The sequence below is a fragment of the Pseudophryne corroboree genome, chromosome 3, assembly GCF_028390025.1.
Source record: "Pseudophryne corroboree isolate aPseCor3 chromosome 3, aPseCor3.hap2, whole genome shotgun sequence".
Lineage (NCBI taxonomy): Eukaryota > Metazoa > Chordata > Amphibia > Anura > Myobatrachidae > Pseudophryne > Pseudophryne corroboree.
In genome coordinates, this window is record NC_086446.1 from 254577773 (window position 1) to 255154488 (window position 576716).

The following is a 576716-nucleotide window of genomic DNA, read 5'->3' on the forward strand; positions in this document are numbered from 1 at the left end:
TTGTGTCGGCCACTAGGGTCGCTAATCTTACTCACACAGTCAGCTACCTCATTGCGCCTCTTTTTTTCTTTGCGTCATGTGCTGTTTGGGGAGGGTTTTTTGGAAGGGCCATCCTGCGTGACACTGCAGTGCCACTCCTAGATGGGCCCGGTGTTTGTGTCGGCCACTAGGGTCGCTAATCTTACTCACACAGCTACCTCATTGCGCCTCTTTTTTTCTTTGCGTCATGTGCTGTTTGGGGAGGGTTTTTTGGAAGGGACATCCTGCGTGACACTGCAGTGCCACTCCTAGATGGGCCCGGTGTTTGTGTCGGCCACTAGGGTCGCTTATCTTACTCACACAGCGACCTCGGTGCAAATTTTAGGACTAAAAATAATATTGTGAGGTGTGAGGTATTCAGAATAGACTGAAAATGAGTGTAAATTATGGTTTTTGAGGTTAATAATACTTTGGGATCAAAATGACCCCCAAATTCTATGATTTAAGCTGTTTTTTAGTGTTTTTTGAAAAAAACACCCGAATCCAAAACACACCCGAATCCGACAAAAAAAATTCGGTGAGGTTTTGCCAAAACGCGTTCGAACCCAAAACACGGCCGCGGAACCGAACCCAAAACCAAAACACAAAACCCGAAAAATTTCAGGCGCTCATCTCTATTTTGAATTGGATGGGGAGACATTCTGAAAAAGGGGGTTGTCCTAAAAATATTTAGAATCATTGTTCGTAGCAAAAGCAACACAGTAAAGATGCTAATTCCATGTATTATTGTAAGTTGTTGAAAGAAATTGGATATATTTAGTACAGTAGATGTGCACAGACCCTCGTGTTTTGGGTTTGGTTTTGCAAAAACCACCCTCTATGTTTTGTTTTTGTTTTTACCAAAACCACCCTAAAGTGTTTTGGTTCGGATTCTGATTTGGCTGTGGATTTTTTTAAGTTTTGAAAAATGCTAAAATCATGTAAATTGGACCTGTATTTGTTCAAACAATATTATTAACATCCATCACATTAATTTCCACTAATTTATAGCCATTTTTGCTCACATCACAGCTCACAATATTGTTCACCAAAATTGGCCAAAAGCTGCAGTGATCTAGCTGGCTAAACTAAGCGGCAGAACAGCGGCAAAAACACATGGTAGTTACTTTAAAAGAATATAGCACATCTACTGTATGTAACATTGCGGCACAGGAGTGGCAGATGGGATGGCAGCTTAATAAATAATACGACCCCATATAATTTTTTTAATTAATAAAGAAGAGGCCCCAGGGCAGTACAGGGAAGTGGAAGTGGAGTATGTGGTGGCAGGCAGGTAAACCATTGATTGATAATTAATTGATTGAATTTGAATAATTCATACATTTTGAAAATGTAAAATAAAGAGTACAATGTTGATAGGCAAGGATTCCCAGCAACAAGAGTTCTAAGGGAAGTCAAGAAAATTAATAGTAGTACTGCAGAGTTGCAAACTCCAAATCAGCCTATCTTACAGTACACTAAGAAATATTAGGAGGCTAACCTGCTGGCCATACAACTCCCAAACTCCTTCCTAGTAACACACCCTTGTACCAGAGTGTTTCAGTATGAGGGATAATAACATGTTTTTCTCCTAGATCTAGGAGGTCATTCTGACTTGATCGCATGCTGCCGTTCATTGCAGCATTCAAGGCAGAAGTGCGCATGCGCTTACGTCACAGTGCACCGGCGCATGGCTGACAGCTGAAGGCTGTCATCGCCTAGTGATCGCTTCTGCCTGATTTACAGGTAGGGGCGGTTGCTGGGTGGGTGGGGGTGGCACAGCTGCATTTGGCCGCCGTTTTGTGGACGCGATCCGGCTAATGCAGGCATGGATGGACCGTGAGGGGGGCGGACCACAGCAGCTCCGTGACGCCACACGCAGCTGCTGCGACCTGGGCAGCGACAAGTAGCAGTGATGCTTACACACACAATGACCCCTGTACCAGTGACGCTTACACACGCAACACCCCCTTAACCAGTGACGTTTACACATGCAACACCCCTTGTACCAGTGACGCTTACACACGCGACGCACCCTGTAATAGTGATGCTTGCACATGTAATGCCCCCTATAGGAGTGACACTTAAACACATTATGCTGCACAGTCACACATTCACATACACACACATACAGTACAATCACACATACACAGCAGCGGCGGAACTTGCACTAGGGCAGCCAGTGCAATGAACAGAGGCCTAGCGCTATGAAGGGGCCCACAGCCGGCAGCAGTGTAATGAGACAGCCTGACTCATTACACGCTGCCTGCCGCTGTGCCGTGGGCCCTGACAAAGAAGGTAGTCTGCACACGGGACACGGCGCCAGTGAGTGAGAAGGGTGATCTCATCACCCTTCAACTCTGCACCGCGCTGCAGCAGCTATCAGTGTCCTGCTGGCTCTGTGACTGTGTGTTGTCCACTGCATGCTGGGAGAAGGGAGAGGGAGGAGGGAGAGTCACTGACACGGCAGCAGTGTGTGCACTGGAGATGTCCGCAATCAGCCCCTGCAGTGAAGAGCCTTGCCGGAGCCAGGGAGCCAGAGCCAGGAGGTGCTGCAAAGTAAGTTGTGGATAAAGATAACACATGTACTGTAAATACAAGGGTATGTGTGTCTTGTTGGCTGTGTGTGTGTATGTTTAGCTGTGTGTGCATGTTTAGCTCTGTGTGTGTGTGTGTGTGTGTGTGTGTTCCGCCATGGGTGGGTGTGTGTGTGTGTGTGTGTGTGTGTGTGTGTATGTGTTTTGCTATTGGTGTGTGTTTGTGTTTTCATATGGTTGTGTGTGTGTGTGTGTGTGTGTGTGTGTGTGTGTGTGTTTTGCTTTGTTTGTTTAGCTGTGGATGTGGGTGTTTTTTTTTCTATGGGTGTGTGTATATATGTATTTTAATGTGTGTGTTTTACTATGTGTGTGTATACAGTATATATCAATATCTACAGATATAGCCATGCTCACGACTAGTGTGCCCATGTATGAGTCATAGACTTCTATGGAGCAAACGTTGGGTGCAACTAGCTGCAGCACTGCGCTCACTGCAGCTTGCTGCGACGCGTTCGCCCATGCCTTACACATCGCAGCAAAGATGAGGCTGGCTACATCAATATCCATCTATCTATCTAACATTCCTGGTAGTAAATGTTGGCATGCACATAAGGTAGACACCAGCATACCATGTATAAGGGTCTCTACTGTTTGACGTAACGTGTATATGGCTCTCTGCTGTGTGGTGTAACGTTATAATGGTCTTTGCTGTGTGAAATAATTTGTATATGGCTCTCTGCTGTGTGGCGAAACGTGTATACAGCCCTGTACTGTGTGGAGTAACATGTACACGGCATTATGTTGCCTTTCAGAATCCCAAAAGGCGACATAATGCCGGCAACAAAATACTGACAGAGCTCAGGATTCCAGCGTCAAAATACCAACGCCTGGAATCTTGAATGTTCTTCTACAGGGACCCGCTCGCCTCCTGCCGCGGTGGGCGGGAGATTCATTTTAGGCATTACAAGAGGGTTTAGGGTGCAGGACAGCAAGGGGATGGTTAGGTACCGGGAAGGGAGGGTTAGGGTTAGGCACTTACAGTGGGAGGTTAGGGTTAGGCACCAAGCAGGAAGGGTTAGGCACCAAGCGAGGAGGGTTAGGGTTAGGCACCAAGCGGGGAGGGTGAGGGTTAGGCACCACCGGGGAGGGTTAGGGTAGGGGACAGGGGAGGGTTAGAGTACTTTCTGGGGGGCTGTCGGTATTCTGATGGCTGGGATGCCGCTGTCTGTATTATGACCGACGGCATCCCGTCCATTGGTATATCATACCAAATCCTAGTGTAAGGTGTATAACGCTCTATTCTGTTTGACGTACCATGTAGAAGGCTCTCTACTGTGTGGTTTAATGTGTATAAAGCTCTCTACTGTGTGGTGTAACGTGAATTGGGAGAACTATTGTGCGGCGATACCCCTTTTCAGTGAGATAAAACACAATTTTTTGGGTGACGCGCTTTCTCTTTTTTAATATGGGAGGGGGGCCCAATGCGTATTGTTGCACCTGGGCCCACCATTTTCAAGTTCCGCCACTGATACACAGGTACTGTATACATGCACACACACACACTTTCACTCACTCTTTCCAGCAACTTACATAAAGAAGTCTGGCAACTCATCCTTCTGTGTTGCAGGCAGCAGCCTGGCCCTGTGTAACCACGCCCCTTATTCCTGTGTAGCCCCACCCCCTTTTAGATCCACCCAGCACACTGCACAGTGAGCCTGAGGTGAGTCTGTGACAGGGGAGGGGGAGAGGAGGCTTCATGATGCCAGTTCCACTGTCTGTCATAGAGTGTGACAGGCACAGCAGCCGCCATCAGCAGAGGGAACTCAGCAGCGGGGATGCAGAGCAGGCAGAGCTCCTCTCCTTCCTGGTACCTACCTGCTTTGCATCCCTTTGTTGAGCGGTAAGCGCCAGGCCTGGATCCAGCTCTAGACCCATCCCATACCCTCTACCACTGCAATCCATTTGAAATATCACCCACGATCACTTGACTCCAAGACACACAAGATCCAACTCTGGAAAAATCCAAAATACGCATAATCGGACACTGGAAACTTGATGTTTTGCCTCACTCCGAAAGTGGTGGGAATACCCGAACTGGGACTCGGCAACTTGGATCCCCTAAATTTGGGGTGTCTGGATTTTGCAAAATTCAAACTGCACATCTCAAGCATTATTTGTTTAAACAAATAATATAACAATGGAAAGTATAACACCATTTATGTGTTGTCAGTTCTTAAAAGTAACCAACCCTCCTTCTTCCCTGAACTAAGCTTTTCCTACATTGGGACCCCACCCTCTTGTCTTTACAGACCAGCAATCTCAACTCCCAGTGTTATGTGTGCAGCAGCTGCAAATCTGTCAGTTCTGTTTTCAGCATTGATTAGCACCTAGATCCGGCTGTTCCCTTCTGTTGTTCTCGTTTCCTAGCAACTGATCACCTGGACCTTATTACCTGCAACTCCAGCCTGACTCTCATGTAATTGGTCTGTCTCCCTTTAACTAGGGCAGGCATTCCCAACCTTGGTCCTCAAGGCACACTAACAGTCCAGGTTTTAGTGATCTCCAGGCTTGAGCACAGGTGACTTAATTAGTACCTCAGTTATTTTGATTTAACCATCTGTGCTGAAGCCTGGATATCACTAAAACTTGCACTATTGGTGTGCCTTGAGGACCAAGGTTGGGAATGCCTGAACTAGGGAGTATCCACATACTACTATGCCAGTGATAGACTTTCAGTTTCAGAGAGTCAGTATGTAGTCTGGACTCCTTAGAGCCTGTTCCTGTGTGCTCAGCACATGGCCATTGCACGCTGTGCAAGTTCCCAGTCTCCTGTGTCCTGGTAAACTGGTCCCAGTATTCCTGCCAGTCCTGCAACCAGTTCATCTTGGACCTGTATCTGCATTTCTATATCCAGTGTGTCCTTCTGCTTTGGAATCCCTGCTTCAAGTTATCAGTGCACCATTCCAGCCAGTCTTGCACCTTGCCTCATTAATCCTGCACCTGTCCAGTTTTGCAAATAGCAGTCTAATCACACAGACCTTTCTGCAAGTTCATCTTCATTCAGTACCTGCAATTCTGTATCCAGACTCCAAACAAACTCCTGTGAATCCTGCCAAATTCCAGCTCTGATATCCAGAACTTTCAGCCTGCAAGTTTAAGTTTCCCTCTGTATTCCAGCGCAGCTCTCATCAAACCTGCCTGCCATTAGCCTACTGCTGTGTCAGTCACTCTGCAATTAACCCCTGCCTTTCTAGCTGCATTTCTCATGGTCAATTTTTTGTCAATACCTTGTAGACTCCTGTCCTGACACCAGCATACCTCCCAACATGATCCTCTCCAGGAGGGTCAGAACACTCTGCTTCTGGACTTTTCTCTTAATTTATTATTGCCAGCACCTGTGTTGAATAGGATCATGGATAAGAAAGTTGTTTCAGCACCGGTGATGGCAATCATACATTAAGAGGGAAGTCCAGGAGCAGAGCATTGTGTCCCTCCTGGAAAGGGTCGTGTTGGGAGGTATGCACCAGGTGACCCAGACAGGTGGCCACAATCTGCACATTGGGGGCAGCAAAGCCCAAATTCCCTTGCGGGGTTCCATGGTGAACACCCCCCGGAGTGTTTGATTCTGTGCCCCTGTTCTGGGTCATGCCAACCACCTGGTGTCTGCTTCTAGTATACAGGTGTTTCCTAACACCCAGTACTAATGGTGTAATGTTAGCATTGCTGCATCACACCACTGAGGTCATGGGCTCAATTCCCATCATGGTCCTGTGTGGAGTTTTTATATTCTCCCTATGCTTGTGTGGGTTTCCTCCGGGTACTCCGGTTTCTTCCCACAATCCGGAAAAAAAACTGGTAGATAGATTGTAAGCTCCACTGGGGCATGAATGGACTGATATGAATGGCCAAATATTCTCTGTAAAGTGCTGTGGAATATATAGGTAACTGATAATAATAATAATGATAATAACTCCCAGCCACAAATGAAGAGGTGTGTTCTATTTGTGGCTGTGTATAATGATTTGTTTGTATAAACTGGACTGCTGTGTATTAATGCTATACGTGTCCACAGTTCGTTTGAAATAATCAGGTGCATTTTTCCAACAGTTTTACTTTTTTATCTATAGTCATGTGTAAATATAAATGTGTGTATAATTATAGTGTTCAAATGTGCGGAAGTATGCTTAGAACTTGCCAACATTAAATTTGATAAATCAGTATATTTAGATTGCCTAAATGTTTTCTCATATATCACTATTAAGTAGAATAACATCCCTGACATGACGTGGAACAGTAATACCAGGAGATCTGTCACCTCCTTATCCATCTTCCTGATGTTGTACTTGAAAGGAACATGATCTGGGGGAAAAGGACAGATGTTCTCTTGTTAATCGTGACAAGTTCCCCATCTGTTACCGGCAATTTATGTTCTAGCTGATATGAGCCCTGACCCACATTCCTAAGCACCTGACAGATGGTGGGCATCAAAGGGGCCTGGAATACACATATAGGCATGTAAATATGATTTCCACATAATTCTTTTCCAGCATATGGCTGCTGCCTAAATTAGCCTTTATTTAATATGTTCCTTTTTACTTATTTCCTTTTCCTTATATATAGAATTTTTTACTCCTGTTGCAAAAAAAATTAATGCAGCAGGTAAATATTATGAATCTAAATACCAAAGAGAGATCAGAATGAACAGGTAACCAAATAATCATGTGTTAACAAAATGCAATGCATAAATATTTGAATATGTTGTGACGTGTCAGAATTTATTTGAAATACATAAATTAAAACTTGAGTAAAACAAAAGAATGATAGGTGATTGAGTTTAGCATACTACAGTTAATTTACTAATACTTAATGTATTATCATGAAATACAACAAATATTCCAAATTGAGAAGCTACAGGACAGAAGTTCTTAACCCCAGTTCTGCAGTTGAGGGTTGAGGTGGAAAACCACCGTTATGTAAACCTAACTAAAAGTCAAGAATCTAGTTGCAGGACGTTCCACTAGGAACCCTTCTACCAGAATTATCTGTTGCTTGAAAACAGTTTGGCTGAATCCAGTCCTGTAACAGGGCAGCAATGAGCATTGAGCTGTTGCACACCCCAGTGCATTACCGTCAAAAGCAAGCATACCAGATGGTGGGTGGGCTGGGACACCCGATTCTCTGATTTCTTTGCAGACAGACTCGATGACGTTGAGAACAGGGCTCCGTGGGGACCATATCATCACTTCTAGGACTCCTTTTTCTTCTTTACGCTATAGATATTTCTTAATGAAATTGGCTGTATGTTTGGGCTTGTTCTCCTGCTGCAGAATACATTTGGAGCCAATCAGATGCCTTCCTGATGTTATTGCATGATTGATAAGTATGCCTGCCTGTATTTCTCAGCATTTAGGACACCATTAATCCTAACTAGTGATGAGCGGGTTCGGTTTCCGAGAAACCGAACCCACCCGAGCTTTACCTTTTTTACACGTGTCCGAGCAGACTCGGATCCTCCCGCCTTGCTCGGCTAACCCGAGCGCCCCCGAACGTCATCATCCCGCTGTCGGATTCTCGCGAGATTCGGATTCTATATAAGCAGCTGCGCGTCGCCGCCATTTTCACACGTGCATTGAGATTGATAGGGAGAGGACGTGGCTGGCGTCCTCTCCGTGTATATACGAGACAGTTGATCTGATTGCTTGCTTTGCTTGTTTATTTTACTATTGTGGGGAGGATTGGGGAGCAGCTGTTAGGAGGAGTACAGTGCAGAGTTTTGCTGATAGTGACCACCAGTTTTTTATCCGTTCTCTTCTCTGCCTGAAAAAAACGCTCCATACCATATATGTGCTCAGTGTGCTGCATGATATATATGTGCTGAGTGCTCACACTGCTTAATTGTGGGGACTGGGGAGCTGCTATAGCAGGAGTACAGTGCAGAGTTTTGCTGACAGTGACCAACAGTATACGTTTGTCTGCCTGAAAAACACTCCTGTGGCTTTTTTTTTATACTAGTAGTTTAGCAGTCTGCTGACAGTGTCCACCAGGTCCATTATACTGTATATAGCAGTACGGTAGGCCATTGCTGTACCTACCTCTGTGTCGTCACTCGTCATCCATTAAGTATACTATCCATCCATCTACATTGTATACCTGTGGTGGCTTTTTTTTTTTATACTAGCAGTTTAGCAGTCTGCTGACAGTGTCCACCAGGTCCATTATACTGTATATAGCAGTACGGTAGGCCACTGCTGTACCTACCTCTGTGTCGTCACTCGTCATCCATTAAGTATACTATCCATCCATCTACATTGTATACCTGTGGTGGCTTTTTTTTATACTACTAGTTTTGCAGTCTGCTGACAGTGTCCACCAGGTCCATTATACTGTATATAGCAGTACGGTAGGCCACTGCTGTACCTACCTCTGTGTCATCACTCGACATCCATTAAGTATACTATCCATCCATCTACATTGTATACCTGTGGTGGCTTTTTTTTTATACTAGTAGTTTAGCAGTCTGCTGACAGTGTCCACCAGGTCCATTATACTGTATATAGCAGTACGGTAGGCCACTGCTGTACCTACCTCTGTGTCGTCACTCGTCATCCATTAAGTATACTATCCATCCATCTACATTGTATACCTGTGGTGGCTTTTTTTTTATACTAGTAGTTTAGCAGTCTGCTGACATTGTCCACCACGTCCATTATACTGTATATAGCAGTACGGTAGGCCACTGCTGTACCTACCTCTGTGTCGTCACTCGTCATCCATTAAGTATACTATCCATCCATCTACATTGTACACCTGTGGTGGCTTTTTTTTTTTAACCAGTAGTTTAGCAGTCTGCTGACAGTGTCCACCAGGTCCATTATACTGTATATAGCAGTACGGTAGGCCACTGCTGTACCTACCTCTGTGTCATCACTCGTCGTCCATAAAGTATACTTTCCATCCATCTACATTGTATACCTGTGGTGGCTTTTTTTTTTATACTAGTATTTTAGCAGTCTGCTGACAATGTCCACCAGGTCCATTATACTGTATATAGCAGTACGGTAGGCCACTGCTGTACCTACCTCTGTGTCGTCACTCGTCATCCATAAAGTATACTATCCATCCATCTACATTGTATACCTGTGGTGGCTTTTTTTTATACTAGTAGTTTAACAGTCTGCTGACAGTGTCCACCAGGTCCATTATACTGTATATAGCAGTACGGTAGGCCACTGCTGTACCTACCTCTGTGTCGTCACTCGTCATCCATAAAGTATACTATCCATCCATCTACATTGTATACCTGTGGTGGCTTTTTTATTTTTATACTAGTAGTTTAGCAGTCTGCTGACAGTGTCCACCAGGTCCATTATACTGTATATAACAGTACGGTAGGCCACTGCAGTACCTACCTCTGTGTCGTCACTCGTCATCCATAAAGTATACTATCCATCCATCTACATTGTATACCTGTGGTGGCTTTTTTTTTTATACTAGTAGTTTAGCAGTCTGCTGACAGTGTCCACCAGGTCCATTATACTGTATATAGCAGTACGGTAGGCCACTGCTGTACCTACCTCTGTGTCGTCACTCGTCATCCATTAAGTATACTATCCATCCATCTACATTGTATACCTGTGGTGGCTTTTTTTATACTAGTAGTTTAGCAGTCTGCTGACAGTGTCCACCAGGTCCATTATACTGTATATAGCAGTACGGTAGGCCACTGCTGTACCTACCTCTGTGTCGTCACTCGTCATCCATAAAGTATACTATCCATCCATCTACATTGTATACCTGTGGTGGCTTTTTTTTATACTAGTAGTTTAGCAGTCTGCTGACAGTGTCCACCAGGTCCATTATACTGTATATAGCAGTACGGTAGGCCACTGCTGTACCTACCTCTGTGTCGTCACTTGTCATCCATTAAGTATACTATCCATCCATCTACATTGTATACCTGTGGTGGCTTTTTTTTTTATACTAGTAGTTTAGCAGTCTGCTGACAGTGTCCACCAGGTCCATTATACTGTATATAGCAGTACGGTAGGCCACTGCTGTACCTACCTCTGTGTCGTCACTCGTCATACATTAAGTATACTATCCATCCATCTACATTGTATACCTGTGGTGGCTTTTTTTTATACTAGTAGTTTAGCAGTCTGCTGACAGTGTCCACCAGGTCCATTATACTGTATATAGCAGTACGGTAGGCCACTGCTGTACCTACCTCTGTGTCGTCATTCGTCATCCATTAAGTATACTATCCATCCATCTACATTGTATACCTGTGGTGGCTTTTTTTATACTAGTAGTTTAGCAGTCTGCTGACAGTGTCCACCAGGTCCATTATACTGTATATAGCAGTACAGTAGACCACTGCTGTACCTACCTCAGTGTCGTCACTCGTCATCCATTAAGTATACTATCCATCCATCTACATTGTATACCTGTGGTGGCTTTTTTTTATATTAGTAGTTTAGCAGTCTGCTGACAGTGTCCACCAGGTCCATTATACTGTATATAGCAGTACGGTAGGCCACTGCTGTACCTACCTCTGTGTCGTCACTCGTCATCCATTAAGTATACTATCCATCTATCTACATTGCATACCTGTGGTGCCTTTTAGTTGTGCGCAGTAAATATAGTAGTAGGCCATTGCTATTGATACTGGCATATAATTCCACACATTAAAAAATGGAGAACAAAAATGTGGAGGTTAAAGGGAAAGATCAAGATCCTCTTCCACCTCGTGCTGAAGCTGCTGCCACTAGTCATGGCCGAGATGATGAAATGCCATCAACGTCGTCTGCCAAGGCCGATGCCCAATGTCATAGTAGATAGCATGTAAAATCCAAAACACAAAAGTTCAGTTTAATGACCCAAAAATCAAAATTAAAAGTGTCTGAGGAGTAGCGTAAACTTGCCAATATGCCATTTACGACACGGAGTGGCAAGGAACGGCTGAGGCCCTGGCCTATGTTCATGGCTAGTGGTTCAGCATCAAATGAGGATGGAAGCACTCATCCTCTCGCTAGAAAAAAGAAAAGACTTAAGCTGGCAAAAGCACAGCAAAGAACTGTGCGTTCTTCAAAATCACAAATCCCCAAGGAGAGTCCAATTGTGTCGGTTGCGATGCCTGATCTTCCCGACACTGGACGGGAAGAGCTTGCGACTTCCACCATTTGCACGCCCCCTGCAAGTGCTGGAAGGAGCACCCGCAGTCCAGTTCCTGATAGTCAAATTGAAGATGTCACTGTTGAAGTACACCAGGATTAGGATATGGGTGTTGCTGGCGCTGGGGAGGAAATTGACAAGGAGGATTCTGATGGTGAGGTGGTTTGTTTAAGTCAGGCACCCGGGGAGACACCTGTTGTCCATGGGAGGAATATGGCCCTTGACATGCCTGGTCAAAATACAAAAAAAAATCACCTCTTCGGTGTGGAATTATTTCAACACAAATCCGGACAACAGGTGTCAAGCCGTGTGTTGCCTTTGTCAAGCTGTAATAAGTAGGGGTAAGGACGTTAACCACCTCAGAACATCCTCCCTTATACGTCACCTGCAGCGCATTCATCATAAGTCAGTGACAAGTTCAAAAACTTTGGGTGACAGCGGAAGCAGTCCACTGTCCACTAAATCACTTCCTCTTGTAACCAAGCTCCTGCAAACCACACCACCAACTCCCTCAGTGTCAATTTCCTCCTTACCCAGGAAAGCCAATAGTCCTGCAGGCCATGTCACTGGCAAGTCTGACGAGTCCTCTCCTGCCTGGGATTCCTCCAATGCATCCTTGAGTGTAACGCCTACTGCTACTGGCGCTGCTGTTGTTGCTGCTGGGAGTCGATCGTCATCCCAGAGGGGAAGTCGGAAGATCACTTGTACTACTTCCAGTAAGCAATTGACTGTCCAACAGTCCTTTGCGAGGAAGATGAAATATCACAGCAGTCATCCTGCTGCAAAGTGGATAACTGAGGCCTTGGCAGCCTGGGCGTTGAGAAACGTGGTTCCGGTATCCATCGTTAATTCAGAGCCAACTAGAGACTTGATTGAGGTACTGTGTCCCCGGTACCAAATACCATCTAGGTTCCATTTCTCTAGGCAGGCGATACCGAAAATGTACACAGACCTCAGAAAAAGACTCACCAGTGTCCTAAAAAATGCAGTTGTACCCAATGTTCACTTAACCACGGACATGTGGACAAGTGGAGCAGGGCAGACTCAGGACTATATGACTGTAACAGCCCACTGGGTAGATGTATTGCCTCCCGCAGCAAGAACAGCAGCGGCGGCACCAGTAGCAGCATCTCGCAAACGCCAACTTGTTCCTAGGCAGGCTACGCTTTGTATCACCGCTTTCCAGAATACGCACACAGCTGAAAACCTCTTACGCAACTGAGGAAGATCATCGCAGAATGGCTTACCCCAATTGGACTCTCCTGGGGATTTGTGACATCAGACAACGCCAGCAATATTGTGCGTGCATTACATCTGGGCAAATTCCAGCACGTCCCATGTTTTGCACATACCTTGAATTTGGTGGTGCAGAATTATTTAAAAAACGACAGGGGCGTGCAAGATGCTGTCGGTGGCCCGAAAAATTGCGGGCCACTTTCGGCGTTCAGGCACCGCGTACAGAAGACTGGAGCACCACCAAAAATACCTGAACCTGCCCTGCCATCATCTGAAGCAAGAGGTGGTAACGAGGTGGAATTCAACCCTCTATATGCTTCAGAGGATGGAGGAGCAGCAAAAGGCCATTCAAGCCTATACATCTGGCCACGATATAGGCAAAGGAGGTGGAATGCACCTGTCTCAAGCGCAGTGGAGAATGATTTCAACGTTCTGCAACCCTTTGAACTTGCCACACGTGAAGTCAGTTCAGACACTGCGAGCCTGAGTCAGGTCATTCCCCTCATCAGGCTTTTGCAGAAGAAGCTGGAGACATTGAAGGAGGAGCTAAAACAGAGCGATTCCGCTAGGCATGTGGGACTTGTGGATGGAGCCCTTCATTCGCTTAACTAAGATTCACGGGTTGTCAATCTGTTGAAATCAGAGCACTACATTTTGGCCACCGTGCTCGATCCTAGATTTAAAACCTACGTTGTATCTCTCTTTCCGGCAGACACAAGTCTGCAGGGGTTCAAAGACCTGCTGGTGAGAAAATTGTCAAGTCAAGCGGAACGTGACCCGTCAACAGCTCCTCCTTCACATTCTCCCGCAACTGGGGGTGCGAGGAAAAGGCTAAGAATTCCGAGCCCACCCGCTGGCGGTGATGCAGGGCAGTCTGGTGCGAGGGCTGACATCTGGTCCGGACTGAAGGACCTGCCAACGATTACTGACATGTCGTCTACTGTCACTGCATATGATTCTCTCACCATTGAAAGAATGGTGGAGGATTATATGAGTGACCGCATCCAAGTAGGCACGTCAGACAGTCCGTACGTATACTGGCAGGAAAAAGAGGCAATTTGGAGGCCCTTGCAGAAACTGGCTTTATTCTACCTAAGTTGCCCTCCCTCCAGTGTGTACTCCGAAAGAGTGTTTAGTGCAGCCGCTCACCTTGTCAGCAATCGGCGTACGAGGTTACTTCCAGAAAATGTGGAGAAGATGATGTTCATCAAAATGAATTATAATCAATTAATCCGTGGAGACATTCACCAGCAACAATTGCCTCCAGAAAGTACACGGGGACCTGAGATGGTGGATTCCAGAGGGGACAAATTAATAATCTATGAGGAGGGGGATGTACACAGTGAAAGGGGTGATGAATTGGACGATGATGATGAGGTGGACATCTTGCCTCTGTAGAGCCAGTTTGTGCAAGGAGAGATTGATTGCTTCTTTTTTGGTGGGGGCCCAAACCAACCAGTCATTTCAGTCACAGTCGTGTGGCAGACCCTGTCGCTGAAATGATGGGTTCGTTAAAGTGTGCATGTCCTGTTTATACAACATAAGGGTGGGTGGGAGGGCCCAAGGACAATTCCATCTTGCACCTCTTTTTTTCTTTCATTTTTCTTTGCATCATGTGCTGTTTGGGGAGTATTTTTTTGAAGGGCCATCCTGCCTGACACTGCAGTGTCACTCCTAGATGGGCCAGGTGTTTGTGTCGGCCACTAGGGTCGCTTAGCTTAGTCACACAGCTACCTCATTGCGCCTCTTTTTTTCTTTGCATCATGTGTTGTTTGGGGACTATTTTTTTCACGTGCCATCCTGTCTGACACTGCAGTGCCACTCCTAGATGGGCCAGGTGTTTGTGTCGGCCACTTGGGTCGCTGAGCTTAGTCACACAGCTACCTCATTGCGCCTCTTTTTTTTCTTTGCATCATGTGCTGTTTGGGGACTATTTTTTTCAAGTGCCATCCTGTCTGACACTGCAGTGCCACTCCTAGATGGGCCAGGTGTTTGAGTCGGCCACTAGGGTCGCTTAGCTTAGTCACACAGCTTCCTCATTGCGCCTCTTATTTTCTTTGCATCATGTGCTGTTTGGGGACTATTTTTTTCAAGTGCCATCCTGTTGTTATGATTCCAGCACTCTGGTCTGAGGAGTTCTTATTGCGAGGATCGTAGCACTGGAACGTAATGCTGGGGAAGGGAGCGGGAATGGAAAATAGCCCCTTGCGCCCTAACTCCGTTGTCTCGCCCGTGCTGTCAGAAATCCCCTGCGAGACTATGGTTGCTTGAGCCCATGGCAGCCGCGTTTGAAGGGCGGATTACGTCTGCCCAACTCCGATGCCCCCCCAGGTCTTAATGAGAGACAAAGGGAAATCCGAGACAGGGTGATAACAAGGGGCCCTCTGACTAAACAACCAGGCCAGGGGCTACAAGCTAATAAAAACTAGAATATGTGCGGAAAAACCGCCAGGGAAAAGGACAACCAAAATATCCACTTGTCCACTTCTCCTACCCGGCACCGCCGAGTTCCAGAGAGGACTTGTGGAAGCGGAACCCTCCGCAAATGCTCCAAAGACAAAATATGTAAAGACAAAGCGGCTGAGCCGCAACACACGGCAGAGCCGCAACTCACAAAACACCACTCGATATTCAAAGGTGATCAGTCAGGACTACTGGGGACCCAACAACTTCCTGGGATGAGATGACAACTCCCGGATACAGGACTTCTGAGGACAGGAATGACCGGATACAGCAGGACTGGAACAGACTCTCAGCAAACCAAAGCAGCATGCAGGAAGCTATTACCGGCGTCTGTGAGAAGCACTGAGAAGGTATTTAGCAGGGAGTCCTCCAATCAGCTGTTCAGAGCCTGATTGGTATTAATGCCGTGCAGCTGCCTTGCTGCACGGCCAGAAGACAAGTGTGTGTGCGTGTGTAACTAGACCCTGCAACGGGGAACGCGGTCCACCCGTGGCGTCCCCATTGCTAGGGTCCGTGCGGCTCAGCGCGCCCAGCGTCTAGCGTTGCTAGGAAGCCGGCGGCTGAACGTGCACGGCGTACATAGTTGCTAGGCGCCGGGCCGCGTGGACATTGCGGACCCCGGCGCCTAACAGTACCCCCCCCTTGAGGAGGGGTCTAGGAACCCCTAAAGCCAGGTTTCTGAGGAAATTCCCGAAAAAATGCCCTCTTGAGCCTAGGGGCATGAAGATCCTTATCTAGGACCCAAGACCTTTCCTCCGGACCATAGCCTTTCCAGTGAACTAAAAAATAAAGCCGACCCCGGGACAATTTGGAATCAAGAACTTTCTCTACCAAGAACTCCTGTTGTCCCTCTACATCCACTGGAGATCTACCCTGAGAGATCCTCCGAGGAAATCTACTGGAAGAAACGTATTGTTTCAACAGGGAACAGTGAAACGTATTTCCAATCTTGAGAGATCTTGGTAAACGTAGCCGAAAGGCAACTGGGTTGACTCTTTTAATAATAAGAAATGGTCCAATAAATTTGGGTTCCAGTCTAGCCGAGGATTGTCGAAGCCTGATGTTGCGAGTTGACAACCACACCTTATCTCCCACCTTAAAAGTGCAAGGACGTCGGAGCCTGTCAGAAAATTTCTTCTCTCGAAAGGCCGCTTTTCTGAGAGCAAGGTGCACTTTTTTCCAAATTGCTCTGAGATGGGAGGTCAATGCCAGCGAGGAGACTGGAGAATGATGAAAAAAAGAATTAGCTCTGGGGTGAAAACCAAAAACTGAAAAGAATGGAGACTCTTTAGTGGAGGAATGTCAAGAATTATTGTAAGCAAATTCAGCCAAAGGAAGAAACTCGGACCAATCATTCTGGAGTTTGGCTGAATACAAGCGCAGATATTGTTTCAATGACTGGTTAACTCGTTCGGTTTGCCCGTTGGATTGTGGGTGGTAACCGGATGTTAACGACAGTTTCATCTTTAATGAAGCACAAAAACATTTCCAGAATTGTGCGACGAATTGTGGACTCCGATCAGAAACAATATCAGTGGGCAACCCATGAAGCCTGAACACATGGCGGAGGAACAAAACTGCCAACCCTTGAGCAGAAGGCAATCGGGGAAGAGCAATAAAATGAGCCATTTTACTAAAACGGTCCACTACCACCCATATGACTCGGAATCCGGCTGAAAGGGGAAGGTCAACCACAAAATCCATGGAAATATGAGACCATGGCCTGAGAGGGACACTTAAGGGCATAAGTTGCCCTATAGGCAAGGAACGGGGAACCTTATGCTGTGCACAAACCTGACATGAATAAACAAATTCCCTAACGTCTTTAGAAATACTAGGCCACCATACTGAGCGAGAGACTAACTCCAATGTTTTAGTGATTCCCGGATGCCCTGAAACTTTGTTGTCATGGAATTCAGTTAAAACAGTAGCTCTCAAAAATTCAGGAACGTAAAGACGACCAGCAGGAGTAAATCTAGGAGCTTGATGTTGAAGCTGGTTTAACTGGGTAAATAAATCCTGTGTGAGGCCTGCCCGGATGACCGAAGATGGAAGTATTGGGGTAACAACAGGATTGTTATTGTGAACCGGAAGAAAGCTACGTGACAGGGCATCAGCTTTAGTATTCTTGGAACCAGGCCTGAAAGTGATTATAAATTTGAAACGAGTAAAAAATAATGCCCAACGTGCCTGCCGGGCATTAAGCCGTTTAGCTGATTCAATGAATTGCAGGTTCTTATGGTCAGTCAATACCGAAATAGTATGCTTTGCTCCTTCCAGCCAATGCCTCCACTCCTCAAAAGCCCACTTTACCGCCAGTAACTCCCGATTACCAACGTCATAATTGGATTCAGCGGAGGAGAATTTCCTGGACATAAAGGCACAAGGATGTAACTCCAGAGACTCCGGATCCTTTTGAGAAAGGACGGCCCCCACTCCAACTTCTGAGGCATCAACCTCCACAACAAAGGGCAATTCCGGATTAGGATGTCTTAGGACTGGAGCTGAGACAAAGGCTTGTTTCAGGGCCCGGAAGGATAACTCAGCTTCATGCGACCAGTTGGTAGGATCCGCTCCTTTCTTTGTCAGAGCTACAATGGGAGCAACCAGGTCAGAAAAAGAATGAATGAACCTCCTATAATAATTCGCAAACCCTAAAAAGCGCTGAATTGCTTTTAAATTGGTGGGTTGCGCCCAATTAAGGATGGCCTGGAGCTTCTTAGGTTCCATCAAAAATCCCTGAGGGGAAATTATGTACCCTAAAAAAGATACTTCCGTGATGTGAAATTCACACTTCTCCAGCTTGGCATATAAATGATTCTCACGTAACTTTTGAAGAACCAGACGCACCTGGGTGATATGTTGTTCCATCGATTCAGAATAAATCAAGATGTCGTCTAAATAAACGACCACGAATTTCCCTAGGAAGTCACGGAGCACATCATTTATGTGGTCTTGAAAAACTTCTGGAGCATTAGACAGGCCGAACGGCATCACCAGGTATTCGTAGTGACCCGACTGAGTACTGAAAGCCGTCTTCCACTCATCTCCAGATTTAATTCGAATGAGGTTGTAAGCTCCTCTCAGGTCAATTTTAGAAAAAAATCACAGCAGAACGTAACTGATCAAAGAGTACAGAAATCAACGGCAAAGGATAGGTGTTTTTAACTGAGATCTTATTCAGGGCTCTAAAATCTATGCATGGTCTAAGCGAGCCATCCTTCTTCTCCACAAAGAAAAAACCAGCACTTAAAGGGGATTTTGATGGTCTAATAAATCCTTTCTGTAAGCTCTCCTGAACATAGTCATTCATAGCCAAAGTTTCTGGCCCAGACAATGCATATAATCTCCCCTTTGGCAATGCGGCACCAGGAACTAGCTCAATAGCACAATCATAAGGCCGATGGGGAGGCAGAATGTCCGCATTGCCTTTGGAGAATACATCGGCAAACTCCTGGTATTCCCCTGGAATGAGTTCTGAAATGATAGCTGCGACTCTGACTGGAAACGAAATACACTCCTTAGCACAAAATGTACCCCATTGGGAAATCTCCCCGGACCGCCAATCAATGGTGGGATTATGAAAGGCCAGCCAAGGGTGACCCAGAACAACTGGAACTACTGGGCAATGTGTTAGATAGATTTCGATATTTTCGGAATGTAAGGCTCCTACTGTAAGTACTACGGGAGGTGTACGGTGGGTAATAACCCCATTGGAAAGCGGACTCCCATCTAAGCCATGCATGGTGACACACCTATCCAATGGTAACTGTGGAATGCCTAAGGCCTAATCCCAAGTTAAATCCATAAAGTTTCCTGCAACTCCACTGTCAACAAAAGCAGACACCAAAGAACTGAGGCTGTCAAAGGAAACCTTAACTGGGACTAAAAGAGAGTTATTCGAGGAGATAAGCTGCAGACCTACAGTAGGTGAACCCCCTCACAATTCACCTGGTCAAAGCGTTTCCCGACTTGTTCGGACAGTTACGAGCAAAATGTTCCTTACCACCACAGTACAAACAAAGACCGGAATTTTGCCTTCTGGTCCTTTCCTCAGGAGACAGCCGGGAGAGACCCATCTGCATGGGCTCCTCGACGTCTTCTGGAATGGAATAAACACAAGGACTTGACCTTACAGATGTTCCTCTTTCAGCTCTCCGCTCTCTGAGACGATGATCAATCTTAATAGAAAGCTCCATGAGTTTATCGAGAGTCTCAGGAGCGGGGTACTGGAGGAGACTGTCTTTAATAGACTCTGATAAGCCGAGGCGAAACTGACTGCGCAGGGCTGGGTCATTCCAGCCACAGTCGTTCGACCAACGGCGAAACTCAGTACAATAAACCTCTGCAGGATTTTTACCTTGTTTGAGAGCGTGCAGCTGACTTTCAGCGGACGCCTCTCTATCTGGGTCATCAAACAAAAGCCCTAAAGATTTAAAGAAAGCGTCTACTGACAACAACGCAGGATCCTCTACTCTTAAACCGAATGCCCAGGTCTGAGGATCCCCCTGGAGTAAAGAAATAATAATCCCAACCCGCTGAGATTCAGTACCAGAGGAAGTAGGTCTTAAACGAAAATAAAGTTTACAGGATTCTTTAAAATTAAAAAATTATTTTCTATCACCAGAAAAACGTTCAGGCAAATGCATCTTTGGTTCAGGGACTCCCTTTGGGGAGGCTCGCAAAAGATCTTCCTGCGACCTCACCCGAAGAGAAAGATCCTGAACCATCTGAGTAAGTTCTTGAATCTGATTGACTAAGAGCTGGCCAGGGTTTGGCCCTAAACCTGTCGGATTCATGAGGCCAAAAATGTTAACAAAAAACTGAATGAGAGGAAAAAATTAAAGCCCTGTTTAATTTTAATTTTTGGTATGGCCGGTAATAATGTTATGATTCCAGCACTCTGGTCTGAGGAGATCTTATTGCGAGGACCGTAGCACTGGAACGTAATGCTGGGGAAGGGAGCGGGAATGGAAAACAGCCCCTTGCGCCCTAACTCCGTTGTCTCGCCCGTGCTGTCAGAAATCCCCTGCGAGACTATGGTTGCTTGAGCCCATGGCAGCCGCGTTTGAAGGGCGGATTACGTCTGCCCAACTCCGATGCCCCCCCAGGTCTTAATGAGAGACAAAGGGAAATCCGAGACAGGGTGATAACAAGGGGCCCTCTGACTAAACAACCAGGCCAGGGGCTACAAGCTAATAAAAACTAGAATATGTGCGGAAAAACCGCCAGGGAAAAGGACAACCAAAATATCCACTTTTCCACTTCTCCTACCCGGCACCGCCGAGTTCCAGAGAGGACTTGTGGAAGCAGAACCCTCCGCAAATGCTCCAAAGACAAAATATGTAAAGACAAAGCGGCTGAGCCGCAACACACGGCAGAGCCGCAACTCACAAAACACCACTCGATATTCAAAGGTGATCAGTCAGGACTACTGGGGACCCATCGACTTCCTGGGATGAGATGACAACTCCCGGATACAGGACTTCTGAGGACAGGAATGACCGGATACAGCAGGACTGGAACAGACTCTCAGCAAACCAAAGCAGCATGCAGGAAGCTATTACCGGCGTCTGTGAGAAGCACTGAGAAGGTATTTAGCAGGGAGTCCTCCAATCAGCTGTTCAGAGCCTGATTGGTATTAATGCCGTGCAGCTGCCTTGCTGCACGGCCAGAAGACAAGTGTGTGTGCGTGTGTAACTAGACCCTGCAACGGGGAACGCGGTCCGCCCGTGGCGTCCCCGTTGCTAGGGTCCGTGCGGCTCAGCACGCCCGGCGTCTAGCGTTGCTAGGAAGCCGGCGGCTGAACGCGCACGGCGTACCTAGTTGCTAGGCGCCGGGCCGCGCGGACATTGCGGACCCCGGCGCCTAACACCTGTCTGACACTGCAGTTCCACTCCTAGATGGGCCAGGTGTTTGTGTCGACCACTTGGATCGCTGAGCAAAGTCACACAGCTACCTCATTGCACCTCTTTTTTTCTTTGCATCATGTGCAGTTTGGGGACTATTTTTTTCAAGTGCCATCCTGTCTGACACTGCAGTGCCACTCCTAGATGGGCCAGGTGTTTGTGTCGGACACTAGGGTCGCTTAGCTTAGTCACACAGCTACCTCATTGTGCTTCTTTTTTTCTTTGCATCATGTGCTGTTTGGGGACAATTTTTTTCAAGTGCCATCCTGTCTGACACTGCAGTGCCACTCCTAGATGGGCCAGGTGTTTGTGTCGGCCACTAGGGTCGCTTAGCTTAGTCACACAGCTACCTCATTGCGCCTCTTTTTTTCTTTGCATCATGTGCTGTTTGGGGACTATTTTTTTCAAGTGCCATCCTGTCTGACACTGCAGTGCCACTCCTAGATGGGCCAGGTGTTTGTGTCGGCCACTTGGGTTGCTGAGCTTAGTCACACAGCTACCTCATTGCGCCTCTTTTTTTCTTTGCATTATGTGCTGTTTGGGGACTATTTTTTTCAAGTGCCATCCTGTCTGACACTGCAGTGCCACTCCTAGATGGGCCAGGTGTTTGTGTCGGCCACTAGGGTCGCTTAGCTTAGTCACACAGCTACCTCATTGCGCCCTTTTTTTCTTTGCATCATGTGCTGTTTGGGGACTATTTTTTTCAAGTGCCATCCTGTCTGACACTGCAGTGCCACTACTAGATGGGCCAGGTGTTTGTGTCGGCCTCTAGGGTCGCTTAGCTTAGTCACACAGCTACCTCATTGCGCCTCTTTTTTTCTTTGCATCATGTGCTGTTTGGGGACAATTTTTTTGAAGTGCCATCCTGCCTGACACTGCAGTGCCACTCCTAGATGGGCCAGGTGTTTGTGTCGGCCACTTGTGTCGCTTAGCTTAGCCATCCAGCGACCTCGGTGCAAATTTTAGGACTAAAAATAATATTGTGAGGTGTTCAGAATAGACTGAAAATGAGTGGAAATTATGGTTATTGAGGTTAATACTATGGGATCAAAATGACCCCCAAATTCTATGATTTAAGCTGTTTTTTAGTGTTTTTTGAAAAAAACACCCGAATACGACAAAAAATTTCCGGTGAGGTTTTGTCAAAACGCGTCCGAACCCAAAACACGGCCGCGGAACCGAACCCAAAACCTAAACACAAAACCCGAAAAATTTCCGGTGCACATCACTAATCCTAACCAAATCCTTTGCTGAAATGCAGCAAGTCTGTCTGGGATTACACGAAGACACAGGAGGATTTGAGCAAACTAACATCCACAGAAGATCTGTGGTTCGTTATCCAAGATGTTTAGAACAACCTCCCTGCCAAGTACCTTCAAAAACTACATGCAAGTGTACCTAGAAAAATTGATGCTGTTTTGAAGGGTGGTCACACCAAATATTTTTTTAAGTAGATTTTTTTCTTGTGTTCAGTCACTTTGCATTATGTTAAATTATAAAAATAATGATACTATAGTATACTGTTAAGATAGATAGATAGATGAGAAAAGAAGTGTCCTTATCCTGTGCTATATCACTTATTTGCAGCACCTTAAGATTTACCCCATGTTAGTGGGGATACAGAAAAATAGAACAAATACAATGGGATATCTGCGGGTGCTTTAGTACATGTAACCCATAAAAATAGTTTTTACCACCTCAAATAATTTTTTTGCCTTTTATTGGGCTAGCCAAATAACTCCTTTTTGGAGATCTAACCTATATTTATTCCCAAATAAACCAAAGTATTCATAAAAGTGAATCCATATACAAATATACAGACATTGATTTAAAAGTAATAAAAAAGGTGTTGTCTAACCTGTGTTGTTGTTTTTTTCCCACTGAAAGGGTGTGGACGCTGATTGGCAACCATACGCGTTTCATCCAAAGTACTTCATCAGGGGTCTAATCAATATAGTAGTGGACATTCATACTAACACAAGGATTGAGTTTTACAGGTGTTATTTAACACGGCGATGGATGTCCAAGATGTGACAAAATCAATTGTGAATCGAATTCACATCACAGATGGCACAAATATTGAGCACGGAAGATTGTAATCCCCAATAAAAGTTAAAGCATATTGTCTGTCTTAATGTATGTACTTCCTCCAGAAAAAACTCCTGGTGAAGTCATGAGGAGTAACCTACTGATCTGGACAAAATAATATCATCCACCATCAGACTCCACCAATCTTGGCAGTACAATGTGGTTAGCTGCAATTCAGCCCAAATACTGAGTGAGAGGCTATAGGTATAAGAATATATATTACATGTACTCATGTCACCTGTATAACAAGAACAATTGGATATATGATCAATCTGGGGTCTGTTTAGTAAATAAAAAAAGCTTTTCTCCAGCAATTTAGCTAGAGAAAGCCTAAAATTTTGCATGTCCATATTTAGTATACTTAATAATATGGAAATCAGTGATTTATTCCACTGGTGCGATTGCAGGTACAAATAGTCACAACCTGTGGCACCTGCGATGAGTACGCCTGTGTTACTGCATCATAGGCAGAATGAACACGGCTATATCTGTATGTTTTATTGAAAATAACAGGATACAAAATATAGATGATAAACAGCAGTTAATATGTTAAGATATCAATTTCTCCTGAGCTAAGTGCAGTACAGCTATACAGTACTACAATGCTCTAATAACACAGTGATGGCTTGGGCAAGTGCAGACATTTTATAGAGCCAAGTAAACAACATGCACCTACTTTCTAATCAGCCTTACCGTTAAGTCTTGTGACTCAGCCATGTGATGTTATTGTAGCTGATGAGTCATGCACAAAATACTCAGTTAAGAAATAGATTGTAGTGTTTAACCATTTAGCTACATGTCAATAACCATATGCACTTTGGGCAGTCGTGACCTCCATTTCCTCCCTGGTGCAGATCTCTTAGCCATGTGTATTATGGGGGAGGGGATGATTGCGCAGATCATCCCTGAATGGATCTGCCACAGGTTTCTGCTTGTGAGTCAGTGGCTCCCTTCCATATCCTCCTGTCCTGAGTTGTGAGTTAATTGCTGGGCAGCTGGAGAAGGAGACAGAAGCACAGACATCACTGGCCCTGACATTTGTAAAAGATGGTAAGCACAAGCACATTTCATTTATCTATTGGCCAGGACAGGTTATCTTCACATGGTCAGTCCCAGCAGGCCTTTTTTATATAAATATGTAGATATAGATATGCAATGTACTGTATGGTGATACATATCCACCAATGATCACATTATTTACTAAACAGACTCAAGTATGAATATAGGATGATTAGTTTTTATTCAGTTTTAGGTCTGCTAAAATGAACTATTTTTACTAGAGCTGAGCGGGTTCAGAGAACCGAACCCCCCCCGAACTTTGCGATCCGAGCCAGGATCCAAGCATGGCTCCGGTTTTCCCACCCGCCTCGACTATGTCATCAAGGCAAAACTTCATCAAACTGCTTAAAAAGAAAATGGTATAAATAACTCTGTGCGCAATGATACTGCTGCTAGCTCAACAAATGCTCGTACGAGGTTCCCTTAACCCCTCACCACAGTGATACAATAAAAATTTTTTTTGAGCAAATGACTTAGCTGCGCTGTGAGAATGTGGTCCTTATTTACTCTCCTTACACCTTCATCTCCATAACACTCAGTTTCACCATAGGGAAAATGAAACAAAGGTAATGATAGTGAAGTTTGTTTTAATACAGTGTGAGAGAATAAACAAATGTTAAAAATATTCACAATGACAGTCAATTAAAAACACCAATCCACTCCTGATGATAAGTGAGTGCAGAGAAATTACCGGAATTGAATGGAATTGTGGCCAAACAATTCCAAACAGTGCATGGATAATATGATAGAAACTGACATCAGTCCAATCAGAACACCATCCTGGTTACCGGCTTCAGACTCAGCATTCCTTGTACACCTGGAGGCTCCCGACGCGTTTCCACCCCTGTCTGGGGTCTTTTTCAAGGTATCCTGGTGAGTAACTGACTTCCAAACATGCATGTGTATTTATATGTCCTCTAACCAATCACAAGCCAAGAAGCACAGGTGGACCCTATACATAAATCTCCTAATAGTCTTTTGGTCCCCTGCTGTGCTTCTCCCTATTGGCTGTGTCCATATAAACGTTCTTGTTACTATGGTAACCTGGTCCGGGCTTCACTTGTGTCGCGTCACTTCCGGTGACGTATGTCCTATTCGTCATAAGGTACCTGGTCCTCCCAGCGTGTATTTTATACATTCATCCCCTTCTCCTTGCGTCTGTTTCACTTCCGGGTATCCTAGGCAACTGGGTACACTTCCCTGATTGTCCGTCGCGTCACTTCCTGTGACGCGTACCCCTCGGTTGCTACGGTAACCCGGCGTGTTAGCGGTGTCATATCTTTTTAAACCGATGGGCACAATCCAGGTTGTTTAACCATATCTGTCTTTTTTAATCTTAAAAGTGGGTGGTGCATCATTTACAGGCTTTGTCCATAACCCTGTTTTTGCTCACTAAATATAAATAAAGAAATCACAGAGCTTAATAGTTTGTTCATAAAATACATATTCAATAAAATCCATAAATATAAATCCTAAGCCATATTAAATCCCATAATATTGGCAAAGAAGAGTAAAGTGCATATGTTCTTAAAGGAATAAAATTATCTGTTTTAAAATGAATCATAAAAACCACTTGATTTCAAAATCCATGTTTAAACCTCCTGGTACTAATGTACCCAGTTCAAAGATCATTTTCATCTCTGCTTGGGCCAATTGTTTGGAGAGATCCTTTCTTCTCCAATGGCCTTTAATATGTTTCAAGCCACAAAACTGCTTTATAGCTGCAGAATTGCAGCCATGGTGAGATTTAAAGTGCTCTGATAGTGCATGGGTAGTGAGACCTTTTTTTTATATTCCTAAGGTGCTCACTAATCCGCACTTTCAAGGGTCTAGAGGTCCTGCCTATGTACCACAGACCGCATACGCACTCTATACCGTAGATTACATTGGAGCTGTTGCAGGTGATAAAATCTCTAATATTAACAGTGTGATCTTTGACTTCTACACTGGTAATTTTGCTCTTCTCTGATGATATCCCCCTGCAGCCCCAACAAAGGCCGCACCTAAAAAACCCTTTCAATTTAATAGTCCCCATGGCCTTTTTTGGTGGTAACGCACTTTTCACTAAGTTTGATCTTAAATTAGGTGCTCGCCTAAAAATACATTTTGGTTTATCCGGTAAAATGTTCCCTATCACTGGGTCCTTTTTGAGGATCCCCCAGTGTCTTCTTATTGATTTTTCTATGGTCCTGTATTGAGAACTGAACGAAGTCACAAAAGCCCACTCTAAATGTTCTCCCTTTTTCTTGACTATCGGGTTAAATAGTTGCTCCCTATCAACTGAGGCCACCTTATCTCTTACGATGCTTATTTTTCCTGGATTGTAACCTGAGTCTACAAATTTATCCCTCATTTCTTCGGCTTGTGTGGTAAATGTGTCGACACTGGTACAGTTCCGTTTCAGGCGTTTAAATTGGCCCTCTGGTATTGAGCTTAACCAATCAGGATGATGGCAACTGGTGGTACCAATGTATGTACCAGAGTCTGTCGGTTTAATAAAATTCTTCGTTTCAATGCATTCATTCTTGATGAAAACTGTAATATCTAAAAAATTTATTGTCGTGGCACTATATTCAAAAGAAAATTGTATATTTAAAATATTGTTGTTCAAAAATGTGAAGAAATTCTTAAGAAGATCCTCTCCACCTGTCCATATAAAAAATGCATCATCTATAAATCTTTTCCTGGACACCAGGTTCGCTCCAAAGGGGCAATTATTCCAAATGCAGTTTTCTTCCCATCGCCCCATGAAAATGTTAGTGTAACTTGGAGCGAACCTGGTGCCCATGGCTGTGCCGACGTTCTGTTTATAAAAATTTCCATTAAAAGCAAAATAATTGTTCCCTAAAATAAACTGTACACCTTTCAATAAAAATTCTTGTAACTCTTTTTCTAAAATGCTCTTCTCTAATGTGACAGACAAGGCTTCTACACCATCCTGATGTCTAATGATGGTGTAGAGTGACTTCACATCTGCTGTCACCAAAATAAAGTCTTCCTGCCATTCTATATTTTTAATAGTTTCCAGAATGTCTTTGGTGTCCTTTAGATGAGATTTATTTTCTAATACAAGAGGCTGTAAATGAAAATCAATGAATTCTGAGAGATTTGATGTAATGGAACCAACTCCAGAAACTATAAGGCGCCCTGGGGGGTTAACCGGGTCCTTATGAACTTTCGGTAAAATATACAAGACCGGAATGGTAGGTTCGTCTATTAAGATGAACTTCTTTTTTCTTTCTTCCAGAATTCCCTTTGTCCAGTATTCTTCAACCAATTTGGTCAATTCTTCTTGTAACCGGTTGGTGGGGTCCAGTCTCAACTTACTATATGTTGATCCATCCTCTAATTGTGACATGACCTCTTTCTCATAATTTTCCCTGGTCATTATCACGACCCTCCCCCCTTATCGGCTGGTTTGATAACCAACTCCTCATTTGCTTTCAAATTCTTTAAAGCTTGACGTTCCTTGGCCGTTAGATTGGATCTGATTTTTTTCATATCTACCTCCTGAATCTCATCTAAAACAATTTTTAAAAAGGTTTCTAAAAAATTGCCACGTGCAAAAGTGGGATTAAAAACTGACTTTGGTTTGAATGGAGTATTTTCAAAAGTTGGTGCTGGTGTGATGGACTCTCCTTTCTTGGTTAAAAAAAACTTCCTTAAGCTGAGTTTCCTCACGAATTTATGTAAATCAACAAATGTATTAAATTTGTTGAGTGGAAGTGAGGGGGCATATTTCAACCCTTTCTCCAAGAGGGAGATCTCTTTTGCCAATACATGTTGGCTGAAATTAAAAATTTTCACTCGTCCTCCTGATCCTATTTTTTTGGGGGGTAAATCCCCTTCACTTCTTATCTTTTTTTGTCTCTTTTTCTTTTTCTTTCTTTTTCTCCTCTTTTTTATTCTTCCCCCCTTTTTCCTCTGAATTTTACCTTCTGTCCTTGTACAAAAAAGGAGACCTCGTTTGCATTTCAAGTGATCTGAACCTGTTGTGTGTTTCTATCGGTTCAACGATGGGACGTATCATCTCTCCTTGGAGTACCGGTTCCCTTCTTCTTTGCCATCTGGGTCCCTGTGGTGTATTTCTCCTTGTATCCCTCGTGTAATAATTCCTTCTAAAGTTATCTTGTCTCCTGTTATCCCATTGGTCCCTTTGATTTTCGTACCTACTAGGAGATGGTCTTGGTCTAGGGCTATAGGCCCTATTACTCTTTTGGGGATGTGCAGATGTTAAAAATATTCACAATGACAGTCAATTAAAAACACCAATCCACTCCTGATGATAAGTGAGTGCAGAGAAATTATCGGAAATGAATGGAATTGTGGCCAAACAATTCCAAACAGTGCATGGATAATATGATAGAAACTGACATCAGTCCAATCAGAACACCATCCTGGTTACCGGCTTCAGACTCAGCATTCCTTGTACACCTGGAGGCTCCCGACGCGTTTCCACCCCTGTCTGGAATAAAAGAGATAATTTTATTCCTTTAAGAACATATGCACTTTACTCTTCTTTGCCAATATTAGGGGATTTAATATGACTTAGGATTTATATTTATGGATTTTATTGAATATGTATTTTATGAACAAACTATTAAGCTCTGTGATTTCTTTATTTATATTTAGTGAGCAAAAACAGGGTTATGGACAAAGCCTGTAAATGATGCACCACCCACTTTTAAGATTAAAAAGGACAGATATGGTTAAACAACCCGGATTGTGCCCATCGGTTTAAAAAGATATGACACCGCTAACACGCCGGGTTACCGTAGCAACCGAGGGGTACGCGTCACAGGAAGTGATGCGACGGACAATCAGGGAAGTGTACCCAGTTGCCTAGGATACCCGGAAGTGAAACAGACGCAAGGAGATGGGGATGAATGTATAAAATACCCGCTGGGAAAACCAGGTACCTTATGACGAATAGGACATACGTCACCGGAAGTGACGCGACGCAAGTGAAGCCCGGACCAGGTTACCATAGTAATAAGAACGTTTATATGGACACAGCCAATAGGGAGAAGCACAGCAGGGGACCAAAAGACTATTAGGAGATTTATGTATAGGGTCCACCTGTGCTTCTTGGCTTGTGATTGGTTAGAGGACATTTAAATACACATGCATGTTTGGAAGTCAGTTACTCACCAGGATACCTTGAAAAAGACCCCAGACAGGGGTGGAAACGCGTCGGGAGCCTCCAGGTGTACAAGGAATGCTGAGTCTGAAGCCGGTAACCAGGATGGTGTTCTGATTGGACTGATGTCAGTTTCTGTCATATTATCCATGCACTGTTTGGAATTGTTTGGCCACAATTCCATTCATTTCCGGTAATTTCTCTGCACTCACTTATCATCAGGAGTGGATTGGTGTTTTTAATTGACTGTCATTGTGAATATTTTTAACATTTGTTTATTCTCTCACACTGTATTAAAACAAACTTCACTATCATTACCTTTGTTTCATTTTCCCTATGGTGAAACGGAGTGTTATGGAGATGAAGGTGTAAGGAGAGTAAATAAGGACCACATTCTCACAGCGCAGCTAAGTCATTTGCTCAAGAATTTTTTTTATTGTATCATCAAACTGCTGTCGGATTCTTACAGGATTTGGATTCTATGTAAGTCCCCGTGCATCGACCCAATCTTCACTCCGGCATTGGAGAGTATACTGGATGGATGTTTCCGTCTCAGTATTGGGTAGCGTAGCGTGGTGTGCGGCGGGTGGGGGTGTCCTGTGTGCTGTATCTGAAAAACGGGTGCTCTCTGGCTGCTGTATCTGAAAAAGGAGTGCTCTCTGTCTGTTGTATCTGAAAACATGGGTGCTCTCTCTGTCTGCTGTATCTGAAAAAAGGGTGCTCTCTCTGTCTGCTGTATCTAAAAAAGGGTGCTCTCTCTGTCTGCTGTATCTAAAAAAGGGGTGCTCTCTTTGTCTGCTGTATCTAAAAAAAGGGGTGCTCTCTGTCTGCTGTATCTAAAAAAAAGGGTGCTCTCTGTCTGCTGTATCTAAAAAAAGGGTGCTCTCTCTGTCTGCTGTATCTAAAAAAAGGGTGCTCTCTCTGTCTGCTGTATCTAAAAAAGAGTGCTCTCTCTGTCTGCTGTATCTAAAAAAGGGGTGCTCTCTGTCTGCTGTATCTAAAAAAAGGGTGCTCTCTCTGTCTGCTGTATCTAAAAAAGGGTGCTCTCTCTGTCTGCTGTATCTAAAAAAGGGGTGCTCTCTGTCTGCTGTATCTGAAAAAAGGGTGCTCTCTCTGTCTGCTGTATCTAAAAAAGGGTGCTCTCTCTGTCTGCTGTATCTAAAAAAGGGGTGCTCTCTTTGTCTGCTGTATCTAAAAAAAAGGGGTGCTCTCTGTCTGCTGTATCTAAAAAAAAGGGTGCTCTCTCTGTCTGCTGTATCTGAAAAAGGGGTGCTCTCTGTCTGCTGTATCTGAAAAAAGGGTGCTCTCTCTGTCTGCTGTATCTAAAAAAGGGGTGCTCTCTTTGTCTGCTGTATCTAAAAAAAGGGGTGCTCTCTGTCTGCTGTATCTAAAAAAAAGGGTGCTCTCTCTGTCTGCTGTATCTAAAAAAAGGGTGCTCTCTCTGTCTGCTGTATCTAAAAAAAGGGTGCTCTCTCTGTCTGCTGTATCTAAAAAAGGGTGCTCTCTCTGTCTGCTGTATCTAAAAAAGGGGTGCTCTCTGTCTGCTGTATCTAAAAAAAGGGTGCTCTCTCTGTCTGCTGTATCTAAAAAAGGGTGCTCTCTCTGTCTGCTCTATCTAAAAAAGGGGTGCTCTCTGTCTGCTGTATCTGAAAAAAGGGTGCTCTCTCTGTCTGCTGTATCTAAAAAAAAGGGTGCTCTCTCTGTCTGCTGTATCTAAAAAAGGGTGCCCTCTCTGTCTGCTGTATCTAAAAAAGGGGTGCTCTCTGTCTGCTGTATCTGAAAAAAGGGTGCTCTCTCTGTCTGCTGTATCTAAAAAAAGGGTGCTCTCTCTGTCTGCTGTATCTAAAAAAGGGTGCTCTCTCTGTCTGCTGTATCTAAAAAAGGGGTGCTCTCTGTCTGTTGTATCTAAACAAAGGGTGCTCTCTCTGTCTGCTGTATCTAAAAATAGGGTGCTCTCTGTTTGCTGTATCTGAAAAAAGGGTGCTCTCTCTGTCTGCTGTATCTAAAAAAAGGGTGCTCTCTCTGTCTGCTGTATGTAAAAAAGGGTGCTCTCTCTGTCTGCTGTATCTAAAAAAGGGGTGCTCTCTGTCTGCTGTATCTAAAAAAATGGTGCTCTCTCTGTCTGCTGTATCTAAAAAAAAGGGTGCTCTCTCTGTCTGCTGTATCTAAAAAAGGAGGGCTCTCTGCTGTATCTGAAAAACAGGTGCTCTCTCTGTCTGCTGTATCGGCGAGTTGCCACCCACAAATGGTCTCTTCCTGTCAATCTTCTTGCAAACGCTCGTGCTAGGCACTGATGCTGTTGTGTGACGCGCCGGTGCATTGCAGCTAACACGCATGCGCAGTTCAGATCTGATCGCATGCTGTGCGAAAACGCACAGCAGTGATCAGATCTGAATTAGGCCCAGTATTGTGAGGTGTGAGGAGTACAAAATAGACTGGAAATGAGTGGAAATGAATGATATTGAGGTTAATAATACTGTAGGAACAAAAACACACCCCAAATTCTGTGATTTTAGCTGTTTTTATGATTTAAAAAAAAAATATTAGAACCAAAACTAAAACACACAAAGGCGGTTTTGGCAAAACCAATCCAAAACCAAAATACGGAAAAAAAAACAACCTGAAAAATGGCCAGGCACACATCTCTAATTTTTATGTGTATGACAGAGTCTTTGTAGATCTTCCATTTATACTCTGTATGTGACTGATCATTCTGCTTCACAGTTTTACAGCATCTACTGGAAAGTAGTCTCTTTAGTTATTCTGCATTGTGTCACCTGAGGATATTTGAAACAGGCACAAATGGGATTTATAGAGGAAAATCACTTGGTGTTTAATTTCATGTCTCACTGCTCACTTGTGGAACATTGTTACTCTATTAAAACATGTGCCCTCATGTGTCTTATTGATTTAAAAAGTACTTCTGGAAGTTTGGCCTTCCAACAAAACTATGCAATTAATAAGAGAAACCATGTTTATCTTAGAGACTAGAATACAGGGAAGAGCTGCTCGACCAAAAGGTGAACAATTATACTACAGGTCATTTTACAGATGAGGTCATGCTGCTGCTCCTGTGAGAGACAATCAAATGCCAAATTCCACTTGCAAAATGTGCAAAAATTTCTGGGTCAAACATTGATCAAGAAGAATATCTCAAGTTTAAAAACATTCGCTCTTCTTTCCATTTCTTATTTTGTTATTATGAAAAAACAGTCTTTATATACAGTAGTGCACACAGATTACCAACATTTTACAGAGTATATTTAATCATTCACATCAGTCCCTGCCCCATGCTCCCTACCACATGGATATATAGTATACACACTAGCGTTACTTTTTTGCCAGAACCCAATTAACTTACCAGCACAGTATGTCTTTTTATTTTAATTGTGGGAGGAAAGCAGATCATCTGGAGGAAACACACGCAGTACGGGAGGTAACATACAAACTATAAGCACTGTAGATAAGGTTCTGGTAGGAATTGAAACCATGACTTCATAGCTGTTAGACAGCAATGTTAATCATTGTGTCACTGTGCTGCCTAACTGGTCTTTCCTAACTGCCACCAGGCAGAGCACAATGATTGTATAGCAGTGACGTGCGGTGGGGTATGGCAGAGCCTTTCCTGTCATACTAACGTCTGCGCCAGAGATTTGACTGAATAAAGTATATAAAAAATACAAAGAATATGTTAGAAATATCTTCTTTGTATTATTCTAATAATTTTTATAGTCAAAACTCTGAAGTAAAAAGTCTATGGCAGGTGAGGCAGTACTCACCCTCCTTATCTTTTCTGTACTTCTCTAACTCACCACATTTCCAGGAGTTTATACCTCTGCACCTCTGCATAATGCCCATATGAACTCTTCGGCTCATATTTTGGGGTCTATTCATAAAGCAGTGAAAAGCTTGGAGAAGTGTGCCTGTGGAGAAGTTGCCCATGGCAACCAATCAGCTGCTCCATACAATTGTATAGTATGCAAATTATAAATGTTACTTCAATGATGGTTGGGTGCCATGGGCAACTTCTCCACTGGCTTACTTCTCCACACTTTTCACTACTTCATGAATAGACCCCTTTGTGTGTAACTCTGTCTCTGGTACTAGCCAGTGCCTCTTCAGCCATTTACCTCACTGCACGTCCCTGTTTTATAGTGCCCTAATAACAGGGATTAGAGTGGTCCCAATTGCATCCTAGAACTAGATGAACATGATGCCAATGTGTCACCGTCTGATAGCATGTTACATTGGACGTATAGTAGCAGGCATATTTACCAAAATGACCTCTGCTTTCACTCACTACACTGCCAGCCTCATCTTCCTTACTTTAAACACTTTCAGGTACAGTAGATGAATGGAGAAAAGAAGAAAGACTTGGTAAAAGATCAGCCATGGATCTCTGTGTAATGTAGCCTCCAGTACCTTATATATATTATAGCCTCAGCTTTGGGGAGCAGCAGCTTTTAAAACCCCTGATTTGTGCATGTGATAGTATATCTCTTTTACTGGTTGGTACCAAAGTTGCTAAGCAGATTTTCCCATAAAGCATCTAGCCATGATATTGAATGGTACATATTAAGATTTATATACAGTATCTGCCATAATTAGTGTTTCTACCTTTCATTAGAGATGTACGCAGACTCAATGTTATCATTTTGGTTCTAATTCATCATTGTATTTTGGTTTTGGCAAAACCACCCTCAAACATACTTATCTACATTTCATTTCTCCTTTTCGGGAGAAGCCCGGAGAGGACACGCTTCAGGGAAATACAGAGGGCTCTGACTTCAAGCCCTGCCCCCACATCAGAAAACGCAATGATTTGTGGGTCTGATGGAAGGGGTTGAGGCTAAAATGATGCAATTCACCTTATTTTAGCTTGCTTACTCAGCAATGATTACTGAGGTTGGCAATTACATGATTTCTGTAATCAGAGCACATCCCATTGCAACTTTCTAGAAAATTACCATAAATCAATGATTGTTGAATACGTGTGTACTCTTTGGCAATGGTAATAAGCAGAGTAATACTATACACCAGTTGATCTAGCAAAGTAGTCAAATATCCCAGGACTTAACCAATTGTATAGTCTATTGAGCAGTGTGTTTGTACAGTTGTACTCCCAGTTACATATACTCAGTATTTGGATGGAGGTGCTATAACACAGTGACAAGATGGTGTATGCACAGAAGACCAAATAGTGGCCATCTTGGTCAAAGACTGATGTCTTCATAAAGAAGCACCATGAAGACTGTGCAGTGGCGCACTCCATATGTCAACACTGATGAGTATTTGGGTCTGGGATAAAAGTTGCCTGTTTTCCTACTGCTATTATAAATGTATTATAAGAAACAAAGTGTTAGTGGCACAAGAACAAGGGAGTCCCAGCAATGGAGGTACCCTATAAGATCCAAATATTCTCTGGAAGAAAACAACCAAAATATATTTGTGTACTGTAAAGTGAAGTAAATTAAAATCGTTTTGGAAATAATGCAAAATGAGTAGAGTTGCATAAATCTACCACATTATATTGAAACTAATGTATAAGTATTCCTCCAGTTCAGAAGTAGTGCAGCATTGTCCTACAGTACGTTTGCCATTTCTAGTTGCAGGAAATTCTCCAATGGAAGAAATAGCCTTTATTGGCTATCTCACAGATTTAACATGCAGTCTTTGTGACTAATGTACTAAGGTCTTTCCAAGCATGCCTGATAAACAGACATAAGTAGCTTGCAAACACATTTAACTGAGATATATTGATATAGCCAATGGCAGACATCACAAGAATTCCATTTTCCTTATCCTATTAAACAAAGTTAATTGTGTTTGACTTACTTTGAATAATTTGTTTTTGAATCTTTCATTATTTTAATGAATTCAAAACACTTACAATAGTACTCATTGGCCAATATTTACTGAAAAATCGAGTTTGTCCGATTTGTGTTTTTTTTCCTTAGTCCCAACACGGGAATTCACACAGCACCAATCTCAGCAGTGTTTGGACTATTCGTAATGGTTTGATTTTCAAAGTTCAGAAATACGAATGAATAGACCATCGGTCAAACGCGGCTGTTATTTCATACAACACGGGTATTCACTATTCATTCGTATTTGGGTGTTAGTCTCTGAGTGCTCAATTGCGGTCGTATTTTTTTGCGATTCATTAAAAAAAGCGGCCAAAAAATAGACCTGCTTTTTTCAGCCGTGCTTACAAGTGTTGCAACTCAAAAATCAATCACACCTGAATACGGATGCCTATAAAAGGATGTTAGGCCCAATTCAATCCACCTCCACTCAGAAATGGCATCAGGACTGTGGGCCAGTGATCTTTTGTGTGCTGTGGGATTCCTCAGACTCAGACATCAGCCTGTAAGTAACCAGGGCCAACAAACTGAACATGTTCGGCAGGTTGTACAGGTTCAGAGGAGGCTGCGCAGGCCTCGTTTTTTTAGGGGGCGTTTAAACTTGAACGCATTGTCCGATGATTCGGTCATACAGATGTTCCGTCTAAATCGTAATAACATTTTATGTCTGTATGACCTTGTCAAACTGGGCCTAGACCCTGAAACAGCACGCTCTCGCTCTGTCTCAGGCTTGCACAAACTCCTGGCTGTGTTGCACTTTATGGCTACTGGCAGCTTTCAGGCTGTGTCTGGGGATGTCATAGGCATCTCACAGCCCTCATTTTCGAGAATATTAACACAGGTGATGTATACCTAACTACCTCTTTTTTTTTTTTTCTCGGTGGCCAGATCTGTCCTAAAATCTCATGTTTTTGTTCTTTAAAATATACACACAGGTGTTGGCTGTTTTGCAGCCCCACATCGATGCCTCAATCTGCTTCCCTACCCAGGAGTCTCAGTGGCATGTCGTCAGGGTAGATTTCTATGAGCTGGTTGGCATGCACAATGTGCTTGGAGCCATAGATTGCACACACATTCAGCTGAGACCACCTAGGGGCAGGCAGTACATCTATACTAATCGACATCTAGAGCAATCCACAAATGTGCAGGTGGTTTGTGATGCAAATCTCAAAATAATGAGTGTTGTTGCTGGTTACCCTGGGGGCTGCCATGACTCCTTTATCCTTAGTCAGTCATCCCTCTTTGATAAGTTTGAGGACGGACAAATGCCAGATGGATGGCTGCTGGGTATGTAATTTGATATGTGTAGGGCTGCGTATACTTTGTCCAAATACAGGGGCATATGTATTAACCTGTAGAAGGCATAAGGAAGTGTGAAACCAGTGATATGTGCAAGGTGATAAAGGCACCAGCCAATCAGCTCCTATATGTAAATGAAATTTAGGATCAGATTGTCCGCTGCCTTTATTACCTTGCACATATCACTGGTTTAACACTTCCTTATGCCTTCTACAGGTTAATACATCTGCCCCACAGTGTGTTACTTATGTGTTGCTGTATCTTAACATGAATCACATTACTATATCTGTATTTTAGGTGATGGAGGATATGGCTATTTCTCTTGGCTTCTAACTCCATTGTCCCGACCTGATACCCCTGCTGAACACAATTACAATCATGCACATAAGTCCATGCGGAATGTGATAGAAAGATGTTTTGGTGTGCTGAAATCTAAGTTTCGGTGTCTGGATAAGTCTGGTGGCCTTTTGTTGTATAGTCCCTCCAAGGTGACTCAAATTGTGTTCTGCTGCTGCTTTCTTCATAACATGTGTTTGCAACAACATCTGCTACATGTTGAGGAGGAGGATGAAGAAAGCAGCCAGCAAGCAGAGGAATTAGAGACATCTGGTGATACTTGGAGTCAGTGGCGTCACAAGGCGGGTGCGGGGGGTGCGGCCCGCACCCGGGTGTGATGCCTGGAGGAGGGTGACACCAAATGTCAGCTCCTCCGCACTGACAGGAACCAGGTGCTGCAGTGAGAAAGTCTCCTACAGCACCCGGCTCCTGTCACAGAAGAGGAGCTGACAGTGGACGGAGACTGGCTCTGGGGGAAGCCCAGAATCTCCGGAGATGCTGGGCATGCCCCCAGAGTGACGATTCCGGGATCCTGCAAAGCCACGCCCCCTTTTTGCAGCGATCGCGGCAGGAGATCAGGGGCGCGCACCGGGTGTCACCATACCCGGTGACGCCTCTGCTTGGAGTACAGATGTAGGGAGGCAGGTTAGGCAACAGCTCATCACTCGCTATTTCTAAGGTAAGTTTGGTTTGCTTATTTCATTTGTTGTGTAATCATAAATAGATGTTGGCCTATTTTTAATTTAAAAACACCATTACTCAGAATGTGTCTGTCTCCTTGAGACATACAAACATACCCTCGCTTTATGCAAAACAAATGTCGCATGTGTATTGTGTTTATTTTCAAACTCAAAACAACAGATTATGAGTGGCATGCATTAAGTCTGGATAAGTGTTCGTAAACATGCACTGCTAATTTATTACAAGCACACATAATCCATTTAGTCTTTTACTTTATGATTGTGTGTTACGTCCTAATGCACAGGTTTTCAAACTCGGCCCTCAGGACCCCACACAGTGCATGTTTTGCACGTAACCCAGTAGAAGCACAGGTGTATGAATTACTCACAGACACTTTTTAAAAGGTTCACAGGTGGAGCTTATTATGTCACTTGTGAATCTGTGATTAGACCTGCAAAACATGCACTATGTGGGTTCCTGAGGGCCGAGTTTGAGAACCTGTCTTCTAACTAAACACTCCTCAACATATAATATGTTAGCCTTGAGGAATACATGTGTCCCTATGTGTGATGCTCCATCGTATTTAAGGGCAACAAACTTACTATCTTAAAAAATGATTTATTTCATAATGTTTGCTGCAGTAAACTTGCTGATTTGTCAGTAAATACATAGTTTGCCACATATATACATTATTATACACATTATTAGTTTTTTGGTTAAAATTACATATATTTTTTTTTGCATCATGTGTAAAAACATTATTACTCATTTTTAACACACACAAACATGGCCCAACAATAATGACATTCAATTTGGCACTGAAATATCTGAATTCATTGACAACATATTAAAAGCTTTTTAGGCAACTAAATTGTGTTAATCTTGTAATGTTGTAAAGAGAAGAAATGTAAGGAGTTAACAATCACATTGTAATTTGTTTTGGCTGCAGGATAGGAGAATGATTGGAATCTAGAAAGAGTAATGATTAGAAAAAAATCAAGTGGTCTGGTTACTTCCTGCTAAACATATGGTGGCTGCCTGGCAATGATTGTGTGTGCAGGATAGTAGAATGACTGGAATCTAGAAAGAGTAATGATTAGAAAAAAATCAAGTGGTCTGGTTACTTCCTGCTAACATGTATGTGCAGCTCTAACAACATTACCCTCCTCCAAAAAAAATCAAAGATGTTAAAGAATGAATTTGCGTACACATTTCATGTTGTTGTTTGTACCACTTATAATTAATGATGTTGTATAAATTGTCAGATAGCTAAGTGTTATATATATTTTGGCAAACATACAATTACTAACTATTTTGATTAACTTATCAGAAATGTATAAATTAATTTTTGGTTGTTATTATTTTTGGGTGCCTGCTTGTCCTGCCCTTTGCCTTTAGCAATGTCATGTTGTCGTGCTCTGGTGGAGCGTCTTGTTGGTGATGAGACTGGCGTGATATTTGGAGTAGTCGTACCAGAACTGCTGCTTATTTGCTGTTGGTGCATGGATCTGAGTGTTTCATTCAGGTTAGTGAGGGTGGCATTGAGTTCACGTGTAGCAGCATTTTGATTGTCTACAATTCGGAATGAACTTTCATTTATCTTTTGATTGTTTTGAAAAATGTTCATATAACTTTGCTGTTGTCTATGCTGTTCTTCCATTAGTCTGTGCTGTTCTTCCATTATGCGCTGTAAGTTGGCCATGACCTGTGTAATGTCTGTACGCATCAGTTCCATGGTATTGCCAATTCTCAAGGTTTGTTCATTTTGTCTACTCATATTTCTGGTTATTCTTCTGAGGTGACATGGTAGGCTTGCAAACATTTGTGTCTGCCTACGCAGGCAATCTTCATCAGTGGCCTGCTGTCTAGCCCAAATGGTCCAAAATACCTGATCAGGGCCTTGTGTTACTGGTGTTGTTGGGCTGTGTTGTGGTGTTGTTGGGCTGTGTTGTGGTGGTGTACTCACAGGTGCTGAGGGGCTGATTCCTTGGATTAATGGCTGCATTTCTAAGATTATTGTCTCATCCATGTCACTGTGTTGCTGTTGTTGCGGAGGGATGCTTTTTCCAGGACTAGAAGCTGAAATGTTGTAAAAATATCCGTTAGCTATCCATATGTTTGATAAATGAAAACAAATCACTACACATGGAACACATGTCATTCACTGTTGCTTTCAGATATTCTGCCTAGCAACATCATCACTGTGAACTGAAATACATACATATGCCTGTTTGTGGCAAATGTGTCTGGATACTTCATTGTGAAAGCAAACACTTTAGTTTTATTGTAGATCAGATATACTCCACCATAAAAACACATTGTAATCCATAATGTGTTACCTTATAGATTTTCTAAAACAAACATAGTAATGTTTTTTATATGTATTTGGCAATGTGAGATCAAACACACATGCGCACATTTGTTAAACCACCAAACTATTCTAAAAAAAAAAAACATGAGTTTCTGTTGCAGCTTCTTACACACAATGTGCTACTGTATGGCTCAAGTGGACATACATATCTTTACTGGATGTGGACAAGGTCATTTTGCTTGGATACCATTTCATGTTTTACTTACTTTGGTTAGTATATAAGATTTTGATGTGCTTTGACTTAATGCGGTTAAGAAAAAGTTTGATTACGGTCTGAAATAGTTTACATTTATTTCAGTTTGATACTCACAATCAAGATGAGGGGAGTGTGGTTGACGTCTTGGAGGTGTGTCCAAAATTTGGAGTGGGGGGACCGAACATACTGTGGATATTCTTCGTGGCGGGGTAGCCTGCTGTGGTTGGCCCTGGACATCAGACCTTGCTTTCTTTGCTGCCACAGGTTTTTTGTGGTGGCGTCTTACAGAAGTCCCACTTCTGCTGCTCCAGACTTCTTTTGATGGGCCTATTATTGAAAGTGAAATTTTGTTATGACCATTCCTTTACAAACATACCCTATACTACAATGGACACTTTACCTGCTTCCGCAGCGTCATCATCATCAGATGTGATGGGAGTTACTGTAGGACGAGTAGTACAGCTTTTTTCTAACACTGTAAAAATATAATAAAAAAACATGGATTCATGCTATTGTTGATACATCCACCCATTATGTTTATAAACATTTATTCTTAAATAAATGCTTGCTTTATTTTTAACAAAAACATAAGGACCGGAAACCAAAAAACAACTACATAAAACAAGAAACATTGTCCAATAGCCATATGCACTATGGAAAGTGCAACACAGGAAAACATGTACAGGACACTGACATAGGACACAAGTAAAAATACATACATTAACAACCAAAAACACACACATCTACATTTTGTAATGAAAGAAAAAATATTACAGATGCAATATATAAATTGCTCTGTGATGTGGCACTCCAAACACACATTACCACTATATGAGCCAAACAAAAACAAAACACAAATTAAAAAATTACACTGCAGTGTTGTGTCAGGGTACAAATACAATCTCAAAATGAACAAACAAATAGTGGATTTATCAAACAATATATTACATTCAGTAATAATGACATTACACATGTAAGTGGTTCCCAAACCACTTTCCACTACTCCAGCCTCTAACATGACAACCACTGTTTTGGAAACATTGCACATGGATAAACTAAATATAAAACATAGTCCAAATTCAATAATGAAAAAAGTCCAAAAGGATAACATTATTGCTGGACAATTCAATGACACACCAAGTCCAAACTACACATGGAAAATATACTGGGGGAAAAAACATGACATACAATAAAGTAAGATGTTACATTGGCTTTTGTATAAAACATTACCAAAAACAAGGTATTTGCTGACACACACTTGAAGATGGGAGTAATATGCAACGTCACATGACACACATTTGAACAAAAAAAAAAAAATGTCACAGAATGTTAATGCAAATACACATGCTCACCATTCTTCCTGGGCCTATCTGAATCCCGGACATGGGTTGCAGAGACTACTTCAGGAGGTATTACACTCCGCATGGGCTCCTCATACTCCAGATATATTGCAATATAGGGCTGGCCACCACCGGTTTTTCGAGCCGACTTCGCCTCCTTGGCCATTTTGGACTTGACACGTCGCTTTATGTCATAGTACCATTTGCGGCACGTGTCCTCCGTCCACTTGACCACCCCCTCACTATTGACAGCAGCAACAACTTTCACCCACAACACCGTCTTCTTCCGTGTTGGCACCTTGGCGGACTCAGGCCCTAATAGCTGCCGCTGATACTTCATCAGCTCCCGCACCAATGCCACATTTTCAGCATAACTAAACTTGACATTCCGCCCAGTTTTAGTAGTGGTGCGTGGCTGCGGAGCACTCTGACTGTCACTATCACTGTCAGTTGAGGCTGCTGCAGCAACCTCACCCACCTCCTCCACCTCACTAAACCTCACTCACACTCACCTCCTCCACCTGACCGACCTCCTCCCCCTCACTCACACCCTCCACCTCACCCACCTGTGAGTCACACATAATTGTGTGTCTAAACACTTAACACTGAAAAATCAAAAGACAAACAACACACTCCTCCACTACCACTGCACAAATCACACACACAAACACACACACACACACACACACACACACACACACAAACAGTGACAAGGGACTATAAATAAAAAAAACTTGGACCAAAAATGAGACAAAACCACAAAAAACAAGACTACAAGAATGACAAGACTACTTTCAAACACAATACTACACTCAGAAATTGCCCACAAAACTCCTCACCAAACCAACTACTCACCAACCTCCACAGCACAACCTCCCTCCTCACCACTAACTAAACCCACTAGGTGCAGACGGTTTGGGGCGTATTTATATGGTTGCGCACAGACACTCCTACCATCTGAAACACAACCAATCATGAACGGGGATCAATAACGAAACTAAAAGTGAAAATGCGGCCGCTGGAAAAAAAAAACCCTGCCGCGTTTAACTTAGAAAAAAAAACAGCAAAAAAAAAAAAAAAACACGTACGCAAACGACAATGACGGCCGTAAATGTGCCAAAAAAACCCGACTGGCATCGACATCGGAAAACCATAAAGTCGACTGCTTCGTAACTTGGCGTATATAGTTTCAAAAAGTTGCATGAAAATGCACCCGATGCAAGACGAGTTAAAACACTACACAAACCGACACAAACACGAATATTAGTAAATATTGCCCCTTATGTATAAACAAATTATTTGCCATATACAGGAAGATGATGAAGATTTAGAGTTGCACACATGTTTACTGCATCAGAGGCATTACAAGGGAGGAGCTGACCTACCTGGGTGTCACCATTTGCATTCAGCATCTGCTTCCTATCACTGAGAAGCTGACAGAGCAGCACTGCAGGCAGAGTCTCCAGAGACAGCCCTCACTCAACCTAGCCTGTATGGGAATTGTCCATTACAACTCTGTTATACCCTATCAGCCCAAGTGGAAATGTGACTGAGGTGCTTGCAACTCACAATTGCCTGTAGCTGCGTACACTCTGCTATGGAGAACTGCAAAAGGGCAAATTAACTGTGAGATCTGCTGCAAAACTTGTGTTCAACACTGCATTAGACACAGCAGCGGATCTTGCCACGGGCAAGCAGGACATTTGCCCGGGGCGCCGCCTTCCGAAGGGCGCCGCACCATGGCAAGATCCACTACTCTGTGCCCCCTGCTGGCCGCTGTGTCCCCCGCTGGTCCCGCTGTCCCCCGCTGTGAAGGGAAACTAGACGCTACGCGTCTAGTTTCCCTTCGTGTAGAGGACTTTTGCTGTGCGGTGCGCGATGACGTCATCGCGCACCGCACAGCATTGTGGGACTGACAGACGCTAGGGGTCATAATTGACCTCTAGTGTATGTCATCCGAGGAAAGGAGCGGCGCCAGCGGAGATCTGCAGCGGTCGGGAGCGGGGATAGTAAGTATTTTTTTTTCTTTCAGCGGCGTTATTCCACTGTACAGGGGGCGAAACTGACCACGCCCCCTGTATGAAGCCACGCCCCCATTTTCCGCCCGGGGCGCCAAAGGTTCTAGAACCGGCCCTGATTAGACACAGGATGCTATTTAGCAACATGTAATAATGGATTTGCACAGTGCATATGCTGCGAAGTCTGGGATCTGTTTTGTGCAAATGCGCCCATTTAGAACAAAATGTCATAGATCCATGCACCTGGATTGCAGCAGTTGCACGGGAGATTTCATCATTTGATAGGAGGAGCTACTCAAATACAAGGTAAATACAGACTACGCACACTCATGTTGTACCAAAATGCATAAACAAGGTTTGTATTGTGGGATCCAAAGGTCACATCCTTTGTAGACTTTCTCTCGAGTCTCTTGTCCCAAGCTTAAGGTCAGATATTTTACAAGGGCTCAGGAGGTACAAGTTACTAAAAAAAAAGTCTCTACTTTTTTTTGCAAACAAATAATTTATTCAGATGGTACATAAAAAGGGTAGGATGGAAAGGCAAGGTAAGGGTAGGGATAGGTATATCTTACTATTTAAGGAAGGAGAGATAAGGCATTATTGAAAGAAAATTATTGACACTAGGAAACAGAAGTCCATCTTCTTAGGGTAAGTGAAACCGTAAGTGGTTTATTAAAATAGTTTACACATCGAAGCAAAGCTGTATCATCCGTTAGGTAACATAGGGGGTAATTCCAAGTTGATCCCAGCAGGAAATTTTTTAGCAGTTGGGCAAAACCATGTGCACTGCAGGGGAGGCAGATATAACATGTGCAGAGAGAGTTAGATTTTGGTGGGTTATTTTGTTTCTGTGCAGGGTAAATACTGGCTGCTTTATTTTTACACTGCAATTTAGATTGCAGATTGAACACAGCACACCCAAATCTAACTCTCTCTGCACATGTTATATCTGCCTCCCCTGCAGTGCACATGGTTTTGCCCAACTGCTAACCAAATTGCTGCTGCGATCAACTTAGAATTACCCCCATAGGTTCATATTATGATTAACCATTGGTTCTCAGCCACAACCCTAAAGTATTCCAAATAGCTTATGTTTTAAGGACTGTGGAAGCAAGGGAGATAATTACTGACCCAGCCAGAGGCGGAACTACCGCCAGTGCAACCAGTGCGTTGCACTGGGGCCCGCCTCTGTCCAGGGGCCCAAAGCATGTAACGAGTCAAACTGACTCATTACATGCCGCTGTGCGCTGCGGGCAACCGCTGCCCGCAGCGCACAGCCGCCCGGAGAGGAGAGGATCAGCGGTACAGGGGGGGGGGGGGGGGAGGAGGAGGGAGGTGGAGGAGGGAGCCTCAGCAGCACTTTGTTACTGGTGGAGGCGCTGCTGCTGCTGCCCCTCTGCTTCACTATAGGCTGTCTTCCGAGAACAGCCTATAGTGAAGCAGAGGGGCAGCAGCAGTAGCGCCTCCACCAATAACACAGCGCTGCTGCGGCTCCCTCCTCCACCTCCCTCCTCCTCCTTCTCTCCTGCCCAGGAATCATCAAGCTGCACCGAGGAGCCTGAGCCAGCGGAGAGGGTAAGTATAATTCTTCTTTCTTTCTGTCTCTTTCTTTCTTTCTTTCTTTCTTTCTTTCTTTCTTTCTTTCTTTCTTTCTTTCTTTCTTTCTTTCTTTCTTTCTTTCTTTCTTTCTTTCTTTCTTGGGACTGCCTGCCGCAATGTGTAAAAATGGGGGACTGCCTGCCGCAATGTGTAAAAAGGGGGAATCTGCTTGCCTCTATGTGTAAAAATGGGGGACTGCCTGCCGCTATGTGTAAAAATGGGGAATCTGCCTGCCGCAATGTGTAAAAAGGGGGAATCTACATGCCGCAATGTGTAAAAATGGGGGACTGCCTGCCGCTATGTGTAAAAATGGGGAATCCTCCTGCCGCAATGTGTAAAAATGGGGAATCTGCCTGCCGCTATGTGTAAAAATGGGGGACTGCCTGCCGCTATGTGTAAAAAGGGGGAATCTGCCTGCCGCAATATGTAAAAATGGGGGACTGCCTGCCGCTATGTGTAAAAAGGAGAATCTGCCTGCCGCAATGTGTAAAAATGGGGAATCTGCCTGCCGCAATGTGTAAAAAGGGGGAATCTGCCTGCCGTAATGTGTAAAAAGGGGCACGCTGTCTGCCGTAATGTGTAAAAAGGGGACGCTGTCTGCCGTAATGTGTAAAAAGTGTACGATGTCTGCCGTAATGTGTAAAAAGGGGGACGCTGTCTGCCGTAATGTGTAAAAAGGGGCACGCTGTCTGCCGTAATGTGTAAAAAGGGGACGCTGTCTGCCGTAATGTGTAAAAAGTGTACGATGTCTGCCGTAATGTGTAAAAAGGGGGACGCTGTCTGCCGTTATGTGTAAAAAGTGTACGATGTCTGCCGTAATGTGTAAAAAGGGGACGCTGTCTGCCGTAATGTGTAAAAAGTGTACGCTGTCTGCCGCTATGTGTAACAAGGGCACGCTGTCTGCCGTTATGTGTAAAAAGGGGACGCTGTCTGCCGTTATGTGTAAAAAGTGCACGCTGTCTGCCGTAATGTGTAAAAAGGGGGACGCTGTCTGCCGTAATGTGTAAAAAGGGGGACGCTGTCTGCCGTAATGTGTAAAAAGGGGACGCTGTCTGCCGTAATGTGTAAAAAGGGGACGCTGTCTGCCATAATGTGTAAAAAGGGGACGCTGTCTGCCGTAATGTGTAAAAAGGGGACGCTGTCTGCCAAAATGTGTAAAAAGGGGGACGCTGTCTACCGTAATGTGTAAAAAGGGGACGCTGTCTGCCGTAATGTGTAAAAAGAGGAATCTGTCCGCCGTGTAAAAGGGTCTCTACCTGGTGTAGTGGTGCTACTGTGCGGTGTAATTTAAATAATGGAGACTACTGTGCACCATTTTATGAATTGGTATTATGTTGTGGCCACACCCCTTCCCCATGAAGCCACGCCACTATGTATTTTTGCGCGCACCTACGGCGCGCACTGCCCCTGTTTTGCATGCAGGGGTGGGGCTCCGATGCCGTTTCTTGCACACAGTGCTAAAATGTCTAGTTGCGGCACTGTTGCTAGGTATCCATTTCTCTGGCCCTGAGCAGGTCCCCCTCACCAGATCCTCTCCGGGGGTGAGGGGGTGGACTTGGATAGGATGGGGGGGGGGGCAAAGCATTTTGTCGCACCTGGGCCCACCGCTCGCTAGTTCCGCCACTGGTCCCAGCAATGTACATGAACTCACCTGTGCATAATTCTAAAAGTCCACAAACCATGGGGCAGATGTATTAACCTGGAGAAGGCATAAGGAAGTGATAAACCAGTGATATGTGCAAGGTGATAAAGGCACCAGCCAATCAGATCCTAACTGTTAATTTACATCATGGAGCTGATTGACTGGTGCCTTTATCACCTTGCACATATCACTGGTTTATCATTTCCTTATGCCCTCTCCAGGTAAATACATCTTCCCCCATGTCCCATGGTGGTGGTACTTGAAGACTGGAGTCTGGCATTCAGAACCTTTGCCCTGAACTACAGTAGTTCTTTTTTTTTTTTTTTACTGAGATATACAAAAAAACTGTTTTATCTGTTTTTGTTTGGAAAAAACCTAAGTTAGGCCAACCCAGTATCTTGAGCAAGGCCAACATGAAGAGAAGAAGTAATCCTGGAGGGGACTATGGGGGATATTTAATCAGCAGCTGCAATTTTTTAGGTGTGAAAAATAGGAGGTTTTCACAATTTTTTGGTTTTTCAATTATTATTTTTTATATAGAATTCAATTATTCACCACTTTTTGTGCCTGAAAAATTACCCGTTTTTGGTTACCAGACCTATGTGTTTTCATGGGCGTGATTGCAAAAATGGGGCGTTTTATAGGTGATTTTTTTTCCTACCTGCCTCCCCAATGAGTGCTGCCATCAGGACCAATAGGATAGCCTGGCAGGTTAATTAGCAGTGGTAGATTACCTCAGCTAATTGGATATTCATTGGTGACAGTGGGAACAGAAGCTACAGTGCTGGCATGTGGTGACAGGAAGCTCTCACCTATGTACCAGCTACTGATAGTTACAAATGGCTCTGGCAGGGAACAGAGAGCTAGTGCTGCAAGAGACTGTTAGGGGAGGTTGGCAGTCGGAGCGGCTATCTGAGGTGAGAGGATGAAGAGGGGAGTGGTGATGCAGCTCTACCCCTGGAGATGAGCAGTGAGCAGCCCGCTGAGAAGCGGAATCTTCCATCAACAATTAAAAGGGATGCTGCAGCCTCCCCAGGGAATAGTGAGGCAGTGGTGCTTCCAGAAACAACTCTCCCAACAGAACAGCTAAGTAAATAACAGCATTAATTAACCCCTCACTCTTAAAGTAGAACAGGTAATAGAGTCAATTAATTAAGAGACTTTAGCATGTACAGGGCAAGCAATTGGATGCTCCGGACAAGAGCAACCTAACACTGTGATCTGCTTCAGTACTAAATGACTTCAGTGTGAATTAGCAGCCTTTGACCTGAGATAGACAGTTTGTTCAGGGAAATCCAGCTTAGTCCCTGTAACTGACAGCTGCAGCTCAAATAATAGTAATAAAAGTAGTAAAATAGTAATTATTAAAGGGCGTAGCCGGATCAAGTGGATCAATTTACTAGAAAAGTGACACGGTTACACATACAGTATGTGGTAGATAGCTTATATGAGAGATATGTGGTAGATAGCTTATAGATCACTTGGAAAGTGATAAAATCAAGAGTGAAAAAGTACCAGCCAATCAGGTCCTAACTGCCATGTTACAGGCTGTGGCCCTCATTCCGAGTTGTTCGCTCTGTATTTTTCATCGCATCGCAGTGAAAATCCGCTTAGTACGCATGCGCAATGTTCGCACTGCGACTGCGCCAAGTAACTTTACTATGAAGAAAGTATTTTTACTCACGGCTTTTTCTTCGCTCCGGCGATCGTAATGTGATTGACAGGAAATGGGTGTTACTGGGCGGAAACACGGCGTTTCAGGGGCGTGTGGCTGAAAACGCTACCGTTTCCGGAAAAAACGCAGGAGTGGCCGGAGAAACGGTGGGAGTGCCTGGGCGAACGCTGGGTGTGTTTGTGACGTCAACCAGGAACGACAAGCACTGAAATGATCGCACAGGCAGAGTAAGTCTGGAGCTACTCTGAAACTGCTAAGTAGTTAGTAATCGCATTATTGCGAATACATCGGTCGCAATTTTAAGAAGCTAAGATTCACTCCCAGTAGGCGGCGGCTTAGCGTGTGTAACTCTGCTAAATTCGCCTTGCGACCGATCAACTCGGAATGAGGGCCCGTGTTTCAAAAATGGCAGTTAGGAGCTGATTGGCTGGTACTTTTTCACCCTCCATATTATCACTTTCCAAGCGATGATGCATCTAGCCCTGAGACTTAAAGCCAATGGTATAATTCTCTACTAGCAGACAACCTAATCTCTTAAAAAAGACAGGGCTTTGTTGGAAAGATACAAAGACACCAATAGTATAGTTGTTATTGAGACAAGGAAAGATTGCTAAGCTGAGCAGTTTATTGCTCACAGAGGAAAAATATTGCAACAATCCAAACAGGATCAGAGGTACTCCATATTATAAACTTTCACTTGTTACAGACCCTGCAGACTTCATAACTGTTCTCAAGTCTTAAACTTATAGGTAGTGCACTCAAGATTTCACATAAATTTATTTTATATATATATATATTAGAGATGAGCGGGTTCGGTTCCTCGGAATCCGAACCCGCCCGAACTTCAGCTTTTTTTACACGGATCCGAGCGACTCGGATCTTCCCGCCTTGCTCGGTTAACCCGAGCGCGCCCGAACGTCATCATGACGCTGTCGGATTCTCGCGAGGCTCGGATTCTATCGCGAGACTCGGATTCTATATAAGGAGCCGCGCGTCGCCGCCATTTTACACGTGCATTGAGATTGATAGTGAGAGGACGTGGCTGGCGTCCTCTCCGTTTAGAGAAGAAATAGATAGGAGAGTGAGAGTGAGACAGTGACACTTCATTTACTGGAGCTTAGGAGGAGTACTCAGACAGAGAGTGCAGAATTTTGCTGATAGTATTAGTTAGTTATACTCAGGGCCGGCGCCACCATTAGGCAGCTTTAGGCAGCTGCCTATGGGCGGCAACACTTCAGGGGCGGCTCTGAGTGCAGCAAAGAAAAAAAAAAAAAAAAAGAAGTGACCGCTCTGTGCTCGCCACCGCTCTAGAGCTGTTCCCATCTGCCCCTCTTGTGTCGCTCACTGCCCCCCCACCCTCCCGACCTGATGAGTATGTAGCAGATGATCTGACTGCTCCCTCCGCCGGCGCTGGGTCCACAAACCAGGTTAGGAGGCAACAAAGCTGCCGGAGCCTGTGGAGGAGGCGGGGGGCGGGACCTTAACCCGATGCGAAGAGGGCTTCCCCAACCACTGGTGGATCCCCTTGCTCTTTATGATACCTTTCTTTAACTGGCAGCACGGGTAAAGTGACTCTCGTGGTTGTTTCACCGGGAGCTCGGGCTGTGTGTCTCTCACTCCCCCCCCCCCCTCCTGCCTGTCCCCACCTCGCAACTCATCCTGCCGAGTGGTGAGTAGCAGCGAAGGTACGTGCAGGCGCTGCACCATACATTGCTCCCTGTCAGCGTCCGGCATCTGCTCTCCCTGGCCTGCATCTGTTTGCTCCGTGCAGACGGGGTTGAGCCACCTCCTCCTACACCGTGACTGCCGTGTGGACGCTATCCCGACATGTTGCCCCCCCCCCCCACCCCCACCGGTGCTGTGGACACGCAGGGGGACTTCTATGTGGTTGGGGAGTGAGGTTGGGTTCTGTGCAACATTACAGAAGTGTGAGTTACAGCCCCAGTGTCACACAGCATCACACTACCCTGTGTTTATATATATATATATATATATATATATATATATATATATATATATATATAGTTAGGATGGGTCTAAGTTGCTAATGCATAAAATCTATATGGAATGCAGTCAGGATCTCTGTGTTCAGAATCCGGCCACTTCTCGGAATACCTACGCCGGAGTCCCAACTTGAATCTAAATGTCGGAGCCGCTATTCCGAATGCTGGGATCCTGAACTGCCACGACCCTAGAGAAGTAAGCCGTGGGGGGTGGGTGGGACTGGGGAGGGAGGGGAGAGGTTAGGTGTAGGCTTGGGGGGGGAGGATTAGGGTTAAACTGCGGGTAGGGGGAGGGTCAGGGTTAGGCACACCTGGGGAGGGTTAGGCTGGGGGAGAAGGAGGGATAGGTTTAGGCTGCAGGAAGGGGGTGGTTAGGTACCAACGGGGAGGGTTAGGATTAAGCTGGGGGGCAATTAGGGTCAGGCTGCGCGAAAGGTGTGTTAGGGTTTGGGGGAGGGGGGGTTAGGGGTCAGGGTGAGCTTACTTAATTAGAAAGTGTTGGGATTTTAATCTCTGGGATACCGCTGTCAGTATTTTGGCATCCTAAGCGCCAAGATGTATATATGTATTCCATATATATTTTTTATATATATTACCATCAGCCCGGCACTCCGTTTAGGATGTTGATTGGCCCGGTGCTCTCAGTGCGGAGGATAGTATATAGAATTGATACTGCGGCACTCGGAGTCATTTAAAAAGAGCAAAGTGTAGTCCAAAAGATTTACATCACACAATTCAAAGTTTCGGGGTGCCTAACCCCTTTGTCAAGGTGTGACAATGGGGTTAGGCACCCCGAAATGTTGGACTATGTGATGTAAATTTTTTTGACTACACTTTGCACTTTTTGTACGACTCTGAGTGCCGCAGTATCAATTTTATATATATATATATATATATATATATATATATATATCCGTGCCTGAAGTGAGCTGGTGTACAACGGTATGCTATACCGACACTTCTTCAAGTACTGTCCCCCGCCGGTCCGCCGCCACATCAAGCTGACCGCGGCGCTACTATTTCAAATCTGCTGCGGCTCCTGCATGCGGCATGATTATGCCAAGGCTCCGGCTCCCGCCCCCCTGACAGCTCGGCTGCCCAGCTCCGGCTTTCTCCTGATGACAACTTGGGTGGCCAGCTCCCACTCCACAGCATAGCTGCCCAGCTCCGGCTCCCGTATGCTGATACCCCCGGCTACCTGGCAACTGGTGAGCAGAGGGGAACTGGTGGAGGAGAGTGTCAGGGTGGGGACAGTGTGTGTGTGTAAATGTGGTTGTGTGTGTGTATATATATGTATGTGGCTGTGTGTTTATATGTATATATGTGTGTGTGTGTGTGTGTGTGTATACTGTATGTGGCTGTGAGTATGTAGATATGTGGCTTTGTGTGTGGCATAATGTGAATTTCAGCTCATTCCACATGGCATAATGTGAATTTCGGCTCATTCCATGTGCTCTAATGTGAATTTCGGGTCATACCGTGTGCTCTAATGTGAATTTCTGCTCATACCGTGTGCTACAATGTGTATTTCGGCTCATACCGTGTGCTATAATGTGAATTTTGGCTCATACAGTGTGCTCTAATGTGAATTTCGGCTCATACCGTGTGCTGTAATGTGAATTTCGGATCATACCGTGTGCTATAATGTGATTTTCGGCTCATACCGTGTGCTATAATGTGATTTTCGGCTCATACTGTGTGCAATAATGTGATTTTTGACTCATAGAGTGTGCTATAATGTGATTTTCAGCTCATACTGTGTGGTATAATGTGAAAGGGGCACCAGTACTAGAAAATATAAGGGGTCCTACTATTGTGGTGCAAAATGTGTATAAGGGGTGGTAAACTACACTGAAGGGCACGCCCCCTTTTAAGTGGCCACGCACCCTTTTTTCGGAGTAGCGTGCGCATAATTACAACCTTCACTTTTCCATACCCCCACTTCAAAATTTCCACTTCAACCACTGTGTGTGTGTGTGTGTGTGTCTATGTGTGTCTATGTGTGTGTGTATATATATATATATATATATATATATATATAAAGTGATGAGCGGATTCGGTTTTACTCGGTTCTCAAAACGGCATCTTCTTGGCTATCCAAAACACATGACATCCGTGAGCCAATAAGATGCAGTTTTGAGAACCTAGTAAAACCGAATCCGCTCATCACTAATATATATATACACACACACACACACACACACACACACACACACACACACACACACACACACACACACCTCCCTAATAATAGCCCCTAATCTGGACACCTAAACCCAAACTGCTAAAACAGTCCTAATATCTTATCCCTAAATTTTACCTGAGGGCTCGGTATTTTGGCAGGGGCGGCCGCTGACTATTTGCCTAGGGTGCTGAGAAACCTTGCACCGGCCCTGGTTATACTAGTGACAGAGTGAGACAGTGACACTTCATTTACTGGAGCTTAGGAGGAGTACTCAGACAGAGAGTGCAGAATTTTGCTGATAGTATTAGTTAGTTATACTAGTGACTGACCAGTGACCACCAGTGCAGTTTTATATTATTTAATATAATCCGTTCTCTGCCTGAAAAAACGATACACAGTGACTCAGTCACATACCATATCTGTGCTCAGCCCAGTGTGCTGCTGCATCATCTATGTATAATATCTGACTGTGCTCACACAGCTTAATTGTGGGGGAGACTGGGGAGCAGTTAGGTTATAGCAGGAGCCAGGAGTACATATTAAAATTAAACAGTGCACACTTTTTTTCTGCAGGAGTGCCACTGCCAGTGTGACTGACCAGTGACCTGACCACCAGTATATAGTATACTATATTGTATTGTGAATGTCTGCCTGTAAAAGTTAAACACACGTCGTGTGACTTGTGTGGTGTTTTTTTATTCTATAAAATAAAAAACTCATTCTGCTGACAGACAGTGTCCAGCAGGTCCGTCATTATATAATATATACCTGTCCGGCTGCAGTAGTGATATATATATATATTTTTTATATCATTATTTATCATCCAGTCGCAGCAGACACAGTACGGTAGTTCACGGCTGTAGCTACCTCTGTGTCGGCACTCGGCAGTCCATCCATAATTGTATACCACCTACCAGTGGGTTTTTTTTTCTTTCTTCTTTATACATACTACATCTCATTATCATCCAGTCTATGGCCCTCATTCCGAGTTGATCGGTCGCAAGGCGATTTTAGCAGAGTTACACACGCTAAGCCGCCGCCTACTGGGAGTGAATCTTAGCTTCTTAAAATTGCGACCGATGTATTCGCAATATTGCGATTACTAACTACTTAGCAGTTTCAGAGTAGCTCCAGACTTACTCTGCCTGTGCGATCAGTTCAGTGCTTGTCGTTCCTGGTTGACGTCACAAACACACCCAGCGTTCGCCCAGGCACTCCCACCGTTTCCCCGGCCACTCCTGCGTTTTTTCCGGAAACGGTAGCGTTTTCAGCCACACGCCCCTGAAACGCCGTGTTTCCGCCCAGTAACACCCATTTCCTGTCAATCACATTACGATCGCCGGAGCGAAGAAAAAGCCGTGAGTAAAAATACTATCTTCATAGTAAAGTTACTTGGCGCAGTCGCAGTGCGAACATTGCGCATGCGTACTAAGCGGATTTTCACTGCGATGCGATGAAAAATACCGAGCGAACAACTCGGAATGAGGGCCTATATTAGCAGCAGACACAGTACAGTACGGTAGTCCACGGCTGTAGCTACCTCTGTGTCGGCACTCGGCAGTCCGTCCATAATTGTATACCACCTACCCGTGTTTTTTTTTTCTTTCTTCTTTATACATACTACATCTCATTATCAACCAGTCTATATTAGCAGCAGACACAGTACGGTAGTCCACGGCTGTAGCTACCTCTGTGTCGGCACTCGGCAGTCCATCCATAATTGTATACCACCTACCCGTGGTTTTTTTTTTCTTTCTTCTTTATACATACTACATCTCATTATCATCCAGTCTATATTAGCAGCAGACACAGTACAGTACGGTAGTCCACGGCTGTAGCTACCTCTGTGTCGGCACTCGGCAGTCCATCCATAATTGTATACCACCTACCCGTGGTTTTTTTTTCTTTCTTCTTTATACATACATACTACATCTCTTTATCAACCAGTCTATATTAGCAGCAGACACAGTACGGTAGTCCACGGCTGTAGCTACCTCTGTGTCGGCACTCGGCAGTCCATCCATAATTGTATACCACCTACCCGTGGTTTTTTTTTCTTTCTTCTTTATACATACTACATCTCATTATCATCCAGTCTATATTAGCAGCAGACACAGTACAGTACGGTAGTCCACGGCTGTAGCTACCTCTGTGTCGGCACTCGGCAGTCCATCCATAATTGTATACCACCTACCCGTGGTTTTTTTTTCTTTCTTCTTTATACATACATACTACATCTCTTTATCAACCAGTCTATATTAGCAGCAGACACAGTACGGTAGTCCACGGCTGTAGCTACCTCTGTGTCGGCACTCGGCAGTCCGTCCATAATTGTATACCACCTACCCGTGGTTTTCTTTTCTTTCTTCTTTATACATACATACTACATCTCTTTATCAACCAGTCTATATTAGCAGCAGACACAGTACGGTAGTCCACGGCTGTAGCTACCTCTGTGTCGGCACTCGGCAGTCCATCCATAATTGTATACCACCTACCCGTGGTTTTTTTTTCTTTCTTCTTTATACATACTACATCTCATTATCATCCAGTCTATATTAGCAGCAGACACAGTACAGTACGGTAGTCCACGGCTGTAGCTACCTCTGTGTCGGCACTCGGCAGTCCGTCCATAATTGTATACCACCTACCCGTGGTTTTCTTTTCTTTCTTCTTTATACATACATACTACATCTCTTTATCAACCAGTCTATATTAGCAGCAGACACAGGCCCTCATTCCGAGTTGTTCGCTCGTTCTTTTTCATCGCATCGCAGTGAAAATCCGCTTAGTACGCATGCGCAAAGTTCGCACTGCGACTGCGCCAAGTAACTTTACTATGAAGAAAGTATTTTTACTCACGGCTTTTTCTTCGCTCCGGCGATCGTAATGTGATTGACAGGAAATGGGTGTTACTGGGCGGAAACACGGCGTTTCAGGGGCGTGTGGCTGAAAACGCTACCGTTTCCGGAAAAAAACGCAGGAGTGGCCGGGGAAACGGTGGGAGTGCCTGGGCGAACGCTGGGTGTGTTTGTGACGTCAACCAGGAACGACAAGCACTGAAATGATCGCACAGGCAGAGTAAGTCTGGAGCTACTCTGAAACTGCTAAGTAGTTAGTAATCGCAATATTGCGAATACATCGGTCGCAATTTTAAGAAGCTAAGATTCACTCCCAGTAGGCGGCGGCTTAGCGTGTGTAACTCTGCTAAATTCGCCTTGCGACCGATCAACTCGGAATGAGGGCCACAGTACGGTAGTCCACGGCTGTAGCTACCTCTGTGTCGGCACTCGGCAGTCCATCCATAATTGTATACCACCTACCCGTGGTTTTTTTTTTCTTTCTTCTTTATACATACTACATCTCATTATCATCCAGTCTATATTAGCAGCAGACACAGTACAGTACGGTAGTCCACGGCTGTAGCTACCTCTGTGTCGGCACTCGGCAGTCCATCCATAATTGTATACCACCTACCCGTGGTTTTTTTTTCTTTCTTCTTTATACATACATACTACATCTCTTTATCAACCAGTCTATATTAGCAGCAGACACAGTACGGTAGTCCACGGCTGTAGCTACCTCTGTGTCGGCACTCGGCAGTCCGTCCATAATTGTATACCACCTACCCGTGGTTTTTTTTTCTTTCTTCTTTATACATACATACTACATCTCTTTATCAACCAGTCTATATTAGCAGCAGACACAGTACGGTAGTCCACGGCTGTAGCTACCTCTGTGTCGGCACTCGGCAGTCCATCCATAATTGTATACCACCTACCCGTGTTTTTTTTTTTCTTTCTTCTTTATACATACTACATCTCATTATCATCCAGTCTATATTAGCAGCAGACACAGTACAGTACGGTAGTCCACGGCTGTAGCTACCTCTGTGTCGGCATTCGGCAGTCCATCCATAATTGTATACTAGTATCCATCCATCTCCATTGTTTACCTGAGGTGCCTTTTAGTTGTGCCTATTAAAATATGGAGAACAAAAATGTTGAGGTTCCAAAATTAGGGAAAGATCAAGATCCACTTCCACCTCGTGCTGAAGCTGCTGCCACTAGTCATGGCCAAGACGATGAAATGCCAGCAACGTTGTCTGCCAAGGCCGATGCCCAATGGCATAGTACAGAGCATGTCAAATCCAAAACACCAAATATCAGTAAAAAAAGGACTCCAAAACCTAAAATAAAATTGTCGGAGGAGAAGCGTAAACTTGCCAATATGCCATTTACCACACGGAGTGGCAAGGAACGGCTGAGGCCCTGGCCTATGTTCATGGCTAGTGGTTCAGCTTCACATGAGGATGGAGGCACTCAGCCTCTCGCTAGAAAAATGAAAAGACTCAAGCTGGCAAAAGCAGTAGCACCGCAAAGAACTGTGCGTTCTTCGAAATCCCAAATCCACAAGGAGAGTACAATTGTGTCGGTTGCGATGCCTGACCTTCCCAACACTGGACGTGAAGAGCATGCGCCTTCCACCATTTGCACGCCCCCTGCAAGTGCTGGAAGGAGCACCCGCAGTCCAGTTCCTGATAGTCAGATTGAAGATGTCAGTGTTGAAGTACACCAGGATGAGGAGGATATGGGTGTTGCTGGCGCTGGGGAGGAAATTGACCAGGAGGATTCTGATGGTGAGGTGGTTTGTTTAAGTCAGGCACCCGGGGAGACACCTGTTGTCCGTGGGAGGAATATAGCCGTTGATATGCCTGGTGAAAATACCAAAAAAATCAGCTCTTCGGTGTGGAAGTATTTCACCAGAAATGCGGACAACATTTGTCAAGCCGTGTGTTCCCTTTGTCAAGCTGTAATAAGTAGGGGTAAGGACGTTAACCACCTCGGAACATCCTCCCTTATACGTCACCTGCAGCGCATTCATAATAAGTCAGTGACAAGTTCAAAAACTTTGGCCGACAGCGGAAGCAGTCCACTGACCAGTAAATCCCTTCCTCTTGTAACCAAGCTCACGCAAACCACCCCACCAACTCCCTCAGTGTCAATTTCCTCCTTCCCCAGGAATGCCAATAGTCCTGCAGGCCATGTCACTGGCAATTCTGACGAGTCCTCTCCTGCCTGGGATTCCTCCGATGCATCCTTGCGTGTAACGCCTACTGCTGCTGGCGCTGCTGTTGTTGCTGCTGGGAGTCGATGGTCATCCCAGAGGGGAAGTCGTAAGCCCACTTGTACTACTTCCAGTAAGCAATTGACTGTCCAACAGTCCTTTGCGAGGAAGATGAAATATCACAGCAGTCATCCTGCTGCAAAGCGGATAACTGAGGCCTTGACAACTATGTTGGTGTTAGACGTGCGTCCGGTATCCGCCGTTAGTTCACAGGGAACTAGACAATTTATTGAGGCAGTGTGCCCCCGTTACCAAATACCATCTAGGTTCCACTTCTCTAGGCAGGCGATACCGAGAATGTACACGGACGTCAGAAAAAGACTCACCAGTGTCCTAAAAAATGCAGTTGTACCCAATGTCCACTTAACCACGGACATGTGGACAAGTGGAGCAGGGCAGGGTCAGGACTATATGACTGTGACAGCCCACTGGGTAGATGTATGGACTCCCGCCGCAAGAACAGCAGCGGCGGCACCAGTAGCAGCATCTCGCAAACGCCAACTCTTTCCTAGGCAGGCTACGCTTTGTATCACCGCTTTCCAGAATACGCACACAGCTGAAAACCTCTTACGGCAACTGAGGAAGATCATCGCGGAATGGCTTACCCCAATTGGACTCTCCTGTGGATTTGTGGCATCGGACAACGCCAGCAATATTGTGTGTGCATTAAATATGGGCAAATTCCAGCACGTCCCATGTTTTGCACATACCTTGAATTTGGTGGTGCAGAATTTTTAAAAAAACGACAGGGGCGTGCAAGAGATGCTGTCGGTGGCCAGAAGAATTGCGGGACACTTTCGGCGTACAGGCACCACGTACAGAAGACTGGAGCACCACCAAAAACTACTGAACCTGCCCTGCCATCATCTGAAGCAAGAAGTGGTAACGAGGTGGAATTCAACCCTCTATATGCTTCAGAGGTTGGAGGAGCAGCAAAAGGCCATTCAAGCCTATACAATTGAGCACGATATAGGAGGTGGAATGCACCTGTCTCAAGTGCAGTGGAGAATGATTTCAACGTTGTGCAAGGTTTTGATGCCCTTTGAACTTGCCACACGTGAAGTCAGTTCAGACACTGCCAGCCTGAGTCAGGTCATTCCCCTCATCAGGCTTTTGCAGAAGAAGCTAGAGACATTGAAGGAGGAGCTAACACGGAGTGATTCCGCTAGGCATGTGGGACTTGTGGATGGAGCCCTTAATTCGCTTAACAAGGATTCACGGGTGGTCAATCTGTTGAAATCAGAGCACTACATTTTGGCCACCGTGCTCGATCCTAGATTTAAAACCTACCTTGGATCTCTCTTTCCGGCAGACACAAGTCTGCTGGGGTTGAAAGACCTGCTGGTGAGAAAATTGTCAAGTCAAGCGGAACGCGACCTGTCAACATCTCCTCCTTCACATTCTCCCGCAACTGGGGGTGCGAGGAAAAGGCTCAGAATTCCGAGCCCACCCGCTGGCGGTGATGCAGGGCAGTCTGGAGCGACTGCTGATGCTGACATCTGGTCCGGACTGAAGGACCTGACAACGATTACGGACATGTCGTCTACTTTCACTGCATATGATTCTCTCAACATTGAAAGAATGGTGGAGGATTATATGAGTGACCGCATCCAAGTAGGCACGTCACACAGTCCGTACTTATACTGGCAGGAAAAAGAGGCAATTTGGAGGCCCTTGCACAAACTGGCTTTATTCTACCTAAGTTGCCCTCCCACAAGTGTGTACTCCGAAAAAGTGTTTAGTGCCGCCGCTCACCTTGTCAGCAATCGGCGTACGAGGTTACATCCAGAAAATGTGGAGAAGATGATGTTCATTAAAATGAATTATAATCAATTCCTCCGCGGAGACATTGACCAGCAGCAATTGCCTCCACAAAGTACACAGGGAGCTGAGATGGTGGATTCCAGTGGGGACGAATTGATAATCTGTAAGGAGGGGGATGTACACGGTGATATATCGGAGGATGATGATGAGGTGGACATCTTGCCTCTGTAGAGCCAGTTTGTGCAAGGAGAGATTAATTGCTTCTTTTTTGGGGGGGGTCCAAACCAACCCGTCATATCAGTCACAGTCGTGTGGCAGACCCTGTCACTGAAATGATGGGTTGGTTAAAGTGTGCATGTCCTGTTTATACAACATAAGGGTGGGTGGGAGGGCCCAAGGACAATTCCATCTTGCACCTCTTTTTTCTTTTATTTTTCTTTGCGTCATGTGCTGTTTGGGGAGGGTTTTTTGGAAGGGCCATCCTGCGTGACACTGCAGTGCCACTCCTAGATGGGCCCGGTGTTTGTGTCGGCCACTAGGGTCGCTTATCTTACTCACACAGTCAGCTACCTCATTGCGCCTCTTTTTTTCTTTGCGTCATGTGCTGTTTGGGGAGGGTTTTTTGGAAGGGACATCCTGCGTGACACTGCAGTGCCACTCCTAGATGGGCCCAGTGTTTGTGTCGGCCACTAGGGTCGCTTATCTTACTCACACAGTCAGCTACCTCATTGCGCCTCTTTTTTTCTTTGCGTCATGTGCTATTTGGGGAGGGTTTTTTGGAAGGGACATCCTGCGTGACACTGCAGTGACACTCCTAGATGGGCCCGGTGTTTGTGTCGGCCACTAGGGTCGCTTATCTTACTCACACAGTCAGCTACCTCATTGCGCCTCTTTTTTTCTTTGCGTCATGTGCTGTTTGGGGAGGGTTTTTTGGAAGGGACATCCTGCGTGACACTGCAGTGCCACTCCTAGATGGGCCCGGTGTTTGTGTCGGCCACTAGGGTCGCTTATCTTACTCACACAGTCAGCTACCTCATTGCGCCTCTTTTTTTCTTTGCGTCATGTGCTGTTTGGGGAGGGTTTTTTGGAAGGGACATCCTGCGTGACACTGCAGTGCCACTCCTAGATGAGCCCGGTGTTTGTGTCGGCCACTAGGGTCGCTTATCTTACTCACACAGTCAGCTACCTCATTGCGCCTCTTTTTTTCTTTGCGTCATGTGCTGTTTGGGGAGGGTTTTTTGGAAGGGCCATCCTGCGTGACACTGCAGTGCCACTCCTAGATGGGCCCGGTGTTTGTGTCGGCCACTAGGGTCGCTTATCTTACTCACACAGTCAGCTACCTCATTGCGCTTCTTTTTTTCTTTGCGTCATGTGCTGTTTGGGGAGGGTTTTTTGGAAGGGACATCCTGCGTGATACTGCAGTGCCACTCCTAGATGGGCCCGGTGTTTGTGTCGGCCACTAGGGTCGCTTATCTTACTCACACAGCGACCTCGGTGCAAATTTTAGGACTAAAAATAATATTGTGAGGTGTGAGGTATTCAGAATAGACTGAAAATGAGTGTAAATTATGGTTTTTGAGGTTAATAATACTTTGGGATCAAAATGACCCCCAAATTCTATGATTTAAGCTGTTTTTTAGGGTTTTTTGAAAAAAACACCCGAATCCAAAACACACCCGAATCCGACAAAAAAAATTCGGTGAGGTTTTGCCAAAACGCGGTCGAACCCAAAACACGGCCGCGGAACCGAACCCAAAACCAAAACACAAAACCGAAAAATTTCCGGCGCTCATCTCTAATATATATATATATATATATATATATATATATATATATATATATATATATTTATTAGTGATGTGCACCGGACATTTTTTGGGTTTTGTGTTTTGGTTTTGGATTCGGTTCCGCGGCCGTGTTTTGGATTCGGACGCGTTTTGGCAAAACCTCCCTGAAAATTTTTTGTCGGATTCGGGTGTGTTTTGGATTCGGGTGGTTTTTTTTACAAAAAAACCTCAAAAACAGCTTAAATCATAGAATTTGGGGGTCATTTTGATCCCATAGTATTATTAACCTCAATAACCATAATTTCCACTCATTTTCAGTCTATTCTGGACACCTCACACCTCACAATATTATTTTTAGTCCTAAAATTTGCACCGAGGTCGCTGGATGACTAAGCTAAGCGACCCAAGTGGCCGACACAAACACCTGGCCCATCCAGGAGTGGTGGGGGAAGAGAGATGCAGATGCACACTCTTAGCACTAAGAACACTGATAATAAAAATAATTTAAATAAACCCTCACAATTAACATGGAGTATAATTGAAGGTCTTAGCACACATTTGCGCAAATATGCGGGCCCATGTACCGCGGCCAGGTGACTTCATCACATGGGTCCCTAACATCCCTAATACTATCACATTCTATAAATTTATACAGGACTTACCTCTAAATAGGGCCTTATCAATGTGTGATCTGAAATGCAGGAACCCAGCTAATTAAAACACCTGAGGGTGAATGGGAGGAGTGCCAATACCAGAGGAAGGAAGCCTTGCCTTCCAGTGTACAATATATACACAAATATAGTGGAAAAAGGGGGGAACCTGGATTGCACATCCTATTACTAAAGATATCAAGAGGTGCTATCATGCTGAGGCTTCTAATACTATGCTGGGGGAAGAGAGATGCAGATGCACACTCTAAGCACTAAGAACACTGATAATAAAAATAATTTAAATAAACCCTCACAATTAACATGGAGTATAATTGAAGTTCTTAGCACACATTTGCGCAAATATGCGGGCCCATGTACCGCGGCCAGGTGACTTCATCACATGGGTCCGTAACATCCCTAATACTATCACATTCTATAAATTTATTTATACATGACTTACCTCTAAATAGGGCCTTATCAATGTGTGATCTGAAATGCAGGAACCCAGCTAATTAAAACACCTGAGGGTGAATGGGAGCAGTGCCACTCCAGAGGAAGGAAGCCTTGCCTTCCAGTGTACAATATATACACAAATATAGTGGAAAAAGGGGGGAACCTGGATTGCACATCCTATTACTAAAGATATCAAGAGGTGCTATCATGCTGAGGCTTCTAATACTATGCTGGGGGAAGATAGATGCAGATGCACACTCTAAGCACTAAGAACACTGATAATAAAAATAATTTAAATAAACCCTCACAATTAACATGGAGTATCATTGAAGTTCTTAGTAGAGATGAGCGCCGGAAATTTTTCGGGTTTTGTGTTTTGGTTTTGGGTTCGGTTCCGCGGCCGTGTTTTGGGTTCGACCGCGTTTTGGCAAAACCTCACCGAATTTTTTTTGTCGGATTCGGGTGTGTTTTGGATTCGGGTGTTTTTTTAAAAAAACCCTAAAAAACAGCTTAAATCATAGAATTTGGGGGTAATTTTGATCCCAAAGTATTATTAACCTCAAAAAACATAATTTACACTCATTTTCAGCCTATTCTGAACACATCACACCTCACAATATTATTTTTAGTCCTAAAATTTGCACCGAGGTCGCTGTGTGAGTAAGATAAGCGACCCTAGTGGCCGACACAAACACCGGGCCCATCTAGGAGTGGCACTGCAGTGTCACGCAGGATGGCCCTTCCAAAAAACCCTCCCCAAACAGCACATGACGCAAAGAAAAAAAGAGGCGCAATGAGGTAGCTGACTGTGTGAGTAAGATTAGCGACCCTAGTGGCCGACACAAACACCGGGCACATCTAGGAGTGGCACTGCAGTGTCACGCAGGATGTCCCTTCCAAAAAACCCTCCCCAAACAGCACATGACGCAAAGAAAAAAAGAGGCGCAATGAGGTAGCTGTGTGAGTAAGATTAGCGACCCTAGTGGCCGACACAAACACCGGGCCCATCTAGGAGTGGCACTGCAGTGTCACGCAGGATGTCCCTTCCAAAAAACCCTCCCCAATCAGCACATGATGCAAAGAAAAAGAAAAGAAAAAAGAGGTGCAAGATGGAATTATCCTTGGGCCCTCCCACCCACCCTTATGTTGTATAAACAAAACAGGACATGCACACTTTAACCAACCCATCATTTCAGTGACAGGGTCTGCCACACGACTGTGACTGATATGACGGGTTGGTTTGGACCCCCCCCCAAAAAAGAAGCAATTAATCTCTCCTTGCACAAACTGGCTCTACAGAGGCAAGATGTCCACCTCATCTTCACCCTCCGATATATCACCGTGTACATCCCCCTCCTCACAGATTATCAATTCGTCCCCACTGGAATCCACCATCTCAGCTCCCTGTGTACTTTGTGGAGGCAATTGCTGCTGGTCAATGTCTCCGCGGAGGAATTGATTATAATTCATTTTAATGAACATCATCTTCTCCACATTTTCTGGATGTAACCTCGTACGCCGATTGCTGACAAGGTGAGCGGCGGCACTAAACACTCTTTCGGAGTACACACTTGTGGGAGGGCAACTTAGGTAGAATAAAGCCAGTTTGTGCAAGGGCCTCCAAATTGCCTCTTTTTCCTGCCAGTATAAGTACGGACTGTGTGACGTGCCTACTTGGATGCGGTCACTCATATAATCCTCCACCATTCTATCAATGTTGAGAGAATCATATGCAGTGACAGTAGACGACATGTCCGTAATCGTTGTCAGGTCCTTCAGTCCGGACCAGATGTCAGCATCAGCAGTCGCTCCAGACTGCCCTGCATCACCGCCAGCGGGTGGGCTCGGAATTCTGAGCCTTTTCCTCGCACCCCCAGTTGCGGGAGAATGTGAAGGAGGAGATGTTGACAGGTCGCGTTCCGCTTGACTTGACAATTTTGTCACCAGCAGGTCTTTCAACCCCAGCAGACCTGTGTCTGCCGGAAAGAGAGATCCAAGGTAGGCTTTAAATCTAGGATCGAGCACGGTGGCCAAAATGTAGTGCTCTGATTTCAACAGATTGACCACCCGTGAATCCTTGTTAAGCGAATTAAGGGCTGCATCCACAAGTCCCACATGCCTAGCGGAATCGCTCCGTGTTAGCTCCTTCTTCAATGCCTCCAGCTTCTTCTGCAAAAGCCTGATGAGGGGAATGACCTGACTCAGGCTGGCAGTGTCTGAACTGACTTCACGTGTGGCAAGTTCAAAGGGCATCAGAACCTTGCACAACGTTGAAATCATTCTCCACTGCACTTGAGACAGGTGCATTCCATCTCCTATATCGTGCTCAATTGTATAGGCTTGAATGGCCTTTTGCTGCTCCTCCAACCTCTGAAGCATATAGAGGGTTGAATTCCACCTCGTTACCACTTCTTGCTTCAGATGATGGCAGGGCAGGTTCAGTAGTTTTTGGTGGTGCTCCAGTCTTCTGTACGTGGTGCCTGTACGCCGAAAGTGTCCCGCAATTTTTCTGGCCACCGACAGCATCTCTTGCACGCCCCTGTCGTTTTTTAAAAAATTCTGCACCACCAAATTCAAGGTATGTGCAAAACATGGGACGTGCTGGAATTTGCCCATATTTAATGCACACACAATATTGCTGGCGTTGTCCGATGCCACAAATCCACAGGAGAGTCCAATTGGGGTAAGCCATTCCGCGATGATCTTCCTCAGTTGCCGTAAGAGGTTTTCAGCTGTGTGCGTATTCTGGAAAGCGGTGATACAAAGCGTAGCCTGCCTAGGAAAGAGTTGGCGTTTGCGAGATGCTGCTACTGGTGCCGCCGCTGCTGTTCTTGCGGCGGGAGTCCATACATCTACCCAGTGGGCTGTCACAGTCATATAGTCCTGACCCTGCCCTGCTCCACTTGTCCACATGTCCGTGGTTAAGTGGACATTGGGTACAACTGCATTTTTTAGGAGACTGGTGAGTCTTTTTCTGACGTCCGTGTACATTCTCGGTATCGCCTGCCTAGAGAAGTGGAACCTAGATGGTATTTGGTAACGGGGGCACACTGCCTCAATAAATTGTCTAGTTCCCTGTGAACTAACGGCGGATACCGGACGCACGTCTAACACCAACATAGTTGTCAAGGACTCAGTTATCCGCTTTGCAGTAGGATGACTGCTGTGATATTTCATCTTCCTCGCAAAGGACTGTTGAACAGTCAATTGCTTACTGGAAGTAGTACAAGTGGGCTTACGACTTCCCCTCTGGGATGACCATCGACTCCCAGCGGCAACAACAGCAGCGCCAGCAGCAGTAGGCGTTACACGCAAGGATGCATCGGAGGAATCCCAGGCAGGAGAGGACTCGTCAGACTTGCCAGTGACATGGCCTGCAGGACTATTGGCATTCCTGGGGAAGGAGGAAATTGACACTGAGGGAGTTGGTGGGGTGGTTTGCGTGAGCTTGGTTACAAGAGGAAGGGATTTACTGGTCAGTGGACTGCTTCCGCTGTCACCCAAAGTTTTTGAACTTGTCACTGACTTATTATGAATGCGCTGCAGGTGACGTATAAGGGAGGATGTTCCGAGGTGGTTAACGTCCTTACCCCTACTTATTACAGCTTGACAAAGGGAACACACGGCTTGACACCTGTTGTCCGCATTTCTGGTGAAATACCTCCACACCGAAGAGCTGATTTTTTTGGTATTTTCACCTGGCATGTCAACGGCCATATTCCTCCCACGGACAACAGGTGTCTCCCCGGGTGCCTGACTTAAACAAACCACCTCACCATCAGAATCCTCCTGGTCAATTTCCTCCCCAGCGCCAGCAACACCCATATCCTCCTCATCCTGGTGTACTTCAACACTGACATCTTCAATCTGACTATCAGGAACTGGACTGCGGGTGCTCCTTCCAGCACTTGCAGGGGGCATGCAAATAGTGGAAGGCGCATGCTCTTCACGTCCAGTGTTGGGAAGGTCAGGCATCGCAAACGACACAATTGGACTCTCCTTGTGGATTTGGGATTTCAAAGAACGCACAGTTCTTTGTGGTGCTTTTGCCAGCTTGAGTCTTTTCAGTTTTCTAGCGAGAGGCTGAGTGCTTCCATCCTCATGTGAAGCTGAACCACTAGCCATGAACATAGGCCAGGGCCTCAGCCGTTCCTTGCCACTCCGTGTGGTAAATGGCATATTGGCAAGTTTACGCTTCTCCTCCGACAATTTTATTTTAGGTTTTGGAGTCCTTTTTTTTCTGATATTTGGTGTTTTGGATTTGACATGCTCTGTACTATGACATTGGGCATCGGCCTTGGCAGACGACGTTGCTGGCATTTCATCGTCTCGGCCATGACTAGTGGCAGCAGCTTCAGCACGAGGTGGAAGTGGATCTTGATCTTTCCCTAATTTTGGAACCTCAACTTTTTTGTTCTCCATATTTTATAGGCAGAACTAAAAGGCACCTCAGGTAAACAATGGAGATGGATGGATTGGATACTAGTATACAATTATGGACGGACTGCCACGGTTAGGTGGTATAAAAAAACCACGGTTAGGTGGTATATATTATAATAATAATACAATTATGGATGGACGGACTGCCTGCCGACTGCCGACACAGAGGTAGCCACAGCCGTGAACTACCGCACTGTACACTGGTTGATAAAGAGATAGTAGTATACTCGTAACAACTAGTATGACACTATGACGACGGTATAAAGAATGAAAAAAAAACCACGGTTAGGTGGTATATATTATAATAATAATACAATTATGGATGGACGGACTGCCTGCCGACTGCCGACACAGAGGTAGCCACAGCCGTGAACTACCGCACTGTACACTGGTTGATAAAGAGATAGTAGTATACTCGTAACAACTAGTATGACACTATGACGACGGTATAAAGAATGAAAAAAAAACCACGGTTAGGTGGTATATATTATAATAATAATACAATTATGGATGGACGGACTGCCTGCCGACTGCCGACACAGAGGTAGCCACAGCCGTGAACTACCGCACTGTACACTGGTTGATAAAGAGATAGTAGTATACTCGTAACAACTAGTATGACACTATGACGACGGTATAAAGAATGCAAAAAAAACCACAGTTAGGTGGTATATATTATAATAATAATACAATTATGGATGGACGGACTGCCTGCCGACTGCCGACACAGAGGTAGCCACAGCCGTGAACTACCGCACTGTACACTGGTTGATAAAGAGATAGTAGTATACTCGTAACAACTAGTATGACACTATGACGGTATAAAGAATGAAAAAAAAACCACGGTTAGGTGGTATATATTATAATAATAATACAATTATGGATGGACGGACTGCCTGCCGACTGCCGACACAGAGGTAGCCACAGCCGTGAACTACCGCACTGTACACTGGTTGATAAAGAGATAGTAGTATACTCGTAACAATTAGGATGACACTATGACGGTATAAAGAATGAAAAAAAAACCACGGTTAGGTGGTAGGTATATAATAATAAATAATACAATTCTGGTCGGACGGACTGCCTGCCGTGTGCCGACACAGAGGTAGCCACAGCCGTGAACTACCGCACTGTACACTGGTTGATAAAGAGATAGTAGTATACTCGTAACAATTAGGATGACACTATGACGGTATAAAGAATGAAAAAAAAACCACGGTTAGGTGGTAGGTATATAATAATAAATAATACAATTCTGGTCGGACGGACTGCCTGCCGTGTGCCGACACAGAGGTAGCCACAGCCGTGAACTACCGCACTGTACACTGGTTGATAAAGAGATAGTAGTATACTCGTAACAATTAGGATGACACTATGACGGTATAAAGAATGAAAAAAAAACCACGGTTAGGTGGTAGGTATATAATAATAAATAATACAATTCTGGTCGGACGGACTGCCTGCCGTGTGCCGACACAGAGGTAGCCACAGCCGTGAACTACCGCACTGTACACTGGTTGATAAAGAGATAGTAGTATACTCGTAACAATTAGGATGACACTATGACGGTATAAAGAATGAAAAAAAAACCACGGTTAGGTGGTAGGTATATAATAATAAATAATACAATTCTGGTCGGACGGACTGCCTGCCGTGTGCCGACACAGAGGTAGCCACAGCCGTGAACTACCGCACTGTACACTGGTTGATAAAGAGATAGTAGTATACTCGTAACAATTAGGATGACACTATGACGGTATAAAGAATGAAAAAAAAACCACGGTTAGGTGGTAGGTATATAATAATAAATAATACAATTCTGGTCGGACGGACTGCCTGCCGTGTGCCGACACAGAGGTAGCCACAGCCGTGAACTACCGCACTGTACACTGGTTGATAAAGAGATAGTAGTATACTCGTAACAATTAGGATGACACTATGACGGTATAAAGAATGAAAAAAAAACCACGGTTAGGTGGTAGGTATATAATAATAAATAATACAATTCTGGTCGGACGGACTGCCTGCCGTGTGCCGACACAGAGGTAGCCACAGCCGTGAACTACCGCACTGTACACTGGTTGATAAAGAGATAGTAGTATACTCGTAACAATTAGGATGACACTATGACGGTATAAAGAATGAAAAAAAAACCACGGTTAGGTGGTAGGTATATAATAATAAATAATACAATTCTGGTCGGACGGACTGCCTGCCGTGTGCCGACACAGAGGTAGCCACAGCCGTGAACTACCGCACTGTACACTGGTTGATAAAGAGATAGTAGTATACTCGTAACAATTAGGATGACACTATGACGGTATAAAGAATGAAAAAAAAACCACGGTTAGGTGCTAGGTATATAATAATAAATAATACAATTCTGGTCGGACGGACTGCCTGCCGTGTGCCGACACAGAGGTAGCCACAGCCGTGAACTACCGCACTGTACACTGGTTGATAAAGAGATAGTAGTATACTCGTAACAATTAGGATGACACTATGACGGTATAAAGAATGAAAAAAAAACCACGGTTAGGTGGTAGGTATATAATAATAAATAATACAATTCTGGTCGGACGGACTGCCTGCCGTGTGCCGACACAGAGGTAGCCACAGCCGTGAACTACCGCACTGTACACTGGTTGATAAAGAGATAGTAGTATACTCGTAACAATTAGGATGACACTATGACGGTATAAAGAATGAAAAAAAAACCACGGTTAGGTGGTAGGTATATAATAATAAATAATACAATTCTGGTCGGACGGACTGCCTGCCGTGTGCCGACACAGAGGTAGCCACAGCCGTGAACTACCGCACTGTACTGTGTCTGCTGCTAATATAGACTGGTTGATATTTAAAGAGATATTAGTAGTATACAACAATACTATACTGGTGGTCAGGCACTGGTCACCACTCCTGCAGCAAAAGTGTGCACTGTTAATTAATATAATTGTACTCCTGGCTCCTGCTAACAACCTGCAGTGCTCCCCAGTCTCCCCCACAATTAATTATAAGCTTTTAATTTATACATTGATGACTGTGCAGCACACTGGGCTGAGCTGAGTGCACACAGACTGAGTCACACTGTGTGACTGACTGTGCTGTGTATCGTTTTTTTTTTCAGGCAGAGAACGGATATAGCAGAGAGAAGTGAACGGATATATTATATTAAATAAAAGTTAACTAGCAACTGCACTGGTCACTGACTGTGGTAAACTAACTCTGTCTGCGACTCTGCACAATCTCTCTCTATCTAATCTATCTATCTCTATTCTAATGGAGAGGACGCCAGACACGTCCTCTCCCTATCAATCTCAATGCACGAGTGAAAATGGCGGCGACGCGCGGCTCCTTATATAGAATCCGAGTCTCGCGATAGAATCCGAGCCTCGCGAGAATCCGACAGCGTCATGATGACGTTCGGGCGCGCTCGGGTTAACCGAGCAAGGCGGGAAGATCCGAGTCGCTCGGACCCGTGGAAAAAAAAGTGAAGTTCGTGCGGGTTCGGATTCAAAGAAACCGAACCCGCTCATCTCTAGTTCTTAGCACACATTTGCGCAAATATGCGGGCCCATGTACCGCGGCCAGGTGACTTCATCACATGGGTCCCTAACATCCCTAATACTATCACATTCTATTTTCCATCCAGGAGTGGCACTGCAGTGTCAGACAGTATGGCACTTCAAAAAAATAGTCCCCAAACAGCACACGATGCAAAGAAAAAAGAGGTGCACCAAGGTCGCTGGATGGCTAAGCTAAGCGACACAAGTGGCCAACACAAACACCTGGCCCATCTAGGAGTGGCACTGCAGTGTCAGGCAGGATGGCACTTCAAAAAAATTATCCCCAAACAGCACATGATGCAAAGAAAAATGAAAGAAAAAAGAGGTGCAAGATGAAATTGTCCTTGGGCCCTCCCACCCACCCTTATGTTGTATAAACAGGACATGCACACTTTAACAAACCCATCATTTCACCGACAGGGTCTGCCACACAACTGTGACTGAAATGACTGGTTGGTTTGTGCCCCCACCAAAAAAGAAGCAATCAATCTCTCCTTGCACAAACTGGCTCTACAGAGGCAAGATCTCCACCTCCACCTCATCGTCCGATTCCTCACCCCTTTCACTGTGTACATCCCCCTCCTCACAGATTATTAATTCGTCCCCACTGGAATCCACCATCTCAGGTCCCTGTGTACTTTCTGGAGGCAATTGCTGGTGAATGTCTCCACGGAGGAATTGATTATAATTCATTTTGATGAACATCATCTTCTCCACATTTTCTGGAAGTAACCTCATACGCCAATTGCTGACAAGGTGACCGGCTGCACTAAACACTCTTTCGGAGTACACACTGGAGGGTGGGCAATTTAGGTAAAATAAAGCCAGTTTCTGCAAGGGCCTCCAAATTGCCTCTTTTTCCTGCCAGTATACGTGCGGACTGTCTGACGTGCCTACTTGGATGCGGTCACTCATATAATCCTCCACCATTCTTTCAATGGTGAGAGAATCATATGCAGTGACAGTAGATGACATGTCAGTAATCGTTGGCAGGTCCTTCAGTCCGGACCAGATGTCAGCACTCGCTACAGACTGCCCTGCATCACTGCCAGCGGGTGGGCTCGGAATTCTTAGCCTTTTCCTCGCACCCCCAGTTGCGGGAGAATGTGAAGGAGGAGCTGTTGACGGGTCACGTTCCGCTTGACTTGACAATTTTCTCACCAGCAGGTCTTTGAACCTCTGCAGACTTGTGTCTGCCGGAAAGAGAGATCCAACGTAGGTTTTAAATCTAGGATCGAGCACGGTGGCCAAAATGTAGTGCTCTGAATTCAACAGATTGACCACCCGTGAATCCTGGTTAAGCGAATTAAGGGCTCCATCCACAAGTCCCACATGCCTAGCGGAATCACTCTGTTTTAGCTCCTCCTTCAATGTCTCCAGCTTCTTCTGCAAAAGCCTGATGAGGGGAATGACCTGACTCAGGCTGGCAGTGTCTGAACTGACTTCACGTGTGGCAAGTTCAAAGGGTTGCAGAACCTTGCACAACGTTGAAATCATTCTCCACTGCGCTCTAGTCAGGTGCATTCCCCCTCCTTTGCCTATATCGTAGGCAGATGTATAGGCTTGAATGGCCTTTTGCTGCTCCTCCATCCTCTGAAGCATATAGAGGGTTGACTTCCACTTCGTTGCCACCTCTTGCTTCAGATGATGGCAGGGCAGGTTCAGGACTGTTTGCTGGTGCTCCAGTCTTCGGCATGCGGTGGCTGAATGCCGAAAGTGGCCCGCAATTCTTCGGGCCACCGACAGCATCTCTTGCACGCCCCTGTCGTTTTTTAAATAATTCTGCACCACCAAATTCAATGTATGTGCAAAACATGGGACGTGCTGGAATTTTCCCAGATGTAATGCACGCACAATATTGCTGGCGTTGTCCGATGTCACAAATCCCCAGGAGAGTCCATTTAGGGTAAGCCATTCTGCGATGATGTTCCTCAATTTCCATAAGAGGTTGTCAGCTGTGTGCCTCTTCTGGAAAGCGGTGATACAAAGCGTAGCTTGCCTAGGAACGAGTTGGCGTTTGCGAGATGCTGCTACTGGTGCCACCGCTGCTGTTCTTGCTGCGGGAGGCAATACATCTACCCAGTGGGCTGTCACAGTCATATAGTCCTGAGTCTGCCCTGCTCCACTTGTCCACATGTCCGTGGTTAAGTGGACATTGGGTACAACTGCATTTTTTAGGACACTGGTGACTCTTTTTCTGAGGTCTGTGTACATTTTCGGTATCGCCTGCCTAGAGAAATGGAACCTAGATGGTATTTGGTACCGGGGACACAGTACCTCAATCAAGTCTGTAGTTGCCTGTGAATTAATGGTGGATAACGGAAACACGTTTCTCACCGCCCAGGCTGCCAAGGCCTGAGTTATCCGCTTTGCAGCAGGATGACTGCTGTGATATTTCATCTTCCTCGCAAAGGACTGTTGGACAGTCAATTGCTTACTGGAAGTAGTACAAGTGGTCTTCCGACTTCTCCTCTGGGATGACGATCGACTCGCAGCAGCAACAACAGCAGCGCCAGCAGTAGTAGGCTGTCACGATCCGGGTATCTGGACGCCATTTCTTACCCATCAGATGCCTCCTAAGGCTGGCTCAGCGCTCCAGGACCGGATCCCATCTGTTATCCTGATGTGTACATTCCTGTATCCTCTCCTGTCACTCTGGGACGCTGTCACAGTAAACGCCATATTACACCTGGCATGGCGTCTCCCGCGGCCTCCGCCGCCGTCCCTGAACTTCTGCATGCAGAGTGTCTGAGTGGCGATTACGTCAGCCGCGGCCTCCGCTGTGTCCGCGTGGTTGGATGTGCATCTGTCAGCCTGGCGCCTCCTGTCTCCGGTGGCCGGCGCCGCCATTACTGTTTTCATTACCACATGGATTACAAACCAAACTTCCCTCCAAGTGTCTGCATGGGCGCAGCCATCTTGGATTCTGTCAGCTGATCATTTCCACCAATCTGTTCTCAGTATTGATAATCTGCATAATTGCCTAGCCAATCCCTTCCTTGCTGCAGGTATAAATACACTGTGCCTGAGCAAGGAAGGCGTCAGTGCTTTGGTTGTCAAACCTAGTTCCTGTTTGTCTCTCTCCTGTGATTGTCTTCCAGGTTCCAGCTCCTGTCTCAAGACTTCCACCATAGAGACCCGCACCAGCATTCCACCTGCGGTGTAGCCTGACTCTCCAATCCATTGTGGATTCATCTGTTTCCAGCTACAACATTACCTGCTTCCAGCTCAGCTTCCAGCAGAGTACAGCTTCCCTTAAAGGGCCGGTGTCCTTTCTACACTTTACCACTCTCCACCGGTATTTTTATTTCTCCGCTCTCAAGTTCTACATTTCAGTTCATATTTCATCGCTCCCAAGTTCATTTATTATTTAACTGGTTCCAGCCAGTATCCACTCCGTGCTAACAACAGTCTGGTTCCAGCCAGTATCCACAGCAGCTGTTTTATCTTCAGCAACCCAGCTTTTCCTGGAACACCAGCTGGCACAATCCTGGGTTATCTCCATTGCTACAGTCGGGCCTGGTAAGGACTTTCCATCTAGAAGATCATAAGAACTATCTCACACTACCAGTGCCCTGTGGCTCCTGCCATCCTGTAGTACCCAGGAACTGTATTTATTCTTTGCTGACTTTTACGTTTTCTTTTACTGCTGCTGTGTTTCGGAGTTGTCATAATAAACATCATTGACTTTTATCCAAGTTGTCGTGGTCACGCCTTCGGGCAGTTATTATTCATGTTACTTACATGTCCAGGGGTCTGATACAACCTCCCAGGTTCCGGTACATCTCAGCCCCTACAACTGAGGCTGCCTCCCGTCAGCTCAGGCCCTCAGTTGTGACAGTAAGCACTGACCTAATGAATCCAGCCGGAGACCAGGATCAAGCGGCCAGGCCGATGCAAGAACTGGCAGCCCGACTAGAACATCAGGAGGCTGCACAGGGCCACATCATCCGCTGTCTCCAGGATCTCTCTACTCGGCTGGATGGGATTCAGACAACTCTCCGTGGATCAGGCGCGTCTGGTGCGTCAACCACAGTGACTCCAGCTATAACCCCACCCACCTTACCCATTTCTGCTCCACGTCTTCATCTTCCAACGCCAGCAAAATTTGACGGATCTCCAAGATTCTGCAGGGGATTTCTCAACCAGTGTGAGATTCAGTTTGAGCTACAACCTGGCAATTTTCCCAGTGACCGTACAAAAATTGCCTACATTATTTCTCTTCTCAGTTTCTCAGCCCTTGATTGGGCATCACCGTTATGGGAGAGGTCCGACACCCTGCTATCTTCCTACACTGCCTTTGTGTAAACATTCAGGCGCATCTTCGACGAGCCAGGCCGGGTAACCTCAGCTTCATCCGAGATTCTCCGTTTACGCCAGGGGTCACGTACTGTAGGACAATATCTGATACAGTTCCAGATCCTGGCATCCGAACTGGCATGGAACGACGAGGCCCTGTATGCTGCATTCTGGCATGGCTTATCTGAGCGTATTAAAGATGAGTTAGCTACCAGAGACGTACCTTCTAAGTTAGATGAGCTAATCTCACTCTGCACGAAAGTTGATTTACGTTTCAGAGAGAGAGCAACTGAGCGTGGAAGATCATCTGCTCCAAAATCTTCTGCTCCTCCTCCTCGTCAGCTGTCACCATCTAAAGATGAGCCCATGCAACTTGGCCGTTCCCGTTTAACTCCTGCTGAGCGCCGAAGACGTCTCTCCGAGTTTCTCTGTCTCTATTGTGCAGCTCCGTCTCACACCATTAATGCCTGTCCCAAACGTCCGGGAAACTCCAAATCCTAGCTCGCCAAGGAGAGGGCCGGCTAGGAGTAATGATCTCCTCTCCATCTCCTCAAGATTGTAATCTCCCAGTCTCGCTTCAAGTTGCTCAACGTTATCGGAACGTCATTGCCCTCCTTGATTCCGGAGCAGCTGGGAACTTTATTACCGAAGCCTATGTTAAACGGTGGTCCCTACCCACCGAGAGACTTCCTTCGTCCATTTCTTTAACTGCCGTGGATGGCAGCAAAATTTTTGATGCAGTTATTTCTTTAAGGACTCTACCAGTTCGTCTGAGAGTGGGAGTTCTTCATTCCGAACTTATTTCTTTTTTAGTGATTCCAAGAGCCACACATCCTGTGGTCCTGGGCCTTCCATGGCTCCGTCTTCACAATCCTACAATTGATTGGAGGACTACGCAAATCCTGGCATGGGGTTCCTCCTGTGCTGAGACATGTTTGTTTAAAGTATTGCCTGTCTGTTCTTCCTCCCCCAGGTCGTCTGATGTTCCACCTCCTCCATATCAAGATTTCACGGATGTGTTCAGTAAAGCTTCTGCTGATATCCTTCCTCCTCATAGAGAATGGGACTGTCCGATTGATCTCGTTCCAGGGAAGGTTCCACCTCGAGGCCGAACTTATCCGTTGTCTCTGCCTGAGACGCATTCTATGGAGGAATATATTAAAGAGAACCTAGCAAAGGGGTTCATTCGACCTTCTTCTTCTCCAGTCGGCGCAGGCTTCTTTTTTGTAAAAAAGAAAGATGGTGGTCTGCGGCCGTGCATCGACTACAGAGGTTTGAACGACATTACCATCAAGAACCGTTATCCTTTACCCCTGATTACTGAGCTCTTTGACAGAGTTAGCGGAGCTACCATCTTTTCAAAGCTGGCCTTGCGAGGTGCATACAATCTCATCCGGATCCGTGAGGGTGACGAGTGGAAGACCGCCTTTAACACCCGTGACGGACATTATGAGTACCTCGTCATGCCCTTCGGATTGAGCAATGCTCCAGCTGTCTTCCAGCATTTTGTCAATGAGATCTTCAGAGACATTCTATACCGTCATGTCGTGGTCTATCTAGACGATATCCTCATTTTTGCCAACGATTTAGAGGAACATCGTTTTTGGGTTAAAGAGGTTCTGTCCCGTCTCCGTGTCAATCATCTCTATTGCAAATTAGAAAAATGTGTCTTTGAAGTCAAGTCCATTCCGTTTCTAGGGTACATTGTGTCCGGTTCCGGACTAGAGATGGATCCTGAGAAACTACAAGCAATCCAAAATTGGCCGGTACCCTTAACCCTCAAAGGGGTCCAGAGGTTCTTAGGGTTCGCCAACTATTACCGAAAGTTTATACGAGACTTTTCCACCATTGTGGCGCCTATTACTGCTTTCACTAAGAAGGGTGCTAACCCGTCCAAGTGGTCTGAAGAAGCCATGCAAGCATTTCATCTTTTAAAACAAAGGTTCATCTCTGCGCCTGTTCTGAAACAGCCTGACATCGACTCTCCTTTCATCTTAGAGGTGGATGCCTCCTCCGTTGGAGTAGGAGCGGTGTTATCTCAGAGGGCTAAAGATGGCCATTTACACCCTTGCAGTTTCTTCTCCCGGAAGTTCTCCCCAGCTGAGCGCAACTATGCCATTGGCGACCAGGAGTTGCTAGCCATCAAGCTCGCTCTAGAAGAGTGGAGGTATCTGTTGGAGGGAGCTTCTCATTCAATCACCATACTTACAGACCACAAGAACCTTTTATACCTGAAGGGCGCACAATGTCTCAACCCTCGTCAGGCCAGATGGGCACTTTTCTTTTCCAGGTTCGACTTTAAACTCCAGTTCTGTCCGGGCTCTCAGAATCGCAAGGCCGATGCCCTTTCCCGCTCATGGGAGCAAGAAAATGAGTCAGAGTCTTCAGACAAGCATCCTATTATCAATCCGTTGGCATTCTCCACGGTAGGGATGGACTCTACGCCCCCATCAGGGAAAAGTTTTGTGAAGCCGATGCTAAGGAAGAAGCTCATGCATTGGGCCCATGCTTCCCGTTTTGCCGGACATACAGGTATCCAAAAAACCCTGGAGTTTATCTCTAGGTCCTATTGGTGGCCAACTCTGAAAAAGGACGTCTTGGAGTTTATTGCATCTTGCCCAAAGTGTGCCCAACATAAAGTATCCCGCCAGTCGCCTGCGGGGCAACTGGTTCCACTATCCGTTCCCCGTCGACCATGGACCCACTTGTCGATGGATTTCATTACAGACTTACCCATGTGCAACAAGTTCAATACCATCTGGGTGGTAGTTGACCGGTTCACCAAGATGGCACACTTCATTCCTCTCACCGGTCTTCCGTCAGCTTCCAAGTTGGCTCAAGTATTCATACAAGAGATCTTCCGACTCCACGGTCTTCCTGAAGAAATTATCTCAGATCGAGGAGTTCAATTCACAGCCAAATTCTGGCGAAGTTTATGTCAAGTCCTCCAAGTCAAGCTAAAGTTTTCCACGGCTTACCATCCTCAGACCAATGGTCAAACCGAGAGGGTGAATCAGGACTTGGAGGCCTTCCTCCGCATCTATGTGTCCTCCTCTCAAGATGACTGGGTTCAATTACTTCCCTGGGCCGAGTTCTGTCATAACAACCAGTATCATTCTTCATCTGCTTCAACACCATTCTTCACTAACTTTGGATTCCACCCTAAAGTCCCTGAGTTCCAACCGCTTCCAGCAACTTCTGTTCCCGCAGTGGATATCACCTTGCATCAGTTTGCCAATATCTGGAAGAGCATACGATCAGCTCTGCTCAAGGCATCGTTCAGGTACAAGAAGTTTGCGGATAAGAAGCGTCGAGCAGTTCCTGCTCTCAAGGTGGGTGATCGGGTATGGTTATCCACGAAGAATTTGAGGTTAAGAGTTCCCAGTATGAAGTTTGCACCTCGCTATATCGGTCCTTTCAAGATTGAACAAGTCATCAATCCTGTTGCTTACAGACTCCAGTTGCCTCCCTTCTTAAAAATACCCAGGACATTCCATGTTTCCCTGTTGAAACCGCTGATCTTGAATCGGTTTCATTCCTCACTTCCTCCAACTCCGAAAGTCCAAACTCAACGAGGCGTTGAGTATGAAGTGGCCAAGATCCTGGACTCACGTCACCGTTACGGTCAACTACAATATCTTATTGACTGGAAGGGTTATGGTCCTGAGGAACGTTCATGGACCAATGCTTCTGATGTCCATGCTCCTGCCTTGGTTCGGAGATTCCATTCCAAGTTTCCTCAAAAACCAAAGAAGTGTCCTGGGGCCACTCCTAAAGGGGGGGTGCTGTCACGATCCGGGTATCTGGACGCCATTTCTTACCCATCAGATGCCTCCTAAGGCTGGCTCAGTGCTCCAGGACCGGATCCCATCTGTTATCCTGATGTGTACATTCCTGTATCCTCTCCTGTCACTCTGGGACGCTGTCACAGTAAACGCCATATTACACCTGGCATGGCGTCTCCCGCGGCCTCCGCCGCCGTCCCTGAACTTCTGCATGCAGAGTGTCTGAGTGGCGATTACGTCAGCCGCGGCCTCCGCTGTGTCCGCGTGGTTGGATGTGCATCTGTCAGCCTGGCGCCTCCTGTCTCCGGTGGCCGGCGCCGCCATTACTGTTTTCATTACCACATGGATTACAAACCAAACTTCCCTCCAAGTGTCTGCATGGGCGCAGCCATCTTGGATTCTGTCAGCTGATCATTTCCACCAATCTGTTCTCAGTATTGATAATCTGCATAATTGCCTAGCCAATCCCTTCCTTGCTGCAGGTATAAATACACTGTGCCTGAGCAAGGAAGGCGTCAGTGCTTTGGTTGTCAAACCTAGTTCCTGTTTGTCTCTCTCCTGTGATTGTCTTCCAGGTTCCAGCTCCTGTCTCAAGACTTCCACCATAGAGACCCGCACCAGCATTCCACCTGCGGTGTAGCCTGACTCTCCAATCCATTGTGGATTCATCTGTTTCCAGCTACAACATTACCTGCTTCCAGCTCAGCTTCCAGCAGAGTACAGCTTCCCTTAAAGGGCCGGTGTCCTTTCTACACTTTACCACTCTCCACCGGTATTATTATTTCTCCGCTCTCAAGTTCTACATTTCAGTTCATATTTCATCGCTCCCAAGTTCATTTATTATTTAACTGGTTCCAGCCAGTATCCACTCCGTGCTAACAACAGTCTGGTTCCAGCCAGTATCCACAGCAGCTGTTTTATCTTCAGCAACCCAGCTTTTCCTGGAACACCAGCTGGCACAATCCTGGGTTATCTCCATTGCTACAGTCGGGCCTGGTAAGGACTTTCCATCTAGAAGATCATAAGAACTATCTCACACTACCAGTGCCCTGTGGCTCCTGCCATCCTGTAGTACCCAGGAACTGTATTTATTCTTTGCTGACTTTTACGTTTTCTTTTACTGCTGCTGTGTTTCGGAGTTGTCATAATAAACATCATTGACTTTTATCCAAGTTGTCGTGGTCACGCCTTCGGGCAGTTATTATTCATGTTACTTACATGTCCAGGGGTCTGATACAACCTCCCAGGTTCCGGTACATCTCAGCCCCTACAACTGAGGCTGCCTCCCATCAGCTCAGGCCCTCAGTTGTGACATAGGCGTTACACTCATGGATGCATTGGAGGAATCCCAGGCAGGAGAGGACTCGTCAGACTTGACAGTGACATGGCCTGCAGGACTATTGGCTTTCCTGTGTAAGGAGGAAATTGACACTGAGGGAGTTGGTGGTGTGGTTTGCAGGAGCTTGGTTACAAGAGGAAGGGATTTAGTGGTCAGTGGACTGCTTCCGCTGTCATCCAAAGTTTTTGAACTTGTCACTGACTTATAATGAATGCGCTGCAGGTGACGTATAAGGGAGGATGTTCCGAGGTGGTTAATGTCCTTACCCCTACTTATTACAGCTTGACAAAGGCAACACACGGCTTGACACCTGTTGTCCGCATAATTCCACACCGAATAGGTGATTTTTTTTGTAATTAGACCAGGCATGTCAATGGCCATATTCGTCCCACAGACAACAGGTGTCTCCCCGGGTGCCTGACTTAAACAAACCACTCACCATCAGAATCCTCCTTGTCAATTTCCTCCTCAGCGCCAGCAACACCCATATCCTCATCCTGGTGTACTTCAACAGTGACATCTTCAATTTGACTATCAGGAACTGGACTGCGGGTGCTCCTTCCAGCACTTGCAGGGGGCGTGCAAATGGTGGAAGGCGCCACCTCTTCCCGTCCAGTGTTGGGAAGGTCAGGCATCGCAGCCGACACAATTGGACTCTCCTTGGGGATTTGTGATTTAGAAGAACGCACAGTTCTTTGCTGTGCTTTTGCCAGCTTAAGTCTTTTCATTTTTCTAGCGAGAGGATGAGTGCATCCATCCTCATGTGAAGCTGAACCACTAGCCATGAACAAAGGCCAGGGCCTCAGCCGTTCCTTGCCACTCCGTGTCGTAAATGGCATATTGGCAAATTTACGCTTCTCCTCAGACGCTTTTAATTTAGATTTTTCGGTCATTTAACTGAACTTTTGTGTTTTGGATTTTACATGCTCTCTACTATGACATTGGGCATCGGCCTTGGCAGACGACGTTGATGGCATTTCATCGTCTCGGCCATGACTAGTGGCAGCAGCTTCAGCACGAGGTGGAAGTGGATCTTGATCTTTCCCTATTTTACCCTCCACATTTTTGTTCTCCATTTTTTAATGTGTGAAATTATATGCCAGTATCAATAGCAATGGCCTACTACTATATATACTGTGCACAACTGAAATGCACCACAGGTATGGATGGATAGTATACTTGACAACACAGAGGTAGGTAGAGCAGTGGCCTACTGTACCATACTGCTATATATTATATACTGGTGCAAAACTGAAATGCACTGTCCTCCTACTATATATATTGCGCACAACTAAAATGCAGCACAGGTATCAATGGATAGTATACTTGACGACACAGAGGTAGGTAGAGCAGTGGACTACTGTACCGTACTGCTATATATATACTGGTGGTCACCAAAATTCTGCACTGTCCTCCTACTATATATACTGTGCACAACTAAAATGCAGCACAGGTATGGATGGATAGTATACTTGATGACACAGAGGTAGGTAGAGCAGTGGCCTACTGTACCGTACTGGTATATATTATATACTGGTGGTCAGCAAACTGTGCAAAACTTAAATGCACCACAGGTATGGATGGATAGTATACTTGACGACACAGAGGTAGGTAGAGCAGTGGCCTTCTGTACCGTACTGCTATATATTATATACTGGTGGTCAGCAAAATTATGCACTATACTCCTACTATATACTACAATGCAGCACAGATATGGAGCATTTTTCAGGCAGAGAACGTATAGTACTGGTGGTCACTGGTCAGCAAAACTCTGCACTGTACGCCTCCTATATAATACTGCTGGTCCCCAGTCCTCACAATAAAGCAGTGTGAGCACAGATATATGCAGCACACTGAGCACAGATATGGAGCGTTTTTAAGGCAGAGAACGTATAATACTGGTGGTCACTGGTCAGCAAAACTCTGCACTGTACTCCTCCTATATAATACTGCTGGTCCCCAGTCCCCACAATAAAGCAGTGTGAGCACAGATATATGCAGCACACTGAGCACAGATATGGAGCGTTTTTAAGGCAGAGAACGTATAATACTGGTGGTCACTGGTTAGCAAAACTCTGCACTGTACTCCTCCTATATAATACTGCTGGTCCCCAGTCCCCACAATAAAGCAGTGTGAGCACAGATATATGCAGCACACTGAGCACAGATATGGAGCGTTTTTCAGGCAGAGAACATATAATTCTGGTGGTCACTGGTCAGCAAAACTCTGCACTGTACTCCTCCTATATAATACTGCTGGTCCCCAGTCCCCACAATAAAGCAGTGTGAGCACAGATATATGCAGCACACTGAGCACAGATATGGAGCGTTTTTCAGGCAGAGAACGTATAATTCTGGTGGTCACTGGTCAGCAAAACTCTGCACTGTACTCCTCCTATAATACTGCTGGTCCCCAGAATAAAGATATTTGCAGCCCCCTGAAAGTTCTGAAACAAAGTGAGAGGACGCCAGCCACGTCCTCTCACTATCATTTCCAATGCACGAGTGAAAAATGGCGGCGACACGCAGCTCCTTATATGGAATCCGAATCTCGCGAGAATCCGACAGCGGGATGATGACGTTCGGGCGCGCTCGGGTTAACCGAGCAATACTGGAGTATCCAAATATACCTCGGACCCGTGTAAAATGGGTGAAGTTCGGGGGGGTTCGGATTCCGAGGAACCGAACCCGCTCAACACTAATATATATACTCATAAAACATAGCAAAATGACAGCACTCAGTTAAAATCAAATTAAACTGACATGGTGGCGAAGGGTCCTGGAAATTGATACAGACACTCACTTTTGCAAAAGAAAAGAAAAAAAGACCAGCACTCACGTTTTGATGATGAACAGAAAAAAGGGGTTTATTCCTTACAGAAGAAACATCTGGACAACAGCCCGATGGCCGTTTCCACTCTCCGTAGTTTTCGTCAGGGGCCCCTGATGAAAACTACGGAGAGTTGAAACGGCCGTCGGGCTGTAGTACTAGGATCATGTCCAGATGTTTCTTCTGTAAGGAATAAACCCTTTTTTCTGTTCATCATCAAAACGTGAGTGCTGGTCTTTTTTTCCTTTCTTTTGCAAAAGTGAGTGTCTGTATATATATATATATATATATATATATGTATATATCTATATATATATCTATATATATATATATATATATATATATATATTTATATATATATGTATATATAGCTAGCCAGGGGTGGATTGAGATAGAGACCAGCCCGGGAAATTTATAAAAGCAGCCCTAATGGGGTATGTGGTCTTATCAGGGGGTGAGGTCTGTTAAGGGGGGTGGAATCCCTCCTCATAGAGCCTGGTGTCTTTTGCTGCAGTTGTGTCTGAGACCAGGGACAGATTGGGAGCTAAAAGTGGCCCTGTAAAATTTTGTAGAAGTGGCCCGACTGGAGGGCAGAGTTGCTGTATTGCAAAGATGGAATAACAGACTGAATGGGGACAATGCAGTGTACCGAGTGCTGTGGGCTGCCCATCATGTAGAGGGTGGGGACATTTGGCAACACATAAAACAGGCCCTACAGACACGTCAGCCTACCAGGAATCTTCCTGGTGAGCCCTATGGCCCTGGTACTGTTTAGATGCCTGCAACTGAATGCATTGTGGTGTCACAGTGGTACTGTCTAGCTGCCAAAAGGTATTGCTGAATGCATTATGATGTCACAGATGTATTGTCTGTCTGCAGCTGAATGTATTGTGATGTCACAGTGGTACTGCCTACAGTGCATGCAGCTGAATGCATTGTGATGTCACAAAGGTACTGCCTGTCTGCAGCTGAATGCATTGTGATGTCACAGAGGTACTGTCTAGTTGCCTGCAGCTAAATACTTTGTGATTTCACAAAGGTACTGCCTGTCTGTAGCTGAATGCAAAGTGATGTCACAGAGGTACTGGTTAGCTGCCTGCAGCTGAATGTATTGTAATGTCACAGAGGTACTGTTTGCTGCCTGCAGCTAAATGCATTGTGATGTCACAGAGGTACATTCAGTTGCAGGCAGCTAGACAGTACCTCTGTCACATCACAATACATTCAGCTGCAGGCAGCTAGACAGTATTGTGATGTCACGGAGGTACTGCCTAGCTGCCTGCAGCTGAATGCATTGTGATGTCACAGGGGCACTGTATAGCTGCATGCAGCTGAATGCATTGTGATGTCATGGAGGTACTTGTTAGCTGCATGCAGCTGAATGAATTGTGATGTCACAGATGTACTGTCTAGCTGCCTACAGCTGAATGCATTGTGATGTTATAAAGCTACTGGTTAGCTGCCTGCAGCTGCATGCATTGTGATGTCACAGAGGTACTGTCTAGCTGCCTACAGCTGAATGCATTGTGATGTCGCAGAGGTACTGCTTAACTGCCTGCAGCTGAATGCATTGTGATCAGGGCCGGTGCTAGAGTGTTTGCCGCCCCCCTACAAATAATACATTTTCTCCCTCCCAGCCATAAAAAAGGGATAGCGAGCACTGCAAAAAGGGGTGTCGTCACACAAGGAAGGGGCATGACCACAATGGTACCCACAATTCAAATTATGCCACACAGTGTTACAATTTTATGCACCCAAACGTAGTGCCCCTCATTCATATTATACCACATAATAGTGGCCCTTATTCACATTTAAAATCGATGACAGGGCCAGTTCTTGAAGAGCTCAGGGCAAGTTTCCATTGGCCATGCTTAGAACAGGGACAGTGCATGGCGAAGGCGCGTGCCAAAAATACAGAGCCGCAGAATAGTACCAGTTCACATTACCCCGCATAGCAGTGTCCAGTAGTCACATTACACCACACTGCAGTGTCCGTTAGTCACATTACACCACAAAGCAGTGTCCGTTAGTCAAGTTACACTGCACAGCAGTATCTGTTACTCACATTACACCACACAGCAGTGTCTGTTAGTCACATTACACCGCACAATAGTACCCTACGCCATACAGGAGAGCCGCTTATATACGTTACGCCAGAGTAAAGCCCATTATACACATTATGCCAGGTAAAGCCCATTATACACATTATGAAGGTCATTGAGACCCCGCCGCAATAGCGGCCCTCAGCGCAGTTTGCCAGTGGCAGCAAACTGTGCATGCGCAGTGGGCGTGAGGCCAGAAACATTGTGGTCGCTTCCCCGATGGATGCGACCACAATGTGATTGACAGGCGACAGTGTAGTGGAGTTAAGGTGCTGCGGGGGGTGGTGTCAGAAATACGGGGGTGGGCCGGGATGTCACACACAGCCGCTCCAAAAAAAGAATGGCTGTTGACCAGGCTGCGCTGCCAGGGGTCAACATTAGATCAGATGTGTCCTCAATCAAATTGCGGATGCATCGGGAGGCGGCGCCACACATGCTGGGCGGCCTTGCTTTGTGCTGGGCGGCCCTCACCATGTGCAGAGATGAATGCAGATCTGTCTGCATATGAAGCCATCTGTGTTCATCTTTGAATAATCCCCTATGCCAGATACAGCCCTCATTCCCTCCACAGTGCGGCCCCAGTACCTGCAGGAGGTCCCGGCTCAGGCGCTGCTCCTCCTCTCCCTTCTCCACCTCCAGTTTCTTGCAGGCTCCATTACTCCAGCAGCAGTGGCTATAGGATGTCGGCAGTGATGCCGAGAGGGGGGGAGGGAGCAGGTACTAATTACCCGGGCCTGGGACTTATGGAGTGGCCCAGCAGGGACCCTGGTCTGCAGTGCTCCCACCACCATGCCTCTTTACTGTGCAGCAGCATAAGCTATCATCCTGGGAGCACAGCACATGCTGTAGTTAGGCAGAGAGGCTGCTGCTAATGCTCAGCCTCTGCCTGCTCCTGTACAGATGAGGAGGGAAGGGGGTGATCACACTGATCATGCTCACTCACCAAATTGACCCTGAAAAGGGATGGGGGCTCAGGGATCAGGCACTACAAAGATTTTTTTTTAAACCTTTTTCCCATAAGGGGGCATGGTCACACCTCCCACAATTAGACCACACCCCCAAAACAAATCGGAGCACGGGATGTCGGCGGCGGCAGCGGAGCTGTGTGTGGGCAGACTCTGCACACTGCCTGCAGTCTCTCTGGGGAGGAGGAGGGGGAGGGAGCCATGCTACCCACTGCGAGCGCTGCTACCTTTCATCCAGTCTGACAGGCGCAGCAGCAGGGTAGCAGAGCAGGGAGAGCGCCTCTTCAGCTTAGCGCCTCTTTGCGTTGTATACCCTTACTGAGCAGGTAGCGCCGGCTCTGATTGTGATGGTACCTTCTAGCTGCCTGCAGCTGAATGCTTTGTGATGTCACAGAGGTACTGTTTAGCTCCCTGCAGCTGAATGCATTGTGATGTCACAGTGGTACTGTTTAGCTCCCTGCAGTTGAATGCATTGTGATGTCACAGTGGTACTGCCTAGCTGCCTGCAGCTGAATGCATTGTGATGTCCCAGAGGTACTGTTTAGCTCCCTGCAGCTGAATGCATTGTGATGTCACAGTGGTACTGCCTAGCTGCCTGCAGCTGAATGCATTGTGATTTCACAGTAGTACTATGTAACTGCCTGCAGCTGAATGCATTGTGATGTCACAGAGGTACAGTCTAGATTTCTGCAGCTGAATGCATTATTAAGTTAGAGAGCTACTCAGAGGCGGCTTGAGATAGAAAACCAGTGAGGAAATATATGGAAGCAGCCCTAATGAGATGGAATCCCTCCTCATAGGGTCTGATTGTACACAAATGGGCCTTCCGTGCATCTTTTGCTGCAGTTGTGTCTGAGACCAGATGCACATTGGGAACTAAGAGTTGCCCTGTACAATTTTGTAGAAGTGGCACGACATGGGCAGCACAAGAGGTATAACATACTGCGTAGCCATGGCAGCATCACTGGATGACAGAGTTGCTGTTCTGCACAGATGGATTAATAGAATGAATAGGGACAATGCAGCATACTGAGTGCGGTGGGCTGCCGGTCATGTGGGGGGTGGGGCAACATGACAACACACAAAACAGGCCCACAGACACGTCAGCCTACCAGGAAACTTCCTGGTGAGCCCTATGGCCAATTTAGCTATGTTGCTAGCTATATAACTCCCAGTGGTTATACAAGGCCCCAATTGTAAATATTCTAAATATGATTGTTTCTGTACCTTGTAATTTTAATATGATAAGATTGTTCAGACCACATACATCTTCTTGTACTGAATTATTCTGGAATGCTAATTTAAGTTGTTTTTGAATGTGATAATCATTTAAAGTTATTTGCAGCAGAGGAAGTTTCACTAAAGTGTTCAGGTGAAATAAAACAAATCCTTCGCAGAAAGTCATATCTTTAATGTTTATATGTACTACAGTATAACCAAATTTGCATTGTTTCATATGCTACAGTTGAGACTTGGCTTTATAGAATTATGTGATACTTACCCCAGTATCACACATACATATGGAAGACTATTCCAAATTCTGCCTAATAGAATATAGCATCCAAGTTCTCTAAGTCTAGAGACACTTTTTCTTCTGTTCCTTTTAAGTAAACTGAATTTTCTGGTGGGATTTATATTATTAAACAAAGTAGCAATCAATTCATTGGGGTAAAATATACAAAGGGTTGTGCAAGCATTTACAGATCGAAGGACATCTAGACAAGTAAATTGATGTATTTGAAATAAAATAAAATTAAATATAATTCATAAAAATCACAAAGATCCCCACGAGTAGTAAGGTAGTTTAAGTATCTGAAATTTAATGAATCAACTGCACAATAGAATCTGGTGTCAAAGAGTGGGCTGACTGAACCAATAGTGGGCAGACAAAGGTGTTTCCTAGTGGTCAAGTCCACTGCATAGCACAAAAAAGTAGGTTCAATATGATTTGTCAACATTTATAATGTTGACAGTCCTAATTTAAACTACAGCATGTCTGCAGTTACTCTCTGTCAACAGAGTACATGCCATTTTGTTCATTATGTTGACTTGAAACATGTTGACACTGACAGAAAGTTTACAGTTGAAATGTCGACCCCTAACACTAACATTAGTGCTACTCCTAACCCATTTCGTATTGTCAAAATTACAACTATGTAGACAATCATGTCATATATAGCCAATTTAAGTTTGTTGACATGGTGCACGTGTCAACACAAAATGTCAGCATTTTAACATGGTAATCTTCAACATTCTGGTGTTTGTTATTATGACTTTATATATAGATATATTCGACTGCATACCCAAAAAAGCAATTGCTGAAACTGAAAATAAGGCTTTAATAGAGTTTATCTGATTTAGCTACTAATCAGGACACAACAAGCAATTTCATGTGCATCAACTACCTTCGGCAAGAGAAGGTGCATTTTATGTTAAGGGTTTACTACTAAAATATGTAATACTTGCACCTACCTCTTCCCTAGGTGGAGTTTATAGCTTTCTGTTAGTAAAGATCCTTAGTTAACAGAAAAAGCAACTTCACTTTACCCATTACTGCTACATAAATAAAATAATGCAGTGATAGTTTTGGATACTTAACTCTTGATTTCAGTAAACACATGCATTCAGAATATGAAAAAAATCTAGAATTCAATAGTTTTAAAAAGTTAATTACTATACAATAAAATATTCAAAACAATAACAATTCCTGTAGCTGCATAATGGCTGACACAGCGTGCTGTTGAATTAATTTAAAATCTGCTTGCAAGGTACAGATAGCCATAGTGTATACAGAATTGATCAATGTTCCCAGAGCCCAGATTTAGGGCCAGTCATAAACTAGAAGTGCCCAATTTATAATTCCAAGTGCTGTAGCTAGATTTGGCAGCATGCTCGGCAAGCTGTAAATTAACAAGTGATAGGTGTTCGACAAGTAGCTTTGCATCGATGTTGGAAGATTAAATAAAGACATTGTTTGAAGCTTCTAGCATCAAGACTGTAAAAACAGGAGATTCGTTTGAGAACAACAGATTGTAATGTGACCAGGATGCAGGGGAGATATAGTATTTTACATTGTTCTCTAGGTCATTGTAATTCCTTTTACTTAAAGAAAAATATACTGTACAGTATTAATAGGCAAACATTATTTCCCAAGTAGTTTTCAAAGCATATGCATATAAGCTATTGTGTGACTGCTTAACATTCATAGAGACTTACGTGACCAAGAGAAAACATGTAAAAATCAAATTATTTAGTGGGAAGAATATTGATGTTCACCATTCCTAAATAAACATTCTTTACCACTGTATGGAATCTATTCATAATTCTTAAGGGCTCCTTACACATTATTATTATTATTATTATTATTATTAATACATCTGCAGACACTAGATATGTGTGGTGACCCCCGTGTTTTGGATCTGTATTAATATCTTGTATTGTTTTTATCAAAACCCCACTTGTGCTTTAGTTTTGGTTTTGGATCTGTTTTCCCACCAAAAAAATTAATAAAGACTACTAAAATCACATAATTGGAGCATTTTTTTGGTCCTACAGTATTATTAACCTCATTTCCGGTCAATATCAGTCAATTTTGACCACCTCACAGCTCACAATATTGTTTTCATCCAGTTTAGGCCAAAGTCTACAGTGAGCTTGTTGGTTACTAAGCCACAGAGCAGCAGCACAAACACAAGGCAGTTTACAGCACATCTAAGAAACATTGCCGCACAACAGTGGCAGAAAAGAAAAATGGTGCAAGATGGAATTGTCCTTGGGGCCTCCAACTAACCCTTATGTTGGATTTTAAAAAGGACATGCACAGTTTTACAAACCAATCACTTGTGGCTGAAGTGCTTGGTTTGTTTGTGCCCCCACAAAACACGCTACCAATGGGCATAAGGCAGCTAACCTGACAGTGCTGTGAATGATTATCCATGCTGGATCCACCATTACAGAAGTCTCTGTACTTTGTTATAATAATTGCTGGTAAAGGTCTTCCTCGTGCAATTTGTAGTTCATTTTGATAAACATCATCTTTTCCACATGTTGAGAAAGTAGCCTACTATGCCTATTGCTGACAAGGTTCCTGGCTGTGCTAAAAACTCTCTCTGAGTATACACTGGAGAGTGGGCAGCTTAGGTAATGAAAATCGAGTTTGTACAATGGCCTCCAAATTTTTTTTTCCTTCCAATAGTCAAAGGTGCTCTTTGACATGTTTATTTGTACACTGTCATTAAAATAATCCTCCACCATTCTTTGGATGTTAACCATATCAGATGTTAAAATGTTGTGTTGACTCATCTGCATCACCACTAGTTTTCTTTGGAAAGCTCAGATTTTTCCTGGCAGCAGCAATTGCTCGTGAAACTTAAGGAGGAGATGTCATTGTGTCATGCACGATTGAGCTGACAATTAGCTTACCAGGAGCTCTTTGCATCTGCTATGATATGGGTGAGTAGGAAAGAAAGAAACAACATGTGACTTAAACCCAGGAGCAAGCACGGTTGCCGAAATGTAGTGAGCCAATTTCAATATGTTGACAACCTTTGGATCCTGGCAAAGCAAATAAAGAACTGACTCAAGCTAGCAGTGTCTGAACTCCCTTCACAGGTGATTACTTCAAATGGTTTCAGCACCTTGCAGAACACAGAAGGTATTCTTCACTGCACTGAACTAAGACAGTCCCCCTCTTTTCCCAAAGTCATGGTATGTTTTTAGGCCACAGACAGTATTTCCTGCATGCCCCTGTCATTTCGTTAAAAAAACCCTCTATACCACCAAGTTGATTGTACGAGCAATGCATGACATGTGTTGGAATTCTCCCAGCTGTAATGCTTTCACAATATTTGTGATGTTATCAGAAATCACAAATCCTGCCAAGAGTCCAAGTGAGGTACAGCCATTTTGCTATGACATCCCTTAGTTGTTCTGAGAGGTTGTCAGTGGTATGCACCTTAGAGAAGTCAGTGATACAGAGAATAGCCTGTCTCTGAATGATGGCAATGTTTGCTAGATGCTGCTGATTCAGGGGATTCACCCACCCAGTGGGCTGTCACAGTCATGCAATCTTTATTTGCCCAGTTTGCTTGTCCACATATCTGTGGTTAAGTGTGAAGTGGGTACAATGGCATTTTGTAGGTCAATAGTTTTATTTAACATCCTGGTACAGATGAAGAATTGCTTTTCTAGTAAAATGGACCCCACTGCATTAGTGGCAGATATTAGACATAGATCTAATACTAGCATAGCCGTCATGGGGCAATATTTAGTAATATTCATGTTTGAGTCGGTTTGTGTAGTGTTTAAACTCGTTTTGTATCGGGTGCATTTTCGTGCAACTTTTTGAATCCATATAAGCAAAGTTACGAAGCAGTCGACTTTATGGTTGTCGTGTTTTCCGATGTCGATGGCAGTCGTTTTTTTTGGCACATTTACGGCTGTCATTGTCGTTTACGTACGTGTTTTTGTTGTATTTGCTGGTTTTTTCCTAAGTTAAACGCGGCAGGGTTTTTTTTTCCCAGCGGCAGCATTTTCACTTTTAGTTTCGATTTTCATCCCCATTCGTGATTGGTTGTGTTTCAGATGGTAGGAGTGTCTGTGCGCAACCATATAAATATGCCCCAAACCGTCCGCACCTCGTGGGTTTAGTTAGTGGTGAGGAGGAGGGAGGTTGTGCTGTGGAGGTAGGTGAATTTGTGGTTTGGTGAGGAGTGTTGGTAGCGATTTGTCATTCTTGTTGTCTTGTATTTTGTGGTTTTGTCTCCATTTTTGTCCAAGTTATTTTTCTTTATAGTCCCTTGTCAGTGTTTGTGTGTGTGTGTGTGTGTGTGTGTGTGTGTGTGTGTGTGTGTGTGTGGGTGTGAGTTGTGTAGTGGTAGTGGAGGAGTGTGTTGTTTGTCTTTTTTTTCTGTGTTAACTATTTAGACACACAATTATGTGTGACTCAGAGGTGGGTGAGGTGGAGGGTGTGAGTGAGGGGGAGGAGGTCGGTCAGGTGGAGGAGGTAAGTGTTAGTGAGGTGGAGGAGGTGGGTGAGGTTGCTGCAGCAGCCTCAAGTGACAGTGACAGTCAGAGTGCTCCGCAGCCACGCACCACTACTAAGACTGGGCGGAATGTAAAGTTTAGTTTTGCTGAAAATTAGGTATTGGTGCGTGAGCTGATGAAGTTTCAGAGGCAGCTATTTGGCCCTGAGTCCGCCAAGGTGCCAACACGGAGGAAGATGGTGTTGTGGGCGAAAGAAGTTGCTGCTGTCAATAGTGAGGGGGTGGTCAAGCGGACGGAGGACACGTGCCACAAACGGTACTATGACATAAAGCGACGTGTCAAGTCCAAAATGGCCAAGGAGGCCAAGTCGGCTCGGAAAACCGGTGGTGGCCAGCCCTATATTGCAAGATTTCTGGAGTATGAGGAGCCCATGCGGAGTGTAATACCTCCTGAAGTTGTCTCTGCAACCCATGTCCGGGATTCAGATAGGCCCAGGAAGAATGGTGAGCATGTGTATTTGCATTTACATTCTATGTTGTTGTTTTTTTAAATGTGTGTTATGTGACGTTGCATATTACTCCCATCTTCAAGTGTGTGTCAGCAAATACATTGTTTTGGTTAATGTTTTATACAAAAGCCAATGTAACATCTTACTTTATTGTATGTCATATGTTTTTCTGACAGATAATTTGCCTGTGTAGTTTGGATTTGGTGTGTCTCTGAATTGTCCTGCAATAATGATTTCCTTTTGGGCGTTTTTTTTTTTTAAATTGTGACTATGTTTTATATTTAAGTGATCCATGTGCAATGTTTAAAAAACAGTGGTTGTCATGTTAGAGGCTGGAGTAGTGAAAAGTGGTTTGGAAACCACTTAAATGTGTAATGTCATTATTAGATAATGTTAATTATGTAATTAAAATAACACTATTTCGTGTCACCACACTGCAGTGTATTTTTTTAAAAATTGCTACATTTTGTTTTGGCTCATATAGTGGTAATGTGTCTTTGGAGTGCCACATCACAGAGCAATTTATATATTGTATCTGTAATATTTATCCTTTCAATACAAAATGAAGATGTGTGTTTTTGTTTTTTTTTTTTTTTTTATTTAACTTGTGGCCTATGTCAGTGTGCTGTACATGTTTTCCTGTGTTGATGTTGCCATAGTGCATATGTGTGCACAAACACAGCAGGCTACCCCGCCACGAAGATTATCGTCCGTATGTTCTGTCCCCCCACTCCAAATTTTGGAAACACCTCCAAGACGTCATCCACACTCCCCTCATCTTTATTGTGAGTATAAAACTGAAATAAATGAGTACAATTTTAGAACGTAATCAAAATATTTCATAACCGCATTAAGTCAAAACACATCAAAAACTAAAATACTTACCGCAGTAAGTAAAAGCTGAAATGGAATCCAAGCTAAATGGCCTTGTCCACATCCAGTAAAGATATGTATGTCCACTTGAGCCATACAGTATGACATTGTGTGTAAGATGCTGCAACAAAAAAGCATGTGGTTTTTTGTGTGCAAAAAGTAAGGTTGTTTTTCCAAATTTCACATGTGTGTTTGAGGTAACATTGCAAAATACATATAAAAACATTACTATGTTTGTTTTAACAAAGCTATAAGGTAACACATTATGTATTCCAATGTGTTTTTATGGTGGAGTATGTGTGAGCTACAATAAAACTAAAGTGTTTGCTTTCACAATTAAGTAACCAGACACATTTGCCACAAACAGGCATATGTATGTATTTAAGCTATGAGTGATGATATTGCTAGGCAGAATAGTTGAAAGCAACAGTGAATGACATGTGTTCCATGTGTAGTTATTTGTTTACATTTCTCAAACTCATGGATAGCTAACGGAGATTTGTTTAACATTTCAGCTTCTAGTCCTGGGAACAGCATCCCTCCGCAACAACAGCAACACAGTGACATGAAGGAGACAAACATCTTAGAAATGCAGCCATTAAGGCAAGGAATGAGCCCCCCAGCACCTGTGAGTACACCACCACAGCAAAGCACACCACCACCACAACACAGCCCAACAACACCAGGAACACAAGGCCCTGATCAGGTGTTTTGGTCCATTTGGGCTAGACAGCAGGCCACTAATGAAGATTGCCTGCGTAAGCAGACACAAATGTTTGCAAGCCTACCATCTCACCTCAGAAGAATATCAAGAAATCTGAGTAGACAAAATGAACAAACAACCAGAATAGGCAATACCATGGAACTCATGCGTACAAACATTACACAGGTCATGGGCAACTTACAGCGCATAATGGAAGAATAGCACAGACTAATGGAAGAACAGCACACACTAATGGAAGAATAGCACAGACAACAGCAAAGTTATGAACATTTTTCAAAACAATCAAAAGATTAATAAAAGTTTATTCCGAATAGTAGACAATCAAAATGCTGCTACACGTGAACTCAATGCCACCCTCACTAACCTGAATGAAACACTCAGATGCATGCACCTACAGCAAACAAGCAGCAGTTCTGGTATGACTACTCCAAATATCATGCCAGTCTCATCACCACCAAGACGCTCCACCAGAGTACGACAACATGACAGTGCTAAAGGCAAAGGGCAGGACAAGCAGCCACCAAAAAAGACGTAAAAAACAAAACAAGTTAGACATTTGTAATAAGTAACTCAAAATAGTTAGTAAGTTTTTTTTTTTTTCAAAAAACATATATAACACTTAGCTCCTTGACAATTTTTACAACATCATTAATTATAAGTGGTACAAACAACAACATAAAATTTGTACGCACATTTATTCTTTACCATTTTTTGGGGGGTACTGGAGAAGGGAAATGTTGATGGAGCCACACATACATGTTAGCAGGAAGTAAACTGACCACTTGATTTTTTTCAAAGCATTACTCTTTCTAGATTCCAATCATTCTCTTTTCCTGCAGACACAATAATTGCCAGCCAGGCAGAATGTCTTTAGCAGGAAGTAAACTGACCACTTGATTTTTTTTCTAATCATTACTCTTTCTAGATTCCAATCATTCTCTTTTCCTGCAGACACAATAATTGCCAGCCAGCCAGAATGTCTTTAGCAGGAAGTAAACTGACCACTTGATTTTTTTCTAATCATTACTCTTTCTAGATTCCAATCATTCTCTTTTCCTGCAGACAATACAAACTACAATGTTATTGATACATATTTTAGCTTTCTTCTCTATACAACATTACAAGAAGAACACAATTGAGTTGCGTAAAAAGCTTTTAATATGTTGGCTTTGTTTTGTTTAAAAAACATTGACAAAATGAATGTCAGTATTGTTGGGACATGTTTGTGTGTGTTAAAAATTAGTAAGAATGTTTTTACACATGATGCTGAAACAAACAAATATGTACTTTTACAACAAAAATCTAAGAATGTGTATAATAATGTATATATGTGGCAAACTGTGTATTTCCTTACACATCATCAAGTTTACAGCATCAAACATTAGGAAATAAATTATTCCTGATTAAAGTAAGTTTGTGTGTCTTAAATATGATGGGGCATCACACATAGGGACACATGTATTCCTCAAGGCTAACATATTATATGTTGAGGAGTGTTTTTTGGGAACACAGGTTCTCAAACTCGGCCCTCAGGAACCCACACAGTGCATGTTTTGCAGGTCTCCTCACAGAATCACAAGTGACATAATTAGCTCCACCTGTGAACCTTTTAACATATGTCTGTGAGTAATTCATACACCTGTGCTTCTACTGGGTTACGTGAAAAACATGCACTGTGTGTGGTCCTGAGGGCCGAGTATGTGAACCTGTGCATTAGGACGTTACACACAATGATAAAGTGAAATACTAAATGGATTATGTGGGCTTGTAAGAAATTAGCACTGCAAGTTTACGATCACTTATCCAGACTTAATGCATGCCACTCATAATCTGTTGTTTTGAGTATAAAAATACACACAATACACATGCGACATTTGTTTTTCATAAAGCGAGGGTATGTTTGTATGTGTCAAGGAGACAGACACATTCTGAGTAATGGTTGTGTGAAAAAAAGGCAAAACATCTATTTATGATTACACAACAAATGAAATAAGCAAACCAAACTTACCTTAGAAATAGCGATTGATGATCTCTTGCCTAACCTGCCTCCCTACATCTGTACTCCAAGTATCACCAGATGTCTCTAATTCCTCTGCTTGCTGGCTGCTTTCTTCCTCCTCCTCCTCCTCCTCCTCAACATGTGGCAGATGTTGTTGCAAACACATGTTATGAAGAAAGCAGCAGCAGAACACAATTTGAGTCACCTTGGAGGGACTATACAACAAAAGGCCACCAGACTTATCCAGACACCGAAACCTAGATTTCAGCACACCAAAACATCTTTCTATCACATTCCTTGTGGACTTATGTGCATGATTGTAATTGTGTTCAGCAGGGGTTTCAGGTCGGGACAATGGAGTTAGAAGCCAAGAGAAACAGCCATATCCTCCATCACCTAAAAGACAGATATAGTAACTTGATTCATGTTAAGATACAGCAACACATAAGTAACACACTGTGGGGCAGATGTATTAACCTGTAGAAGGCATAAGGAAGTGAAAAACCAGTGATATGTGCAAGGTAATAAAGGCAGCAGACAATCTGTTCCTAAATGTTCATTTACATATTGGAGCTGATTGGCTGATGCCTTTATCTCCTTGCACAGATCACTGGTTTCTCACTTCCTTATGCCTTCTACAGGTTAATACATCTGCACCTGTATTTGGACAAAGTATACGCAGGCATACACATATCAAATTACATACCCAGCAGCCATCCATCTGGCATTTGTCCGTCCTCAAACTTATCAAAGAGGGATGACTGACTGAGGATGAAGGAGTCATGGCAGCCCCCAGGGTAACCAGCAACAACACTCATTATTTTGAGATTTGCATCACAAACCACCTGCACATTTGTGGAGTGTTCGAAATGGCGATTTGTATATATATGTGCTGCCTGCCCCTAGGTGGTCTAAGCTGAATGTGTGTGCAATCTATGGCTCCAAGCACATTGGGCATACCAGCCAGCTCATAGAAATCTACCCTGTTGGCATGCCACTGAGACTCCTGGGTAGGGAAGCAGATTGAGGCATCGATGTGGGGCTGCAAAACAGCCAACCCCTGTGTGTATATTTTAAAGCACAATAAACATGAGATTTTAGGACAGAACTGGCCACCGAGAAGTTAAAACAAACACAAAACAGAAGAGGTCGTTAGGTATACATCACCTGTGTTAAGATTCTGGAAAATGAGGGCTGTGAGATTCCTATGACATCCCCAGACACAGCCTGAAAGCTGCCAGCAGCCATAAAGTGCAACACAGCCAGGAGTTTGTGCAGGCCTGAGACAGGGCGAGAGCGTGCTGTCTCAGGGTCTAGGCCCAGTTTGACAAGGTCATACAAACGGAAAATGTTGGTACGATTTAGACGGAACATCTGTATGACCTTATCATCGAACAATGCGTTCAAGTTTAAACGCCCCCTTTAAAACCGAGGCCTGCGCAGCCTCTGCGGAACCTGTACAACCTGCTGACCATGTTCAGTTTCTTGGCCCTGGGTACTTACAGGCTGATGTCTGAGTCTGAGGAATCCCACAGCACACACAATCTCACTGGCCCACAGTCCTGCTGCCATTTCTGAGTGTAGGTGTATTGAAATGGGCCTAACATCCTTTTATAGGCATCCTAATTCAGGTGTGAGTGATTTTTTATTTGCAACACATGTAAACACGACTGAAAAAAGCAGGTCTATTTTTTTGCCGCTTTTTTTAACGAATCGCAAAAAAATATGACCGCAATTGAGCACTCAGAGACTAACACCCAAATACGAATGAATAGTGAATTCCCGTATTCTATGTAATAACAGCCGCGTTTGACCGATGGTCTAGTCATTCGTATTTGTGAACGTTGTCATTCAAACCATTACGAATAGTCCAAACACTGCCGAGATTTGTGCTTAGTGAATTCCAGGATTGGGACTTAGAAAAAAAAACACAAATCGGACAAACTCGGATTCTTAGTAAATACTGGCCATGGTGTCAGTGGTCCACTATACGACTGGGTGTAAGCTTACATACTTGCTTCCTTCTTGCAAATTGATTGTTTAACAGTCAAATGTTGTTTAAAACTACTAGTAGTCTTCTTGGTCCTCTTCTGGGATGAAGAGCCACCCCCAGCAGTAGCAGCAGTAAACCTTGTGCTCAAGGATTCTTTTTAGGAATCCTGGAGAAAGAGTCACCTAGTCTTATCAAATTGGATGCAAGACCACCACCTATCATTTGTGAGGATATTGAAGATGAAGGTGTTGGTGGTGGAGATTGAAAGTGCCGGGCTCTAGCTGAGAGAATGGAGGTAGCTGATGCTGGACTGCTTGTTATTATTTTTAGCATAAGTTTCTGAATGTCCCTAAAATTTCCATGAATCCAATGCAAACAACATAACACTAAGGAGGTAACTAAATGGTCAATGATCCTTCCCTACTTACTGTGGCTTTACAAATGCTACAGATGGCTAATCAATTGTTTTCAGGATTTGGGTAGAAAAAATTCCACACATTCAAATGTAGCAACACTCATTGTTGTTGTTGCTGCTGCTGCTGCTGCTGTGCTGCACATACAGGTGTCCTAGTCGCTCTATGCAAATAGCGCAGGTTGGTGAAGAAAGGCGTGATAAGATGCTAGAGGATCTACAGCATGCAATACACAGCTTCACTACTGGATGGTGGTTGCTCCACTTATGAAAACTACAGTAGAGTGCTGAATTTCAGCGGATGGATATGGAACTATAGAATACTGTACAATGTAGCAAGCCCTGACAAGCAGGCCAGTGCACAGTAAATACAGTAGTACTTTTTTTTAATACAGTAATACCGCAGGTCAGACTACAAAATCACCGAAACAGCAGGCACCAAGTGACAACATGCCTTACAACTGAAAGCTCCCATGGTGCGCTGTATAAAATGATCCCTACATTAAGTAGAAATGTGAGCACAGAAAAATATTTGCTCAGCATCGAGTCCCGGCCGTGGCGACTTATATAGAATCCAAGTCCAGCGAGAATCCGACACCACATAGATGACGTTCGACCTCGATGTGGGATCTGAGTTTGGTGTAAACACCGGAGCTGCGGCCCGGATGGACTCAGATCCCCAATGTTCGAAGCGATCCAGATCCCAAGGTATCCGGATCGCTCATCTTTAAAAACTACTGCATCAAAGGTGGGTAACCCTGAGATTATTACAGCCAAGGTACATGAGATAATGTATTCCCCTACCGCCAGGAACTATATAGTCTTTGAGTGGCAGTATAGGGCAGATAGTGCTCTCCCATCATTTTCAGGCCTTTGAAAATGTCTACAGTGTCTGGAAAAGGCAGGGCTTAATTATATCCCCTGGCACAATGGTGTTATCAATCTCCACCCCCCTACTCCAAACTGTAACTATTTAGAGGCTCCTTCTAGGTAAGTCCCCACTCCCATTTGATCCCTCAGAGTGCATAGTACAAGTGGACAAGTCCCACTTATCCTTAGCAGAGAGTGAGTTAAATAAAATCACACTACTAAAAAAATCTTGTTGATGCATGTTTGTGTATTTTTGTGACTAGTCTGCACTCAGCATTAAGTACTGTATTTTAGAACCATCCAGCTCTCACCATTTGCTCCTTTAGTCAGTAAAGCAGACCATGTCCACCAACCCACTATAGCTCACAAATCCAAATGAGCACATTTTCATTAAAATAGATATGCAATATCCCAAACCTCATTTGCACTTCACTCTCATACATGAGCATTTACAGACATTTAATAGAACAGTTTCTTTCCTGTCCAACACACCATGAAACAATTGGTAAAGTGCTTGAATCAAGCAGCTCATATGGACAGAAATTATCGTAGTCTTTGTGATTCCTGAGTGAAATAGAAAAAGGCCATATTATTGCAGTGCATTTACACTGTAAAATATAAAACATTAATACTGCTTTTTTACACTTCTGACATCTGAAAAGGGTTGACTATAGCTATTGTTGATAACCAGTGTAAAGTACAATTAAGTACATAAGGGAATATATGTCCCCAAATATTGTAGCAATGATTCCTTATCATTGCATATTGCAGCAATAAGAATTTTTTTTGGGGAGGAATGTATGAAGTTACAGTCACTAAGACACCGGCTCAGATAACAGTCAGCCCCAGTGATCATTAAGAAGTAAAGTGATCATTTATGCAATCACGTTTATTTCCAGGTTTTAGATCAGGCTGCGCCAATGCACAATCATGGCATGGTGAAAAGCAGGAGCCCACCGGAAAAGAATTATAGAGTTCCTCCATGGGAGAACTGCTTCAGGCTAACACTATTTGAGGATTGCTTTAGCTGATGCAAGCAAGTGCTACAAAACTAAGCTATTCCCAACTTGTTACTCCGTGACCATAGAGAACTACAGTGGCTCCTGTGAGGGCTGGCATCCAGAAACCAGGAGAAAGCAGGAGAAATCTCCAATATCTTTTTACATTGTAGTCAGATGTGTGCATGTACCCGGAACTCCGCCTGGCAGACACAAGGATATGCACTGTGTTACTAGGCCCTGCCCTTCCCAGCAAATGCTGCAATTCTCAGGTCAATGGGGAGGGGGTGTAGCCAATATGAATAATTCCATTAAGATTGTGTCATTTTGGCCCTGTCCCCTCCCGATTGATACGCAAATTGTGTAATTTTGTCACTAGGGGGAGGGGCCTATTGAAATGATGACTGGTCTCGTCCCTTTATACAACCTGCAGCTGCAAGGTAAGATAAACTGTTTGCATGTGTGATGTATGTATGTTCTTGTGTGTGTAATGTATGTCTGACATATACAGTACAAAGGTGTGTAACTGTGTACATATGTACGTGTGTGTGACTGTGTATATATATATATATATATATATATATATATATATATGTGTATAGTATGTATGTGTGCGTGTGCATATATATATAGAGAGAGAGAGAGAGAGAGAGAGAGAAATCCTCTTCTTGTAGTTGTACTTAATTCTGGACTTAAACAGCTATGTTAACTTGAAAAAATATGCCCATAATCTGATAACAAATATACCATGCTTTAACAATTAGGCCGTGTGTGCAGTGCGAATCGGACACATGTACAGTACTTAATACATGAGCCAATTATACTTATATCAGCATAGCGTGCAACTCTGAATTTGGCCCTAGATATGCCTCCTGTCTTTGCTTTTGATCCTTGAAACTAAATACAGTCATATGCATGCCTTTAACATACACACTTGTCCAGCACTGTAACACTTTTGTAAGCTAATGCTGTAAACTCTATGGTGTATTATAATGACTCACCCATGTCATTTATGCAACCTTCACCAAATAATGATTTGGACTAATAGATTTTTAAGAGATGTGGTCATCATATGGAGTTAATTTAGCGAAAACAAAAGTCCTTCTTAACTTGAATTGTTGGTTAGATAGACTCTCTAGCAAAATAATTGGGGCAGATGTATTACGCCTGGAAAAGGGATAAAGAAGTGAAAAAGCAGTGACAAGTGGAAAATGATAACGCACCAGCCAATCATTATGGATTTAAAAAAAAAAGACAGTTATGAGCTGATTGGCTGGTGCATTATCACCTTGCACTTATCACCGCTTTATCACTTCTTGATCCCTTCTCCAGGCTTGATACATCTGCCTCATGTACAGTACCTAACAGTGCCTGAAAAGTCTCTCTAGGGGGTTAACTTACTCAGAACTTCTGCACACAAGCCACATCACCTCTTCCAATTCCCAATGTGAAAGCTTCTGTTACGTTCTTGGTGCTCAGAACGTTCTGTTACGTTCTTGAAGCTCCAGGACTCTGGGCATCGGTTACCGCTCCAGGACTCTGGGCATCGGGTACCGCTCCAGGACTTTGGGATTCCACTTCCGAGGTTTGCAACTCTGATTCAACAGGAAAGTCATGAGAGGAGAGAAACAGTCTCCTTTGGTTCCTGAATCTATAATGGGGCTCCCTAGCCCAAGGACCCCAATTATAGGACAGAGTGCTTTTTAGTGTGGGTTTTGTGACAAGTACCTCTGCCACAGTGGAGACAGGAGTAGGTATTAAACCCTGACTCAACTTGGCCAGAGGGTAGGACTTGTCGCCACACTTTGGCTTGCGCAACTCACAGGTCTGCAGATAGTGGCCTAAACCCCCACAATATAGGCATAAATTTAAGCTTCTGCGATGCAGACGCTCCTCTTCTGAGAGCCTGGGCCGCAGAAAACTTTTAAACCTTTTCTCTCCAACCGAACCTGAGGATTCTCTTGTCACCATATTGTGAGCAAGAGTCTCTTTAGAGATAGATGTACTCTCAACAACTTCTGGCAAGATAAGCAAAATTTTGGTCAGAAGGTTTTGCAGTTGCTTTAAGGATTGCTGCAAAACTTCCAGCCGCTCAGGTTTCAAAGCACTGAAAGCAGAGTTCAGGGCTGGGAGAGATGTCTGCAGGGCTTGCATAGTTGACATGGGAGGATTTCAAACTAGACAAGACAAGACTAATCCGGATTTTTTAAACTAGACAAGACTGGACTGGACTAGATTTTTAACACTGGACTGGGTTCTGCACACTGGACTGGGTTCTGCACACTGGATTCTAGACAGGACTGGATTCTAGACAGGACAGAACTGGGCCAAAAAATAAAAAACTACTATTTTGCTTTGTTTCTTTTTTGTTGTATGGCCGGTGATAATGTTACGTTCTTGGTGCTCAGAACGAAAGAGGTGTTACGTACTGATTTCAAAGCACCAGAACATGACGCTGAAATAAAGGCAAGGTGTAGTAATAGCCCCTAGCAGCCTACCTCCGTTGTTTTACCCGTGTGGTCAGTTTACGCCTGAGAGACTGTGGTTTCTTGGGCCTACGGCAGCCGCATTTGAAGGGCGGATTAGGTATGCCCAACTCCGATGCCCCCAGGTCTTAATGTGAGACAAAGCGTAAACCGAGACGGGATGATAACAAGGGGACCTCTAACTAAACCAAACTGAGAGCTAGGGGCTACAAAGAGACCTAAAACTAAAGTATATGCGGCACAGCCGCCAGGATAAACAACAACAAAGGAAATGCTGTCCACACGCCAACACAATACTGTTGTGTACCGGTGGTGACAGCATATGCAGAACCCTCTGCAAAACACCAGTAACTAGTATAATTAAAGAATACAGCGGCCTTGGCCGACAGACGCGGCAAAGCCGCTACTCACGAAACCGGTACAAATACTGGCAAACGGACAAGAACCCTCAATGTAGCTGACACAGGCTCTCAGGACCGGAGGACAGGCAGAGTTCCAACGACTGAGCTGTGGACCCAAATGAACAGGATACGGGATCAGGAACAGACAAAGCCACTGGACTTCAGGACAGGAACACTTCAAGACACTGGATCAGACACTGGATCAGACACTGGATCAAGGCTGGAAGCAGCTAGACAGAAACTATCACCGGCGTCTGTAATGCACTGAGACAGAATATAACAAGGATTTCTTCCAATCACAGCAGGGACCCTGATTAATTATGTTGTGCAGCTGCCCTGTTGCACAACTCCAAACTGACAAGTGCAATTAACAGACAGGTGAGGCTAAACACATGGAAACAGGCTGCAATTACACAAACTCACCACCGGAGGCCAACAAGAGTCTTTCTAAACCAGAGCAAAGGAAATCCTGGCCTGCAAGAGAACTATAACATAAAATACATGAACAGGAATGAACCACTGCTTGTGGTTCATAACAGCTTCTCACATCCATGAAATTTCAGAGGATATGAAACATCAGAGATGTAGGGCGATATGTAATAGCCCGTGAGATGCAGGTTGTTTGGGAATATCTGAGACTGTGCCCGTATTTTTAAAGTGGCAATCAGGTCAGTTTTGCCTTGCATATTGCCCGTAGTGTTTGGCTCAGACATATACAGTACCTAGGTGAGCCAGATTCTACCAAACTGTGAAAATAATGTGGTATTATTGTGTCTCATGGTTCTATTACTAGCAGAAAAAAATGAACTTAGTTATATTTAAATACATGACAGTTACATATTGTATGGCATTTGTGACATATTGACCACCTCAATTTTGAACATTACTTTCTATTTTTTATTTATGATCACACTATTATTGACAAAATACTAAAGGTAAGGGAACAGTACTAAAGTTGTTTTCCACTGACAAGCACAAAAGGATAGATTGACTGATAACGAAGCAAGGGATTAAAGAGGTCTAGTTAGAAAAGCTTCAAGCTTTTGCATGACAGAAAATCTTTCAAGTGCAGGTAAGTGCAGTGTGACAAATGAAAGTGACAAGAAGATTATCCCAAAAATCTTGAGGCTACCTAAAAGAAAAATATTAAAAAATCCACAGAGAGGGGAGATAAAAAATAAATAAATATATAATTATAGATGTGTTTTTTCTTTATTGTAGTTTTATTCATTTTTATGATCTTAACACCCCAATCTATGGTTGTCTACCTGATGATTTGCAGAGGGTGTTAAGGGTTGTCCCCTTCTTTTACAGACTCAAATAAATGACATCCTTTAAGATGTATTTAATAGTAATTGACCTGCAAACAAATAGTTATGGAACTGTTCATGTAAATATTCGGATAACATTGCTAATTGTAATCTTTTCAAGAAGAATCCAGTGTCACTGCCAAATAGCACTGGGAAACTGCAATCATTGCATAAGAATTACAATAGTGGATCTTACAGTTGCAATATGGAGCCAATTTGCAATATAATATACTGTATTTAAAATGTTTCTAACATGTAAGAACAGCTACTGTAATTGTGCCTAATAAATGCCTAGTAAATGTTCAGTACCTAATAAATACTGTACCATCAAGCCTCCTGCTATTGGCTTCTTCAGAGAATATGTAAAAATAATTTTGTGTCTAAAATTTCTGGTGATTTGAAATGAAACTATACTCTAGGTGGAACTAAATTCTAAAAATAAAACTTGTATTAATAATGTTGAATGCAAAAGTTTTTTAAACAGTAGTTTAAGATCCTTGTGTTTTCATAATATGACCAATTTTGTATGAGTTAGGAGTCTATTATTAATATGCAATACAAACATTTATCATCCAGTACTTATAAACCTCAGCCAGTTTATATAAGAGGTACACAGACTTTACATACTAATATAATTTATATACACCATTAAAAGGGCACTGCTGACAATAGCTTACAATTACAGGATTAACTATATTACACAATATACCGTATTTTTCGGACCATAAAAAGCACCTGACCATAAGACGCACCTAGTTTTTAGAGGAGGAAAACAGGAAAAAAAATATTCTGAACCAAATAGTGTAATATAAGATTTTTCTGGGACAGTGTGTGACAGAGGCAGCCACACAAGGGGATCGGTATGAAATACCTCCAATCAAAATCCCGACGTTCAAAATCCCAACACCAATTGACCGATGGTCAAAATCCCGACAAGGTCAAAATCCCGACATGGACAAAATACCGACATTTAAAATACCGACAAGGTCAAAATACCGACATGTAAAATGCCGACAGGTCAAAATACCGACATGCAGTTTTTGTTGGTTTTTTTGTCCGTATGTCGACATAAATCAACATGGACACCATATGAAGTGTACCGCGTCCCCTCGCATGGCTCGCTGCGCTCGCCATGCTTCGGGCACGGTGCCTCGCTGTGCTCGGCACACTATTATATCCCCCCTCCAGGTCCACTGGGATGGTAAAGTATGAACAAGTCGGTTTCAATGAAAAAAATCATGAAAAAATCATGTCGGTATTTTGACCTGTCGGCATTTTACATGTCGGTATTTTGACCTTGTTGGTATTTTAAATGTCGGTATTTTGTCCATGTCGGAATTTTGACCTTGTCGGGATTTTGACCATCGGTCAATTGGTGTCGGGATTTTGAACGTCGGGATTTTGATTGGAGGTAAACTGACTGCATCCCTTCACAAGCACAGCCATTGTCACTGTACAGAGCAGCTTTTTAAGGCAGATGAGAACCTTTTTACCTCACAACATACAGTATAAGGAAAAATCCCCATTCATTATAAATTGAAGCAGCAGAAATATTGCTCATCATGGCTCTTCACTTACTACCACTAATATACCAGTACTGTATGGTAGTATATGGGTACCTTATTACGGCAAATATTACGCTGTCCAAAGCACTCTGAGGAAGAAGGAGGTGAGGCGGGGGGAGTCACTTTATTGTGGCAAATATTATACATGTACTGTGTATACAAGGTTCCCCGCATCCAGCCTGTCAGTTTACGCTGCCCGAGGACTCGGAGGAGGTGAGGGGAGGGAGCGGGGGAGTCACGTGATGCCGGCGCTCTGCTGCCGCGCTCTCAGATGCCGGGCTCTGAGATGACGGCAAAGCAGCAGCAGCAGGACTCGGAGGAGGTGAGGGGAGGGAGCGGGGGAGTCACATGATGCCGGCGCTCTGCTGCCGTGCTCTCAGATGACGGCAAAGCAGCAGCAGCAGACAGGACCCGCCGCTACCCGCACTCGATAACTGCTGCCTCTCCCACCCAGTGCGCTCCCACCCAGCGCATTGAGAGCGCTCCATAAGGTTTTTATTGCTCTGCATATGTATTATTCGGACCATAAGACGCATGTACTTTTCCCCCCACATTTTTGGGGAGAAAAAGTGCGTCTTATGGTCCGAAAAATACGGTACTTGTATTACTCATTTTACACTATTCGTTGGTCTTATTGGGATATTTTTTTTTCTTTTCAATCTTATTTTTTCAACATCAGAATAAAGGAGCTTGCACTTTTATCCTAATATTTTATTACAATATTTTATCTTTATATTTGTAAAGAGCTTTTAAAGGCTGTTTTATGCTTTGGGTAGAATCTTAAATCTTAAGTGGAAAATATTACTTACAGTACCTGTGTTCCGTCTTTTTGCACTCCATCACCTGCTGCAGTCAGGGAAGATTGTCCTTGCTCCTTCTGATGGTGAGATTGCCCATGTCATTAGTCCATGGTGGGAACCCTAATCTTTAAAATATTTCTTGAAATGCTCTGTATGTAACCCCTCCCCCCTTCTAACATGGCATACAGTAACAGACTGAATGTTTATGTACCTAGGTCAGTAATAGGCTTTGTGTGTGGCTTTCTGACCATCAGAAATCCAGTGAGGTTTGGTGAGGTCAATGACTGGGGTGGCAAAAGCTAGTATCAACATGGATGGCAACAGAAACCTTGGGACCCAGTACACTGATATCTCTGGGGGGCCCCCTCAACCACCCTTAATCCTCCCTCCATGAAACAAATGCTTAGACAAGTATGTGGAACAATAATCTTTACTGTATGTACATAAGTACGAGTGGAATAAATATGCAGTGAGCGGTCTTGTTACCTTATTTATTGTACAATCCTCATACATACAGTATTTATAAACATACCATACAAAAGACAATTACACACTTCTCCTGTTCAATCTGATCCATATAGGGCAGAAGTTTATAAATAAGTATTGTTATTAAAGGCACTCCAATTTTTATCCAATAATAATCAATTTATTAAATATTCAACATCCTCATGTCAGGCAATAAAAAGTCAAAAAGTCTGACTGATACTCAGTATCCTCTATCCAAAGACAGAAAAAGTCTCCACTAAAACACGTTAAGTGCCTAAGTCTACATATCCTGGTCTGTCAACCTCGGTCCTTGCTGAACCCTTTAAAGACCCATACATCTAGTCATTCCGCCAGCCTCGACAGACCAGGATATGGAGACTTAAGTATACCGTCATTTATTTTATATAATGTTGGTGCACAAAGGCACCAAATGTGTTTTAGTAAGGGCCTGATTCAGAGATTTTTATGTAGAAACTGTGCGAAAATATGCTAATGTCACTATCGCCGGCAGTTGTACAAAGACACAACCATCAGACGTTCATCAGGTAACTTCGCCCCTCTCAATAACCTTATGCTTGCGAAGCGTCCCTCTGGAAATCAAACGCCTTAGCCATTGGAAATGCATACTGGATTGCAGTCTAAAACTGTGTCATGTACAGTTTATATATTACATTACACATATATCACATACCAGAAATGAGGACAGATGCTGTTTTTTTAAATATTTTCTTGTTTTTATTTGCATACTATGTGTTGCTAAATACAGGCTCAATCTAGAGATGTGAACCGGAAATTTTTCGGGTTTTGTGTTTTGGTTTTGGATTCGGTTTCGCGGCTGTGTTTTGGATTCGGACGCGTTTTGCAAAACCTCCCTGAAAATTTTTTGTCGGATTCGGGTGTGTTTTGGATTTGGGTGTTTTTTTTCAAAAACCCCTCAAAAACAGCTTAAATCATAGAATTTGGGGGTAATTTTGATACCATAGTATTATTAACCTCAATAACCATAATTTCCACTCATTTCCAGTCTATTCTGAACACCTCACACCTCACAATATTATTTGTAGTCCTAAAATTTGCACCGAGGTCGCTGGATGACTAAGCTAAGCGACCCAAGTGGCCGGCACAAACACCTGGCCCATCTAGGAGTGGCACTGCAGTGTCATACAGGATGGCACTTAAAAAAATTGGCCACAAACATCACATGATGCAAAGATAAATTAAAGAAAAAAGAGGTGCAAGATGGAATTGTCCTTGGGCCCTCCCACCCACCCTTATGTTGTATAAACAGGACATGCACACTTTAACAAACCCATCATTTCAGCCACAGGGTCTGCCACACGACTGTGGCTGAAATGACTGGTTGGTTTGGGCCCCCAACAAAAAAGAAGCAATCAATCTCTCCTTGCACAAACTGGCTCTACAGAGGCAAGATGTCCACCTCCTCCTCATCGTCCAATTCCTCACCCCTTTCACTGTGTACATCCCACTGTACATTTCACTGTGTACATGCCACCAATATCCCCAATATTGGTGGCATTGTCCGATGTCACAAATCCCCTGGAGAGTCCAATTGGGGTAAGCCATTCTGAGATGATGTTCCTCAGTTTCCGTAAGAGGTTGTCAGCTGTGTGCCTCTTATGGAAAGCGGTGATACAAAGCGTAGCCAGCCTAGGAACGAGTTGGCGTTTGCGAGATGCTGCTACTGGTGCCGCTGCTTCTGTTCTTGCTGCGGGAGGCAATACATCTACCCAGTGGGCTGTCACAGTCATATAGTCCTGAGTCTGCCCTGCTCCACTTGTCCACATGTCCGTGGTTAAGTGGACATTGGGTACAACTGCATTTTTTAGGACACTGGTGACTCTTTTTATGAGGTCTGTGTACATTCTCGGTATCGCCTGCCTAGAGAAGTGGAACCTAGATGGAATTTGGTACCGGGGACACACTAACTCAATAAATTGTCTAATTCCCTGTGAATTAACGGTGGATATCGGACACACGTTTAACACCACCACAGCTGCCATGGCCTGAGTTATCCGCTTTGCAGTAGGATGACTGCAGTGATATTTCATCTTCCTCTCAAAGGACTGTTGGACAGTCAATTGCTTACTGGAAGCAGTACAAGTGGTCTTCCGACTTCCCCTCTGGGATGACGATCGACTCCCAGCAGCAACAACAGCAGCGCCAGCAGCAGTAGGCGTTACACTCAAGGATGCATCGGAGGAATCCCAGGCAGGAGAGGACTCATCAGATTTGCCAGTGACATGGCCGGCAGGACTATTGGCTTTCCTGTCTAAGGAGGAAATTGACACTGAGGGAGTTGGTGGTGTGGTTTGCAGGAGCTTGGTTACAAGAGGAAGGGATTTAGTTGTCAGTGGACTGCTTCCGCTGTCAACCAAAGTTTTTTAACTTGTCAATGACTTCTGATGAATGCGCTCCAGGTGACGTATAAGGGAGGATGTTCCTAGGTGGTTAACGTCCTTACCCCTACTTATTACAGCTTGACAAAGGCAACACACGGCTTGACACCTGTTGTCCGCATTTCTGTTAAAATAATTCCACACTGAAGAGGTGATTTTTTTTTTGTAATTTGACCAGGCATGTCAATGGCCATATTCATCCCATGGACAACAGGTGTCTCCCCGGGTGCCTGACTTAAACAAACCACCTTACCATCAGAATCCTCCTTGTCAATTTCCTCCTCAGCACCAGCAACACCCATATCCTCATCCTGGTGTACTTCAACAGTGACATCTTCAATTTGACTATCAGGAACTGGACTGCGGGTGCTCCTTCCAGCACTTGCAGGGGGCGTGCAAACGGTGGAAGGCGCCACCTCTTCCCGTCCAGTGTTGGGAAGGTCAGGCATCGCAACCGACACAATTGGACTCTTCTTGGGGATTTGTGATTTAGAAGAACGCACAGTTCTTTGCTGTGCTTTTGCCAGCTTAAGTCTTTTCATTTTTCTAGCGAGAGGATGAGTGCTTCCATCCTCATGTGAATCTGAACCACTAGCCATGAACATATATCAATAGAAATGGCCTACTGTACCGTACTGCTATATATATATATATATATATATATATATATATATACTGGTGGTCAGCAAAATTCTGCACTATCCTCCTACTATATACTGCGCACAACTACAATGCAGCACAGGTATGGATTGTATACTAGACAACACAGAGGTAGAGCAATGGACTACTGTACCGTACTGCTATATATATATACTGGTGGTCAACAAAATTATGCACTGTCATCCTACTATATACTGCGCACAACTACAATGCAGCACAGATAAGGATAGTACACTTGACGACACAGAGGTACAGCAATGGACTACTGTACCGTACTGCTATATATATATATATATATATATACTGGTGGTCAGCAAAATTCTGCACTGTCCTCCTACTATATACTGCGCACAAATACAATGCAGCACAGATATGGATAGTATACTTGATGACACAGAGGTAGATCAATGGACTACTGTACCGTACTGCTATATATATATATACTGGTGGTCAGCAAAATTCTGCACTGTCCTCCTACTGTATACTGCACACTACTACAATGCAGCACAGGTATTTATAGTATACTTGACGACACAGATGTAGAGCAATGGACTACTGTACCGTACTGCTATATATATATATATATATATACTAGTGGTCAGCAAAATTCTGCACTGTCCTCCTACTATATACTGCACACAACTACAATGCAGCACAGATATGGATAGTATACTTGATGACACAGAGGTAGAGCAATGGACTACTGTACCGTACTGCTATATATATATATATACTGGTGGTCAGCAAAATTCTGCACTGTCCTCCTACTATATACTGCGCACAACTACAATGCAGCATAGATATGGATAGTATACTTGATGACACAGAGGTAGAGCAATGGACTACTGTACCGTACTGCTATATATATATATATACTGGTGGTCAGCAAAATTCTGCACTGGCCTCCTACTATATATTGCGCACAACTACAATGCAGCACAGATATGGATAGCATACTTGATGACACAGAGGTAGAGCGATGGACTACTGTACCCTACTGCTATATATATATATATATATATATACTGGTGGTCAGCAAAATTCTGCACTGTCCTCCTACTATATATTGCGCACAACTACAATGCAGCACAGATATGGATAGTATACTTGATGACACAGAGGTAGAGCAATGGACTACTGTACCGTACTGCTATATATATACTGGTGGTCAGCAACATTCTGCACTGTCCTCCTACTATATACTGCGCACAACTACAATGCAGCACAGATATGGATAGTATACTTGACGACATAGAGGTAGAGCAATGGCCTACTGTACCGTACTGCTATATATATATACTGGTGGTCAGCAAAATTCTGCACTGTCCTCCTACAATGCAGCCCAGATATGGAGCATTTTCAGGCAGAGAACGTAGATATTTGCAGCACACTGAGCACAGATATTTGCAGCACACTGAACAGTGAACACAGAAACTGAGAGAACGCAGCCACGTCCTCTCGCTATCATCTCCAAAGCACAAGTGAAAATGTTGGCAACGCACGGCTCCTTATATAGAATACGAATCTTGCGAGAATACGATAGCGGGATGATGACGTTCGGGCGCACTCGGGTTAACCGAGCAAGGCGGGAAGATCCGTGGATGCCTCGGAACATTGTAAAATAGGTGAAGTTCGGGGGGGTTCGGATCTTGAGGAACCGAACCGGCTCATCTCTAGCTCAATCTAAAATGTATGAGTCTAACCATTTTGCTGCCTCCAAAACTAAATGACTCATTTCCCCTAGATTAATAATCCAGTACATAGATCTTTTACCATTTGACCCGATGTTAATCACAAACATGAAACTAAAAAATAGTAGCCTACAATTTTTTATGCCTGTGCATGCATAATATTTGGTTTTATAATTAGCATCACTAAAATCAATGTAACTATTTACCACAATTGTTTCAGATACACATCAAAAGAATCAGGAAATGAAAGATTTCCATGTAAGATTTAGTTCTTTCTGGTAGGTTGCTCTCAGGTAATCGTCCATATGCAGAACCATGGGGGTCATTCCGAGTCCGACCTGATCGTAGCTGTGCTAAATTTAGCACAGCTATGATCATCTTCCCTGACTTGCGGGGAGACGCCCAGCACAGGGCTAGTCCGCCCGCATGTCAGGCCGCCCCCCCTTCCCCTCACAAGTACAAAAGCATAGCAAAGCGGCTATGCTTTTGTACTTGTAGAGTAACTCCCAGCCAGCGCAGCTCCTGCGTCTGGCTGGGAGCTACTCATTGCTGCCTGGCTCGCAGCGGCTGTGTGTGACGTCACGCAGCCGCTGCGGCCCGCCCCCCGCACGGTCCGGCCATGCCTGCGCTGGCCGGATCGCACCCACAAAACGGCAGCTAAACGCTGCCATGCCGCCCCCTCTTGCCCAGCGACCACCTCTGCCTGTCAGTCAGGCAGAGGCGATCGCTAGGCAATGACAGCCGTTGGCTGTCAGCCATGTGCCGGCACCATGTGCTGGCGCACTGCAGCACCGGCGCACGTGCAGTTCTGACCTGAATGCCAGGTCTTAACCCCAATTTAAGACCCTTCAATATTATATTTGCTCATATTCTATTTATCTACTGAGTGTGCATCTAAGTCGCTAAAAGGTTGACCAGCACATGCATCATAGATGCAGCTGTGTTTGAGATGCTCGGTCTCAGAGATGTAATGGAAATGTATTGGATATTGATTAGCTGGTGATTAGGAGGTTGCTATTCAGATGCATGAGACTGGCGTTCCGTCTTGTAGGCGTGTTAAGGGAGAGTGACAAGTGCATCGCTGAAGTAGTTGCAACTTAATCGCCCACATTAGAAGCCATATTATGCAGCTAGCACAAGCCAGATGCAAAGTTTGATGCTGCATTGGATGATACCATCTAATCATGAATAATGTGGGCATCTCAGTCCTTACATATTCGGACACATGCTTGAACAACAGGGGAAGGGCTGATACCAGCATTAGCAAAAGTCACACACATGACTATGGAAAAAGACGTTACAGCAGATGCACTGCAGTAGAGTGTGACTCTGAATCAGCCCCTAAACTGTGTGCTAATCTTCGTTGTCTTTTCATCAGAGACAGGCTGGGTCTAACAGGAAAAGAGGCTGTGGCCATGCATCAGAGGGTGAGCTGTAAGTCACAGGGCATAGTCTCATGTTATATCCCATATAAGCATGCCAGCTGAGCAGAGCACTAGAAGGTGGCACTGCTCAACTAGGCCTCCAGACAGTTGAACTGACCTATCAGGTCATTGGCTCTTTAGACATTTGCCAGAATTGTCAGATGATCAGTCCGTCTTTGCTATAGATGAATGCACCAGAATATGTGCAGAGTGAAAAAAAAACAGCATAACCTCTGCAAATGGACATGCATTGCACTCTGACCAAAATATATTATAGAGCAAAACCTAGTGTAGGTTGTTTTTAAGAAAAATAGTAATAATTGCCTGATAAATTTTATTAATATAATGCTGATATAGCTGATATTTTATTTAACCCTGTCATTGATAAATAAAATATCATGTAAAGCAATAGGATGGTTCCAACTAATAAAGAAAAATCCAAGACTTCCATGCATCAGCAAAATATTACTCTTACATACTGTTCTTATATACATTTTTTTTAATTAAGTAAAAAAATAGTTAACATTGGAAATGCAGGAGCTCAATCATTCATAGGTGATTATGTGAAAAGTCAAACGGTTTTCAAATTTGTTGAAATTTGTTTTTAGAAATGTTGTACAAAATTATACAGGGTGATTCAAAAGTCGCAGTAAACCCTTTTGTTTCAAAAACTGTGCAGGAAATGGGAAAACTGAATACTCCAGTAAGGTATGGGTGAGGTGGGATTTCTTTTAGGGTATGTACCGAACATGGGTGCCATCTTGAAATCGGCCATCTTGAATCTAAGTCAGTTCTTTTCAAATGGAAAGGGGGTTGTGTAACATGTCAAACAACATCAGAATTTGCTGAAAAGTTTATTGCTGCAAACAGATTTGAAATAGCATTTATAGTTCCAAAGTTACAACACTTTATGAGATGAACCAGGTGGGGTAGCTTGTGGTGTATCCAGTTAGGGGCATCCACTTGCGCCGTTTGCTGCTGTAGGCTGTAGGTGAGTGTTCGTCTAGGGGATGGGTTGCTTGTTGAATCGGTTGCTGCTTCACCTACCCCCTTTACAGAGACTCACCTGGATCCTCTCTGCCTCCGTCCACAGTCCTCCTCCGCCGATGGTCTCTGTACACGATCTCTGGTGCTTGCAGGTCCTTCCAGTCACGTGACTGAGATGCAGCTTTTTTGTATGTCAGTGCCGGGGTCCTGGTGCTTACTGAGGAGGTGCAATGACTAATGGGTGTTACTAAAATATTTGCAGATTTGCCAGAAATAAAGGGCCTGATTCAGAGGTGGACACAGAGATGCACAGTTGTGATTACTCCCAGATTCTCAAGTGAGACAATGCAAATGCCAGTTTAGGCATTCCCCTTGTTTTCTTCCAAGCAACAGGCTGAGCTTACCATGCAGCACCCAATTGCTCAAGTCTGCTGGTAGATCTAATCTGTTCATCATTGTTGCAAAGTTGATTATAACATCAACTCCTCTAGCTGTCTATACATGATGCAGAGCTTCCATTGGAACTTTCTTAAGAAATGGCAAAAGAGATTGCCGCCACATGCTGATACACACCCATGACCAGCCCATGACCATCCCATAACACTCCCATGACACCTCCTCTTTTTGTGATAACTTTAGGTCACCTCCCAGTCTCACCATGAACTGCCCATGGATGCAGAAGCCATCTCAAGTAATAGTTATGTCATATGCAAATGCTTTCACCATTTCATACATTGGTTCATGTGTGCACAGCATGGATTTCCAGAACTTCTCTCAATGGCCGTAGAATATAACAGCTGAACTGCACAAACATCAGCACTGCCTGCACTTCTGATCACATCAGCACTGCCTGCACTTCTGATCCAGGCCCAAAGTGTAAATCTGGCCAAAGGGCCTAATTCAGGTTGGATCGCAATACACGATCCAACCGCAAAAATTTACTAAGAGGACATGGGCGCATGCGCAGGACCTGTCCATTTCCAAGGCAGAGACAGTGGCAAATGCAGGATTTGCATAGGGGGTTTCCAGAACTGGGTGGAGCCAATCACGGGGGTGGGGACTGAGGTGACCCAGTATATGCTTGGTCCATAAAACTAGTGTGTCTGTATATATATATATATATACATACATACATATCTACACATATATATAACATATATACACCTATATATATATATATATATATACATACATATACTAGAGATGAGCGGGTTCGGTTCCTCGAGATCCAAACCCCCCCGAACTTCACCTATTTTACACGGTTCTGAGGCAGCCTCGGATCTTCCCGCCTTGCTCAGTTAACCCGAACGCGCCCGAACGTCATCATCCCGCTGTCGGATTCTCGCGAGATTTGTACTCTATATAAAGAGCCGCGCATCGCTGCCATTTTTACTCGTGCATTGGAGATTGAATGGAGAGGACGTGGCTGCGTTCTCTCCCTGAAAAGCTCCGTAATCTGTGAGCAGTATATATAGTATTACTGTGCAGCATTTTGGTGACCAACAGCATACAGTTGTACAGTAGGCCATTGCTGTATCTTGCAGCTCTGTGTCACTGCAAGTATCCATTCCATATCTGTGCTGCATTTTTGTGAGCAGTATATATAGTATTACAGTGCAGCATTTTGGTGACCAACAGTATATAGTTGTACAGTAGGCCATTGCTGTATCTTGCAGCTCTGTGTCACTGCAAGTATCCATTCCATATCTGTGCTGCATTATTGTGAGCAGTATATATAGTATTACAGTGCAGCATTTTGGTGACCAACAGTATATAGTTGTACAGTAGGCCATTGCTGTATCTTGCAGCTCTGTGTCACTGCAAGTATCCATTCCATATCTGTGCTGCATTATTGTGAGCAGTATATATAGTATTACAGTGCAGCATTTTGGTGACCAACAGTATATATTTGTACAGTAGGCCATTGCTGTATCTTGCAGCTCTGTGTCACTGCAAGTATCCATTCCATATCTGTGCTGCATTATTGTGAGCAGTATATATAGTATTACAGTGCAGCATTTTGGTGACCAACAGTATATAGTTGTACAGTAGGCCATTGCTGTATCTTGCAGCTCTGTGTCACTGCAAGTATCCATTCCATATCTGTGCTGCATTATTGTGAGCAGTATATATAGTATTACAGTACAGCATTTTGGTGACCAACAGTATATAGTTGTACAGTAGGCCATTGCTGTATCTTGCAGCTCTGTGTCACTGCAAGTATCCATTCCATATCTGTGCTGCATTTTTGTGAGCAGTATATATAGTATTACAGTGCAGCATTTTGGTGACCAACAGTATATAGTTGTACAGTAGGCCATTGCTGTATCTTGCAGCTCTGTGTCACTGCAAGTATCCATTCCATATCTGTGCTGCATTATTGTGAGCAGTATATATAGTATTACAGTGCAGCATTTTGGTGACCAACAGTATATAGTTGTACAATAGGCCATTGCTGTATCTTGCAGCTCTGTGTCACTGCAAGTATCCATTCCATATCTGTGCTGCATTATTGTGAGCAGTATATATAGTATTACAGTGCAGCATTTTGGTGACCAACAGTATATATTTGTACAGTAGGCCATTGCTGTATCTTGCAGCTCTGTGTCACTGCAAGTATCCATTCCATATCTGTGCTGCATTATTGTGAGCAGTATATATAGTATTACAGTGCAGCATTTTGGTGACCAACAGTATATAGTTGTACAGTAGGCCATTGCTGTATCTTGCAGCTCTGTGTCACTGCAAGTATCCATTCCATATCTGTGCTGCATTATTGTGAGCAGTATATATAGTATTACAGTGCAGCATTTTGGTGACCAACAGTATATAGTTGTACAATAGGCCATTGCTGTATCTTGCAGCTCTGTGTCACTGCAAGTATCCATTCCATATCTGTGCTGCATTATTGTGAGCAGTATATATAGTATTACAGTGCAGCATTTTGGTGACCAACAGTATATATTTGTACAGTAGGCCATTGCTGTATCTTGCAGCTCTGTGTCACTGCAAGTATCCATTCCATATCTGTGCTGCATTATTGTGAGCAGTATATAAAGTATTACAGTACAGCATTTTGGTGACCAACAGTATATAGTTGTACAGTAGGCCATTGCTGTATCTTGCAGCTCTGTGTCACTGCAAGTATCCATTCCATATCTGTGCTGCATTATTGTGAGCAGTATATATAGTATTAAGGTGCAGCATTTTGGTGACTAACAGTATATAGTTGTACAGTAGGCCATTGCTGTATCTTGCAGCTCTGTGTCACTGCAATTATCCATTCCATATCTGTGCTGCATTTTTGTGAGCAGTATATATAGTATTACAGTGCAGCATTTTGGTGACCAACAGTATATAGTTGTACAGTACAGTAGGCCATTGCTGTATCTTGCAGCTCTGTGTCACTGCAAGTATCCATTCCATATCTGTGCTGCATTTTTGTGAGCAGTATATATAGTATTACAGTGCAGCATTTTGGTGACCAACAGTACACATATATAGTACAGTACAGTAGGCCATTGCTATTGATATATTACTGGCATCTAATTCCACACATTAAAAAATGGAGAACAAAAATGTTGAGGGTAAAATAGGGAGAGATCCAGATCCACTTCCACCTCATGCTGAAGCTGCTGCCACTAGTCATGGCAAAGACAATGAAATGCCATCAACGTCGTCTGCCAAGGCCGATGCCCAATGTCATAGTAGAGAGCATGTAAAAAACAAAAAACAAAAGTTCAGTAAAATGACCCAAAAATCTAAATTAAAAGCGTCTGAGGAGAAGCGTAAACTTGCCAATATGCCATTTACGACACGGAGTGGCAAGGAACGGCTGATGCCTTGGCCTATGTTCATGGCTAGTGGTTCAGCTTCACATGAGGATGGAAGCACTCATCCTCCCGCTAGAAAACTGAAAAGAGTTAAGATGGCAAAAGCACAGCAAAGAACTGTGCGTTCTTCTAAATCACAAATCCCCAAGAAGAGTCCAATTATGTCGGTTGCGATGCCTGACCTTCCCAACACTGGTCGGGAAGAGGTGGCGCCTTCCACCATTTGCACGCCCCCTGCAAGTGCTGGAAGGAGCACCCACAGTCCAGTTCCTGATAGTCAAATTGAAGATGTCACTGTTGAAGTACACCAGGATGAGGATATGGGTGTTGCTGGCGCTGAGGAGGAAATTGACAAGGAGGATTCTGATGGTGAGGTGGTTTGTTTAAGTCAGGCACCCGGGGAGAGACCTATTGTCCGTGGGATGAATATGGCTATTGACATGCCTGGTCAAATTACAAAAAAAAATCACCTCTTCAGTGTGGAATTAGTTTAACAGAAATGCGGACAACAGGTGTAAAGACATGTGTTGCCTTTGTCAAGCTGTAATAAGTAGGGGTAAGGACGTTAACCACCTAGGAATATCCTCCATTCTACATCACCTGGAGTGCATTCATCAGAAGTCATTGACAAGTTCAAAAACTTTGGGTGGCAGCGGAAGCAGTCCACTGACAACTAAATCCCTTCCTCTTGTACCCAAGCTCCTGCAAACCACACCACCAACTCCCTCAGTGTCAATTTCCTCCTTAGACAGGAACGCCAATAGTCCTGCAGGCCATGTCACTGGCAAGTCTGATGAGTCCTCCCGTAACTGGGATTCCTCCGATGGATCCTTGAGTATAACGCCTACTGCTGCTGGCGCTGCTGTTGTTGCTGCTGGGAGTCGATCGTCATCCCAGAGGGGAAGTCGGAAGACCACTTGTACTACTTCCAGTAAGCAATTGACTGTCCAACAGTCCTTTGTGAGGAAGATGAAATATCACAGTAGTCATCCTGCTGCAAAGCGGATAACTCAGGCCTTGGCAGCTGTGGGGGTGTTAAACGTGTGTCCGGTATCCACCGTTAAATTCACAGGGAATTAGACAATTTATTGAGTTAGTGTGTCCCCGGTACCAAATACCATCTAGGTTCCACTTCTCTAGGCAGGCGATACAGAGAATGTACACAGACTTCAGAAAAAGAGTTATTAGTGTCCAAAAAAATGCAGTTGTACCCAATGTCCACTTAACCACGGACATGTGGACAAGTGGAGCAGGGCAGACTCAGGACTATATGACTGTGACAGCCCACTGGGTAGATGTATTGCCTCCCGCAGCAAGAACAACAGCGGCGGCACCAGTAGCAGCATCTCGCAAATGATATAGGCAAAGGAGGGGGAATGCACATGACTCAAGCGCAGTGGAGAATGATTTCAACGTTGTGCAAGGTTCTGCAACCCTTTGAACTTGCCACACGTGAAGTCAGTTCAGACACTGCCAGCCTGAGTCAGGTCATTCCCCTCATCAGGCTTTTGCAAAAGAAGCTTGAGAGATTGAAGGAGGAGCTAAAATGCAGCGATTCCGCTATGCATGTGGGACTTGTGGATGGAGCCCTTAATTTGCTTAACCAGGATTCACGGGTGGTCAATCTGTTGAAATCAGAACACTACATTTTGGCCACCGTGCTCGATCCTAGGTTTAAAGCCTACGTTGTATCTCTCTTTCCGGCAGACACAAGTGTGCAGAGGTGCAAAGACCTGCTGGTGAGACACTTGTCAAGTCAAGCGGAACGTGACCCGTCAACAGCTCCTCCTTCACATTCTCCCGCAACTGGGGCTGTGAAGAAAAGGCTAAGAATTCTGAGCCCACCCGCTGGCGGTGATGCAGGGCAGTCTGGAGCGAGTGCTGACATCTGGTCTGGACTGAAGGACCTGCCAACGATTACTGACATGTCGTCTACTGTCACTGCATATGATTCTGTCACCATTGAAATAATGGTGGAGGATTATATGAGTGACAGCATCCAAGTAGGCACGTCAGACAGCCCGTACGTATACGGGCAGGAAAAGGAGGCAATTTGGAGGCCCTTGCACAAACTGGCTTTATTTTACCTAAGTTGCCCCCCCTCCAGTGTGGACTCCGAAAGAGTGTTTAGTGCAGCCGGTCACCTTGTCAGCAATTGGCGTACGAGGTTACTTCCAGAAAATATGGAGAAGATGATGTTCATCAAAATGAATTATAATCAATTCCTCCGTGGAGACATTCACCAGCAATTACCTCTAGAAAGTACACAGGGACCTGATATGGTGGATTCCAGTGGGGACGAATTAATAATCTGTGAGGGGGATGTACACAGTGAAAGGGGTGAGGAATCAGACGATGAGGAGGAGATGGACATTTTACCTCTGTAGAGCCAGTTTGTGCAAGGAGAGATTGATTGCTTCTTTTTTGGTGGGGGCCCAAACCAACCAGTCATTTCAGCCACAGTCGTGTGGCAGACCCTGTGGCTGAAATGATGGGTTTGTTAAAGTGTGCATGTCCTGTTTATACAACATAAGGGTGGGTGGGAGGGCCCAAGGACAATTCCATCTTGCACCTCTTTTTTCTTTCATTTATCTTTGCATCATGTGATGTTTGGGGCCAATTTTTTGAAGTGCCATCCTGTCTGACACTGCAGTGCCACTCCTAGATGGGCCAGCTGTTTGTGCCGGCCACTTGGGTCACTTAGCTTAGTCATCCAGTGACCTCGGTGTAAATTTTAGGACTAAAAATTATATTGTGAGGTGTGAGGTGTTCAGAATAGACTGGAAATGTGTGGACATTATGGTTGTTGAGGTTAATAATACTATGGTATCAAAATGACCCCCAAATTCTATGATTTTAGCTGTTTTTGAGGGGTTTTTGAAAAAAAACACCCGAATTCAAAACACACCCGAATCCAACAAAAAATTTTCAGGGGGATTTTGCCAAAACGCATCCAAATCCAAAACACGGCCGCGGAACCGAATCCAAAACCAAAACACAAAACCCGAAAATTTTCCGGTGCACATCTCTAACATATACACATATACATAGAATATTAAACATGCATACATACATACATACATATATATATATATATATATATATATACATACAGTACACGTATATATATACACATGTATATATATATATCATGTGTGTGTGCGTGTGTGTGTGTGTGTGTGTGTGTGTGTGTGTGTGTGTGTGTTTATTAGTGATGTGCACCGGAAATTTTTCGGGTTTTGTGTTTTGGTTTTGGGTTCGGTTCCACGGCCGTGTTTTGGGTTCGAACGTGTTTTGGCAAAACCTCACCGAATTTTTTTTGTCGGATTCGGGTGTGTTTTGGATTCGGGTGTTTTTTTCAAAAAACCCTAAAAAACAGCTTAAATCATAGAATTTGGGGGTCATTTAGATCCCATAGTATTATTAACCTCAATAACCATAATTTCCACTCATTTCCAGTCTATTCTGAACACCTCACACCTCACAATATTATTTTTAGTCCTAAAATTTGCACCGAGGTCGCTGGATGGCTAAGCTAAGCGACACAAGTGGCCGACACAAACACCTGGCCCATCTAGGAGTGGCACTGCAGTGTCACGCAGGATGGCCCTTCAAAAAAAATACTCCCCAAACAGCACATGACGCAAAGAAAAAAGAGGCGCAATGAGGTAGCTGTGTGACTAAGCTAAGCGACCCTAGTGGCCGACACAAACACCTGGCCCATCTAGGAGTGGCACTGCAGTGTCACGCAGGATGGCCCTTCAAAAAAATACTCCCCAAACAGCACATGACGCAAAGAAAAAAAGAGTCGCAATGAGGTAGCTGTGTGACTAAGCTAAGCGACCCTAGTGGCCGACACAAACACCTGGCCCATCTAGGAGTGGCACTGCAGTGTCACGCAGGATGGCCCTTCAAAAAAATACTCCCCAAACAGCACATGACGCAAAGAAAAAAAGAGGCGCAATGAGGTAGCTGTGTGACTAAGCTAAGCGACCCTAGTGGCCGACACAAACACCTGGCCCATCTAGGAGTGGCACTGCAGTGTCACGCAGGATGGCCCTTCAAAAAAATACTCCCCAAACAGCACATGACGCAAAGAAAAAAAGAGGCGCAATGAGGTAGCTGTGTGACTAAGCTAAGCGACCCTAGTGGCCGACACAAACACCTGGCCCATCTAGGAGTGGCACTGCAGTGTCACGCAGGATGGCCCTTCAAAAAAATACCCCCCAAACAGCACATGACGCAAAGAAAAAAAGAGTCGCAATGAGGTAGCTGTGTGACTAAGCTAAGTGACCCTAGTGGCCGACACAAACACCTGGCCCATCTAGGAGTGGCACTGCAGTGTCACGCAGGATGGCCCTTCAAAAAAATACTCCCCAAACAGCACATGACGCAAAGAAAAAAAGAGGCGCAATGAGGTAGCTGTGTGACTAAGCTAAGTGACCCTAGTGGCCGACACAAACACCTGGCCCATCTAGGAGTGGCACTGCAGTGTCACGCAGGTTGGCCCTTCAAAAAAATACTCCCCAAACAGCACATGACGCAAAGAATCTTGATCTTTCCCTATTTTTTTAACCTCCACATTTTTGTTCTCCATATTTTAATGCGCACAACTAAAAGCCACCACAGGTATACAATGTAGATGGATGGATAGTATAGTATTATATTACTTATGGAGGACGAGTGACGACACAGAGGTAGGTACAGCCGTGGCCTACCGTACTGCTTATATATATAATATACTGTATAATAATAATAACGGACCTGGTGGACACTGTCAGCAGACTGCTAAACTAGTATGAAGAAAAAAAAATAGCCACCACAGGTATACAATGTAGATGGATGGATACTATAGTATAGTATTATATTACTTATGGACGACGAGTGCACTGACGACACAGAGGTAGGTACAGCCGTGGCCTACCGTACTGCTTATATATATAATATATTGTATAATAATAATAACGGACCTGGTGGACACTGTCAGCAGACTGCTAAACTAGAATGAAGAAAAAAAAAACCACCACAGGTATACAATGTAGATGGATGGATAGTATAGTATTATATTACTTATGGACGACGAGTGCACTGACAACACAGAGGTAGGTACAGCCGTGGCCTACCGTACTGCTATATATATATATATATATATAATATACTGTATAATAATAATAACGGACCTAGTGGACACTGTCAGCAGACTGCTAAACTAGTATGAAGAAAAAAAAAACCACCACAGGTATACAATGTAGATGGATGGATAGTATAGTATTATATTACTTATGGACGACGAGTGCACTGACGACACAGAGGTAGGTACAGCCGTGGCCTACCGTACTGCTATATATATATACATATATAATATACTGTATAATAATAATAACGGACCTGGTGGACACTGTCAGCAGACTGCTAAACTAGTATGAAGAAAAAAAAAACCACCACAGGTATACAATGTAGATGGATGGATAGTATAGTATTATATTACTTATGGACGACGAGTGCACTGACGACACAGAGGTAGGTACAGCCGTGGCCTACCGTACTGCTATATATATATATATATATATATATATATAATATACTGTATAATAATAATAACGGACCTGGTGGACACTGTCAGCAGACTGCTAAACTAGTATGAAGAAAAAAAAAACCACCACAGGTATACAATGTAGATGGATGGATAGTATAGTATTATATTACTTATGGACGACGAGTGCACTGACGACACAGAGGTAGGTACAGCCGTGGCCTACCGTACTGCTATATATATATATATATATATATATATATATATATATAATATACTGTATAATAATAACGGACCTGGTGGACACTGTCAGCAGACTGCTAAACTAGTATGAAGAAAAAAAAAGCCACCACAGGAGTGTTTTTCAGGCAGACAAACGTATACTGGACTGGTGGTCACTGTCAGCAAAACTGTGCACTGTACTCCTGCTATAACTGCTCCCCAGTCCCCACAATTAGGCAGTGTGAGCAGTGCACTCAGCACAGATATATGCAGCAGTGCAGCACACTGAGTGAGCACAGATATGGTGGAGCGTTTTTTTTCAGGCAGAGAAACAACGGATTAAACTCACTGGTGGTATAATCAAAACCCTGCACTGTACTCCCTAACAGCTGCTCCCCGTCCCCAATCCTCCCCACAATTATAACTAAGTCACTCAGTCTTTTCTACTATAACGGAGAGGACGCCAGCCACGTCCTCTCCCTATCAATCTCAATGCACGTGTGAAAATGGCGGCGACGCGCGGCTCCTTATATAGAATCCGAATCTCGCGAGAATCCGACAGCGGGATGATGACGTTCGGGCGCGCTCGGGTTAACCGAGCAAGGCGGGAGGATCCGAGTCGCTCGGACCCGTGAAAAAAAAGGTGAAGTTCGGGCGGGTTCGGATCCCGAGGATCCGAACCCGCTCATCACTAGTGTTTATATGTATGTATATACATGGGTATATATGTATGCACATGGATATATATGTACTATAATTAAAATAAAGTAAACTTTTATTAAGCACTTACAAGTGCCACCAGGAAGACAGCAGGCTGCAGAGGACGCTAGACAGCCATTAATAATACTCATGCAGCAAAAGAAAAGAAAAAAAATATATATATTTTTTGGGTGGAGGGGGGGTTTCTGGGTGCTCGGAACCCCCCCCCCCCCCTGCGTGCACCACTGAGAGATGCAGCGTTGCGGGGACGGTGACAGAGAAATGGTGGGCATGACAGGGGTGTGATTGGGGCAGCTGTGTGACATTACACGCAGCCACTGCGATCACTAACATGGCGGCGGGCCTCCTGCAGGAGGCTACCCCATTTTTATCTATCAATCTGAAATTGCAGTGTGACTGCAACTTCAGCGTGGTTGGGGGGGAGCTGTTAGCACGCTGGGCGGCCTTGCCCTGCAATGACCGGCCCCCAGCATGCAATCCAAAAGGATTGCAAATTCTGCTACTTTGCTACTTACTGAATCAGGTCCAAAGTACTAATCATAATTAACTTCTGAGCATAATACTATAAACCAAAATCTTGAAAAAAAACTATTTTTAATACTGTATGATAATTACTTGTACTGTTTAGCAAGATATACAGAAAACGCAGTTTACTTTGTTGTTCAACTTCACAGTTCTTTATATAAAATCAACGCTACATTTAATTGCAAAATATCCACTGGCATTTTTTAATGAATTACTTAATAAACAATTAGATGCATTGTTCCACCACAACAAAAAAATTGAAAGGATTCAGTACCTTTTGATCCTTAAACTTCCATGAAGGACAATGCTGATAGCTTTGCAAATTAGTCAGGCATCTAGCAGATGTAACAGTAGGTATATGAAACAATTGGATAGCAATTTGAAAAGCACAAAATGTACTTCAATTTACTTTGCCCCATGTGTAGTTAAGAGTTTAAATATGTGTCTTGTGGCAAAATGCTGTAAGCCATTAAAGCAGGTGGTAAGCACACTGAAAGAATAAAACCTCAAATTAAAGTACAATTTACTAAATAAAAGAAGAGAAATCTGTTGCCTCAAAGCTTTATACAAAAACATCTCAGCCATGCCCAATCTGAAAAATTAAAATCAACGCTAAATTGAATGAAATATGGGTTGCCGCAGTAGTACAGGTGTATGGGAGATTTAATGTACTTTCAAAGTATCCAAAAAGCTAAATCCTGCTGTTTCAGGTGTCTGTTTGTGTGGATAAAATTGTTTACATTTGTTACAAGACATTTAGTAAATTGTTTTGTTTTTCCATTTTTAAAGGTGGGCAAGTTGCTTTTCCATTGCTGACTGGGACACACAAATTTCTTTGATTGTGAAATAAAGCAGTTAAAAGTTACTTGCTGAAAACGTGTGATAAATTACTTTATGGACATGACTGGAATGTATGATTTCACTAGCTGGAGGTTTATTTCAGGGATGGCCAAGTAAACTCAGATAAGAATAAAATTCAATGAATATGGTAAACTGATTTTTTTTTTAATCTCCAAATGTAAACAAATGAATGTAAAATGTGAAATGGTAATAAGCCACTCAAATGGGAAAAGGCTGTGGATTATAGCATTATCAACATTTTATGTTTTGTGCTTTAATATATGCTTTGCAGTTGAATACAAATGTTATCAAACAAAAAAACAATCAACAATGGCAGTTTGAAACAAAGAATCACTGCGCAATTCAGGAATCCACAAACTTTGTGGCATCATTACTATTTTCCATATAGCAGGACCAGTTGAAATAAAAACAAAGCTTCAATTTAAAGTGACCACTTCAAATCATTGGCAGAGCTATATAAGATATAATAAGCAGATTGCAGGGTATCTGGAGGGGTCATTAAGACCTGTTTGCTCACTAACTGTTTTTTGCAGTCCTGCATTTGCATAGACGCCGCCCACGAGGAGTGTATTTTAGCTGTGCAAGTGTGCGATCGCATGTGCAGCCGAGCAGTACAAAAAAACTTTGTGCAGTTTCTGAGTTGCCCAGGACTTACTCAGCTACTGCGATCACTTCAGCCTGTCCGGGGCCGGAATTGACGTCAGACACCTGCCCTGCAAACGCTTAGGAATGCCTGCATTTTTCCAACCACTCCCTCAAAACAGTCAGTTGACACCCACAAACGCCTTCTTTCTGTCACTCTCCTTGCGATCGGCTGTGCGAATGGATTTTTCTTAAAACCCATCGCACAGCAACGATCCGCTTTGTACCCGTGCAACGCGCCCGTGCATTGCAGTGCATAAGCATGCGCAGTACTGACCTGATTGCAGCGCTGCAAAAAATGCTAGCGAGCGATCAGGTCTGAATTACCCCCCTGGTTGCTAACAGTTTGCACCTCATAGAGAGACTGGTATCTAAAGATGACTCAAACAGAATACTGCAGACCAACTGGCCACTGTGAGTTCTGATGTCATAAATGTTGAAAGAGAAAAGGAAGACTCTTTTGGCTGGGGCTGTCTTCTTCAAATAATTAATAAAATGTAACTTTTATTTATAAGCATTAAGAATGTCATCTAATTCCATTTACCAGTAGAAAGTAATACTGATCAGTGACAAAATAACACAAGAATAACCCTTATGATAAAAATGTATAAAGTGTTTATCAGCCAATAAATTAAGGAACTATCCTGTCAATAACTATATTTCATGACTGCATTATTGAACACATATACATAGATTAGACTTGGGTCATAACAGGGTTAATACATTCTGCTTTGTGGTGTTATAGACTGGTGGTTAGAAATGACTCAAACAGAATACTGCAGATTAATTGGCCGCTGTGAGGTCTGAAATCATTGCAATACAATGTTATTTTTCAGTTCCATGGACTGGCTATTGTGCACAGCATTTGCAAATAGTACGTTAGACCTGGGCTAGACCATTCTGCTATGCGTTGTGATTGAAATTACAGACAGAAGAAAAATGAGGGTATTTCACTTCACTCCAAATGAAACATGAGGTAACTATTTACAGAACAGAAATTTTGATAACTTTTGCTGACACATTATAATCAATGCTATTCAATATTGGTTAATGTATGGAGTGTGTTTTCATCAGTTCATTGTAGGAATAATACACTTTTGTATGTTTTATGGGTCATATTCTTTCCTTATTGTAGTAACAGCTTTTACATTTTTATGTTTTGTTGTTTAATTTTTTTTTTATTTTATTATTGCTATTCTTTCGAGAAAAGAGACATTAGAAAACAAGCTAAAAATACAAAGAATAAACACAAAAAGAAACTCATTGAATTAGAAAATAATTGTTACATGGCATGTTGGTGAACTTTTATTCAGGGCCCTCATTCCGAGTTGATCGGTCGCAAGGCGAATTTAGCAGAGTTACACACGCTAAGCCGCCGCCTACTGGGAGTGAATCTTAGCTTCTTAAAATTGCGACCGATGTATTCGCAATATTGCGATTACTAACTACTTAGCAGTTTCAGAGTAGCTCCAGACTTACTCTGCCTGTGCGATCAGTTCAGTGCTTGTCGTTCCTGGTTGACGTCACAAACACACCCAGCGTTCGCCCAGGCACTCCCACCGTTTCTCCGGCCACTCCTGCGTTTTTTCCGGAAACGGTAGCGTTTTCAGCCACACGCCCCTGAAACGCCGTGTTTCCGCCCAGTAACACCCATTTCCTGTCAATCACATTACGATCGCCGGAGCGAAGAAAAAGCCGTGAGTAAAAATACTTTCTTCATAGTAAAGTTACTTGGCGCAGTCGCAGTGCGAACATTGCGCATGCGTACTAAGCGGATTTTCACTGCGATGCGATGAAAAATACTGAGCGAACAACTCGGAATGAGGGCCCATGTGTTAGATGTTCAAAAATTGACCTTTTCAGTATTGTACATATTAGAGACTTGAAATTCACTTTTTTAGACAGTTTATTTATTCAGAAGTTACCTTTTCCTGTAGTGCTCCATCATTTGGAAACATAGCATTTGATGGCAGATAAGAACCACTTGGCCCATCTAGTATTTTTTAACCATATTTTTACCTTATGCTCTATTTGAGCATTATTTCTTTTTAAGGATATCCTCATGTCTGTCCCATGAATTTAAATTGCTCTACTGTCTTAGCCTCTACCACCTCTGTTGGGAGGCTATTTCACTTGCCAACTACCCTTTCTGTGAAGTATTTTTTCTTCAAATTCCCCCTGAACCTCCCCCCCCCCCCTGCAGTTTCAGAGCATGTCCTCATGTTCTATTACTGCTCTTCCTTTGAAAAATGTCTCCTTCCTGTACCTTGTTTATACCCTTGATATATTTAAAAGTTTCTGTTATGTCCCCCCTTTCCCTTTTCTTCTCCAAACTATACATATGGTCAGGAAGGCTGGCCATATGTAATTTGTCATCTTTATATATCTAGACCTTGCTGGCATTTCACAATCCACATAGATTTTATGTGAGTAGCATGAAAAGCTTTTCAAATTACTCAGTTTAAGCCCATTAACATTAAAAAGATGATGCTGTGATAGGATCTGAGTATACATAACCGACTCAGTCATGTAGTTCTCATCATCTAATAAACTCTCAGCAACTACCACCACAAAGTCTTGCTATCATGGGCAACAAGTTCCTTAGTTCTGTACCTAGCAGTGAGCATGATGGCACAAAAACTACCTTGCACACAATTACCCCAAGCTGGTGAATGTTTACAATATTGCAGAAGAAGTAATAGCCTTCCCTTCACATAGAAGAAGACAGAAGTTCAGTTAATATAAACAACTAGGTGGTTCATCACGCCCTACGGGCGCTCTTCACACCGTCGCAATGGGCTACACCCCCTTAAGCCTTGCACGGCCTATGGGCATGCAATATGTTGATTATATGGAGTATTACCTCCACACATAATTGTGTGATTGGTTAAATAGTGCGCAAACAAAGGGCGTGTGATGGTTAAGGGGCCATAGCTCCTTGCGACTGTGTGAACAGCGCACGCAGGGCATGATGAATCACCTAGAAGCTGCTGTGGTTGGGGGTGTGGAGGGTGCAGGGGAGACACTGATGGTAGAGGGGGACTGGGGGTGTCGCGTGTGGGGGAGGGGTGGTTGCGGAAGTGCTTAGGGTGGTGGAGGGGCGGATGAGGGAGGACTGCGGATGGAGGAGGGTGAATGGGAGAGGAGACCAGAGGTGCTGTGGATGGGGGAGTGTCAGGTGCGGGATAGACGCGGATGGGGGAGGGTGTCCAGGGGTGCGGCGAGTGGGGGAGAATCCTGAGCCACCGTGGTGGGGGGTAGCGGGGGTGCTGCAGGCGGGGTGGTTGAGGGGGTGCAGTGGGTGGGGGTGGGGCAGGTGCGGGGGTTGCGTGGTTGGGGAAGGGCGGATGCAGGGGTGCCGTGGTGGGGGAGGTGGTCCAGAGCCACCATGGGTGGGGAAGGGTGTAGTGGTGCTGCGGTTGGGAGTGGTGCGGGATTGCATGAGGTGCATCCAGGTGGTGCACCGCAGAGGTGACAGTATAGGGAACACAGGCACAGCATAGGTGACATATGGCGCTGCAAGGTCATGACCGGAAGAGCCGGGACACAGCAGCAGAGCTCTCCCGGATACAGGCAGCGCAGAGCCGGGCCATGTGTTGTGCACGGCAGGAAAGGGAAGAGCAGCACACACTGCTGGCCTCCTGCAGCCCTCCGATGATGTATCCGCGCTACTTACTGAAATCCAGCCGGTAGTCTCCTGTGTTGACACGCCCCCTCTCCATGGAGCTGTAGTGCAGCATGCAGCTGAGACAGCCGCGGTGACATGCTACGGTGCTCCCTCCATGGCACGGCTTCCGGGAAGCGGCAGCAGCTCGGCAGAGGCAAAACGGCAGTCCAGAGCGCCACAGCACGTGCAAGTTGCTCTGGCGGCGGAGGCGCAGGCCCTACACACATCCGCAGCAGCGCTATCCGACACTGCCGCTAATACCAAGTTGGTGAAGTGACCTCTGATGTCACCAGGGGGAGGATGTACTCTGGTGCTAACCCAATGAGAGCTCCTAGCCACGCCCAGCGTTAGCCACACAGTCACTCTGGGCTATTTTGCAGGAGATGGAGTATTACCTGCATTCCTAGTTATGTTACTGGTTAAATATTGCACGACAAAGGGGCGTCCGATGGTGAAGGGGGCGTAACCCCTTTGCGATGGGGAGGGGGTGCTGTAGATGGTGGAGGGGGTCTGGAGGCGCTGCGGTTGAAGGAGGGGCGGGTTTGGGGGAGCTGCAGGTGGGTTAGGGGGTCCGGAGGTGGGGCGGGTGGGGGAAGGGTTGGTGCGGGGGTGCCGTGGATGGGTGAGGAGGTATGGAGATGCTGCGGTTGGTGGAGGGGCAGGTGCGGGGGTGCCACGGGTGGTGTAGGAGGATCCGGAGGTGGGGCGGGTGGGGGAGGGACGTGGGTGCGGCGAATGGGGGAAGAGGTCTGTAGATGCTGCAGTTGGTGGAGGGGTGGGTGTGGGGGTGCCGCGGGTGGGGTAGGGGGTCCGGAGGTGGTTCGGGTGGGGTAAAGGTGGGCGCGGGGGTGCTGCGGATAGAGAAATTCTACATTATACCAGAGACTACTGCCCCACATACACACACATGTAGCTGCAAACTAATGTACACGGGCATGTATGACCCCACATGTCACAATGTCCCCCTAGCTGCAGGATATAAGTAATGGCCATCCTCATCTAGTGGCAGGGCCCCCTGATCAGCCATTATGTCAGCAGCAGGGACATTGCATGTGACTGGGTGGCAGCAGCAGTGACCCTGGTGCAGCTGGATGGGACACTTCCCCGGCGCTGACACCAGGCAGAGAATGATGGGGGCAGCTCATTGTGCGGGGCCGAGGCCGGACCCGTGCGCTCCCCTCGCGCAGCTGCAGGGCCGGCTGCTCCAGCCCGGGAGGTGGGGGCAGGGATGGTGATTGGCCGCAAGCATCGGGTGGGGGTTGCCTGCTCTCGCTGGGCGCTGTGCTCTTCTGAGTGGTGGCTGCCGCTTCCTGCTGCACAGCGCCCAGTGTACACACAGCAGCCAAGCCAGGGGAGGAGAGGAGGAAGGCGGCGTGCGGCTCTTACTGGCTCCCGGCACTACTCGCCACTGATCACCCGCGTGAGTCACACGGGTGAGGAGGCCAGGGTGGTGCAGGGGGGTCGGTGCTCCCGGCTCCACGCGCCACTGATCACCCGTGTGAGTCGCACGGGTGAGGAGGATGGGGCTGTGCAGGGGGGGCGGTGCTCCCGGCTCCACACGCCGCTGATCACCTGCATGAGTTGAACGGGTGAGGAGGACGGGGCGGTGCAGGGGGGTCGGTCTCCTTGGTCGGGCAGTGGGTAGACAGTAATTGGAGGCGGGGTGATGGGGGTTTGTGTGGTGCCTGTAACTGTCTGTAACCTATTAGGCCAGGTCTGTGACTCCACCCAGCATTAGCAAATGAGTCACAAAGTCACAGATCTGGGCTAATATATAGGAGATGAAGGATAACTCAGGTTACCAGCAGCTGATAGCCTTTACATTTCTGCAATGACAAGTTCTTATGACATGTCTGCTCCTTCCACTATCTCTCCTCATTCCACCTAACCACACCACCTCTAGCTGAATTGATATGCCAATTGTCAATGGCACCATTGGATGTTTATAATATTTAAGCCTTACAGTAGCCATACTCACTTTCCCACTACCAACCACTATCATTAATTTACTACCTTACCTATATATATTTTCTCCACAACTCTTAGATTATAATCTAATTTCAATAGGGCCATTTTGACCTTCTCTTCATATCAATTTATGCTATTTATTTGTATCCTGAGTTCTACAGAATGCCTATCATTATCCTATATACAGAGAATGAGAGAGAATGAGAAACAGAGAGAGATACAGGCATAGTTGAGAGAAATATAATAAGATCTCTCGTGTACTAACTGTGCACCTATGAAAATATAGAAATGATGTACAGTATGTCAGTTCATCCAAGGTGCCAACGTAACAGCAGGGAGGTGGCAGTGTATTTATTGTGTTCTATAAGAAGGAGAATAACTAAAATTGCACTGTTTTAAGACAGTTGGGAAACTGTAACATCCTTCATCTTCTCCCAAAATAATTTTTTCTCCAAGGAATCTGTTGACTCAGCCATAAAGGAAATAACATGTTTTGGATACAAAATACCATTTCTGATGTAGCTACAAATCTCTAAAATTATAGCAATATGTAACTAGTTTATGTGCAAAACTGATGTAAATTAGGGTGCCATATGACTGTAGGGAATACAGGAATTGTGTTTTTAGGTGCTTTACCCCTATCTATAGAGTAATGTTTATTATCATTGTAGAGATAAATTTATGAGAAATACAATGAGCATATATTTTTGCAGACGCAAATCAGTGTACAAAGAAAGTATACTATTTTATGGGATTAACATAGCAACCAGCTGGGCCATCCTAGTCATCATACAAAAGGGTCAGTTGAGTGGGAGATACTGCCTAGATTTTGTGGCTATTCCCCCAGCAATCAGAAGATATACTGTAATACAACCTAAGTCAGGGCCGTAACTAGGTGTGTGCGAGAGGGGCCTCGCACACAGCGCAAAGCCCTGGGGAGCGCAGTCACGGCCCTGTATTAACACTGTACGGAGCATCAGAGCTCCGTACAGCTCTATTGGCGAGCCTCAGCTCCACTGTACAGAGCATCGGAGCGGGGAGGCAGCTGTGTAACAGGAAGAGGCCAGGTCTGCTGCTGCTGCTGAAGGGGACATTAATCCCCCTTTGCAGCGATGCTGAAGCTACGGCGTGCGGGCGGCGCAGCATGACAGGTCATATGCGCACCACTTCCTGGTTCATGAGTGCCGCGGCCGCAACCACGCCAGGCAGGATGCTCCCAGGACGCAGGAAGAGGAGCACTACGGGGCACGGGCAGCGGTGGAGTGATCTGGCGACATGCTGGACCTGACTTGCGGATCTCCATCTCTCCCCCTGGCTAAAGCTGCAGACCGGGAGGAGGACCAGAGGAGCTACAGCACTCCGCAGCAGAGGACGAGGAGCCAGAAAAGTTTGGCAGCAATAGCATGTGCATCGCGCCATTAACCCCCCATGCGCCCAACGCACCTGTCACCCCCAACGTGTCCGAGGAAAAGCCCCACAAGTAGCAGCACAGTCCTCCTGCTCTGTGGTAAGTGGGGGTCCGGGGCAGCGCCACTTGCGAAATTCACCTCATTGTGCCCTCATGTGTGTGTGGATTTATTGTAGCTGAGTGCCAGACGTTTTTCTCTGTGTGTGTCTGTATATGTATATATGTATGTATGTATATATATATATATATATATATATATATATATATATATATAAAATCCGTAACGTGTAAAAAGGGGACTCTGTCTGCCGTAATGTGTAAAAAGGGGGACGCAGTCTGCCGTAATGTGTAAAAAGGAGTCCTGGCTGCCGCAATGTGGAAAAAGGGGTCCTGGCTGCCGCAATGTGTAAAAAGGGGTCCTGGCTGCCGCAATGTGTAAAGAGGGGGCCTGGATGCCGCAATGTGTAAAAAGGGGGACTGGCTGCCGCAATGTGTAAAAAGGGGGCCTGGCTGCAGCAATGTGTAAAAAGGGGGACTGGCTGCCGCAATGTGTAAAAAGGGGGACTGTCTGCTGTAATGTGTAAAAAGGGGGACACTGTCTGCTGTTATGTATAAAAGGGGCTCTACCTGGTGTAGTGGCGCTACTGTGCAGCGTAATTTGAATAATGTAGACTACTATGCACCGTAGTATGAATTGCTATTATTTTGTGGCCACGCCCCTTCCCCGTGAAGCCACGCCCCTATAATTTTTTTGCGCGCATACGGCGCGCACTGCCCCTATCTTACATGGGGGGGCGCCACTGTCGTTTCTTGCACACAGCGCTAAAATGCCTAGTTACGGCACTGACCTAAGTGTTCTATTTAATGCATATTTTCCATTTTATTTTGATTCTCTATACATGTATTGTCTATTTGTATTTAAATGCATTTATTATTATAGCCAAGCATTGTACTATTTGACTGATACAATGTTTATTAGTCTGTTCATATACTGTATACTCTGGAAAACGTAGTCTTTGAAGTAAACTGATGACCAACTATAGTACTATACCTTAAAATTGTAGCGTTATGGTAAGACTTATTAACTGAATGATAGTTGGCATCATAGAGGATGTTCAGTTGTAAATAAAGTGATTTGGGGACCTGTGGACCTGATTCATAGGTTTTGGCAGACTACTAGTTAATGTAGAGGTGAACCATTCAAGCACTGGGATTATTGAATATTATTTGCAATGATAATATCAAGCTATGACTCTTACGTCAGCTATTAGCATATATATATATATATATATATATATATATATATGTTTATATATACCGTATATATACACATACTGTATATCAATTAGCTAATGGAGCTGCAGCTCCAGGCCCACATTCAAAAATAGCCCCACAGCATCTGCAGGTCTCTGTGCTGCCGTAGATAAGAAAACAAAAATTCCTTCTGCTACAGTGTCCTGCCCACCCTCTCCGGCATCAACATCCTCCCCAGGGGTGACACAGGTGGAACAAATGCCACCACCAGCATAGATGTTTAGCCTATGATGGTGAGGCAGTGGAAGGCTTTCCCAGCTCTCCCTGCACTGCATAATAAACTGGGACTCTGCACCTCCTCCTCATGACATCACGATGTGCAACTTCACAAAGGTGCCGCCTCTGCGCCCAGACTCCACAACACAACCCAGGGCACTGGGCAGTCAAAGCAGCAGCTCTGAGAAGGAGGCCCGGCAGGAGTAGGCTGTCCAAAGGTCCTGACTGAGGTGAATAATATTGTAATGGCATGGGTACCTGTGTATGTATTTATAGAGTTATACTATATTTGTGCCATTTTTTTCCTTATTACGAACCCCCATGTAGAACAACCTACCCTTCTATCTCAGCAACAGCCACAAATGTAGAAGCTTTCAGTTAGCAAGGAAGAATGAATGGGCCTACTGAGTGATTAGACAGTTTAAGAAGTTCAGATGTTATACTATTTCTTTTGATGTTTTACTGTTTTGTCAAAATTTGGAAAGGATATTTGTTATGTGGCCATGACATGATGTGAGTGAAGGGTATTTGTGTGGCTGTTATGTGGTTAGGATGTTGTGGGCATCCCAACAGACGCTATCCAGATGGTCTGAAGACCAGCGCTGGAATCCCAACACCTGTCAGAATGCCGATCCTGAATGTAAGTATGCCAAGGAGGGTTAGGCTGCAAGAGGGAGGGTTAGTGTTAGGCTGCGGAGGGGGTGGAGGGGGGGGGTTATAGTTAGGGGAAGGGTTAGGGTTAGTTTAGTTGAGCAAACCTGTCGGGATTTGAGGCCATCAGGATACAGGTATCGGTATTCTGACCGCGGCATCCTCACTGCTGGTAGGCCGTACCCTACCCGTGGTCAAGGCATGATGTGAGTGAGGGGTATTTTCATGTCTGTTATTTGGTCAGGGCACGATGAGAGGTATTATTTTAATTCTTCAGTTACATTGTCAAAGAGTGGTGGTAAGAGGAATCACAGATGGTAAAATATGGGGTTAGCAGTGGCGAACTAGCGGAGGTGCAGCCACAGTGAAGGAGCCCTCAGCCTCCGGCATTAAAATGAGTCATACTGACTCAATATATGCGGCTGCCCAAAAACTGCTGCACAGTACACCAGTAACATACAGTGAACAGCAGCGATCACCCTCTCCTGGTCACCCACTGTACTGCCTCTCTTCATCACCCTATCCCTGTCATCACCCACAGCCTCTCTTTGTCAGCCTCTTCCGGTCACCCACTGTAATGTTCTCCCTGTCTCCATCACCCTCTCCCTGTCACCAACTGCCTCTTCCTGTCACCCTTTGCCTGTCACTCTCTCCCTGGTAGCCCCACTGCCTTTCAAGATCACCCTCTCCCTGGTATCACCAACTGCCTCTCCCTGGTGTCACCCATTGCCTTCCCTTGTCACCCTTTCCCTGGCATCTTCCACTGCCTCTCCCTCTTATTTTCACCACATCACACACTGTCTCAAACTGTTACCCTCTCCTTGTCATCCACTGCCTCTCCCTGTCATGCACTACCTCTCACTGTCACCTTCTGAGTGAAGTTACAGGAGAGCTATAGAAAAGGGCAACCAAAGCTCTGAAATCCACACCAAAACCACGTGGAGGTGGAGACAGGACCTCATGCAAGTAAGGCCAGGAGACTATGCTTTTGAGCATCCAGGCTGAGAAACATTGTTGACTGCGATGAAGGGGGTGCTATAGAAAATGCCGTTACAGCTGCAATAGTGGATACCTTTCACAGAGTGGCACCCACTAATGAAACCAAGCTCATGCACAGTCAAAAGTGAAGACAAAATACTGTGCAAACGAGTTGCCATAATCTTTGTCAATATTTTAAAATCCATATTGAGAACAGTAATTGGATGATAGCAACAAAGGATCTTTCCCCAGTTTTGGAATTAAAGTGGTATAGACCGCATTAAATGATGGATACATGGGACATTGCCTATGAAGTGAGTGATAAAGTTCGAGAAGAGTTGGTGCCATCTCAGCCTGGAGCTTCTTATAATATTCTATGGATAGGCCATCAGAGTCCAGAGATTTATGCAGAGGCATTTTCTAAATGGCTCAAAAAATCTCCTTGTCCATAATATCAGCCTCCAATAGTTCGCACTGAGGTAAGGAAAGCTTTGGAAGTGTCCTTCCTCGTAGAGTAGGGCAGAAAGCAAACCAAGGTCACAAGGCTGATCTTATAGATATCGAGTAAATATAAATGAAACCTATATAAAATATCTGAGTAGTTGGTTATGGGAGAAGCAGGGCTGTTACCTCTCAGAGCAATAATGTGATTTTTACATCTCATTGGCTGTGACATCTTTGCCAAAAGGGAGCCTGTATGATTTCCCCATGTAAAAAATGTGTTCTTATTAAAATCAATATTTAATTTGGCCTGTGACGATAGGTAACATTCTAACAATTCATGGGCTTGTTAATATTTTTTGAGTAAAACAGCACAGGGATGAGCCTCATATGCCAGGTAACTAGAAGAAACAGTCCCTCTAAGGGAGTCATACTTCTTACAGCACAATTTACATTGTCTGGCCACATAAGCTATAATATCGGCTCGCAGTACTGCTTTAGAGGTTTCACAAAACAGCACAGGATTATCCCAATGCTCGATTATTTTTTAACTGAATCAACCTTCCCTATCTGAGGTTCACCTGACCCTGTCTAGCTACATTACCCAAATACATAGCTTCTCTTAGGGCCACTGCAAATTTCTCTGGGTTAGCTGTGAAACCTACAGATCTCAGATCCTACACTACCGCTTCAACCTTAGGGAAATGTGATTCTTAGTCTTGTGAGCGTATACTCTAACTATGTCATCTAGATAGGCTGCCGCATAGGGAGTATTTAGTTTCAATACCCTGTTCTTCACACTTTGGAAAATGACCACCATGCCATGCAACCAAAGGGTAGGATCTTCAGGGGTACAAAAAGCTGTCTTTTCCTTGGCTGTAGTCATAAGAGGAATTTGCCAGTAGTTCTTTGTGAAATCAAAGGTGGTCAAATATTTGCTGCCAGACAAACATTTCACCAGTTTGTTAACCAGTAGCATCAGATATGCATGAAACGGGGACAGGGTTCAGCTTTCTTAGCTGACATTGGGTTTTGCAACCAGCACAATTGGGCTATACACTTTACTCACTGGTAGACTCCTCAATTACCCCCAGTTGGACCATGCTCTCCACCTCCTTCCTAAATGCACTCTGCCTAGCCTCAGGGATTCAGTAGGACTTTTGTTTTACTACTACGCTAAGAGGGGTGACAATATCATGTTCAATCAAAGCTATACACCAAGCTCTGTGGAAAAGGTACATTCTATGGTAATTAAGGACTTTTCCACTTCCGTACTCAACAAGCCTGGCACTGAATCCTCATCTTGCCATGCTCTTCCTTCATCTTCCTGGACTGCCAGACTTTATAGTTCTCAGGATCAACTGACTCTACTACCTCATGGGGTCCCTGCCAGTGAGTGAAGAACTAGCTATCTTGGGACACTACTAGAACCAAAACTTTATCCCTGGGAAAGAAGGTCCAGATTACCACAGTAGTATCATAATTATTCTTCTGTCGACCTTGCGCTTTTTCTACTTGTTGGTGTACCAAAGGGCTTATCATCCCCATCTTCTCCTACATTTGAGAAACAAATTGTACTACATTTGGCTCTCTAGACCCCTGTTGTGTCCAAACCTCCTTTAGTATATCCAAAATGCCCTGGAGCTGCATCCCATACAGTAGTTCAAAAGGCCTAAACCCCATTGAGGCTTTGGGTACCTCTCTGACAACAAACAACAGCTACTGTAAGAAAGAAAGAAAGGTGTCCCAATCCTTCTTTTCCTGCACCACTGCCTTCTTTGATGATATTCTTCAGGGTCCAATAAACCTCTCCACTAGTCCATCCATTTGTGGATTGTAAAAAGTGCGGAGTGTTTCACCTTGAGCAGTTGACTCATATCCCTCAGTATCCTGTACATGAATGGTCTACTCTGATCAGTTATAATTTCCTTTGGTATGCCCAATCAGGTATACAAGTGAACCAGCTCCCAAACTATCATGCTAGACTTTATATTTCATAAGGGTATTGCCTCCAGATAGCTTGTTGTATAGTCTATCACAACAAAAATATACTGGTGGACTCAAGCTGACTTCTCTAGTTGCCCAACCAAATCTATGCCGATTAATTCAAAGGACACCTGTATCAATGGTAGTGGAACAAGAGACGCCCGGTATGAAGGTTTAGGGAATCTTGTCTGGCATATACAGAAAGCCTGGCAATACTTTTTCACAGCCACATGTACCCCTGGCCAATGAAACATAAGCAGTACTCTATCCCGGGTTTTGATCTCACCCAGGTGTTCTGCTCAAACATAGGTATGTGCTGCTTCTTAGTACCAGTGGGACATGTACTTGCTGTTCTGCAACACTCTCCTGTTGTACAGTGCTTACTTTATACAGGCAATCATTTCTAATTAAAAGTAGGGCCCTCACCTTGATGGCGGGACTACTCGGGGCACCCAATTTACCTCCATCACTGCCTTATAGGCTTCTTCCAGGGAAGCCTCATTAATTTGGTTCCAGGAAAAAGTCCTGTAATGGATACAGTTTTGGAACCAGTGACCAATCTATCAATACATGTCTTCAGTGGGTCTCCGGAGCGGGTTTATCTGCAGTTTCCTCCAGGAGGCCACTAACAGTCAGCCCATGTCTTTTAACTGGGGTGATTTCCTTGTCACCTTGCTTTTGGTGGCTGTAGCAGCTTCCTTCAATAGCAATTCTGTTGTCCTGAGATATAGTTCTTGTTCTCCCTTGGGTAAATCTTTTAAGACCGAAGACCCTGTTGGTGGATTAGTTGTCAGTATGTCCGGTTGAACTTTGGTCCATGTGGTCTGGCACTAAGGGTGATTTGAAAGGAGGATCCTCTCAGTTTCCTCAGATGTTCCATGAATACACAGGACCTTCACTCTTGGCAAATGAGGTGCTGATTCTGCCTGGTTCAGTGAACCCGAAACTGGGGTAATTTCACTACCAGTGTCCACCAAGACCAGGACCATGTTCTGATTAATGAGGACTGTTACCTGAAGCAACCCATTGCCCTTTTGGAATATACTCATGGTACCAACTTGGCTAGATTGACCCCACCTCCTGGGCTAGGGAGCGGTCCACAGATTCCTGCAATGTCAGGCACTCCATCTGGATGAGTACAGGTTCCCCACACTCAATGCATGTTATCTAAGCCAGCCTCAGGTTCACTTCTTTATCCACTGGATTTTTTGCCATCGGCCCTGGGCGGTTCCTGGATAACCACGGTTTTTGAAATGGCATTTTATCACAAAGTTAAGAGACTTGACCATTTGCTGCAGTGCCCCAAATCTCTTCACTAGTATGCTGCTTTCCACTGGGGTTGGGGGGGATCTGCCTGTATCACCCACTTCTGCTTACCTCAGAGCAAAGTTTGGACGCAGAGGTCAATTGCCAGCAGCTCCACCATGAAATGGGACAAGATTTCCTCTTGTTTTAATCACTTCTTCAGTATTTTGATCAAGGCAGATAAACACCACTGATGGAAGCTCTGACCTTGGCCTGGCTCAGTAACACAGACACGACTCAGTATCTCGGTCTTTAAGGTTGTGTATACCAGTATACCTCTGCTCGAGGTCCATATAAACCCTAATGGGCCTCATCGGACAATTATGGCACCAGCTTCTCCTCCCAGACTTCTCGTGGCCATTTCGCCCTATTTACCATTCTCTCTAAGGTGGTGAGGTAGGCTTCTATATCATCATTAGCTGAATTTTTCTGAAGCTTGGGCTCCTCCTTCGAATACGGCTGTTGCTGCGAGCATTTTTGCAACAAACATTTTTTTCTGCAATTCTTGCTGCTGTTGCATCTGTATCAGTTGCAGGTGAAATTGCTGCTGCTGACCACTGAGAAGCATTTTCAGTATTTCCTCCATTTTGGCTTCTTTGTCAGTTGGGAAGCAGAAACTAGCTTCCCTAAGCATCCCATACACTGACAACACTTGTAATAAAGAAGCTTTGTACTGGAAGCAAACACTGACTCAAGACTTGTTCACTATGGTTTATTCACCCGGGTGACTTCAGTAACCATCACACAGCAAATGTTAACAACCTTATCACTATCTAACAGAGATCTACTCCCTAGTCACCAGGCAGCTTTACTGGGGTTGGTCATACAGATAAATGGCCCAGACAGCTAATTATACCTTGAGCTAGGAACACACTATACAATTATCTGGTAGATTACCTGCCAGATCTAGCTGGTTGGAATGAAAATCTGGTAATGGATGAGAGCAAATGACAATCAACCATTTGCTCCCAAACACTGGACAAAAACAGTTGTTCATACAAGTTGGTTAAATTTGCGTTCAACCAATTTGTCTGAACGACAGGTTTTGTTTTCCAGTGTTTGGGAGCAAATGGTCGATTGTCATTGTCATCCATTACCAGATTTTCATTACAACCAGCCAGATCTGGCAGATTATCTGCCAGATAATTGTATAGTGTGTACCTAGCTTTAAGGTGTGTACACTTGGTGAGATTCGGGCTAACCCAGATTCTCACTATGCGATAGGGGCTAGGTCGGTATCACAAGCACATAATGACTGTGCTTGTGATACTGACTATGTGCGATTTTGGCTGTGTCAATTTTGACTATCTTTTCTACGAGATAATCAAAATTGACTTGCCTGCACAGCCTATCTAGGCTTGTGATGCCGACCGCGCATCGGCATCGCATCGGGATCGCAAGGTGACTTTCACCTTGCGATCTGACCTAACTTGTCTTACGATTTTGACTATATAGTCAAAATTCTAAGAAAATATCTCACGTGTGTACACACCATTAGAATCCTCCACCTTCCAGACTGACTGGCAAGGGACACACCCACCTTGCCTTTATAAGGGAGATCTTCACAGGTGCACTGCAGGTAAGACACACATTTTCTATTCTCCAAATACATGACTCCAATACATACTTGCCTACCTGACCCTCTCCATGAGGGAGAAAATGGTCTGTTCCTGGACTTTCCTGGTAATGTATGATTGTCATCACCTGTGATGAGCTAGTTCAGCGGTGGCCAACCTGTGGCTCTTGAGCCGCATGAGGCTCTTTCTTTATTCAAATGTGGCTCCCGACACTCTACATCATGTGACCACAACAGATACAGAAACGCTGCACTCCAGCCAGACACGCAGCAGCACTACAGGGACTGAAAACTGAAGGAGCCAGATACTAGAGGCGAGACACCCACCAGCAAACAGAGGTCACATTAGGGACTGCTGCAATGGCATGAGTTGATGGGGGGGGGGGCTGTAGTGATACATGAGGGTGGGCTAGAGTGACACATGGCAGTGCTGGCTGGAGAGACACAGGAGGGTCCCAGCAAGAGTGACGTGGAAGGGTGCTGGAAGTAGTGACACATGGGGGAGCTGGCTGGAGTGACATAGGAGGGTGGTAGCAGGAGTGACACATGGAAGAGCTGGCTGGAGTGACAGAGGAGGGAGCTGGCTAGAGTGACACATGGGGGAGCTGGCTGGAGTGACACATGCAGGAGCTGACTGGAGTGACACATGGGAGAGCTGGCTGGAGTGACATAGGAGGGTGCTGGCTGGAGTGACACATGGGGGAGCTGGCTGGAGTGACACATGGGAGAGCTGGCTGGAGTGACATAGGAGGGTGCTGGCTGGAGTGACATAGGAGGGTGCTGGCTGGAGTGACACATGGGGGAGCTGGCTGGAGTGACACATGGGAGAGCTGGCTGGAGTGACACATGGGGGAGCTGGCTGGAGTGACACATGGGAGAGCTGGCTGGAGTGACATAGGAGGGTGCTGGCTGGAGTGACACATGGGGGAGCTGGCTGGAGTGACACATGGGGGAGTTGGCTGGAGTGACACATGGGGGAGCTGACTGGAGTGACATAGGAGGGTGGTATTAGGAGTGATACATGGGGGAGCTGACTGGAGTGACACATGGGGGAGCTGGCTGGAGTGACACATGGGGGAGCTGGCTGGAGTGACACATGGGGGAGATGGCTGGAGTGACACAAGGGGGAGCTGGCTGGAGTGACACATGGGAGAGCTGGCTGGAGTGACACATGGGGGAGCTGGCTGGAGTGACACATGGGGGAGCTGGCTGGAGTGACACATGGGGGAGCTGGCTGGAGTGACACATGGGAGAGCTGGCAGGAGTGACACATGGGGGAGCTGGCTGGAGTGACACATGGGGGAGCTGACTGGAGTGACATGGGAGGGTGGTATTAGGAGTGACACATGGGAGAGCTGACTGGAGTGACACATGGGGGAGCTGACTGGAGTGACACATGGGGGAGCTGACTGGAGTAACATAGGAGGGTGGTATTAGGAGTGACACATGGGAGAGCTGGCTGGAGTGACACATGGGGGAGCTGGCTGGAGTGACACATGGGAGAGCTGACTGGAGTGACAGAGGAGGGTGCTAGCTGGAGTGACACATGGGAGAGCTGACTGGAGTGACACATGGGGGAGCTGGCTGGAGTGACACATGGGAGAGCTGACTGGAGTGACACATGGGGGAGCTTGCTGGAGTGACACATGGGGGAGCTTGCTGGAGTGACACATGGGAGAGCTGACTGGAGTGACACATGGGAGAGCTGACTGGAGTGACACATGGGAGAGCTGGCTGGAGTGACACATGGGGGAGCTGACTGGAGTGACACATGGGAGAGCTGGCTGGAGTGACACATGGGAGAGCTGACTGGAGTGACACAGGAGGGAGCTGGCTGGAGTGACACATGAGGGAGCTGGCTGGAGTGACACATGGGAGAGCTGACTGGAGTGACACATGGGAGAGCTGGCTGGAGTGACATAGGAGGGTGCTGGCTGGAGTGACACATGGGGGAGCTGGCTGGAGTGACACATGGGAGAGCTGGCTGGAGTGACATAGGAGGGTGCTGGCTGGAGTGACATAGGAGGGTGCTGGCTGGAGTGACACATGGGGGAGCTGGCTGGAGTGACACATGGGAGAGCTGGCTGGAGTGACACATGGGGGAGCTGGCTGGAGTGACACATGGGAGAGCTGGCTGGAGTGACATAGGAGGGTGCTGGCTGGAGTGACACATGGGGGAGCTGGCTGGAGTGACACATGGGGGAGTTGGCTGGAGTGACACATGGGGGAGCTGACTGGAGTGACATAGGAGGGTGGTATTAGGAGTGATACATGGGGGAGCTGACTGGAGTGACACATGGGGGAGCTGGCTGGAGTGACACATGGGGGAGCTGGCTGGAGTGACACATGGGGGAGCTGGCTGGAGTGACACATGGGGGAGCTGGCTGGAGTGACACATGGGAGAGCTGGCTGGAGTGACACATGGGGGAGCTGGCTGGAGTGACACATGGGGGAGCTTGCTGGAGTGACACATGGGGGAGCTGGCTGGAGTGACACATGGGAGAGCTGACTGGAGTGACAGAGGAGGGTGCTAGCTGGAGTGACACATGGGAGAGCTGACTGGAGTGACACATGGGGGAGCTGGCTGGAGTGACACATGGGAGAGCTGACTGGAGTGACACATGGGGGAGCTTGCTGGAGTGACACATGGGGGAGCTGGCTGGAGTGACACATGGGGGAGCTGGCTGGAGTGACACATGGGGGAGCTGGCTGGAGTGACACATGGGGGAGCTGGCTGGAGTGACACATGGGAGAGCTGACTGGAGTGACAGAGGAGGGTGCTAGCTGGAGTGACACATGGGAGAGCTGACTGGAGTGACACATGGGGGAGCTGGCTGGAGTGACACATGGGAGAGCTGACTGGAGTGACACATGGGGGAGCTTGCTGGAGTGACACATGGGGGAGCTTGCTGGAGTGACACATGGGAGAGCTGACTGGAGTGACACATGGGAGAGCTGACTGGAGTGACACATGGGAGAGCTGGCTGGAGTGACACATGGGGGAGCTGACTGGAGTGACACATGGGAGAGCTGGCTGGAGTGACACATGGGAGAGCTGACTGGAGTGACAGAGGAGGGAGCTGGCTGAAGTGACACATGAGGGAGCTGGCTGGAGTGACACATGGGAGAGCTGACTGGAGTGACACATGGGGGAGCTGGCAGGAGTGACGCATGGGAGAGCTGGCTGGAGTGACAGAGGAGGGTGCTAGCAGGAGTGACACATGGGGGAGCTGGCTGGAGTGACACATGGGGGAGCTGGCTGGAGTGACACATGGGAGAGCTGAAGTTTATTATGTGAAAGTGGCTTTTTCAATGGATTTGGCTTAAAAAATTTTATTTTATGTCCTTCTGGCTTTTTCAATGGATTTTATACCAGGGGTGTGGTCTAGCAGGCACAAGGCCACATTCCATTTTTGCATGCGCGCCATCGGCTCAATGTCGGCTCTTTGACGTACCCAAAAGGTTTTTTGGCTCTTTGTCACTGACTGGTTGGCCACCCCTGAGCTAGTTAATTGATAAGAAAGGTGTTTCACCACAGGTGATGGCAATCATACAATACCAGGAAAGACCAGGGACAGAGCATTTTCTCCCTCATGGAGAGGGTCAGGTAGGCAAGTATGCTCCAATGGGTTTAGCAGCTAAATATCCCTGGTTCTTCTGTAGCACACTGGCCCTTTTTAGATACGAGTAAACTAACTACTTTTTTTCTAGTCACATCAACACATAAACCATACCTCCCAACATGACCCTCTCCAGGAGGGCCAGAATGCTCTGTTTCTGGACTTCTCTCTTAATTTATGATTGCCGGCACCCGTGTTGAACAGGTTAATGGATAAGAAAGGTGTTTTGGCACAGGTGAGGGCAATCATAAATTAAGCGGGAAGTCCAGGTGCAGAGCATTCTGTCCATCCTGGAAAGGGTCATGTTGGGAGGTATGCATAAACACTATGGGGTTCATTGTTCATGTAGAGACAAATGCAATTTGTGCCGATATGTAGGTTTAAATAGCATCTATTAAAAATGTGCAATTTGCATACTATGAAAAACCACAGGAAAATGTATATTTTTGAGAATTTACACAACAACGTAAGACACATAATTAGTGAAAATACCACAGTTTGCAGTTGAAAGTGTAATTTCTGAAACATAATATCAATGGAAAATGTAGCAACTAATGTCACACATTTAAAAAATAATAATCTTTTCCCCCCTCAAAACATTTATTCGCATCCAGAATCAAAGCTTTGCAGGAAGTAGACAATTGCTGCAATAACTCTGTCAGCCAACGTCTATGGATGACATTGGCATTAACCCTGGATGAACAAGCAGTTTACCAGCTTCATGTTAGGTAAATTCTAGGGAATAGATGAGGAGAATACTGACTTCTCTGTTCTGAATAAAGACTGAATGGCTTTTACTGACTGAGTATAGAAATAAGTAACAAGAAAGAAATAAACACTTCTATTTTATTTAGATTTACTGTCTGATGGAAACCCTGCATACAAATGAATTAGCTGCTAAAGGCATAAGGAATGAAATGTTTCGGAGTGCAAAATAAGCAACAACTGTGTTTTGAGCTAATGCAACATAATACTGATTATCAGGGCTAGGGAATAGAAAGCACCCTAATTAAATGGTTATTAAATTATCAAAATCTCATGGGAACATCAGTCTTTGCATCTGTAAAATAAGAAAAAAAGAAAAAAAAAACATTGTCAAAGAAAATGTTTAAAATTCAATAAACCTCAGAGTAAAGACATTTTTACCTATCACTGTCTGTGACATTACTACTGACCTTTACCTTACTGGATATGATATTAGCACAATGCCTCATACTTCAGCAGTGTCACTGACCCCAATGAAGCTTATCATATAAAAATAAAACTATTACATGACAATGACAGATAGCAAGGGGTCGCTCTCTTGTGAGTAGGTCCTCGGTAAGCGTCTGTGCAGCTTCTGTGAATCACACATGCCCTGCATAGCATCATGTACAAACGTATCTATCCGACATAGATCTTTGCTCTGACATTCATACTGACATTTAAACCTAGTGGCATTTAAAAGGAAAATGATTATGAAAAGTTACAGGATCTTTAATTTGCTGTGGAAAAATGAAATGATCAGATGCTGCAATGTACAATTGTCAGTGCATGTTTTCTTCTTTCCCTTCCCGATTAACTAAATGATATGATTTTTTTTTTTTTTTTTTTAGCTTTAAACATCAAAATTAAAGCTAAGATAACCGTTAATCTATTGCAGGATGGAAGCAGGGGTTACGTACTTTCATCTACATGCTTAGCACATGTAGCATAATGTAGTAATACACACTGCAGGGGAGTCAGTTTGCAGGAACGCGGCAGAAGGGTCCAGATCGGCACTTTAATCATATGACGCTGCACCTCCTAATCATTGATATGCTGGAATTGTAATACTGCAGTGTGATTATCCTACAGTAGCACGAATTCAAATACGTAATTCAGTGAAGTAGCTGGATGAAGAAGGGAGAAGATAATGAGGGGTAGGTGGTGGGCCTTCGGCTATGTACACATCAGCGCAATGTCTGCACGATGCAACATCATCAGGGCCCAGACATTGGCCCTCATTCCGAGTTGTTTGCAGCGGATCATCGCAAACGGCAGGAAATCCACAAACTGCGCATGCGCAAAAGCGGAAATACGCATGCGCAAGTTTAGAGATACGACACTTGTGCAGAATTACTACAAAGAAAACTGCTCGGAATACACAAACGAAAATGGGGAGTGACGGAGGCGTGGCAGAGGCACGGCTTCGCAGTCCTACGACATGGGCGTGAAAGTGGGCGGCTAGTGTGGGAGTATGCATCCAGCAGTAGGCGTGTTTTTGTCAAAAATGCGTATCCTATGTTAAAAGTACTTGACAAATTTTTGCAATCTACACGCAGCAGAAGAGTGAGTCTGCAGCTACTCAGCACTTGCGAAGTACTGTTACAAGCGTGTGTCTGCTCTAATTAGCAATTAATTAGCAACTGAATTCACCTGTTGAGCATTTACTTGCAAAACACTGCTCTTACAAAATAATACAAGCACCAATTATATGACCACTTCATATTTGTTTTTTTAGGCCAAACAAATCTGACACACTCACAAATAATGCACTGTATTTTTTGAACCAATAAAAATGAACTGATGTTAAATGCATGTTTAAATTATTTGTTTTTTTGTATATGTTAATTTAATTGTTGTGCAAGGCATACAGATTTAAAATTACACTATGCAATGTTTGTCTTAATATTCTGATTGTTCCCTTGTTCCACAAATGTCAATATGCCATGTTCAAGTTTACAGGGCACAGTTTTCATGAGTGCATAACTCAACTTTAATAAAACACACAAACAATTGTAAAGTATTTTTTTTTTACTTCAAATAAAGGACAAATTCAACACAACATGGCTACAAATGAGCATCACATACAGAGATGGACATAGCAGCAAGCAGATGGCATTGGGCAAATGCACAGAGCAGAACCCAGTACTATGGTAACCCCTTATTCTGCCAGAATTTGTTTTTATCAATTAAGTAAGTGAACCCCCAGCCAGACTAAACTTTTAGGGGAACTGAGGTAGATTCCGGAACAAACACACAAACACAAACATACACAGCACGCTAGGAAGAGGAAGATGGCTCAGGTGTAGGCACAAATAACTCACAGGCTACAATTATAACAAAACATTTCACTTTGAGGGAGTTCTACATTCTGGCCACACAAGCCAAAATAAAAAAAACATTGAGGCAACATGTAAAACATGGGTGCTGCCCATCTGGAGAGACATCACTTTCTCTTTTTTTTCCCCGCATGATGATGTTCTTCTTGGCTTGGTCTGCGGAGCGACCTTCGAGGGCCCTGTCCAGTGGGATGTTCTTCCTGGGCAGGGGGAGGGGAGGGAGCTGATGTGGCTGGCTCTCTGCCACTGTGGGCTAGGGAGACAGCGATGTCCTGGAGCCCTTGACGAATGAAATTGGCAAGTTCATGGAAGGAGGAGGCGAGTTGATCTTGTCCCTGCCTGATCTCTGCCAGACCTTGGCAGATTTGAGCTACACCTTGCTCCACACTGGTTCTGTGCTCAGTGAGCCGGACAGGTATCTGGCTTACCTCCCGGAGCATCCTGTCCTGAAAAGCATTCAGGCTCTCACCGTACCTGGCTATTTCAGTCAGGATTTCCGGGATAGCAGAGGGTTGGGTGAGGGGGCCAGTTGGAATCTGGATGGGTGGGATTTGTGGTCCCACACTGCCAGACACACTAGGTCCCTCCACCTCAGCCTCAGCCACATAACCCTCCTGTGACTCTACCTGCTCACCCCCCTGTGCTGTGTTATGTGCAAAGCAAATAGAAGAATGAGTGGAAAAAGAGTAGATAAAAACAATATGAGACTTTTGTTTACATTTAAAAAAAAAAAGTGTGTAAACTTACCTGGCAAGTCATGTGCATGGAGTATTTCAGGCAGGTTCGTGTCCATATAAGACACCCCAACTCCCTCCTCGTAGCTCACACAGTCCATCGCTATCTCCTCCAGATCTGTACATTCCACAGTGGCAGCTGGTCCTCCCCCTGTTGCCCTCGAGGCATTCCACTCCGCAGACCTCTTGCCCTTCAGGCGGGATTTGAAGTCGGCCCAACTACATATGTGGTGAAAAACAGGGGCAAGGTAGTGTTAAATTTTGGAAACCTGCTTTAATATATAGTACACATGCTATGCATTTGGTTGCTATAGGCAACATCACATCTAAGTTACTTTTTAATAATACTTGGCACAGAAAATGGACTGGCAATATACACTTACCGTCTTCGAACTTCCTGCGAGGTGCGGACTATTGAGCCGACTTCATTAATAGAATTAGTGATGTCCCTCCAAATTCTGTCTTTGGTTGCAGCACCAATGTTTTTGGGTCCTCGATGTATTTTTTGCATGGCCTGTGTGACCAAAATCCGTAACTCCCTCTTAGTGAATGCGGGCTGTTTTTTTTTCTTCCTGGAAGTGGCCTGTGAGCTATCATCCTGACCTTCATCACCATCTTCCTCTTCACTAGCTGCTTGTGTAGTTTGTGTTTGAGCTGCTAGTCCAGAATCACCCTCAGTTTCCCCACTAGCTATGTCTGGCAGGGGATTCACTCCTAACTCCTGGGTAGCAGAAGGAGTTTGTGTAGTACTGGGTCCTGGAATTTCTAAGTCTGCATTTGCAAAATCAAGCATCTGCCTCCGCAGTGCTAATCTTCTCTGTGTTAGTGCTGCCATCTGCTTCTGCACCTCGTCCATCTCTGCTGCCGTCTGCTCACGAGTAGCCATGTTGCTGGTAGCATGTGTGTATGCACGAGTGTTCGAGTATTTATAGCTGCTTGCGTTTTCCGGTGCAGAATTCCGCGCAGGTGTATATTTTGCTAATTGGTCCAGTAATTGCTGCACTGGCTATGTGAACGCCCTGCATGCACCTGTGTGGGTGTATGTGTAAAATTAATGAAGCACGGTGGACATTTCTGAGCACATTTCTGAGTGATTTTAGAGAATATTTTATATTGTTTCAGTAGTTTTATTTATATAATATTCTCCTTTCCATATATGTTGTGGAAGATTGTTGTATCCAATGGTTTTTTGTAAAAACAAAATGTTATTTTTTAAGATATATGTGAAGACTAACCTGTTTTTGATGAGAATCCATATCTGAGTGTGTGTGTGTGTGTGTGTGTGTGTGTGTGTGTGTGTCCGCGGGTGCGAATCTCCGCCCATGAGAACTGTACAAACTGTCCTGCACATCAATGTACACATATCAACAAAGTTGATTACAGATGACACCATACATTTCCAACCAATCACATGCAACCAAAAACTATAACTATAAGCCCATATATGGAAAACGCCATTGCCATGATGCGCGCAGCAGCATTCACGCGCCGCGAGCTGCGCGTCCTAGTGGCAGTGATGGACCGCCGTGTAGGCCGCGCAGGGCCCTTTGTCCCAAATAGGGTGAAGTGCGAGGCCTACGCGGAGGTCCACCGCTTATTGCGGACCCGCGTCCGCAGCTGGAGGTCCGTGATACAGCTCGAGAGGCGCTGGAGCGATCTCCGCAGGCGTACGCCGGACCTGTTGGCGGAGCTGAGACAACAAATCCGGACCCTACGTGGGCCCAGTAAATAACATTTCAGTACTTGACAGATTTTACGCATAACCTTTGCATACTTTCACTAAGTGAGAGTGTGAAAATTAGCACACTTACAATAAACTTGTAGAATAAACATGAGTGTGTGTGAGTAGGGCAAGCAGTACTGACTGTGTAGCAAGGTGCTTCTGAAAAAGTGCATGTTGTTGTACAGAGTTGCTACACAGGCTGTCAACTGAACCCACTAACTTGCTCAGTGTGGTAATTTTAATAAGGTGTGTTTTTTTTAGAACTGGAGATGTTGCCTATAGCAACCAATCAGATTCAATCTATTATATTCTAGAAGCAGCTTAATAAATGTTACATATAATCTGTTTGGTTGCTATGGGCAACCTCACCAGTTTCAAAATTAGGAAAACCTATTAATGTTACCCCTGTGTCTTTAACATGGGACAGAACAGAGTAATAGAAAAATGCTGTTGTTATAAATTTTTATGCTACAAACAAAATATTACATATGTCATTCTAGGCCGAGCACAACGGCAAGCTGCTGCTGCTGGGAGCCCCGACCAGTCCCCTTCTGAGCCCCCCTCCCCTTCTCACACCCATTCCCCCTCTCCTTCCCAGTCCCCTTCTCAGCCCCCCTCCCCTTCTCACACCCAATCCACCTCTCCTTCCCAGTCCCCTTCTCAGCCCCCCTCCCCTTCTCACACCCAATCCACCTCTCCTTCCCAGTCCCCTTCTCAGCCCCCCTCCCCTTCTCACACCCAATCCACCTCTCCTTCCCAGTCCCTTTCTCAGCCCCCCTCCCCTTCTCACACCCAATCCCCCTCTCCTTCCCAGTCCCCTTCTCAGCCCCCCTCCCCTTCTCACACCCAATCCCCCTCTCCTTCCAAGTCCCCTTCTCAGCCCCCCTCCCCTTCTCACACCCAATCCCCCTCTCCTTCCCAGTCCCCTTCTCAGCCCCCCTCCCCTTCTGTCACCCAATCCCCCTCTCCTTCCCAGTCCCCTTCTCAGCCCCCCTCCCCCTCTCTTTCCCATTCCCCCTATCTGTCCCCCTCCACCTCTGTAGGACAAAGCACCACTCCGCCCACCTCACCCTCTCTTTCCCATTCCCCCTCTCTTGCCCCCTCCCCCTCTGTGACCCAACCCACCTCTCCACCACCCTCCCCCTCTCAATCTGACCCACCCTCTGTACCAAGCTCCCCCTTCCAGCCTCCTTCCACCATCCAGCCTCCTACCCCCATCCAGCCTCCTTCCCCCATCCAGCCTCCTACCCCCATCCAGCCTCCTTCCCCCATCCAGCCGCCATCCCCCATCCAGCCGCCATCCCCACCTTCGGAATGGGTAGCAGAGGCCCCGGAGGCACTTATGGGAGGTGAACAAGTGGCACAGGACAGTAAGTTAACACTCATTGACATTTTTATTTTAACCGAATTTAACTACACATTCTAATAAATGCAGTGTTGTACTGGGTAAAATCTTTTGCCAAGGTAAAATGTTTGTCTTCTTCATCATGGTATGGATGTTGCTTTTATATTTGTGTGAGGAACATTAGATGTACAGTGTCTACGTCTGCAATGTTGAGGATGCCCACTCTAGGTCGACACTCATTATGTCGACAGGGTTGCCCAGGACAACAGGGTTTGTATGTGCAACATTATCTGCTAAACAGTTAGACGTGAGTGGAGTGTAGTATGTTGTTGGACTTTTACACTTGTGGTTGGGTATTCCAATATTTGCACATTGAATTCGCATGCTTCACTTTGTTAGGCTGGCTAAGGACACAGTGATTTTTGTTGTGAAATTTACACTAAAAAATAAATAACATTTAATTTAAAAACATGTTGGACCTTATGTAGTAAGTAAGGCAGGCTTTCAGGGAGTGTGGGTATGCTACAATATGTCCTTCTGAAGATGTTGATATGCAGTGTGATGATGCAGGGCCAATCCCCAAAAAGATAAGTCGGCTTCACTCCAGATGTGAATGAATGCCAACATGGTGTTACATTTACTAAGATGGTAGTTCTCTTTAAGATGGGATGTTGCCCATAGCAAACAATAAGATTATACTTGTAAGTTTTGTGGCCCCTTCTACAAAATAATATGTTGAATTTGATTGGTTGCTATGGTCAACGTCCCATCTTAAATAGAACTCCATATTAGTAAATTTTACCCATGGTGTGGTACACTTTATTAAAAAATAATAGTTAAAAACAAACATTGCTGAGCAGGCTTCTGTGTTGTTCTGCTACTGATTTATCCTTAAAACAGACATGATGTAGTCACTTAGGCATTAATGCAGGCCTGTCCAAACTGCGGCCCTCCAGCTGCTGAGAAACTACACATCCCAGCATGCCCTGACACAGTTTTGCATTCTCTGACCCCAAACTGTGTCTTGACATGCTGGTATATGTAGTTTCACAACAGCTGGAGGGCCTCAGTTTGGACATGCCTGCATTAAAGTGTGCTTTGTGCCTTGCTTGTAAAATAAGTAATGTGAGTAAGTTAGTAATGTTTATGTTGCCTCTTAATTTCAGATGTTGCAGTTGGAGATCCCACAACTTTTGCGGGCATTCTGGCCACCATGCGGCAAAATCTTGAAGCCTTGCTGGCAAATGTGGACCAGCTGCAAAAATTTGCTTAATTTAAAAAAAATGTTTTTTAATATTTTCAGTTTTAAAATAAAAAAAAATAAAAAAAACAAAATAAAAACTATATATTTCAAGATAAGCGGGTGTTGTGTTTATTAATGCAATAAAGGAACAGCAGATTGCCAAGCAGAAATTTATTACCTTAAACATTTCACACATCTAACGTAAGATTTATTTAAAAAGCAAAAATACAGTTAGGAGGTTATTGTCTAAATAAACATGTAAACACGTTCATTCACAAACTAAACCTCGACACAAAAAAAAAAAAAAAAGAGCAGGCACATTTAAAACATCTATATTTATAATTTAAACATTTAAATGTTGATGGCCAATTATGCCTACAAAGTGTTCTTCAGGTATTTTTTGAACACTTAATTGGTCATGAACATTATCATTCATTACACTAATTTAATTCGTAATTGAGGAGGGCTTGTGGACTTTAAACTGAAAGGTGTAATTTCACTTAATAGAAAAAAAACCCCATTGTTGTGCGTTTTTCCGCAAAAGTGTGCACTTTTAAGAAGAATGTGTAAATCTACTAAAACTTCGTATTTTTACATTGACATTTGTGTTAATGCGATGCCTTCGCATTGCTGCGATGTCATTTGGCGTTACTCCCACATTGTGTAATATTGCGGACGAATTGGCAAAAATACGTTGGGGGCGGATATTCTCAATTTTGCAACATGTTCGCAATGTTGCTCATACCTTGTGCGAACGAAAAAAATAGCGAACAACTCGGAATGACCACCATTGGCAAGTGCATACACACTTGTCGGTGTTGCCTGCGACGAGCGGCATCTGGGAAAGGAGTGAGGCCATGCTACATTCAACAGCATAGTCGTTGTAAGCAACATTGCACATTGAACCTGCATACTGGTCCAATGTGCGATGCAGCATACAATCCACGGGACTGTATTGTACCCTATAGCAAGCGTACACACTATACAATATCTTTAGGAACCGGCCGATATCAGCCGGATCGTATGCAAAATTGCATAGTGTGTACGCAGCATTAGAGGGATGATGAAGGGATATGATTAAGAAGGCTGATGAATAGCAGAGAAAAATAAAAAAAGAAGGATGTGGGGGTATCTTAAATTAGAAGGTAGGAGTAATTTTGGCTATTTGTTTTCAAAGGTAATTATTTAAGATATTTTTATGTATTTACTGTATTTCTATGAGGCTGTGCTAGTTATGTACTGCATATGTAGTATACTGTAGTGCTGATGCAGAGCTGATAGCATGGGTGTGGATCATCAAATCGACAGTGTCTAGGTCGACAATGTTTACGTCAACCACTATAGGTCGACAGTCACTAGGTCGACAGGGTTGGAAGGTCGACATGTGCTAGGTCGACAGGTCAAAAGGTCGACATGAGTTGTTGTTGTTTTTTTCTTCTGCGTACAGTGACCGGGAAGCCGAATTAGTGCACCGTGTCCCCTCGCATGGCTTGCTTCGCTCGCCATGCTTCGGGCAAGGTGCCTCGCTTCGCTCGGCACAGATTGCCGTTCCAATCGTAGTCCACATGGATCGTTAAGTATGAAAAAGTTCAAACAAAGAAAAACAGTTGAAAAACTCATGTTGACCTTTTGACCTGTCGACCTAGCACATGTCGACCTTCCAACCTTGTCGACCTTTCAACCCTGTTGATCTAGTGACTGTCAACCTACAGTGGTTGACCTAAACATTGTCGATCTAGACAGTGTCGATTTTCAGACCGGATCCCGATAGCATGCCTTGAGTGAATTTGCATGGCACATGCTTAGAAAGTGAGCACATGGAAATCTGAGAATGTAGTGTCAAACATATTCTGAACATATCTTATACTGTATATAAAACTAGCTGAAGTACCCAGTGTTGCCTGGGTTTACATTTTACAGTTATTAACCACTTACCTGGCATAGTCAGATCACCTGCCACCACGCCGCCCCACTGTGTTCTCCATTTTTTGACGAGGAGACCCATTCTGCCGATCTGTATAATATAATATTTAAATATTTGAAAAAATACTTTTTAATCTATATTCAATAAAAAAGAACTGTGACCGTTTTCTGTTTTTTTAAGGGAAAAATCATCAGTTAAGTGGTTGGATGTAACTGTCAACATATTAAAAATAATTAGTAGGCTTAGCAGCTCTTCTGACACCCATGAGGTGGCTGCCGAGTGTCGTGTTTATTTTTGGGGTGTCATCAGTAGCAATGATTCACAGCTTTTCTATTTGTTCTGTTTTATACTTCACAAAGTGGTGATATTGGATCTCTGAAGACAAATCATGGGAGTTGGATTCCTGATTGGACCTCCTGTCAGTGTTCACAAGGCAGAACTTTGACCCGGTGAGCCTGTGGTAGGCCTTCCACTGGATGGATTTGGATGAAAACTTTACAAAGTGACAACATTGGATCCAAGAAGACATACTAAAGGGTCGATTTGGATTAAAACTTAAATGAACTGTAATAACTGACCGAAGTAACCATAAATCAATGAACTAAAGTAACTGACAGATATGGAGATGGGAAGACAAAATATATTGTGTACCCAAAAACCTTGGAATAGCAACATTGATTACAGAAGGAAAACTTTAAACCCATGTTGCAATGTAAATGTGATTATAAACTGAGCAGAAAGGAATGTCGAGGATTAGGTCTACTGGCAACACCCCCCCCCCCCCCCCCCAAAAAAAAAAAAAGTTATCAGTCACATCCAAATTTTGATAACCTAATAGCTTGAAGATTTAAACCTGGGTAACACCAGGTACTTCAGCTAGTTTACTATAATCAGAGGTGGAGCTGGGTGTGTGAGTGGTTCATTTAAACATAGGCAGAGTTTAATAAGGGTTTATGTAGATGTATGCTGTATGTGAATGCTGCATTATTGCCATCCACATATTACACAGAAAGTGTTTGTTATACAGGAAGTGCCTGTGCAGCCATTGTTCAACTTGACTGCAGCTAGTAAAGACACACTTCTGCAGCTCTCCAGATTCTTGTGGTGATTTGCATTAAGACCACTACAGTGTAAGCAAATATACATCTGTTAGAAGGTGTAGCGTTTGACCTAATATACGGCAGGTACAATTATACACTGATGATGACTTGTAGTAAGCATGTGCATAAGCTTCCCATTCAGAGATGCATATATATCTGCATTAGTAAAATAAAAATAAAAAAATGCAATTATTTATGTGCACGACGCTTGTGAATAATATACTCTACACTGGTCCTAAATGTGCAGTGCCGCTCCAAAAATGCTCATATATAATATAGTGTATGTAATTGAGGGAGTCCCCCATTTTACAACATGCACATTTTATCACACAATGTAAGAAACTATATTTTTCTTTAAGCATGACATCTTTTACAAGCTAAAGAACAGCAGGAAATCAAACAATTCTGAATAAAAGTTTACACTCTCCGAAAAATATATTATATAGATTTAGGGGCTCATGTAGAGCTTGTTAGTGGAGAGTGAGACAGCATGTGCAATATGTGGGGGGAACTCCTAGAGCTTACCACATAAAGAAAAATATGTCAGATATAATGTAGTTTTAGGAATTTATTTCAAATTTTCATGTATAAAAAAATAGTGTAAATATTTGTCCCCTTTGCTATAGTTATAGGATGCTATCAACTGTAGCTATTTCTTCCTACTACCAGCATAAAAAACATTGAAAAAAAAATACACAAAACATATAACCCAGTCCAAAGTAAAGGGAGGAGTTCTCAGTATAGCCATACTATTTTTCCCTTTGTGATTTGTATAGTTTCTGTCTCTCCCAATGGCAGTAGGCAGGGGCAGATTAGGGTGGAAAACCAGCCCGGAAAATTTATGGAAGCAGCCCCAATGGGGGTATGGTCTGATGAGGGGGTGGGGTCTGTTGATGGGGCGGGATCCCTGATTGAACACAATTGCGGCCTTCCTTGCATCTCTTGCTGCAGTTGTGTGTGAGACCAGGGGCGGATTGCGAACTAAAAGTGGCCCTGAAAATTTTTGTAGCAGTGGCCTGACATGAGCAGCACAAGAGGTATAACATATTGTGTAGCCATGACAGCATCACTGGATGGCAGAGTTGCTGTACTGCAGAGATGGAATAACAGAATGAATGGGAGTGTACTGAGTGCAGTGGGCTGCCTGTTATGTGGTAGGTGGGAACACATGACAACACACAAAACAGGCCCCACAGACATGACGGCCGACCAGGAATCTTCCTGGTGAGCCCTATGGCCAATCCGCCCCTGGCAGTAGGGTTCTCCCAATAGCAGTAGATGTCAGAACCTAATGGATAGTGCAATAGTTGATTCATTACTCACTGTCACTTTATACACCCAGTCTTCCATGTTCTAATTGTGAAAACATTTCTGCCCTTAATACATCTACAATCAGAATGTATTGTTTCACAGATCTTAAGATTTTTTTCCGGGATTTATTGTTTTTACAATCCATCTGACTTTGCCCATACATTACAGATATTTTTCACTGATTTGCAGAGCATTTTCAGTTAAGTAGATCTGCCAATCTTGAAAGACTCGTCAGTTTACTAGAAAGGGTCTGCAGATCTGCAGATTGTTGCCCATACACTAGCAATCTACAGCCCCAATTTATCTGTGAATATTAAACATGTTGAAAAACCTGATTTAACAACCCCAGTCGATTTGCAATCTGTAAACCCCATACATTGCAGGTTTATTGACACAATCATCTGCAAATTGGCAAACTGCCCCAATCGATTGCTGATGTATGGCGCCCTGTACTTATTTGTGACCAGACATTTATTTATTTATTTAATTAGTGGCTATGTGCAGCCAAGTGTATAGCATGATGCGTACAGTTGGGATGCGGATATGTGACCGGTGGTCAGGAGACCACCGGCCACAATACGGATGCAGGGATCCGAAGCCTGAATATCCCACCAGTCGGCATCCCAACCAACAGAGACTATTCCCACTCGTGGGTGTCTACGACACCCATAGTAATAAAACCTGTGGCGAGCGCAAGGGGCTTTGTTGCGCTCGCGCACTCGCCGGCCATCTAACAGCTGGGATCCCAGTGTCGGTATTGTGACCGGCAGTCTCCTGACCGCCGGTCACATATACCCAACCCGTACAGCTCCATACCGTATACCAGCACATGCACTAAGTTTATGTCAATAGTTTTAAGTAAAGGTATGGATCTTTTTCGACAAACTAGCGGAAGTTTGGATTTTTCTCTTAATGGCTATCCAAATCATATAGCCAATGAGATGCCGTTTTTGAGTTCCAAACATAACTGAGCAAATCTTATCTATACATCTCTAGTTATACTGTAAGTGTGCTCACTTATGCATCATGATAACAGGGAAAGTATAGAAAAAGTTTAGAACTGTGGCTTGACAGTTTTAAAAATACACGCTGCATTACCCTACCTTAGTGATGTGCACCGGAAATTTTTCGGGTTTTGTGTTTTGGTTTTGGATTCGGTTCCGTGGCCGTGTTTTGGATTCGGACGTGTTTTGGCAAAACCTCCCTGAAAATTTTTTGTCGGATTCGGGTGTTTTTTTTTACAAAAAACCCTCAAAAACAGCTTAAATCATAGAATTTGGGGGTCATTTTCATCCCATAGTATTATTAACCTCAATAACCATAATTTCCACTCATTTCCAGTCTATTCTGAACACCTCACAATATTATTTTTATTCCTAAAATTTGCACCGAGGTCGCTGGATGACTAAGCTAAGCGACCCAAGTGGCCGACACAAACACCTGGCCCATCTAGGAGTGGCACTGCAGTGTCAGACAGGATGGCCGATTTAAAAAATAGTCCCCAAACAGCACATGATGCAAAGAAAAAAAGAGGTGCACCAAGGTCGCTGGATGGCTAAGCTAAGCGACCCAAGTGGCCGACATAAACACCTGGCTCATCTAGGAGTGGCACTGCAGTGTCAGACAGGATGGCCGATTTAAAAAATAGTCCCCAAACAGCACATGATGCAAAGAAAAAAAGAGGTGCACCAAGGTCGCTGGATGGCTAAGCTAAGCGACCCAATTGGCCGACACAAACACCTGGCCCATCTAGGAGTGGCACTGCAGTGTCAGACAGGATGGCACTTTAAAAATTGTCCCCAAACAACACATGATGCAAAGATAAATGAAAGAAAAAAGAGGTGCAAGATGGAATTGTCCTTGGGCCCTCCCACCCACCCTTGTATAAACAGGACATGCACACTTTAACAAACCCATCATTTCAGCGACAGGGTCTGCCCCACGACTGTGACTGAAATGACTGGTTGGTTTGGGCCCCCACCAAAAATTAAGCAATCAATCTCTCCTTGCACAAACTGGCTCTACAGAGGCAAGATGTCCACCTCCTCCTCATCCTCCGGTTCCTCACCCCTTTCACTGTGTACATCCCCCTCTTCACAGATTATTAATTCGTCCCTACTGGAATCCACCATCTCAGGTCCCTGTGTACATTCTGGAGGCAATTGCTGGTGAATGTCTCGACGGATGAATTGATTATAATTAATTTTGATGAACATCATCTTCTACACATTTTCTGGAAGTAACCTCGAACGCCGATTGCTGACAAGGTGAGTGGCTGCACTAAACACTCTTTCGGAGTACACACTGGAGGGGGGGCAACTTAGGTAAAATAAAGCCAGTTTGTGCAAGGGTCTCCAAATTGCCTCTTTTTCCTGCCAGTATACGTACGGACTGTCTGACGTGCCTACTTGGATGCGGTCACTCATATAATCCTCCACCATTCTTTCAATGGTGACAGTATCATATGCAGTGACATTAGACGACATGTCAGTAATCGTTGGCAGGTCACTCAGTCCGGACCAGTTGTCAGCACTCGCTCCAGACTGCCCTGCATCACCGCCAGCGGGTGGGCTTGGAATTCTTAGCCTTTTCCTCGCAGCCCCAGTTGCGGGAGAATGTGAAGGAGGAGCTGTTGACGGCTCACGTTCTGCTTGACTTGACAAGTCTCTCACCAGCAGGTCTTTGCACCTCTGCAGATTTGTGTCTGCCGGAAAGAGAGATACAACGTAGGCTTTAAACCTAGGATCGAGCACGGTGGCCAAAATGTAGTGCTCTGATTTCAACAGATTGACCACCCGTGAATCCTGGTTAAGCAAATTAAGGGCTCCATCCACAAGTCCCACATGCCTAGCGGAATCGCTCTGTTTTAGCTCCTCCTTCAATCTCTCCAGCTTCTTCTGCAAAATCCAGATGAGGGGAATGACCTGACTCGGGCTGGCAGTGTCTGAACTTACTTCACGTGTGGCAAGTTCAAAGGGTTGCAGAACCTTGCACAACATTGAAATCATTCTCCACTGCGCTTGAGTCAGGTGCATTCCCCCTCCTTTGCTTATATCGTAGGTAGCTGTATAGGCTTGAATGGCCTTTTGCTGGTCCTCCATCCTCTGAAGCATATAGAGGGTTGAATTCCACCTCGTTACCACCTCTTGCTTCAGATGATGGTGGGGCAGGTTCAGGACTGTTTGCTGGTGCTCCAGTCTTCGACACGCAGTGGCTGAATGCCGAAAGTGGCCCGCAATTCTTCGGGCCACCAACAGCATCTCTTGCACGCCCCTGTTGTTTTTTAAATAATTCTGCACCACCAAATTCAATGTATGTGCAAAACATGGGACGTGCTGGAATTTGCCCAGATGTAATGCACGCACAATATTGGTGGCGTTGTCCGATGTCACAAATCCCCAGGAGAGTCCAATTGGGGTAAGCCATTATGCGATGATGTTCCTAAGTTTCCGTAAGAGTTTGTCAGCTGTGTGCCTCTTATGGAAAGCGGTGATACAAAGCATAGCCTGCCTAGGAACGAGTTGGCATTTGTGAGATGCTGTTACTGGTGCTGCCGCTGCTGTTCTTGCTGCGGGAGGCAATACATCTACCCAGTGTGCTGTCACAGTCATATAGTCCTGAGTCTGCCCTGCTCCACTTGTCCACATGTCCGTGGTTAAGTGGACATTGGGTACAACTGCATTTTTTAGGACACTGGTGACTCTTTTTCTGAGGTCTGTGTACATTCTCGGTATCGCCTACCTAGAGAAGTGGAACCTAGGTGGTATTTGGTACCGGGGACACACTAACTTAATGAATTCTCTAATTCCCTGTGAATTAACGGTGGATACCGGACACACGTTTAACACCACCCAGGCTGCCAAGGCCTGAGTTATCCGCTTTGCAGCAGGATGACTGCTGTGATATTTCATCTTCCTCGCAAAGGACTGTTGGACAGTCAATTGTTTACTGGAAGTAGTACAAGTGGTCTTCCGACTTCCCCTCTGGGATGACGATCGACTCCCAGCTGCAACAACAGCAGCGCCAGCAGCAGTAGTAGGCGTTACACTCAAGGATGCATCAGAGGAATTCCAGGCAGGAGAGGACTTGTCAGACTTGACAGTGACATGGCCTGCAGGACTATTGGCTTTCCTGTCTAAGGAGGAAATTGACACTGAGGGAGTTGGTGGTGTGGTTTGCAGGAGCTTGGTTACAAGAGAAAGGGATTTAGTTGTCAGTGGACTGCTTACGCTGTCACCCAAAGTTTTTGAACTTGTCAATGACTTCTGTTGAATGCGCTCCAGGTGACGTATAAGGGAGGATGTTCCTAGGTGGTTAACGTCCTTACCCCTACTTATTACAGCTTGACAAAGGCAACACACGGCTTGACAAATGTTGTCCGCATTTCTGTTAAAATAATTTCACACCGACGAGGTGATTTTTTTTGTAATTTGACCAGGCATGTCAATAGCCATATTCGTCCCACGGACAACAGGTGTCTCCCCGGGTGCCTGACTTAAACAAACCACCTCACCATCAGAATCCTCCTTGTCAATTTCCTCCTCAGCGCTAGCAACACCCATATCCTCATCTTGGTGTACTGTAACAGTGACATCTTCAATTTGACTATCAGGAACTGGACTGCGGGTGCTCCTTTCAGCACTTGCAGGGGGCGTGCAAATGGTGGAAGGCGCCACCTCTTCCCGTCCAGTGTTGGGAAGATCATGCATCGCAACTGACACAATTGGACTCTCCTTGGGGACTTGTGATTTAGAAGAACGCACAGTTCATTGCTGTGCTTTTGCCAGCTTAAGTCTTTTCATTTTTCTAGCGAGAGGATGAGTGCTTCCATCCTCATGTGAATCTGAACCACTAGCCATGAACATAGGCCAGGGCCTCAGCCGTTCCTTGCCACTCCGTGTCGTAAATGGTATATTGGCAAGTTTACGCTTCTCATCAGACGCTTTTAATTTTGAGTTTTGGGTCATTTTACTGAACTTTTGTTTTTTTTATTTTATATGCTCTGTACTATGACATTGAGCATCAGCCTTGGCAGAGGACGTTGATGGCATTTCATCGTCTCGGCCATGACTAGTGGCAGCAGCTTCAGCACGAGGTGGAAGTGGATCTTTATCTTTCCCTATTTTACCCTCCACATTTTTGTTCTCCATTTTTTAATGTGTGGAATTATATGCCAGTAATATATCAATAGCAATGGCCGACTGTACCATACTAATATACATATACTGGTGGTCAGCAAAATTCTGCACTGTCCTCCTACTATATATACTGCGCACAACTAAAATGCTGCACAGGTGTGGATGGATAGTATACCTGACGACACAGAGGTAGGTAGAGCAGTGGACTACTGTACCGTACTGCTATATATATATACTGGTGGTCAGCAAAATTCTGCACTGTCCTCCTACTATATATACTGTGCACAACTAAAATGCTGCACAGGTATGGATGGATAGTATACTTGACGACACATAGGTAGGTAGAGCAGTGGACTACTGTACCGTACTGCTATATATATACTGGTAGTCAGCAAAATTCTGCACTGCATTCCAACTATATATACTGCACACAACTAAAATGCAGCACAGGTGTGGATGGATAGTATACTTGATGACACAGAGGTAGGTAGAGCAGTGGACTACTGTACCGTACTGCTATATATATATACTGGTGGTGAGCAAAATTCTGCACTGTCCTCCTACTATATATACTGTGCACAACTAAAATGCTGCACAGGTATGGATGGATAGTATACTTGATGACACAGTGGTAGATAGAGCAGTGGACTACTGTACCGTACTGCTATATATATACTGGTGGTCATCAAAATTCTGCACTGTCTTCCTACTATATATGCTGCACACAAGTAAAATGCAGCTCAGGTATGGATGGATAGTATATTTGATGACACAGAGGTAGGTAGAGCAGTGGACTACTGTACCGTACTGCTATATATATACTGGTGGTCATTAAAATTCTGCACTGTCCTACTATATATACTGCGCACAACTAAAATGCAGCACAGGTATGGATGGATAGTATACTTGATGACACAGAGGTAGGTAGAGCAGTGGACTACTGTACCGTACTGCTATATATATATATACTGGTGGTCAGCTAAATTCTGCACTGTTCTCCTACTATATATACTGTGCACAACTAAAATGCTGCACAGGTATGGATGGATAGTATACTTGACAACACAGAGGTAGGTAGAGCAGTGGACTACTGTACCGTACTGCTATATATATACTGTTAGTCAGCAAAATTCTGCACTGTCCTCCTACTATATATACTGCGCACAACTAAAATGCAGCACAGGTATGGATGGATAGTATACTTGACGACACAGAGGTAGGTAGATCAGTGGACCACTGTACCGTACTGCTATATATATACTGGTGGTCATCAAAATTCTGCACTGTCCTCCTACTATATATACTGCGCACAACTAAAATGCAGCACAGGTATGGATGGATAGTATACTTGACGACACAAAGGTAGGTAGATCAGTGGACTACTGTACCGTACTGCTATATATATACTGGTGGTCATCAAAATTCTGCACTGTCCTCCTACTATATATACTGCGCACAACTAAAATGCAGCACAGGTATGGATGGATAGTATATTTGACGACACAGAGGTAGGTAGAGCAGTGGACTACTGTACCGTACTGCTATATATATAATGGTGGTTAGCAAAATTCTGCACTGTCCTACTATATATACTGCGCACAACTAAAATGCAGCACATGTATGGATGGATAGTATAGTTGACGACACAGAGGTAGGTAGAGCAGTGGACTACTGTACCGTACTGCTTTATATATACTGGTGGTCAGCAAAATTCTGCACTGTCCTCCTACTATATATACAGATGTGTCCACTATTACCTTTCTGAAAAAAGTGTCATGGCCTGCCGTTCATGGCACGAGATAAGCTTTCCTCTTAAGATATACACGGCAAGCCATGTGTATCTCCTCTGAAATATAGTGCAGTACCACTTTTCAGACAGCAGGTGGCATTTTCAGAAACTGAGCAAGCAGAAAGTCTGATAAAGAGATTCTAGAGGGAGTAGTTCAGACCTGATTCTAGCAGCATTTTATTTGCAAATGGGCAAAACCATGGGGGTCATTCCGAAATGATCGCACGCTAGGTTGTTTTGCAGCATTGCGATCAGGTCGAAACTGCACATGCGTATGCACCTCAATGCGCATGTGCGTCGTACGGGTACAAAGCGGATCATTGCTGAGCAATGGATTTAACGAAGAATCGATTCGCACAGCAGATCGCAAGGAGATTGACAGGAAGAAGGCATTTGTGGGTGGCAACTGAACGCTTTCTGGGAGTGTTTGGAAAAACGCCGGCGTGTCCAAGCGTTTGCAGGGCAGGTGTCTGACGTCAATTCCGGACACGAACAGGCTAAAGTGTTTGCCCCGAATTTACATCAGACACCCACCCTGCAAACGCATAGACACACCTGCGTTTTTCCAAACACTCCCAGAAAACGGTCAGTTGACATCCACAAATGTTTTCTTCCAGTCAATCTCCTTGCGATTGTCTGTGCGAATGGATTCTTCATTAAATCCATTGCTCAGCAACGATCCACTTTGTACCTGTGCGACGCGCCCGCGTATTGCGGGGCACACACATGCGCAGTTATGTCCTGATCGCAGCTCAGCAAAACAACCTAGCGTGCAATCAGGCCTGCATGACCCCCATGGTTTTGCCCATTTTACTCGGTTTTACTCGGTTTTACTCGGTTCTCAAAACGGCATCTTATTGGCTATCCAAAACACGTGACATCCGTGAGCCAATAAGATGCTGTTTTGAGAACCGAGTAAAACCGAGTAAAACCGAATCCGCTCATCACTAGAAAAAATGTAGTAATGCCGTGAGTAAAATACCAAACTTCTTAGCAAATTTACTTGGCGCAGTCGCAGTGCGAACATTGCGCATGCGCAAATAGCGGAAAATCGCTGCAATGCGAAGAAAATTACCGAGCGAACAACTCGGAATGAGGGCCATGGATGGATAGTATACTTGACGACACAAAGGTAGGTAGATCAGTGGACTACTGTACCGTACTGCTATATATATACTGGTGGTCATCAAAATTCTGCACTGTCTTCCTACTATATATGCTGCGCACAAGTAAAATGCAGCTCAGGTATGGATGGATAGTATATTTGATGACACAGAGGTAGGTAGAGCAGTGGACTACTGTACCGTACTGCTATATATATACTGGTGGTCATTAGAATTCTGCACTGTCATACTATATATACTGCGCACAACTAAAATGCAGCACAGGTATGGATGGATAGTATACTTGATGACACAGAGGTAGGTAGAGCAGTGGACTACTGTACCGTACTGCTATATATACTGGTGGTCAGCTAAATTCTGCACTGTTCTCCTACTATATATACTGTGCACAACTAAAATGCTGCACAGGTATGGATGGATAGTATACTTGACAACACAGAGGTAGGTAGAGCAGTGGACTACTGTACCGTACTGCTATATATATACTGTTAGTCAGCAAAATTCTGCACTGTCCTCCTACTATATATACTGCGCACAACTAAAATGCAGCACAGGTATGGATGGATAGTATACTTGACGACACAGAGGTAGGTAGATCAGTGGACCACTGTACCGTACTGCTATATATATACTGGTGGTCATCAAAATTCTGCACTGTCCTCCTACTATATATACTGCGCACAACTAAAATGCAGCACAGGTATGGATGGATAGTATACTTGACGACACAAAGGTAGGTAGATCAGTGGACTACTGTACCGTACTGCTATATATATACTGGTGGTCATCAAAATTCTGCACTGTGCTCCTACTATATATACTGCGCACAACTAAAATGCAGCACAGGTATGGATGGATAGTATATTTGACGACACAGAGGTAGGTAGAGCAGTGGACTACTGTACCGTACTGCTATATATATAATGGTGGTTAGCAAAATTCTGCACTGTCCTACTATATATACTGCGCACAACTAAAATGCAGCACATGTATGGATGGATAGTATAGTTGACGACACAGAGGTAGGTAGAGCAGTGGACTACTGTACCGTACTGCTTTATATATACTGGTGGTCAGCAAAATTCTGCACTGTCCTCCTACTATATATACTGCGCACAACTAAAATGCAGCACAGGTATGGATGGAGAGTTTATGTGACGACACAAAGGCAGGTAGAGCAGTGGACTACTGTATTGTACTGCTATATATATACTGGTGGTCAGCAAAATTCTGCACTGTCCTCCTACTATATATACAGTGCACAACTAAAATGCAGCACAGGTATGGATGGATGGTATAGATGACGACACAGAGGTAGGCAGAGCAGTGGACTACTGTATCGTACTGCTATATATATACTGGTGGTCAGCAAAATTCTGCACTGTCCTCCTACTATATATACTGCGCACAACTAAAATGCAGCACAGGTATGGATGGAGAGTTTATGTGACGACACAAAGGTAGGTAGAGCAGTGGACTACTGTATTGTACTGCTATATATATACTGGTGGTCAGCAAAATTCTGCACTGTCCTCCTACTATATATACTGTGCACAACTAAAATGCAGCACAGGTATGGATGGATAGTATACTTGATGACACAGAGGTAGGCAGAGCAGTGGACTACTGTATCGTACTGCTATATATATACTGGTGGTCATCAAAATTCTGCACTGTCCTCCTACTATATATACTGCGCACAACTAAAATGCAGCACAGGTATGGATGGATAGTATATTTGACGACACATAGGTAGGTAGAGCAGTGGACTACTGTACCGTACTGCTATATATATATACTGGTGGTCCTCAAAATTCTGCACTGTCATCCTACTATATATACTGTGCACAACTAAAATGCAGCACAGGTATGGGCCCTCATTCCGAGTTGTTCGCTCGCAAGCTGCTTTTAGCAGCATTGCACACGCTAAGCCGCCGCCTACTGGGAGTGAATCTTAGCTTAGCAAAATTGCGAACGAAAGATTCTCTAAATTGCGAATAGAAATTTCTAAGCAGTTTCTGAGTAGCTCGATACTTACTCTGCCACTGCGATCAGTTCAGTGCTTGTCGTTTCTGGTTTGACGTCACAAACACACCCAGCGTTCGCCCAGACACTCCCCCGTTTCTTCAGCCACTCCCGCGTTTTTCCTAGAAACTGCAGCGTTTTTTCACACACACCCATAAAACGGCCAGTTTCCGCCCAGAAACACCCACTTCCTGTCAATCACACTACGATCACCAGAACGAAGAAAAAATTAGTGATGAGCGAGGTTCGGTTTTACTCGGTTTTACTCGGTTCTCAAAACGGCATCTTATTGGCTATCCAAAACACGTGACATCCGTGAGCCAATAAGATGCTGTTTTGAGAACCGAGTAAAACCGAGTAAAACCGAGTAAAACCGAATCCGCTCATCACTAGAAAAAATGTAGTAATGCCGTGAGTAAAATACCAAACTTCTTAGCAAATTTACTTGGCGCAGTCGCAGTGCGAACATTGCGCATGCGCAATTAGCGGAAAATCGCTGCGATGCGAAGAAAATTACAGAGCGAACAACTCGGAATGAGGGCCATGGATGGATAGTATACTTGACGACACAAAGGTAGGTAGATCAGTGGACTACTGTACCGTACTGCTATATATATACTGGTGGTCATCAAAATTCTGCACTGTCCTCCTACTATATATACTGCGCACAACTAAAATGCAGCACAGGTATGGATGGATAGTATATTTGACGACACAGAGGTAGGTAGAGCAGTGGACTACTGTACCGTACTGCTATATATATACTGGTGGTTAGCAAAATTCTGCACTGTCCTACTATATATACTGCGCACAACTAAAATGCAGCACATGTATGGATGGATAGTATAGTTGACGACACAGAGGTAGGTAGAGCAGTGGACTACTGTACCGTACTGCTTTATATATACTGGTGGTCAGCAAAATTCTGCACTGTCCTCCTACTATATATACAGATGTGTCCACTATTACCTTTCTGAAAAAAGTGTCATGGCCTGCCGTTCATGGCACGAGATAAGCTTTCCTCTTAAGATATACACGGCAAGCCATGTGTATCTCCTCTGAAATATAGTGCAGTACCACTTTTCAGACAGCAGGTGGCATTTTCAGAAACTGAGCAAGCAGAAAGTCTGATAAAGAGATTCTAGAGGGAGTAGTTCAGACCTGATTCTAGCAGCATTTTATTTGCAAATGGGCAAAACCATGGGGGTCATTCCGAAATGATCGCACGCTAGGTTGTTTTGCAGCATTGCGATCAGGTCGAAACTGCACATGCGTATGCACCTCAATGCGCATGTGCGTCGTACGGGTACAAAGCGGATCATTGCTGAGCAATGGATTTAACGAAGAATCGATTCGCACAGCAGATCGCAAGGAGATTGACAGGAAGAAGGCATTTGTGGGTGGCAACTGAACGCTTTCTGGGAGTGTTTGGAAAAACGCCGGCGTGTCCAAGCGTTTGCAGGGCAGGTGTCTGACGTCAATTCCGGACACGAACAGGCTAAAGTGTTTGCCCCGAATTTACATCAGACACCAACCCTGCAAACGCATAGACACACCTGCGTTTTTCCAAACACTCCCAGAAAACGGTCAGTTGACATCCACAAATGTTTTCTTCCAGTCAATCTCCTTGCGATTGTCTGTGCGAATGGATTCTTCATTAAATCCATTGCTCAGCAACGATCCACTTTGTACCTGTGCGACGCGCCCGCGTATTGCGGGGCACACACATGCGCAGTTATGTCCTGATCGCAGCTCAGCAAAACAACCTAGCGTGCAATCAGGCCTGCATGACCCCCATGGTTTTGCCCATCTGCTAACAAAATTGCAGCTATGGGGGGGTCATTCCGAGTTGATCGTAGCCCTGCAAAATTTTGCAGGGCTACGATCAGGAACAGAGACATGCGGGGGATGCCCAGCACAGGGTCAGTCCGCCCCGCAGGTCAGTTACGCCCCCCCCCCCCCTGCAGAAGTGCAAAAGTATTGCACAGCGGCGATGCTTTTGTACTTCAGGAGTAGCTCCCGGCCAGCGCAGCTTTAGCGTGCTGGCCGGGAGCTACTCATTACTACACGGCCCGCAGCGGCTGGTCAGCAGCAGCGATCGGGTCAGAATGACCCCCATGAGCCGTATGTGCAGGGCAATTTATCCATCATGCACACGGGAATATCAGCTGCAGCAGCTAATTGTGAAGTATTAATATTTTTCCAATACATCTCTCATACTAACTTCCAACATGTACCTGGCTCAATGTTGCCTATATGTTTAAAAAAATCTTTTTCCTTGTGATTGATAATGTGCTGATGAAGAGTTCATACAAACTCCACACAGAGATTCAATATAGAAATTATGATACTAACTAAAAGGCACTATTGATACTTGTCATTTTTTGCAATTGTTTGGTGGTTAAGGTGCGAATAGAGAGAATTTTTGGTATTTCAATACCATATATATTTCACTGGGATCCGGTCTGAAGATCGACAGTGTCTGCCATACAATTGGGTGCTGCGTCTGTCTGCCACAAATCGGTCCAGCGCTGAGGCTGTGTTGCCGTAATAAGTCACTGGGTGCTCTGTCTGCCATACAAGTGGGTGCTGTGCCTGTCTGCCACAAATCAGTCCTGTGCTTGGGCTGTGCTCCATAAGTCAGTGGGTGCTCTGCCTGCCAAACAAGTGGGTGAAGAAACATGAAACCCAGGGCCTGATCAGCCATAAGGCTGCAGCCTGGATAGCTGAGTCCTGGGGGGGGCGCAGCACCGGCACAATAGATGCTTAGGCTCTACCTGCTACTGGAAGCTGCAGATTCCATGCAGACAGCATCGAAGACGGCCCTTATAGGAGACAGATGCCAGGGGTATTACTAGACCATTACCCAGCGCTACCCAGAATGAGCATGTAACCCCCTAGCTCTAAGCATATAACCCCTATGGCAAAAAGCATATGTAACCCCTGGCAACGAGCATGTAACCCCTGGCAACGAGCATGTGACCGGGTCAGACTTCCGGTCAGCAGAATCAAGGATGCTGGTGGCTTCTCCTCCCACCTCTAGCCACCAACAGCACCGTGGGCAGCAACATGGACATCCATATGTGCAGGGCAATTTATCCATCAGGCACACGGGAATATCAGCAGCGGCAGCTAATTGTGAAGTATTAATATATCTCCAATACATGTGGCAGTGCCAGTAGTGTCCTCGGTGCAGAGGTGTAGGTGGTGTAATCAGTGCAGGAGGGCTGGCAGTATCCCCAGTGCAGGAGTGTCAGTAGTGCGGGAGATGTCCTCCTTGCACTTGGTTGATGGTACCGTGGACACTTCTGGCACTCCCGCACTGCCAGCACCCCATAACTACTGCAAGGAGGACACCTCCCACACTGCCGACAATGCCGACACCCGTGAACTCCTTCACCGAGGACACTTCTGGCACTCCCACACTGCCGACACTCCTGAACTCCTGCACTAAGGACACCTCCAGTACTCCCGAACTGCCCACACTGCCAGCACCCCTGCACTGAGGACACTGCCTGCACTGCCGGCGCCCCTAAACTCCTGCACTGAGGACACCTCCCACACTGCCAACACTGCTGGCATCCCTGCACCGAGGACACGTCTGGCACTCCAACACTGCTGACACCTCTGAACTCCTGCACTAAGGACACCTCCAGTACTCCCGCACTGCCGACACTGCCAGCACCCCTGAACTTCTGCAAGGAGGACACCTCCTGCACTGCTGACACTGCCGGCACCCCTGAACTTCTGCAAGGAGGACACCTGCTGCACTCCCACACAGCCGACACCTCTGAACTCCTGCACTAATGCTAGCCATACATCAGACCAACTTTTCTCCAACACTCCAAACTTCCAACCATCCAACTTGTCTGTTCAACTAAAACAGTGCCCCACACATCTCACCAACTTTTTACCAGTGCTCCACACATCTAACCAACTTTTCATCAGACCAACCAACCTTCCAACTTCTGTCCAACTTGTGATGTCACCGAAGTAGGCGGACAGTGCCTGCCTACAGTTCTTCAGTTTTGTTTTGTTTTTTAAATTTCAAAACATGCAGAAGTGTCTTTTTTTCAGTGAAACTGGGCTTTTCTTTCACCACCATACATTTATTAGATTTACTTATTTTTATACTGAACTATGGATACCAGCATGGTTGGGCTGCCAAGGCAAATATATATATATATATATATATAATATATATGATGTAGATATTCGGCACTCCCAATGTAGTAAAATGTACAGCTTGCCTGGTGCCCTCTTTTTTGGAGGCACAAGTATTATTTATATATTTTTAAAAAGATTATATATATATATATATATATATATATATATATTTTTTTTTTTAATGGAATGGGAAACCCCCCCCAAAAAATTGCGTGGGGTCCCCCCTCCAAAGCATAACCAGCCTCGGGCTCTTCGAGCCGGTCCTGGTTCTAAAAATCCGGGGGGAAAACGGACAGGGGATCCCCCGTATTTTTAAAACCAGCACCGGGCTCTGCGCCTGGTGCTGGTGCAAAAAATATGGGGGACAAAAAGAGTAGGGGTCCCCCGTATTTTTTACACCAGCATCGGGCTCCACTAGCTGAACAGATAATGCCACAGCCGGGGGTCACTTTTATACAGTGCCCTGCGGCCGTGGCATTAAATATCCAACTAGTCACCCCTGGCCGGGGTACCCTGGGGGAGTGGGGACCCCTTCAATCAAGGGGTCCACCCCCCAGCCACCCAAGGGCCAGGGGTGAAGCCCGAGGCTGTCCCCCCCATCCAAAGGCTGCGGATGGGGGGCTGATAGCCTTGAGAAAATTGAAAGAATATTGTTTTTTCCAGTAGTACTACAAGTCCCAGCAAGCCTTCCCGCAAGCTGGTACTTGGAGAACCACAAGTACCAGCATGCGGGAGAAAAACGTGCCCGCTGGTACCTGTAGTTCTAATGGAAAAAAAATACCCAAATAAAAACAGGAGACACACACCGTGACAGTAAAACTTTATTTCACACATGTCGACACACACATACTTACCTATGTTGACTGTTTTCTGCCCAGCGATATCGGTGATCACACGGGCTCAGCAAGATCACTCAGCACACAGAGCTGCACCAGTGATGTGTGCTGAGCGATCTGTCACTGCCCGTGTTTGCAATAGAGAAAACATGGGTGATGACTAGATCTTTCAAGCATGCAGGGACGCACATCCCTATCGCTATAGTCCATACACACATAGCGATTTGTGCTGTATTTCTAAGTGACTCAGCAAATCAATTAGAAAAGCAGCCCAAATCGCTATGTGTGTGTGATCGTATTCAGGTCATTCTGATGTACAGTATTGCCAGCTTTAGAGTCCAGTTCTTAATTGTGTAGGTGTGAAAATCTCAGTGTGAGAGGCCTTTGAAGTAGATTCCTTGGGGAATAGAGATACAGCACAGTAACATGTATTCTGGGTGGGGAAGGGCTGCTGTCCTGGAATTTGAAATAAACAGTGCACTTTTAGCAATTCAGAGCCTCAGTTTATTAATGCAAAAATTGGAGTTATTTGTTACTCAGAGCACAGAGGTGAATGAAGTCTAAAGTGACATTAAAGAATAAGTTAATTAAAACCTAATAGTGCTACAAGGTAACGGAACATATTATAAGACTTTGCAATGATAAAATAATTCCAACTAAATAGTATAAATATACTGTAAGTTAGACAAAACTGAATGCAATCACTTGGATGCTTTGTACAATCCATACACAATTACAGTATACAGTGTTGCAGAGGTGACTACTTTTTTTTTTTTAAACAATTTTCAAGATTGCATAACAAATGTAATACTAGGGTGAAGTACATGTTACAGATAAAATATAACAAATTAATTAATTTAAGCAGGTAGTCTAATTTTGATATTTCAAGCATTTGCAGAAAGGATGAGTACGATAGGTAAAGGGCCCTTTATGCAAATTCTATGCATTATTCGTTTGCGTACTGTCTTTTTTGATGTGTCGACATATGCCCTGTCGACCAATATTGGTCGACCTAATGACTGTTGACCTTCTTTTTGTCGACAATATGATCCATTCCAATTACATGCAGCTGGCTTGTCCATTTCTTTCTATAATCACTGGCAGCACAGAAAATAAATGGTCTACATAATTATTACAGGTCTCCAATGTAAGTACGTTTTTCCAAAATGTATTGATGCCATCAATCAGTTGCTCTTTTGTCCTTGGCTTACATTGAGAACGAATATACTGTAACTTTTCATTTGAGACCACACTAGCTCGATAGGATTCATGTCCGGTGATCTGTGAAAAGTCAATAAAGGGAGAGAATTTAAAAATGGAATATTTGGCATTTCATGCTTTACAGGAAGCATCAGTCTACAGGGCAAAACTGTACTTACTCTGGTGGTGTGCGTTGCCAAATGATGCCTTTTTCCTCTATGAATTTGGCCGAAGCACTATGTTTTGGATCATTGTCCTGGAACATTCGATGTCCAGATGACCAATACTTTCTTACATACGGCACTAAAGTATCATTAATGATCATGGACTGGAAGAATGTTTTATCCATGATACCTGACGTAGAACAATAAAAAAAACAGGATTTTATAAGTGTCCTCGGTGCAGGGGTCCCATCAGTGTCGGCAGTACGGGAGATGTCCTCAGTCCATGAGAGCTAACAATAGGTGTGCCGGCAGGGTAGCGGTGTCGGCAGTGTGGGAGGTGTCCTCAGTGTAGGAGTGCTGGCAATAGGTGTGCCGGCAGAACGGGGGTGTCGGCAGTGTCAACAGTGCGGGAGGTGTCCTCATTGCAGGAGTTCAGGGGTGCCGGCAGTGTGGGGTTGCCGGAAGTGTCCTCGGTGTAGAAGTGCCAGCAGTGCGGGAGGTGTCCTCAGTCCATGAGTGCTAGCAATAGGTGTGCCGGCAGGGCAGGGGTGTCGGCAGTGCAAAAGGTGTCCTCATTGCAGGAGTGCCGGCAGTGAGGGCGGTGTCCTTATTGCAGGAGTTCAGGGGTGCCGGCAGTGTGGGAGTGCCGGAAGTGTCCTCAGTGCAGGGGTGCCGGCAGTGTCGGCAGTGCAGGAGGTGTCCTTAGTGCAGGAATTCTGGCAGTATCCCCAGTGCAGGAGTGTCAGCAGTGCAGGCAGTGCCGGTGGTGTCCTCAGTGCAGGGGTGTCGGCAGTGTCAGCAGTGTGGGAGTACTGGAGGTGTCCTTAGTGCAGGAGTTCAGGGGTGTCGGCAGTTTGGGAGTGCCAGAAGTGTCATTGGTGCAGGGGTTCCAGCAGTGTTGGCAGTGTGGGAGGTGTCCTCAGTGCAAGAGTTCAAGGGTGCTGGCAGTGTCGGCAGTGTGGGAGTGTCTGAAGTGTCCTCGGTGCAGAGGTGCCAGCAGTGCGGGAGGTGTCCTCAGTCTAGGAGTGCTGGCAGTATCCCCAGTGCAGGTGTGCCGGCAGTGTCGACAGTGCGGGAGGTGTCCTTAGTGCTGAAATTCTGACAGTATCCCCAGTGCAGGAGTGTCAGCAGTGCAGGCAGTGCCGATGGTGTCCTCAGTGCAGGGGTGTCGGCAGTGTCGGCAGTGCGGGAGTACTGGAGGTGTCCTTAGTGCAAGAGTTAAGGGGTGTCGGCAGTTTGGGAGTGCCAGAAGTGTCCTCTGTGCAGGGGTTCCAGCAGTGTTGGCAGTGTGGGAGGTGTCCCCAGTGCTGAAGTTCAGGGGTGCTGGCAGTGTCGGCAGTGTGGGAGTGTCGGAAGTGTCCTCGGTGCAGGGGTGCCAGCAGTGCGGGAGGTGTCCTCAGTCTAGGAGTGCTGTCAGTATCCCCAGTGCAGGTGTGCCGGCAGTGTCGACAGTGCGGGAGGTGTCCTCATTGCAGGAATTCAGGGGTGCCGGCAGTGTGGGGTTGCCGGAAGTGTCCTCGGTGTAGAAGTGCCGGCAGTGCGGGAGGTGTCCTCAGTCCATGAGTGCTAGCAATAGGTGTGCCGGCAGGGCAGGGGTGTCGGCAGTGCAAAAGGTGTCCTCATTGCAGGAGTGCTGGCAGTGAGGGCGGTGTCCTCATTGCAGGAGTTCAGGGGTGCCAGCAGTGTGGGAGTGCCGGAAGTGTCCTCTGTGCAGGGGTGCCGGCAGTGTCGGCAGTGCAGGAGGTGTCCTCAGTGCAGGAATGCTGGCAGTATACCCAGTGCAGGAGTGTCGGCAGTGCGGGAAGTGCCGGCGGTGTCCTCAGTGCAGGGGTACCGGCAGTGTCGGCAGTGCGGGAGTACTGGAGGTGTCCTTAGTGCAGGAGTTCAAGGGTGTCGGCAGTGTGGGAGTGCCAGAAGTGTCCTTGGTGCGAGAGGTGTCTTCAGTGCAGGAGTGCTGGCAGTATCCCCAGCGCAGGGGTGCCAGAAGTGTCAGCAGTCAGGGGTGCAGGCAGTGTGGGAGTGCCGGAAGTGTCCTCGGTGCAAAAGTGCCGGCAGTGTCGGCAGTGCAGGAGGTGTCCTCAGCGCAGGAGTGCTGGCAGCATCCCCAGTGCAGGGGTGCCGGCAGTGTGGGCAGTGCCGGCGGTGTCCTTAGTGCAGGGGTGCCGGTGACTTACTTACCTGCTGCAACGTTTTCAGCCTGTTCGGTCCTGGCTCTGACGTCAAACACCCGTCCTGGACACGCCTGCGTTTCTCTCACTACACCCGCGTTTTCTTACCCCCCCCCCCCCCCCCCCCCCGAAAACGGCTGCAAACGGTGAGTTGATGCCCAGGTACCCCCTCCGCCTGTCAATCTTCGTGCGATCATTGCAGCGATCGCTTTTTTCGGTTCCAGCGTCGTTTCCCGTCGATGGCCGTGCGTGCGCATAGCGGCCATCGCACATGTGCAGTAGGGACCCGATTGCAGCTGTGCGAACGACAACACGCTGCGATTGGGTCATAATGACCCCCTAAGTCCAGAACTACTTAGAAACTGCACAACATTTTTTACCGTAACAGGCCTGCACAAGTGATCAAAGCCTTGGTATGGGAAAAAAAACAACCCCCATAGGCGGAGGTTAGTTTGTCGCACGGGCTGAAAAAAGCATCTTCGTCTGATCAACTCGTAATGAGGCCCTTTATTTGGAAATATTTTATCATTGCAAAATCTTATAATATGTTCTTTTACTCTATAGCACTAAGGTTTTTATTAACTTATTATTTAATTTCACTTCAGATTTCATTCACCTCTGTGCTTTGAGCAACATACTGTATAGTAAGCAGGGACGTGCCCACCGCACGTCACTGATAGTAACATCCCCCAGCCAGGATAAAATCTGTAACCCCCAAGGAGTCTACTTCAAAGGCCTCTCACACTGAGATTTTCACACCTACACAATTAGCAATTAGACTTTAAAGCTGGCCATACTGATTGCAGTGTCTATTTAACAGCAATGTTAGTGCACAGCTATGTTACGTGATGCACTGGCCACCCAGTGGTGAAACTATCAATTGTCACGAATTGTCACGGCACAATATGACGGCACAAAAGCACAAGGAATATATGTCATGCCAAATTTACTACCATAGCTCTGTTTTCAGAAAGGTAATAGTGGACACATCTGTACTGCGCACAACTAAAATGCAGCTCAGGTATGGATGGAGAGTTTATGTGACGACACAAAGGTAGGTAGAGCAGTGGACTACTGTATTGTACTGCTATATATATACTGGTGGTCAGCAAAATTCTGCACTGTCCTCCTACTATATATACTGTGCACAAGTAAAATGCAGCACAGGTATGGATGGATGGTATAGATGACGACACAGAGGTAGGCAGAGCGGTGACTACTGTATCGTACTGCTATATATATACTGGTGGTCAGCAAAATTCTGCACTGTCCTCCTACTATATATACTGCGCACAACTAAAATGCAGCACAGGTATGGATGGAGAGTTTATGTGACGACACAAAGGTAGGTAGAGCAGTGGACTACTGTATTGTACTGCTATATATATACTGGTGGTCAGCAAAATTCTGCACTGTCCTCCTACTATATATACTGTGCACAACTAAAATGCAGCACAGGTATGGATGGATAGTATACTTGACGACACAGAGGTAGGTAGAGCAGTAGACTACTGTACCGTACTGCTATATATATATATATATATATATATATATACGGTATATACTGGTGGTCAGCAAAATTCTGCACTGTCCTCCTACTATATATATTGTGCACAACTAAAATGCAGCACAGGTATGTATGGATAGTATACTTGACGACACAGAGGTAGGCAGAGCAGTGGACTACTGTATCGTACTGCTATATATATACTGGTGGTCATCAAAATTCTGCACTGTCCTCCTACTATATATACTGCGCACAACTAAAATGCAGCACAGGTATGGATGGATAGTATATTTGACGACACATAGGTAGGTAGAGCAGTGGACTACTGTACCGTACTGCTATATATATATACTGGTGGTCAGCAAAATTCTGCACTGTCATGCTACTATATATACTGTGCACAACTAAAATGCAGCACAGGTATGGGCCCTCATTCCGAGTTGTTCGCTCGCAAGCTGCTTTTAGCAGCATTGCACACGCTAAGCCGCCGCCTACTGGGAGTGAATCTTAGCTTAGCAAAATTGCGAACGAAAGATTCTCTAAATTGCGAATAGAAATTTCTAAGCAGTTTCTGAGTAGCTCGATACTTACTCTGCCACTGCGATCAGTTCAGTGCTTGTCGTTTCTGGTTTGACATCACAAACACACCCAGCGTTCGCCCAGACACTCCCCCGTTTCTTCAGCCACTCCCGCGTTTTTCCTAGAAACGGCAGCGTTTTTTCACACACACCCATAAAACGGCCAGTTTCCGCCCAGAAACACCCAATTCCTGTCAATCACACTACGATCACCAGAACGAAGAAAAAAATGTAGTAATGCCGTGAGTAAAATACCAAACTTCTTAGCAAATTTACTTGGCGCAGTCGCAGTGCGAACATTGCGCATGCGCAATTAGCGGAAAATCGCTGTGATGCGAAGAACATTATCGAGCGAACAACTCGGAATGAGGGCCATGAATGGATAGTATACTTGACAACACAGAGGTAGGTAGAGTAGTGGACTACTGTACCGTACTGCTATATATATACTTGTGGTCATCAAAATTCTGCACTGTCCTCCTACTATATATACTGTGCACAACTAAAATGCAGCACAGGTATGGATGGATAGTATATTTGACGACACAGAGGTGGGTTGAGCAGTGGACTACTGTATCGTACTGCTATATATATACTGGTGGTCATCAAAATTCTGCACTGTCCTCCTACTATTTATACTGTGCACAACTAAAATACAGCACAGGTATGGATGGATAGTATACTTGACGACACAGAGGTAGGTAGAGCAGTGGACCACTGTACCGTACTGCTATATATATACTGGTGGTCAGCAAAATTCTGCACTGTCCTCCTACTATATATACTGCGCACAACTAAAATGCAGCACAGGTATGGATGGATAGTATATTTGACGACACAGAGATAGGTAGAGCAGTGGACTACTGTACCGTACTCCTATATATATACTGGTAGTCTGCAAAATTCTGCACTGTCCTACTATATATACTGCGCACAACTAAAATTCAGCACAGGTATGGATGGATAGTGTACTTGACGACACAGAGGTAGGTAGAGCAGTGGACCACTGTACCGTACTGCTATATATATACTGGTGGTCAGCAAAATTCTGCACTGTCCTCCTACTATATATACTGCGCACAACTAAAATGCAGCACAGGTATGGATGGATAGTATACTTGACTACACAGAGGTAGGTAGAGCAGTGGACTACTGTACCGTACTGCTATATATCTATACTGGTGGTCAACAAAATTCTGCACTGTCCTCCTACTATATATGCTGTGCACAACTAAAATGCTGCACATGTATGGATGGATAGTATACTTGATGACACAGAGGTAGGTAGAGCAGTGGACTACTGTACCGTACTGCTATATATATACTGGTAGTCAGCAAAATTCTGCACTGTCCTCCTACTATATATACTGCGCACAACTAAAATGCAGCAAAGGTATGGATGGATAGTATACTTGACGACACAGAGGTAGGTAGAGCAGTGGACCACTGTACCATACTGCTAAATATATACTGGTGGTCAGCAAAATTCTGCACTGTCCTACTATATATACTTCGAACAACTAAAATGCAGCACAGGTATGGATGGATAGTATACTTGATGACACAAAGGTAGGTAGAGCAGTGGACTACTGTTCCGTACTGCTATATATATACTGGTGGTCAGCAAAATTCTGCACTGTCCTCCTACTATATATACTGCGCACAACTAAAATGCAGCACAGGTATGGATGGATAGTATATTTGACGACACAGAGGTAGGTAGAGCAGTGGACTACTGTACCGTACTGCTATAAATATATTTGTGGTCAGCAAAATTCTGCACTGTCCTACTATATACTGCGCACAACTAAAATGCACCACAGGTATGGATGGATAGTATATTTGACGACACATAGGTAGGTAGAGCAGTGGACTACTGTACCGTACTGCTATATATATACTGGTGGTCAGCAAAATTCTGCACTGTCCTCCTACTATATATACTGCGCACAACTAAAAGGCAGCACAGGTATGGATGGATAGTATACTTGACGACACAAAGGTAGGTACAGCAGTGGACTACTGTACTGTACTGCTATATATCTATACTGGTGGTCAGCAAAATTCTGCACTGTCCTCCTACTATATATGCTGTGCACAACTAAAGTGCTGCACATGTATGGATGGATAGTATACTTGATGACACAGAGGTAGGTAGAGCAGTGAACTACTGTACCGTACTGCTATATATATACTGGTAGTCAGCAAAATTCTGCACTTTCCTCCTACTATATATACTGCGCACAACTAAAATGCAGCACAGGTATGGATGGATAGTATATTTGACGACACAGAGGTAGGTAGAGCAGTGGACTACTGTACCGTACTGCTATAAATATACTTGTGGTCAGCAAAATTCTGCACTGTTCTACTATATATACTGCGCACAACTAAAATGCACCACAGGTATGGATGGATAGTATAGTTGATGACACAGAGGTAGGTAGAGCAGTGGACTACTGTACCGTACTGCTATATATATACTGGTGGTCCTCAAAATTCTGCACTGTACTACTATATATACTGCGCACAACTAAAATGCAGCACAGGTATGGATGGATAGTATACTTGACGACACAGAGGTAGGTAGAGCAGTGGACTACTGTACCGTACTACTATATATATACTGGTGGTCATTAAAATTCTGCACTGTCCTCCTACTATATATACTGCGCACAACTAAAATGCAGCACAGGTGTCGATGGATAGTATACTTGACGACTCAGAGGTAGGTAGAGCAGTGGACTACTGTACCGTACTGCTATATATATACTGGTGGTCAGCAAAATTCTGCACTGTCCTCCTACTATATATACTTTGCACAACTAAAATGCAGCACAGGTATGGATGGATAGTATACTTGACGACACAGAGGTAGGTAGAGCAGTGGACTACTGTACCGTACTGCTATATATATACTGGTAGTCGGCAAAATTCTGCACTGTCCTACTATATGTACTGCGCACAACTAAAATGCAGCATAGGTATGGATGGATAGTATATTTGACGACACAGAGGTAGGTAGAGCAGTGGACCACTGTACCGTACTGCTATATATATACTGGTGGTAAGCAAAATTCTGCACTGTCCTCCTACTATAGATACTGAGCACAACTAAAATGCAGCACAGGTATGGATGGATAGTATATTTGACGACACAGAGGTAGGTAGAGCAGTGGACTACTGTACTGTACTGCTTTATATATACTGGTGGTCATCAAAATTCTGCACTGTCCTACTATATATACTGTGCACAACTAAAATGCAGCACAGGTATGGATGAATAGTATATTTGACGACACAGAGGTAGGTAGAGCAGTGGACTACTGTACCATACTGCTATATATATATATATACTGGTGGTCAGCAAAATTCTGCACTGTCCTCCTACTATATATACTGTGCACAACTAAAATGCTGCACAGGTATGGATGGATAGTATACTTGACGACACAGAGGTAGGTAGAGCAGTGGACTACTGTACCGTACTGCTATATATATACTGGTGGTCATCAAAATTCTGCACTGTCCTCCTACTATATATACTGCACACAACTAAAATGCAGCACAGGTATGGATGGATAGTATACTCGACGACACAGAGGTAGGTAGAGCAGTGGACTACTGTACCGTACTGCTATATATCTATACTGGTGGTCAGCAAAATTCTGCACTGTCCTCCTACTATATATACTGTGCACAACTAAAATGCTGCACAGGTATGGATGGATAGTATACTTGACGACACAGAGGTAGGTACAGCAGTGGACTATTGTACTGTACTGCTATATATATACTGGTGGTCAGCAAAATTCTGCACTGTCCTCCTACTATATATACTGTGCGCAACTAAAATGCAGCACAGGTATGGATGGATAGTATACTCGACGACACAGAGGTAGGTAGAGCAGTGGACTACTGTACCGTACTGCTATATATATACTGGTGGTCATCAAAATTCTGCACTGTCCTCCTACTATATATACTGTGCACAACTAAAATGCAGCACAGGTATGGATGGATAGTATACTTGACGACACAGAGGTAGGTAGAGCAGTGGACTACTGTACCGTACTGCTATATATCTATACTGGTGGTCAGCAAAATTTTGCACTGTCCTCCTACTATATATGCTGTGCACAACTAAAGTGCTGCACATGTATGGATGGATAGTATACTTGATGACACAGAGGTAGGTAGAGCAGTGAACTACTGTACCGTACTGCTATATATATACTGGTGGTCATCAAAATTCTGCACTGTCCTCCTACTATATATACTGCACACAACTAAAATGCAGCACAGGTATGGATGGATAGTATACTCGACGACACAGAGGTAGGTAGAGCAGTGGACTACTGTACCGTACTGCTATATATCTATACTGGTGGTCATTAAAATTCTGCACTGTCCTCCTACTATATATGCTGTGCACAACTAAAATGCTGCACATGTATGGATGGATAGTATACTTGATGACACAGAGGTAGGTAGAGCAGTGGACTACTGTACCGTACTGCTATATATATACTGGTAGTCAGCAAAATTCTGCACTGTCCTCCTACTATATATACTGCACACAACTAAAATGCAGCACAGGTATGGATGGATAGTATACTCGACGACACAGAGGTAGGTAGAGCAGTGGACTACTGTACCGTACTGCTAAATATATACTGGTGGTCAGCAAAATTCTGCACTGTCCTACTATATATACTTCGAACAACTAAAATGCAGCACAGGTATGGATGGATAGTATACTTGATGACACAAAGGTAGGTAGAGCAGTGGACTACTGTTCCGTACTGCTATATATATACTGGTGGTCAGCAAAATTCTGCACTGTCCTCCTACTATATATACTGCGCACAACTAAAATGCAGCACAGGTATGGATGGATAGTATATTTGACGACACAGAGGTAGGTAGAGCAGTGGACTACTGTACCGTACTGCTATAAATATATTTGTGGTCAGCAAAATTCTGCACTGTCCTACTATATACTGCGCACAACTAAAATGCACCACAGGTATGGATGGATAGTATATTTGACGACACATAGGTAGGTAGAGCAGTGGACTACTGTACCGTACTGCTATATATAAACTGGTGGTCAGCAAAACTCTGCACTGTCCTCCTACTATATATACTGCGCACAACTAAAAGGCAGCACAGGTATGGATGGATAGTATACTTGACGACACAAAGGTAGGTACAGCAGTGGACTACTGTACTGTACTGCTATATATCTATACTGGTGGTCAGCAAAATTCTGCACTGTCCTCCTACTATATATGCTGTGCACAACTAAAGTGCTGCACATGTATGGATGGATAGTATACTTGATGACACAGAGGTAGGTAGAGCAGTGAACTACTGTACCGTACTGCTATATATATACTGGTAGTCAGCAAAATTCTGCACTTTCCTCCTACTATATATACTGCGCACAACTAAAATGCAGCACAGGTATGGATGGATAGTATATTTGACGACACAGAGGTAGGTAGAGCAGTGGACTACTGTACCGTACTGCTATAAAAATACTGGTGGTCAGCAAAATTCTGCACTGTTCTACTATATATACTGCGCACAACTAAAATGCACCACAGGTATGGATGGATAGTATAGTTGATGACACAGAGGTAGGTAGAGCAGTGGACTACTGTACCGTACTGCTATATATATACTGGTGGTCATCAAAATTCTGCACTGTACTACTATATATACTGCGCACAACTAAAATGCAGCACAGGTATGGATGGATAGTATACTTGACGACACAGAGGTAGGTAGAGCAGTGGACTACTGTACCGTACTACTATATATATACTGGTGGTCATTAAAATTCTGCACTGTCCTCCTACTATATATACTTTGCACAACTAAAATGCAGCACAGGTATGGATGGATAGTATACTTGACGACACAGAGGTAGGTAGAGCAGTGGACTACTGTACCGTACTGCTATATATATACTGGTAGTCGGCAAAATTCTGCACTGTCCTACTATATGTACTGCGCACAACTAAAATGCAGCATAGGTATGGATGGATAGTATACTTGACGACACAGAGGTAGGTAGAGCAGTGGACCACTGTACCGTACTGCTATATATATACTGGTGGTAAGCAAAATTCTGCACTGTCCTCCTACTATAGATACTGAGCACAACTAAAATGCAGCACAGGTATGGATGGATAGTATATTTGACGACACAGAGGTAGGTAGAGCAGTGGACTACTGTACTGTACTGCTTTATATATACTGGTGGTCATCAAAATTCTGCACTGTCCTACTATATATACTGTGCACAACTAAAATGCAGCACAGGTATGGATGAATAGTATATTTGACGACACAGAGGTAGGTAGAGCAGTGGACTACTGTACCATACTGCTATATATATATACTGGTGGTCAGCAAAATTCTGCACTGTCCTCCTACTATATATACTGTGCACAACTAAAATGCTGCACAGGTATGGATGGATAGTATACTTGACGACACAGAGGTAAGTAGAGCAGTGGACTACTGTACCGTACTGCTATATATATACTGGTAGTCAGCAAAATTCTGCACTGTCCTCCTACTATATATACTGCGCACAACTAAAATGAAGCACAGGTATGGATGGATAGTATACTTGACGACACAGAGGTAGGTAGAGCAGTGGACCACTGTACTATACTGCTAAATATATACAGGTGGTCAGCAAAATTCTGCACTGTCCTACTATATATACTGCGCACAACTAAAATGCAGCACAGGTATGGATGGATAGTATACTTGATGACACAAAGGTAGGTAGAGCAGTGTACTACTGTACTGTACTGCTATATATATACTGGTGGTCAGCAAAATTCTGCACTGTCCTCCTACTATATATACTGCGCACAACTAAAATGCAGCACAGGTATGGATGGATAGTATATTTGATGACACAGAGGTAGGTAGAGCAGTGGACTACTGTACCATACTGCTATATATATATATATATATATATATATACTGGTGGTCAGCAAAATTCTGCACTGTCCTCCTACTATATATACTGTGCGCAACTAAAATGCAGCACAGGTATGGATGGATAGTATACTCGACGACACAGAGGTAGGTAGAGCAGTGGACTACTGTACCGTACTGCTATATATATATACTGGTGGTCATCAAAATTCTGCACTGTCCTCCTACTATATATACTGCGCACAACTAAAATGCAGCACAGGTATGGATGGATAGTATACTTGACGACACAGAGGTAGGTAGAGCAGTGGACTACTGTACCGTACTGCTATATATCTATACTGGTGGTCAGCAAAATTCTGCACTGTTCTCCTACTATATATGCTGTGCACAACTAAAATGCTGCACATGTAAGGATGGATAGTATACTTGATGACACAGAGGTAGGTAGAGCAGTGGACTACTGTACCGTACTGCTATATATATACTGGTAGTCAGCAAAATTCTGCACTGTCCTCCTACTATATATACTGCGCACAACTAAAATGCAGCACAGGTATGGATGGATAGTATACTTGACGACACAGAGGTAGGTAGAGCAGTGGACCACTGTACCATACTGCTAAATATATACTGGTGGTCAGCAAAATTCTGCACTGTCCTACTATATATACTGCGAACAACTAAAATGCAGCACAGCTATGGATGGATAGTATACTTGACGACACAGAGGTAGGTAGAGCAGTGGACCACTGTACCATACTGCTAAATATATACTGGTGGTCAGCAAAATTCTGCACTGTCGTACTGTATATACTGCGAACAACTAAAATGCTGCACATGTAAGGATGGATAGTATACTTGATGACACAAAGGTAGGTAGAGCAGTGGACTACTGTACCGTACTGCTATATATATACTGGTGGTCAGCAAAATTCTGCACTGTCCTCCTACTATATATACTGCGCACAACTAAAATGCTGCACAGGTGTGGATGGATAGTATACTTGACGACACAGAGGTAGGTAGAGCAGTGGACTACTGTACCGTACTGCTATATATATATACTGGTGGTCAGCAAAATTCTGCACTGTCCTACTAATATACTGCGCACAACTAAAATGCACCACAGGTATGGATGGATAGTATATTTGACGACACAGAGGTAGGTAGAGCAGTGGACTACTGTACCGTACTGCTATATATATACTGGTGGTCAGCAAAACTCTGCACTGTCCTCCTACTATATATACTGCGCACAACTAAAAGGCAGCACAGGTATGGATGGATAGTATACTTGACGACACAAAGGTAGGTACAGCAGTGGACTACTGTTCTGTACTGCTATATATATACTGGTGGTCTGCAAAATTCTGCACAGTCCTCCTACTATATACACTGTGCGCAACTAAAATGCAGCACAGGTATGGATGGATAGTATACTCGACGACACAGAGGCAGGTAGAGCAGTGGACTACTGTACCGTACTGCTATATATATACTGGTGGTCATCAAAATGCTGCACTGTCCTCCTACTATATATACTGCGCACAACTAAAATGCAGCACAGGTATGGATGGATAGTATACTTGACGACACAGAGGTAGGTAGAGCAGTGGACTACTGTACCGTACTGCTATATATCTATACTGGTGGTCAGCAAAATTCTTCACTGTCCTCCTACTATATATGCTGTGCACAACTAAAATGCTGCACATGTAAGGATGGATAGTATACTTGATGACACAGAGGTAGGTAGAGCAGTGGACTACTGTACCGTACTGCTATATATATACTGGTAGTCAGCAAAATTCTGCACTGTCCTCCTACTATATATACTGCGCACAACTAAAATGCAGCACAGGTATGGATGGATAGTATACTTGATGACACAGAGGTAGGTAGAGCAGTGGACCACTGTACCATACTGCTAAATATATACTGGTGGTCAGCAAAATTCTGCACTGTCCTACTATATATACTGCGAACAACTAAAATGCAGCACAGGTATGGATGGATAGTATACTTGACGACACAGAGGTAGGTAGAGCAGTGGACCACTGTACCATACTGCTAAATATATACTGGGGGTCAGCAAAATTCTGCACTGTCCTACTATATATACTGCGAACAACTAAAATGCTGCACATGTAAGGATGGATAGTATACTTGATGACACAAAGGTAGGTAGAGCAGTGGACTACTGTACCGTACTGCTATATATATACTGGTAGTCAGCAAAATTCTGCACTGTCCTCCTACTATATATACTGCGCACAACTAAAATGCAGCACAGGTATGGATGGATAGTATACTTGATGACACAGAGGTAGGTAGAGCAGTGGACCACTGTACCATACTGCTAAATATATACTGGTGGTCAGCAAAATTCTGCACTGTCCTACTATATATACTGCGAACAACTAAAATGCAGCACAGGTATGGATGGATAGTATACTTGACGACACAGAGGTAGGTAGAGCAGTGGACCACTGTACCATACTGCTAAATATATACTGGGGGTCAGCAAAATTCTGCACTGTCCTACTATATATACTGCGAACAACTAAAATGCTGCACATGTAAGGATGGATAGTATACTTGATGACACAAAGGTAGGTAGAGCAGTGGACTACTGTACCGTACTGCTATATATATATACTGGTGGTCAGCAAAATTCTGCACTGTCCTCCTACTATATATACTGTGCACAACTAAAATGCTGCACAGGTATGGATGGATAGTATACTTGACGACACAGAGGTAGGTAGAGCAGTGGACTACTGTACCGTACTACTATATATATACTGGTGGTCATTAAAATTCTGCACTGTCCTCCTACTATATATACTGCGCACAACTAAAATGCAGCACAGGTGTCGATGGATAGTATACTTGACGACTCAGAGGTAGGTAGAGCAGTGGACTACTGTACCGTACTGCTATATATATATACTGGTGGTCAGCAAAATTCTGCACTGTCCTCCTACTATATATACTTTGCACAACTAAAATGCAGCACAGGTATGGATGGATAGTATACTTGACGACACAGAGGTAGGTAGAGCAGTGGACCACTGTACCATACTGCTATATATATACTGGTGGTAAGCAAAATTCTGCACTGTCCTCCTACTATAGATACTGAGCACAACTAAAATGCAGCACAGGTATGGATGGATAGTATATTTGACGACACAGAGGTAGGTAGAGCAGTGGACTACTGTACTGTACTGCTTTATATATACTGGTGGTCATCAAAATTCTGCACTGTCCTACTATATATACTGTGCACAACTAAAATGCAGCACAGGTATGGATGAATAGTATATTTGACGACACAGAGGTAGGTAGAGCAGTGGACTACTGTACCATACTGCTATATATATATATACTGGTGGTCAGCAAAATTCTGCACTGTCCTCCTACTATATATACTGTGCACAACTAAAATGCTGCACAGGTATGGATGGATAGTATACTTGACGACACAGAGGTAGGTAGAGCAGTGGACTACTGTACCGTACTGCTATATATATACTGGTAGTCAGCAAAATTCTGCACTGTCCTCCTACTATATATACTGCGCACAACTAAAATGCAGCACAGGTATGGATGGATAGTATACTTGACGACACAGAGGTAGGTAGAGCAGTGGACCACTGTACTATACTGCTAAATATATACTGGTGGTCAGCAAAATTCTGCACTGTCCTACTATATATACTGCGCACAACTAAAATGCAGCACAGGTATGGATGGATAGTATATTTGATGACACAAAGGTAGGTAGAGCAGTGGACTACTGTACTGTACTGCTATATATATACTGGTGGTCAGCAAAATTCTGCATTGTCCTCCTACTTTATATACTGCGCACAACTAAAATGCAGCACAGGTATGGATGGATAGTATATTTGATGACACAGAGGTAGGTAGAGCAGTGGACTACTGTACCGTACTGCTATATATATATATATACTGGTGGTCAGCAAAATTCTGCACTGTCCTACTATATATACTGCGCACAACTAAAATGCACCACAGGTATGGATGGATAGTATATTTGACGACACAGAGGTAGGTAGAGCAGTGGACTACTGTACCGTACTGCTATATATCTATACTGGTGGTCAGCAAAATTCTGCACTGTCCTCCTACTATATATGCTGTGCACAACTAAAATGCTGCACATGTAAGGATGGATAGTATACTTGATGACACAGAGGTAGGTAGAGCAGTGGACTACTGTACCGTACTGCTATATATATACTGGTAGTCAGCAAAATTCTGCACTGTCCTCCTACTATATATACTGCGCACAACTAAAATGCAGCACAGGTATGGATGGATAGTATACTTGACGACACAGAGGTAGGTAGAGCAGTGGACCACTGTACCATACTGCTAAATATATACTGGTGGTCAGCAAAATTCTGCACTGTCCTACTATATATACTGCGAACAACTAAAATGCAGCACAGCTATGGATGGATAGTATACTTGACGACACAGAGGTAGGTAGAGCAGTGGACCACTGTACCATACTGCTAAATATATACTGGTGGTCAGCAAAATTCTGCACTGTCCTACTATATATACTGCGAACAACTAAAATGCTGCACATGTAAGGATGGATAGTATACTTGATGACACAAAGGTAGGTAGAGCAGTGGACTACTGTACCGTACTGCTATATATATATACTGGTGGTCAGCAAAATTCTGCACTGTCCTCCTACTATATATACTGAGCACAACTAAAATGCTGCACAGGTGTGGATGGATAGTATACTTGACGACACAGAGGTAGGTAGAGCAGTGGACTACTGTACCGTACTGCTATATATATATACTGGTGGTCAGCAAAATTCTGCACTGTCCTCCTACTATATATACTGTGCACAACTAAAATGCTGCACAGGTATGGATGGATAGTATACTTGATGACATAGAGGTAGGTAGAGCAGTGGACTACTGTACCGTACTGCTATATATATATATACTGGTAGTCAGCAAAATTCTGCACTGTATTCCAACTATATATACTGCACACAACTAAAATGCAGCACAGGTGTGGATGGATAGTATACTTGACGACACAGAGGTAGGTAGAGCAGTGGACTACTGTACCGTTCTGCTATATATATATACTGGTGGTCAGCAAAATTCTGCACTGTCCTCCTACTATATATACTGTGCACAACTAAAATGCTGCACAGGTATGGATGGATAGTATACTTGACGACACAGAGGTAGGTAGAGCAGTGGACTACTGTACCGTACTGCTATATATATACTGTTAGTCAGCAAAATTCTGCACTGTCCTCCTACTATATATACCGCGCACAACTAAAATGCAGCACAGGTATGGATGGATAGTATACTTGACGACACAGGTAGGTAGATCAGTGGACCACTGTACCGTAATGCTATATATATACTGGTGGTCATCAAAATTCTGCACTGTCCTCCTACTATATATACTGCGCACAACTAAAATGCAGCACAGGTGTCGATGGATAGTATACTTGACGACTCAGAGGTAGGTAGAGCAGTGGACTACTGTACCGTACTGCTATATATATATACTGGTGGTCAGCAAAATTCTGCACTGTCCTCCTACTATATATACTTTGCACAACTAAAATGCAGCACAGGTATGGATGGATAGTATACTTGACGACACAGAGGTAGGTAGAGCAGTGGACTACTGTACCGTACTGCTATATATATACTGGTAGTCGGCAAAATTCTGCACTGTCCTACTATATGTACTGCGCACAACTAAAATGCAGCAAAGGTATGGATGGATAGTATACTTGACGACACAGAGGTAGGTAGAGCAGTGGACCACTGTACCATACTGCTATATATATACTGGTGGTAAGCAAAATTCTGCACTGTCCTCCTACTATAGATACTGAGCACAACTAAAATGCAGCACAGGTATGGATGGATAGTATATTTGACGACACAGAGGTAGGTAGAGCAGTGGACTACTGTACTGTACTGCTTTATATATACTGGTGGTCATCAAAATTCTGCACTGTCCTACTATATATACTGTGCACAACTAAAATGCAGCACAGGTATGGATGAATAGTATATTTGACGACACAGAGGTAGGTAGAGCAGTGGACTACTGTACCGTACTGCTATATATATACTGGTAGTCAGCAAAATTCTGCACTGTCCTCCTACTATATATACTGCGCACAACTAAAATGCAGCACAGGTATGGATGGATAGTATACTTGACGACACAGAGGTAGGTAGAGCAGTGGACCACTGTACTATACTGCTAAATATATACTGGTGGTCAGCAAAATTCTGAACTGTCCTACTATATATACTGCGCACAACTAAAATGCAGCACAGGTATGGATGGATAGTATATTTGATGACACAAAGGTAGGTAGAGCAGTGGACTACTGTACTGTACTGCTATATATATACTGGTGGTCAGCAAAATTCTGCATTGTCCTCCTACTTTATATACTGCGCACAACTAAAATGCAGCACAGGTATGGATGGATAGTATATTTGATGACACAGAGGTAGGTAGAGCAGTGGACTACTGTATTGTACTGCTATATATATATATATATATATACTGGTGGTCAGCAAAATTCTGCACTGTCCTACTATATATACTGCGCACAACTAAAATGCACCACAGGTATGGATGGATAGTATATTTGACGACACAGAGGTAGGTAGAGCAGTGGACTACTGTACCGTACTGCTATATATCTATACTGGTGGTCAGCAAAATTCTGCACTGTCCTCCTACTATATATGCTGTGCACAACTAAAATGCTGCACATGTAAGGATGGATAGTATACTTGATGACACAGAGGTAGGTAGAGCAGTGGACTACTGTACCGTACTGCTATATATATACTGGTAGTCAGCAAAATTCTGCACTGTCCTCCTACTATATATACTGCGCACAACTAAAATGCAGCACAGGTATGGATGGATAGTATACTTGACGACACAGAGGTAGGTAGAGCAGTGGACCACTGTACCATACTGCTAAATATATACTGGTGGTCAGCAAAATTCTGCACTGTCCTACTATATATACTGCGAACAACTAAAATGCTGCACATGTAAGGATGGATAGTATACTTGATGACACAAAGGTAGGTAGAGCAGTGGACTACTGCACCGTACTGCTATATATATATACTGGTGGTCAGCAAAATTCTGCACTGTCCTCCTACTATATATACTGCGCACAACTAAAATGCTGCACAGGTGTGGATGGATAGTATACTTGACGACACAGAGGTAGGTAGAGCAGTGGACTACTGTACCGTACTGCTATATATATATATACTGGTGGTCAGCAAAATTCTGCACTGTCCTCCTACTATATATACTGTGCACAACTAAAATGCTGCACAGGTATGGATGGATAGTATACTTGATGACATAGAGGTAGGTAGAGCAGTGGACTACTGTACCGTACTGCTATATATATATATACTGGTAGTCAGCAAAATTCTGCACTGTATTCCAACTATATATACTGCACACAACTAAAATGCAGCACAGGTGTGGATGGATAGTATACTTGACGACACAGAGGTAGGTAGAGCAGTGGACTACTGTACCGTTCTGCTATATATATATACTGGTGGTCAGCAAAATTCTGCACTGTCCTCCTACTATATATACTGTGCACAACTAAAATGCTGCACAGGTATGGATGGATAGTATACTTGACGACACAGAGGTAGGTAGAGCAGTGGACTACTGTACCGTACTGCTATATATATACTGTTAGTCAGCAAAATTCTGCACTGTCCTCCTACTATATATACCGCGCACAACTAAAATGCAGCACAGGTATGGATGGATAGTATACTTGACGACACAGGTAGGTAGATCAGTGGACCACTGTACCGTAATGCTATATATATACTGGTGGTCATCAAAATTCTGCACTGTCCTCCTACTATATATACTGCGCACAACTAAAATGCAGCACAGGTATGGATGGATAGTATACTTGATGACATAGAGGTAGGTAGAGCAGTGGACTACTGTACCGTACTGCTATATATAAATATACTGGTGGTCAGCTAAATTCAGCACTGTGCTCCTACTATATATACTGTGCACAACTAAAATGCTGCACAGGTATGGATGGATAGTATACTTGACAACACAGAGGTAGGTAGAGCAGTGGACTACTGTACCGTACTGCTATATATATACTGTTAGTCAGCAAAATTCTGCACTGTCCTCCTACTATATATACCTAGCACAACTAATATGCAGCACAGGTATGGATGGATAGTATACTTGACGACACAGGTAGGTAGATCAGTGGATCACTGTACCGTAATGCTATATATATACTGGTGGTCATCAAAATTCTGCACTGTCCTCCTACTATATATACTGCGCACAACTAAAATGCAGCACAGGTATGGCTGGATAGTATACTCGACGACACAGAGTTAGGTAGAGCAGTGGACTACTGTACCGTACTGCTATATATATACTGGTGGTCATCAAAATTCTGCACTGTCCTCCTACTATATATACTGCCCACAACTAAAATGCAGCACAGGTATGGCTGGATAGTATACTTGATGACACAGAGGTAGGTACAGCAGTGGACTACTGTTCTGTACTGCTATATATATACTGGTGGTCTGCAAAATTCTGCACAGTCCTCCTACTATATACACTGTGCGCAACTAAAATGCAGCACAGGTATGGATGGATAGTATACTCGACGACACAGAGGCAGGTAGAGCAGTGGACTACTGTACCGTACTGCTATATATATACTGGTGGTCATCAAAATTCTGCACTGTCCTCCTACTATATATACTGCGCACAACTAAAATGCAGCACAGGTATGGATGGATAGTATACTTGACGACACAGAGGTAGGTAGAGCAGTGGACTACTGTACCGTACTGCTATATATCTATACTGGTGGTCAGCAAAATTCTTCACTGTCCTCCTACTATATATGCTGTGCACAACTAAAATGCTGCACATGTAAGGATGGATAGTATACTTGATGACACAGAGGTAGGTAGAGCAGTGGACTACTGTACCGTACTGCTATATATATACTGGTAGTCAGCAAAATTCTGCACTGTCCTCCTACTATATATACTGCGCACAACTAAAATGCAGCACAGGTATGGATGGATAGTATACTTGATGACACAGAGGTAGGTAGAGCAGTGGACCACTGTACCATACTGCTAAATATATACTGGTGGTCAGCAAAATTCTGCACTGTCCTACTATATATACTGCGAACAACTAAAATGCAGCACAGGTATGGATGGATAGTATACTTGACGACACAGAGGTAGGTAGAGCAGTGGACCACTGTACCATACTGCTAAATATATACTGGGGGTCAGCAAAATTCTGCACTGTCCTACTATATATACTGCGAACAACTAAAATGCTGCACATGTAAGGATGGATAGTATACTTGATGACACAAAGGTAGGTAGAGCAGTGGACTACTGTACCGTACTGCTATATATATACTGGTAGTCAGCAAAATTCTGCACTGTCCTCCTACTATATATACTGCGCACAACTAAAATGCAGCACAGGTATGGATGGATAGTATACTTGATGACACAGAGGTAGGTAGAGCAGTGGACCACTGTACCATACTGCTAAATATATACTGGTGGTCAGCAAAATTCTGCACTGTCCTACTATATATACTGCGAACAACTAAAATGCAGCACAGGTATGGATGGATAGTATACTTGACGACACAGAGGTAGGTAGAGCAGTGGACCACTGTACCATACTGCTAAATATATACTGGGGGTCAGCAAAATTCTGCACTGTCCTACTATATATACTGCGAACAACTAAAATGCTGCACATGTAAGGATGGATAGTATACTTGATGACACAAAGGTAGGTAGAGCAGTGGACTACTGTACCGTACTGCTATATATATATACTGGTGGTCAGCAAAATTCTGCACTGTCCTCCTACTATATATACTGTGCACAACTAAAATGCTGCACAGGTATGGATGGATAGTATACTTGACGACACAGAGGTAGGTAGAGCAGTGGACTACTGTACCGTACTACTATATATATACTGGTGGTCATTAAAATTCTGCACTGTCCTCCTACTATATATACTGCGCACAACTAAAATGCAGCACAGGTGTCGATGGATAGTATACTTGACGACTCAGAGGTAGGTAGAGCAGTGGACTACTGTACCGTACTGCTATATATATATACTGGTGGTCAGCAAAATTCTGCACTGTCCTCCTACTATATATACTTTGCACAACTAAAATGCAGCACAGGTATGGATGGATAGTATACTTGACGACACAGAGGTAGGTAGAGCAGTGGACCACTGTACCATACTGCTATATATATACTGGTGGTAAGCAAAATTCTGCACTGTCCTCCTACTATAGATACTGAGCACAACTAAAATGCAGCACAGGTATGGATGGATAGTATATTTGACGACACAGAGGTAGGTAGAGCAGTGGACTACTGTACTGTACTGCTTTATATATACTGGTGGTCATCAAAATTCTGCACTGTCCTACTATATATACTGTGCACAACTAAAATGCAGCACAGGTATGGATGAATAGTATATTTGACGACACAGAGGTAGGTAGAGCAGTGGACTACTGTACCATACTGCTATATATATATATACTGGTGGTCAGCAAAATTCTGCACTGTCCTCCTACTATATATACTGTGCACAACTAAAATGCTGCACAGGTATGGATGGATAGTATACTTGACGACACAGAGGTAGGTAGAGCAGTGGACTACTGTACCGTACTGCTATATATATACTGGTAGTCAGCAAAATTCTGCACTGTCCTCCTACTATATATACTGCGCACAACTAAAATGCAGCACAGGTATGGATGGATAGTATACTTGACGACACAGAGGTAGGTAGAGCAGTGGACCACTGTACTATACTGCTAAATATATACTGGTGGTCAGCAAAATTCTGCACTGTCCTACTATATATACTGCGCACAACTAAAATGCAGCACAGGTATGGATGGATAGTATATTTGATGACACAAAGGTAGGTAGAGCAGTGGACTACTGTACTGTACTGCTATATATATACTGGTGGTCAGCAAAATTCTGCATTGTCCTCCTACTTTATATACTGCGCACAACTAAAATGCAGCACAGGTATGGATGGATAGTATATTTGATGACACAGAGGTAGGTAGAGCAGTGGACTACTGTACCGTACTGCTATATATATATATATACTGGTGGTCAGCAAAATTCTGCACTGTCCTACTATATATACTGCGCACAACTAAAATGCACCACAGGTATGGATGGATAGTATATTTGACGACACAGAGGTAGGTAGAGCAGTGGACTACTGTACCGTACTGCTATATATCTATACTGGTGGTCAGCAAAATTCTGCACTGTCCTCCTACTATATATGCTGTGCACAACTAAAATGCTGCACATGTAAGGATGGATAGTATACTTGATGACACAGAGGTAGGTAGAGCAGTGGACTACTGTACCGTACTGCTATATATATACTGGTAGTCAGCAAAATTCTGCACTGTCCTCCTACTATATATACTGCGCACAACTAAAATGCAGCACAGGTATGGATGGATAGTATACTTGACGACACAGAGGTAGGTAGAGCAGTGGACCACTGTACCATACTGCTAAATATATACTGGTGGTCAGCAAAATTCTGCACTGTCCTACTATATATACTGCGAACAACTAAAATGCAGCACAGCTATGGATGGATAGTATACTTGACGACACAGAGGTAGGTAGAGCAGTGGACCACTGTACCATACTGCTAAATATATACTGGTGGTCAGCAAAATTCTGCACTGTCCTACTATATATACTGCGAACAACTAAAATGCTGCACATGTAAGGATGGATAGTATACTTGATGACACAAAGGTAGGTAGAGCAGTGGACTACTGTACCGTACTGCTATATATATATACTGGTGGTCAGCAAAATTCTGCACTGTCCTCCTACTATATATACTGAGCACAACTAAAATGCTGCACAGGTGTGGATGGATAGTATACTTGACGACACAGAGGTAGGTAGAGCAGTGGACTACTGTACCGTACTGCTATATATATATACTGGTGGTCAGCAAAATTCTGCACTGTCCTCCTACTATATATACTGTGCACAACTAAAATGCTGCACAGGTATGGATGGATAGTATACTTGATGACATAGAGGTAGGTAGAGCAGTGGACTACTGTACCGTACTGCTATATATATATATACTGGTAGTCAGCAAAATTCTGCACTGTATTCCAACTATATATACTGCACACAACTAAAATGCAGCACAGGTGTGGATGGATAGTATACTTGACGACACAGAGGTAGGTAGAGCAGTGGACTACTGTACCGTTCTGCTATATATATATACTGGTGGTCAGCAAAATTCTGCACTGTCCTCCTACTATATATACTGTGCACAACTAAAATGCTGCACAGGTATGGATGGATAGTATACTTGACGACACAGAGGTAGGTAGAGCAGTGGACTACTGTACCGTACTGCTATATATATACTGTTAGTCAGCAAAATTCTGCACTGTCCTCCTACTATATATACCGCGCACAACTAAAATGCAGCACAGGTATGGATGGATAGTATACTTGACGACACAGGTAGGTAGATCAGTGGACCACTGTACCGTAATGCTATATATATACTGGTGGTCATCAAAATTCTGCACTGTCCTCCTACTATATATACTGCGCACAACTAAAATGCAGCACAGGTGTCGATGGATAGTATACTTGACGACTCAGAGGTAGGTAGAGCAGTGGACTACTGTACCGTACTGCTATATATATATACTGGTGGTCAGCAAAATTCTGCACTGTCCTCCTACTATATATACTTTGCACAACTAAAATGCAGCACAGGTATGGATGGATAGTATACTTGACGACACAGAGGTAGGTAGAGCAGTGGACTACTGTACCGTACTGCTATATATATACTGGTAGTCGGCAAAATTCTGCACTGTCCTACTATATGTACTGCGCACAACTAAAATGCAGCAAAGGTATGGATGGATAGTATACTTGACGACACAGAGGTAGGTAGAGCAGTGGACCACTGTACCATACTGCTATATATATACTGGTGGTAAGCAAAATTCTGCACTGTCCTCCTACTATAGATACTGAGCACAACTAAAATGCAGCACAGGTATGGATGGATAGTATATTTGACGACACAGAGGTAGGTAGAGCAGTGGACTACTGTACTGTACTGCTTTATATATACTGGTGGTCATCAAAATTCTGCACTGTCCTACTATATATACTGTGCACAACTAAAATGCAGCACAGGTATGGATGAATAGTATATTTGACGACACAGAGGTAGGTAGAGCAGTGGACTACTGTACCGTACTGCTATATATATACTGGTAGTCAGCAAAATTCTGCACTGTCCTCCTACTATATATACTGCGCACAACTAAAATGCAGCACAGGTATGGATGGATAGTATACTTGACGACACAGAGGTAGGTAGAGCAGTGGACCACTGTACTATACTGCTAAATATATACTGGTGGTCAGCAAAATTCTGAACTGTCCTACTATATATACTGCGCACAACTAAAATGCAGCACAGGTATGGATGGATAGTATATTTGATGACACAAAGGTAGGTAGAGCAGTGGACTACTGTACTGTACTGCTATATATATACTGGTGGTCAGCAAAATTCTGCATTGTCCTCCTACTTTATATACTGCGCACAACTAAAATGCAGCACAGGTATGGATGGATAGTATATTTGATGACACAGAGGTAGGTAGAGCAGTGGACTACTGTATTGTACTGCTATATATATATATATATATACTGGTGGTCAGCAAAATTCTGCACTGTCCTACTATATATACTGCGCACAACTAAAATGCACCACAGGTATGGATGGATAGTATATTTGACGACACAGAGGTAGGTAGAGCAGTGGACTACTGTACCGTACTGCTATATATCTATACTGGTGGTCAGCAAAATTCTGCACTGTCCTCCTACTATATATGCTGTGCACAACTAAAATGCTGCACATGTAAGGATGGATAGTATACTTGATGACACAGAGGTAGGTAGAGCAGTGGACTACTGTACCGTACTGCTATATATATACTGGTAGTCAGCAAAATTCTGCACTGTCCTCCTACTATATATACTGCGCACAACTAAAATGCAGCACAGGTATGGATGGATAGTATACTTGACGACACAGAGGTAGGTAGAGCAGTGGACCACTGTACCATACTGCTAAATATATACTGGTGGTCAGCAAAATTCTGCACTGTCCTACTATATATACTGCGAACAACTAAAATGCTGCACATGTAAGGATGGATAGTATACTTGATGACACAAAGGTAGGTAGAGCAGTGGACTACTGCACCGTACTGCTATATATATATACTGGTGGTCAGCAAAATTCTGCACTGTCCTCCTACTATATATACTGCGCACAACTAAAATGCTGCACAGGTGTGGATGGATAGTATACTTGACGACACAGAGGTAGGTAGAGCAGTGGACTACTGTACCGTACTGCTATATATATATATACTGGTGGTCAGCAAAATTCTGCACTGTCCTCCTACTATATATACTGTGCACAACTAAAATGCTGCACAGGTATGGATGGATAGTATACTTGATGACATAGAGGTAGGTAGAGCAGTGGACTACTGTACCGTACTGCTATATATATATATACTGGTAGTCAGCAAAATTCTGCACTGTATTCCAACTATATATACTGCACACAACTAAAATGCAGCACAGGTGTGGATGGATAGTATACTTGACGACACAGAGGTAGGTAGAGCAGTGGACTACTGTACCGTTCTGCTATATATATATACTGGTGGTCAGCAAAATTCTGCACTGTCCTCCTACTATATATACTGTGCACAACTAAAATGCTGCACAGGTATGGATGGATAGTATACTTGACGACACAGAGGTAGGTAGAGCAGTGGACTACTGTACCGTACTGCTATATATATACTGTTAGTCAGCAAAATTCTGCACTGTCCTCCTACTATATATACCGCGCACAACTAAAATGCAGCACAGGTATGGATGGATAGTATACTTGACGACACAGGTAGGTAGATCAGTGGACCACTGTACCGTAATGCTATATATATACTGGTGGTCATCAAAATTCTGCACTGTCCTCCTACTATATATACTGCGCACAACTAAAATGCAGCACAGGTATGGATGGATAGTATACTTGATGACATAGAGGTAGGTAGAGCAGTGGACTACTGTACCGTACTGCTATATATAAATATACTGGTGGTCAGCTAAATTCAGCACTGTGCTCCTACTATATATACTGTGCACAACTAAAATGCTGCACAGGTATGGATGGATAGTATACTTGACAACACAGAGGTAGGTAGAGCAGTGGACTACTGTACCGTACTGCTATATATATACTGTTAGTCAGCAAAATTCTGCACTGTCCTCCTACTATATATACCTAGCACAACTAATATGCAGCACAGGTATGGATGGATAGTATACTTGACGACACAGGTAGGTAGATCAGTGGATCACTGTACCGTAATGCTATATATATACTGGTGGTCATCAAAATTCTGCACTGTCCTCCTACTATATATACTGCGCACAACTAAAATGCAGCACAGGTATGGCTGGATAGTATACTCGACGACACAGAGTTAGGTAGAGCAGTGGACTACTGTACCGTACTGCTATATATATACTGGTGGTCATCAAAATTCTGCACTGTCCTCCTACTATATATACTGCCCACAACTAAAATGCAGCACAGGTATGGCTGGATAGTATACTTGACGACACAGAGGTAGGTAGAGCAGTGGACTACTGTACCGTACTGCTATTTATATACTGGTGGTCATCAAAATTCTGCACTGTCCTCCTACTATATATACTGCGCACAACTAAAATGCAGCACAGGTATGGATGGATAGTATACTTGACGACACAGAGGTAGGTAGAGCAGTGGACTACTGTACCGTACTGCTATATATCTATACTGGTGGTCAGCAAAATTCTGCACTGTCCTCCTACTATATATGCTGTGCAAAACTAAAATGCTGCACATGTAAGGATGGATAGTATACTTGATGTCACAGAGGTAGGTAGAGCAGTGGACTACTGTACCGTACTGCTATATATATACTGGTAGTCAGCAAAATTCTGCACTATCCTCATACTATATATACTGCGCACAACTAAAATGCAGCACAGGTATGGATGGATAGTATACTTGACGACACAGAGGTAGGTAGAGCAGTGGACCACTGTACCATACTGCTAAATATATACTGGTGGTCAGCAAAATTCTGCACTGTCCTACTATATATACTGCGAACAACTAAAATGCAGCACAGGTATGGATGGATAGTATACTTGATGACACAAAGGTAGGTAGAGCAGTGGACTACTGTACCGTACTGCTATATATATACTGGTGGTCAGCAAAATTCTGCACTGTCCTCCTACTATATATACTGCGCACAACTAAAATGCTGCACAGGTGTGGATGGATTGTATACTTGACGACACAGAGGTAGGTAGAGCAGTGGACTACTGTACCGTACTGCTATATATATATATACTGGTGGTCAGCAAAATTCTGCACTGTCCTCCTACTATATATACTGTGCACAACTAAAATGCTGCACAGGTATGGATGGTTAGTATACTTGACGACACAGAGGTAGGTAGAGCAGTGGACTACTGTACCGTACTGCTATATATATATACTGGTGGTCAGCAAAATTCTGCACTGTCCTCCTACTATATATACTGCACACAACTAAAATGCAGCACAGGTATGGATGGATAGTATGCTTGATGACACAGAGGTAGATAGAGCAGTGGACTACTGTACCGTACTGCTATATATATACTGGTGGTCATCAAAATTCTGCACTGTCTTCCTACTATATATGCTGCGCACAAGTAAAATGCAGCACAGGTATGGATGGATAGTATATTTGATGACACAGAGGTAGGTAGAGCAGTGGACTACTGTATCGTACTGCTATATATATACTGGTGGTCATTAAAATTCTGCACTGTCCTACTATATATACTGCGCACAACTAAAATGCAGCACAGGTATGGATGGATAGTATACTTGATGACATAGAGGTAGGTAGAGCAGTGGACTACTATACCGTACTGCTATATATATATACTGGTGGTCAGCTAAATTCTGCACTGTCCTCCTACTATATATACTGTGCACAACTAAAATGCTGCACAGGTATGGATGGATAGTATACTTGACAACACAGAGGTAGGTAGTGCAGTGGACTACTGTACCGTACTGCTATATATATACTGTTAGACAGCAAAATTCTGCACTGTCCTCCTACTATATATACCGCGCACAACTAAATTGCAGCACAGGTATGGATGGATAGTATATTTGACGACACAGAGGTAGGTAGATCAGTGGACCACTGTACCGTAATGCTATATATATACTGGTGGTCATCAAAATTCTGCACTGTCCTCCTACTATATATACTGCGCACAACTAAAATGCAGCACAGGTATGGATGGGATAGTATACTTGACGACACAAAGGTAGGTAGATCAGTGGACTACTGTACCGTACTGCTATATATATACTGGTGGTCATCAAAATTCTGCACTGTCCTCCTACTATATATACTGCGCACAACTAAAATGCAGCACATGTATGGATGGATAGTATAGTTGACGACACAGAGGTAGGTAGAGCAGTGGACTACTGTACCGTACTGCTTTATATATACTGGTGGTCAGCAAAATTCTGCACTGTCCTCCTACTATATATACTGCGCACAACTAAAATGCAGCACAGGTATGGATGGAGAGTTTATGTGATGACACAAAGGTAGGTAGAGCAGTGGACTACTGTATTGTACTGCTATATATACTGGTGGTCAGCAAAATTCTGCACTGTCCTCCTACTATATATACTGTGCACAACTAAAATGCAGCACAGGTATGGATGGATGGTATAGATGACGACACAGAGGTAGGCAGAGCAGTGGACTACTGTATCGTTCTGCTATATATATACTGGTGGTCAGCAAAATTCTGCACTGTCCTCCTACTATATATACTGCGCACAACTAAAATGCAGCACAGGTATGGATGGAGAGTTTATGTGACGACACAAAGGTAGGTAGAGCAGTGGACTACTGTATTGTACTGCTATATATATACTGGTGGTCAGCAAAATTCTGCACTGTCCTCCCACTATATATACTGTGCACAACTAAAATGCAGCACAGGTATGGATGGATAGTATACTTGACAACACAGAGGTAGGTAGTGCAGTGGACTACTGTACCGTACTGCTATATATATACTGTTAGTCAGCAAAATTCTGCACTGTCCTCCTACTATATATACCGCGCACAACTAAAATGCAGCACAGGTATGGATGGATAGTATATTTGACGACACAGAGGTAGGTAGATCAGTGGACCACTGTACCGTAACGCTATATATATACTGGTGGTCATCAAAATTCTGCACTGTCCTCCTACTATATATACTGCGCACAACTAAAATGCAGCACAGGTATGGATGGGATAGTATACTTGACGACACAAAGGTAGGTAGATCAGTGGACTACTGTACCGTACTGCTATATATATACTGGTGGTCATCAAAATTCTGCACTGTCCTCCTACTATATATACTGCGCACAACTAAAATGCAGCACAGGTATGGATGGATAGTATATTTGACGACACAGAGGTAGGTAGAGCAGTGGACTACTGTACCGTACTGCTGTATATATACTGGTGGTTAGCAAAATTCTGCACTGTCCTACTATATATACTGCGCACAACTAAAATGCAGCACATGTATGGATGGATAGTATAGTTGACGACACAGAGGTAGGTAGAGCAGTGGACTACTGTACCGTACTGCTTTATATATACTGGTGCAAAAAAATGGTGAACTGCTCAATCAGATAGTGATGTCACTCAGGTGCTAAAAGGGAGGGGTAATTCTGTGAAGGAAAAAACAATGGTTCCCTAATGCACACTGAGTGAATAATATTCCTACATAATAGTCAGATAATACGGAGATCTTGGTTGCGTATATCTGCAGATATAGGGTTAAGCCCCCAGGCCGATCGACAAGGCCTCTCCGTCACTGGGGGTCCCTAATATTAGGGACCCCCAGTGACGGAGAGGCCTTGTCGATCGGCCTGGGGGCTTAACCCTATATCTGCAGATATACGCAACCAAGATCTCCGTATTATCTGACTATTATGTAGGAATATTATTCACTCAGTGTGCATTAGGGAACCATTGTTTTTTCCTTCACAGAATTACCCCTCCCTTTTAGCACCTGAGTGACATCACTATCTGATTGAGCAGTTCACCATTTTTTTGCATTGTATTGAGAGGCATGAACGGGTCAGCATTAGGAGGGATTGCTGACTCTAGACTGCCATAGGGGGAAGTCAGGGGTATCCCCAGGTAAGCTGGCTCTCAGATGCTGTAGGAGCCATTACCATGTGGCCTTACACTGGGAATTCAACCCAGACATATTTGGAATTATTTATGGGGTGGGTGTGGGGTGTGGTGGCCCCTGTGTCGGTATCGCTGGGCTGCTTCAGGTCGGCACACCCTAACACTTTATTAACACTTATGAGTTTCCCTATCACTTTGTATATATTTTTGTATTATTTTAATCACACCACTCACATAGCACTTCTGTGCTTCTTATTAACCCTATTAACTCTCACCTGTGTGCTGACCTGGGGTGGCCGACCTGTGCCGACATTATGGGGTCCTGCACCCAGGACCCATACCTAATATTAGGGACCCCCAGTGACGGAGAGGCCTTGTCGATCGGCCTGGGGGCTTAACCCTATATCTGCAGATATACGCAACCAAGATCTCCGTATTATCTGACTATTATGTAGGAATATTATTCACTCAGTGTGCATTAGGGAACCATTGTTTTTTCCTTATATATACTGGTGGTCAGCAAAATTCTGCACTGTCCTCCTACTATATATACTGCGCACAACTAAAATGCAGCACAGGTATGGATGGAGAGTTTATGTGATGACACAAAGGTAGGTAGAGCAGTGGACTACTGTATTGTACTGCTATATATACTGGTGGTCAGCAAAATTCTGCACTGTCCTCCTACTATATATACTGTGCACAACTAAAATGCAGCACAGGTATGGATGGATGGTATAGATGATGACACAGAGGTAGGCAGAGCAGTGGACTACTGTATCGTTCTGCTATATATATACTGGTGGTCAGCAAAATTCTGCACTGTCCTCCTACTATATATATTGCGCACAACTAAAATGCAGCACAGGTATGGATGGAGAGTTTATGTGACGACACAAAGGTAGGTAGAGCAGTGGACTACTGTATTGTACTGCTATATATATACTGGTGGTCAGCAAGATTCTGCACTGTCCTCCTACTATATATACTGTGCACAACTAAAATGCAGCACAGGTATGGATGGATAGTATACTTGACGACACAGAGGTAGGTAGAGCAGTAGACTACTGTACCGTACTGCTATATATATATATATATATATATATATATATACTGGTGGTCAGCAAAATTCTGCACTGTCCTCCTACAATATATATTGTGCACAACTAAAATGCAGCACAGGTATGGAAGGATAGTATACTTGACGACACAGAGGTAGGCAGAGCAGTGGACTACTGTATCGTACTGCTATATATATACTGGTGGTTATCAAAATTCTGCACTGTCCTCCTACTATATATACTGCGCACAACTAAAATGCAGCACAGGTATGGATGGATAGTATATTTGACGACACATAGGTAGGTAGAGCAGTGGACTACTGTACCGTACAGCTATATATATACTGGTGGTCAGCAAAATTCTGCACTGTCATCCTACTATATATACTGTGCACAACGAAAATGCAGCACAGGTATGGGCCCTCATTCCGAGTTGTTCGCTCGCAAGCTGCTTTTAGCAGCATTGCACACGCTAAGCCGCCGCCTACTGGGAGTGAATCTTAGCTTAGCAAAATTGCGAACGAAAGATTCTCTAAATTGCGAATAGAAATTTCTAAGCAGTTTCTGAGTAGCTCGATACTTACTCTGCCACTGCGATCAGTTCAGTGCTTGTCGTTTCTGGTTTGACGTCACAAACACACCCAGCGTTCGCCCAGACACTCCCCCGTTTCTTCAGCCACTCCCGCGTTTTTCCCAGAAACGGCAGCGTTTTTTCACACACACCCATAAAACGGCCAGTTTCCGCCCAGAAACACCCACTTCCTGTCAATCACACTACGATCACCAGAACGAAGAAAAAATGTAGTAATGCCGTGAGTAAAATACCAAACTTCTTAGCAAATTTACTTGGCGCAGTCGCAGTGCGAACATTGCGCATGCGCAATTAGCGGAAAATCGCTGCGATGCGAAGAAAATTACCGAGCGAACAACTCGGAATGAGGGCCATGGATGGATAGTATACTTGACGACACAAAGGTAGGTAGATCAGTGGACTACTGTACCGTACTGCTATATATATACTGGTGGTCATCAAAATTCTGCACTGTCCTCCTACTATATATACTGCGCACAACTAAAATGCAGCACAGGTATGGATGGATAGTGTATTTGACGACACAGAGGTAGGTAGAGCAGTGGACTACTGTACCGTACTGCTATATATATACTGGTGGTTAGCAAAATTCTGCACTGTCCTACTATATATACTGCGCACAACAAAAATGCAGCACATGTATGGATGGATAGTATAGTTGACGACACAGAGGTAGGTAGAGCAGTGGACTACTGTACCGTCCTGCTTTATATATACTGGTGGTCAGCAAAATTCTGCACTGTCCTCCTACTATATATACTGTGCACAACTAAAATGCAGCACAGGTATGGATGGATGGTATAGATGACGACACAGAGGTAGGCAGAGCAGTGGACTACTGTATCGTACTGCTATATATATACTGGTGGTCAGCAAAATTCTGCACTGTCCTCCTACTATATATACTGCGCACAACTAAAATGCCTCACAGGTATGGATGGAGAGTTTATTTGATGACACAAAGGTAGGTAGAGCAGTGGACTAATGTATTGTACTGCTATATATATACTGGTGGTCAGCAAAATTCAGCACTGTCCTCCTACTATATATACTGTGCACAACTAAAATGCAGCACAGGTATGGATGGATAGTATACTTGACGACACAGAGGTAGGTAGAGCAGTAGAGTACTGTACCGAACTGCTATATATATACTGGTGGTCAGCAAAATTCTGCACTGTCCTCCTACTATATATACTGCGCACAACTAAAATGCAGCACAGGTATGGATGGAGAGTTTATGTGATGACACAAAGGTAGGTAGAGCAGTGGACTACTGTATTGTACTGCTATATATACTGGTGGTCAGCAAAATTCTGCACTGTCCTCCTACTATATATACTGTGCACAACTAAAATGCAGCACAGGTATGGATGGATGGTATAGATGACGACACAGAGGTAGGCAGAGCAGTGGACTACTGTATCGTTCTGCTATATATATACTGGTGGTCAGCAAAATTCTGCACTGTCCTCCTACTATATATACTGCGCACAACTAAAATGCAGCACAGGTATGGATGGAGAGTTTATGTGACGACACAAAGGTAGGTAGAGCAGTGGACTACTGTATTGTACTGCTATATATATACTGGTGGTCAGCAAAATTCTGCACTGTCCTCCCACTATATATACTGTGCACAACTAAAATGCAGCACAGGTATGGATGGATAGTATACTTGACAACACAGAGGTAGGTAGTGCAGTGGACTACTGTACCGTACTGCTATATATATACTGTTAGTCAGCAAAATTCTGCACTGTCCTCCTACTATATATACCGCGCACAACTAAAATGCAGCACAGGTATGGATGGATAGTATATTTGACGACACAGAGGTAGGTAGATCAGTGGACCACTGTACCGTAACGCTATATATATACTGGTGGTCATCAAAATTCTGCACTGTCCTCCTACTATATATACTGCGCACAACTAAAATGCAGCACAGGTATGGATGGGATAGTATACTTGACGACACAAAGGTAGGTAGATCAGTGGACTACTGTACCGTACTGCTATATATATACTGGTGGTCATCAAAATTCTGCACTGTCCTCCTACTATATATACTGCGCACAACTAAAATGCAGCACAGGTATGGATGGATAGTATATTTGATGACACAGAGGTAGGTAGAGCAGTGGACTACTGTACCGTACTGCTGTATATATACTGGTGGTTAGCAAAATTCTGCACTGTCCTACTATATATACTGCGCACAACTAAAATGCAGCACATGTATGGATGGATAGTATAGTTGACGACACAGAGGTAGGTAGAGCAGTGGACTACTGTACCGTACTGCTTTATATATACTGGTGCAAAAAAATGGTGAACTGCTCAATCAGATAGTGATGTCACTCAGGTGCTAAAAGGGAGGGGTAATTCTGTGAAGGAAAAAACAATGGTTCCCTAATGCACACTGAGTGAATAATATTCCTACATAATAGTCAGATAATACGGAGATCTTGGTTGCGTATATCTGCAGATATAGGGTTAAGCCCCCAGGCCGATCGACAAGGCCTCTCCGTCACTGGGGGTCCCTAATATTAGGGACCCCCAGTGACGGAGAGGCCTTGTCGATCGGCCTGGGGGCTTAACCCTATATCTGCAGATATACGCAACCAAGATCTCCGTATTATCTGACTATTATGTAGGAATATTATTCACTCAGTGTGCATTAGGGAACCATTGTTTTTTCCTTCACAGAATTACCCCTCCCTTTTAGCACCTGAGTGACATCACTATCTGATTGAGCAGTTCACCATTTTTTTGCATTGTATTGAGAGGCATGAACGGGTCAGCATTAGGAGGGATTGCTGACTCTAGACTGCCATAGGGGGAAGTCAGGGGTATCCCCAGGTAAGCTGGCTCTCAGATGCTGTAGGAGCCATTACCATGTGGCCTTACACTGGGAATTCAACCCAGACATATTTGGAATTATTTATGGGGTGGGTGTGGGGTGTGGTGGCCCCTGTGTCGGTATCGCTGGGCTGCTTCAGGTCGGCACACCCTAACACTTTATTAACACTTATGAGTTTCCCTATCACTTTGTATATATTTTTGTATTATTTTAATCACACCACTCACATAGCACTTCTGTGCTTCTTATTAACCCTATTAACTCTCACCTGTGTGCTGACCTGGGGTGGCCGACCTGTGCCGACATTATGGGGTCCTGCACCCAGGACCCATACCTAATATTAGGGACCCCCAGTGACGGAGAGGCCTTGTCGATCGGCCTGGGGGCTTAACCCTATATCTGCAGATATACGCAACCAAGATCTCCGTATTATCTGACTATTATGTAGGAATATTATTCACTCAGTGTGCATTAGGGAACCATTGTTTTTTCCTTATATATACTGGTGGTCAGCAAAATTCTGCACTGTCCTCCTACTATATATACTGCGCACAACTAAAATGCAGCACAGGTATGGATGGAGAGTTTATGTGATGACACAAAGGTAGGTAGAGCAGTGGACTACTGTATTGTACTGCTATATATACTGGTGGTCAGCAAAATTCTGCACTGTCCTCCTACTATATATACTGTGCACAACTAAAATGCAGCACAGGTATGGATGGATGGTATAGATGATGACACAGAGGTAGGCAGAGCAGTGGACTACTGTATCGTTCTGCTATATATATACTGGTGGTCAGCAAAATTCTGCACTGTCCTCCTACTATATATATTGCGCACAACTAAAATGCAGCACAGGTATGGATGGAGAGTTTATGTGACGACACAAAGGTAGGTAGAGCAGTGGACTACTGTATTGTACTGCTATATATATACTGGTGGTCAGCAAGATTCTGCACTGTCCTCCTACTATATATACTGTGCACAACTAAAATGCAGCACAGGTATGGATGGATAGTATACTTGACGACACAGAGGTAGGTAGAGCAGTAGACTACTGTACCGTACTGCTATATATATATATATATATATATATATATATATACTGGTGGTCAGCAAAATTCTGCACTGTCCTCCTACAATATATATTGTGCACAACTAAAATGCAGCACAGGTATGGAAGGATAGTATACTTGACGACACAGAGGTAGGCAGAGCAGTGGACTACTGTATCGTACTGCTATATATATACTGGTGGTTATCAAAATTCTGCACTGTCCTCCTACTATATATACTGCGCACAACTAAAATGCAGCACAGGTATGGATGGATAGTATATTTGACGACACATAGGTAGGTAGAGCAGTGGACTACTGTACCGTACAGCTATATATATACTGGTGGTCAGCAAAATTCTGCACTGTCATCCTACTATATATACTGTGCACAACGAAAATGCAGCACAGGTATGGGCCCTCATTCCGAGTTGTTCGCTCGCAAGCTGCTTTTAGCAGCATTGCACACGCTAAGCCGCCGCCTACTGGGAGTGAATCTTAGCTTAGCAAAATTGCGAACGAAAGATTCTCTAAATTGCGAATAGAAATTTCTAAGCAGTTTCTGAGTAGCTCGATACTTACTCTGCCACTGCGATCAGTTCAGTGCTTGTCGTTTCTGGTTTGACGTCACAAACACACCCAGCGTTCGCCCAGACACTCCCCCGTTTCTTCAGCCACTCCCGCGTTTTTCCCAGAAACGGCAGCGTTTTTTCACACACACCCATAAAACGGCCAGTTTCCGCCCAGAAACACCCACTTCCTGTCAATCACACTACGATCACCAGAACGAAGAAAAAATGTAGTAATGCCGTGAGTAAAATACCAAACTTCTTAGCAAATTTACTTGGCGCAGTCGCAGTGCGAACATTGCGCATGCGCAATTAGCGGAAAATCGCTGTGATGCGAAGAAAATTACCGAGCGAACAACTCGGAATGAGGGCCATGGATGGATAGTATACTTGACGACACAAAGGTAGGTAGATCAGTGGACTACTGTACCGTACTGCTATATATATACTGGTGGTCATCAAAATTCTGCACTGTCCTCCTACTATATATACTGCGCACAACTAAAATGCAGCACAGGTATGGATGGATAGTGTATTTGACGACACAGAGGTAGGTAGAGCAGTGGACTACTGTACCGTACTGCTATATATATACTGGTGGTTAGCAAAATTCTGCACTGTCCTACTATATATACTGCGCACAACAAAAATGCAGCACATGTATGGATGGATAGTATAGTTGACGACACAGAGGTAGGTAGAGCAGTGGACTACTGTACCGTCCTGCTTTATATATACTGGTGGTCAGCAAAATTCTGCACTGTCCTCCTACTATATATACTGTGCACAACTAAAATGCAGCACAGGTATGGATGGATGGTATAGATGACGACACAGAGGTAGGCAGAGCAGTGGACTACTGTATCGTACTGCTATATATATACTGGTGGTCAGCAAAATTCTGCACTGTCCTCCTACTATATATACTGCGCACAACTAAAATGCCTCACAGGTATGGATGGAGAGTTTATTTGATGACACAAAGGTAGGTAGAGCAGTGGACTAATGTATTGTACTGCTATATATATACTGGTGGTCAGCAAAATTCAGCACTGTCCTCCTACTATATATACTGTGCACAACTAAAATGCAGCACAGGTATGGATGGATAGTATACTTGACGACACAGAAGTAGGTAGAGCAGTAGACTACTGTACCGTACTGCTATATATATATATATATATATATATATACTGGTGGTCAGCAAAATTCTGCACTGTCCTCCTACTATATATACTGTGCACAACGAAAATGCAGCACAGGTATGGATGGATAGTATACTTGACGACACAGAGGTAGGTAGAGCAGTAGAGTACTGTACCGAACTGCTATATATATATATATATATATATATATATATATACTGGTGGTCAGCAAAATTCTGCACTGTCCTCCTACTATATATATTGTGCACAACTAAAATGCAGCACAGGTATGGATGGATAGTATACTTGACGACACAGAGGTAGGCAGAGCAGTGGACTACTGTATCGTACTGCTATATATATATACTGGTGGTCATCAAAATTCTGCACTGTCCTCCTACTATATATACTGCGCACAACTAAAATGCAGCACAGGTATGGATGAATAGTATACTTGACGACACAGAGGTAGGTAGAGCAGTGGACTACTGTACCGTACTGCTATATATATACTGGTGGTCAGCAAATTTCTGCACTGTCATCCTACTATATATACTGTGCACAACTAAAATGCAGCACAGGTATGGGCCCTCATTCCGAGTTGTTCGCTCGCAAGCTGCTTTTAGCAGCATTGCACACGCTAAGCCGCCGCCTACTGGGAGTGAATCTTAGCTTAGCAAAATTGCGAACGAAAGATTCTCTAAATTGCGAATAGAAATTTCTAAGCAGTTTCTGAGTAGCTCGATACTTACTCTGCCACTGCGATCAGTTCAGTGCTTGTCGTTTCTGGTTTGACGTCACAAACACACCCAGCGTTCGCCCAGACACTCCCCCGTTTCTTCAGCCACTCCCGCGTTTTTCCCTGAAACGGCAGCGTTTTTTCACACACACCCATAAAACGGCTAGTTTCCGCCCAGAAACACCCACTTCCTGTCAATCACACTACGATCACCAGAACGAAGAAAAAATGTAGTAATGCCGTGAGTAAAATACCAAACTTCTTAGCAAATTTACTTGGCGCAGTCGCAGTGCGAACATTGCGCATGCGCAATTAGCGGAAAATCGCTGCGATGCGAAGAAAATTACAGAGCGAACAACTCGGAATGAGGGCCATGGATGGATAGTATACTTGACGACACAGAGGTAGGTAGAGTAGTGGACTACTGTACCGTACTGCTATATATATACTGGTGGTCATCAAAATTCTGCACTGTCCTCCTACTATATATACTGTGCACAACTAAAATGCAGCACAGGTATGGATGGATAGTATATTTGACGACACAGAGGTGGGTTGAGCAGTGGACTACTGTACCATACTGCTATATATATACTGGTGGTCATCAAAATTCTGCACTGTCCTCCTACTATTTATACTGTGCACAACTAAAATACAGCACAGGTATGGATGGATAGTATACTTGACGACACAGAGGTAGGAAGAGCAGTGGACTACTGTACCGTACTCCTATATATATACTGGTAGTCTGTAAAATTCTGCACTGTCCTACTATATATACAGCGCACAACTAAAATGCAGCACAGGTATGGATGGATAGTATACTTGACGACACAGAGGTAGGTAGAGCAGTGGACCACTGTACCGTACTGCTATATAAATACTGGTGGTCAGCAAAATTCTGCACTGTCCTCCTACTTTATATACTGCGCACAACTAAAATGCAGCACAGGTATGGATGGATAGTATATTTGATGACACAGAGGTAGGTAGAGCAGTGGACTACTGTACCGTACTGCTATATATATATACTGGTGGTCAGCAAAATTCTGCACTGTCCTCCTACTATATATACTGCGCACAACTAAAATGCAGCACAGGTATGGATGGATAGTATATTTGACAACACAGAGGTAGGTAGAGCAGTAGACTACTGTACCGTACTCCTATATATATACTGGTAGTCTGCAAAATTCTGCACTGTCCTACTATATATACTGCGCACAACTAAAATGCAGCACAGGTATGGATGGATAGTATACTTGATGACACAGAAGTAGGTAGAGCAGTGGACCACTGTACCGTACTGCTATATATATACTGGTGGTCAGCAAAATTCTGCACTGTTCTCCTACTATATATACTATGCACAACTAAAATGCAGCACAGGTATGGATGGATAGTATTCTTGACGACACAGAGGTAGGTAGAGCAGTGGACTACTGTACCGTACTGCTATATATATACTGGTAGTCGGCAAAATTCTGCACTGTCCTACTATATGTACTGCGCACAACTAAAATGCAGCACAGGTATGGATGGATAGTATACTTGACGACACAGAGGTAGGTAGAGCAGTGGACCACTGTACCGTACTGCTATATATATACTGGTGGTCAGCAAAATTCTGCACTGTCCTCATACTATAGATACTGAGCACAACTAAAATGCAGCACAGGTATGGATGGATAGTATATTTGACGACACAGAGGTAGCTACAGCAGTGGACTACTGTACTGTACTGCTATATATATACTGGTGGTCATCAAAATTCTGCACTGTCCTACTATATATACTGTGCACAACTAAAATGCAGCACAGGTATGGATGAATAGTATACTTGACGACACAGAGGTAGGTAGAGCAGTGGACTACTGTACCATACTGCTATATATATATACTGGTGGTCAGCAAAATTCTGCACTGTCCTCCTACTATATATACTGTGCACAACTAAAATGCTGCACAGGTATGGATGGATAGTATACTTGACGACACAGAGGTAGGTAGAGCAGTGGACTACTGTACCGTACTGCTATATATATATACTGGTAGTCAGCAAAATTCTGCACTGTCCTCCTACTATATATACTGCGCACAACTAAAATGCAGCATAGGTATGGATGGATAGTATACTTGACGACACAGAGGTAGGTAGAGCAGTGGACCACTGTACTGTACTGCTAAATATATACTGGTGGTCAGCAAAATTCTGCACTGTCCTACTATATATACTGCGCACAACTAAAATGCAGCACAGGTATGGATGGATAGTATACTTGATAACACAAAGGTAGGTAGAGCAGTGGACTACTGTACTGTACTGCTATATATATACTGGTGGTCAGCAAAATTCTGCACTGTCCTCCTACTATATATACTGCGCACAACTAAAATGCAGCACAGGTATGGATGGATAGTATATTTGACGACACAGAGGTAGGTAGAGCAGTGGACTACTGTACCGTACTGCTATATATATATATATATATATATATATATATACTGGTGGTCAGCAAAATTCTGCACTGTCCTACTATATATACTGCGCACAACTAAAATGCACCACAGGTATGGATGGATAGTATATTTGACGACACAGAGGTAGGTAGAGCAGTGGACTATTGTACCGTACTGCTATATATATATACTGGTGGTCAGCAAAACTCTGCACTGTCCTCCTACTATATATACTGCGCACAACTAAAAGGCATCACAGGTATGGATGGATAGTATACTTGACGACACAAAGGTAGGTACAGCAGTGGACTACTGTACTGTACTGCTATATATATACTGGTGGTCAGCAAAATTCTGCACTGTCCTCTTACTATATATACTGTGCGCAACTGAAATGCAGCACAGGTATGGATGGATAGTATACTCGACGACACAGAGGTAGGTAGAGCAGTGGACTACTGTACCGTACTGCTATATATATACTGGTGGTCATCAAAATTCTGCACTGTCCTCCTACTATATATACTGCGCACAACTAAAATGCACCACAGGTATGGATGGATAGTATATTTGACGACACAGAGGTAGGTAGAGCAGTGGACTACTGTACCGTACTGCTATATATCTATACTGGTGGTCAGCAAAATTCTGCACTGTCCTCCTACTATATATGCTGTGCACAACTAAAATGCTGCACATGTATGGATGGATAGTATACTTGATGACACAGAGGTAGGTAGAGCAGTGGACTACTGTACCGTACTGCTCTATATATACTGGTGGTCAGCAAAATTCTGCACTGTCCTCCTACTATATATACTGCGCACAACTAAAATGCAGCACAGGTATGGATGGATAGTATATTTGACGACACAGAGGTAGGTAGAGCAGTGGACTACTGTACCGTACTGCTATAAATATACTGGTGGTCAGCAAAATTCTGCACTGTCCTACTATATATACTGCGCACAACTAAAATGCACCACAGGTATGGATGGATAGTATATTTGACGACACAGAGGTAGGTAGAGCAGTGGACCACTGTACCGTACTGCTATATATATACTGGTGGTCAGCAAAATTCTGCACTGTTCTCCTACTATATATACTATGCACAACTAAAATGCAGCACAGGTATGGATGGATAGTATTCTTGACGACACAGAGGTAGGTAGAGCATTGGACTACTGTACCGTACTGCTATATATATACTGGTGGTCAGCAAAATTCTGCACTGTCCTCATACTATATATACTGAGCACAACTAAAATGCAGCACAGGTATGGATGGATAGTATATTTGACGACACAGAGGTAGGTACAGCAGTGGACTACTGTACTGTACTGCTATATATATACTGGTGGTCATCAAAATTCTGCACTGTCCTACTATATATACTGTGCACAACTAAAATGCAGCACAGGTATGGATGAATAGTATACTTGATGACACAGAGGTAGGTAGAGCAGTGGACTACTGTACCATACTGCTATATATATATACTGGTGGTCAGCAAAATTCTGCACTATCCTCCTACTATATATACTGTGCACAACTAAAATGCTGCACAGGTATGGATGGATAGTATACTTGACGACACAGAGGTAGGTAGAGCAGTGGACTACTGTACCGTACTGCTATATATATATACTGGTAGTCAGCAAAATTCTGCACTGTCCTCCTACTATATATACTGCGCACAACTAAAATGCAGCATAGGTATGGATGGATAGTATACTTGACGACACAGAGGTAGGTAGAGCAGTGGACCACTGTACTGTACTGCTAAATATATACTGGTGGTCAGCAAAATTCTGCACTGTCCTACTATATATACTGCGCACAACTAAAATGCAGCACAGGTATGGATGGATAGTATACTTGATAACACAAAGGTAGGTAGAGCAGTGGACTACTGTACTGTACTGCTATATATATACTGGTGGTCAGCAAAATTCTGCACTGTCCTCCTACTATATATACTGCGCACAACTAAAATGCACCACAGGTATGGATGGATAGTATATTTGACGACACAGAGGTAGGTAGAGCAGTGGACTACTGTACCGTACTGCTATATATCTATACTGGTGGTCAGCAAAATTCTGCACTGTCCTCCTACTATATATGCTGTGCACAACTAAAATGCTGCACATGTATGGATGGATAGTATACTTGATGACACAGAGGTAGGTAGAGCAGTGGACTACTGTACCGTACTGCTCTATATATACTGGTGGTCAGCAAAATTCTGCACTGTCCTCCTACTATATATACTGCGCACAACTAAAATGCAGCACAGGTATGGATGGATAGTATATTTGACGACACAGAGGTAGGTAGAGCAGTGGACTACTGTACCGTACTGCTATAAATATACTGGTGGTCAGCAAAATTCTGCACTGTCCTACTATATATACTGCGCACAACTAAAATGCACCACAGGTATGGATGGATAGTATATTTGACGACACAGAGGTAGGTAGAGCAGTGGACCACTGTACCGTACTGCTATATATATACTGGTGGTCAGCAAAATTCTGCACTGTTCTCCTACTATATATACTATGCACAACTAAAATGCAGCACAGGTATGGATGGATAGTATTCTTGACGACACAGAGGTAGGTAGAGCATTGGACTACTGTACCGTACTGCTATATATATACTGGTGGTCAGCAAAATTCTGCACTGTCCTCATACTATATATACTGAGCACAACTAAAATGCAGCACAGGTATGGATGGATAGTATATTTGACGACACAGAGGTAGGTACAGCAGTGGACTACTGTACTGTACTGCTATATATATGCTGGTGGTCATCAAAATTCTGCACTGTCCTACTATATATACTGTGCACAACTAAAATGCAGCACAGGTATGGATGAATAGTATACTTGATGACACAGAGGTAGGTAGAGCAGTGGACTACTGTACCATACTGCTATATATATATACTGGTGGTCAGCAAAATTCTGCACTATCCTCCTACTATATATACTGTGCACAACTAAAATGCTGCACAGGTATGGATGGATAGTATACTTGACGACACAGAGGTAGGTAGAGCAGTGGACTACTGTACCGTACTGCTATATATATATACTGGTAGTCAGCAAAATTCTGCACTGTCCTCCTACTATATATACTGCGCACAACTAAAATGCAGCATAGGTATGGATGGATAGTATACTTGACGACACAGAGGTAGGTAGAGCAGTGGACCACTGTACTGTACTGCTAAATATATACTGGTGGTCAGCAAAATTCTGCACTGTCCTACTATATATACTGCGCACAACTAAAATGCAGCACAGGTATGGATGGATAGTATACTTGATAACACAAAGGTAGGTAGAGCAGTGGACTACTGTACTGTACTGCTATATATATACTGGTGGTCAGCAAAATTCTGCACTGTCCTCCTACTATATATACTGCGCACAACTAAAATGCAGCACAGGTATGGATGGATAGTATATTTGACGACACAGAGGTAGGTAGAGCAGTGGACTACTGTACCGTACTGCTATATATATACTGGTAGTCAGCAAAATTCTGCACTGTCCTCCTACTATATATACTGCGCACAACTAAAATGCAGCACAGGTATGGATGGATAGTATACTTGATGACACAGAGGTAGGTAGAGCAGTGGACCACTGTACCATACTGCTAAATATATACTGGTGGTCAGCAAAATTCTGCACTGTCCTACTATATATACTGCGAACAACTAAAATGCAGCACAGGTATGGATGGATAGTATACTTGACGACACAGAGGTAGGTAGAGCAGTGGACCACTGTACCATACTGCTAAATATATACTGGGGGTCAGCAAAATTCTGCACTGTCCTACTATATATACTGCGAACAACTAAAATGCTGCACATGTAAGGATGGATAGTATACTTGATGACACAAAGGTAGGTAGAGCAGTGGACTACTGTACCGTACTGCTATATATATACTGGTAGTCAGCAAAATTCTGCACTGTCCTCCTACTATATATACTGCGCACAACTAAAATGCAGCACAGGTATGGATGGATAGTATACTTGATGACACAGAGGTAGGTAGAGCAGTGGACCACTGTACCATACTGCTAAATATATACTGGTGGTCAGCAAAATTCTGCACTGTCCTACTATATATACTGCGAACAACTAAAATGCAGCACAGGTATGGATGGATAGTATACTTGACGACACAGAGGTAGGTAGAGCAGTGGACCACTGTACCATACTGCTAAATATATACTGGGGGTCAGCAAAATTCTGCACTGTCCTACTATATATACTGCGAACAACTAAAATGCTGCACATGTAAGGATGGATAGTATACTTGATGACACAAAGGTAGGTAGAGCAGTGGACTACTGTACCGTACTGCTATATATATATACTGGTGGTCAGCAAAATTCTGCACTGTCCTCCTACTATATATACTGTGCACAACTAAAATGCTGCACAGGTATGGATGGATAGTATACTTGACGACACAGAGGTAGGTAGAGCAGTGGACTACTGTACCGTACTACTATATATATACTGGTGGTCATTAAAATTCTGCACTGTCCTCCTACTATATATACTGCGCACAACTAAAATGCAGCACAGGTGTCGATGGATAGTATACTTGACGACTCAGAGGTAGGTAGAGCAGTGGACTACTGTACCGTACTGCTATATATATATACTGGTGGTCAGCAAAATTCTGCACTGTCCTCCTACTATATATACTTTGCACAACTAAAATGCAGCACAGGTATGGATGGATAGTATACTTGACGACACAGAGGTAGGTAGAGCAGTGGACCACTGTACCATACTGCTATATATATACTGGTGGTAAGCAAAATTCTGCACTGTCCTCCTACTATAGATACTGAGCACAACTAAAATGCAGCACAGGTATGGATGGATAGTATATTTGACGACACAGAGGTAGGTAGAGCAGTGGACTACTGTACTGTACTGCTTTATATATACTGGTGGTCATCAAAATTCTGCACTGTCCTACTATATATACTGTGCACAACTAAAATGCAGCACAGGTATGGATGAATAGTATATTTGACGACACAGAGGTAGGTAGAGCAGTGGACTACTGTACCATACTGCTATATATATATATACTGGTGGTCAGCAAAATTCTGCACTGTCCTCCTACTATATATACTGTGCACAACTAAAATGCTGCACAGGTATGGATGGATAGTATACTTGACGACACAGAGGTAGGTAGAGCAGTGGACTACTGTACCGTACTGCTATATATATACTGGTAGTCAGCAAAATTCTGCACTGTCCTCCTACTATATATACTGCGCACAACTAAAATGCAGCACAGGTATGGATGGATAGTATACTTGACGACACAGAGGTAGGTAGAGCAGTGGACCACTGTACTATACTGCTAAATATATACTGGTGGTCAGCAAAATTCTGCACTGTCCTACTATATATACTGCGCACAACTAAAATGCAGCACAGGTATGGATGGATAGTATATTTGATGACACAAAGGTAGGTAGAGCAGTGGACTACTGTACTGTACTGCTATATATATACTGGTGGTCAGCAAAATTCTGCATTGTCCTCCTACTTTATATACTGCGCACAACTAAAATGCAGCACAGGTATGGATGGATAGTATATTTGATGACACAGAGGTAGGTAGAGCAGTGGACTACTGTACCGTACTGCTATATATATATATATACTGGTGGTCAGCAAAATTCTGCACTGTCCTACTATATATACTGCGCACAACTAAAATGCACCACAGGTATGGATGGATAGTATATTTGACGACACAGAGGTAGGTAGAGCAGTGGACTACTGTACCGTACTGCTATATATCTATACTGGTGGTCAGCAAAATTCTGCACTGTCCTCCTACTATATATGCTGTGCACAACTAAAATGCTGCACATGTAAGGATGGATAGTATACTTGATGACACAGAGGTAGGTAGAGCAGTGGACTACTGTACCGTACTGCTATATATATACTGGTAGTCAGCAAAATTCTGCACTGTCCTCCTACTATATATACTGCGCACAACTAAAATGCAGCACAGGTATGGATGGATAGTATACTTGACGACACAGAGGTAGGTAGAGCAGTGGACCACTGTACCATACTGCTAAATATATACTGGTGGTCAGCAAAATTCTGCACTGTCCTACTATATATACTGCGAACAACTAAAATGCAGCACAGCTATGGATGGATAGTATACTTGACGACACAGAGGTAGGTAGAGCAGTGGACCACTGTACCATACTGCTAAATATATACTGGTGGTCAGCAAAATTCTGCACTGTCCTACTATATATACTGCGAACAACTAAAATGCTGCACATGTAAGGATGGATAGTATACTTGATGACACAAAGGTAGGTAGAGCAGTGGACTACTGTACCGTACTGCTATATATATATACTGGTGGTCAGCAAAATTCTGCACTGTCCTCCTACTATATATACTGAGCACAACTAAAATGCTGCACAGGTGTGGATGGATAGTATACTTGACGACACAGAGGTAGGTAGAGCAGTGGACTACTGTACCGTACTGCTATATATATATACTGGTGGTCAGCAAAATTCTGCACTGTCCTCCTACTATATATACTGTGCACAACTAAAATGCTGCACAGGTATGGATGGATAGTATACTTGATGACATAGAGGTAGGTAGAGCAGTGGACTACTGTACCGTACTGCTATATATATATATACTGGTAGTCAGCAAAATTCTGCACTGTATTCCAACTATATATACTGCACACAACTAAAATGCAGCACAGGTGTGGATGGATAGTATACTTGACGACACAGAGGTAGGTAGAGCAGTGGACTACTGTACCGTTCTGCTATATATATATACTGGTGGTCAGCAAAATTCTGCACTGTCCTCCTACTATATATACTGTGCACAACTAAAATGCTGCACAGGTATGGATGGATAGTATACTTGACGACACAGAGGTAGGTAGAGCAGTGGACTACTGTACCGTACTGCTATATATATACTGTTAGTCAGCAAAATTCTGCACTGTCCTCCTACTATATATACCGCGCACAACTAAAATGCAGCACAGGTATGGATGGATAGTATACTTGACGACACAGGTAGGTAGATCAGTGGACCACTGTACCGTAATGCTATATATATACTGGTGGTCATCAAAATTCTGCACTGTCCTCCTACTATATATACTGCGCACAACTAAAATGCAGCACAGGTGTCGATGGATAGTATACTTGACGACTCAGAGGTAGGTAGAGCAGTGGACTACTGTACCGTACTGCTATATATATATACTGGTGGTCAGCAAAATTCTGCACTGTCCTCCTACTATATATACTTTGCACAACTAAAATGCAGCACAGGTATGGATGGATAGTATACTTGACGACACAGAGGTAGGTAGAGCAGTGGACTACTGTACCGTACTGCTATATATATACTGGTAGTCGGCAAAATTCTGCACTGTCCTACTATATGTACTGCGCACAACTAAAATGCAGCAAAGGTATGGATGGATAGTATACTTGACGACACAGAGGTAGGTAGAGCAGTGGACCACTGTACCATACTGCTATATATATACTGGTGGTAAGCAAAATTCTGCACTGTCCTCCTACTATAGATACTGAGCACAACTAAAATGCAGCACAGGTATGGATGGATAGTATATTTGACGACACAGAGGTAGGTAGAGCAGTGGACTACTGTACTGTACTGCTTTATATATACTGGTGGTCATCAAAATTCTGCACTGTCCTACTATATATACTGTGCACAACTAAAATGCAGCACAGGTATGGATGAATAGTATATTTGACGACACAGAGGTAGGTAGAGCAGTGGACTACTGTACCATACTGCTATATATATATATACTGGTGGTCAGCAAAATTCTGCACTGTCCTCCTACTATATATACTGTGCACAACTAAAATGCTGCACAGGTATGGATGGATAGTATACTTGATGACACAGAGGTAGGTAGAGCAGTGGACTACTGTACCGTACTGCTATATATATACTGGTAGTCAGCAAAATTCTGCACTGTCCTCCTACTATATATACTGCGCACAACTAAAATGCAGCACAGGTATGGATGGATAGTATACTTGACGACACAGAGGTAGGTAGAGCAGTGGACCACTGTACTATACTGCTAAATATATACTGGTGGTCAGCAAACTTCTGCACTGTCCTACTATATATACTGCGCACAACTAAAATGCAGCACAGGTATGGATGGATAGTATATTTGATGACACAAAGGTAGGTAGAGCAGTGGACTACTGTACTGTACTGCTATATATATACTGGTGGTCAGCAAAATTCTGCATTGTCCTCCTACTTTATATACTGCGCACAACTAAAATGCAGCACAGGTATGGATGGATAGTATATTTGATGACACAGAGGTAGGTAGAGCAGTGGACTACTGTACCGTACTGCTATATATATATATATATACTGGTGGTCAGCAAAATTCTGCACTGTCCTACTATATATACTGCGCACAACTAAAATGCACCACAGGTATGGATGGATAGTATATTTGACGACACAGAGGTAGGTAGAGCAGTGGACTACTGTACCGTACTGCTATATATCTATACTGGTGGTCAGCAAAATTCTGCACTGTCCTCCTACTATATATGCTGTGCACAACTAAAATGCTGCACATGTAAGGATGGATAGTATACTTGATGACACAGAGGTAGGTAGAGCAGTGGACTACTGTACCGTACTGCTATATATATACTGGTAGTCAGCAAAATTCTGCACTGTCCTCCTACTATATATACTGCGCACAACTAAAATGCAGCACAGGTATGGATGGATAGTATACTTGACGACACAGAGGTAGGTAGAGCAGTGGACCACTGTACCATACTGCTAAATATATACTGGTGGTCAGCAAAATTTTGCACTGTCCTACTATATATACTGCGAACAACTAAAATGCAGCACAGCTATGGATGGATAGTATACTTGACGACACAGAGGTAGGTAGAGCAGTGGACCACTGTACCATACTGCTAAATATATACTGGTGGTCAGCAAAATTCTGCACTGTCCTACTATATATACTGCGAACAACTAAAATGCTGCACATGTAAGGATGGATAGTATACTTGATGACACAAAGGTAGGTAGAGCAGTGGACTACTGCACCGTACTGCTATATATATATACTGGTGGTCAGCAAAATTCTGCACTGTCCTCCTACTATATATACTGCGCACAACTAAAATGCTGCACAGGTGTGGATGGATAGTATACTTGACGACACAGAGGTAGGTAGAGCAGTGGACTACTGTACCGTACTGCTATATATATATACTGGTGGTCAGCAAAATTCTGCACTGTCCTCCTACTATATATACTGTGCACAACTAAAATGCTGCACAGGTATGGATGGATAGTATACTTGATGACATAGAGGTAGGTAGAGCAGTGGACTACTGTACCGTACTGCTATATATATATATATACTGGTAGTCAGCAAAATTCTGCACTGTATTCCAACTATATATACTGCACACAACTAAAATGCAGCACAGGTGTGGATGGATAGTATACTTGACGACACAGAGGTAGGTAGAGCAGTGGACTACTGTACCGTTCTGCTATATATATATACTGGTGGTCAGCAAAATTCTGCACTGTCCTCCTACTATATATACTGTGCACAACTAAAATGCTGCACAGGTATGGATGGATAGTATACTTGACGACACAGAGGTAGGTAGAGCAGTGGACTACTGTACCGTACTGCTATATATATACTGTTAGTCAGCAAAATTCTGCACTGTCCTCCTACTATATATACCGCGCACAACTAAAATGCAGCACAGGTATGGATGGATAGTATACTTGACGACACAGGTAGGTAGATCAGTGGACCACTGTACCGTAATGCTATATATATACTGGTGGTCATCAAAATTCTGCACTGTCCTCCTACTATATATACTGCGCACAACTAAAATGCAGCATAGGTATGGATGGATAGTATACTTGACGACACAGAGGTAGGTAGAGCAGTGGACCACTGTACTGTACTGCTAAATATATACTGGTGGTCAGCAAAATTCTGCACTGTCCTACTATATATACTGCGCACAACTAAAATGCAGCACAGGTATGGATGGATAGTATACTTGATAACACAAAGGTAGGTAGAGCAGTGGACTACTGTACTGTACTGCTATATATATACTGGTGGTCAGCAAAATTCTGCACTGTCCTCCTACTATATATACTGCGCACAACTAAAATGCAGCACAGGTATGGATGGATAGTATATTTGACGACACAGAGGTAGGTAGAGCAGTGGACTACTGTACCGTACTGCTATATATATACTGGTAGTCAGCAAAATTCTGCACTGTCCTCCTACTATATATACTGCGCACAACTAAAATGCAGCACAGGTATGGATGGATAGTATACTTGATGACACAGAGGTAGGTAGAGCAGTGGACCACTGTACCATACTGCTAAATATATACTGGTGGTCAGCAAAATTCTGCACTGTCCTACTATATATACTGCGAACAACTAAAATGCAGCACAGGTATGGATGGATAGTATACTTGACGACACAGAGGTAGGTAGAGCAGTGGACCACTGTACCATACTGCTAAATATATACTGGGGGTCAGCAAAATTCTGCACTGTCCTACTATATATACTGCGAACAACTAAAATGCTGCACATGTAAGGATGGATAGTATACTTGATGACACAAAGGTAGGTAGAGCAGTGGACTACTGTACCGTACTGCTATATATATACTGGTAGTCAGCAAAATTCTGCACTGTCCTCCTACTATATATACTGCGCACAACTAAAATGCAGCACAGGTATGGATGGATAGTATACTTGATGACACAGAGGTAGGTAGAGCAGTGGACCACTGTACCATACTGCTAAATATATACTGGTGGTCAGCAAAATTCTGCACTGTCCTACTATATATACTGCGAACAACTAAAATGCAGCACAGGTATGGATGGATAGTATACTTGACGACACAGAGGTAGGTAGAGCAGTGGACCACTGTACCATACTGCTAAATATATACTGGGGGTCAGCAAAATTCTGCACTGTCCTACTATATATACTGCGAACAACTAAAATGCTGCACATGTAAGGATGGATAGTATACTTGATGACACAAAGGTAGGTAGAGCAGTGGACTACTGTACCGTACTGCTATATATATATATACTGGTGGTCAGCAAAATTCTGCACTGTCCTCCTACTATATATACTGTGCACAACTAAAATGCTGCACAGGTATGGATGGATAGTATACTTGACGACACAGAGGTAGGTAGAGCAGTGGACTACTGTACCGTACTACTATATATATACTGGTGGTCATTAAAATTCTGCACTGTCCTCCTACTATATATACTGCGCACAACTAAAATGCAGCACAGGTGTCGATGGATAGTATACTTGACGACTCAGAGGTAGGTAGAGCAGTGGACTACTGTACCGTACTGCTATATATATATACTGGTGGTCAGCAAAATTCTGCACTGTCCTCCTACTATATATACTTTGCACAACTAAAATGCAGCACAGGTATGGATGGATAGTATACTTGACGACACAGAGGTAGGTAGAGCAGTGGACCACTGTACCATACTGCTATATATATACTGGTGGTAAGCAAAATTCTGCACTGTCCTCCTACTATAGATACTGAGCACAACTAAAATGCAGCACAGGTATGGATGGATAGTATATTTGACGACACAGAGGTAGGTAGAGCAGTGGACTACTGTACTGTACTGCTTTATATATACTGGTGGTCATCAAAATTCTGCACTGTCCTACTATATATACTGTGCACAACTAAAATGCAGCACAGGTATGGATGAATAGTATATTTGACGACACAGAGGTAGGTAGAGCAGTGGACTACTGTACCATACTGCTATATATATATATACTGGTGGTCAGCAAAATTCTGCACTGTCCTCCTACTATATATACTGTGCACAACTAAAATGCTGCACAGGTATGGATGGATAGTATACTTGACGACACAGAGGTAGGTAGAGCAGTGGACTACTGTACCGTACTGCTATATATATACTGGTAGTCAGCAAAATTCTGCACTGTCCTCCTACTATATATACTGCGCACAACTAAAATGCAGCACAGGTATGGATGGATAGTATACTTGACGACACAGAGGTAGGTAGAGCAGTGGACCACTGTACTATACTGCTAAATATATACTGGTGGTCAGCAAAATTCTGCACTGTCCTACTATATATACTGCGCACAACTAAAATGCAGCACAGGTATGGATGGATAGTATATTTGATGACACAAAGGTAGGTAGAGCAGTGGACTACTGTACTGTACTGCTATATATATACTGGTGGTCAGCAAAATTCTGCATTGTCCTCCTACTTTATATACTGCGCACAACTAAAATGCAGCACAGGTATGGATGGATAGTATATTTGATGACACAGAGGTAGGTAGAGCAGTGGACTACTGTACCGTACTGCTATATATATATATATACTGGTGGTCAGCAAAATTCTGCACTGTCCTACTATATATACTGCGCACAACTAAAATGCACCACAGGTATGGATGGATAGTATATTTGACGACACAGAGGTAGGTAGAGCAGTGGACTACTGTACCGTACTGCTATATATCTATACTGGTGGTCAGCAAAATTCTGCACTGTCCTCCTACTATATATGCTGTGCACAACTAAAATGCTGCACATGTAAGGATGGATAGTATACTTGATGACACAGAGGTAGGTAGAGCAGTGGACTACTGTACCGTACTGCTATATATATACTGGTAGTCAGCAAAATTCTGCACTGTCCTCCTACTATATATACTGCGCACAACTAAAATGCAGCACAGGTATGGATGGATAGTATACTTGACGACACAGAGGTAGGTAGAGCAGTGGACCACTGTACCATACTGCTAAATATATACTGGTGGTCAGCAAAATTCTGCACTGTCCTACTATATATACTGCGAACAACTAAAATGCAGCACAGCTATGGATGGATAGTATACTTGACGACACAGAGGTAGGTAGAGCAGTGGACCACTGTACCATACTGCTAAATATATACTGGTGGTCAGCAAAATTCTGCACTGTCCTACTATATATACTGCGAACAACTAAAATGCTGCACATGTAAGGATGGATAGTATACTTGATGACACAAAGGTAGGTAGAGCAGTGGACTACTGTACCGTACTGCTATATATATATACTGGTGGTCAGCAAAATTCTGCACTGTCCTCCTACTATATATACTGAGCACAACTAAAATGCTGCACAGGTGTGGATGGATAGTATACTTGACGACACAGAGGTAGGTAGAGCAGTGGACTACTGTACCGTACTGCTATATATATATACTGGTGGTCAGCAAAATTCTGCACTGTCCTCCTACTATATATACTGTGCACAACTAAAATGCTGCACAGGTATGGATGGATAGTATACTTGATGACATAGAGGTAGGTAGAGCAGTGGACTACTGTACCGTACTGCTATATATATATATACTGGTAGTCAGCAAAATTCTGCACTGTATTCCAACTATATATACTGCACACAACTAAAATGCAGCACAGGTGTGGATGGATAGTATACTTGACGACACAGAGGTAGGTAGAGCAGTGGACTACTGTACCGTTCTGCTATATATATATACTGGTGGTCAGCAAAATTCTGCACTGTCCTCCTACTATATATACTGTGCACAACTAAAATGCTGCACAGGTATGGATGGATAGTATACTTGACGACACAGAGGTAGGTAGAGCAGTGGACTACTGTACCGTACTGCTATATATATACTGTTAGTCAGCAAAATTCTGCACTGTCCTCCTACTATATATACCGCGCACAACTAAAATGCAGCACAGGTATGGATGGATAGTATACTTGACGACACAGGTGGGTAGATCAGTGGACCACTGTACCGTAATGCTATATATATACTGGTGGTCATCAAAATTCTGCACTGTCCTCCTACTATATATACTGCGCACAACTAAAATGCAGCACAGGTGTCGATGGATAGTATACTTGACGACTCAGAGGTAGGTAGAGCAGTGGACTACTGTACCGTACTGCTATATATATATACTGGTGGTCAGCAAAATTCTGCACTGTCCTCCTACTATATATACTTTGCACAACTAAAATGCAGCACAGGTATGGATGGATAGTATACTTGACGACACAGAGGTAGGTAGAGCAGTGGACTACTGTACCGTACTGCTATATATATACTGGTAGTCGGCAAAATTCTGCACTGTCCTACTATATGTACTGCGCACAACTAAAATGCAGCAAAGGTATGGATGGATAGTATACTTGACGACACAGAGGTAGGTAGAGCAGTGGACCACTGTACCATACTGCTATATATATACTGGTGGTAAGCAAAATTCTGCACTGTCCTCCTACTATAGATACTGAGCACAACTAAAATGCAGCACAGGTATGGATGGATAGTATATTTGACGACACAGAGGTAGGTAGAGCAGTGGACTACTGTACTGTACTGCTTTATATATACTGGTGGTCATCAAAATTCTGCACTGTCCTACTATATATACTGTGCACAACTAAAATGCAGCACAGGTATGGATGAATAGTATATTTGACGACACAGAGGTAGGTAGAGCAGTGGACTACTGTACCATACTGCTATATATATATATACTGGTGGTCAGCAAAATTCTGCACTGTCCTCCTACTATATATACTGTGCACAACTAAAATGCTGCACAGGTATGGATGGATAGTATACTTGATGACACAGAGGTAGGTAGAGCAGTGGACTACTGTACCGTACTGCTATATATATACTGGTAGTCAGCAAAATTCTGCACTGTCCTCCTACTATATATACTGCGCACAACTAAAATGCAGCACAGGTATGGATGGATAGTATACTTGACGACACAGAGGTAGGTAGAGCAGTGGACCACTGTACTATACTGCTAAATATATACTGGTGGTCAGCAAACTTCTGCACTGTCCTACTATATATACTGCGCACAACTAAAATGCAGCACAGGTATGGATGGATAGTATATTTGATGACACAAAGGTAGGTAGAGCAGTGGACTACTGTACTGTACTGCTATATATATACTGGTGGTCAGCAAAATTCTGCATTGTCCTCCTACTTTATATACTGCGCACAACTAAAATGCAGCACAGGTATGGATGGATAGTATATTTGATGACACAGAGGTAGGTAGAGCAGTGGACTACTGTACCGTACTGCTATATATATATATATATACTGGTGGTCAGCAAAATTCTGCACTGTCCTACTATATATACTGCGCACAACTAAAATGCACCACAGGTATGGATGGATAGTATATTTGACGACACAGAGGTAGGTAGAGCAGTGGACTACTGTACCGTACTGCTATATATCTATACTGGTGGTCAGCAAAATTCTGCACTGTCCTCCTACTATATATGCTGTGCACAACTAAAATGCTGCACATGTAAGGATGGATAGTATACTTGATGACACAGAGGTAGGTAGAGCAGTGGACTACTGTACCGTACTGCTATATATATACTGGTAGTCAGCAAAATTCTGCACTGTCCTCCTACTATATATACTGCGCACAACTAAAATGCAGCACAGGTATGGATGGATAGTATACTTGACGACACAGAGGTAGGTAGAGCAGTGGACCACTGTACCATACTGCTAAATATATACTGGTGGTCAGCAAAATTTTGCACTGTCCTACTATATATACTGCGAACAACTAAAATGCAGCACAGCTATGGATGGATAGTATACTTGACGACACAGAGGTAGGTAGAGCAGTGGACCACTGTACCATACTGCTAAATATATACTGGTGGTCAGCAAAATTCTGCACTGTCCTACTATATATACTGCGAACAACTAAAATGCTGCACATGTAAGGATGGATAGTATACTTGATGACACAAAGGTAGGTAGAGCAGTGGACTACTGCACCGTACTGCTATATATATATACTGGTGGTCAGCAAAATTCTGCACTGTCCTCCTACTATATATACTGCGCACAACTAAAATGCTGCACAGGTGTGGATGGATAGTATACTTGACGACACAGAGGTAGGTAGAGCAGTGGACTACTGTACCGTACTGCTATATATATATACTGGTGGTCAGCAAAATTCTGCACTGTCCTCCTACTATATATACTGTGCACAACTAAAATGCTGCACAGGTATGGATGGATAGTATACTTGATGACATAGAGGTAGGTAGAGCAGTGGACTACTGTACCGTACTGCTATATATATATATATACTGGTAGTCAGCAAAATTCTGCACTGTATTCCAACTATATATACTGCACACAACTAAAATGCAGCACAGGTGTGGATGGATAGTATACTTGACGACACAGAGGTAGGTAGAGCAGTGGACTACTGTACCGTTCTGCTATATATATATACTGGTGGTCAGCAAAATTCTGCACTGTCCTCCTACTATATATACTGTGCACAACTAAAATGCTGCACAGGTATGGATGGATAGTATACTTGACGACACAGAGGTAGGTAGAGCAGTGGACTACTGTACCGTACTGCTATATATATACTGTTAGTCAGCAAAATTCTGCACTGTCCTCCTACTATATATACCGCGCACAACTAAAATGCAGCACAGGTATGGATGGATAGTATACTTGACGACACAGGTAGGTAGATCAGTGGACCACTGTACCGTAATGCTATATATATACTGGTGGTCATCAAAATTCTGCACTGTCCTCCTACTATATATACTGCGCACAACTAAAATGCAGCACAGGTATGGATGGATAGTATACTTGATGACATAGAGGTAGGTAGAGCAGTGGACTACTGTACCGTACTGCTATATATAAATATACTGGTGGTCAGCTAAATTCAGCACTGTGCTCCTACTATATATACTGTGCACAACTAAAATGCTGCACAGGTATGGATGGATAGTATACTTGACAACACAGAGGTAGGTAGAGCAGTGGACTACTGTACCGTACTGCTATATATATACTGTTAGTCAGCAAAATTCTGCACTGTCCTCCTACTATATATACTGCCCACAACTAAAATGCAGCACAGGTATGGCTGGATAGTATACTTGACGACACAGAGGTAGGTAGAGCAGTGGACTACTGTACCGTACTGCTATTTATATACTGGTGGTCATCAAAATTCTGCACTGTCCTCCTACTATATATACTGCGCACAACTAAAATGCAGCACAGGTATGGATGGATAGTATACTTGACGACACACAGGTAGGTAGAGCAGTGGACTACTGTACCGTACTGCTATATATCTATACTGGTGGTCAGCAAAATTCTGCACTGTCCTCCTACTATATATGCTGTGCAAAACTAAAATGCTGCACATGTAAGGATGGATAGTATACTTGATGTCACAGAGGTAGGTAGAGCAGTGGACTACTGTACCGTACTGCTATATATATACTGGTAGTCAGCAAAATTCTGCACTATCCTCATACTATATATACTGCGCACAACTAAAATGCAGCACAGGTATGGATGGATAGTATACTTGACGACACAGAGGTAGGTAGAGCAGTGGACCACTGTACCATACTGCTAAATATATACTGGTGGTCAGCAAAATTCTGCACTGTCCTACTATATATACTGCGAACAACTAAAATGCAGCACAGGTATGGATGGATAGTATACTTGATGACACAAAGGTAGGTAGAGCAGTGGACTACTGTACCGTACTGCTATATATATATACTGGTAGTCAGCAAAATTCTGCACTGTCCTCCTACTATATATACTGTGCACAACTAAAATGCTGCACAGGTATGGATGGTTAGTATACTTGACGACACAGAGGTAGGTAGAGCAGTGGACTACTGTACCGTACTGCTATATATATATACTGGTGGTCAGCAAAATTCTGCACTGTCCTCCTACTATATATACTGCACACAACTAAAATGCAGCACAGGTATGGATGGATAGTATGCTTGATGACACAGAGGTAGATAGAGCAGTGGACTACTGTACCGTACTGCTATATATATACTGGTGGTCATCAAAATTCTGCACTGTCTTCCTACTATATATGCTGCGCACAAGTAAAATGCAGCACAGGTATGGATGGATAGTATATTTGATGACACAGAGGTAGGTAGAGCAGTGGACTACTGTATCGTACTGCTATATATATACTGGTGGTCATTAAAATTCTGCACTGTCCTACTATATATACTGCGCACAACTAAAATGCAGCACAGGTATGGATGGATAGTATACTTGATGACATAGAGGTAGGTAGAGCAGTGGACTACTATACCGTACTGCTATATATATATACTGGTGGTCAGCTAAATTCTGCACTGTCCTCCTACTATATATACTGTGCACAACTAAAATGCTGCACAGGTATGGATGGATAGTATACTTGACAACACAGAGGTAGGTAGTGCAGTGGACTACTGTACCGTACTGCTATATATATACTGTTAGACAGCAAAATTCTGCACTGTCCTCCTACTATATATACCGCGCACAACTAAAATGCAGCACAGGTATGGATGGAGAGTTTATGTGACGACACAAAGGTAGGTAGAGCAGTGGACTACTGTATTGTACTGCTATATATATACTGGTGGTCAGCAAAATTCTGCACTGTCCTCCCACTATATATACTGTGCACAACTAAAATGCAGCACAGGTATGGATGGATAGTATACTTGACAACACAGAGGTAGGTAGTGCAGTGGACTACTGTACCGTACTGCTATATATATACTGTTAGTCAGCAAAATTCTGCACTGTCCTCCTACTATATATACCGCGCACAACTAAAATGCAGCACAGGTATGGATGGATAGTATATTTGACGACACAGAGGTAGGTAGATCAGTGGACCACTGTACCGTAACGCTATATATATACTGGTGGTCATCAAAATTCTGCACTGTCCTCCTACTATATATACTGCGCACAACTAAAATGCAGCACAGGTATGGATGGGATAGTATACTTGACGACACAAAGGTAGGTAGATCAGTGGACTACTGTACCGTACTGCTATATATATACTGGTGGTCATCAAAATTCTGCACTGTCCTCCTACTATATATACTGCGCACAACTAAAATGCAGCACAGGTATGGATGGATAGTATATTTGACGACACAGAGGTAGGTAGAGCAGTGGACTACTGTACCGTACTGCTGTATATATACTGGTGGTTAGCAAAATTCTGCACTGTCCTACTATATATACTGCGCACAACTAAAATGCAGCACATGTATGGATGGATAGTATAGTTGACGACACAGAGGTAGGTAGAGCAGTGGACTACTGTACCGTACTGCTTTATATATACTGGTGCAAAAAAATGGTGAACTGCTCAATCAGATAGTGATGTCACTCAGGTGCTAAAAGGGAGGGGTAATTCTGTGAAGGAAAAAACAATGGTTCCCTAATGCACACTGAGTGAATAATATTCCTACATAATAGTCAGATAATACGGAGATCTTGGTTGCGTATATCTGCAGATATAGGGTTAAGCCCCCAGGCCGATCGACAAGGCCTCTCCGTCACTGGGGGTCCCTAATATTAGGGACCCCCAGTGACGGAGAGGCCTTGTCGATCGGCCTGGGGGCTTAACCCTATATCTGCAGATATACGCAACCAAGATCTCCGTATTATCTGACTATTATGTAGGAATATTATTCACTCAGTGTGCATTAGGGAACCATTGTTTTTTCCTTCACAGAATTACCCCTCCCTTTTAGCACCTGAGTGACATCACTATCTGATTGAGCAGTTCACCATTTTTTTGCATTGTATTGAGAGGCATGAACGGGTCAGCATTAGGAGGGATTGCTGACTCTAGACTGCCATAGGGGGAAGTCAGGGGTATCCCCAGGTAAGCTGGCTCTCAGATGCTGTAGGAGCCATTACCATGTGGCCTTACACTGGGAATTCAACCCAGACATATTTGGAATTATTTATGGGGTGGGTGTGGGGTGTGGTGGCCCCTGTGTCGGTATCGCTGGGCTGCTTCAGGTCGGCACACCCTAACACTTTATTAACACTTATGAGTTTCCCTATCACTTTGTATATATTTTTGTATTATTTTAATCACACCACTCACATAGCACTTCTGTGCTTCTTATTAACCCTATTAACTCTCACCTGTGTGCTGACCTGGGGTGGCCGACCTGTGCCGACATTATGGGGTCCTGCACCCCGGACCCATACCTAATATTAGGGACCCCCAGTGACGGAGAGGCCTTGTCGATCGGCCTGGGGGCTTAACCCTATATCTGCAGATATACGCAACCAAGATCTCCGTATTATCTGACTATTATGTAGGAATATTATTCACTCAGTGTGCATTAGGGAACCATTGTTTTTTCCTTATATATACTGGTGGTCAGCAAAATTCTGCACTGTCCTCCTACTATATATACTGCGCACAACTAAAATGCAGCACAGGTATGGATGGAGAGTTTATGTGATGACACAAAGGTAGGTAGAGCAGTGGACTACTGTATTGTACTGCTATATATACTGGTGGTCAGCAAAATTCTGCACTGTCCTCCTACTATATATACTGTGCACAACTAAAATGCAGCACAGGTATGGATGGATGGTATAGATGATGACACAGAGGTAGGCAGAGCAGTGGACTACTGTATCGTTCTGCTATATATATACTGGTGGTCAGCAAAATTCTGCACTGTCCTCCTACTATATATACTGCGCACAACTAAAATGCAGCACAGGTATGGATGGAGAGTTTATGTGACGACACAAAGGTAGGTAGAGCAGTGGACTACTGTATTGTACTGCTATATATATACTGGTGGTCAGCAAGATTCTGCACTGTCCTCCTACTATATATACTGTGCACAACTAAAATGCAGCACAGGTATGGATGGATAGTATACTTGACGACACAGAGGTAGGTAGAGCAGTAGACTACTGTACCGTACTGCTATATATATATATATATATATATATATATATATACTGGTGGTCAGCAAAATTCTGCACTGTCCTCCTACAATATATATTGTGCACAACTAAAATGCAGCACAGGTATGGAAGGATAGTATACTTGACGACACAGAGGTAGGCAGAGCAGTGGACTACTGTATCGTACTGCTATATATATACTGGTGGTTATCAAAATTCTGCACTGTCCTCCTACTATATATACTGCGCACAACTAAAATGCAGCACAGGTATGGATGGATAGTATATTTGACGACACATAGGTAGGTAGAGCAGTGGACTACTGTACCGTACAGCTATATATATACTGGTGGTCAGCAAAATTCTGCACTGTCATCCTACTATATATACTGTGCACAACGAAAATGCAGCACAGGTATGGGCCCTCATTCCGAGTTGTTCGCTCGCAAGCTGCTTTTAGCAGCATTGCACACGCTAAGCCGCCGCCTACTGGGAGTGAATCTTAGCTTAGCAAAATTGCGAACGAAAGATTCTCTAAATTGCGAATAGAAATTTCTAAGCAGTTTCTGAGTAGCTCGATACTTACTCTGCCACTGCGATCAGTTCAGTGCTTGTCGTTTCTGGTTTGACGTCACAAACACACCCAGCGTTCGCCCAGACACTCCCCCGTTTCTTCAGCCACTCCCGCGTTTTTCCCAGAAACGGCAGCGTTTTTTCACACACACCCATAAAACGGCCAGTTTCCGCCCAGAAACACCCACTTCCTGTCAATCACACTACGATCACCAGAACGAAGAAAAAATGTAGTAATGCCGTGAGTAAAATACCAAACTTCTTAGCAAATTTACTTGGCGCAGTCGCAGTGCGAACATTGCGCATGCGCAATTAGCGGAAAATCGCTGCGATGCGAAGAAAATTACCGAGCGAACAACTCGGAATGAGGGCCATGGATGGATAGTATACTTGACGACACAAAGGTAGGTAGATCAGTGGACTACTGTACCGTACTGCTATATATATACTGGTGGTCATCAAAATTCTGCACTGTCCTCCTACTATATATACTGCGCACAACTAAAATGCAGCACAGGTATGGATGGATAGTGTATTTGACGACACAGAGGTAGGTAGAGCAGTGGACTACTGTACCGTACTGCTATATATATACTGGTGGTTAGCAAAATTCTGCACTGTCCTACTATATATACTGCGCACAACAAAAATGCAGCACATGTATGGATGGATAGTATAGTTGACGACACAGAGGTAGGTAGAGCAGTGGACTACTGTACCGTCCTGCTTTATATATACTGGTGGTCAGCAAAATTCTGCACTGTCCTCCTACTATATATACTGTGCACAACTAAAATGCAGCACAGGTATGGATGGATGGTATAGATGACGACACAGAGGTAGGCAGAGCAGTGGACTACTGTATCGTACTGCTATATATATACTGGTGGTCAGCAAAATTCTGCACTGTCCTCCTACTATATATACTGCGCACAACTAAAATGCCTCACAGGTATGGATGGAGAGTTTATTTGATGACACAAAGGTAGGTAGAGCAGTGGACTAATGTATTGTACTGCTATATATATACTGGTGGTCAGCAAAATTCAGCACTGTCCTCCTACTATATATACTGTGCACAACTAAAATGCAGCACAGGTATGGATGGATAGTATACTTGACGACACAGAAGTAGGTAGAGCAGTAGACTACTGTACCGTACTGCTATATATATATATATATATATATATATATATATATACTGGTGGTCAGCAAAATTCTGCACTGTCCTCCTACTATATATACTGTGCACAACGAAAATGCAGCACAGGTATGGATGGATAGTATACTTGACGACACAGAGGTAGGTAGAGCAGTAGAGTACTGTACCGGACTGCTATATATATATATATATATATATATATATATACTGGTGGTCAGCAAAATTCTGCACTGTCCTCCTACTATATATATTGTGCACAACTAAAATGCAGCACAGGTATGGATGGATAGTATACTTGACGACACAGAGGTAGGCAGAGCAGTGGACTACTGTATCGTACTGCTATATATATATACTGGTGGTCATCAAAATTCTGCACTGTCCTCCTACTATATATACTGCGCACAACTAAAATGCAGCACAGGTATGGATGAATAGTATACTTGACGACACAGAGGTAGGTAGAGCAGTGGACTACTGTACCGTACTGCTATATATATACTGGTGGTCAGCAAATTTCTGCACTGTCATCCTACTATATATACTGTGCACAACTAAAATGCAGCACAGGTATGGGCCCTCATTCCGAGTTGTTCGCTCGCAAGCTGCTTTTAGCAGCATTGCACACGCTAAGCCGCCGCCTACTGGGAGTGAATCTTAGCTTAGCAAAATTGCGAACGAAAGATTCTCTAAATTGCGAATAGAAATTTCTAAGCAGTTTCTGAGTAGCTCGATACTTACTCTGCCACTGCGATCAGTTCAGTGCTTGTCGTTTCTGGTTTGACGTCACAAACACACCCAGCGTTCGCCCAGACACTCCCCCGTTTCTTCAGCCACTCCCGCGTTTTTCCCTGAAACGGCAGCGTTTTTTCACACACACCCATAAAACGGCTAGTTTCCGCCCAGAAACACCCACTTCCTGTCAATCACACTACGATCACCAGAACGAAGAAAAAATGTAGTAATGCCGTGAGTAAAATACCAAACTTCTTAGCAAATTTACTTGGCGCAGTCGCAGTGCGAACATTGCGCATGCGCAATTAGCGGAAAATCGCTGCGATGCGAAGAAAATTACAGAGCGAACAACTCGGAATGAGGGCCATGGATGGATAGTATACTTGACGACACAGAGGTAGGTAGAGTAGTGGACTACTGTACCGTACTGCTATATATATACTGGTGGTCATCAAAATTCTGCACTGTCCTCCTACTATATATACTGTGCACAACTAAAATGCAGCACAGGTATGGATGGATAGTATATTTGACGACACAGAGGTGGGTTGAGCAGTGGACTACTGTACCATACTGCTATATATATACTGGTGGTCATCAAAATTCTGCACTGTCCTCCTACTATTTATACTGTGCACAACTAAAATACAGCACAGGTATGGATGGATAGTATACTTGACGACACAGAGGTAGGAAGAGCAGTGGACTACTGTACCGTACTCCTATATATATACTGGTAGTCTGTAAAATTCTGCACTGTCCTACTATATATACAGCGCACAACTAAAATGCAGCACAGGTATGGATGGATAGTATACTTGACGACACAGAGGTAGGTAGAGCAGTGGACCACTGTACCGTACTGCTATATATATACTGGTGGTCAGCAAAATTCTGCACTGTCCTCCTACTTTATATACTGCGCACAACTAAAATGCAGCACAGGTATGGATGGATAGTATATTTGATGACACAGAGGTAGGTAGAGCAGTGGACTACTGTACCGTACTGCTATATATATATACTGGTGGTCAGCAAAATTCTGCACTGTCCTCCTACTATATATACTGCGCACAACTAAAATGCAGCACAGGTATGGATGGATAGTATATTTGACAACACAGAGGTAGGTAGAGCAGTAGACTACTGTACCGTACTCCTATATATATACTGGTAGTCTGCAAAATTCTGCACTGTCCTACTATATATACTGCGCACAACTAAAATGCAGCACAGGTATGGATGGATAGTATACTTGATGACACAGAGGTAGGTAGAGCAGTGGACCACTGTACCGTACTGCTATATATATACTGGTGGTCAGCAAAATTCTGCACTGTTCTCCTACTATATATACTATGCACAACTAAAATGCAGCACAGGTATGGATGGATAGTATTCTTGACGACACAGAGGTAGGTAGAGCAGTGGACTACTGTACCGTACTGCTATATATATACTGGTAGTCGGCAAAATTCTGCACTGTCCTACTATATGTACTGCGCACAACTAAAATGCAGCACAGGTATGGATGGATAGTATACTTGACGACACAGAGGTAGGTAGAGCAGTGGACCACTGTACCGTACTGCTATATATATACTGGTGGTCAGCAAAATTCTGCACTGTCCTCATACTATAGATACTGAGCACAACTAAAATGCAGCACAGGTATGGATGGATAGTATATTTGACGACACAGAGGTAGCTACAGCAGTGGACTACTGTACTGTACTGCTATATATATACTGGTGGTCATCAAAATTCTGCACTGTCCTACTATATATACTGTGCACAACTAAAATGCAGCACAGGTATGGATGAATAGTATACTTGACGACACAGAGGTAGGTAGAGCAGTGGACTACTGTACCATACTGCTATATATATATACTGGTGGTCAGCAAAATTCTGCACTGTCCTCCTACTATATATACTGTGCACAACTAAAATGCTGCACAGGTATGGATGGATAGTATACTTGACGACACAGAGGTAGGTAGAGCAGTGGACTACTGTACCGTACTGCTATATATATATACTGGTAGTCAGCAAAATTCTGCACTGTCCTCCTACTATATATACTGCGCACAACTAAAATGCAGCATAGGTATGGATGGATAGTATACTTGACAACACAGAGGTAGGTAGAGCAGTGGACCACTGTACTGTACTGCTAAATATATACTGGTGGTCAGCAAAATTCTGCACTGTCCTACTATATATACTGCGCACAACTAAAATGCAGCACAGGTATGGATGGATAGTATATTTGACGACACAGAGGTAGGTAGAGCAGTGGACTACTGTACCGTACTGCTATATATATATATATATATACTGGTGGTCAGCAAAATTCTGCACTGTCCTACTATATATACTGCGCACAACTAAAATGCACCACAGGTATGGATGGATAGTATATTTGACGACACAGAGGTAGGTAGAGCAGTGGACTATTGTCCCGTACTGCTATATATATATACTGGTGGTCAGCAAAACTCTGCACTGTCCTCCTACTATATATACTGCGCACAACTAAAAGGCATCACAGGTATGGATGGATAGTATACTTGACGACACAAAGGTAGGTACAGCAGTGGACTACTGTACTGTACTGCTATATATATACTGGTGGTCAGCAAAATTCTGCACTGTCCTCTTACTATATATACTGTGCGCAACTGAAATGCAGCACAGGTATGGATGGATAGTATACTCGACGACACAGAGGTAGGTAGAGCAGTGGACTACTGTACCGTACTGCTATATATATACTGGTGGTCATCAAAATTCTGCACTGTCCTCCTACTATATATACTGCGCACAACTAAAATGCACCACAGGTATGGATGGATAGTATATTTGACGACACAGAGGTAGGTAGAGCAGTGGACTACTGTACCGTACTGCTATATATCTATACTGGTGGTCAGCAAAATTCTGCACTGTCCTCCTACTATATATGCTGTGCACAACTAAAATGCTGCACATGTATGGATGGATAGTATACTTGATGACACAGAGGTAGGTAGAGCAGTGGACTACTGTACCGTACTGCTCTATATATACTGGTGGTCAGCAAAATTCTGCACTGTCCTCCTACTATATATACTGCGCACAACTAAAATGCAGCACAGGTATGGATGGATAGTATATTTGACGACACAGAGGTAGGTAGAGCAGTGGACTACTGTACCGTACTGCTATAAATATACTGGTGGTCAGCAAAATTCTGCACTGTCCTACTATATATACTGCGCACAACTAAAATGCACCACAGGTATGGATGGATAGTATATTTGACGACACAGAGGTAGGTAGAGCAGTGGACCACTGTACCGTACTGCTATATATATACTGGTGGTCAGCAAAATTCTGCACTGTTCTCCTACTATATATACTATGCACAACTAAAATGCAGCACAGGTATGGATGGATAGTATTCTTGACGACACAGAGGTAGGTAGAGCATTGGACTACTGTACCGTACTGCTATATATATACTGGTGGTCAGCAAAATTCTGCACTGTCCTCATACTATATATACTGAGCACAACTAAAATGCAGCACAGGTATGGATGGATAGTATATTTGACGACACAGAGGTAGGTACAGCAGTGGACTACTGTACTGTACTGCTATATATATACTGGTGGTCATCAAAATTCTGCACTGTCCTACTATATATACTGTGCACAACTAAAATGCAGCACAGGTATGGATGAATAGTATACTTGATGACACAGAGGTAGGTAGAGCAGTGGACTACTGTACCATACTGCTATATATATATACTGGTGGTCAGCAAAATTCTGCACTATCCTCCTACTATATATACTGTGCACAACTAAAATGCTGCACAGGTATGGATGGATAGTATACTTGACGACACAGAGGTAGGTAGAGCAGTGGACTACTGTACCGTACTGCTATATATATATACTGGTAGTCAGCAAAATTCTGCACTGTCCTCCTACTATATATACTGCGCACAACTAAAATGCAGCATAGGTATGGATGGATAGTATACTTGACGACACAGAGGTAGGTAGAGCAGTGGACCACTGTACTGTACTGCTAAATATATACTGGTGGTCAGCAAAATTCTGCACTGTCCTACTATATATACTGCGCACAACTAAAATGCAGCACAGGTATGGATGGATAGTATACTTGATAACACAAAGGTAGGTAGAGCAGTGGACTACTGTACTGTACTGCTATATATATACTGGTGGTCAGCAAAATTCTGCACTGTCCTCCTACTATATATACTGCGCACAACTAAAATGCACCACAGGTATGGATGGATAGTATATTTGACGACACAGAGGTAGGTAGAGCAGTGGACTACTGTACCGTACTGCTATATATCTATACTGGTGGTCAGCAAAATTCTGCACTGTCCTCCTACTATATATGCTGTGCACAACTAAAATGCTGCACATGTATGGATGGATAGTATACTTGATGACACAGAGGTAGGTAGAGCAGTGGACTACTGTACCGTACTGCTCTATATATACTGGTGGTCAGCAAAATTCTGCACTGTCCTCCTACTATATATACTGCGCACAACTAAAATGCAGCACAGGTATGGATGGATAGTATATTTGACGACACAGAGGTAGGTAGAGCAGTGGACTACTGTACCGTACTGCTATAAATATACTGGTGGTCAGCAAAATTCTGCACTGTCCTACTATATATACTGCGCACAACTAAAATGCACCACAGGTATGGATGGATAGTATATTTGACGACACAGAGGTAGGTAGAGCAGTGGACCACTGTACCGTACTGCTATATATATACTGGTGGTCAGCAAAATTCTGCACTGTTCTCCTACTATATATACTATGCACAACTAAAATGCAGCACAGGTATGGATGGATAGTATTCTTGACGACACAGAGGTAGGTAGAGCATTGGACTACTGTACCGTACTGCTATATATATACTGGTGGTCAGCAAAATTCTGCACTGTCCTCATACTATATATACTGAGCACAACTAAAATGCAGCACAGGTATGGATGGATAGTATATTTGACGACACAGAGGTAGGTACAGCAGTGGACTACTGTACTGTACTGCTATATATATGCTGGTGGTCATCAAAATTCTGCACTGTCCTACTATATATACTGTGCACAACTAAAATGCAGCACAGGTATGGATGAATAGTATACTTGATGACACAGAGGTAGGTAGAGCAGTGGACTACTGTACCATACTGCTATATATATATACTGGTGGTCAGCAAAATTCTGCACTATCCTCCTACTATATATACTGTGCACAACTAAAATGCTGCACAGGTATGGATGGATAGTATACTTGACGACACAGAGGTAGGTAGAGCAGTGGACTACTGTACCGTACTGCTATATATATATACTGGTAGTCAGCAAAATTCTGCACTGTCCTCCTACTATATATACTGCGCACAACTAAAATGCAGCATAGGTATGGATGGATAGTATACTTGACGACACAGAGGTAGGTAGAGCAGTGGACCACTGTACTGTACTGCTAAATATATACTGGTGGTCAGCAAAATTCTGCACTGTCCTACTATATATACTGCGCACAACTAAAATGCAGCACAGGTATGGATGGATAGTATACTTGATAACACAAAGGTAGGTAGAGCAGTGGACTACTGTACTGTACTGCTATATATATACTGGTGGTCAGCAAAATTCTGCACTGTCCTCCTACTATATATACTGCGCACAACTAAAATGCAGCACAGGTATGGATGGATAGTATATTTGACGACACAGAGGTAGGTAGAGCAGTGGACTACTGTACCGTACTGCTATATATATATATATATATATATATATATACTGGTGGTCAGCAAAATACTGCACTGTCCTACTATATATACTGCGCACAACTAAAATGCACCACAGGTATGGATGGATAGTATATTTGACGACACAGATGTAGGTAGAGCAGTGGACTACTGTACCGTACTGCTATATATATACTGGTGGTCAGCAAAACTCTGCACTGTCCTCCTACTATATATACTGCGCACAACTAAAAGGCATCACAGGTATGGATGGATAGTATACTTGACGACACAAAGGTAGGTACAGCAGTGGACTACTGTACTGTACTGCTATATATATACTGGTGGTCAGCAAAATTCTGCACTGTCCTATTACTATATATACTGTGCGCAACTAAAATGCAGCACAGGTATGGATGGATAGTATACTCGACGACACAGAGGTAGGTAGAGCAGTGGACTACTGTACCGTACTGCTATATATATACTGGTGGTCATCAAAATTCTGCACTGTCCTCCTACTATATATACTGCGCACAACTAAAATGCAGCACAGGTATGGATGGATAGTATATTTGACGACACAGAGGTAGGTAGAGCAGTGGACTACTGTACCGTACTGCTATATATCTATACTGGTGGTCAGCAAAATTCTGCACTGTCCTCCTACTATATATGCTGTGCACAACTAAAATGCTGCACATGTATGGATGGATAGTATACTTGATGACACAGAGGTAGGTAGAGCAGTGGACTACTGTACCGTACTGCTCTATATATACTGGTGGTCAGCAAAATTCTGCACTGTCCTCCTACTATATATACTGCGCACAACTAAAATGCAGCACAGGTATGGATGGATAGTATATTTGACGACACAGAGGTAGGTAGAGCAGTGGACTACTGTACCGTACTGCTATAAATATACTGGTGGTCAGCAAAATTCTGCACTGTCCTACTATATATACTGCGCACAACTAAAATGCACCACAGGTATGGATGGATAGTATATTTGACGACACAGAGGTAGGTAGAGCAGTGGACCACTGTACCGTACTGCTATATATATACTGGTGGTCAGCAAAATTATGCACTGTTCTCCTACTATATATACTATGCACAACTAAAATGCAGCACAGGTATGGATGGATAGTATTCTTGACGACACAGAGGTAGGTAGAGCATTGGACTACTGTACCGTACTGCTATATATATACTGGTGGTCAGCAAAATTCTGCACTGTCCTCCTACTATATATACTGTGCACAACTAAAATGCAGCACAGGTATGGATGGATAGTATACTTGACGACACAGAAGTAGGTAGAGCAGTAGACTACTGTACCGTACTGCTATATATATATATATATATATATATATATATATATATACTGGTGGTCAGCAAAATTCTGCACTGTCCTCCTACTATATATACTGTGCACAACGAAAATGCAGCACAGGTATGGATGGATAGTATACTTGACGACACAGAGGTAGGTAGAGCAGTAGAGTACTGTACCGGACTGCTATATATATATATATATATATATATATATATATATATATATATACTGGTGGTCAGCAAAATTCTGCACTGTCCTCCTACTATATATATTGTGCACAACTAAAATGCAGCACAGGTATGGATGGATAGTATACTTGACGACACAGAGGTAGGCAGAGCAGTGGACTACTGTATCGTACTGCTATATATATATACTGGTGGTCATCAAAATTCTGCACTGTCCTCCTACTATATATACTGCGCACAACTAAAATGCAGCACAGGTATGGATGAATAGTATACTTGACGACACAGAGGTAGGTAGAGCAGTGGACTACTGTACCGTACTGCTATATATATACTGGTGGTCAGCAAATTTCTGCACTGTCATCCTACTATATATACTGTGCACAACTAAAATGCAGCACAGGTATGGGCCCTCATTCCGAGTTGTTCGCTCGCAAGCTGCTTTTAGCAGCATTGCACACGCTAAGCCGCCGCCTACTGGGAGTGAATCTTAGCTTAGCAAAATTGCGAACGAAAGATTCTCTAAATTGCGAATAGAAATTTCTAAGCAGTTTCTGAGTAGCTCGATACTTACTCTGCCACTGCGATCAGTTCAGTGCTTGTCGTTTCTGGTTTGACGTCACAAACACACCCAGCGTTCGCCCAGACACTCCCCCGTTTCTTCAGCCACTCCCGCGTTTTTCCCTGAAACGGCAGCGTTTTTTCACACACACACATAAAACGGCTAGTTTCCGCCCAGAAACACCCACTTCCTGTCAATCACACTACGATCACCAGAACGAAGAAAAAATGTAGTAATGCCGTGAGTAAAATACCAAACTTCTTAGCAAATTTACTTGGCGCAGTCGCAGTGCGAACATTGCGCATGCGCAATTAGCGGAAAATCGCTGCGATGCGAAGAAAATTACCGAGCGAACAACTCGGAATGAGGGCCATGGATGGATAGTATACTTGACGACACAGAGGTAGGTAGAGTAGTGGACTACTGTACCGTACTGCTATATATATACTGGTGGTCATCAAAATTCTGCACTGTCCTCCTACTATATATACTGTGCACAACTAAAATGCAGCACAGGTATGGATGGATAGTATATTTGACGACACAGAGGTGGGTTGAGCAGTGGACTACTGTACCATACTGCTATATATATACTGGTGGTCATCAAAATTCTGCACTGTCCTCCTACTATTTATACTGTGCACAACTAAAATACAGCACAGGTATGGATGGATAGTATACTTGACGACACAGAGGTAGGAAGAGCAGTGGACTACTGTACCGTACTCCTATATATATACTGGTAGTCTGTAAAATTCTGCACTGTCCTACTATATATACAGCGCACAACTAAAATGCAGCACAGGTATGGATGGATAGTATACTTGACGACACAGAGGTAGGTAGAGCAGTGGACCACTGTACCGTACTGCTATATATATACTGGTGGTCAGCAAAATTCTGCACTGTCCTCCTACTTTATATACTGCGCACAACTAAAATGCAGCACAGGTATGGATGGATAGTATATTTGATGACACAGAGGTAGGTAGAGCAGTGGACTACTGTACCGTACTGCTATATATATATACTGGTGGTCAGCAAAATTCTGCACTGTCCTCCTACTATATATACTGCGCACAACTAAAATGCAGCACAGGTATGGATGGATAGTATATTTGACAACACAGAGGTAGGTAGAGCAGTAGACTACTGTACCGTACTCCTATATATATACTGGTAGTCTGCAAAATTCTGCACTGTCCTACTATATATACTGCGCACAACTAAAATGCAGCACAGGTATGGATGGATAGTATATTTGATGACACAGAGGTAGGTAGAGCAGTGGACCACTGTACCGTACTGCTATATATATACTGGTGGTCAGCAAAATTCTGCACTGTCCTCATACTATAGATACTGAGCACAACTAAAATGCAGCACAGGTATGGATGGATAGTATATTTGACGACACAGAGGTAGCTACAGCAGTGGACTACTGTACTGTACTGCTATATATATACTGGTGGTCATCAAAATTCTGCACTGTCCTACTATATATACTGTGCACAACTAAAATGCAGCACAGGTATGGATGAATAGTATACTTGACGACACAGAGGTAGGTAGAGCAGTGGACTACTGTACCATACTGCTATATATATATACTGGTGGTCAGCAAAATTCTGCACTGTCCTCCTACTATATATACTGTGCACAACTAAAATGCTGCACAGGTATGGATGGATAGTATACTTGACGACACAGAGGTAGGTAGAGCAGTGGACTACTGTACCGTACTGCTATATATATATACTGGTAGTCAGCAAAATTCTGCACTGTCCTCCTACTATATATACTGCGCACAACTAAAATGCAGCATAGGTATGGATGGATAGTATACTTGACGACACAGAGGTAGGTAGAGCAGTGGACCACTGTACTGTACTGCTAAATATATACTGGTGGTCAGCAAAATTCTGCACTGTCCTACTATATATACTGCGCACAACTAAAATGCAGCACAGGTATGGATGGATAGTATACTTGATAACACAAAGGTAGGTAGAGCAGTGGACTACTGTACTGTACTGCTATATATATACTGGTGGTCAGCAAAATTCTGCACTGTCCTCCTACTATATATACTGCGCACAACTAAAATGCAGCACAGGTATGGATGGATAGTATATTTGACGACACAGAGGTAGGTAGAGCAGTGGACTACTGTACCGTACTGCTATATATATATATATATATATATATATATACTGGTGGTCAGCAAAATTCTGCACTGTCCTACTATATATACTGCGCACAACTAAAATGCACCACAGGTATGGATGGATAGTATATTTGACGACACAGAGGTAGGTAGAGCAGTGGACTATTGTACCGTACTGCTATATATATATACTGGTGGTCAGCAAAACTCTGCACTGTCCTACTATATATACTGCGCACAACTAAAATGCACCACAGGTATGGATGGATAGTATATTTGACGACACAGAGGTAGGTAGAGCAGTGGACTACTGTACCGTACTGCTATAAATATACTGGTGGTCAGCAAAATTCTGCACTGTCCTACTATATATACTGCGCACAACGAAAATGCAGCACAGGTATGGATGGATAGTATACTTGACGACACAGAGGTAGGTAGAGCAGTAGAGTACTGTACCGGACTGCTATATATATATATATATATATATATATATATACTGGTGGTCAGCAAAATTCTGCACTGTCCTCCTACTATATATATTGTGCACAACTAAAATGCAGCACAGGTATGGATGGATAGTATACTTGACGACACAGAGGTAGGCAGAGCAGTGGACTACTGTATCGTACTGCTATATATATATACTGGTGGTCATCAAAATTCTGCACTGTCCTCCTACTATATATACTGCGCACAACTAAAATGCAGCACAGGTATGGATGAATAGTATACTTGACGACACAGAGGTAGGTAGAGCAGTGGACTACTGTACCGTACTGCTATATATATACTGGTGGTCAGCAAATTTCTGCACTGTCATCCTACTATATATACTGTGCACAACTAAAATGCAGCACAGGTATGGGCCCTCATTCCGAGTTGTTCGCTCGCAAGCTGCTTTTAGCAGCATTGCACACGCTAAGCCGCCGCCTACTGGGAGTGAATCTTAGCTTAGCAAAATTGCGAACGAAAGATTCTCTAAATTGCGAATAGAAATTTCTAAGCAGTTTCTGAGTAGCTCGATACTTACTCTGCCACTGCGATCAGTTCAGTGCTTGTCGTTTCTGGTTTGACGTCACAAACACACCCAGCGTTCGCCCAGACACTCCCCCGTTTCTTCAGCCACTCCCGCGTTTTTCCCTGAAACGGCAGCGTTTTTTCACACACACCCATAAAACGGCTAGTTTCCGCCCAGAAACACCCACTTCCTGTCAATCACACTACGATCACCAGAACGAAGAAAAAATGTAGTAATGCCGTGAGTAAAATACCAAACTTCTTAGCAAATTTACTTGGCGCAGTCGCAGTGCGAACATTGCGCATGCGCAATTAGCGGAAAATCGCTGCGATGCGAAGAAAATTACAGAGCGAACAACTCGGAATGAGGGCCATGGATGGATAGTATACTTGACGACACAGAGGTAGGTAGAGTAGTGGACTACTGTACCGTACTGCTATATATATACTGGTGGTCATCAAAATTCTGCACTGTCCTCCTACTATATATACTGTGCACAACTAAAATGCAGCACAGGTATGGATGGATAGTATATTTGACGACACAGAGGTGGGTTGAGCAGTGGACTACTGTACCATACTGCTATATATATACTGGTGGTCATCAAAATTCTGCACTGTCCTCCTACTATTTATACTGTGCACAACTAAAATACAGCACAGGTATGGATGGATAGTATACTTGACGACACAGAGGTAGGAAGAGCAGTGGACTACTGTACCGTACTCCTATATATATACTGGTAGTCTGTAAAATTCTGCACTGTCCTACTATATATACAGCGCACAACTAAAATGCAGCACAGGTATGGATGGATAGTATACTTGACGACACAGAGGTAGGTAGAGCAGTGGACCACTGTACCGTACTGCTATATATATACTGGTGGTCAGCAAAATTCTGCACTGTCCTCCTACTTTATATACTGCGCACAACTAAAATGCAGCACAGGTATGGATGGATAGTATATTTGATGACACAGAGGTAGGTAGAGCAGTGGACTACTGTACCGTACTGCTATATATATATACTGGTGGTCAGCAAAATTCTGCACTGTCCTCCTACTATATATACTGCGCACAACTAAAATGCAGCACAGGTATGGATGGATAGTATATTTGACAACACAGAGGTAGGTAGAGCAGTAGACTACTGTACCGTACTCCTATATATATACTGGTAGTCTGCAAAATTCTGCACTGTCCTACTATATATACTGCGCACAACTAAAATGCAGCACAGGTATGGATGGATAGTATACTTGATGACACAGAGGTAGGTAGAGCAGTGGACCACTGTACCGTACTGCTATATATATACTGGTGGTCAGCAAAATTCTGCACTGTTCTCCTACTATATATACTATGCACAACTAAAATGCAGCACAGGTATGGATGGATAGTATTCTTGACGACACAGAGGTAGGTAGAGCAGTGGACTACTGTACCGTACTGCTATATATATACTGGTAGTCGGCAAAATTCTGCACTGTCCTACTATATGTACTGCGCACAACTAAAATGCAGCACAGGTATGGATGGATAGTATACTTGACGACACAGAGGTAGGTAGAGCAGTGGACCACTGTACCGTACTGCTATATATATACTGGTGGTCAGCAAAATTCTGCACTGTCCTCATACTATAGATACTGAGCACAACTAAAATGCAGCACAGGTATGGATGGATAGTATATTTGACGACACAGAGGTAGCTACAGCAGTGGACTACTGTACTGTACTGCTATATATATACTGGTGGTCATCAAAATTCTGCACTGTCCTACTATATATACTGTGCACAACTAAAATGCAGCACAGGTATGGATGAATAGTATACTTGACGACACAGAGGTAGGTAGAGCAGTGGACTACTGTACCATACTGCTATATATATATACTGGTGGTCAGCAAAATTCTGCACTGTCCTCCTACTATATATACTGTGCACAACTAAAATGCTGCACAGGTATGGATGGATAGTATACTTGACGACACAGAGGTAGGTAGAGCAGTGGACTACTGTACCGTACTGCTATATATATATACTGGTAGTCAGCAAAATTCTGCACTGTCCTCCTACTATATATACTGCGCACAACTAAAATGCAGCATAGGTATGGATGGATAGTATACTTGACGACACAGAGGTAGGTAGAGCAGTGGACCACTGTACTGTACTGCTAAATATATACTGGTGGTCAGCAAAATTCTGCACTGTCCTACTATATATACTGCGCACAACTAAAATGCAGCACAGGTATGGATGGATAGTATATTTGACGACACAGAGGTAGGTAGAGCAGTGGACTACTGTACCGTACTGCTATATATATATATATATATATATATATATATATATATATACTGGTGGTCAGCAAAATTCTGCACTGTCCTACTATATATACTGCGCACAACTAAAATGCACCACAGGTATGGATGGATAGTATATTTGACGACACAGAGGTAGGTAGAGCAGTGGACTATTGTCCCGTACTGCTATATATATATACTGGTGGTCAGCAAAACTCTGCACTGTCCTCCTACTATATATACTGCGCACAACTAAAAGGCATCACAGGTATGGATGGATAGTATACTTGACGACACAAAGGTAGGTACAGCAGTGGACTACTGTACTGTACTGCTATATATATACTGGTGGTCAGCAAAATTCTGCACTGTCCTCTTACTATATATACTGTGCGCAACTGAAATGCAGCACAGGTATGGATGGATAGTATACTCGACGACACAGAGGTAGGTAGAGCAGTGGACTACTGTACCGTACTGCTATATATATACTGGTGGTCATCAAAATTCTGCACTGTCCTCCTACTATATATACTGCGCACAACTAAAATGCACCACAGGTATGGATGGATAGTATATTTGACGACACAGAGGTAGGTAGAGCAGTGGACTACTGTACCGTACTGCTATATATCTATACTGGTGGTCAGCAAAATTCTGCACTGTCCTCCTACTATATATGCTGTGCACAACTAAAATGCTGCACATGTATGGATGGATAGTATACTTGATGACACAGAGGTAGGTAGAGCAGTGGACTACTGTACCGTACTGCTCTATATATACTGGTGGTCAGCAAAATTCTGCACTGTCCTCCTACTATATATACTGCGCACAACTAAAATGCAGCACAGGTATGGATGGATAGTATATTTGACGACACAGAGGTAGGTAGAGCAGTGGACTACTGTACCGTACTGCTATAAATATACTGGTGGTCAGCAAAATTCTGCACTGTCCTACTATATATACTGCGCACAACTAAAATGCACCACAGGTATGGATGGATAGTATATTTGACGACACAGAGGTAGGTAGAGCAGTGGACCACTGTACCGTACTGCTATATATATACTGGTGGTCAGCAAAATTCTGCACTGTTCTCCTACTATATATACTATGCACAACTAAAATGCAGCACAGGTATGGATGGATAGTATTCTTGACGACACAGAGGTAGGTAGAGCATTGGACTACTGTACCGTACTGCTATATATATACTGGTGGTCAGCAAAATTCTGCACTGTCCTCATACTATATATACTGAGCACAACTAAAATGCAGCACAGGTATGGATGGATAGTATATTTGACGACACAGAGGTAGGTACAGCAGTGGACTACTGTACTGTACTGCTATATATATACTGGTGGTCATCAAAATTCTGCACTGTCCTACTATATATACTGTGCACAACTAAAATGCAGCACAGGTATGGATGAATAGTATACTTGATGACACAGAGGTAGGTAGAGCAGTGGACTACTGTACCATACTGCTATATATATATACTGGTGGTCAGCAAAATTCTGCACTATCCTCCTACTATATATACTGTGCACAACTAAAATGCTGCACAGGTATGGATGGATAGTATACTTGACGACACAGAGGTAGGTAGAGCAGTGGACTACTGTACCGTACTGCTATATATATATACTGGTAGTCAGCAAAATTCTGCACTGTCCTCCTACTATATATACTGCGCACAACTAAAATGCAGCATAGGTATGGATGGATAGTATACTTGACGACACAGAGGTAGGTAGAGCAGTGGACCACTGTACTGTACTGCTAAATATATACTGGTGGTCAGCAAAATTCTGCACTGTCCTACTATATATACTGCGCACAACTAAAATGCAGCACAGGTATGGATGGATAGTATACTTGATAACACAAAGGTAGGTAGAGCAGTGGACTACTGTACTGTACTGCTATATATATACTGGTGGTCAGCAAAATTCTGCACTGTCCTCCTACTATATATACTGCGCACAACTAAAATGCACCACAGGTATGGATGGATAGTATATTTGACGACACAGAGGTAGGTAGAGCAGTGGACTACTGTACCGTACTGCTATATATCTATACTGGTGGTCAGCAAAATTCTGCACTGTCCTCCTACTATATATGCTGTGCACAACTAAAATGCTGCACATGTATGGATGGATAGTATACTTGATGACACAGAGGTAGGTAGAGCAGTGGACTACTGTACCGTACTGCTCTATATATACTGGTGGTCAGCAAAATTCTGCACTGTCCTCCTACTATATATACTGCGCACAACTAAAATGCAGCACAGGTATGGATGGATAGTATATTTGACGACACAGAGGTAGGTAGAGCAGTGGACTACTGTACCGTACTGCTATAAATATACTGGTGGTCAGCAAAATTCTGCACTGTCCTACTATATATACTGCGCACAACTAAAATGCACCACAGGTATGGATGGATAGTATATTTGACGACACAGAGGTAGGTAGAGCAGTGGACCACTGTACCGTACTGCTATATATATACTGGTGGTCAGCAAAATTCTGCACTGTTCTCCTACTATATATACTATGCACAACTAAAATGCAGCACAGGTATGGATGGATAGTATTCTTGACGACACAGAGGTAGGTAGAGCATTGGACTACTGTACCGTACTGCTATATATATACTGGTGGTCAGCAAAATTCTGCACTGTCCTCATACTATATATACTGAGCACAACTAAAATGCAGCACAGGTATGGATGGATAGTATATTTGACGACACAGAGGTAGGTACAGCAGTGGACTACTGTACTGTACTGCTATATATATGCTGGTGGTCATCAAAATTCTGCACTGTCCTACTATATATACTGTGCACAACTAAAATGCAGCACAGGTATGGATGAATAGTATACTTGATGACACAGAGGTAGGTAGAGCAGTGGACTACTGTACCATACTGCTATATATATATACTGGTGGTCAGCAAAATTCTGCACTATCCTCCTACTATATATACTGTGCACAACTAAAATGCTGCACAGGTATGGATGGATAGTATACTTGACGACACAGAGGTAGGTAGAGCAGTGGACTACTGTACCGTACTGCTATATATATATACTGGTAGTCAGCAAAATTCTGCACTGTCCTCCTACTATATATACTGCGCACAACTAAAATGCAGCATAGGTATGGATGGATAGTATACTTGACGACACAGAGGTAGGTAGAGCAGTGGACCACTGTACTGTACTGCTAAATATATACTGGTGGTCAGCAAAATTCTGCACTGTCCTACTATATATACTGCGCACAACTAAAATGCAGCACAGGTATGGATGGATAGTATACTTGATAACACAAAGGTAGGTAGAGCAGTGGACTACTGTACTGTACTGCTATATATATACTGGTGGTCAGCAAAATTCTGCACTGTCCTCCTACTATATATACTGCGCACAACTAAAATGCAGCACAGGTATGGATGGATAGTATATTTGACGACACAGAGGTAGGTAGAGCAGTGGACTACTGTACCGTACTGCTATATATATATATATATATATATATATATATATACTGGTGGTCAGCAAAATACTGCACTGTCCTACTATATATACTGCGCACAACTAAAATGCACCACAGGTATGGATGGATAGTATATTTGACGACACAGATGTAGGTAGAGCAGTGGACTACTGTACCGTACTGCTATATATATACTGGTGGTCAGCAAAACTCTGCACTGTCCTCCTACTATATATACTGCGCACAACTAAAAGGCATCACAGGTATGGATGGATAGTATACTTGACGACACAAAGGTAGGTACAGCAGTGGACTACTGTACTGTACTGCTATATATATACTGGTGGTCAGCAAAATTCTGCACTGTCCTATTACTATATATACTGTGCGCAACTAAAATGCAGCACAGGTATGGATGGATAGTATACTCGACGACACAGAGGTAGGTAGAGCAGTGGACTACTGTACCGTACTGCTATATATATACTGGTGGTCATCAAAATTCTGCACTGTCCTCCTACTATATATACTGCGCACAACTAAAATGCAGCACAGGTATGGATGGATAGTATATTTGACGACACAGAGGTAGGTAGAGCAGTGGACTACTGTACCGTACTGCTATATATCTATACTGGTGGTCAGCAAAATTCTGCACTGTCCTCCTACTATATATGCTGTGCACAACTAAAATGCTGCACATGTATGGATGGATAGTATACTTGATGACACAGAGGTAGGTAGAGCAGTGGACTACTGTACCGTACTGCTCTATATATACTGGTGGTCAGCAAAATTCTGCACTGTCCTCCTACTATATATACTGCGCACAACTAAAATGCAGCACAGGTATGGATGGATAGTATATTTGACGACACAGAGGTAGGTAGAGCAGTGGACTACTGTACCGTACTGCTATAAATATACTGGTGGTCAGCAAAATTCTGCACTGTCCTACTATATATACTGCGCACAACTAAAATGCACCACAGGTATGGATGGATAGTATATTTGACGACACAGAGGTAGGTAGAGCAGTGGACCACTGTACCGTACTGCTATATATATACTGGTGGTCAGCAAAATTATGCACTGTTCTCCTACTATATATACTATGCACAACTAAAATGCAGCACAGGTATGGATGGATAGTATTCTTGACGACACAGAGGTAGGTAGAGCATTGGACTACTGTACCGTACTGCTATATATATACTGGTGGTCAGCAAAATTCTGCACTGTCCTCCTACTATATATACTGTGCACAACTAAAATGCAGCACAGGTATGGATGGATAGTATACTTGACGACACAGAAGTAGGTAGAGCAGTAGACTACTGTACCGTACTGCTATATATATATATATATATATATATATATATATATACTGGTGGTCAGCAAAATTCTGCACTGTCCTCCTACTATATATACTGTGCACAACGAAAATGCAGCACAGGTATGGATGGATAGTATACTTGACGACACAGAGGTAGGTAGAGCAGTAGAGTACTGTACCGGACTGCTATATATATATATATATATATATATATATATATATATATATATATATATATATATACTGGTGGTCAGCAAAATTCTGCACTGTCCTCCTACTATATATATTGTGCACAACTAAAATGCAGCACAGGTATGGATGGATAGTATACTTGACGACACAGAGGTAGGCAGAGCAGTGGACTACTGTATCGTACTGCTATATATATATACTGGTGGTCATCAAAATTCTGCACTGTCCTCCTACTATATATACTGCGCACAACTAAAATGCAGCACAGGTATGGATGAATAGTATACTTGACGACACAGAGGTAGGTAGAGCAGTGGACTACTGTACCGTACTGCTATATATATACTGGTGGTCAGCAAATTTCTGCACTGTCATCCTACTATATATACTGTGCACAACTAAAATGCAGCACAGGTATGGGCCCTCATTCCGAGTTGTTCGCTCGCAAGCTGCTTTTAGCAGCATTGCACACGCTAAGCCGCCGCCTACTGGGAGTGAATCTTAGCTTAGCAAAATTGCGAACGAAAGATTCTCTAAATTGCGAATAGAAATTTCTAAGCAGTTTCTGAGTAGCTCGATACTTACTCTGCCACTGCGATCAGTTCAGTGCTTGTCGTTTCTGGTTTGACGTCACAAACACACCCAGCGTTCGCCCAGACACTCCCCCGTTTCTTCAGCCACTCCCGCGTTTTTCCCTGAAACGGCAGCGTTTTTTCACACACACACATAAAACGGCTAGTTTCCGCCCAGAAACACCCACTTCCTGTCAATCACACTACGATCACCAGAACGAAGAAAAAATGTAGTAATGCCGTGAGTAAAATACCAAACTTCTTAGCAAATTTACTTGGCGCAGTCGCAGTGCGAACATTGCGCATGCGCAATTAGCGGAAAATCGCTGCGATGCGAAGAAAATTACCGAGCGAACAACTCGGAATGAGGGCCATGGATGGATAGTATACTTGACGACACAGAGGTAGGTAGAGTAGTGGACTACTGTACCGTACTGCTATATATATACTGGTGGTCATCAAAATTCTGCACTGTCCTCCTACTATATATACTGTGCACAACTAAAATGCAGCACAGGTATGGATGGATAGTATATTTGACGACACAGAGGTGGGTTGAGCAGTGGACTACTGTACCATACTGCTATATATATACTGGTGGTCATCAAAATTCTGCACTGTCCTCCTACTATTTATACTGTGCACAACTAAAATACAGCACAGGTATGGATGGATAGTATACTTGACGACACAGAGGTAGGAAGAGCAGTGGACTACTGTACCGTACTCCTATATATATACTGGTAGTCTGTAAAATTCTGCACTGTCCTACTATATATACAGCGCACAACTAAAATGCAGCACAGGTATGGATGGATAGTATACTTGACGACACAGAGGTAGGTAGAGCAGTGGACCACTGTACCGTACTGCTATATATATACTGGTGGTCAGCAAAATTCTGCACTGTCCTCCTACTTTATATACTGCGCACAACTAAAATGCAGCACAGGTATGGATGGATAGTATATTTGATGACACAGAGGTAGGTAGAGCAGTGGACCACTGTACCGTACTGCTATATATATACTGGTGGTCAGCAAAATTCTGCACTGTCCTCATACTATAGATACTGAGCACAACTAAAATGCAGCACAGGTATGGATGGATAGTATATTTGACGACACAGAGGTAGCTACAGCAGTGGACTACTGTACTGTACTGCTATATATATACTGGTGGTCATCAAAATTCTGCACTGTCCTACTATATATACTGTGCACAACTAAAATGCAGCACAGGTATGGATGAATAGTATACTTGACGACACAGAGGTAGGTAGAGCAGTGGACTACTGTACCATACTGCTATATATATATACTGGTGGTCAGCAAAATTCTGCACTGTCCTCCTACTATATATACTGTGCACAACTAAAATGCTGCACAGGTATGGATGGATAGTATACTTGACGACACAGAGGTAGGTAGAGCAGTGGACTACTGTACCGTACTGCTATATATATATACTGGTAGTCAGCAAAATTCTGCACTGTCCTCCTACTATATATACTGCGCACAACTAAAATGCAGCATAGGTATGGATGGATAGTATACTTGACGACACAGAGGTAGGTAGAGCAGTGGACCACTGTACTGTACTGCTAAATATATACTGGTGGTCAGCAAAATTCTGCACTGTCCTACTATATATACTGCGCACAACTAAAATGCAGCACAGGTATGGATGGATAGTATATTTGACGACACAGAGGTAGGTAGAGCAGTGGACTACTGTACTGTACTGCTATATATATACTGGTGGTCAGCAAAATTCTGCACTGTCCTCCTACTATATATACTGCGCACAACTAAAATGCAGCACAGGTATGGATGGATAGTATACTTGACGACACAGAGGTAGGTAGAGCAGTGGACTACTGTACCGTACTGCTATATATATATACTGGTAGTCAGCAAAATTCTGCACTGTCCTCCTACTATATATACTGCGCACAACTAAAATGCAGCATAGGTATGGATGGATAGTATACTTGACGACACAGAGGTAGGTAGAGCAGTGGACCACTGTACTGTACTGCTAAATATATACTGGTGGTCAGCAAAATTCTGCACTGTCCTACTATATATACTGCGCACAACTAAAATGCAGCACAGGTATGGATGGATAGTATACTTGATAACACAAAGGTAGGTAGAGCAGTGGACTACTGTACTGTACTGCTATATATATACTGGTGGTCAGCAAAATTCTGCACTGTCCTCCTACTATATATACTGCGCACAACTAAAATGCAGCACAGGTATGGATGGATAGTATATTTGACGACACAGAGGTAGGTAGAGCAGTGGACTACTGTACCGTACTGCTATATATATATATATATATATATATACTGGTGGTCAGCAAAATTCTGCACTGTCCTACTATATATACTGCGCACAACTAAAATGCACCACAGGTATGGATGGATAGTATATTTGACGACACAGAGGTAGGTAGAGCAGTGGACTATTGTACCGTACTGCTATATATATATACTGGTGGTCAGCAAAACTCTGCACTGTCCTACTATATATACTGCGCACAACTAAAATGCACCACAGGTATGGATGGATAGTATATTTGACGACACAGAGGTAGGTAGAGCAGTGGACTACTGTACCGTACTGCTATAAATATACTGGTGGTCAGCAAAATTCTGCACTGTCCTACTATATATACTGCGCACAACTAAAATGCACCACAGGTATGGATGGATAGTATATTTGACGACACAGAGGTAGGTAGAGCAGTGGACCACTGTACCGTACTGCTATATATATACTGGTGGTCAGCAAAATTCTGCACTGTTCTCCTACTATATATACTATGCACAACTAAAATGCAGCACAGGTATGGATGGATAGTATTCTTGACGACACAGAGGTAGGTAGAGCATTGGACTACTGTACCGTACTGCTATATATATACTGGTGGTCAGCAAAATTCTGCACTGTCCTCATACTATATATACTGAGCACAACTAAAATGCAGCACAGGTATGGATGGATAGTATATTTGACGACACAGAGGTAGGTACAGCAGTGGACTACTGTACTGTACTGCTATATATATACTGGTGGTCATCAAAATTCTGCACTGTCCTACTATATATACTGTGCACAACTAAAATGCAGCACAGGTATGGATGAATAGTATACTTGATGACACAGAGGTAGGTAGAGCAGTGGACTACTGTACCATACTGCTATATATATATACTGGTGGTCAGCAAAATTCTGCACTATCCTCCTACTATATATACTGTGCACAACTAAAATGCTGCACAGGTATGGATGGATAGTATACTTGACGACACAGAGGTAGGTAGAGCAGTGGACTACTGTACCGTACTGCTATATATATATACTGGTAGTCAGCAAAATTCTGCACTGTCCTCCTACTATATATACTGCGCACAACTAAAATGCAGCATAGGTATGGATGGATAGTATACTTGACGACACAGAGGTAGGTAGAGCAGTGGACCACTGTACTGTACTGCTAAATATATACTGGTGGTCAGCAAAATTCTGCACTGTCCTACTATATATACTGCGCACAACTAAAATGCAGCACAGGTATGGATGGATAGTATACTTGATAACACAAAGGTAGGTAGAGCAGTGGACTACTGTACTGTACTGCTATATATATACTGGTGGTCAGCAAAATTCTGCACTGTCCTCCTACTATATATACTGCGCACAACTAAAATGCACCACAGGTATGGATGGATAGTATATTTGACGACACAGAGGTAGGTAGAGCAGTGGACTACTGTACCGTACTGCTATATATCTATACTGGTGGTCAGCAAAATTCTGCACTGTCCTCCTACTATATATGCTGTGCACAACTAAAATGCTGCACATGTATGGATGGATAGTATACTTGATGACACAGAGGTAGGTAGAGCAGTGGACTACTGTACCGTACTGCTCTATATATACTGGTGGTCAGCAAAATTCTGCACTGTCCTCCTACTATATATACTGCGCACAACTAAAATGCAGCACAGGTATGGATGGATAGTATATTTGACGACACAGAGGTAGGTAGAGCAGTGGACTACTGTACCGTACTGCTATAAATATACTGGTGGTCAGCAAAATTCTGCACTGTCCTACTATATATACTGCGCACAACTAAAATGCACCACAGGTATGGATGGATAGTATATTTGACGACACAGAGGTAGGTAGAGCAGTGGACCACTGTACCGTACTGCTATATATATACTGGTGGTCAGCAAAATTCTGCACTGTTCTCCTACTATATATACTATGCACAACTAAAATGCAGCACAGGTATGGATGGATAGTATTCTTGACGACACAGAGGTAGGTAGAGCATTGGACTACTGTACCGTACTGCTATATATATACTGGTGGTCAGCAAAATTCTGCACTGTCCTCATACTATATATACTGAGCACAACTAAAATGCAGCACAGGTATGGATGGATAGTATATTTGACGACACAGAGGTAGCTACAGCAGTGGACTACTGTACTGTACTGCTATATATATACTGGTGGTCATCAAAATTCTGCACTGTCCTACTATATATACTGTGCACAACTAAAATGCAGCACAGGTATGGATGAATAGTATACTTGATGACACAGAGGTAGGTAGAGCAGTGGACTACTGTACCATACTGCTATATATATATATACTGGTGGTCAGCAAAATTCTGCACTATCCTCCTACTATATATACTGTGCACAACTAAAATGCTGCACAGGTATGGATGGATAGTATACTTGACGACACAGAGGTAGGTAGAGCAGTGGACTACTGTACCGTACTGCTATATATATATACTGGTAGTCAGCAAAATTCTGCACTGTCCTCCTACTATATATACTGCGCACAACTAAAATGCAGCATAGGTATGGATGGATAGTATACTTGACGACACAGAGGTAGGTAGAGCAGTGGACCACTGTACTGTACTGCTAAATATATACTGGTGGTCAGCAAAATTCTGCACTGTCCTACTATATATACTGCGCACAACTAAAATGCAGCACAGGTATGGATGGATAGTATACTTGATAACACAAAGGTAGGTAGAGCAGTGGACTACTGTACTGTACTGCTATATATATACTGGTGGTCAGCAAAATTCTGCACTGTCCTCCTACTATATATACTGCGCACAACTAAAATGCAGCACAGGTATGGATGGATAGTATATTTGACGACACAGAGGTAGGTAGAGCAGTGGACTACTGTACCGTACTGCTATATATATATATATATATATATATATATATATATACTGGTGGTCAGCAAAATACTGCACTGTCCTACTATATATACTGCGCACAACTAAAATGCACCACAGGTATGGATGGATAGTATATTTGACGACACAGATGTAGGTAGAGCAGTGGACTACTGTACCGTACTGCTATATATATACTGGTGGTCAGCAAAACTCTGCACTGTCCTCCTACTATATATACTGCGCACAACTAAAAGGCATCACAGGTATGGATGGATAGTATACTTGACGACACAAAGGTAGGTACAGCAGTGGACTACTGTACTGTACTGCTATATATATACTGGTGGTCAGCAAAATTCTGCACTGTCCTATTACTATATATACTGTGCGCAACTAAAATGCAGCACAGGTATGGATGGATAGTATACTCGACGACACAGAGGTAGGTAGAGCAGTGGACTACTGTACCGTACTGCTATATATATACTGGTGGTCATCAAAATTCTGCACTGTCCTCCTACTATATATACTGCGCACAACTAAAATGCAGCACAGGTATGGATGGATAGTATATTTGACGACACAGAGGTAGGTAGAGCAGTGGACTACTGTACCGTACTGCTATATATCTATACTGGTGGTCAGCAAAATTCTGCACTGTCCTCCTACTATATATGCTGTGCACAACTAAAATGCTGCACATGTATGGATGGATAGTATACTTGATGACACAGAGGTAGGTAGAGCAGTGGACTACTGTACCGTACTGCTCTATATATACTGGTGGTCAGCAAAATTCTGCACTGTCCTCCTACTATATATACTGCGCACAACTAAAATGCAGCACAGGTATGGATGGATAGTATATTTGACGACACAGAGGTAGGTAGAGCAGTGGACTACTGTACCGTACTGCTATAAATATACTGGTGGTCAGCAAAATTCTGCACTGTCCTACTATATATACTGCGCACAACTAAAATGCACCACAGGTATGGATGGATAGTATATTTGACGACACAGAGGTAGGTAGAGCAGTGGACCACTGTACCGTACTGCTATATATATACTGGTGGTCAGCAAAATTATGCACTGTTCTCCTACTATATATACTATGCACAACTAAAATGCAGCACAGGTATGGATGGATAGTATTCTTGACGACACAGAGGTAGGTAGAGCATTGGACTACTGTACCGTACTGCTATATATATACTGGTGGTCAGCAAAATTCTGCACTGTCCTCATACTATATATACTGAGCACAACTAAAATGCAGCACAGGTATGGATGGATAGTATATTTGATGACACAGAGGTAGGTACAGCAGTGGACTACTGTACTGTACTGCTATATATATACTGGTGGTCATCAAAATTCTGCACTGTCCTACTATATATACTGTGCACAACTAAAATGCAGCACAGGTATGGATGAATAGTATACTTGATGACACAGAGGTAGGTAGAGCAGTGGACTACTGTACCATACTGCTATATATATATACTGGTGGTCAGCAAAATTCTGCACTATCCTCCTACTATATATACTGTGCACAACTAAAATGCTGCACAGGTATGGATGGATAGTATACTTGACGACACAGAGGTAGGTAGAGCAGTGGACTACTGTACCGTACTGCTATATATATATACTGGTAGTCAGCAAAATTCTGCACTGTCCTCCTACTATATATACTGCGCACAACTAAAATGCAGCATAGGTATGGATGGATAGTATACTTGACGACACAGAGGTAGGTAGAGCAGTGGACCACTGTACTGTACTGCTAAATATATACTGGTGGTCAGCAAAATTCTGCACTGTCCTACTATATATACTGCGCACAACTAAAATGCAGCACAGGTATGGATGGATAGTATACTTGATAACACAAAGGTAGGTAGAGCAGTGGACTACTGTACTGTACTGCTATATATATACTGGTGGTCAGCAAAATTCTGCACTGTCCTCCTACTATATATACTGCGCACAACTAAAATGCAGCACAGGTATGGATGGATAGTATATTTGACGACACAGAGGTAGGTAGAGCAGTGGACTACTGTACCGTACTGCTATATATATATATATATATATATATACTGGTGGTCAGCAAAATACTGCACTGTCCTACTATATATACTGCGCACAACTAAAATGCACCACAGGTATGGATGGATAGTATATTTGACGACACAGATGTAGGTAGAGCAGTGGACTACTGTACCGTACTGCTATATATATACTGGTGGTCAGCAAAACTCTGCACTGTCCTCCTACTATATATACTGCGCACAACTAAAAGGCATCACAGGTATGGATGGATAGTATACTTGACGACACAAAGGTAGGTACAGCAGTGGACTACTGTACTGTACTGCTATATATATACTGGTGGTCAGCAAAATTCTGCACTGTCCTATTACTATATATACTGTGCGCAACTAAAATGCAGCACAGGTATGGATGGATAGTATACTCGACGACACAGAGGTAGGTAGAGCAGTGGACTACTGTACCGTACTGCTATATATATACTGGTGGTCATCAAAATTCTGCACTGTCCTCCTACTATATATACTGCGCACAACTAAAATGCAGCACAGGTATGGATGGATAGTATATTTGACGACACAGAGGTAGGTAGAGCAGTGGACTACTGTACCGTACTGCTAATTATCTATACTGGTGGTCAGCAAAATTCTGCACTGTCCTCCTACTATATATGCTGTGCACAACTAAAATGCTGCACATGTATGGATGGATAGTATACTTGATGACACAGAGGTAGGTAGAGCAGTGGACTACTGTACCGTACTGCTATATATATACTGGTAGTCAGCAAAATTCTGCACTGTCCTCCTACTATATATACTGCGCACAACTAAAATGCAGCACAGGTATGGATGGATAGTATACTTGACGACACAGAGGTAGGTAGAGCAGTGGACCACTGTACCATACTGCTAAATATATACTGGTGGTCAGCAAAATTCTGCACTGTCCTACTATATATACTTCGAACAACTAAAATGCTGCACAGGTATGGATGGATAGTATACTTGATGACACAGAGGTAGGTAGAGCAGTGGACTACTGTACCGTACTGCTCTATATATACTGGTGGTCAGCAAAATTCTGCACTGTCCTCCTACTATATATACTGCGCACAACTAAAATGCAGCACAGGTATGGATGGATAGTATATTTGACGACACAGAGGTAGGTAGAGCAGTGGACTACTGTACCGTACTGCTATAAATATACTGGTGGTCAGCAAAATTCTGCACTGTCCTACTATATATACTGCGCACAACTAAAATGCACCACAGGTATGGATGGATAGTATATTTGACGACACAGAGGTAGGTAGAGCAGTGGACCACTGTACCGTACTGCTATATATATACTGGTGGTCAGCAAAATTCTGCACTGTTCTCCTACTATATATACTATGCACAACTAAAATGCAGCACAGGTATGGATGGATAGTATTCTTGACGACACAGAGGTAGGTAGAGCATTGGACTACTGTACCGTACTGCTATATATATACTGGTGGTCAGCAAAATTCAGCACTGTCCTCATACTATATATACTGAGCACAACTAAAATGCAGCACAGGTATGGATGGATAGTATATTTGACGACACAGAGGTAGGTACAGCAGTGGACTACTGTACTGTACTGCTATATATATACTGGTGGTCATCAAAATTCTGCACTGTCCTACTATATATACTGTGCACAACTAAAATGCAGCACAGGTATGGATGAATAGTATACTTGATGACACAGAGGTAGGTAGAGCAGCGGACTACTGTACCGTACTGCTATATATATATATATATATATATATATATATATATATATATACTGGTGGTCAGCAAAATACTGCACTGTCCTACTATATATACTGCGCACAACTAAAATGCACCACAGGTATGGATGGATAGTATATTTGACGACACAGATGTAGGTAGAGCAGTGGACTACTGTACCGTACTGCTATATATATACTGGTGGTCAGCAAAACTCTGCACTGTCCTCCTACTATATATACTGCGCACAACTAAAAGGCATCACAGGTATGGATGGATAGTATACTTGACGACACAAAGGTAGGTACAGCAGTGGACTACTGTACTGTACTGCTATATATATACTGGTGGTCAGCAAAATTCTGCACTGTCCTATTACTATATATACTGTGCGCAACTAAAATGCAGCACAGGTATGGATGGATAGTATACTTGACGACACAGAGGTAGGTAGAGCAGTGGACTACTGTACCGTACTGCTATATATATATATACTGGTAGTCATCAAAATTCTGCACTGTCCTCCTACTATATATACTGCGCACAACTAAAAGGCAGCACAGGTATGGATGGATAGTATACTTGACGACACAAAGGTAGGTACAGCAGTGGACTACTGTACTGTACTGCTATATATATACTGGTGGTCATCAAAATTCTGCACTGTCCTCCTACTATATATACTGTGCACAACTAAAATGCAGCACAGGTATGGATGGATAGTATACTCGACGACACAGAGGTAGGTAGAGCAGTGGACTACTGTACCGTACTGCTATATATATACTGGTGGTCATCAAAATTCTGCACTGTCCTCCTACTATATATACTGCGCACAACTAAAATGCAGCACAGGTATGGATGGATAGTATACATGACGACACAGATGTAGGTAGAGCAGTGGACTACTGTACCGTACTGCTATATATCTATACTGGTGGTCAGCAAAATTCTGCACTGTCCTCCTACTATATATGCTGTGCACAACTAAAATGCTGCACATGTATGGATGGATAGTATACTTGATGACACAGAGGTAGGTAGAGCAGTGGACTACTGTACCGTACTGCTATATATATACTGGTAGTCAGCAAAATTCTGCACTGTCCTCCTACTATATATACTGCGCACAACTAAAATGCAGCACAGGTATGGATGGATAGTATACTTGACGACACAGAGGTAGGTAGAGCAGGGGACCACTGTACCATACTGCTAAATATATACTGGTGGTCAGCAAAATTCTGCACTGTCCTACTATATATACTGCGAACAACTAAAATGCAGCACAGGTATGGATGGATAGTATACTTGATGACACAAAGGTAGGTAGAGCAGTGGACTACTGTACCGTACTGCTATATATATACTGGTGGTCAGCAAAATTCTGCACTGTCCTCCTACTATATATACTGCACACAACTAAAATGCAGCACAGGTATGGATGGATAGTATATTTGACGACACAGAGGTAGGTAGAGCAGTGGACTACTGTACCGTACTGCTATTAATATACTGGTGGTCAGCAAAATTCTGCACTGTCCTACTATATATACTGCGCACAACTAAAATGCACCACAGGTATGGATGGATAGTATAGTTGACGACACAGAGGTAGGTAGAGCAGTGGACTACTGTACCGTACTGCTATATATATACTGGTGGTCATCAAAATTCTGCACTGTCCTACTATATATACTGCGCACAACTAAAATGCAGCACAGGTATGGATGGATAGTATACTTGACGACACAGAGGTAGGTAGAGCAGTGGACTACTGTACCGTACTGCTATATATATACTGGTGGTCATCAAAATTCTGCACTGTCCTCCTACTATATATGCTGCACACAACTAAAATGCAGCACAGGTATGGATGGATAGTATATTTGACGACACAGAGGTAGGTAGAGCAGTGGACTACTGTACCGTACTGCTATATATATATATATATATATATATATATATATATATACTGGTGGTCAGCAAAATTCTGCACTGTCCTCCTACTATATATACTGCGCACAACTAAAATGCAGCACAGGTATGGATGGATAGTATATTTGACAACACAGAGGTAGGTAGAGCAGTAGACTACTGTACCGTACTACTATATATATACTGGTGGTCATTAAAATTCTGCACTGTTCTCCTACTATATATACTGCGCACAACTAAAATGCAGCACAGGTATCGATGGATAGTATACTTGATGACACAGAGGTAGGTAGAGCAGTGGACTACTGTACCGTACTGCTATACATATACTGGTGGTCAGCAAAATTCTGCACTGTCCTCCTACTATATATACTATGCACTACTAAAATGCAGCACAGGTATGGATGGATAGTATACTTGACGACACAGAGGTAGGTAGAGCAGTGGACTACTGTACCGTACTGTTATATATATACTGGTAGTCGGCAAAATTCTGCACTGTCCTCCTACTATAGATACTGAGCACAACTAAAATGCAGCACAGGTATGGATGAATAGTATATTTGACGACACAGAGGTAGGTAGAGCAGTGGACTACTGTACTGTACTGCTATATATATACTGGTGGTCATCAAAATTCTGCACTGTCCTACTATATATACTGTGCACAACTAAAATGCAGCACAGGTATGGATGAATAGTATACTTGACGACACAGAGGTAGGTAGAGCAGTGGACTACTGTACCATACTGCTATATATATATATACTGGTGGTCAGCAAAATTCTGCACTGTCCTCCTACTATATATACTGTGCACAACTAAAATGCTGCACAGGTATGGATGGATAGTATACTTGATGACACAGAGGTAGGTAGAGCAGTGGACTACTGTACCGTACTGCTATATATATACTGGTAGTCAGCAAAATTCTGCACTGTCCTCCTACTATATATACTGCGCACAACTAAAATGCAGCACAGGTATGGATGGATAGTATACTTGACGACACAGAGGTAGGTAGAGCAGTGGACCACTGTACTATACTGCTAAATATATACTGGTGGTCAGCAAAATTCTGCACTGTCCTACTATATATACTGCGCACAACTAAAATGCAGCACAGGTATGGATGGATAGTATACTTGATGACACAAAGGTAGGTAGAGCAGTGGACTACTGTACTGTACTGCTATATATATACTGGTGGTCAGCAAAATTCTGCACTGTTCTCCTACTATATATACTGCGCACAACTAAAATGCAGCACAGGTATGGATGGATAGTATATTTGACGACACAGAGGTAGGTAGAGCAGTGGACTACTGTACCGTACTGCTATATATATATATATATATATATATATATATACTGGTGGTCAGCAAAATTCTGCACTGTCCTACTATATATACTGCGCACAACTAAAATGCACCACAGGTATGGATGGATAGTATATTTGATGACACAGAGGTAGGTAGAGCAGTGGACTACTGTGCCGTACTGCTATATATATACTGGTGGTCAGCAAAACTCTGCACTGTCCTCCTACTATATATACTGCGCACAACTAAAAGGCAGCACAGGTATGGATGGATAGTATACTTGACGACACAAAGGTAGGTACAGCAGTGGACTACTGTACTGTACTGCTATATATATACTGGTGGTCAGCAAAATTCTGCACTGTCCTCTTACTATATATACTGTGCGCAACTAAAATGCAGCACAGGTATGGATGGATAGTATACTCGACGACACAGAGGTAGGTAGAGCAGTGGACTACTGTACCATACTGCTATATATATACTGGTGGTCATCAAAATTCTGCACTGTCATCCTACTATATATACTGCGCACAACTAAAATGCAGCACAGTTATGGATGGATAGTATACTTGATGACATAGAGGTAGGTAGAGCAGTGGACTACTGTACCGTACTGCTATATATCTATACTGGTGGTCAGCAAAATTCTGCACTGTCCTCCTACTATATATGCTGTGCACAACTAAAATGCTGCACATGTATGGATGGATAGTATACTTGATGACACAGAGGTAGGTAGAGCAGTGGACTACTGTACCGTACTGCTATATATATACTGGTAGTCAGCAAAATTCTGCACTGTCCTCCTACTATATATACTGCGCACAACTAAAATGCAGCACAGGTATGGATGGATAGTATACTTGACGACACAGAGGTAGGTAGAGCAGTGGACCACTGTACCATACTGCTAAATATATACTGGTGGTCAGCAAAATTCTGCACTGTCCTACTATATATACTGCGAACAACTAAAATGCAGCACAGGTATGGATGGATAGTATACTTGATGACACAAAGGTAGGTAGAGCAGTGGACTACTGTCCTGTACTGCTATATATATATACTGGTGGTCAGCAAAATTCTGCACTGTCCTACTATATATACTGCGCACAACTAAAATGCACCACAGGTATGGATGGATAGTATATTTGACGACACAGAGGTAGGTAGAGCAGTGGACTACTGTACCGTACTGCTATATATATATATATATATATATATATATATATATATATATATATACATACTGGTGGTCAGCAAAATTCAGCACTGTCCTACTATATATACTGCGCACAACTAAAATGCACCACAGGTATGGATGGATAGTATATTTGACGACACAGAGGTAGGTAGAGCAGTGGACTACTGTACCGTACTGCTATATATATACTGGTGGTCAGCAAAACTCTGCACTGTCCTCCTACTATATATACTGCGCACAACTAAAAGACAGCACAGGTATGGATGGATAGTATACTTGACGACACAAAGGTAGGTACAGCAGTGGACTACTGTACTGTACTGCTATATATATACTGGTGGTCAGCAAAATTCTGCACTGTCCTCTTACTATATATACTGTGCGCAACTAAAATGCAGCACAGGTATGGATGGATAGTATACTCGACGACACAGAGGTAGGTAGAGCAGTGGACTACTGTACCGTACTGCTATATATATACTGGTGGTCATCAAAATTCTGCACTGTCCTCCTACTATATATATTGCGCACAACTAAAATGCACCACAGGTATGGATGGATAGTATATTTGACGACACAGAGGTAGGTAGAGCAGTGGACTACTGTACCGTACTGCTATATATCTATACTGGTGGTCAGCAAAATTCTGCACTGTCCTCCTACTATATATGCTGTGCACAACTAAAATGCTGCACATGTATGGATGGATAGTATACTTGATGACACAGAGGTAGGTAGAGCAGTGGACTACTGTACCGTACTGCTATATATATACTGGTAGTCAGCAAAATTCTGCACTGTCCTCCTACTATATATACTGTGCACAACTAAAATGCAGCACAGGTATGGATGGATAGTATACTTGACGACACAGAGGTAGGTAGAGCAGTGGACCACTGTACCATACTGCTAAATATATACTGGTGGTCAGCAAAATTCTGCACTGTCCTACTATATATACTTCGAACAACTAAAATGCAGCACAGGTATGGATGGATAGTATACTTGATGACACAGAGGTAGGTAGAGCAGTGGACTACTGTACCGTACTGCTCTATATATACTGGTGGTCAGCAAAATTCTGCACTGTCCTCCTACTATATATACTGCGCACAACTAAAATGCAGCACAGGTATGGATGGATAGTATATTTGACGACACAGAGGTAGGTAGAGCAGTGGACTACTGTACCGTACTGCTATAAATATACTGGTGGTCAGCAAGATTCTGCACTGTCCTACTATATATACTGCGCACAACTAAAATGCACCATAGGTATGGATGGATAGTATATTTGACGACACAGAGGTAGGTAGAGCAGTGGACTACTGTACCGTACTGCTATATATATACTGGTGGTCAGCAAAACTCTGCACTGTCCTCCTACTATATATACTGCGCACAACTAAAAGGCAGCACAGGTATGGATGGATAGTATACTTGACGACACAAAGGTAGGTACAGCAGTGGACTACTGTACTGTACTGCTATATATATACTGGTGGTCAGCAAAATTCTGCACTGTCCTCCTACTATATAAACTGTGCGCAACTAAAATGCAGCACAGGTATGGATGGATAGTATACTCGACGACACAGAGGTAGGTAGAGCAGTGGACTACTGTACCGTACTGCTATATATATACTGGTGGTCATCAAAATTCTGCACTGTCCTCCTACTATATATACTGCGCACAACTAAAATGCAGCACAGGTATGGATGAATAGTATACTTGACGACACAGAGGTAGGTAGAGCAGTGGACTACTGTACCGTACTGCTATATATCTATACTGGTGGTCAGCAAAATTCTGCACTGTCCTCCTACTATATATGCTGTGCACAACTAAAATGCTGCACATGTATGGATGGATAGTATACTTGATGACACAGAGGTAGGTAGAGCAGTGGACTACTGTACCGTACTGCTATATATATACTGGTAGTCAGCAAAATTCTGCACTGTCCTCCTACTATATATACTGCGCACAACTAAAATGCAGCACAGGTATGGATGGATAGTATACTTGACGACACAGAGGTAGGTAGAGCAGTGGACCACTGTACCATACTGCTAAATATATACTGGTGGTCAGCAAAATTCTGCACTGTCCTACTATATATACTGCGAACAACTAAAATGCAGCACAGGTATGGATGGATAGTATACTTGATGACACAAAGGTAGGTAGAGCAGTGGACTACTGTACCTTACTGCTATATATATACTGGTGGTCAGCAAAATTCTGCACTGTCCTCCTACTATATATACTGCGCACAACTAAAATGCAGCACATGTATGGATGGATAGTATATTTCACGACACAGAGGTAGGTAGAGCAGTGGACTACTGTACCGTACTGCTATTAATATACTGGTGGTCAGCAAAATTCTGCACTGTCCTACTATATATACTGCGCACAACTAAAATGCACCACAGGTATGGATGGATAGTATAGTTGACGACACAGAGGTAGGTAGAGCAGTGGACTACTGTACCGTACTGCTATATATATACTGGTGGTCATCAAAATTCTGCACTGTCCTACTATATATACTGCGCACAACTGAAATGCAGCACAGGTATGGATGGATAGTATACTTGACGACACAGACGTAGGTAGAGCAGTGGACTACTGTACCGTACTGCTATATATATACTGGTGGTCATCAAAATTCTGCACTGTCCTCCTACTATATATACTGCACACAACTAAAATGCAGCACAGGTATGGATGGATAGTATATTTGACGACACAGAGGTAGGTAGAGCAGTGGACTACTGTACCGTACTAATATATATATATACTGGTGGTCAGCAAAATTCTGCACTGTCCTCCTACTATATATACTGCGCACAACTAAAATGCAGCACAGGTATGGATGGATAGTATACTTGACGACACAAAGGTAGGTACAGCAGTGGACTACTGTACTGTACTGCTATATATATACTGGTGGTCAGCAAAATTCTGCACTGTCCTCCTACTATATATACTGTGCGCAACTAAAATGCAGCACAGGTATGGATGGATAGTATACTCGACGACACAGAGGTAGGTAGAGCAGTGGACTACTGTACCGTACTGCTATATATATATACTGGTGGTCATCAAAATTCTGCACTGTCATCCTATTATATATACTGCGCACAACTAAAATGCAGCACAGGTATGGATGGATAGTATACTTGACGACACAGAGGTAGGTAGAGCAGTGGACTACTGTACCGTACTGCTATATATCTATACTGGTGGTCACTAAAATTCTGCACTGTCCTCCTACTATATATGCTGTGCACAACTAAAATGCTGCACATGTATGGATGGATAGTATACTTGATGACACAGAGGTAGGTAGAGCAGTGGACTACTGTACCGTACTGCTATACATATACTGGTGGTCAGCAAAATTCTGCACTGTCCTCCTACTATATATACTATGCACAACTAAAATGCAGCACAGGTATGGATGGATAGTATACTTGACGACACAGAGGTAGGTAGAGCAGTGGACTACTGTACCGTACTGTTATATATATACTGGTAGTCGGCAAAATTCTGCACTGTCCTACTATATGTACTGCGCACAACTAAAATGCAGCACAGGTATGGATGGATAGTATACTTGACGACACAGAGGTAGGTAGAGCAGTGGACCACTGTACCGTACTGCTATATATATACTGGTGGTCAGCAAAATTCTGCACTGTCCTCCTACTATAGATACTGAGCACAACTAAAATGCAGCACAGGTATGGATGAATAGTATATTTGACGACACAGAGGTAGGTAGAGCAGTGGACTACTGTACTATACTGCTATATATATACTGGTGGTCATCAAAATTCTGCACTGTCCTACTATATATACTGTGCACAACTAAAATGCAGCACAGGTATGGATGAATAGTATACTTGACGACACAGAGGTAGGTAGAGCAGTGGACTACTGTACCATACTGCTATATATAAATACTGGTGGTCAGCAAAATTCTGCACTGTCCTCCTACTATATATACTGTGCACAACTAAAATGCTGCACAGGTATGGATGGATAGTATACTTGATGACACAGAGGTAGGTAGAGCAGTGGACTACTGTACCGTACTGCTATATATATACTGGTAGTCAGCAAAATTCTGCGCTGTCCTCCTACTATATATACTGCGCACAACTAAAATGCAGCACAGGTATGGATGGATAGTATACTTGACGACACAGAGGTAGGTAGAGCAGTGGACCACTGTACTATACTGCTAAATATATACTGGTGGTCAGCAAAATTCTGCACTGTCCTACTATATATACTGCGCACAACTAAAATGCAGCACAGGTATGGATGGATAGTATACTTGATGACACAAAGGTAGGTAGAGCAGTGGACTACTGTACTGTACTGCTATATATATACTGGTGGTCAGCAAAATTCTGCACTGTTCTCCTACTATATATACTGCGCACAACTAAAATGCAGCACAGGTATGGATGGATAGTATATTTGACGACACAGAGGTAGGTAGAGCAGTGGACTACTGTACCGTACTGCTATATATATATATATATATATATATATATATACTGGTGGTCAGCAAAATTCTGCACTGTCCTACTATATATACTGCGCACAACTAAAATGCACCACAGGTATGGATGGATAGTATATTTGACGACACAGAGGTAGGTAGAGCAGTGGACTACTGTACCGTACTGCTATATATATACTGGTGGTCAGCAAAACTCTGCACTGTCCTCCTACTATATATACTGCGCACAACTAAAAGGCAGCACAGGTATGGATGGATAGTATACTTGACGACACAAAGGTAGGTACAGCAGTGGACTACTGTACTGTACTGCTATATATATACTGGTGGTCAGCAAAATTCTGCACTGTCCTCCTACTATATATACTGTGCGCAACTAAAATGCAGCACAGGTATGGATGGATAGTATACTCGACGACACAGAGGTAGGTAGAGCAGTGGACTACTGTACCATACTGCTATATATATACTGGTGGTCATCAAAATTCTGCACTGTCATCCTACTATATATACTGCGCACAACTAAAATGCAGCACAGTTATGGATGGATAGTAAACTTGACGACATAGAGGTAGGTAGAGCAGTGGACTACTGTACCGTACTGCTATATATCTATACTGGTGGTCAGCAAAATTCTGCACTGTCCTCCTACTATATATGCTGTGCACAACTAAAATGCTGCACATGTATGGATGGATAGTATACTTGATGACACAGAGGTAGGTAGAGCAGTGGACTACTGTACCGTACTGCTATATATATACTGGTAGTCAGCAAAATTCTGCACTGTCCTCCTACTATATATACTGCGCACAACTAAAATGCAGCACAGGTATGGATGGATAGTATACTTGACGACACAGAGGTAGGTAGAGCAGTGGACCACTGTACCATACTGCTAAATATATACTGGTGGTCAGCAAAATTCTGCACTGTCCTACTATATATACTGCGAACAACTAAAATGCAGCACAGGTATGGATGGATAGTATACTTGATGACACAAAGGTAGGTAGAGCAGTGGACTACTGTACCGTACTGCTATATATATACTGGTGGTCAGCAAAATTCTGCACTGTCCTCCTACTATATATACTGCGCACAACTAAAATGCAGCACAGGTATGGATGGATAGTATATTTGACGACACAGCGGTAGGTAGAGCAGTGGACTACTGTACCGTACTGCTATAAATATACTGGTGGTCAGCAAAATTCTGCACTGTCCTACTATATACACTGCGCATAACTAAAATGCACCACAGGTATGGATGGATAGTATAGTTGACGACACAGAGGTAGGTAGAGCAGTGGACTACTGTACCGTACTGCTATATATATACTGGTGGTCAGCAAAACTCTGCACTGTCCTCCTACTATATATACTGCGCACAACTAAAAGGCAGCACAGGTATGGATGGATAGTATACTTGACGACACAAAGGTAGGTACAGCAGTGGACTACTGTACTGTACTGCTATATATATATACTGGTGGTCAGCAAAATTCTGCACTGTCCTCCTACTATATATACTGTGCACAACTAAAATGCAGCACAGGTATGGATGGATAATATACTCGATGACACAGAGGTAGGTAGAGCAGTGGACTACTGTACCGTACTGCTATATATATATACTGGTGGTCATCAAAATTCTGCCCTGTCCTCCTACTATATATACTGTGCAAAACTAAAATGCAGCACAGGTATGGATGGATAGTATACTTGACGACACAGAGGTAGGTAGAGCAGTGGACCACTGTACCGTACTGCTATATATATACTGGTGGTCAGCAAAATTCTGCACTGTCCTACTATATATACTGCGCACAACTAAAATGCACCACAGGTATGGATGGATAGTATAGTTGACGACACAGGTAGGTAGAGCAGTGGACTACTGTACCGTACTGCTATATATATACTGGTGGTCAGCAAAATTCTGCACTGTCCTCCTACTATATATACTGCGTACAACTAAAATGCAGCACAGGTATGGATGGATAGTATACTTGACGACACAGAGGTAGGTAGAGCAGTGGACCACTGTACCGTACTGCTATATATATACTGGTGGTCAGCAAAATTCTGCACTGTCCTCCTACTATAGATACTGAGCACAACTAAAATGCAGCACAGGTATGGATGGATAGTATATTTGACGACACAGAGGTAGGTAGAGCAGTGGACTACTGTACTGCTATATATATACTGGTGGTCATCAAAATTTTGCACTGTCCTACTATATATACTGTGCACAACTAAAATGCAGCACAGGTATGGATGAATAGTATACTTGACGACACAGAGGTAGGTAGAGCAGTGGACTACTGTACCATACTGCTATATATATATACTGGTGGTCAGCAAAATTCTGCACTGTCCTCCTACTATATATACTGTGCACAACTAAAATGCTGCACAGGTATGGATGGATAGTATACTTGACGACACAGAAGTAGGTAGAGCAGTGGACTACTGTACCGTACTGCTATATATATACTGGTAGTCAGCAAAATTCTGCACTGTCCTCCTACTATATATATTGCGCACAACTAAAATGCAGCACAGGTATGGATGGATAGTATACTTGACGACACAGAGGTAGGTAGAGCAGTGGACCACTGTACTAAACTGCTAAATATATACTGGTGGTCAGCAAAATTCTGCACTGTCCTACTATATATACTGCGCACAACTAAAATGCAGCACAGGTATGGATGGATAGTATACTTGATGACACAAAGGTAGGTAGAGCAGTGGACTACTGTCCTGTACTGCTATATATATATACTGGTGGTCAGCAAAATTCTGCACTGTCCTCCTACTATATATACTGCGCACAACTAAAATGCACCACAGGTATGGATGGATAGTATACTTGATGACACAAAGGTAGGTAGAGCAGTGGACTACTGTCCTGTACTGCTATATATATATATACTGGTGGTCAGCAAAATTCTGCACTGTCCTACTATATATACTGCGCACAACTAAAATGCACCACAGGTATGGATGGATAGTATATTTGACGACACAGAGGTAGGTAGAGCAGTGGACTACTGTACCGTACTGCTATATATATACTGGTGGTCAGCAAAACTCTGCACTGTCCTCCTACTATATATACTGCGCACAACTAAAAGGCAGCACAGGTATGGATGGATAGTATACTTGACGACACAAAGGTAGGTACAGCAGTGGACTACTGTACTGTACTGCTATATATATACTGGTGGTCAGCAAAATTCTGCACTGTCCTACTACTATATATACTGTGCGAAACTAAAATGCTGCACAGGTATGGATGGATAGTATACTCGACGACACAGAGGTAGGTAGAGCAGTGGACTACTGTACCGTACTGCTATATATATACTGGTGGTCATCAAAATTCTGCACTGTCCTCCTACTATATATACTGTGCACAACTAAAATGCAGCACAGGTATGGATGGATAGTATACTTGACGACACAGAGGTAGGTAGAGCAGTGGACTACTGTACCGTACTGCTATATATCTATACTGGTGGTCAGCAAAATTCTGCACTGTCCTCCTACTATATAAACTGCGCACAACTAAAAGGCAGCACAGGTATGGATGGATAGTATACTTGACGACACAAAGGTAGGTACAGCAGTGGACTACTGTACTGTACTGCTATATTTATATACTGGTGGTCAGCAAAATTCTGCACTGTCCTCCTACTATATATACTGTGCACAACTAAAATGCAGCACAGGTATGGATGGATAATATACTCGATGACACAGAGGTAGGTAGAGCAGTGGACTACTGTACCGTACTGCTATATATATACTGGTGGTCATCAAAATTCTGCACTGTCCTCCTACTATATATACTGTGCACAACTAAAATGCAGCACAGGTATGGATGGATAGTATACTTGACGACACAGAGGTAGGTAGAGCAGTGGACCACTGTACCGTACTGCTATATATATACTGGTGGTCAGCAAAATTCTGCACTGTCCTACTATATATACTGTGCACAACTAAAATGCACCACAGGTATGGATGGATAGTATAGTTGACAACACAGGTAGGTAGAGCAGTGGACTACTGTACCGTACTGCTATATATATACTGGTGGTCAGCAAAATTCTGCACTGTCCTCCTACTATATATACTGCGTACAACTAAAATGCAGCACAGGTATGGATGGATAGTATACTTGACGACACAAAGGTAGGTACAGCAGTGGACTACTGTACTGTACTGCTATATATAATCTGGTGGTCAGCAAAATTCTGCACTGTCCTCATACTATATATAATGTGCACTACCAAAATGCAGCACAGTTATGGATGGATAGTATACTCGACGACACAGAGGTAGGTAGAGCAGTGGACTACTGTACCATACTGCTATATATATACTGGTGGTCAGCAAAATTCTGCACTGTCCTCCTACTATATATACTGTGCACAACTAAAATGCTGCACAGGTATGGATGGATAGTATACTTGACGACACAGAGGTAGGTAGAGCAGTGGACTACTGTACCGTACTGCTATATATATACTGGTAGTCAGCAAAATTCTGCACTGTCCTCCTACTATATATACTGCGCACAACTAAAATGCAGCACAGGTATGGATGGATAGTATACTTGACGACACAGAGGTAGGTAGAGCAGTGGACCACTGTACTAAACTGCTAAATATATACTGGTGGTCAGCAAAATTCTGCACTGTCCTACTATATATACTGCGCAAAACTAAAATGCAGCACAGGTATGGATGGATAGTATACTTGATAACACAAAGGTAGGTAGAGCAGTGGACTACTGTCCTGTACTGCTATATATATATACTGGTGGTCAGCAAAATTCTGCACTGTCCTCCTACTATATATACTGCGCACAACTAAAATGCAGCACAGGTATGGATGGATAGTATATTTGACGACACAGAGGTAGGTAGAGCAGTGGACTACTGTACCGTACTGCTATATATATATATATATATATATATATACTGGTGGTCAGCAAAATTCTGCACTGTCCTACTATATATACTGCGCACAACTAAAATGCACCACAGGTATGGATGGATAGTATATTTGACGACACAGAGGTAGGTAGAGCAGTGGACTACTGTACCGTACTGCTATATATATACTGGTGGTCAGCAAAACTCTGCACTGTCCTCCTACTATATATACTGCGCACAACTAAAAGGCAGCACAGGTATGGATGGATAGTATACTTGACGACACAAAGGTAGGTACAGCAGTGGACTACTGTACTGTACTGCTATATATATACTGGTGGTCAGCAAAATTCTGCACTGTCCTACTACTATATATACTGTGCGCAACTAAAATGCTGCACAGGTATGGATGGATAGTATACTCGACGACACAGAGGTAGGTAGAGCAGTGGACTACTGTACCGTACTGCTATATATATACTGGTGGTCATCAAAATTCTGCACTGTCCTCCTACTATATATACTGCGCACAACTAAAATGCAGCACAGGTATGGATGGATAGTATACTTGACGACACAGAGGTAGGTAGAGCAGTGGACTACTGTACCGTACTGCTATATATCTATACTGGTGGTCAGCAAAATTCTGCACTGTCCTCCTACTATATATGCTGTGCACAACTAAAATGCTGCACATGTATGGATGGATAGTATACTTGATGACACAGAGGTAGGTAGAGCAGTGGACCACTGTACCATACTGCTAAATATATACTGGTGGTCAGCAAAATTCTGCACTGTCCTACTATATATACTGCGAACAACTAAAATGCAGCACAGGTATGGATGGATAGTATACTCGACGACACAGAGGTAGGTATAGCAGTGGACTACTGTACCGTACTGCTATATATATACTGGTGGTCATCAAAATTCTGCACTGTCCTCCTACTATATATACTGTGCACAACTAAAATGCAGCACAGGTATGGATGGATAGTATACTTGACGACACAGAGGTAGGTAGAGCAGTGGACCACTGTACCGTACTGCTATATATATACTGGTGGTCAGCAAAATTCTGCACTGTCCTACTATATATACTGCGCACAACTAAAATGCACCACAGGTATGGATGGATAGTATAGTTGACAACACAGGTAGGTAGAGCAGTGGACTACTGTACCGTACTGCTATATATATACTGGTGGTCAGCAAAATTCTGCACTGTCCTCCTACTATATATACTGCGTACAACTAAAATGCAGCACAGGTATGGATGGATAGTATACTTGACGACACAAAGGTAGGTACAGCAGTGGACTACTGTACTGTACTGCTATATATAATCTGGTGGTCAGCAAAATTCTGCACTGTCCTCATACTATATATAATGTGCACAACCAAAATGCAGCACAGTTATGGATGGATAGTATACTCGACGACACAGAGGTAGGTAGAGCAGTGGACTACTGTACCATACTGCTATATATATACTGGTGGTCAGCAAAATTCTGCACTGTCCTCCTACTATATATACTGCACACAACTAAAATGCAGCACAGGTATGGATGGATAGTATACTTGATGACACAAAGGAAGGCAGAGCAGTGGACTACTGTACTGTACTGCTATTTATATACTGGTGGTCAGCAAAATTCTGCACTGTCCTCCTACTATATATACTGTGCACAACTAAAATGCAGCACAGGTATGGATGGATAGTATACTTGACGACACAGAGGTAGGTAGAGCAGTGGACTACTGTACCGTACTGCTATATATATACTGGTGGTCAGCGAAATTCTGCACTTTCCTCCTACTATATATACTGCGCACAACTAAAATGCAGCACAGGTATGGATGGATAGTATACTTGACGACACAGAGGTAGGTAGAGCAGTGGACTACTGTACCGTACTGCTATATATATACTGGTGGTCAGCAAAATTCTGCACTGTCCTCCTACTATATATACTGCGCACAACTAAAATGCAGCACAGGTATGGATGGATAGTATACTTGACGACACAGAGGTAGGTAGAGCAGTGGACTACTGTACCGTACTGCTATATATATACTGGTGGTCAGCAAAATTCTGCACTGTCCTCCTACTATATATACTGCGTACAACTAAAATGCAGCACAGGTATGGATGGATAGTATACTTGACGACACAAAGGTAGGTACAGCAGTGGACTACTGTACTGTACTGCTATATATAATCTGGTGGTCAGCAAAATTCTGCACTATCCTCATACTATATATAATGTGCACAACCAAAATGCAGCACAGTTATGGATGGATAGTATACTCGACGACACAGAGGTAGGTAGAGCAGTGGACTACTGTACCATACTGCTATATATATACTGGTGGTCAGCAAAATTCTGCACTGTCCTCCTACTATATATACTGCGTACAACTAAAATGCAGCACAGGTATGGATGGATAGTATATTTGACGACACAAAGGTAGGTACAGCAGTGGACTACTGTACTGTACTGCTATATATAATCTGGTGGTCAGCAAAATTCTGCACTATCCTCATACTATATATAATGTGCACAACCAAAATGCAGCACAGTTATGGATGGATAGTATACTCGACGACACAGAGGTAGGTAGAGCAGTGGACTACTGTACCATACTGCTATATATATACTGGTGGTCAGCAAAATTCTGCACTGTCCTCCTACTATATATACTGCGCACAACTAAAATGCAGCACAGGTATGGATGGATAGTATACTTGATGACACAAAGGAAGGCAGAGCAGTGGACTACTGTACTGTACTGCTATATATATACTGGTGGTCAGCAAAATTCTGCACTGTTCTCCTACTATATATACTGTGCACAACTAAAATGCAGCACAGGTATGGATGGATAGTATACTTGACGACACAAAGGTAGGTAGAGCAGTGGACTACTGTACCGTACTGCTATATATATACTGGTGGTCAGCGAAATTCTGCACTTTCCTCCTACTATATATACTGCGCACAACTAAAATGCAGCACAGGTATGGATGGATAGTATACTTGACGACACAGAGGTAGGTAGAGCAGTGGACTACTGTACCGTACTGCTATATATATACTGGTGGTCAGCAAAATTCTGCACTGTCCTCCTACTATATATACTGCGCACAACTAAAATGCAGCACAGGTATGGATGGATAGTATACTTGATGACACAAAGGTAGGCAGAGCAGTGGACTACTGTACTGTACTGCTATATATATACTGGTGGTCAGCAAAATTCTGCACTGTCCTCCTACTATATATACTGCACACAACTATAATGCAGCACAGGTATGGATTGATAGTATACTTGATGACACAGAGGTAGGTAGAGCAGTGGACTACTGTACCGTACTGCTATATATATACTGGTAGTCATCAAAATTCTGCACTGTCCTCCTACTATATATACTGTGCACAACTAAAATGCAGCACAGGTATGGATGGATAGTATACTTGACGACACACAGGTAGGTAGAGCAGTGGAATACTGTACCGTACTGCTATATATATACTGGTGGTCATCAAAATTCTGCACTGTCCTCCTACTATATATACTGCGCACAACTAAAATGCAGCACAGGTATGGATGGATAGTATACTTGACGACACAGAGGTAGGTAGAGCAGTGGACTACACTACCGTACTGCTATATAATACTGGTGGTCAGCAAAATTCTGCACTGTCCTCCTACTACATACTACAATGCAGCACAGATATGGAGCGTTTTTCAGGCAGAGAACGTCGATATTTTCAGCACACTGAGCTCAGATATTTGCAAGCACACTGAGCACAGATATTTGCTGCACACTGAGCAAAGATATTTGCAGCACACTGAACACAGAAACTGAGAGTACGCTGCACGTCCTCTCGCTATCATCTCCAATGCACGAGTGAAAATGGCGGCGACGCTCGGCTCCTTATATAGAATACGAATCTCGTGAGAATCCGACAGCGGGATGATGACGTTCGGGTGCGCTTGGGTTAACCGAGCAAGGCGGGAAATCTGAGTCTGCCTCGGAACCGTGTAAAATGGGTGAAGTTCGGGGGGGTTTGGATCTCGAGGAACCGAACCCGCTCATCACTACCCTACCTACTAATAAATGGACCTCACATCTGCCAAGTCACTTTAGGCAGGTACCTCCTCTTCACCGCCATCCCTGCCCTGACCTAGACTGCGCAGGGGCATAGCCTGTCTGTGCCATCACATGTGAATGTAATCGTGCAGGCTGTCCATCATACTTCAGAGGTGTGTCTGCAGCAGTTTGACTTTCACAGCAGTGAGTGAGGATGGCCAGGAGGCAGGTCACTGGTACCATGGTAGTCATGCCACTTCCACCATACATAACATGATGACCTAATTTCTAACAACATCTTTATTGTATAGCTCTTTACACAATATAATAATGTTATGTTTCACATGTACAAGAGAAAAGTTTCTTGATGTTATTAATAAATGCAAACTCACACACAAATGCAAACACTAGATGAGCCTCTTTAACTTCTAATAAGCAGTACCTAGGATACAACTCCATAAATATATATTTCAGAGTAAGCAACATGTTTATTAAATCCTTTTCCTTTTTAGATACCGGTAAATGAATGCTTTTGTAGATATTTTTTTAACTGTTTTCAAGACTTTGCAATATCTTTGAATGCTAATTGAAATAATTAGATCCTGATTTATTTTCTGCTCAGCTACGGTATACTGAAGTGAAAAAAAAGTATACCGAGAAAAGTTGATTACACACCTGTTTAATTTTATTTATTTTTACGGAAAAAAGTTGTTAAAATGAATTTTAAATAGAGATGTGCGGCGGACACTTTTCGGGTTTTGTGTTTTGGTTTTAGATCTGGATCTCTTTTCGTGTTTTGGATCTGGATTGGTATTGCCAAAACCACCCTTTCGGGTTTTGGATTTGGATCTGGATGTTTAAAAAAAAAAAAACATAAAATGCTAAAATCACAGAATTTAGGGGTAATTTTGATCCTACGGTATTATTAACCTCAATAACATTCATTCACTCTGATTTCCAGTCTATTCTGAACACCTCACACCTCACAATATTGGGGTCATTCCGAGTTGATCGTAGTTGTGCTAAATTTAGCACAGCTACGATCACGTTCCCAGACATGCGGGGGGACACCCAGCACAGGGCTAGCACGCCCACTATGTCTGTCTGCCCCCACCCCTCCCCCCTTCCCGCACAAGCACAGCTGCGATGCTTTTGTATTTGTTGAGTAACTTCCGGACAGGGCAGCTCCTGCGGCTGGCCGGGTGTTGCTCGTCGCTGCACCTGGACGCAGCGGCCGCGTGGGACGTCACGCAGCCACTGCGGCCTGCACCCCGCACGGTACAGCCACGCCTGCATTGTCCGGACCACGCCCCCAAAATGGCAGCTAAACACCGCCGTGCCGCCCTTTCCCGCCCAGCAACAACCTCTGCCTGTCAGTCAGGCAGAGGTGATCGCTAGGGAATGACGGCTTTCGGCCATCCTGCATGCGCCGGTGCACTGCGGTGCCGGCGCATGCACAGTTCCAACCTGATCGCTGCGCTGCGATAAACTGCTGTGAGCGATCGGGTCGGAATGATCTCCATTGTTTTTAGGCCAAAAGGTTGCATCGAGGTCACTGGATGACTAAGCTAAGTGACACAGGTGGGCGGCACAATCACCTGGCCCATCTAGGAGTGGCACTGCAGTGGCAGACAGGATGGCAATTTTCAAAACTAGGCCCCAAAGAGCACATACAGTAATGCAAAGGAAAAAAAGAGCTGCAAGATGGAACTATCCTTGGGCCCTCCCACCAACCCGTATGTGGTATAAATAGGACATGCACACTTTAACAAACCAATCATTTCAGCAACAGGGTCTGTCACACGATTGTGGCTGAAATGATTGCTTTGTTTGGGCCCCCACCAAAAAAGAAGCAATTAATCCCCCCATCAAAAAAAGAAGTAATTAATCTCTCCTAACACAAACTGGCTCTACAGAGGCAAGATGTCGTCCTTATTCTCCGATTTCTCACCCGTTTCAGTGTTTACATCCTCATCCTCACAGAGTATTAATTCGTCTCCACTGGAATCCACCATCACAGGTCCCTGTGTACTTTCTGGAGGCAATTGCTGGTAAAGGTCTTCCTGGTGGAATTTCTAATTCATTTCGATGAACATCATCTTCTCCACATTTTGTGGAACTAACCTCCTATGCCAATCGCTGACAAGGTTACCGGCTGCACTAAATACTTTCGGAGTACACACTGTAGGTGGCGGGGCAACTTATTTAAACTAAAGCCAGTTTGTGCAAAGGCCTCCAAATTGCCTCTTTTACCTGCCAGTATATGTCTGACATGCCTACTTGAATGCTGTCACTGATAAAATCCTCCACCAATCTTTCAATGGTTACAGAATCATATGCAGTGACAGTAGACATGTCAGTAATCGTTGTCAGCTCCTTCAGTCTGGACCAGATGTCAACACTTGCTTCTGACTGCACTGCATCGCCGCCAGTGAGTGAGCTAGGAAATCTTATTCTTTTCCTTGCAGCCCCAGTTGCGGGAGAAAATGGAGGAGCTGTTGATAGGTCATGTTCCACTTGAGTTGACAATTTTCTCACCAGCAGGTCTTTGCACCTCTGCAGACTTGTGTCTACTGGAAAGAGAGATACAACATAGGCTTTAAACCTAGGATCGAGCATGGTGGCCAAAATTTAGTGCTCTGATTTCAGCAGATTGTACACCCTTGAATCCTGGCAAAGCGAATGAAGGGCTCCATCCACAAGTCCCACATACTTAGCGGAATCGCTCCGTCTTAGCTCCTCCTTCAATTACTCCAGCTGCTTCTGCAAAAGCATGATTAGGGGAATGACCTGACTCAAGCTGACAGCGTCTGAACTGATTTCACGTGTGGCAAGTTCGAAAGGTTGGAGAACCTTGCACAACATGGATATCATTCTCCACTGCGCTTAAGTCTGGTGCATTCCCGCTCCTCTGCCTATATCATAGGTGGATGTATAGGCTTGAATGGCCTTTATATGCTTCAGAGAATGGAGAACCAGCAAGAGTGTTCAATTCCACCTCGTTACCACCTCTTGCTTCAGGTGATGGCAGGGCAGGTTCAGGAGTGTTTGCTGGTGCACCAGTCTTTAGCACACAGTCGCTGAATGTCGAAAGTGGCCCCCAAACAGCATCTTCTGCATGCCTCTGTGTAGGAAAAAATTCTGCACCACCAAATTAATTGTATGTGCAAAACATGGGATGTGCTGGAATTTTCCCAGATGTAATGCACGCACAATAGGTATCCGTTTGATAGATAGATAGTGTCTAGTTAGACAGTCAATAGATAAACACCATTTGTTAGACAGATATTAGGTCGACAGGGTCAAAAGTTCGACATGAAAAAGGTAGCCAGTACAAAAGGTCAACATGGTCAAAAGGTCGACATGAAAATAGTCGACATAAAAAATATAGACAAATGTTTTTTTTAATGTAACACGTTTTTGGACTATTTCATACTTTATCCATATCGGCATAGAGTTGGTTATAAACCTTGTGGCGAGCGCAGCGAGTCACCGTGCCCGAAGTGTGGCGAGCGTAGCAAGCCCCGCGAGGGTATGCCTTTCTACAATTGGGGGTCCCAGATGACAAAACTATCCACACAAACCACAAAAGTGCAAAAAACATGGTGTCTACCTTTTTCATGTCGACCATTTTCATGTTGACCTTTTGTCCATGTCGACCTTTTGACCTGTCGACCTTTGTCATGTCTACCTTTTGACCCTGTTGACCTTTTGACCCTGTCGACCTAATATCTGTCTAACATATGATGTCTATCTATTGACTGTCTAACTAGACACTATCTATCTTTCATACCGGAACCGCACAATATTGGTGGCATTGTCATATATCACAAATCCCCAGGAGAGTCTGGGGAAAGGCATTGTGCGATGATGTCCCTCAGTTTCCGTAAGAGGTTGTCAGCTGTGTGCTTCTTATGGAAACTGGTGATACACAGCGTAACCTACCTAGGAATGAGTTGGTGTTTGTGAGATGCTGCTGCTGGTGCCGCTGCTGTTGTTGCTGCAGAAAGCAATACATCTACCAAATGGGCTGTCACAGTCATGTAGTCCTTATTTTGCCCTGCTCCACTTGTCCACATGTACGTGGTTAAGTGGACAGTGGATACTGAGGACACTTTTCTTAATGTCCCTGTACAGTCTGGGATTCGCTTGCCTAGTGAAGTGGAATCTAGATGGGATTTGGTATTGGGGACGCAGTACATCCATCAACTGTCTAAATCCCACTGCACTTATGGCGGATATCAGACGCACGTCTAACGCCAGCATGGTTGCTATGGCCTCAGTAATCTGCTTTGCAACAGGTTGACTGCTGTCATATTTCGTCTTCCTCGCAAAGGACTGTTGGACAGTCAATTGCTTAATTGAAGTAGTACAAGTGGTCTTTAGACTTCCTCTCTGGGATGACGATCAACCCCAGCAGCAACAACAGCAGCAGCAGCAGCAGCAGCAGTAGTAGTAGGTGTACCACTCAAGGATCCTCCAGGGGAATACCGGTTAGGAGATGACTCGTCAGTCATGCCAGTGACATGGCCTACAGGACTACTTACATTACTGATTGAAAAGGAAATTGACAATGATGGAGTTGGTGGTGTGGCTTACAGGAGCTTGGGTACAAGAGGAAGAAGGGATTTAGGTGTCAGTGGACTTCTTATTCTCTTACCCAAAGTTTCTGAACTTGACAATGACTTCTGATGAATGCGCAGCAGGTGATGTATAAGGGAGGATGTTCCTAGGTGGTGAACGCCCTTACCCATACTTATTATGGATTGACAAAGGCAATACACGGCTTGACACCTTTTGTCCGGATTTGGGGAGAAATAATTCCACACTGAAGAGGTTGCTTTTTTGGTATTTTGCCCAGGTATGACAATGGGCTTTTTCATTCCATGGACAACAATTGCCTTATTTAAACAAACCACATCACCATCAGAATCCTCATCGTTAACTTCCTCCCTAGCGCCAACTACACCTATATCCTCCTCATCCTGGTGTACTTCTACAGTGACATCCTCTATCTCAATATCAGTAACTGGACTGGCAGTGCTCCTACCAGCACTTGCAGGGGGCATGCAAATGGTGATTGGAGCCTCCTCTTTCCATACAGTCTTGGGAAGGTCAGGCCTAGACATCGCAACAGCGGACACACTTGGACTCTTCTTGGGGATTTGTGATATCTTTGAAAGCACAGTTGTTTTTTCCTGTGCTTTAACAAGCTTAATTTTTCGAGAAAGAGGAAGGATTCCATCCTCATGAGAAGCTGAACCATCAGTCAAGAACATAGACCAAGGCCTTAGCCTTTCCTTGCCACTTAGTGTCGTGAAAGGCATATTGCCAATTTTACGTTTCTCATCAGATATTTTCTTTTTTTTTCTGTTTATTAATTTTTTCTTCTTGGATTTACATGCCCTCTATGACATTGAGCATCGGCCTTAGCAGATGACGTTGATGGAATTGCATTGTCAATGTCATGACTGGTGGCAGCAGTAGCTTCAGCACTAGTACTAAGAACTGGAGTCATTCCTGATCTTCCACTATTTTTTCCTCCAAAATGTTGTTGTCCATTTCACAGGACAGCACCCCTTTATTATTACAGCACACAGAACAGTGCCCCTTTATTTTCACAGCACCCCTGTATGTTTACAGCATACAGGGCCAGTGTACTTTTATTTTAACAACAGCACCCCTGTATTTTTACAGCATACAAGACCGGTGTACTTTTATTTTAACAATAGCACCCCTGTATTTTTACAGCATACAGGACCAGTGTACTTTAAATTTAACAACAGCACCACTGTATTTTTACAGCATACAGGGCCAGTGTACTTTTATTTTAACAACGGCACCACTGAGTTTTTACAGCATACAGGACTGGTGTACTTTTAATTTAACAACAGCACCCCTGTATTTTTACAGCATACAGGACCAATGCACTTTTATTTTATCAGCACCCCTGTATTTTTACAGAATACAGGGCCAGTGTATGTTTATTTTCACTGCACCCTAGAGTTTTTACAGCATACAAGATATGGCCAGTGTACATTTATTTTCACTGCACCCCTGAATTTTTACATCATACAAGATAGGGCCAACACCCCAGTATTTTCACAGCCTACAGGAGGAAAGTGCCCCTGCACCCTGTACAACACAGTGACAGCCATGACAGCAACACCCATGTACAGCTGCAGCACCCCTAACAGCACATGAAACACCAGTGCCAGCCAGGACAGCACCCCTAACAGCACAGGGACACCACAGTGACAAGAACAGCATTCCTACAGAGCACACACTGACCCCACCCGATGCCACCACCCACAGAGAGAGACAGAGGTCTGTCTCCCTCACTCTCCAAGTCCGGAAGGAAAATGGCAGCGATGTGCAGCTGTTTATGTGGAATCCAAAACCCGTGAGAATCCGACAGCGTGATGATGACGTTTTGCCTCATTCTGGGATCCAAGTCTGGTGGAAAGTCCCGAGCAGGACTCGGAATCTGGCTTGGAAACGTGAACTTTGGGGGGTTCGGTTCTCTGAGAACCGAACCCGCTCATCTCTAATTTTAAAACCCATAAGTACTGAAAGCACAAGGTATACTTACTGCACTTATATTACTCACATCAAGATCCATTGCGAATCATTCTGACAACTTTCTCAGGCTGGAAAAATTTAAATAAAAAAGGTTGTGGGCTCTGTGTTAAACATGCCACAGGTCATGGCCCCAAAGAAGTCCCACTTAGATGCTGTTGACTACCAGCGAGTGAGATAGCAAATCATATAACAGTATAATCCAGAAAATATGCAAATGATAAAGTGTGGACTTTACACTGAACAAAATTTGGGCAAGAAACTTATATATGGGTTCATAAGTCTGAGGTGGCCAGAGGAGAGGGTTCCTGGTCGAACTGTGACTTTTTTTTAAAGCAGCAATCATTTACTAGGTATGATTTTACCTTGTACATGATTGCCGCTTTAAAAAAAAAAGCATCCAAGTTCGGCCTGGAACCTGCACCTCCAGCCAACTTGGACTTCATTACATCCGGCCCCATATATGAGTCACAAGGATCAGACAATGTCAGACTTCGAAGAACTGCAGGAAATATTTAAGCCCTTTTGCACTGCAGCAGAACACAGCCAAGGCGTGAATGAAACAGAGGGCTGCATTTAGAAGCCAAATACTGTAACAGACCACAGGTGGAACACAGGTGAAAACAATATGGTGATTAAAACTCAGAGAGGTCTCTTAGGGATTTCGAAGGAAAGGTTCCCAGAATCAGTGACTGATGCCCCAAAATACTAACTCAGAAGCCTGAAACCACCAACTATGATATGGGACAATTTAAAATGTACAGTATATTGTATGTCCCCCTAGTCCCAACTCTAAATTTATGTGCATATACAGTATATGTATGTATGTAGTTTTAGAGTTGGGAGAATGGTGGCACACGCTAGATTCTTTATTATTATAAATTATTTTTGTGCAATGTGCAAAAGCAAACATTGCATTTGCATTGCTGGCACATCACATCTTGATTTGTTCTTATGCAAATGTATAGTATCTAGATGGATTTCTCCTAACTACATGACACCCAATGTGGGGCACACTGTATATAAGTAACAATTATAACGATGGATGTTGAATTGGCTAATCCTCTTAGCATTTGCTGAAAATTCCCAATATAACAATTATAATTCAAACTAATTTGTGATGTTGGCTGACTAATTTGGCTCAGATAAAGTTCACTATAATTATTTTTTAATTATTGGTTTAAACAATTACATTTCTTGTAAAGATTGAGCTTCAGATTCAAGACTAGTTTACTAGCAAATTAACATTGTTTATTAGTAAATGTCATTATTGTAATCCTGTTAAATACAGTATCTAGGCCCTCATTCCGAGTTGTTCGCTCGCAAGGCGATTTTAGCAGAGTTACACACGCTAAGCCGCCGCCTACTGGGAGTGAATCTTAGCTTCTTAAAATTGCGAACGATGTATTCGCAATATTGCGATTACAAACTACTTAGCAGTTTCAGAGTAGCTTCAGACTTACTCGGCATCTGCGATCAGTTCAGTGCTTGTCGTTCCTGGTTTGACATCATAAACACACCCAGCGTTCGCCCAGACACTCCCCCGTTTCTCCAGCCACTCCCGCGTTTTTTCCGGAAACGGTAGCGTTTTTATCCACACGCCCATAAAACGCCGTGTTTCCGCCCAGTAACACCCATTTCCTGTCAATCACACTACGATCGCCGGAGCGAAGAAAAAGCCGTGAGTAAAAAAACTATCTTCATAGCAAAATTACTTGGCGCAGTCGCAGTGCGAACATTGCGCATGCGTACTAAGCAGAAAAACGCTGCGATGCGAAGAAAATTACCGAGCGAACGACTCGGAATGAGGGCCCTAGTACACTTATTATTAAAAGACACATGGAGGAAAACCAACATATTCACTAGAGATGATCAGGTCCGGTTCTCCGGCAACCAGACCCACCCAAACTTGGTGATCCGAGCAGGGATCCGAGTCCTGCTCGGGTTTTCCTGCCTGACTTGGATCCCAAAATTAGGCAAAATGTCATCCTCCCAGTGTCGGATTCAAGCGGGTTTTTAATCCTATAAAGGTCCCCAGTGATTGGCACCATTTCACTTCGTATGTGGAACTTGTACAGTGAAAACGTGTCTATGCCAGTGGTGCTATGTTGTCCATTAGAGGTGCTGTGTTGTCCATCAGAGTTGCAGTGTTGTCCATCCAGGGAGTGCTACTGTACCCTCCAGGGGTGCTCTGTAAATCCATCTGGGGGCTCTGCCCCAGTGTTAAAAAAAAAAAAAATAATATAATATTCTAATGTCAAATAAAAATAAAATATATTTAGTGCTGTACCCCCATTATACATCTCAGGGCTGCTGTGTCTGTACATGGGTGCTCTGTCCATCCATCTAGGGGTTTTGGGGCTCTGCCCCATTGTAAAATGTAAATAATAAAAAGTAAAAAGTCAAAAATATATATATTTTTTTAAAGTTTACCCCAGTGTACTATACAATTTTTATTTTATTTTCATAAGTACTGTGACACTGCTAGTTAGACCACAGTATATTATTATTTCTTACTCCTATACATTGTGTGACACTGTGGGTGAAGGTTAACCACAGTGTAATATATTTTAGTTCGTACTTATTCACGTGGTCGTACCACAGTAATATATTTTATTTTGTACTTATACACATATTGTGTGACACTGTTGGTGAAGGTTGCACCACAGTAATATATTTTATTTCATTCTCATACACATATTATGTGACATTGTCGGTGAGTGTGGTACCACAGTAATATATTTTATTTCATTCTCATACATGTATTGTGCGACACTATTGGTGAAATAAAACCGCAGTGTTTGATTACTGTTTCTGACTCATACACATATTGTGTGAATCTGTAGGTGAAAGTAAAGCATAGTGTTAGATTATTATCTCTGACTCATACACGTATTGTGACACTGTAGGTGGTACATTTTTCATACAAATTGTGGTGTGTGCTGTACCCAACTTGGTTAGTGTTTGTTGATAGATATGGAGGACAAACAATTGAGAGGAGAGCAGGAAGAACATACTGGTGCTGCCAACAGTCATGATGATACAAGTCTGTCAACTTCATCTACTAAGGCCTATGCCCTAGGGCATAGATGGCTTCAGTCAGGGCATGTAAAATCAAAGAAAAAGTAAAAGTCAGATTAGTGCAATAAACAATAAAAATAGTTGTCTATACAATAAATACTGTCCCCAATGTCCCCAATGATTAACTTACATTTTTAAAATCAAACAAATTCAATTAAATTACTAATCAATCCTATACAGGTTGAACATAAAATTATGAACAAATGGGATCCTCCAGCTTACAGTCCATTTAATGCAATAATGGATTCCAAATTAGACAGTCAAACGCTCCTTCTATTTAGAGCAATGAGTTCATCAATTTGTGTTTAAATAACTTTTTTTGCAAATTATTCACTTCTAAAAAGTTATTTAATCCGGAAAATCACTTATATTGGATTATCAGATAACAGATGTGCTGCTTGTTCCAGCACTTTATATTCCAAAAGGATAGCAGCTTTGTATATAAAAATCCGTCTTCCAGTGTGCTTTACAGCGGTTCCGTCTACCGCTCTCCCTAAAGCACACTTATGGAATCTTTCAATAAATAGCCGCTTACCGCATCTGGATGCGTTCAGCTTCACGGCACTGAAAATCACCATGCACCAGACGGCTGTACCGCAAACTCCCGAGTAGAATGGATGACGGCCACGGTCCCCGTTTAGCAAGGCGGACCACTGCAGGTGGCTATGGTGAAAGCGGATCCACTGGTGCGGTGCAGAAATTGTGATGAATATCCAAAGCACAAATGGAGAGTGCCGGGATCCCAAGTCCGAATAAACCCTGACGCGTAGGTCGAGAAACGCGTCAGGGTTTATTCGGACTTGGGATCCCGGCACTCTCCATTTGTGCTTTGGATATTCATCACAATTTCTGCACCGCACCAGTGGATCCGCTTTCACCATAGCCACCTGCAGTGGTCCGCCTTGCTAAACGGGGACCGTGGCCGTCATCCATTCTACTCGGGAGTTTGCGGTACAGCCGTCTGGTGCATGGTGATTTTCAGTGCCGTGAAGCTGAACGCATCCGGATGCGGTAAGCGGCTATTTATTGAAAGATTCCATAAGTGTGCTTTAGGGAGAGCGGTAGACGGAGCCGCTGTAAAGCACACTGGAAGACGGATTTTTATATACAAAGCTGCTATCCTTTTGGAATATAAAGTGCTGGAACAAGCAGCACATCTGTTATCTGATAATCCAATATAAGTGATTTTCCGGATTAAATAACTTTTTAGAAGTGAATAATTTGCAAAAAAAGTTATTTAAACACAAATTGATGAACTCATTGCTCTAAATAGAAGGAGCGTTTGACTGTCTAATTTGGAATCCATTATTGCATTAAATGGACTGTAAGCTGGAGGATCCCATTTGTTCATAATTTTATGTTTTATCAATTACACATATATATATATAATATATTGTATTCCTTGTGCAGTTTTAATTAAATATTGCTAATTCAGTCTGCTTGCGCTCTCTACTCCCTTGTTTTTTGTTGTTGTCTTTGTAGGTTTGCTAATACCTATACTTTTGAGAGCAGCGAGCAGCATATCAGCCTAGGCTCTTAGAGGCGCCTTTATTTTCTCTTTTGGACTATACAGGTTGAGTATCCCATATCCAAATATTCCGAAATACGTAATATTCCGAAATACTGACTTTTTTGAGTGAGACTGAGATAGTGAAACCTTTGTTTTTTGATGGCTTACTGTACACAAAGTTATTAAAAATATTGTATTAAATGACCTGCAGGCTGTGTGTATAAGGTGTATATGAAACATAAATGAATTGTGTGAATGTAGACACACTTTGTGTAATGCACAAAGTTATAAAAAATATTGGCTAAAATGACCTTCAGGCTGTGTGTATAAGGTGTATATGTAACATAAATGCATTCTGTGCTTAGATTTAGGTCCCATCACCATGATATCTCATTATAGTATGCAATTATTCCAAAATACGGAAAAATCCGATATCCAAAATTCCTCTGGTCCCAAGCATTTTGGATAAGGGATACTCAACCTGTATATATTTTTAGAAGCTGTAATCATCTATACAAATTATTACCGCCTCAATGAAGGATCAGTTCCTGAAAGGCATGTTTGACTTGGAGAAGGATCCACACATTGGAGTAATTTGAAACAATGGGTAGAGTGCCTCAGATTGCCTCAGACAGCTTTATTCAAGGTAGATACCATGTAAATAAATATGTATGTTTTTGACCAATATACACAACTCATTTTTGTATTAATGAATCATATTTCCACTTTATTGCAGACATCCTGGCAGAAAGGGAATGAGATTGTGCCGAGTTCCGGATGCTGCTCCCTTATGTGGAATCCAAAACCTGCAATATCCAACACTAGATGAAAACCATATTGTGAGGTAGTCAAAATTGAATAGAAATTACTGAAATGAATATTATTGAGGTTAATAATACTGTAGGAACAAAATCAGACCAAAATGCTGTAATTTTTGCATTTTTCTTTTTAAATACAGATCCAAATCCAAAACCATATCCAAAACCCACAAGGGCAGTTTTGGCTAAACCAATACAGATCCAAAACATGAATGAGATACAGATCCAATACCAAAACCCAAGATTTGGGCTGACGCACATCCCTAATACTCGCAGATACTGTAAAAAGAGCTGTATGCATTCATGATGTGGCATCCTCACACAAGGAACAGTACACAAACGAATCTGCAATAAACCATAAAGGAGTTCCTAAATGTGTTCCTGTAATCCATAGTCCAGCAGGATGCCAATGGTAGCTTGCACTGATCTGAATAGATGAATGCTGGAAAACAATATGATAACTGGCAGGAAGTCAAAATTAGCAAACATAGCAGTATCACAAAAACATAAGCACTACTGGATATGTTTATGTACACAATCCAAGACAAAACATTAGCATCCCAATATTTTACAATTCAGTTACTGGCATAAATGCATATTTTTTTTTCTACACTTTTTAAATACTAAGAGAATAAATAAACACTAACACAATACAGGTTGAGTATCCCATATCCAAATATTCCGAAATACGGAATATTCCGAAATACGGACTTTTTGAGTGAGAGTGAGATAGTGAAATCTTTGTTTTCTGATGGCTCAATGTACACAAACTTTGTTTAATACACAAAATTATAAAAAATATTGTATTAAATGACCTTCAGGCTGTGTGTATAAGGTGTATATGAGACATAAATGAATTGTGTGAATGTACACACACTTTGTTTAATGCACAAAGTTATTGAAAATATTGGCTAAAATGACCTTCAGGCTGTGTGTATAAGGTGTATATGTTACATAAACGCATTCTGTGCTTAGATTTAGTTCCCATCACCATGATATCTCATTATAGTATGCAATTATTCCAAAATACGGAAAAATCCGATATCCAAAATACCTCTGGTCCCAAGCATTTTGGATAAGGGATACTCAACCTGTATTAGGAGAAAACAAAATGAATTGACTCTCTAAGGATTAAATTTATTGCAGAATTTAGCAAACAGCTAATCAAATTAACATTTTTAAGAAACATTGGTATGTCCTGCTTAAGGTCCCAGTATTCATGCGGGGTGCGATACAGGATCCCGGCAGTCAGGATGCCAATACACTGACACCAGCATCCCTACAATTAGAAAGCCAACAGGTAATGGAGTCATTATTTTACCCCTCCCCTGTCCCCTAACCTTCACCCTGCTGGGATGGTGGCTAGTGGGGGTGGTAACTAAGACTAAGACATCAGGGGTGGCAGCTAAGGCTAAGACTCAGGGGGAAGGTTGGCGGCTACAGCTAACCCCCCTCTAGTGCCTGTCCCTAAATCCCCCCCACCCGGGTATTCAGTGGCCCTGATACCTTCTGGATGTCAGTGTTCGCATTTCGCAAACCGGGATTCCGAGTTGTGTCAGGATTACAGCATCAGTTACACATGACTGCCGCATCCCTTCAAGCCCATCCATCCTTAACCCCAACTTAAATTTAAATATACACCTAGTTTAAAAGAAATTGGGCCTCTACATTTCCTAAACAAAGTTAAATTAGAAAGTAAATTGGCTTAATTTCAAATACAGGTTTCTTTCTATGTATTTATTTAAAATCTTTTAAGTCTAGCATGAAAACTAGCACAGTTACCTCCAAATGTGTTTTATAAAAGAGGCCACTATATCACCTGAAACTATGACTGCACCATTTGCTTTTTGGAGTGTGAGAATCACTAAAATTCAAAATTAGAGGAATTATCCTAAACTTGCAAAAGGGCCTCCAAACACATTGCCTTCAGTATGAAATAATGAATCCTATAACTTCTGTGAATAGTAAAGTACAACAATAGTACTGGCTTGAAAATTATATGAATATAAATATTTTTGGCAGAGCCTCCAGAGAGGGTATAGACAAAACAATCTATACTGGAGAATCCTAATAGCTTTTCTAATGAATAAATCTATCTCCGACCCCTATTCCCAGTGCCAGATTAAGGTATACATGGGCCTGGAGCTGAAATTTAGGAAGGGCCTACTATGTGCTACCTACTCACACTTCATCTCTACACTATACCTCCCACACTACATCTCTACACTATACCTCACACACTACTATACATCACTATGCTACCTGCTCACCGTATATCACTATGCTACCTCACCATGCTATATCTCCACACTATATCTCCCTACACTACATCCCTGCCGTATATCACTATGCTACCTCCCCATACTACATCCCTGCCGTATATCACTGTGCTACCTCCCCACACTACATCCCTGCCGAATATCAATATGCTACCTCCCCCAACTACATCCCTGCTGTATATCACTGTGCTACCTCCCTATACTACATCCCTGCCCTATATCACTGTGTATACCCTGCCGTATATCCCCACACTACATCCCCGACATATAACAATGTGCTACCTCGCCACACTACATCCCTGCCATATATCACTATGCTACCTCCCCATACTACATCCCTGCCATATATATATCAATATTCTACATCCCCCACTACATCCCTACCGTATATCACTGTGCTACCTCCCCGCACTACATCCCTGCCGTATATATCAATATTCTACATCCCCCACTACATCCCTGCCGTATATCACTGTGCTACCTCCCCACTCTACATCCCTGCCGTATATCACTGTGCTAGCTTCCCACACTATATCCCTGCCATATATCACTATGCTACCTCCCCACACTACATCCCTGCCATATATATCAATATTCTACATCCCCCACTACATCCCTACCGTATATCACTGTGCTACCTCCCCACACTACATCCCTGCCGTATATATCAATATTCTACATCCCCCACTACATCCCTGCCGTATATCACTGTGCTACCTCCCCACACTACATCCCTGCCGTATATCACTGTGCTAGCTTCCCACACTACATCCCTGCCATATATCACTATGCTACCTCCCCACACTACATCCCTGCCGTATATATCAATATTCTACATCCCCCACTACATCCCTGCCGTATATCACTGTGCTACCTCCCCACTCTACATCCCTGCCGTATATCACTGTGCTAGCTCCCCACACTACATCCCCGACGTATAACACTATGCTACCTCCCCACACTACATCCCTGATGTATAACATTACGCTACTTCCCCAGACTACATCCCTGCCGTATATATCACTACGCTATTTCCCCAGACTACATTCCTGCCTTATATCAATATGCTACCTCCCCACAATACACCCCTGCCGTATATCACTATGCTACCTCCCCGCACTACATCCCTGCAGTATTTCACTATGCTACCTCTCCACACTACATCCCTGCAGTATATCACTATACTACCTCTCCACACTACATCCCTGCAATATATCACTACGCTACCTACCCACACTACATCCCTGCAGTATATCACTATGCTACCTCTCCACACTACATCCCTGCAATATATCACTACGCTACCTACCCACACTACATCCCTGCAGCATATCACTATGCTACCTCTCCACACTACATCCCTGCAATATATGCTACCTACCCACACTACATCTCCACACTATTTCACTGGTCCCCAGACTAGATTCCCACACTACATCTACCTCCCAACACCACAATACTGCGCTACCTTCATGGACGGACTAAGGTTTGTGGTTTGTGGGGCCTCTTGGCAACAAACCTGTGGGGCCCTTATCAATAAAAGAAGATGGGGAGGATGCAAGGTTGCAGTGCTTGCCTCCAGTGCTGGGTTGGCTGGGATCAAGGTGGAGGAGTGCCGGCATCCGCCTTCCACCAGGGGATGGCTCCAAGAGGGTGTGCCAGGGTTGAGGGAGCGACTGACATCCTATTTCTGACAGCAGCAGCCTGAGCAGTAAGCTGCACTGTAAAGTGGCCACCGGGATAGAAGTCACCACTGGGGATAGTCAGCCGGTTATCTCAGGAGTCTGCGGGAGCGCCACTCTACACTGGATTTCGTCAGTGGTCACTGCAGGGAGCTGTCTCATTATTGTACTATCCTCCACACCACATTACTGTGCTACCGCCCTACACATTATTGCACTATGTCTCCACACAATATCACTAAACGTATCGGTATGATAACCCGCCGCCCGGGATGCCAAATGCCAATATCCTGACATCGGCATCCCATGCGGTGGAATGCCGGCAGATGGGCGAGCGCAACTTTGTCCCTTGCGGGCTAGGTAGCGAGCTATGCTGACCATAGGTTCTATTCTCTCTCTATGGGTGTGGTGGACACCCATAGAGGATGAATCACCTAGTGTACCTCACCGGTATGGTGCCCCCGTCAGGATCCCAACATCGGTATTGTGACAGCATACCCACTACACCACCTCCTTCACTGCCTCATCACAATACAAAACAGCACTACACTACCTCCCCACACTACAACACTGCACTACCTACCCATATTACAAAATAGAACTATACTATGTCCCCACTCTGCACCACTACACTACACCACAGCACTACCTACTCATAACGCATCCGCAAACCACAGGGTTAATGGTCACTATGCAGCTGCAGGCACTACCCCTAGTATTAATTGAAATTGGAGTACATTGGTGACAGCGGGGTGCATAGTTGACATGTGGTGCTCCTGGACGCTATGCTGTGCACAGGCTGAGGAGCAGCACGTGACTCAGGCGGGAAGCATGTGGGATGGGGACCCCAGAAGAGGCTAGAAAAAGGTGAACTCACCGGCGACCGTTAAAGAATTTTGAAGATATCGCCAAGACTGGAGAGCTGCGCTGTGCTGCCCTGGTCTCCCCCTCTCAGCGCTGAGAATGCCGAGGCAGTCCTGTGAGGGGAGGTTGGGCCAGCAGAGAACAGCCCGCCCAGGAGGAGGCACCAAAGGCGTGGCACACCATTTACAGTGTGGGTCCTGGCCAGAGAGTGGGGCAGTCTGGACTTGGGAAGCGGCCATGAGCACCCCCGAGACTGGCTTGTTGATGATGGAGCAGGGAGGCACAGGGCTGCGGCAAGGACATCCGGGAGAGGCGGCAGTGAGATGAATCAGGCTGCTGTACAAGGAAATAAAATGTCTCCTATCTAAAGCAGCAGAGAGAACTGTAGGATGCTGTGGGCCTATTTGGGAGAGTGGGTCTGGAGCTGCAGCTCCATCAGCCCCATTGTTAATCCGGCCCTGCCTATTCTGTACGTCAATCTAATTCTAGTTGTTTTTCATATGCTGTCATTTATAACTTCTGTTAAGAGACACTTTTTTTCTGAATATCTTTATTACTCATAACTTTCCCCATATTCACCATATATTTAGCTTTTTAATATTCATCCTGTAAAGTCCATATTTGAATTTGGGAGCTATGTACACAAAGTAAATGAACTAATGTTTTCTAAAAATTACTCAGCATGACACATACTGCAACCGTTTTAAAAGTTAACACTATTGTATTGTCTTATTTTGCTTATTTCCCATGTTCTTTCCTTTTTTTCTTTGTCTCCATTTGTGTTCATCCAACTGTATTGCAAGGCTTATATCATGTACATCTCAATTATTGTCTGATACACAATGTAAAATGGCTCATACAAGAAGACATTAAGCACATGGTATACGCAAGTATTGTACATAGTGAAGGTCATTTGTTCACATTAAGATAACCAATTCCTAAACAATCATAAGTGAGGGTTATAAACTTATAATCATACATATTATAAGACTGGTAAAGGGACCCCATCACCTCAGTGTCTACAAACTGCTCTGCTCCATCCCCTCTATCCGCTGCTCCACCTCCACTCTGTCCTGTTCTTCCCAGCACCCTGTCATGCTCCTCCCCCGACTCTGTCACTCCCACCCCCACTCCCCCTTTGTTGCTTTCGTATACTTTCCCCCCGCCTCTCTCTCACACTCTGTTCCTCTGTCTCACTCCAACCTCTGCTCCTGGCTGCTTGTGTCCTCCTCCTCTCTTGCAGGGAAATTGGGGCCAAGTAAATGTTTGACATTGCAATTATTAGATAGATATGCTGCATTTTCCAAAACACTGGTGACCTATATTATGCATAATAATAATAATAATAATAATAATAGACAATTTAAGATTTATGTGTAAATTAATTTATGGATATTTAAGGATTAATGTATGTAGTTTCCATTTGGATCTGACATATATTTATCTGTCAATAAATAAAACAAAGTGTTGGCCAACTAATCATACTGCAGCCAGGAATTTTGATAGGCTGATTCAATGTGCATTAAAATACAGTCTATCAAGTTACTAGAAACTGGTGAACTTGCTGAAATGGGAACCATTTTGAATTGTGTGTCAAGGGCCAGATTAACAATAGCTCCTGGTCTCCACATAAAAATAGGCTGCATGATGGTGACCAGCCACTAGTTGGCCACAGGGTAGGCCATAAATCATATTAAAATTATGTTTCTATTTTCTTCACAAAATTGGTGTTATTGTTATACTTTTATGTATTTAGGGAGACTCTAGGCCAACGATCTTCAGCATGCGGCCCTCCAGCTGCTGTGGTACACATACCAGCATGCCTCAACAGTTTTCCTATTAGCACATGCTAAAACAGTTGCAGGGCATGCTGGGATGTGTAAGTTCACAGCAACGGGAGTGCTGCATGTTGAATAAACCTTTTGTAGGGAGTGTTCACAACCACAAAGCACTGGCTACACCTCCTCTTACTCTCACAGTAGGCCCTCAGACATTTTTAGTCCCAGGCCATTAATACGGCCCTGCAAGTGCTTCAGTGATAACAGTAGCTCCTACAGAATTGATAGGTTGCACTCTCATGACTATGGGTTGAACCCACAAAATGGCTGCCCCTGCTATATGTAGGTGGTAGGTGCACTATAAATTTGGTATTTCTTCTAGTTTTTGTGGATGGTGCTGGTTTTCATTTTTAATATTTAGTAAATACCATGGATCATAGAGCTTTAAAAAACAAAATGGACATTTAAAAGGATCAGATACAGTTTAGGTTCTTAAAAGGTAAAGAAAGGGGCAGACTAGATGGGCCAAATGGTTCTTATCTGCCGTCAAATTCTGTGTTTCAATGTTAGGCTATGTCCTGACTCCATACCAATTGATGCAACTGAGGTTTGCCCCTGGCTCGCTTTTCATATATTAGTTGTAGACAGGAGAGACCTTACACAATAATTAAAAATTCACTGTCTTTACATATTTAGAATTTATATCACTAAGATGATCTAAGATTTGGGTACAGACAACATACAAATATACATAGTAACATAGTAACGTAGTATTTGAGGTTGAATAGAGGCAAATTGCCCATCATGTTCAACCTGTTTTAAGTTGTACAATACAGACTGCAATCATAGTCACTAAAATGCAATATAAAGAGTATTGTAACTAGAGATGTGCGGCGGGCACTTTTAGTGTTTTGGTATTAGATTGGTTTTGCAAAAACCACCCTTTTGTGTTTTGGTTTTGGTTTTGGATTTTGGATGATTTAAAAAAAACACATAAAAACAGCTAAAATCACAGAATTTGGGGGTCATTTTGGTCCTATGGTATTATTAACCTCAATAACATTCATTTTCACTCATTTCCAGTCTATTATGAACACCTCACACCTCACAATATTGTTTTTAGGCCAAAAGGTTACACTGACGTAGCTCTATGACTAAGCTAAGCAACACAAGTGTGTGGCACAAACACCTGGCCCATCTAGGAGTGGCACTGCAGTGTCAGACAGGATGGCACTTAAAAAACTAGGCCCTAAACAGCACATGATGTACAGAAGAAAAAGAGGTGCAAGATGGAATTGTCCTTAGGCCCTCCCACCCACCCTTATGTTGTATAAACAGGACATGCACACTTTAACAAACCAATAATTTCAGCAACAGGGTCTGCCACACGACTGTGGCTGAAATGACTGGTTTGTTTGGGCCCCCACCAAAAAAGAAGCAATCAATCTCTCCTTGCACAAACTGGCTCTACAGAGGCAAGATGTCGACCTCATCCTCATCCTCCAATTACTCTCCCCTTTCAGTGTGTACATCCTCCTCCTCACAGAGTATTAATTTGTCCCCACTGGAATCCACCATCACAGGTCCCTGTGTACTTTCTGGAGGCAATTGCTGGTCAAGGTCTTCCCGGAGGAATTTATCATTTATTTTGATGAACATCATCTTCTCCACATTTTGCGGAAGTAACCTCCTACGCCGATCACTGACAAGGATACCGGCTGCACTAAACACTCTTTCAAAGTACACACTGGAGGGGGGGCAACTTAGGTAAAATAAAGCCAGTTTGTGCAAGGGCATCCAAATTGCCTCTTTTTCCTGCCAGTATACGTACGGACTGTCTAACATGCCTACTTGGAGGCGGTCACTCATATAATCCTCCACCATGCTTTCAATGGGGACAGAATCATATGCAGTGACAGAAGACATGTCAGTAATCGTTGGCAGGTCCTTCAGTCTGGACCAGATGTCAGCACTCACTCCTGACTACCCTGCATCACCGCCAGAGGGTGGGCTGGGAAATCTTATCCTTTCCCTCGCAGCCCCAGTTGCGGGAGAAAATGAAGGAGGAGCTGTTGATGGGTCACGTTCCGCTTGAGTTGACAATTTACTCACCAGCAGGTCTTTGAACCTCTGCAGACTTGTGTCTGCCAGAAAGAGAGATACAACATAGGCTTTAAACCTAGGATCGAGCATAGTAGCCAAAATGTAGTGCTCTGATTTCAACAGATTGACCACCCTTGAATCCTGGCAAAGCGAATAAAGGGCTCCATCCACAAGTCCCACATACTTAGTGGAATCGCTCTGTCTTAGCTCCTTCTTCAATTTATCCAGTTACTTCTGCAAAAGCCTTATGAGGGGAATGACCTGACTCAAGCTGGCAGTGTCTGAACTGACTTCATGTGTGGCAAGTTCGAAGGGTTGGAGAACCTTGCACAAGACAGAAATCATTCTCCACTGCACTTGAGTCAGGTGCATTCCCCCTCCTTTGCCTATATCGTATGTGGATGTATAGGCTTGAATGGCCTTTTGCTGCTCCTCCATCCTCTGAAGCATATAGAGGGTTGAATTCTACCTTGTTAACACCTCTTGCTTTAGGCGATGGCAGGGCAGGTTCTGGAGTGCTTGCTGGTGCTCCAGTCTTTGGCACACGGTGGCTGAATGACGAAAGTGGCCCGCAATCTTTTGGGTCTCCCTACAGCATCTCCTGCATGCCCCTGTCATTTTTAAAAAAATTCTGCACCACCAAATAATTGTATGTGCAAAACATGGGACGTACTGGAATTTGCCCAGATGTAATGTACGCATAATATTGTTGGCGTTGTCTGATATCACAAATCCCCAGGAGAGTCTAATTGGGGTAAACCATTGTGCAATGATGTCCCTCAGTTTCCGTAAGAGGTTGTCAGCCATGTGCCTCTTCCGGAAAGCGGTGATACTTAGCGTAGCCTGCATAGGAAGTTGGCATTTGCGAGATGCTGCTACTGGTGCCACTGCTGTTGTTGCTACAGGAGGCCATACATCTACCCAGTGGGCTGTCACAGTCATATAGTACTTAGTCTGCCCTGTTCCACTTGTCCACATGTCCATGGTTAAGTGGACAGTGGGTACAACCTCATTTTTTAGGACACTGAGGACACTCTTTCTGATGTCTCTGTACATTCTCGGTATCGCCTGCCTAGTGAAGTGGAACCTAGATGGGATTTGATACCGTGGACACAGTACCTCAAACAATTCTCTAAGTCCCACTGAACTAATGGTGGATACCGGACGCACGTCTAACACCAACATAGCTGTCAAGGCCTCAGTTATCTGATTTGCAAAAGGATGACAGCTTTCATATTTCATCTTCCTCACAAAGGACTGTTGGACAGGCAATTGCTTTGTTGAAGTAGTACAAGTTCCCCTCTGGGATGATGATCGACTCCCAGCAGCAACAACAGCAGCAGCAGCAGCAGTAACAGCAGGCGTACCACTCAAGGATCCTCCTGAGGAATCCCGGTTAAGAGAGGACTCATCAAACTTGCCAGTGACATGGCCTGCAGGACTACTGACGTTCCTGACTAAGGAGGAAGTTGACGTTGAGGGAGTTGGTGGTGTGGCTTGCAGGAGCTTGGGTACAAGAGGAAGAAGGGATTTAGGTGTCAGTGGACTTCTTATTCTCTTACCCAAAGTTTCAAAACTCAACACTGACTTCTGATGAATGTGCAGCAGGTGATGTATAAGGAAGGATGTTCCTAGGTGGTTAACATCCTTACCCCTACTTATTACAGATTGACAGAGGCAACACACGGCTTGACAGATGTCAGGATATGTGGAGAAATAATTCCACACCGAAGAGGTGGCTTTTTTGGTATTTTGCCCTGGTATGACAATGGGCTTCTTCATCCCACGGACAACAGGTGTCTTCCACGGTGCCTCATTTAAACAAACCACATTACCATCAGAATCCTCATCTTCAACTTCCTCAGCACCAGCAACACCCATATCCTCATCCTGGTGTACTTCAACAGTGACATCTTTAATTTGAATATCAGAAACTGGACTGTGGGTGCTCCTTCCAGCACTTGCAGGGGGCGTGCAAATAGTTGAAGGAGCCACCTCTTCCTGTCCAGTGTTGGGAAGGTCAGGCATCGCAACTGCCGACACACTTGGACTCTCCTTGGGGATTTGTGATACCCCCTTAGAACGCACAGTTCTTTTCTGTGCTTTTTCCAGCTTAACTGTCATCATTTTTCTAGTAGGATGATGAGGGCTTCCATCGTCATGTGAAGCTGAATCACTAGTCATGAACATAGGCCAGGGCCTTAGCCGTTCCTTGCCATTCCATGTCGTAAATGGCATATTGGCAGGTTTACGTTTCTCTTCAGACCATTTAAATTTCTTTTTTTGGGTCTTTTTACTGAACTTTGGCTTTTTGGATTTAACATGCCCTCTAATATCACATTGGGCATCGGCCCTTGGCAGACGACGTTGATGGCATTTCATCGTCTATGTCATGACTAGTGGCTGCAGCTTCAGCACTATGAGGAAGTGGATCTTGATCTTTCCCTATTTTATCCTCCAAATTTTTGTTCTCCATTATTTTTCTGGAGTTATATAACAATATGCGGTACAGGAGAGCGTACCTCTGCACCACACAGGGCAAACCCTGCGAAAATTATTTGGATAAAATATTAATAATCCCTTTATTAGGAGTAAATAATATACAGCACAGGACAGCACCACTGACCTCATATGGCAGCACCACTGGACTGGAGTTATACAGAATTATATAGATTTATATGGAATTATACAGCAGGATCACTGGAATTATATGGCAGGATCACCGGAATTATACGGCAGGATCACTAGACTTATACGGCAGGATCACTGGCTTTATACGGCAGTACCGCTGGACATATAAGGTAGTATCCATGGACATATACGGAAGGATCACTGTACTTATATGCAAGATCACTGGATTTATACGGCAGTACCGCTGAACATATACAGCAGTATCAATGGACATATACGGTAGGATCACTGGACTTATATGGCAGTATCACTGGATTTATACACCAGTACTACTGGAATTATATGGCAGGATCACTGGACATATACGGCAGTACCGCTGGACATATGCGGCAGTATCAATGGACAGATACGGCAGTATCACTGGACATATACGGTAGTATCACTGGACTGGACCTATATGCCAATACCACTGTAATTTTACTGAAACTATGACTGCACCATTTGCTTTTTGGAGTGTGAGAATCACTAAAATTCAAAATTAGAGGAATTATCCTAAACTTGCAAAAGGGCCTCCAAACACATTGCCTTCAGTATGAAATAATGAATCCTATAACTTCTGTGAATAGTAAAGTACAACAATAGTACTGGCTTGAAAATTATATGAATATAAATATTTTTGGCAGAGCCTCCAGAGAGGGTATAGACAAAACAATCTATACTGGAGAATCCTAATAGCTTTTCTAATGAATAAATCTATCTCCGACCCCTATTCCCAGTGCCAGATTAAGGTATACATGGGCCTGGAGCTGAAATTTAGGAAGGGCCTACTATGTGCTACCTACTCACACTTCATCTCTACACTATACCTCCCACACTACATCTCTACACTATACCTCACACACTACTATACATCACTATGCTACCTGCTCACCGTATATCACTATGCTACCTCACCATACTACATCTCCACACTATATCTCCCTACACTACATCCCTGCCGTATATCACTATGCTACCTCCCCAGACTACATCCCTGCCGTATATCACTGTGCTACCTCCCCACACTACATCCCTGCCGAATATCAATATGCTACCTCCCCCAACTACATCCCTGCTGTATATCTCTGTGCTACCTCCCTATACTACATCCCTGCCCTATATCACTGTGTATACCCTGCCGTATATCCCCACACTACATCCCCGACATATAACAATGTGCTACCTCGCCACACTACATCCCTGCCATATATCACTATGCTACCTCCCCATACTACATCCCTACCATATATATCAATATTCTACATCCCCCACTACATCCCTACCGTATATCACTGTGCTACCTCCCCACACTACATCCCTGCCGTATATATCAATATTCTACATCCCCCACTACATCCCTGCCGTATATCACTGTGCTACCTCCCCACTCTACATCCCTGCCGTATATCACTGTGCTAGCTTCCCACACTATATCCCTGCCATATATCACTATGCTACCTCCCCACACTACATCCCTGCCATATATATCAATATTCTACATCCCCCACTACATCCCTACCGTATATCACTGTGCTACCTCCCCACACTACATCCCTGCCGTATATATCAATATTCTACATCCCCCACTACATCCCTGCCGTATATCACTGTGCTACCTCCCCACACTACATCCCTGCCGTATATCACTGTGCTAGCTTCCCACACTACATCCCTGCCATATATCACTATGCTACCTCCCCACACTACATCCCTGCCGTATATATCAATATTCTACATCCCCCACTACATCCCTGCCGTATATCACTGTGCTACCTCCCCACTCTACATCCCTGCCGTATATCACTGTGCTAGCTCCCCACACTACATCCCCGACGTATAACACTATGCTACCTCCCCACACTACATCCCTGATGTATAACATTACGCTACTTCCCCAGACTACATCCCTGCCGTATATATCACTACGCTATTTCCCCAGACTACATTCCCGACGTATATCAATATGCTACCTCCCCACAATACACCCCTGCCGTATATCACTATGCTACCTCCCCGCACTACATCCCTGCAGTATTTCACTATGCTACCTCTCCACACTACATCCCTGCAGTATATCACTATGCTACCTCTCCACACTACATCCCTGCAATATATCACTACGCTACCTACCCACACTACATCCCTGCAGTATATCACTATGCTACCTCTCCACACTACATCCCTGCAATATATCACTACGCTACCTACCCACACTACATCCCTGCAGCATATCACTATGCTACCTCTCCACACTACATCCCTGCAATATATGCTACCTACCCACACTACATCTCCACACTATTTCACTGGTCCCCAGACTAGATTCCCACACTACATCTACCTCCCAACACCACAATACTGCGCTACCTTCATGGACGGACTAAGGTTTGTGGGGCCTCTTGGCAACAAACCTGTGGGGCCCTTATCAATAAAAGAAGATGGGGAGGATGCAAGGTTGCAGTGCTTGCCTCCAGTGCTGGGTTGGCTGGGATCAAGGTGGAGGAGTGCCGGCATCCGCCTTCCACCAGGGGATGGCTCCAAGAGGGTGTGCCAGGGTTGAGGGAGTGACTGACATCCTATTTCTGACAGCAGCAGCCTGAGCAGTAAGCTGCACTGTAAAGTGGCCACTGGGATAGAAGTCACCACTGGGGATAGTCAGCCGGATATCTCAGGAGTCTGCGGGAGCGCCACTCTACACTGGATTTCGTCAGTGGTCACTGCAGGGAGCTGTCTCATTATTGTACTATCCTCCACACCACATTACTGTGCTACCGCCCTACACATTATTGCACTATGTCTCCACACAATATCACTAAACGTATCGGTATGATAACCCGCCGCCCGGGATGCCAAATGCCAATATCCTGACATCGGCATCCCATGCGGTGGAATGCCGGCAGATGGGCGAGCGCAACTTTGTCCCTTGCGGGCTAGGTAGCGAGCTATGCTGACCATAGGTTCTATTCTCTCTCTATGGGTGTGGTGGACACCCATAGAGGATGAATCACCTAGTGTACCTCACCGGTATGATGCCCCCGTCAGGATCCCAACATCGGTATTGTGACAGCATACCCACTACACCACCTCCTTCACTGCCTCATCACAATACAAAACAGCACTACACTACCTCCCCACACTACAACACTGCACTACCTACCCATATTACAAAATAGAACTATACTATGTCCCCACTCTGCACCACTACACTACACCACAGCACTACCTACTCATAATGCATCCGCAAACTACAGGGTTAATGGTCACTATGCAGCTGCAGGCACTACCCCTAGTATTAATTGAAATTGGAGTACATTGGTGACAGCGGGGTGCATAGTTGACATGTGGTGCTCCTGGACGCTATGCTGTGCACAGGCTGAGGAGCAGCACGTGACTCAGGCGGGAAGCATGTGGGATGGGGACCCCAGAAGAGGCTAGAAAAAGGCGAACTCACCGGCGACCGTTAAAGAATTTTGAAGATATCGCCAAGACTGGAGAGCTGCGCTGTGCTGCCCTGGTCTCCCCCTCTCAGCGCTGAGAATGCCGAGGCAGCCCTGTGAGGGGAGGTTGGGCCAGCAGAGAACAGCCCGCCCAGGAGGAGGCACCAAAGGCGTGGCACACCATTTACAGTGTGGGTCCTGGCCAGAGAGTGGGGCAGTCTGGACTTGGGAAGCGGCCATGAGCACCCCCGAGACTGGCTTGTTGATGATGGAGCAGGGAGGCACAGGGCTGCGGCAAGGACATCCGGGAGAGGCGGCAGTGAGATGAATCAGGCTGCTGTACAAGGAAATAAAATGTCTCCTATCTAAAGCAGCAGAGAGAACTGTAGGATGCTGTGGGCCTATTTGGGAGAGTGGGTCTGGAGCTGCAGCTCCATCAGCCCCATTGTTAATCCGGCCCTGCCTATTCTGTACGTCAATCTAATTCTAGTTGTTTTTCATATGCTGTCATTTATAACTTCTGTTAAGAGACACTTTTTTTCTGAATAACTTTCCCCATATTCACCATATATTTAGCTTTTTAATATTCATCCTGTAAAGTCCATATTTGAATTTGGGAGCTATGTACACAAAGTAAATGAACTAATGTTTTCTAAAAATTACTCAGCATGACACATACTGCAACCGTTTTAAAAGTTAACACTATTGTATTGTCTTATTTTGCTTATTTCCCATGTTCTTTCCTTTTTTTCTTTGTCTCCATTTGTGTTCATCCAACTGTATTGCAAGGCTTATATCATGTACATCTCAATTATTGTCTGATACACAATGTAAAATGGCTCATACAAGAAGACATTAAGCACATGGTATACGCAAGTATTGTACATAGTGAAGGTCATTTGTTCACATTAAGATAACCAATTCCTAAACAATCATAAGTGAGGGTTATAAACTTATAATCATACATATTATAAGACTGGTAAAGGGACCCCATCACCTCAGTGTCTACAAACTGCTCTGCTCCATCCCCTCTATCCGCTGCTCCACCTCCACTCTGTCCTGTTCTTCCCAGCACCCTGTCATGCTCCTCCCCCGACTCTGCCACTCCCACCCCCACTCCCCCTTTGTTGCTTTCGTATACTTTCCCCCCGCCTCTCTCTCACACTCTGTTCCTCTGTCTCACTCCAACCTCTGCTCTTGGCTGCTTGTGTCCTCCTCCTCTCTTGCAGGGAAATTGGGGCCAAGTAAATGTTTGACATTGCAATTATTAGATAGATATGCTGCATTTGCCAAAACACTGGTGACCTATATTATGCATAATAATAATAATAATAATAGACAATTTAAGATTTATGTGTAAATTAATTTATGGATATTTAAGGATTAATGTATGTAGTTTCCATTTGGATCTGACATATATTTATCTGTCAATAAATAAAACAAAGTGTTGGCCAACTAATCATACTGCAGCCAGGAATTTTGATAGACTGTATTTTAATGCACATTGAATCAGCCTATCAAGTTACTGGAAACTGGTGAACTTGCTGAAATGGGAAACATTTTGAATTGTGTGTCAAGGGCCAGATTAACAACAGCTCCTGGTCTCCACATAAAAATAGGCTGCATGATGGTGACCAGCCACTAGTTGGCCACAGGGTAGGCCATAAATCATATTAAAATTATGTTTCTATTTTCTTCACAAAATTTGTGTTATTGTTATACCTTTATGTATTTAGGGAGACTCTAGGCCAACGATCTTCAGCATGCGGCCCTCCAGCTGCTGTGGTACACATACCAGCATGTCTCAACAGTTTTCCTATTAGCACATGCTAAAACAGTTGCAGGGCATGCTGGGATGTGTAAGTTCACAGCAACGGGAGTGCTGCATGTTGAATAAACCTTTTGTAGGGAGTGTTCGCAACCACAAAGCACTGGCTACACCTCCTCTTACTCTCACAGTAGGCCCTCAGACATTTTTAGTCCCAGGCCATTAATACGGCCCTGCAAGTGCTTCAGTGATAACAGTAGCTCCTACAGAATTGATAGGTTGCACTCTCATGACTATGGGTTGAACCCACAAAATGGCAGCCCCTGCTATATGTAGGTGGTAGGTGCACTATAAATTTGGTATTTCTTCTAGTTTTTGTGGATGGTGCTGGTTTTCATTTTTAATATTTAGTAAATACCATGGATCATAGAGCTTTAAAAAACAAAATGGACATTTAAAAGGATCAGATACAGTTTAGGTTCTTAAAAGGTAAAGAAAGGGGCAGACTAGATGGGCCAAATGGTTCTTATCTGCCGTCAAATTCTGTGTTTCAATGTTAGGCTATGTCCTGACTCCATACCAATTGATGCAACTGAGGTTTGCCCCTGGCTCGCTTTTCATATATTAGTTGTAGACAGGAGAGACCTTACACAATAATTAAAAATTCACTGTCTTTACATATTTAGAATTTATATCACTAAGATGATCTAAGATTTGGGTACAGACAACATACAAATATACATAGTAACATAGTAACATAGTATTTGAGGTTGAATAGAGGCAAATTGCCCATCGTGTTCAACCTGTTTTAAGTTGTACAATACAGACTGCATATTAATTGCAGCTATGCAATAAAAAGAGCATCCCAGTGACCAATCTATAATATAAAGAGTATCATAGTCACTAAAATGCAATATAAAGAGTATTGTAACTAGAGATGTGCGGCGGGCACTTTTAGTGTTTTGGTATTAGATTGGTTTTGCCAAAACCACCCTTTTGTGTTTTGGTTTTGGTTTTGGATTTTGGATGATTTAAAAAAAAACACATAAAAACAGCTAAAATCACAGAATTTGGGGGTCATTTTGGTCCTATGGTATTATTAACCTCAATAACATTCATTTTCACTCATTTCCAGTCTATTCTGAACACCTCACACCTCACAATATTGTTTTTAGGCCAAAAGGTTACACTGACGTAGCTCTATGACTAAGCTAAGCAACACAAGTGTGTGGCACAAACACCTGGCCCATCTAGGAGTGGCACTGCAGTGTCAGACAGGATGGCACTTAGAAAACTAGGCCCTAAACAGCACATGATGTACAGAAGAAAAAGAGGTGCAAGATGGAATTGTCCTTGGGCCCTCCCACCCACCCTTATGTTGTATAAACAGGACATGCACACTTTAACAAACCAATCATTTCAGCAACAGGGTCTGCCACACGACTGTGGCTGAAATGACTGGTTTGTTTGGGCCCCCACCAAAAAAGAAGCAATCAATCTCTCCTTGCACAAACTGGCTCTACAGAGGCAAGATGTCGACCTCATCCTCATCCTCATCCTCCAATTACTCTCCCCTTTCAGTGTGTACATCCTCCTCCTCACAGAGTATTAATTTGTCCCCACTGGAATCCACCATCACAGGTCCCTGTGTACTTTCTGGAGGCAATTGCTGGTCAAGGTCTTCCCGGAGGAATTTATCATTTATTTTGATGAACATCATCTTCTCCACATTTTGCGGAAGTAACCTCCTACGCCGATCACTGACAAGGATACCGGCTGCACTAAACACTCTTTCAAAGTACACACTGGAGGGGGGGCAACTTAGGTAAAATAAAGCCAGTTTGTGCAAGGGCATCTAAATTGCCTCTTTTTCCTGCCAGTATACGTACGGACTGTCTAACATGCCTACTTGGAGGCGGTCACTCATATAATCCTCCACCATGCTTTCAATGGTGACAGAATCATATGCAGTGACAGAAGACATGTCATTAATCGTTGGCAGGTCCTTCAGTCTGGACCAGATGTCAGCACTCACTCCTGACTACCCTGCATCACCGCCAGAGGGTGGGCTGGGAAATCTTATCCTTTCCCTCGCAGCCCCAGTTGCGGGAGAAAATGAAGGAGGAGCTGTTGATGGGTCACGTTCCGCTTGAGTTGACAATTTACTCACCAGCAGGTCTTTGAACCTCTGCAGACTTGTGTCTGCCAGAAAGAGAGATACAACATAGGCTTTAAACCTAGGATCGAGCATAGTAGCCAAAATGTAGTGCTCTGATTTCAACAGATTGACCACCCTTGAATCCTGGCAAAGCGAAAAAAGGGCTCCATCCACAAGTCCCACATACTTAGTGGAATCGCTCTGTCTTAGCTCCTTCTTCAATTTCTCCAGTTACTTCTGCAAAAGCCTTATGAGGGGAATGACCTGACTCAAGCTGGCAGTGTCTGAACTGACTTCATGTGTGGCAAGTTCGAAGGGTTGGAGAACCTTGCACAAGACAGAAATCATTCTCCACTGCACTTGAGTCAGGTGCATTCCCCCTCCTTTGCCTATATCGTATGTGGATGTATAGGCTTGAATGGCCTTTTGCTGCTCCTCCATCCTCTGAAGCATATAGAGGGTTGAATTCTACCTTGTTAACACCTCTTGCTTTAGGTGATGGCAGGACAGGTTCTGGAGTGCTTGCTGGTGCTCCAGTCTTTGGCACACGGTGGCTGAATGACGAAAGTGGCCCGCAATCTTTTGGGTCTCCCTACAGCATCTCCTGCATGCCCCTGTCATTTTTAAAAAAATTCTGCACCACCAAATAATTGTATGTGCAAAACATGGGACGTACTGGAATTTGCCCAGATGTAATGTACGCATAATATTGTTGGCGTTGTCTGATATCACAAATCCCCAGGAGAGTCTAATTGGGGTAAACCATTGTGCAATGATGTCCCTCAGTTTCCGTAAGAGGTTGTCAGCCATGTGCCTCTTCCGGAAAGCGGTGATACTTAGCGTAGCCTGCATAGGAAGTTGGCATTTGCGAGATGCTGCTACTGGTGCCACTGCTGTTGTTGCTACAGGAGGCCATACATCTACCCAGTGGGCTGTCACAGTCATATAGTACTTAGTCTGCCCTGTTCCACTTGTCCACATGTCCATGGTTAAGTGGACAGTGGGTACAACCTCATTTTTTAGGACACTGAGGACACTCTTTCTGATGTCTCTGTACATTCTCGGTATCGCCTGCCTAGTGAAGTGGAACCTAGATGGGATTTGATACCGTGGACACAGTACCTCAAACAATTCTCTAAGTCCCACTGAACTAATGGTGGATACCGGACGCACGTCTAACACCAACATAGCTGTCAAGGCCTCAGTTATCTGATTTGCAAAAGGATGACAGCTTTCATATTTCATCTTCCTCACAAAGGACTGTTGGACAGGCAATTGCTTTGTTGAAGTAGTACAAGTTCCCCTCTGGGATGATGATCGACTCCCAGCAGCAACAACAGCAGCAGCAGCAGTAACAGCAGGCGTACCACTCAAGGATCCTCCTGAGGAATCCCGGTTAAGAGAGGACTCATCAAACTTGCCAGTGACATGGCCTGCAGGACTACTGATGTTCCTGACTGAGGAGGAAGTTGACATTGAGGGAGTTGGTGGTGTGGCTTGCAGGAGCTTGGGTACAAGAGGAAGAAGGGATTTTAGGTGTCAGTGGACTTCTTATTCTCTTACCCAAAGTTTCAAAACTCAACACTGACTTCTGATGAATGTGCAGCAGGTGATGTATAAGGGAGGATGTTCCTAGGTGGTTAACATCCTTACCCCTACTTATTACTGATTGACAGAGGCAACACACGGCTTGACAGATGTCAGGATATGTGGAGAAATAATTCCACACCGAAGAGGTGGCTTTTTTGGTATTTTGCCCTGGTATGACAATGGGCTTCTTCATCCCACGGACAACAGGTGTCTTCCACGGTGCCTCATTTAAACAAACCACATTACCATCAGAATCCTCATCTTCAACTTCCTCAGCACCAGCAACACCCATATCCTCATCCTGGTGTACTTCAACAGTGACATCTTTAATATGAATATCAGAAACTGGACTGTGGGTGCTCCTTCCAGCACTTGCAGGGGGCGTGCAAATAGTTGAAGGAGCCACCTCTTCCTGTCCAGTGTTGGGAAGGTCAGGCATCGCAACTGCCGACACACTTGGACTCTCCTTGGGGATTTGTGATACCCCCTTAGAACGCACAGTTCTTTTCTGTGCTTTTTCCAGCTTAACTCTCATCATTTTTCTAGTAGGATGATGAGGGCTTCCATCGTCATGTGAAGCTGAATCACTAGTCATGAACATAGGCCAGGGCCTTAGCCGTTCCTTGCCATTCCATGTCGTAAATGGCATATTGGCAAGTTTACGTTTCTCTTCAGACCATTTAAATTTCTTTTTTTGGGTCTTTTTACTGAACTTTGGCTTTTTGGATTTAACATGCCCTCTAATATCACATTGGGCATCGGCCCTTGGCAGACGACGTTGATGGCATTTCATCGTCTATGTCATGACTAGTGGCTGCAGCTTCAGCACTATGAGGAAGTGGATCTTGATCTTTCCCTATTTTATCCTCCAAATTTTTGTTCTCCATTATTTTTCTGGAGTTATATAACAATATGCGGTACAGGAGAGCGTACCTCTGCACCACACAGGGCAAACCCTGCGAAAATTATTTGGATAAAATATTAATAATCCCTTTATTAGGAGTAAATAATATACAGCACAGGACAGCACCACTGACCTCATATGGCAGCACCACTGGACTGGAGTTATACAGAATTATATAGATTTATATGGAATTATATGGCAGGATCACTGGAATTATATGGCAGGATCACCGGAATTATACGGCAGGATCACTAGACTTATACGGCAGGATCACTGGCTTTATACGGCAGTACCGCTGGACATATAAGGTAGTATCCATGGACATATACGGAAGGATCACTGTACTTATATGCAAGATCACTGGATTTATACGGCAGTACCGCTGAACATATACAGCAGTATCAATGGACATATACGGTAGGATCACTGGACTTATATGGCAGTATCACTGGATTTATACACCAGTACTACTGGAATTATATGGCAGGATCACTGGACATATACGGCAGTACCGCTGGACATATGCGGCAGTATCAATGGACAGATACGGCAGTATCACTGGACATATACGGTAGTATCACTGGACTGGACCTATATGCCAATACCACTGTAATTTTACAGCAGGATCACTGGCATTATACGCCAGTACCACTGGAATTATACGGCAGGATCACTGGACTTATATGGAAGGATCACTGCAATTATACGGCAGGATCACTGTATTTATACGGCAGTACCACTGGACATATACAGCAGTATCACTGGACTGGACTTGTATGCCAGTACCACTGTAATTATACGGTAGGATCACTGGACTTATACGCCAGTACCACTGGAATTATATGACAGGATCACTAGAATTATACGACAGGATCACTGGACTTATATGCCAGTACCACTGGACATATACAGCAGTATCAGAGGTCATATATGGCAGTATCACTAGACATTTACGGCAATATCACTGGACTGGACTTATATGCCAGTACCATTGTAATAATACGGCAGGATCACTGGACTTATACGCCAGTACCACTAGAATTATATGGCAGGATCACTGAAATTATACCGCAATATCACTGGATTTATACGGCAGTACCGCTTGACATATACAGCAGTATCACTGGACATATACAGCAGGATCACTGGACTTATATGGCAAGATCACTGGAATTATGTCAGGAATCGGCATTCAGCAGTGTCTCACTTATTAGCGCGCTGGTGTGCAGGCCTCCGGAGGTCATGGCCCCAGTCACGGCTGCATGGATGCGCTGACTGCGAGCATCATCTCCAGTGTCACTGAGTACCCCTGATTCAAGTTCCGTTTGTGCCTTGCTGGGTCCCAGCGTCTGGCCTGCACTCAGCTGACCCAGGCTCCAATCCAGCGCTCTTAAAAAAACCTCTCACAGGTACAAAGTCTTTGCTGACCGGAAAAGACGAGCAGTTCGCAGCCTAAAATTGGGCGACAAAGTCTGGCTGTCTACCCAAAATCTCAGTTTTAGAGTTCCTTCAATGAAATTTGCTCCACAGTTTATTGGGCCATTTCCAATGGAGTGTGTTATCAATCCAGTGGCTTATAACTTAATACTGCCTTCTTATTTGAAAGTTCCCAACTCATTTCATATTTCTCTCCTCAGACCTTAATTCTCAATCATTTCCAGAGAGTTCTTCCGGCAGGCCCAAAGGTGCAGACTCATCGGGGTGTGGAGTATGAGGTGGAAAATATCCTGGACTCCCAGCATAGTTATGGTCGTTTGCAATATCTGATTGACTGGTTCGGATATGGTCCTGAGGAGAGGAGTTGGATCAACGCCTCAGATGTCCACGCTCCATGGTTGGTGCAGGCTTTCCACAGACTTTTTCCTGCCAAGCCTCGAGGGTGTCTGGTGTCCACCCATAAAGGAGGGGGTACTGTCAGGAATTGGCATTCAGCAGCGTCTCACTTACCAGCGTGCTGGTGTGCAGGCCTCTGGAGGTCATGGCCCCAGTCGCGGCTCCATGGATGCACTGACTGCGAGCATCATCTCCAGTGTCACTGAGTACCCCTGAGTCAAGTTCCATTTTTGCCTTGTTGGGTGCTGGTGTCCGGGTTGCATGGGCGCCGCCATGACATCTGCACTCAGCTGACCCAGGCATCCAATCCAGCGCTGTGCTTGCCCCAGAGGTTAAACAACCAATCACCGCAGAGCAAGGGGTATAAGTTCCAGTACATGGCTCAGTTACATCGCCTCGGACGAGTCACATTGGTGCCTCAAGTTCTCCTGGTTCTCATGTTCCTGTCTTCAGTGGTTCCCTGTGATCCGTCTCATCGTTCATTTCATCACCCTGCATTTCCTTCATTCTGCTACAGACTCCAGCCATAGCCAGCCGCAGCTCATCAGCAATAAGAGACTCTCCTCAGGTGTTTGTTTCATTGCTCTACCTGTGCACCTCGTTATATCAACTTATACTAAGCTTGTTGCATTGGGACTATCTCCTGCTTGGGCCCTGTGTGGTAATAAGAACTGAGCTATACAGAGACTGTGTGCTTCATACGTATTACTGGAGTTCTGTCTTCTAAAACCATCCGCATTCATTTACCAAGTTATCCTACGTTTTGTTATCAGAGACTTTATTTGCTTTACAAGTATCACCGGAGTTTTGTTCTCTAAACCATTTGCATTCATTCACCAAGTTACTCCACATTTTTTTATCAGAGACTTTATTTGCCTAACCTTTCTGCATTCAGTCATCAAGTTGTTTTCAATATATATTTGTGTTGCCAGAGACTTTTCACCTTGGATTCAGTTACCGTTTCATTATTTCATTTCTGGTATTATCGATGCTAAGTATCATCTGTTGTAACAAAGATATATTCACACCCACCGGGATACAATCCCGGGAGTATACCAAGAGCGCTGCTTCCACCCCAATTTCTATATTATTATACACTTTCACAACTGATTTTATATTCAATCTTTTTTATTTAAATAGGAATCTTCCTCTATATATATACACAAATAAAAAGAATTTAATCGTATACAATAAATGCTGCAGCATAAAGAATAAAAAACAGTACAATCTACTTCCACATTAATATTACATCTAAAATCCTAAGAGGCTTGCTAATATCCGGATCTCAGGCTTATATTAAAACCAATTTAGCTGGGTAATGTCCACATTACATCAATATGTCCCAGTAAGGTGCAAGGATTTTTTTACTTCATGTTCTCTTTTACATTAAACATGATCTCTGTAATCCAAAACTGATTCAAATTATGAATATGATAATCTTCAAATTGTCCCAAGTTTACTTGGATCCCTTTTTAATTTATGTGTGCACACATTAGATTACCTTCACAGGTGTTACCATATGGATTCTTTGTAATATCACCTCCAGTAATTGGACTCTTTGCTGTTACGGTCCTCCTTTAATTATTGAAGGTATCAATGGTCCAGTACTTCTACTCACAGTGCTCAGGCTCCCTCTGCTGGTGATTGCACGTATTGCAATTTACACTGTGTGACAGTGGTATTGACCCCGTAGTACAGCGTTCTGGAGGTGAAAGTCTCTTGACACAGTCACTTGAATACGCATTTCTCCGCCTTGATGCTCCTTCAGCTGCTTCCTCAGCTACTGAGGAAGCCGCTGAAGGAGCATCAAGGCGGAGAAACGCGTATTCAAGTGACTGTGTCAAGAGACTTTCACCTCCAGAACGCTGTATTACGGGGTCAATACCACTGTCACACAGTGTAAATTGCAATACGGGCAATCACCAGCAGAGGGAGCCTGAGCACTGTGAGTAGAAGTACTGGACCATTGATACCTTCAATAATTAAAGGAGGACCGTAACAGCAAAGTGTCCAATTACTGGAGGTGATATTACAAAGAATCCATATGGTAACACCTGTGAAGGTAATCTAATGTGTGCACACATAAATTAAAAAGGGATCCAAGTAATCTTGGGACAATTTGAAGATGATCATATTCATAAATTGAATCAGTTTTGGATTACAGAGATCATGTTTAATGTAAGAGAGAACATGAAGTAAAAAAATCCTTGCACCTTACTGGGACATATTGATGTAATGTGGACATTACCCAGCTAAATTGGTTTTAATATAAGCCTGAGATCCGGATACTAGCAAGCCTCTTAGGATTTTAGATGTAATATTAATGTGGAGGTAAATTGTACTGTTTTTTATTCTTTATGCTGCAGCATTTATTGTATACGATTAAATTCTTTTTATTTGTGTATATATAGAGGAAGATTCCTATTTAAATAAAAAAGATTGAATATAAAATCAGTTGTGAAAGTGTATAATAATATAGAAATTGGGGTGGAAGCAGCGCTCTTGGTATACTCCCGGGATTGTATCCCGGTGGGTGTGTATATATCTTTGTTACTACTATAAGGAATGCAATTATCCTTTTTAGCTAAAGAGCAGCAGCATCCACTAACTATATAAAAATCTCCACCATTGGTAAGTCCCAGCGCCCTTTTTTTGCGCACACTGGGGTCCTTGTGTAAATAAGGAACACGGTGTGTGCGAATATATGTGTTTGGTGTCATCTGTTGTAACACCTTTGCTCTGTGACCTCTGTGTGCATTAAATATCGGCGCATATGCGCAGGACTTTTATTCTGCGTCCACGTTTTATATATTGTACCAACACTGACCCACTAGTGCCCCCTCCGGGGACAGACAAAATCAGAAACCTGACAAATAATACAGCAGGATCACTGTAATTATGTGGCAGGATCACTGGAATTATACAGCAGTACCACTGGACATATACGGTAGTATCAATGGACATATATGGCAGGATCACTGGACATAAATGGCAGCACCACTGTACAAATACGGAAGCACAGGCACACGACCACTGGACTGATGCAGGACAACAGCATCACTGCAATGGACTGGACTTATACAGCAACACTGGACATATGGCAGCAGGGGACACCACCACTTTGACTGGACTGATGCAGCACAAGACACAACCACTGGACTGATGCAGAACAACACAGCCCCACTGGACTGGACTTATACAGCAGCACTGGACATATGGCAGTAGAGGACACCACCACTGTGACTGGACTGATGCAGCACAAGACACAAACACTGAGGACACTGAGGACGGAGACACATCCTCTCTCTACACTCTCCAATGCCAGAGTGAAAATGGCGGTGACGCGCAGCTCCTTATATGAAATCCAAACCCCGTGAGAATCCAACAGTGGGATGATGACATTTTGCCTCTCTCTGGTTCCCGAGTCAGGCGGGAAAACCCGAGCCTGACTCAGACCCGGGCCCGGGTGGTGAAGTCCGGTAGGGTTCGGTTCTCTGAGAACCGATCCCGCTTTTCTCTAATTGTAACCTTATAATACCCAGGTTCCCAGAGAACACCATACAATACAGATAGTGTATGTGACATCTGTTCAATACAGAGAGCATTCTAGCAGCAGGCATTTTTTCAGCATTTTGTGCATTTGGACTAGGAAAATCACTGGGAAAATATCAACTGCACAATTTTCCCAGAGACCTGAGCATGCATAGTAGACTCTGGCATAGTGTCTACTACTGCTCATTACTGCACTGTTGGCAAGAGAGGAGGGGTTCCAGAAGGAGACTGCACATGAAAATCATTCCTTATTTCTAATTCATGAGCTCTTTCGGTTTGCTAGCGGTTAGGCATGGTGTACCTATGCTGAGGAGTTTCAAAGGAAGCAGCATGGCTGGGATGTTATTGATTTCGGTAGTAAAGATGAAGACGTTTTTGTCAAAGTGATGCAGCTGCAGCGATTTTTGCAGGATGGGGTCAGACAGCAGGGTTCTGCATCGAGTACTTAGCCGCCTAGTCCTAAGCCAGGTCATAGAAAGTGTTTTGCTTTCAACAATGGTCAGTGTACCCTAGGTGTGAGGTGTAATTTTCAACACCTTTGTATTCTATTCAGGGGGTACCACCCAATCAAGAATTGTGGGCACACAGGGAGCAGCAGTACTGGTGCCTCAAAGGGTCACGTTCTTGTAACCACAGATGCTAAGGAGGGCTCCTACGCTAGTGATAAAGTTGACCATGTGGCTCGACATCCACCTATTATCTAGGGATGCTGGGAGTTTTTAGTGGTGGGTTTATCTGATGTGTTTCCCCTACCCACTGTGTGCAAAGTGCACATGGCGCGGCATAGGAAACTGCATTCAGGGTTGTAGTTTTCCAGTGTTTTGAAGAACAAGGTACAACAGGAGGTATTGTCGGGATGTATGGTGCAGTGCCGTAACTAGACATTTTAGCGCTGTGTGCAAGAAACAGCATCGGCGCCCCCCCACCCCCATCATATGCGCATCAAAAATATAGGGACGTGGCTTTATGGGGAAGGGGCGTGGTCAAAAGATAATACCAATTCATATTATGCTGTACAGTAGTCTCCATAATTCAAATTACACCGCACAGTAGCGCCACTTACACACATTACACCAGGTAGAGCCCCAGTCACACATTACACCAGGTAGAGCCCCAGTCACACATTACACCAGGTATAGCCGCCTTTTACACATTACGCTGCAGCACACGGAACCCCCTTTATATATTTTATGTTAATCCCCCTATATACATTATGCTATGACACTCCTCCCTCCCCCTTATACATATTAAGATCATGATGCCACGCAGTGTTTTATCTTACTTTTCTACAGGATGTGAGGACATTTCCATGGTAGGTGTCCGCGCTCCTCTCTGCATGATGAAGAGGCCTGGGTTAGGCAGATCAAAGAAAGCCAGGGACAGCCAGGGCCGGGTGTGCCAGTTGCTTTTTACGCATTCTAGCTGCCGCTGGGGCCCTGTTGGCAGCAGAGCATTATAGGCTGGGGTAGTCACCGCACCTCACTGCCTACAGCCCTTAGAGGTGCCGCGGAGCCCCGCCACCGAAGGGAGGAGAATGTGCCCCACCTGCCCACGGAGGAGGTAGGGGACCATGTTGCTGCAGGCTGACAGGCATATATTTGCAGTTTGTCACCTTGCCCCCCACTGTTGCGGAGCTGTGGATCACGGCGGGCGCCTGGTCTGGAGATCGCAGATACTTATTGCTGAGGGAAGGGGGAGCGGGTTCCCTCTTGGATGAGTGAAACTACTATTAAATTGTCCGGCAGTCAGAGTGAGCTGGACGAGAGGGGCGGAGCTGTCTGCTGTAATGTACACAGCGGACAGCGCTGCAGCTGTTACCGCATCCAGAGCCGGACAGTCAGGGTGGATGCAGATGGTGCGCCCGCAGGGAAAATGCGCGATGGGCAAGGCACCAACTGTGCACACATAGTAACGGCCCTGCCATCTATACCCATACAAAATTAATACATAGCATAAAAGAATCTGCTGTCTCAAAATCAAATCAGTGCTGATAAGCGACTTACAGTACGTCAGTACAATATGGTAGTATGTAGCAGCTATATAGTCATTCACCCAGTTGAAGCTAAAAGTAAAAACGTATTAATGTTGCAACTTCATTAAACTTTAAATACCTTTAAAAGTTAAGAACCATCAAAATTTGGACTACATGTTTCAAGCAGCATAAAGTGCACTGAAAAGGTTAAATTGGTAGAAAGTGCAATTAAGCATAACACTCCCTGACCTCTCTTCCTCTGTGTCCTATTGTCCACTGTGCCTGTTACAATAAAGCTCCCCAGGGACCAATACTGCAGTACAATATGGACTCACTTGTATTGATCTGCGCTTTTCAATGCTTGTGTAGCCGTGTCCAGCGATCTGCAGCTCGAAGGCTGCTGAGGCACTCAGCTGTCAGTGCAGGTCAGCGGAGGAGGCTGGAGCTGTGTGGATGATCTCTCACAGACTCGCAGCCCGAAGCTTATCTCCATCGCTGCTGCTAATCAGTCAGTCAGTTAGTCAGACTCGCAGCTGAAGTGCAGGACACGACAGGTTAGTTGAAGCACTAATTAATGGGAGGGAGAGGCAAGCCCATTCTCTCCACTGCACTGACGGATCGTGGCTGAGGCGCTAAATGCAGGAGCCGTTCCAGCTTGTACACATGGCACAGGGACGTAGTAGAGGCCAGGAGTAGGAGGAGTCGAGACACAGTATGGGCACAGGCGTGCGCAGAGACTGACTGGAGGGTGCCGCTCCGGACTCCCCCCCCCTCCACGGCATTATAGTGATCTCTCGCCTCCCCTGTCCTGGATATAGACTGCTCACCTGGTCCGCTCACCTGGGCCGCCCAGGTGAGCAGTTTATATCCAGGACAGGGGAGGTGAGAGAACACTATAATGCCGTGGAGGGGGGGAAGTCCGGAGCGGCACCCGCCAGTCAGTCTCTGCGCACGCCTGTGAGTATGGGACACAGGTGCCGTGATGGTGCGCTCCCCAGGGCTCTGCGCTGTGTGCGAGGCCTCTCTCGACACACCTAGTTACGGCCCTGGTATGGTGGGTCTCTTTTTGGAGCAGCCTGTGTCTGGTTTAATCTGTCACTGGTTGGAGTGGTTCCTAAGAAGATGCCAGGACAGTTTTGCTTGATTCAGCACAGTGGCGTAAGTTCGTCCCAGTCGCCCGGAGGCATGATACATTTTGGTGCCCCCCTACACATACACACACATACCATATGTAGCTATCCCGCACCCAGGGTGAACAGTAGAAGGGTGCTCAGGTACCTTTCCCAATAGTAATATAGATACACATAGAAAGTGGACGCACTCCAAGTCAGTCATTACAATAAAACAGACACCAGCATACCATTATAGTACACCTACAGTGCTCCCTCACCCACCAGGTCTCCATGGAGATGCTTTGGCGCAGCGGTGTGCCAATATAATTAGTGTTCACTGTAGTATTTTTTTTTTAGGGCAGGGTGCTGATCACGGGGAGGGCACATTTTTCATTCGTGAGGGTAAATTTTTAAGTTAAATGGGCAAACTTAGGTACATACTATAATGCTTGGTGCTCCCATTCCTATGGGCAAAACATCTAGGGGCGTTGTTTCGTGGGGAAGGGGCGTGGCCACATAATAGTGTCAATTCACATTACACCACACGGTAGTGCCCCTAATACACATTGCACCAGTTAGAACCTCCTATACACACTGCGCCAGGTAGAGGCTACAGCACGTTATACATATTGCGCCAGATAGAGCACATTATACACATTGCGCCAGATAGAGCACATTATACACATTGCGCCAGATAGAGCACATTATACACATTGCGCCAGATAGAGCACATTATACACATTGCGTCAGGTAGGGAGCACTGAGGCACATTGCACCAGGTAGAGAGCACTGAGGAACACTGCACCAGGTAGAGAGCACTGAGGCACACTGCACCAGGTAGAGAGCACTGAGGCACACTGCACCAGGTAGAGAGCACTGAGGCACACTGCACCAGGTAGAGAGCACTGAGGCACACTGCACCAGGTAGAGAGCACTGAGGCACACTGCACCAGGTAGAGAGCACTGAGGCACACTGCACCAGGTAGAGAGCACTGAGGCACACTGCACCAGGTAGAGAGCACTGAGGCACACTGCACCAGGTAGAGAGCACTGAGGCACACTGCACCAGGTAGGGAGCACTCAGGCACACTGCACCAGGTAGGGAGCACTCAGGCACACTGCACCAGGTAGGGAGCACTCAGGCACACTGCACCAGGTAGGGAGCACTAATGGCACACTGCACCAGGTAGGGAGCACTGAGGCACACTGCACCAGGTAGAGCACTGAAGCACACTGCACCAGGTAGAGAGCACTGAGGCACACTGCACCAGGTAGAAAGCACTGAGATTAATGTTTACAGCTGCAAAATACTTACAAGGTTAATTTAGCCCAGGGGGACTCTCATGTACGTACCGGGTCCGGCGGCGCACGGCTGGATCCGGCGACGTGGCGGGGTCCGGCAGGCAGCAAACGGCGGGGCGGCAGGGCGCACAAAAACGGGCAGGGCGGGATTCAGCTGTCTAAAAAAGGGGCAGACACCTAGCGTGAACACTAGATATATATTAAAAAAAAGACAAACGCCTCATTCACTTAAACACACGTCTCACTTAAACACACACGCCTCTCACTTACATACACCTCTCACTTACACACACCTCTCACACACGTGCCTCTCACTTACACACACCTCTCACATACACATGCCTCTCACATACACATGCCTCTCACATACACATGCCTCTCACTTACATACACATGCCTCTCACTTATAGGCCCTACACACATAGCGATTTCACTGCACGATATGAACGATCTTGTTCATTAATGAACGAGATATCGTTCATATCGTGCAGTGTGGAATCCCCAGCGATGAACGATGCGCGACCCCGCGCTCGTTCATCGCTGGGGCCATGTCGGCTGTGCATGCCGGCCAATATGGACGAGATCGTCCATATTTGCCTGCAAGTCTACGGAGCCGGGTGACGGGGGGAGTGAAGAAACTTCACTCCCCCCGTCACTGCCCCCCCGCCGCTGGGTCGCTCGTCGGCCGTCGGGCACCTCGGCGGCGCATCGCCGAGTGTGTAGGGCCCCTTACATACACATGCCTCTCACACACACACGCATGCCTCTCACTTACATACACATGCCTCCCACTTACATACACATGCCTCTCACACACACACACACACACACACACACACACACACACACACATGCCTCTCACTTACATACACATGCCTCCCACTTACATACACATACATGCCTCTCACACACATGCCACTCTCACACACACACATGCCTCTTTTACTTGAATGTACAACTTTCCTTAAAAACACACACACCTCACTTAAAAACAAGCACACACAAAACACAGTACTTCCCCCCAAATACACCTCTCCCCCACCCCCCACACAGTGCCTACCTTTGGCTATCATCCAGAGCATGGAGGAGCAGAGAGTTCTGAGCTTCCCTCGGCTAGCTTACTAAGGGCCCGGGAGGAGCTGTGCTCTGGAGCTCCCCCTAGCTGCAGCCAGTGCCATCTCTCTCTACAGGAGGCAGCTTCCGTGTCATTGACACAGCTCCTCCATCTGCAATAGCAGCGCAGTCCTCAGGCTGCGGGAGACAGTGGAGGAGATGCGCCCCCTTGTGGCCAGGAGCCCGGCGGCAGCCGACTCCACTGCCTCCCACAGTTCCGCCCCTGATTCAGCATTTGTCTTACCCTAAGGGTACGTGTGTCAAGGAACTATTCTTGAATTGTGTATCAATCCTTTGTGGTGGTGTTGGGCATTTTCTTTTGGATATGTGCCAGATTGATGTGGAATCTGCTTTTCATTTATTGCTGCTTTGGCCAGATTTTTTCCGCTTCATGAGTTTTAAGTCGGGTGACAGATTTCTCAATAATAGATGCCTGCCCATGGGTTGTTTGGTGTTCTGTATTTTGAAAGTTTCAGTAGCTTTATGCATTGATGTATTTCTGTGGGGATGGGGGAGCCCAGCTTTGCTCACTATCTGAATGATTTCCTGTTGGTGGGTCCTGCTGACTCTCTTAGGCACATAATTTTACTAGATTTTCAGGTGAGATCCTGAGGGATTTGGCAATTTAAGACAAATTATTGTTTACTTTTAATGGTGTGCAATTATGGGTTTCCTCGCCTGAGACCAAAATGTTCTCTATTTATTAATGCATGCATCAGGTTCCTCTGGCTTTAGAGCTTTCTTGGATGGCAATTGGTGTGCTGTTCCTTGGCCCATTGAATGGTGCAACAAAAGTAGAACAAGATGTGTTGCACTTCAAAGTGTGCGCACAGCAGCCCTAATTAGTGTATTCCAATCACGGGGGTAACACTACACGCCTAAAAACACTAATGCAACATAGAAAGATGGACAAGAATACACAGGTCAGGGTGCAAATATCTGATTAGATGAAAATTATACATAAGGAACACTCAAAATACAATATACAATACATTTCTTTTTCCTTGGACCATTGATAGTTCCTATATATTTTTCTTTCTTACACTCATTCCGCATTAAGCGTATTTATATACAATAAAAAACACAAAAAAGAATACAAAGTGTAGTATTGTCATTAAAAATCACAGCATGGTAACTGAATAAATTCTTCTTATAGATGGTTTTCTTTTGGTAATGAAAGCATACGCCATTCACAATGAATCACCAAGTGTTGGTTACGTAAAAGTATCTTTCTTGTACACCAGAAAATGTGACATAGTCACCCCATTTGAATTACAGGAAATGAAGCATACCCCAACTCAATTTAGACAAAAATAGATGCAAACATATAGCAGTTTCTTTTTAAGTACGCAAGGTTTAATAAAGTAGGCTTACCACACTCACGGAAAATAGTGCTGATGTAATCATATCTGGGTTTCTTTGCATTCAATACATGTCCTTAGATTTTTCTCCCCAATTGGTAGGTAGTAAACCATATACAAAACAAAAAAAAATTGTGTATGATCCACCATATGTATTTTAAAAATATATATTTGATAGCAACAGCCCCATAGAAAAATATACACAATCCCGGGATTTAGGGCCAAAAATGGCCAGGATTCAATCCCGGGATTGGAAGCTCCTATCCCGGGGATTGAAGGATCAGCGTTGAGCGTCCACAGGACGCTCAGACACTGCCGGCTTCCTCTTTCCGGGTCCCCAGCGCAGCGTGAGTGGTCACGCTGCGCTGTCAGCAGGTCCCAGCAGCGATCAACAGATGTTCCCCTCCCGCCCGCCCTCGGTATATGGTAAGTTATATGTGCGGGGCGGGCGGGGTGCTTTGGGGCGAGGGGGAGGCAACCTAGAGAAAAGACAATCCCGGGATTGGCCATTTTTCAATCCCGATACCCGGGATTGAAAAAATGGCCTGGGATTGGCTTCCCTAATTCACACAGATAAAAACAATTTTCATAGAATACAAATAACAGTCCAGACAACAAAGATATCTGGGCAAACTACTTCTACTTAAAATTAGCACCCCAGAAAAAAAAGGGAGAAGAAGACAGTTACCTTACAGTTGTCAAAAAGGTTTGCCTTAAACTCGAGGAGAACAATCTTAGGATATGTATTAGATGCAAAGAAACCCAGATATGATTACATCAGCACTGTTTTCCGTAAGTGTGTTATGCCTGATTCAATAAAATGTATCGTCCGTTGCCAAAAAAATAAAAAAATACATAACATTTTTTAAAAAGTTAAAACAAATTAAAAAGGTAAAAAAATTTTTTTTTTAAAGGTTGTACAACCTGTACGAGCTGTAACCCAGTGCATTAATTCATGAACATATATAAGCCCTGTGATTCCACTCAGTGTGAGCTGAGCTGCCAGTTAAGAAAAAAACTGACAAATATATATTGTTATATGATTTGTTTGTACTGTTATGAGCACTCTAACCCAATATGTTCTGTACCCCAGTGCACTTCACATACATATAAAAACTCATTAGAGAAGAGCAGGAGCTGCAACTCAATACTATGCTGTAGCTGCTACCAAGAAAAAACTCAGCTTTCCCAAAAGACCCAATGGTGATGCAGAGGAGTCAACACAATATTTTGACATCTGGTCGGGTCTAAAAGAAATGCACAAAACCCAGGGCTGGCGCCACCATTAGGCAGCTTTAGGCAGCTGCCTATGGGCGCCGGCCACTAGAGGGTGGCATGCTCCAGTCAGTTAAATCCTTTTTTGAAAAATTGTTGGTAGTTTAGCCTGTGGGCGGCCGCTGCGAGGGTCTGGCCGTCACTCACCTCACCTCCTGCAGTCTATTGGTCTCTTCGAGTCCCGCGGCCGCCCGGACTGCCTGTTAGGCTGTGCGTCCCCAGTGCTGACATGCCGTGCGCTCCTCCTGTGTGGCGCCCGCCTCCTAGCCTGCTTGAGGAGCAGGGCTGCCGGGGCCAGGCTGAGGAGAGAGACTTCCCGCTTCTTAGACCACATCAGCACTGGGACCCGGAACATCCTCCCTGCGCACTCCCAGCCGGCAGTTCGCTGTCCCTCACCCGGCTGTTGCTGCAGTGGCTGATCCTGATCGGTGGAGCAGAGCTTCTCCTAGCCACTGCTACTGTACCACAAGTGATCTAAAGCTGGGCACATAACCCCTGCGCTGCAGATGACATCTACTGTTTGTGCTCATGACAGCCTGCTGTACAGTGCGAGGTGGCACTAGGTGAGCACTACTGGGTGCACTGTTTGTGTGCATGTGTGTGAGATTGGGTGACAGTGGGTGACTGCTTTGTATGGGTAACAGTGGGTGACTGCTGTGTATGGGTGATAGTGGGTGACTGCTGTGTAAGAGTGACAGTAGGTGACTGCTGTGTAAGGGTGACAGTGGGTGACAGCTGTGTATGGGTGACTGCTGTGTATGGGTGACAGTGGGTGACTGCTGTGTAAGGGTGACAGTAGGTGACTGCTGTGTATGGGTGACAGTGGGTGACAGCTGTGTATGGGTGACTGCTGTGTATGGGTGACAGTGGGTGACTGCTGTGTAAGGGTGACAGTAGGTGACTGCTGTGTATGGGTGACAGTGGGTGACTGCTGTGTAAGGGTGACAGTAGGTGACTGCTGTGTATGGGTGACAGTGGGTGACTGCTGTGTAAGGGTGACAGTAGGTGACAGCTGTGTAAGGGTGACAGTGGGTGACAGCTGTGTATGGGTGACAGTGGGTGACAGCTGTGTATGGGTGACAGTGCGAAGCAGTTACCTAACCGACGGGCGGGATACCGGCGGTCGCTATAACAATACCGGCATCTAGAACAGGGACACTCTGTCGGCGTCAACCTACCAACTGCCGGCATCCCGAACATTCTGACAGTGGGGGTGAGGGGGGAAGGTTAGGTTTAGGGTGGAGAAGGAGGGTTAGGGGGAAGAGCGGGAGGATAGGGACCGGCGAGGGAGGGTTAGGGTTAGGCACCACCATTGTGTAGATACTTTTATACAATAGCACAACAGAGGGATCTGCTGATGTATAATTCAATGCAGAACAGAAAATAATAATAAATAAATGAGGAGGAAATGAGGGGGCCCCTCATGAAGTTTTGCCTATGGTGCCAAGAAACCTTGCACCGGCCCTGACAAAACCAGTGACACCTTTACCATAACTCCATCTAATATGGTCATCATCCAAAGAGTTGTGGAGGCTTTTTTCATGACAGCATACAAACATGCATGTTACTTAGTCCCTTTGATTACTGGAAGGAAATAAAGGCAATTTGAAGGCCCTTGTACAAACTGATTTTGCATTACTTAAGCTGCCCATCCTCCAGTCTGTACTCAGAAAGAATTTTAAGCACAGCTGGGAACCATGGGGCAGATGTATTAACCTGGAGAAGGCATAAGGAAGTGATAGACCAGTGATATGTGCAAGGTGATAAAGGCACCAGCCAATCAGCTCCAATATGTAAATTAACAGTTAGGATCTGATTGGCTGGTGCATTTATCACCTTGCACATATCACTGGTTTATCACTTCCTTATGCCTTCTCCATGTTAATACATCTGCCCCCATGTCAGCTATCGGAGTAGGAAAATGAAGAACATATGATGTTCATCAAACTGAACTACAATTTCCATTAGGAAGATCTTTATCAGCAATTACATCAAAGTGCAGAGACTTATCTGCACTTTGTCTGATAGTACTGACTATGTCTGACTGCACTTTGTCTGATATACTCGTCTGATAGTGAATAGTTCAGTACTTTATGCTTTGCTCATGGTCCCATTCATCTGTGTATGTCTGTTTGTACCTGTCTGATAAATGTATTATGCATTAGTCACTAGAGATGAGCGCCTGAAATTTTTCGGGTTTTGTGTTTTGGTTTTGGGTTCGGTTCCGCGGCCGTGTTTTGGGTTCGAACGCGTTTTGGCAAAACCTCACCGAATTTTTTTTGTCGGATTCGGGTGTGTTTTGGATTCGGGTGTTTTTTTCCAAAAACACTAAAAAACAGCTTAAATCATAGAATTTGGGGGTCATTTTGATCCCAAAGTATTATTAACCTCAAAAACCATAATTTACACTCATTTTCAGTCTATTCTGAATACCTCACACCTCACAATATTATTTTTAGTCCTAAAATTTGCACCGAGGTCGCTGTGTGAGTAAGATAAGCGACCCTAGTGGCCGACACAAACACCGGGCCCATCTAGGAGTGGCACTGCAGTGTCACGCAGGATGTCCCTTCCAAAAAACCCTCCCCAAACAGCACATGACGCAAAGAAAAAAAGAGGCGCAATGAGGTAGCTGTGTGAGTAAGATTAGCGACCCTAGTGGCCGACACAAACACCGGGCCCATCTAGGAGTGGCACTGCAGTGTCACGCAGGATGGCCCTTCCAAAAAACCCTCCCCAAACAGCACATGACGCAAAGAAAAAAAGAGGCGCAATGAGGTAGCTGTGTGAGTAAGATTAGCGACCCTAGTGGCCGACACAAACACCGGGCCCATCTAGGAGTGGCACTGCAGTGTCACGCAGGATGTCCCTTCCAAAAAACCCTCCCCAAACAGCACATGACGCAAAGAAAAAAAGAGGCGCAATGAGGTAGCTGACTGTGTGAGTAAGATTAGCGACCCTAGTGGCCGTCACAAACACCGGGCCCATCTAGGAGTGGCACTGCAGTGTCACGCAGGATGTCCCTTCCAAAAAAACCCTCCCCAATCAGCACATGATGCAAAGAAAAAGAAAAGAAAAAAGAGGTGCAAGATGGAATTGTCCTTGGGCCCTCCCACCCACCCTTATGTTGTATAAACAAAACAGGACATGCACACTTTAACCAACCCATCATTTCAGTGACAGGGTCTGCCACACGACTGTGACTGATATGACGGGTTGGTTTGGACCCCCCCCAAAAAAGAAGCAATTAATCTCTCCTTGCACAAACTGGCTCTACAGAGGCAAGATGTCCACCTCATCTTCACCCTCCGATATATCACCGTGTACATCCCCCTCCTCACAGATTATCAATTCGTCCCCACTGGAATCCACCATCTCAGCTCCCTGTGTACTTTGTGGAGGCAATTGCTGCTGGTCAATGTCTCCGCGGAGGAATTGATTATAATTCATTTTAATGAACATCATCTTCTCCACATTTTCTGGATGTAACCTCGTACGCCGATTGCTGACAAGGTGAGCGGCGGCACTAAACACTCTTTCGGAGTACACACTTGTGGGAGGGCAACTTAGGTAGAATAAAGCCAGTTTGTGCAAGGGCCTCCAAATTGCCTCTTTTTCCTGCCAGTATAAGTACGGACTGTGTGACGTGCCTACTTGGATGCGGTCACTCATATAATCCTCCACCATTCTATCAATGTTGAGAGAATCATATGCAGTGACAGTAATCGTTGTCCGTAATCGTTGTCAGGTCCTTCAGTCCGGACCAGATGTCAGCATCAGCAGTCGCTCCAGACTGCCCTGCATCACCGCCAGCGGGTGGGCTCGGAATTCTGAGCCTTTTCCTCGCACCCCCAGTTGCGGGAGAATGTGAAGGAGGAGATGTTGACAGGTCGCGTTCCGCTTGACTTGACAATTTTGTCACCAGCAGGTCTTTCAACCCCAGCAGACCTGTGTCTGCCGGAAAGAGAGATCCAAGGTAGGCTTTAAATCTAGGATCGAGCACGGTGGCCAAAATGTAGTGCTCTGATTTCAACAGATTGACCACCCGTGAATCCTTGTTAAGCGAATTAAGGGCTGCATCCACAAGTCCCACATGCCTAGCGGAATCGCTCCCTTTTAGCTCCTTCTTCAATGCCTCCAGCTTCTTCTGCAAAAGCCTGATGAGGGGAATGACCTGACTCAGGCTGGCAGTGTCTGAACTGACTTCACGTGTGGCAAGTTCAAAGGGCATCAGAACCTTGCACAACGTTGAAATCATTCTCCACTGCACTTGAGACAGGTGCATTTCATCTCCTATATCGTGCTCAATTGTATAGGCTTGAATGGCCTTTTGCTGCTCCTCCAACCTCTGAAGCATATAGAGGGTTGAATTCCACCTCGTTACCACTTCTTGCTTCAGATGATGGCAGGGCAGGTTCAGTAGTTTTTGGTGGTGCTCCAGTCTTCTGTACGTGGTGCCTGTACGCCGAAAGTGTCCCGCAATTTTTCTGGCCACCGACAGCATCTCTTGCACGCCCCTGTCGTTTTTTAAAAAATTCTGCACCACCAAATTCAAGGTATGTGCAAAACATGGGACGTGCTGGAATTTGCCCATATTTAATGCACACACAATATTGCTGGCGTTGTCCGATGCCACAAATCCACAGGAGAGTCCAATTGGGGTAAGCCATTCCGCGATGATCTTCCTCAGTTGCCGTAAGAGGTTTTCAGCTGTGTGCGTATTCTGGAAAGCGGTGATACAAAGCGTAGCCTGCCTAAGAAAGAGTTGGCGTTTGCGAGATGCTGCTACTGGTGCCGCCGCTGCTGTTCTTGCGGCGGGAGTCCATACATCTACCCAGTGGGCTGTCACAGTCATATAGTCCTGACCCTGCCCTGCTCCACTTGTCCACATGTCCGTGGTTAAGTGGACATTGGGTACAACTGCATTTTTTAGGACACTGGTGAGTCTTTTTCTGACGTCCGTGTACATTCTCGGTATCGCCTGCCTAGAGAAGTGGAACCTAGATGGTATTTGGTAACGGGGGCACACTGCCTCAATAAATTGTCTAGTTCCCTGTGAACTAACGGCGGATACCGGACGCACGTCTAACACCAACATAGTTGTCAAGGACTCAGTTATCCGCTTTGCAGTAGGATGACTGCTGTGATATTTCATCTTCCTCGCAAAGGACTGTTGAACAGTCAATTGCTTACTGGAAGTAGTACAAGTGGGCTTACGACTTCCCCTCTGGGATGACCATCGACTCCCAGCGGCAACAACAGCAGCGCCAGCAGCAGTAGGCGTTACACGCAAGGATGCATCGGAGGAATCCCAGGCAGGAGAGGACTCGTCAGACTTGCCAGTGACATGGCCTGCAGGACTATTGGCATTCCTGGGGAAGGAGGAAATTGACACTGAGGGAGTTGGTGGGGTGGTTTGCGTGAGCTTGGTTACAAGAGGAAGGGATTTACTGGTCAGTGGACTGCTTCCGCTGTCACCCAAAGTTTTTGAACTTGTCACTGACTTATTATGAATGCGCTGCAGGTGACGTATAAGGGAGGATGTTCCGAGGTGGTTAACGTCCTTACCCCTACTTATTACAGCTTGACAAAGGGAACACACGGCTTGACACCTGTTGTCCGCATTTCTGGTGAAATACCTCCACACCGAAGAGCTGATTTTTTTGGTATTTTCACCTGGCATGTCAACGGCCATATTCCTCCCACGGACAACAGGTGTCTCCCCGGGTGCCTGACTTAAACAAACCACCTCACCATCAGAATCCTCCTGGTCAATTTCCTCCCCAGCGCCAGCAACACCCATATCCTCCTCATCCTGGTGTACTTCAACACTGACATCTTCAATCTGACTATCAGGAACTGGACTGCGGGTGCTCCTTCCAGCACTTGCAGGGGGCGTGCAAATGGTGGAAGGCGCATGCTCTTCACGTCCAGTGTTGGGAAGGTCAGGCATCGCAACCGACACAATTGGACTCTCCTTGTGGATTTGGGATTTCAAAGAACGCACAGTTCTTTGCGGTGCTTTTGCCAGCTTGAGTCTTTTCAGTTTTCTAGCGAGAGGCTGAGTGCTTCCATCCTCATGTGAAGCTGAACCACTAGCCATGAACATAGGCCAGGGCCTCAGCCGTTCCTTGCCACTCCGTGTGGTAAATGGCATATTGGCAAGTTTACGCTTCTCCTCCGACAATTTTAATTTAGGTTTTGGAGTCCTTTTTTTACTGATATTTGGTGTTTTGGTTTTGACATGCTCTGTACTATGCCATTGGGCATCGGCCTTGGCAGACGACGTTGCTGGCATTTCATCGTCTCGGCCATGACTAGTGGCAGCAGCTTCAGCACGAGGTGGAAGTGGATCTTGATCTTTCCCTAATTTTGGAACCTCAACATTTTTGTTCTAGATATTTTAATAGGCACAACTAAAAGGCACCTCAGGTAAACAATGGAGATGGATGGATTGGATACTAGTATACAATTATGGACGGGCTGCCGAGTGCCGACACAGAGGTAGCCACAGCCGTGAACTACCGCACTGTACTGTGTCTGCTGCTAATATATAGACTGGTTGATAAAGAGATAGTATACTCGTAACTAGTATGTATGTATAAAGAAAGAAAAAAAAACCACGGTTAGGTGGTATATACAATTATGGACGGGCTGCCGAGTGCCGACACAGAGGTAGCCACAGCCGTGAACTACCGCACTGTACTGTGTCTGCTGCTAATATATAGACTGGTTGATAAAGAGATAGTATACTCGTAACTAGTATGTATGTATAAAGAAAGGAAAAAAAACCACGGTTAGGTGGTATATACAATTATGGACGGGCTGCCGAGTGCCGACACAGAGGTAGCCACAGCCGTGAACTACCGCACTGTACTGTGTCTGCTGCTAATATATAGACTGGTTGATAAAGAGATAGTATACTCGTAACTAGTATGTATGTATAAAGAAAGAAAAAAAAACCACGGTTAGGTGGTATATACAATTATGGACGGGCTGCCGAGTGCCGACACAGAGGTAGCCACAGCCGTGAACTACCGCACTGTACTGTGTCTGCTGCTAATATATAGACTGGTTGATAAAGAGATAGTATACTCGTAACTAGTATGTATGTATAAAGAAAGAAAAAAAAACCACGGTTAGGTGGTATATACAATTATGGACGGGCTGCCGAGTGCCGACACAGAGGTAGCCACAGCCGTGAACTACCGCACTGTACTGTGTCTGCTGCTAATATATAGACTGGTTGATAAAGAGATAGTATACTCGTAACTAGTATGTATGTATAAAGAAAGAAAAAAAAACCACGGTTAGGTGGTATATACAATTATGGACGGGCTGCCGAGTGCCGACACAGAGGTAGCCACAGCCGTGAACTACCGCACTGTACTGTGTCTGCTGCTAATATATAGACTGGTTGATAAAGAGATAGTATACTCGTAACTAGTATGTATGTATAAAGAAAGAAAAAAAAACCACGGTTAGGTGGTATATACAATTATGGACGGGCTGCCGAGTGCCGACACAGAGGTAGCCACAGCCGTGAACTACCGCACTGTACTGTGTCTGCTGCTAATATATAGACTGGTTGATAAAGAGATAGTATACTCGTAACTAGTATGTATGTATAAAGAAAGAAAAAAAAAACACGGTTAGGTGGTATATACAATTATGGACGGGCTGCCGAGTGCCGACACAGAGGTAGCCACAGCCGTGAACTACCGCACTGTACTGTGTCTGCTGCTAATATATAGACTGGTTGATAAAGAGATAGTATACTCGTAACTAGTATGTATGTATAAAGAAAGAAAAAAAAACCACGGTTAGGTGGTATATACAATTATGGACGGGCTGCCGAGTGCCGACACAGAGGTAGCCACAGCCGTGAACTACCGCACTGTACTGTGTCTGCTGCTAATATATAGACTGGTTGATAAAGAGATAGTATACTCGTAACTAGTATGTATGTATAAAGAAAGAAAAAATAACCACGGTTAGGTGGTATATACAATTATGGACGGGCTGCCGAGTGCCGACACAGAGGTAGCCACAGCCGTGAACTACCGCACTGTACTGTGTCTGCTGCTAATATATAGACTGGTTGATAAAGAGATAGTATACTCGTAACTAGTATGTATGTATAAAGAAAGAAAAAAAAACCACGGTTAGGTGGTATATACAATTATGGACGGGCTGCCGAGTGCCGACACAGAGGTAGCCACAGCCGTGAACTACCGCACTGTACTGTGTCTGCTGCTAATATATAGACTGGTTGATAAAGAGATAGTATACTCGTAACTAGTATGTATGTATAAAGAAAGAAAAAAAAACCACGGTTAGGTCACTGGTATATACAATTATGGACGGGCTGCCGAGTGCCGACACAGAGGTAGCCACAGCCGTGAACTACCGCACTGTACTGTGTCTGCTGCTAATATATAGACTGGTTGATAAAGAGATAGTATACTCGTAACTAGTATGTATGTATAAAGAAAGAAAAAAAAACCACGGTTAGGTGGTATATACAATTATGGACGGGCTGCCGAGTGCCGACACAGAGGTAGCCACAGCCGTGAACTACCGCACTGTACTGTGTCTGCTGCTAATATATAGACTGGTTGATAAAGAGATAGTATACTCGTAACTAGTATGTATGTATAAAGAAAGAAAAAAAAACCACGGTTAGGTGGTATATACAATTATGGACGGGCTGCCGAGTGCCGACACAGAGGTAGCCACAGCCGTGAACTACCGCACTGTACTGTGTCTGCTGCTAATATATAGACTGGTTGATAAAGAGATAGTATACTCGTAACTAGTATGTATGTATAAAGAAAGAAAAAAAAACCACGGTTAGGTGGTATATACAATTATGGACGGGCTGCCGAGTGCCGACACAGAGGTAGCCACAGCCGTGAACTACCGCACTGTACTGTGTCTGCTGCTAATATATAGACTGGTTGATAAAGAGATAGTATACTCGTAACTAGTATGTATGTATAAAGAAAGAAAAAAAAACCACGGTTAGGTGGTATATACAATTATGGACGGGCTGCCGAGTGCCGACACAGAGGTAGCCACAGCCGTGAACTACCGCACTGTACTGTGTCTGCTGCTAATATATAGACTGGTTGATAAAGAGATAGTATACTCGTAACTAGTATGTATGTATAAAGAAAGAAAAAAAAACCACGGTTAGGTGGTATATACAATTATGGACGGGCTGCCGAGTGCCGACACAGAGGTAGCCACAGCCGTGAACTACCGCACTGTACTGTGTCTGCTGCTAATATATAGACTGGTTGATAAAGAGATAGTATACTCGTAACTAGTATGTATGTATAAAGAAAGAAAAAAAAACCACGGTTAGGTGGTATATACAATTATGGACGGGCTGCCGAGTGCCGACACAGAGGTAGCCACAGCCGTGAACTACCGCACTGTACTGTGTCTGCTGCTAATATATAGACTGGTTGATAAAGAGATAGTATACTCGTAACTAGTATGTATGCATAAAGAAAGAAAAAAAAACCACGGTTAGGTGGTATATACAATTATGGATGGGCTGCCGAGTGCCGACACAGAGGTAGCCACAGCCGTGAACTACCGCACTGTACTGTGTCTGCTGCTAATATATAGACTGGTTGATAAAGAGATAGTATACTCGTAACTAGTATGTATGTATAAAGAAAGAAAAAAAAACCACGGTTAGGTGGTATATACAATTATGGACGGGCTGCCGAGTGCCGACACAGAGGTAGCCACAGCCGTGAACTACCGCACTGTACTGTGTCTGCTGCTAATATATAGACTGGTTGATAAAGAGATAGTATACTCGTAACTAGTATGTATGTATAAAGAAAGAAAAAAAAACCACGGTTAGGTCACTGGTATATACAATTATGGACGGGCTGCCGAGTGCCGACACAGAGGTAGCCACAGCCGTGAACTACCGCACTGTACTGTGTCTGCTGCTAATATATAGACTGGTTGATAAAGAGATAGTATACTCGTAACTAGTATGTATGTATAAAGAAAGAAAAAAAAACCACGGTTAGGTGGTATATACAATTATGGACGGGCTGCCGAGTGCCGACACAGAGGTAGCCACAGCCGTGAACTACCGCACTGTACTGTGTCTGCTGCTAATATATAGACTGGTTGATAAAGAGATAGTATACTCGTAACTAGTATGTATGTATAAAGAAAGAAAAAAAAACCACGGTTAGGTCACTGGTATATACAATTATGGACGGGCTGCCGAGTGCCGACACAGAGGTAGCCACAGCCGTGAACTACCGCACTGTACTGTGTCTGCTGCTAATATATAGACTGGTTGATAAAGAGATAGTATACTCGTAACTAGTATGTATGTATAAAGAAAGAAAAAAAAACCACGGTTAGGTGGTATATACAATTATGGACGGGCTGCCGAGTGCCGACACAGAGGTAGCCACAGCCGTGAACTACCGCACTGTACTGTGTCTGCTGCTAATATATAGACTGGTTGATAAAGAGATAGTATACTCGTAACTAGTATGTATGTATAAAGAAAGAAAAAAAAACCACGGTTAGGTGGTATATACAATTATGGACGGGCTGCCGAGTGCCGACACAGAGGTAGCCACAGCCGTGAACTACCGCACTGTACTGTGTCTGCTGCTAATATATAGACTGGTTGATAAAGAGATAGTATACTCGTAACTAGTATGTATGTATAAAGAAAGAAAAAAAAACCACGGTTAGGTGGTATATACAATTATGGACGGGCTGCCGAGTGCCGACACAGAGGTAGCCACAGCCGTGAACTACCGCACTGTACTGTGTCTGCTGCTAATATATAGACTGGTTGATAAAGAGATAGTATACTCGTAACTAGTATGTATGTATAAAGAAAGAAAAAAAAACCACGGTTAGGTGGTATATACAATTATGGACGGGCTGCCGAGTGCCGACACAGAGGTAGCCACAGCCGTGAACTACCGCACTGTACTGTGTCTGCTGCTAATATATAGACTGGTTGATAAAGAGATAGTATACTCGTAACTAGTATGTATGTATAAAGAAAGAAAAAAAAACCACGGTTAGGTGGTATATACAATTATGGACGGGCTGCCGAGTGCCGACACAGAGGTAGCCACAGCCGTGAACTACCGCACTGTACTGTGTCTGCTGCTAATATATAGACTGGTTGATAAAGAGATAGTATACTCGTAACTAGTATGTATGTATAAAGAAAGAAAAAAAAACCACGGTTAGGTGGTATATACAATTATGGACGGGCTGCCGAGTGCCGACACAGAGGTAGCCACAGCCGTGAACTACCGCACTGTACTGTGTCTGCTGCTAATATATAGACTGGTTGATAAAGAGATAGTATACTCGTAACTAGTATGTATGTATAAAGAAAGAAAAAAAAACCACGGTTAGGTGGTATATACAATTATGGACGGGCTGCCGAGTGCCGACACAGAGGTAGCCACAGCCGTGAACTACCGCACTGTACTGTGTCTGCTGCTAATATATAGACTGGTTGATAAAGAGATAGTATACTCGTAACTAGTATGTATGCATAAAGAAAGAAAAAAAAACCACGGTTAGGTGGTATATACAATTATGGATGGGCTGCCGAGTGCCGACACAGAGGTAGCCACAGCCGTGAACTACCGCACTGTACTGTGTCTGCTGCTAATATATAGACTGGTTGATAAAGAGATAGTATACTCGTAACTAGTATGTATGTATAAAGAAAGAAAAAAAAACCACGGTTAGGTGGTATATACAATTATGGACGGGCTGCCGAGTGCCGACACAGAGGTAGCCACAGCCGTGAACTACCGCACTGTACTGTGTCTGCTGCTAATATATAGACTGGTTGATAAAGAGATAGTATACTCGTAACTAGTATGTATGTATAAAGAAAGAAAAAAAAACCACGGTTAGGTGGTATATACAATTATGGACGGGCTGCCGAGTGCCGACACAGAGGTAGCCACAGCCGTGAACTACCGCACTGTACTGTGTCTGCTGCTAATATATAGACTGGTTGATAAAGAGATAGTATACTCGTAACTAGTATGTATGCATAAAGAAAGAAAAAAAAACCACGGTTAGGTGGTATATACAATTATGGATGGGCTGCCGAGTGCCGACACAGAGGTAGCCACAGCCGTGAACTACCGCACTGTACTGTGTCTGCTGCTAATATATAGACTGGTTGATAAAGAGATAGTATACTCGTAACTAGTATGTATGTATAAAGAAAGAAAAAAAAACCACGGTTAGGTGGTATATACAATTATGGACGGGCTGCCGAGTGCCGACACAGAGGTAGCCACAGCCGTGAACTACCGCACTGTACTGTGTCTGCTGCTAATATATAGACTGGTTGATAAAGAGATAGTATACTCGTAACTAGTATGTATGTATAAAGAAAGAAAAAAAAACCACGGTTAGGTCACTGGTATATACAATTATGGACGGGCTGCCGAGTGCCGACACAGAGGTAGCCACAGCCGTGAACTACCGCACTGTACTGTGTCTGCTGCTAATATATAGACTGGTTGATAAAGAGATAGTATACTCGTAACTAGTATGTATGTATAAAGAAAGAAAAAAAAACCACGGTTAGGTGGTATATACAATTATGGACGGGCTGCCGAGTGCCGACACAGAGGTAGCCACAGCCGTGAACTACCGCACTGTACTGTGTCTGCTGCTAATATATAGACTGGTTGATAAAGAGATAGTATACTCGTAACTAGTATGTATGTATAAAGAAAGAAAAAAAAACCACGGTTAGGTCACTGGTATATACAATTATGGACGGGCTGCCGAGTGCCGACACAGAGGTAGCCACAGCCGTGAACTACCGCACTGTACTGTGTCTGCTGCTAATATATAGACTGGTTGATAAAGAGATAGTATACTCGTAACTAGTATGTATGTATAAAGAAAGAAAAAAAAACCACGGTTAGGTGGTATATACAATTATGGACGGGCTGCCGAGTGCCGACACAGAGGTAGCCACAGCCGTGAACTACCGCACTGTACTGTGTCTGCTGCTAATATATAGACTGGTTGATAAAGAGATAGTATACTCGTAACTAGTATGTATGTATAAAGAAAGAAAAAAAAACCACGGTTAGGTGGTATATACAATTATGGACGGGCTGCCGAGTGCCGACACAGAGGTAGCCACAGCCGTGAACTACCGCACTGTACTGTGTCTGCTGCTAATATATAGACTGGTTGATAAAGAGATAGTATACTCGTAACTAGTATGTATGTATAAAGAAAGAAAAAAAAACCACGGTTAGGTGGTATATACAATTATGGACGGGCTGCCGAGTGCCGACACAGAGGTAGCCACAGCCGTGAACTACCGCACTGTACTGTGTCTGCTGCTAATATATAGACTGGTTGATAAAGAGATAGTATACTCGTAACTAGTATGTATGTATAAAGAAAGAAAAAAAAACCACGGTTAGGTGGTATATACAATTATGGACGGGCTGCCGAGTGCCGACACAGAGGTAGCCACAGCCGTGAACTACCGCACTGTACTGTGTCTGCTGCTAATATATAGACTGGTTGATAAAGAGATAGTATACTCGTAACTAGTATGTATGTATAAAGAAAGAAAAAAAAACCACGGTTAGGTGGTATATACAATTATGGACGGGCTGCCGAGTGCCGACACAGAGGTAGCCACAGCCGTGAACTACCGCACTGTACTGTGTCTGCTGCTAATATATAGACTGGTTGATAAAGAGATAGTATACTCGTAACTAGTATGTATGTATAAAGAAAGAAAAAAAAACCACGGTTAGGTGGTATATACAATTATGGACGGGCTGCCGAGTGCCGACACAGAGGTAGCCACAGCCGTGAACTACCGCACTGTACTGTGTCTGCTGCTAATATATAGACTGGTTGATAAAGAGATAGTATACTCGTAACTAGTATGTATGTATAAAGAAAGAAAAAAAAACCACGGTTAGGTGGTATATACAATTATGGACGGGCTGCCGAGTGCCGACACAGAGGTAGCCACAGCCGTGAACTACCGCACTGTACTGTGTCTGCTGCTAATATATAGACTGGTTGATAAAGAGATAGTATACTCGTAACTAGTATGTATGTATAAAGAAAGAAAAAAAAACCACGGTTAGGTCACTGGTATATACAATTATGGACGGGCTGCCGAGTGCCGACACAGAGGTAGCCACAGCCGTGAACTACCGCACTGTACTGTGTCTGCTGCTAATATATAGACTGGTTGATAAAGAGATAGTATACTCGTAACTAGTATGTATGTATAAAGAAAGAAAAAAAAACCACGGTTAGGTGGTATATACAATTATGGACGGGCTGCCGAGTGCCGACACAGAGGTAGCCACAGCCGTGAACTACCGCACTGTACTGTGTCTGCTGCTAATATATAGACTGGTTGATAAAGAGATAGTATACTCGTAACTAGTATGTATGTATAAAGAAAGAAAAAAAAACCACGGTTAGGTGGTATATACAATTATGGACGGGCTGCCGAGTGCCGACACAGAGGTAGCCACAGCCGTGAACTACCGCACTGTACTGTGTCTGCTGCTAATATATAGACTGGTTGATAAAGAGATAGTATACTCGTAACTAGTATGTATGTATAAAGAAAGAAAAAAAAACCACGGTTAGGTTGTATATACAATTATGGACGGGCTGCCGAGTGCCGACACAGAGGTAGCCACAGCCGTGAACTACCGCACTGTACTGTGTCTGCTGCTAATATATAGACTGGTTGATAAAGAGATAGTATACTCGTAACTAGTATGTATGTATAAAGAAAGAAAAAAAAACCACGGTTAGGTCACTGGTATATACAATTATGGACGGGCTGCCGAGTGCCGACACAGAGGTAGCCACAGCCGTGAACTACCGCACTGTACTGTGTCTGCTGCTAATATAGACTGGTTGATAAAGAGATAGTATACTACTAATATTATATACTGGTGGTCAGGTCACTGGTCACTAGTCACACTGGCAGTGGCACTCCTGCAGCAAAAGTGTGCACTGTTTAATTTTAATATAATATTATGTACTCCTGGCTCCTGCTATAACCTATAACTGGCACTGCAGTAGTGCTCCCCAGTCTCCCCCACAATTATAAGCTGTGTGAGCTGAGCAGTCAGACAGATATATAATATATATAGATGATGCAGCACACTGGCCTGAGCCTGAGCAGTGCACACAGATATGGTATGTGACTGAGTCACTGTGTGCTGTGTATCGCTTTTTTCAGGCAGAGAACGGATTATAAATAAAAGTGGTGGTCACTGGTCACTATCAGCAAAACTCTGCACTGTACACTACTGAGTACTCCTAATGCTCCCCAAAATTAGTAAATCAAGTGTCTCTCTAATCTATTCTAATTCTAAACGGAGAGGACGCCAGCCACGTCCTCTCCCTATCAATCTCAATGCACGTGTGAAAATGGCGGCGACGCGCGGCTCCTTATATAGAATCCGAGTCTCGCGATAGAATCCGAGCCTCGCGAGAATCCGACAGCGTCATGATGACGTTCGGGCGCGCTCGGGTTAACCGAGCAAGGCGGGAAGATCCGAGTCGCTCGGACCCGTGAAAAAAAACATGAAGTTCTGGCGGGTTCGGATTCAGAGAAACCGAACCCGCTCATCTCTATTAGTCACAGGGAAGATACACACAGTATTCAAGGTAAGGACAATTCTAGTTGGTAGAATTCAGTGATGTATGGTGAGGTGAGGCAGGTGCAAAATGTCTTCTTTGTATTATTTGTATTATTATAATAATTTTTACAGTCAGAACTCTGTAGCAAAATGTCTATGGCAGGTGAGGCAGTTCCTCCCCCTGCCTACCTTTTCTGCACATCTCTGATCAAAACTGACTACATTTCCAGCAGCAACTACTACTGTACCTGTGTATAATGCCCACATGAACCCTGTAGCTCATACAGTATATTGTGTGTGAATTTGGCTCTGGTGCTAGCCAGTGCCTCATGAGCCATTTACCTCACAGCACGTCTCTGGTAGAATTGTGTACAAGTGGTTAATATGATTCAACTGTAGGAGGGGGTTTCTGGACAACAGGAATGAGCTAGGGCATTACTTGCCTACTTTCCCAGAATATCCAACAGGTCTCATGTACAACTATAAGAGTAGATAGCTTTCTGTATAGCTTTAAATCACATCATCTAGGTCTTTTCCTTTCAGGGTAAAATCACACTATTGCACAGCAAAGGAATGATGCATGAAGTCACAATTTATGGTACCACATCCCCAACACTTCCCACTTCTACATTTCCTCCCGGATCTTCTAGAGAGGAAGATTTAAACATAGGCATTTACAACATTGTTGTATTTATATGTCTGTGATATACAATTTATTAATCTTTATGCAATACAGTTGAATAAAAACCTCCTATCAGTGCCGTAACTACACATTTTAGTGCTGTGTGCAAGAAATAGCATGCCCCCCCCCCATATTTTGAATAAGGCAAAATATAGGAGTGTGGCTTCATGGGGAAGGGGCGTAGCCACAAAATAATACCAATTTATAGTCCGCTGCACAGTATGCCCAATAGGGGCATAAGGTACATGCCTCATGGGGAAGGGGCATGACAAGATTGATACAAAGAGAAAGCCCATGTTATGATGCCCATTCCCACATTATATATACAGTAATATATTACACACACATTTAACAAGAATCCTCTTTATACCACATTCATGCACTTAACTTGAGAGCTCGTTGTTATTCAGTTACAATACCCTTTATTAAATCCTGGGTATGGCAGTATTGAATATACTGCCATACCCAGGATTCAAACCTATAACCTGTTGAATTCTAATCACACACCCTACTCATTGAGCTATTTGATCCTACATTAAAACTATGAACACTATATGAAGCTACTGGTGCTTTGTATAAAAAAATAATCAGCATTGCAATTGAGCAGATCTATGTAGTGTGTAGCCACACATCCAATCCCTTGTAGCCACACACTACATAGATCTGCTCAGCTGCAATGCTGAATATTTTTAACAAAGTACAAGGTAAGCTTCAAATAGTTAGAATTCTCTAGCTTAAAATTCTCTAGCTTTCTATGCCAGGGCCAACAGCTCAATTAATAGATTGTCTGACTGAAATGCCAGAGGCAATGGGTTTGAATCTCGGATACGTCAGCATCTTGAAATGTAATACAGGACAGTGTGACTGACTAACAAAGAAATCTCAAGTTGAGTTCATGAATGTTGTATTGGTATTAGAGACAGAATGGGTCAGGGTAGGAGACAGGGGCGGACAGGAGATGCTGGGTTTTACAAAGGGAGAAAGCTGCAAGTGAAAAGGAATTAAAATAGATAATTTACAAGTGCTACCAACAGCGCCCCCTATCTTGCAGCGCTATGTGCGTTGCCCCTTCCGCACACACCTAGTTACGGCCCTGCCTCCTATTATACAGCACTGTATAATATTTTAGTACTACGGAAATAAAGGTTTGTAATAAAAATAACACAATCTTACCAAGTATATTTTGCCCTTACATTAATTATTTGTTAAACCAATGAATACAATTGTAATTTTAATAAATTCCAATATGTCAAATAAAAAATAAGCGCCCTTCTGGTCAGCATTATGATAGATCATCTTTTTAAAGGCAAAGGGCATGGAGAACACAGCAGTGACCAACGTGAAAGTGATAAACTACACAAAGACACTTGACTTGACCTAAGACGATTGTGAATATCAGCAGCAGACTCACTCTAAGCAGCAGCAGGTCATCAGGCATGATAAATAGCCGCTCTTCCTTAGTCTCAAGGATTCTGAGAATAAAAATGTGTCTTGTGGTTTCCTATAGAGAGATGTTCTAGCATACAGAGAAAATAAGAAAGTCTCTCAGAGCGTTTTCCAGTTAACAATTGTGCTGTAACAGCGGGCATAAAAGCAATCTAATGTTATTCTATTTACAAGTCAAACATAATATAAGCAGAGGGCAGCGCAGATCACATACCAAAAAAATTGTGAGTTCTGCACAACTCATCTCATTGATGACCCTCCACTTAATATGCTAGTTCATATACTGCGGAAAATATACTGCAGCAATTTTTTTTGTTTATGTTTCTAAGAAAATATTGTTACTTATATACTGAGAGAATGAATGTTCTTATCTCACTAATATATCAAACACTGTCATCATTTTCATATGGAGATACAGCAGCTAAAAGGAATGCACATATTGTATCATTCATAAATTACATTGCCTTATGTCTGTGGTTTTTGTTTAGGGTATTTAATAATAGTTATTTATTAATATTATGATAATAATATTAATAATATTATTATTAATAATAATATTATAAATTAATAATATTTTGTATTTTAATAATTAACTATTTCATAAGTGTGCCCCAGATAGAAATTCTGTCTTCCTTTTTGCTTCTTTGCAAAAATAATATATACTGACCAGTGTGAGTTTCATATACCAACCTAATGCTATAATGATGGTGTGCACTGGGGCGTAGTCAGAACTTTGTGGGCCCCATAACAACATTTTGAAAAGGAGACACCTCTCCGCAGCAGTGTCCTAGTTTTTGTTATTTCGCAATGTAGGACTGCCAGTACATATTATGTAACACAGTACCCCCAGTTCACTGAATGTATTTTGACATACAGTGTTTACAGTTTTTACTATGCCACACTATAATGCCCCCACTTCATATTGTTACACAGTACTGTGTCCCAGTTCATATTACTGTATATTACATTATAATGCCCTCCAGTTCATTTTATGTCCTATTGCAATGAGCAAGTCCAGGGGCATAACCAAATATATTGCAGGCCCCAAGGCAAAAGTCTGCAAGGCCCTTATGTAGTACCCAATGTTGAGAAATGTATGTAACGCATGTAACTTTGACAGGAAAGGTGGTCCCTCTAAGCTCTGGACCCCATAGCAGCTGCACTCCCTGCACCTATGGTAGCTACACCCAGGTATGGACTGCCCCAAAGGGGTACAGGGAAACCCCCGGTTGGCCCCACTGCCTGGGGCCCCACCAAGGTTTCATACTGTGCATGTGAATTCTACATTATACATATGTTACATTATACTGCTCTGGATTATGGTGTATTTTGTACAGTGCATTGTTGTTATTAGTCTAGTACATTATCATGCATACACTAGCAGTATTTACTATATATAGTTATCATGGGACCCAGCTCATGCACTCTCTAATAGTTAGGCAAACCAATGTGATGGCAGGCCTCACCTCCTCTGGAGACTGACCATACCCCTAAACATGGGCCCCTATGCACTACATTACCCCGGCCCTTCATACCCCAGTCCGACACTGGCTACACCCTTGATGGTGTATAGAAAGGTATAGCCTTTATGTTGATTTAATAAATTATAAATAAATCTATAGAATTAATTAGTCTTGTGCGGATTCAACTCCTGTGTTCTTGAGCTTTTTAAAAATTGCCAATTGGTATTAAATGTCTAAACAAACAAACAAACAAACAAACAAACAAACAAACATAAAATACTCCCCATACCATTATACCACCACCATGCTAAACCATTGACCCAAGACAGAATTTATCTATGGATGTATGTTACCTATGCCACATTTTGATCTTACAGTATACATATCACATTAGAGATGGAGATTTGTCAGATCAAGTGACACATCTATTTTCAAGTACTGTAGCAAGTTGTGAAGTGTGTGCCAGGTGTAGCCATAGTTTCCTGTTCATAGCTGACAGGAGTAGAACCCAATTTCTCTGGTAGCTTGCAGGTTCATTTTGACAGTGAGCTGCTCCACTGTAGTATGTCGGTTGGCCCTCGCGTATCTTCCTTCGTAGTCCTCTCACATCAGTGGTACATGGGGCCCCGCAGTTTCCACATCAGTTATTTGCAATGGTACCATTTGTCCAGTCACGATACACCTTCACCACAGCAGCACAAGAACAGTTGACTATGGCCCTCATTCCGAGTTGTTCGCTCGCAAGCTGCTTTTAGCAGCTTTGCACACGCTAAGCCGTCGCCTACTGGGAGTCAATCTTAGCTTATCAAAATTGCGAACGAAAGACTTCTCTGTGCAGTTTCTGAGTAGCTCGAGACTTACTCTTCCAGTGCGATCAGTTCAGTGCTTGTCGTTCCTGGTTTGACATCACAAACACACCCAGCGTTCGCCCAGACACTCCTCCGTTTCTCCAGCCACTCCCGCGTTTTTCCCAGAAACGGTAGCGTTTTTCACACACTCCTAGAAAACGGCCAGTTTTCGCCCAGAAACACCCACTTCCTGTCAATCACATTACGATCACCAGAACGAAGAAAAAACCTCGTAATGCCGTGAGTAAAATACCTAACTTCATAGCAAATTTACTTGGCGAAGTTGCAGTGCGAACATTGCGCATGCGCAATTAGCGGAAAATCACTGCGATGCGAAGAAAATTACCGAGCGAACAACTCAGAATGACCACCAAAGTGCACTGTTTTAGAAATACTGCTACCCTTGGCCTGAAGGCCAATAATCATCCTATTTTGCAACATTGATAAATCGCCCCTTTTACCCACGACAGCAACAAGTGATATGTATGCAGACGGCCTATCACACATCTTATATCCCCACCAAGCCAGTGCACGACATGTAATGTACTTCATGGGCTACACACTGCTGAAGTCAAATGTTGGAGGTGGTCATAATAATGGGACTTGACAGTGTATAATGTATGGCAATTTGATGTACTGTTACCTTGCTGTCAGTTTGAACCAGAGATGACCAGGCTTGGTTCTCTAAGAACCTAGCCCACCCAAAATGTAGGGATCTGAGGGAATCTGAGCGTTGGATTAGGTTTTCCCTCTTTGCTCAAATTCCAAAATGAGGCAAAATGCCGTCTTCCCAGCGTAGGATCTCATATGTTTTGTATTTGATATACTGTATGTCCCTCCCACTATGATTCGGGCACCATTTCACACAGGACACCAGACAGAGAGCACATCCACTAGACTGTCAGGGCATTATAGCAATATAAACTGGTACACCGTAGAAAGGCCAGAGTTCTTCCTAAATTACTCCTAAGGGCAGCATATTTAATAAATATTTTTTGTACAACTTGTGTGTGCAGTACACCACTGCATTTGTTCACATAAATGTAAGCATTGTGACTCCGCAGGCCATATCCCACTGTGTTCACATAATTTAAGCACTGTCAGTCTGCAGTGTGAGTTGTCATTTGCAAAAAATATTCAAATTAATAAATACTGCTGCCCCCAGTCATTATGATACTAGTCCTTTAATGTCATCTACTAAAGCCAATGTTCAAGGCCATAGAGAGTTTAAGTCACGGCATCTGAAATAGAAAAAAATTATATTTTACACTGGTAAAAAAACACCTCTTATAAAGGGAAAGTTTACCACACAAAAACATAAAATTAACAACATTCCATTCACCACACACAGTGGCAAGTAAAGGTTCAGACATTGGACTTTGATCATGTGTTCTGGTTCTGCAACTGTTAATGAGGCATTTTCTTATGCCTCTCATGACAATGCAAGTCCTTTTCAATCAGAGTCTAGGAAAGGTGTCAAAAATATGAAAACCCGAAAATCAGTGCTGAAAAGAACCACTAAGACAGTAGAACACACTGTATGTTCAGAAACACAAAATATCACCAGGTTCTCTTCAGGCGCTTGATTAAAGTCTCTGAGGATATTTCTGAGTATTCTTTATTCAACACCCGTTCTTGCCCTCAGAAAGAAATAAAGTGCACAATAGTGTAGTACTGTCAACTTTTAAACCCAAATAATCTATAAATGAGGTATAATCCGTACCAGATGGTAGTGTCTAAATAATAGACAATATGCGTAATATGAGAGAGAGGATATGGGTTATCCTTGAGTAGTCCTCAGTAATTCATCCGTCCATCACTCCATATGAAGGATTCTCATAAAAAAGGGGATAAGGGCAGATATAGTGTAATACTGCTTTCACGGATATATAAAACCAAATGAAATAATTGGACTCTCACCATAATATAGGTGTCACAAGGCAATGTACGTGGTACAAGAGGGAGGATATGAATTTTCCTCAAATGGTCCCCAATGTTTCATCCACACATCACTCCACAGACAAGATTCTCATAAAAACAGAATGGGAACAAATATAGTGTAATACTGCTTTAATAAATATAAAAAAGCCAAATGGGATGGCTGGACTCTCACCATAAGATAGAAATCACAAGGCAGATAGAAAAATAAAGCAGGCGTCCCCAGCCCCTCGCAAGTCCTCCTATGGGTCCTATCCAGACTCCCACTTGGTCACCATCCAACGCGTTTCAATACTTTGAAGTATCTTTTTTAAGGCATGTATTGTTCCCATTCCAGAGGATATCCTATTTATACCCCCATACTGATGACATCATCTCCCATGAGCAAATACCTATTTCCAGACATGGATACACCTATCCTCTAAGCATCCTATACTTAACACTATTAGATATCCCATCCCCTTATCCTTTCCAGACATTAGTGTTTCCCTCCTTGGCGGCAAATGTTCTGGTCTCACAAGATCAGTTTTTCAAGTTCCCGGTTTTTTAAGTGACGTCACATCCGCCGGGTGACCCGCATGTGCATCCTACTGTTCTTTCTGGTAGTGACGTACTTCCGTTTCCGTCACTTCCGGTCACGGCAGATTCCGCGTCTACGTCACTTCCGGTCCCGGCGGATTTTGCGTTCCACCATTAGTTCCGGGATTTTCTTTACATTCAGCTGCTCACCGCATAATAAAACGTCCTTTGTTGTTAGGGTAATTATTTGAAAAGGCAATAGTCATTCATTCTTCCCCCAAAGATAAAATCCGGCACCATATGTAAATAAAAAATATATAAATACAATTAAATTTACAAAATCATAATTCATAAATTAATACAATGTTCTTATAAAAACCATTTCAATTTGAAATCTTTATTGATGCCGTTAGGGATTAGAGTATTATAATTGTATATTAGGGTCATCTCATTTTTAGCTAATTTGACCGCAATGTCTCCTCCTCGGGCATCAGGAAGGACTTTCTTTAATACATAAAAATTCTTAATATGTATATAGGTAGGACGGGTAGGGCTTTTAAAGTAAGACTGGGGGAACATTTGGGAAACATTAGGAAAGGTATAGACACACATGCACTTTCGAAACATTTTAAAGAAATTCATGACAGTGATATTAGACATATTAAGAATTTTTATGTATTAAAGAAAGTCCTTCCTGATGCCCGAGGAGGAGACATTGCGGTCAAATTAGCTAAAAATGAGATGACCCTAATATACAATTATAATACTCTAATCCCTAACGGCATCAATAAAGATTTCGAATTGAAATGGTTTTTATAAGAACATTGTATTAACTTATGAATTATGATTTTGTAAATTTAATTGTATTTATTTATTTTTTATTTACATATGGTGCCGGATTTTATCTTTGGGGGAAGAATGAATGACTATTGCCTTTTCAAATAATTACCCTAACAACAAAGGACGTTTTATTATGCGGTGAGCGGCTGAATGTAAAGAAAATCCCGGAACTAATGGTGGAACGCAAAATCCGCCGGGACCGGAAGTGACGTAGACACAGAATCTGCCGTAACCGGAAGTGACGGAAACGGAAGTACGTCACTACCAGAAAGAACAGTAGGATGCACATGCGGGTCACCCGGCGGATGTGACGTCACTTAAAAAAACGGGAACTTGAAAAACAGATCTTGTGAGACCAGAACATTTGCCGCCAAGGAGGGAAACACTAATGTCTGGAAAGGATAAGGGGATGGGATATCTAATAGTGTTAAGTATAGCATGCTTAGAGGATAGGTGTATCCATGTCTGGAAATAGGTATTTGCTCATGGGAGATGATGTCATCAGTATGGGGGTATAAATAGGATATCCTCTGGAATGGGAACAATACATGCCTTGAAAAAGATACTTCAAAGTATTGAAACGCGTTGGATGGTGACCAAGTGGGAGTCTGGATAGGACCCATAGGAGGACTTGCGAGGGGCCGGGGATGCCTGGTTTATTTTTCTATCTGCCTTGTGATTTCTATCTTATGGTGAGAGTCCAGCCATCCCATTTGGCTTTTTTATATTTATTAAAGCAGTATTACACTATATTTGTTTCCATTCTGTTTTTATGAGAATCTTGTCTATGGAGTGATGTGTGGATGAAACATTGGGGACCATTTGAGGAAAATTCATATCCTCCCTCTTGTACCACGTACATTGCCTTGTGACACCTATATTATGGTGAGAGTCCAATTATTTCATTTGGTTTTATATATCCGTGAAAGCAGTATTACACTATATCTGCCCTTATCCCCTTTTTTATGAGAATCCTTCATATGGAGTGATGGACGGATGAATTACTGAGGACTACTCAAGGATAACCCATATCCTCTTTCTCATATTACGCATATTGTCTATTATTTAGACACTACCATCTGGTACGGATTATACCTCATTTATAGATTATTTGGGTTTAAAAGTTGACAGTACTACACTATTGTGCACTTTATTTCTTTCTGAGGGCAAGAACGGGTGTTGAATAAAGAATACTCAGAAATATCCTCAGAGACTTTAATCAAGCGCCTGAAGAGAACCTGGTGATATTTTGTGTTTTGATATTTGTTGTGGTGTGAGGTGACACCTTTTTCACTTGGTATTCATTGGGCAGCTTTTAGCGCACCATACGTCTTCATTTTTTTGTTAATAGTGTATGTTCAGAAACATCACAAAACCCTGAGGAGAGTCTAAGTCACCCCTCTCCCTCCCCAGCACACATTATAATGACACCCCCTCCCGCCCAGCACATATTATTATGAGACACCCCCCTTCACAGCACACATTATTATGACACCCCCCTCCCTCCCCAGCACACATTAATATGACACCCCCTCCCTCCCCAGCACACATTATTATGACACCACCCTTCCGCCCAGCACACATTATTATGAGACCTCCCTCCCCCAGCACACATTATTATGACACCCCCCTCTCCAGCACACATTATTATGATAGTTTTTCTCCTCCCCCCAGCACACATTATTATGACACCCCACTCCCCCAGCACACATTATTATGATAGTTTTTCTCCTCCCCAGCACACATTATTATGACACCCCCCTCCCTCCCCAGCACACATTAATATGACACCCCCTCCCTCCCCAGCACACATTATTATGACACCACCCTTCCGCCCAGCACACATTATTATGAGACCTCCCTCCCCCAGCACACATTATTATGACACCCCCCTCCCCAGCACACATTATTATGATAGTTTTTCTCCTCCCCCCAGCACACATTATTATGACACCCCACTCCCCCAGCACACATTATTATGATAGTTTTTCTCCTCCCCAGCACACATTATTATGACACCCCCCTCTACAGCACACATTATTATGACACCCCCTGCCTCTCCAGCACACATTAATATGACACCTCCTCCCTCCCCAGCACACATTATTATGACACCCCCTCCCTCCCCAGCACACATTATCATGACACCCCCCTCCCCCAGCACACATTATTATGATAGTTTCTCTCCTCCCCCTAGCACACATTATTATGACACCCCCTGCCTACCCAGCACACATTATTATGATAGTTTCTCTCCTCCCCAGCACACATTATTATGACACCCCACCTACCCAGCACACATTATTATGATAGTTTCTCTCCTCCCCCTAGCACACATTATTATGACACCCCCTGCCTACCCAGCACACATTATTATGATAGTTTCTCTCCTCCCCAGCACACATTATTATGACACCCCCCTCCCCAGCACACATTAGTAATAGTATGATAGTTTTTCTCCTCCCCCCAGCACACATTATTATGACACCCCCCTCTACAGCACACATTATTATGACACCCCCCTGCCTGTCCAGCACACATTAATATGATACCTCCTCCCTCCCCAGCACACATTATTATGACACCCCCTCCCTCCCCAGCACACATTATCATGACACCCCCCTCCCCAGCACACATTATTATGATAGTTTCTCTCCTCCCCAGCACACATTATTATGACACCCCCCTCCCCCAGCACACATTAGTAATAGTATGATAGTTTTTCTCCTCCCCCAGTACACATTATTGTGACACACCCCTCTACAGTGGAAATGGGAAGGTAGTTTAAAAATATGCGCAAATTAGTTCACAGGTGCAGCTAAAAATTATATCTCAAAGTGTACATCCCTTTACACCTAGAATATGCGAATTGAGGAATAGAAAGAGATATAGCCTTAAAGCGCTCCTATAGAAACCCACGTTTACAAACACACACCAAGTGGGTAAAAAATATAATCACATACACCGATATTTCAAAAGATGAATGCAAGTCCAGCGTTTGATTAGACGTAGATGGTTCTAGTTCTCATAGAAATGTAAGAAAAAAGAAAGTGCAATAGTGCAATTAACCTTTAAAAGGTGCTTGAATTTATTTTAATATTGCACTTACACCCAGCAGACGAAATCAGTAGCCTTTAGGATAAATCCTCATTGGCAATACAGCAGCAGCGGACTGGATGATGATAATCCTTTTAATGTCCAGCGCCGATATCACATGCGATTAAGCCTCATAAAAGATAAGCAGCACGAAGAAAGTGCAATAGTGCAATTATCCTTTTTTAAAAGCAGAGATTTATTTTTAAAACATTACACTTACATCAAATCGATGAAAAAAGGCATATAACAAGTCCCCAGTAAGGAGCACAGCCACAGGAGGCGAGGTCTGGAAAAGGTCAGATGGTCCACCCACGGGAAATGGCTCCGGAAACCAGTATCCCAAACAGTTCCTCAGCGTCCAGTGTAGATGGTAAAGCTCCAACGGGGTTACAAATACAGCGGGAGAGTATACGCTTAACGCATTTCGAACTTGAATAGTTCTTCTTCAGAAGCATCCAGTCCGCTGCTGCTGTATTGCCAATGAGGATTTATCCTAAAGGCTACTGATTTCGTCTGCTGGGTGTAAGTGCAATATTAAAATAAATTCAAGCACCTTTTAAAGGTTAATTGCACTATTGCACTTTCTTTTTTCTTACATTTCTATGAGAACTAGAACCATCTACGTCTAATCAAACGCTGGACTTGCATTCATCTTTTGAAATATCTGTGTATGTGATTATATTTTTTACCCACTTGGTGTGTGTTTGTAAACGTGGGTTTCTATAGGAGCGCTTTAAGGCTATATCTCTTTCTATTCCTCAATTCACACCCCTCTACAGCACACATTATTATGACACCCCCCTGCCTCTCCAGCACACATAAATATGACACCTCCTCCCTCCCCAGCACACATTATTATGACACCCCCTCCCTCCCCAGCACACATTATCATGACACCCCCCTCCCCCAGCACGCATTATTATGATAGTTTCTCTCCTCCCCAGCACACATTATTATGACACGCCCTTCCTCCCCAGCACACATTATCATGACACTCCCCTCCCCCAGCACACATTATTATGATAGTTTCTCTCCTCCCCCAGCACACATTATTATGACACCCCCTGCCTACCCAGCACACATTATTATGATAGTTTCTCTCCTCCCCAGCACACATTATTATGACCCCCACCTACCCAGCACACATTATTATGATAGTTTCTCTCCTCCCCCCTCTCCCTTTGATTGTCTGCAACAAAACTACCTCCTCTGTGTGGCATTGTGGATGGCTGCTAGTGCTGCTCCTCTTCCCGTGGCTGCTTTCTACTCCAGTCAGTGCACAGTCAGGTGTACAGCACGTGACTTCTTGTCTGTGCATTGGTGCCCCATACTTAAATCCACCGCTGATAAGACGGGAGTGGTGAGTGGTGCTGAAGACTGCTGTGTCTTCAGACACAGAGGGGAGGAGAGGGAAGGAAGGAGGGGCGATACTGCTGCCTTACTTAACAAATGCAGCGGGGAGGAGCAAGCAGGGGGTGGGAGTTTTCTGACACGAGATCAAAGTGTGTGTAGAGCTTCTGCTCATGCTTCCAGCGCTGCTGCCTGTCAGTGTAACAGGCGCACACTGTGGCAGCCAGCAACAACACTGCATATCAGCAAGGTTGCAGAGCAGGCAGAGTGCCTCCCTGCTTTGCAGACCTTGCTGAGCGGGTAGCGCCGGGCATGGCCATTGTCATGCCTGGGGCATAAAACAAAAAAATCCACTTCTTAAGTATTAAATTATTTTTACCCTTATCCTGGCAACAATTGTCTAGCCATCTGTAGCATTTTCTAAAGCCACAGTAAGTAGAGGTAGGGACCTTAACCCTCTAGGAACCTCCTCCCTGTTACATTATTAGCAGGAGGTTCATGGAAAGTTTTTGGAAACTTATGCTAAAAAAAAAGTCCAGCATCAGTCACCTACCTTCCCTCAGCAAGATCCCAGCAACTACAAACTCCACCGCCAACACCTTCATCATCAATGGGCCTAATTCAGACCCGGCCACTGCAACAGCAGCGATCGCAGCCTGAAGCCCTTTTGGTTGTGTGCACGCACAGTGGGTGCACCGTGTGTGTGCACAAAGTGAGATGTGATCGCATCTCACTGCTGCGATTGCCTCTGTCTTATTGACAGGCAGAGGTGGTCGTGGGGCAGGAGGGGGCTTGCTAACGGCATTAGAACGTCATTGTGGGGGCGCAGTCTGGACAACGCAGACATGTTCAGACCGTTGCTGGGGCGGTCTGCAGCGGATGCATGACATCACACGCAGCTGCTGCAACCCAGAACATGGCGTTCCTATGCAGGGACGGAGGGGTAGGGCCTGAGATGCGGGGTGGACTAGCCCTGTGCTGGGCGTCCTCCCGCATGTCATAGAATCTGATTGTAGATGTGCTAAATTTAGCACATCTACGATCACCCCCAATAGCCTTACTAATGAGAGGAGGAAGTCCTGCATGCAAATTGATATGGCTAGGTGACTCCTCCCCTATCCAGGATCTTCATCCCTGAAGGGGATCAAGAACACAACTAGTAGTTTCAAACAACTGACTGTTAATCCTTTGTAGGAGGAAGCAAGTATGACAGCTGCCACTCAATCGCACAGCGAGTTACTGACACCATCATGGCTGTGCTAGTATTAGATCTGCATTCAATATCTGCCATTAATGCAGTGGGTTTTAAACAAATAATTGTGGTCCTGTGTCCCCACTACTAAGTTTCATCTAGGTTCCATTTTACTAGAAAAAGTAATTCCTCGTATGAAACATAATGTTAAAAAAAAACTGCTAATAATTGGTCTACAAAATGCAATTGTACCCATGGTCCACTTAACAACAGATATGTGGACAAGCAGAACGGGGCAAACTTAAAATGACAAGACTGTGACAGCCCACGGGTTGGGTGAATCACCTTCAGCAGTAGGTACAGCAGCAGCAGCATCTAAAAAACCCTAGATCATCAGAGACAGTCTACTCTCTGTATCACTGGCTTCACTAAGAGGCACACAGGTTACAATCTGTTAGAAAAACTAAGGGATGTCATAGCAAAATGGCTTACCCAACTTGGACTTTGGTCAGAATTTATTATTTTTGATAATGCCACAAATATTGTGAGAGCATTACAGCTGGGTGAATTCCAACACACCCCAAATTTTGCTCGCACAATCAACTTGGTGATGAAGAGTTTTTTAAGAAATGACAGTGGTGTCAGGAGATGCTGTCTGCGGCCAAAACTATTTTGAGACAGTTTTGGCATTCACCAACACCATGTAGGAAATTGCAGTGGCTGCAAGAACAGTTCAATTTGTCCTGCCACTAACTGAAGCAAGAGGTGGTAACAAGGTAAAGTTCCACTCTGTAGATGCTTCAGTGGTTTGAGGAATAGCAACAAGCTATCCACAGCTACACAACAAACTATGGGGGTAATTCAGATCTGATTGCTGCTGTGCATTTTCGCACAGTGGGCGATCAAGTCCTAACTGCGCATGCGTATGCACTGCAATGCACACACGTGTCGGACAATAACAATGGGCATCGCCGGTCATTGACATGATGGTGCAAAAAAAACGTTCGCATGGCCGTTCGCAAGGTGATTGACAGGAGGAGGCCATTTGAGGGTGGCAACTGAGAGTTTGTAAACACAGGTGTTACCAAGCGTTTTCAGGGAGGGTGTCTGAGGTCAGCTCCGGCCTTGATCGGCCTCTTCTCATCGCACTGGAGGAGTACGTCCTAGGCTGCGCACAGACTGCACACACTGTATTTTTGCAGCTTGCCATACACATGCGATTGCACACTTGCATAGCAAATTTACACTACCCCATTTTAGCGGCGACAATCAAAATTAGCAGCCAAGAGATCAGATCTGAATTACCCCCTATAACATTGGGAAAGGAAGGGGAATGTACCTTATTCCAGCATAGTGGAGAACACTTTCCATGTTGTGTAAGGTGCTGAAACCATTTGAAGTGGTCACCTGTGAAGTAAGTTCAGACACTGCTAGTTTGAGTCAGGTGATTCCCCTAATAAGACTTTGGGAGATGCAGCTAGTTAAATTTAAGGAGGAAATGAAACAAAATGATTCTGAAAAGTATATCAGAAATGTAGATCAAGTCCATTATTCACTTCACCAGGATCCAAGGGTTGTCAACATCTTCAAATCTGATCACCACATTTTGACTACTGTGCTTGATCCAAAGGTTAAAGTTGTTTGCTGTGTCTTTCTTTCAAAATGATTCAGATCTTAAGAGATGCAAAGAGCTCTTTGTGAGCAAGTTGTCAGCTCAAGTGGTACATGACATGATGACATCTCCTTCAGTTTTTCTGGCAAATGCTCAGTTTTTCGAAGAGACCCAGTGTTGATGCAGATGAGTCAACACATTTTGACAACTAGTTGAGTCTAAAAGAAATGCACAAAATTAGTGACACCTCTACTATAACTTTATCAGATATGGTCAACATCCAAAGAATGGTGAAGTATTATTTTAATGACAGCATCCAAATAGCCATGTCACAGAGTCCCTTTGACTACTGGAAGGAAAAAATGCAATTTGGAGGCCCTTGTACAAACTGGCTTTTCATTACTTAAGCTGCCCACTGTCCAGTATATACTCCTAAAGTGCAGTCCACAGCCCTAATTTAATGATGATGATGATGATGATGACACTGAGTCTGACACAGTAACCCACAGCCCTTAATTACAGTCACATTCAACCCACAGCCCACAACCTAACCCTCCAGTTTCCTGTGTGAAATGGTGCCCAACCACAAGGGATGGACATCTATTGAAGATTTGACATCGGAAAGATGACTGTTTGCCTTATTTTCGGATCTAAGCCTAGTGAGAAATGTGAGGCAGGGCTCTGGATCACTCGGAAATTGCCAAGTTTTGGTGTGTTTGCTTTCCAGAAAACCAAACCTGCACATCTCTATTTCCTCCAGCTGATATACACTAAGACCTGAAGTGGCTTACCCAGAGGTGTAACCTACGAAACTGCACATTCTATGCATGTGCAGACACACCACACATCATTCTTCTCTGTCCATTCTCCATTACAGACATGTCCATCATTATCTATCAGAGTAGGAGAGGCCACAGAGACACCAATAGACACTATGCCACAACCACAGCACTTTATATAATATAGATGTGGGCCATACCATTTGCTGGTTTTGGTTCTAATTCATCATCCCAGTTTTGGTTTTGCTAAAATGCAGTTTTGCTTTTGTATTTTCTTATAAAAATTGACACAAAAAGCTAAAATCAAATAATTTGGGCATTTTTTTTGTTCCTACAGTATTAATAACCTCAATAACATTCATGTCTAGTAATTTCCAGCCAGTTTGTCTACCTCACAGCAATAGTGTTTTCACCCAGTTTTGGCCAAAAGCTGCAGTTAGCTGGCTGGTTACCAAGTGACAGACCAGCGGCATAAACACACGGCAGTTTACATCTATGAAACACTGCCACATAGCAGTGGCTGAAATTAAAGTGATGCAAGATGGAGCCTTGCGCCTTCTACCCACTCTTATGTTGGATATTAAAAAAGACATGCACAGATTAACAAATCAAACACTTCAGCAACAAGGACTGCCACTTTTGTGGTTGAAGTGCTTGCTTTGTTTGGGTACCCACAAATCAAGCTACCAATGGGCTTAAGGCAGCTAAGCTAACAGCTCTGCAGTGGCAAGATGCTGTTGTCATTTCCATACTGATCCTCACCCTCATCAGTGTCTACATTACTTCATGCTTACACAATATTAAATTATCCCTGCTGGAATCCACCATAACAGCCGTCTCTGTACTTTGATGTAATTGCTAGTAAATGTTTTTCTTGTGTAAATTGTAGTTCATGTTCATGAACATCATCTTTTCCACGTGCTGAATAACTAGCCTCCTACGCAGATCACTGACAAGGTTCCCATTTGCGCTGAAAACTCTTTGTGAGTACACACTGGTGGATGGGCAACATAAGTAATGCAAATTCAGTTTGTACAAGGGCCTCCAAATTGTTGTTTTTTTCCCTTACAGTAGTCAAAGAGACTCTATGACATTCCTGTTTGTACGCTGTCATTTAAAATAACCCTCCGTGATTCTTTGGAAAGTGATCATAGTAATTGAAGTCACAATAGAGGTGTTACTAATTTTGGGCAAGTTTGTTAGAACCGACCTGATGTCAAAATGTTGTGTTGACTCCTCTGCATCACCACTGGGTCTGAGTTTTTTCCTGGCAGCAGCTGCAGCAATAGTAGTGGATTGCTGCTCCTGCTCTTCTCTAAAATGATTTTTAGCCATTTTTTAACTAGCAGCTTAGCTCACACTGCGTGGAGTCAGACCACTTTTATATGTATGTGTAGTGAACAAAGCGCACTGGTGTACAGCATACTGGGGAGCAATGCAAAGAACAGTACAAACAAATTACACAACAATATAATTAATTATTCTCAATTATCTGGCATCTTGGCTCACACTGCATGGAGTCACAGGGCTTATATATGTACAGTATGTGAACAAACGCAATCGGATACAGTGCACACAGGTTGTACAAACTTAAAAAAATATAATTTCTTTTAACTTTTTTATTTCCTCCTGTGGAACTGTGGTAAGCCTAGGAGCAACACATTGAAGCATTGAAGCACAATAGCTGGCAGCGAGTAATCAAGGCCAGCTCCAGGCAAACTAGCACCCAGAGGGAGAATTTTTAGGATCCCCCCACCTCTTCACCCACCCCAATGACATGTGTAGAGGAGGGTGTTACTTGCATGCGCCGAAGGCGATCGCGATCCTAGAAAAGTAGGCATTGCCTCGCAACATGGGTTTGGCCTGAAAGGGAATGCTGTATCCGTATGACAGGAGTGATGTCTTGGAAAAGTTTCTCCTGTAAATGATAAATTTGCACCCTCCCTCCAGTAAGTAAAAATGAGTCAGCGCACACCGTATAAGGGTGCTGTCTCACAAGGAAGATGCGTAGCCACACAATAATGCCACCAATTCCAATTACACCATGCAGTAGCACAATCTTATTCACATTACATTGCACATAGTGCCCCTGATTTATATTACAACACATACTGTAGTAAAGTACCTTTTTCATGTTATGTCACACAGTTGTACCACTTTTACACAATGCCCACAGTAGAAATGCCTCCTACACATAACGCCCACATTAGTAGTGGCACACAACCCCCACAGTAGAAGTGTCCCTAACACATAGCCCACAGTAGTAGTGTCACACACAATGCCCACAGTAGTAGTGTCACACACAATGCCCACAGTAGTGCCATACATAATTCCCACAGTATTAGTGCCCTTTACACATAATGCCCACAGTTGTATAAGTACCACACATAATTCCCACAGTAGTAGTGCCTGAGGAGAGGGAAGAGAGAGGAAGGAGGAAACCAGAGGTACATATTTCTATTGGTGCGTCACTCTGACTACTAGTACAGTGACTGCCGTACACTACTGCTATATGGTGGTCATTCCGAGTTGATCGCTAGCTGCTTTAGTTCGCAGCGCAGCGATTAGGTAAAAAAGCGTCACTTCTGTGCATGCATATGGGGCGCAGTGCACACGCGCGTCGTACTGTAACAAAAGCCGATGCAATTTCACACAAGCTCTAGCAACGCTTTTCAGTCGCACTGCTGGCCGCAGAGTGATTGACAGGAAATGGGTGTTTCTAGGAGGTAACTGACCGTCTTCGGGGAGTGTGTCTAAAAATGCAGGCATGTTGGATAAAAACGCAGGAGTGGCTGGGGAAACGTAGGTATGGCTGGCCGAACGCAGGGCGTGTTTGTGACGTAAAAACAGGAACTAAACAGTCTGAAGTGATCGCTAGCTAGGAGTAAGTCTCGAGCTACTCAGAAACTGCACAATCTGCGCAATGCTGCGATCCTTTTGTTCACACTTCTGCTAAGCTAAGATACACTCCCAGAGGGCGGCGGCTTAGCGTTTTCACTGCTGATAAAAGCAGCTAGCGAGCGAACAACTCGGAATGAGGGCCTATATCTTCTGTGTGTGATCCAGAGGAAAAAATATATTTCTATTGGTGCGTCACTCAGTGACGACTACCAGAACTGCCGTACAGGTGGTCTTCAGTATGCCGCCTGTCGGGATCCCGGCGCACAGTATACCGGTGCCGGAATACCGACAGCTGGCATACCGACACTTATTCTCCCTCGTGGGGTCCACGACCCCCCTGGAGGGAGAATAAAATAGCGTGGCGCGCATAGTGCGACACCATGTCCCGCAGCGTGGCGAGCGCAACGAGCCTGCAAGTGGCTCACTTGCACTCGCCACACTGTCGGTATGCCAGTGGTCGGGCTCCCGGCACCGGTATGCTGGTCGCCAGGAGCTTGACCGCCAGCATACCATACTACACCCCTGCCGTACACTACTGCTATATATCTGTGTGTGATCCAAATCCCCAAATATATTTCTATTATGTATATGAAAGGGGTGCTCTGTCTGCTGTATCTGAAAGGGGGGATCTGTTCGTCCATCCAGGGGCTCTGCCCCAGTGCAAAATTAAAATAATAAAAGTTTAAAATAAAAAAGCTAAAATGATAATTATAAAAAAATATATATATTTTTTTGTTTGTGCTGTACCGCAGTGTACTATACAATTTTTATTTTGTTTTCATAAATACTGTGACACTGCCAGTCAGACCGCAGTATATTATTTTTTACTCATAAACGCATTATGCAACGCTGTTGGTGTAGTCAACCACAGTATGTAATTATTATATATATTTCTGATTAATTTATGCGACACTGTAACCGCAGTGTTATATAAAAAAATTATATATATATATATATATATATATATATATACATACAGTATGTTGTTTAAATTAATATTTTGTGCTGTGTCATCCCAGTATACATCCAGGGACTGCAGTTGTGTCGTCCATCTAGGGGTATTCTGTCAGTCCACCCAAAATAAGAGACATCTTTTTTTTATATTTTGTGCTGTATCCTCCCAGAATACATCCAGGCATGCTCTGTCCATTTCAGGGTATGGTGTATGTAGCTCATATTCTTATTATAACTTATTGTCCTATTTTCATAACTATTCTTATCACCACATTGTAATTATTTGAAATTAATATTAATAATAATAATTTTAAATTAGATTAATCTAAATTAAATTAATATAAAAAAAACTCTCCACACTCATATAGTGAACCTTCTGCATATCGAAGATATCTTGGAGGAAATGAAGAATTTGATTCTAAATAAATTAAATTAATTAAATTAAAATAAATTGAAATTAAAATAATTTAAATAAATTAAATCTAAAATATTGTCTTTTTTTTATTCTTCCTTGCCTTAATCATCTTTTTGTGAACTGAAATCTTGAGCCTTGCCTAATGCGTCTTTTTTATATACATTCTTTTTTTTAATATTTTGTCCTCCCAATATATACATCCAAGGGCTGCTACTGCTCTGCCCAGCTACCTCGGTGCAACCTTTTCGCTTACACTGGATAAAAACAATATTGTGAGCTGTGAGGTGTTCATAATAGTCTGTAAATGAGTGGAAATTAATGTTATTGAGGTTAATAATACTGTAGGAACAAAAACAAATTCTGTTATTTTCGCTGTTTTGGTGATTTTTTGTCAAAAAACCCAAAAACAAAACCAAAACCTGCAAGGGTGGTTACGGCATAACCAATCCAGATCCAAAACACGAAGGAGATCCAGATCCAAAACCAAAACACAAAACCCGAAAAATGGCCCAGTGCACACCCCTATTGACCACTGGATATCATGGGGGATTTATAATCATTGGGGAATATTTGATGGTTTCAACCTCAATGACCATATAAGAAGTTATTTTTATTATTGTAGAAGAGGAGCACCCAAATAGTCACCATATTTCTGTGGTTGACAGTAGTCATTCAGACTTGAGCACTGCCGAAGAGGCTAAACATTACAAGAATAGAAAACATGTCTAGTTCTCACATAAGTCATAAGGTGCTGTAGCAATATAAGTAAGAGGATTAAGGGCCTAATTCAGATTGGATTGCAGTGTGCGATCAAACCACAAATATTGAGAAAAAGATGCGAGGGTGTGCAGAAAATGTGATTGCCTCTGCCTGTCAATCAGGCAGAGACGGTCGCGGGGCGGGCAACGCCACGTTTCCATAGAGGAGACCGAGCAGTGCAGGGGCAGAGGCGGACAAGCGGGGCAGTGTGGCGTGAATGGGGGTGTGTCGGGGACGTGATCACAGTGGCTGCATGATGTCACATGCCGGCGGGACCCCTGCGGGTGCAGCTAAGCTGCGTTGGCAGGAGCCATCCTTAGTTTTTGCTAACAAGCTGAAATAGCGAAGACGTTCACAATTTCTGCTTGTTGAACGAGGGGAGGCGGCAGTCAGCAAGCTGGGCGGCCTTGTCCAGTGACGGGCGGCCACCCAGCATGCAATCCAAAAGGATTGTAAATTCTGCTAATTAGCAGAATTTGCAGTTCATATTGAAAACATACTCACTATGCAGTAAAGCGGTTCAAAGGCAGGCAGGAGCACAGTCTGGTGGCATCCTCTTCCATTTAATATAATGGGAGGTGGACTGGTGGGCAGCCACGCTGAAGTCAGATGCGGCGAGCCACTGGAGGGAAGTTATGTGGATGCGCAGCGTGACCTCGCTGACATCACACTGCGCACAGTCAGGCAGCCGGGGCCGGGCAGCGTCTGAGGTTGAGCCAAGCGTTAGTGCTCAGCAGCACTGCCTGGAAGAAAACAGAACAAAAACACAATAATGCGCATGCGCAGTTTGATCCTGTGATTCCCAGAATTGGAGGCTCCAATCCAGGGATTCAAATCCTGGCATTTTTGGCCTCAAATCCCAGGATCTCGCCGATCCAGATCCCTGGATTGGAAACCCTACTGTACAGTGAACTTTCACACAGAAGCATTAAGCGATAGGACTATTCTGTAGTAAATACCGAAGCATCTTTTACTGGTGATACATTCCACATCATGCTGTAGCAGCTGAGTTAATAGCTTTTGTATTCATACTAATTGGAAACTACTGACCAAAAGCACTGCCCAATTGTACAAAATAATAGGAAACATCCTCCTTCCTGCCATGCAGAAAGAAGTACACAAATTGTGTTGCCAAGGAACTGTAATGGGCCTTAGGAATGACAGTTACTGTAATCATTAGTAGCTCTCCCAGCATGCATGAACAAACAAACAAACAAACAAACAAACAAACAACAGTAATTAGAGAAAGGCATACTTCCACCCAGGTCTTATTATTTCTTTTATACTTACTGATATAAAATGAGACCTGTTGGTTTGTACTTACTGTGCTTTCATCGTTTCCTGTGCCATAAATGTGCCCTGCTAAATAGCATACAAAAACTTTGTACTGAATTGCAGGAAAATATATACTGGCATGGATATTTGCACATTTTTCTATGCATTCCATGATCATTATACAGCAATCCAACAATTAATAGAACAAAATTGGCACGCTGAACCATCACACTAAACACTTATAAATTGACTGTAAACCCAAGTGGAATGTTATGCATTTGATTAATGTTACATAAAAATTTCTAACACACCAACTTGACAAAGGAAAATGAATTGGACAGAATGATTAATTCATCATATACAGGGGAAATATACATTGCTCAAAAAAATAAAGGGAACACTTAAACAACACAATGTACCTCCAAGTCAATCACACCTCTGTGAAATCAAACTGTCCACTTAGGAAGCAACACTGATTGACAATCAATTTCACATGCTGTTGTGCAAATGGAATAGACAACAGGTGGAAATTATAGGCAATTAGCAAGACACCCCCAATAAAGGAGTTGTTCTGCAGGTGGTGACCACAGACCACTTCTCAGCTCCTATGCTTTCTGGCTGATGTTTTGGTCACTTTTGAAAGCTGGCGGTGCTTTCACTCTAGTGGTAGCATGAGACGGAGTCTACAACCCACACAAGTGGCTCAGGTAGTGCAGCTCATCCAGGATGGCATATCAATGCGAGCTGTGGCAAGAAGGTTTGCTGTCTCTGTCAGCGTAGTGTCCAGAGCATGGAGGGGCTACCAGGAGACAGGTCAGTACATCAGGAGACACGGAGGAGGCCGTAGGAGGGCAACAACCCAGCAGCAGGACCGCTACCTCTGCCTTTGTGCAAGCAGGAACAGGAGGAGCACTGCCAGAGCCCTGCAGAATGACCTCCAGCAAGCCACAAATGTGCATGTGTCTACTCAAACGATCAGAAACAGACACCATGAGGGTGGTATGAGGGCCCGACGTCCACAGGTGGGGGTTGTGCTTACAGCCCAACACCGTGCAGGACGTTTGGCATTTGCCAGAGAACACCAAGATTGTAAAATTCGCCACTGGCGCCCTGTGCTCTTCACAGATGAAAGCAGGTTCTCACTGAGCACATGTGACAGACGTGACAGAGTCTGGAGACGCCAAAGAGAACGTTCTGCTGCCTGCAACATCCTTCAGTATGACCGGTTTGGCAGTGGGTCAGTAATGGTGTGGGGTGGCATTTCTTTGGGGGCCTGCACAGCTCTCCATGTACTCGCCAGAGGTAGCCTGACTGCCATTAGGTACCGAGATGAGATCCTCAGACCCCTTGGGAGACCATATGCTGGTGCGGTTGGCCCTGGGTTCCTCCTAATGCAAGACAATGCTAGACCTCATGTGGCTGGAGTGTGTCAGCAGTTCCTGCAAGACGAAGGCATTGATACTATGGACTGGTCCGCCCATTCCACAGACCTGAATTCAGTTGAGCACATCTGGGACATCATGTCTCGCTCCATCCATCAACATCACGTTGCACCACAGACTGTCCAGGAGTTGGCGGATACTTTAGTTCAGGTCTGGGAGGAGATCCCTCAGGAGACCATCCGCCACCTCATCAGGAGCATGCCCAGGCTTTCTAGGGAAGTCATACAGGCACGTGAAGGCCACACACACTACTGAGCCTCATTTTGACTTGTTTTAAGGACATTACATCAAAGTTGGATCAGCCTGTAGTGTGTTTTTCCACTTTAATTTTGAGTGTGACTCCAAATCCAGACCTCCATGGGTTAATAAATTTGATTTCCATTGATAATTTTTGTGTGATATTGTTGTCAGCACATTCACACATTCAACTATGTAAAGAACAAAGTATTTAATAAGAATATTTCATTCATTCAGATCTAGGATGTGTTATTTTAGTGTTCCCTTTATTTTTTTGAGCAGTGTATTTCTCTTAGACCTATAGCGCAAGTTCAGTAGGAGCAGGGCCGGCAACAGAAATCTTGGGGCCTGGTACAGTGATATCTCTGGCCCCCACTCAGATTATATATATATATATATATATATATATATATATATGTTAAAGACAACAGAATTTTTAAATATTAAATATTGGTTTATTTAAACACATAGATAAATATGTATAATGTATCTCTCCTTCCTCTCCCACACTCACCACAGTCTGTGTCTCCCCAATGACTCAATGCTGCATTCTCTGCCCCCCCCCCCCACACCACCACATCACAAAGCCCCGTATTCCCTTACCAATCCACTCTTACACCAGGGAGAGACTCACCTGTGCTGCACTCCCCAGTATCCAGACCTGAACACCGCACAGCAGGTACAATACGGCCCTTGCAACCCACCAGAAGAGGCCGGCACAGGGCATGGGAGTCCTGGCCAGCAGCTCTGCTATCATGTCCCCGTAACTGCCTCCAACAGAACTAGACTCGAAAGAGCGGGCTTAAACTTGTACCACACAATCACTGTGTGTGAGATGCTCCTGTCACACTAAGGCTGGGCCCACACCGCCTTCAGCTCACTGCCCTATTTGGACAAGATGGCTTATATCCCTGAAAGGCAATAAGTGGAGTATCCTTGGGGACCCTCTTATCTTTGGGGCCCAGTGCAGGTGTCCCCTTTGACCACCCCCTGTCGCCGGCCCTGAGTAGGAGCATGCTGAGGTTCACTTAGTCTACATGTCAGGTGTAATCATGGGAGCAAGGTCGAACTGGCCCATAAGGGTACAGAGGAAACCACTGGTGGGCCCCACAGGTTTTAGACTGTGCACTTGAATTGCACATTTTACATACAGCATACCTCCCAACATTGTCTGTGGGCAAGGAGGGACATTTAAGCGTGCTGAAGGTGTGTGGCTGCGAAAAGGGGGCATGGTCTATGGGAAAGGGGGTGTGACCTCTCAGGAATGCTGCGACTCTGTGAGCTGCTGGCCATGCCCCCAGCCTCTCTGCCTCCCAGCAACTTCATGAGTAACAGGAGCCTCCCAACTGCCCTCCTGCCACCACCGCAGGACACTGTGGCCCGAGGGTGGGACTGCGGGCAGTTCTAAAGCAATGGGGCAGTTGGGAGGTATGCATACAGTATGTTACATTATACTGTACATAACTGGTGTATTCGCTATAAGCCTCTGTGGTGGATGGCCACACCCCTAAGCATGGGCCCCTATCTTTACATTCTCCCAGAGGGCCCTTAATGCCCCAGTCCAACACTGCATCAGAGACAGGATGCAATAGACATCGCCATGCTTTCTTTCTTCTGGCACTAGTGAGAAATGGAAATCCCTCTAAGGTTATTAGTAAAAAAGTTTGCAGACTGTGCAACACATTGGGGGTAATTCCAAGTTGATCGCAGCAGGAATTTTTTTTAGCAGTTGGGCAAAACCATGTGTACTGCAGGGGAGGCAGATATAACATGTGCAGAGAGAGTTAGATTTGGGTGTGGTGTGTTCAATCTGCAATCTAATTTGCAGTGTAAAAATAAAGCAGCCAGTATTTACCCTGCACAGAAATAAAATAACCCACTCAAATCTAACTCTTTCTGCACATGTTATATCTGCCTCCCCTGCAGTGCACATGGTTTTGCCCAACTGCTAAAAAATTTCCTGCTGCGATCAACTTGGAATTACCCCCATTATGTGAAATTTCCCCAAACAGTGTGTTTACTTAGGAATGTATTGAGGAAGCACATTTTGGTGTTGTGGCCAGTGCTGGTACAGTACAACTTAAACACGGAACAATTGAAATAATAACACTCATTCTCTGTTTTTAATTTGCATGTGGAGTCCCGGGATGCTCTCAGAATGCCAAAAGAGAAATCCCTATGGTCAGTACCCTGACAAATCCCAAAGTATTGGGATTAGGATTAGGCACTAGGGGGAGGTTAAAGTTAGACTGCATGGGAGGTGTGTTAGGGAGAGGGGTAGGGTTAAAATACTTCCTGAGATCCATTTGGATTTTGACCATTGGGATGCCACTGTCAGCATCCTGACTGCATACTTCCCAACTGTCCCATTTTCATGGAACAGTACTTTTTTTCTTTCTTTGCAGAGCAGCAATGAATAGACACTGTGGGGTATATTTACTAAAATTAGTATCTGTGTCGATTTGGAGGGTGATTAAACACGAACGACATCGAATGTGTGAATTTGCAACTTTTTGAATTTTTTTACGCCAGATTTACTATGCTGTCGTATGTCTATGTCATTCGTAATTTCGGCCAGTGTTTTACGGGAGTGCATAGTAAAACACTGCCAACATTAACACAATGAATCTTGGCCGGATCTGTGAGATCCGTGCAGGGCTTCACTGTGCACCTTTCAAAAAAAAAAAATAAAGTGTTAAAAATCCTGAAAAAAATTGCGTGGGGTCCCCCCTACTAAGCCTAACCAGCCTCGGGCTCTTTGAGCCGGTCCTGGTTGTAAAAATATGGGTAAAAAATTGACAGGGGTTCCCCCATATTTGAACAACCAGCACCAGGCTCTGCGCCTGGTCCTGGTACAAAATATATGGGGGACAAAATGCGTAGGGGTCCCTCGTATTTTTTGAACCAGCACCGGGCTCCACTAGTCAGAGAGATAATGCCACAGCCGGGGGACACTTTTATATCGGTCCCTGCGGCCCTGGCATTAAATCACCAACTAGTCACCCCTGGCCTAGGTACCCTGGAGGAGTGGGGACCCCTTAAATCAAGGGGTTCCCCCCTCCAGCCACCCAAGGGCCAGGGGTGAAGCCCGAGGCTGTCCCCCCCATCCAAGGGCGGCAGGTGAAAAAGTGAAAAAAGAAGATTATTGTTTTTTGTAGCAGTACTACAAGTCCCAGCAAGCCTCCCCCGCAAGCTGGTACTTGGAGAACCACAAGTACCAGCATGCGGGGGGAAACGGGCCCGCTGGTACCTGTAGTACTACTAAAAAAAATACCCAACAAAAAACAGGACACACACACCGTGACAGTAAAACTTTATTACATACATGCACACCTACATACATACATACTTACCTATGTTCACACGAGGCTCGGTCCACTTCTCCATGTAGACTCCACAGGGTACCTGTGAAAAAAATGATACTCACATAATCCAGGGTAGCTTGTGTCCTCTTTATAATCCACGTACTTGGCAAAAAAAAAAAAAAAACGGAAACCCGAACCACGCACTGACTGCCGGGACTCCCCGTGACTCCTGTCAAAGAGGGTCCCTTCAGCCAATCAGGGAGCGCCACGTCGTGGCATTCTCCTGATTGGCTGTGCACTCCTGAGCTGTCATTCAGACTGCGCACGGCAGAGATACAATGTAGCGCATAGGCGCTCCATTGTATCCAATGGTGGGAAATTTGCGGTCAGCGGTTGACCGTGAGTAACCTCACCGCTGGACCTCATTTTGGACATGTTCTCCTGCAGGCAAGAAAATCAAGTTCCGCTAATAAGCAACTACACATGATGGAATGAAAACAGTTTTTAATTGGGAATACATGGGACAGCATAGGCAAAAGCCTTTTCTTGGCCAGTGTTTCAAATTATTACAATACAGTAGTATATAATACATTTACTAGAGCTGCTGCCACACCAGGCAGTTTAAGGGACTGAGCAGAGCTGCTGCACATGCCCAGTGGTAGTAGTTTCTTCTGCCAAGTTTGCTGTGCGTGTGGATCTGCGTACTCAGAGGGTCATTACGACCCGATCGCACGCTGCGCTTCTTTGCAGCCGTGAGATTGACTCGGAACAGCACATGGCCGCATTGCGCAGGCGTGACGTTGCTCGCTGGGCAGCGACGCCGCTAATGAAGAAAGCGGTCGCAGCAGCGACCGCAAGAAGATTGACAGGAGGAAGGCAAAACTGGGCATCAACTCACCGTTTTCTGGGCGTGGAGATCCAAGCGCAGGCGTGTCGAGGCGTTTGGAGGGCGGATGTCTGACGTCAATTCCGGGACCTGCAACACTGGATTGATCGCACAGGGTAAGTAAGTCTGACCCTGGTCTTGTTCTACACAAAACTTTGTTTGCATTGCAGGGATGCACAAGCGATCGCAGCCTTGCTATGCAAAAAAACACTCCCCCATAGGCAGCATCTAGTTCAGTGATGGCTAACCTTGACACTCAAGCTGTTGTTGAACTACACATCCCAGCATGCCCTGCAACAGTTTTAGCCTGGCCAAATAGCAAAACTGTAGCAGTGCATGCTGGGATGTGTAGTTCAACAACAGCTGGAGTGTTAAGGTTAGCCAACATTGGTCTAGTTGATCGCACGGGCTGCAAAAAGTTGCTGCGTGCGATCAACTCGGAATGACCCCCTCAGTCAGTGCAATGGACCAGAGAGTAGCTGCTAGGAAGAAGAGACAGGTGCATTTCCATGAGATAGGAGAATGTGCGTTTAGAAAGTGATGTTTTATCTCCTACTAGTTCTATTTTTTTTGTGTATTTATTATTATTATTGGACCTTTTCCTGACAACTTATGTTAGTTATATTATTTAAATAATTTATGTTTGATATAGCCTATACTACTGTATAGACCATCTAGAGTGTTAATTTTTCCATACACTATCAAGGTGTACATATATATCCAGGGTCATAATTAGGTTATTCTACCGCTCCCCCAGACTTCTGCACTTTCTCTAATTATCTGCAGAGAGACAGATTGTGGCTTGCATTTGGAACCCCCACTCTAGCAATCCTGTGTATGTCCCTGGACATGGTACTTGATTTAGAGTAGAGATGTGTAGCGGGCACTATTCGTGTTTTGTGTTTTGGTTCTAATTCCCCACTCTTGTTTTGGTTTTGGGTTGGTTTTGCCAAAACCACCATTTTGTGTTTTGGTTTTGGATCTTTATGATTTTTGAAAAAAACACAACATAAAAATAGCTAAAATCACAGAATTTGGGGGTAATTTTGATCCTACGGTATTATGCAGCACAAGACACAGACACTGAGGACACTGAGAGAACGGAGACATGTCCGCTCTCTACACTCTCCAATGCCGGAGTGAAAATGGCGGTGACGCGCGGCTCATTATATGGAATCCAAACCCCGCAAGAATCCGACAGCGGGATGATGACGTTTTGCCTCGTTCTGGTTTTAGAGTCAGGCAGGTAAACCTGAGCCGGGCTCGGATCCGGGCTCGTGACGTGAAGTCCGGTAGGGTTCGGTTCTCTGAGAACCAAATCCGCTCATCTCTAATTTAGAGGTGCACACAGTTTCATTATTTGCAAAGTTGAGTGACATTCTGCTTCTGCATACAGTATGTGCGAAAGGTCTAGAAAACCCTTAATGTGCAGGCCTGAACCAAGGTGTGCAATGGTGTCAACAATTGCATATGTCATCACTATTACTTGAGATTGCTTCTGCAATCTTTGGGTGGTTCAGGGAGGAGATACAATAACTACATTTTGAGGTGAAATAACAATTTGTTTTTAAGCAAAAGATACTCTACATTTGTAGGTATTCAAAGTAAAATAGGTGAAAGAAAATAATCGTGAATTGGTAACATTATTATAATTTCATATTACAAACTAATACAATAGCAATTTGTAGGTAAAGACAAGACCAGAGTAAGTGCAATCCATTAAAGACCACCACAATATGTTAAAGACCAGGTAATGACTAAAAACAATTGTCAAAGGTACAGTACAATAGTTTCCATTAAATGGGCAAAAGCAAAGTCCTCTAAAGTGCAAGACACTTGTCAGCATTATAACTAGAGATGCGTGTGGACCGTCGTGTTTGGTTTTGGCACAACCACCATCAGGTGTTTTGTTTGGATTTGGTTTCAGTTTTGTTTTTTTTGAAAATGTAAAAAAAAAACCCAGCTAAAATCACGCTGTTTGGACCTATTTCTGTTCATACAGTATTATTAATATCAATAACAGTCATTTCAGGTCAATTTTGACTACCTCACAGCTCACACTATTGTTCACAAATATTGTCCAAAGGTTGCAGCGAGCTGGCCGGCTAACCTAAGTAAGAGAGCAGTTGCACACACACAGCAGTCTAGAAAAATATACTGTAGCACATACAGTATATGAAACATAGTGGCACAGTGGTGGCAGACAGGATGGCAGTTTAAATAAACTACAGGATACGACCCCATAGAATGTTATCCTAAATCAAGAACCACAGATGTGTCCTCACACATCTTTGCTCAATAGAGCAGGATGGTGTGGTGTTTTTGCAATCCATATGCATCACGGGAACGCACACCACCACAGCTCTTGCAATTTGCTATTGTTCATGGGAGCATGTGTAAACACGCTCCCGCGTACAGCACAATCTAATGTTTATAGCAATATCTGTATTAATCCTGTCGGCTCCCCTCTCCCTCCGCTGCCCATACTGTATTAATGCTGCTGGCTCCCCCTCTCCTTCCAGGCAGCGGGAGCATTTTTCCCCCGCTGCCCATACTGTATCAATGCTGCCAGCTCCCCCTCCCCTTCCAAGCAGGGAGAGCATCGCTCCCCTGCTACCCTTACTGTACTAGTGCTGCTGGCTCCCCCTCCAGGTAGCGGGAGCATTGCTCCCCCGCGACCCATACTGTACTAGTGCTACCAGCTCCCCCTCTCCCTCCAGGCAGCTGCCTGTGGCCGATATACCTCAATACCATGGGCAGCGAGTAATGTGCATATGCATGCTCCAGCTGAGGTGCACTATGCTGGGAATGACAAAGATGTGTAAGGACACATATGTCAATCAGATGCCTGAGGCTAGTATGGGTAAATGGAGGTAGAGTGTTTTATACTATTTATGTAGTGGAAGCCAAGTAAAGCAATGGGTGATTGATTGATTATATGAACAGAAAACCAGTTCACTATATAAAAAAAGAAAAACAAAGACCTGGGCCTGGCAAACATTTTTTTGTAGAAGAAACCAGGTAAAGCATGTCTTTGGTATAATTGAAAGATTTATTGATTGATTGATTAATGCTTATAAGATTAATAAGAACAGAGAAGCAGTTACCACTACAGCATAAAAAAAAACCCAGATACCTGGACTTGGCACAAAGGTGGAAGAAAGGTAAAGCATGTAATTTAAGGACTGATGTGATTGACTGATTAATAATTTTAGATTAAATGGTTATAACTATAGAGAAAAGAAAAACAGAGACTTATGTCTTGCAAACCAGAGGACTATCAACAATGCCCTAGTGAAGCACAGCCCAGTAAAGTAAATTAAAACAAAAGTGCACAATGGAATTGTTCTTGGGCCCTTCCACCCACCCATATATTAAAAAGGACATGCACAGTTTAACAAACCAAGCAGTTCAGCAACAAGAACAGTCACTTTTGGGACTGTAGTGCTTGATTTGTTTGGGTTCCCACAAGACAAGCTGTTAAAGATCTTAAGGCAGCTAACAGTGTTGTTATTCATTGTAACATTTGGAACATGTCAGACTCATCATCATCCCCATCACCATTTTCCTCACTGTTGTTAATATCATCATTGTCACGAAACAATATTAGCTCAACCCCATTAGAATCCACCCTTACAGAAGAAATTTCTGTTTGTATTTAGCAGCATAGGTCTATTTCATATCATTTGTAATTCATTATATACAGATGGAGCCACGCTCATCTGAGGGGGTTCCATCGGAGGCATGTACTCCCGGCGTGACTAGGTGATCCATCTGCCTAATCACACCGTTCCCATTCTGAGCGTCTCCATCCACGCGTGCGGATGGAGATGCTCTCCATTCAAATGAATGGGGTGCATCTCCGTTGCGGGCGCGCGGGCCTGTCCGTCCGGAGGCGCTATAGGTGCTAGTGCACACCTGGGTGGGCGTGCCTAGTCACAGATGGAGCCATGACTAGCATGGCTCCATCTGTAGAACATCAGTAGAATACAGCAGCGCTACCTCCAATCAATAATGAGGAGGTTGATTAGGGTGTTGTTGGTGAAGATTGCATGTGCTGGTCCAAATGGGATGCAGTTAATTTGCCGGCTGCTGGGATGCCGGCGGTTAGGATACTGATTACAGAATTCCAACAGTTCACAATGCCAACAGCTGGAATCTTGGTGCACAGCGGCTATTCCCAAGCAGAGAATGTCCTTCAAATCATCACTGGCAAGAACTGCTGTAACTGGTGGCTGACTTATTTTGACACAAACAAAATCTTCTTCCTGAATTTCATCAACTTCTTGTCCAACACATTCATCATCATCATCCTCATTAGTATCAGATATAGAAATATCCCCCTCATTCTGTTGCACTTCCACAGTAGCATCCTCAATTTCCATATCTGATACTAAATCATCAACATTTTTACTTTTATTACCACTATTCCTCACATTTGCAGAGTTCAGAAATGGTGGAAGGAGGCTTCTGTAGGATCACAGTGTCAGAATCTGAAATGTCAGACTCAAACATTGCACTCTTGGACACCCTTAGACTATCCTCAAGGATTTGTGTACTCACAGTTTGTACTTCAGCCTTAGTGTTCTTTTTGTGCACTGATTTGTATGTTTTAAAAGTGACACATGTAGACTGAGAGCAAGATGATGTTAAATGCAAGGTTACAGAAGATGCCTGACTGTGTTTGAATTAGAGATGAGCGGGTTCAGTTCTCAGAGAACCAAACCCCCCGAACGTCACTATCCAAGCCAGGAACCAAGTCCGGCTTGGGACTTCTGAGACAGACTTTCTGCCAGAACAAGGCAAGACGTCATCATCCTGCTGTTCGATTCTCACGGGTAGTGTATTCCATATAAGGAGTCGCATTTTGTCGCTGTTTTTTACTCCGGACTTGTAGAGTGAGGTAGACAGACCTCTGTCTCTTTCTGTGGCTGGTGGTGTCGGGTGGGGCCAGTGTGTGAGCTGTTAGGGGTGCTGTCCTGTCACTGTGCTGTTAGGAGTGTTTTTCTGTCACTGAGGTGTCATGTGCTATTAGGGGTGCTGCAGCTGTACATGGGTGTTGCTGTTCTGGCTGTTAATGTGCTGTACAGGGGCACTGTCCTCCTGTGTGCTGTGAAAATACAGGGGTGCTGGTTCTGTCTTGTATGCTGTGAAAATACAAGGGTGCTGGCCCTGTCCTGTATGCTGTAAAAATTCAGGGGTGTTGTGAAAATAAATGTACACTGGTCCTGTCTAGTATGCTGTAAAAATTCAGGGTTGCTGTGAAAATATATGTACACTGGGCCTGTTTTGTATGCTGTAAAAATTCAGGGGTGCTGTGAAAATAAATGTACACTGGCCCTGTCTTGTATTCTGTAAAAATTCAGGTGTGCTGTAAAAATGAAGGGGCACTGGCCCTGTCTTGTATGCTGTAAAAATTCAGAGGTGCAGTGAAAATAAATGTACACTGGCTCTGTCTTGTGTGCTGTAAAAAGTCAGGGGTGCTGTGAAAATAAATGTACACTGAACCTGTCAGTATGCTGTAAAAAAATCAGGGGTTCTGTGAAAATAAATTTAAACTGGCCCTATCTTGTATGCTGTAAAAATTCAGGGGTGCTGTGAAAATAAATGTACACTGGCCATGTCTTGTATTCTGTAAAAATTCAGGTGTGCTGTAAAAATGAAGGGGCACTGGGCCTATCTTGTATGCTGTAAAAATTCAGAGGTGCAGTGCAAATAAATGTACACTGGCTCTGTCTTGTATGCTGTAAAAATTCAGGGGTGCTGTGAAAATAAATGTACACTGAACCTGTCTGTATGCTGTAAAGAAAATCAGAGGTGCTGTGAAAATAAATGTAAACTGGCCCTATCTTGTATGCTGTAAAAATCCAGGGGTGCTGTGAACATAAATGTACACTGGACCTGTATTGTATGCTGTCAAAATTCAGGGGTGCTGTGTACATAAATGTACACTGGCCCTGTTTTGTATGCTGTAAAAATTTAGGAGTGCTGTGAAAATAAATGTACACTGGCCCTGTCTTGTATGCTGTAAAAATTCAGGGGTGCTGTGAAAATAAATGTACACTGGCCCTGTCTTATAAGCTGTACAATTACAGGGGGTTTGTTAAAATACAGGGGTGCTGGCCCTGTCCTGTATGCTGTAAATTAACAGAGGTGTTATGAAAATAAAGGGGTGCTGGCACTGTCCTGTATGCTGTAAAAATACAGGGGTGCTGTGAAAATTAATGTACACTGGCACTGTCCTGTATGCTGTAAAAAATACAGGGGTGCTGTGAAAATAAATGTACACTGGCCCTGTCCTGTATGTTGTAAAAATACAGGGGTGCTGTGAAATTAAATGTACACTGGCCCTGTCTTGGATGCTGTAAAAATACAGGGGTGCTGTGAAAATAAAAGGGCACTGTTCTGTGTGCTGTAATAATAAAGAGGTGCTGTCCTGTGAAATGGAGAACAAAATTTGGAGGAAAACATAGTAAAAGATCAGGAAACACTACCAGTTCCTAGTACTAGTGCTGAAGCAGCTGCTGCCACCAGTCATGACAATGATGATGATGCAATTCCATCAACCTCATCTGCTAAGGCCAATGCCCAATGTCATAGAGGGTATATAAAATCCAAGAAGCAAAAATTATGAAAAAAAAAAAGAAATTATCTGATAAGAAACGTAAAATTTACAATATGCCATTCATGACGCAAAGTGGCAAGGAAAGACTAAGGCCTTGGCCTATGTTCATGACTGGTGGTTCAGCTTTTCATGAAGATGGAAGACCTCCTCCCTCTCAAAATATTTCAAAAATAAAGCTTGTTGAAGCTCAAGACAAAACAACTGTGCATTCAGAGATATCACAAATCCCCAAGGAGAGTCCAAGTATTACCATGGTTGCGATGTCTAGGCCTGACCTTCCTAAGACTGCATGGAAAAAGGAGGCTCCTACCACCATTTGCACACCCCCTGGGAGTGCTGGGAGGAGCACTGCCAGTCCAGTTGCTGATATTGAGATTGAGGATGTCACTGTAGAAGTACACCAGGAGGAGGAGGATATTAGTGTAGCTGGCGCTGAGGAGGAAGTTGACAATGAGGATTCTGGTGGTGATGTGATTTGTTTGAATAAGGCACCAGTGGAGACAGTTGTTGGCCACAGGATGAAAAAGCCCATTGTCATGCCTGGACAAAATACCAAAAAAGCCACCTCTTCGGATTGGAATTATTTCTCCACAAATCTGGATAACAGGTGTCAAGCCATGTGTTGCCTTTGTCAATCCATAATAATTAGGGGTAAGGACGTTAACCAACTAGGAACATCCTCCCTTATACATCACCTGCAGTGCATTCACCATAAGTCATTGTCAAGTTCAGAAACTTTGTGTAATAGCGTAAGCAGTCCACTGACACCTAATTGATATTGTTTGTTTGAATATTTTTTTCTCTGTGAGGATGAGGATGAGGATGTAAACACTGAAGGGGGTGAGGAATCTGAGGATGAGGATGAGGACATCTTACCTCTGTAGAGCCAGTTTGTGCAAGGAGACATTAATCACTTTTTTTTGGTGGGGGCCCAAACAAAACAATAATTTCAGCCACACACGTGTGGCAGACCCTGTCGCTGAAATGATTAGTTTGTTAAAGTGTGCATGTCCTGTTTATATACCATAAGGGTGGGTGGGACAATTTCATCTTACACATCTTTTCTTTGTCTGCCACATCATTCGAAGGGTGATGCCCTATATGAGGTGCTGCCCCTCTTCCCTATCAGTCCAGGGGTGCTGCCCCACTGCCGTTTAAGTCCAGGGGTGCTGTTGCCTGTCTGCTGTGCTGTGTAATTCTCCAGGGGTGCTGCCTATCTTCTGTATAAGTCCAGGGGTGCTGTTGCCTGTCTGCTGTGCTGTGTAATTCTCCAGGGGTGCTGCCTATCTGCTGTATAAGTCCAGGGGTGCTGCCGATTGGCTGTATAAGTCCAGAGGCGCTGCCATATAATTCCAGAGGTGCTGCTGTACTTGATCCTAGGATTAATTTAAAGCCTAGAGCAGAATATGAAACAAGCTTCAACATCACAAACAGATTTGTGAAAACATATAGCCGCAAAGGTGGAAATGGAAATTGCAATTTTGATGAAGTGTTTTCCAACGAGACCACATTTGTGGCCAAAGTCAGTCAGACCCAGAAGAGAAAGATTCTAATCCAGCACAACTGCTGGAGAAAACTAGATTTTCCAAACACAGCTATGTCTAAATGGCTGCCATATAATTCCAGGGGTGCCCTGTCTGAACCCACTCATCTACATCTTCTAGTGTGCAAGGTGTACTCAGCATTAGAGAGAGGTTCTTCTCAATTATTTCATGTTAGGGACTAACTCAAATAAAATGATCCAATTAGTCAACCTCAATTTTGATTTATTATTAATGTTCCACATTTTGGGACTATTTACAAGATGCACATTTGTTATACAGGGTTCTTTTCCTAAGGGCTGCATAGGGTTATCGCAAGACCTCGCAGTGTTAGAAGAACAGAGTTTCAGTGATCTTGCATTGAAGCAGCTTTCCATTGCACTGCAGGACTAGATGGGCCAGGAGCTCCTGTGATGCACAAACAGTTACTGAATAAAGCCCAATATGGAGTCTCATGGTGGCTTTCAGTGAGGAAGATGTTTGGCTTGCCAGGCTGAGGCATGCTGTGGGCACAGAGGTTAGCATTGCTTCCTCCCATAGTCCTACTTATAGTATAAAATGAGTTTCGACTGTAGAGTGGTAAGCTCCACTAGGGCAGGGGCTCAATAACAAAAAAATTAACTGCACAGTCCTGCTTAGTACTTTACCGAACCCACCCGAACTCAACTTGCCCCATCCGGGGCTCCTGTGGGGGCTCAGGAGGTGCTGCTAAAACATCTAAGGGACTGCTTTATTTAAAAATAACATATGAATAAAATAAAAAAGACACACAGGTGTGCTCACATGTGTATAACTGGGACACAAAGGTATGCTCACATGTGTGTAACTGGGAGCTGTGAATAACAAAAATAAGGCATCTGCCACAAAATATGTAAATAAAAATGCAAAAAAAGTAAAAAAAGAAACCCACGAGATTTTCACAAAATAAGTCTCCTGACTCCGTGGAGGGGAAGATATTCAATCTTGATCCTGTGGTATACACCAGTTTATTTGCATCCCAGCATTAAATCCGAGATTATCTTAATCCCTGAAAATGGAGAAGAGGGTACAAATTCGGAGGCTTTGGCCCCTAGTGTTTCAGTTTGTCCAGTAATGTGGTAATTATATATTCGCTTGGCTAAAGTCCTTTCCGTTCCACAGCAAAATAGGAGTAGAGGTTAAAGCCTGTGTGTTGTTCCTGATTGCGTGTGCCTCTCTTATTTTTAATCATCTTCTTGACACTGTCCTCTTCCTCTTGCCTCTTCTCATAATGTGAAAAGTCATCAAGGAAGGAGGTGGTATGTTTCTAGCTAGCTATGATTCGGAGAACTTGGAGAGCTTTTTCCAGGGGGACCACCAGTCGCTGAAAAGATGGGTTTATTAAACTGTACAAAAAGAAACAGAGAAGGATTGGACTTGAAGTGGCGCACTTAAACATTAAATTGATACATAAAATATAACTTTTATTAGAGTATATTTGTTAAAAAGACCTGTAGCTGTGAAAAATTAAAACCAAAAACATATAAATTGACAAAACAAAGTGTGATATGTGTGAATAAAAACACACACTGTGCTAACTGTGTAGTGCTACACATATATAATATATTATGTTGTTAGGCTGAGTGCCCAATGGCGCTTTGAAGTCACTGATCAGATGTACTAGATAGGCTTACTGAGGGTACTGTAAAGTGCAATATTCCAATAGAAAGCTCCCCTTCAGTTTGGGCGCTGTGACCCCTCACTTATGTGCAATCATATGCTTGTACAGCTATGAGTCAGTGTTTATCCTCACTAGTGATCTCAATGTAATTAGCTGTTCTCAATCAGTTTACAGCAGGTAATATCTGAAGTCAGTATCACTTTAAGTGAATAATCTGTTTGGGCGCTATGACCCCTCACTTATATGCATTCATATGCTTATACAGCTATGAATCCGTGTTTCTCCTCACTAGTGATCTCAATGTAATTGGCTGTTCTTAATCAATTTACAGCAGATAATAACTGAAGTCAGTGTCACTTTAAGTGAATGATAATTGGTGTTCACTTATATGCTTATACAGCTATAGATCAGTGCTTCTCCTCACTAGTGATCTCAATATAATTAATTAGCTGTTCTCAGTCGATTTGCAGCAGGTAATTAATAAAGTCAATATCACTTTAAGTGAGTAATCACAATGTTCATTAGTGATATTGTTAATGAGAGACACTGTAATGTCCAAGAATGCATATAAACTCACAGTTTTCCACAATATTCACTACTATTATAGTGGAATATAGATCATAGCTGTGAGGCACAGGGTTTAGTGAGCTGTTTGAGTGTTGCACTAATGCCGTACACTGGAACACTCCATCAGCTGTTAATAGCTAACTAGCTGTTTTGTAATTATCAGCTGTGTGATGGAAACCTATATATCAAATAAACAGCATTTAACCTGAGTAGCACTGCTAGATAATTGTTCTATACTTATAAAGTAACAAGCAGTGCTGTAGAGATGTCTCAGCTGCTACATTAAGCATTGTATCTTAGTCTTGCTACAATGTTGCTAGTACATGCAGCTTGCTGAGTCATATGTGGTTAAATAATCCTATCAGTGCAGGAAAGCTTGTGAGCTCCATCAGTGTCATGAGGCTTCACAATAGCCAGCTCAGCTTTAGTATAGATCTCGCTCTATTCCTAACAACACAATACATTTAGCACATTGTTATTATACACAGCAGCACAGTGTGACTCGCCGACACGTGTTTCACAGTTACGTTTTTTCAGCCTCATGACACTGATGGAGCTCACAAGCTTTCCTGCACTGAGAGGATTATATAACCACATATGACTCAGCAAGCTGACACAAGTGGCCGACACAAACATCTGGTCCATCTAGGAGTGGCACTGCAGTTTTCTAGCAAGAGGATGAGTGCTTCCATCCTCATGTGAATCTGAACCACTAGCCATGAACATAGGCCAGGGCCTCAGCCGTTCCGTGGCATATTGGCAAGTTTACGCTTCTCATCAGACGCTTTCAATTTTGCTTTTTGGGTCATTTTACTGAACTTTTGTTTTTTGGATTTTACATGCTCTCTACTATGACATTGGGCATCGGCCTTGGCAGACGACGTTGATGGCATTTCATCGTCTTGGCCATGACTAGTGGCAGCAGCTACAGCACGAGGTGGAACTGGATCTTGATCTTTCCCTATTTTAACCTCCACATTTTTGTTCTCCATTTTTTAATGTGTGGAATTATATGCCAGTATCAATAGCAATGGCCTACTACTATATATACTGCGCACAGCTGAAATGCACCACAGGTATGGATGGATAGTATACTTGACGACACAGAGGTAGGTAGAGCAGTGGCCTTCCGTACCGTACTGCTATATATACTGGTGGTCACTGTCAGCAAACTGCAAAACTAAAATGAACCACAGGTATAGAATCTAGATGGATAGTATACTTGACGACACAGAGGTAGGTAGAGCAGTGGCCTTCCGTACCGTACTGCTATAAATACTGGTGGTCACTGTCAGCAAACTGCAAAACTAAAATGCACCACAGGTATAGAATCTAGATGGATAGTATACTTGACGACACAGAGGTAGGTAGAGCAGTGGCCTTCCATACCGTACTGCTATATATACTGGTGGTCACTGTCAGCAAACTGCAAAACTAAAATGCACCACAGGTATAGAATCTAGATGGATAGTATACTTGACGACACAGAGGTAGGTAGAGCAGTGGCCTTCCGTACCGTACTGCTATATATACTGGTGGTCACTGTCAGCAAAACTCTGCACTGTACTCCTCCTATATAATACTGCTGGTCCCCAGTCCCCACAATAAAGCAGTGTGAGCATAGATATATGCAGCACACTGAGCACAGATATGGAGTGTTTTTCAGGCAGACAACGTATACTGGTGGTCACTGTCAGCAAAACTCTGCACTGTACTCCTCCTATATAATATACTGGTGGTCCCCAGTGCCCACAAAAATGCAGTGTGAGCACAAATATATGCAGCACACTGATCACAGATATGGAGTGTTTTTCAGGCAGACAACGTATACTGGTGGTCACTGTCAGCAAAACTCTGCACTGTACTCCTCCTATATAATACTGCTGGTCCCCAGTCCCCACAATAAAGCAGTGTGAGCACAGATATATGCAGCACACTGAGCACAGATATGGAGTGTTTTTCAGGCAGACAACGTATACTGGTGGTCACTGTCAGCAAAACTCTGCACTGTACTCCTCCTATATAATATACTGGTGGTCCCCAGTCCTCACAATAAAGCAGTGTGAGCATAGATATATGCAGCACACTGAGCACAGATATGGAGTGTTTTTCAGGCAGACAACATATACTGGTGGTCACTGTCAGCAAAACTCTGCACTGTACTCCTCCTAGATAATACAGCTGCTCCCCAGTCCCCACAATTAAGCAGTGTGAGCACAGATATATGCAGCACACTGTGCACAGATATGGAGTGTTTTTCAGGCAGACAACGTATACTGGTGGTCACTGTCAGCAAAACTCTGCACTGTACTCCTCCTATATAATACAGCTGCTCCCCAGTCCCCACAATTAAGCAATAAGCACAAATATTTGCATCAACATTAATAAACGGAGAGGACGCCAGCCACGTCCTCTCCCTAACATTTCCAATGCACGAGTGAAAATGGCGGCGACACGCGGCTGCTTATATAGAATCCGAATCTCGCGAGAATCCGACAGCGGGATGATGACGTTCGGGCGTGCTCGGGTTAACCGAGCCATACAGGAGAATCCGAGTATGCCTCGGACCCGTGTAAAATGGGTGAAGTTCCGGGGGGCTCGGTTTCCGAGGCACCGAACCCGCTCATCACTAATAAGCATATAAGTGAACATCAATTATCATTCACTTAAAGTGACACTGTCTTCAGGTATTACCTGCTGTAAATTGATTAAGAACAGCCAATTACATTGAGATCACTAGTGAGGAGAAACAAGGATTCATAGCTGTATAAGCATATGAATGCATATAAGTGAGGGGTCATAGCGCCCAAACAGATTATTCACTTAAAGGGATACTGACTTCAGTTATTACCTGCTGTAAATTGATTGAGAACAGCTAATTACATTGAGAAATGCTGTTTATTTGATATATAGGTTTCCATCACACAGCTGATAAGTACAAAATAGCCAGTTAGGATATACTGCTATTAACAGCTGATGGAGTGTTCCAGTGTACGGCATTAGTGCAATACTCAAACAGCTCACTAAACCCTGTGCCTCACAGCTATGATCTATATTCCACTATAATAGTAGTGAATATTGTGGAAAACTGTGAGTTTATATGCATTCTTGGACATTACAGTGTCTCTCATTAACAATATCACTAATGAACATTGTGATTACTCACTTAAAGTGATATTGACTTTATTAATTACCTGCTGCAAATCGACTGAGAACAGCTAATTATATTGAGATCACTAGTGAGGAGAAGCACTGATCTATAGCTGTATAAGCATATAAGTGAACACCAATTATCATTCACTTAAAGTGACACTGACTTCAGTTATTATCTGCTGTAAATTGATTAAGAACAGCCAATTACATTGAGATCACTAGTGAGGAGAAACACTGATTCATAGCTGTATAAGCATATGAATGCATATAAGTGAGCGGTCATAGCGCCCAAACAGATTATTCACTTAAAGTGATACTGACTTCAGATATTACCTGCTGTAAACTGATTGAGAACAGCTAATTACATTGAGATCACTAGTGAGGATAAACACTGACTCATAGCTGTACAAGCATATGATTGCACATAAGTGAGGGGTCACAGCGCCCAAACTGAAGGGGAGCTTTCTATTGGAATATTGCACTTTACAGTACCCTCAGTAAGCCTATCTTTTACATCTGATCAGTGACTTCAAAGCGCCATTGGGCACTCAGCCTAACAACACATATAATTTGATTCAAGGGTCATAGTACCTATAATATATTATATATGTGTAGCACTACACAGTTAGCACAGTGTGTGCTTTTATTCACACATATCACACTTTGTTTTGTCAATTTATATGTTTTTGGTTTTAATATTTCACAGCTACAGGTCTTTTTAACAAATATACTCTAATAAAAGTTATATTTTATGTATCAATTTAATGTTTATGTGCGCCACTTCAAGTCCAATCCTTCTCTGTTTTTTTTTGTGCATAACTATATATTGGCAACAATATATTCAGTTTCAGCACCCCCTATATAATTCAAATATCTGATATAGAATATAACTAGGGGTTTCTTTTGTTCTAATTTGGAACTTTTCTATAATATGCTAGTGCAGTAGTATCCCTTTCCCTGCTAACGTTTATTAAACTGTGCATGTCCTGTTTATACAACATACGGGTGGGTGGGAGGGCCCAAGGACAATTCCATCTTGCACATCTTTTTTTTCTTTGCATTATGTGCTCTTTGGGGCCTAGTTTTTAAAAGTGCCATCCTATCTGCCACTGCAGTGCCACTCCTAGATGGGCCAGGTGTTTGTGCCGCGCACTTGTGTCACTTAGCTTAGGCAAGCAGCTTCCTTGGTGCAACCTTTTGGCCTAAAAACAATGGTGTGAGGTGTTCAGAGTAGACTGTAAATGAGTCGAAATTAATGTTATTGAGATTAATAATACCGTAGGATCAAAAATACCCCCAAATTTTGTGATTTTAGCTGTTTTTATGGGGGTTTTTTTAAATCCAGATCCAAAACCAAAACATAAAACTCGAAAAGTGTCCGCCACACATCTCTAGTTTGAACCTGACTTTCACAATAGGCCTTTTATTGCATGAAACAGCAGTAGCAGGACTTGCAAAGAAAGGCCATGGTCTGAGCCTTACCTTGCCACTGTGTGTAGTGTATGGCCTGTTGCCAATTTTACATATTTATGTGATCAATTTTCCTCTCCTATTTAGATATGTGTTCTTAACCATTGTAAAATACTGTTTAGATTGAAGGTGCCCTTTTGTACATCTTCTTTCCCTTGACCACCTTTTGTAGATGTTGAAGAAGTACTATGACTAGCAGCAGCCGCAGCAACGGTACTGGGTTGCTCCTGCTTTTTTATAGACTGATCCACGATTAGTCTTCATTTTTAAAACCAGGACAGGAGTAAAGCTACTGCCACAACACTAAGTGAGAGAGGGAAAGCAGAGATGACTGTTACTTTTACCATGCAGTTCTATTAAAAGACTGAAAAGACTGAGAATTGTGTTGAAACCAGCAAAAAATATGTTTTTTTTTTCCACTTATGATTTTGGGGTGCAGATGATGGGGAAACTATACACCCAGTAAACCAAAGTGTGTGACATTGGGCACCTGTGCATAAATACTCAAAAAGATCTCTAAACTGGATGTAAGTATCCATTAACCTTTGTTTTACGTAGACACATGGATTTCACATTTAAAATAACTCATATCCTTAGACCACATTATTAAATTATTTACCTAAAATCTGATTAGGCCATATTCATGATCTCCGAATCACATCCTGATGAATATCCATGCCTTGCGAGCTACCTCCTTTCTAGAAATTCACCATATTTCTAGCACCCCATACATGAGCCGTACAGACGCCAAGCACTAGCCTTACATCACTACTAAAATCCATTTACCAGACATCAAGAGACCACATATAGATTTCCATGTCCATGGAGTGCTAAGTATTAACATTTTATTCTAACATAATTTTGTGGAGGACAGTGTGTTGTTAGTTCAGAAAACAAAACTCCCAATACAGCAAAATACAGTAGAATGTCTCTTATCTTAGAACCGAATGTAGTATGAGGTTTTAGGAAGAAAAATGGGTAAAATAGATGTGCCATATCTATACTATCAAATCAAGTTTCTAAATTTGACAGCACACTTAGGTGTCCTCATTTTAATGGATTGGGCATGCCCTATAGCATATACTTATTATATCTTTTTAAAAGCACCCAAATATATATTCATTTTACAATGTTAGTCTACAGGTAAAAACATAGCAAATGATGTCACGAGAACAGATAAAACATATCTTGATAAAACTATTGTAAGTAATTTTGTAGGACAGGATAAGAAAAATGCCTAGAATGTGTTTAATGGTGGAACCTGTGAATGGTGGACCCAGGTGCAAAAATATGCTTTGGGCCCCCCTCTTCCACCCCACCCCAAGTTCATAATATACCACAAAGCAGAGGGTGACTGTCCATAGCAGAGAGTTACAGGTAGAAGGTGTTAGGGAGAGGCAGAGAGTGACAAGAGAGAAAGTCACAGGAGAGAGAGGGTGATGGGGAGATAGTGATGACAGGGAGAGGCAGAGGGTAAGGCAGTGGGTGATGGGTAGAGGCAGGGGGTAACAGGGAGAGATAGAGGGAGTTGGAGAGGCAGTGGGTGACAAGGAGAGGCAGATGGTGACAGAGAGAGGCAGTTTATGATGCCAGGGAGAGGAAGACAGGGAAAGGCATTAGGCAATGCCAGGGAAAGGCAGTGGGTGACACCAGGAAGAGGCACTGGCTGATTCCAGGGAGAGGGCGACAGGGAGAGAGTGACAGGGAGAGGCAGTGGGTGACACCAAGGAGTGAGTGACAGGGAGAGGGTTACAGTGATATGCAGTTGGTGGCAGAAGAGGGTGATAGAGAAAGGCAGTGGGCAATACCAGGGAGAGGCAGTAGGTGACATCAGGGAGTGGGTGACAGGGAGAGTGTTACGAGAAGATTCACTATGTGACAGGGAGAGGGTAAAAGGCAGTGGGTGAGGCAGACAGTGACTGGCAGAGGTTGACAGAGTGAGGCAAAGAGTGACATCTAGGAGAATCAAATTATGAGAAGGGGATTGGGTGACCGTAGAGTGTGGGTGATGCGAATATTGGTACGTCAGGAAAAGGCAGTTGGTAACAGGCAGAGGGTGAGGCAGTAAGTGACAGGGAGAATGGTGATGATGACCACCTGAGTGGCCAACCTGTTGGCACTATATAAATAAAGGTTAATAAATGATTAATAGTACATATTAAGGCTTATGCTAAGCTCGACAGAATTGTTTTTGTCTAAATGGCAAGGGTATAATGTGACCTATAGAAAGCACATATTACTTTGAGGAGGAGGATGTCAACACGGCATTTCACACTGCAATGTCCAGACCGTTTCCAGGCTCTCCAAGAAAAAAATGGCGCTGAACCGCCTACATGCGAAACAGACATGGAGAGAGAGACATAGGGGGAATTCAAATATTTGAAAAGTCGGTTGGGTGTCTGTTTTTCCCTGTCTATTAGACAGGAACAAACAGACACCCAACTGACTTTTCAAACAATTCAATATCCCCATAGAGTTACATGAAAAAAGAGACATGAAAAAAGAAAGAGAGAGCGAGACATGAAGAGAGAGCTAGTCATGAGAGAAAGAGACACAGAGAGAGATATATGAAAAGATACAGAGCGATATAACCATATAAGTCCAGTGGTGCTGTCCTGTGCTGTATATAATTGAATCCAAATAATTTTTACAGGGTTTGCACTGTGTGGTGTAGGCAGAGCTGGCCCTAGGCATAGGCAAACTAGGCAAATGACTAGGGCATTTGGTATGCCTAGGGGCACCAGCAGCATCTGCTGATTAAAATGATATGCAGCATGCCTATATTCTGTGTATAGCATTTTGTATGCAGATACAGCCACAGTCGCACACAGTATATAGGCATGCTGCATATCATTTTAATCAGCAGATGCTTGTGCATCCTAGCCACATAGCATTGCAAATGAGATGCATTTTCATCAAATTAGGTGCCCGACGTTAGCAGAGCTGCCAGCTGACTCTCCTGCTGCGTGGCACATTGAGGCAAGATGTATCAAGACACATCTGTATTCAAGCAGAGGCAGAGGTAACAGTGTTAGCGGTCGTGTGAGTGCTGTGTGTGGGGGTAGGTTTGTTGTGCAATAGTGTTCGGCATATGTGTAAGGGACATTATGTGTATAAGGGCCTTAATAAAGGTTGGAATAATAGGGGTCATTCCGAGTTGTTCGCTCATTGCCAATTTTCGCTATACTGCGATTAGTCGCTTACTGCGCATGCGCAAGTTTCGCAGAGCGCATGCGCTTAGTTATTTTACACAAAAGTTAGGTATTTTACTCACGGCATAACAAAGCTTTTTAATCGCTGTGCTGATCGTAGTGTGATTGACAGGAAGTGGGTGTTTCTGGGCGGAAACTGGCCGTTTTATGGGAGTGTGCGGAAAAACACAGGCGTTCGAGTTGCAAAACGCAGGAGTGGCTGGAGAAACGGGGGAGTGGTTGGGCAAACGCTGGGTGTGTTCGTGACGTCAAACCAGGAACAAAAAGGACTGAGCTGGTCGCAATGGCTGAGTAAGTCTGGAGCTACTCAGAAACTGCTAAGAAATTTCTATTCTCAATTCTGCTAATCTTTCGTGCGCACTTCTGCTAAGCTAAAATACACTCCCAGAGGGCGGCGGCTTAGCGTGTGCAATGCTGCTAAAAGCAGCTAGCGAGTGAACAACTCGGAATCACCAGCAATGTGTAAGGCGCATTATGTTTATAAGGACATTAATAATGTGTGTCATATGTGTTAGGGGCATTACTGTGTGGTACAGTATTATGTGCATAAAGGCATTACTAATGTGTGGCATTATATGTATAAAGGTGCTCTACTGTGTGGTGTTACGTATAGAAAGGGCACTATTGTGTGGTGTAATGTGAATAAAGAACAATATGGTGTGGTGTAATGTGAATAAGGGGCACTTCTGTGAGGAGTAATGTTTATAAGGTAAATTGGTACTACTGTGTGATGTAACATGATTAAGGGACACTATCGCATGATAAAATGTGAATACATTTGTAGTACTGTGTGGCGTAATTTGAATTGGGGTTACTATTGTGTGGCCATGCCCCTTGTCAGCAAAAACACACCCCTTTTTGGGCTGTGCACCGAATGTGCGCACTGTTCCTATTTAAAATATAGGTGGTAGGAACACCAAAGTAAGGACTGCTATGGGTGAGGGGTGATGGTGCTGGGAAAGGGGTGTAGGGTCGGAAGCAGAACAAGTGGTGGTGCTATGGGGCACCATCCAAAATCTTGCCTAGAGCATCATATTGGTCAGGGCCGGCTCTGGGTGTAGGGGTACACTCTCCTGTGCTGCATAGTATTATTAGTAGTAATATTATTATAATAACTCCAAATAAATTGGTTATTATCCAAATAATTTTTACAGGGTTTGCCCTGTGTGGTGTAGTTGTATGCTCTCCTGTGCCACATATTGGGCCTAATTCAGACCTGATCATAGATGTGCTAAATTTAGCACATCTACGATCAGTCACACAGACATGTGGGGGGATGCCCAGCACAGGGCTAGTCTGCAGTGCATGTCCATGTCAGGCCCGACCCCCCCCCCGCATAAGTACAAAAGCATCGCACAGCGGCTATGCTTTTGTACTTGAAGAGTAGCTCCCCACCAGCGCAGCTCCTGGACGCTGGCAGGGAGCTACCCGTCGCTGTGAAGGTCGCAGATGATGAAATGCCATCAACGTTGTCTGCAATGGCCGATGCCCAATGTCATAGTAGAGGGCATGTAAAATCCAAAAAGCCAAAGTTCAGTAAAATGACAAAAAAATAATAATTTTGAAATCATCTGAGAAGAAATGTAAATTTGCCAATATGCCATTTACGACACAGAGTGGCAAGGAACGGCTAAGGCCCTGGCCTATGTTCATGGCTAGTGGTTAAGCTTCACATGATGATGGAAGCCCTTATACAATATACTCCCACTAGAAAAATGAAAAGAGTTAAGCTGGCAAAAGCACAGCAAACAACTGTGCATTCTAAGATGGTTTCACAAGTCCCCAAGGAGAGTCCAATTGTGTCGGCGGTTGCGATGCCTGGCCTTCCCAACACTGGATGGGAAGAGGTGGCTTCTTCTACCATTTGCATGCCTCTGCAAGTGGTTGAAGGAGCAACCACAGTCCAGTTTCTGATATTCAAATTGAAGACGTCACTGTTGAAGTACATCAGGTTGAGGATATGGGTGTTGCTGGCGCTTAGGAGGAAGTTGACGAGGAGGATTCTGATGGTGATGTGGTTTGTTTAAATCAGGCACCAGGGAAAACAGTTGTGGTCCATGTGATGAATAAGCCCATTGTGATGCCTGGGCAAAATTCCAAAAAAGACACTTCTTTGGTGTGTAATTATTTCACCACAAATCTGGACAACAGATGTCAACCCATATTTTGCCTTTGTCAATCCATAATAAGTAGGGGTTAGGATATTAACCACCTAGAAACATCCTCCCTTATACATCACCTGCAGTGCATTCATCATAAGTCATTGTCAAGTTCAGAAACTTTGGGTAATAGCATAAGCAGCCCACTGACACCTAAATGATGTGGTTTTATTTGTTTGAATATTATTTTTCTGTGAGGATGAGGATGTAAACATTGAAGGGAGGGGATCTAAGGATGAGGACAACATCTTGCCACTGTAGAGCCAGTTTGTGCAAGGAGAGATTAATTGCTTCTTTTTTAGTGGGGACCCAAACAAACTAATCATTTCAGCCACAGTTGTGTCGCTGAAATGATTGGTTTGTTAAAGTGAGCATGTCCTGTTTATACAACATAAGGGTGGGTGGGAGAGCCAAAGGACAATTCCATCTAGCAACTTGTTTTCTTCTTTGGATTATGTGCTCTTTGGGGCCTAGTTTTTAAAACTGCCATCCAGTCTGCCACTGCAATGACACTCCTAGATGGGCCAGGTGTTTGTGCTGTCCACTTGGGTCGCTTAGCTTAGTCATCCAGCTACCTCATTGCACCTCTTTTTTTTCTTTGCATTATGTGCTCTTTGGGGCCTAGTTTTTAAAACTGCCATCCTGTCTGACACTGCAGTGCCACTCCTAGAAGGGCCAAGTGTTTGTGCTGCCCACTTGGGTCACTAATTTTAGTCATCCAGCTACCTCATTGCACCTCTTTTTCTTCTTTGCGTAATGTGCTCTTTGGGGCCTAGTTTTTAAAACTGCCATCCTGTCTGACAGTGGGAGAAAAAGGGAGAAAGGCAGAGAAAAAGGCATGAAGAGAGAGAGACACACATGAAAAGAGAGAGAGAGAAACAGACATGGAGAGACATAGAGTTACATGAAAAGAGAGAGACATGAAAAGAGAGACAGAGAGAGAGAGCCATGAAGAGAGAGCTAGACATGAGAGAAAGAGACAGAGAGAAATGAAGAGAGACATGAAAAGATACAGAGAGAGACATGAAGAGAGAGAGAGAGAGACATGAAAAGAGAGACATGAAAAGAGAGAGAGGAAGAGACATTTAAAGAGACATGAAAAGAAAGGTGTGAAAAGAGAGATGGTGTGAGTTTGATGAAGCAATAACTTACCCAGTCCACGATTTGCGCTGAGATGCTAACTGCAGCAGGGTGTTCTCACCTGGCCAACACAGCAGGGACAAAGCCAGGGTAGAAGGTGTGATGGAGGTGACCCGGGGTGGCATGGATGACTGGCTTACAGTATCTGGGAACAGGGACTAAGGGAGGTTTCTCTCCGTCAGACCCTGGCAATAGCAGCGTGTCTGTGAGAGGGGAGGAGGATGGTAAGAGAATAGGAGGAGATGGGAAGAGAGGGGAGTTGGCTCCCTCATCCTCCAGCTGGACCGCCTCCACTGGCTCGCGGCCATGCGCAACATTAGAAAATTAAGATGAGTCAGTGTAATAAAGTGTGACTCATCTGGGCACCTTTATTGCCATGGACTCTGGTGAATTGCACCACCTGCACCAGCTGAAGTTCCACCACTGACTCAGCATAAGCCACTATATGCCATCTTTCTTTCTGTTATTAATGAGTTATGGTATTCTACTGTTTTAAAGTTACTTCAAAATAAAGAGAAAGTAATCCATTGTGATTTTTCAAAAGTAAAAATGTGGGGAGTATAGAGGTCAAGGATTGGGGGATCATGCTGTAGCCACACAAATGCAGAGTAAGATTTGAAAGACAATTTATCCTAGATTCTATTTAAAAGAACTTTTGTTGTGCTAAAACAATTACATTTGATAATCCATGTTGGAAGTGATACCGCTGACACCTCTCTGGTATAATCTATTCTTGTACTCATGAAAAGTTCATTTAACTAGAAACAGAGAACAGAAAAAAAAATTGTTCTTTTGTAACCTGATATGCATAACTCATACATAATAGAGCCCAACATCATTCTCAATGGTATTTCAGCAATAAATCTTGCAAGAATAGAGGGAATATTGTCCCAGCTGCTTGTGAACATATTCTATTTGCCCTCTTTGCTACAATTTTTAATATATATTTTAGTATGAACTAGCCTTGAAAAACATCTAAACGACCTTAAATATGCTTCATTCTGTTAGAATTAAGTTTACATAAAGCCATAGAAAATGTTTCCAACACAATTTGGAATCAAATTTCAATTAAAGGTATGATTTGTCTATGAATCAATCCCAAATGCTGCCCCTTGATTTCATCAATTTATTCCAGTGATCCACACCCATCAAGGCCATTACTCAGAATGGTTGGGCTCTTTATGCTGGTGGTCGGGATGCCGGCGGCCAGAATACTGACTGCGGCATCCTGACAAGAGGAAGGTAAGTACTGTATACTTACCTTCCCCCAATGGCCCCCTAACCCTCCCGCAGCCTAAACCTAACCCTCACCCCCCTGCAGCCTATCCCTAATTCTCGCGCTGGTCTTATTAGCTGTGTTAGGATCCCGGTGTTGGTATTTTAACAGCCGGGATCCCAACCGTCGGGATTCTGACCGGATCCCCTCAGAACAAGTTACTCAAACATCTATTTAAGTTTTTATACATACAGATGTGATGTCCTCCTAATACATCTATCCGCCTGGCGGGAGTGAGTCCTGTGCAAATCTACTAGCATTGGGTGTCTATTTTTGCTAAAAATGTATCTTAATCACAATGTGTTTCAACTGGGATGAACCTAGAGACTGTGCTAATTGATTTGATATGTGATACTTGACTATCTGTGTGCGACTGAGTCTGTATATGTAGTGCAATGGAACTTGGCATGGCCAGAACCGCTGCATCATAGCCCTTTGTGTAGAAATTCAGAAACTCAGTTGCATACAAACATACAAGTGTCACATATCAATTTAATCAGAACAGTCTTGTGGTACATCCAAGTCGCATTGCTTTGTGACTAAGATGCACTTTCAGCAAAAAAAGACACCTAACTCTAGCAGAGTCTCACGGAACCTGGCAATGATGTTTAAAGACAAATTTGTAGTATATCCATGGTATACGCACAATGTTTATACTAGAGATGAGCGGGTTCGGTTTCTCTGAATCCGAACCCGCCAGAACTTCATGTTTTTTTTCACGGGTCCGAGCGACTCGGATCTTCCCGCCTTGCTCGGTTAACCCGAGCGCGCCCGAACGTCATCATGACGCTGTCGGATTCTCGCGAGGCTCGGATTCTATCGCGAGACTCGGATTCTATATAAGGAGCCGCGCGTCGCCGCCATTTTCACACGTGCATTGAGATTGATAGGGAGAGGACGTGGCTGGCGTCCTCTCCGTTTAGAATTAGAATAGATTAGAGAGACACTTGATTTACTAATTTTGGGGAGCATTAGGAGTACTCAGTAGTGTACAGTGCAGAGTTTTGCTGATAGTGACCAGTGACCACCACTTTTATTTATAATCCGTTCTCTGCCTGAAAAAAGCGATACACAGCACACAGTGACTCAGTCACATACCATATCTGTGTGCACTGCTCAGGCTCAGGCCAGTGTGCTGCATCATCTATTATCTATATATAATATTATATATATCTGTCTGACTGCTCAGCTCACACAGCTTATAATTGTGGGGGAGACTGGGGAGCACTACTGCAGTGCCAGTTATAGGTTATAGCAGGAGCCAGGAGTACATAATATAATCCGTTCTCTGCCTGAAAAAAGCGATACACAGCACACAGTGACTCAGTCACATACCATATCTGTGTGCACTGCTCAGGCTCAGGCCAGTGTGCTGCATCATCTATTATCTATATATAATATTATATATATCTGTCTGACTGCTCAGCTCACACAGCTTATAATTGTGGGGGAGACTGGGGAGCACTACTGCAGTGCCAGTTATAGGTTATAGCAGGAGCCAGGAGTACATAATATATTATATAGTGAGTGACCACCAGACACACAGTGCAGTTTATTTAATATATCCGTTCTCTGCCTGAAAAAAGCGATACACACAGTGACTCAGTCAGTCACATACCATATCTGTGTGCACTGCTCAGGCTCAGGCCAGTGTGCTGCATCATCTATATATATTATATATCTGTCTGACTGCTCAGCTCACACAGCTTATAATTGTGGGGGAGACTGGGGAGCACTACTGCAGTGCCAGTTATAGGTTATAGCAGGAGCCAGGAGTACATAATATTATATTAAAATTAAACAGTGCACACTTTTGCTGCAGGAGTGCCACTGCCAGTGTGACTAGTGACCAGTGACCTGACCACCAGTATATAATATTAGTAGTATACTATCTCTTTATCAACCAGTCTATATTAGCAGCAGACACAGTACAGTGCGGTAGTTCACGGCTGTGGCTACCTCTGTGTCGGCACTCGGCAGCCCGTCCATAATTGTATATACCACCTAACCGTGGTTTTTTTTTCTTTCTTTATACATACATACTAGTTACGAGTATACTATCTCTTTATCAACCAGTCTATATATTAGCAGCAGACACAGTACAGTGCGGTAGTTCACGGCTGTGGCTACCTCTGTGTCGGCACTCGGCAGCCCGTCCATAATTGTATATACCACCTAACCGTGGTTTTTTTTTCTTTCTTTATACATACATACTAGTTACGAGTATACTATCTCTTTATCAACCAGTCTATATATTAGCAGCAGACACAGTACAGTGCGGTAGTTCACGGCTGTGGCTACCTCTGTGTCGGCACTCGGCAGCCCGTCCATAATTGTATATACCACCTAACCGTGGTTTTTTTTTCATTCTTTATACATACATACTAGTTACGAGTATACTATCTCTTTATCAACCAGTCTATATTAGCAGCAGACACAGTACAGTGCGGTAGTTCACGGCTGTGGCTACCTCTGTGTCGGCACTCGGCAGCCCGTCCATAATTGTATATACCACCTAACCGTGGTTTTTTTTTCTTTCTTTATACATACATACTAGTTACGAGTATACTATCTCTTTATCAACCAGTCTATATATTAGCAGCAGACACAGTACAGTGCGGTAGTTCACGGCTGTGGCTACCTCTGTGTCGGCACTCGGCAGCCCGTCCATAATTGTATATACCACCTAACCGTGGTTTTTTTTTCTTTCTTTATACATACATACTAGTTACGAGTATACTATCTCTTTATCAACCAGTCTATATATTAGCAGCAGACACAGTACAGTGCGGTAGTTCACGGCTGTGGCTACCTCTGTGTCGGCACTCGGCAGCCCGTCCATAATTGTATATACCACCTAACCGTGGTTTTTTTTTCTTTCTTTATACATACATACTAGTTACGAGTATACTATCTCTTTATCAACCAGTCTATATATTAGCAGCAGACACAGTACAGTGCGGTAGTTCACGGCTGTGGCTACCTCTGTGTCGGCACTCGGCAGCCCGTCCATAATTGTATATACCACCTAACCGTGGTTTTTTTTTCTTTCTTTATACATACATACTAGTTACGAGTATACTATCTCTTTATCAACCAGTCTACATATTAGCAGCAGACACAGTACAGTGCGGTAGTTCACGGCTGTGGCTACCTCTGTGTCGGCACTCGGCAGCCCGTCCATAATTGTATATACCACCTAACCGTGGTTTTTTTTTCTTTCTTTATACATACATACTAGTTACGAGTATACTATCTCTTTATCAACCAGTCTATATTAGCAGCAGACACAGTACAGTGCGGTAGTTCACGGCTGTGGCTACCTCTGTGTCGGCACTCGGCAGCCCGTCCATAATTGTATACTAGTATCCAATCCATCCATCTCCATTGTTTACCTGAGGTGCCTTTTAGTTGTGCCTATTAAAATATGGAGAACAAAAATGTTGAGGTTCCAAAATTAGGGAAAGATCAAGTTCCACTTCCACCTCGTGCTGAAGCTGCTGCCACTAGTCATGGCCGAGACGATGAAATGCCAGCAACGTCGTCTGCCAAGGCCGATGCCCAATGGCATAGTACAGAGCATGTCAAAACCAAAACACCAAATATCAGTAAAAAAAGGACTCCAAAACCTAAAATAAAATTGTCGGAGGAGAAGCGTAAACTTGCCAATATGCCATTTACCACACGGAGTGGCAAGGAACGGCTGAGGCCCTGGCCTATGTTCATGGCTAGTGGTTCAGCTTCACATGAGGATGGAAGCACTCAGCCTCTCGCTAGAAAACTGAAAAGACTCAAGCTGGCAAAAGGCAAAGCACCGCAAAGAACTGTGCGTTCTTTGAAATCCCAAATCCACAAGGAGAGTCCAATTGTGTCGGTTGCGATGCCTGACCTTCCCAACACTGGACGTGAAGAGCATGCGCCTTCCACCATTTGCACGCCCCCTGCAAGTGCTGGAAGGAGCACCCGCAGTCCAGTTCCTGATAGTCAGATTGAAGATGTCAGTGTTGAAGTACACCAGGATGAGGAGGATATGGGTGTTGCTGGCGCTGGGGAGGAAATTGACCAGGGGGATTCTGATGGTGAGGTGGTTTGTTTAAGTCAGGCACCCGGGGAGACACCTGTTGTCCGTGGGAGGAATATGGCCGTTGATATGCCAGGTGAAAATACCAAAAAAATCAGCTCTTCGGTGTGGAGGTATTTCACCAGAAATGCGGACAACAGGTGTCAAGCCGTGTGTTCCCTTTGTCAAGCTGTAATAAGTAGGGGTAAGGACGTTAACCACCTCGGAACATCCTCCCTTATACGTCACCTGCAGCGCATTCATAATAAGTCAGTGACAAGTTCAAAAACTTTGGGTGACAGCGGAAGCAGTCCACTGACCAGTAAATCCCTTCCTCTTGTAACCAAGCTCACGCAAACCACCCCACCAACTCCCTCAGTGTCAATTTCCTCCTTCCCCAGGAATGCCAATAGTCCTGCAGGCCATGTCACTGGCAATTCTGACGAGTCCTCTCCTGCCTGGGATTCCTCCGATGCATCCTTGCGTGTAACGCCTACTGCTGCTGGCGCTGCTGTTGTTGCCGCTGGGAGTCGATGGTCATCCCAGAGGGGAAGTCGTAAGCCCACTTGTACTACTTCCAGTAAGCAATTGACTGTTCAACAGTCCTTTGCGAGGAAGATGAAATATCACAGCAGTCATCCTACTGCAAAGCGGATAACTGAGGCCTTGGCATCCTGGGTGGTGAGAAACGTGGTTCCGGTATCCATCATTACTGCAGAGCCAACTAGAGACTTGTTGGAGGTACTGTGTCCCCGGTACCAAATACCATCTAGGTTCCATTTCTTTAGGCAGGCGATACCGAAAATGTACACAGACCTCAGAAAAAGAGTCACCAGTGTCCTAAAAAATGCAGCTGTACCCAATGTCCACTTAACCACGGACATGTGGACAAGTGGAGCAGGGCAGGGTCAGGACTATATGACTGTGACAGCCCACTGGGTAGATGTATGGACTCCCGCCGCAAGAACAGCAGCGGCGGCACCAGTAGCAGCATCTCGCAAACGCCAACTCTTTCCTAGGCAGGCTACGCTTTGTATCACCGCTTTCCAGAATACGCACACAGCTGAAAACCTCTTACGGCAACTGAGGAAGATCATCGCGGAATGGCTTACCCCAATTGGACTCTCCTGTGGATTTGTGGCATCGGACAACGCCAGCAATATTGTGTGTGCATTAAATCTGGGCCAATTCCAGCACGTCCCATGTTTTGCACATACCTTGAATTTGGTGGTGCAGAATTTTTTAAAAAACGACAGGGGCGTGCAAGAGATGCTGTCGGTGGCCAGAAGAATTGCGGGACACTTTCGGCGTACAGGCACCACGTACAGAAAACTGGAGCACCACCAAAAACTACTGAACCTGCCCTGCCATCATCTGAAGCAAGAAGTGGTAACGAGGTGGAATTCAACCCTCTATATGCTTCAGAGGTTGGAGGAGCAGCAAAAGGCCATTCAAGCCTATACAATTGAGCACGATATAGTAGGTGGAATGCACCTGTCTCAAGTGCAGTGGAGAATGATTTCAACGTTGTGCAAGGTTCTGATGCCCTTTGAACTTGCCACACGTGAAGTCAGTTCAGACACTGCCAGCCTGAGTCAGGTCATTCCCCTCATCAGGCTTTTGCAGAAGAAGCTGGAGGCATTGAAGGAGGAGCTAACACGGAGCGATTCCGCTAGGCATGTGGGACTTGTGGATGCAGCCCTTAATTCGCTTAACAAGGATTCACGGGTGATCAATCTGTTGAAATCAGAGCACTACATTTTGGCCACCGTGCTCGATCCTAGATTTAAAGCCTACCTTGGATCTCTCTTTCCGGCAGACACAGGTCTGCTGGGGTTGAAAGACCTGCTGGTGACAAAATTGTCAAGTCAAGCGGAACGCGACCTGTCAACATCTCCTCCTTCACATTCTCCCGCAACTGGGGGTGCGAGGAAAAGGCTCAGAATTCCGAGCCCACCCGCTGGCGGTGATGCAGGGCAGTCTGGAGCGACTGCTGATGCTGACATCTGGTCCGGACTGAAGGACCTGACAACGATTACGGACATGTCGTCTACTGTCACTGCATATGATTCTCTCAACATTGATAGAATGGTGGAGGATTATATGAGTGATCGCATCCAAGAAGGCACGTCACACAGTCCGTACTTATACTGGCAGGAAAAAGAGGCAATTTGGAGGCCCTTGCACAAACTGGCTTTATTCTACCTAAGTTGCCCTCCCACAAGTGTGTACTCCGAAAGAGTGTTTAGTGCCGCCGCGCACCTTGTCAGCAATCGGCGTACGAGGTTACATCCAGAAAATGTGGAGAAGATGATGTTCATTAAAATGAATTATAATCAATTCCTCCGCGGAGACATTGACCAGCAGCAATTGCCTCCACATAGTACACAGGGAGCTGAGATGGTGGATTCCAGTGGGGACGAATTGATAATCTGTGAGGAGGGGGATGTACACGGTGATATATCGGAGGGTGAAGATGAGGTGGACATCTTGCCTCTGTAGAGCCAGTTTGTGCAAGGAGAGATTAATTGCTTCTTTTTTGGGGGGGGTCCAAACCAACCCGTCATATCAGTCACAGTCGTGTGGCAGACCCTGTCACTGAAATGATGGGTTGGTTAAAGTGTGCATGTCCTGTTTTGTTTATACAACATAAGGGTGGGTGGGAGGGCCCAAGGACAATTCCATCTTGCACCTCTTTTTTCTTTTCTTTTTCTTTGCATCATGTGCTGATTGGGGAGGGTTTTTTGGAAGGGACATCCTGCGTGACACTGCAGTGCCACTCCTAGATGGGCCCGGTGTTTGTGTCGGCCACTAGGGTCGCTAATCTTACTCACACAGTCAGCTACCTCATTGCGCCTCTTTTTTTCTTTGCGTCATGTGCTGTTTGGGGAGGGTTTTTTGGAAGGGACATCCTGCGTGACACTGCAGTGCCACTCCTAGATGGGCCCGGTGTTTGTGTCGGCCACTAGGGTCGCTAATCTTACTCACACAGTCAGCTACCTCATTGCGCCTCTTTTTTTCTTTGCGTCATGTGCTGTTTGGGGAGGGTTTTTTGGAAGGGCCATCCTGCGTGACACTGCAGTGCCACTCCTAGATGGGCCCGGTGTTTGTGTCGGCCACTAGGGTCGCTAATCTTACTCACACAGCTACCTCATTGCGCCTCTTTTTTTCTTTGCGTCATGTGCTGTTTGGGGAGGGTTTTTTGGAAGGGACATCCTGCGTGACACTGCAGTGCCACTCCTAGATGGGCCCGGTGTTTGTGTCGGCCACTAGGGTCGCTAATCTTACTCACACAGCTACCTCATTGCGCCTCTTTTTTTCTTTGCGTCATGTGCTGTTTGGGGAGGGTTTTTTGGAAGGGACATCCTGCGTGACACTGCAGTGCCACTCCTAGATGGGCCCGGTGTTTGTGTCGGCCACTAGGGTCGCTAATCTTACTCACACAGTCAGCTACCTCATTGCGCCTCTTTTTTTCTTTGCGTCATGTGCTGTTTGGGGAGGGTTTTTTGGAAGGGCCATCCTGCGTGACACTGCAGTGCCACTCCTAGATGGGCCCGGTGTTTGTGTCGGCCACTAGGGTCGCTAATCTTACTCACACAGCTACCTCATTGCGCCTCTTTTTTTCTTTGCGTCATGTGCTGTTTGGGGAGGGTTTTTTGGAAGGGCCATCCTGCGTGACACTGCAGTGCCACTCCTAGATGGGCCCGGTGTTTGTGTCGGCCACTAGGGTCGCTAATCTTACTCACACAGCTACCTCATTGCGCCTCTTTTTTTCTTTGCGTCATGTGCTGTTTGGGGAGGGTTTTTTGGAAGGGCCATCCTGCGTGACACTGCAGTGCCACTCCTAGATGGGCCCGGTGTTTGTGTCGGCCACTAGGGTCGCTTATCTTACTCACACAGCGACCTCGGTGCAAATTTTAGGACTAAAAATAATATTGTGAGGTGTGAGGTATTCAGAATAGACTGAAAATGAGTGTAAATTATGGTTTTTGAGGTTAATAATACTTTGGGATCAAAATGACCCCCAAATTCTATGATTTAAGCTGTTTTTTAGTGTTTTTGGAAAAAAACACCCGAATCCAAAACACACCCGAATCCGACAAAAAAAATTCGGTGAGGTTTTGCCAAAACGCGTTCGAACCCAAAACACGGCCGCGGAACCGAACCCAAAACCAAAACACAAAACCCGAAAAATTTCAGGCGCTCATCTCTAGTTTATACTTTCATTCTTGATTATTCACTCCTTTATATCCCTTCACTTTAAATTTGCATTGCTAAAAACCTTTATATATTTCTATTTGCATTTGTTTCTAAGGAACCACAAATTTCTGCAGCAACATACATAGCAATAGATACAATGTAAACAAAGTGAGTAGTGAGTAGCACCAGTGGAGTCATGGTGGTACAGAGATAGACAGGATAATGGGTGGAGTAGGAGTATTTAAAAACTGTATATGTGTGTGTGTATATATATATATACAGTATGTATATATATATATATATATATGAAATATCCTGCAGGTCTGGCACTCACTGCTAATGAAATAACTGTCCCTGTTGCCATCCATTAATGCAGTTAGACTGCCATGTATGGAACGATCATCGGCTGCACTCAGGAAAAAAAACACACAACAACCTCTTTTCAAGCCAACGTTTCAATGCAGCAACCTTTTCTCTGAGTGCCGCCAATGATCCTTATATTCACATATATACACAGTATATAAACACACTCACTTTCATAAAAGAAAGAGCAAAGAACCAGAACTCATGTCTATGTAGCTTTTATTTTGAAAAACTCACTTGGAAAGTCCAGAGATCAGCCTTACAAGAATGTCCTCAGGTGTAGGTATCATACTGTATATAACAGCACATCTAGGGACAATCCTATGATGTCTTACAGCTTTTAAAAGACAGCTTGGCTTTGAGCTTAATTCTGAAGGGTTATTTGTATAAATTATTAATGGCAAATTTCACAGTGGACCCAATATAGCTAGAGTTTCTTTCATAAGCCAAATATCCACGAAGTTCACAGGTTTCCAATCCATACTTTATACAAATAACCATCCAGAATTAAGCTGTTTTGTAAAGGCCTTATAACAACATAGAATTGTTGCTTGATGTTCTGTAATATATGGCTATATTTGGCCAATTGTGAATTAGGTCTACTTGTACACACAACTACTCAAAGCCAAGCTGTCTTGTAATACTGTAAGACATCATAGGATTGTCCCTAGGGGTGGTATTCATGTGACCGCCGGTCAGCTGGCCGACAGTCACATGACCACCTCTACGAGCCCGGCGGCTCACTATCCCGATGGTCGGCATACCGACCAACAGGGACTATTTCCACTCGTGGGTGTCCACGACACCCATAGAGTGGGAATAGAACCCGTGGCAACCGCAGGTCACCACCGAGCCCGCAGCGTGGCGAGCGCAGCGAGCCCGCAAGGGGCTTGCTGCAATCGCCCCTCCCCGCCGGGATCCCGGCGTTGGTATGCTGCCGGGATCACGGCGTCGGTAAGCTGACCGGTGGTCAGGAGACCGCCGGTCACCAGTACTAGACCCGTCCCTAGATGTGCTGTTATATATGATAACAACCCTTGAGGAAGTCCTTGTAAGGACAAAATGCATAAGGTTGTATCTGTACAACGCCCATTGTCCAATCCTGTGAGGATCCGACCTTGAGCTCACACCTGCATAAGATGGAGGTGGGATATAGCGCTATCTCTTCTGAATTGGTTCTGATCGTTTGACATCATTCTAATTTTTTATGTAAGCAATACATGCAATTTTATTCAAGAAATACTACCTTTTTAAGAATAAAACATTTGGTATTTTTCTATTAATTCCCTTTTTTATCTTTTTTGGGTGAGTCTTTTTTGTGAGAGGGTATCTTTACAGGGTCCACTCTACCACTGATATTGAACAATTTTATTGTGAACAACATTGAAGTAACATTTCCTAAAGTATATTATCTACAGTTCTTCAAGCAACTATATCCTCTTTACATGAACTTCTTACCTGCTAATGGGATATGATTCCATAATTGACTTGCGCCCTCCAGAATATCTAGATTGTGTAGTGTCTTTGACCCAGTATCAAGAGGATCCTCCAGGAGGTGCTGTTGTTTTTTTCAGCACAGGATAAGGGTATTTATTTGTGTGTGTGTGTGTGTGTGTGTGTGTGTGTGTGTGTGTGTGTGCGTGTGTGCGTGTGTGTGTGTGTATATATATATATATATATATATAGCTATCATGCAATTCCATCAGGAAGACATCTGATTGGCTCCAAATTTATTCTGCAGCAGGACAACGACCCCAATCATACAATGTCATTAAGAACTATCTTCAGTGTAAAAAAGAACAAGGAGTCCTGGAAATGATGATATTGTCCCCACAGAGTCCTGATCTCAACATCAAGTCTGTCTTGAATTGCATGAAGAAACAGGAGGATTTGAGCAAGCCTATATGCACAGAAGATCTGTGGCTAGTTCTCCAAGATGTTTGGAACAACCTCCGTGTCGAGTTCCTTTAAAAGCTGTGTGTAAGTGTACCTACAAGAATTAATGCTGTTTTGAAAGCAAAGGGTGGTATCATTTCTGTATTGTAAACACTGCTTACTTTTACTCTTTGAGGTGCACTGATGTTTAGTACAACATCTCGCAGGAGATTGCTTACCATTGTGTCTGTTAATAAAGAGTTTCCCTTTATTTCTGTTTGTCCCCAAGTGCTGCAGAAGATGCTGGAGACCATTACTAAATCAACATAACACACATAACACTGTATATACACAGATAATAAGGTATTTAATAGTGACATATACCAATTAATGTACTTAGGGGTCTATTTACTAAGCCTTGGATGGAGAGAAAGTGGACGGAGATAAAGTACCAGCCAATCACATCCTAACTGCCATGTCAAAGGCTGGGTATGAAAAATGCCAGTTAGGAGGTGATTGGCTGGTGCTTTATCTCAGTGCACTTTATCTCCATACAAGGCTTAGTAAATAGACCCCTTAATATCTTACAACAGGCCCAGAATTTAATATTAGATGTAAATATACTTTGTCAGAAAGTGGTGTCAATGACATGACAATGACATACTGTACATGAAATAACCCATATCTGTTTATAGTATATAGTGTAACAAGAAAACACATATACTGTACAGCATGGGTCTTCAACCGATGGCCTTCCAGCTGCTGTGGAACTACACACATATCTCCCAACATGACTCTCTCCAGGGGGACAAAATGATCTGCTCCTGGACTTTCCTCTTAATTTATGATTGTCAACTCCTGTTTTGAGCAGGTTAATGGATAAGAAAGGTGTTTCAGCACAGGTGATGGCAATCATACATTAAGAGGGAAGTCCAGGAACAGAGCATTCTGTCACTCCTGGAGAGGGTCATGTTGGGATGTATGCTACACATCCCAGCATGATCTGCCACAGTTTTGCTATTTAGGCATGCTAAAACTGAAGCAGGGCATGCTGGATGTGTAGTTCCACAGCAGCTGGAAGGGCGCAGGTTGAAGACACATTCTGTACAGGATTAAAAGTCAAAGGGGTATATTAAATTGAAGTCGAAAGCTGCCATCTGTCGGAAAGACATCAGTTTTTCGAGTTTTTTAGGTTAGAAGGGGTTATGACCTATTCAATATACCCCAAAATTATCCGACAAGTCGCGGAATTCGACTTGTCAGAAATCATGTGGATCAGCGGAATAGCCGCCGATCCGCGTGCTTCTGTCGGAAACAGGGCCAAATCCGACAGGCCCCCTTTTAAAAAAAAGTCGGATTGTGATGAAGGACTTTGAGGGAGCTGAGAGGAGGAGAGGAGGAGATGGGGGAGAGCCACGGGGAGACGGGGGAGAGCAGTGGCTACAGCACAGCATATGCAGGAGGATGGGGCACAGCCGCCGCTCACGGCTGCATCCACCCGCCTCCGGCAAGCAAGGTTCCGCTTGCTGGAACTGGGCAAACGCTGCTGTGAGGTCTGGCGGCGGTGCCCCATCCTCTGGCTAAACTTCTGTAGCCGCTGCTCTCCCCGCTGTTCACCGCCATCTCCCCACTGCTCATCCCGTCTCCCCGCTGCTCACCGCCGTCTCCCCGCTGCTCTCCCTCAGCACCCTCATCTCAATCCAACTTTTTTTTAAGTCAGATTGAGATGTCAGGAGATGTCAGGAGTGGCCAATTTGATAGGATTTGGCCGCATTGAATACGTTCTGTCGGATCCATTTCGACAAATTCATGCCGGAATGGATCCAATTTGAATAGAATATACCCCAAACACTCTTTATTACCAGCACAGGCAGGTTACAGCTTCATACAACAGACTTGCAGTTCAGATTATTAGGCAGTTCTCCAAACAGCATATGTTACAACAGTACAGGTTCATATCAGCTCATAGTAGCAGAGGATAATATCAGCATAGCAGCACAGGATCATGTCACAGGATCAGTGGCACTGACATCTCCACACCCCCTTCTGGATGCTAGTCACCATCAGACGCAAAGTCCCTGTGCCCTGAGCACATACGTAAAGGCTGATTACAGGTGCAGTTTAATTAATTAGCCTAGCTGCTGGCTGACAAGTGATGGAAGCAACACCTGGACTAGACCATTCAGTATGGCAGTCCATGCTTTAATAATTTATTTTTAGCTGCATTTGACACCTATTAAAATAGTGTCACATGATCCAAAATAATTTCAATATATGACAGCATCCCAGTTCTCCCAGATCTTTATCAAGAGCAGTACCTGACAGCTTGCTCTAGTTTCACCTTTAACAGGGAGACACTGAATGTCTGTTTGTCCAGTTATACTAAAGCCAACCACAGGCTGATAAGTGCCTACGTAGGGGATCACTAAAGTATAGCATCTAAACATCACAGCACTGTGGCAAATGGCTAGTGGGCCTGACTACAACCAATTGGTTTAATTGTCAGGGATCTGGGGGCAGAGAGAGAGAGAGAGAGAGAGAGAGAGAGAGATGTGCCCTTTACCTGGAACATGAATCTCCAGTGGTCCTGATAATGGATAACTCAGTCCCTCTGTTGAAAATCATGTATACTGTAGATTAGGGGTGGGCAAATGATAGCTAGAAACTGATTGGTCAATATCTTCACTTGCCCATTTTTCAAATATTAAGAAGTTTTGATACATTTCCCCCAAAGACCGTAAATCACAATAAGTGTCTCTATAAAAGGAATAATAAAAAAGTGTCTCTTGAAGAAGATGAAGGATTAATTAGTCCCAAAAATGAGAATACAGACGTGTCCACTTACATCCTTGCTGCAGTCACGCTAAACAGCCCTTAAAGTTGCTCATGAAACAAAGATGTAAGAGGACACATCTGTAACTATTATTATGAAGATACAGTAATGGAATACTAATTCCAACAGTAATTAATGGATACAATTATTGGAACAACTGGAACCAATCATCAAACAACTCACGTGAGTACAGACAACTTCTTGATACTTGCAGAGGATTTAGAACCCTTCTGGACCTTACGTCCTACCTCTGGGCTCATTCTGGACCTACAGATTGGACCTGGCCTCTATATCTGCATCACTGCATTGGTCCTTTGGTCTCTAATGACCGGGGCTCTGCCTGAGTCTCTTCCACTACTGTCTGCCTTTTGAAACTTAATCTCTTGTCTCTGAAAATGGCAGAACTGGCAGTGTCATGCTGACAGTCCCATCTGTAACTCTGGAAGACCTCTGTAGTAAACTGCAAGTTTACTGTATCTATTGGATGACAGCTCTCTTAGCAAGGCTGGCAGCTTTCTCTATAAGATTGTCAGCTCTTTCTAAGAGATTGATAGCTCTTTGTGTAATGATGTTGCCCTCTCTGACTATGACTTTCTCTGCAGTTGCTCTCAGCATCATACTCACTGTCCCAGAAAGTTATGTTCTCAGAAGGTGGGCTTAGTAGACTAAGCTGCCTTCTCCATAGTCTCCTCTCAGGCTGTGGTCTTGTCAATTAACAAATTCCATTTTCTCTAGCTACACTCTCTCATCTCTCTGTCATATAAATTTTCAGCAGTGATGTGCTCTGATTTAATTTCTTGTCTCTCAGTCATTCAGCATGTTTAGAAATGTAGGGCCAGACTTAATGGTTTGCGAAACGGCCGGAGGTCCGAGACTCCGGACGAACTTGTAAGTTTTTTTAAAGCAGCAAACCCTTACAAGGCAAAACCAACCAACGTACAAGTTCGGCCGGAGTCTCCACATTCCGGCCGTCTCACCAGTCATTACATCTGGCTCTTACAGTACTTTTCAGCTCCAGAGATAGCATTGACTGCCCTCAGCCACTAGCACTTCTTTTCCCGTCTCTACACCATCAGTTCCAGATTCCCTGAACAAGCAAGTCTCCCAGTTTATTTGAGAAAACCTAAATCTTTATGGTAAAGTTATTATCTAAACAACCAAGGGGTAATAGGGTCCAAGTTTTCCGCAGGATTTTAGCCTAGAATGGGCAAATTCTTAAAACGTAAATTATTTACAAGCAAAATCAGGTCTGTCGACATCACGCACCTCTGACAAACCCGGACCTTATTACATATACCGCCAAATGTTTATTTTTACAGTGAGACAGGCATTGATTTACCTATGTGCAGTTTTACATTTTTGTCTTAAAAGTATTCATTTTCTTGCATGGCATTGCAACATATTTTTATTTTGCACTACCTGAAGAACAAAACTGATAAGATCCGATGCTATGTCTATTACTACTATTTCAACTTTGTCCTTGCTAACAAAAAATATACTTGAAATAACAAGGGACTTTCTTTCCCAGCTTCACTCTGCTTCCTCCAAGCCCAACTCAGCATGTCTTCTAGAGTTGCTAAAAAATTAATATCACGTTAAAAGAAGAAAAATCAACAGCAATAGAAACAAAATATAATTCCTACAGTATATCTCTCTCTCCCTGCAGTTTGCATTCATATACCTTTTAGTAGTACATACAAAATGCCTTATCATATACACAATACCTTCAGTCAGAGTACTATATTCTGTATCCTTTAATCTATAGGCATATCTATATGGGTGCAGAGTGTGCAGTGCACATGGGTCCAAAGAGGCTTACACCCTTCACCCATGCATTAGAAACATAGAAATATAGAATTTGACAGCAGATAAGAACCACTTAGCCCATCTAGTCTACTTACCTTTCTGGAGTCCAGTGCCCCCACTACAGAAATGACCATGAAAATGGCATGCCCACGCCATGTTCCCAGAGATCTGCACATGCATGGAAGAGTCTACTTTGTGAGGGCACACTCCTCTCTTAAATTGGCCATTCTATAATCAATCATTACTTTACGAAATAAGCCATCTTCTCTCACACTTTCCATAATAGTCATACATAGTATTGTTTCCACTGTAGACCATTTGGTTTACAATATATATATATATATATATATATATATATATATATATATATATTACAAAGAAAAATCGGTGCCAACAGTTTAGTCTCTACCTGATCTTTTGCAGGTTACCATGACACTGTACTGTTATACAGATATGTCCTCATACATCTTTGCTGCAGTCATGCCAAACAGCCCCGCAAGGTCGCGTGAGAATCTTCTAGCATTGGGCATCTTCTTTGCTGAAAAATGTGTTTTAATAGCAACACAATGTGACTTGGATGCACAATGAGACTGTGCTGAGTAATGTGATATATGACATTTGTATATCTGTGTGCGACTGAGTCTCTAAATCTGTATACGTGCTACAATGTAGCAGCTGCAGCATTTTTCCAATACAAGTTCTGCTCTGCTTTGTATACAGACTCAGTCACACACAGTATACAAGTGTCATATATCAAATCAGCACAGTCTCCTTGAGCATCCTAGTGGAATTGTGTTGTCATTAAGAGCATTTTCGGCATAAAAGATGCCAGATGTTAGCAGAATTTCACGTGACCTGTCGTCTCACTCACGCCAGGCATTTCGCGCTGCATGGTTGAGGCTGGATGTATGAGGACGCATTTGTAAGTTTAAAGACACATACTATCTGTAAACATCTGGCTCAGCCATGGGTTTTACTTTTAACATACTGTATGCACCCCCTTTTCCCAATCTGTATACTATGAAAAAGTAATTTACCGCCATAATCTTTCTTACAACTGTTTTCTTTCATTTTTATTTTTAACAGATATCATATTGATAATCTCCTGTAATTTAGGCTAGGTAACACTGACTGTTATTGATGATCTCTTGTTAAACTGATCTACACAACTTCTTCTTCTGATAGTAAGTTTTTTAACCTATGTCTATTGGCTGCCATTATCAGGCTTCCATATCCTGTACTCAGGGGCGTTTTAAGAGAGGAGGTGGCCAGTGTTCAGACTCCCGGGTGGGCCCCCTCCTCTACACGGCATCATAGGCTTCAGCATTGTGTCGGAGTCTACAGCGCATGCGCAGGTATTTGGAAACATACACCCTTAATGGTCAGGAGACAAATCTTCTAATGCGCATGCATGGTGGATATTTTGGAACTAATTTTCGCCGTGGCTGCAATGCACATCGCGGGATTCCAGAAAGGTAAGTTTAAGACAACATGGGTGCAGTGTGTGCAGTGTGCCCCCCCCCCCCGGACTCAGGGGCCCGTGTGTACCCATGATAGAAATGCCCGCACTTCAGTTAGGGTACCCCATTCAGTGTCCTGCTGATTAAACCTGTGTAATTTATATTTTATTCCTATGTCCCATATGCAGATTAGTGTGCTTTGCTAAAACTCTTTTCTAGCTGTCAGTATTGGAGGATTCTCTATATGTTGTTCAATTCTTTAACTATGCCTACAGGCTTTGTCTGTCTGTGATTAGAGCCTATGGTTATGGAATCAGCCCCAACCACCACCTATCTTCAAACAACCCCATTGTTGTTTGGTTCTGTTGCTTAGCTTAATGGTTACGTGACTACTTAAGCCTATTATAAACATCTGTCTGTCCTGCTAGGTCAACTCCACAACACAACACTTCCCGTTTACTGTGGTCAGGGCCAGTAGACAAGGTTGTAAAGTGTGCCTAAAGCATTACATACCATACAAAGATAACCATGTCCTAGAAGTCCCCACACATCACAAACATGAATACATTTGCAGTACACCAAATTAGTAACTTACTACACAGTACAATGGGTGTAGTAGGGTATGCCGGCGGCCGGGCTCCCGGCGGGCTGCATACCGGCGCCGGAATCCCGACCGCTGGCATACCGACAGCTGGGCGAGCGCAAATTAGCCCCTTGTGGGCTTGCTGCGCTCACCAGCGGTGGCCCACTATGCGCACCATGCTATCTATATTCCCTCCAGGGGGGTCGTGAACCCCCAAGATGGAGAAAAGGTGTCGATATGCCGGGTGTCAGGATTCCGGCGCTGGCATACTGTGCGCTGGGATCCCGACAGCCGGCAATCTGAAGACCACCCCACTACATTCATCAATACAACTGCAGTAGAACACAGAAGCAATTCAATCCATACCACATACATGAATACATCCACAGTATACCACAGTAGTAATTTAACTCTTTTTATTCTACAAAAATATGTACACATACAGCATCACAGACTGGAGGACTCACATACAGTCCAAAATGATGCAAACTTCAAATTACATTTTTATAGTATAAAGAGGGAAGCACTGTTCAAAAGGGGGACGGTCAAGATGCCGGCTGTCGGGATCCCAGCAGCCGGAATACCAATGCAGGAATCCTGACACCCATTAGAATACTGTCACCGGAATCCCAAAAAGGTAAGGACACCAACGCCAGAATCCTAACAGCCGGAATCCCGACTGTAAGTATAGCAGGAGGGTTAGTTTGTGGAAGGGGAGAGGTTAGGGTTAGGATGTGAGGAGAGGGGTTAGGTTTAGGCACCACTGGGGGAGGGTAAATTTATGCACTAAGGAGGGAAGGTTAGTCTTAGGCTGTGGGAAGGTGGGGGGGGGGTAGGTTTAGCCACCAACCCGGGAGGGTAGGGTTAGGCTGCGGGAGGGGAAAGGTTAGGGTTAGGCTGTGGAAAGAGGGTGTTAAGGTTAGGCACCACTGGGAGGAGGGTAAGTCTATGCACTAAGGGAGGAGGGTTAGGTTTAGGCTGTGGGAAAGGGGGGGGGGTGAGGTTTTGGCAACAATGGGAGAGGTTAGGTTAGGAACCAAAGGGGGAGGTTAGGGTTAGTCTGTGGGAAGGGAGGGTTAGGATTAGGGGGTAGGGAGAGGGGATAACATAGGTAGCTCACCCATCTCGGGATTTCTTTGTTGGGAACGACTGCATCCTGACCGCCGGTAACTTATATCCAACTCATTCAAAATATATCATACAGAGTTAAAATGCTCAGTAAAAGAAAATAAACTAAGGGGTTAGAAGCAGTGATTAAATGATGTGTAAAATGTATAGTAAAAATGTCAACTGTTTAGTAAGTAATGCTTCTGGGTTTTCCAAAAAATAGATGATCAAAAATGTATGATGTTGGAAGAGAAATAGTGGATATAACTGAAATGTAACCATGTAACTGGGCAGTCAGATGGGGATATAAAGTAGCACTTTAGAATAGAAAATACATTCAAAGGTGGGGACGTTTATAATATACATATGGGTGTGTGTGTGTGTGTGTGTGTGTGTGTGTGTGTGTGTGTGTGTGTGTGTATGTGTGTGTGTGTGTGAAGGGGGGGTCATGTTATCACATACAGTATATCTTTAGCAACCACCATTCCACACTGTATTGGTAAATTTGAATTCTGTATAATTATTAGACTTGGTGTGGTAACAGCCAATTCATACTCTTGTGCAAGTGGTGTGCAAATTAGTTGGGACAAGCATGTTTATTATCGAAAATGTGAAATCAAAGCAGGTATTAACTAGAAATACTGCACATGTTTGCTAAAATTTGGTTACAGTAGGTTGTAAAATTACTTTATGTACTGTAGTTACTAGGGTCCTATTCTGCGTTTTTAGTCTTTTGTATGATTTCATGGCGGAAGCACCAGGACAGTCAATACATGTGAATTTGGGTGACGTGAATTTTGAAAGTTCAGTCATGGATATTGCAGATTCCAAGAGAGCTCAGGTAATCACTTTGCACCAGCATACAACGAAAACTGTTAGGCAAACAGCTGATGTAGTTGGCATTAGAAAATTGAGTGTTTCAAGAATAATTTTCTTAATGAAGGAGTTCAGTTCCATGGAAACTTGACAGAAAGGCCATTGTGGACGAAAACAAAAGACTACAGCACAGGATAACAAGATTTGATCAGAAATAGTATTATAAACCGTGGAAAGACCAGTGTCGATCTTCAGAGAGAACTTTCATTGTCTGGTGTTCATGTAGCCATCTTGACAATACGCTGCAGATGCTGGAGACCTCTGAAGAAGCAATTTCTGAAGGATGCCATGAAGAAGAAAAGGCTGCAGCACAACAACTGGACTGAAAGAAAATGGTGTTCACAGATGAAAGTCACTTTTAGGTTCATAGGTAGCCTGTCAATGTCATCAGATAAAGCGCTGGAGAAGCACTACGTCAGGGACACATTGTACAGTCCCCAAAACACCCCCCAAAATTAATGTTTTGGGCATCTATCATATGAAAATGACCTGGTAAACTAAAACTACAGATGAGCGGGTTCGGTTCTCTGAGAACCGAAGACCCTCAAACTTCATGTCCCAAACCCGGATCCGAGCCCGGCTCGGGACTTCCCACCAGACTCAGAAACCAGAACGAGGCAAAACATCATCATCCCGCTGTCGGAATCTCGCGGGTTTTGGATTCCATATAAGGAGCCGTGCGTAGCCGCCATTTTCACTCCAGTCCTGGAGAGTGTAGTGAGGGGCCATGTCTCCTCAGTGTCTGTTTGTGTGGGAAAGTGGTGTGGTGACCGGCTTTTGTGTGTCATTCCAGTGCTGTGTTGTGCTGCATCAGTCCAGTGGTGGTGTCCTGTGCTGCCATAAGTCCAGTGGTGGTGTCCTGTGCTGCCATAAGTTTAGTGTTGCTGCTGTATTAGTTCAGTGCAGTGGTGGTGTCCTGTGCTGCCATAAGTCCAGTGGTGGTTTCCTGTGCTGCCATAAATCCAGTGCTGCTCCCGTATATGTCCAGTGGTACTGCTGTATAAGTCCAGTCCAGTGGTACTGACGTATAAGTCCAGTGGTGCTGCAATATAAGTTCAGTCCAGTGGTACTGCCATATAGGTCCAGTGGTACTGACATATAATCCAGTGGCACTGCCATATAAGTCCAGTATAGTGTGGTACTGCCGTATAAGTCCAGTGGTACTGCCGTATAAGTCCAGTGATATTGCCGTATAAGTCCAGTGGTAGTGCGATATAAGTCCAGTGATACTGCCGTATAAGTCCAGTGGTACTGCCGAATAAATCCAGTGGTACTGCTGTATGAGATCAGTGATACTGCTGTATAATTCCAGTGGTACTGCCGAATAAGTCCAGTGGTACTGCCATATAAGTCCAGTCGTACTGCAGTATAAGTCCAGCAGTACTGCCGAATAAGTCCAGTGGTATTGCAGCACAAGTCCAGTGGTACTGCCGTATAAGTCCAGTGATACTGCTGTATAAGTCCAATGGTACTGCCGTATAAGTCCAGTGGTACTGCCGAATAAGTCCAGTGATACTGCCGTATAAGTCCAGTGGTGCTGCTGTATAAGTCCAGTGGTACTGCCGTATAAGTCCAGTGCAGTGGTACTGCCGTATAAGTCCAGTGGTACTGCCGTATAAGTCAAGTGATATTGCCGTATAAGTACAGTGGTACTGCCATATAAGTCCAGTGATACTGCCGTATAAGTCCAGTGGTACTGCCGTATAAATCCAGTGGTACTGCTGTATGAGCTCAGTGATACTGCTGTATAATTCCAGTGGCACTGCCGAATAAGTCCAGTGGTACTGCCATATAAGTCCAGTCGTACTGCAGTATAAGTCCAGCGGTACTGCCGTATAAGTCCAGTGGTATTGCAGCATAAGTCCAGTGGTATTGCAGCATAAGTCCAGTGGTACTGCCGTATAAGTCCAGTGGTACTGCCGTATAAGTCCAGTGATACTGCCGTATAAGTCCAATGGTACTGCCGTATGAGTCCAGTGGTACAGCCGAATTAGTCCAGTGATACTGCCGTATAAGTCCAGTGGTGCTGCTGTATAAGTCCAGTGGTACTTCCGTATAAGACCAGTGCAGTGGTACTGCCATATAAATCCAGTGGTACTGCAGTATAAGTCCAGTCATACTGCCATATAAGTCCAGTGATACTGCCGTATAAGTCCAGTGGTACTGCCGTATAAGTCCAGTCCAGTGGTACTGCTGTATAAGTCCAGTGGTGCTGTCCTGTGCTGTATATTATTTACTCCAAATAAAGGGGTTATTAATATTTAATAAAAATAATTTTGACAGGGTTTGCCCTGTGTGGTGTAGGGGAACGCTCTACTGTGCCGCATATTGTTATATAACTCCAGAAAAATAATAGAGAACAAACATTTTGAGAAAAAAAAGGGAAAGATCAAGAACCACTTCTTCCTAGTGCTGAAGGGTATCTGGACTTCAGGTTGACACCAAAAAGGTCGACACACCTTAGGTCGACACCAATTAGTCGAAAAACCTTAGGTCAACATGGACAAAAGGTCAACATGGACAAAAGGTTGACGTGAACAAGGTTGACATGGAAAAAGGTCAACATGAGTTTTTCTATTTTTTTTATTTTTTGAACTTTTTCATACTTTTCGATACACGTGGACTACAATTGGGTATGGTAACCTGTGCCGAGCACAGCGGTAGCAGAGCGAGGTACCTTGCTTGAAGAATGATGAGCGAAGCGAGCCATGCGAGGGAACGCAGTGCACTAATTGGGGTTCCCGGTCACTCTACGAAAAAAAACGACACAAAAGCCCCCATAAAAAACTGATGTCAACCTTTTTCCATGTCGACTTTGATCATGTTGACCTTTTTGTCAATGTTGACCTTTTGTCCATGTCGACCAACTGGTGTCAACCTAAGGATTTGTCGACCTTTTTGGTGTCGACCTGGAGTCCCAGACCCGTGCTTAAGCTGCTGCCACTAGTCATGACATAGATGATGAAATGCCATCAACGTCATCTGCCAAGGCCGATGCCCAATGTCATAGTAGAGGGCATGTAAAATCCAAAAAGCCAAAGTTCAGTAAAATGACCCAAAAAAATTAATTTAAATCATCTGAAGAGAAACGTAAACTTGCCAATATGCCATTTACGACACGGAGTGGCACGGAACGGCTAAGGCCCTGGCCTATGTTCATGACTAGTGGTTCAGCTTCACATGACGATGGAAGCCCCCATTCTCCTGCTAGAAAAATGAAAAGAGTTAAGCTGGCAATAAGCACAGCAAACAACTGTGAGTTATAATATGGTATCACAAATCCCCAAGGAGAGTCCAAGTGTGTCCGCGGTTGCGATGCCTGATCTTCCCAACACTGGACGGGAAGAGCTGGTTCCTTCCATTATTTGGACGCCCTCTGCAAGTGCTGGAAGGAGCACCCACAGTCCAATTTCTGATATTCAAATTGAAGATGTTACTGTTGAAGTACACCAGGATGAGGATATGGGTGTTGCTGGAGCTGAGGAGGAAGTTGACGATGAAGATTCTGATGGTGATGTGGTTTGTTTAGATCAGGCATCGTGGGATACAGTTGTTGTCTGTGGGATGAATAAGCCCATTGTCATGCCTGGGCAAAATACCAAAAAAGCCACCTCTTCGGTGTGGAATAATTTCTCCACAAATCCGGACAACAGGTGTCAAGCCATCTGTTTCCTTTGTCAATCCATAATAAGTAGGGGTAAGGAAGTTAACCACCTAGGAACATACTCCCTTGTATGTCACCTGCAGCGCATTCATCAGTAGTCATTGTCAAGTTCAGAAACTTTGGGTAAGAGCATAGGCAGTCCACTGACACCTAAATCCCTTCTTTCTCTTGTACCCAAGCTTCTGCAAGCCACACCACCAACTCCCTCAACATCAATTTCCTCCTCAGTCAGGAACATCAGTAATCCTGCAGGCCATGTCACTGGCATGACTGACGAGTCCTCTCCTTACTGGGATTCCTCCGGAGGATCCTCGAGTGGTACGCCTACTGCTGCTGTCGCTGCTGTTGTTGCTGCTGGGAGTCGATCGTCATCCCAGAGGGGAAGTCGGAAAAGACCACTTGTACTACTTCAACTAAGCAATTGTCCAACAAGCCTTTGCGAGGAAGATGAAATATGACAGCAGTCATCCTGTTGCAAAGCGGATAATTAAGGCCTTGACAGCTATGTTGGTGTTGGAAGTGCATTTGGTATCTGCGATTGATGCAGTGGGATTTAGACAATTGATGGAAGTATTGTGTCCCTGGTACCAAATCCCATCTAGATTCCACTTCACTAGGAAAGCAATTCCCGGATTGTACAGGGACATTAAGAAAAGTGTCCTCAGTGTCCTAAAAAATGTGGTTGTACCCAGTGTCCACTTAACCATGGACATGTGGACAAGTGGAGCAGGGAAAACAAAGGACTACATGACTGCGACAACCCACTGGGTAGATGTATTGCCTCCTGCAGCAACAACAGCAGAGGCACCAGTAGCAGCATCTCACAAATGCCAGCTCGTTCCTAGGCAGGCTACACTGTGTATAACCGGTTTCCATAAGAGGCACACCACTGACAACCTCTTCTGGAAACTGAGGGACATCATCGCACAATGGCTTACCCCACTTAGACTCTCCTGGGGATTTATGATATTGGACAATGCCACCATATTGTGCGTGTATTACATCTGGGCAAATTCCAGCACGTCTCATGTTTTGCACATACTGTATAATAAATTTGGTGGTGCAGGTTTTTTTTTTAAAATGACAGGGGCATGCAGGAGATGCTGTCGGTGGCCCAAAAAATTGCGGGCCACTTTCGACATTCAGCAACTGCGTGCCGAAGACTGGAGCACCAGCAAACACTCATGAACATGCCCTGCCATCAGCTGAAGCAAGAGATGGTAACGAGGTGGAATCCAACACTCTATGTGCTTCAGAGGATGGAGGAGCAGCAAAAGGCCATTCAAGCCTATACATCCACCTACGATATAGGCAAAGGAGGGGGATTGCACCTGACTCAGTGGAGAATGATTTCCATGTTGTGCAAGGTTCTCCAACCCTTCGAACTTGCCACACGTGAAGTCAGTTCAGACACTGTCAGCTTGAGTCAGGTCATTCCCCTTACCAGGCTTTTGCATAAGCAGCTGGAGAAATTGAAGGAGGAGCTAAGATGGAGCGATTCCGCTAAGTATGTGGGACTTGTTGATGGAGCCCTTCATTCGCTTTGCCAGGATTCAAGGGTGGTCAATCTGTTGAGATCAGAGCACTACATTTTGGCCACCGTGCTCCATCCTAGGTTTAAAGCCTATGTTGTATCTCTCTTTCCAGCAGACACAAGTCTGCAGAGGTTCAAAGACCTGCTGGTGAGACAATTGTCAACAGAAGCGGAACGTGACCCATCAACAGCTCCTCATTTTCTCACGCAACTGGGTCTGTGAGGAAAAGGATCAAATTTACAAGCCCACCCGCTGGCGGTGATGCAGGGCAGTCAGGAGCAAGTGCTGACATCTGGTCCGGACTGGAGGACCTACCAATGATTACTGACATTACTGTCACTGCATATGATGCTGTCACCATTGAAAGAGTGGTGGAGAATTATATGGGTGACAGCATCCAAGTAGACATGCCAGACAGTCCGTATGTATACTGGCAGGAAAAAGAGGCAATTTGGAGACCCTTGCACAAACTGCCTTTATTTTACCTAAGTTTCCCCCCCTCCAGTGTGTACTCTGAAAGAGTGTTTTGTGAAGCCGGTCACCTTGTCAGCGATCAGCGTAGGAGTTTACTTCCACAAATTGTGGAGAAGATGATGTTCATCAAAATGAATTATAAATTTCTCCAGGAAGACCTTTACCAACAATTGCCTCCAGAAAGTACACAGGGACCTGGGATGGTGGATTCCAGTGGGGACGAATTAATACTCTGTGAGGATGAGAATGTATGCACTGAAAGGGGTGAGGAATCGGAGGATGAAAATGAGGATGACATCCTGCCTCTGTAGAGCCAGTTTGTGCAAGGAGAGATTAATTGCTTCTTTTTTGGTGGGGGGGATTAATTGCTTCCTTTTGGTGGAGGGCCCAATAAAACCAATCATTTCAGCCACAGTCGTGTGGCAGACCCTGTCGCTGAAATGATTGGTTTGTTAAAGTGTGCATGTCTTGTTTATACATCTTGCACCTCTTTTTTTCTTTGCATTATGTGCTGTTTGGGGCTTAATTTTTAAAACTGTCATCCTGTCTGACACTGCAGTGCCACTCCTAGATGCGCCAGGTGTTTGTGCCGTACACTTGTGTTGCTTAGCTTAGTCATTAAGCAACCTCGTTGCACCTCTTTTTCTTCTTTGCATTATTTGCTCTTTGGGGCCTAGTTTTTAAAAGTGCCATCCTGTCTGACACTGCAGTGCCACTACTAGATGGGCCAGGTGTTTGTGCTGCACACGTAGGTCACTTAGCTTAGTCATCCAGCTACCTCATTGCACCTCTTTTTCTTCTTTGCATTATGTGCTCTTTAGGGCCTAGGTTTTAAAAATTCCATCCTATCTGACACTGCAGTGCCACTCCTATATGGGATAGGTGTTTGTGCCGCCCACTTATGTTGCTTAGCTTAGTCACCCAGCGACCTCGGTGCAACCTTTTGTCCTAAAAACAATATTGTGAGGTGTTCAGAATAGACTGTAGATGAGTAGAAATGAATGTTATTTAAGATAATAATACAATAGGATCAAATTTACCCCCAAATCCTGTGATTTTAGCTGTTTTATGTTTTTTTCAAACTCATCCAGATTCAAAATCAAAACCCGAAAGGGTGGTTTTGGCAAAACCAATCGAGATCCAAAACACAAGAGAGGAACCAGATGCAAAATCAAAACACAAAATATGAAAAGTGCCTGCCGCACATCTCTATCTTAAACCAATAGAAGGAATGATGAACAGGTTCAAATATGCAGACATTTTAGAAGGGATTCTCATTACTGCACTAGCTAGCCCCCAAACGGAGATGGTATTTTTCAATAAGATCTCACCCCATGCCACACTTATTTCAAGACCACAATATTTTGGTTTTAGGATGGCCGGGATACTCACCAGACCTAAACCTGATTGAACATCTATGGGCTATAGTTAAGAAAAAGCTTAAAAAAAAATCCAAAAATAGTGTAGTATTTCATATATAATCAATAAATAAACCGATTATATGGAAAATTTTGATTGCCCCAGCTAATTTGCACATCACTTGTATCAGGGGCGTATCTAGAGAGGAAGAGGCCCATGTGCAGGCTCTGTCAGGGCCCCCTCCTCTCTAGCCAGTGGCAGTGTTGTGACTCTGAGCCCAAGGGTCCCTAGGAGACCCTAGCAATGTCTCAGAGTCTAGAGCACATGCACAGATCTACGGAAAATGGCAAAGCGGGCCATTTTCCCAGTGATTGTCCTACTGCGCATGAGCAAAACACCAGGAAAATGGGGCCGTGCCATTTTCCCAGTGATTTCTGCACACTGCTGCTTCGCCGCGGGACTCTGGAGGTTAAGTATTACAATGAATGGGTGCAGGGTGTGCAGTGTGGGCCCCCCTGGACCCAGGGGGCCCGAATGCACCGCACCCATTATAAATACACCACTGACTTGTATGATAATGTTGCAGTAGAAAGGACTAGGGAGACTTACCCAAATTCCACAGATTATACATAAAAAATATAATTGCCAGATGCCAAATAAAGCAAAGAATCTTGCAGAACAGATTGTAAGACCTGCACAACCTTTGATAGCAGTAAAGTATTGATTGCAGTTTGTTAGAAGCCATCTAACATAAATAATTGAACTGAAATTCAGCTATTATTATAAATTGAAAAGGCAGCAAAGAAATACGTATTCCTCCTTATGGATGATTTTAGCTATCCAGATATAAATTTGGACAAGTTATCTAGTGACTGTGGCAAAGGAAGCTGATCTTTATTTTATGTGTCTAATATATAGGTGAGGACAGGACTTGCCCACCTATGCTGAAAAGATAAAACAAAAAAGAAGAGGTCTTTTTGCTAAAAAAATAATAATAATACAGTATTAGAAACTTGAAGTTGAAGTGAATACAATCCTGTAATTATTAGAGATGAGCGCCTGAAATTTTTCGGGTTTTGTGTTTTGGTTTTGGGTTCGGTTCCGCGGCCGTGTTTTGGGTTCGAACGCGTTTTGGCAAAACCTCACCGAATTTTTTTTGTCGGATTCGGGTGTGTTTTGGATTCGGGTGTTTTTTTCAAAAAACCCTAAAAAACAGCTTAAATCATAGAATTTGGGGGTAATTTTGATCCCAAAGTATTATTAACCTCAAAAAACATAATTTACACTCATTTTCAGCCTATTCTGAACACATCACACCTCACAATATTATTTTTAGTCCTAAAATTTGCACCGAGGTCGCTGTGTGAGTAAGATAAGCGACCCTAGTGGCCGACACAAACACCGGGCCCATCTAGGAGTGGCACTGCAGTGTCACGCAGGATGTCCCTTCCAAAAAACCCTCCCCAAACAGCACATGACGCAAAGAAAAAAAGAGGCGCAATGAGGTAGCTGTGTGAGTAAGATTAGCAACCCTAGTGGCCGACACAAACACCGGGCCCATCTAGGAGTGGCACTGCAGTGTCACGCAGGATGGCCCTTCCAAAAAACCCTCCCCAAACAGCACATGACGCAAAGAAAAAAAGAGGCGCAATGAGGTAGCTGACTGTGTGAGAAAGATAAGCGACCCTAGTGGCCGACACAAACACCGGGCCCATCTAGGAGTGGCACTGCAGTGTCACGCAGGATGGCCCTTCCAAAAAACCCTCCCCAAACAGCACATGACGCAAAGAAAAAAAGAGGCGCAATGAGGTAGCTGACTGTGTGAGTAAGATTAGCGACCCTAGTGGCCGACACAAACACCGGGCACATCTAGGAGTGGCACTGCAGTGTCACGCAGGATGTCCCTTCCAAAAAACCCTCCCCAAACAGCACATGACGCAAAGAAAAAAAGAGGCGCAATGAGGTAGCTGTGTGAGTAAGATTAGCAACCCTAGTGGCCGACACAAACACCGGGCCCATCTAGGAGTGGCACTGCAGTGTCACGCAGGATGGCCCTTCCAAAAAACCCTCCCCAAACAGCACATGACGCAAAGAAAAAAAGAGGCGCAATGAGGTAGCTGACTGTGTGAGAAAGATAAGCGACCCTAGTGGCCGACACAAACACCGGGCCCATCTAGGAGTGGCACTGCAGTGTCACGCAGGATGGCCCTTCCAAAAAACCCTCCCCAAACAGCACATGACGCAAAGAAAAAAAGAGGCGCAATGAGGTAGCTGACTGTGTGAGTAAGATTAGCGACCCTAGTGGCCGACACAAACACCGGGCACATCTAGGAGTGGCACTGCAGTGTCACGCAGGATGTCCCTTCCAAAAAACCCTCCCCAAACAGCACATGACGCAAAGAAAAAAAGAGGCGCAATGAGGTAGCTGTGTGAGTAAGATTAGCGACCCTAGTGGCCGACACAAACACCGGGCCCATCTAGGAGTGGCACTGCAGTGTCATGCAGGATGTCCCTTCCAAAAAACCCTCCCCAATCAGCACATGATGCAAAGAAAAAGAAAAGAAAAAAGAGGTGCAAGATGGAATTATCCTTGGGCCCTCCCACCCACCCTTATGTTGTATAAACAAAACAGGACATGCACACTTTAACCAACCCATCATTTCAGTGACAGGGTCTGCCACACGACTGTGACTGATATGACGGGTTGGTTTGGACCCCCCCCAAAAAAGAAGCAATTAATCTCTCCTTGCACAAACTGGCTCTACAGAGGCAAGATGTCCACCTCATCTTCACCCTCCGATATATCACCGTGTACATCCCCCTCCTCACAGATTATCAATTCGTCCCCACTGGAATCCACCATCTCAGCTCCCTGTGTGCTTTGTGGAGGCAATTGCTGCTGGTCAATGTCTCCGCGGAGGAATTGATTATAATTCATTTTAATGAACATCATCTTCTCCACATTTTCTGGATGTAACCTCGTACGCCGATTGCTGACAAGGTGAGCGGCGGCACTAAACACTCTTTCGGAGTACACACTTGTGGGAGGGCAACTTAGGTAGAATAAAGCCAGTTTGTGCAAGGGCCTCCAAATTGCCTCTTTTTCCTGCCAGTATAAGTACGGACTGTGTGACGTGCCTACTTGGATGCGGTCACTCATATAATCCTCCACCATTCTATCAATGTTGAGAGAATCATATGCAGTGACAGTAGACGACATGTCCGTAATCGTTGTCAGGTCCTTCAGTCCGGACCAGATGTCAGCATCAGCAGTCGCTCCAGACTGCCCTGCATCACCGCCAGCGGGTGGGCTCGGAATTCTGAGCCTTTTCCTCGCACCCCCAGTTGCGGGAGAATGTGAAGGAGGAGATGTTGACAGGTCGCGTTCCGCTTGACTTGACAATTTTGTCACCAGCAGGTCTTTCAACCCCAGCAGACCTGTGTCTGCCGGAAAGAGAGATCCAAGGTAGGCTTTAAATCTAGGATCGAGCACGGTGGCCAAAATGTAGTGCTCTGATTTCAACAGATTGACCACCCGTGAATCCTTGTTAAGCGAATTAAGGGCTGCATCCACAAGTCCCACATGCCTAGCGGAATCGCTCCGTGTTAGCTCCTTCTTCAATGCCTCCAGCTTCTTCTGCAAAAGCCTGATGAGGGGAATGACCTGACTCAGGCTGGCAGTGTCTGAACTGACTTCACGTGTGGCAAGTTCAAAGGGCATCAGAACCTTGCACAACGTTGAAATCATTCTCCACTGCACTTGAGACAGGTGCATTCCACCTACTATATCGTGCTCAATTGTATAGGCTTGAATGGCCTTTTGCTGCTCCTCCAACCTCTGAAGCATATAGAGGGTTGAATTCCACCTCGTTACCACTTCTTGCTTCAGATGATGGCAGGGCAGGTTCAGTAGTTTTTGGTGGTGCTCCAGTTTTCTGTACGTGGTGCCTGTACGCCGAAAGTGTCCCGCAATTCTTCTGGCCACCGACAGCATCTCTTGCACGCCCCTGTCGTTTTTTAAAAAATTCTGCACCACCAAATTCAAGGTATGTGCAAAACATGGGACGTGCTGGAATTGGCCCAGATTTAATGCACACACAATATTGCTGGCGTTGTCCGATGCCACAAATCCACAGGAGAGTCCAATTGGGGTAAGCCATTCCGCGATGATCTTCCTCAGTTGCCGTAAGAGGTTTTCAGCTGTGTGCGTATTCTGGAAAGCGGTGATACAAAGCGTAGCCTGCCTAGGAAAGAGTTGGCGTTTGCGAGATGCTGCTACTGGTGCCGCCGCTGCTGTTCTTGCGGCGGGAGTCCATACATCTACCCAGTGGGCTGTTACAGTCATATAGTCCTGACCCTGCCCTGCTCCACTTGTCCACATGTCCGTGGTTAAGTGGACATTGGGTACAGCTGCATTTTTTAGGACACTGGTGACTCTTTTTCTGAGGTCTGTGTACATTTTCGGTATCGCCTGCCTAGAGAAATGGAACCTAGATGGTATTTGGTACCGGGGACACAGTACCTCCAACAAGTCTCTAGTTGGCTCTGCAGTAATGATGGATACCGGAACCACGTTTCTCACCACCCAGGATGCCAAGGCCTCAGTTATCCGCTTTGCAGTAGGATGACTGCTGTGATATTTCATCTTCCTCGCAAAGGACTGTTGAACAGTCAATTGCTTACTGGAAGTAGTACAAGTGGGCTTACGACTTCCCCTCTGGGATGACCATCGACTCCCAGCGGCAACAACAGCAGCGCCAGCAGCAGTAGGCGTTACACGCAAGGATGCATCGGAGGAATCCCAGGCAGGAGAGGACTCGTCAGACTTGCCAGTGACATGGCCTGCAGGACTATTGGCATTCCTGGGGAAGGAGGAAATTGACACTGAGGGAGTTGGTGGGGTGGTTTGCGTGAGCTTGGTTACAAGAGGAAGGGATTTACTGGTCAGTGGACTGCTTCCGCTGTCACCCAAAGTTTTTGAACTTGTCACTGACTTATTATGAATGCGCTGCAGGTGACGTATAAGGGAGGATGTTCCGAGGTGGTTAACGTCCTTACCCCTACTTATTACAGCTTGACAAAGGGAACACACGGCTTGACACCTGTTGTCCGCATTTCTGGTGAAATACCTCCACACCGAAGAGCTGATTTTTTTGGTATTTTCACCTGGCATGTCAACGGCCATATTCCTCCCACAGACAACAGGTGTCTCCCCGGGTGCCTGACTTAAACAAACCACCTCACCATCAGAATCCTCCTGGTCAATTTCCTCCCCAGCGCCAGCAACACCCATATCCTCCTCATCCTGGTGTACTTCAACACTGACATCTTCAATCTGACTATCAGGAACTGGACTGCGGGTGCTCCTTCCAGCACTTGCAGGGGGCGTGCAAATGGTGGAAGGCGCATGCTCTTCACGTCCAGTGTTGGGAAGGTCAGGCATCGCAAACGACACAATTGGACTCTCCTTGTGGATTTGGGATTTCAAAGAACGCACAGTTCTTTGCGGTGCTTTTGCCAGCTTGAGTCTTTTCAGTTTTCTAGCGAGAGGCTGAGTGCTTCCATCCTCATGTGAAGCTGAACCACTAGCCATGAACATAGGCCAGGGCCTCAGCCGTTCCTTGCCACTCCGTGTGGTAAATGGCATATTGGCAAGTTTACGCTTCTCCTCCGACAATTTTATTTTAGGTTTTGGAGTCCTTTTTTTTCTGATATTTGGTGTTTTGGATTTGACATGCTCTGTACTATGACATTGGGCATCGGCCTTGGCAGACGACGTTGCTGGCATTTCATCATCTCGGCCATGACTAGTGGCAGCAGCTTCAGCACGAGGTGGAAGTGGATCTTGATCTTTCCCTAATTTTGGAACCTCAACTTTTTTGTTCTCCATATTTTATAGGCAGAACTAAAAGGCACCTCAGGTAAACAATGGAGATGGATGGATTGGATACTAGTATACAATTATGGACGGACTGCCACGGTTAGGTGGTATAAAAAAACCACGGTTAGGTGGTATATATTATAATAATAATACAATTATGGATGGACGGACTGCCTGCCGACTGCCGACACAGAGGTAGCCACAGCCGTGAACTACCGCACTGTACACTGGTTGATAAAGAGATAGTAGTATACTCGTAACAACTAGTATGACACTATGACGACGGTATAAAGAATGGAAAAAAAACCACGGTTAGGTGGTATATATTATAATAATAATACAATTATGGATGGACGGACTGCCTGCCGACTGCCGACACAGAGGTAGCCACAGCCGTGAACTACCGCACTGTACACTGGTTGATAAAGAGATAGTAGTATACTCGTAACAACTAGTATGACACTATGACGACGGTATAAAGAAAGAAAAAAAAATACCACGGTTAGGTGGTATATATTGTAATACAATTATGGATGGACGGACTGCCTGCCGAGTTCCGACTGCCGACACAGAGGTAGCCACAGCCGTGAACTACCGCACTGTACTGTGTCTGCTGCTAATATAGACTGGTTGATAAAGAGATAGTATACAATACATACAACAATATACTACTATACTGGTGGTCAGGCACTGGTCACCACTAGTCACACTGGCAGTGGCACTCCTGCAGCAAAAGTGTGCACTGTTTAATTTTAAATTAATATAATATTATGTACTCCTGGGGGCTCCTGCTATAACAACCTGCAGTGCTCCCCAGTCTCCCCCACAATTATTATAAGCTTTGCCTTTTATACATTGATGTGCAGCACACTGGGCTGAGCTGAGTGCACACAGACTGAGTCACACTGTGTGACTGGCTGCTGCTGTGTATCGTTTTTTTTCAGGCAGAGAACGGATATAGCAGAGAACAGATATATTAAAATAAATAAAAGTTAACTAACAACAACTGCACTGGTCACTGTGGTAAACTCTGTCTGACTCTGCACAATCTCTCTCTCTCTTCTAATCTAATTTCTAATGGAGAGGACGCCAGCCACGTCCTCTCCCTATCAATCTCAATGCACGTGTGAAAATGGCGGCGACGCGCGGCTCCTTATATAGAATCCGAGTCTCGCGAGAATCCGACAGCGTCATGATGACGTTCGGGCGCGCTCGGGTTAACCGAGCAAGGCGGGAGGATCCGAGTCTGCTCGGACCCGTGAAAAAAACATGAAGTTCGTGCGGGTTCGGTTTCAGAGAAACCGAACCCGCTCATCTCTAGTAATTATACAATAGTCTCTAATGAATTGGGACTATTGATGGTCTGTTGCCGGCCAGAACAGTAAGGATCTAGAATGCCAGTGTTTTTATTAATATACCTCTCTTAAATGCAATTACTTACAACAATTAAATGAAAAGAATTGCAGCATTGTGTATGCAAATGTTAATTTATTAAAGAGGAGATTACTAATTTATAGATTGTAGGGAAGAGTATTCATGACATTGTAACATTTACTTGAGTTTTAATAAAATGTTATGCAAGGGAGATACAAAAGCTGTGATTTGTAGGAAGATAAAGTTTAATCACCTCGTAGAACCTTTAAAACTTAAAGACCAGGAAAGTATATTAGAAGCAGACAAGGGAGAAGGAACATTTTGTAAAAACTTTGAAATAAATACACAACAGCAGACAATATATGGACTGAAACTATTTGTGTTGGCTACACAGCAAACACATTTGTTGTCCAAAACTGATTATTTTGTTTGTTTATGGCAGAGGTTTGCAATCATGGTCCTCAAGGCACAGTCCAGCTTTTAAGGTTGGCCTAAATTGAGTACAGGTGACTTAATTAGTACTTGAGTTATTTTGATTTAACCATCTGTGCTCAAGTATCGTTTTCACTAAAACCTGGACTCATAGTGTGCCTTAAGGGCCGAGGTTGGGAAACATTGGTTTATGATGTGTAGGACTCAGTTGATGCATTAATGCAGGCATTCCAGGCCTCGAACCTCAAGGCAAACTAACAGTCCAGGTTTTAGTGATATCCGTTCTTGAGCATAGTTGGCTTGATTAGTGTCTCAGTTATTCTTATTTAACTATCTGAAGCCTGGATATCACTAAAACCTGGACAGTTAGTGTGCCTTGAGGACTGAGGTTGGGAATACCTGCATTCTGTTTTGAAGGTAAAGGGTAGTCACACCGAATATTGATTTGATTAAGATTTCTCTACTGTTCATCCACTTTGCATTTTGTTAATTGGTAAAAATAAACTATTAACATGTCTATTTTTTGAAAGCATTCTTACTCTGCAGCATTTTTTAGACACCTGCCTAAAATGTTTGCACAGTACTTAGTTAACTTAATGTGTCCATATTGGACATGGTGGTAGTAAGCTAAACAGTCTGTCATAACAGCATGGGCCCTAGAAGCAGCTGCCGCGGCCCACCCTGCAAACAGTCTGGACACGCCTACGCTCTCTGAACTGCACCCCTAAAATGGAGCATTGACACCCACAAAACACACCATCAATGCCCCGTTCCTGCCCCCTCCAGGTCTTAAACTGCGTTCTTAAGAGAATACAGTTTAGGACCTTGCACATGCGCGTACCGGCATACGCACATGCGCAGATGTGCAGAAATCACTTCATAGCGATTTTGGCACATCAGTGTCATCTGCAAAGTAGTAGAAGGGGAAGAGCCACTGAGCTCTGAGTGTCAATCCAATGTAGTACAGAAATATCTACTCTGTTGCATTTATAATTATATAGTATTCTTCATTCTGCCTGGTGTGAAAAATGGTGGGTGCAGGAAGGCCCGCCACCAGGGGATGCTGCGGGCACAGATTTCCCGGGCCCGGCCTCTCTGAAAGAGAGGAGAGGGCCCGGCCGCTCATGCCGCCGTCCGCTGCCACGATGCTCCGCCCACTTTTATTACCGAGTTCTGGCTGTCAAAGGAGAGGGAGAGGATGCTGAAAGCTTCTATTGTAAACGTCCCTCCAATAGTTGCCGCTGCCTCAGAGGAGACAGTTATTAAAGATACTAGAGGAGGCTTCTCTAGTATCTTTAATAACTATCTACTCTCAGGCAGCGGCCATATTAGCACAGACTTTTCAATAGAAGCTTGCAGAGTACTCTCCCCTCTCCTGTGAAAGAGCCAGATCTCGGTCATGAAAAGGGGATGGAGATACATGGAATGGAAGGGGCGGAGCTACACAGGACCAGGCTGCTACATCTCTGGCCAGCCTGTGATAGGTAAGTTGAGGGAGAGTGAGTGGGAGAGAGAAATTGTTTGTGTGTATGTATGTGTATATATATTTATTTTGTATGGTTTTATATACATATATATATATATATATATGTTATTTATTTATCTACAAGGGGAGGGGAGACTGCTTATTTTGCGAGTCCCGGGCCCCAGAATTTCTGATGGTGGCCCTGGTTCCAGGGTGGACAGCATCAGGCCTCCTTGACTAGGGGGCCATGTGCAAGGCCGGGCCGACTTATACTCAAACTACACTGACACATAGACTGGCAAGGGAGGAACCTGGGGTGGGGCCAGCAATGGCTTCCTCTCTACCATACCTCTAAAAAGGTGATCCCAGTGTTACGCTCAGCTACAAAGAATAAGTGAGATGCTGGAGTATAGCAGTGGATCAGAATGTGCTGCTTAAAAAATGTAATAGGGTCGGTCCACCCCTGGCCATGTGCACTGCAGTCCCTGTGCCCATTATAATTATGCCACTAACAGAAGCAAGCATGTTTCCCCGAAGAGAATAGTTACTGCAGAACAATGTAGAAGAAGATGTGCACCTGAAATGCCCTTTAGTGATCATGGGACTTTTCAAACCGATTGGCAACACATTAATTAAGCTCAAAATACAGCACTTATTATACAGCAGATTATTTGATCTCTTAAAATAAGCTGTCATCACTCCCAATAGGTTTCTAAGGCTCTATCCTGCCGTTATCCTGCTACAATCAATTGTGGTTTGAAAAACAAATTATTTGTGATAATGGGCCAAAGGTTTTATTATGTTTTTTTTTCACAGAGTCATTTTCATGCTTCATCCTGGCAGCCAGTTTGTATAGAAACTCCCAGGATAACATTTAAAATAAGGACGCTGAAGCATTTTTTTTTCCCCCATGGATACCTACGCCCTCCTTACAACCTGGTTCAGGTTTACAATGATTTAATGTTACATAAAAGTACGGTTAATTAGTATGAGATGCAGAATAAGATTCTGACATTATCATGAAGTGCTTGGGAAACTGCCTATCCGATTCGGTAATCATGAGAAGCTTTCTAGTAAGAATCTATAATGCATGTTTATGTGTGGTTTTAAGCTTGCCTTAGGGTAACAGTTATGTTATTTTGCACAGTAGTTTGAGTTGCAACTCTACATTATTTATGCTCCGAGCCCTTGGATAATGATCACAGAGCTATATAGGCCGTGCCTCTGGCAAATTTGTGGCTTTTCTGCAGTTTTTATTGCACTATTTTTTTTTTTAATCACAGATTGGCACTTGTTTCCCTCTCATTTTTATGTACTGTAAGCTGTTGAGAAAAATATAAATTATCTAAGAAAATGTTCTGGCTATATAATGTAGCCCTTTTCAATGAAGGCTGTTGCAGCCAATTTATGAATAGAGGATCTCTGCAAAGCTCAATTTGAGGAATTCAAAATACTATAATAACTGTAACTGAATGGATCTAATGGGTATATATTTACAGTACCCAAAGCAGAGGTAGCAGTGCAGATGAGACAGTAGTCAAAAGAGCTATACAATATGTGTGAATACAGTATATAGTTACTGTAAATATAACCAAGTGTGCTATTATCTATCCTTATCTATAGTCTGTGTCACTATAGGATGACATGACAGTAAGGACATTTCTTTTTTCACTCTTAAAATGCCTCACTTTGCTCATTTGTCTTATTTGTAATCACAAGGCTTTAATATGTGTTCAATATAAGCTTAGTTTCAATTATGTCTGTAGCAAAAACGTCACTTGTACTATCTTGATAAGATACTCAAAAATTAGTTTAACATAGTCCCTTCATTTTATTCTGCAAAGCAGAGTTCAGTACAAGCTTTTCAATATCTGAATTAAAGATATGTGACATTGTTGCACAGTAGGCATGAGCGAGTCCAGTTCTCCAAGAACCAGACCCACTCAAACATAACGTTCCGAGTCCAGCTTGGGGCTTCCCACCAGACTCGTATCCCAATACAAGGCAAAACATCATCATTCAGCTGTCGGATACTCGCGGGGCATTGGATTCTATAAAGGTCCCTGTGATCGGCACCATTTTCACTTTGGCTGTGAGAGTGCACCGAATGGACATGTCTGTCTCAGTGCTGGGGTTGTGTGGCATGGGGCTGCTGGCTGCTATGAGGCTGGTGTATCAGTCCAGGGGTGCTCTGTCTGTTGTTATGTGGTGTATCTGACATGGGGTGATCTGGCCATAATCCATCTACATCCAGGAGCTCTGCCCCAGTGTTAAAAAAACCTAGTATACTGTGTGTACATCTAGGTGCTGGTGTGTCCTATATATCAGTATCAGTCCAGGGGTGCTCTGTCTGTTGTCTGGTGGTATATCTGATAAGCAGTGATCTGTCCATATACATCAAGGAGCTCTGCCAGTGTTAAAACAAATCCCATTATACTCTGTGTGTACATCCAGGGTCTCGTGTGTCCTATGTATCAGTATTAGTTCAGGGGTGCTCTGTCTGTCGTCTGGTGGTGTATGTGACAACAAGGGGTGATCAGTCCATCCTAAAGGTGAACTGTCTATCCATCCATCCATCCATCCATCCATCCATCCATCCATCCATCCATCCAGGGGCTCTGCCCAAGTGTAAAATTAATAAAAGCTAAAAAGCCTAAGATATAATTATATTAAAAAAAATTTTTTTGTTTGTTCTGTACCCCAGTGTACTATACAATTTTATTTTATTTTCATAAGTACTGTGACATTGCCGGTCAAACAGCAGTATATTTTTATTTCTGACTCATTACACGTATTGTGCGACACTGTTGGTTAAATTAAACCGCAGTATTTCATCACTATGTCTGACTCATACAGTACACGTATTGTGCCACGCTTTTGCTGAAACTAAACCACAGTGTTTGAGTAATATTTCTAACTCATACACATATTGTCCAACACTGTTAGTGAAATTAAACCACAGTGTTTGATTAATATTTCTGGCTTTTACATCTTTTGTACAAATTGTGATGTGTGCTGTCCTCCACTTCATTGGTGTTAGTGGATAGTTATGGAGGATAAACATTTGAGAGGAGAGCATGAAGCAGATACTAGGTGCTGCCACCAGTCATGAAAATACAAGTCCGTCAACATCATCTACCAAGGCCGATGCCCAGGGGCATAGGGGACTTAAGTCAGGACATGTAAAATCATTTAATTTTAGAGTGGTAAAAAAAAAATATCAAAAGGAGTTTAGGGGTGTCCACGTCTGCTATATCTGAGTCTGACATTTCTCACACTGTCTTCATAAAGAAGCCTCTTTCACCTCCTTCCACCATTTCTGCACCATCTGCACAAGTGGGGAGCAGTACAAGTAAAGATGATGATGAGGGGTACATAATAGAAACTGAGGATTGGTGTGTGGAGGTGGGACAGGATGAGGGGGATATGTGTGTACTATCTGACAGTGAGGAGGATGTTGATGATGATGTTGTTTGTGTAAGTCAGCCACCTGTTGGCTGCAGCTATTGACCATGATACAAAAGAAAGTCATTGCGATGCCTGGGCAGGAAAAAAAACAAAAAACCTCTTGGGTGTGGGATTATTTTTACCCCAATCCTGACAATGGAACGTTAGATACCTAGGCACCTCCTCCATGTTACTTTACTTGCGGAGAAGACATGAAATTTATTGTACAACATTAGAATGTAATTAGCACCCTCCTCCTCAACATCCTCATCATAAGTGATCGGAGCTAGTCCTTCTAAAAAATTGTTTTTTGTGGGCCCAAAAAAGCAAGATCTTCAGCCACTAAAGTATATGTCCCTGACACTGAAGTGTTTGCTTTCTTGAATTGTGCATGTCCTTTTTAATATTCAACATAAGGGAGCAAGGGAGGGCCCAAGGACAATTCCATCTTTTACAACTTTTAATTTCTGCACTGCCATGTGACAATGTTTTGTAGATGTGCTATAAACTGCTGTGTGTTTGGTGCCTTGCTGTGTCAGTTATACCCCTTTTCCACTAGCTCAAAAAACACGGGTAAATGCACGGGGGCGCGCATTTACCCGTGTTTTTTGCAAGTGGAAAAGGGTAAACCCGGATCAAGTGACCCGTGAATCCTACCCGGCTATTTACCTGGGTAGGACACGGGAATGATCCGGGTAGGGTTGTAGTGTAAACGGGAGCCGTGTCGATGCGACACGGCTCCCGTTTACACTGTATGAAAGGGCGGCGCTGGGAGATCATGTGATCTCCCTGCGCCGCCCCTGCTGCGTCACAAGAAGCGTCACCAACCCGGCATATGCCGGGTTGTGACTGCTGATGGGAAAGGGGCCGAGCACGGGTCGCAGCAGGGGGCAGCTCCCGTGTCAGGCTCCCGGCTGCGACCCGTGCTCGTAAGTGGAAAAGGGGTTTTAGTGACCAGCTGGCTCACTGCAGCCTTTGGCCTAAAATTGATTAAACTAATATTGCTAACTGTGAGGTGGTCAAAATTCATTGGAAACGACTGGAAATGAATATTAATGAGGATAATAATATTTGAACAAAAAAAGGCCCAAATTATGTGATTTTAGCTGTTTTTATGATTTTTCCAAAAAATACAAATCCAGCACAAATACAGATCCAAAACCCACAAGGGAGGTTTTGGCAAAACCAATACAGATCCAAAGGAGAAACAGGTTCAAAACAAGAACCCAAAACCCAAAACTTGGGCCAGTGCACATGTCTAGTTTTGTCAAATTGTGTTTTGCAAAGGAAAAGGCGAAAGTCCAAACTTTTACTTTTCCATTCCATGCTTTTCCATTTTGTAATGTTTATCTGCTTGCTGAGTGTCAGCGTCCGGAGTCTTACCGGTACACTGGGGCCGCGGGGCTGGCTTCCTTGGCTATGTGCGGGCAGCGGCGGAGGTGGGCTGCTGCGCTGGATCCGTGGGCAGCAGTAGCGGTGGTGAGGGAGTCTGCTCGTGGTGGCGGGATGCCACTACAGCGGGTCGCTCTTGCTGAGCCATTGCTAGGAGACCGGGGCAGTGAGCTTTGTTGCTTTGCAAAAAGGTCTGCATTACTGGGCGCCGCCATGTTGGAGACCAAGTTTTAAGCATAGTTCCTGTTTCCGGTTTCTTCCAGCCAATCCAGGGGAAGCTCTCCCTATAAAAGGGGGCTGGTTTAGGACAGGGATGCCAGTGCTTCAAGTTACAACCCTGTTGTAGGTGCTTAAGCCTGTGCTCCCAGGATTCCTGCTGTATTCTGGTTCCTCCTGATCCTGCTTGGTCGGTTCACTGTTGCTGCTGCAGCCCTGCCGTTTCTAGCCTGTTACTGCCTGTGGAAGCGCTCCTGGAAAACCCGGTCCAGTAAGACTCTTTGGGCACAGTCAGCCCCGAGTCTTCTGCCTCGTCTTTCAAGCCACACTCCACAGATCTCCTTCACCAGCCACGCCTTTGTACCACCGACCACAGCCTGCAGATTATTATCTTCAGCCTCGTTTAACAAACCACAGTCCACAGTCCTTGTCTCCTGCCACGTCTTTAACCATCGTGCTCCAGCCTCGGTCCTCTACCTAAGCCCTGTACATAATAAATACTTTCCATTGACTCTCAAACCCCGCCTACATTCTTCATTGCTCCGTGTCCCATGTGAAGGAACTATATCCAGGCCCCTCATCTGGTTCATTCACAGCCTGCTACCTCCTCGGGCAAATCTCAGCTGCCGGATCCTCAAACTTTGCTAGACGTGACACTGAGCAACCAAACCATGGTTTTCTTACCATGCATATCAGCTTTAAAACATTATGTTCACTAGGATACAAGGTGCAGGGCCATGTGAAAAGTGCAAGGTTGGTGGGGCACAACACTGAGGAGCAAAGCCGGATTCAAGGGGGGGGGGAGCAGGGGACACATTACCCCATATTACCAGCAGCCGTTTGCATGATTTTTTTTTTGTTCAGAGATGAAGACAGCCTTGTCTCCATTCCTGCACCAGCCACCCGCGAGCATGATCGGAGCAGCCGTGCATACAGGTTGCTCCTTAAGGACAGACCATCAGAGTCAGACAAGAGAGAGCCAGTCCAGGGGCCAGGCACCAGAGATGAGCGGGGCTTTGTTGGAGCAGAAGCAGTTAAGCACCGTGGACAGCGGCTCCCAGCAACACTACAGCGGCTCCCAGAGTACTCTGCTCTTATTATCAAAGCTCTGAGTCAGCTGGTGGCCGGATGCGCATGATGGTGGCCGGTGCCCTGTGGGTGGTGATGATGCTGCTGGTCACCCTCATCCCGGTGCTTGCCAGCTCGGCTGGCACCTACACCCAACTATGAGATGCTGGGCACCTGCCACATTGTCTGCAACCCCTATGGCAACAAGCACTGGCACGGCAGAGATAGTGCGGGAGCACAGCCTTCTTCAGTCCCTGCTCACCTTCATTCAGGGGCTGAAGGGGAACCAGCATGCCGGGGAAGGCCTTAATCCAGCTCTGCTGAGGAGGCAGCACAGCTGTCTGTCACTTGTCCCTAGAAGCACTTGACACTCTGCTACTGTTAGCACAGAGCACAGAGGAGGAGGAGTAGACGAAAGTAAGTGACCAAACTGGTATAGTTTGGGGGTGAAGGGAAAGATGGCCATTGAAGGCTGAGAGACTCGGAATTGGGGTGTGGCGGGGTGGGATTTGTCATCGTATATGGCAAAATGAACAGTGAAGGGAAGATTTGGGGACTATGAAGTTATGCCACTGCAAGTACTGCATGTTTGACCTGTTGCTGATAAGCATGTTGCTACATTACTGTATTTGCACACATGAAATAAATTGGACTGCTAAGAGAGGGCTTAGTTAGTCTATGGAGGGGGGAGTCAGGATGCCGCTGATATCACCACCGCCGATACCACTGATAATCTGGAATAACGGATAATCCGCAAAAGTGCCAGAACCAGTGGTGGTGTATTATTGGTGTTGTATCTCTGCATATATTATATATATATATATATATATATATATATATATATATATATATAAAAAATATATATATATATATATTAGAGATGAGCGGGTTCGGTTCCTCGGAATCCGAACCCGCCCGAACTTCATGTTTTTTTACACGGGTCCGAGCGACTCGGATCTTCCCGCCTTGCTCGGTTAACCCGAGCGCGCCCGAACGTCATCATCACGCTGTCGGATTCTCGCGAGGCTCAGATTCTATCGCGAGACTCGGATTCTATATAAGGAGCCGCGCGTCGCCGCCATTTTTCACACATGCATTGAGATTCATAGGGAGAGGACGTGTCTGGCGTCCTCTCCGTTTATAGAGATTCGAGAAGAGAGTGAGACAGAGAGAGACACAGTAGTAATTTGGGGAGCATTAGGAGGAGTACTACTACTACTAGTACTTGCTGAAGTGATAGAGAGAGATAGTGTGACTGTATTATCTGACTTGTGGGGGAGACACTGACAGTGGGGAGCAGTTAGAGTCTGAGAGCAGGACTCAGGACTCAGGAGTACATATAACGTACAGTGCACACTTTTGCTGCCAGAGTGCCAGCCACACTGCCATTGTTTGTGACCACACTGACCACCAGTATAATATATATTGTGATTGTCTGCTTAGGACTCAGGAGTACTACTTGCAAGTTGCTGATAGTGTGACCAGTGACCTGACCACCAGTTTAATAAATCACCACCAGTTTATGAGTTTAATATATATTATATATATATATATAATTGTATATAATATATATATAATATTGTATACCACCTAGCACCTACCCGTGTTTTTTCTTTTTTATCTTTCTTCTTTATACATACTACTATAGTAGCTTACTGTAGCAGTCTGCGGTGCTGCTGAGCTGACAATGTCCAGCAGGTCCGTCATCAGTCATTACATAATAAATATATAATATATACCTGTCCGGCTGCAGTACTAGTGATATTATATATACATATATATTGATTTCATCTCATTATCATCCAGTCTATATTATAAGCAGACACAGTACGTTAGTCCACGGCTGTAGCTACCTCTGTGTCGGCACTCGGCAGTCCATCCATAATTGTATACCACCTACCCGTGGTTGTTGTTTTTTTCTTTCTTCTTTATACATACTACTATAGTAGCTTACTGTAGCAGTCTGCGGTGCTGCTGAGCTGACAGTGTCCAGCAGGTCCGTCATCAGTCATTACATAATAAATATATAATATATACCTGTCCGGCTGCAGTACTAGTGATATTATATATACATATATATTGATTTCATCTCATTATCATCCAGTCTATATTATCAGCAGACACAGTACGTTAGTCCACGGCTGTAGCTACCTCTGTGTCGGCACTCGGCAGTCCATCCATAATTGTATACCACCTACCCGTGGTTGTTGTTTTTTTCTTTCTTCTTTATACATACTACTATAGTAGCTTACTGTAGCAGTCTGCGGTGCTGCTGAGCTGACAGTGTCCAGCAGGTCCGTCATCAGTCATTACATAATAAATATATAATATATACCTGTCCGGCTGCAGTACTAGTGATATTATATATACATATATATTGATTTCATCTCATTATCATCCAGTCTATATTATCAGCAGACACAGTACGTTAGTCCACGGCTGTAGCTACCTCTGTGTCGGCACTCGGCAGTCCATCCATAATTGTATACCACCTACCCGTGGTTGTTGTTTTTTTCTTTCTTCTTTATACATACTACTATAGTAGCTTACTGTAGCAGTCTGCGGTGCTGCTGAGCTGACAGTGTCCAGCAGGTCCGTCATCAGTCATTACATAATAAATATATAATATATACCTGTCCGGCTGCAGTACTAGTGATATTATTATATATACATATATATTGATTTCATCTCATTATCATCCAGTCTATATTATCAGCAGACACAGTACGTTAGTCCACGGCTGTAGCTACCTCTGTGTCGGCACTCGGCAGTCCATCCATAATTGTATACCACCTACCCGTGGTTGTTGTTTTTTTCTTTCTTCTTTATACATACTACTATAGTAGCTTACTGTAGCAGTCTGCGGTGCTGCTGAGCTGACAGTGTCCAGCAGGTCCGTCATCAGTCATTACATAATAAATATATAATATATACCTGTCCGGCTGCAGTACTAGTGATATTATATATACATATATATTGATTTCATCTCATTATCATCCAGTCTATATTATCAGCAGACACAGTACGTTAGTCCACAGCTGTAGCTACCTCTGTGTCGGCACTCGGCAGTCCATCCATAATTGTATACCACCTACCCGTGGTTGTTGTTTTTTTCTTTCTTCTTTATACATACTACTATAGTAGCTTACTGTAGCAGTCTGCGGTGCTGCTGAGCTGACAGTGTTCAGCAGGTCCGTCATCAGTCATTACATAATAAATATATAATATATACCTGTCCGGCTGCAGTACTAGTGATATTATTATATATACATATATATTGATTTCATCTCATTATCATCCAGTCTATATTATCAGCAGACACAGTACGTTAGTCCACGGCTGTAGCTACCTCTGTGTCGGCACTCGGCAGTCCATTCATAATTGTATACCACCTACCCGTGGTTGTTGTTTTTTTCTTTCTTCTTTATACATACTACTATAGTAGCTTACATAAGCAGTCTGCGGTGCTGCTGAGCTGACAGTGTCCAGCAGGTCCGTCATCAGTCATTACATAATAAATATATAATATATACCTGTCCGGCTGCAGTACTAGTGATATTATATATACATATATATTGATTTCATCTCATTATCATCCAGTCTATATTATCAGCAGACACAGTACGTTAGTCCACGGCTGTAGCTACCTCTGTGTCGGCACTCGGCAGTCCATCCATAATTGTATACCACCTACCCGTGGTTGTTGTTTTTTTCTTTCTTCTTTATACATACTACTATAGTAGCTTACTGTAGCAGTCTGCGGTGCTGCTGAGCTGACAGTGTCCAGCAGGTCCGTCATCAGTCATTACATAATAAATATATAATATATACCTGTCCGGCTGCAGTACTAGTGATATTATTATATATACATATATATTGATTTCATCTCATTATCATCCAGTCTATATTATCAGCAGACACAGTACGTTAGTCCACGGCTGTAGCTACCTCTGTGTCGGCACTCGGCAGTCCATCCATAATTGTATACCACCTACCCGTGGTTGTTGTTTTTTTCTTTCTTCTTTATACATACTACTATAGTAGCTTACTGTAGCAGTCTGCGGTGCTGCTGAGCTGACAGTGTCCAGCAGGTCCGTCATCAGTCATTACATAATAAATATATAATATATACCTGTCCGGCTGCAGTACTAGTGATATTATTATATATACATATATATTGATTTCATCTCATTATCATCCAGTCTATATTATCAGCAGACACAGTACGTTAGTCCACGGCTGTTGCTACCTCTGTGTCGGCACTCGGCAGTCCATCCATAATTGTATACCACCTACCCGTGGTTGTTGTTTTTTTCTTTCTTCTTTATACATACTACTATAGTAGCTTACTGTAGCAGTCTGCGGTGCTGCTGAGCTGACAGTGTCCAGCAGGTCCGTCATCAGTCATTACATAATAAATATATAATATATACCTGTCCGGCTGCAGTACTAGTGATATTATATATACATATATATTGATTTCATCTCATTATCATCCAGTCTATATTATCAGCAGACACAGTACGTTAGTCCACGGCTGTAGCTACCTCTGTGTCGGCACTCGGCAGTCCATCCATAATTGTATACCACCTACCCGTGGTTGTTGTTTTTTTCTTTCTTCTTTATACATACTACTATAGTAGATTACTGTAGCAGTCTGCGGTGCTGCTGAGCTGACAGTGTCCAGCAGGTCCGTCATCAATCATTACATAATAAATATATAATATATACCTGTCCGGCTGCAGTACTAGTGATATTATATATACATATATATTGATTTCATCTCATTATCATCCAGTCTATATTATCAGCAGACACAGTACGTTAGTCCACGGCTGTAGCTACCTCTGTGTCGGCACTCGGCAGTCCATCCATAATTGTCTACCACCTACCCGTGGTTGTTGTTTTTTTCTTTCTTCTTTATACATACTACTATAGTAGCTTACTGTAGCAGTCTGCGGTGCTGCTGAGCTGACAGTGTCCAGCAGGTCCGTCATCAGTCATTACATAATAAATATATAATATATACCTGTCCGGCTGCAGTACTAGTGATATTATATATACATATATATTGATTTCATCTCATTATCATCCAGTCTATATTAGCAGCAGACACAGTACGGTAGTCCACGGCTGTAGCTACCTCTGTGTCGGCACTCGGCAGTCCATCCATAATTGTATACCACCTACCCATGGTTGTTGTTTTTTTCTTTCTTCTTTATACATACTACTATAGTAGCTTACTGTAGCAGTCTGCGGTGCTGCTGAGCTGACAGTGTCCAGCAGGTCCGTCATCAGTCATTACATAATAAATATATAATATATACCTGTCCAGCTGCAGTACTAGTGATATTATATATACATATATATTGATTTCATCTCATTATCATCCAGTCTATATTAGCAGCAGACACAGTAGATTAGTCCACGGCTGTAGCTACCTCTGTGTCGGCACTCGGCAGTCCATCCATAAGTATACTAGTATCCATCCATCTCCATTGTTTACCTGAGGTGCCTTTTAGTTGTCCCTATTAAAATATGGAGAACAAAAATGTTGAGGTTCCAAAATTAGGGAAAGATCAAGATCCACTTCCACCTCGTGCTGAAGCTGCTGCCACTAGTCATGGCCGAGATGATGAAATGCCAGCAACGTCGTCTGCCAAGGCCGATGCCCAATGTCATAGTACAGAGCATGTAAAATCCAAAACACCAAATATCAGTAAAAAAAGGACTCCAAAACCTAAAATAAAATTGTCGGAGGAGAAGCGTAAACTTGCCAATATGCCATTTACCACACGGAGTGGCAAGGAACGGCTGAGGCCCTGGCCTATGTTCATGGCTAGTGGTTCAGCTTCACATGAGGATGGAAGCACTCAGCCTCTCGCTAGAAAAATGAAAAGACTCAAGCTGGCAAAAGCACCGCAAAGAACTGTGCGTTCTTCGAAATCCCAAATCCACAAGGAGAGTCCAATTGTGTCGGTTGCGATGCCTGACCTTCCCAACACTGGACGTGAAGAGCATGCGCCTTCCACCATTTGCACGCCCCCTGCAAGTGCTGGAAGGAGCACCCGCAGTCCAGTTCCTGATAGTCAGATTGAAGATGTCAGTGTTGAAGTACACCAGGATGAGGAGGATATGGGTGTTGCTGGCGCTGGGGAGGAAATTGACCAGGAGGATTCTGATGGTGAGGTGGTTTGTTTAAGTCAGGCACCCGGGGAGACACCTGTTGTCCGTGGGAGGAATATGGCCATTGACATGCCTGGTGAAAATACCAAAAAAATCAGCTCTTCGGTGTGGAAGTATTTCAACAGAAATGCGGACAACAGGTGTCAAGCCGTGTGTTGCCTTTGTGAAGCTGTAATAAGTAGGGGTAAGGACGTTAACCACCTCGGAACATCCTCCCTTATACGTCACCTGCAGCGCATTCATAATAAGTCAGTGACAAGTTCAAAAACTTTGGGTGACAGCGGAAGCAGTCCACTGACCAGTAAATCCCTTCCTCTTGTAACCAAGCTCACGCAAACCACCCCACCAACTCCCTCAGTGTCAATTTCCTCCTTACCCAGGAATGCCAATAGTCCTGCAGGCCATGTCACTGGCAATTCTGACGAGTCCTCTCCTGCCTGGGATTCCTCCGATACATCCTTGAGTGTAATGCCTACTGCTGCTGGCGCTGCTGTTGTTGCTGCTGGGAGTCGATCGTCATCCCAAAGGGGAAGTCGTAAGCCCACTTGTACTACTTCCAGTAAGCAATTGACTGTCCAACAGTCCTTTGCGAGGAAGATGAAATATCACAGCAGTCATCCTGCTGCAAAGCGGATAACTGAGGCCTTGACAACTATGTTGGTGTTAGACGTGCGTCCGGTATCCGCCGTTAGTTCACAGGGAACTAGACAATTTATTGAGGCAGTGTGCCCCGTTACCAAATACCATCTAGGTTCCACTTCTCTAGGCAGGCGATACCGAGAATGTACACGGACGTCAGAAAAAGACTCACCAGTGTCCTAAAAAATGCAGTTGTACCCAATGTCCACTTAACCACGGACATGTGGACAAGTGGAGCAGGGCAGGGTCAGGACTATATGACTGTGACAGCCCACTGGGTAGATGTATGGACTCCCGCCGCAAGAACAGCAGCGGCGGCACCAGTAGCAGCATCTCGCAAACGCCAACTCTTTCCTAGGCAGGCTACGCTTTGTATCACCGCTTTCCAGAATACGCACACAGCTGAAAACCTCTTACGGCAACTGAGGAAGATCATCGCGGAATGGCTTACCCCAATTGGACTCTCCTGTGGATTTGTGGCATCGGACAACGCCAGCAATATTGTGTGTGCATTAAATATGGGCAAATTCCAGCACGTCCCATGTTTTGCACATACCTTGAATTTGGTGGTGCAGAATTTTTTAAAAAACGACAGGGGTGTGCAAGAGATGCTGTCGGTGGCCAGAAGAATTGCGGGACACTTTCGGCGTACAGGCACCACGTACAGAAGACTGGAGCACCACCAAAAACAACTGAACCTGCCCTGCCATCATCTGAAGCAAGAAGTGGTAACGAGGTTGAATTCAACCCTCTATATGCTTCAGAGGTTGGAGGAGCAGCAAAAGGCCATTCAAGCCTATACAATTCAGCACGATATAGGAGGTGGAATGCACCTGTCTCAAGCGCAGTGGAGAATGATTTCAACGTTGTGCAAGGTTCTGATGCCCTTTGAACTTGCCACACGTGAAGTCAGTTCAGACACTGCCAGCCTGAGTCAGGTCATTCCCCTCATCAGGCTTTTGCAGAAGAAGCTGGAGACATTGAAGGAGGAGCTAACACAGAGCGATTCCGCTAGGCATGTGGGACTTGTGGATGGAGCCCTTAATTCGCTTAACAAGGATTCACTGGTGGTCAATCTGTTGAAATCAGAGCACTACATTTTGGCCACCATGCTCGATCCTAGATTTAAAGCCTACCTTGGATCTCTCTTTCCGGCAGACACAAGTCTGCTGGGGTTCAAAGACCTGCTGGTGAGAAAATTGTCAAGTCAAGCGGAACGCGACCTGTCAACATCTCCTCCTTCACATTCTCCCGCAACTGGGGGTGCGAGGAAAAGGCTCAGAATTCCGAGCCCACCCGCTGGCGGTGATGCAGGGCAGTCTGGAGCGACTGCTGATGCTGACATCTGGTCCGGACTGAAGGACCTGACAACGATTACGGACATGTCGTCTACTGTCACTGCATATGATTCTCTCACCATTGAAAGAATGGTGGAGGATTATATGAGTGACCGCATCCAAGTAGGCACGTCACACAGTCCGTACTTATACTGGCAGGAAAAAGAGGCAATTTGGAGGCCCTTGCACAAACTGGCTTTATTCTACCTAAGTTGCCCTCCCACAAGTGTGTACTCCGAAAGAGTGTTTAGTGCCGCCGCTCACCTTGTCAGCAATCGGCGTACGAGGTTACATCCAGAAAATGTGGAGAAGATGATGTTCATTAAAATGAATTATAATCAATTCCTCCGTGGAGACATTGACCAGCAGCAATTGCCTCCACAAAGTACACAGGGAGCTGAGATGGTGGATTCCAGTGGGGACGAATTGATAATCTGTGAGGAGGGGGATGTACACGGTGATTTATCGGAGGATGATGATGAGGTGGACATCTTGCCTCTGTAGAGCCAGTTTGTGCAAGGAGAGATTAATTGCTTCTTTTTAGGTGGGGGTCCAAACCAACCCGTCATTTCAGTCACAGTCGTGTGGCAGACCCTGTCACTGAAATGATGGGTTGGTTAAAGTGTGCATGTCCTGTTTATACAACATAAGGGTGGGTGGGAGGGCCCAAGGACAATTCCATCTTGCACCTCTTTTTTCTTTCATTTTTATTTGCGTCATATTCTGTTTGGGGAGTGTTTTTTGGAAGGGCCATCCTGCGTGACACTGCAGTGCCACTCCTAGATGGGCCAGGTGTTTGTGTCGGCCACTAGGGTCGCTTAGCTTACTCACACAGCTACCTCATTGCGCCTCTTTTTTTCTTCTTTGCGTCATGTGCTGTTTGGGGAGTGTTTTTTGGAAGGGCCATCCTGCGTGACACTGCAGTGCCACTCCTAGATGGGCCCGGTGTTTGTGTCGGCCACTAGGGTCGCTAAGCTTAGTCACACAGCTACCTCATTGCGCCTCTTTTTTTCTTTGCATCATGTGCTGTTTGGGGAGGGTTTTTTGGAAGGGACATCCTGCGTGAGACACTGCAGTGCCACTCCTAGATGGGCCCGGTGTTTGTGTCGGCCACTAGGGTCGCTTATCTTACTCACACAGCTACCTCATTGCGCCTCTTTTTTTCTTTGCGTCATGTGCTGTTTGGGGAGGGTTTTTTGGAAGGGCCATCCTGCGTGACACTGCAGTGCCACTCCTAGATGGGCCAGGTGTTTGTGTCGGCCACTAGGGTCGCTTAGCTTACTCACACAGCTACCTCATTGCGCCTCTTTTTTTCTTCTTTGCGTCATGTGCTGTTTGGGGAGTGTTTTTTGGAAGGGCCATCCTGCGTGACACTGCAGTGCCACTCCTAGATGGGCCCGGTGTTTGTGTCGGCCACTAGGGTCGCTAAGCTTAGTCACACAGCTACCTCATTGCGCCTCTTTTTTTCTTTGCGTCATGTGCTGTTTGGGGAGGGTTTTTTGGAAGGGACATCCTGCGTGAGACACTGCAGTGCCACTCCTAGATGGGCCCGGTGTTTGTGTCGGCCACTAGGGTCGCTTATCTTACTCACACAGCTACCTCATTGCGCCTCTTTTTTTCTTTGCGTCATGTGCTGTTTGGGGAGGGTTTTTTGGAAGGGACATCCTGCGTGACACTGCAGTGACACTCCTAGATGGGCCAGGTGTTTGTGTCGGACACTAGGGTCACTTAGCTTACTCACACAGCTACCTCATTGCGCCTCTTTTTTTCTTCTTTGCGTCATGTGCTGTTTGGGGAGTGTTTTTTGGAAGGGCCATCCTGCGTGACACTGCAGTGCCACTCCTAGATGGGCCCGGTGTTTGTGTCGGCCACTAGGGTCGCTAAGCTTAGTCACACAGCTACCTCATTGCGCCTCTTTTTTTCTTTGCGTCATGTGCTGTTTGGGGAGGGTTTTTTGGAAGGGACATCCTGCGTGAGACACTGCAGTGCCACTCCTAGATGGGCCCGGTGTTTGTGTCGGCCACTAGGGTCGCTTATCTTACTCACACAGCTACCTCATTGCGCCTCTTTTTTTCTTTGCGTCATGTGCTGTTTGGGGAGGGTTTTTTGGAAGGGACATCCTGCGTGACACTGCAGTGCCACTCCTAGATGGGCCCGGTGTTTGTGTCGGCCACTAGGGTCGCTTATCTTACTCACACAGCTACCTCATTGCGCCTCTTTTTTTCTTTGCGTCATGTGCTGTTTGGGGAGTGTTTTTTGGAAGGGACATCCTGCGTGACACTGCAGTGACACTACTAGATGGGCCCGGTGTTTGTGTCGGCCACTAGGGTCGCTTATCTTACTCACACAGCTACCTCACTGCGCCTCTTTTTTTCTTTGCGTCATGTGCTGTTTGGGGAGGGTTTTTTGGAAGGGACATCCTGCGTGAGACACTGCAGTGCCACTCCTAGATGGGCCCGGTGTTTGTGTCGGCCACTAGGGTCGCTTATCTTACTCACACAGCTACCTCATTGCGCCTCTTTTTTTCTTTGCGTCATGTGCTGTTTGGGGAGGGTTTTTTGGAAGGGACATCCTGCGTGACACTGCAGTGCCACTCCTAGATGGGCCCGGTGTTTGTGTCGGCCACTAGGGTCGCTTATCTTACTCACACAGCTACCTCATTGCGCCTCTTTTTTTCTTTGCGTCATGTGCTGTTTGGGGAGGGTTTTTTGGAAGGGACATCCTGCGTGACACTGCAGTGCCACTCCTAGATGGGCCAGGTGTTTGTGTCGGCCACTAGGGTCGCTTATCTTACTCACACAGCTACCTCATTGCGCCTCTTTTTTTCTTTGCGTCATGTGCTGTTTGGGGAGGGTTTTTTGGAAGGGACATCCTGCGTGACACTGCAGTGCCACTCCTAGATGGGCCAGGTGTTTGTGTCGGCCACTAGGGTCGCTTAGCTTAGTCATCCAGCGACCTCGGTGCAAATTTTAGGACTAAAAATAATATTGTGAGGTGTGAGGTATTCAGAATAGACTGAAAATGAGTGGAAATTATGGTTTTTGAGGTTAATAATACTTTGGGATCAAAATGACCCCCAAATTCTATGATTTAAGCTGTTTTTTAGTGTTTTTTGAAAAAAACACCTGAATCCAAAACACACCCGAATCCGACAAAAATAATTCGGTGAGGTTTTGCCAAAACGCGGTCGAACCCAAAACACGGCCGCGGAACCGAACCCAAAACCAAAACACAAAACCCGAAAAATTTCAAGTGCACATCTCTAATATATATATATATATATATATATATATATACACACAGTAGATAGATAGATAGATAGATAGATAGATAGATAGATAGATAGATAGATAGATAGATAGATGGATGGTCTAGTGCATGGTTGCCCTCTGTGTAGGTACTGTAAGTATATCTAAAGTAGATATTCATATAGCAGCTAGTCTTTGATATATTACTTAACACCACTCAAAAATAAGTAAGTGCTTATAGTACTCTCAGTAACCAATGTTTTCAAAATTACCATAAATCTCCAATGACATATATTATATGTTATATGGGTGGCACTCGATATGCCGGCGGTTGGGATCCCAGCGCTCAGCAGGCCAGCGCTGGGATCCCGACAGCCGGCATACCGACAACTGTTCTCCCTCTTGGGGTGTCCACTACACCCCAGGAGGGAGAATAAATAGGCGCGCCGCTGTGCCCGCAGCATGGCGAGTGCAGCGAGCCCGCAAGGGGCCCTCTTGTGCTCGCCCTGCATACTGGCCACCGGGATCCCGACTGCCGGCCAGTCATAGTACACCCTTGTTATACATGTCTCACTCAATACTACAGTTTGTTCTATTCATACCTCCACACATCAGGTTTGTGCAGACAGAGATGGTTGTAATAACCTATCAAACATACGTACTGTATCTGAACAAATATAATGTTATAATTTAAAATGAAATACATAGAAAAATATACAGAAAATTCTATATACTATAACCAAAGACCCCACTATATGCTCGATGTTACAGTAAAGTATCAGAGCAACCAACAACAGAACTTTCGTGGCAGAAGTTTTTGCTGAAGAATCGATTCCTTCACCCATTGTTTTAACAGGTTGATGTGACAAACCATCTCTGTTTGCCGTCTACTCAGCTGCCATACTTGACAACTGACTAGTGCTACCACCTCTATTACCTCATAAGGGCCTTGCCAATGTGCACACAATTCAGCCTTTTGAATGGATACCCATACAAGCATCTTAACACCCAATTTAAAGGTGTGTGTGGTAGCTTAAGTATCGTAACCCTCTTTTTGAGGGTTGTCCCATAATGGACCTATGATTATAGGAAGATGTACCCGGGATCAGCGATAATCGGGTTTTGGAACAGTATCTTGACGGATTCTGCAGGATTGGCAGTACCTCTTTACCACCTTGCAAATGTCCAGCCAATAAAACCTCTGGAGAACCTGTTTGAGAGTTTTTTTATCCTCTCCCAAATGCACTCCCTTAGGGTGTTTATTGGCTGCTGCCAACACCAATGGAATGTATATCTGATGCTCTAATAGTTGTTTAACTGTCCTCTCTTTTACCACTTCTACCCTATATAGCAGGTTCATTTCCTTTAGAAAGTACTGTGTATCTAAACTGGTATTTCAGCCTTCCATACTCCATTTACTCAACATGTCTTACAACCATAGGTGAAACTGGGGGGTAATCTGGGGGTGCACTGGACCACCCAATAGCCTGAAACATTGATTTTTTAATTTAATCAGTGTCCTCCTGGTCAGGAATGCATATGCTGACCAGGAGGATGATAGCCACGATGTTGCTCCCTAGCTCCGCCACTTGTGTTAACAACCAATTGAATTATATATATTGTGTGTGCTCAGCGTGACATGAAAATGTCACGTCACACTCGCGCATGTCAAAGCCTGCCCAGCCATGCTGTCAGAGCGAGGTGAAGTTTCTGTCCTCCCTCTAGTCCTCCTGTGGGGCGTGGGCTGTGGCCATACTACACCGGCTGCCCTTCCCACCTCTGTCCGTCAGAGCCTGAGAAGCTGCTGCTGTCCTCCTGGGTCCAATATTTTCTCCCACCTGCGCTGTTCTGTGAGACGCAGGCTTGGCCATACTGCACAGGCTGTCAGAACCTGAGGAGAAGCTGCTGCTGTCAGGTGCTGGCTGCAGTCATACTGCACAGCACCGGCCATCAGAGCCTGAGGAGAAGCTGCTGCTATCCTCCCTGTAGAATATGGTCACCAATGCTGTCTGTAGTATATGGGGTCACCAATGCTGTGTGTTAAACCCTTGGAAATGAGCAAGAGATCACTGACCTGAGCATGAAACTCCTGGCAATGAGCATGAGACTCCTGACACAAGCATGAGACCCCTGGCAATGAACAGGAGACCCCTGGCAATAAGCAGGAAACACCTGGCAATAAGCATGGAACCCAGAGCATGAAACCCCTGACAACAAGCATGAAACCCTTGGCAATGAGCTTGTGGTGAGCTAGTTAATTGATAAGAAAGGTGTTTCACCACAGGTGATGGCAATCATACATTACCAGGAAAGTCCTGGAACAGAGCATTTTCTCCCTCATGGAGAGGGTCAGGTAGGCAAGTATGACTTAAGCCAAGCTGCCATCCTTTCAAGTGACAACAGAGATGCCTCAAAATCCTCTGAGGGTGTCATCTTCTGTTAAGCGGCAGGCCAGCATTCTCACCCAGTCGAAGCTGCCTGAGCTCTACAACAACTAACTGCAATCCACCTGGGCCTCAGAAATGGCCAGCATTTGAGCCTGCTGAGTCTGCTGTATAGCAACCACATTAGTTAGGGCCTGGAGTATTTCCTCCATCTTGCTATATGAGGCAATGGAATAGCGCAATTTGTCTCCCTTAACATACACCAACAAGCCACTCTGACACTTGCTCAGTCTTAGCTGCCAGTGGCTATTGTGTATTACCTCCTAGAAGCACAATCAAAAACTTTTTCTTTAACTGGGTTTAAACTGGCTACACACAGACAGCAGTAATTGCATAGTCCAGGAAATTGCACACACCAAAAATCAATCAGATAGGGATAAAGAAACACTTTTGCACCCCAATAACTCTATGGGGGTCATTCCAAGTTGATCGCTAGCTGCCGTTGTTCGCAGCGCAGCGATCAGCATTTCTGCGCATTCATATGCACCACAATGTGCACACGCGACATACGGGTACAAAGGCATTTGTTGTTTTGCACAGGTTCTAGCAAAGTTTTCAGTCGCACTGAAGGCTGCAAGAAGATTGAAAGGAAGGGGCCGTTTCTGGGTGTCAACTGACTGTTTTCAGGGACTGTTTGCAAAAACACAGGCGTGTCTGAAAAAACGCAGGCGTGGCTGGGCGTTCGCTGTGCGGGTGTATGACGTCAAATCCGGACACGAATAGGCTGAAGTGATCGCAAATGCTGAGTAGGTTCAGAGCTACTCAGAAACTGCACAAACTGTTTTTGCAGAGCTCAACTGCACATGCGTTCGCACTTCTGCTAAGCTAAAATATACTCCCCAGTGGGCGGCAGCATAGCATTTGCACGGCTGCTAAAACTAGCTAGCGAGCAATCAACTCGGAATGACCCCCTTTGTCTCTGCAGCAAATACAACAACACTTTTGGTTTTTTCCTACATCAAATTCACCAGCAATTGCTTTTGCCTGAAAATATCCAGACTGTGTAAGCGTATTTCTCTTAGAAAAACACAGCATAAACTTTACTAATTTGCACACTGCATAACTTTCCCACATGTGCAAAATAAACTACTTTTTACCAGCTGGTTAACCCTCTCACCAACCCAGCAGAGCAGCATCTTGTCTCTGCCACGTGAAACACGGCTAACAGAAATCCCACGAATGTTACCACAAAAGGTCTGACCCCTATGTAAACTTTTGACACCACTATGTAAAGGTTTGCTCTACAAAGAATTACTCTTCACTCCAGTTGCTCTATTAGGAGGCTTCTTTATTCTTCACAAATGTTAACATATCACACTTGTTTTCCCAAACATGGCTTTCCTGAACACTAGCTAATAAACAGCAGCACTCTCTATTATCCGGCTGCTCGTCAGCATCAGAAGCCCCCCCTTCCCCCACTGGTTCCTATAAAATTCTGAACATCAGAATTTGCGGGTTAAACATGTTTTTATGTTACCATAAGTAAAAATCACATGTTAGTCCATATTTACAGCAAAATCTGGTAGAAAATGTAGAGATCTTTGCTGATTATTTGATTTATATTGTATTGAGAATTGAAAATCAGTTAGGATTGTGTATAACTCAAGATGCAGTAAAAACAAATCTATATAACTGGGAGGTTGAGATCTCATATCAACATTTTGCAGTATATTGGGATTTTCTCATTTGACTTAATTTCAAAATATCATGTCCTTTCCAGGTTATTAAAAGTGATCATAGGATTTCCCAGTATCCTTATATTTTTTTGTCAATACAAATTGCCAACATACTGTAACTCACTCTACAAAACAGCAATATTCACCAAAAGTAGTCTGAACCCATTTACTGATCTCTAACTACTGAAGCACTCCGTGTTGCTTTATCAAGACCTAAGCAAGTGCGTAATACTTTCTCACCAATCTCTTTTCCCTCTTGTTCAATTCACTTCACAAAAATCAATGGGTGCTAAAGGAGTCTGAAACAATCTGTCTTTATTTTTTGCCATTATAACAAAGAAAAAGTCACTGACTACCATATACAGTAAATTACATTTTCCTGAATCCTAGTGATCTGTAAGGGGGGTATTTGATTAGTTGCAGAAGGGTTTCCCTTAGTTAACGTGCACTAACCCATTGATTAAATGTAAATGCGGAATCACTGGGTTTACCCACGCGTTATACCCCAGAGGGTTCCTTATATTGCAGACTATTCCTTGCAGCTCCTAAAGCTGCAAGGAAAATAGTACTGTATGTCTACAGTGGGGATTATAAATTTGGGCACCCCAGGCAAAAATTCATTTTAATGTGCAAAAAGAAGCCAAAGAAAGATGGAAAAATCTCCAAAAGGCATCAAATTACAGATTAGACATTCTTATAACATGTCAAAAAAAGTTTGATTTTATTTCCATCATTTACACTTTCAGAAGAACAGAAAACAAAAAATGATGTCTGCAAATGTTTGGGCACCCTGCAGAGTTAATACCTTGTACTGCCCCCTTTGGACAGCTGAGACCTGGCAGTGTCATGGATTGTTCTCAATCATCGTCTGGAAAGACCAGGTGATGTCAATCTCAAAGGTTTTAAAAGCCCAGACTCATCTGATCTTGCTCCAACAATCAGTACCATGGGTTCCTCTAAGCAGTTGTGTAGAACACTAAACCTGAGAATAGATGACGCTCACAAAGCAGGAGAAGGCTATAAGAAGATAGCAAAGCGTTATCAGATGCCCATATCCTCTGTTCGGAATGTAATTAAGAAATGTCAGTCATCAGGAACAGTGGAAGTTAAAGCAAGATCTGGAAGACCAAGAAAAATATCAGACAGAACAGCTCGCAGGATTGTGAGAAAAGCAAGTCAAAATCCACGTTTGACTGCACGATCCCTCCAGGAAGATCTGGCAGACACTGGAGTTGTGGTACACTATTCCACTATAAAGAGATACTTGTACAAATATGGTCTTCATGGAAGAGTCATCAGAAGAAAACCTCTTCTACGTCCTCACCACAAAAATCAGCGTTTGAAGTTTGCAAATGAACGTATAAACAAGCCTGATGCATTTTGGAATAAAGTTCTGTGGACCGATGAGGTTAAAATCGAACTTTTTGGCCGGAATGAGCAAAGGTACGTTTGGAGAAGGAAGGGCACAGAATTTAATGAAAAGAACCTCTGTCCAACTGTTACGCATGGGGGTGAATCAATCATGCTTTGGGGTTGTATTGCAGCCAGTGGCACAGGGAACATTTCACAAGTAGAAGAAAAAATGAATTCAATAAGATTCCAGCAAATTTTGGACGCTAACTTGATGCCATCTGTGAAAAAGCTGAAGTTAAAGAGAGGCTGGCTTCTACAAATGGATAATGATCCTAAACACACCTCAAAATCCACGGTGGATTACATCAAGAGGCGTAACCTGAAGGTTTTGCCATGGCCTTCACAATCTCCTGACCTCAACATAATTGAAAATCTATGGATAGACCTTAAAAGAGCAGTGCGTCACAGACAGCCCAGGAATCTCAAAGAACTGGAAGACTTTTGTAAAGAAGAATGGGCGAAGATACCTCAAACAAGAATTGAAAGACTCTTGGCTGGATACAAAAAGCGTTTAAAAGCTGTGATACTTGCCAAAGGGGGCATACAAGGTATTAACTCTGCGGGGTGCCCCAACTTTTGCAGATGCCATTTTTTGTTTTCTGTACTTTTGAAAGTGTAAATGATGGAAATAAAATCAAACTTTTTTTGACATGTTATAAAAATGTCTAATCTGTAATTTGATGCCTTTTGGAGATTTTTCCATCTTTCCTTGGCTTCTTTTTGCACATTAAAATGAATTTTTGCCTGGGGTGCCCAAACTTTCAATCCCCACTGTATGTGTGTATGCGTGAGCTAAAACCCTGCTAATTTAATTGGTCGGCATAGATAATTAGCCAACTCGAATACCCCCTAAAAGTAAAATAAATATTTGCATATTGGACCTCATTCAGCAAGGATTACAGTTTCTGCTAAAAAGCAGTTGCTGTGATCAAATAGTTGTTGTTGCCCCGAAATAGAAAAAAAACACCCATTGCAGAAATTGTGAATGGATCACAATATGCAGGCTGATCGCAAAACCATACGCAATTCCCAAAACATCGAAATATTTTCCTACCTGTGCCAAGCAAGATCGTCCACAAATGTTGCGACACAGAGGCTGGAAGTAGTCATCGCTGACGTCACAGGCCCTTCTTAAAAATGCCTAGGTACAACTGCATTTTTCATACACACCTACTGTCAAAGTCGAAAAATATTGTAGCACACACAGCACGTACTAACCACACACACATGCCCGCTGCGCGTGCACTTGTTCCGCCGTGCGTGCACATATCCGCAATTTGCATATGATTGCTCCCGCGGTCCTGCGCGTGGTATGGGTATTTATGGCGGAGTCTGTGAGCGCATAGAGGGTTATCAAAACATTACATATTTAATTCAAATAGTGCACATTGTACACATAGCCCCCCTGCACCACATCAGCAAGTATCAACAGTTTAAATAATTCCAGGACTAAGGGATTCACCTTTGCATGACAGGAAGGGACAGACTAAGGTTATAAGGTGATGTCTAGTATCCAGCTGTAGGGTATTTTAAGGGTAACATTCTGGTGTTGGTTAAAGGAAGATCGCATGTTTCTGCGTATAGTTATGTGCAGAAGTAGAATATAGATATAAACTGTATTTACTGTATATTATGTATGCGGCGGGAATCCAGAGGAGACCACCCACAAGAGCAGTTGAGAAAGACATCGCCCACCTTTTCAAATCAACCTATGACCTCTCCTGTAATGTAAAGATGCATCTCTGTGTCCAATGGACAAAGGGATTACAGTATCCATTGTATTGTGTTTGGAAGTAGTGTATAAAAAGCCTGTTGCTGCCTGGCCGGTCAGAAGACTCTTAACGCTATCTACCTGATGAGCGGAGGACTGGACCAGGTTGTGCAAGCGAATATTCTCACATATGTACATTGACTGTAGCCATTTACTCTGTTGTATATTGTAGTGTATAAATTGTATTGTTATCTCCTTCCAAATATATACGCTGAGGTTTTCGGAGCCCAGTGTTTAACTACAAATCGGTGTTGTGTCCTCTTTTCCCTGCTAGGGTTTAAAGCATATTACATTACCTAACTGTATAAGGTTTAAGAGTGTATTGATAAGGTGTGTACGCACTGCGGGTACTTTATACCGTCAGCGCTGCATAAGGTATAAGGTGTAACATCATTGCAGTGCTTTGCTGCATAAAGGTTTAGAGTGTAATAATATCACTGCATTGTATTACGAATAAGGTTTAAAGTATATCAAAAGTGTGTGCGCGCTGTGTGTACTTTGTACCCCCAGCGCGGCGTTTGTACGTTAAGTGCGTACATGGTACGGGACTCTGTATGCAAATAGCGTGCAAAGTACGTAGCATGTATATTAAGTCTAGCGACCGCAGCGGCAAGTGTATTTAGAGGTATAGCTTTATGTTTTAAGATAATATCGAGATTATCAATTGGGGACATCGTCCGGTTTTTCCTCATACCCGCAGCCTAGCAGATTAAAGCAGACTTTATCTATCAGCAAAGGGCGGACAGGTATCCCACGTAAGCCTTCTCCTGGTTGGTGGATACACTGGTAAACCCTATCTCATTGCTGATAAGATGGCGTCTGCTCTGCATGGTTTGTAGGGATGCTGGTGGGATCCGTAAGGTAAATACGCAAAGCTATTTTAAAAGTTTGTGAATTTCTGTTTGGCGCCAAATGCGCACGCATACACCTGTACTTTGTACTTTGCATACCTGCTCGCATTGTTGCCATAAGTATTGATTATTAGATTAATTTTGACCAGTGCTGAGAAATTTGATGCTATTTAGTTAAAACATAGACTAAATATTAAGGAAGTAAACGTAAAACACAAATACAGTCTGGCCTAGTTAAACAGGTTTATACAGGAAGAAACTGTGTTGTGTTAAGTAAACGATTATAGGTAATATCGCTTACATTTATAGAAGTGTGGGATTTGTGCTATTACGGACGTACGGTCTTTGTACATGTGTCTCGGACAAAGTAAGGGACTGCATACGCAACGTAAAGACGTACGCGCGGTCGCGTGTTTACGCAACGTGCGTAAGGGTACGGCCACTAAGTACAAATTACACAATAGCATTGTTTAGTTTAGGCGCGGGACGGTAGTCATGCGACAATAGCACAAATTGCTCAGTGTCCAAGATTAAGTTTAAATAAAACCTTTTTTACTGTATTACCTCTGTTGCTAAGGCTGTTTATCTGAATGAAAGTTAATTTTCTGTACAGAAAAACCAAAGTGTATTTGAGTGAACGAGCGTGAGTGTGTAAACATAATAAAGGTTTTGTGGACCCAGTGAATTCGGGATATCGTAGGAGACCACACCAGGTGAGGTGGAGACTTGGTGGTGTGAGAATTAGCTAGCTCACGTTAATATAAATTGAAGTACAAAGGAGCAAGGTAGCAGAGTACCGCAGGCAAGAAGGTCAGCGAAGGTTTAGAGTACCGCGGCCCAAGAGGTCAGCGAAGTTAAGAGTACCGCAGCCCAGGGGGTTAGCAAATATACCCATTTAGTTTTGGATTGATTCGCTCCGGCTGAGGTTTCGCAGCCTGAAAAATCGATTCCATTGGTCGTACGGCGGATAAGTAACAGTTACCTATACGCTGTGCGATTGGACCGCGTGTTTGTGGGTGCAAAACTTAGCGCAACGTGATACCCTTTTTACGAGCCTTCCGTAAAATCGCGGGATCATTAGCGCTGGATATAGCATACGCAAGCGTGATTTGTGTATAATAAAGGTAAAGGAAGGTTTCGCTGGTCACTCAGGAAATCTCCAACAACAAATATTTACTGGAAAGGGTAAGTCACTCCCAGATACTTCCAGTAAATAGAGGTTACATAGGGATCCTAGGTTGGGTACGTACCTCCACTAACGACAGTGTTTGGTAGTATTGGCCAATGTGGGCGGTGAGTGGGTGAAAGCACTCGGAGAACTTTCACCGTTGCCTTATATTGAGTATTTTGTTTTTTTGTAGGATTAGCCGGGATGGCAATACCTGCAAAATATGGGGGCCAGTTGCTCAAGTAAGGGACATGCAACCAGGGTTCAGGTTGACATACCGTGACCCAAAGGGTCAGCGAGGTTCATAATGTGTGAGAAGCATGGACCACACGCAGAAATTTTGTGCAATGAATGGGAACGTATGACTGCGGAAGATAGGGAACCATTCCCTAAGGTAGGCAGTTTTGAACCAGAGGTATTGCAGAATTTAAGGGTTAGGCTATGTCTGATAAAATACCGAAAGCAAAGGGTCAGACACACAAACTGTTTAAACTTATGGCAGCAAGAGGGCGATATGCAAGGGAAATTAACATATGCAACAGGTTCCAAACCTAGCGGGGATGAGAACACAAACACACCATTGTCGACACAGGTCGAAGGGGAACAGGAGGCTACAGTCAATGATACATCCGTAAATGATAGTAATATGAAAGAGCAATGTATTAACCCTAACTTTTGCAAAAAGTTTTGAAGTCTCTCCAAGGTTTTAGGTCACAGGGAGATGAAGGATTCAGCCAAATTGCAACTCTCCTCCAAGCAGTCATGTTGCAGGAAACTCAGGTGGGACCTGTCCAACCAGGTAGCGCAGTAACAATATTCCCAATGAAAGAACGGGTGAGGTCACAGCTACCGGTAAGTGTGAGACAGTTCATTGCACAGAAACGACAACACCGCACAGTAAACAGATTAGGAACGGAACGGTAGGATTACACTCTGTCTTGGAAATAGTAACTCCCAATGGGGGAACCGATAGACAGGAAGTAGTCCTCACCAGAAATAATGCGATGTATTGCCCGTGGCCCAGAGATGAGCTGCGATCAATCATTTCAGAATTCCCGACCCTCGGAAGCACTTAGCCAAATGTCAGAAATTTATCAGAGATCTGGGTAATGCGTATGAACCGACAAACCAACATTGGCGGATATTTTTGAAAGCATGCCTACCCCCTAATATTGACACCCCAAAATTTACCACTGATTGTAGACTAGAGTCGGATAGTCCTATGACTAACAGAAACAATCAGGAAAATATAGAACGAATTAATAGGCAACTAGAGTTCTGTTTCCCCACTGAGTGGAGAAGAATTTTCTCCATAAAACAGAGGGAAAATGAAATGACATCTGAATATTTCCACCAAGCACTGCAGGAAATGGATAGATACATGGCTGTATTAGATGCAGGGAACGATGAAAATCACAGAGAGGTGGCTGTGTCTGTGCTAATGGACGGACTCGATAAGACAGTGAGGGACAGAGTACAAACATCTTTGCCTAATTGGAGAGAGGTCACAGTAGCTTGCCTTAGAGAGTGCGCAATTGTACACCACAAAAATATTGTTAGGCGTAGAAAACAACAAGAGGAGAGGCTGAGGATTGAAAGTATGCAGGCTCTTACACCAAAGTCTCATCAGCCCAAGCCCCAAAACCCTAGTAGTAATAAAAGACCGAGGATATGTTACATTTGTAAAAATGAAGGACATTTTGCTAGAATTTGTAAGAGTAGTAGAGCACATAGCCAATATAGACCCCTAGACAGAATAAATAAGCCACATTATTAAACACATACGGGTATATTTACTAAGATTCGTATTAGTACCGATTTGTAGTGAGAATCATCACGAATGTCATCGAAAGTGTATTTGTGCAACTTTTTGAATTTGTTACGCCTCATTTACTAAGCTGTCGTATTTGTATTTTTTGTGTTTTACGATGTCGATGTCATTTGTGGTTTTGGAAGGTATAATGCGGCCGATTTTGCGGTTTGTCGGCCGTGTTCTGTGGTTTTGTTACGAATGCATCACATTTCGGTTACGGCAGTGTTTGTCCGTTCAATGGCGCGTTTTTTTCCTAAGTTTCGTTTTTGTCACTCGTCCGTGATTGGTTAGATTCGTGATGGAGGAGTGTCTGTGCACATTACTATAAAAACGCCCCAAACCTGCCGAACCTCGTGGGTTTAGCTAGTGGAGAGGAGAGAGGAAGGTGTATTTGGAGTTGGTGAGTTTTGTGGAGTTTGTGGAGGTTTTGAGGCGGAGTTTTGTGATTGTTGAGTGCTGTACTGTGTGTGTAAGTAGTCTTGTCATACTTGTTGTGGAGTTATTTAAAAGTCTGTCTAGTTTTTTGTCTTTTGTTTTTTAGTTACGTCTATTGTCATTGTTTGTGAGTGAGTGAGTGTGTGTGTGTGTGTGGTGTGTAGTGGTAGTGGAGGAGTGTGTTATTTGTTTTATTTTCTCTGTGTTTTTTGTGGTTTGTTCTGATTATGTCACAGTCAGAGGTGAGTGTGGTGGAGGAGGTGAGTGAGGTGGAGGAGGTGAGTGAGAGGGAGGAGGTGAGTGAGGTGGAGGAGGTGAGTGAGAGGGAGGAGGTGAGTGAGGTGGAGGAGGTGAGTGAGAGGGAGGAGGTTTGTGAGGAGGAGGGGGAGGTTGCGGCAGCGGCTTCCACTAATAGTGATAGTGATGGTGTTGTGGCTCCGGAGCCACGCACCACTACAAAGACGGGCCGCCATGTAAAGTTTAGTTACTCCGAAAATATGGCTCTGGTGCGGGAGCTGATGAGGCATCATCGCCAGTTGTTTGGGTCTGATGCAGCAAAGGTGTCGACCCGCAGGAAGACTGTTCTGTGGGGGAAGGTTGTTGCTGCTGTGAACAGTGAGGGTGTGGTGAGGCGGACTGAGGACACCTGTCGGAAACGCTTCTATGACATCAAGCGCCGTGTGAAGGCAAAGATGGCTAAGGAGGCAAAATCTGCCCATCAAACCGGGGGTGGACACCCCTTCCGAGCGTCTTATAAAGATTGGGAGGAGCCTATGCGTACGCTGATTCCGCCAGAGGTGGTTTCTGCCATTCATGTCCGGGATTCGGACCGCCCAATGGCGGATGGTGAGTTTATAATATTTCTGTCTTTATCTTTAACATCTGTGCTTTGTCCTTAGTTGTGTGAAAATTCATTATGATAATCCCCCCCCCCCCCCCAAATGTGTTGGTGATGTAGTGCAGGCCAGGCCACCCTGTGGTTCTCCAGCTGTTGTCAAACTACAAGTCCCATCATGCCTTACCACAGTTTGGTACTTAGTGAATGACAAATGTGTTGGTGGGCATGCTGGGATGTGTAGTTGCACTACATCTGGAGAGACACAGGTTGGGCCGGGATTGTGTATTGTGTGTCTTAATTATGTTTTTTTAGCCATTATGTATTGTGAATGTTTCTTCTTGTGTTGGTCATTTTCTGCTGTCTGCTTTACAAAGTAAATGTTATTTAGAGTTTATTAATGAAGTGTGATGACTGTGTTTTATGCATATTTTTTTAATTATTTCCTTTTTCCCTGGATGTATGTTAATTTTGTGTTGTTCTGGTTTTTCAATGGTTTTGATGATGTGTATTTGCATGCCTTAGTAGGTTTTTTTGTTTTATTTTAGTGCAGATATTTATGGCTACTGGTTTTGTTTTTGGCGCTTTTAAAAAATAACTGAGCATGCAATATTGTGGCTGTGTAAAGCTACGACGTATGTGTTTTAAGTAGTATAATATTGGATATTATTAGCATTTCTTTATGTATTCTATGGGGTTTTTTTTTGACATTGAAAGTATACACAGCCAATGTAGTCATGCATGCAAGGCTAAGCATCGCTTAGTTTAAGTCACAGCATGTTATCCACCCAAAAAAAAAAAATAACAGAAACTTAACAACCAAAGAGTATGTTCATATCGACATTCTTCTTCTTTCTACAGTACGCCAGAGAAGCAGCACAGCCAGGCCACATCCAACACTGCCTAGAGCTGCAGATGGTGGGAATGCAGGTAAGATTTAACTGTAACCACATATTCTGCAAACACATTTTAAATATGAAATCTAATGAGGATACTATCACACAGGTTCTTCGTCTGTTCCGCGTCCCCTAAGGCGCCCATCATAGGGCAGCGTTACTGTGGCTACAAGGCCATCCAAGAGCCCCCGTGTTCATGCTCCTGCTCCTGCACCAGCATCACCACCCCAAAGACGCATCTCTGCAGTGTCTGCCGTGCCACCACTCGCTCTTTTGGCCAGCCCCCAAAGTGATGAACCACAATCCCCACAGTTGTCTGGTGAGTAATGTTTTATTTCTTTAAAAATAACAATTAGTAAACAGTGTAGTAGATTAAATAACCAGGTGAAGACATAAGGAAGTGAAAAAACACTGTTATGTGCAAGATGAGAAAGGCAGCAGTACAAAAATTTGTAAAAATGTGAAGGTACATTTTGGAGCTGCTTGCCTTGTGCCTTTATCACCTTGCACATATCACTGGTTTCTCACTTACTTATGCCTTCTCCAGGTTTATACATCTGCACCACTGTTAGTACTGTAAAATCTTAACTCAAAATGACCACTCAAACTTGCAATAATAAACAACTGCAAGCAGATGCTGTTAACGTTATTTTAGGATGTTAATTGCAAAATTAGAGGATGTCCATATCCACACATTTGGAAAAAAAAATTTGCCCAAAAAAATAAAAGCAACAAAATTAAAAAAAAAAAAAAAACATGATCCAAAAATCCACTTCTAAACATAGGGCACCTTAAAAAAGAAAATAACATTGTTAATGTGTACATTTTATACCACTATATTAGTAAACTTTTTCGACAGACCACTGACTGCCATGACCAATGTCTGATTGTGTTGTTCAACACATTTTTATATTTTTGAGTGTTGGGCCAAAGGAACCTTCATAATCCAAAAGAAAATGTAGTACTTTAAATTTGTAAGAGTACATGGAGTGTAAACAGTAATTATGACTGTGAATCCTACAATTTGCACAATAAAAAAACAAATGAGTAGTATATGTTTGGAGTCACATCATTTAACTAAAAGGTGACCAACATAGTTAAGTTTATTCAATAATCCATTTATCCATTACATTAATATTATGAAGTAATGCATGTTGCAGAAAAACTATTGTAAGACCAATGCAACATATGTACTAAATATTGCCTATGTTCAACCCCATACAGACCCAGCCATCATGAGCGACGATGGCCAGCAGGACCGTGCCCAGGAGACCTTTACACTCCACCTGCAGCCCATCGACCCAACACAGGCAAACATGCCTCAGGACATTCCCCAACCACCTCAAGCATCCCAAAGCCAACAAATGAGCGCAACACCAGGGCCAATACAAACGGACCAAGAGTTTTGGTCAGGTTGGGCCGCACAACAGGCACAACACTCCGCGTGCCTCACCACCCAAACACAACACCTGTCTAGTCTGCCCCATCATTTGCCAAAAGTGAGTCGCAACTCAGCCAGACTCATAGTGCAGATGGGGCGAATAGCAAACACTATGGAGCAGATGAGGGCAGACAACACACAAATGCAGGCTAACCTACAGCGCATCATGGATGATCAACAGCGGCAACAGCAAACACTAATACAGATGATCCAGCATAACCAAGTCATCAATGATAATTTGTCTCGCATCATTGCCAACAACACTGCCGCTTATACCCAGCTTACGGCAAGTTTAAATATTTTAAGCCAAAATCTAAGTGTGATGGGCCCACACCATGTGACCTCAAGCTCAGGCACAACAACCCCTAGCCAAACCCCAGTTCAATCACCAGTTCGACGTTCAAGTCGAAGCCGCACCCACGAGCCACCACAAGCCTCTGCACCCAGCACCCAAAAACGTAAAAAATAATATTGAGTGTCCAGAATATGGTGCCCATTTAATTATTTACAATATGTGTTATGCCTAAATTGGTATGTTGTTTAAAATAAATTGATAACAACAAATATGTGTATTGCTTAATTAGCTACCAAAAAAAACAACACATTAGTGTCTAGGGCCAGATGAGTATTGAGACAGGGCGAGAGCGTCCTGTCTCAGGGTCTAGGGTCAGCTTGACCAGATCATACAGAGTGAAAAAAGTTATAACATTTAGTCTGAGCACCTGTATAACATGGTCATCAGCAAGTTAGTTTTAGTTTAAATGGCCAATATTAAAAAAAGGCATGGCCAGGCTACGCGGAACATGTACAACCTGATGACCCTGTTGTTTTTCCTGGCCTGGGTTTATTGTAGCCTCATGGAGCAGTGTCAGGTATCCCACAGCAAACAATACAGCAGTACGACACACAGTAGCAGCCATTTCAGATTGAGAGTGTTGAGAAATGTGTTGGAGCCCCTTTTAAAGGTCAAAAACGTCAGGTGTGAGTAATGTATAATTGACAACACATGTAATCACGCTTCTCAAAAGCAGGTCTACTTTTTTTTAGGCTTTTTGTACGAATAGTAAAATATTACGACCGCAAAACCATTTTCACGGTATAAAATACAAATACGAATGCTTAGTAATTGACCGAGTTCTATATCTAATCAGCCGCGTTTGACCGATGGTGTATTCATTCGTACTTTTACTACACAGTCGTAATAAAAATACGAATGCACTCTTCACTGCCGTAATTTGAGTTTAGTAAATTCCCGAGATGACACTTTGAAGAAAAAACGGCATCTCGGTCAAAATCGGGACCTTAGTAAATATACCCCATAGACGGTATCAAGGGACATATAGTAAGGAATCACGATGCAGTATAGAAAAACACAGATTCGGTTAATGGGAAGAACAGAATAAATGCAACTTTACCCTTTTGACAGAATTTACGGAGATTAGGAGGAGGCTTCTAAACTTCTGCTTCTCTCTCTTTAGCAGAAGTGACCTCTAAGTAATTTAACAGGAATTTTGTTAGAGATGGTATACATATAGAGTGCTCTCACCCAGGAAGCACAAAATATGTTAAAATACCCATGAAGACTAATATTGCATTTCACTGTTTTAGAAGCATGTCCGTCACAGGTAGAGGAAATTATTTAAAAAATACCGGGTTCCCTATGAACTTAGAATGGACAAGACACTGGATTGAGGGCTGGGATAGTCCCAGTAGAGATATAACACACATAGAATTTTTATTAAAGGGAACAGACTGATTAGGGAATCATTCCCCGTAGTGCCCAGTCCAGATGTCAAACTTTGTAAAATCTTCTTTGCCTTTACAAACTTATCTATTACTAAACTCTGTGATTTGTCTTCAAAGTTTCCTCTTCATCCTCTTACGTTCACTGACAGGATTACAGTTCAAACGTCACATGCCTACTCGGTCTGTCAGAGCTCTGCCTAAATCCAGTATATCTCACTAGCATAGGGACACCAGTATCAGTGTGCCTGGTCATGCACAAAGGGTGGAGAATGGGAATACTGGTGAAGATAGACTGTGCATAGATACCGATATACATGATGGTGTGACAGCCTGATGGGGAACGCAAATCTGACAAATTTTCTTTTTTTATTTCCCCTCTCTTTTCACTTTCCAAAGACGGTTTACTTCATACAACAGTTAAACACATTGAAATACAAGATTTATGTTCCCTACAGAAAGGTCACTGACTCGTAGAAAACATCGTATCACTGGAGTGTCTGTTCCGGGAAGATTGAGAGGCAGGACTGTTGTCACGGCACCTGAGAGCGGAGAACAACAAGACCAAGAGGCGGTTGTCGTACCAGTTTATCTTTTTTATTATTTTCTCCATCTCCCACTACCCTCCTTCTCTCCTTCCCTTTTCCTCCCCCTTCTTGTTTCCTTTCTCTTTCCTTTACAAGATGGACTTACCCCAAGAGACTGCTTTCCGGGTTTTCCTGTTAACCCTGTTGTTGACCAGAACAGTCTGTTTTGGTGAGAGTCCCAGAGAGGTCGAGAAAGGATCTGGAATGGGTTCTGATGGCGAGGATGGATTTGTAGAATTCCAAGAGCAACACATCACTCGAGCAAAGGCGAGTATCAGAAAACGATCTGGTAGTCAGGAAACTAGGAGGCACTGTGAAGGGTTATTGGCTGAGGAAAATTGCATTTGTAAAAATTGTGAGAACATAGTTGAAGATGGGTGCATCCAGAGATGTCAGTCTAGCCTTAATATCAACATGGACCGTCATCCATTGAGTGATTACCACTCACTAGTGGGTAAGGTTTTTAGACCAAACAGAATGCTGGGTGTGCTCACAGGTACCTCAAGGTCAGAGCAAGTCAGGATTAGTACCGTACCCTTTAGCAATAGATGAGGTACTCGAATTACGGGGTGGGAGACCGGTGGACAAGAAATTTAATATTTCTAGGCCCCCTAGTTTGTAGCTCCACCAGTATCATGTAGATAGATCCTTATTATGCTTCAACATTTCCAATTACCGAAAACCAGGAAATTGGGAGGTGACATGGAATAACCAGACCATGGCCTTTTCGCATAGAACTGATAAGATACCCATAGACTCGCAACTTGTACGCCAAATAGCCAACAGTGGAAGGTATTTTCGGTATAGGTATACTCGGGGAAGCAAGACCATGTGGGTTGGAGAAGTATCACCAGGGTACTGTGCTCATATCATACAGCCTGATACTTGTACTGAACAGATGGGAGAACTAGGGATTGGGTTTTTCACTTGGAAAGTTTGTAATATGGTAATGTCATATTCTGTCCCATATGTTCTCCCCGATGATGCTTATTTCATATGTGGGAGGAAGGCATTTAAGTGGCTTGCCCCAAACTCAGAGGGATTGTGTTATGTTGGAAGAGTGTTGCCTGAGGTCATGACCATAACCCATGATAAGATGAAAGACTTTCACCGCAGTGCTCAAGCTCCTTATACTCATACTCACTATGAACACATCGTTAAGAGACACCTCATAGATAGGACAGAGCACGTAGCCTCTGATTTGATCCACGAATCCACCGGGATTCAATTCCTTCTCGCATTAGACATCACCCGTACTGCCAGAGGAATTATAAATTATAGGTATATCCATGCGCTAGCGAACTTGATAGATAATATCACTGAGATGTATAACGACACCTTCAGGTATACGGGTAGGGAGTTGCAAGCTTACAAGACAGAACTGATCCAGCATAGGATGGTCCTCAATTATATCACAGCTGTGACGGGTGGGTACTGTGTCACTTTGGCAACTCAATATGGTGTGAAGTGCTGCACGTATATTACAAACAGCACTGATGACCCAACCGAGATCATCGATCAAAAGATGGACGATATCTTGCAGTTGAAGTGGGAGTTCCGAAGGAGACACAACCTTACCCTGAATGCTGTGAGTAATGAACTGACCGGCTGGGTCTCATGGTTGAACCCACGCAATTGGTTCTCAGGTTTAGGAGAATGGGCTCAAAATGGTATTATGAGTGTAGGAAAGTTTCTCCTTTGTATCCTGGGAGTCGTCATAATTATTGGCTTGATATTTAGGTGTGTTCGAATTCTAACGTGGCGCAAGCACGGCACAAATTGGATGAGTTTAAGGAGCGGGGGCATTGTTACAGCAGCAGATTTGATTTACGACCCATCCATAGAGACAATGTTATGATAAGGATTGCAGATGAATTCCATGGCCCGTTTCTTTCACCCGTTTTTCCTTTGTCTCCCCCTTTGCCCAGATCCACCAATCCAGAAAAGACATAGACCCTACCTAAGAATGTTTATGAAAATGTTATGTGAATGTATTTTAGATATGTGTCTTATCTTCATCTCTACAACCTTCAGTTAATGACACACATAGTCGACAGGTGATATCCACATGTACTAGCACTCACATATGTTCCCCTTCCATGTATCATCAACTAATTGTGCACCCCATTTGTTGGAACAAGAAGCCGAAAAGAGCTCGGTAGTGTTTGTTAGCCCACTTACAGACCCTTAATATGGGATAAGAAGGATTTAATGTATACTTCGCAATACCTCGAAGCTTATTTAGAACATCTACGGCATGATGATACATACCCCTCAGACATGGATACATACATACATGCTTTTACTATCCCACTAGGTCATACATTTCCCACCTACACCTCTCCTCCTACCATCCAATCATCTGTAGATATTGTATTGTATATTTTTCTGTTTAGTGTTTAGATAGTGGCAGTTATTGTTGACTGCCAAAGGGTGGACTGTCAAAGTCGAAAAATATTGTAGCACACACAGCACGTACTAACCACACATACATGCCCGCTGTGCGTGCACTTGTTCCGCCGTGAGTGCACATATCCGCAATTTGCGTAAGATCGCTCCCGCGGTCCTGCGCGTGGTATAGGTATTTACGGCGGAGTCTAGAGCGCATAGAGGGTTATCAAAACATTACATATTAAATCTAAATAGTGCACATTGTACACATAGCCCCCCTGCACCACATCAGCAAGTATCAACAGTTTAAATGATTCCAGGACTAAGGGATTCACCTTTGCATGACAGGAAGGGACAGACTAAGGTTATAAGGTGATGTCTAGTATCCAGCTGTAGGGTATTTTAAGGGTAACATTCCGGTGTTGGTTAAAGGAAGATTGCATGTTTCTGCGTATAGTTATGTGCAGAAGTAGAATATAGATATAAACTGTATTTACTGTATATTATGTATGCGGCGGGAATCCAGAGGAGACCACCCACAAGAGCAGTTGAGAAAGACATCGCCCACCTTTTCAAATCAACCTATGACCTCTCCTGTAATGTAAAGATGCATCTCTGTGTCCAATGGACAAAGGGATTACAGTATCCATTGTATTGTGTTTGGAAGTAGTGTATAAAAAGCCTGTTGCTGCCTGGCCGGTCAGAAGACTCTTAACGCTATCTACCTGATGAACGGAGGACTGGACCAGGTTGCGCAATCGAATATTCTCACGTATGTACATTGACTGTAGCCATTTACTCTGTTGTATATTGTAGTGTATAAATTGTATTGTTATCCCCTTCCAAATATATACGCTGAGGTTTCGTAGCCCAGTGTTTAACTACAAATCGGTGTTGTGTACTCTTTTCCCTGCAGGGTTTAAAGCATATTACATTACCTAACTGTATAAGGTTTAAGAGTGTATTGATAAGGTGTGTACGCACTGCGGGTACTTTATACCATCAGCGCTGCATAAGGTTTAAGGTGTAACATCATTGCAGTGCTTTGCTGCATAAAGGTTTAGAGTGTAATAATATCATTGCATTGCATTACGAATAAGGTTTAAAGTATATCAAGTGTGCGCGCTGTGTGTACTTTGTACCCCCAGCGCGGCGTTTGTACGCTAAGTGCGTACATGGTACGGGACGCTGTACGCAAATAGCGTGCAAAGTACGTAGCGTGTATATTAAGTCTAGCAGCCGCTGCGGCTCCATGGTAAAAGTGTATTTAGAGGTATAGCTTTATGTTTTAAGATAATATCGACATTATCACTACAAAACTGGCAGGTTTCCACCCAGAAACACTGGCTACCTGTCAGTTAAACAGCGGCTGCATTGCGATCACTATCTGCAATTTCTGTCACTACTTTTGCTCACGCGTGTGCAGTGCGAAATTTGTGCTTTCGCAGTTGTCCGATAATCGCCCGGATTGCAAAATGCTAATTTTCCAATCCTTAATGAATAAGGTCAATTATCAGGATACATGTTTTAGAAACCTTCCAAGTGTTTTTAAGACACATCATTTAAAAAAATATATATATTTTTTTTCTTCAGATTGATCGGCACTAAATCAGAAGCTGCAAATAATTTACCGTTAATGTGAAGATAAATTGTGTGAAGACATGGGCACAGCTGGTATATAATAATTAATCTGGTTTTAGAGCAAATCCCTATTGCAATTAAAGGTCTAACTATTTGGTCCTTCTAATCATAAGCCCAGAGAAATCATTCTTATCTGATTTCTCCCTAAGGCAGAAGAAAGATGATTAGTGCAAGACTTTATGCTCATTTTTGTTATTATATTTATAGCTTTTTATTAAAAAAAAGTAAAGTAACCTTAACCAATGTAACAAAAATGACCCATAGTAAATTGTCCCCATAGTAATATTGGTTAATATATCTGTTGCTGACATTTGTTTTATTGCTCAATTAAAATAGTTATAATAATATTAGTCAAACTTTCCGAACACCATAATTTTTCCAGTTTTTAGGGAAATTTAAGCAATTTAAGTCCAGCGGATTACCTGAAATTATATATTTTCGGACCATAAGACGCACTTTTTCTCCCCAAAAATGTGGGGGGAAAAGTACATGCGTCTTATGGTCCGAATAATACATATGCAGAGCAATAAAAACCTTATGGAGCGCTCTCAATGCGCTGGGTGGGAGCGCACTGGGTGGGAGAGGCAGCAGTTATCGGGTGCGGGTAGCGGCGGGTCCTGTCTGCTGCTGCTGCTTTGCCGTCATCTCAGAGCCCGGCATCTGAGAGCGCGGCAGCAGAGCGCCGGCATCACGTGACTCCCCCGCTCCCTCCCCTCACCTCCTCCGATTCCTTCCTCAGAGTAGAGTGCTTTGGGCAGCGTAAACTGACAGGCTGTGACAGGCAATAAAGTGAGTCCCCCCGCTCTCCCCCCCTCACCTCTTCCTTTCTCAGAGTGGTTAACGCAGGCTGGATGCGGGGAACCTGTGTTTACAGTGTGTGTGTGTGTGTAAAGATCTACCGCAATTTCAGCAAATGCCAAGGTTTACTCTTAAATATTTGCCATAATAAAGTGACTCCCCCCCCCCCCCCTCAGTTTATTAAATATTATATTACACTATTTGGTTCAGAATATTTTTTCTCCTGTTTTCCTCCTCTAAAAGCTAGGTGCGTCTTATGGTCCGAAAAATACGGTACCTGCAAGTGACAAACTGCTTAACTACTGCTAAATATATTTTAGGGTGTGTCATGCTCATGGCAGTTATTGGTTAATCTATCAGGTTCTAGAGAGTGGGATTAGAGTGTTGGTTAAGTGTTTATATTATCAGTAAATATACTCGGTCGAGTCACATTATTATGACCACCAGCTAATATGTAGCAAGAGTAACTGCTTCGGAGCCCCAGAGTAACTGCTCCACTGTAGCGTGTCGGTCGGCCCGCGTGCACCTTCCTAACAGACAGTCACCTCTCACATCATTGGCATGTTATGCTCTGTAGTTTCCACATCGAATATTTGCAATGGTGCCATTTGTCCAGTCTCAATAAACCTTCACCAAAACAACACGCAAACAGTTCACAAAGTGCATTGTTTTAGAAAAACTGCCAGCCTTGGCCCAAAAGCTGATAATCATCCCTTTTTGAAAAACAGATAAATAGGCCCTGTTACCCATGACAGCAACGAGTGAAATGTGTGCAGATGGCCTATCACACACCTTAAATACCTACCAAGCTAGCAAAGGACACGTGATGTACTTCATGGGCTACACGCTGCCAACGTCAAATGTAGGAGGTGGTCATAATAATGTGACTCGACCATGTATAAACAATGTAACATATTATGGTAGGTACACCATTAAAATTATTATAACCATAATATAATATTTGAGGTTCTTGGCATATATTGGCCAGTATATGAGCCTGCCCACCTGCTTCACGGTGACCTCATCGGACAGGTCCCTAACACTATAGGGGTTCACCTCCGGGACGCAGAGCACCCCCAGACCACTCCAGCCAAACCACCCCAGGGCATCACACAGAAAAAGGATAGGAGTGAAAGATCAGTGTTAAGCAAATGAAAGAGGCTGCTGAATGTAAAAGAAAAGAAGAGGACAACAGTAAAGTGTCAAAGTGTTAGAATGTGAAGTTTAGCTGAGCAGTGTTATAAGTGTAAAAAATATGTGAAAAAAGCTACATAAATATAAAACAAACACAATGTGATATAAGTATTAAAAGTAAATGTAAGGTGGTGATGCCCCAAGGTGGCCCAGCCAGAGCAATACAGGGAGCTCCACGCCCCAAGAGATCACCCCAAAACTGACTTTGTATATAATTAAAAGGATCATACCTATGTCTTTTGTGCAGTCAGAATGTGCTGGTTCCCTGTTTAAAAGCCTGAGGGATTGGGACAGCCCTCATCTCTGGATTAGCACCCCACCCACTGCCTCTCAGGCTTTTAACAGGGAACCAGCTTCACCGTGAAGCAGGTGGGCATGCTCATATACTAGCCAATATATGCCAAGAACCTCAAATATTATAATATGGTTATAATAATTTTAATGGTGTATGGTGCACCTGCACCCTTTGTTCCTATGTTGTAGTATTACAGTACTTAGTCCCAGCAAGGTAGCACATCCCATTATAATAAGCTAGGGTGTGCAGTCCAGTCTCCATTTCCATATTATGGTAGGTGTAAACCCAAAACTGGTGGTGATAATGATAAGATGCTGAGCTGCATATAAGCAGTGAGGTGAGAGACTCAGAAACAGATGCATAAACAAAGTAACTCACTGCTGTAGAAATGTCTTTAATCAGGTGAATAGAATGGTGCTATGTAATGGAAGCAGCAAGGTAAAAGACAGAGGAACAGAGACTGGCATTCAGGATGTTCAAAGTAGGAACACCGGTCATAGTCAGATTAAGGGGCATACTGTACCCAAGGCCCCCCTTTGTCAGGGTGCCCTCCAGCCAGAGCACACTGACAGCACTACCTTCCCCTTTTATGCGGCAGTAGCCAGAATGCAAGCAGGACAGAAAGCAGTGCAGGCAGAGACACAGAAGTATCATGTTTCATGAGCTACCGATGGAGCATTCCAACTAGAGGACAGATAGGAGGGTGGAGAGATCTTTAAGTGACACAGGGATCCCAGCTTCTCCTGTTCTCCACCTGGGTGTCTGAATCATGAGATACACACACACACACACACACACACACACACACACACAGTCCACCTGAGTCCTGTCCCAGTGTGTAAGTGGTAAAGAGGCTGCTGCTATTCTTGCATGTGACAAGATAAATTATAGATTTTATTTTTCTATGTGTATTTTAAGGTTAAGTTCTCTTTGTTCCACTACAAGAAAATTTGATAAAATTGTTGTATTTCAGTTAGGTGGCACTATAAACAGTAGCCAGGCATTATTAAACTATTAGTTTAAAACTAATATACACCATTGGTTAAAATTTAATATACACAATCCATACGTCCCAACGTGACCTGTTTCAGGAGGGGTAAAATGCTCTCTACCTGTACTTCCCTTTTAATTTATGATTGCAATCACCTGTGTTGAAATACCTTCTTATATATAAAATAGTTCAAAACAGGTGACACCAATCATATATTAAGTGGAAGGTCCAGGTAAAGAGTATTTTGACCCTCCTGGAATGGGTCATGTTGGGAGGTACGCACAATCTAATATACACACCCCTTCCACTGGGCCCCCCCTGTCTTACGTGCCCTGGGCACCCCCCCCCCATTCTTAATCCGGCCCTGACACTAGTGCAGTGTTACGTTCTTTGTGCTCCGAACGTAAGATACTGAGTGGGTAAGTCCCGAGCACAAGAACGTGACGCTGAAATAAGGACAAGGTATAGCAGTAACCCCTAGGACCCTAACTCCGTTGTTCCACCCACGTGGTCAGTCTACGCCTGCGAGACTATGTGTTCTTGGGCCCATGGCAGCAGCGTTTGAAGGGCGGATTAAGTCTGCCCAACTCCGATGCCCCCCGGTCTTAATATGAGACAAGGCGCAAACTGAGACGGGATGAGAACAAGGGGACCTCTAACTAAACAAAACAGAGCTAGGGGCTACTTCTGAACTAAAAACTAAACGTATGTGCGGCACGGCCGCCAATGGAAAAAGGCAACCAAGGTAAGACTGTCCACACCCTACACGGCACCGTCGTGTATCGGGCAGGACAGCTATGGCAGAGCACCTCCGCAAAAACTCATGTCAACAAATAATAACAGAAATTCTACGGCAAAGGCCGCTACTCACAACACCGGTGAAACAACCATAGGTGAACTGGAACCTGGAGATCTCGGACACAGGTTGCTACCAACAGGAAGGCAGGAAGGACTCCAGTGATTGGTGTCCGAACACCAGGACTCCGTACCACAGGAACAAGGTAGACCGGACCACAGAACACCAGACAGGGAATTTTTCCAGAGCAGGAACAGCTCACCGGAAGCTGTCACCGGCGTCTGTGTAAGGCACTGAGGGAGAACATAACAGGCCTCTGTACCAATGGCTGCAAAGAACCTAATGAGAAAATGTCGTGCAGCTGCTCTGCTGCACGACGTCACGCTGACAGGTGCTGATAATTCATTTTAATGGCAATGGGGAATGCGGTCCGCCTGTGGCGTCCCCGTTGCTATGAACCCGGCGGCTTAGCACGCACAGTGTCCTGGCATTGCCAGGCGCCATGCGGGGAACAGGGGAAGGCATGGCGGACGTGACGCGTTGGGACCATTGCTTAGCAACGGTCGGGCGCTGGCAAGAGCTGCCGCGCCTAACAGTACCCCCCCTTGAGGAGGGGTTAAAGAACCCCTTTAATTCCTTAAGTCTAGGGGCATGTACATCCTTGTCCAGGACCCAAGACCTTTCCTCTGGGCCATACCCTTTCCAATGAACCAAAAAATAGAGCCGACCACGAGAAAATTTAGAATCTAAGACCTTCTCCACTAGGAATTCTTGTTGACCCTGAACATCCACCGGAGGTCTACCCTGGAAAATTTTCCCAGGAAATCATCTGGAACAAACATATGGTTTCAATAGAGAACAATGGAAAGTGTTGCCGATTTTAAGTGACTTTGGCAACTGCCGCCGAAATGCTACAGGATTTACTTTTTTGACAATGAGGAATGGTCCAATAAATCTAGGTCCCAATCTAGCCAAGGATTGTCGGAGCTTGATGTTGCGGGTTGACCACCACACCTTATCCCCTACCTTAAATGTGCACAGGCGTTGGAACCTATCAGAAAAAAACTTATCCCGAAAAGCAGCCTTCTTAAGGGCAAGGTGTGCCTTTCTCCAAATAACTCTGAGACGGGAGGTTAAGGTCAAGGAAGAAGCTGGATAATGGGGAGTAAAGGAATTGGCTCTAGGGTAAAATCCCAGGACCGAAAAGAACGGAGACTCCTTGGTAGATGAATGGCAAGTGTTATTGTAGGCGAATGTGGCCAGTGGAAGAAAATCTGACCAATCGTTCTGAAGTTTGGCAGTATAAAGATTCAAATATTGTTTTAGTGACTGATTCACACGTTCAGTCTGCCCGTTAGACTGGATGGTAACCAGATGTTAAACAGAGTTTCATGTTTAATGAGGCACAAAAATGTTTCCAAAACGGGCAATAAACTGTGGCCCCTGGTCTGAGACTATATCCGTGGGATAACCATAAAGCCTGAAGACATGGCGGAGAAATATAACTGCCAGAACTTGAGCAGAGGGTAATCGGGGTAAAGCAATGAAGTGGGCCATTTTGCTAAAACGGTCCAGAACTACCCAAATTACCCGGAACCCAGATGACAGAGGAAGATCCACCACGAAATCCATGGAAATGTGTGACCATGGCCTGAGTGGAATTGCAATAGGCATGAGTTGCCCGACTGGCAAGGATCGGGATACTTTGTGCTGAGCACAATCCTGACAGGAAAGGACAAATTCCCTGACATCCTTGGAAAGATTAGGCCACCACACCGAGCGAGAGATTAACTCCAAGGTTTTAGCAATACCAGGATGACCAGCAACCTTACTATCATGAAACTCTGCGAGGACACTGCCTCTCAAGAACTCAGGAACGAAGAGATGATCAACAGGAGTATCACTGGGAGCCTGCTGCTGAAGCTGGACCAGCTGTGTGAACAAATCCTGTGTGAGGCCGGCCCGGATGACGGACGTTGAGACGATGGGAGTTGCGGAAGAGTGGTTATTGTGAGCAGGAAGGAAACAACGTGACAGGGCATGGGCCTTGGTATTCTTAGATCCGGGCCTGTAGGTGATGATGAACTTGAATCGTGTAAAAAACAGCACCCAACAGTATATTGAATCAGCAAAATGGCTAAATGCATTTAGCCATTTTGCTGATTCAATATACTGTAGATTCTTGTGGTCAGTGAACACTGTAATGGTATGTTTCGCTCCTTCAAGCCAGTGCTTCCATTCCTCAAAAGCCCATTTGACTGCCAGCAACTCTCGATTACCAACATCATAGTTGGATTCAGCAGAGGACAATTTCCTGGACATGAAGGCACAAGGGTGTAACACCAGAGACTTGGGGTCTTCCTGAGAAAGAATGGCTCCCACTCCAACCTCTGAGGCATCCACCTCGACAATAAAGGAAAGATCAGGGTTGGGGTGTCTGAGAACTGGAGCTGAGACAAAGGCCTGTTTTAAGGCCAGGAAGGCAGACTTGAATGAATAAAACGTCTATAATAATTTGCAAAACCCAAAAATCGCTGGATACCCTTTAAGTTAGTGGGTTGCGTCCAGCTTAGGATAGCCTGAAGATTCTTAGGTTCCATAAAGAACCCCTTTGGAGAAATAATATACTCTAAAAAGGACACCTCAGTGATGTGGAAATCACATTTCTCCAATTTGGCGTACAAATAATTCTCTCTTAACTTCTGAAGTAATTGTCGCACATGGACAACATGCTGTTCTGGAGACTCGGAATAAATTAAAATGTCGTCCAAACAGACGACCACGAACTTCCCTAGAAAGTCGCGGAGGACATCTTCCTGCGACCTTACCCGAATGGTAAGATCCTGCACCATCTGAGTGAGTTCCTGAATCTGATTGGCCAAAAGCTGGCTAGGTTTCTGTCCTAATACTGCTGGATTCATGAGGACAGAATTTCAAGGCCACCCTGGTTAGAATATCAGATTTAGGGGGTAATTCCAAGTAGATCGCAGCAGGACATTTTTTAGCAGTTGGGCAAAACAATATGCACTGCAGGGGGGCAGATATAACATTTGCAGAGAGAGTTAGATTTGGGTGGGTTATTTTGTTTCTGTGCAGGGTAAATACTGGCTGCTTTATTTTTACACTACAATTTAGATTGCAGATTGAACACACCCCACCCAAATCTCTCTCTCTCTGCACATGTTATATCTGCCTCCCCTGCAGTGCACATGGTTTTGCCCAATTGCTAACAAAAATCCTGCTGCGATCAACTCAGAATTACCCCCTTAGCCCTTTTATTTTGTTGTTTTTTGGCCGTTGATAATGTTACGTTCTTTGTGCTCCGAACGTAGGATCCTGAGTGGGTAAGTCCTGAGCACAAGAACGTGTCGCTGAAATAAGGACAAGGTATAGCAGTAACCCCTAGGACCCTAACTCCGTTGTTCCACCCGCGTGGTCAGTCTACACCTGCGAGACTATGTGTTCTTGGGCCCACGGCAGCCGCGTTTGAAAGGCGGATTAAATATGCCCAACTCCGATGCCCCCTGGTCTTAATATGAGACAAGGCATAAACTGAGATGGGATGAGAACAAGGGGACCTCTAACTAAACAAAACACAGAGCTAGGGGCTACTTCTGAACTAAAAACTAAACGTATGTGCGGCACGGCCGCCAATGGAAAAAGGCAACCAAAGTAAGACTGTCCACATCCTACACTGCACCATCGTGTACCGGGGAGGACACCTATGGCGGAGCACCTCTTCAAAAACTCTGGCAACAAATATAACAGAAATTCTACGGCCAAGACCGCAAGACACGGCAAAGGCCGCTACTCACAACACCAGGGAAACAACCGTAGGTGAACTGGAACCTGGAGATCTCGGACACAGGTTGCTACCAACAGGAAGGCAGGAAGGACTCCAGTGATTGGTTTCCGAACACCAGGACTCCGTACCACAGGAACAAGGTAGACCGGACCACAGAACACCAGACAGGGAATTTTTCCAGAGCAGGAACAGCTCACCGGAAGCTATCACCGGCGTCTGTGTAAGGCACTGAGGGAGAATATATCAGGCCTCTGTACCAATGGCTGCAGAGAACCTAATGAGAAAATGTCATGCAGCTGCCCTGCTGCACGACCACACGCTGACAGGTGCTGATAATTAATTTTAATGGCAACGGGGAATGCGGTCCGCCTGTGGCGTCCCCGTTGCTATGGACCCGGTGGCTCAGCGCGCACAGCGTCCTGGCATTGTGGGGAACAGGGGGAGGCGCAGCGGACGTGATGCACCGGGACCGTTGCTTAGCAACGGTCGGGCGCTGGCGAGAGCTGCTGCACCTTAAATGCAGGTTTTCTGAATAGCACTAGAGCAGAATGCTGTGAAGCAATATTTGAATATATTTTCTGGATAGCACTGGAGCAGAATGCTGTGGAGTAAAACTGGAGCACCTTTAGCCAGCAAAGAGAACCTGGAGTCAAGGTGCTAGCTTCTGGAGAGCCATACACTGGTGGCACGGGGAGACCAGGAACCCAAAGAATAAAATCCACTCAGCTATTGAGAAAGCTGGTCAGTCCAGAGAAAGATGTTGAGGACATGGGTATGTTTTGCGCTTACGCCCAGCTGCGCTCGTGGACCCAGTGATTTGTGTGCTGCACTCTCTCTACCAGATACAGGTCGGGGGAAGCTGGATTCTGCCTCACCACACTGATCTCGGCCTCCAGCGATCACTGCGCTTCCAAGAAAGCAGCAGTGATAGCTAAACCAACTGCACCAGGAGCCCAGCCACACTGTTGGATTGCAAAGACATACAAGTGCTTTGTTTTGGCTAGTGACTTACAAAATATCACCAGTCCACTTACAGGATTTATCCACAGCACCCAACTAATTACAGTTGTGTTTGAGGTATTTTATTTACTCACCTTTAATCAGGCATGTAGATTCCAGCAATTAGATTATAACATTTGTTTCAAACTGCTTGTTGTTACACTTTTGTTGCAATACAGTGACAATAATCACAACAGTGGATTGAGTCTATTTGAGCCACATTTTTAAGATTATCTTTGGGAGTGACTATTTATATTAATTCTATTGTTCTTATGTTAATAAGTGTTTGTACTTTTTGTACTTCCAGGAGTAAATTCTATTTCTGTTTCTATTAAAGAGTTACATAATTTTATTAAATTTAGGTTTATTGTGCATTGGTGGTGTTCCTAGCAGTGCATCATTTATAGTTTATGTGAATCAATATTTAAGCAGGCTTTCTTGAAAGCACTGGGGCAGAAAGCTGTGAAATAATACTTGAGCATGTTTTCTGGATAGCACTGGAGCAGAATGTTCTGAAGCAATACTGAAACAGGATTTCTGGATAGCTCTGGGGCAGGATGATGTGATGCAGTACTAGACAAACTTAGATAGCAAAGAGAACTTGGGAGAGCCATATACCGGTGCACAGGGAGACCAGGAACACAAAGAACAAATTGAAGTAGGATCAGAAAATACCAAATGTACATGAATCTGACACAATGATTTGACCCATATGACACTGCAGAGTACAGTAGATTTAAATAAGGCAGTCACAGTTGCAGACCATAGCTGCTGGATCATGTAATTAAAACAGATTTGTAGGATCACAAAACAACATATGGGACCAGCATTACTGGAACATTGTGGTGATACACCAATGGAATAGAGAGAGTAGCACTACTACTGGGACAATGGTACTGCAGTAGATTGTGACAAGGCATATACTTCCAGAAAGAAAAGCAGGACAGTGTCTCACTGGTTGAAGAAAGGTGCTGAGATGGATGCCTGTTTAAGATGCTGAACACTGGGGGTAATTCAGAGTTTTTCGCAGCAGCAAATTTGTTAGCAGCTGGACAAAACCATGTGCACGCAGGGGGGGCAGATATAACATTTGCAGAGAGAGTTAGATTTGGGTGGGTTATATTGTTTCTGTGCAGGATAAATAATGGCTGCTTTATTTTTACACTGCAATTGAGATTTCAGTTTGAACACACCCCACCCAAATCTAACACTCTCTGCAAATGTTATATCTGTCCCCCCTGCAGTGCACATGGATTTGCCCAACTGCTACAAATTTGCTGCTGGATCAACTCTGAATTACCCCCTATGTGCACTACAGGTGTGGCAGATATAACATTTGCAGAGAGAGTTAAGGCACATACACACTAGAAGACATGACCAATGTGAAAGATGAACAATGTGGACGATGAGCAATTTCCCTTGAACTTACCAGAGCCCTGACAAACAAAATTGTGTGTACACACTAAGCAATTTTCAAACAATTTGAAAGATGAAAAATATCTTTGGAATTGGCACCTATTTTAAATATTTTAATGTTTTGGAGGCATTTCTGGGTGTGTGGGCAGGGCTTTACAAGGAGGAACCAATGAAGTTTTTTTCACCCACTGCCCCACCAATTTCCATTGTGCCACCAACTTAATAAAAAATTCATTATAATGGGTTCAATATATATAAAATATATACATGCCAGAGTTCCCGGCTCTCCCATTAGGACCACGTTACTGCGCCGGGTGCCTCCACAAATAATAATCACATAAAGTCCAAAGGTGCAGCACTCCTAGCGGCTTGACATGCATGTAGACAACGTTTCAATGCCTTTATTGCGGCATCAAAGACCTGATGACAATGCCGCAAAAAAGGCATTGAAACATTGTCTACACGTATGCCCTGCTGTTGTCCTTTATTCAAGCTGCTAGGAGTGCTGCACCTAGCTGAGTTGATGACGGGAGCAGCTGAAGGGAGCCGCTGACCGCTCAGCGTCTCCGTCCACTGCCCCAACAATGAAGTTATAAACCCACTGTGCCACCAACCCACTGTGCCACCAACTTAATATAAAATTAATTATAATGGGTTAAATATATATATATATATATATATATATATATATATACTAACATATATATATATTATATTATATATATATATTATATATTTGATATATATATATTCCATAGACAAAAAAACCTTACGGTTTCACATGTCCCATTAAGGCTTCTTAGACATGATCGAAATTTCAGAAACCTGTTGTAACTCTTCCACTCAAACTCCAAAAAGCAATGAAATTCTGATCATTAAGGCTGACGCCTTAATGGACGTGTTCCTTGCGCAATACAGATATGGTATGCCATCACAGCCTGTGGGTAAGTGCAGATTCAGCACTCTCACAGAGTGAGATTGCTGTCACTCACACAATGGTGGAGCTGCTAATTCACAGATTTGTGTGCTCATTGGAATACACACATGCAGTCTATGCAACTGAAGGTCTGAGCAGTTTTGTGGTGCTCCCATCCCACACAGTGCCCACAACCATCCCATTCGGTCACCACAACAATCCCACCTTGTTACAACATCCTTCTAACTCCATACATCCATCTCACTTAGTATACACATTTAGCTCCCTCAAACATCTTGGTTATTGCTAAAACTATAATACCCTATCTACGGTCTATGCATCTACACTTACTTCCCCTATACACCCCCATGCTGCCCTGTCTTCCCCAATCCCTACTGCTGTGTTCTCCCATCTTTGCTAGTCTGTACTAACTTATCTGTACCATCTGTCTTTCCCCACCTGTGCCTTGTCTGTACCACCGTTTCCTTCTCTCTGTGCTGCTCAGTGTTTCCTTCTTCAACGTCACTCTGCCTCCTTCAGTACATGGCACACTATCTTCTCTCCCATCTGCACCAGTTTTCTACCCATCCATGCCAGTGTTTTTAACCCATCTGCACCATTTCCCCCATCTGCACCGCTCTGTCTCCCTTCCCATACTTGCTGCTTAATCTACCCCCTATCCACACCACTCTTACCCCATTCATGTATCTGACATCCTGAAGGTAAATTTCGTGGATCCTGCGCTCTTGGCAGGGGGATAACCGCTACAGCCCACCCCCCAGTGGTCCGGAAATGCCTCCGTTGTGCAGACCATGCCCTGCCAATGGCATGCTAACGCTGTTTGCACGCCCCCCTCCTTCCCCGCAACCACCTCTGCCTATCAATCAGGCAGGGTGATCGCAGCCAGTGAGATGCTGATAGCATCTCACTGGGCTCCTGGGGTACGCACGCGCAGTGCGGCCATTGCACGTGCGCACCTCACAAACTAATTCAGACTGCGATTGCTGCTGCTGCGGTCTGAATTACCCCCTGTGTTTCTTTGTCCCCCCCATCAGTGCTGCTTAGTGTTCCCTCTATCCACACACTTCTGTTCCCCTATACACACCGCTCTCCTCCCTCCAATCAACAACACTCTTACCTCATCTGAGCAGCTTTGTCTTCCGCTCAGACCTTCAGTTGCATAGACTGCATGTGTGTATTCCAATGAGCACACAAATCTGTGAATTAGCAGCTCCACCATTGTGTGAGTGACAGCAATCTCACTCTGTGAGAGTGCTGAATCTGCACTTACCCACAGGCTGTGATGGCATACCATATCTGTATTGCGCAAGGAACACGTCCATTAAGGCGTCAGCCTTAATGATCAGAATTTCATTGCTTTTTGGAGTTTGAGTGGAAGAGTTACAACAGGTTTCTGAAATTTCGATCATGTCTAAGAAGCCTTAATGGGACATGTGAAACCGTAAGGTTTTTTGTCTATGGAATTTCATCGCTTTTTTTTAATTTATTTATTTTTATTCAGAAATGTAAAATTTCACTGTAAGAATAAACATTTGATTTTTTAAATGTTTAATGAAAATGTTCGTATAACATCACTGTTCTGTGCAAAATAATTTTATTAACCAAACCGAATTGTTTAAGGTCCGTACACACTTAACGATTTAATGAGCGACGTCGCTCATTTTCCCCCTCCTTGAGCGACGTCGCTCATTTTATCGTTAAGTGTGTATGCAGCCAGCGACAAACGATGCGCGGCCCAACGGGTCGGCAACAATCGTCGCTGTCGGTAGGGCTTGCATGAAGGATGTGGACTGTCGTCCACGACCTTCATGCAGGGCTGGCGGGGGCGTGACGTCACTGAGCGATATGAGCGGTCATATCGCTCAGTGTGTACAGTCGGCCGCCGGCCGGCCCGGGAGGGGAAACATCGTTTAATGTGTGGTCAAAATATTTTGCTGCCTTTGCAGCTGATGCAGGGAGGGGGGTAGGCGGCAGCAGCCTGTGACTGAGGCTGGAGGTAGGCGTCAAATGCATTGCTTGTACCTGTGAGTGCGTGGTGTCAGGTGCTGCGCGTGTATATGTGTGTGTGTGTCAGGTGCTGCCTGTGTATCAGCTCCTGTGTGTGTGTATGTGTGTGTCAGGTGCTGCGTGTATATATGAGTGTGTCTGATGGTGCATGTGTATGCGTCAGCTGCCGCACGTGTGTGTGTGTCAGGTGTTGCGGGTGTATATGTGTGTGAGTATCAGGTGCTCCGCGTGTGTACAAGTGTATGTCTGGTGCTGTGCATGAATACTTATGTCTGTGTCAGGTGCTGCGCGTGTACATGAGTGTGCGTCAGGTGCTGCACGTGTACATGAGTGTGCATTAGGTGCTGCACGTGTACATTAGTGTGTGTCGGGTGCTGCGTGTGTACATGAGTGTGCATTAGGTGCTGCACATGTACATGAGTGTGCGTCAGGTGCTGCGTGTGTACATGAGTGTGCGTCAGGTGCTGCACGTGTACATGTGTGTGCGTCAGGTGCTACACGTGTCTATGTGTGTGTGAGTAAGGTGCTGCATGTGTATGTGTGTGTCTGATGGTGTGCGTGTATATGTATGTGTCAGGTGCTGCGTGTATATGTATGTGTCAGGTGCTGCGTGTATATGCATGTGTCAGGTGCTGCATGTTTATTTTATTGTGTCTGATGCTACGTGTGTGTGTGTCAGGTGCCGCACGTGTATGTGTGTGTGTGTCAGGTGCTGCGCGTGTATGTGTATGTCAAGTGCCGTTCCCCTTCTTCCCATCCCAGCTCTCTCTGTAGAATACAGCTCTGCACCCAGAGAGAGGGAAAGACCAGGGGGCTGATCACTGCACTGCTCACTTTTTGGTCATGAGTTCGGCCTCCTGTTTCTTCCAGTGCTGTGTTCCTGCAGCCCAGCCCTCCCTGTTGTGCCAGAGAATCAACCCTTCCTTCCCCTGCCAGAGAGAGAGAGAGCCCGAGGCAGAGACACTCTTCCCGTAGCTGGCCTACCCCCAGTACTTCAGCACTGGCCATGCGGCAGTCAACAAAGGAGACCAGCAGGGGATTCTGGCAGCAACAGCTGTGGCCGCAGCTGGATCAGGGAGGCCTGCAGTGTCTGAGGTGGGCAGCACTTCCTCCGCCGCTGTCACCTTCCCCTGCCGGAGAGAAAACCAGAGACATACCCTTCCCGCAGCTGGGCTACCCCTAGTACCTCAGCGCTGGCCAGGCGGAAGTCTATGGAGGGGACCGGCAGGGGTTTCAGGCCGCAGCAGCAGCGGCCGCAGCCAGATCAGGGAGGCCTGCAGGGTCAGAGCTGGGCAGCACTTCCACCAACACTGTCACCTCTGTGCTGGGCATGTACACAAGTCCGTACGGACGGAGGTGTCCACAACAGGCAGCAGTATAATCAGTCAGACAAACTCATTACACGCTGCCCACTGCTGCGCCGCATGCCCTCGATGGAGGAAGCCTAGATGCGGTCCCCAGCGGCAGCGAGGGAGAAGGGTGATCACATCACCCTTCAACCCGGCACCTCACAATCAGCTGGGGATCTGCAGTAGCTTCATCTCTCTCTTCCTCTCCCTCTCTGACAGCACAGCAGCCCCTCTGGGTCCCATGTAGCTCTGCCCCCCTGCTCACAGTTCACTCAGCCTCTCCTGATTAAAAAGAAAATAAGAGCCTGACCTGCTGCTCAGATGCGAGGAGGGGACGGGCGGTAGGTCCTCTGTGAGTACACTACACAGTCAAAATTAACTCTGACTCCTCACAACAGTGTGGACTGCGGGCGACTTCAGACGCCAATTTGGGTGTGCTTGCCGCACTACCTGCCCATCAAGCCCAACGTGGTGCCATGGTGCCAGCCCCGCCCACTATACGGATTCCATTTTGTATTAGGAACCCTATAACAGCATTCCGACATCCCTCCCTATGACGCTGCCATCCATACACTGCCGCTCTCATACATCCGCACACTGCCGCTCTCACACAACTGTACACTGCTGCTCTCCTACATCCATACACTGCCGCTCTCATACATCCGTACAACCCCGCTCTCACACAACTGTACACTGCTGCTCTCATACATCCATACACTGCCGCTCTCATACATCCGCACACTGCCGCTCTCATACATCCGTACAACCCCGCTCTCACACAACTGTACACTGCTGCTCTCATACATCCATACACTGCCGCTCTCATACATCCGTACAACCCCGCTCTCATACATCCGTACAACTCCGCTCTCATACATCCGCACACTGCCGCTCTCATACATCCACACACTGCCACTCTTACATCCACACACCACTGCACTCATACATCCACACACCAACGCAGTTATACAGCCGTACACTGCCGCTCTCATACATCCACACACTGCCACTCTCATACATCCGCACACTGCCACTCTCATACATCCGCACACTGCCACTCTCATACATCCGCACACTGCCACTCTCATACATCCACACACTGCCGCACTCATACAGCCGCACACTGCCGCACTCATACAGCCGCACACTGCCGCACTCATACAGCCGCACACTGCCGCACTCATACAGCCGCACACTGCCGCACTCATACAGACGCACACATACAGCCGTACAAACCCGCACTCATACAGCCGCACACTGCTGCTCTCATACAGCCGCACACCGACGCAGTTATACAGCCATACACTGCCGCTCTCATACATCCGCACACTGCAGCACTCTTACAGACGCACACTGCCGCACTCTTACAGACGCACACTGCCGCACTCTTACAGACGCACACTGCCGCACTCTTACAGACGCACACTGCCGCACTCTTACAGACGCACACTGCCGCACTCTTACAGACGCACACTGCCGCACTCTTACAGATGCACACCGCCGCACTCTTACAGACGCACACTGCCGCAATCTTACAGACGTACACTGCCGCTCTCATACATCCACACACCGCCGCACGCATACAGCCGCACACCATCGCACTCATACAGCCGCACACCGACGCAGTTATACAGCCGTACATTGCCGCTCTCATACATCCACACATTGGCGCTCTCATACATCCGCACACTGTCGCTCTCATACATCCGCACACTGCCGCTCTCATACATCCGCACACTGCCGCTCTCATACATCCGCACACTGCCGCTCTCATACATCCGCACACTGCCGCTCTCATACATCCGCACACTGCCGCTCTCATACAACCGCACACTGCCGCTCTCATACAACCGCACACTGCCGCTCTCATACAACCGCACACTGCCGCTCTCATACATCCAACCACTTCCGCTCACATCTATACATACATAGCCTCCATACATCTACACATCCAATCCCCGCGCAAGGGAACACTGAAATCACTATCACTTTTCCCCGGGGTGTGACCACAGCCAGCCACTACTCCGGCTACCTTCTTGAGACACCAAAATGCATCTTACCTATCATCAGGGTGCTGCTGCTGCTGGGGACGGGTTGCTGCCTCAGTCTCCTGGTTGGTGCAGTGATTGGAGGGGGTACTGCTTCCCTGTGCTGCCACTGTCTCCCGGATCATCGTGCCGCTGGCTGATTTGCAGCTTGATGCTACTGCTGCCGAGAGTAACAGCTTCCTGACTGTTGTTGCTGGTGGCTGCCTACTGCTCATTGCCGCCGGAACACTGACCGGCTCGGCAGTGATGGTGGGGTGCCTGCTCCCTTCCGTCGAGCATGTCACAGAGTAAAAAAATAAATAATAAATAGAGAGCATACCAGGGTGAGAGTCTGTATGAATCACAGTGATTACACGGGGCACAGCATAAGGACACCTTGCTGTGAGGGGCTCTGCCCACACAGATTGCTGCACCCTCTCTGATGTCAGCCGCTGCCCTCTCGTTCTCTGGGCGGCCAGTTCCAGTGTGGGGTAGGAGAGGAAGAGAACACACAGGAGAGCAGCCCTGATATATAACAGAGGTGGAAGTTCTATAGGCAGCAGAGACGGAGACCAGCCAGCCAGTCTCCCAGTGCCCTGATCACTACACGCCGCCAGCACAGCATTACAGGAGGGTCCTATAGTGCTGCCCTGAGCTAACAGGTGTGTGTACCAAGTGTACCCCGTACAGTGTGCTGCGCCCTGGTGTCTCAGAGGGGTGAGGTCACCGTGCCGCTTTAGTATATGGCTTTTCCTTAGTACTGTACGTTACAGCCCTGCACTAGTAGTGGCAACTCTGCCCTATGTGAACCTGTGAGGTTATTTTCCTATTTACAGAATAACCGGGGAGAAGGCGGCCATATTGCGGCTCTCAAGTGAAGGCACTCTAGTACCCCCCCTGCTGCGGGCACTGCGCAGGCGCAACAAATTGAAATGCCCTATCTCTATAATGGGGCATATTTCTCTTCATTAAAAAAAAACTGTAACTTTCTGAAAAACCACAACCCCAAAAGGCACTTCACTGGGACATGCTCTATCTAATAAAACAAACCCCAAGTCTTATTTTTATATATATATATATATATATATATATATATATATATATACACACACACACTCATGTATATACATGCATATACATGTATACACAAATACACGTATGTACATGTTTATGTATGTATAATACACTGATAGAGTACATTATATTTATGAATTAATTGCTTCCCGATTCTGCAGCAGCATCATCAGCACCACCAGTGTTACTCACAGTCACTTCACACTGACTGCTGCACAACACATCACTTAATTTCCGGGCCGCCCGCCACCTGGTGAAAAGACATGGGAGATGAAGGACCAGCAGTGCCACGTTGAGCGGAAGTATTGTGAATTAGTTACCCACACACTCCTTGTGACACCTGCTCCCCGTCTGCCCTCTCACCCGCCGCCTGCCATCCGGAACCCGCACTGACAAGTAAGTCTCAGCAGAATGTGTCTGCCGGCGGCTCCCAGTCCCCCCTAGAGGAACACTGCCAGTGGTGTGGTGGCCACGGAACACTAGGACTGAGAGACCGCAGCGGGAGGAAAGCACAGGTGGGCGGGAGGAGAGCATGGGCGGACATCACCACGTCACATTGCAAGGTGACGCCAGTCCTCCCAGTGAGGCCGCCGATGAATGCACTCAGCATAGTATTAGCAGCAGGCAGAGGGGGGGCGGGCGCAGCGGTGGTGGGAGGTACGGAAATGAGCTGCAGGCTAGGCTCCACCGATCACACACTCAGCGATCACTGTGCTACAGCAAGCGTGGCGTGCAGCGGTGCTGGACATTAGGGAGTGCCTGTGCGCACCAGGCACCCCCTGTACGCACGCCTATGCACTACCACCCACCATATGCCACACTACATCACTATGCTATAGCCCTCTCATATGCTGCACTTCATAATTACACTATACCCCCCATACAACATACTACATCACCACACTACACTACACTACTCACAATAAAATTAAAACATCCCAGTTCCTCATTCTTAATGAGCTCACGTGAGTTCTCTCCCCAACGGTGCTCCAGACCAAGTAACAATGAAGACACCAGCAGCGTGTAGGGGGCAGGCCTGGTCCACTTGTCAGGAGAGAGCAGGCACTGGAGGGTAAGAAGGGGGCGGGGCCTAGTCCTACAGATGGGAGAGAGCACAGACAGGAGAGAGCAAGGTACAGGGGTAGAAGGGGACGGCTGATGTGAAGAAGGGGGCCGGGCCTATTCTTACAGGCTTTCAAAATTCGACTTTTTAAAATTCGACATTTGACAAATTCGACTTTTCTGCAATGGTACAAATGCGGCAATTCGACAAAAGTATATTCCATTGAAGTTTGTAAATTCAACAACAGTGCTTTTAAACAGTAAATTCGTCATTTTCAATCCGCCACACTTAGCTGGCGGAATCTACTAAAAAATGTAAAAACATGTTTTTTTTGCTGTTTTTTTTTTTTTTTTTGGTAATAGCATATCTATTTATATTAGAAGGGATTAGGTCAGGCATTCCAAACCGCGGCCCTCAAGGCACACTAAAGGGCCCTACTCATTTGGCGATGTGCCGCCGAGGTGCCCGACGGCCGATACGGCCGACGAGCAACCCGGCGGCGGGGGGGCAGTGATGGGGGGAGTGAAGTTTCTTCACTCCCCCCGTCACCCGGCTGCATTGAAGTGCAGGCAAATATGGACGAGATCGTCCATATTGGCCTGCATGCACAGCCGACAGGAGACCAGCGATGAACGAGCGCGGGGACGCGCATCGTTCATCGCTTAAGTCTCCACACTGAAAGATATGAACGAGTTCTCGTTCATTTATGAACGAGATCGTTCATATCTTTCAAAATATCGCCAAGTGTGTAGGGCCTATAACAGTGCAGGTTTTAGTGATATCCAGGTTCCAGCACAGGTGACTTAATTAGTAGCTCAGTTATTTTGATTTAACCATCTGTGCTGAAGCCTGGATATCACTAAAACCTGCAGTGTTGGTGTGCCTTGAGGACCGCGGTTGGGAATGCCTGGATTAGGTACTTGGTTTGTCTTTTTTGGAGGCACAAGTATTATTTATATATTTTTGAAAAGATTATTTATTTATTTTTAAAAGGAATGTGAAAAACCCGGAAAAAAAATGGCGTGGTGTCCCCCCTCCAAAGCATAACCAGCCTCGGGCTCTTCGAGCCAGTCCTGGTTCTAAAAATTCGGGGGAAAAACGGACAGGGGATCCCCCGTATTTTTAAAACCAGCACCGGGCTCTGCGCCTGGTGCTGGTGCAAAAAATACGGGGGACAAAAAGAGTAGGGGTCCCCCGTATTTTTTACACCAGCATCGGGCTCCACTAGCTGGACAGATAATGCCACAGCCGGGGGTCACTTTTATACAGTGCCCTGCAGCCGTGGCATTAAATATCCAACTAGTCACCCCTGGCCGGGGTACCCTAGGGGAGTGGGGACCCCTTCAATCAAGGGGTCCCCCCCCCAGCCACCCAAGGGCCAGGGGTGAAGCCGGAGGCTGTCCCCCCATCCAAGGGCTGCGGATGGGAGGCTGATAGCCTTGAGAAAATTGAAAGAATATTGTTTTTTCCAGTAGTACTACAAGTCCCAGCAAGCCTCCCCCGCAAGTTGGTACTTGGAGAACCACAAGTACCAGCATGCGGGAGAAAAACGGGCCCGCTGGTACCTGTAGTTCTACTGGAAAAAAAATACCCAAATAAAAACAGGACACAGACACCGTGAAAGTATAACTTTATTTCACACCTGCCGACACACACATACTTACCTATGTTGACACGAAGCAGTCGGTCCTCTTCTCCAAGTAGAATCCACGGGTACCTGAAAATAAAAGATAATTATACTCACCTGATCCAGGTTCCAGATTAAATCCTCGTACTTGGCAAAACAACAAACCGAACACCCGGACCAGACGGACTGAAAGGGGTCCCATGTTTACACATGTTACCCCTTTCCACGAATGCAGACATCCGAATCTCGCGAGAATCCGACAGCGGGATGATGACGTTCGGCTGCGCTCGGGTTAGCCGAGCAAGGCGGGGAGGTTCAAACCTGCCTCGGACCCGTGTAAAATGGGTGAAGTTCGGGGGGTTCGGATTCCGACGAACCGAACCCACTCAACACTAGTATGTACGTGTGTGTCAATGCCGTGCGTGCACGTACGTGTGTGTCAGGTGTCGTGCGTGTACGTGTGTGTGTGTCAGGTGGCGCATACCTACATGTGTGTATGTCAGGTGCTGTGCATGCTTGTACGTACACGCGTGTATGTGTCAGGTGCCGTGTGTGTGTGTGCCAGGAGCCGCGCGTGTACATGCGTGTGTGTCAGGAGCCGGTCGTATACGTACATACGTGTAGGTGTCAGGTGCCGCGCGTATACGTACATATGTGTGTGTGTGTCAGGAGCCGCGCGTGTACGTACATGTGTGTGTGTCAGGAGCCACGCGCGTGTGTGTGTGTGTGTGTGTGTCAGGAGCCACGCGTGTGCATACGTATGTGTGTGTCAGGTTCCACACGTGTACGTACGTACGTGTCAGGTGCCGCGCGTGTACGTGTGTGTGTGTGTGTCAAGTGCCGCGCGTGTACGTGTGTGTGTGTGTGTGTGTCAAGTGCCGCGTGTGTACGTACGTATGTGTGTGCCTGGAGCCGCGTGTACATACATGTGTGTGTGTGTGTATGTTAGGTGCTGTAAGTGTATGTGTGTGTCTCAGGTGCTGCACGTGTATATGTGTGTATCTCAGGTGCTGCACGTGTATATGTGTGTATCTCAGGTGCTGCATTTGTATGCGTCAGCTGCCACGTGGGTGTCAGTTGTTGAGCGTGTATGTGTTTGTGTCAGGTGTCGCATCTGTATGTGTGTGACTGTCAGGTGCTGTGCGCGTATGTGTGTCAGGTGCTGCATGTATATATGTGTGTGTTAGGTGCTGTTCATGTATGTGGGAGTGGCAGGTGCTGCATGTGTATATATGTGTGAGTGTCAGGTGCTGCATGTGTATACGAATGTGTGTGAGGTGCTGCGAGTGTATGTGTGTGTTAGGTGCTCTGAGTGTATATGATTGTGTGTCAGGTGCTGTGCGTGTGTGCGTTAAATGCTACATGTATATATGTGTGACAGGTGCTGCCTTTGTGTGTGTGTGTCAGGTGCTTTGCTGCATGTCTGTATGTGTGTGGGTGTGTCAGGTGCTGCATATCTGTGTGTGTGGGTGTGTCAGGTGCTGCATGTCTGTATCTGTGTGGGTGTGTCAGGTGCTGCATATCTGTGTGTGTGGGTGTGTCAGGTGCTGCATGTCTGTATGTGTGTGGGTGTGTCAGGTGCTGCATATCTGTGTGTGTGGGTGTGTCAGGTGCTGCATGTCTGTATGTGTGTGGGTGTGTCAGGTGCTGCATATCTGTGTGTGTGGGTGTGTCAGGTGCTGCATATCTGTGTGTGTGGGTGTGTCAGGTGCTGCATGTCTGTGTGTGTGTGGGTGCATGTGTGTGTCTGTCAGGTGCTGCATGTGTGTGTCAGGTGCTGCATGTCTGCGTCTGTGTGTCAGGCGCTGCATGTCTGCATGTGTGTGTCAGGTGCTGCATGTCTGTGTGTCAGGTGCTGCGTATGTGTGTGTGTGTGTGTCAGGTGCTGCGTGTCTGCGTGTGTGTGTGTCAGGTGCTGCGTGTCTGCATGTGTGTGTGTGTGTGTGTGTCAGGTGCTGCGTGTGTGTGTGTGTCAGGTGCTGCCTGTCTGCGTGTGTGTGTGTCAGGTGCTGCGTGTCTGCGTGTGTGTCAGGTGCTGCGTGTGTGTGTGTGTGTGTGTGTCAGGTGCTGCGTGTCTGCATGTGTGTCAGGTGCTGCGTGTGAGTATGTCAGGTGCTGCGTGTGAGTGCGTGTGTCAGGTGCGTGAGTGTGTGTGTCAGGTGCGTGTGAGTGTCAGGTGCTGCGTGTGCGTGTGTCAGGTGCTGCGTGTGCGTGGGTGTCAGGTGCTGCGTGTGCGTGTGTGTCAGGTGCTGAGTGTGCATTTGTGTCAGGTGCTGAGTGTGCGTGTGTGTCAGGTGGTGAGTGTGCATGTGTGTCAGGTGCTGCCCGTGCGTGTGTGTCAGGTGCTGCCTGTGCGTGTGTGTCAGGTGCTGCGTGTGTGTGTGTGTCAGGTGCTGCATGTATGCGTGTGTGTCAGGTGCTGCGTGTGAGTATGTCAGGTGCTGCGTGTGAGTGCGTGTGTCAGGTGCGAGTGTGTGTGTCAGATGCGTGTGAGTGTCAGGTGCTGCGTGTGCGTGTGTCAGGTGCTGCGTGTGCGTGGGTGTCAGGTGCTGCGTGTGCGTGTGTGTCAGGTGCTGCGTGTGCGTGTGTGTCAGGTGCTGAGTGTGCGTGTGTGTCAGGTGCTGAGTGTGCGTGTGTGTCAGGTGCTGAGTGTGCGTGTGTGTCAGGTGCTGCCTGTGCGTGAGTGTCAGGTGCTGCCTGTGCGTGAGTGTCAGGCGCTGCGTGTGCGTGTGTCAGGCACTGCGTGTGTCAGGCGCTGCGTGTCTGTGTGTGTCAGGCGCTGCGTGTCTGTGTGTGTCAGGTGCTGCGTGTCTGTGTGTGTCAGGCGCTGCGTGTCTGTGTGTGTCAGACGCTGCGTGTCTGTGTGTGTCAGGCGCTGCGTGTCTGTGTGTGTCAGGTGGTGCGTGTGAGTGTGTGCATGTGTGTCAGGTCTGTGTGAGTGTCAGGTGCTGCGTCTGTGTGTGTGTGTCAGGTGCTGCGTGTGTGCGTGTGTGTCAGGTGCTGCATGTCTGTGTGTGTCAGGCCCTGCGTGTCTGGGGGGGGGGTGGCCGGACACACAGCAGGGAGGGGGGGGAGGCCGGACACACAGCAGGGAGGGAAGGGGGGGCGGCGGCCGGACACACAGCAGGGAGGGAAGGGGGGGTGGCGGCCGGACACACAGCAGGGAGGGAAGGGGGGGTGGCGGCCGGGCACACAGCTGGGAGGGAAGGGGGGGGGGCCGGACACACAGCTGGGAGGGAGGGGGGGGGGCGGCCGGACACACAGCTGGGAGGAGGAGGGTTGCTGGACACACAGCAGGGAGGAGGGAGGGGGGGGGTGGCCGGACACACAGCAGGGAGGAGGAGGGGGGTTGGCCGGACACACAGCAGGGAGGGGAATTTGGAGTCTGGCTATAGGTGCACATTACGTGGGGGGGGAGGGGTTGGTGAGCTGGAGGCTAAGTAAAACAGCTCACACGACATGAGAGTTGGAGTGCCAGCAGGTCACACTAGTGGACACAACACATAACAGGGGGAGGTGCTGGGAAGAGGTACAGAAAAGGGAATTGAGCAGTGCTGCTAAGTGGCAAGTAATTGCCAAAGTCAGCCTTGTGCTGGGCACATCCAGACGTTGATCACATGCCACTGTTTTCTTACCCAGACACCTCTGCCGCTGTGTGCTAGATGAGATCTGTGAGTGCGCCTCCCCCCTCTCTTCTCCACGCCACTGTGACTGGCCTGGCAGAGCTGTCTTCATTGAAGCAGCGGGGGAAGGGGGTGGTAGAATGCAGGTGTCCGGGTCTTCTCCCCCTATAAGGTGCTGTTTCCAAGGTCCGCTGGATGGGGAGTGGCCAAAGTGTTTCATCAGCCCCTCTACACCGCCGCAGCTCCCGGCCTCCCCGAGTACACCTTCCTCCTCGGCTCCTCCTCCCTTTCCTAAGAAAGTAACGAAGAAGGGGGCGGGGCCTATTCCTGCAGACGGAGAGAGACACGGGGGGGGGGGTTTGGAGCATGGAGAGGCAGAGAATTCGGAGAGCAGAGAGGTGGTTTGGAGGGGGGATCGGAGTGCTCTTGCTGCGTGTGAACCTGTAGAGGAGGAGGAGGATGGGGACCCAGAGTCTGGCTGCAGTGCGAGGCTGCGTCTATGATGACTGGGTAAATACTGCACAGTGCTAAGCACTTTTGAACTTCCCGCCCCTGGCTGACTGTGCTGTGATCACGTGGTGTAGGAGCCGGCCCTGCCACCGCTCCTACACCATGGAACAATAAAACTAACGTGAGCCGTGCCAGGGCCTATTATTGTCACACTATGCCCCCAGTAACCCCAAAACACCCCCTTACCCCACTGTATCACCCAAGTGTAGGCCGTTCCCCTCCAGTTTACCAACAGAAACCGGAGGCGAGGAAAAAGTCGTCCATGTTAGTGCACCCAAGTGAAGCTGCCACTGTACACCCCCTGCTGGCGGCCACTGCGCAGCCGCAACAAATTGAAAAGCCCTATCTTTATAATGGGGCATATTTTACTTAATTAAAAAAAAACTATAACTTTCTGAAAAACCACAACCCCAAAAGGCACTACACAGGGACATACTCTATCTAATAAAACAAACCCCAAGTCTTAATTCGTCCCCTATCCTGAGTTATGCCTTCCCAAAAATCTCCTCATTCACTCTATAGGAAAACCATGTCAAAAAGCCACAGAGGGAGTGGCAGAAAAAAACTGACAGTTGGAACTTTAGGTTACTCCCAATTCCTCATTTTTTATAATTTTACCCTGAAATTTGGCATGCAGCACCGGGTGACGATTCTACGCATCCATGCCAAATTTCAGCTCAGTACGTCTAATCACTTTTGAGGTGTAGCCCCTCAAACACCATGCCCCCATCTCAGAAGTTCCCTATGGGAGAATTCCGTTTGTTCGATTCAGCCTTAATATAAGGGCACGACCGTGCCCTTATAATATCTGATGCATACGTATTGTTTAAGTTGTGTTTGCTGTGCATGAGTACTTAAATAGTTAATCAGGGTTTGTGTGCACGTTTGCATTTTCATCCATCTCTGAATGAGGGCCTGAATCACATTTTCATAGCCTGCTCCCCCCCCCCCGCCCCTCACTCACCCCACTGTCCAAAGCCTGCCCCCCCCCCCTCCCCCGCTGTCCAATCCCAGTAATCTTGGCATTGTCTAGTGGGGTGACATGGCTGCGGTGACGCGAACACTGGATAACATGCTGCACCACTCCCCCAGTTCGCCTTCCCCCCTGCACTGTTTCATGCTCTCCGAGCCGCCCCCTGCTGTACTGACTTGCCTGCTCCCTCCGGGAGAGGTACTTCAGGAAGTCAAAAAGTATGTCTCACCATGTTGATGGATCCTTTACTGCTCCTTGTACATCTTTCAATAGTTGCAACAAATAGTGCTACTGTATCTAACACTGATGTACTAAACAGAACATTAATTGCATTTTATTATCTACTCGTACATAATGTAGAAACTATTGCATTAAAACAGCTATTTACCCTGCAACTTATAACTTAGATATCTTGCCATCTGTTAGGTACTGATTAATGTAATTAATAGTAAAAAAGGAAAGAAACTTGTGCGGCAGTTGTCTACTTCAAGATACCATAGTATCACTGCGTAAAGAATCTTTTGACACCTAATCAGTTAATACCTCAGATTTCACACTCTGTTAATGCTCTTCAGGGTAAGAAATCTCATTTACTCTGATTATAGTAAAGCAATTATTTCTACCACATTAAATATATCTTTTAAAAGTGAAAGGAACGTAGAGTTAGTGAGGCAGAAAAAAGCCCATCTCTTTAGCATCTGCTGAATAAAAAGATTTCAAACATCTGAAGACAGCACTTTGTAGATGTTGCAGTAAACAAACCTACAAACCTTACAAGTGCCTCCCTCAGATGTATGGTGGATGCTAGGAGGAATTAAAAGCTGAAATGAGTCAGTGGATGTACGGTATTTAGAGGAAAGACATATTTCAATGTGACAATAACAATAGTGGTACTTTTATAGTACAATCTTCTCCTAGACAGCTCTCAAATGTTCTACAAGTGGATTATAACAGTACAAGTTATGAGAACCTGATGCAAAGATTTGGGAAAATAAAAAGTACAGTATGGCATCAGCATTATTTAAAAGCAGCTTCTCTGGCAGCATATAATTATGATGAATTCCTGTAAGTTTAAGGGGGACATTTACTAAGCAGTGATAAAAGCGGAGAAGTAAGCCAATGAGAAGTTGCCCATGGCAACCAATCAGCATTGAAGTAACATCTATAACATACTTACCTACTCTGCCGGATTCTGCGGGAGACACCCGGTTTTTCGAGTAGTCCCCCGCAGCCCCGGAAGAGTGGGCACACCTCCCACATTCTGCCCACTTCCTAGTGAAGTGGGCAGAATGTGGAGAAAGACAGAGCAAAATCGCGGACTGGTGGAGAGGGCGGAGCCTAATGACGCAATTATATGCTAATCGCATAATTTAGCTCCGCCCCCTATGCAAATATTAACTTACTGTGGGCTTTTCCTGGCAGGTAGGCGGGGCTTAATGATGTAATTATCTCAGCCCCACCCTCGTCGCCACCCACCTGCTTCTCCTCTCCGGGCATCTCCCGGAGAGGAGATTTCAGATGTCGGTAAGTATGATCTATAATTTGCATACTATGCAATTGTACGGAGCAGATGATTAGTTGATGGGGAAACTTCTCCACTGGCTCACTTCTCCGCTCTTATCACTGCTTAGTAAATGTCCCCCTTAGTTGTTAAACTTAATATTGGTAGTAATGATGAAAATTATTTGTGGGGACCATATGAAGCCCTTGCCTGGTAATAAAGATATTAAAGAACCCAAGTGGTTCCTGAAATCTGTAGCTTGGGTCATGTTCATAGGTATTTCTATAATGGGTGCAGTGTGTGTGGTGCTCACGGGCTCCTGGGTGAAGGGAGGCCCACACCGCGCACACTGCACCCACATAATATACTTACCCCTCCATAGTCCCGCAGTAGCGGCCATGCAGTGCGGACACAAATCACTGGAAAATGGCTACCGCAGCCATTTCCGAGTGATTTGTGCATGCGTACTGGAGATGTCTCTGAGGACAAGGTGTGGGCGCCATGTTCCCGGACACCTGCGCATGCGCAGTAGACTCTGGCATTATGCTAGAGTCTACCTGCTGCCATAGAGGCAGGGGCCTGCAACGGAGGCTGCATGCGGGTCCCCCACTCTCTTAAAACATGCAGATTTGTGAACTGCTTATAGTATATTGTTGTAGTCTTTGCTATACTGTATTACAGTGTCATGGTGCTGGCCACAGAAAACATACCCACTGGAGTGCTAAAGGGGAATCATTGTACAGTAAATAGACTTCTCACATCTCAAGGAAATAAAGGACCAGTTAGTGAATAACAAGTTAAAGTTCACAACAGGTAGCTCATGGTCAAGTCTTAAAAGAGAAAAATGCAATATAAATTATGTATAATGATCCAAAAAATGAACACAGTTGGTGTCAGCTGTTACCCTTATCAGTGGGATCCTGAATAAATCTATAACAATAGAATATGAGGTACAAGCTCATATTTTGATTAAGACATTTAAGCTAGAAACCTAAAGTCAAGGGTTCTCGATTTTCACACACATGTTCTTTTAATATAATCTCCACTGACTTCACAGCTAACAAGGCAGAATTGTGACAAAAGGTTCATTTTTAAACTACACTAGAATGACCTTTTTTTAGTCTGGCACAAATGCAACAAAAAGAACATACAGTACGGTATTATTTTCAAGCAAAATAGATAAAAAAATGACAGACTTGCTCAAATTACAAGCTTACGTCAGGAATCACAGGCAGAGTTTAAACAGGGGAAAACTTTCTTGCAGGGGTCATGGGATCTATTAAAATAAAACAAAACTTCTGGGTATCGCTGTTCACGTATGCAACCGTGGCCACCACTAGAGACTTATTGTAAACTGTCTTCTAGATTTGGCCCATCTGTGCATGCACAGGGACAGCTTGTTAACAATGTTATAAATATGCTAGTTGTCAAACATACTGTATTAATGATTGTGGTTCTAGTAACCTTAACATGCATATTTAACATTATTTGGCATATAATTTACTTACCTAATTCATTAGACTTGATTATTTTTCAAAGTGATGTGCATATTGGATAAAAGCACTATATATACTGTATATATTGTTTACCCCAAAGAGCTTACAACCTTGTGTTTAAGAAAGATGACTCTTATCTAAACACTTACCATACAATCCATGAATGATACTGCAGGCTAATTCTTAGCTTTTTATTTTATATTACAAAATAATTACAGCATTCCCTGTGTTAAGATTTTACTTTCAGCTTCCTTCAATAGACAAATAATGTTTTCTTCTCTAAGGCTGTGGCTAGTCTAGTACCCAACAGACAGCAAAAGGAGTGAAATGTTTTCAGAATAGCAAGAGACAAGACCTTAGGCGGATCACATTGAAAGAGAGGAGACATGGATCATAAAAGAGAGCGCCAGGATTTGGGGTCTAAGTGAGATTCATTTGCTGCTCATAATCCCAGGTGTCAACAGTAAGGTATACAGCTACAGTTAGTATTTAGAAAATAATTCTAAAGTGTTCTAAAGTACAGCCCATGGTGTGTTGTGGATACATAAAAAGGAAATTCTTGTGTTTTTTTTTCAACTTTAGATACAAATAAATAAATAAAAAAAAGATTCCAATCACATGGAATTTGTTTTTAAAGATTCAAAACACAGTGGCTCATTAGAGCTTATTTAAAATTGTGCTCTGCTTGAGATTGTGCTCACTGTGCTGTATAATGAACATGAATGTATAGGAAAAAAATGGAATAAAAGATTCAGTATACTTAGTAAAAAATAAAAATATGTAGTTTATTACTGTAATTACCTTTTAAGTATACCTTAAATGTAGAAGTAGGTCTACATTTTATATGTACTGTATATAGTAATTTGGTGGACATTAAAGCTCCAGAGGAAAGTACGATAAAGTATCTCCCAAGAGCTCTGCAAGATAATGTTAAAGGTAGAAAGAAAGATATGTACACATTTTATTCACTACTTCTAATTATTTCATGGATTTTTGATATGGAAGTATTTGGATATGTAGTAATTGATGACTACTAAAAACAATATACATTGGAGGTTATTCAGGTTTGTTAGCAAACCAAGAAAGTATGCAATTGGGCAAAACCATGTTGCACTGTACAGATGGGTTCACCTTTATCTTGAGTTATTTGCTGCGCCTAGGCACACCATGGTTTATTAATTTAAACCCTTCATCTATTGTTCTCAGCTGCAATAAAATGCAGAGAACAATACATCAGGGGATTAAGTCATTACAGCAGGGGATTAAGTCTGATTGACCTGGCTCAATTAATCCTATTAAAGGCCAAGATAAACACGGACCCATCTGTAGGTAGGGCAGACATAACATGTGCAGAGAGAGTTAGATTTGGGTAGGGTGTGTTCAAACTGAAACCTAAATTGCAGTGTAAAAATAAATTAGCCAGTATTTACCGTGCACAGAAACACTATAACCCACCCATATCTAAATCTCTCTGCACATGTTACATCTGCCCCACCTGCAGTGCCGCATGGTTTTGCCCATTAGTGTGCTTTTTTGGTTTGCTAACAAACATAAATAACCCCCAAGGTCCATTATATGATCTATCATCCAATATATTTATTCTGACACGAAACATGGCGATATATCGTACACATTGGGGTAAATTTACTAAGATTTGTATTTTCCCGTTTGAGGTCAAAGTTCAATCACGAATGACATCGAAAGTGTAAATATGCAACTTTTTGAATTGATTACGACTAATTTACTAAGCTGCCGTATTCTGCATTTTCGGGTTTTCCGATGTCGATGTCATTCGTTTTTTTTGGCAGTGTTTTACGTGAGTGACTTGTAAAACACTGCCGACTTTAACACAATGAATCTCGGCCGGATCTGAGAGATCCATGCTGGGCTTCATTGTGCAGCTTGTAAAAAAAAAAAAAAATGTTTAAATGTAAAAAAAAAAATGCGTGGGGTCCCCCCTCCTAAGGCAAACCAGCCTCGGGCTCTTTGAGCCGATCCTGGTTGCAGAAATATGGGGAAAAAATGGACAGGGGTTCCCCATATTTAAGCAACCAGCATCGGGCTCTGCGCCTGGTCCTGGTTCCAAAAATACGGGGAACAAAAAGAGTAGGGGTCCCCCGTATTTTTGAAACCAGCACCGGGCTCCACTAGCTGGACAGATAATGCCACAGCCGGGGGTTACTTTTATACAGTGCCATGCGGCCGTGGCATCAAATATCCAACTAGTCACCCCTGGCCGGGGTACCCTGGGGGAGTGGGGACCCCTTCAATCAAGGGGTCCCCCCCCCAGCCACCCAAGGGCCAGGGGTGAAGCCCGAGGCTGTCCCCCCCATCCAATGGGCTGCGGATGGGGGGCTGATAGCCTTTGCTCAAAGTGTTTGATATTGTTTTTAGTAGCAGTACTACAAGGCCCAGCAAGCCTCCCCCGCAAGCTGGTACTTGGAGAACCACAAGTACCAGCATGCGGCGGAAAAATGGGCCCGCTGGTACCTGTAGTAGTACTACTACTAAAAAAATACCCCAATAAAGACAACACACACACCTTGAAAGTATAACTTTAATACATCCATCCACACCTCCATATACACATACTTACCTTATGTTCCCACGCAGGTTGGTCCTCTTCTCCAGTAGAATCCATGGTGTACCTGTAGAAAAAATTATACTCACATAATCCAGTGTAGAGGGCTCCTCTGCTTGTAATCCTTTTGTAATCCACGTACTTGAAAAAATAAAAAAACGGACACCCGACCACGAACTGAAAGGGGACCCATGTTTTCACACACTTTGAACAAAGGCTATCAGCCCCCCATCCGCAGCCCATTGGATGGGGGGGACAGCCTCGGGCTTCACCCCTGGCCCTTGGGTGGCTGGGGGGGGGCCCTTGATTGAAGGGGTCCCCACTCCCCCAGGGTACCCCGGCCAGGGGTGACTAGTTGGATATTTGATGCCACGGCCGCAAGGCACTGTATAAAAGTGACCCCCGGCTGTGGCATTATCTGTCCAGCTAGTGGAGCCCGGTGCTGGTTTCAAAAATACGAGGGACCCCTACTCTTTTTGTCCCCCGTATTTTTGGAACCAGGACCAGGCGCAGAGCCCGATGCTGGTTGCTTAAATATGGGGGAACCCCTGTCCATTTTTTCCCCATATTTCTGCAACCAGGATCGGCTCAAAGAGCCCGAGGCTGGTTTGTCTTAGGAGGGGGGACCCCACGCAATTTTTTTCTGATGATTTAGAACATTTCCCTCCCCTTCCCACTGAAAGACATGCACGGATCTCATGGATCCGTGCATGCCTATACAAACACGGGATAAAAAAGCAGGTCTGTTTTTTTTTAGCACTTTTTCACGATTTGTATTTTATCACGGCAGTGTTTGGCTATTGTCGGCTGTGTTTGTGTTTTGCACTTTTTAGTAAATGACCGATTTCTACCAAATTGCAGGCGTATTTGACCGATGGTGTATTGATTCGTGATTTTTTCCTAGGACTTCCAAAATATTACGAATGCCCTCATCACTGCCATGATTTTTGCTTAGTAAATTACCGAGATGACACTTTGAAGAAAAAACGGCATCTCGGTCAAAATCGGGACCTTAGTAAATATACCCCATTGTACAGTGTCCATCCATAATCTGTCATTCCCGTCCATTGTTCATTGAATTGTTCTATTGGATGTGCTGATCGTCCAATGTGACAACTCCATGGCTGAAACAGTTTAGTTACATGCAGCATGTAATAATACATTGCACCATTGTACAGATGATAATTAAGTGCATACAGTGGATGTGATGTATCATTACTTCTCATTGCTGCATCGCTTGGTTGCACTGTTGGAAGGTGTGTACCCAGCTAAAGTCATCATTTGATTCTATCTTACTTGTCTATTTATGCACAATGTCTGGAAGACTTCTGACTTTGGGAAGTTCTCAAGGCACAGTGGAACAGCCTTGCAAATCCTACTCACTTCCCCTGTGAAATGGATGATGTGGGGGCCTGATGAAGCTATTTGTGTTATTGTTATTGGTCTACCACCTCTCCTTTTGATCCTATACTCTCGGAAATCAGTAGAGCTATGTCTCCTGTACTCATCCCAACCTTTATTAAAATCTGTAATCTCTCTCTCTTTCTATTGGTATCTTACCATCATTATTCAAACATGCAGTGATTACTCCTATTTTTGTTTCTAAAAAAACACAATTCTGACCCTAAGTGTCTCTCAAAACACAGACCCATCTTTCAGCTACCATGACCCTCCAAGCTACTTGAGAGACATCAATCAGACTTTCATTTCCAGTATTCCACAGAGATGGAACTGACTAAGGTAGGGAATAAATTAATAATTTCCAAATCTAAAGGCCATTATTCACTTCTTATACTTCTGGATCTCTTTGCAGCATTTGACACTGTTGACCACTGTCTTCTTATACAAACACTACAATCTCTAGCTCTTCAGGACACAGTCCTATCCTAGTTCTCATCCTAATTATTAATTTGCTCTTCAGTGTTTGTTTCTCTGAATCTATCTCCTCTTTGCTACCCCTATCAATTGGAGTTCCGCAAGGCTCAGTCAGAGGTCCTCTGCTTTTCTCAATCTATACCACATTTCTTAGCTAACTTATCAGCTCCTGCAGACTCCAGTATCATCTGTATGCAGTATGTCTACTTGTCCTCTACAGATTTGTCACAATCTGTGTTGGTCCATGTTACTGAATGTGTTTCTGACATTTCATCTTGGATGACATCTTGCCACTTAAAAATGAATCTTTTCAAAGCAAAATGAATAATATTTCCATCAACCTACAGAGGTGTCCACTTACATCTAGCCTACCTGCATGTTAAACAGTCCTTCAAGTTATGCCATGCCGTGGCTTGACTTTGTAGCGTCAAGCATCTTTCATGTGACTTTGTCCATTTTTCCCAATTAAAATAATATACAGCTTGCCTATATTCTGTGTGCAATCTATGGCTGTATCTGTATGCAAAATGATACACTACAATATATTTTTGCATTCTGATACAGGCATGGCCACACACAGAATGTGCAGTAGGCATGCCACATATAATTTTAATGAACAAAAGCTGTTTGTGCATCTTATTTGCATAGTGATGCGAATAAGATGCATTTCTGGTAAAGAAATAAACAAGGCACTAATGGATTGGCATGGAACCAGTCAGCTTACATCTCCCGCTGCATGGTATATTAAGGGTTAATTAAAGGTTGATTGCAAAAGCAAAATCTTCCTCTAATGGGCGAAACCATGTTGCATTGCAGGCGGGGCAGATGTAACGTGCAAAGAGAGTTAGATTTGGGTGAATTATATTGTTTCTGTGCAGGGTAAATACAGTCTGCTTTATTTTTACACTGCAATTTAGATTTCAGTTTGAACACACCCCATCTAAATCTAAATCTCTCTGCACATGTTACATCTGCCCCCCCCCCCTGCAGTGCACATGGTTTTTCCCATTAGAGGAAGAGTTTGCTTTTGCAATCAACCTTGAATTAGGCCCTAAGGCAAAATGTATGAGGACACATCTGTAGTTACCAACCTGAAATTTCTATCACTTTTGATAATTCACAGCTCATCATACTGGCAAAGTTATCAAATTCCAGAACCACCCACGTAAACTCCATAAGTTATCCTATCCAATTACATCCCCTCTATGCAGTGCACACATATCTTCATGTATTTTCTCTTTCTACACTTTCACATATTGCTTATCCTAGGCCAACATTCCTGTATGACTGATCATACAGACTACCAAGAACATCTTCAATCTGTTAAACCAATGCTTTTCCATGTGTATAAGTTTTGGATGTGAGCTTTCTGTTATGTGGCTCTGACTCTATGGGACTTGCTTACCCACACAGTTTGAGAAACTACCACTGTAGAATCCTTCAAAAACAGACTCAAGCATTTCCTTAATGTCCATTTTGTATGTATTTACTTGCTCTCTGTATTTTCTGAAAAGATTCTCTGCACTTGTTTCTATACTATATTATGTTCATTCTATCTGTTAAGCGCCTTGAGTATTATTGGAAAAAGAGCACTATATAAATAAAATTATTATTATTATTATTATTATTATTATTTCACAATCTATTTATCAGCCACCAAGAGAAAAGTCCATAAACGAGTACAGTTTTAATACCAAATGATTCCTGACAAGGTTGAAAGAATGAATACATTTATTGTTTAATTTAGAATAAAAATAAATAAATCACAACAATCTGTTTTGCAGCCACAAAGAAAAAAGTTCATAATATAATGTTAATAGCAAAGGATTCCTGACAAGGGTTGAAAGAACTGATTCATTTAGTGGTTCATTTAGGACAAAACAAAAAATCACATTTTGTTTTGCAGCTGCTAAGAGAAAGAGCTTTAAAAGAGTACAATGTTAATAGCAAAGGTTTCCTGGCAAGGGTTGAAAAAACTCATTCATTTATTGATTATTTTAATCATTTAATTTACAATTAAAAAAAATCACAATCTCTTTTGCAGCCACCGACAAAAGGCCATAAAACAGTACAAACTTAATAGCCAAGGACTCCTGACATGGTTGAAACTAGCTAATGAATAGTTGCATTGCAGAGTTGCAAACTCCAAATCAGACTATCTTACACTAAAAAATCTTAGTAGGCTTGCCTTCTGGCCGTAATACCCCCCTCTTTATTTGTGTAACACACCTTTGCACAAACAACATCCTCATCTTCCTCATTAGCATCATACAATACAAAAATACCCCCCTCATTCTATTGCACTTCCACATTAGAATCCTCAATTTCTATTGTCACCATTTTTACTTGTACTGCTCGTCCCCACTTTAGCAGAGAGTACAGGAATGGTGGAAGGGGGCTTTTCTATGAGTACAATATCAGAAATAAGAAACTGTTAATAAATAAATGTCAGACTCAAACATAGCTAAAGTGGACACCCTTAGAGGGATTTGTCAACACACACTTTACTCTTCAGCCTTAGGGTTCTTATTTTATGGGCACTAATGTGTCTGTTTTAAAGGAAATACCTCTTTTCTTTACCATTGCAAAATATTTAGATTTCAGGTGCCCTATTTTAAACTTTTTCCCCATGGGCCACCTTTAATTGACACTGAAGTACTATAAAGACTGGCAGCAGCCACATCACTAGTATTGGATTGCTGCTCCTGCTCTTCTATCGGCTGATCCATATCTACTCACAGTGCCATTAGTAAAGGTAGCACCTACTGAACATTATTTTTTAAGTACAATGTCTGAACAAAAACACACACATTTTTTTTACTCTACAGTAAATAACGGTGGTATGTATTGAATGCTAAATTTTAAGTAAAGTGCCTCAACAACACATACATCTTTTTTTCAATACTGCAGTAAGTAATGGTGGCAAATACTTAATTTTTTTTTTTAAGTATAGTGCCTAAATAACAATGCACACACATTTTTTTTCTTCAACACTGCAGTAAGTAATGGTGCACATACCAAACATTTTTATGTAGTGTTTGAACAGCATCAACAACACACACATTTTATTTTTTACTTAACATTTGAGTAACAATGGCATCTACTGAACATATTTTTTTTAAGTACAGTGCCTGAACCTGTCCTAAATACATACTTTCATTTTTTTATAATGAAGATTTTCCTAACACTGGCACAGTCACAGTGCTGCAGCCCACGGTACTTCACTGATGACACTGACACAGTAACCCACAGCCCTAGTTCACTTATAATGATGACACTGACACAGTAGCCCACAGCCCTAGTTCACTTATAATGATGACACTGACACAGTAACCCACAGCCCTAGTTCACTTATAATGATGACACTGACACAGTAGCCCACAGCGCTTACACTGCAGCTCTTCACTGATGATGATGATGATGATGATGATGATGATGATGATGATGATAGTCACTAACAGAGTCACAGACAGTGCTGCAGCCCACAGCCCTAGTTCACTGATGACGCGAAATGAGTGTAACACAGACTAGTATCCCATAGACCTTAATCACACTGTAGCCCACCACACACCGACTTCCTATGGCATTTTATAGCAAATGGCACCCCAACCATGAGGGAGAGATATGATTAAATCATAAACACGTGAGATCCACCACCAGGAAGATTACATTTTGACTCATTTTTGGATCAAGCCTGGTGGGAAATGCCGTGCCTGGGCTCGGAAATACTCACAAACCAGAAGATCAGGTGCTTTCGGTATCTGTGGAAACCTAAATGCCATATTTCTAAATATATTGACGATGTACTGCCAGAGGCAAGGCCACAATTATGTGATTCAGGGCACTATATTCCCTGCATTTCCCATCAAGACCAACACCATTCATATGTTGGCAAGTTTGGATTGTGTATATACGTACTTTGTTACGCCTGTCAGAAATCTCAGATATGCAATATGTTGAAGGCTGATGTGTACTGTGATTTCCATATTTGGAACTATTAAACCTTTAGCTATAGGAAACTGAAATGAAATAAAATGCATCTAGGGGCATATTAATAGAGGAGAGGCATCTGTACAGTCTACATGGGGCTCCCCTCCTCTCTAGCCAGCAGTGCAGTGTGTGTGAGTACTAGTAGCCTCGAGTGCTGTGTGTGGTGATAATTTTCCTGGCAATTGCCCTACTGCGCGTGGCCATTTGCCCAGTGATTTTGTAGCACTGCCAATGCTGTTCTCTGGAAAGGTAAGTTCAGAGTGTGCGATATGGGCCTCCCCTCCAATGTTTTTATAAGTTGTCATACAAACCATGTTTATCATTAAAATAAATGCCTGCTTTGCCACAAATTACTTACAGTATCACTCAGCGCCCAGTGGTTTCACACCAACAATTACTACACATCTGTAGGTAAATTGCAAATAGTCAAGTGAAGCAAGAAAAAGTAGAATGGTCAAAATCAACCACTGATGGATTGTCTACTAAGAAAACAACACAATTTCATCCAAAAGCTTAAGATGCAGAAGTTTTTTTTAAAATAAAAAACAACAACTTCATTTGTAGCAATTTACTCACAATATCCAAGTTACAAAAAAAAAAAAAGTGCTTTGCTATTGATAATTTTGTACTTTAATACATTCTATAGGTATAACAAGTCGTAGACATTACACATGTCAAACTATCCAGAACTGGTTAAATCCACAACATCCAATAATTGGTGACACATAGTAAATTGGTTGGTTGTTTGAGTTACTGCCAGCTAGTTATCTGTGTGTAGCAACACATCACAATAATGGGAAAGTGATATATGTGGTTCATTAGCCATGAATACAATGGGGTTTTTAACTCTCATGCAAACAGAAGAGCAGAAACATGCTAAATCCCCAATTTTTAAATTGATAAATGAGACACTGTTGCGTCTGTTTGTCAAAGTCGTGGTAGCAGAAGATTACATTAATGTGTTATTTCTCAGGACATTTGCATTGTGAATACATAATAAATTAAAACATAGCTGTAGTGCAAAAATAAAGCAAAATATGCAATGTATAAAGAAAAAAGTAAAGTATATCTAATATATTTTCATTTGTCAATGATGTTGAAAATCTGGGTAGTGGAATAGTTTCCTAAACAGATCACACAATATATGAGTCAAAGCATTCATGTGGGCATTATACAAAGGTACAGAAGTATATACTGCTAGAAATTTGAGTTTTGATCAGATATTTGAGAAAAAGATAGGCAGGTGAAGCACAGATGTGAGTTTTACTGGTGAAGAGCAAGCCTAGAATGTATAAGTTGGGTGCTGCCTACAAGCAAGCCCCTGCATAGATATTATACTCTATTTGAGAGTTGAGTGCATTTAACTGTAATTTAATGATGTATTGGGCATATATGCTAATGTGGGGACTTGAAGAGAATTGGGGTTCTTTGATAAGCTGCAAACTTAAATGTTTTGACGAACATGTGAACAAACTCCCCATGGTTTTGTTTGCCAGATACAGTACACACAGATTTGCATTGTATTATTGTTAGCGCCTATATTTATTTCTGATTTGTGTATGGCAGTGGCGGAACTTGTGAGTAATGGGCCCTGGTGCAAAAATATAATCTGGGCCCCACTCCTCCCCCCCAACCCAAGTTCACAATATGCCACACGAGAGTGGGTGATGGGGAGAGGCAGAGTGTGACAGTGTAATTCGAGGGGGGGGGGCAGAGGTTAACAAAGAGAGGCAGAGGGTGACAATGGAAGGCAAGTGGAGGCAAAGGGTGACAGTGGAATGCAGGGGGAGGCAGGGAGAGAAAGTGGGTGACAAGGGTACAAGCACAATGTCGTGTGGTGAGGAGAACAGGGGGCATGTACCTTGGAGGGGGCAGGAAAACAGCGGCCTCTGCTTTGTCTGTGACAGGGGCCCCCACCCTTTGTGCTTTCCTCTGTTTGGCACTCGGTCAGATAGTTCCAGATACATAGGATGTGAGCTGCCTTAAATTTACAGACTGCAATGAATCAGAAAACTGTACAGCTGTCTGTTTTTCAAACACAGCCTGTGACATGGCAGTTAGGAGCCGATTGGCTGGTGCTTTATCACAGTGATATTTATCACTTTTCAGGCTTAGTACATCTCCCCCAGTATGTGGCTGTGATAGGTGGCAAAAATTCTCTATCAGTTCAGCACACACAACATCAGCCCTGCCTACCCAAGGTAAGAGGCAGGTCCCTCAGGCAATGGGGCCCATCCTGCTCTCCCTTGCAGGTTTTGGATCTGTATTTGTTTTGGATCTGTATTTCTTTTTTAAAGTCATAAAAACAGCTAAATTCACAGAATTTGGCCTGTTTTTGTTCCTACAGTATTATTAACCTCCATAACATTCACTTCTAGTCATTTCCAGTCAATTCTGACCGCCACACAGCTCACAATATTGTTTTCTTCCAGTTTAGGCCAAAAGGTTGCTCTGAGGTAGCTGGATGACTAAGCTAAGTGACAGCAGTGGGCGGCACAAATATGTGGCACTTAAACATCCAACATGGCACATCTAGGAAACAGAATGGCACTGCAGTGGCAGACAGGGTGACAGTTTAATAAACTATACAAATGTTTGTCGTCTACACAAGTAGACAGTCAGCAATGCTCCAAACAGCACATAATGCAAAGAAAAGAGGTGCAAGATGGAATTGTGCTTGGGCCCTCTTACCCACTAGGAATAGTAATTAAACACTGCAGTTTAATTTCACCAACAGTGTCACACAATACGTGTATGAGTACGAAATAAAATAGATTATTGTGGTACATACCACCTTCACCCACAGCATCATACAATACGTGCATGAGTACGAAATAAAATATACTACACTGCAGTTGATCTTCACCAACAGTGTCACACAAAATGTGTATGTGTATGAGTAAGTAAGAAATAAAATTTATTAGTGTTACCACCTTCACCCACAGTGTCACACAATACACGAATGAGTATGAAATAAAATATGCTACACTGCGGGTGACCTTCACCAACAGTGTCACACAATATGTGTATAAGTAGGAAATAAAATATATACTGTGGTATCACCTTCACCTTCAGCATCACACAATATGTGTATGAGTACAAAATAAAATATACTACACTGCAGTAGACCTTCACCAACAGTGTCACACAATACGTGTATGAGTAGAAAAATAAATATATTACTGTGGTACCACCTTCACCCACAGCATCTCATAATACGTTTGTGCATCAGAAATAGTAATCGAACACTGCGTTTGACCTTCACCAACAGTATCGCACAATGGCCCTCATTCCGAGTTGTTCGCTCGCAAGGCGATTTTAGCAGAGTTACACACGCTAAGCCGCCGCCTACTGGGAGTGAATCTTAGCTTCTTAAAATTGCGAACGATGTATTCGCAATATTGCGATTACAAACTACTTAGCAGTTTCAGAGTAGCTTCAGACTTACTCGGCATCTGCGATCAGTTCAGTGCTTGTCGTTCCTGGTTTGACGTCACAAACACACCCAGCATTCGCCCAGACACTCCTCCGTTTCTCCAGCCACTCCTGCGTTTTTTCCGGAAACGGTAGCGTTTTCATCCACACGCCCATAAAACGCCGTGTTTCCGCCCAGTAACACCCATTTCCTGTCAATCACATTACGTTCGCCGGAGCGAAGAAAAAGCCGTGAGTAAAAAAACTATCTTCATAGCAAAATTACTTGGCGCAGTCGCAGTGCGAACATTGCGCATGCGTACTAAGCAGAAAAACGCTGCGATGCGAAGAAAATTACCAAGCGAACGACTCGGAATGAGGGCCAATATGTGTATGAGTACGAAATAATAATATACTGTGGTCTGACCGGCAGTGTCACAGTATTTCTGAAAATAAAATAAAAATATTATAGTGCACTATAATTATATTTTTAGGCTTTTTGTTTTTAGCTTTTATTATTTTAATTTTACACTGGGGCGGAGCTCCTGAATGGATGCTCAGATCACCCTCTCAGATACAGAAGACATGGCACCCCTTTCAGATACAGCAGACAAAGCACCCTGTCTGGACCGATACAGAAGAGCACCCCTTTCAGATATAGCAGACAGAGCACCACTTTTAGATACAGGAGACAGAGCACCCCATCTGGACTGATACAGCAGAGCACCCCTTTCAGATGCAGCGGACAGGGCACCCATTCAGATACAGCAGACAGAACACCCCGCCTGGACTGATACAGCAGAGCACCCCTTTCAGATACAGCAGACAGAGCACCCCTTTCAGATACAGCAGACAGAGCACCCCTTTCTGATACAGCAGAGCACCCCATCTGGACTGATACAGCAGAGCACCCCTTTCAGATACAGCAGAAAGAGCACCCCTTTCAGACACAGCAGACAGAGCACCCCTTTCTGATACAGCAGAGCACCCCATCTGGACTGATACAGCAGAGCACCCCTTTCAGATACAGCGACAGAGCACCCCTTTCAGACACAGCAGACAGAGCACCCCTTTCCGATACAGCAGACAGAGCACCCGCCTCATACCAGAAAACACAGTACTGAGATGGACACGTCCTTCAAGTATAGTCTCCACAGCCGGAGTGCGATGGTGCCAATCACTGGGGACCTTTATAGAATCCAAAACCATGTGAGAGTCTAACAGCAGGATGATAACGTTTTGCCTAGTTTTGGGATCCGAGTAAGGTAGGAAGTCCCAAGCTGGACTCGGATACATACTCGGATTGCAAAGTTCGGGTGGGTCTGGTTCTCTTAGAACTGGACCCGCTCATCTCTAACTAAGTCATATACATTTTGTAACAATGAGTCTGATTCAGATGCGGTTGGAGTTGCTATAACTTCCTTGGAAGAAGCAGTGGTAGCACTGTATGGTAATGCAGCAAGATGTTCCTATTACAAGCATCATCAGATCACTGACTTACCATCAGGTGGCTGGCTTGCCGTACCCATGGTGCTGTGCAAGCCACCCTTTGCAGAGGCAAGGAAATCTCCATCATACAGCAGAGATCCCTGGCCTCTTCCATCCTCCTAAACAGCAGTGACATGCCTCTGTTTTCACAATCAGAGGCCACTGCAGCTCACTCCCAGATGGCAACAGACTGTCAATCCCTGACAGACTGCTGCCGTCCTGCTACATTGATCACAGGATCCTTTCATGCACACCAGTGCCAGATAAGAGTCCACATGGGCCTGTAGCTGAAACTTATGAAGGGTCTATTGCGTGCTGCTGCAGGGGATGTGGCTAGTGATTTGAGGAGTGTGACCACTGTTGTGGTGATGTGGTCTGTCTCTAGCAACATAGATGACATAGTTTAAACCAGGGGTTAAATTGAACCAGTTAAATCTCCGACCATCCACCTTGCTAGGCTATCTACTAGTAAGGAGCATCAGGGCCCGGTGGCTACACAGTTTAAATTGGCACAGGCCGCCAGCCAATCCGAATTGACAATCAAAAGAAGGGGTGTATTTTTAAAGATCTAGCACAGCTGCGATCAGATCTGAATGACCCCCTATGTCTCTTATCCACACTCATTATTTACTCCCATTCACGATTGCAGGACTTTCTTTGGGCTGCACCCACTCTATGGAATACCCTGCCACGCACAATAAGACTTTCCTCTAGTCTCCAAACCTTTAAGCGTTCAACAAAAACTTACCTCTTCAAGCAAGCTTAAATTACAGAACCGCTCTTATAACCTTCATAAGCTTTCCTATTCAATTATATCCCCTCTGTACAGTCCACACATATCCTAACATATTTTCTCTATTTTCAATTTCCCTTTCTCCTGACCCCAATTCATCATTGCTGTGTGGCCATATCATGCAGCCCCCCAAGAACCTTTGCAATATGGTGGGCAATTATGCAATAGATAGCACCTATCCTTGTGTATCATTGCCTATTACCATAAAGATGGGGTCCGGTCATATGACCGACGCTCGGGATCTCAGCGGTCACCATGCCGACGTCGGGATCCCCCCGCTTACCAGCCAGACAGTCGGCCGGGATCCCCAGCGCTGGTCTCCCAGCCCCAATCCCTATAGATTGCAGGCAATCCTACCTCTATGACTGTTTGTTATCACTCAGTTTTGTTTTATCATTATTGTTTCCAATTCTAAAGCATAACAGAATTTGATATGCCATATAAGTAAACAAATAAGTGTAGAAACCCTGTAATGGAGTTTGAGATTGCCAAAGGGTGCCGGCAGATCTTGGACTTTTTTAAAGGGGCTATGACTTACAATGTATGGTTTTGCCTTGTAAACCTCCTTAAAAAAATGTCTGCGATTGGCCGGCATCCCGCATCTTTGGCGATCATGGACGCCACTACATTCTGTTAACTAACAGGCTTTGTAGACCTTTATGTTTAAATCAGTGGGTTTGTTCTTCATTAAATATATTGCATATCTGTGCTGAAGACTTACATTTTTTTATGTGAATAACAGATGTAGCCCTGCTCATCCAGCCTGCAGTATGCCGTATTTGCGGCAAACCAGGTACCAAGTACATGTGCCCATAGCAATACATGGGTCGCGTACTAAGCTGCAATCTGTAAGGATAAAAGCAAGTCTGAATAAGGTCATTAAAACCTGTCACTACAATCTCTACTTACTGATTCTATGGACTTGGATAAATCGCTAAGGAGCATATTTTACAAAGTATATTTGTGAGATATCTCAATGCTACTTAATATTTGCAGCTACCCCAAAAGGGGAACCACAACATTGTAAGTTTGTATGAGGCTGCTACAAAGCCAAATTTACTAGGCTACATAATGCAAAGCATTTCAGACCTTAACCCCAGTAGCTTAAGCCATTATCAGATGGTGCTAGCCATTGTAGCCTGTGGCTACAGTTCACAAAGTTTACAGGAATAGCATGGATGGCACTGTGCCAGAGTCTACTACACATGTGCAGTTCTCTGGGAATATTGCACCCTCACCATGTTTGCAGTGACTTTGTAAAGGTTCTACTGCACATGTGGAAATTTACAGGAAAATGGCAGCCATGCCAGCCATTTTCCTAATGATGAGTGCAGCACCATTGATGTAGGACTCTGAGGAGGTAAGTCAATACATGGATGTTGGGTGTGTGTTGTGGACCCCCATTGAACAAGGTGTCCATGTGCACCACACACCCTGCATTATAGATATGCCACTTATGGAGACAGTTTCATGGAAACCCTTCCCGGCAATGGATGCTTGCACATGCATGGTCTGATGACCGAGCATTAGTATGGCCTCCCCTCGAACCAGGAAGTAAACTGATTTCATTAGCAATGACTTTACTTCTAACACATCCCAGGGATGTGTTCCTGTCAGAGTCTCAGGACCTTATTCAGCTTCAGTTGCAGTTTTGCTAATTTAGCAAAACTGCAACTGCTAGCACTCTCATGCTGGGGACCGCCCATCACAGGGCAAGGCCACCCAGCATGCTAATGGCTGCCATTGATGCGATCGCAATGCAATTGCAATTGCATCGCAGACCCTGCAAAAGAAAAGGAAGTCCCCTGCCTGAGCAGCGTAGCTGCGAAGGCAGGCAGGTGCAGTGCGGATATCTTTCCCGTTGCAGTGGTGGTGTGACATTATGTGACTGCTCCAAAAACAGCCGGGACCCAGCTGCATTCTCATTGCCATGCCCCTGCAACACTGTGTCGCTGCCCCGACTGCCCAGTGAGTGCCTCTACCTCTCAGTCAGGCATCAGTGTGATGCAATTGCATTTCCTGGGTCGCACACAAGCAGAACATGCCCTGCGCATGCGCACAACCCCAAAAATTGGTAAAATGCAATTGGATCGCACCTGAATAAGTCCCTCTGTCCAGGGGCATTTCAACAGAGGAGGGGGCCCGTGTAAACCTCCAGGTGGTCCCCCTCCTCTGTACGGTGCTGTAGACTCTGGCATTGTTCCAGTGTTCTGCGCATGCGCAGGCCTCTGGAAACATGGCGCCTGCCTTGATCCGGAGACCAATTTGGCTACCGCACATGTGCAGTGGCCATTTTGCGCAATTTACACCTCAATCGCACCGCCTGACGCTGGACTCTGGAAAGGTAAGTATTAAAATGGGTGCAATGTGTGTGGTGTGGGCCCCCCCTGGACCCATTATAGGAACTCCAATGCCTCTGTCCATACATTTGTCCATACATCCCAGTGAACCTTAATTTCTTATTGCTGCAATAAGTGGTAATAAGAGATTAAAATTATCAGGTAAAAAACATGATTATTAATAAATATGCCCCTAAATAATTGTTTTTATGTATAAAGGACATATCAGCTCATTATAATGTCAATGTTTGCAGTCTTTTGTTGCTGAGTGAGAGTGCTCGATTCAAACTCAGAACAGGTATAAGAAGGAATAAATGCTAAATGTCACAAAGTTAAAGAAAAATATACAGAATAAAAAAACATTATGGTCTAACATTAAGCTGACATTGAAATGACTCAGCGTAGTATTATGAAGAATATTTATGATTCATCAGGGGCCAGCTTTTCAAGCAATGGAAAACTGCTCATTGTATTAAAGTTTAAAGCAGAAGAACGTCTGGCGTTATTGGCTCAACCAAGACATACAGTAGGAGAGAAGTGATTTCTGTTGCAGTAGTCCCAAGGAAATTACAAAATACTACACATCCCTTTTAGTATTAGGCCTATGACAATTCTAAATTAACGCTAACAAAAGCTAGCAAGCTTAGAAGTGTAACTATTTTCAAATAAAATACATGGTAAATATAGAGTAACAAAATATACTTGAAGTCATTACCGTTGCCCCTTGTGTGATCATATATGCGTAAATCCCTTTATGTACTGCAGTACACATATCAGGGAAAGAAAACACAAAAAAAGTTTAAATAAAAGGCTTTTTGGTTAGTAAGTAGGTATAACTGGGTTTACACTTGTTCTGCCAAAGGTTCTGCATTTGCAAAAAATAAAAATAAAAGGGCATTGTTTGATGTTCCCCTCTTGAGTACTGAGGGCCTGATTCAGTTATATATACAAATTAATTCTTGCAGCTGTAATGGTGTATGCAGCAACTGTGCAAAAATATGCACATGCCACAGCCGCCTGGACATGCATTGAGACACCCACACAGAGGCGTAACTTTGGGAGGCAATGTAGTCATCTGCCGTCGGGTTCCTGCTGTGAAGGGGGGCACCTCTCCTCACATTCTGTGACACCATTGAATTAAGTTAATTGATAGCTGCTGCTATCTCTTTAATGGTTAACTCCCTCACTGGTCCCTGCACCTTACAAATCACAGCCTTTTTATTATACTGGAGATACAAATTTTACAAGTGTCATACCCAGGACTAGAAACCACAACCTATTACACTGGAAGCAGACACATTACTGATGAAGCTATTTGTTCCTGTATAGGAAATATGAGAATTCTAAATATATCAAGTTACTTCTTTTCATATAGTTAGAATTCTCATGCTTCCTGTACAGGAGCAAATAGCTCGATCATTAAAGTGTCTGCTGTCAGTGTAACAGGTCATGGGTTCTAATCCTGGGTATGACTGCTAAGAAATGTGTGATTTAAAATAAAAGACAATGACATGTATATATACAGTTTATAAAAAAAAATTCAAAACACCACACACACACACACACACACACACACACACACACACACATATATACGCACACATACAAACATATATTTATCTAAATATAGGGGGTGGACACCAATATTTATCTTGCCTCTGGGCAACTGGGGCGAACTTACGTCACTGCACCCACCAGTGACTTTTCAAGTCCCTGCGGATGGGTACAAAGATGCATTGTTGGTCACATATCAGTTGGTTATCAAGCTTAACGATGGAGCCATCGCAGCTCAATAGGTGTTTGCAGTTGCAGGCTGAGAAATGCCCCCAAAATGGGTTTGTCATGCCTGTGTAAATCTCTGAATTTGGCCTCAGTTGCAGAGCTTTCAGGTTGAAAGGTTATTCGTTTTGGCAAATGTTTAAATAATGATAGTATAAAGATAATCATTTGGTTGCATTGTATTTACTAATATTCACATAATCTGTTTTCAAAGTTTTTAAAATTCATGCCTTGCCTGTAAATGCAACCAGAATCAAGAACAAATAATATGTTTGTAAATCACAACTATTTTGTTTCATTTAAATATAATAATTACAGCTATACAATATATTTTAATGGGCATATTTGGGGTGTTGTTATGACAAGTGGGGGCTGATGCAGAGTTCAACACAAGTTGGCCATAATTGCTCCTGTTTTGCATGCACCAAACGAATAACCTTTTCAGACATACATCAAAATCCTGGGTTGGTGCACGTGAATGCACATCAACCCAGGATTTTGGTATGTCTGAATGCAAAAGACCCTACTCCCAACCAGGGTCATGGAGATCAGACTCTGGAATTTGCCAGAGTGCTAGACCTGGCAATATGCCTGGTCTGATGTCTAAAATGGGAATAAAGTGGGTTATTCAGGTTTGTAAGCAAACCAAAAAAAGAACACTAATGGGCAAAACCAAGTTGCACTGCAGGTGGGGCAGATGTAACGTGCAGAGAGATTCAGATTTGGGTTGGTTATATTGTTTCTGTACATGGTAAATACTGTCTGCTTTATTTTTACACAGTAAATGTTTGATTTGGACTTTAAAAAAATGTCAAAAATCATCTGTTAGTAAATGTGGGATTAAGGGGTATATTTACAAAAAATCGATCTCAGTTGCTTTTTGGTCAATGTTTGGTCAATTTTGTATTTCAATGTCAAAAATTATTTGTTAGTAAATGTGTGATTTAAACAAAAAATCGATCAAAAAATGACCAAACAATGACCAAATATCAGCAAAAATCGATTTTTAGTAAATATAACCCTAGGTGCTAAAGATGCATCTAAAAAAACTAGCTTTTCTTATGTTTCTCTGAAAAAAAGACACATGAAAATACCAGTCAGTGATCATTACATGATAACATCATTTGAGCATGTTGAATAGATTGTTCTGTGCAACAGGAAACCCCCCCCCCCAATGTGTGACAATGAATATAATTAAGTGAGCTGTTTGTATTGCATTTCACTATATCAGGCCCTATCATTTATTTCACACCTCAGGCACCATGTCATGAAGGATGTGATTTTCTAAGGGGGGTATACACGGGAGAGATGTGTGCTGAGCGAACCGCTCAGCACACATCTCTCCCACCGCTTAGCACAGCGCGATGTGTGCTGAGCGATGCGGGGGGAGGACGGGGGCCGCTCACTTCACTCAGCGGGTGAAGTGAGCGACCCACTAGATTGGCCTGCATGCAGGCTCAATCTAGCAGCGGCGATAGCGATGTGGGGGGCCGCGCATCGCTATCGCTGAGGGGACTACACACGAGTGATCTGTGCTTAAAATCTAAGCAATCTAGTCAGATTGCTTAGATTTTAAGCATGGATCTCTCTGTGAGTACCCCCCTTAATACAGCAGACTGGCAGAGAGAATACAATTTTGGTAGACTTTTTTTTCTATTAGGACACTTGGGACTATTTACTAGCAACATCCACTAACTATGATTTTTTTTTATTGATGATTATTGCAGCATTAAAAAGCTGTCCTTGCCATTTAGTAATAAAATATCACTTAGGCAGTAAGCAATACTGTTTCAGTGATACAGGCCATACTGTAGATGTAAAGTTTAATTTACACGACTGAATTGCTGGGCCAGTATTGGGGGCTTTGTGCATGTGTGACTTGGTTAACCAGTTTGTTCATACACAGTGGAACTGAAAGTGTATTGGTCCTAGCACCAGCACCAGCAGTACCACTTTTATGTATAGAGTTCTTTGTAATAAAAAATGTCCTCTTGTCCTAAAGATGACGCAGGACTCGGGCTTATCCTGTCTTTGGTGTAGTGGGGAAATCAGTTTTACAGAGCTACACTGGTTAGCAGTGTAAGATTGCTAAATGTATTTTAGCTTCCTGGTTCATGCAGTATAGACTCAGGTACTGTGGGGCAGATTTATTAAGCTCGGTGAAGTGATAAAGTGAAAGGTGATAAAGAACCAGCCAATCAGATCCTAACTACCATGTCACAGGCTGGGTTTGAAAAATGACAGTTAGGAGCTGACTGGCTAGTCCTTTATCACCTCCAATTTATCACTTCACCGAGCTTAGTAAATCTGCCCCTGAATGATTACATAAGAGTGAAGTGGCTTAAACCTCGAAGTTGGGGGCAAGTTTTTCAGGCATCATGTGGTGGATTTGTTCTACTGTATGATTTTTAGGTTTGTGTACTTATGTAATCTTTATATATGGCTATGACAGGATAGTCCAAAGCCTCTATGCTCCTATTTTCCCACCCTTCCTCCCACATTATAGGGGTCATTCAGATGTGGTTGGAATTGCTATCACTGCTGCAGTAGTGATCCGACCTGCATCCTAGGAAGCATAATCGGATCACTAAGAGAAAATTGGGTGGCTTGCAGCACCGATGGAGCAGCGCAGGCCACCCATCGCAGAGGCCAGGAAATCTCTGTGCTACCAAGGGGATCCCTGGTATTTTCCCTTCCCCTAAATAGCTGCGACACTACTCCATTTTGGGTAATGGAGCACATCGCCGCCCCCTCCCTGCCCCCAAATGGCAGCAAACAATCAATGACAGTCTGCTGCCGTCCTGCTTCCGACATCGCAGGACCCATTTGCACATATGCAATGTACCTAACATCGGTACTTTGCGCAATAAGTAGCAGTAGCGACTGAACATCAATAACTTCCTAAATGCTTGGAAAGAATGGTAAGTCAAGGTGCTACTTTTGTGCAATTGATTTTCTCATACGTCCTAGGAGATGCTGGGGTCCACTTCAGTACCATGGGGTATAGACGGTTCTGCAAGAGCCATGGGCACTTTAAGACTTTTCAAGGGTGTGAACTGGCTCCTCCCTCTATGCCCCTCCTCCAGACCTCAGTTTTAAAAATGTGCCCAGGCAGACTGGATGCACTCCAGAGGAGCTCTACTTAGTTTATCTGAAAAGACATAGGTTAGTTTTTTTATTTTCAGGGAGAACTGCTGGCATCAGACTCCCTGCTTCGTGGGACTGAAGGGGCAGAAGTAGGAACCAACTTCCTAAAGAGATTCATGGCTCTGCTTCTGGCTGACAGGACACCATTAGCTCCTGAAGGGAACTGAACGCTAGCCGTGCCTAGATGCTCACACAGCACGCCGTCACCCCCCTCACAGAGCCAGAAGTCAGAAGACAGGTGAGTGTTAGAAGAAAGATCTTCAATCAAGAAAGTGACGGCTAAAGGTAACGCGCGGCTTGCGGGAGCGCAGCGCGCCAAGTTGCCCACACATACACAGGCACTGCAGGGTGAAGGGCGCGCGGGGGGGGGGTGCCCTGGGAAGCATGAAACCTATGGAAACTGGCATAAATAAGGGGCATAAGTTGCTGAGGCACAGTCCTACCCCCGTCAGTATAAAAAAAATTACCTCATAAAAGTTGAGGAGAAACACACCATTGAAGAGTGGAGATTCCTTCTCAGTTAGCCAGCATACTGCTCAGTGCCATTTTCTCTCTTCCAGACTGCAAAGAAGAATGCTGGTCCTCCTCCACTGCTGAACAAGTATCAGGGTGCAAAACAGGGGGGAGGGGGCACAGTAAATTTGGTGCTATATAATTGTGTGATTAATATTATAAAAGCGCTGCATGTCAGTGGGCATTTTGTGTTCACAGACATTGTGTTACTGGCACTGGGTTGTGAACTGGCAAATCCTATCTGTGTCCCTCTGACAGATTTTACTGTGGGTCTGTCCCCTACAAGTCCCAGAGTGTCTGTGGTGTGGTTGTGCACGTGTGACATATCTGTGGCAAGGAACTCTTCCTCTGTGGAAGACATGTTAGGGACACAGAGGTGTAATATGAAACCAAGAGCCTGACTGGGTGAAAGGTTACATGATAGTGTGAATGATATCAGTAAGAGGTTGGACTGAATCTCATACAGAAAACTGAAAATAATCTGTTGAAGATGTGATTTTTAATAGTTCTGCCTTTCATCCACAGGGACCCCTCTGGGTCACATACAAATTTGCACAAGTAGTACAAACTGATACCAACACGGACTCTGATTCCTGTGTCGACACGGAAGAGTTTGAGTTGGGACGTTTTCTCCATTTTCTGCAGGCTGGTGTGGATGCGGGCCTTAGATTGGGGTCAATCAAGGTCCAGATTTCGCCCTTATCAGTTTTCTTTCAAAAACAATTGGCCTCCTTTCCAGAAGTTCAGATGTTCGCAAAAGGGGTTCTGCACATCCAGCCTCCATTTGTGCCTCCAGTGGCACCATGGGACCTTAATGTGGTGTTGCAGATCCTTCAATCAGATTGGTTTGAACCTCTGCAGGAGATAGAATTGAAGTTTCTCACTTGGAAAGTGGTGATGCTTTTGGCCTTGGCATCCGCAAGGCGGGTGTCTGAGTTGGGGGCCTTTCCTCTCCACTCCCAGAAAACGGTCAGTTGGAATGTCTTCTTGCTTTTAGTGACCTTGCGATCGCCGTTGCCATCGAAATCTTCATTAGAGCAATTGCTGCCGCCTAGCGTTCTCCGTCGCCGGGCAGCGACGCACCTGCGCATTGCGGCCGTAGCGCATGCACTTTCCGGACCCGATCGCACAGCTGCGAAAAACTGCAGCGTCCGATCAGGTCGGAATGACCCGCTTTGTGCTTCTCTCACTTCAGTTGCACTGTCTCTGTTTCTATTTTGCACAAAAAAAGGGAAGAAAGAGGGTTCGGAATGCGACCTGTGCGACCAGTACTACAGTCACTAGCTCTGTTTCTATTTTGATAAGAGACTTAATCGACCATGCCTGGGAACAGTTGGCTGATTTGTCTGCCAAGTCCGCCGCAACATTCTTTGCTAAAAGGAGCATATGTTGTTTTAAAAAAAAATGTCAGATCTAATGGCAATGTTTATAGCTGTTTTCTCCAAACATGCTACAAAGGAAATATGTTGTAGATTGTGCAAGTTTATATGCTTACAATTAATAACATTGCTTGGAATGAGTAATTATCTTCTTATATTTTTTTTCTAGTACTATCAGCAGCTCTGGATTCTCATTTCTAAATAATTTGAAGTATATAGAATATAAATCTTCATTTCAACAGTAATATGAAAGTTTGTGTATTAGTAAGCTACTGTACATAATATAAATCAATCACCTGATGCATGTAAATTAACAAATTACACTCAAACCATAAAAAATGTACTGTAAAATGAATGGAGCTGAATGATTTAAATACTGTAAAAACTAAAAGTTCTATAAAGCTTGTATTGCAAACTACAGTCCCTCAGTCTGAAGTACACTCATCAAATACCTCTCAACACTGTGCAACCCGTTAGAGGAACATTTCCTGCGCCAACAGAGCGCACTCCTAAAAGGGGGCATAGCCTATGCAAAAGGGGTGTGGCTTCATTGCAGTGCCGCCCTTGTAAGCCAAACCCCCGTTTTCTGTGACTGTGGGGGCATGTACAGCACTCTATTAGCTGCTGGCATACCCCCAGACCCTCTGTCACCCATGAATAGATGCTGTGTGCATTCACAGAGTGTCTATTCACCGCAGAGCTGCTAGTGATAGAAACCCTCCCAACTGTCCCAACATTTGCGAAAATATTCTGGTTTCCAGCAAAAATTAAAATCCTCCAACACCCACAGACAGACACACTGGGGTAAATTTACTAAGGTGGGAGTTCTATTTAAGATGGGATGTTGCCCATAGCAACCAATCAGATTCTACTTCTCCTTTATATAGCACCTTCTATAAGATATCACCTGGAATCTGATTGGTTGCTATGGGCAACATCCCATCTTAAATAGAAATCTTAGTAAATGTACCCCACACTGTCTACCTGTCATTTATAGTCTATGGGTGGACTGCTAGTGATAGCTATTGAAGTGCTTAAAAGAAAAAAAAAAATAGGATTTTCAGTGGTATGCAAGTTAGCAGATACCCTGCTGTATATAGGAACAAGAAGAAGCATAATCAAACATGAACACGTTATTTATGTATTAATATGATCAAACACCTGCTGCAAACTTAACATGCTTTTAACTGTATTAGCAGCTGAACACTGATGACATCTACATTTACAGTATATTAAACACTTGAGAACAGTGACTACAATATAAAATGACATAAAGTGTAACACCCCCACTAAATAACTGCTTCTCAAACCAGTTCCATCTTGGATCGAATGTCCTCAAATTTTAGCCTTGGAGTTGGCTTTGTCAAAATATCTGCCAGCATATTTTCAGTCTCACAGTATGTAAGCAGAATTACAACTTGCTCCAATAGATCACAAATGCTAATGATGCTTCATATAACACGTTTGGCTCTAGTGTTTAGCATGTCAGTGTTTGCAAATTTTATACATCTTTCATTGTCCTCAAACAGTACTGTCGGTTGAGCTAGTGACTCTCCAAAATCCTATAGTACAATAGCTGATTTATCCAAACAACTTCTTGACTGAGATAAGCCACTTAGATGTATTCAGCTTAGCTTCTGTTGATGATAAAGATACTGATATTTGTTTTTTACTGGACCATGAGACTGAATTGTACAAGTAGCCACTTGGTGACTGGTAGTCACCTGCCAAATCTGCTTCTACCTTCTGCTGACAATATCAAGTTCAAATTCTGTTCACATTCTGTTTCAAGTACTGCATAACTTTCTTTATTGCATTCCAATTTCTTTGACAAGGTTGGTGTTTATTCACAAGTCTACAAATAGAAGACACAAATATCATGCCTTATAATAGTTGCCACACATAAATAACGCCCTCTACTTGTTTGTCGTTACTGTTCATTATTTGGTAAGAGATAATCTTTGCAAAGACTTTGCAATCTGCCTCTAAGTAACAAGGATTCTTGCACACAAAACATTAACATGTTTATTGTCTCTGACTAGTGCTTTTAATAATACAGTAAACTCTCAATGCTGTATCATACTTATTTACACTTTCTAGCTTGCTATTGGCTTCATCCAAATGTTTCCTTTAACATTATGTACTCTAATGTTACTTCATCATCTGGTCTGGCATCAAGTGCTGTTACATGTATCTCATAACTGTATGGGAGAACACCGAGTTGCAGTATATGAAAGTCTTTTTCTTCTCCTATGCAGTGCAAAGACACTACTATTTCTACAGTACCTATTTTATAACCCTGCATGTGCTGGCCTTTAAGCAGTTTACTCTAATACAACTTTCTTATTTAATACAGCTTATTGCTTAAATTAGCTCTCTCATACACTTTCTGTAGAATATCCCAGTGTCACATTTACATATATGCACAATCTGACCATCATCTACACTGAGAGATATTGTACTCTGGGCTCTCTCAGATCATGCTTATCCTGTTGTATAATTTCCACATACCTTCTCTTATGAGCAGCATCCTTACTTTGAATTTGCATGTCTAGTAGTTTTCGACAGACTCATCACTGTGATTTTGGTTGAAGCACTGGTAGCTGCAATTATTTCCTCTGGGATCTATCTTTTCTTTCACTGAGGTACTGAATTTTTTAACTTTGCTTTCTGTCCCTTCTGCCTTATTGCAACATGAGACACAAGTGTGTCTCATTCATTTGACAGACTTAAAATTGCCCCCCTCAACTGTAATCTTTTTACAAATTTTATAAACTGAATTGTATCATAAACATCACAGTGTGGTGACAAGGAGGCTGTTTTTATTACAAGAAGCAATTACATATGAAAAGAATATAGCATGCACCAGGTTATGGAAAAATACAACACAAAGACTGTGTCAACTCTGAGCTGATTTAAAATAAATAATTTTGGGCAGAGGCAATAGTCATATACTGCAAGGGAAGCCCCAGAAAATTTTATTATTATCTGCCACATTATGCACAACCAATAAATGTTTGTCACAATTACTTTTTTCCATAAGTTGTATGAAGAAGCTTCCTTAGCATCCTTCTTTGCCTTAGTGCCACAAGCATAAGCACTGCTGCTTTTTCTTGCACAATGTACCAAGCTGTATAGAGGGGATGTAATTAAAATGCCACCGGACGGGATCCTGGCGGCCAAAATACCGATACTGGAATCCCGACACGGCAGCATAATGCCAGCATCAAAATCCCAATGGAGAGCGGGATCCCGGCATCAAAAATACCAACGCCAGTAATCCCGAATGCTCCTTTAGCAGGTCGCGCTCATGTCCTGCTTGTGGGGGGTGGGAGGTTAGCTTTAGGCATTAGAAGGGTGCAGGGATGGGAAGGTGGTGGATACGTTCCTGGGGGGGTGGGCTTAGGCACTTACAAGGGGAGGATAGGGTTAGGCATCAAGTCGGGAAGGTTAGGTTTAGGCAGCGGGGAAGGGAGGTTTAGGGTTAGTCTCCACCGGGGAGTGTTAGAGTTAGGCACCACCAGAGAGTGTTAGGGTTAGGCACCCACAAAGGAGGGTTAGGATAGAGGACAGGGGAGGGTAGGGTACTTTTTGGAGAGCTGTCGGTATTCTGATGGTCAGGATGCTGCTGTCGGTATTTTAATCACCGGCATCCCATCCATCTATATATATCATACCGAATCCATATAGAGGTGTCTCTAAATGAGTGCATGATTTATACTCCTGAAGACAACATACAGTAGCTGCATGTTCATTGGTTATGTTCAATGAACAAACACCTTGAAGAAAACTACCTACAGTAGACTACAGATTGAGAAAGGCATTGTAAACCATAGCAACCAAACTAGAATAGGTAAATAGCACAATCTGATCAGCAGTTATGTATTAAAATGGTCACACACTAGAAATATTTCCAGGCAATCAGACATATTAATGATTGTTCTGAACGTTTATTGTCTAGTATGTGTATATGAAATAGTCTGCCAATGCTCAAAAACACAAGTTATTAGACTCGCTAACACATACCTCCCAACATGACCCTCTCCAGGAGGGACAAAATGCTCTGCTTATGGACTTTTTCTTAATGTATAATTGTCTGCACCCGTGTTGAACAGGTGAATGGATAAGAAAGGTGTTTCAGCACCGGTGATGGCAATCATACATTAAGAGGGAAGTCCAGGAGCAGAGCATTCTGTCCCTCCTGGAGAGGGTCATGTTGGGAGGTATGACTAATGCTGCTTTCACATCGCAAAACCTGCTTTTGAAACAGTTCTTTAAACGGTTCTTAAAACGGGTCTGAGCAGTTAAATCCCCTTCACATCGCATGTTGTAACCAGTATATTACCATTTCATTACCGTTTTGGTACCTTTCACACTGAACAAGTTTCACCCATACAAAACAGTGGTTGTTTTTTCCCTGCTTCTGCCTGGTGACATCACACATGGAGACAGCCTATCACCTTCTGGGGCTTGCAAATACCGTTTCAGACCCTTTCACACTGCACAATGAAACGGGTCTGAAACGGGTAGGACCCTGCTTTTTTACCGTTTCAAAATACCGGTATTTTGAAAACGGTAAATTGAAGGTGACCCTTTCACATCGCAGCTCGAACCGTTTAGGAAGCCTGAAAAATCGGCAATTTACCGGGTTCAAGCTGCAGTGTGAAAGGGGTGTAACAGTCTATTTTCATCTTACACTTTAAATGTTACCTGAACTTAACATTTATATAATATATATATAATTTAACCACTAATAATAAAACATACAGTAGACAACAGTGCTGGTGTTAAAAAAGTGTTGCATTTATTAACTGAGACTCATTTACCATGGATAGCATACCAGCGCAGCGAACGTCTGCTGGCACGTGCATACTAATCTGCTTCCATAGGAAAGCATGGTGTGTACGCCCAGGCTTGTACTGGCTTGCCGCGGTTCCGGGTCATTCACCGGTGGGCCCGGTAGTTTATAGCCATGCCCACTTCGGTAGGATGTGGAGCTTAGCCAGGCTGCAGACAGCAGGCGCAGGTGCGCCCAGGCATGCCAGGCTCCCCTGCCTGCGATGTAGCCACGCTCAATGCTGTGCTTCACAGTCAGGAGGATCCCACCACTACGATCTGGAGGAGGAGGTATGACATGGAGCTGGTGAGTGTGGGTAGCGTACAGCGTGCCCCACCCAGGGGAGGACACACTGCTGAGTGGGTGTTGTAAATATTGGGAGGCCTGGCCAGAGGCAGTCCCAGGTCATTACACCTTAACCACTTGGCTCTAGTTGGACTGTAAAACCAGTAAAACCTGTAGGGAATATCACAGGTTGGCTTGTAATTTCTCCTAGGGAATGGCAGATAGAAATTAGGAGGAGATAGGCTTTCCTGATCTAGAAGGCATGCAGTATAACTTCAGTAAGTAACACAAAATATGAATTGTGTAACGGTTCTGTGGACCTTTATACATCTCTTCCATACTGCAATTTAGGAGCCCACCTAGAACTAATCTAGCATATCAATGTGCTCAGTGCTGGTTCTGGACCTTGTGGTGCTCAGGGCAAAAGTTTTCTTTGGCGCCCCCCCCCCCCCCCCCCCCCAACAGGTAAAACAGAATAGAAGAATAGGCAAAAATAGGGGCATGGTGTGAGGAAATGAGGTCTGTGACAATTAATATAGCTATGCCTCATTTCCTATGTCAAATATGTACTTTCTGTACCCATATCGATATACGTCCAATTTGTCTGTTTGTTCATTCTTTATAACATGTCCATTGCTGTTCACCCAATACTGTGTTTAAATCAACCTTAATATTAATATATGCAATTGTGTTATGTTATATGTTACCCTATAGATAATGTATTTATGTTAGATCTAGTTTCCTATTGTTTTCATTCACCACAGTGGACACTCAAAGGTTGAGTCATATAAGGTACCATTGTCCCATTTTGTCTACTCCCTATTGTCCAAAAGTGAGCTGACCAGACAGGATGGCTCTCTGTCTGATGTAATAACCTTGATTAGAATATGTATTGTATTCCAATGCTGTAAATTCCTGAGACACAAAGGTCACACACACACCTCTGCAATATGAAGCTTCTGGAGGTACTGTATAAGTGGAGCTACCCAGGGAGCTGGAGAGAGATTATTTGACCCTAGGCTAAGAAGTAATGTTCTGCCAGGGATCTGCTGTGGGACCCATTATATTGGATTTATCTGGGACTCTGTGTTGCTGGAAGAGATTCTGTGCTCCTTGACTAAGAAGTAATGTTCTTTCAGGAGTTTGTAGTGGGAATTGTTGTATGGAATTGAATACAGAAGTGTGCTGAGCTGTTTATAACCCGTTCTTTTGCAATAAACCACTGTTGGTTTTTCATCTACCACCGTGCCTGAGTGATTGGAACCCGGTATCTTCACACATGGCTTTATAGTTAGGGGTGTGGCCACAGAGATGCCTCCTGTAGTTATTCCTCTGGTAGTTATGCCCCCAGTAGTTGTGCCCCCTGTAGCTGTGCCCCCTGAAGTTGTGCCCCCAGTAGATTTGCCTCCAGTAGTTGTGCCCCCAGTAGATTTCCCCCTGTAGTTGTGCCCCCAGTAGATTTTCCCCATGTAGTTGTGCCCCCTATAGTTGTGCCTGCAGTTGTTGTGCCCCAAGTAGCTGTGCCCCTTGTAGCTGTACCCCCAGTAGTTCTGCCTCCTGTAATTGTGCCCCCTCTAGTTGTGCCTCCTAGTAGCGCCGCTTACAAACACAAAAATAAATACTCACCAGTCCCGCTCCTGCTTCCCGACCACTGCTGCCACTGCTACTTCGTCTCTGGCTGCCCGCTCCTCTCTATGGGAGAGACAACATGACGTCTTTCCCATAGCACCGCACAAACACAAGAGGTCAGTTATAACTTCTAGCGTCCGACAATGGCGCCGGCTGCAGTGGGCGCCAACACAGCCCACGGTGCCTGCTGCATCCGGGGAGCAGGATGCGGGGTGCAGGTGGGCGGCGTGCACCGCCGGGGTGACTGCGGATGTGCCCATTGGCCGCAGCACCCCGGGTGCCCACCCAGCTTACCCGTGCCTAAAACCGCTCCTGAACATGTTTAAAGTAGAGATGTATCAAACCTTCTGAAAAGGATAAGTAAAGTAGTTGCCCCTAACAATTAATTTTAATTATAGAATATAATTGATAAATGACAGCTAGAATCTGACTGGGCAACTTCTCCCCTAGTCCTCTTTAGAAGGCTTAATTCATCCCCCCTGTAGTATTAAAAGGATCATCAATTACTTTCTGCAGTGACCAGATCAAGAGTTACTGATGATCATGTGATCATGGATGTCAAATGTGCTGAACTTTGCTACAAATGTCTCTTGGTATTTGTTTCCTAGAGAAAAATAACAGGAAGTATCCAGGATTGGACTGGCCCAAAAAAGTACATAGGAAACCCCTGGTGGCCCCATTGCTTGAGGGTCCAACCTCTCCTCTGGGTATTAGGTTCCAGACTGTGCACTTGAATTATACATTATACATATGTCACAATATACTGCATAGGAATATGATGTATTTTCTACAGTGCATTGCTGTTATTAATCTGGTACATTATCAAAACAATATGCATGGTCTATTTATCAAGGGACCAGCCATGCGTGCTGTAATTTTTGTTATCCATGCCTCTGTCATGGTTGAACACCCCCTCTGGAGTCTGGCCACACTCCTAGGCATGGGCCCCTACCCCTTCATTCCCCCAGTGAGCCCTTTATTCCCCAGTCTGAAACTGTGTATGCCCACTGCGACTAGTCACGGTGTGTTGCACATAATCACTGCCACAATGCGCATGCATGAGGCAGTCAATTATGTATTTAAGATCAGGTTGGGCCCATCTGTAGGGTAACAGTGGGAAAGCTGTTTGTTTTAAATAATACTGCCTGCATATCATGTTGACAATTTTATTGGTAGGGGGCCCCACAAGTTAGTTGCCCTGTAACACCCACAAACCTTAATATGGCCCTGTGAAACTTAGAGCGTATGCAGTCAATATGTAGACATTCTTTTTGACACCAGAGTGTCAACAGGTCTGATGTCGCCATAGTTGAAATATTGTCATCTAAATGTTGAAATCTGGGAAGTGTCGACATGGACAAAATATCAACACATGACATGTCCAGTGGCGTAGGTTCATCCCCGTCGCCCGGAGGCAAGTTAGAGTTTGATGCCCCCAACCCTTATATAAAAGGGGAAATTATATATAATTTTGGGCTAGGACATAGGTGACAGGACCAGGAGGGACAATGCCAGGACAGGGGTGACAGGACCAATACTGAGATGACAGAGATAGTATGGCGGGGTCAGGACAGTTGGACCAGGACAGAGAGGACAGGCAAAGGACAGGGGTGACAAGGCCATGACAGAACAGAGGGGGCAGGAGAGATGCATGACAGGACCAGGACAAAGGGGACAGGGGTGATAGGCCCATGGCAGAACAGAGGGGGCAGGAGAGAAGTGTGTCAGGGACAGGTCAGAGGTGACAGGGCCAATACAGAGATGACAGAGACAGTACATTGATGATGAACAGAAATGACAGGGCCAAGATAGAGAACCAAGATAGAGGTGACAGGGACAAGAGAGAGGTGACAGGGACAGCACAGGGGTGACAGGGACAGAACAGGGGTGACAGGAGAACCAGGACACAGGCCTGAATGCCGCAGTGACATGACAGAGTGGCATCACTCAATCAAAAGTAATGAGAAATGTGAAATACCCACTCCCTTTCCCAGCTCCTGCCCACGATTCCCCCCCCCCCCCAGCCATGACACCTTTCCCTCTGCATGCCTGCACTGTTCTGGCTCCTCTGTCAGGTAGAATGACGTCCCTTTCCATAGCATCAAGTCACAGGGGAGGAGTGCTGATGAAGATGATCGGTGCTCCACTTGCACAACAGGAAGGATACAGAATGGATAGCAGGGGAGGTCATGGAGTGGGGGCACCGGAGTCATCTGGAGAGAGAACGGAGCGGGGGATCCAGAGGCAGCAGTGGAGATCACGGAGCAGGGGAACAGGGGGCTTCAGTGGAGATCACAGAGCTGTGGAGCTGGAGACAGCAGGGTAGATCACGGAGTGGGGGAGCCGGAGGCGGCAGAGGAGATCACGGAGTGGGGAGCCGAAAGCAGCTGGGGAGATCGCGGTACAGGGGAGCTGTAAACAGAAGGGGAAGACACCGAATGGGGGAGCTGGAAGATACGGAACAGGCAGCAGGGAAGGACACAGAGCAGGGGTCAATGGAGGAAGTGCCCCCTTCAGGGCAGAAGCCCGGTGGCAACTGACTCCATTGTCTCTGGCAGTTCCGCCCCTGGACATGTCGACATAAAGAAAATGCTGACATTGTAACTTTAGGGTTCATTTTAGGTTAAGGGGTTAGGAATTAGCACTAGGATTAAGGGTACCTCAGAAATCTATTGTCGACATTATGACTATGTTTAAATTTAATCAGTGTTGACATGTTGAATGTGGACATGATGACTGTTGACATTTGAACATGTGCATGTGTTGTCTGTCTACAATTTGAATGTCAACGTCACCACTGACATCATATACCTGAACCCTCTTAGAGAGTATATTTTATCTACACAGTATGGAGGATATAATTTATAACTTACAAAGGGGCCTATTTAGCAATCTTGTTTTCACTAAAATATATAAATACATGTTTCCACACTCTTTTCACATTATTTTAATTTCACATAAATGTAATATAGTGCTTTTAGAGGAGATTTCACAAAAATTGCCTCCATGACCTAAAATTCACACCCATTCCACATGCTATCTGCATTTCCCACACATCTAATGGGAAATGCAAGCAGCCTAGATTTAACAAGCTTACATTTTCTTTTCCGACTCACAGTACATAATGCCATCTTCAGCTAGTGTTATGTAAGTTTTGTTATTCCATTGTGCTACTGTGCCCTGCCAAAGACAAATGCAGGATTTCTGGAGGAGAGTTTCCAAATGTATGATTTTAGAGTAATTGTCACCAGCCCATGAAGGATGCATTAATTAGCATGTGGCAAGCTATGGTCTGCCCTCAAACAAAGTGCAGCTTATGTAACACAGTACTTCAGGCATATGCCAGCCCAATGATCACGGTGAGCTGCTGTATTTACCAGATTCTCTATCTGGTGCGATGATTGAACACTCAGATCTAAAGACACACACAGCAGAATTGGTTTGGAAGATCTGGTGCCACGGGCATGTACAGCAGCTCAATTCTCTCCCTTTATACTGTACTACATGTTGTAGCCATTGGCCAGGCTTTGGGTAAGAGGGGATTCCAGGCAACTTGAATTCCCCCTGTGTTTGACTATGACTACTTTCAAGAACAGCTGATCACAGAGCTGAACTCTGTCTTTGATCAGCTGTGCTTCACTGACCTTTCTGTATAATCTTCTGCTCTTCCCCAGCTTCCAAGCACACAGCTAATTCCAAAGGGAGACAACGTCCATCAGAACTGCCCTTTTGAACCCCCCCCCCCCTCCCCGTTCTGCTGCTCTGCCTGGCTTCCCAGGGCAACTGATCCTGGAGCCGAGGGTCAGCTGTGAAGGGAAGCTGGGTAGAGCAAGTGAACAGGGGTTAAAATAATTTCTTACATTACAGCACATGTGTAGTTGGACCCCCCGGCAAAGGATGACATTGCAGATGCAGCAAGGGGTGGTCTTCAGGTTGCCGGCGGCCGGGCTTACGATGACCACCATACCGGTGCTGGAATCCTGACCGCCGGCATACCAACAGATTTTCACACTCTTGGGGGTCCACGACCCCCCTGGAGGGAGAATAGTGAATGCAGCGAGCCCGCAAGGGGCTCATTTGCACTCGCCCAGCTGTCGGTATGCCGGCGGTTGGGATTCCAGTGCCGGTATGCTAGCCACCGGGAGCCCGACCGCCGACATCACATACTACACCCCAGCAAGGTATATGTTTCTTATTTGATGGGACAGAGATATATGCAAGCTTTGTCCTATCACCCTTAAATTGAAACATTCTTGTGATCATATATAATATTGCAATGCGACATTACTCATTATCACATGACAATCTCATATCCCCACTTTAAATCTCAAATTGGAGATGGGGCTGTTCTGTACCAACAATACTCCCCTCTGTCCCTGTAGGCAAAACAATAATTCCTGATCTAATTGATTCTTAGGCTCTTATTAGCAATTGTCCTCATTGCATAGGATCAGTGAGTACAGGGGTAGTGGAAATAGTTATTATTGCTATTATTTCTCCTTACCTCCCTTTCCTATCCCATGCCTGCCTCTCATCTATATCTGCTCCCTCTCCATCCTGTATCGCAATAATTAATAAAAGGTATTTAAAAATAAAATAAAGACATAATAACCAGCACAATAATGCCATGAAAACAATAAATTGGTATCTGGTGTACAGCACATATCCACTGAGCTACATGTTCCCATAAACTAGTATGGGGATGTGGAATTGCACAATTCATCAAGCTCTAAAAACATTCAGTTTTCAGATTTGACTGTTGAGGCTAAGGGGTAAATTTGCTAAAATGGGAGTTCTGGTTAAGATGCGATGTTGCCCATAGCAGCCAATCAGATTCTACTTCTCATTTATCTAGCACCTTCCAGAAGATAATACCTGGAATCTGATTGGTTGCTATGGGCAACATCCCATCTTAAATAGAACTCTCATCTTAGTAAATTTACCCCTAATACCCCTTACTAAAGGGATGGGATCTGGATTGTGAAGAGGGATCCATCCAGGATCCTCCATCTCCTCCAGCTATGACGGTGTGGGATGATAAATATCATGGGACAGCTGTTTTTTGGCGCACATGCCTCTGCACTTGAGCAATAATTAATTGCGTGGGGTCATCTGGTGTAATGATAACTAGGTCCTTGAATAATTTAGCCCCACTCAGTGCTGAAGGTAATGTTATTAGTTAAGGATCAGTGCTGGGATACCTGATCCCTGGTCTCATGCTTGGTGACAAACTAATTTGCACCATTAAATTATTAAACTTTATATCTTTCTTAGTTTGTGGCCTGAGATTTGAGCAGCAGTGGCCAGCCATAGTCTATATTGCTGGTCACAAAATGTTAGTACATAGTAGTTTGATATCACATAGTGTTATTGGTGCAAATAGATGTTTTCTGTGAAACTGAGAAACCTTTAACGTAAATTAATAAGAGTATGCTGATACCTGACACACATTACCATGTCTTAAGTCAATTTCAGCAAGACCCTGTAGTGTACTGTGGACCTCAGTCGTCATAGGCAACCTTTATTATGTAAATTGAATTCTCATTACCAAGCCTGGAGATGCAATCGGTTCTCTCCTGTATTGTTTGCCTTCAGAACTAGCTTAGACTTTCTTTGTTATTGCAAATACTTCAATCAGCTTATGTGTTTCCAGCACTAAAAGTGCAAGATTTATATTTTTCAGAAACTCCAAATGCTGCGAGCTGTACAAAAGCAAAAATTGTCTCCACCGACTGTAAAGCATGATTAAAAGCAATGGAACTAAGGTTTGCAAAAAAGAAAAGAGAAAGTAATTTGCTTTGACCTAAGTAATAAATCCAGTGGGCAGTAATGACCATCTTCTGACATGAGTTGGGACGTTGATTAAGTAGACACCTTCAGCCAAACTGTAACACTCTGCCCAGTACTCTATGGCAGCTTCTCTCTAAAGAGAGTTTAGTCTGTTGATCATAATATGGTGTTAGATCCAAATGATAAATAACGCAACTCTCCTGCTCACACACATCCGTCTTTATTGACCAGATTTTTATATCTGGATATTAAAATTGCAATAGACCAGGACTTTGCTTTTGACATTTGTAAGTGTCTTCCACATTTCATTTTGTAGTATAATACATGGGGTGATAAAAGTGAGATGTAACTGAATTAGTTGTACTCTTGGTAGACTTGGTATATTAGTATTTTGCAATGTAATGATGAGGATGTTAGTCTCTAGTTTTGATTATTTTGTTCTGCATGTTAATGTGAGAAAATGGGGTGAAATAATGTACATGAGAGGTTTTACATAAAAAGCTACAAAATCAGTGTGTTTTTTCAATAATAAGGCTCAGGGAAGAAAATACATTAATTTCATAAATATCCAGCAGAATAAATGACATAAATAATAATACAGCACCCAAAAATGAATAGAGATACCCACAGAAGCCATCGTAAAATTTCAACAACTGCGTAGATATTTGCAAGACTGACGCAAGACTGAGAAACATCGACCTCATGAGTGAGTCGCAGAATGGCCGTAATTGCTGCGATGCTGGTGTCATGTTTTCTGCATGTGCAATCACAGATGTAGACAGAGACTTACCCCAAAAATGGTCACTACACACCTGCGTTTTTTCTGCCACTCCCCATTACCTTCCCCAAATGGTCTCTGACTGTCAATCACTCTGATAGTAAATGCATGTTCATAGTGTGACCGCAGCACATGTGCAGTCCTCCGATGATAATTCAGCTGCGCAAATATCGGCATTGCATACAAATGCATGTAATGCAATATGCCGGGTCAGGTTGCCATTGGGGGCAGGCTCGGAGGCGGTGCTGGTGTCATCGGAAGTGGGTGCGCAGGCGGCGCTTTGAGATGAGATCCTGCTCCATAGTGTGAACAGGTCCCGGATCACATTGTCCCGGGTAACTTATTCACACCACACCTGACCCGGTACTAACTTGGGAATAACCCTGCTTTATTCCCAGGTTGAAATACCGTGTCAGGTAACCTGGGAATTCGGGACTTAACTCTTTAACACAGCACATCGACCCGTGTTGACCCGACAATATACCGGGTTATTTGTGCAGTATGAAAGGGGTATTACTCCACCTGAGCACATAGACAAAGTTATGTTTATGTTATAAAACAGACTTTTAAATACAATGGCCCAGGGATTTTGTTGAATGTAATTTTAGAACAAGATATTAGCCCAGATTTATCAAGCCTTGAAAAGTGATAACTTGCACAGTGATTAAGTGCCAACCAATCAGCTCCTAATTGTCATTTTTCAAACAGTCTGTAACACGGCAGTTAGGAGCTGACTGACTGGTACTTTATCACCGTGTAATTTATCACTCTCCAAGGCTTGATAAATCTGGGATAATATCTTGATCTAAAATGACATTAAACACAATCCTTATTAAGAACCTCTAATACTATATATTATTTATTTGTATTTATTTAATGGGTACATTAATAGATGACTGTCTAGTATTCTTATTAAAAGTCCTTAGACCATTAGATATGATGGTGCAATTTACTTCTGCTCACAATCAATCTTGAGATGTGAAGACAATTAAGATTATTGCTTTAACAATCACTGGGTGGTGTCTCTTTGATACTTTACCACATCACATCCTTGTGTCTGCAATGTGCACAGTAGGCACAGCTAAGCCACAACCTTTATGCTTCAGCAGATGCAGCTCCACCCATGATGTAAAGCTTTAGTATCATACATTTATAGCTCTAAACATGCACAATGTTATTGCATGTGTCTGCTTAGAGTGGCAGACAGCACTTAATATAAAATATGATGGCAGGGTACCAGTTAAGCAATCAACCACCCTAATTGTATTATATTACTCATGTTCATGTATAACCGTGGACTTGTGTGACTTCCCTCTCAACTCATGGAATCTACCTCTGCCTGTACAGATACTTTTACCTATCACCTCAGTTTGGCTCAGGACTTTTGGGAACTACCAGCTATTGGAATCCTCTAATGGGGTGTGGCTTAGGCTGGGGCCACACATAGCGTTTTCACGGGTCCCATTCAACGGGACCCACTCGGCAGGAAGGAGCCTTTTTCAATTCACATATAGCATTTTGCTGGATGCCGCAGAACAGCAGTGCCACTACCGGATTTCAAGTGCTGCACTGTGTGAACACATACATTCATATGTATGTGTTCTACTTGAAATCCGGTCGTCCTGTCATCCTGCTTAACCACAGCATGTTGCGGTTGGATCCAGTGAATGCGGCACCACCGCATACATGTAGATGGCCAGATAGAAAGACCATGTGCTCCTTCCTGCCGAGCGAATACCACTGAACAAGACCAACTAAAACGCAATGTGTGGCCCAAGCCTTAGTGACAAAACTATAGGTGACATCACTGGTGACAGGGTTTTTTTTTCCATGACGGGGTCTATTTATTAAAGGGTCTATTTACTAAGCCTTGTATGGAGGTAAAGTGGACAGAGATAAAGTACCAGCCAATCAGGTCCTAACTGCCATGTTACAGGCTGTGTTTGAAAAATGATAGTTAGGAGCTGATTCACTGGTACTTTATCTTAATCCACTTTATCTCCATCCAAGGCTTAGTAAATAGGCCCCTAAGTCTTGGATGGAGATAAAATGGATAGATATAAAGTGCCAGCCAATCAGCTCCTAACTGTCATTTTTCAAATCCAGCCTGGCACATGGCAGTTAGGAGCTGGTTAGCTGGTACTTTCTCTCCATCCACTTTATCTCCATCCAAGGCTTAGTAAATAGACCCCAAGGTCTGGAAAAAATAAAAACAGTATTTTGTTCATGGGCTAGCCAAAGGGATATCAGAGAGTATTTAAGGGTTTATTTTCTAAAGGTGGATTTGCTGAAAATTGACCTTTAGTAAAAAAAAACCCTTAGAATCTACATTTCCTGTGCTAGGCATCTTTATCCGCAGACATAGTAGGAAAATATGTTTTTTTTTCTGAGAGATTTAGCTTACATGGTATTGGCAATGGACTTCTGTATTCATTGATTGATCAATGCTTAGAGAACCTTGTTTAAAGTAAGTTTATCAACAGTGCACATATATACAGTAATATGTATAGTATTCTAATACTCCATTGCAGCAAGATCTAGGTAATGTGATCCACACCCAACAGTAATAAATACATTTACCATAAAAAATAACATTTGAGACATGTAGATAATAAACCAAATACAATCATATAAGGGGCTAATAAAAGCATTACATAATAAAACAATAAAATAAGAATGAAATCCCTTGGTACATGTGATGATAAACTGACTAAACATATAGCAGAATATATATAGTGGCAGATGCTCAATTAGCTTAGTGATATCTTTCAGGTGCTCGAAAGGGAGGGGTATTTCTAAGCAAGAATAAAAAAGGCATTTTGTTTCCCCCAGAACCCTGAATGATAGCAGTAACAAGATTTAAATCCCACGCAATATTATAATTCAGAGATCTCGGTTACATATATTTGCGCAAATGTATGAATAAGCCCCAAAGCTGTGTCAAGACCTCTATGTATATTTGCGGTCCCTAGTGCTATATATAGGTGCAGGGTGTGGCACCCCAAAAAATCAGCATAAGCCAGAAAGCCCAGGGCAGCATACCAGTGAAAAAACGATAGTGTTAATAAATTAGTGTTAGGAAGCCAAAACTATAAAGAAAGTGATACAAAAATGAGATGTAATTAAAATAGAGAAATAGTGTTAAAGAAATTAGTAAGTGATAAGTGTTTATAGAATGTAAAGGTATGCCATACTAAAGCCATCCAGCTCAGCCAGTCCAGGGGCACCACACCCCACACCTCCATTACCCCTGGGTCTATGATTAACCAGCATAGCAGAATATGTCTGTTGTATTAAAATGCAGCATATATATATATATATATATATATATATATATAAAGGCACAGATAAAAAAAATCAAATGTTCAATTTCAAACTTGATATTACTGTGAGCATGGGAGTAAAGAATCCATGTTCATGCCCCTGCCAGATCTGTTCACTTGTTCTACAGTAATTCAAGCATCTGTATATATTGATGCTAACTGTTTCTCCATCCTCAGTCACAACTATCATCGTGATTAATGACACTGACCCCCACCCTATGCTGGGTGCAAAAGATCCATGAGAAACAGGTATTCCTTCATCCTATGAACAACTATACACCTACACACATGCTAGAGATGTGCGCCAGGCCATTTTTTCTGGATTTGGATTCGGTTCTAATTTGTCGGCTGGCTTTGGATTTGGATTTGCCAAACTGCCGTGGTTGGCTTTGGATTTTTGCCTCGGATAGGGCTTTGCCTTGGATAGGGTCTGGAGCAGGCAGGGAGATCTGAGCTGCTGCTCGAATTGCCCATGATCCCTACAGTTTGGAGCAGTTTGGATTCCACAGAATCCAAACAGCTCATCTCTAACACATACACATTTATAGTACACCAACACTGGCATATATCGACAGGACAGGAGAAAGCCTGGATCCAGGCACTTTTCAGGGGGCATGGCCTAAACATAGACGGTGCGGCAATGCATCCACACAGGAAAAAACTGAAAAACTTGTATTTTTAAGTGCATCCCTGGCTACACTGCAGCCCAGCACACAACAACGTATACTGGGCTAAGGAGAAAAGCTGCAGCTGCTGATGCCAGGTAAGGGGAGGGGACATGGGCCCCCATCAGACCACTCCATCAGACCTGGTCCTGGGTAATTAGTACCCTCCTCCCCTCTTGGCGCTCCTGTTAATAGGGGGTGATATGTACTATGCATTTGAGAATGATAAAGTGGAGAGAGATAATGTACCAGCTAAACAGCTCCTAACTCCCATGTTACAGACTGTGTTTGAAAAAATATGGTTGGGAGCTGATTCGCTGATACTTATCTCTCTCCACTTTATCACTCTCCAAGGCTTAGTACATCTGCCTATAAAGAGATGAAGAGAGCTACCTGGTTATGCATACAGTTGGAGCCACCTTTATCTTGGCCTTTAATAGGATTAATTGAGCCAGGGCAGTCGGACTTAATCCCCTGCTGTAATGACTTAATCCCCTGATGCATTGTTCTCTCTGTATTGTATGGCAGCTGAGAACAATAGATGAAAGGTTTAAGCTAATAAACCTTGGTGCACCTAAGCGCAGCAGAGAAGCCAGGATGAGCGAGGCTCCATCTGTAAACTAACATCCTCTGCAAAGAAATGTATAAAAATATTCCATACACAAAATGTAACAATTCTACAGCATACTGTAGTCGTAAATTTAAGCATATTTTGAAATTTAATAAACTACATGTCTTACCCTGCTTACCTCTTTCTTCCTTTTTCCTTCCCTTTCTCTGCCTATATTAAGACTAACAAATTGTTAACAGGAAGGGGGTTTATTTACCAAAAGTTGATTTTGGTTTTCAGTCAATTTTGAGCCGATTTTCAGTCGATTTTGTGTAACAGGAATTTACTAAATTAACTAAAACAGAACTTTACACTTAAAAAAACGACTATAGAACCTTCAAAATGTTAACATAGAATTAAATTCCTAACCCATACTGTATTTACTAATAGTCGAAAATCGACCAAACATCAACTCCAAATCAGAATTTTCAATAGAACTATCAGAAATAATTCTATTAGGTTTTTTTTATGTAGAATTGTCTGAAACCTTAATATGTTGGATAAAAACATGGTAGAGAAGAATGTGGGGTACTCTGGCTGCATAAATGATGACACTGAAAGGCACAGCAATGATTTAAAAAAAACTGTAACTATACAAATTGAAGGTGTTTGTGGGTAATACAGTGCATGTGACCTGTTTTGACTAAAATAAATGATTTTGTCAATTATGGGTTGATTTTGGATCGATTTCTGATCAATGTTATTGATTTTTGTCAATTTGGGGTAAATTTTTTATGAATACAGTACTGTTAGAGGGTTCAGTATGATTTACCAACGGACAGAATACCGACGGTCATAATCCCGACAGCCATTGACCTACAGTCCAAATACTGACACTGTCAAAATACCGACATTAATTATGCTGACATGTTCAAAATGCCGACATAGTCAGAATACCGATATTTTAAATACGGACATGTCAAAATACCGACATGAGTTTTTCTGGGGGTTTTGTGTCAATGACGACATATTTTGACATGGACAAAGTTTTCTGCTGCGCTCTCATTGCTTCGGGCACACTATTATATTCCCCCGCCAGGTAAACTGGGATGGTAAAGTAAAAATGCATGTTGTCTTTTTGACATATCTGCATTTTAAATGTCTGTATTATGACTATGTCAGCATTTTGAACATGTTGGCATAATGAATGTTATTTTGACTGTGTCGGTATTTTGACTGTCAATCAATGGTTGTCTGGATTATGATCGTCTGGATTCTGTCTGTCGGTAAATCAACTGCTACCCCTTTTAGAACATCACACAGCAATTTACAAAAGGAACTCAACATTTACTTTTAGTAAATGAGCTATTTGGAATAGAAACATTCTAGTTGATTTTGTGGGGATGTTGGTTCTTTTCTGGTTGATTTTAAATAGAACCAAAATCGACTTTTAGAAAATATAACCCAAAATCTTGCAGTTTTATCCCTTAGGCTTGGACTAATGAGACTTTCCCTGCCCACAGGGCACTGGTGACCCGTGCCATCCTCCCTTGCTGCTCTCATTTCTCTCCAGCCTGACTATTAACAGGTCTTTATTCCCATAAGTACTTTGTTTACAAGCTGTGTTTTTTATACTTTATTTTGTTTTTCCCTTAGAGGAACTCAACTCTAGGCTTTAGGTATACAGTACGTGTAGAAGTTGGTGGGCTCTGTAATGCATGTGCACAAGCAGTTATCTCCTGGGCATTGGACTTGAAATATTTTTCTAAATGTATCAATAGAATACTTATTGCTGCATTCGGGAGCCTTTGAATAGGCCTCATAGAAAATACCGTAAACAAACACATTTTGCTGTTGGTAATTCTTAATTTTAGTCTATTTGCATCTACCCTCTATAGTATAGAGACCCTTTTATTGCTACCACATACATATTCAATAAACAGATCATGCTGTTTTCACGGGATGGGACATTTTAAGTTATTCTTCAAGGATAAAATGAAAGGGTGATAAAATATTGGTGGCAGCTCTTAGATCTCTGCATTATTTGTCATTCCTGCCCACCAACTGCCATCAAAGTCATATCAACTTGAAATAAACATGGCAGCTCCTCAGAATTATGTTAATGAGATAACTCAGACAGCAAATCTCTCATGATTTGTCTATGTCCTTACAATAACTGCTGAATTTAAGATGTGTTGAGTCTAATGAAGGTGACTAAAGAGATTGCATTCCACCAATTCTCCGAACCATTAATCATTGATATAACTAGTGATGTGTTTAATATTGTATGTGTGTAATGTTTTACTAAGACTGAAACACAAGATATATATTATAAACACACAATACTTTTCTCTCATTATAGTGACTATCGGGTTGATTTATTAAGATCCTATTGTAAACAAGATTTCCTATAATAGCATTAGAAAATTTTCATTATATCAATTTAAAAAAAAGGCAAAAGGCAGATAAGCTGTGTTCAGTTTCTGGCAACACTGGTCTACAGCAGCACAAGCGTGCTCCCCACAACACTCAGTTTGTATCCAGTTCCAGATTACATGAAAAAATTACTCTGTTTTCTCCTTTTTTTAAAGTAAATTACTAAAAATTAGTTAAATAATAAAGCATTTTTTCTTATAGTCATCCCAACTAAGACCTTCCTGATATGGTGTTCCAACTGCTGCAGCATTTTTTTTAAGATAAATGTGCTTTGACACGCTTTGCATGCTGAAGCTACAAAGAATACCACCGGGGAAGGCTATTGCTTGAGTTAGATTGTGATAGCCTTCAACTGATGGGGACATTGATAAATAGGCAAATGTTCCAGGATTTAAGGCTTTGAGTCTTTTATAAACAGACCTCAAATAAGTTGGATCTTTTACAGAGAATTTGGGGTTAATTTAAGAAAGGATACAAATTTCCATTGCTGGCAAAAAATACATAAAAGGACAAAAACACATAAAGGTAGTTTGCGGAGAAGCTGCCAGCCTAATCAGCACTGCTATCATAGCAAATAACCACTGCTGGCAGCAAGATTTGCATGCTTTCATGTTAAGGATTCCCCATTGCATAGGGAAGCCAATTTAAATAATATAGCACCAACATGTACCACTGAAATACTTGTAGGGCTATCTACTAAGCCTTGGATGGAGGTAAAGTGGATGGAGATAAAGTACCAGCCAATCAGCTCCTAACTGTCAGTTTTCAAACACAGCATGTAACATGGCAGTTAGGAGCTAATTGTCTGGTACTTTATCTCAGTCCACTTTACCTCCATCCAAGGCTTAGTAAATAGACCCCTTTTTTGATATCAACATGTCAGGATGATGAAAATCATTGAAAACATTTTTTTTGTTTGTTTTTTAGAAATTGGGGTGATAAGAGATATTTTAGTATTGCGATAAACTGCACTTAGAAAATCATACATATAACTACAGATTGATAAATCAAACCCAAATGTATATGGGGAAGATCTGAGCTGCTTTATTACCCCAAGCCTTTAGCTGTCATCTGAAAACCCAAGTTATAATCACCACTGTGTTCTGTAAAGATAATGATGAGCATACAATGAAACTGCCTTAGCAACAAATACAGCAGCTTTGACATTTGTGAGGAAAGTTGTTTTTTTCATTGATTTCATTATCTATTTATTACCCAGACCTTGAGTTAAACAAATATACTATTCTATAAAATCGCAGGCTGTACTTATGCTATTTTCTATGTGTTTTGTCTTCACATTCTCTTCTAATTTAAACTTTTCTCAAATAAAACTACAGCCAAGTATTTTCTTGTGTCCCCCCAACTCTCTTATCTTTCTATATGCCTTTTCAATTTTACATTTCTTATTGATATTGTCATAAACCTGAAGACTACCAGAACATAGAGTGAAAAAAATAAAAATAAATAGAAACTTTTGCCAGGACTCACAGTAAACATTGTTTTCCAAAACAGAAAGTGACATAAATGAGTTGTGATCTACTCTAGGGAAACAAAGACAACTTGCGTAATGCAAAGTACAAACACTAATGGATGCCTCAAAAAAAGAAAAAGGTTTTCATAATAAAAGAACCCTTTCATCTTGTGTGCTGACAAGGAAAGCGGACAATGAGTGAGGATTCCAAAGAAAAAAAATAAAGTAATGCTGGAATTATATGTTCCGTCTTTTCACTTGAATTTAGAGCATGTATTACAGTACCTGTAGGTCTATCCACCTTCCTATTACAGCCATAAAATATGGTAAATAATTAAACTAAGAACAATTTTGTTATCTTGTAATCAAACATTTTAGGATTTACAAGGAAATCTTTGTAGCAAATGTGAGCGGTTTCCAAATGTAGATTAGTTGTCTGATGGCCAGCAATAATTGTATTTAAGGAAATAATTGGTCTATTTGGTAACAATTGTGTTACACTATTATAATGATTAGGAACCAAGCCAAAACATTCCTATTTCAGCAAGGAGAAAACTGGCCTGTATTTATCTCTTTTGCATTTTTAAAAGTCGCCAACATATTCTGCTAGTCTAGTGCGCATACACTCTATCTGTGCAATAACAGAGCTCTCTGGGAAAAAACAGAAAGATAACGGTCTCTTCCCTGCTTTTCTCATCTTTATAGATATTGGCCTAATTCCATACCTCCCAACTGTCCCGATTTTTGCGGGACAGTCCTGTTTTTTGGGGACTGTCCCGCTGTCCCACCCGCGGGCAGCAGTGTTCCACGGTGGGGGACATATTGGGAGACTCATGCACTCGCTGCCCTGCTTAGCAGAGCAGTGGTGAAAAGACGCTGTGCGCATGTGCACAGCGTCTATTCACTGGAGTCATAGGGAGAGGGGGCATGCCAGCAGCTCACAGCGCGCTGGGCATGCCCCCTCAGTGATGAAAATGGGGGTGTGACTCGCGATTATGGGTCCTCCCACGAAGCCATGCCCCCTTTTATTGGGCCACGCCCCTTTATCGGGAGCGCGTGCGGCTTCGACGTGCGTGTGTCCCTCTTTCTACTGAAGAAAATTTGGGAGGTATGTAATTCAGAGTTGATCGCAGCAGCAAATTTGTTAGCAGTTGGGCAAAACCATGTGCACTGCAGGGGGGCAGATATAACATGTGCAGAGAGAGTTAAATTTGGGTGGGGTGTGTTCAATCTGAAATCTAAATTGCAGTATAAAAATAAAGCAGGCAGTATTTACCCTGCACAGAAACAAAATAACTCACCCAAATCTAACTCTCTCTGCAAATGTTATATCTGTCACACCAGCAGTGCACGTGGGGCCTAATTCAGACCTGATCGCTCGCTAGCAGTTTTCTGCAGCGCTGCAATCAGATAGTCGCCGCCTACAGGGGAGTGTATTTTAGCTGTGCAAGTGTGCGAACACATGTGTAGCCGAGCGGTAGAAAAAGATCTTTCTGAGTTGCCCAGGACTTACTCAGCTGCTGGGATCACTTCAGCCTGTCCGGGACCGGAATTGACATCAGACACCCGCCCTGCAAACGCTTGGACACGCCTGCGTTTTTCCAACCACTCCCAGAAAACGGTCAGTTGACACCCACAAACGCCTTCTTCCTGTCAATCTCCTTGCGATCGCCTGTGCGAATGGATTCTTCATAAAACCCATCGCAGAGCAATGTTCTGCTTTGTACCTGTGCAACGCGCCTGCGCATTATGGTGCATACGTATGCGGAGTTCTGACCTGATCGCAGCGCAGCAAAAAAACCTAGTGTTTGGTTTTGCCCATTAGCTAACAAATTTGCTGCTGCGATCAACTCTGAATTATCCCCATTGTTCCTGCAAAACCTTCATTGTTGCCTATGGGAAATGCTGGAATCTGATAAAACACAAAAAAACGTAAATCTGTGATTTCTACGCACTTTTCACTAGACTTATGGTGATATACTATTAACCACGGTATATTACCATGGCTAATTACCACGCCTGGGGATGCCCAATCAGCCCCAATGCTGGCAATTATTGGGGATCAGTGATAAAAAGCCTTTTTCCCACAATCGCTGCTGAGAAAACATATAGGTCCACTACTTTCTTGGATCCTATCCATTTTTGTATGAAAGATTACATTTTTTGGGACATAAAAATGGGGGCTAAATGGATAGCCTTAAAAAAGTTTACGATAAAAAAAAACTGTGAAAAATGGTGTGTGTGTGTGTGGTGCATACATGTCCTCACACACCTTTCCAGAGAACAATCTAGCATCTAAATCTATACAGTACATTGCAGCCCAGTTTTCTTTGAAACAGCAAAGAAAGCTATTATATATTTAATCATGTAAATTACTGAGCTGAATAATATTCATGAAATAACTTACTTAACATGTACATCTTGCTGATTTATCTCTGTCTTTAATAGATTGCCATGTTGCAAGGGTAAAGATTCTCTAACAAATTGCGTTCTGACAAAGGGTGCATGGAGGTTGTGGGTTCTGGCTTTGTTATACCAGCATGTAATAGGGGCTCTGGTCTTCACAATGGGGCATGTCAACAACACCCACAGACATTTAGCCACACACCCCAATATTGGGGCCTGAATAGCTCATGGAGGTCTTGGTTGGTCCTGATATTGTTTTGCACAAATGTCAACTGTGGTGATTTCAGTGCAAAGTCTTCATTTGTTTTACCATGCTGCCAAAGTGGACACAAGAATCCCATGGAAAGCTGGATGATTTGTCCTGATTCCTGCTGCTCTGTGTAGCACTAAATGGGTTTCACATATATACCTGCCACTGGGGTGTGTAGCAATTAAAATTGTATTTTTAAGGCAGGGAAATAGAACTATGTTTTTCTTATGCTTTCAGTTACAGGTCAAGGGCCAGTCAGTATGATGATCTGTGTAGTTAAATGAGGGTTAAACTTCAATATTTAAGCAAGTACTATTGGTCTCACTTAAGTGCTGTTTCCTGATTAGTTTTAGATGTTTTTCAGGCTGTCGTCTGCCCTGGTCTCTCTATGTTTTACATATCAGGTCCTTTCTTCCTTTATGTAGTTCATCATCTAGCTCTGTCTCTTAGGGGGAGATGTACTGTATCCAATTTTGGAGAGAGATAAAGTAGAGAAGTTGCGCATAACAACTAACCAGAATCTGTTGTTTTTATAGCACAGCCTTTAATATGACAGAACTGATTGGTATAGGCAACTTCTTCACTTTTTCTCTCTCCAATGTTTAATACCCCTCCCCCCTAAATAATTAACTGTCCTCGCCCCAACTGTTACTCAGGAGCAGGGGTTACAAAATGGTTACTCTAAATTTGCTTAAAACTCAGAATAGTAAAACTTTACTCTAGCAAAAATTTAGCTTGTATAAACATAAAATTCTAACATAAACTGAACTTGATTTGATTTTTTTTTAATCTCTTCTCTTGGGTCATAATATAGTTCCCAGACGCAAGCTTCAAAGCTGCGTTATAATGACCTGTCGCCTTACACAGACTCCTAAGTGTATCCATTTTTTACTTATTATTGTTACAGGCAAATTATCTCAAATGGAGCTGAAGATTTTGCAGAAATTTTACAATAGCACAGCATTTGGCCCAGCGTTTCCACGGTAACACAAAGCCATGCTATATGTTGGCTCTATTGTTCCTGGTCATGCTCAGCGCCCACTTCATTGTGGGGTGGGTTGTAAAATGGACTATCTACTGGTCTAACTAAAATTATGGAAATTGTGTGCTATAGTGTAGAAAAAGGCAGAGATTAAAGTAATTTGACATCTCCCCTAATCTGTGTCTTGCTGCTTAAAAGAAAACTATATAATAGCCAAAATTCAAATTGATCCAGTGTAAAAACAGGCATTTTAGTGACATTTATATATATAGAAGAAAATATGCTCATAAGAAATATCTGAAATTCTATGCACTAGTGTTACTTGAAACAGTGTTTTCAATTTATCATTGTCAATATTGAACAATTTTATTCCATTATTAAATAATTTAATTAAATGTATTGTTAAAAAAAGAAAGGTACAAATGCTTTAGGATATTAATTAATATTACCAATCAGCCTTTCTTTTAAAGAATAATCCTCTTTCCTTTTAAATGTTAAATGATCTCTCTTTTGGATCTAATGCACAACCCTTTATGCATAAACTACATTATTTCAAAGTGTTTCAGTGTTTCCCAAAGTGTCTCTTAGATTATTAATATAATGCTCTTTGGGCAATTACTGTAGCTTTTTGTGATGCTGAAATTTCTTAGAATTAAAGACATAAATAAGCTGCACAGTAGATGCCTGTATCGCTAAAAATTTAAAAGTTAGGATGCCCGGAAGTCCATGCCCATAGGGAAGAGCTCAGGCCGAGATGGTTTTAATATTTTATGCTACAAGAGTCTCCTAGCATTCAATGAAATTCAGATAAGACAGGCTCTTCTCACCAATCGCTAGAGGCATTCGTTATTGACAAGGAGAGAAAGGATCCATCCCAATAGCCCAATTACATGCCAGTTTACTGTACCTGCTTAACACTAATTGCAAATAAACTTATAGCCACAGAATTAAGACCTTACTGCCTACACTTCTTCACTCTGACCAGGTGGGGTTTGCGGTGGGTTGTTAGACCAAGGACAGGTTACCCCCAAGGTCATAGATCTTAATTACTTAACCTCTTTATGAAGAGGCTGCTAACACATGTAGACTTTGGTCCTACCTTCCTACACAGAATTTTAGCTCTCCATGCAATTCCCTCAGCATGCATTAAAATCAATAGGGTGCTATAAGCTCATATAAATGACACCCAAAATGCTGGCCCTTGTGCCCTATCATGTTTATCCTTTGTATGAAGGCTCTAGCATGGACAATTAGATTAAATCATGACATTTGTAGCCTGCAGGTATGTGATTTTGAATATAAGCTGGCAATGCTGTCCATTTTATTAAATCCAATTGTGTCTATCCCTAACTTAGTTTCTAAGTTTCCAATATTTGTATCTCTCCAATCTTGAGATACAGTAATTTTTCAAAGTCTGACAACTTGACAGTGGGGGTAATTCAGACCTGATCGCTCGCTAGCATTTTTTTGCAGCGCTGCAATCAGGTCAGAACTGCACATGCATATGCACCGCAATGTGCAGGCACGTCGCACGGGTACAAAGCAGATCGTTGATGTGCGATGGGTTTTACGAAGAATCCATTCGCACAGCCGATCGCAAGGAGATTGACAGGAAGAAGGCGTTTGTGGGTGGCAACTGACCGTTTTCAGGGAGTGGTTGAAAAAATGCAGGCATGTCCAAGCGTTTGCAGGGCAGGTGTCTGACGTCAATTCCAGCCCCGGACAGGCTGAAGTGATCGCAGCGGCTGAGTAAGTCCTGGGCAACTCAGAAGCTGCACAAAGTTTTTTTGTACCTCTCAGCTGCACATGCGATTGCACACTTGCACAGCTAAAATCCACTCCCTGGTGGGCGGCGACTATGCAAACGCAGGACTTAAAAAAACAGCTAGCGAGTGATCAGGTCTGAATTATCCCCAGTGTCTCCACATATGCTGTACTAGAAGGTCTGAAGAATGCCTTTGCTTTCTAGCAGTCATCTGGTCTTAAATACCTAGGGGTCACATTAACTGGATATGTCTTGACTCTTTGCCATCAACATTCAGCCTATGTTGCATAAGCTCTGTGTTGAACTTAGAGATTGGCACAAGGTGACTTTTTTGAGGTTAGGGAAGTCTAGTTCTGTTAACATGAAAGTACTACCAAGAGTCCTTTACATGCTTTAAACTCTCTGGTCTGTAAGTACATATTGCTTACTGCATCTTTAATGTAGTTTTTGATACTTGTTGGTGTCTGACAGTGTCTGCCTGTCCCCGGTAATCAGTGCCATGTATTATAGCTGCTGCAGATGAGACACACCAGTCAGCGCCTCCCTCCTTTATCTGCATGCCCGACAGACTCCCATTGGGTAGTTATACAGGAGTGTGGGGGGCAGGCAGATTAAGGAGTGAGGTGCTGACTGCTGTTTCCTGGCTGCAGTGGTCTGTAATACTGTACATGGCACTGATCCCTATACCAGAGGTTTCCAAATGTGGTCCTCAAGGCACCTCAATGGTCTAGGTTTTAAATGTATCCATGCTTGGCCACAGGTGACTTAATTAGCACCTCAGTCAATTTGATTTAGCCATCTGTGCTGAGACATGGATATACCTAAATCCTGAACTGTTGGGGGTGCCTTGAGGACCACGTTTGGGAACCTCTGCCCTATACATATCCTTATATATATATCCCTAAAAACAATGGTTCTCATTGCTATTCTGGGAGGCATAGATGGGACAAGCATTTGGAAGGCACGCTGGTTCTTGAAGAGTCATTTGGAGGATCTAGGGGTGACTTCAGGTGAGCTGGTTCTCAATTTAGGCATATTTTTGTATGTGCTATTATTATGTTGCATAAAAATAAGCAATTATATGACCCAGAGTGGGTGCTATTATCATATAGCATAAGGGACCACTAGTCTCAGAGAAGCTTTGACGTGGCCTGGTGGCTTAACCATATCTTTGCAAATATATACAACAAAAATGTTTTAATTCTCTGTTATCATTTCGTGTTCAAGTCTTATTGTTGATACTTTTCTTGTGCTTGGAGAAAACTTTTCTCTTTTTCTTGTTAAGAATAATCCCTCATTTCATGCACCTGAATAGTATTACAGGTTGAGTATCCCTTATCCAAAATGCTTGGGACCAGAAGTATTTTGGATAGCGGATTTTTCCGTATTTTGGAATAATTGCATACTATAATGAGATATCATGGCGATGGGACCTACATCTAAGCAGCCTGAAGGTAACTTTAGCCAATATTTTTAATAACTTTGTGCATTAATCAAAGTTTGTGTACATTCACACAATTCATTTATGTTTCATGTACACCTTATACACACAGCCTGAAGGTCATTTAATACAATATTTTTAATAACTTTGTGTTTTAAACAAAGTTTGTATACATTGAGCCATCAGAAAAAAAAGCTTTCACTATCTCACTCTCACTCAAAAAATTCTGTATTTCGGAATATTCCATATTTTGGAATATTTGAAAATGGGATACTCAACCTGTACTATATTGTTTAAACAGCTACCAGTTTAGATTACTGTTGAGTTAATTGTGTTACATTACCAGCTCTCCAACAAGATCCCTTCCACCAGGTACAAAATTCTCTGTGCCTGAATTTTCCCACTTAATTTTTGATTGCAGTTAAACACATGTGAATGCATTTGTAAATTAAATGGGAAGTCCAGAAGCAGAGCATTCATACATTCATTATACAAACTACATACATCTAGACAGCATAATAGTTTTGGGTGGGACTCTTTTAAGATTGAGGAGAAGCTTCAAGAAACATGTGCCATCTTTCAAAGAAGACCCTTCAAGTGATGATAATAATAGTTGCAAAATACAATCTAGCAACTGCGCAATGTAATTGGCCTTACTTGTGGTCTAGTGGCATTTTTATGCAATTTGGGCAGCATGTAGTGAATAGGCACTTTAGGATGCTCATAAGTACATTGCATTAAATACTCGAATAGAGATCTTGCCTTCCTCCTTAGCAAAAGTTAAGTTATTTTTGGTTCTCTAGGCTCCGCAAGTTAGTGTTAAATTTAATCTCTATAGTCCAAGATATTCTGAAGGATGATGGTTTATCAGCAGGCCTAATAATGATGTCTTGGAAAAATCCCAAATCTTTCAGTGCCTTGAACTTTGCTTTAGATGGATTGCTGGAGACAGGGTCGTAATTCTATTGTGATGAAGATCTCAATAATTGGTCACAAATAGAAGTATCCATGGTATTATGGTTATGCTGAATAGAGTATATTCGTGTAGCCGCAACTTCCTACAGAATTTGTATAGGCCCTCCTTCCAACTGAAGGCATTATGGAGGTTAGTAGGGACATACATTATGACAGTCATTTCTGTAGAATATGTTTTTCAGTTTCACTCAATGTTCTATCTGATCAATTGAATATTAGGGTGTCTTCTTTACATAATTTTTCCTCCTCTTCATCTTCCCGCCTTGCCATATCCCCTTTTTCCACCATAGCTTGACCTAAAGGGACCACCTGAGCTTTAGAAGGATCATCGGAATTGGTCATAAGTATGTCACTATCACTGTAGCTAAATGATGATTGTTGGCCATCTTTCTTTGGCTTCTTAGATTGCCATTGTCTAAGACATCTTTTAAGCCCATAGCATCTGTAGACCTAGTTTTCTTCATAGTCGGCACCCAGCAGAAGTTTCTTCTTATTTTTACATTTCAGTATATCTCTTTTATACTGCTCACCCAGCTGCTTCAATTTGTTCAGCCATTTATTACTGGTATCTTTTTCCAGTGTCTTAATAAGTTGATTCTCAAATTCGCATACCTTTCATTTTGTCAACTGCAACTCCTTAATGGCCTCCTCTATAACAGAGAAAATAAGATCTAATGCGCATTTATTTAAATTGGCAATCCACTTCTGCACAGGGTTGTGTCTTTCTGTTGTTTTTATATTTTTTACCCTGAAACCACACAGGATTTTTCATTTCCTATAATAGTCTGACAATGTTATACCATGGAATAAATAATCAATCTCATGTCTTTTTAATTTAAATACAGTAGTCAATTATACACATCCTAATCATTCTGGCCCATATCAGACAAAGGTAAAATGTCAAGAAAAAAGAAAGAACACTCCTTTTTTTGGCGAACTCTTTGAAAGTCAATAATAAAGTAATATGTTAAATTATACATATTAAAACATAACTTTTACTTCTTTGTTAAAATGAATTCTCCTAAACATACAGGGTGCATTAAAAACTGACAAGGTGGTTGGCGCAGGAAATAATTGTTGGACAGTAAGTTGCCTACAATAGGGTACTATATAGTGATGTGCACCGGACATTTTTCGGGTTTTGTGTTTTGGTTTTGGATTCGGTTCCGCGGCCGTGTTTTGGATTCGGACGCGTTTTGACAAAACCTCCCTGAAAATTTTGTCGGATTCGGGTTTGTTTTGGATTCGGGTGTTTTTTTTTTTACAAAAACCCCTTAAAAACAGCTTAAATCATAGAATGTGGGGGTCATTTTGATTCCATAGTATTATTAACCTCAATAACCATAATTTCCACTCATTTTCAGCCTATTCTGAACACCTCACAATATTATTTTTAGTCCTAAAATTTGCACCGAGGTCGCTGGATGACTAAGCTAAGCGACCCAAGTGGCCGACACAAACACCTGGCCCATCTAGGAGTGGCACTGCAGTGTCAGACAGGATGGCACTTCAAAAAAATAGTCCCCAAACAGCACATGATGCAAAGAAAAAAAGAGGTGCACCAAGGTCGCTGGATGGCTAAGCTAAGCGACACAAGTGGCCGACACAAACACCTGGCCCATCTAGGAGTGGCACTGCAGTGTCAGGCAGGATGGCACTTCAAAAAAATAGTCCCCAAACAGCACATGATGCAAAGAAAAATGAAAGAAAAAAGAGGTGCAAGATGGAATTGTCCTTGGGCCCTCCCACCCACCCTTATGTTGTATAAATAGGACATGCACACTTTAACAAACCCATCATTTCAGCGACAGGGTCTGCCACGCAACTGTGACTGGAATGACTGGTTGGTTTGGGCCCCCACCAAAAAAGAAGCAATCAATCTCTCCTTGCACAAACTGGCTCTACAGAGGCAAGATGTCCACCTCCTCCCCATCGTCCGATTCCTCACCCCTTTCACTGTGTACATCCCCCTCCTCACAGATTATTAATTCGTCCCCACTGGAATCCACCATCTCAGGTCCCTGTGTACTTTCTGGAGGCAATTGCTGCTGGTGAGTGTCTCCACGGAGGAATTGATTATAATTCATTTTGATGAACATCATCTTCTCCACATTTTCTGGAAGTAACCTCGTACGCCGATTGCTGACAAGGTGAGCGGCTGCACTAAACACTCTTTCGGAGTACACATTGGAGGGTGGGCAACTTAGGTAAAATAAAGCCAGTTTCTGCAAGGGCCTCCAAATTGCCTCTTTTTCCTGCCAGTATACGTACGGACTGTCTGACGTGCCTACTTGGATGCGGTCACTCATATAATCCTCCACCATTCTTTCAATGGTGAGAGAATCATATGCAGTGACAGTAGACGATGTGTCAGTAATCGTTGGCAGGTCCTTCAGTCCGGACCAGATGTCAGCACTCGCTCCAGACTGCCCTGCATCACCGCCAGCGGGTGGGCTCGGAATTCTTAGCCTTTTCCTCGCTCCCCCAGTTGTGGTAGAATGTGAAGGAGGAGCTGTTGACGGGTCACGTTCCGCTTGACTTGACAATTTTCTCACCAGCAGGTGTTTGAACCTCTGCAGATTTGTGTCTGCCGGAAAGAGAGATCCAACGTAGGTTTTAAATCTAGGATCGAGCACGTTGGCTAAAATGTAGTGCTCTGATTTCAACAGATTGACCACCCGTGAATCCTGGTTAAGCAAATTAAGGGCTCCATCCACAAGTCCCACATGCCTAGCGGAATTGCTCTGTTTTAGCTCCTCCTTCAATGTCTCCAGCTTCTTCTGCAAAAGCCTGATGAGGGGAATGACCTGACTCAGGCTGGCAGTGTCTGAACTGACTTCACGTGTGGCAAGTTCAAAGGGTTGCAGAACCTTGCAGAACGTTGAAATCATTCTCCACTGCGCTTGAGTCAGGTGCATTCCCCCTCCTTTGCCTATACCATAGGCAGATGTATAGGCTTGAATGGCCTTTTGCTGCTCCTCCATCCTCTGAAGCATATAGAGGGTTGAATTCCACCTCGTTACCACCTCTTGCTTCAGATGATGGCAGGGCAGGTTCAGGACTGTTTGCTGGTGCTCCAGTCTTCGGCACGCGGTGGCTGAATGCCGAAAGTGGCCCGCAATTCTTCGGGCCACCGACAGCATCTCTTGCACGCCCCTGTCGTTTTTTTAAATAATTCTGCACCACCAAATTCAATGTATGTGCAAAACATGGGACGTGCTGGAATTTGCCCAGATGTAATGCACGCACAATATTGCTGGCATTGTCTGATGTCACAAATCCCCAGGAGAGTCCATTTGGGGTAAGCCATTCTGCTATGATGTTCCTCAGTTTCCGTAAGAGGTTGTCAGCTGTGTGCCTCTTCTGGAAAGCGGTGATACAAAGCGTAGCCTGCCTAGGAATGAGTTGGCATTTGCGAGATGCTGCTACTGGTGTCGCCGCTGCTTTTCTTGCTGTGGGAGGCAATACATCTACCCAGTGGGCTGTCACAGTCATATAGTCCCGAGTCTGCCCTGCTCCACTTGTCCACATGTCCATGGTTAAGTGGACATTGGGTACAACTGCATTTTTTAGGACACTGGTGACTCTTTTTCTGAGGTCTGTGTACATTTTCGGTATCGCCTGCCTAGAGAAATGGAACCTAGATGGTATTTGGTACCGGGGACACAGTACCTCAATCAAGTCTGTAGCTGCCTGTGAATTAATGGTGGATAACGGAAACACGTTTCTCACCGCCCAGGCTGCCAAGGCCTGAGTTATCTGCTTTGCAGCAGGATGACTGCTGTGATATTTCATCTTCCTCGCAAAGGACTGTTGGACAGTCAATTGCTTACTGGAAGTAGTACAAGTGGTCTTCCGACTTCCCCTCTGGGATGACGATCGACTCCCAGCAGCAACAACAGCAGCGCCAGCAGCAGGAGGCATTACACTCAAGGATGCATCGGAAGAATCCCAGGCAGGAGAGGACTTGTCAGAGTTGACCGTGACATGGCCTGCAGGACTATTGGCTTTCCTGTGTAAGGAGGAAATTGACACTGAGGGAGTTGGTGGTGTGGTTTGCAGGAGCTTGGTTACAAGAGGAAGGGATTTAGTGGTCAGTGGACTGCTTCCGCTGTCATCCAAAGTTTTTGAACTTGTCACTGACTTATGATGAATGCGCTGCAGGTGACGTATAAGGGAGGATGTTCCGAGGTGGTTAACGTCCTTACCCCTACTTATTACAGCTTGACAAAGGCAACACACGGCTTGACACCTGTTGTCCGCATTTGTGTTAAAAAAATTCCACACCGAAGAGGTGATTTTTTTTTGTAATTTGACCAGGCATGTCAATGGCCATATTCATCCCACGGACAACAGGTGTCTCCCCGGGTGCCTGACTTAAACAAACCACCTCACCATCAGAATCCTCCTTGTCAATTTCCTCCTCAGCGCCAGCAACACACATATTCTCATCCTGGTGTACTTCAACAGTGACATCTTCAATTTGACTATCAGGAACTGGACTGCGGGTGCTCCTACCAGCACTTGCAGGGGGCGTGCAAATGGTGGAAGGCGCCACCTCTTCCCGTCCAGTGTTGGGAAGGTCAGGCATCGCACCCGACACAATTGGACTCTCCTTGGGGATTTGTGATTTAGAAGAACGCACAGTTCTTTGCTGTGCTTTTGCCAGCTTAAGTCTTTTCATTTTTCTAGCGAGAGGATGAGTGCTTCCATCCTCATGTGAAGCTGAACCACTAGCCATGAACATAGGCCAGGGCCTCAGCCGTTCCTTGCCACTCCGTGTCGTAAATGGCATATTGGCAAGTTTACACTTCTCTTCAAACGCTTTTAATTTTGATTTTTGGGTCATTTTACTGAACTTTTATGTTTTGGATTTTACATGCTCTCTACTATGACATTGGGCATCGGCCTTGGCAGACGACGTTGATGGCATTTCATCATCTCGGCCATGACTAGTGGCAGCAGTTTCAGCACGAGGTGGAAGTGGATCTTGATCTTTCCCTATTTTACCTTCCACGTTTTTGTTCTCCATTTTTTAATGTGTGGAATTATATGCCAGTATCAATAGCAATGGCCTCCTACTATATATACTGCGCACAACTGAAATGCACCACAGGTATAAATGGATAGTATACTTGACGACACAGAGGTAGGTAGAGCAGTGGCCTACTGTACCGTACTGCTATATATTATATACTGGTGGTCAGCAAACTGTGCAAAACTGAAATGCACCACAGGTATGGATGGATAGTATACTTGACGACACAGAGGAAGGCAGAGCAGTGGCCTACTGTACCGTACTGCTATATATTATATACTGGTGGTCAGCAAACTGTGCAAAACTGAAATGCACCACAGGTATGGATGGATAGTATACTTGACGACACAGAGGTAGGTAGAGCAGTGGCCTTCTGTACCGTACTCCTATATATTATATACTGGTGGTCAGCAAAATGATGCACTGTACTCCTACTATATACTTCAATGCAGCACAGATATGGAGCGTTTTTCAGGCAGAGAACGTATAATACTGGTGGTCACTGGTCAGCAAAACTCTGCACTGTACTCCTCCTATATAATACTGCTGGTCCCCAGTCCCCACAATAAAGAAGTGTTAGCACAGATATATGCTGCACACTGAGCATAGATATAGAGCGTTTTTCAGGCAGACAACATATACTGGTGGTCACTGGTCAGCAAAACTCTGCACTGTACTCCTCCTATATAATACTGCTGGTCCCCAGTCCCCACAATAAAGCAGTGTGAGCACAGATATATGCAGCAGACTGAGCACAGATATGGAGCGTTTTTCAGGCAGAGAACGTATAATACTGGTGGTGATCACTGGTCAGCAAAACTCTGCACTGTACTCCTCCTATATAATACTGCTGGTCCCCAGTCCCCACAATAAAGCAGTGTGAGCACATATATATGCAGCACACTGAGCACAGATATGGAGCGTTTTTCAGGCAGACAACATATACTGGTGGTCACTGGTCTGCAAAACTCTGCACTGTACTCCTCCTATATAATACTGCTGTTCCCCAGTCCCCACAATAAAGCAGTGTGAGCACAGATATATGCAGCACACTGAGCACAGATATGGAGCGTTTTTCAGGCAGACAACGTATAATACTGGTGGTCACTGGTCAGCAAAACTCTGCACTGTACTCCTCCTATAATACTGCTGGTCCCCAGAATAAAGATATTTGCACTGCAGACCCCTGAAACAAAGTGAGAGGACGCCAGCCACGTCCTCTCAGTATCATTTCCAATGCACGAATGAAAAATGGCGGTGACGCGCGGCTCCTTATATAGAATCCGAATCTCGCGAGAATCCGACAGCGGGATGATGACGTTCGGGCGCGCTCGGGTTAACTGAGCAAGGCGGGAGGATCCGAGTCTGCCTCGGACCCGTGTAAAAAGGGTGAAGTTCGGGGGGGTTCGGATTCCGAGGAACCGAACCCGCTCATCACTACTATACAGCGGAAGGTCAAAACTGAACCTTTGATCCTCCAAAACCGACACATGATGGCACTGGGCAGTATTGATTGTTCCTATGTATATCATAAATCTAAGTGAAAATTGGTGTATGTTTAACACCTAGGTCAAATCTGATAATAGAATAGTATCTCAGAAGTGAATCTGCTTTCAACGTTAGACTGGAGTTGAGTATGTACCTACTGTACTGAATATTCCCTGGTGGTCTTCCACCAGGTACTAGTTGAGCCCTATACTGGATTACTTCCAAGATCAAACAGGATTGGGCTTATACAGTATGGTACTGTATGATAATAGGTACCTCGCACACTCCTCCAGAATCGTTGATGAGAGTTCAGAAAAAAGAAGAAAAATATATAGATATAGAAAAGCATTGTAATAGATAAATCTGCTTTTGGCGTTAGACAGTGTCGGAGTCTTCCCCACCAGTTGGAGAACTGCCTGGGAAAGTAACACTGAATCGCCAATGAGAGTCCAGAAGATGAAATAGTGTTTCAATATGATTAAATCAGTACACAAATAAATACGGTGATAAAGAGATATATGATATACAGAGTTTGCCCCAACACTCTATAAGTGTTAAATTTGAAGGCAGCTACAACCAATAATGGAGAAGTATGATTTGAAAAAAAAATTTGCCAGAGAAAAACATACATAAATGCTGAAATGATATAACGTTGACTTTGGGAAACTGTTTATATATATCCAAAAATAATAAGATATAAAATCTATCAGAGAAGTCTGTAATCAATATGATATATGAAATATATCAAGCAGATCTGTAATGACTGGATAATTATTACATAGCTACATCCAAAAGATGATAAGAGATATATTTTGCCAAAATTCCACTAAGCAAAGCAGTACCACATAAGTGCTAAGGTTGTATCAGGTTAGCTGTGCAAAAAGCCAAACTTTGCATGTTATATTGATCTTAGTAGTGCATTGTGTAATCAGGATGTAACTGAATTAAAACATTCTTGCTGCACATTAGCAAACACTGGTATCACTGGTATATATAACACTGTTTTTTTTCCCTCTACACCAGTATTCAGTAAGTAATTACTGACTTCCTGGTGCACCACCAACAGAGGGATTGTAGGAATTTATACCTTGGTGTCTTATTAGATGATGGTTCATATGTATTAACCCTAGAATTTACTATAAATGAGTGTGGAATCAATCTCGTTTCTGTGTACAAAGTTAAAATGTCCTTAAATAAAAATCCTACATGTTCTGTTGATATATGTATATATGTGTATACACACAGAGGAAAAACCACAGCACTCACCACACCAGAAGCGGGGCACAGCTATGCACTAACCACTCACAGGGTGGGGTGCATGTAACACTGCACTCTCCACCACAGAAGCGGGGTACACAGATGTACTTACCACTCACAGGGCGGGGTGCATGTAGCCCATGACCACATCGCTCTAATAAATACAAACAGAGAACCCAGCACTCACCAAAGTAAACTCACTTATCCTCAACAATTCAATAAATAAATGATGTGGTCATGGGCAACATGCACCCCGCCCTGTGAGTGGTAAGTACAGCTGTGTACCCCGCTTCTGTGGTGGAGAGTGCAGTGTTACATGCACCCCACCCTGTGAATGGTAAGTGCATAGCTGTGCCCCGCTTCTGGTGTGGTGAGTGCTGTGGTTTTTCCTCTGTGTGTATATGAAGGGGTTAATCTATGGTTAGCTCTTATTAACCGTAGCCACTAGCTTTCTCATGCACCCCTGTGTGGACTTTATTATCCTGAACCTGTCTCAGCTGTTCTTTAGCAATCATCTTTGAGCCAGTGCAATAGGTGACTAGTGTGCCTTTAAAAGCCATAAAGTCTGTGGCAGGTACACATTACATCTAGCAGGCAGATGATGCAGCAGTGTGGTAGTCAGGTTTTAAGACTCTGTGATAGTGTAGGACCTGCATGAAGGTGGGGTACCTTGAAAATCGGTGTGCAGGCTTCCGTGCATTGGCCAATCCACCAAATAAACCTCCATCATTTATTTATTGAATTGTTGAGGATAAGTGAGTTTACTTTGGTGAGTGCTGGGTTCTCTGTTTGTATTTATTAGAGCGATGTGGTCATGGGCTACATGCACCCCGCCCTGTGAGTGGTAAGTGCAGCTGTGTACCCCGCTTCTGTGGTGGAGAGTGCAGTGTTACATGCACCCCACCCTGTGAGTGGTTAGTGCATAGCTGTGCCCCGCTTCTGGTGTGGTGAGTGCTGTGGTTTTTCCTCTGTGTGTATATGAAGGGGTTAATCTATGGTTAGCTCTTATTAACCATAGCCACTAGCTTTCTCATGCACCCCTGTGTGGACTTTATTATCCTGAACCTGTCTCAGCTGTTCTTTAGCAATCATCTTTGAGCCAGTGCAATAGGTGACTAGTGTGCCTTTAAAAGCCATAAAGTCTGTGGCAGGTACACATTACATCTAGCAGGCAGATGATGCAGCAGTGTGGTAGTCAGGTTTTAAGACTCTGTGATAGTGTAGGACCTGCATGAAGGTGGGGTACCTTGAAAATCGGTGTGCAGGCTTCCGTGCATTGGCCAATCCACCAACTAAACCCCCATCATCTATTTATTGAATTGTTGAGGATAAGTGAGTTTACTTTGGTGAGTGCTGAGTTCTCTGTTTGTATATATGTGTATATATATATATATATATATGTGTATATATATATATATATATATATATATATATATATATATATATATATATATTATTCTTGTCTTGCCTGCACTCACATCCACTGTATTTCATCTGTGGGGTGCTCCACTAGGGTAACAATAATATGTTCCATATACAGAAATCCAAAGTGGTCAATTTGACCAAAGATAGGGCACTCACCAAGTTGAAAAAAGACCAATGTAGTTTTATTGGGTCATCAGGTCATAGACATGGTCAAGGTTTCGACCCACGCAGTGGTATTTGTTAAGACATACATCAGAGACATCATATCACCAGGCAGGCCAGAGGTATACTGACACTGCCTCCCAGGCTCCCATAAATACCTCACATCAATTAGGTTGATTGATTGATTGATTGATTGATTAATTAATTAATCAGCAAGCTGAATGCAAATACTGATGAATACCAGTCACAGGGTTATTAGGCATAGAAGTGTGTAAATTCACCTATATCATAATCTGATTACCCAAATACAATGATGGAAACAGTGGTAAATTACAATCTCTATACAGCATATTAATTAATATCCACCATGCACCATGTATAATTAAGAAGCACAGCCCAGGGAGGCGCTATTCACAGAGGTGCAATCCACAACCAGAAGTAGCGGGGAGCACGTCATCATGATGCACACTCCCACCCCCTGCACTCAAGAGCACAGTGTTACCATAGTTCCCAAGAGAGGCGGCACGGAGATAGCGGAGGGCACGTTGTCATACTTCACAGGAACTTGCATTTCAAGCAAGCCCTGTGCGGTCCACACAGCCCTACCACACCCGGAAGTGCCGCAATTGTATAGCTATCATACCTATTGTGTACTAAACATGAATATTACAGGAGGGAATGTTAAACTAGCACTAATTATTGTCAAATCAACATTTTCACATATTTGGTATCTAGATTATACGGTTTTTGGAAAAAACATAAAAACAGCTAAAATCACAGAATTTGGGGGTCATTTTCATCATACGGTATTATTAACCTCAATAACATTCATTTCCACTCATTTCTATTTCTATTCTGAACACCTCACACCTCACGATATTGTTTTTAGGCCAAAGAGTTGCACCAAGGTGGCTGTATGACTAAGCTAAGCGACACAAGTGTGCGGCACAAACACCAGGCCCATCTAGGAGTGGCACTGCAGTGGCAGACAGGATGGCAGATTTAAAAAAATAGGGCCCAGTCAGCACATGGTGCAAAGAAGAAAAAGAGGTAAAATGAGGTAGCTGTATAACTAAGCTAAGCGACACAATTGTGCTTCACAAACACCTGGCCCATCTAGGAGTGGCATTGCAGTGGCAGATAGGATGGCACTTAAAAAAACTAGGCCCCAAACAGTACATCATGCAAAGAAGTAAAAGAGGTGCAATGAGGTAGCTGTATGAATAAGCTAAGCGACACAAGTGTGCGGTACAAACACCTGGCCCATCTAGGAGTGGCACTGCAGTGGCAGACAGGATGGCACTTAAAAAAACTAGGCCCCAAACAGCACACAAATCAAAGAAGAAAAAGAGGTGCAAGATGGAATTGTCCTTGGGCCATCCCACCCACCCTTATGTTGTATAAACAGGACATGCATACTTTAACAAACCAATAATTTCAGCGGCAGGTCTGCCACACGACTGTGACTTAAATTACTGGTTTGTTTGGGCCCCCACCAAAAAAGAAGCAATCAATCTCTCCTTGCACAAACTGGCTCTACAGAGGCAACATGTTGACCTCATCCTCATCCTCCAATTCCTCACCCCTTTCACAGTGTACATCCTCTGCCTCACAGAGTATTAATTCGTCCCCACTGGAATCCACCATCACAGGTCCCTGTGTAATTTCTGGAGGCAATTGCTGGTCAAGGTTTTCCCAGAAGAATTTATAATTCATTTTGATGAACATCATCTTCTCCACATTTTGTGGAAGTAACCTCCTATGCCAATCGCTGACAAGGTTACCGACTGCACTAAACACTCTTTCGAAGAACACACTGGAGGGGGGGCAAATTAGGTAAAATAAAGCCAGTTTGTGCAAGGTCATCCAAATTGCCTCTTTTTCCTGCCAGTATACGTACAGATTGTCTGACATGCCTACTTGGATGCTGTCACTCATATAATCATCCATCAATCTTTCAATGGTGACAGAATCATATGCAGTGACAGTAGACATGTCAGTAATCATCGGCAGGTCCTTCAGTCTGAACCAGTTGTCAGAATTCGCTCCTGGCTGCCCTGCATCACCGCCAGTGGGTGGGCTAGGAAATCATATCCTTTTCCTCGCAGCCCCAGTTGTGGGAGAAAATTAAGGTGGAGCTGTTGACGGGTCACGTTCCACTTGAGTTGACAATTTTGTGTATGCCGGAAAGAGAGATACAACATAGGCTTTAAACCTAGGATCGAGCACAGTGGGTAAATTGTAGTGCTCTGATTTCAACAGATTGACCACCCTTGAATCCTGGCAAAGCGAATGAAGGGCTCCATCCACAAGTTCCACATACTTTGCGGAATTGCTCCTCCTTCAATTTCTCTAGCTGCTTCTGCAAAAGCCCGATGAGGGGAATGACCTGACTCAAGCTGGCAGTGTCTGAACTGACTTCCCATGTGGCAAGTTTGAAGGGTTGGAGAACCTTGCACAACAAGGAAATCATTCCCTACTGCACTTGAGTCAGGTGCATTCCCCCTCCTTTGCCTATATCATCGGTGGATGTATAGGCTTGAATGGCCTTTTGCTGCTCCTCCATCCTCTGAAGAATATAGAGTGTTGAATTCCACCTTGTTACGACCTCTTGCTTCAGGTGATGGCAGAGCAGGTTCAGGAGTGTTTGATGGCGCTCCAGTCTTCGGCATGCAGTGGCTGAATGCCGAAAGTGGCCCACAATTTCTCGGGCCACTGACAGCATCTCTTGCATGCCCCTGTCATTTAAAAAATTCTGCACCACCAAATTAATTGCATGTGCAAAATATGGACGTGCTGGAATTTGCCCAGATGTAATGCACGCACAATATTGGTGGCGTTGTCCGATATCACAAATACCCAGGAGAGTCTATTTGGGGTAAGCCATTGTGCAATGATGTCCCTCAGTTTCTGTAGGAGGTTGTCAGCGATGTGCCTCTTATGAAAAGTGGTGATAAATAGCGTAGCCTGTCTAGGAACGAGTTGGCATTTGCGAGATGCGGCTACTGAGGCCGCTGCTGTTGTTGCTGCGGGAGGCCATACATCTACCCAGTGGACTGTCACAGTCATATAGTCCTTAGTCTGCCCTGTTCCACTTGTCCACATGTCCGTGGTTAAGTAGACAGTGGGTACAAATGCATTTTTAAGGACACTGAGGACACTTTTTCTGATGTCTCTGTACATTCTCGGTATTGCCTACCTAGTGATGTGGAACCTAAATGGGATTTGAAACAGGGGACACACTACCTCAAACAATGTTTGAAGTCCCACTGAACTAATGGCGGATACCGGACACACATCTAACACCAACATAGCTGTCAAGGGCTCAGTTATCTGCTTTGCAAAAGAATGACTGCTGTCATATTTCAACTTCCTCACAAAGGACTGTTGGACAGTCAATTGCTTACTGGAAGTAGTACAAGTGGTCTTCCGACTTCCTCTCTGGGATGATGATCGACTCCCAGCAGCAACAACAGCAGCGGCATCAACAGCAGGCATACCACTCAAGGATCCTCTGGAGGAATACCGTTTAGGAGAGGACTCAGTCTTGCCAGTGACATGGCCTGCAGGACTAATGACATTCCTGAATGAGGAGGAAGTTGACATTGAGAGTTGGTGGTGTGGCTTGCAGGAGCTTGGGTACATGAGGAAGGAGGGAGTTAGGTGCCAGTGGACTGCTTACGCTCTTACCCAAAGTTTCACAACTTTACACTGACTTATGATGAATGCGCTGCAGGTGATGTATAAGGAAGGATGTTCCTAGGTGGTTAACGTCCTTACCCCTACTTATTACAGATTGACAGAGGCAACACACGGGTTGACACCTGTTGTCCGGATTTGTGGAGAAATTACTCAACACCAAAGAGGTGGCTTTTTTGGTATTTTGCCCAGGCATCACAATGGGCTTATGCATCCCACAGACAACAGGTGTCTCCCCCAGAGCCTGTTTTAAACAAACCACATCACCATCAGAATCCTAATCATCAACATCCTCCTCAGCGCCAGGAACACCCATATCCTCATCCTTCTTCAACAGTGACATCCTCAATCTCAATATCAGCAACTGGACTGGCAGAGCTCCTCCCAACACTTGCAGGGGGCGTGCAAATGGTGGAAGGAGCCACCTTTTCCCATCCAGTGTTGGGAAGGTCAGGCATCGTAACCGCCGACACACTTGGACTCTCCTTGGGGATGTGTGATACATCTTAGAACACACAGTTCTTTGCTGTGCTTTTTCCAGATTAATTCTTTATCATTTTTCTAGCGGGAGGATGAGGGCTTCCATTGTCATGTGAAGCTGAACCACTAGTCATTAACGTAGTCCAGGACCTTAGCCGTTCCTTGCCACTCCATGTCGTAAATGGCATATTGGCAAGTTTACGTTTCTCCTCAAACCATTTAAATTTCATTTTTTGGGTCTTTTTACTGAACTTTGGCTTTTTGGATTTTACATGCCCTCTGCTATCACATTGGGCATCGGCCTTGGCAGATGATGTTGATGGCATTTATGTCATGACTAGTGGCAGCAGCTTCAGCACTAGGAGGAAGTGGTTCTTGATCTTTCCCTATTTTATCCTTCAAATTTTTGTTCTCCATTATTTTTTTGGAGTTATATAACAATATACGTTACAAGAGAGCATATCTCTACACCACACAGGGCAAACCCTGTGAAAACTATTTTGATTAAATACTAATAACCACTTTATTTGGAGTAAATAATATATAGCACAGGATGGCACCACTGAACTTATATGGCAGCACCACTGGACTGGACTTATACGGCAGTACCACTGGACATATACGGCAGTATCACTGGAATAGATTTATACGTCAGTACCACTGGAATTATACAACAGGATCACTGAAATTATATGGCAGTATCACTGGAATTAAATGGCAGTACCATTGGATTTATACGGCAGTACCACTGGACATATACTGCAGTATCACTGGACTGGATTTATACGCCAGTACCACTGGAATTATACGGCAGGATCACTGGACTTATACGCCAGTACCACTGGAATTATTTGTCAGGATCACTGGAATTATACGGCAGGATCAGTGGATTTATACGCCAGTACCACTGGAATTATACGGCAGGATCACTGGATTTAAACGTCAGGATCACTGGAATTATACGGCAGTACCACTGGACTTATATAGCAGTACAACTGGACATATACTGCAGTATCCTTGGACTGGATTTATACGCCAGTACCACTGGAATTATACGGCAGTATCACTGGACTGGACGCATAAGCCAGTACCAATGGAATTATATGGCAGGATCACTGGAATGATACGGCAGTATCACTGGAATTATACGGCAGTACAACTGGATTTATATGGCAGTACCACTGGACATATACGGCAGTATCACTGGACTGGACATATACGCCAGTACCACTAGAATTATACGGCAGGATCACTGGATTTATACGCCAGTATCACTGGAGTTATACAGCAGGATCGCTGGAATTATATGGCAGGATCAGTGGATTTATACGCCACACCACTGGAATAATACGGCAGGATCACTGGATTTATACGCCAGTTCCATTGGAATTAAACGGCAGGATCACTGGAATTATACAGCAGGATCACTGGAATTATATGGCAGCACCACTGGATTTATACGGCAGTACCACTGGACATATATACGGCAGCATCACTGGACTGGATTTATACGCTAGTACCACTGGAATTATACGGTAGGATCACTGCAATTTTATGGCAGGATTACTGGAATTATACGGCAGGATCACTGGAAATATACGGCCGTATCACTGAATTTATACGCCAGTACCTCTGGAATTATACAGCAAGATCACAGGACTTACATGCCAGTACCACTGGAATTATACAGCAGGATCACTGGAATTATACGGCAGGATCACTGGATTTATACGACAGTACCGCTGGCCATATACGGCAGTATCAATGGACATATACTGCAGTATTACCAGACATATGGCAATTCCACTGGACATATACAGCAGCACATAGACACCACCACTGGACTGATGCAGTACAACACAGCTCAACTGAAATGGACTGGAGTTATAGCCGGCCCTAACCAATATAATGCCCTAGGCAAGATTTTGGCTGGTGCCCTCTAGCACTGCCACTAGTTCTGCAGGAGATGCCTGGCATGAGTCATTTGGCAGCTCTGCTAACATCTGGCGCCTTCTGTTTCTGAAAATGCATCTTATTTCATTACTATGTGGCTAGGATGCACAAGCAGCTTCTGCTGATTAAAATAATAGCTAAACAAAAGAATTTGAAACCGCACTAGACCTGTGGAAAGTAACCACAGAGAATTTCAACTCGCTAGGAGTTACTCAATAATATCTAGACCAACATAAAAGCTCAATTGGTGTAATACCTGTGGCACTGGGTTGGTGGTGCTCCCGGGAAATTAGTTCAATAAACTGGAAAGAAAGTCGACCTGCAAGAGAGCAGGGCAAAAGAAGACTAAAAGTCTGACCCGGGGCACGCTTTTTATATCTATAGATTAAAATTTAACTTTTATTATCACTTGATAAAACTGTAAATTACACAAAATCACTAGGTAATAGTATGCAGAAAATTTATTACATGCATGGATATAAGGTCATAAGACCATTCATAGATATATGGTCAGGGATGAATACTAATTAGTGTGGCAGACCTTTATCTGCCATGAACGAAAATATTGATCAGTAATAATGCTCTAAGTTTTCATGTGGTAAAAATATTCATAACAAATGTCAGTAATATCATATATAAGTATGCTGGTTTACAACAAAACTCAAAGAGCACCAATATTTAAATTATACTCTCTCCCATGGTCTATAACCAATTATCACAATAGTAAGGAGAGTGGACTTCCCTATGTGCGACTTCAAACCACCAGATATGAAAAAAAAAACACAAACATCCATACACAATTCATATGTATGCCATATCATAAATGCAAGTAGATAGAAATCTGTATATTTCCAACCCCAATTATGAATAGATAGGGCCGTAGACCTCCATTTTGGAGAGCACAGCTCTACAAAGAATGATGCATAATTTGCCGTTTGTGTAGAGTTTGTATGTGCATCAGAACATCATTCAAAATTCCTATGCATAGTATAATTCATGATTAATCAAAATATGGAATTGGAAGGTATTACATATCGTTGATTTCAATTCCGAATTCATATCAATCAATACAACATCATATGGAAGCAAAGGGATGACACAGCACATTAATCATACTTGATTTCATCACTGTTAGAAGTTTGTATGTGCTTCAAACCACAACAAAAATTAAATAAGCAGTAACTTTCTTCATGAAGAATACCCCTCAACGGGAAATAGTACACAGTTTGAATAACCTATAACAAATATTTTAGATTCAGCATAAAGAATTATTCTCAAAATATTTACTTGAATAAGATAGACTTTACACGTTATTCATGCTTGATTTCATCACTGTGTGGAGTTTGTATATGCTTCAACCACAACTGGAAATGAATAAACAGTGACTTTCTACATGAAGAATACCCCTCAATGGGAAATAGTACACAGTTTTGAATACCCTATATCAATGTTTTAGATTCAGCATAAAAAACACTTCACAGAATATTTTCTTGAGTAAGATAGGAAAGAATACCGGAGTATTGGAAGGTGCAGGCCTTCTGCTGTCTCAAACATCTGCTTAAAGCATCGAATGTCAAGATGAGAGGGGTCTGCCTCCTTCACCACGGTATTGAATAGGAGAAATAGGAGGTACCCACTTCTGCTTTTCCAATTTTGCAGCTCAGAGCCCTCTGTTGCTAAAACATTGCAGAGTAGCCCGGCTGCTGGAATGAGAGAGTGTGTACATGGAAAGGAAATCACACAGTTATCCAGTTAAGATAAAGAGAGGGATTAGTACCGAGGTACTTGAAGGGTTGGACCTTCTGCTTTCCCAATATCTGCTATCAGCATCGAATATCGGGATGAGAGGGGCCCATTCCCTTCACCTTGGTATGAAAAAAGACAAGTAGAGGTCTCAATTCTGCTTTTACAATGTTGCTGCTCAGAGCCCTCTGTTACTATATGACATTGCAGAGTGGCCCGGCTGCTGGAATGAGAGAGTGAGTACCTATATATATATATATATATGTGTAGGAGATAGTCAAAGATCTGTATATGATAATTCCACAGGTCTCTCTACATTTAGATATAGGGATTTGGCTATTAAACCGTGTGCATACTGCTAATTAGTGGAATTTAGCACAAAAAGTATGTTGTAAATAGATTAATCTAAAGATATATGGTACCTGTAGTGCCCCACTCTAAGAATAGCTATTTACTGCAATGCTCCCATGCAGTGTTTATAACTATCACATTTTACCTATACTCAGACATAAAACATGCATGAAGTATAACATGAAGTCTATTCTGTATCAATCTCAATCTGGTAGAAATGTGATACACCAGACTGTAGTTATTGCTGGCTATATAGCTGACATGCAATCTCTGGTGTGACTTATCTGTAAATGGAAGAGCTGGTATAGAACAGGTAACAAACATCTGATGGTCCGCGCGCGCTGGGAAGCCGCCGGCGTCCAGGGTCCGCGACCGGAAGTCGGACCTGGCTTACCGGAACCGGAAGTTGACGTACGTTTCGCTCCTAGAGCTTGGTCACTTGGTCGCCTAGTCAAGTCTGCAATGTTTTAGCAACAGAGGGCTCTGAGCTGCAAAATTGGAAAAGCAGAAGTGGGTACCTCTACTTCTCCTATTCAATACCATGGTGAAGGAGGCAGACCCCTCTCATCGTGACATTCGATGCTTTAAGCAGATGTTTGAGACAGCAGAAGGCCTGCACCTTCCAATACTCCGGTATTCTTTCCTATCTTACTCAAGAAAATATTCTGTGAAGTGTTTTTTAAGCTGAATCTAAAACATTGATATAGGGTATTCAAAACTGTGTACTATTTCCCGTTGAAGGGTATTCTTCATGAAGAAAGTTACTGCTTATTTAATTTTTGTTGTGGTTTGAAGCACATACAAACTTCACACAGTGATGAAATCAAGTATGATTAATGTGCTGTGTCATCCCTTTGCTTCCATATGATGGTGTATTGATTGATATGAATTCTGAATTGAAATCAACGATATGTAATACCTTCCAATTTCATATTTTGATTAATCATGAATTATACTATGCATAGGAATTTTGAATGATGCTCTGATGCACATACAAACTCTACACAAACGACAAATTGTGCATCATTCTTTGTAGAGCTGTGCTCTCCAAAATGGAGGCCTACGGCCCTATCTATTCATAATTGGGGTTGGAAATATACAGATTTCTATCTACTTGCATTTATGATATGGCATACATATGAATTGTGTATGGATGTTTGTGTTTTTTTTTTCATATCTGGTGGTTTGAAGTCGCACATAGGGAAGTCCATTCTCCTTACTATTGTGGTAATTGGTTATAGACCATGGGAGAGAGTATAATTTAAATATTGGTGCTCGTTGAGTTTTGTGGTAAACCAGTATACTTATATATGATATTACTGACATTTGTTATGAATATTTTTACCACATGAAAACTTAGAGCATTATTACTGATCAATATTTTCGCTCATGGCAGATAAAGGTCTGCCACACTAATTAGTATTCATCTTTGACCATATCTCTATGAATGGTCTTATGACCTTATATCCATGCATGTAATAAATTTTCTACATACTATTACCTAGTGATTTTGTGTAATTTACAGTTTTATCAAGTGATAATAAAAGTTTTATCAAGATATAAAAGTTTTATCAAGATATAAAAAGCATGCCCCGGGTCAGACTTTTAGTCTTCTTTTGCCCTGCTCTCTTGCAGGTCGACTTTCTTTCCTGATTAAAATAATATACAGCATGCCTATATTACAGTGATTTCCAGGAATACACTGCAATGTAGTATTTCGTATGCAGATACAGCCGCAGTCACACACAAAATATAGGCATGCCGCATATCATTTTAATCAGCAGAAGCTGCTGGTGCCCCTAAGCATACCAAATGTCCTAGGCATTTGCCCAGTTTGCCTATGCCTAAGTCCAGCTCTGTATACAGCAGCACTGGACATATGGCAGCAGAGGACACCACCACTGTGACTGGACTGATGCAGCACAAGACACCACCACTGGACTGATGCAGCACAACACAGCACCACTAGACTGGACTTATACGGCAGCACTGGACATATGGCAGCAGAGGACACAACCACTATGACTGGACTGATGCAGCAAAAAGACACCAACACTGAACTGATGCAGGACACTGAGGTCGGAGATACATCCTCTCTCTACACTCTCCAATGCCAGAGTGAAAATGGTGGGGACGCGCGGCTCCTTATAAGGAATCCAAACCCCACGAGAATCCGACAGTGGGATGATGACGTTTTGCCTCGTTCTGGTTTCCGAGTCAGGCGGTCAAACCGGAACGTGACTCGGATCCAGGCTCGTGACATGAAGTTCGGGGGGTTAATTTCTCTGAGAACCTAACCCGCTCATCTCTAATTATAATCAATAAAGATATTGATAATGTTAAAAATGGGAGCACACGATGTCATCACAGTGTTACACGAAAAAAGGAAAAAATTAAAAAAAAAGTCAATTCATGAAGTATTATGACATTCACAGTACATCACCAACTGTAGCAATGAATAAGGAGAGTGATAAGCTATTTGAGAAACTGGGCGTGGTCTCACCTGAAAATACTACCTTACACCCCCGTTTTTGACCCTGTACCAACAGATCATGGCCACCTCAGGGAAAAAAATACATTCCACCATATTAAGTCCCACACAGTAAATGCCCAGGCACCATATTATGCCACACATCGCAATGCCCTTGATACATTATGCCCTACAGTAAAGCTTCCAATTAATTTTAAATTACCTGCTCATTTCCAAGGGTTTCACATGCTGGGTGTCATGCTGGTTACCAGGGGTTTTATGCTCTGGGATCCATGCTGGTTTCCAGGGGTTTCATGCTATTGGATCCATACTGGTTGCCAGGGTTTCATGTGCTGGGACAAGTGTCATTATCATTGCCAGGGCTGTGTAATGCCAGTTGCCAGGGCTGTGTAATGCCATTTGCCAGGGCTGTGTAATGCCAGTTGCCAGGGCTGTGTAGTGCCAGTTGCCAGGGCTGTGTAGTGCTCTTTGGGGTGTTTACATCCTGCTCGATCTCCATCCTCCTCCTCCTGCCCATTTGCCAGCTAGCCTGCCCACCCGTTTGACAGCCACTCAGCCCACCCGCCCATTCGCCAGCCAGTCCGCCCATTGCTGTGTCTTGGTTCCCCCTCCACCCTATTATCAGTACTCTGCTCGGGGGCAGTTTTGTGTAATGACACGTTTTCATCGTGACCTCACAATGCAAACGCGTCATTTTGCGAAACTCCATCCCCCGAGTGGAGTAGTAATGACTAGGAGGAGGGGGGAGCACCAGAAACCACCTAAAGAGCTATTGTGGACACCCCGTGCAAAGACACGCCTAGTTCGCCACAAGAAACAGCTCTGATTTACTATGCAGCATATTCAGAGAGGAGCAGTTGCACATTTCTCTGCAGCTTCAGCAGCCAACAAAAGAAACATGGAAAAAGGGGACATGCTCCACCACCAGTGTCCAGAATCACTGCAGTAACTGCCTTGAGTGGCTACTTCTGCTGATGGCAATCCTCAATGATAATAATGGTACTGTTCTCACCTTGTCCATATCGCAATTAAAGGAGCACTTATCAGCATCAATTGACAGCCAGCCCACCCATTTGCATGCCTGTTCACCCACCTGTTGCTGTGCCCTGGGCTGGCTCCCCCTCCACTCCATCATTAGTACTCCGCTCGGGGGCGGAGTTTTGAGAGATGACACGCTTGCATCGTGACTTCACAATGCAAATGCATAATTAAGTGAAACTCCAGCACCGGAGCAGAGTAGTAATGACGGGATGGAGGGGCAGCACAAGAAACCACTTAAAGAACCGCGGCAGGCGCCCGGTGCAAAGGCACGCCTTGCCCACCGCAAGAAATAGCTCTGTGAGAAATATACCAAGTGGGTTGTTCTCATTCAGTCCACATGGTACAATAGTGTCCAATCGGTAAACCCATTGGGATTCCAGTTTTTTGAGCATTAACTCACAATTACCACCCCTCAGTGGTTTAGGTACATGGTCAATCACCATGCACCGAATAGTGGAGACTTGTTGGCCATGTACTAGATAGTGTTTGTTTACTGGTTTATCAGTAGTTCCAGAATTTAGTACTGTTTTTATTGAGTATCTGTGATTGGCCATATGATCACGAAAGGAGCGTGTACTCATCCTGACATAGTATAGCCCACAAAGGCATATCAGAATATACACCACAAATTGGCTTGTGCAGGTTAGATGATGTTTGATGGTTATCTTATCCCCGCTATGTGGATGGGAAAACTGCTTACCACTCACCATAGAGTGGCATGCTACACAGCCCATACAGCGATAACAGCCAGGTCTGGTTGATCTTAGCCAATGCCTGTTTTGTTCACTCGGTTGCATAGCTGGTCTCATCAACAGCTGGCGTAAATGAGGGTTTCTTTTGTATGCACACATAGGTGGTGATGTCCCATACAGCTGTAATCCTGGATCAGATGTAAGCATCAGCCAGTATTTTTTATACACATTTTGGGCCATATGGGATGTATGGTCAAATGTACTCACTCTGACCATTCAGTCACTAGTGCCCGTTCTGTATAGGATTCTGGAATCGATGTTGTGCTCCGCAGATATCTTTCAACAGTTTGCAGTGAGTACCCTCTCTCCAAAAATCTGTTCTTCATCTCTTCCAACTGGACAAGAGCTGTAGTTCCAGAGAAATTGGTCCTGAGAACCCGAAGGAACTGAGAAATTGGTAAACTCTCCTTTAAACGGACCGGATGTTGGCTATTCA

The 576716-nt window shown here is 43.8% G+C and overlaps 1 long non-coding RNA gene across 2 annotated transcripts; it reads right to left on the minus strand.

The window, feature by feature from the left end:
• Nucleotides 1-23908: 23908 nt before the first annotated feature.
• LOC135057669 (uncharacterized) lies at nucleotides 23909-327201 on the minus strand. Of its 2 annotated transcripts, none has more exons than XR_010244286.1 (3): nucleotides 326807-327201; nucleotides 156062-156140; nucleotides 23909-24420 (listed from the first exon to the last, which is right to left on the minus strand). It is a non-coding gene; the product is annotated as an uncharacterized LOC135057669 (long non-coding RNA). The 2 variants fall into 2 exon arrangements; XR_010244287.1 differs by lacking the exon at nucleotides 23909-24420 and adding an exon at nucleotides 146828-147058.
• Between the last annotated feature and the right edge of the window lie 249515 nt (nucleotides 327202-576716).